This window comes from Eptesicus fuscus, chromosome 1, assembly GCF_027574615.1.
Source record: "Eptesicus fuscus isolate TK198812 chromosome 1, DD_ASM_mEF_20220401, whole genome shotgun sequence".
Lineage (NCBI taxonomy): Eukaryota > Metazoa > Chordata > Mammalia > Chiroptera > Vespertilionidae > Eptesicus > Eptesicus fuscus.
In genome coordinates, this window is record NC_072473.1 from 44011318 (window position 1) to 44588033 (window position 576716).

Sequence of the window (576716 nt, forward strand, 5' to 3'; positions counted from 1 at the left end):
TTTGCATCACTTGGTGATTAGTGACTTTGAGCATGTTTTCATATACCTCTTAGCCTTCCATATGTCCTCTTTCAAAAAGTATATATTTAGGTCTGTTGCCCATTTTTTTATTGGGTTGTTTATTTCCTTTTTGTTAAGTTGTATGAATTCCCTATAAATGTTGGAGTTAAAACCTTATCAGAGATTTGGCAAATATGTTCCCCCATGCAGTGGGCTTTCTTGTTTTGTTGGTTTCTTTTGCTGTGCAGAAGCTTTTTATTTTGATGTAGTCCCATTTGTCTATTTTCTCTTTAGGTTCCATTCCCCTAGGAGCTGTATCAGTGATGACATTGCTTCGGCATATGTCTGCTATTTTGCTGCCTATGGAGTCTCGTGGGATTTTTATGGTTTCCCATCTTACGTTTAAGTCCTTTATCCATTCTGAGTTTATTTTAGTGTACGGTGTAATTTGGTGGTCTAGTTTCATTTTTTTGCATGTATCTGTTCAATTTTCCCAACACCATTTGTTGAAGAGACTGTCTTGACTCCATTGTATGCTCTTGCCTCCTTTGTCAAATATTAATTGAGCATACTGTTTTGGGTAGATATCTGGGTTCTCTATTCTATTCCATTGGTCTATATGTCTGTTCTTGTGCCAGTACCAGGCTGTTTTGAGAACAATGGCTTTCTAATGCAGCTTGAAATCCGATATTGAGATCCCACCTACTTTGTTCTTCTTTCTCAGGATTGCTGTGGCTATTCGGGGTCTTTTTTTATTCCAGATGAATTTTTGGAGAGTTTTTCCAGGTCTGTGAAATATGCCGTTGGTATTTTAATGGGGAGTGCATTGAATCTATAGATTGCTTTGGGTAGAATGGACATTTTAATGATGTTGATTCTACCAATCCATGAACATGGTAGGTTCTTCCAAATGTTTATGTCTTCCTCTCTCTCTTTTTTTCAGTGTCCTGTAGTTTTCCTCATATAGGTTTTTTAACTCCTTATTTAAGTTTATTCCTAGGTATCTTTTTTTTTTTTTTTTTTTGGTGTGATGGTAAATGAGATTGCTTTTTGAGTCTCTATTTCTGTAAGTTCACTATTGGTGTATAGAAATGCCATAGATTTCTTGGCATTAATTTTGTATCCTGCTACATTGCCGTATTCCTTTATTAAGTTTAATAGTTTTTTGATGGAGTCTTTAGGGTTTTCTATGTACAGTATCATTTCCTTTGTGAGTAATGACAATTCTACTTCTTCCTTTCCAATTTGGATGTCCTTTATTTCTTCTTCTTATCTGATTGCTGTGACTAGCACTTCCAGTACTATGTTAAAGAGGAGTGGTGAAAGCGGGCATCCCTGTCTTGTTCCTGTTCTTAGGGGAAATGGTTTTAGTTTCTGCCCATTGAGTACGATGTTGGCTGTGGGTTTGTCATTTACGGCTTTTATTATGTTGAGGTATGATCTTTCTATTCCCACCTAGCTGAGAGTTTTTATCAAAAATGGGTGTTGGATTTTGTCAAATGCTATTTCTGCATCAATTGATATGACTATGTGGTTTTTATCTCTCAATTTGTTCATGTGATGTATCACATTTATTGATTTGCGAATATTGTACCATCCTTGCATCCCTGGGATAAATCCTACTTGGTCATGGTGTATGATCTTTCTGATGTACTGCTGGATCTGATTTGCTAAAATTTTGTTGCGGGTTTTGTCATCTATGTTCATGAGGGATATTTGCCTGTAATTGTCTTTCATTGTGTTGTCTTTATCTGGTTTTGGTATTATGGTAAAGCTGGCTTCATAGAAGGAGCTTGGAAGTGTTCCTTCCTCTTGGATTTTTTTTGGATTAGTCTGAGGAGGATAGGTTTTATTTTATTTTTATTTTTTTTTAAATTTCTTTATTGATTAAGGTGTCACATATTTGTCCTTATCCCCCCATTCCCATCCCACACCCTTCCCCACGAATGCCCCAACCCCCTGTTGAACTTAACCGTTGGATAGGCTCATATGTATGCACACAAGTACTTTGGTTGATCTCTCCCCCTCCCCCCAACCTCCCCTATCCTTCCTCTGAGGCCCGCTAGTCTGATCGATGCCTCCTTGTTTCTGGTTCTGTTCTTGTTCATCAGTCTATGTTGTTCATCATTTCTCCTAGATGAGTGAGATCATGTGTCCCTAGAGATATACTTATAAGAACTGAATGTGAGACGACCAATAATAGTTATGCTGACAGGCAAATGAATCAGTCTGTAGTGAGTTTCTTTCTGGACCAACAGTTCTTTAGAGACCCAATTTCAATGTCCACCAGTTCCTTATGTGTACATGTCAGCACTGACCCCTCAGCTCTGGATGGTGGACAAATGGTGGTAACGTAGGTCCGACTCCCTCTGGTTTGGTCTCGGCCGGACCCAGGGGCACGGCTTCACCCGGACTCAGGGGCACGTGGCCTCACCCAGACCCAGGGGCGCGTGGCCTCTCCCAGACCCAGGGGCAGCGTGGCCTCACCCGGACCTAGGTGCGCGAGACCTCACCCAGATCCAGAGACACATGGCCTCACCCAGACGCAGGGGCACGTGGCCTCTCCCAGGCCCAGGGGCGCATGGCCTCACCCGGAGCTAGGTGCACGAGGTGAGGAGGATAGGTTTTAGTTCTTCCTTAAATATTTGGTAAAAATCCCCTGTGAAGCCATCTAGCCCCAGGTTTCTGTTTGATGGAAGATTTTTTATGACTGCTTCAATTTCTTCCATAGTTATCAGCCTATTGAGATTTTTAGATTCTTCCTGATTGAGTTATGGAATGTTCTATTTTTCTAGGAATATGTCCATTTTCTCCAGGTTGTTTAGTTTGTTGGAATAGAGTTGTTCATAGTATTTTTTAACAATCCTTTGTATTTCTGTGGGATCTTTTGTATATTCCATGGCTTTGGGGTGAAATGTTCTGAAGATGTCAATTAAGTCCATCTGATCCAGTGAGTCATTTAGGATTCTGTTTCTTTACTAATATTTGTCTAGAGGATTTATCCAGTGATGTCAGTGATGTATTAAAGTCCCCTACTATGATTTTATTGTTGTCACTCTCTCCCTTGATATAAGTATTTGGGTGCTCCTTCATTGGGTGCATATATGTTTATCAAGGTTATATCCTCTTGTTGTATCGATCCCTTTAGTATTATGAAGTGGCCTTCCTTATCTCTTGTTATGGCCTTCACTTTGAGGTCTTTTTTGTCAGATATAAGTATTGCTACCCCAGCTTTTTTTTTTTTTTTTTTTTTTTTTTTTCATTTCCATTTGGCTGAAAGATATTTTTCCATCCCTTCACTTTCGGTCTGTGTGAGACCCTTGTTCTGAGGTGGGTCTCTTATAGACAGCATATATATAGGTCATATATTTTTAGCCATTCACTCACTCTATGTCTTTTCTTGGAGCATTTAGTCTGTTTATGCTTAATGTTATTATTGAAAGGTACTTGTTTGAAGCCATTTTTATTTTTTGTGCGTGTGTTCCTTCTTAACTTTCTATTTCTTCTTTTACACCAGTCTCTTTAGCATTTCTTGCATTGCTGGCTTGGTAGTGATAAACTCCCTTAGCCTTTCTTTTGTCTGTGAAGCTCCTTATTTCCCCTTCAATTTTTATGGTAGCCTTGCTGAATAGAGTATTCTTGGATTCATGCCTTTGCTTTACATCACTTTGTAAATTTCCTTCCATTCTTTTCTGGCCTGATGTGTTTCTGTTGAGAAATAATTTGATAATCTAATGGGAGATCCCTTGTATGTAACTTTCTGTTTCTCTCTTGCAGCCTTTAAGATTCTCTCTTTGTCCTCAACATTTGCTATTGCAATTATTATATGTCTTGGTGTGGGTCTTTTCGGGTTCATCTTGTTTGGGACTCTCTGTGCTTATGTGACTTTTTCTTCCCCACATCAGGGAAGGTTTCTAACATTATTTCTTCAAATAGGTTTTCTAACCCTGTTCCTCTTCCTGTTGTTCTGGAACCCCTATTATTTGTATGTTGCTTTTTATCATGTTGTCCCATAGGTTTCTTAGGCTGTTCTCATGTCTTTTAATTTTTTTCTCTCCAATTGCAGTTCATTTTGGGTGTGTTTTGCTTCCTAGTCTTCTAATTTTCTAACTCAGTCCTCCATTTCTCCTAGTCTACTGTTGAAATTTTCCATGGTGTCTTTTATTGCAGCTATATCACTCTCCATTTCTTCTTGATTATTACATATGTTATTGATTTTTTTCATCCATCCAGTTTATGAACTGTATGACCCTTATTCTGAATTCTTTTTCTGACATATTGCATGCATCTGTTTCACTCAACTGCTTTTCTGGCAATTCCTCCTTTTCTTTCCTGTGGGAGTTTCTTTGTCTATCCATTTTTTATCTCACCATCTTATCTAGATGTCAAGTCATTCAGGGAATGCTTCTTGGGTAGCAGTGGCTCCTCGAGCTGCGGTTGCTCTGCGGGCAGTTGCCATAGCAGCTGCTCCTCAGATGGCAACGGCTCCTCTGATGGGTGCTGTTTGCAGCAGCGGTGGCTCCTCTGGCTGGTGGGGGTAGGCTGCTCACACAGCTGCTGTTCCTCTGTCAGGGGTGGTGCTCCTCAGATGGGGGAGGACTGCGCACGGCAGCTACTCCTCGGTCAGGGGCAGGCTGCTCGCATGGTTGCTGCTCCTTGGATAGGGGTGGACTGCTCAAGTGGCTGCTGCTCCTTGGATGGGGCCTGGCTGCATGCTGCTGCTGTTCCCCAGATGAGGCAGGCTTCTCGTGAGGCTGCTGCTCCTTGGACAGGGGCAGGTTGTTCGCACAGCTGCTGCTCCTCGGATGGGGGACAGGTTTCTTGCACAGCTTCTGTTCCTCAGATGGGGGACGGGTTGCTTGCACAGCTGCTGCTCCTAGAATGAGTGCAGGTTGCTCACCCAGCTACTGCTCATCAGACAGATGCGGGCTGCGTGTGGCTGCTGCTCCTCAGACATGGGGGATCTGCTTGTGCAGCTGCTGCTCCTCAGATAAGGGCAGGTTGCTCGCACAACTGCTGCTCTTCAAATAGGTGCAGGGTGCAGCCAGTGCACAGCTGCTGCTCCTTGGACAGGGGTGGGCTGCGCAAGGCTGCCACTCCTCAGTCGTGGGAGGGCTGTTTGTGCTGGCTGTTGCTCCTCGGACATGGGTGAGCTGTTCGCATGGTTGTTGCTCCTTGGACGGGGGAGTGGGCCACTCACTCAGCTGCTGCTCCTTGGACAGGGGCAGGCCACTTGATGCTGCTGCTCTTAGGCCTGGGGTGGGCTGCTCACAGGGCTGCTGCTTTTTGGACAGGGGCGGGCTGCTCATGTGTCTGCTGCTCACTTGGTCACAGTGCCCTGGGCTAAAGCATTGGGCCAGTCAGAGGAGAGTGTGCTTTGGAAGTCACCAGAGCCTTTGCCCAGGATGACTGGAGACTCGTTGACTGTGGGACCACAGCTGAAGTAGAAGGTCCATGGCAGGGGTGCCTGTAGAGTCTCAGGTGCTACCTGAGGGCAACCTGGGTGGAGGTGAGGTTGGGCTCCCAGTTATAGCAGCTTTCCTCTTCAAAAATGTGAGGCCTGCCGGAACCGGTTTGGCTCAGTGGATAGAGCATCGGCCTGTGGACTGAAAGGTCCCAGGTTCGATTCCGGTCAAGGGCATGTACCTTGGTTGTGGGCACATCCCCAGTAAGGGGTGTGCAAGAGGCAACTGATTGATGATTCTCTCTCATCGATGTTTCTAACTCTCTATCCCTCTCTCTTCCTCTCTGTAAAAACATCAATAAAATATATCTAAAAAAAAAATATATATATATATATAAAAATAAAAATAAATAAAAATGTGAGGCCTCAGAGGAAGAGCCAGCCTCCCGGTACTGTTTGTAACAGTAGCAGAGGCTGCCTAGTTAGGCGAGCCTGGTTAGCCTAACCCTGAAGGTCCTGTGGGATCTAACTGTGCCTCACTATCACACACACACACACACACACACACACCCACACAACCACACACTCCTCTTTTGCTCCCTCATTCATGCTCTCTCCCTCTTCCTGCCTCTGTCATTGGGTATTATTGGGGTGTTATTGACCCATTCATGGATGGAATTTCCTCTCCAGGTGTCTGGTAATGTGGCTCGCTCTCTAGCACATTGGCCGGACAGATTAAAATTCACCTCAATAAGACATGACACAAAGGGAACAAAACACGAATGTACTCACAACACCGATAACCCCAATATAAGTGACCACCTGAAAAAAGAGAATTAAGGGAGAGAAAAGAGAGCACAAATGATAACGAAGAGAGAAAAAAGATAAGAGAGAAAAGAAAAATGAAGAAAAAGGAGAATATATATATATGGAGAAAAACACCACAGAACAAACAGATAAACCAAAAAAATACAAACACCAAACACCCAGCAAAGAGTGTGGGGGCAGAATCTGTAGAGGCTGAGCTTATATACAGAAAATAAGGTTAAGAATTGGATGAATATGGGGAGGACCTCAATTCAGTATAGAGGAAATAGAAAGGGGATGAGTGGATAAGAACAAAGAGAATGAGAAAAATAATAATAATAATAAATTTACAAAAAATTGATTTTAAAATGGTATAAAAATAGCAAATAAAAATAAAATAAAATAGAATGATGGGGAAATAATGTGAAAAGAAATAGAAAGTAAAGCAACAAACAAAAAAAGGGAAAAAAGAAAGAGATAATAAAATAATAATAAAAAAATAAAAATGAAAAAGTGAAGTGTCGTTCCTTTGGCTGGCTTAAGATCCCAGTCTTCTGTACTGTACTGTTTCTCAGTTTCCTGTTGCTGGGACTGGAGGCCTCTCTTTAGGCCAGTCACTGATAACTATCAGAGACTATTCAGATTTTTTTTTTAATACTTTGTACCATTCAGGGTGGAATCTGGGTGTGGCTCTATTGGTTGCCTGGACTGGATGGAGGAGCTATCTCTTCAGGAGAAAATGGCTGCCCAGGTCCTGGCTCAAGTATGACTCAGAGCCAGACTCGCTGCCACTTCTGGATCATCTCCTCTCCCCAGCCTCTCCCCAAACTCCACAAGTCCGCACCTTCTCCTGCACCTCAGCCATGGGTGAGTGTCTGTATCTGAAAGGTCCCATGAACTAAGCTCAGTGAAGAAAATAACAAGCTACAAAGAAGGGAAAGACTGTGCCTCTGCGAGCTCCTCTCCTGCCAGCACTGCGCGTTCTGGTCAGCCCTTTAGGCTGCCCCCTCTGGGCTCAGTCTTTAGTGACTGTGGACCCAGATCTAGAATCCCTTGCCACCAGCAGTCCTGCAGACCTCCTTTCCACAGTCAGACACTGTGCCTGTCCCAAGGGACGCAGTTTGGTGCCATGTGGTTTCCCTCTGACCCTCTTGGCTCAGAGGTCTGGCAGACTCTCCTGCCCAGATCCTTGATTTTACCTTTCTCCAGGGGTCCTCTGCCCTTCCCGGCTGTAAATTGTCTCACCAGCTGAGTCTCCTTCACCAATTCGGGGTGGGTGTTTTTCGTTTGAGCTGCTCATTCTATCTGCTCTGGGATAAGGCTCGGGACACGTCCATATATTCTGCAGCCATTTTGTCTTCCTCCTTATGTAGCTTTTCTTATGTGTCCTTCTTATCTTCCTTCCTTCCTTCCTTCCTTCCTTCCTTCCTTCCTTCCTTCCTTCTTTCCTTTATTCCTTCTTCGTTCCATCCTTTAGCTTCCAGGACTAAGCCTGTATTACTGCTTTTTTAATCTCTATTCTTTTCAAATAAACTATAAGATTAGAAAGAGTCTCTGCAACTCAGCTCTTTCTTGCCATAAAAATAGTGCCATGTTCTTAGTATTGTGCAGAAAGTAGTTAGTACAAACTCAATCTTGGAGCTATAATACCAAACCATCTTATCCCATCCTCACCTCCACACCTAAAAGATGAAAGGTTACTCATAAAATATCCAATTATCCTGGAGGCAAATCTTTAAACTTTCTTTTTTAATTCAGGAAACATCAATATTGAGTGACTCTTTCTAGCTTGAGAAATTATTTACATTCCTGTTTTCCTTAGTGATGTTCTGTTATGGCATAGACAGAGGCTCTATGAGAGGAAAACAAAATTATTTTCATGGAATAAATTAATTTTGTTTTATGTAAAATCAAACCATCATCTGCATAATTCATTAAGCTGTTCTGAGAGCAAATTAGGGCCTATAGCTTCCTTTGCCAGACATTTCCATTGAGCAAAAGGTTTGAAGACATCAGGCAGTGCATAATGTAAAAATCCCTTCAATACAAAGGGGAATGCTTAGTTCTAGGCTTTTGAATGCTCTCAAGAGGAAAGTCCCAACATGCTTCTACATCTACATCTTCTACTTCTCTCCCCACAGAGACTTTGATCTTCTACATAAAAAAACTTCTTGGTGTTCCATGGATACACTATTATAATACAGGCTAACATTCTGAGCATTCACTATGCACTCAATATTGTGCTAAGTACTTGCCCTGCATTATTTTATTTATCCTTCAGAACAATTTATGAAGAAGGTACTATTTATAACCTTGATTATATAGATGAGAAATAGAGTGAATATATAAACCAGATTTTGGTTTGTCAGATTCCAGAGCCCATCATTTCGTGATATCTCACAGGAACCCCTTTTCTATCTCTATACTTTTGCACATGCTTTTTTCCTCTGTCTGAAATATGCTTATATCCCATTTAATAATGAAAAACTCCTATTCATTCCTCAACACTCAACCCCATCATTTCTTCGCTATGAAATCTTCTGAAACTTCCCAGGCTGAAATTGTCTCCAAGCTCCACTTATGTATTGATTATAACAATTACTTGGAAGCATGGTAATTGGGCTCTTCATATGCTTGTCTGGTTTCTTAACAAGACTGAGAACCCTTCAAAGAGAGAAACTATGAGCACAGCTGCTCAATAACTTTTGGCAGAATAAACTAATAGATTAAAACACAAATAAAAATGATTTTAGACCAATATGCTGTTAAATTTGAAAGACAAATATGGATCTGCGTCTTCTTGAATAGAGGTAAATGAAGGGAAAGGCTTCATCTTCTCATAAAGAACTGTTCCATCTCATTAAACACTTACGTTGTTTCCATGTATTAGTTATTGTAAGTAATGCTGCAGTGACATAAAACTGACCTTGCTCACAAATGACATGATCTTGTACATAGGAAACCCTAAAGACTCCACCAAGAAGGTGCTAGATTTAAAAAATTAATTTGGCAATGTAGCGGGATACAAAATTAACATTTAGAAATTGATGATATTTTTATACACAAAAAAAGAACTCTCAGAGAAACTAGAAACACAATCCCATTTACCATCACAACAACAACAAAAATATCTGGGAATAAACTTAAGCAAAGAGGTAAAAGACCTGTACTTGGAAAACTATAGGATATTGACAAAGGAAATAGAGGAAGATACAAATAAGTGGAAGTATATGTTGTATTCATGGATTAGAAGATGAACATCATTAAAATGCCCATACTATCCAAAGCAATCTATATATTCAATGTAATCCCATTAAAATACCAAATATATATTTCACATGTCTAGAACAAATATTCCCAAAATATATATGCAACCAGAAAACACCCCAAATAGCCACAGAAATCTTGAGAAAGAAGAACAAAGTTGAACAGATCACAATATTAGCTATCAAGCTACATTACAAAGCCATTGTATTCAAAACAGCCTGGTTTTATCATTATAATAGGCACATAGATCAATGCAATAGAACAAAGTGCCCAGAAATAGACCAAAGCCATTGTGCTCTATTAATATTTGACAAAGGAAGCAAGAGCATACAATGGAGTAAGGAGTCTCTTCCAGCTCTAGCTGGTTTTGCCCAGTGGATAGAGCTTCAGCCTGTGGACTAAAGGGTCCTGGGTTTGCCAAGGGCACATGCCTGGGTTGCAGGCTCAGTCCCCAGTGGGAAGCGTGCAGGAGGCAGCCAATCAGTGATTCTCTCTCATCATTGATGTTTCTAACTCTCTCTCCCTGTCCCTTCCTTTCTGAAATCAATATATATATATATATATATATATATATATATATATATATATATACTTTTTTTAAAGAGTCTCTTCAAAAAACAGTGTTGGGAAAATTGGACAGGTACACAAAAAATGAAATTAGACTACCAACTTACACCATACATAAGAATGAAATCAAAATGGATAAAAGACTTAAATGTAATTCGTGGAACCACAAAAATCCTAGAAGAAATCATAGCCAGCAAAATTTCTGTTATCTCAAGGAACAGAATTTTTACTGATACATCACCTTGGGCAAGAGAAACAAAGGAAAAAATAAACAAATAGGACTACATCAAACTAAAAGTTTTTGCACAGTAAAAGAAACCATCAACAAAATGAAATGGGAATTCAATGCCTGAGAGAACATATTTGCCAGTGATACATCAAATAAGGGGTTAATTTCCAAAATATATAAAGAACTTATACAACACAACAAAAGGAAGACAAGCAATCCAATTTAAAAAATGGGCAAATGACCTAAATAGACACTTCTCCAAAGAGTACATACCAAGGGCCAAGAGACATATGAAAAAATGCTGAAGGTCACTAATCATTAGAGAGATTTAAATTAAAACAACAATGAAGTATCACCTCACACCGGCCAGAATGGCTAACATCAATAAATCAACAAATGACGACAGTGCTGGTGAAGATGTTGAGAAAAGTAAACCCTAGTACACTGCTGCTGTGAATGCAGACTGGTGCAGCCACTATGGAAAACATTGTGGAGTTTCCTCATAAAATTAGAAATGGAACTTCCATTTGACCCAGTGATCCCACTTCTAGGAATATATTCTAAGAAACCCAAAACACCAATCAGAAAGAATGTATGCGCCCCTATGTTCATAGCAACATTATTTATAATAGCTAAGATCTGGAAATAGCCCAAGTGCCATCAGTAGGTGGATAAAGAAGAGACTTTTAAACAAAGAAGGACACAAGCCACCTGAAGATTGGTAGGAAGAGGGAGTGTCATGATAGAGGCTGGCTAATCTTCCAGGAAGGTGTAAGAATTGGGAAGTCTTTTCTATCAAAGTTATAGTTTAGATATTACCTCCATTTCCTTTTTTTAACCCTTCATTTTGTACTCAAATCCGCGCAGGCCTCCCTTTCTGGAAAAGACAAAGACATAGTTTTGCACCACTTCCTGGCAGACATTTAAAACAGCTCCCACCCCTGATGTGCCACCCTTCTCAGGTTAGACATTCATGCCAGATTGTGAAATCACACCCTTAAGCCAATCAGGGTAAGGTACAGTAACATGTCAAGGATAAAAAAGAGAACTAACTTCTGGTTCTTTGTGTTTGCCTGCCATATTGTTGCTGGTTGCATTGCACCTTCTGTAGAAGTAAAGTGCCTTGTCAATCCATTATCAAGCATCTATTTTATTCCCATGACATTGCATAAGAGAATTTCTAACAAGGGGAAGGCAAAGAGAGAGGAAGGATATCTTGGCTTCCAGGGGTTCCTCATGAAAGGAGAGAAGCCTGGACCCCAGACTGGGATCCCTAACCTGGAGCACCAGAGCCAGAGCCAGATCTGGGAACAGTTGCCCAAGTAGCTTCCAATCATGGAAAGTGGCAGGGCTTCTATCTGCTAAGGAGAGTCTGAGCTTGCTGGAGACAAAAACGCTTTTTAAGAGGAGACACAAAATGGTGGACGAATAGGCAGAAGTGTCCCAAGCCTTATCCTGAAGCAGATAGAAGAAGCATCTAAATTGAATAAAATCCACCTGCAATTGATGAAGTGGACATGGATAGTGAGAAAATTCGCAGCTGGGAAGGGCAGAGGATGCCTGGAGAACAATAGAATTGGGGATCTGGGCTGGAGAGAGTTGTGAGCCCTCTGAGCCAAGAAGGTTAGAAGGAAGCCACACAGCACTAGTCCATGTTCCTTGGGGACAGGCATTACATCTGACTGCGGAAAGGAAGTGCACAGGGCTGATGATGGCAGGGGGATTCTAGATCTAAGTCCACAGCCACAAGTAGCTGAGCCCAGAAGGGGCAGCCTGAAGAACTGCCCAAGCTGTGTGGTGCTGGGGGGGTGGCGGGGGAGGAAGAAACTCAGTGTCACAGTTGTTTCCCCACTTTTTGGTCTTTTCTCTTATTTGCTAAACCCAGCTTATAGGACCTTTCAAATACAAACACTAACCTGTAGCTGAGGTGCAGGTGGAGGTGTGGACTTGTGGAGTTTGGGGAGAGGTTATGGAGAAAAGCAGGTTGGGGAGAGGTGACCAGGAGTCTGGCACTGGGACGTTCGGGACACTCCAGACCTAAGGAGCCATTTTCTCCTGAAAAGCTAGCCCCTTACAGCAGTCTCCAGACAACCAATACAGCCACACCCAGACTACACTCTGAATGGTTCAAAGGACACAAAAAATCTGAATAGGTCCTAAGAGCCCTCATGGATTGGGTTGAAGAAAGCAATACAGCAACCTTCCTAACAATGGCCCTGTCAGAAACAGCCACTTGAGAGATTATGTTTGACAGTAGACAGACAGGCTAAGTGGGCAGATTGGTCTCACCTGCTGACAGTCAAGGCAGTGGAGATAGACATAAACAGAGTAGTGGTGGATCACATAGAACTTCAAAACAGTGCTGACTACCTAACAGGAAACTGAGAAGTGGCAGACAGTACAGAAGAGTTGGATCTTAAACCAGCCTCCATGGGGCATTGAAACTCAGCTAAAACAAAAGACACTTCACTTTATTTTTTATTTAATTTTTTTTCTTTATTTTCTTTGTGTTTTTTGTTTGTTTATTTTTTCACATTATTTTTCTTCATTCTATTTTTATTTTTTAACTGTTTTTTATCTTATTTTTTATTGTTTTCCCACTTTCTCTTTCTTTTCTTCTTATCCACTCATCCTCTTTCTTCCTCCTCTATACTGAACTGAGGTTCTCCCCATATTCATTCAATTTCTTAACCTTACTTTCTGTATATAAGCTTTGCTTCTACATATTCTGTCCCCACCCTCTTTTCTGGGTGTTTGTACTTTGCCCTATTTGTGTTTGTTCTGTGGAGCTTTCTATATATATATATATATATATATATATATATATATATATATGGCCCAGTGCATGAAAATTCATGCACTGGAGGGGGGTCCCTCAGCCCGGCCTGCCCCCTCTCACAGTACAGGAGCCCTCAGGGATGGGAGGTGACCCTTCAATCAGGGGAAGGCGACACCCCATCACACCTCTGCTGCTACCACTGCCAGCAGCGCAAGCCATGGTCGGCCCTGGTGACCTGAACCTCAGGCGGCCCTGGGCAGCTAGGGCAACTGCCATCCTAGCCTTACCTGCACCTCAGGCAACCCTGGGCAGCTGGGCAACTGCCATCCGAGCCTTGCCTGCACCTTGGGCATCAGCTGGGCAGCCACCATCCAAGGCTTGCCTGTGCCTTGGGCTGGCCCTGGGTGGCTGGGGGTCTGAGGGGACTGGGGGACTCTGGAGGCAAACATGCAGCAAGGCCTGTAGCCCCAGCTGAGTTGAGGGGACTGGGCGCCGGCATCTTGTGGCTGTGGACACTGCCATCTTTGAGGGAAGGGCAGTCAATAAGCATATTCTCTCCTTATTGGCTGTGGGCACCACCATCTTTGAGGGCGGGGTAGTCAATTAGCATATTCCCTCCTTATTAGCTGTGGGCGCTGCCATCTTTGTGATGCCATGAGGGTCAATTAGCATATTCCCTCTTTATTAGATAGGATATTTTTTCTTATTCTTCCTTTTTCTTCTTTTTCTTTTCTCTCTGTCCATTTTTTTCTTTCCTCAATATCATTTCTGCACTCTTTTCTCTCCCTTAATTCACTTTTTTCTGGTGGTCATTATACTGGAGTTATCAGTGTTGTGAGTACATTTGCATTTTGTTCCCTTTGTATCATGTCTTATCGAGTTCTATTTTGTGCTGTTTGGTCAACGTGGCAGAGAATGAGCCACAAAAACCAGGTACCCTGAGAGGAGACTCCATCCATGAATGGGACAATAACACTAAACCCAAATACACAAAGAGAACCCAAATATCCTAAGTAGGAGGCATCCCTAGATTGCCCAGCCCAGAAGATGGGAGAGTTTGCACCACTGGGACCACAAAATATCTACTACATTAGACAAACTAAAAAAATCTGGGTGGCATAGAAGTTTGATCTGATACATAGAAACAATCACAATGGAACAGCAAAAATGGGGACACAAAGAAACAACCCACATTCAAAAGAAAAGGAGGAATCGCCGGAAAAGGAAATAAATGAAATAGGGGCAAGCAATTTGTCAGAGAAATAATTCAGAGCAATGGTTATAAGTACACTGAAAAGGATGGAAGACAAATTCAACAACATGTAAGAATCAAGAGAAAATGGGGAAGAATGAAGAGGAAAAGAATAATGACATAGCCACAATAAAGCACCAAGTGGAAAGCTTCAACAGTGGACTAGAAGAAGCTGAGGACCACATCAGTGAGTTAGAAGACGAGGTAGAAAAAAAACTAGCAAGCACAGCAGCAACTGGAAAGAAAACTTAAAAAGCAGTAGGAGAGCCTAAGAGAGCTTTGGGACAACAAAAAACGAAACAACATCTGCATAATAGATGTTCCAGAAGAAGAAGAAACTGAGCAAGGAATAGAAAACCTGTTTGAAGAAATAATGAAAGAAAATTTCGCCGATGTTGGGAAGAAAAAAGCCAAACAAGTCTAAGAAGCACAGAGTCCCAAACCAGATGAACCCCAAAAGACCGACACCAAGACACATTATCATTAAATTGTCAAACACCAATGACAAAGTAAGAACCTTAAAGACTGCCAGATAGAGACAGAAAGTTACCTACAAGGGATCTCCCAAAAGAATATCAACTGATTTTTCAGCAGAAACACATCAGGCCAGACTGGACTGAAATGAAATATACAAAGTGACGCAAAGCAAGGGCCTGAATTCAATAATACTTATACCCATAAAGGCTATCTTTCAAAATTGAAGGGGAAATCAGGAGGTTCACAGACAAAAAGGACTAAGGGAGTTTATTATCATCAATCCAGCAATGCAAGAAATGCTAAAGGAACTGCTGTAAAAAGAACAAATAGAAAGGGAAGAAGGAATACAGGCATAAAGAATATAAATGGTGACAAACATGTACCTATCAATAATAACCATAAATGTAAATAGATTAAATGCTGCGATCAACAGACATAGTGTAGCTGAGTGGATAAGAAAACATGACCCATATATTTGCTCTCTCAAAAAGACCTACCTCAGAACAAAGGACTCACACAGACTGATAGTGAAGGAATGAAAAAAATTTATCAGGCAAATGGAAATGAGAAAAAACCTGGGGTAGCAATACTTATATCTGACAAATTATAACTCAAAGTAAAGGCCATGACAAGGGATATGGAGGGCCACTTCATAATACTAAAGGGAGCAATTCAACAAGAGGATATAACTCTGGTAAACATACATGCCCCTTATACAGGAACAGCCAAATACATTTTTTAAAATTCTAGAAAATATCTAGGGGGAGATTTACAGCAATACAATCATACTAGAGTACTTTAATACCCCAATGACACCACTGGGTAAGTCCTCTAAACAAAAAATCAGCAAAGAAACAGCAATCCTAAATTACTCACTAGATCAGATGGACTTAATTAGCATCTTCAGAACATTTCACCCCAAAGCTACAGATAATATATTCTTCTCAAGTGCACACAGAAAATTTTCAAAGATAGACCACATATTAGGAAACAGGCAAAGTCTCTGCAAATTCAAAAAGATAGAAATAATATCAAGCATCTTCTCAGATCACAATGGCATAAAACTAGAAATCAACTACAATAAAAACAATCTAAGAAAATCAAACACTTGGAGGCTAAATAACATGCTATTAAACAATGATTGGATTACCAAAGAGATCAGAGAAGAAATAAAAAACATCCAGGAAACAAATGACAATGAAAACACATCAATCCAAACTCTATGGGACACAGTGAAAGCAGCCCTGAGAGGGAAGTTAATAGCTCTAAAGGCCTACAAAAAAAAAAAAAACAAAACAAAACAAAAAAAAAACATAAAAAAATGGTAATAAATCATCTAACTCTACAACTTAAAGAATTAGAAACAGAGCAACAAGAAAAGCCCAGAGTGAGAAGAAGGAAGGGGATAATAAAGATCAGAGCAGAAATAAACACTATAGAGACAAAAAAAATACAAAAGATCAATGAAACCAAGAGCTGGTTCTTTGAAAGGATAAACAAGATTGATGAACCTCTAGCCAGGCTCACCAAGAAACAAAGAGAGAGGATCCAAAGAAATAAAATCAGAAATGAAAGAGGTGAATAAACAAGCAACCCCAGAAATATACAAAGGATTATTAAAAAAATACTGTAAACTACTTTACTCCAACAAAATTGACAACCTAGATGAAATGGACATATTCCTAGAAAAATACAAGCTTCCAAAACTCAATAAGGAAGAATAAAAAAACCTGAATAAGCCAATAACTACTGATGAAATTGAAAGAATAATCAAAAAACTTCCAGCAAACAAAAACTGCGGACCAGATGGCTTCACAGGGGAGTTTTATCAAACATTCAAAGGAGAACTAAAACCTAACCTTCTCAGATTATTCCAAAAAATTCAAGAGGAAGGAACACTTACAAGCTCTTTCTATGAAGCCAGCATTACCCTAATTCCAATACCAGATAAAGACACTACAAAGAAAGAGAACTACAGGTCAATATCCCTGATGAACATAGATGCTAAAATCTTCAACAAAATTCTAGCAAATCAGTTCCAGCATTGCATTAGAAAGATCATACACCATTACCAAGTGGGATTTATTCCAGGGATGCAAGGCAGGTACAATATCCACAAATCAATAAACACGATAATCACATAAACAAATTGAGAGACAAAAATCACATAATCAAATCAATTGATGCTGAAAAAGCATTTGACAAAATCCAACACACTTTCCTGATAAAAACTGTAAGCAAAGTGAGAATAGAGCCTTATATGACAAACCTACAGCCAACATCATACTCAATGGGCAAAAACTAAAGCTATCTCCACTAAGAACAGGAACAAGACAGGGATGCCCACATTCACCTCTCCTGTTCGACATAGTACTGGAAGCCCTAGTGATCAGACAAGAAGAAGAAATCAATGGCATTCAAATTGGAAAAGAAAAAGTAAAACTATCATTATTCACAGATGACATGATATTATACATAGAAAACCCTAAAGACTCCCATAAGATGACTACTAGAATTAATAAATGAGTTCAGCAATGTAGCAGGATATAAAATTAACACCTAGAAATCAATGGCTTTTTTTATACACCAATAGTGAACTCACAGAAAGAGAAACTAAAAAAATAAAAATAAATAAAAACAATCCCACTTACCATTGCAAAAAAAAAATTAAGATACCTAGGAATAAACTTAACCAAGGAGGTAAAGGACCTGTACCCAAAAAATTACAGGACACTGAAAAAAGAGATTGAGGAAGACATAAACAAATGGAAGAATATACCGTGTTCATGGATTGGTAGAATCAACATCATAAAATTTCCATACTACCCTAAGCAATCTATAGATTCAATGCACTCCCCATTAAAATACCAATGGCATATTTCAAAGACCTAGAACAAACTCTCCAAAAATTCATCTGGAATAAAAAAAGACCCCAATTAGCTGCAGCAATCTTGAGAAAGAAGAACAAAGTTGGATGGATCCAATAGCAGATTTGAAGCTATACCACAAAGCCACTGTCCTAAAAACTGCCTGGTACTGGCACAAGAACAGAGATATAGACCAATGGAACAGAACAGAGAACCCAGAGACTGACCTGAGCCATTATTCTCAATTAACATTTGACAAAGAAGGCAAGGGCATACATTGGAGTCAATACAGTTTCTTCAATAAATGGTGTTGGGAAAATTGGACAGTTACATGCAAAAAAATGAAAGTAGACCACCAAGTTACATCATACACAAAAATAAACTCAAAATGAATAAAGGACATAAATGTAAGACCGGAAACCATAAAAATAGTAGACATTTGTCGTAGCAATATATTTACTGATACAGCTCCTAGGGCAATGGAGACAAAGAAGAAGATAAATCAATGGGACTACATCAAAATAAGAAGCTTCTGCACAGCAAAAGTAACCATCAACAAAAACAACAAGAAACCCCACTGCATGGGAGAACATATTTGCCAATGTTATCTCCCATAAGGGTTTTATCTCCAAAATTTATAGGGAACTCATACAACTTAACAAAAGGAAGATAAATAACCCAATCAAAAAATAGGCAAAGGACCTAAATAGACACTTTTCGAAAGAGAACATTAGGAAGGCCAAAAGACATATGAAAACATGCTCAAATCATATGAAAACATGATCCAAATCATTTGAGAGATGCAAATCAAAACAACAATGAGGTACCATCTCACACCTGCCAGAGTATCTATCAACAAATCAACAAACAACTAGTGCTGGGGAGGATGTGGAGGAAAAGGAACCCTCTTGCAATGCTGTTAGGAATGCATACTGGTGCAGCCACTGTGGAAAGCAGTATGGCATTTCCTCAAAAAATTAAAAATGGAACTCTCATTTGACCCAGTAATCCCACTTCTAAGAATATATCGGAAGAAAACAGAAACACCAGACAGAAAGGATATATGCACCCCTATGTTCATTGCAGCACAATTTACAATAGCCAAGATTTGGAAACAGCCTAAGAGCCCATCAGCAGAGCAGTGGATTAGAAAACTGTTGTACATCTACACAATGGAATACTACACTGCTGTAAAAATGAAGGAATTCTTACCATTCGTAACAGCATAGATGTAACTGGAGAGTATTATGCTCAACAAAATAAGCCAGTCAGAGAAAGATAAATATCACATGATCTCACTCATTTGTGGAATATAATGAACTACATTAAATGATGAACAAAAATAGGACCAAAGTCATAAAAACATCGAAAAAAACTGTCTAATGTATGAGGGAAGGTGGGGGGTGAGAGGGTAAGAGATAAACCAAAAGACATGTATGCACGTATGTGAGCATAACCAATGTACACAGACAGGGGATGAGGGGTCAGGGCATGTGCCAGCCATTGGGGGCGGCCAGGGAGAGGTCAAAGGAAAAAAAAAGAAGACTTGTGTAATACTTTAAACAATAAAGAATTTAATTTTTTTAAAAAGCAAGTCAGATTAAAAAATGACCCTATCAGGGCAATGGTCTGGAAATCATTAGCCCAGATGCTTAAATATCCGCCTTTATTATCTCTGCTCTGAGTTGTATTATTCCCTTCTCCCATGGATCTGGTCCCTTAGTGGAGAACACGCTCCCTTTTGGTCTCACACTGCTGATAATCTGTTTAACCAGTTAAATGCCATGCGTCCAAATCGGATACCATCCCCCACATGCCACGATATTTTGAATTTAATTTAAAAATTCAATTTGCAATGAATATTATAAAAATAAATATATTTCTCACAATTTGGGTGGTCTTGAATATTTTCAGCTGAAAATTCTCATGAAAAAATGATTTTACAATTGGTCAGGGCTGCCGCTTAGGGAAAACATTTTTCTTTTATAGATCTGCTTGGCATGTGGGGAAGGTCCGCCCCTTGCATCTACAGACGCTTATGGCGTACAATGGGTTAATGACAAGAACATTTGTTTTTGCTGTCAGGAAACCAAGGAGTTTGGTTCTGATAGGGGCAGAAATAGAATGTTAGGGAACCAGCTAGAACTGTGAGAAATATTAATCATGCTCTGTTAACCGTGATTGATTAAAGAAGGCACATTCTAACCTGGCTGGCAGTCATACTCAGGACCTGGGAGCTGACCTGGAGATGCAGACCTTCCTCCCCATTTGGAGCTGCCTATTATCATGGAAAGATTAACAACTTTGTTGCAGAAATCAGAGACAGAAACCAGAATCACCAGCCCTTTGAAGATCCCCAGCCCTTTTTGCATACCTGCAGGCCTTTGCAATCTCCAGCCTGCTTACCTCTTAACTGTCCATTTGGCCTACCCTTTGGCTATTTCCCCATGTAACCCCCAGCCCTTTCATATCACTAAGCCCTCTGAAGATCCCCAGCCCTTTTGTATATCTGTAAACTTCTCATTTGCCCTTTTTGCCTACTTTCCTTTGTACTTCTACCTATATAAGCAGCTGGTTTATGGTGGGCTAGAGAGCAGATTTTTGTGGATGACCTGCTGCTCTCCCATGCTGCTGGCAATATTGGAATAAACTCTTTTTTCTGAGGTCCAAATGAAGGACAGTAAAAGACAGAATATTGACCATGACAAACAAATGCAGTGAATAATGCCTTCTTTTCATTCCCATTTTACCTCAGGGGCCAAGTTTGTATATAATCACTAGCCTGTTACAACTCAGTGTGATACCTGGAACAATGGGATTCATATGGGAGAGTCATCTCCATGATCAGTATTTCTCATCTCCTAATGATTATTTAGGAAGCCACTTCTGAATTCAAAAGTTTGAATGTTTAAGGCAAGAAGGTAAGCAGCTTGGAGAGAGGGTGCAAGTATTAGATAGCATTCGCTACCTGAATCTATAATAACATCTTCCCAGCCAATTTCCTTCACCTGTCTTGGTGACCAGTGTCCTACCTGAAGTTTTAAAAACCACCAAGACCAGTAGACATTATATATCACAGCATATACAAAAAGACCACTCAGCCAATGCTAAAATTTATGGCTGTGCTTTATGCCTTGCTGATCCCTTCAAACTCCCTGCCTCACATTATTATTAATTGGCCAGACTTAGGGTGGAAATAATGCAACATTACAGGCAGCAAAGTAGAGGCATGCGACAGTCTATAATAAAAAAGAATATGGAATCAGAAAGCAAAGCAAAACAAAACAATTCTGTTGTAGAGGGCCTCCTGGAAAGGCACATGGACATTCTTTAAATTGTCAGCTGAGCCCGAGGCACTGGCAGAGTCTGTGTCTCCAGTTATACGCCCCCCCACAAGAAGGTGGGGGGGTGTTATTCAGTTTTGACTACTTACCTTTGTCCAGGTGTCAGCAGGGGTGGGTCTAGATATATAAATCCAGTAATGCTATGGCCTAGTTAAGAATGCAAATAAACTCCTTTGACCCTATAAAATAAACCTGCTGCGTGGCTCGGGTGCTTGCTGTCTCTCCATCAGAGAGAATGGAGCCCACCTAGCTCCCAGCTTTATGAATCTATTTCTGCCTCTGGTCTCTTTTTTTCTTTAATTTCTTAATCCCCAGCTAATCCACTCAGCAACCAGACTGTTTCCTTTTCCGTGATGGAGATGGACACGGAAAAGAGAGAAACACCCCCCACATTCTGTATTGTGGTAAATCCTGATTTTGTGAGCAAGAGCATATAATTTTCAAGCCCCACTTGCCTTGTCAGTAAAGTGAGGATAATTTTATATAACTGGGAAGGTTGCTATCAAATGTTGAAGTCATGATTAAGAACGCACTTGGAGGATTCTAAGATGCTCTATGCTGGTAAAGGCCTATTTTTTAGTATTTTTACTCTTTGAGAATAAGAACTATCTCAAACCACTTTTCTCCTTGCTTATTACATTCTGTCCCTATACCATGAAGCATAGTGGTCCCTCCTTTGGAAAAACTGCTGTTTGAAACTCTTGTTTGAACTACTCTGTTATCCTTAGACAGTCTCTTATTCCATAGGTCAACTCTGTTATTTTTAGACTGTAAAATAACTTTGTTTTTTGCTTGAATAGAAAAGATAAACTTAACTGTCTGACCTTGCAAGCTAGCCATCTAAAGGGGCTGATACACTATATTAATTCACATATTCTTCCAAGTGTTTGTTCATCCAAGGTTACAGGTGTTTGATTAGATATAATATGTATTCAAGGTTACAAGCTGTCTTACACAAAGAACTAGAAGAATATGAAAAGGAAATACTCCCTCCTGTGTTTGCTCAGAATTTGACAGAAGTAATCTGGCTCCTAACTAATTGGCTCATTAAGCGTCTTGTCCAACTCGCTGATTTGTGATACAACAACTATCCCTCTTTCTGTTTCTTAAACACTCCAAATTTGTTTCTATCTCAGTGCCTCTACACTTGCTCTTCCCTCTGCCTAACCCTGATATTTACGTGGTTGGTTCCTACTCATCAGTTAGGTCTCAACCCAAATATCACCTTCCCAGAGATGCCTACTTCATCGAATCTAATGAGCTACACATACTCTAGTTTCTTTTCCTTTATCACTTCAATCATTTGTATTTTCTTCATAGCACTTGCCATGATGAGACTTGTCATGATTATCTTATTTATCTACTTTCTTATCTATTATCAGTCTTCTTCCACTGGAATGCTAGTGCTATGAAGGTAGGAACTTTTTCTTTCTTATTCATTGCTAGGTCTAAGGAACTTGAATTGTGCCTGAAACATAGTAGATACATGTTTAATGGAAAGTTTAACAAATGATGTGACCCTCACATTTAGGATAGAAGGAAGGTAATGTGTTTTCAAAGTTACTGGATCTCACCTTTTTCTAATATTTCCGCCCTTCTATGCATCCTCTAAAGAGTGGCTCCTACACAGGGTTTGTGTTTTCATGGATAAATTATAGACAATGGGGTGCTATCTCCAGATGCTATTATTATTGTTTCACTTACTATTATGAGTATTATTAGATACTAGAGGCCCGGTGCATGAAATTCATTCACTGGAGAGGTGTCCCTCAGCCCAGCCTCCACCCTCTCCAATCTGGGACCCCCTCAAGGTATGTCTGACTGCCCATTCAGGCCCAGTCTAGGTAGGATCAGACATAAACGGGCAGTCGGACATCCCTCTCACAATCCAGGACTGCTGGCTCCCAACTGCTTGCCTGCTTGCCTTCCTGATTGCCCCTAATTGCTTCTGCCTGCCAGCCTGATCACCCCCTAACCACTCCCCTGCCAGCCTGATTGATGCCTAACTGCTCCCCTGCCCCTAACTGCCCTCCCATGCAGGCCTGGTCACCACTAACTGCCCTCCCCTGAAGGCCTGGTCACCCCTAACTGCCCTCCCCTGCAGGCCTGGTCCCCCCAACTTCTCTCTCCTGCATGCCTGGGTCCTCCCCAACTGCCATTCCCTGCAGGCCCGGTCTCCCCCAACTTCCCTCCTCTGCTGGCCTGGTCACCCCTAACTGCCCTCCTCTGCAGGCTTGATCGCCCCCAACTGCCCTCCCTTGCAGGCCTGGTCCCTCCCAACTGCCCTCCCCTGCTGGCCATCTTGTGAGAGCCATCTTGTGTCAACATGGGGGCAGCCATCTTTGACCAAATGGGGAAAGCCATCTTGTGAGTTGGAGTGATGGTCAATTTGCATATTACTCTTCTATTAGATAGGATAGAGGCTTGGTGCAAGGGTGGGGGCCAGCTGGTTTGCCCTGAAGGGTGTCCCAGATCAGGGTGGGGGTTCCCAAGGGGTGGCCTGGGCAAGGGGCCTGTGGTGGTTTGCAGGCCGGCCATGCCCCCTGGTGACCCAAGCAGCAGCCCTGGTATCTGGGGTTTATTCATCTTCTATAATTGAAACTTTGTAGCCTTGAGCAGAGCCAAGCCTCCTGCTTACTCTGTGGATTCAGCCATTTTTGTTGGGATTTATTTATCTTCTATAATTGAAACTTTGTAGCCTTTAGTGTAGGCCTGGGCTTGGCATGGCATCAGGGGAGCTTGGCTTCCTCCATTGCCGGGGGCAACTCAAGCCTCCTGCTTTCTCCAGCTCCATGGCTGCTGCCATTTTTGTTGGGATTTATTTATTTTCTATAATTGAAACTTTGTAGCCTTGAGTGTAGGCCTGGGCTGACTAGGGCACCAGGGAAGCTTGGCTTCCTCCATTGCTGGGAAACCCAAGCCTCCTGCTTGCTGCAGCTCCATGGCCACAGCCATCTTGGTTGGGTTAATTTGCATACTTGCTCCTGATTTGCTGGTGGGTGTGGCTTTTTGCTGTCGCAGAGGTACGGTCAATTTGCATATTACTCTTTTATTAGATAGGACAAGGTACCTCTAAGAAGCCGCTCTTCAATGTAGGGACACTTTTAGGGGTTAAGGATAGAGAAAATCTCCTACATCTCTGGTTATTTCTAAATTCAATTTGCAGTTTGAAAGGCAAAAGTCAAAAATAGCATCTTTTATATAATGATAGTGATGCATATCACAAGATATTTTATCTAGTAGGGCCCTTAGAAAATTGAACCCAACACCTTATTGTAAAGATTGGAAAACTGAGGCCCAGAAAGGAAAAATGTTTACCCCCAGATTACATTGCAAGTTATAGGTATAACAGGATGCAGAAGTTATTGTTCCAAATCCCAGCTATGAAGAGTTTGAGAGCCTAAGTTCTCAGGACCAAAAGAAATGAGGGTTGGTGGGATGAGTGGAAAAGGTAAAGAGATTTAGAAGTACAAATTGTTTGTTAGAGAATAGTCATTGGATGTAATGCATAGCATAAGGAATATAGTCAATAATATTATAGTAACTTAATTCATTCTGGAAGGCTGTTTGAGAAGAGACTTGTTCAAAAAATGAATCATTTTTTTCCATTAGAATAATGTAAATTGGAGAAAAGATGGCGACCGGCAGGTAGGTAGGGAGAGTGAGTGTGTGATCGTGTGAAGGAGTGACAGAGGTGTGTGTGGACCTGTGTGGGTGTGTGTGTGAATGAAATAGGGACAGTTAGACCCTGCAGTTCTTCCAGGGGGCATCCAATCCAGGCAGTCTTGGTTGGCAAAACCCTGCGGCCGCTGCAAACACTCCGGGGAGGACACCAGTGGCACAGAGACCCCGCCATCTTTAAGAACGGAACTGCTAGAGACTAGAATCCTAACCTTACCACCACCTAGTCTGGTCTCAGAAGCAAACCTGGTCACTACAGCCACTCTGGTAGAAGACCTGCCACCCCAGCAGCAGAAGCGTGAACCCTGAGACCTCCATCTCCAAAAGTGCGCCGCTGAAAGAAGTAAGTACAACCTCCCCCTACCCAGAGCCTGAACTCAGGACTCACCTTGTCCCCAGCCCATAGGCACCCGGGCACTCCACTACCCAGGCAATGCTTGGGAACCACTGAGAGCCCCTGAGGAGGTGATTCTGCACAGTCAAGGGTGCGCTGCCCTACAGTAGAATCTCTGAACTGCTTCTTACTAAATAACTGCCCACGGACACCCCTGCAGTGCAACTTCAGTGCCAGGGGGCTTCAGAGCTTTGCGCCTGCGGGCAAGCCACCAGTTCGTGCACACTCAAGGGCTGGCAAACTCACAGCCACAGCAAGGGAAGGCAACCTGAGCCCATATATCCACAGGGTCCTCTGGAAAGCTGCTTTGAGCCCCTGCTGGGAGTTATTCTGTACAGCCAAGGACGCGCTGCCCCACAGCAAAAGCTCTGAACTCCTTTCTCCTGAATAACTTCCCACATACACCCTAGCTGTTTAACTTCAGTGCCAGAGTCCCTCAAAGTGCCTCAGAGCTGTGCGCCTGCAAACACACCTCCACAGAAGGGAATTTACAACAGGCAGGCACCCTGAGCCCATCTACACACAGGATGCTAGTGGGAGCCACTGGGAGCTCTGCCAACAGACGGTTCCTGGGTGCCACTGTGAGTTCCCACTGGACACGCGCGATTTCAACTAAGGGTGCAAGACAGCAAAAACTGGGACACTCCACTCCATAGCTGCTGACTTTTAGACACCACAGTTGTGCCTCTCAAGCTTGCAGGCCTACATCAAGAGAACCCAAGTAGCTCAAGTAGGGAGCTACACTAGATTACCAAGCCCAGGAGAACTGAGAGATTACACCAGTAGCACCATCCCCGAAAGAACCTAGGTAGCAAAGCAAGCGGATCTACAATTAAAATATTACAGGAAAACATGGGGAGAAAAAAAGGAAATTCCCAAAGGGAGGAAATAGAGGAATCACCAGAAAGGGAGTTAAATGAACTTGAGGCTAGCAGCTTAACAGAGAAAGAATTCAGAGTATTCATTATAAGGATGTTTAAACGGATGGATGACAAATACACAGAACTCAATGAGAACTATAGGGAGCTGAATGAAAATGTCACCAACATGAAAAGAAACCAAGAGGAGATGAAGAACGACATAGCTGCAATAAAGAACAGAATGGAAGGCTTAAAGGGTAGAGTAGAAGAGGCTGAGAACCGCATTAGCCATTTAGAAGACAAGGTAGGAAAAAAGACAAAAACACAGCAGCAACTGGAAACAAGACTTAAAAAGAAAGAGGAGAGCCTAAGGGAGCTTCGGGACTACACAAAACGAAACAATCTTCGAATAATAGGGATAAAAGAAGGAGAGGAAGAGAAGCAAGGAATAGAAAACCTGTTAGAAGAAATAATGACAGAAAACTTCCCTGATATTGGCAAGAAAAAAAACTTTCCAAGTCCAAGAAGTACACAGAGTCCCAAACAAGTTGAACCCCAAAAGACCGACACCAAGACACATCATAATTAAATTGACAAACACCAACGATAAAGTAAGAATCTTAAAGGCTGCCAGAGAGAAACAGAGAGTTACCTACAAGGGATCTCCTATCAGAATTTCAACTGATTTCTCAACAGAAACACACCAGGCCAGAAGGGATGAAATATACAAAGTGATGCAAAACAAGGGACTGAATCAAAGAATACTATATCCAGCAAGGCTATCATTCAAAATTGAAGGTGGAATCAGAAGCTTCACAGGCAAAAAAGCGCTAAGAGAGTTAATCACTACCAAACCAGCAATGCAAGAAATGTTAAAGGGGCTGCTGTAAAAAGAAGAAAGAGAAAGGCAAGAAGAAACACTAACACTAAGGAAAAATATATCAACAAACAGGTACTTATCAATAATAAGAGTAAATGTAAATGAATTAAATGCACCAATCAAAAGACATAGGGTAGCTGAATTGATAAGTAAACATGACCCATATATTTGCTGTCTACAAGAGACCCTCCTTAGAGCAAAAGACTCACACAGACTGAGAGTGAAGGGATGGAAAAATATTTTTCAGGCAAATGGAAATGAGAAAAAAGCTGGGGTTGCGATATTTATATCAGATAAAATAGACCTCAAAGTAAAGGCTTTAATAAGAGATAAGGAAGGCCACTACATAATACTAAAGATAGCAATCCAGCAAGAAGATATAACTCTGGTAAACGTATATGCACCCAACGCAGGAGCGCCCAAATACATAAAAAATCTGCTGGAAGATATGAAGGGAGAGATCGACATCAATACAATCATAGTAGGGGACTTTAATACACCACTGACATCAATGGATAAATCCTCTGGACAAAAAATCATCAAAGAAACATCAATTCTAAATGACACACTAGATCAGATGGACCTAATTGACATCTTCAGAGTATTTCACCCCAAAGCCATGGAATATACGTTCTTCTCAAGTGCACATGGGACATTCTCAAAAATAGACCACATATTGGGTAACAAGCAAAGTCTCCCCAAATTTAAAAATATTGAAATCATATCAAGCATTTTCTCAGAACACAATGGCATAATATAAGAAATAAACTACAATAAAAAAATTCCAAAAAATTCAAACACTTGGAAACTGAATAGCATGCTACTAAACAATGATTGGGTTATCAATGAGATCAAAGAAGAAATTAAAAACATCCTGGAGACTAATGACAATAAGAACACAACATTGCAAATCCTATGGGACACAATGAAACCATTCCTGAGAGGCAAATGTATAGCTCTACAGGCCTACCTCAAAAAACAAGAAAAAATGGTAATAGATCATCTATCTCAACAACTCAAAGCATTAGAAAGGGAGCAACAAGAAAAGCCCACAGTGAGCAGAAGAAAGAAAATAATAAAGATCAGAGAGGAAAGGAATGACATAGAGACCAAAAAAAAACAATACACAAGATCAACAAGACCAAGACCTGGTTCTTTGAAAGCGTAAACAAGATTGATGAACCTCTAGCCAGGCTCACCAAGAAACAAAGAGAGAGGATCCAAAAAATTCAAGAAGAAGGAACACTTCCAAGCTCCTTCTATGAAGCCAGCATCACCCTAATACCAAAACCAGGTAAAGATAACACAATGAAGGAGAATTACAGGCCAATATCCCTCATGAACATAGATGCCAAAATACTCAACAAAATTCTAGCAAATCAGCTCCAGCAGTACATCAGAAAGATCATAAACCACGACCGAGTAGGATTGATCTCTGGGATGCAAGGATGATACAATATTCGCAAATCAATAAACGTGATACATCACATAAAGAAATTGAGAGATAAAAACCATATAGGCATATCAATTGATGCCGAAAAAGCATTTGACAAAATCCAACACCCTTTCTTGATAAAAACTCTCAGCAAGCTGGGAATAGAAGGATAATACCTCAACAAAATAAAGCCATATATCACAAACCCACAGCCAACATCATACTCAATGGGCAAAAACGAAAACCATTTCCCCTAAGAACAGGAATAAGACAGGGATGCCCACTCTCACCACTCCTGTTCAACATAGTGTTGGAAATACTAGCCATTGCAATCAGACAAGAAGAAGAAATAAAAGGCATCCAAATTGGAAAAGAAGAAGTAAAACTGTCCTTATTTGCAGATGACATGACACTGTACATAGAAAACCCAAAAGACTCCATCAAGAAATTACTAGACTTAATAAATGAATTCCGCAGAGTAGCAGGATACAAAATAAATGCTAAGAAATCAATGGCATTTCTATACACCAATAATGAACTTACAGAAAGAGAGACTAAAAAAGCAATTCCATTTACCTCCACACCAAAAACATTAAGATACCTAGGAATAAACTTAACTAAAGAGGTAAAAGACCTATACGCAGAAAACTACACAAAACTGAAAAAAGAGATAGAGGAAGACATAAACAGATGGAAGAACATACCATGTTCATGGATTGGTAGAATCAACATCATCAAAATGTCCATACTACCCAAAGCAATCTATAATTTCAATGCACTTCCCATTAAAATACCAAGGGCATACTTCACAGACCTAGAACGAACTTTTCAAAAATTCATCTGGAATAAACAAAGACCCCGAATAGCCACAGCAATCCTGACAGAGAAGAACAAAGTAGGTGGGATCTCCATACCAGATTTCAAGCTGTATTACAAAGCCACTGTTCAGAAAACAGCCTGGTACTGGCACAAGAACAGACATATAGATCAATGGAATAGAATAGAGAACCCAGAAATCGATCCAAATCACTATGCTCAATTAATATTTGACAAAGGAGGCATGAACATACAATGGACTCAAGACAGTCTCTTCAACAAATGGTGTTGGGAAAATTGGACAGATACATGTAAAAAAATGAAACTAGACCACCAACTTACACCATACACAAAAATAAACTCAAAATGGATCAAGGACTTAAACATAAGACAGGAAACCATAAAAATACTAGAGGAATCTACAGGCATAAAACTCTCTGACATATGCCAAAAGAACTTCTTCGCTGATACTGCTCCTAGGGCAATGGAAGCTAAAGAGAAAATAAACAAATGGGACTACATCAAAATAAAAAGCTTTTGCACAGCAAAGGAAACCATCCATAAAACAACAAGAAAGCCCCCTACATGGGAGAACATATTTGCCAATGATATCAACAATAAGGGTTTAATCTCCAACATTTACAGGGAACTCATGCAGCTTAACAAAAAGAAGATAAACAACTCAATCAAAAAATGGGCAACTGATCTAAATAAACACTTTTCGAAAGAAGACAGAAGGAAGGCCAAGAGACATATGAAAACCTGCTCTAAATCACTAACCATTAGAGAGATGCAAATCAAAACAACAATGCGGTACATTCTTAGACCTGTGAGAATGGCCATTATCAACAAGTCAACAAATGACAAGTGCTGGCAAGGATGTGGAGAAAAAGGAATCCTCGTGCACTGCTGATGGGAATGCAGACTGGTGCAGCCAGTGTGGAGAACAGTATGGAGTTTCCTTAAAAAACTAAAAATAGAACTCCCATTTGAGCCAGTGATCCCACTTCTAGGAATATATCCCAAGAAACTGGAAACATCAATCAGAAAGGATATATGTACCCCTATGTTCATAGCAGCACAATTCACCATAGCTAAGATTTGGAAACAGCCTAAGTGCCCATCAGCAGATGAGTGGATTAAAAAACTGTGGTACATCTACACAATGGAATACTATGCTGCGGTAAAAAAGAAGGAGCTCTTACCATTTGCAATAATATGGATGGAGATGGAAAACATTATGCTTAGTGAAATAAGCCAGGCGGAGAAAGATAAATATCACATGATCTCACTCATTTGTGGAATATAATGAACAACATAAACTGATGGGGGGAAAAATAGATCCAGAAACAGAGAAACATCAATCAGAACATCAAACCTCAGGGAAGAAATTGTGAGGTAACCAGAAATCCAAGAATGCCTGAGAACGCCTTTGTAGCTACGCTAGCAATCATCAGAAGTAGAGTAATTTTACCTGGGACCAGAAGGTAAGTATTTTGGTCTTATGCTCCTGACCCTTCATTGGTAAGACCCCTTACGTGGGCTGATCCCCTGACTAATGTAGTTACCAATAATACCAAACACCTAGGACATCTAGGAGGTCCATGGGTGGGGCAAGAATGTATAAATACACTGGGGTCTCCACCCAGCTTCCCTTTTGTATGACACGAAATGAAAACAATGCCCCTTTGTGTGTACAATTAAAGAGAGGTTTCTGGCTTGTGTGGACACCAAAGAAAGGGTGTCACTACTATCACTACGTGCCCCCGGTTGAGGTGCAGAAAATGTAACTAAGACCTTGTCTATATCAAAAGAAATGGACAGCCAGTTTGAAAGGGAATTGCCATGGACTAGAATAAAGAATATCCTTACATGATATTATTCTACACTATCATTAAAATTTATTCCCAGATTTGGATCACCCCTAGTACTTATAATAGTTCCTCGCACCCTTGGGGATAAAAAAAAAGTCATCTGTTTGGTGCTTGGAGACAAACTTAACACATCTCTTGATAATTTAGAATTACTACAGCATAATATACAATTATCCCAAGCAAACGTACAAACTAATTCTTTGAATGTCTGGCAGCAATTTAAAAAGGACATGTAAGGATTTAACCCTTTTCATTGTGTAGAGGGCCTCCTGGGAGGGCACCTGAGCATTCTATATTGGTCCCTCTTACCCTTTAGGCCAAGAGAGACCCTCTTCTCACAATTCAATTGCTCACAGCTGTTGCATGAGCTCTCTGTTCATGTTGAGGTTGAAGTCTCATGATGACTGGTGCCATGGATCTGTCTCTCACCCAGTGGGGCGAACTGAGCCCTCCCTGGAGAAGAAACCGGGTTACAAAAGATATGTGATCAGTGCTGGGGCCCCGCCAGCAGGCGAGGGGATCCTAAGGCAGGTGCTGGGCATGGAGGCCACGGGGGCATCGGCTACCAAGGAGACAAAACTAAACCTCATGTCACCCTGCTTGGCCCCGGAGGATGGCTAGTTAGCCAGACACGGGTAAGATTCCTCAAGGAAGGAACAACCTAAGACAGGCACAGTCGAAGAGGGGCCATCAGGAGAGAATTTGGGGATCAACAGAAGTGGGGCACAGACCCTCACCCCCCCCCCAACATTGCAGGGGCCTGAATCCCCTTCTGAGGGAGGTCTCCTGTCCCATGGCTGCTTCATGCTTCCCATGCCCAGCTCAGATCAGGACCCAGGTGACCAACAGAGACTTGGCCGACAGAAGCTGCCCTCTCACTCCAACAAGAATTATTTGAGTTGTCTTGTACCCATGGTGTGGGGAAGTGGGTTTACGATATCTAAATCCAGCCTACCACCAAGAATGCTCAGGACCTACTCAAAAAGGCAAATAATCCCTTCCACCAATATTTACAGGGTAAAACAAGATTATTATTAGAGTAATAAATTTGACAGTTAAATAGTAGTCAAGTTTTTCAGGCAAATTTAAATTGGCCAGTTGAAACAAGCGAATATTCTAGAAAAATTAATTGTACTGGACAAAATGGTGTTCCTAAAGTGTCAACTAAAATTTTTATTGGTACTTCATCTCATGATAAAATTGTATACCATATAATGAACCTAAAACAGTAATATTATAGTGCAAAAAATTAAAATTTAACAGCCATCAAGACTACATTATAAAATTTTCAAAAGCCTCCTACCATTTAAATAAAAAAAGGAGGGGATAGTAGAGGAATATCATGTAAGGAAAAATATCCTGTAAGCAAATTACATCTAGAAAATTAATACTTTAGAAAATTAATTGTAAGGCTAAAAGCAAGACACCCATGAAAAACACACAAGGTGACAAAACAAGCCAGAGGAAAATCATTTAGGCAAAAATTGAAAAAAGGATCCCCAGTCAAATTTATAGAAAATGTTCCTTTATTAACTTTTGGTCGAGAATATGTTTGTATAAATCAGAAAACAACTCTGAGACCATGTGGATTCCAGCAAGAGAGGAATCGACAGGACTACTCCAGCCATGAAGACAGAAGAGAAGCAGTCCAGAGATGGAAGACGCTGATGTGGCCTTCCCATACTAGCAGTTAGCAGCTGTGCATCACTGCAGATTGCCCAGGACCAAACCAGACAGAGTCGGACCTGCATTACCACCATTTGTCCACCATCCAGAACTAAAATGTCAGTGCTGACATGTACACATAAGGAACTGTTGGACATTGAAATTGGGTCTCAAAAGAACTGTTGGCCCAGAAAGAAACTCACTACACACTGATTCATTTGCCTGTCACCATAACCATTATTGCTTGTCTCATTTTCGGTTCTTATAAGTGTATTTCTAATAGCACATGATCTCACTCATCTAGGGGAAATAATGAACAACATAGACTGATGAACAAGAACAGACCCAGAAACAAGGAGGCATGGATCAGACTGACGGGCCTCAGGGGGAGGGTAGGGAAGGGTGGGGGTAAAGGGGGAGATCAACCAAAGGACTTGTGTGCAAGCATATGAGCCTAACCAGCGGTTAAGGATGACAGGGGGGTGGGGGCCATGTGTGGGGAGGGGTGTGGGATGGAAATGGGGGGACGAGGACAAATATGTGATACCTTAATCAATAAAGAAATTAAAAAAATAAAATAATGTAAATTGAATTATGTTCCAGACCCCCAAATGATTCAGTTTTAACCTTTCTCAATTGCCTGTGATCGTTGTTTCATGGGCACTTTTACACCCTTAGCAACATCAGCACTCTTGATGACCTCTTTATGTTTTTAAATTATTTTAACCATTCATTTCATCATGCCATACTCAGGAGCCAGATCAGGCACACAAACACCTCTATCATACTTTGGAATTATTTATTTTTAAAGATCTATTATTGTTCTCACAAGTTTCCTTTTCACTTTACTGCTATTGCTAACATTCTTAGGATCCATGATAATTTACTGTACATATTTAATAGTAATAAGCAGCAACAAAAGCAAGCAAGCAAGCAAACAAACAAACAAAAATATTCACAGCATAATTTCCTGAGATGCTAAAAATGTGAGGTTTGGCCTGGCCACTGTGACTCCATGGTTGAGCATCAACCTATGAACCAGGAGGTCACGGTTCGATTCCCAGTCAGGGAACATGCCTGGGTTGCAGGCTCGATCCCCAGTAGGAGACAGGCAGGAGGCAACCGATCAATGTTTCTCTCTCATTATTGATTTTCCATCTCTCTTTCCCTCTCACTTCCTCTCTGAAATCAATAAAAATATATAAAAAAGAAAAAATGTGAGGTTTAGTGGTAAACTGACTCATACTCACGCATTCTTGCTGTCTGTTGCCTGGGACACATGACTGATTATACAGATATCAGCATGAAAAGGCTGTCAGGTGGAAACTGAAGTTTTTTGTGACAACCTAGACATTTTTTCTGTGAACAACTTGGTTGAGAACCGAATTGTTCGACATGGGAGACATATGAGAACCAAGGTTTGACTATATATGGTGGCAGGTGGGTACCGGATTTCATTGAGTTGATCACTTCATAAATGATATACTAATAAATGTCTAATCATGGATTTGTAAACCTGAAACTAATATAATATTGTATGTCAACTGTACTTTTCAAATAGGAAATAAAATAAATGAGCTGGTATCTTTTATCTTTCTCTTTCCAACCTTTCTTATTAGAATTTTAGTGAAATTGCCCTGAGGAAAAGGCAGTCTAGGAGGCCTCCAAATCATATTTCTTTTCCAAACAGACACTGTGATGCTGCTTACCTTGCTTTCTATCTACCTTACTGTTTCCTCTTAGTTCTCAAGGACTGTTTTTTTAATGTTTTCTTCTAAGTTATAAGGCTCCACCTATCTCACAACTTCAACTAAAAGAGACTCAGGGGAAACATGAACACTGTCTTCATATATCTGAAAAGTTGGCATAAGGAAGAGTGATTACACAAATAGTGTGTGGCCCTGGAGAGCTGAAGTAAGGCCACAGGAATGAAGTCACTGGAAATCAAGTTTTGGCTCAATGAAGAGCTTAACCATCTCTTATTTGCAATAGAACAGGCAGGCTTAGTATGCCAACTCCTCTCCCTGGAAGGCTGAAAGCTGAGGCTTGGAAACTTCTTGGAAATGGAACACTTTCACTGGGTTGGCAGATGTCATAGTTGAAAGCCAAGGAACTCCTAAATTCAGGAATTCACCTTTGTTTGTCCCATTAGGTCCTGCTACCCATAGCCCCCAGCAGTTGGCAACAACAGGGTAATCTCTGTCCTCATTTAAAATTGTGTTACCATAGGCTTTCCCTTCTATTGTTTACCTCTTCCTCGTACTGGGGTTTCTGTTCCTTTTCTGGAGCTGAAAGCTTCTATCTAGAGAGGTTTTCCAGTCAGTCCTGGTACGTTAGTTCATGGACTCTAACAGGGATAACCTTCTATAGCTGCCTGTGACCACAACAACATTGACTAAAACTTGGCATAGTCATCTGTGACCTCCTGGACAGTAGAATATTTGGCTATTGTTTTCACTTAGGTAATTTTGTTGAGAAGACAGCCTTTGAACTTTGAAACTTGTGAAATTAGATGTGAAGCATCATGGATTGCTTGTTACTACAGCAGGGAGGATGGGATATTGGAATGAAATTAGTATCTGACTTGGGAATATTGCCTGGGAGTGGGTCAAGCAGCTGAAAATACTGTAGAAGTTGCTAAAAAGAAGTTGCTTTCTATAGTAGCACAACCTGGTGAGCCTGGCACAATACCCAAAGGCCATAGATGCTTTTCTGTCGTAAGTCCATCACAATCTGTCAGCACCAGAGGGACCAATCTGGTGGAATTTACTTAATAGAAGTAAGAAGGGGCTGACCATCACAAGCAACCCTATAGATAGGCAGCAAGAACTTAGACATTAAGTAAGGGCTGTAAGCAGGCACCAGGCCTGAATAGAAACTGAGACAAAAACAGGGTAGCCAATAGAAAACAAGGAGTTGAAATGAAGGTTATACTAAGAGAGGAAAAACATGGTAAGGGGAAAGATAAGTATCAGAGATGATGCTTGCACCAGGGTTTACCCTGTGTCAGAGGATTTCTTATCTGAGTGAGGTTAAGCAGATGTTGGGACTAAGGATGACCACTGCAGTCTTTCCTGGATCCCTGGACCTTGGATTTTAAAGGAAAACTTTACTAAGTCTTCACTGAATGTTGAGACTGACTAAAGCAGCTGTGCCATTTTTGTATCTTTGTCAGGATTTGAGCAGGAACTGAACATTCAGGGATTCATTGGGGAGAACTGAGGACTATACTGAGAGCCAGGAAATCAAGGTTGGATCTGTCACTGGAAGTCTGGTGAAAGATACTTTATGCCTTATGTTTGTTTGGTTTTTGTGTGATTAGATGCATGTTTTTGTATTTTTATAACTTGGAAGTTATAGGGGGAAAGTGGTGTTGATTTTAGAGAAGAGAGGAAACTCGATGTGAAATGTAACTGTACATTGAGTGGTCTGCAGTGGCTAAGACTAACCACCTCCAGAGGGCACCATTGTAAAACCTGAGAGTTGTTTTGCCTGAGCAAAGCTATGAGATAGATGGACAGATAATTTGAAAAGATCACATGAATTAATATGTCTATTCTGGCTCTTACTATGCCAGGGAGCTTGCCTTCTCCCAATGGTCACAGTAAAACTAGTTTCTTCAACTCTCTATCTTCACATAAAATACCTAGAAAAGCCTGCAGTGCTAGAGAAATACATAAGAACTGCAGCTACTAAACTCTCCACTCAAAACCTTTTCTCTCCCTGTCCCTGGAATGAGACAGGAGCAATGTCCCCTCTTTCTGGCTTTTCTTCTGCTTTTTGAGGGCCCGAGTTTCACCACCCTCTCTTCCTCCTCTCTGCTCATTTCTGTCCAGCTGATAGTTCAAACCCCAGCTCAAATGCTAATTCTTCCACAAAACCTTTTTAATCCCTATGCCACACCTACACTGCTTGCTCTTCTATCATTTACTGTCTGCATATTTTGCACCTGCCTGGAATTAATTATTTCCCAAGGGTGGATTTTTTTTTTCCTTAGTGCAATTGTAAGGTGTTCAAGAAGAGAGACTGTGCTGGGTTTTCTTCTTCCAATCCTCCATAGCACTTAGCCCAAAGACAGCCAGGCTGCCCCCTCTACCACTGATGAAGTGGGTAGATCCCTCTGTCCCCTAACTAACTAAAGATGCCATGCAAGGTTTCAGTTAGCTCGTGGACTTTAGTTCACATGTGCCTCAGTGCTTGGGATGCGGAAAGACAGCAGTGTTGTCAAAAGTTTGAAGATGTATAATATAATCTGCATCATATTTCTATTTGTTAAATCCAATCTAGGAATGTATTTGCATGGAACTCCCACTTCTTTAGAAGTTAGGTATTGCGTACCCCTTTTGAGATATACAGGAACTCTGGGTCAAAGAGGCCAAAGATGGTAAGGACCATGACTAAGAGGCTGGTGGAGGCCAGATTATGTCTTAGTATCTCAGCTCTTGGGTTCTGCTTCTGCCTATGTGATCCACCCACTCTGGTCCCTGCCACAGAACCTCTGCACTTCTCCAATATAGAAAAGTCTTATATTTGACTACAAGTCAACATGTCCCTCATTACTTACCAAATCTGGAGTACTTTGAGACCCTTTGGAAGCCCTCCTAGGGCCAGATACAGAGAAAATGCCTCCTGAATGCTCAGTTCATGTCTCTTGGTGGTCTTCCTTCAGCAACTGCTGCAGAGGGATCAAACTAGACATCAATGATTCCCAGCTCTCATGTGGATGTATGTGGTAGAGTCAACATTCATAAACTTCTTTAAATGTGTTTGTTTGTGTGTCTCTATTCTGAGGGCCACCCCAAATAAGACAGCTTATTTTTTATAATTTCCTCTTTGTTGGTCTTTTTCTTTATTTATTTGTTTTTTAAGAAGTTGCCTGATAACCATATAATTTTTCCAATCCTAGGTCTGTATTCAGAGGACTTAACTCCCATTCATAAAACTTAGCTTTAGTTAGATTTTATGATTAGTCATTCTGTGTTAATCTGTCAACTGCCCTCTCCCCACAAGTGGGGATACCCCAGAAAGATTGCAAAACTCTCTAGTCTCTTCCTTAACTGTTCTTTAACCCATAAATAGCCAGATGTGGCCAGGGCAGACACACACACACACACACACACACACACACACACACACACACACGGCAGAAGTTTGCTAGCCTCCTTTGTGGCTGATTGATAAGCTGATTCCTGGATGATGTTGATAATGATGATGATGATGGTGATGATGATGATAGTGATCATGACTTTCTGCTTATGGTTTAATAAATAGTTATTGATAACATGTGGTTCCCTTACTGACTCCTCTAGGAAAAGAAGGGTACATTTACTGGCTTTTTTCACAGCCCCTTCTAAATGGTGGGGTGGGGAGGTGGAAGTGATGGATAGGAAGCCTTGACACTATGGTTGAAACAAACACCAGGATTTCTCAGTGACAGCTTACTGCAGAGCAAAATGCCCTGGGCTGTCAGGTTCCACACTTCTTATTTCTAGTCCTGGTTCTTTAGGTAATTATCTGTATGACCTTCCTTAAGCTCTTTCCATCCCAAGCCTCCATTTATCTACTTGTAAATTAGTGGTGGCGGGGTGGGGGAGGTTGTAAGGTAAAAAATACTCTTGAACTCTGAAAGGCTCAGGGCACTGTTGTGTTCCCTACCTCTAGGGAAACAGTTCAGCTGCTCTAGTTGTCATTTAAATGTCTCTAGATCCCTTCTCCACGAGGCAACTTGAAACTCTAAAGAGAAAAAGCAGTCTTGGAACCCTCAACCCCAGTCTCTTTTCTACTGCAACTCTGAAGACTGAACTTCATCTCCCACTCCCTGCAGCATCAGACTCTGGGAAAATCAATCTATTTGCAAAAACTCCCCAAATCCTAAACCCTCCTTGTACACTGTTTCAGTCTCCCCACTAACATGCCAAATCCAGTTCCCAAATTGGTACTCCCTGGGTGTTGGACAAAAGTGTTGTGCCCCCCTAGGAGGCTGTACACAAAACACGGTGGTCATTGCATGCAATCTGAAGCTGGTGGCTTCATGTTGGAGAAAGCATAGCATCAGCATTATGCTGGGTTCGCGCCGTTCCAGAGACTCTACAATGTCCCCCTCCCAATTCTTTAACTATCCCCTGTCTCATTCTTCTTGCACGACCCCAAAATTTGTGCAGACACTTCCTGGTAACCACTGTCCCTCCAAGGCCAACTAGGTACCGAATGAGGCCTCTCCAGCTTGTCAGTAGTCACCATGGTCGCCGCAGCCCCCTCTCAGTTCCCTGTGCCACAGCTCCTAGCTGGTATTTTGGGCACTGGTGCAGAAGATAAAGAGAGTAAGGGCAAAGGAAGGTGAAGAAGGCGGATCATGAGGGTTGCCCAGAGAAGATCTCCTAAGTCTGGGCTTCCAGCTGCAGCAAGAAGCGGGAGGGAGTGCCAGGGAAGAGCTGCGAAAGGAGGGGGCCTGAGACTGGAGCAGCAAAGACTTTGCCAACCCCTTTAGCTCCCCAGCGGGGATGGACAGGGCGGAGCTTCAACCGCGGCTCCCCATTGGCTCTCTCGCGAGCCCCTTAGACTTTCTATAAAGTGCGGTTGCAGAAGGCTCTGACATCACTGGCTCAGAGCACAGCGACTGCAGGCCTAAGACAGACAGATTCAAGGGGACAGAAATTTAGTCTGAACGACCCCCAACTGCCTGAAGGAGGAAGGGCGCTCGGGGGACGCCCAGCGCTGCTTCCCTGAATTCAGAACCTGCACTGCCTGCGCACCCCAAGCTGAGGAACATTTGGAGCCAGCCGAATTCGCCAGCCCTGCGCTCCACTGCCCAGCTCAGCTCAGCCCACTCCGAGTCAGGTCCAGCGGTTGTCTTTTTCCTTCTTTCCGGTCCCCTCCGTGCTATCCTCTCACCCACCCCCTCCCACACCTTGGAGAGTGCATTCTCCACTCAGAGCTCTCCGGATAACGCTGAGCAGTGCTCGCCCAGCGCTCAGTGGAGACCCCCTACCCCTCCATCTCTCTTCCCTTGGCTCTCCCTGACCCAATAGCTTAAGGATTTTGAGGTTTTACAAAGGGGTCAAGCTGGACGCCCCGGCCACAGAATCACCCCAAGGGGCTTTCCCAAACCCCAGCATCATGAGCTATGGGGACGAGCTCACCCCCGAAGCTCTAAGTGTGCCAAGTGGGTTTGATGATCTTATCACCTCCACCGCTTCCCAGGTGCTGCAGGCTATTTCTAATGCTGCGTCCGCGGTTAGTAGCTCAGGCCGGGATAGCGTGCTCTCCATGATCCATAAGCTACCTGGCCATATCTCAAACATTGGCAACCTGGATGACACAGCAGGTCCTATGGCTTCGGAGATGGTGTCCCAGGATGAGCGGGTACAGTTCTGGCTAGTAATAGGGTACACCATAGTGGTATTTGCTGCCATACTGGGCAACTGGGTCTTAAACCATGTGATTATGAAGTACAAGAAGATGCACACTGCCACCGGCCTCTTTGTCGTCAACATCTCCGTGACCAACATGATGCTGGCTTTTCTCAGCTCTCCCTTCACCATGGTAAGCTGGGTGCTGAAGAGGGGACCTGGGACTCAGGCCCTGAGAGCAGAAACACAACTTTGCATTTGCAGCAGAGAGAGCTGCGTAGTGGGAAGGAGCGCTGAAGCGGGTACAGTTGATTAAGAAAGTGCGTAGAGACAGGAATGGCTGAGAGATGTTGTAAACGGTTTGGAACTTGAGGGGAGGGGAGCTACAGCCATGATTGTGATTGCGTTGCTGAATTAATCTCCTGCCTTGTCAGAGGCTGAGTGACGTGTGTGGCTTAAGGAAGGGGTGCGGAGCTGTTTCCGGTGAGCTTTGTCACAAAGACCTAGCTTCAGTTTCCCCCTTTTTTAAAATTTATTTATTTATTTATTTATTTATTTATTTATTTATTTATTTACGCAGTGCTTGGAATGGAATGTGGCTAACAATTTTTGTGATATGAGGTCTGCATCTTCAAACTGGGCTGTTTCTGTGGAAATATATGAGAGGGTATGACAGCTACAATGTGAAAATATTTCCTTCCTGAGACAATAATGCCAGCAGTTTGTGAAGCAAGGAAGCTTTTTCTACTTCTATTTTGAGCTTGTAAGAGGGGAATTACGCAGCGTTGAGTCCTGGTGCCTCACCATGTCCTTTCTCCCACAGGTGCGCTATCTGTGTAATTCCTTGGTGTTTGGGAAGATGACATGCCACCTCATTCATTTTGCTCAGTACTCTTGTGCCTATGTAACAGTGATGACCATGGCTGCTATTTCCCTGGACCGACATCGGGTAGGTGTTTCCCAGGGCTTTTCAGGTCTTATAAAAGAGTAGGTTTTTCTTCTAGATAGATGGAAGCAGCTAAGAACATAAATAATTTAAAATGTTTGAGTTCCTTGAGACAATCTATGTGAATATATATATATATATATATATATATATATATATATGTGTGTGTATGTGTATACATACATACATATATATACAGAGAGAGAGAGAACACACACATATATGTATATGTATGTATGTATGTATTAGGAGGATTGCAAAATGTGAATTACAGACTTTTGCCATATCAAATTTTATGTAACAAAAATACCATCATCTTTTATATGGTGCTATGGAAACAGAGATGGAGTAATAAAATGATTTTTTAAAAAGTGGCCTCCTTCTCCTTTGGAAAACATTTTCTTTTTTGTTGTTGTTGTTAAGGAAAAAAATTTTATTTGCTGCATTGCAGGACTGGCTAAGGGAAGAAAGAGGGAAAGAATGAGTCAGAGCAGGGTGTGGCTTCAGGGCTGGTGGTGGGCTTGAAATCTGCCAGTGAGAGCTGAGCAAATGAAATATAAATAAATTGAGAGATTGAGGAAGAAGGAATTAAGAGGAGGGATTGAAGTGACTTAAAAGGAAGGAGGTAGGGCCAGGGATGAGATATTGTTCATCAGTTGGGAAGAAGCCAAGAAACAAGTGCAGTGGGAAGAACACGGAGGAAAATTGAAGGCGTTGTGTCTGGAACCAGATGGAGGGGGCCATCGAGAAATCTAGGTCATAGGAGATTAAGAAAGATGGGAGAGGGCATGGAGGAAGAGAGGAGAGGGGAAGGGAGGAAGGAAAGATTGACCAATGAAGGATAAAGATGGGAAGGGAAGGAGGGATAAGGGAAAGAGACATAAAGGGAACCAAGTGGGATAAAGGATAAAGAGATGTGAAGTGCTCACCCATCAATATATGATAAAGAAAAAATATATTACACTTTTGGACATCCATCCCTCTTCTCCACTGAACTAACTGGGAGACAGAAACTTTGAAATCAGTCCACTTGGATTGCTATCTTCCCATTGACATGTTTCTCTCAATTTTGTTCTTTCTAACCAACTTTGTTCTTTCATAAAACAAAATACCACTCATTGGTCAACAGAACTAGTACCCAAAGCACATTACTCACCCACCTACCAAGTCTTTGCACTTTTGCAAAAGAATGTGAGTTGAATAATGACTAGTAAGTACCCTTAATATAGATTGTTTAATTGGGCTGGTGTCTTTTCTTCCAGGTCATGCTATATCCCCTGAAATCCAGAATTACTCCAATGCAAGGCAATGTTTGCATCATTATCATCTGGATTGTGAGCACCTGTGCTGCTTTGCCACATGCCATTTACCAAAAGCTTTACCAAGTGGAAATTGGGTAAGAGAAACACAGAATGGCCAGTGTCTAGATTCGAGCAACCTGTGACCTTGAAAGCCTCATTAAATGAGGGGAATGGGATAGGGGCTGGAATAGCACATTTCAAAACATGGATACAAAAATAAATTTCTCTAAACTGGAATTCACTAAGAGTACTCAAGAACTCTCATGATAATGGGTTGATAGGCATACCACTTTCTGTTTGGGGTCCATAGTTTCTGTTTATATTATATAAGATGTCTGGAATTGATGAACACTATAACTCCCTGCTTTATAACTCTAGCCTTCAGTCCTAGCACAGACACAATTAGTAAATATGTCTCTTTCTTAAGGCCTGTCTGCCATATAACACCTGGCAAGGGGCTAAGGGAAAAGGAAAAGGAAGTTAATGTTTCCCTTTCTCTGTCTTATAACCTAGAAACATAACTGAAGAAACTGTATGCCTCCCCAGTTTCTCCTATACTTCAAAATCCACATGGAAATATCTTGACCTGAGTACCTTTTTGCTCTTCTTCATCTTGCCATTGATGGTGCTGATGGTTGTCTATGGTCATGTGGCCAAGAAACTGTGGATCCATAATGCTGTTGATGACATCAATATCCACACCTACATTTGCCAGCGTGGGAAGAAGAAGCAAAGTCTGAAGATGCTAATGATGGTGGTGCTTGTCTTCACTATCTGCTGGCTTCCCCTCAATGTCTATCTGGTGCTGCTCTCTAGTGAATCCATCTCAAGCCACAATGGTCTCTACTTCTTCCTCCACTGGCTTGCAATTAGCAGCTCATGCTACAACCCTTACATCTATTGCTGGCTCAGTGATAGCTTCCATATTGAAGTTCAGAAGGTCATCATGGATATACAGAAGATGCTACTAGGTGGAATCAGCCGCCTGAGAGGGGAGCACCGCCAACTGAGCTCCATCTCACCCACTCATCGCCCTGCTAGGATGGATCCCAATCCTGGAGTGCCCAAATTCCCACGATTCAAAGATTTTGATGAGCTACCCAGTCCTCCTCCATCCCCAGAGATGGAAACCTCCTTTCTCTACCCCCCAGTGCCTAGAGTTTAAGCTGCCCAGACCGCGATAGATTATCCATCCTCAAAAACTCAGATAGGGTGGGACCAAAATAATAAGTTTCATTCATTTTACATTTTGGGGGAATGGAGGAAGGGGTTGGAATTTGAGAGATGGGGGCTATGTGAGCCACCATATGTGTCTTACTTGCTCTTTCATTTTCTTCTGTCTGTCTTCTTTCCTGTTTCCTTTCCAACATTTTTTTTTCTCCCAACAGTAAGTAAACTGAAGATATTAGATCTTCAGGCTCATCAGAGATGTTTTTACATAACTCAAAGGAAAGTTACACTATGACTTGGGTCTCCTAAATTTCATCTCTGATTCTGGAGACTGTTCCCTTCTCCATTTTTGTGTGCCCACCTGGCCATGGCACTTGTGTTTTGACACCTTAGACATTGTCTCAGAGCCCCCCAAAGATTACTTACATTTATTTAGATGAACAAGAGGTCAATGTCCATATTGTGTCCAAAATCTTCCCAGAGAAATAATGGAAGAGAAATTCATAGTTTCTGAAATTTAATTGGGTTCTCTAGGAACTTAGAGCTCTCTATAAATGCAAGTACTCTTATCTCCTCATGGAAGAATGAGAATGAGAAACCTCACAGGAAAAGACAAGGCAGTTAAATGGTTCACTCTACATCACCTGGGTTATTTCTCCAGAATGCAAATACAATAATTTGATGATAGTTTTCCTTTAAATCCAGTGACTATTCAAGTGCCCAAGTTAGCACTGCAAAATCCAAAAATTCTCCCTGTTTCTTGACTCTCCATTTAACATACCTTATCTAATGTAAACTTATACATCTCTTTTTCTGGAAAAAGAGAAAGTGTAATGTGTTCACTGTTGATTTGTTTCCATCCCTCAGGCCTATGAGGATTTCAACTCAAGAGAGATGAGGAGGAAGTAACTATCTGCCATCGCCTTTCATGTGGAGACATTGTTATTAAGGCTCTTTGAAAGGTATAACTGTGTGTGTCAGGAAAATGTCAAGATGAGGATGTGTTTTTTCTCCTCCTCCCCCTGATTCCCTACTCATATCCTTGTCTGCTCCTTTTCATTTCCTTTTCTCCCCCTCTATCTTCTCTCCCTGGCACTTTATCCTTTTCTACCTTCTCTGTTCCACCCTTCTCCTTTTCCTCCTTTTCCTCCTCCACTTCCTACAAATTCCTTCCTTCCTTCCTCTCACCCTCTTTCCATGTCTCCTTTGTTCTCCTCCCCTCCTCCTTCCCCCTCTTCTCCCTACTTCTGCCTATCTTCTCCCCTCTTCTTCAGTTCTTTCCTCTTCCCTTAATTATCTTTCATTTTCTTCTCTCCTTACTTCTCTTATTGCCCCTCCTCCTCCATCTCCAGCTTCCTCATTCCTCCTTAGTCTCTTCCTTCTTTGATACCCCTTTTCTAATTTGTCCTTTCTTCATTCCTCCTCTATTATCTATCCATTCATCATTCACTTCTTTGAATTCTGATACATAGTTTAAACTACTGCTTTATCCTTGCATTTTAATTATTGTTCATCAATTCTCTCCAATATTTCTCTCTTCTCTTATCTTCAGAATTCAGACTTCTCTAACCCTTAATGGAAGTCTTTGGATCTGCACAGCATTTTAGCTTTGTTCATTTCCTCCTCCGCCTCCTTTTTATATTTCACCATCACCCCCAAAGAATCAAAATAACTTTTTTAAAAATATAAAATAGCTACTAACTAACAACAATAAGAATAGACTTTTATCACCACAAGATAACCCTGGAGATTCTTAGAAGTTCCAGGCCCACCTGGCTGGCTTTCAGAGTTTTATTGCTCCATTTGTTGTGAACTTCATAGCGACTGACCAAACCCATTGGTTTTAGCAGTACTGAAAACAGGTTATCATAATCTCTTTAGAGTGTATGTGTGTTTCTGCTTCAATCTCATTATCCTCAATCATCTTCCCTTTCTTCTCATCTTAATCACTGTCTTTTTACCAAGGACATGTTATTCAAAGTCCTTTTAATCCTTCAGTTTCCTCTGGAAAGTGTCAAGCCAGGGGCACAAAGCAGATTAACTGGAGTTTAGATTCTAGCTAGTCATCCTACCTGGTGAAAGCAGAAATTGGCTAATTTGAAGTCAGAACTCCAGGAATCTATGGAAATTTTCCATACTTGCTAAAGTATTGCATCCCTTTTTTATATCAAGAACAATTTGAGGGGAAAGAAGGGTAGTTTAATCTCTGCTTCTTTATATTTTCATTTTCATGAATGAACCTTTTATCTCTTTTTCCTTCCTACTCTCACCACCAAAATAAAAAAAAAAACACTATAAATATTAAAAATAACTGTATTTACATAAGTACAAGACTAAATACTTAGAGAAGTCCCGGACTAAATAAATAACCACATCTGCTAGTGGCATCATTATAATTGAACATTCACCTTTCAGCTTCAGCTATTTTTAAAATTGGTAGTCTTTGTGAGTGGTGAGCTCTGCTGATATCTTTTTCTTTCTCATTATGTATATCCTCATTCTTCTAAGAACAGAGTTGTCTTTCTCATTCTCCTTTTGGAAGGATGGATACATCCCAGGACAATCAGGCTGATTGTCTAAGACTCTGCTTCCTCATGAGGAGAGAGCAGAGTGAAAATGTCCTGAGGTAGCCAGTGCTTCCTGAAGGAATTATACCTTGCTCTGATATGTTCCTTTACCTACTTAGACTTAAGAGAAGTTCAGATGAAAGAGATGTAATTGTAATTTAAATGACTACTGTGCTATTGTATGTTCATTTAGTGTTCCCCTTCCCAGGAACACTCCTCCCTATTCCCACTTTTATCCTCCAAAGAATCAGACACTCCACACACACACCTCAGTAAAGCTGAATATCTGGGATGTTCCATGCTTGACAGATGATCCAGTTTCAGTGTTTGCTGCTGCCTCGACTTTTCCTACCCATCAGCTTTGGTGATGGACAGGATGCTTGAAGAATTGGGCCCTTTGTTAGTTTGAATTTTGTGGGGTTTGCTTAGATTCTTTTCAGTAGCAACTAATCTGAACTCAACACCCAGACAAGTCTGGGGGTGCTACCATTGTAAGGAGTTTCTGGCTGAGGAGGACTTATTTAATTGGAATATGGTGCTAATGAGTGCTAGGTCGTAGGCTCTAACCCATGTGCAGCCATTTAGCTTTGTGGGTTTGAGCATGGTGCTAAAGAACTATGGGATTGTGGTTTCAAAACCCCATATGTGTCTGTTTACAGACTGCACCATTCACCCTGGCCAGCCTTTATCTGGACATGGGTTATCAGCCATCTGGAAGACCCAACAAAACTATTCTTTGAATAGCCCTGCAAAAGTCATTTTCACTTCTGAGAAACAGTTTAAAGTGTATTAACTACTGATAGTGTTTTAGCAGTGTCACCTTCTTGTCAGAAGGACACCATTTTTTAAATGTATAGTTGAACAGAGAGAATTACAGCAATGGTGGATGGGAGAAGTTGCCAAATTATCCTTTTTCACACATCCAAATGCACATACAAGCCTTTTTCCAATGCCATGAAACTGTACCTTGGTCTAATCCAGGACATTCAAAGAAATGTTTTGATTAAACTAAGAGCTATATGAAGCTGGTCCAATACCACACCTCACTGGATATGTTTGGACTAGAGGAATTTATCTCCTGACACATATATCTGAGATGTTGGTAGTCAATTTTAAATGTTACTTATTTGTATATGTATAACATAGATTCACTCTTAGGTGTTCTGAACTGAAGGCCTCTTTCATTGAAAATTCCCTCTCATCCTGTACTTATCTTTGTGTGCTATCACACATACACTCACTCACACATATGCATGCATTCACACATATACATAAACACACACATACACCTATACACACCTACACAGATGTACATATGTGAACATACATATACTCCCACATATATAAGAATACATACATGCATATATATATATACAGAAAAATGTGCACAAAGATTTATTATATTTTAAAATAAATATGACCAAATCTTCATAATGCATATTCCAAATCTAAATTTTAATTTTTAGTCACTTAGTCAATTATCTGTTTGAATAAATGAACTCCGGAATCTTTTCAAAACCGTCATCATTTTTCTAGGTGATTAGATTACTATTTTGTACATTGTTGTAGATGCTAACACTATGTTATTAAAATCTGTGTAGCATTCACATTTCTAGCCTTATAACATGGTAAGTGTCTTGCTAGCAAATGCATATAATAATACCAATTGGATATTTATTATTCTAAAGAAAATATACTTAATTTTATGCTTAAACACACATAAAAACAAGCCCTTAAGGGAATAGGAACTTGAATACACATGAGCATAAACAATTTATGCACTAATCAATAAAGAAAAAAATGTACACAGAACACAGAAAGATACACACAGAGCTTCAAGAAACCCTTACCATAAAATAATCTTGCTGATCCATGCCAGGAAAGAAAATGTTATGTAAACGCCTAAGTTGTAATTTTCTAAAACAATGAGGAATTCATAAAGACATTGAAATCTGTGGGCTCAGACCCTTGTTAGCATATATAATGTAGGAAGAACAGAAGGCTAAAATTCCTTTGCCTACCTTGTGAGGAACTTTTTAAGCTTGGGTGTTACCTATGCTCCAGGAAATTTACATGCCTTAATATGATCAAGTGACTACCAAGAATCATAATTACAAATTTGGACCATCTGCTTTCTTCTTTGTCATTGCTGAAGGCTGTCAACATCTCTAGACTATGAGACAAAGCCTCATTGATGGATACTGTTGTCCTTCAGGCCATGTGAGGAAGGAAAGGAGAGGAAGCCAGTCTGGACAGTTTGAGAGTGGGGATGAAGTTGTTTATTCTGACATCTCTTGTTCAGAGTTTTCTGTGTCTAGTTCAACCTTCCTGCCCTTATAATAATAATAGAACTATTTTATATGTGATGATGACTTTGTGATTCTCAAAGTAAGACCTTTTGGTGTTTTTCAATGTGTTTGTTGTCAATGTTTTTCCCCACATTGAAAAACTAGAAACTGTTAGGGGGTCTGGATAAGACTGCATATTTTATTTGTAAATATGTTGGTGAATGGGTAGATGCTCTGAAAATAGAAAAACACTGGAAAGGAGCCTTTTTATATCATAGGGAAATCTTGATGCTGAAAGAAACAGCATTATCTGGATGCCCAAGGTGGGTACTGAGGAAAAAGTATAGATTTTAGCTTGAGGTGCGTTTCTTGGCATAATAGATGCAGATTCTGAAGGAAGTGCCCATATTTAGATTTATGTAAATAGGTATATGTTAACTAGACAAGTTTAAATGTTATAGCAGAATTTAAAATTAAGGAATAAATCTAGCTATTATTTTGGGATTCGATCCTGCTAGAAATAAAGTTGTCATTGGTTTGATTATTTTTATGGAATGATCTAAATGACATCCAAGAGAGATATACAGATCAAGCTGACCCACAAGGCCTTTGCTGTAGAGGATTTCCCCACTCAAAACACTGATCTCAAGATAGTGTAAAGCCTTCATTAATAGTTGGGAAACACTGAATACTCTTTTTGTTGCTTTAACCAAGAGGTTGTGTTTGTGAAGGCCTTTGTACCTGTAACTTGGAACTCAAACAGGAAAGTTTAGTATTAAAAAGTCCTTCAATAAAATAAAATTTTAAATACAAATAAAAAATATTAAATAACCCATAAAGAAAGAAAGAAAGAAAGAAAGGAAATGATCTTTTAGACTATATAAGGAAGTGACGTTTATTATCTACTCCAGCACCTGCCTAAGCAGTATTTACTGGACTCTCCATGAGATGAAAATGAACTTGATACTTCTGACTTTCAGCTTTTCAGTCTTTTGCACTGCTCTGTCCTTGCTCACAAGATCTATGGAATGATGTAAACATCCTATGTGCACAATTATATCCCACACTAGATACAGGGTGTATATGTAGTTTAGTGTGGGCTGCGGGACTGAAGACTCCCAGAGAAGAATATTGTGAATTTGCCACATTTTCTGTATGCAACCTCCAATAGCAGTGTTTAAATGGTACAGAAATTCTCCCTGAAGAGATATTGACAAATTGCAAGGGGACATCATGACAAAGGAGAATGAGAGAAGTCTCACCTTGTTCAATAGAAGAATGGACATTATTTTGTGATCCCAACAGGGATACCTGCATTACTAATTTTCTTGTTACTGTGCTTTAAATATGCTCTACTAATGTCCCTATTCCTCTGTACCCTCATTTAATGTTTAAATTTGGATTCTGGGGTGGGTTGGGGAGGGAGCACAGGGTAGGAGGTAATGTAGTGGGTGGGAGCATGGGAAGTGGGAGTAGATTAGAATATATATGTATTCACACAGTAAATAAAAATATTTGTTTAAAACACTTGCAAGCTCTTCCTTTTTATTTTTATTTTTTATTGACTTTTGAGAGAGAGAAAGAAAAAGGGAGAGAGAAACATTGAATTTTTTGTTCCACTTATTTATGCATTCATTGGTTGACTCCTGCATGTGCACTGACTGGGGATCAAACCCACAACCTTGGCATATTAGGAGGATACCCTAACCAACTGAGCTACCCAGCAAGAGCCCCAAGCTCTTCTCATATGAGTAGATCTAGTTGGCACAGGGTGAGGTGTTGCTTACATCAGTGGGTATTTATGATCCACAGTACCTACCATAAATGTCAATTGATTATTGCTGGTGCCAATTCAACATCAACAGGAATCCCCAATTTGGGGTATGGTGAAGAAGGAAACTTTATTCAGTGCAAATATTGATAAAGAATAGCTGTGAAAACAGCACTACTGTGGAACAGCTCAATAGTGCTACAGCACAGCTGTGAAAACAGGCTGTGAGCTGAACCTGGGGCCAGGCCCCTATTCAGCTAAGCAGCTCTGCTCCACTCTGTCTACTCCACACAGGTCTGCTCTGCTCTGGTGAGCCATCTTCAATGTTTCAGTTTCAGCTGGGGAAATTCAGTCTTCCGTGGAAAATGTGCTCTCAGAGCCAGAAGGGATATGGCTTATATGAAGGAAAGTCCCTGCCCCTGGTTCCTGATTGGTTCATCCTCATGCAAATGAGGACGCCAAATCCTCAAAGTTTGATAGATCCTAAAGGCATGTCCTGATTGGACAGAGTACAGCCACTCGGATTGGCCAGAGCTGTGCAGCTCTGATTGAATGGGAAATCCCAGTCCTATTGGTTCGACTAGGACTCCAGGAACTACTTTATAAGGGCTGGCTCATATGGCAGCAACACAGTGCAGGCAGGAAGTTCAGTTCACAGGCACACCAGTCAGTGCAGGTTTCTCCCTGAAGTATAGTTTGCATGAGTGGCTCCTGTGTGGAAATGACTGCTAGGCTCTGTTTTTTTTGTTTTTTGTTTTTGTTCTTGCTGTTTTTGTGTGGGGTTTCTGCTTGTTTGTTTGTTTTTAGCCACCAGGAGCCCTTCTCAGTCCTGAGGGTATAAGTTAACATCTATTGAAAACTTCCTATGTGCTAGCCATATGGGTATTGATGTGGGAGTGGGTGGGAGTAGAGATATCATGTAGAAGCAAACCCTTTGAACTCTGCTTTGGAAAAGTTACCTGGTTAGCAAAGGAGACAAACAGTTTTCCCATGAGAACACTAAGGAGTCAAATCTACCTGCTGGTCAGTAACCAGAAAAGCATGTTGGGACCTCAATAGGAAAGTAACAGACTCCAAAAATGGGTGGGGTCAAGTCAAGAATGCCTAAAGCAATGAAGGCGCCTCACTCAATAAAACCAAATCTCAGAATTTCAAGATTTAAACCCAGTAGGAGAATTTCTAGATGGGGATTAGTATTAAATAAGTAGATTGAGCTTGACACCCTGAATTTACCATTCCTTAAGCATCTTTTGCTTGAATTATCACTGCAATAATCATCCTTAAACCCCAAATGTGCTCCATGCCCTTTGTATGCTCTGATTCTTTAAAACTAACGATACAGCTACTAGGGCAATGGAAACTAAGGAGAAAATAAACAAATGGGACTACATCAAAATAAAAAGCTTCTGCACAGCAAAAGAAACTATCAACAAAACAACAAGAAAGCCCACTGCATGGTAGAACATATTTGCCAATGTTATCTCTGATAGGGGTTTAATCTCCAACATTTACAGGGAACTCATACAACTTTAAAAAAGGAAGATAAACAACCCAATCAAAACATGGGCAAATGACATAAATAGACAGTTTCTGAAAGAGGACATTCAGAAAGCCAGGAGACATATGAAAACATGCTCCAAGTCACTAATCATCCAAGAGATGCAAATCAAAACAACAATGAGGTACCACCTCACACCTGTCAAAATGGCTATCATCAACAAATCAGCAAATGACAAGTGCTGGCGAGGATGTGGAGAAAAAGGAACCCTCGTGCACTGCTGGTGGGAATGCAGACTGGTGCAGCCACTGTGAAAAACAGTATGGCATTTCCTCAGAAAATTAAAAATGGTACTCCCATTTGACCCAGTGATCCCACTTCTAGGAATATATCGGAAGAAAACAGAAACACCATTCAGAAAGGATATATGCACCCCTATGTTCATAACAGCACAATTTACAATAGCTAAGATTTGGAAACAGCCTTAGTGCCCATCAACAGATGAGTAGATTAGAAAACTGTTGTACATCTACAACAGGGGTCCTCAAACTTTTTAAACAGGGGGCCAGTTCACTGTCCCTCAGACCATTGGAGACTATAGTTTAAAAAAAAAACTATGAACAAATTCCTATGCACACTGCACATATCTTATTTTGAAGTAAAAAAAACAAAACAGCAAAAACACCTGCATGTGGCTCGCAGGCGGTAGTTTGAGGACGCCTGATCTACACAATGGAATATTACACTGCTATAAAAAAGAAGGAAATCTTACCATTTTCAACAGCATGGATGGAACTGGAGAGCATTATGCTAAGTGAAATAAGCCAGTCAGTGAAATAAAAATACCACATGATCTCACTCATTAATGGATAATAAAAAAACATTATAAACTGATGGACAAAAATAGATACAGAGGCAGAGACGCATCGAACAGACTGTCAAACTACAGCGGAAAGGCTGGGGAGGGTTGTGGGGGAGGTAAGAGATCAACCAAAGGACTTGCATGCAAGCATATAAGCATAACCAATGGACACAAGACACTGGGAGGGGAGTGAGGACATGTGCTGGGGGTTAGGGAAGGCTGGGGGAAGGTCAAATGGGGAAAAAAAGGAGACATATGTACTACTATTTGTAATACTTTAAACAATAAAAAAAAACTCAGTAGTCTTTTGGAAAACTGTAAGCTTCCATCGGATATGCTAAAGGAGAACAATTGGGAAATACACTTGTACTAAAAAACCATAAATACATGTTAACAAATTCCCAATCTCAGATCCCATAGTTTCCAGCTTCTACTCTAACTTGTGTGTGTGTGTGTGTGTGTGTGTGTGTGTGTGTGTGTGAGAGAGAGAGAGAGAGAGAGAGAGAGAGAGAGAGAGAGAGAGCTACAATCAAGGTCCAAGACAGATTCTCCTTACCTTACCTGAGTTCCCAATTTCCAAGCCTCCCATTTGTCTTCACTTGAAGGTCATCATGGTAATACCTCTTATATAAGAGCACCCTCCTGAACAAACATATAAGTATTGCCCCACTATAAGTGCCCCCACAATGTCATATGCATCAAAAGTTATTTTACTATTCAAAGATATATACATCCTATCTAATAAAATAGTAATATTCAAATTGACTGTCACTCCAAGACACAAGATGGCTGCCCCCATGTGGACACAAGATGGCCACCACAAGAAGGCCAGCAGGAGAGGGCAGTTGTGAGGGATCAGGTCTGTAAGGGAGGGCAGTTGGGGCAATCAAGCCTGCAGGGGAGGGCAGTTAGGGGTGACCAGGCTGGCAGAGGACGGCAGTTGGGGGTGACTGGTCCTGCAGGGGAGGGCAGTTAGGGGTGACCAGGCCAGCAGAGGAAGGCATTTGGGGGCAACTGGGCCTGCAGGGAAGGGCAGTTGGGGGGTACCAGACCTGTAAGGGAGAGCAGTTGGGGGTGATCAAGCCTGCAGGGGAGGGAAGTTAGGGGTAACCAGTCTGGTAGAGGAGGGAAGTTGAGGGCAACCCGGCCTGCCAGAAAATGCAGTTGGGGGGGATCCAGGCCTGAAGGGGAGGGCAGTTGGAGGGGGGACCAGACCAGCATGAGAGAGCAGTTAGCGGTGATGAAGCTGGCAGGGGAGGGCAGTTGGGGGGGACCAGGCCTGCAGGGGAGAGCAGTTTGCGGGGACCCAGGCTTTCAGGGGAGGGCAGTTGGGGAGGGGTCACCAGACCAGCAGGGGATAGCAGTTAGGGGCGATGAGGCTGGCAGGGGAGGGCAGTTAGCGGTGACTGGGTCATCAGGGGAGGGCAGTTGGGGGTACCAGGTCTGCAGGGGAGGGCAGTTGGGGGGGACCAGGCCAGCAGGGGAGGGCAATTAGGGGTGACCAGGCTGGCAGGAGAGGGCAGCTAGGGGTGACCAGGGTGGGAGGGGAGGGCAGTTGGGGCAATCGGGCTGGCAGGGGAGCAGTTAGGCATCAATCAGGCTGGCAGGGGATTGGTTAGGGGGTGATCAGGCTGGCAGGCAGAAGTGGTGTGGGGCAATCAGTAAGGCAGGAAGGTGAGCAGTTGGGAGCCAGCAGTCCGGGATTGTGAAAGGGATGTTCGACTGCCCGTTTAGGCCCAATCCCAATAGGATCGGGCCTAAATGGGCAGTCGGACATCCCTCAAGGGTTCCCAGATAGGAGAGGGTGCAGGCTGGGCTGAGGGACACACAACCCCTGTGCACGAATTTCGTGCACCAGGCCTCTAGTTTATTATAATAACACAGTACCTTCTTGTTAAAACATACCTGGATAGCCTTAACCAGTTTGGCTCGGTGGATAGAGCATTGCCCTGTGGACTGAAGAGTCCCAGGTTCGATTCCCCTTAAGGGCATACACCTTGGTTGCGGACACATCCCCAGTAAGAGGTGTGCAGGCGGCAGCTGGTCGATGTTTCTCTCTCATCGATGTTTCTAATTCTCTATCCCTCTCCCTTCCTCTCTGTAAAAAATCAATAAAATATATTTTTAAAAAACACACCTGGATATAAACAAACTTTAGGACTTAATTCTAAAACAAAGCATGACAACACAATAAAAACTGACAATATTCTGTCTTTACAAAAGCACTTTAAATTTTAAACAGAATCGGAATGTGTAGAACATTTTGACATTAACAAAATCACAAGAAAGTTTTGCAATTTCTTTTTATCAGTGACCTCTAATTTTATGCTCTAACATAACACATTTAAATCTGTTAAATGTTTTCTTATCCAGACAGCTCCTTAGTTTTTTAAATTAGCTTTAATTTAATAAAGAACAGTGCTGTGTAGATACAGTGATGGGAATGATGCAAATGAAAACGATAATGAGAAGAGGAGGGAAGATGGCAACCGGTAGGAAGGTAGGGACGGAGAGTGTGTGATCGAGTAAAGGAGTGATAGAGGTGTGTGTGGACGTGTGTGTGTGAGTGAAAAAGGGACAGTTAGATCCTACAGTTCTTCCAGGGGGCTTCCAATCCAGGCAGTCTTAGACGGCAAAATACCTTGGCCACTGCAAACACTCCGGGGAGGACACCAGCGGCACAGAGACCCTGCCATCTTGAAGAACAAAACTGCTAGAGACTAGAATCCTAACCTTAACACCACCTAGTCTGGTCTCGGAAGCAAACCTGGTCACTACAGCCACTCTGGTAGAAGACCTGCCACCCCAGCTGGAGACGCCCGAACCCTGAGACCTCCACCTCCAAAAGTGTGCCACTGAAAGCAGTAAGTACAACCTCCCGCTCCCCAGCGCCAGAACTCAGTATTCCCCTCATTCCCAGCCCATAGGCACCCAGGCACTCCACTACCCAGGCAGTGCTTGGGAACCACTGAGAGGCCCTGCGGGGGTGATTCTGCACAGTCAAGGGTGTGCGGCCCTGCAGTAGAATCTCTGAACTGCCTCTTCCTAAATAACTGCCCACGGACACCCCTGAGGTGCAACTTCAGTGCCAGGGTCCCTCAGAGTGCCTCAGAGATTTGTGCCTGCGGACACGCCACCAGTTCACACACACTCCAGAGCGGGCAAACTCATGGCCACAACAAGGGAAGGCACCCTGAGACCATATATCCACAGGATCCTCTGGGGAGCTGCTTTGAGCGCCTGCTGGGTGTGGTTCTGTACAGACAAGGACGTGCTGTGCCACAGCAGAAACTCTGAACTCCTTTCACCTGAATAACTTCCCACATACACCATAGCTGTTTAACTTCAGTGCCAGGGCCCCACAGAGTGCATCAGAGCTCTGCGCCTGCAAACACACCTCCACAGAAGCGAATTTACAACAGACAGGCATCCTGACCCATCTACACACAGGGTGCTAGAGGGAGCCACTGGGAGCTCTCCCAACAGACAGTTACTGGGTGCCATTGTGAGTCCCCACTGGACACGAGCGATTTCAACTAAGGGTGCAAGACAGCAAAAACTGGGACACTCCACTCCATAGCTGCTGACTTTTAGACACCACAGTTGTGCCTCTCAAGCTTGCAGGCCTACATCAAGAGAACCCAAGTAGCTCAAGTAGGGAGCTACACTAGATTACCAAGCCCAGGAGAACTGAGAGATTACACCAGTAGCACCATCCCCGCAAGAACCTGGGTAGCAAAGCAAGCGGATCTACAATTAAAATATTACAGGAAAACATGGGGAGAAAAAAAGGAAATTCCCAAAGGGAGGAAAAAGAGGAATCACCAGAAAGGGAGTTAAATGAACTTGAAGCTAGCAGCTTAACAGAGAAAGAATTCAGAGTATTCATTATAAGGATGTTTAAACGGATGGATGACAAATACACAGAACTCAATGAGAACTATAGGGAGCTGAATGAAAATGTCACCAACATGAAAAGAAATCAAGAGGAGATGAAGAACAACATAGCTGCAATAAAGAACACAATGGAAGGATTAAAGAGTAGAGTAGAAGAGGCTGAGGACCACATCAGCGAATTAGAAGACAAGGTAGGAAAAAAAAAAACAAAAAACAGCAGCAACTGGAAAGAAGACTTAAAATGCAAGAGAAGAGCCTAAGGGAGCTTCGGGACAACACAAAACGAAACAACCTTCGAATAATAGGGATAAAAGAAAGAGAGGAAGAGAAACAAGGAGTAGAAAACCTGTTAGAAGAAATAATGACAGAAAACTTCCCTGATATTGGCAAGAAAAAAACTATCCAAGTCCAAGAAGTACACAGAGTCCCAAACAAGTTGAACCCCAAAAGACCGACACCAAGACACATCATAATTAAATTGACGAACACCAACGACAAATCAAGAATCTTAAAAGGTGCCAGAGAGAAACAGAGAGTTACCTACAAGGGATCTCCTATCAGAATATCAACTGATTTCTCAACAGAAACACACCAGGCCAGAAGGGAATGGAATAAAATATACAAAGTGATGCAAAACAAGGGACTGAATCCAAGAATACTATACCCAGCAAGGTTATCATTCAAAATTGAAGGTGGAATCAGAAGCTTCACAGACAAAAAAGGGCTAAGAGAGTTCATCACTACCAAGCCAGCAATGCAAGAAATGCTAAAGGGGCTGCTGTAAAAAGAAGAAAGAGAAAGGCAAGAAGAAACACTAACACTAAGGAAAAATATGTCAACAAACAGGTACTTATCAATGATAACAGTAAACGTAAATGGATTAAATGCACCAATCAAAAGACATAGGGTAGCTGAATGGATAAGAAAACATGACCCATATATTTGCTGTCTACAAGAGACCCTCCTTAGAGCAAAAGACTCACACAGACTGAGAGTGAAGGGATGGAAAAACATTTCTTAGGCAAATGGAAATGAGAAAAAAGCTGGGATTGTGATACTTATATCAGATAAAATAGACCTCAAAGTGAAAGCCATAATAAGAGATAAGGAAGGCCACTCCATAATACTAAAGGGAGCAATCCAGCAAGAAGATATAACTCTGGTAAACGTATATGCACCCAAATGCAGAAGCACCCAAATGCATAAAAAATCTGCTGGAAGATATGAAGGGAGAGATCGACATCAATACAATCATAGTAGGGGACTTTAATACACCACTGACATCAATGGATAAATCCTCTGGACAAAAAATCAGCAAAGAAACAGCAATTCTAAATGACACACTAGATCAGATGGACCTAATGGACATCTTCAGAGTATTTCACCCCAAAGCCATGGAATATACGTTCTTCTCAAGTGCACATGGGACATTCTCAAAAATAGACCACATATGGGTAATGAGCAGAGTCTCCCCAAATTCAAAAAGATTGAAATCATATCAAGCATTTTCTCAGAACACAATGGCATAATATTAGAAATAAACTACAATAAAATAATTCCAAAAAATTCAAACACTTGGAAACTGAATAGCGTGATATTAAACAATGACTGTGTTACCAGAGAGATCAAAGAAGAAATAAAAAACATCCTGGAGACTAATGACAATAAAAACTCAAATTGTAAATCCTTTGGGACACAATGAAAGCAGTCCTGAGAGGGAAATGTATAGCTTGACAGGCCTACCTTAAAAAAAAAAAAAAAAAAAAAAAAACAAGAAAAAAATGGTAATAGATCATCTAACTCAACAACTCAAAGAATTAGAAAGGGAGCAACAAGAAAAGCCCACACTGAGCAGAAGAAAGGAAATAATAAAGATCAGAGCAGAAATGAATGACATAGAGACCCAAAAAGCAATACACAAGATCAATAAAACCAAGAGCTGGTTCTTTGAAAGGATAAACAAGATTGATGAACCTCTAGCCAGGCTCACCAAGAAGCAAAGAGAGAGGACCCAAATAAACAAAATCAGAAATGAAAGAGGTGAAATAACAACCGACCCCACAGAAATAGAAACGATTGTCAAAAAATATTATAAACAACTCTACTCCAACAAACTAGACAACCTGGAGGAAATGGACACATTCCTAGAAAAACACAACCTTCCAAAACTTACCCAGGAAGAGACTAAATATCTCAATAGGCTGATAACTATGGAAGAAATTGAAGCAGTCATCAAAAAGCTTCCAGCAAACAAAAGCCCGGGGCCAAACGGCTTCACAGGGGAGTTTTATAAAACATTCAAGGAAGAGGTAAAACCTATCCTCCTCAGACTATTCCAGAAAATTCAAGAAGAAGGAACACTTCCAAGTACCTTCTAGGAAGCCAGCATCACCCTAATACGAAAACCAGATAAAGATAACACAATGAAGGAGAATTACAGGCCAATATCCCTCATGAGCATAGATGCCAAAATCCTCAACAAAATTCTAACAAATCGAATCCAGCAATACATCAGAAAGATCATACACCAAAACCAAGTAGGATTGATCTCTGGGATGCAAGGATGCTACAATATTCGCAAAAAAAATAAACATTATACATAACATAAACAAATTCAGAGATAAAAACCATATACTCATATCAATTGATGCAGATAAAGCATTTGACAAAATCCAACACTCCTTCTTGATAAAAACTCTCAGCAAGCTGGGAATAGAAGGATCATACCTCAATATAATAAGAGCCATATATGACAAACCCACAGCCAACATCATACTCAATGGGCAAAAACTAAAATCATTTCCCCTAAGAACAGGAACAAGACAGGGATGCCCACTCTCACCACTCCTGTTCAACATAGTGTTGGAAATACTAGCCATTGCAATCAGACAAGAAGAAGAAAATAAAGGCATCCAAATTGGAAAAGAAGAAGTAAAACTGTCCTTATTTGCAGATGACATGACACTGTACATAGAAAACCCTAAAGACTCCATCAAGAAATTATTAGACTTAATAAATCAATTTGGCAGAGTAGTAGGATACAAAATAAATGCTAAGAAATCTATGGCATTTCTATACACCAATAATGAACTTACAGAAATAGAGACTAAAAAAGCAATCCCTTTTACCATCACACCAAAAACATTAAGATACCTAGGAATAAACTTAACTAAAGAGGTAAAAGACCTATACACGGAAAACTGCACAACACTCAAAAAAGAGATAGAAGAAGACATAAACAGATGGAAGAACATACCATGTTCATGGATTTCAAGAATCAACATCATCAAAATGTCCATACTACCCAAAGCAATCTGTAATTTCAATGCACTTCTCATTAAAATACCAAGGGCATACTTCACAGACCTAGAACGAACTTTCCAAAAATTCATCTGGAATAAACAAAGACCCCGAATAGCTACAGCAATCCTGAGAAAGAAGAACAAAGTAGGTGGGATCTCCATACCAGATTTCAAGCTGTATTACAAAGCCACTGTACTCAAAACTGCCTGGTATTGGCACAAGAAGAGACATATAGATCAATGGAATAGAATAGAGAACCCAGAAATCGATCCAAATCACGATGTTCAATTAATATTTGACAAAGGAGGCATGAACATACAATGGACTCAAGACAGTCTCTTCAACAAATGGTGTTGGGAAAATTGGACAGATACATGCAAAAAAATGAAACCAGACCACCAACTTACACCATACACAAAAATAAACTCAAAATGGATCAAGGACTTAAACATAAGACAGGAAACCATAAAAATAATAGTGGAATCTACAAGCAGAAAAATCTCTGAAATATGCCAAAAGAACTTCTTCGCTGATACTGCTCCTAGGGCAATGGAAGCTAAAGAGAAAATAAACAAATGGGACTACATAAAAAAAAGCTTTTGCACAGCAAAGGAAACCATCCATAAAACAACAAGAAAGCCCACTACATGGGAGAACATATTTGCCAATGATGTCAACGATAAGGGTTTAATCTCCAACATTTACAGGGAACTCATGGAGCTAAACAAAAAGAGGATAAACAATCCAATCAAAAAAATGGGCAACTGATCTAAATAGACACATTTCGAAAGAAGACAGAAGGAAGGCCAAGAGACATATGAAAACCTGCTCTAAATCACTAATCATTAGAGAGATGCAAATCAAAACAACAATGCGGTACCATCTCACACCTGTGAGAATGGCCATTATCAACAAGTCAACAAATGACAAGTGCTGGCAAGGATGTGGAGAAAAAGGACCCTTGTGCACTGCTGGTGGAATGCAGGCTGGTGCAACCAGTGTGGAGAACAGTATGGAGTTTCCTTAAAAAACTAAAAATAGAACTCCCATTTGAGCCAGTGATCCCACTTCTAGGAATATATCCCAAGAAACTGGAAACATCAATCAGAAAGGATATATGCACCCCTATGTTCATAGCAGCACAATTCACCATAGCTAAGATTTGGAAACAGCCTAAGTGCCCATCAGCAGATGAGTGGATTAAAAAACTGTGGTACATCTACACAATGGAATACTATGCTGCAGTAAAAAAGAACGATCTCTTACCATTTGCAACAATATGCATGGAGATGGAGAACATTATGCTTAGTGAAATAAGCCAGGCAGAGAAAGATAAATATCACATGATCTCACTCATTTGTGGAATATAATGAACAACATAAACTGATGGGGGGAAAAATAGATCCAGAAACAGAGAAACATCAATCAGAATGTCAAACCTCAGGGAAGAAATTGTGAGGTAACCAAAAACCCAAGAATGCCTGAGAACGCCTTTCTAGCCATGCTAGCAATCATAAGATGTACAGTAATTTTACCTGGGACAAGAGGGTAAGTATTTTGGTCTTATGCTCCTGACCCTTCATTGGTAAGACCCCTTACGTGGGCTGATCCCCTGACTAATGTAGTTAACAATAATACCAAACACCCTGGACATCCAGGAGGTCCATGGGTGGGGCAAGAAAGTATAAATACACAGGGGTCTTGACTCAGCTTCCCTTTTGTATGACACGAAATGAAAACAATGCCCCTTTGTGTGTACAATTAAAGAGAGGTTTCTGGCTTGTGTGGACACCAAAGAAAGGTTGTCACTACTATCACTACATGCCCCCAGAAGAGGTGCAGAAAATGTAACTAAGACCTTGTTTATATAAAAAGAAATGGACAGCCAGTTTGAAAGGGAATTGCCATGGACTAGAATAAAGAATATCCTTACATGATATTATTCTACATTATCATTAAAAATTTTCCCAGATTTGGATCACCCCCAGTACTTATAATAGTTCCTCGCACCCGTGGGGATAAAAAAAAAAGTCATCTGTTTGGTGCTTGGTGACAAACTTGACACATCTCTTGATACTTTAGAATTACAACACCATAATATACAATTATCCCAAGCAAACGTACAAACTAATTCTTTGAATGTCTGGCAGCAATTTAAAAAGGACATATAAGGATTTAATCCTTTTCATTGTGTAGAGGGCCTCCTGGGAAGGCACTTGAGCACTCCATATTGGTCCCTCTTACCCTTTAGGCCAAGAGAGACCCTCTTTTCACAATTCAATTGCTCACAGCTGTTGCATGAGCTCTCTGTTCATGTCGAGATTGAAGTCTCGTGATGACTGGTGCCATGGATCAGTCTCTCACCCAGTGGGGCGAACCGAGCCCTCCCTGAAGAAGAAACCCGGGTTCCACAAGATATGTGATCAGTGCTGGGGCCCCACCAACAGGCGAGGGGATCCCAAGGAAGGTGCTGGGCATGGAGACCACGGGGGCATAGGCTACCAAGGAGACAAAACTGAACCTCATGTCACCCTGCTTGGCCCCGGAGGATGGCTGGTTAGCCAGAGACGGGTAAGATTCCTCAAGGAAGGAACAACCTAAGACAGGCACAGTCGCAGAGGGGCCATCAGGAGAGAATTTGGGGATCAACAGAAGTGGGGCACACACCCTCACCCTCCCCCAACATTGCAGGGGCCTGAAACCTAGCCCCTTCTGAGGGAGGTCTCCTGCCCCATGGCTGCTTCGTGCTTCCCATGCCCAGCTCAGATCAGGACTCAGGTGACCGACAGAGACTTGGCCGACAAAAGCTGCCCTCTCACTCCAAGAAGAATTGTTTGAGTTGTCTTGTACCCATGGTGTGGGGAAGTGGGTTTATGATATCTAAATCCAGCCTACCACCAGGAATGCTCAGGACCTACTTAAGAAGGCAAATAATCCCTTCCACCAATATTTACAAGGTAAAACAAGATTATTATTAGAGTAATAAATTTGACAGTAAAATAGTAGTCAAGTTTTCAGGCAAATTTAAATTGGCTAGTTGAAACAAGTGAATATTCTAGAAAAATTAATAGTACTGGAAAAAGGGTGTTCCTAAAGTGTTAACTAAAATTTTTATTGGTACTTCATCTCATGATAAAATTGTGCACCATGTAATGAACCTAAAACAGTAATATTATAGTGCAAAAAATTAAAATTTAAAAGCCATCAAGACTACATTATAAAATTCTCGAAAAAAAGATGGCGACCGGCAGGAAGGTAGGGAGAGAGAGAGTGTGAGTGAGGAACACATAGAGGAGAGTGTAGACGTGTGTGGTGTGTGTGCGTGTATGAGCTAGGGTCAGTTAGATTCTGCACATCTTCCAAGGGACTGCCTAACCACGGCGGAGCCCCACGCACAAAGCGGACACTTCTCGGTGGCTGGTGTGGATGCGGAGACCACGCCATCTTGAGAAACAGAGCTGCCTGAGACTCGGATCCTGGCTTCTGACACAAACCAGGACCCTGCAGCCACTGGGGACAGAGAACTGCTATCACAGTTTCAGACCAAAAACAACAAGAATCCAGACTTCCCGGCAGATTTCCGTGAGTCAAAGAGCCTATCCCCCTCCCCGCAGGTGCGCAGATAGCACCATAGTAACTGATAGACCTGTCCCTCGCCCAAGCTGCAGAGTGCCCTCAGCCTCACGATAGTGCCAAAGTAACTGATAGACCCGCCCCTGGCCCAAGCTGCAGAGCTTTGCGCAGGGACTCGCTCCCCCTTAGGGAATTTGGTGCGCATGGGACAGAAGCAGCTCCATGTCAGGGAAATCTGTCAGTGTGCACAGAGGGCTCCCCTTCGGATAATTTGGGGGAATTTGGCTTGCGGGTCACAGCTCCCCCTTCGGGGAATCTTAGAGCTTGCACAGAGAGGCTTCCCTTTGGGGAATTTGGTGCACAGGACGGACTCCGCCCCCCTTCCAGGACTCTGGGAGAGTACGCGGAGCCAGCTCACCTTCAGGAATTTAAGAGTGTGCGCTCTAGCCGGTTTGGCTCAGTAGAGAGAGCACAAACAGGGCGCAGCTCCAATTCAGGGAATTTGGCACGCCGGACACAGATGCCTGGGATCCCTGACTCACAGCGCATTCACACTAAGAGCCAGCGACCCCAATTGTTGGTGCATGCACACACAGGGACCCTGATTCTCAACGAGAAACCGCACAAGGCAACAGAAACTCTGACATTCGAGTCTTGGTGCAGACACAGGGAAACTCTGACTCCTGGCACATGCTAAGGATCTCATTTTCGGCACATACCAAGAGTGTGGTGCAGACAGGGCCCCTGAATCTAATTGTGCACACGAGACCTCACAGAACACTGGGACACTGACCCTGGGCAAGTCTGGTTCCCACAAACCAAAGGAAGCCACACGTCCTAGTGTCAGAGCACTTCAGTGAAACTCGGGTGGAGCGAAGTCCCCACAGCACACGGCCCAGGTCCATGCAAACGGAAGCTTGAGATTTCTGGTGATAGCCAGAATGGGGAAACGAAATAACTCACACAGGAAAGAAAATGTGGAGTCGCCAAGAAAGGAAATTAGTGAAACTGAAGCTTGCAACATGACCGAAAAGGAGTTCAGAGTAATGGTCGTGGAATTTATACATCAGATGGATGAGAAAATCAACAACTTATGCAAGAATCAGGAAGAAATGAAAGGTGATATAGCTACAATCAAAAACACCATGGAAAGTTTCAACAGTAGACTACAAGAAGCAGAGGACCGAATTAGTGAGTTAGAAGATCAGGTACAGAAACAAGCTCAATCTGAACAGCAATTGGAGAAAAAAATTAAAAAGCAGGAGGAAAGCCTAAGGGAGCTTCGGGACAACATGAAACGAAGTAACATGCGTATAATAGGGCTGCCAGAAGGACAAGAAGAGCAGCAGGGATTAGAAAATCTATTTGAAGAAATAATGACAGAAAACTTCCCGGATATGGGAAAGATAAAAGTTATGCAAGTACAGAGAGTCCCAAGCAGGATCAACCCCAAAAGACCCACACCGAGACATGTCATAATTTCAAATATAAATGATAAAGAGAGAATCTTAAAGGCGGCAAGAGAGAGACAGAGAGTTACCTACAAAGGAGGAACACCCATCAGATTGTCAAATGATTACACAACAGAAACACAACAAGCTAGAAGTGAATGGAAGGAGGTATACAAAGTGTTGCAAAGCAAATGACTGAATCCAAGAATACTATATCCAGCAAGACTATCAATCACAATTGAAGGGAAAATCAGGAGCTTTGTAGACAAAAAAAAAAGCTCAAGGAGTTTATCACCACCAAGCCAGCAATGCAAGAATTGCTAAAGGGAATACCGTAAAAAGAAGAAATAAACAGGTAAGAAGGAATACAGACACAATAATAGATATGACTACAAACAAATACCTTTCAGTAATAACTTTAAATGTAAATGGACTAAATGCTCCAATCAAAAGACATCGAGTAGCTGAATGGATAAAAAAAACACGACCCATATATATGCTGTCTACAAGAGACTCACCTCAGAACAAGAGACTCACACAGATTGAAAGTGAAGGGATGGAAAAATATCTTTCAGGCAAATGGAAATGAAAAAAAAAGCTGGGGTAGCAATACTTGTATCTGACAAAATAGACCTCAAAGTAAATACCATAACAAGAGATAAGGAAGGACACTTCATAACACTGAAGGGAGAAATCCAACAAGAAGAAATATTCTGGTAAACATATACGCTCCCAATATAGGAGCACCCAAATACATAAAAAAACTCCTGGAGGATATCAAGGGAGAGATTAATAGCAATAAAATCATAGTAGGAGATTTTAATACCCCACTATCACCACTGGACAAATCCTCTAAACAAAAAATCAGCAAAGAAACAGCAATCCTAAATGACTCACTAGACCAGATGGAATTAATTGACATCTTCAGAACATTTTTCTCAAGTGCACATGGGTCATTTTCAAAGATAGACCATATGCTGGATCACAGGCAAAGTCTCTTCAAATTCAAGAAGATAGAAACTATATCAAGCATCTTCCCAGATCACAGTGGCATAAAACTGGAAATCAACTACAATAAATACAATCCAAAGAAATCAAACACATGGAGACTAAACAGCATGCTATTAAACAAGGACTGGGTCACCAGAGAGATCAAGGAAGAAATAAAAAACATCATGGCAACAAATGACAATGAAAACACAACAATCCAAAATCTATGGGACACAGCGAAAGCAGTCTTGAGAGGGAAGTTCATAGCTCTACAAGCCTATTGCAAAAAACAAGAAACAATGGTAATAAATTACTTAACCCTACAACTCAAAGAGCTAGAAAAAGAGCAGCAAGAAAAGCCCAGTGTAACCAGAAGGAAGGAAATAACAAAGATCAGAGCAGAGATAAATGACATAGAGACTAAAGAAAAAATACAAAAGATCAACAAAACCAAGAGCTGATTCTTTAAAAGGATAAACAAGATTGTTGGACCTCTAGCCAGGATCACCAAGAAGCAAAGAGAGAGGACCCAAATAAACAAAATCAGAAATGAAAGAGGTGAAATAACAACAGACCCCGACGAAATACAAAGGATTGTTACAAAATACTATGAACAACTCTATTCCAAAAAACTGGACAACCTGGAGGAAATGGACATATTCCTAGAAAAATATAACCTTCCAAAATTAAATCAAGAAGAATCTAAAGAGCTCAATAGGCCAATAACTATGGACGAAATTCAAGCAGTCATCAAAAAGCTTCCGGCAAACAAAAGCCCGGGGCCTGACGGCTTCACAGGAGAGTTTTACCAAACATTCAAGGAAGAACTAAAACCTATCCTCCTCAGACTATTCCAAAAAATTCAAGTGGAAGGAACACTTCCAAGCTCCTTCTATGAAGCCAGCATCACCCTAATACCAAAACCAGATAAAGACAACACAATGAAAGAGAATTACAGACCAATATTCCTCATGAACATAGATGCCAAAATCCTCAACAAAATTCTAGCAAATTGGCTCCAGCAGTACATCAGAAAGATCATACAACATGACCAAGTAGGATTTATTCCAGGAATGCAAGGATGGTACAATATCTGCAAATCAATAAACGTGATACATCACATAAACAAATTGAGAGATAAAAATCACATAGTCATATCAATTGATGCAGAAAAAGCATTTGACAAAATCCAACACCCTTTCTTGATAAAAACTCTCAACAAGGTGGGAATAGAAGGCTCATACCTCAACATAATAAAAGCTATATATGATAAACCCAAAACAAACATCATACTCAATGGACAAAAACTAAAAACATTTCCCCTAAGAACAGGAACAAGACAGGGATGCCCACTCTCACCACTCCTGTTTGACATAGTACTGGAAGTATTAGCCATTGCAATTAGACAAGAAGAAGAAATAAAAGGCATCCAAATTGGAAAAGAACAAGTAAAGCTGTCTTTATTTGCAGACGACATGATATTGTACATAAAAAACCCAAAAGACTCCATCAAAAAACTGATAGACTTAATAAATGAATTCGGCAATGTAGTAGGGTACAAAATTAACGCCAAGAAATCTATGGCCTTTCTATACACCAATATTGAACTTACAGAAAGAGAGACTAAAAAGGCAATCCCATTTACCATCACACCAAAAAAATTAAGATACCTAGGAATAAACTTAACTAAGGAGGTAAAAGACCTATACACGGAAAACTACAGGACACTGAAAAAAGAGATTGAGGAAGACGTAAACAGATGGAAGAACATACCATGTTCATGGATTGGTAGAATCAACATCATTAAAATGTCCATACTACCCAAAGCAATCTATAGATTCAATGCACTCCCCATTAAAATACCAATGGCATATTTCACAGACCTTGAAAGAAATTTTCAAAAACTCATCTGGAATAAAAAAAGACCCAGAATAGCCACAGCAATCCTGAGAAAGAAGAATAAAGTAGGAGGTATCTCAATACCAGATTTCAAGCTGTATTACAAAGCCACTGTTCTCAAAACAGCCTGGTACTGGCACAAGAACAGACATATAGATCAATGGAACAGAATAGAGAATCCAGATATTTACCCAAACCACTATGCTCAATTAATATTTGACAAAGGAGGCATGAACATACAATGGAGTCAAGACAGTCTCTTCAATAAATGGTGTTGGGAAAATTGGACAGATACATGCAAAAAAATGAAACTAGATCACCAACTTACGCCATACACAAAAATCAACTCAAAATGGATACAGGACTTATACATAAGATGGGAAACCATAAAAATACTAGAGCAATCCAAAGGCAGCAAAATCTCAGACATATGCCAAAATAAATTCTTCACTGACACTGCCCCTAGGGCAATGGAAGCTAAAGAGAAAATTAACAAATGGGACTACATCAAAATAAAAAGCTTTTTCACAGCAAAAGAAACCATCAACAAAACAACAAGAAGGCCTACTGCATGGGAGAACATATTTGCAAATGGCATCACTGATAAAGGTTTAATCTCCAACATCTACAGGCAGCTTATGCAACTTAATAAAAGGAAGATAAATGATCCAATAAAAAAATGGGCAACAGACCTAAATAGATTCTTTTCAAAAGAAGACAGAAGGAAGGCCAAGAGACACATGAAAACATGCTCAACGTCACTAATTATCCGAGAGATGCAAATCAAAACAACAATGAGGTACCATCCCACACCTGTCAGAATGGCTATCATCAACAAATCAACAAACAACAAGTGTTGGCGAGGATGCGGAGAAAAAGCAACCCTCGTGCACTGCTGGTGGGAATGCACACTGGTGCAGCCACTGTGGAGAACAGTATGGAGATTCCTCAAAAAACTGAAAATGGAACTCCCATTTGACCCAGTAATCCCACTCCTGGGAATATATCTGAAGAAACTAGAAACACCAATCAGAAAGGATATATGCACCCCTATGTTCATAGCAGCACAATTCACCATAGCTAAGTTTGGAAACATCCTAGGTGCTCGTCAGCAGATGACTGGATCAGAAAACTGTGGTACATCTATACAATGGAATACTATGCTGCCATAAAAAAGAAGGAATTCTCATCATTTGCCGCAACCTGGATGGAATTGGAGAACATTATGTTAAGTGAAATAAGCCAGTCAATGAAAGAAAAATACCACATGATCTCACTCATTTATGGATAATAAAGAACATTATAAACTTGAACAAAAAGATAGATACAGAGACAGTAAAGCATCAAACAGACTGTCAAATTACAGGGGGAAGGTTAGGGAGAGGTGGGGGAGATAAAAGATCAATCAAAGGACTTGTATGCATGCATATAAGCATAACCAATGGATGCAAAACTCTGGGGGGTGAGGGCATATATGGGAGTGGGGTGGGGGGTGGCAATGGTAAGATATGTACCCATATAATACCTTAATAAAAAAATTGAAAAAAAACACTACATTATAAAATTCTCTAAAGCCTCCTGACATTTAAATCAAAAAAGGAGGGCATAGTAGAGGAATATCATGTAAGGAAAAATATCCTGCAAGTAAATTACATCTAGAAAATTAATACTTTAGAAAATTAATTGTAAGGCTAAAAGCAAGACACCCATGAAAAACACACAAGGTGACAAAACAAGCCAGAGGAAAATCATTTGGGCAAAAAAATGAAATAGGATCCCAAGTCAAATTTATAGTAAGTATTCCTTTATTAACTTTTGGTCGAGAATATGTTTGTATATTTTCAGAAAACAACTCCGAGACCATGTGGATTCCAGCAACAGAGAGGAATTGACAGGACTGCTCCAGCCATGAAGGCAGAAGAGAAGCAGTCCAGAGATGGAAGACGCTGATGTGGCCTTCCCATACTAGCAGTTAGCAGCTGTGCATCACTGCAGGTTGCCCAGGACCCAACCAGAGACAGTCGGACCTGCATTACCACCATTTGTCCACCATCCAGAACTGAAATGTCAGTGCTGACATGTACACATAAGGAACTGTTGGACATTGAAATTGGGTCTCAAAAGAACTGTTGGCCCAGAAAGAAACTCACTACAGACTGATTCATTTGCCTGTCACGATAACCACTATTGCTTGTCTCATTTTAGGTTCTTATAAGTGTATTTATAACTCATCTAGGGGAAATAATGAACAACATAGACTGATGAACAAGAACAGACCCAGAAACAAGGAGGCATGGATCAGACTGTCGGGCCTCAGAGGGAGGGTAGGGAAGGGTGGAGGTATAGGGGAGATATCAACCAAAGTTCTTGTGTGCAAGCATATGAGCCTAACCAGCGGTTAAGGACAACAGGGGGGTGGGGGCATGTATAGGGAGGGGTGTGGGATGGGAATGGGGGGATGAGGACAAATATGTGATACCTTAATCAATAAAGAAATTTTAAAAAAACAGCACCTTAGCCATATCTAATCAAATCAATTTAATTTATCTCAGCTATTCATTTCTAAATTAATAAATTTGATAAAAGCTATTGAATATCTAGATATTTTGAAACTTGAAATACTGAAATATTAATTTCTAGACAAATCATGGGTTTGTCTGCTTTTGGCTTTTGTTGTAGATAGGCTGTGGAGTGGATCTGAAGCTGTTAATGGATGTCTAGTGCTTTGTAAGTTTCTTGAAAATAAGTGTGTTTATCAATAGAGGAACTTAAGTTGATCTCTTACCTCCCCCTGCCCCCTAAACCTCCCCAGCCTTCCCACTGTAATTTGACAGTCTGTTCGATGCTTCTCTGTCTCTGTATCTATTTTTGTTCATAAGTTTATATTGTTCTTTATTATCCATAAATGAGTGCGATCATTTGGTATTTTTCTTTCACTGACTGGCTTATTTCACATAGCATAATGCTCTCCAGTTCCACCCATGCTGTTGCAAATGGTAATAAGCATAACCATGGGTGAGGGGGTGAGGGCATGTGCCGGGGGTGAGGGGGGCTGGGGGAAGGTCAATTGGGGGGAAAAGGAGACATATGTACTACTATTTTAATACTTTAAACAATAAATAGAAAAGAAGAATATATACATAAATATATATGTATACACATATATATCCCCAAACAATATATATTGTCTTCTTTTGTGAAAAAAAAAATAGAGAGAGAGAGGAACTTAAGTTTCTAAAGATTATAATTGTGTTCATTAAAGTCAATCTAGGGAGCCTGGGCTGGTGTGGCTCAGTTGGTTGGAGCATCATCCCATACACCAAGAGGTTTTGGGTTCTATTCCAGGTCAGGGCACATACCTAGGTTGCAGGTTCCATCCCTGGTTGGGTTGTGTGCAGGATGCAACTGATAGATGTTTCTCTTTCTCTCTTCTCTTCTCTTCTCTTCTCTTCTCTTCTCTTCTCTTCTCTTCTCTTCTCTTCTCTTCTCTTCTCTTCTCTTCTTTCTCTCTCTCTTTCTCTCCCTCTCCCTCTCCCTCTCCCTCTCCCTCTCCCTCTCCCTCTTGTCCTCTTTCTAACAAAAATCAATTTTTTTAAAAAAGTCAATATAGGGAATGCTGGCTGCTTACTTTTCTGGTTATCATTGGAAATTGAGGTTTCTAAAAGTTACAAATTCTAATTAAATTGGAAAGAAATTATACAGTTTTGATAATAGAAAATATAAAGTATGAAGATACATTTTTAAGAGACTGTTCTGCAGAGACCACAAATTCCCTCATTGTTATTCAGTTAATTTTTGACTATTAACTATCCTGTTTCCAACTATGTAAAAGAAACTTATGTCTATCATTTTACTTTTTATCCAGTCCCAGAGGTTTCCCCACTTTGCTTTCTCCTGCCTCCCTAATCTATCAGCATTGAGTTTTATGTAACCCATTTATGTCTTCTCTTTTTATTGTAATGTATAAAATATGATGAAAAACTGCCATTCCCTGAAGCATAATCTCAATCCATTGAGATTTTGCTTCCTAGTAATTGTTTAGCTCAAATAAACTAAAAAAAAAATTATGTACAGGTTTAAATGTTTATGTGACTTCAGTTACATTTCTTGTACCATTTAAGTTTATGGACCAAAAATTTTACCTTCTACAATATTCTTTCTGCTATAAATTATATTTTATTCTAGGTTTGATGTGTAGTATTGTCATCATTGTTTCTTTCTTGACACAATAGTTTCCTCCTATCCCAGGTTTTATTTACTGTTTAAAAGTGCCTTTTATATTTTATAGAAATTCAGTTGTTTTTCAGATATTATTTTTAAAAATAGATTTCAACATATGAAACTGAACATTTTCATATCTGTGAAAACACATTTTTTCCAAAAACTCCTAAGTATAAATATAATATTGTATCTATGATATGTGTATTTTTGAAATTACTTAATTTTTATGGTCTTAGATTTTTTAAAGTATAGAAATCTAAATTTTGCCATCAAAATATTTATGTCCACAATTTGCTGCTTAGGTTTTTTTATTTCGTTGTTTTTTTTTTTTTCTCATTGCTCTCTCTCCCTGTAAGTTCTTTATACACATTATACATATTTTTCTGGTTTCTTTAAACTAGGTAAGATCAGATAAAGGTGTCTTTTAATGTTACTTAAAAGGTAATGAAGTCAGATAATTAAAAGCAATCAATACATAATAAATTAGAGTTACTTTGTCAAGATCACAGTCATTTCTAGAATCAGCTTTATTTATTCAATGAATCTCTGAGGACATGTCGCCTCCTCAGGGTGCCTTTGTATCTAAAACAGAATCACATGTGCCCCCCTCCCCCCCCCCCCCCCGCCAACACACATAATTTCTATCCTTTTACCTGGTGTTCTTTTTCTCTGTAGCAATTTATCTTCATTTGAGACACTACATATTTTGCTTCATAGATTCTAGGTCTGTGTTCTCAAACTTGGTCTAATTTATGTACTGATGTATCCCAAACTCCTCCAATAGTAGCTGCCACACAGTAGGTCTTAATTAAAGCTTAAATAAAAATACATCGAAAGGACCTAGAAATTGCCTTAGGCTCAGAATAACTGTTCAATAGGCGGATTCACTAGTGGTGCAGAAACGTTAATTATAAGAAACGTTAATTATAAGATATCTACAAGCCCTTTCCTCCTTTGAGATGGTGATTAAAGTTAACTGGCCTAGAGGTAGTCTCCATTTATCAACCTTTGGTCAATGAAGAGGTTTCAGAGAAAATACTACAATTATCAATCAGCAAAAAGGAGAGGGGCGGGCACAAAGGAAAAATTTAAGCGGTATCTTCAATGGGGCAATCCCGGGCTAAATGCCCGGGCTTTCCACAGCGGTAGCAGTTGACCTCCATTGTCTTGGTACAGTTAATGGCCATATGGCCGGTCTTGCCACACCGGTAGCACTTGATTTGGGTGCAGTCTTTCTTAATGTGACCATATTCACCACAAGAGTAGCACTTCTGCTCTTCCTGACGGTCACAATCACGAGCCAGATGGCCTGGTCTGCCACAAGTGTAACAGCACTGCTCTCTTGAGCGCTTAGGCTTAACACAGTCTTTGGCGATGTGGCCACTTCTCCCACAGTTGTAACAGATGTCCTCATGAAGGTCACAGTTCTTAGCGTGATGACCAGATTCACCGCAGCGGTAACAGATGTCAGATGGAGTGGCAGAACTGCACTGACAACCTCTGCCACGGCCTCTAGCTCTTCGCCCTGGAGTTTGTCCTCCTCTAGGGCATCCCCGGACCCAGTGACCAGAGCGTCCACACTTGAAATATTCCTTACTGCTCATGGCTATAGGAAGATCTTCCAGTGATCCGGTGTACCACTGCCTCAGAGGTTCCCACACAGCGCCCCTTAGTGTGGCTGAGAAAGCAGTGGCTGGTTTTCTCTAGGAGCTTCCATGACGTCACACAAGACTTGAGCACAGCCCCATTCTTGTGTCACGGGAGTTCCAACAGCCATGCCCTCCTGACTTTCTTCCTGTCTTTGAAGCCAAAAATCACAGGAGTACTGTTTTCCATTTTAAAAAAAAAATAAAAGCTTGGGTAATTAAATTTGTGTTTGATTCTTTCCCTGTTCAGAAAATGTGCTCGGTAGGGTTTCTTATAATTAAGACTCGGGCCTTCTTTGTGGTCTAGTAGATGACCAGTTTTTATGTATGTACTAAGGACTTAGGAAAACTATGTGTGAGATGTATCTAATCAGTAAATGAAAGAGACAAATTGTAACCAATTAGAGTAACCCAACATTTTCGTTATAAAAAATAAAATACAGCCCTGGCTGGTTTGGCTCAGTGGAAAGAGCGTCGGCCTGTGGACTGAGGGGTTCCAGGTTCAATTCCGGTCAAGGGCATGTGCCTTGGTTGCGGACACATCCCCAGTGGGGAGTGTGCAGGAGGCAGCTGACCGATGTTTCTCTCTCATCGATGTTTCTAGCTCTCTATCCCTGTCCCTTTCTCTCTGTAGAAAAATCAATAAAATATATTTTAAAAATAAAATAAAATACAAATATCCATAAAGATGAAATACATTAGATAGAAAATAATCTGTAAAATGTTGCAGTGAGAACATTTACTCATAATTTATACAGTTTTATTGCAGTAATCTTAATTTTCAACCTAATCACCACCATTTAAGTTATCAAACATAACATGATTAGAGCATTCAGTATAAAGAATGCATTATTACTGGGGAAATAAACTATAAAACTATATTTTGGACATATTGGACAGATTTCCTTTCTGTTTTCCAAATTTTTTATATCTTATACAAATGTCATAAAGATTTGTGAATATGCTAGACACTGAAAAATCAAGAAAAGCTATTTGAGGGTTATAATATTTAATATGACTTTTTTCTCCTTATTTTTCTTCTTTGAACTTTACAATTTTTAAATGATTTTGGGTTGTGTAATTTTTAAAATTCACAATAAATATTTTTCTTTAAGTTACTACTTAGCTATATGATTTGTATATGAATTTTTTAGACAGCCAGTACAAATATATTTGGTAAAACACAGACAAAAGAATAATGAATGTAGTAGTTGATCATTATTTTCAATATGACTTGATTGGGATATGCAACTGGTTCCATAAATGCAATGATAAAGAAAAACATTTTCAAAAATTAAAGAACATGAGTAGACCCCACATAGAGTGATAAAATAAGTCTTATTATTAAACTATTAAATGCTGTTGCATGAATGATTTCAAGAGGTAAAAATTCTGTGGATAAAAATTTGATATATGCTTATAATTAACCTTATTAATTATAATTTTTAAATCTTCCTTTAAGTTTATATTTTTATTAAAGTAATACATGTCCATAGTATATAAAACATTGCTTTTTCAAGCAGTTTTAATTGAGACATGAAGTAAGAAATCCATTCTCTCTTTCCCTTTGATATACTAATATTTTGTGGAAGCTGCAGAACAATTTGGGGAGTATTACCCCAACAATATTAAGTCATCCAGTACATGAGCACAGGATATTGTTCTATTTATTTTCATTTAATCTATAATAATAAAAGCATAATATGCTAATTAGACTGGACAGCCAAACGACCTTCCGGACGACCTTCCGGACGAAACCGCTGTGGCTGTGATGGCCAAGCCCCTTGCACGAATTTCATGCATTGGACCTCTAGTATGTTATAAAACACTATGAAGTGTTTAGTGCATAAGTTTCACACATCTTTTGTTAGTTTTTGTTGTTAATGCTCACTCAAGAATATTTTTCCACTGATTATTTTTGAGACAGTGGGAGGGAGAGAGAGAGACAGAGAAAGAGAAACACTGATGTGAGAAAAACACATCATTTGGTTGCCTCCCGCCAGTGACCCAACCAGGGGTGGGAATTGATCCTGCAACTGAGGTATGAGCCCTTGATCAGAATCATTGAACTTGGGACACTTCAGTCTACCTGGCTGATGCTCTATTCACTGAGCCAACTGACTGGGCTCTTTTGTTAAAATATTTTTAAAGGATTTCATTCTTTTTTATACTGTTTTAAATAAAAATTATTTTCCTGATTTCATTTTTGGGTTATTTTTAGTACATAGAAAAATAATTATTTTTGTGTGTTGATCTTTAATCCTGCAGCCTTGCTAAACTGAACTGATTTAATAGTCCTAATAGTTTTTTTTTAGAGGATTCCTTAGGATTAGAAATTTCTGTATTTAAGACTGTATCATCTGAAAGTAGGGATACTTTGAATTCAACCTTGGCATTCTGGGTTTATTTCATTTCATTTCCTTGCCCTCACTAGAAGTCCTGCAAAATGTTGAATAGAAGTGATAAGAGCAGGCATGCTTGTCTTGTTCCTGGTCTTAGGGGGAAAGCTTTCAGGCTTTAAGACCATTAGTATAATGCTAGCCATGTTTTTTTTAAATATACATACTCTACCAGGTGAGAAAGTTTTTTTCTATTCCAAATTTGTAGAGTGTTCTTATCATGAAGGGGTGTTGAATTTTGTCAAATGTGGGTTTGTTTTTTTTTAATCTCTTGAGTTTGTCTTAACTTTTTGTATTTGCTAGAACCTCCAGTATATTGTTCAATAGAAGTTGTGAGAATGGTCATCCTTGTCCTATTTCTGATCTTAAGGGAAAAGCTTTCAGTCTCACTGATAGGTATGGAGTATACCTACTCTCAACCCCACTACCAAAAAAACAACCATGTGTAAATATTTCACAATCTTATTGAAGGTTTGTTTATGTAGCCAAATTTCATACCATTTTAAAAATTACTTTGGGTGCATAACCAAGATAGCAGTGTAGGTAAACACCTGTACTTATAGCCTCCCACAATCACAAAAAAATTATAAGTAAAATAAAGAACAAGAGGATAGAAAATAGCAGCCTAATAGGTAGCAGTGCTGTGCACCTCCTCTTAGGGCCAGGCCAGAAAAGCAACTAAATCAGAGAACATCCATCCTGAATTATTAAGTTAGAGACAGCTGAGGAGACAGTTTTTGACAAGGAAGGGCAGAGGACACCTAGAGAACGCTGCATGCCAGCCATGACTTTCATGGAAACACCACCGTGCCCTTGCAGTGAGTGGTACAGTAACTCCCAGTAAGTTCCCAGAGGTCTGCGGGGTGCGTGTTGCAAGAGTGAGCTCCTGCACCAGGCCTCCTCACCAACCCGCTGGGACACAGCATCCTGGGATCTGGCTCCAAGACCCCACAGTGAATGCAAGCCAGGGGGCACCCTGTTCCTCACCACCACCCCAGAGCCAAGAACCATGCTGCTAGCCTGACCCAGAGCCACCCTGCACCCGCTCCACCCCCAGCACCAGGACCTGCTGTTGAGGTGACCTGGAGCAACCCAGGACACACCACAGAGGAGCTTTGACTGTGCGACCCAGAGCAACCCATGCCCACTCCACCACAGCACCTGGGACAGTCCTGCCAGGGACATCCAGAACAACCCAATACTCACCTCACTCCGGATGACAGGGGAGCGCAATCTGAGTGACACAGGGCAACCCGCAAAGGCCCTATGCTGAGGAAGGTGAATTGGAGCAACCCAGCACAGGTCTCACACCAGGCTACAAGAAAGCCAGGACTGTGCGACCCAGAGCAACATGCACCCACTTTTCCTTGGCCCCTGGGAGTCCTGTAGGGGATACCCAAAGCAACCTAGCACATGCCACACTCCGGGCCATAGGAAAGTATTGCCAGGATGACCCCAAGCAAGCCAGTGTGCCCAGGCAGGGGCAGCAGGGCCCTGCCACAAGTGCATTGCCAGAGGGACATAGGGTGCCACCCTGCCTCAGGTGTCATGGCTGCACAGCAAATTGCATGCCAGAGGGCTCTGGGTCCTCACAGGGAGTCACACATCAGAGGAACTGTGCACCCGCTCCCACCACCCTGAGCATCTGAAGTAGACAACTGAGGGACCAGATGCATGGGAAAGGGGAATAAAATGCAGAAGAGACTATATAGATGTGAGATTCAAGGCAGACACAGTCGATAGGCCAATGATTTCTAGACCATTGCCCTGAGAGATATTCAACCTCTCAAACCCCAAGCAGTGTGCCCGGGGCCAGAAGAAAGAGCAAACATTGGAAGAAAAATAAACAACCACCAAAGGAAAGGAAAGGAAGAATTGCCAGAAAAGGAACTAAATGAAACAGAGGCAAGCCATAGGTCAGAAAAAGAATTCAGAGTGAGGGTCATATAGTTCCTAAACCAGCTAGTTGAGAAAATCAACTTATGTAGAATCAAGAGGAAATCAAAAGTGATACAGATACAATAAAAAACACAATTGAAGTTTCCAACAGTCGACTAGGAGAAGCAGAGGACCAAATTAGTGAGTTAGAATATAGGGCAGAAAAACACACCCAACCTCAACAGCAATTGGAGAAAAATAATTAGAAGGCAGGAGAGGCTAAGGGAGCTTTGGTTCAACATGAAATGAAGTAATCATATCTAATAAAGAGGGAATATGCTAACTGACCCTCATGTTGTTTCAAAGATGGTGGTGCTCACAGCCAATAAGGAGGGAATATGGTAATTGACTGCCATGCCCTCAAAGATGGCAGTGCCCACAGCCACAATATGGCTGCACCCAGTCCCCTCAGCCCCACCAGAGTGACAGGCACACAGCAAGGCTGGGCCCGCCCCCAGCAGGCCCAGCCGCTCCACACACCTACCTCTGGAGTCCCTCAGTCCTCTCAGCCCTCCAGCCGCCCAGGGCCGGCACTAGGCACAGTCAAGCCTCAGATGGCGGCTGCCCAGCCAATACTCAAGGCACAGGCAAGCCTCAGATGGTGGCTTCCCAACTGCCCAGAGCCACCCAAGGCTCAGATAACCAGGGCCAGCCAAGGCTTGCACTGCCGGCAGTGACAGCAGCAGAGGTGTGATGAAGGGGTCACCTTCCCCGATTGTTGTGTTGCCTCCTGCCCCTGAGTGCTCCCGGACTGTGAGAGGGGGCAGGCCAGGCTGAGGGACCCCCCTCTTGTATACATATAATAGGGGTTCCAGAAGGACAAGAAGAGGAGCAAGGATTAAAAAACTTATTTGAAGAAACAATGACAGAAAACTTCCTTGATTTGGGAAATAAAAAGACATACAAGCACAGAGAGTTCCAAACAATATGAACCCAAAAAGACCCACACCAAGACACGTTGTAATTACAATGGCAAACATTAATGAAAAAGAGAGAACCTCAAAGGCTAAAGAGAGAAACAGAGAGTTACCTACAAAGGATCTCCCATTAGATTATCAAATTATGTTTCAAAAGAAACAACAAGCCAGAAGGAAATGGAATGAAGTATACAAAGTGAATCCAAGAATATTCTAACCAGCCAGGCTATCATTCAAAATTGAAAGGGAAATCAAGAGCTTCACAGACAAAAAAGGTCTAAGGGAGTTTATTACCACCAAGCCAAAAATGCAAGAAATGCTAATGGGACTGTTGTAAAAAGAAGAAATAAAAATTGAATAAGGAACACAGGCATAAAGAGCAAAAATGACTACAAACAAGTACCTATCAATAATAACCTTAAACATGAATGGACTAAATGCTCCAAGCAAAACACATAAAGTGGCTAAGTGGATAAGAATAAATGAACCATATATATGCTGTCTACAAGAGACACAACCCAGACAAGGGACTCACACAGACTGAAAGTGAAGGGATGGAAAAATATTTTTCAGGCAAATGGAAATGAAAAAAAAAAAAAAGCTGTGGTACCAACACTTATATCTGACAAAATAAACCTCAAAGTGAAGGCAATAACAAGAGATAAGGAAGGCCACTTCATAATACTAAAGGGATAGATATAACAAAAGGAAATAACTCTGGTAAACATATATGCACCAAATTCAGAAGCACCCAAATACATAAAAAACTTCTGGAAGATATCAAAGAGATTGAAAGTAATACAATCATAATAGGGCAATTTAATACCCCATTGACATCACTATATAAATCTTCTAGACAAACAATAGGTGAAAAAACAGCAATCCTAAACGATTCACTAGATCACATGAACTTACCAGGTGTACTAGTTACTAATGCGGATTTTTTTCAATAGATGGAATTACACATATGTTAATATACAGTATATGTGATTTGATATGTATGCTATTTTGTTGTATCGACAACAGGCTTCAAAACTTCATACATCAAATTTCCTGAAGGTGTTAACATCATAGATATTTTTACAATTAAAAATGTCGAATTTTGTGCCAAAAAAAAGAGCTTTGCGGGAAGTTTTAATTCATTATTTTGAAGAAAAGTGCTGCTGAAAATTATCATATACTTCGGGAAGCTTATGGTGAACATGCTTCATCTCAAGATACTTGTGAACTCTGGTTTAAATGCTTTAAAAGTGATGATTTCTATGTGAAAGACAAAGAATGTCCAGGTCAACCGAAAAAGTTTGAAGACCAACAATTACAAGCATTATTGGATGAAGATGAGGGTCAAACTCAAAACCAAACTTGCAGAAAGATTAAACCTTGCTCAGCAAACAATTTCAGATCATTTACAAGCAATGGGAATGATTTTAAAGTAAGGAAAATGGGTGCCACATCAACTGAACAAAAGACAAATGAAAAACCAAAAAGTCATCAGTAAAATGTTGCTTCAACTGTACAAAAGAAATTCTTTTTGCATCATATTGTGACTGGCAATGAAAAGTGGATTTATTTTGAGAATCCAAATGCACAAAATCATGCGTTGATCCAGGTCAACCATCAACATCAACTGCAAGGCCAAATCGCCTCAGAAAGAAGACAATGCTCTGTGTTTGGTGGGATCAGGAAGTTATGGTGTATTACAAACTTCTAAAACTTGGTGAAACCATTAATACTGATTGCTACTGACAACAGATAATCTATCTGAACCATGCTTTGATTGTAAAACGACCAAAATGGGCCAGAAGACACAGCGACGTAATTTTGCTTCATAATAATGCAACATCACACATTTCAAAACCAGTTAAAGACATGTTAAAAGATCTTGCCTGGGAAGTATTAACCCACCTGCCATATTCAGCATACCTTGCTCCTTCAGATTACCACTTTTTCCAATCGATGGCACACGGACTTTCTGAGCAGTACTTCAAAATGTATGAAGTGGGAAATTAGGTTTCTGAATGGTTTGCTTCAAAACAAGAAAAGTTCTATTGGGATGGTATCCACAAATTACCTGAAAGATGAGGGAAATGTGTAGCTAGTGATGGACATTACTTTGAATAAAGCACTTTTGCTGTTTCTCTTGAAATTATCGTGTTTTCTTTGATTATAAAATCTGCATTATTAACCGGTACACCTGGTAATCAACATCTTCAGAACTTTTCACACCAAAGTGACAGAATATACATTCTTCTCAAGTGCACATGAGACATTTTCAAAGATAGAGCATATATTGGGACACAGGCAAACTCTATTGAAAATCAAGAAGATTTAAATCATTTCAAGCATCTTCTTAGATCACAATGGCGTAATATTAGAAATAAACTACAATAAAAACAATCACAAAAAGTCAAAAATTTGGAGGCAAAATAGTATGTTATTAAACAGTCATTGGGTTACCAAAGAGATCAAAGTAGAAATAAAAAACATCCTGGAAACAAATGACAATAAAAACACAACAATCCAAAATGTATGAGACACAGTGAAAGCAGTCCTGAGAGGGAAGTTCATAGCTTTACAGGCCTACCTCAAAAAATAAGAAACAAAAACAAGAAAAAGTGGTAATAAATTATCTAATTCTATAACTTAAAGAATTAGAAAACCTCACAGTTAGCAGAAGGAAGGAAATAATAAAGCCCACAGTGAGCAGAAGGAAGGAAAAGCCCACAGTTAGCAGAAGGAAGGAAAGAATAAAGATCAGAGCAGAAATAAATGACATAGAGACAAAAAAAATCAATGAAACCAAGAGCTGGTTTTTTGAAAGGATAAACAAGATTGATGAACCTCTAGCCAGGCTCACCAAGAAGCAAAGAGAGAGACCCAAATAAACAAAATCATAAATGAAAGATGCAAAATAACAACAGACCCCACAGAAATAAAACGAATTGTAAAAAAAAAAAATATATTATGAACAGCTCTATTCCAACAAACTGGTCAACCTAGAAGAATTGGACATATTCCTAGCAAAATATGACCTTTCAAAATGAAATCAGGAAGAAAACAAAATCTGAATAGGCTGATAACTATGGAGGAAATTTAAGCAGTCATCAAAAAACATCCAGCAAACAAAAGTCTTGGGCCAGCCTCCTGATGTCTCGCAGTGGACACTGGACCATTCACGGATACTGGTGTCAATGACTAAAGAAAGGAAATGGGGTCAGTTTTTAGTGATGTTCCTAATCATTGAATTCTGTTCTATCTTAAATTAAGAGAATGTTCCACAAGCCATAAGCCTGAAGGGTTGGCCCTGCGCGCGCGCGCGCGCACACACACACACACACACACACACACACACACACACATGAGAGTGAGAAAAAAGCCACAAACAGGCTGTTTTCTTAACTGCCCAAGTGAAAATCAAGTCCAAGAAATTACAATAGCTGTCAAGGAAGGAAATAATGGTACAAATCTTTTTCTGTCTGTCCAAACTATTTGATCCAAGTGAAAACAAACAAGCAAAAAGCTATGGAACCTGCCATTAGTATTGTGGTCTATTTTTAAAAGATGAAAGGCACATTGATGGAAACACACACAAAAAGGAAAATGTGGCACAAAGGCAAAAGAAAACTCCCATACTTTCCTCAAAATGGAGTTTGCAAATAATGTCAGGATCCATCTTTGCAAAAACCAGTGATTTCCACAGTCAGCCCGTTGTAGCCAGCAGAAATTTCTGATCCACAATGCATGGATACCTTCTAAAATAAAAAGGAAAAAAATCATAAAAACACAAACTTTTTAATTCAAAAATAAAGTTCTTGTAAGGTAAATAATGTATTTAGCATGAAGCATGAATTATATTCATATAAATATAGAAAATAGAGAAAAGGCTATGCCTCTAATGTTTAAGCCCTTAGGCTTAGAGGTTCTTTGGGTTTTGTTTTGTTTTGTTTTGTTTTGTTTTGTCCCGCCCCCCAATTATTTTGTTTTGGTTTTTTGAAGCAAGTGTTACAAGGTTTAACCTTTTTCAGGGACAAATTCTGACTGTTGGGGAACTAACTGCAATATAAAACTATCTTCATGTTTCCATAGGGCCTGCCTTGTCTTCACTTCATCCCCAACCTCCTCTGATTCTCTGTGGAAAGTGTGTCCTTTCCTCTTGTCTGGACATGTTTATCATGACACAATAATTTGAGGGCAAACTTCGTAGTGAGTGTGTATGATAAAATTGAGAGAATTAGGGGACGCTGACTAGGGAAACCATCACCGCAATTTGGTCCTAGGAAAAAGGCAGTGGATAATGATGCAAATTCGCCAGGAGAAGGGAAACACACTAATGGGCCTTATTAGATGAGGGTGTGAGTTAGGGGTCATGCGAAGGGGGAAGCGACACAGGTATCAGAAGAACCAGCCCCACAGTTTTCCTGTGACTCCCTATCATGGTGGGAAGGAGGGGCCAGCCATCTCTACCATCTCCGCACACGAACCAGCCTGGAATTAAGCGAATCTGGATTGTGAGAGCGAAATTTAGACCACAGGACGATGCCCTGCAGCCCAGAAACTCCTGTTCTCTTTGCCTAAAAATGATTGGGGGAGACCCAAAGAGATACCTCTAGAAGAATGTGATCTTCCACCATAATGGGGGGAAATGGTAAAGCACCAACAAAAACACCCACCACTGTGGCTCAGGATATGATGGAGAGGGATGGAAGTGGGTCATGTTGATTTTTAAAAACGGGCCAGTGTGGAGCCTGGGGGCCAGCACCAGGCAGTCAGGACCTCCGTCAGCGGGGCAGGGAAACTGCTGCGTGCCTGGCGCTCAGCTTCCTGTGGCTGCTGATGAGAGACCCTGAAAAAGACACCCATACACCAGGTCAACTTCATTATCTGAACTTGAAAACTTTCAACATATTCAGTCAGGGGAGAGAAGGGAGAAAGTATGTAGTATCTCACCCAACATTCGACACCCCAAAAGCCATGCACAAAAACTTTTGCACCGCAAAGAAAACCATCAAAAAAGCAACAAGAAAGCCCACTGCATGGGAGAACATATTTGCCAATGATATCACTGATAAAGGTTTAATCTCTAACATTTACAGGGAACTCATACAACTTAACAAAAGGAAGATAAACAACCTAGTCAAAAAATGGGCAACTGACCTAAATAGATACTTTTCAAAAGAAGACAGAAGGAAGGCCAAGAGACATATGAAAACATGCTCAAAGTCACTAATCATCTGAGAGATTCAAAACAAAACAACAATGTGGTATCATCTCACACCTGTCAGAATGGCTATCATCAACAAATCAACAAATGACAAGTCCTGGCGAGGATGCAGAGAAAAAGGAACCCTCTTGCGCTGCTGGTGGGAATGCAGACTGGTGCAGCCACTGTGGATAACAGTATGGAGTTTCCTCAAAAAACTAAAAATGGAAGTCCCATTTGACCCAGTGATTCCACTTCTAGGAATATATCCCAAGAAACTAGAAACACCAATCAGAAAGGATATATGCACCCCTATGTTCATAGCGGCACAATTTACCATAGCTAAGATTTGGAAACAGCCTAAGTGCCCATCAGCAGATTAGTGGAGTAAAAAACTGTGGTATATCTACACAATGGAATACTATGCTGCAGTAAAAATGAAGGAATTCTTACCATTTGCAACAACAGGGATGGAGCTTGAGAGCATTATGCTAAGTGAAATAAGTCAGGCAGAGAAAGATAAGTATAACATGATCTCACTCATTTATGGAATATAATGAACAACATAAACTGATGAACAAAAACAGATCCAGACACAGAAAAACATCGAACAGAATGTCAAACCTCAGGGAAGGTAGTCGACGGTGGGGGTAAGGGGGAGAGATCAATCAAAGGACTTATATGCATGCATATAAGCCTAATCAATGGACACAGACAACAGGGGAGTAAGGGCATGCATTGGGGGGGGTATTAATGGGGGAATAAGGACACATATGTAATACCTTAATCAATAAAGACATTTTTTTAAAAAGCCATGCACAGCTCGGAAACCCAAGGGACACTGATTTGTGTTGTCACCTGATCAAGCCCAAGTAAACCCCTCCCTCCCCAGGTAAAATGTAGACTTCCCTCCAGAAAGGCAGATACAGGTTCAGGACTGTTTCTGGCAAGGGAGGGGGGTTCTTCCAATTTAAACCCCCTTCAGTGGGCTGTCTCTCCTCATTTCATTTTTCTAAAGGAGCAAAGACCTCTTTTAGAAAATAATAAAATGCAATGTGTGTGTGGGGGGAGGGGGAAGAAAGAAAAACTGGTAAAAATATCTAATTCTACAACTTAAAGAATTAGAAAGAGAGCAACAAGAAAAGCCCACAGTTAGAAGAAGGAAGGAAATAATAAAGATCAGAGCAGAAATAAATGACATAGAGACAAAAAGAAATCAATGAAACCAAGAGCTGGTTCTTTGAAAGGATAAACAAGATTGATGAACCTCTAGCCAGGCTCACCAAGAAGCAAAGAGAGAGACCCAAATAAACAAAATCATAAATGAAAGATGCAAAATAACAACAGACCCCAGAGAAATACAACGAATTGTAAAAAAAAAAAAAAAATACTATGAACAGCTCTATTCCAACAAACTGGTCAACTTAGAAGAATTGAATTGGACATATTCCTAGCAAAATATGACCTTCCAAAATGAAATCAGGAAGCATAAAAAATCTGAATAGGCTGATAACTATGTAGGAAATTTAAGCAGTCATCAAAAAACATCCAGCAAACCAAAGTCCTGGACCAGATGGCTCCACAGGGTAGTTTTCATTCAAAGAATAACTAAAACCTATCCTCCTCAGACTATTTCCAAAAAATTCAAGAGGAAGGAACACTTCCAAGCTCTTTCTATGAAGCCAGCATTACCCTAATCTTTAAACCAGATAAAGACACTACAAAGAAAGAGAATTACAGGCCAATATCTCTGATGAATGTAGATGCTAAAATCCTCAACAAAATTCTAGCAAATCTAATCCAGCATTACATTAGACAGGTCATACACCATGACCAAGTGGAATTTATTCTAGGGATGCAAGGATGTTACAATATCCACAAATCAAAAAATGTGACACGTCACATAAACAAATTGAGAGACAAAAATCACATAATATGAGTTGATGCAGAAAAAGGATTTGACAAAATCCAAAACCTTTTCTTGATAAACACTCTCAGCAAAGTGGGAATAGAAGGATCATACCTCAACATAATAAAAGCCTTATATGACAAACCTCTAGTGGGCCCTGTACTGTAATATGAGGCTTTCTCTCCTTGTCTCTGCTTCTGCTCTTAAGGCTTACTCCAGTACTTCCACATCTCTTCATCCTTAAGCAGTCCAGGCTACATATCTGTAGCAGTCTACTCCCTGGTATCCTTTCAATCTCTCCACCTCTAATTCAATGGGTTTACCATTTTTTTACTGTGACCTCCAGTAAGAAATAGGTTACATTATAGCTTAGTAAATATAAATGTATATATTTATTAACTGAAACAAATCTAATGATTCAATACTTATGCTTACTAGGAGTGATGCCCTCTGATATTTCCTATTATATTAAAAATGTTTTGTGGCAAAAAAAATAAAGATTTTCTAAAATAAATTAATAAATTACATTGGATTACTGGTTTCAAGAGGTAAAACACAGGCTTAGTTCAAGAAATAAACATTTATCATATAGATACACATAGTAAGTATCGGGGATGAACAAACTTTCTTCTATCCTCCTGGTTTGCCGGAAACCAATCAGTTTAACTAAAAGAGAGATGTTGACAGGAAGCCAGGAAGGCTGGTCAACAACCTTAATTGCTCTAACCACTCACCCTTTAGTTGAGACATTGTTAGCTGAAGCAGCCTCCACCTTTGTTTGTCCCATGTAAGTTTCTGTTATTTCCTGCCTAAGGGCTACATGTAAGTTTCTGTTATTTCCTGCCTAAGGGCTACATGTAAATTTCTGTTTATATTGCCTAAGATGTTTTCCCCAAAGCCTCAATAAAAGGGATGGCAGGGCCAGAGCACTCAGTAGTTCTTCCGCTAGAGTTGGACTACCAACTGGCCCCCCATATCGCCAAATTACATTTCTTCGAGTCTCTTTTCATTTTTGTGTGGCCCTTCTCTAGAACTTGAACCCTGAACCAGAACCCTGAACCACGCGGGACGTGAAAGGGATTCCTACATTCTGACGCCTACCGAGGGACTTCTGGAGGAGAAGGTATTTTTCGCCTAAGAGCAAAGGAAGGAAAAAAATTACACCGAGAAAAGGTGTGGATAATTCACCGGAAAAAGGTGAGGGAAGTTCACCACACACAAAAGCCCACGGCCAGCTGCAGAGTCATGAACTATAAGTAGGGTGGGAACATCTTTTTCAGCCAGGCTAATGAGGAAGAATTAGATTATAAATATAAAGAAAACTTTATTATAGAGTTTTGGTTTGCATGCTTAAAGAATGTGGTTTCCTGTTCAAATTGGAAACTTGATTGATATTTGGAGTTTAAAATCTGTAGTAAGAAATGAAACTCCAGTGCTGAAACCGCCTCTGGTGCGGAGAAGTTCACAGGTGGCAGGAGAGGGCAAGGCTATCTGCTCTCCCACAATGAGATTACTTAAGGTTTCATTTAAAAGTTATAAAAGAACTCGCAGAGAAATGCAGATCTTGGCCAAGCGAAAAAGAAAGAAAAAATTTGAGATCTGTCTTTATCAATTAAGCATGAAAAAATGTGTGGCCAGATCTGTTGCTGATGCTTCCCCCAGAGTAAGCAGGGTGGGGAAGGAAAGGAAGACACGTGGAGATCCAATATGGAAGCCCACTCTCCCAGTATGCTAAGGAATATGGTAATTTGCATTTGAATGGCTACAAACTTCCTCCAAACTCGCAGCAAAACATTTTCTTGGAAGTTTGCTTAATTATATAAATAATAAAGTTAAAGGTTTAGATATTTTGAAATGACAAAATGCTAAATATTTCACTTGCCAGCTTTACAGGTTCAAAGTGCAAATTAAATTAGGAGAAATTATATAGTTGTGGTAATTTAAATGCCTAAAGTATAAGAACTTATTTTTGAGAAAATAAAAATGTTGTGTTTTCTCTAATAATTAGGAATTCAAAATAACTTGCTTATTATTGGTCTAATTAAAAAAGAGGATTAATTCTGTGATCCCAACAAAAATTTTATATGCAAAAACTAGTTTAAAATCCAATTGATATCTTAGGATAATTATAAAAAATATTATTATCTTTAAATTATATATGGATATATATATTTGATGGGTTTTTTCCATGTTAAAATTTCAAGGTCTTAACAGAGATGATTCTTGGAAAGCTCCAAGGGCCCGGAGTAATACAAGAAATTTATTCTCTCTTCTAAAAGGAAATCTTTTAAAACAGATCTAATATACTCAAAATTGCATGGAAAGCCTTATCAAATAAAAATTAATAAATATACTTTAAATGTTATGAAGGTTTTGGGCCCCAAAAAGGGCAAAACAAAGTAACTAAATAATTGACAGCTATTTTCAAATTGAATTGCCATGACCTAGAGCAAAGAATATCCTTACATGATATTATTCTACAATGTAATTATTGTAAAATATCACTGGTTCTTCTGTCTGGTCTAATAATCAAATAGACATGAGACAGATCAGCAAGAGAACATAACTGAATTTAATACATACATATGTATGGGAATCCTGCATACATGAGAAAGTCACAGACCCCATATGCATGAGAGGTTCAGAGATGGATAGAGGAACCCAGGTATATAAGACATCCCCAGCTAAGGACAATGAGGTCATGCACATTTGGGATCTTGAAAAGGTCATTGCGGGATGATAATAAGAGCAGATGTTTAGTAAATAAAAGATTTCCCTGCCATATAGGTGATTCAAAAAGACACTGTGGCTGATGTTGTCTTATTATAAGCCAGGCCCACTATTCAAGTTCTTCTAGGTAGTGCTAGGGAGAAACAGAAGTTCCTCTGGAGCTCAAAGCCAAAGTTTCCTTTAGCTCAAAACAATCCACATACCAGAGACACATTCTGGGGTGACTTGTCTCGAGTCCCCACAGTTCTGCAATCAAACCAGTTTCAGTCCTGAGAAAAGTTCTTCATTTCAATTAAATTTGTGTCTCATCTAGGAAGTTGGTTATACAAAGTTAAGCTTCTGATGAAAGCAATCAGGTATATAGTAAGAGGCATCTCTATGGAACAAAAGAAAAACAAAGGTTAATGATAAGAGCAGACTATAATCCCAGTTTCTAAGTTTTGAAAGCAGGCACTTGACAGTTTGAAGTCCACCTCGATTCACCTTCACATGAAGTTAAGGCAGGCAGAGAGAGTCTGATAGATTCTCCTGGCCTGCCCCTTGAATGACTCGGGCAATCTTTCTGCAACAGGCATGATAATTGTCCATAGGTGACCCTTGTGGTGATTTCTCTAACATCTACATCCATCAACTTGTCACACTTTTTAAAAAATGTATCTTCATTTTTGAAAGTATTACAGATGTCCTCTTTTTTCTCCTTTAACCCCTTCTATTCCACACACCCTTATAGCCCCACCCTCCCACCCCCACCAGGAGGCCTTCACCACACTATTTCCTGTGTCCCTGGGTTATCCCTGGTTTATGCATGCATACATACAAGTTATTTTGTTTAATCTCTTCCCACACAACTTGTCCCATTTTAGCTTGCATTGTCTCGGGGAAAAAAGAGCAGTTTTGGTTCTCAGTGGTTAGAAGTCAAAAGATGGAAAACTAAAAATGTTAGTTTGGAGGTTTTCAGCGAAATATTTTTTTAAAAAAAAACTAGAAAACTTCAGGATCCAGTCCTGTTTATTGGTAGAAATCTTAAAAACAATAAACATACAAACTCAAAAGAAAAGGAAGAGCATTAAAATTGAATATCTACAAGGGTATATTATAGTTTGTATTCAAAGAATTTTTCTCTCTAAAATCACCCTCATTTTTTTGTCAAAGATAGCCAAATTAGGGCTAATTCACTAGTTATTTGTATAAAGCCAAAAAGAATAATGATTAACATCCGAGGAGTGGCAGCCCTGTGCAGCCCGCCCCAGTCCAAGGAGCAGCAGCCACAAACAGCCCACAACCTTCTGACAAGCAGCAGCTGGATGAGCGACCCACCCCCATCCAAGAAGCAGAAGCCACACATGCAGCTCACTCCTATACAAGGAGCAACAGCCGCGCAAGCAGCCCATCCCCAGTCTGAGGAGCAGCAGCCGCATGCAGCCTGCCCCTATCCAAGGAGCAACAGCCTCGTGAGCAGCACACCCCCATCTGAGAAGCAGCAGCTGTGTGAACAGCCTCCCCATATCAGCCAGAGGAGACATCACTGCTGCGAACAGTACCCACGAGAGGAGTTGCTGCCAACTGAGGTGAAGCCACTGCCATGACCGCATGGGGAGCAACTGCAGCCCAAGGGGGCCTGCCACCCAAGGACCAGCCCCTGCACGACTCGATGTCTAGATCCATCAGTGAGAAGAAAAAGGGTAGACAAAGAAACCCCCAAAGGAAAGAAAAGGAAGAATCCTCAGAAAAGCAGCTAAGTGAAACGGAGGCAGGCAATATGTCAGAAAATGAATTCAGAATAAGGGTCATACAGTTCATAAACTGGATGGATGAAAAAAATCAATAACATATGTAAGAATCAAGAAGAAATGAAGAGTGATATAGCTGCAATAAAAGACACCATGGAAAGTTTCAACAGTAGACTAGGAGAAATGGAGGACTGAGTTAGAAAATTAAAAGACTAGGATGCAAAACACACCCAAAATGAACTGCAATTCAAGAAAAAAATTAAAAGACAGGAGGAGAGCCTAAGGGAGATATGGGACAACATGAAATGAAGAAACATACAAATAATAGGGATGAAAGGACAACAGGAAGAGGAACAAGGGATAGAAAACCTATTTGAAGAAATAATGTCAGAAAATTTCCCTGATGTGGGGAAGAAAAAAGTCACACAAGCACAGAGAGTCCCAAACAAGGTGAACCTGAAAAGAACTACACCAAGACACATCATAATTATGATGGCAAATGTTGAGGACAAAGAGAGAATTTTAAAAGCTGCAACAGAGAGACAGAAAGTTACATACAAGGTATTTCCCATTAGATTATCATATGATTTCTCAACAGAAACACATCAGGCCAGAAACAAATGGAAGGAAATTTACAAAGTTATGCAAAGCAAGGGACTGAATCCAAGAATACTCTATCCAGCAAGGCTACCATTAAAAACTGAAGGGGAAATCAGGAGCTTCACAGACAAAAAAAAGGCTAAGGGGTTTATCACTACCAAGCCAGCAATGCAAGAAATGCTAAAGGGAATGCTGTAAAAAGAAGAAATAAAAAGGGAAGAAGGAACACAGGCACAAAAAATAAAAATGGCTACAAACAAGTACCTATCAATAATAACTTTTAACATAAATGGACTAAATGCTCCAATCAAAAGACATTGAGTGGCTGAATGGATTTAAAAAAATGACTCATATTTATGCTATCTACAAGACACCCACCTCAGGAAAAGTGACTCACACAGACTGCAAGTGAAGGGATGGAAAAATGTCTCTCAGGCAAATGGAAATGAAAAAAAGCTGGGGTAGCAATATTTATATCCAACAAAACAGACCTAAAAGTGAAGGCCTTAACAAGAGATAAGGAAGGCCACTTCATAATACTAAAGGAATCAATACAACAAGAAGATATAACCCTGATAAACATATATTCACCCTATGCAGGAGCAAACAAATACTTTAAAAAAAAAAAACTTCTGGAAGATATCAAGGGAGAGATTGACAACAATACAATCATAGTAGGGGAATTTAATACACCACTGACATCACTGGATAAATTCTCTAGACAAAAAAGTCAGCACAGAAACAGCAGTCCTAAAAGACTCACTAGATCTGATGGACTTAATTGACATCTTTAGAACATTTTACACAAAGCCATGTAATATCAGGTCTTCTCAAATGCACATGGGACATTTTCAAAAATAGACCACATATTGGGTCACAAGCAAAGTATCCCCAAATTCAATAAGATTGAAAGCATATCAAGCATCTTCTCAGATCACAATAGCATAATATTAGAAATAAACTACAATAAAAACACTATAAAAAATTCAAACACTTGGAAGCTGAATGGCATGCTATTAAACAAATAGAGGTCCAGTGCACAAACTTCATGCATAAGTAGGGTCCCCAGGCCTGGCCAATGATCAGGGCTGATTGGGGCCTTCTGGCTGCCAACTGGGGCCTTCCTTCAAACTGTGCCGCCCTCTAGTGGTTAGCACATGTCATAGTGAGTGATTGAACTCCCAGTCTCCTGGTTGAACTCCTGAGGGGACACTTTGCATATTAACCATATATATATGAATGATTGGGTTACCAAAGAGATCAAAGAAGAAATTAAAAACATCCTAGAAACTAATGACAATAAAAACACAACAATCCAAAATTTATGGGACACAATGAAAGCAGTGCTGAGAGGGAAGTTTATAGCTTTACAGGCATACCTCAAAAGCAAAACACACACACACACACACACACACACACAAGAAAAAATGGTAGTAAATCATCTAACTCTACAACTCAAAGAATTAGAACGAGAGCAACAATAAAAGCCCAGAGTGAGAAGGAGGAGATAATAAAGATCAGAGAAGAAATAAATGACATAGAGACCCCCCCCAAAAAAAAAAATACAAAAGATCAATGAAAACAAGAGCTGGTTCTCTGGAAGGTTAAACAACATTGACGAACCTCTAGCCAGGCTCACCAAGAAGCAAAGAGAGAGGACCCAAATTAACAAAATCAGAAATGAAAGAGGCAAAATAACAACAGACCCCACAGAAATACAAAAGATTATTAAAAAATACTATGAATAACTCTATTCCAACAAACTGGACAACCTGGAGGAAATGGACATATTCCTAGAAAAATACAAACTTCCAAAACTCAATCAGGAAGAATCTAAAAATCTCAATAGGCCAATAACTATGGAAGAAATTGAAGCAGTCATCAAAAAGCTTCCAGCAAACAAAAGCCCGGGGCCAGATGGCTTCACAGGGGAGTTTTAACAAACTTTCAAGGAAGAACTAAAACCTATCCTCCTCAGACTACTGTAAAACATTCAAGAGGAAGGAACACTTCCCAGCTCATTCTATGAAGCCAGCATCACCCTAATACCAAAACCAGATAAAGACAACACAATCAAAGAGAATTACAAGCCAATAACCCTTGTGAACATTGATGCCAAAATCCTCAACAAAATTCTAGCAAATCGGATCCAGCAGTACATCAGAAAGATCATATACCATGACCAAGTAAGGTTTATCCCTGGGATGCAAGGATGGTACAATATCCTCAAATCAATAAACATGATACATCACATAAACAAATTGAGAGATAAAAATCACATAGTCAGGGAGGAAACAAGATGGCAGCATAGATAAACACCTGAACTTGCTGCCTCACACAACCACATCAAAACTACAACTAAAAGACAAAATGGATATCATCCAGAATGTCTCGAAGGCTGGCTGACTGGAATGTATACAACTAGAAGGAAAGAGAAAAGCACACTGAGACTGGGAGGAGGTGGGGAGGTGCAGAAGTGAAGTGTGGAGGTACAGACGTGAGTGTGGAAGCAGGCTGACAATTGGGTACGCTGTTGTCTTTTTCGGTCGGGAGGGAGATACAAGCTCCCAAAGCTCTGAACTCCAGTTCTGGGCAAGACTCTGGGGACCCAGACTCATACGGGGAGAAACTGGAATGTCTGGCATCTGGTCGGAACAGGAGGGTGGCATTCTCTCACAGGTGCTTGCAGCAATCATTGTTCCTGCATGGTGCCGCGGGACACAGAGACCCAGGGACCTCTTCAGGGCAGGGCTGATGGTCAGCCATTGCTGTTTGCTCCACCCTGAAGATTCCATGAGACACCCCCCCCCATCCAATTTATAACCCCACACAAGCTGTGCACAGAGGTTTTTGCATATGAATGGCCTGGACTTTTGCAATCTAAAACCTAGCAAACTGCAGCTGGGTCAGAGAGCCCCAGAGCCTCCAAACGAAGGCCCATGGCTGAACAGCAGCCTGCAGTGCTTCACAGCTGTGCCAGCACCTCCAAACCCCACACAAAGAGTAGGAATCTGCATATCTCTCTATAGCTCCTGCTGGGTAGCTTCAGACAGTGGCTAACTTTGCACCTCCATGTAGATCCAAGAGCCAGTGTACCCAGTGGTCAGAGTGAGACCATCCAGTTACAACTCTTCACATCCATAAAAAACACACTCAGGGGCAGACTCGGTGAGCACCAAAGCCCCACTGAAGCAAGTCTTGCCCCATAACGGTGTCTCCAGCACAGAAGTTCTCCCATTGTAGGCACAACTGATCCCCACAGCCAATTGGCCTGGAGATCAATTCCTCCCAGTGATACCAATAGCAATCAAGGCTTAACTACAACAAGACTGTTCACACAACCCACAAATGGGTGCACCAAGAGTGTCCACCTCAGGTAATTTGGGAGACTTAGCCACTGGGCCCTATAGGACACTTAGCACACAAAGCCACTTCTATCAACACAGGGAATCAGCCAAAATGCAAAGACAAAGAAACAGGTCACAAATGAAAGAAATGGAGGAAAGCAAACTACTGGATATAGAGTTCAAAACCACAGTTATAAGGTTACTCAATAATCTTCTAGAAACCTCCAAGATATTTAGTGAGACCCTCAATGATATAAAAAAGAACCAACTAGAAATTAAGCATACACTGACTGAAATAAAGAATAATATACAGAGATCCAACAGCAGACTACGGGATCCCAAGAATCAAGTCAAAGATATGAAATACAAAGAAGCAAAAAACACCCAATCAGGAAAGCAAAAAGAAAAAAGAATCCAAAAATATGAAGATAGTGTAAGGAGCCTCTGGGACAACTTCAAGTGTACCAACGTCCGAATCATAGGGGTGCCAGAAGAAGAGAGAGAGCAAGATATTGGAAACCTATTTGATGAAATAATGACAGAAAACTTCCCCTACCTGACAAAAGAAATAAAATTACAAGTCCAGGAAGCACAGAGAACTCCAAACAAAAGGAATCCAACGAGGACCACACCAAGACACATCATAATTAAAATGCCAAGAGCAAAAGACAAAGAGAGAATATTAAAAGCAGCAAGAGAAAAACAGTTAGTTACCTACAAGGGAGTACTCATACGATTGTCAGCTGATTTCTCAAGAGAAACTATGCTGGCAAGAAAGAAGTGGCAAGAAATATTTAAAGTGATGAATAGCAAGAACCTACAACCAAGATTACTCTACCCAGCAAAGCTATCATTTAGAATTGAAGGTCAGATAAAGAGCTTCACAGATAAGAAAAACTAAAGGAGTTCATCATCGCCAAACCAGTATTATATGAAATGCTGAAAGGTATTCTTTAAGAAGAGGAAGAAGAAGAAAAAGGTAAAGATAAAAATTATAAACAACAAATACATATCTATCAAGTGAATCTAAAAATCAAGTGAATAAAAATATGATGAACAGAATACACTGGTAAAAGTAATAGAATCAGAGGCATAGAAAGGGAGTGGACTGACAAATCTCAGAGGGAAGGGAGTGTGTGGGGGTGCAGGAGGAGACTGTACAAAAATCATACATCTATGGATGAGGACAGTGGAGGGGGGGATAAGGGCAGAGGATGGGGTGAGAACTGGGTGGAGGGGAGCTATAGGGGGGGGAAGAGGAACAACTGTAATAATCTGAACAATAAAGATTTATTTTTTAAAAATCACATAGTCATATCAATTGATGCAGAAAAAGCATTTGAAAAACATCCAGCACCCTTTCTTGATAAAAACTCTCATCAAGGTGGGAATTAAAGGATCATACCTCAACATAATAAAAGTCATATATGACAAACCTAAAGCCAACACCATACTCAATGAGCAAAAACTAAAACCATTTCCCCTAAGAATAGGAACAAGACAGGGATGCCCACTCTCACCACTCCTGTTCGACATAGTACTGGAAGTACTAGCCATTGCGATCAGACAAGAAGAAGAAATAAAAGGCATCCAAATTGGAAAAGAAGTAAAACTCTCTTTATTCGCAGATGACATGACACTGTACAAAGAAAACGTTAAAGACTCCATCAAAAAATTATTAAACTTAATAAATGAATTCGTCAACGTAGCAGGATACAAAATTAATGCCATGAAATCTATGGCATTTTGATATACCAATAGCGAACTTACAGAAAGAGAGACTAAAAAAGCAATCTCGTTTACCATTACACCAAAAAAATTAAGATACCTAGGAATAAACTTAAGGAGGTAAAAGTCCTGTATGTGGAAAACTACAGGACACTGAAAAAAGAGATAGAGGAAGACATAAATAGATTTAAGAACATACCCTGTTCATGGATTGGTAGAATTAACAGCTTTAAAATGTCCATACTACCCAAAGCAATCGATAGATTCAATGCACTCCTCATTAAAATACCAATGGCATATTTCACAGACCTAGAAAGAATTCTCCAAAAATTCATCCAGAATAATAATAAAAAAAAGACCCTGAATATCTGCAACAAACCTGATAAAGAAGAGCAACGTTGGGAGGATCTCAATACCAGATTTCAAGCTGTATTACAAAGCCACTGTTCTCAAAACAGCCTGGTGCAGGCACAAGAAAAGACATATAGATCATTGGAATAGAATAGAGAGCCCAGAAATCGACCCAAACCACTATGCTCAATTAATATTTGTCAAAGAAGGCAAGAACATACTATGGAGTCAAGGCAGTCTCTTCAATAAATGGTGTTGGGAAAATTGGACAGACACATGCAAAAAAAAAGAAAAAAGAAAGAAAACCACCAACTTACACCATACACAAAACTAAACTCAAAATGTTTAAAATACTTAAACATAAGACGGAAAACCATAAAAATACTAGAGTAATCCAAAGGCAGCAAAATATCAGACATATGCCAAAGCAATTTTTTTACTGATACTGCTCCTAGGGCAATGGAATCTAAAGAGAAAATAAACAAATGGGACTACATCAAAATAAAAAACTTTTGCACAACAAAGGAAACCATCAACAAAACAACAAGAAAGCCCACTGCATGGAAGAACATATTTGCCAACGTTATCACCGATAAGAGTTTAATCTCCAACATTTACAGGGAACTCATACAACTTAACAAAAGGAAGATAACACAATCAAAAAATGGGCAATGGATCTAAAAAGATACTTTTCAAAAGAAGACAGAAGGAAGGTCAAGAGACATATGAAAACATGCTCAAAGTCACTAATCATCTGAGAAATACAAATCAAAATGACAATGCAGTACCATCTGACACCTTTCAGAATGGCTATCATCAACAAATCAATAAACGACAAGTGCTGGCAAGGATGCAGAGAAAAAGAAACCCTTGTGCACTGCTCGTGGGAATGCACACTGGTGCAGCCACTGTGGAGAACAGTATGGAGTTTCCTCAAAAAAACTAAAAATGAAACTCCTATTTAACCCAGTGATTCCACTTCTAGGAATATATCCCAAGAAACTAGAAACACCAATCAGAAAGGATATATGCACCCCTATGTTCATAAGGGCACAATTCACCATAGCTAAGATTTGGAAACAGCCTAAGTGCCCATCAGCAGATGAGTGGATTAAAAAACTGTGGTACATCTACACAATGGAATACTACGCTGCGGTAAAAAAGAAGGAATTCTTACCATTTGCAACAGCATGATGGAACTGGAGAGCATTATGCTAAGTGAAATAAGCCAGTCAGAGAAAGATAACTATCACATGATCTCACTCATTTATGGAATATAATGAACAATATAAACTGATGAGCAAAAACAGATCCAGAGACAGAGAAGCATTGATCAGACTGTCTAACCTCAGAGGGAAGTTTGGGGAGTGTGGGGTAAGGGTGAGAGATCAACCAAAGAACTTGCATGCATGCATATAAGCCTAACCAATGGTCACAGACAACAGGGGGTAAGGGCATGAGTGGGGGTGTGGGTGGGCAATGAGGGGATAAGGACACATATGTAATACCTTAATCAATTAAGACAAAGAAAGAAAGGAAAAGAAAACCGAATTTGGGGAAATATTTACTAAGATATGTGAAACAAAGTATAAAAATATTCTTATGTTTATGAGTCATTCCCCCCCACCAAAAAAAAAAAAAAAAGAATAGTGATTGACGACCACACAGGCTATTTAATTATTTATTTATTTTGCTGCAAAAACTTTGTTTCCATTTGTTCCAATGCATGAGAGAGCTTCACGGTGGTTAAAAGAATGGCTTGTAATTTCAGGGAAAGGCTCAGGCAAAAGCCAAACATCAGGGGATTGCAGAGGGGCTCCTCAAAGGCCTCTGAGCTCCAAAGCCTCCTAGTCATGCTTGAGGGTGAGCCTTTCAAAGAGATACTCAACCAGCCCAGCCTGGGGACCAGCCAGCCTGTTGAGGTTAGTCAGGTGGTCGCCCATCTTTTTGATGAGTGAACTTCATCCAGGAAGTGGTTCTCCAGGAATTCACAGAGATAAGAGTCTACATGGGTAGAACCCTGGGTATGGAACTCCAAAAGGGGCTGGTTCAGGTTCCTCTCCATGGCCATGGTGGCTTTCATGGTGTCGTTTTGTCCCACTCATCTTGGGAAGACTTCAGCACGTCCTGGAACAGAATGCAGCCACCATGCTGGTTTTGCAATTTTAAGAGATGCTCAGCACCCTCACACTTTTTCCCACCAACTCTCAAAAGAAGTATCCCACTCTCTCAAGAGCCACATTATCCCTGTAAAAATAGAACTCCAGAGGGAGGGAGGTATAGAAGGTCCCCAGATGCAGGTTGACCAGGTGGTTGACAGCAGCATCCACGTTGGTGGAATAATTCTGAAGAATTTGGGAGCTCATGGTTGTTCTGCAATAAGGAGTTAAGGTAAAAACAAACAAACAAAAAATGGTGTGTTAGCTGGTCTAGGAGGTGGTTCTGAAAGTGGTGACTGGATAAGATGCTGGAGAGTGGCCGGAGGCTGGAAGAAAGGGTGTCCCTAGGTCAATTCCATCCAAACACTGTTGAAGCAAGAGACAGATCAAGGACACTGAGAGTACTATCCACACAGGCTCTTTTAAATCAACTTTTCTGCAATTTTTTCATCAAGAACCTTCAGACTGAACCTTAAAAGGCTTCCCTAGGCCTGAAAAAGCAACAGATGTTGTCCCCAATACATATAGATTTAGGTAGATTTCTCTCTTCTTGAGGTCCCCAAAACATCCTGAGGTTCCTGCAATTGCCAAGAAGTGACATTCTTTACTCGCATAATAAAGATGCTGGTAACCAGGTGAGCAAGCTACCAGGCCAATATTTTTGAGAGTTTTTATTGGCTTCCATACATCACTCTTCATGCCTTAAAGTCAGCTGGTCATGATCTGAGTCTATGCATCTCTCTCAAAGATGACATTCCAGTCAAAGTCTTGGTAATAAAACCAGTTTCCAATTCTGTCCTGTTATAAAGAGACGTTACATCACATTCATATCGGACTTACACAAACAAGCATGTTGCCATGAAGATAATAATATTCAGTCACTGAGTGGGTCCTAATTCTGGAGGAATCAGGTAGAAAAATTAAAATAAATATTTCAGTTCTGCTTATAATGGCATAATTTAACAAACTGCTAATTCATAGGTAGTTTAAGAGAAACAAGTTTCTTCTCATAAAAATTTTAGCCATTTTTACCAGTTCATTTTGTCCTGTGGAATTAGACTTGTTCTTCTTAAATCCAGGTGTTTTTTCCCTTAGTTTTGTTGACCTTCCTGATATTTGAGGGTGACTGGGTTAGTGATAATTCCAAGAAGATTGCAGGGCTGTCCATCAAGGCTCACATGATTTGCTGTTTGATATAGGTGTCTCGATCACTAGAGATTGTGAAAGGTAATCCCCAAGTGGGAAATAATTTATTTGTCACTGTGAGGGCATGAGACTCATGTGCCACAATCTGATACACATGTTCATTCATTTTAGTGTGTCCCTCAGTTTTGGTGATAGACACCTGATGTCAGGACATCTCAGATTTCTAGCAGTTTCATATAATTTCTGGAACAATTATTACATTTACTTATATAAATACAACATTAAGAAGGATCAGTGTTATTTTTACTTTTAAATATTTTTAATTAATTTTTAGAGAGAGAATAAGGGAAGGAGAGAGATGAACATAATCAATCAACTGCTTTCTGCATGCCTCTTACTGGGGATCGAGGCCACAACCCAGGCATGCACCCTGACTGGGAATCCGACAAGTGAACTCTTGGTTACTGGGACAACACCCAACCTCGAAGCCACATCAGCCTGACTGTTATTTCTTATTTGTCAATGCTTCCCACATAATCTCAACACACCAAAATAAACCTAACTAGTTTATTTTTTCCAACTAATTTATGTTATTTTATTTATTTATTTATTAAATTAGTTGGGGTGACATTGGTCAACATGAACATATAGGTTTCATGTTGGAATTCTATGTTACAAAATCTGTATATTGTACCATTTGCCCACCACCCAAATTCAAATATTCTCCTGTCACCTCACATTAGGACCCCCTACTCCCCCCACCACCACCTTTCCTCTGGCAACCACCATACTGCTGTTTGTGTTCATAAGTTTCAGTTTTATATCCCACATATGAGTGAAATCATATGGTTAGTAGCTTTTTCTGACTTATTTCACTTAGCATAATGTTTTCAAGGTCCATCCATGTTGCAAATGGCACTATTTCATCCTTTCTTATGGCTGAGTAGTATTCCATTTTGTATATGTACCACATCTTCTTTATCCAGTCCTCTATCATGGGTCACTTTGGTTGTTCCATGTCTTGGACACCATGAATAATGCTGCAATGAACACAGGGGTGCATATATATTTGTGAATAAATAATTTTGAATTTTAATGGTATACTAGTATACCCAGGAATGGGGTTGCTGGATCATATCATAGCTCTATTCTTAATTTTTTGAGGAATCCCAAGACTGCTTTCCATAGTGGTTGTACCAGTCTACATTCCCACCAGCAGTGAATAAGGTTTCCCTTTTTTCCACAACTTCTCCAATACTTGTTATTACTTGTCTTGTTGGTAATGGCCACTCTAACAGGTGTAAGATAGTAACTCATTGCAATTTTTTTTATTTTTTATTTTTAATATATTTTATTGATTTCTTACAGAGAGGAAGAGAGAGAGAGATAGAGAGTTAGAAACATCGATGAGAGAGAAACATCGATCAGCTGCCTCCCGCATACCCCCTTACTGGGGATGTGCCTGCAACCAAGGTACATGCCCTTGACCGGAACCGAACCCGGGACCTTTCAGTCCGCAGGCCGACGCTCTATCCACTGAGCCAAACCGGTTTTGGCTCATTGTAATTTTAATTTGCATTTCCCTAATTGCCAATGAGGTTGAACATCTTTTCATATATCTAATGGCTTCTTGGGAGAGGTATATTTTCAGATCCTCTGCCCACTTTTCTTTTTATTGATTTCAGAGAGGAAGGGAGAGGGAGAGAGAGAGAGAAACATCAATAATGACAGACAATAATTGATTGGCTGCTTACTGCATGCCCCCCTACTGGGGATTGAGCCCCACAACACGGGCATGTGCCCTTGACTGGAATTGAACCTGGCACCCTTCAGTTGGCAGGCTGATGCTCTATCCACTGAGCCAAACCAGCTAGGGCCTCAGCCCACTTTTTGATTGGATTGATTGTTTGTTTGGGGTTGAGTTTTACGAGTTCTTTGTATATTTTGGAAATTAAACCTTTGTCAGAGCTACTGTTTGCAAATATCATCTCCCATCTGGTTTGTCTGCCTGTTTGTTTTGTTGTCCGTTTCTTTTACTATGCAGAAGCTCTTCAGTTTGATACAGTCCTATTCACTTATTTTTGACTTTACCTTCCTTGCCATGGGGTCAAGTCCATAAAATGTTTTCTACGACCAAAGTCTATTAAGATTGGTACCTATATTTTCTTCTTTGTAAATTACAGTTTCAGGTCTTATATTTAGGTCTTTGATTTAAAAAGATTGCAAAAGGAATTGTTTTTTCCATTTCTTTCTCTAAAGTTTTGTTGTTGGTATCCAGGAAGGCAATAGGTTTTTGCACTTTGATTTTGGATTCTGCAACTTGCCTGTGTTTGTTTATTGTTTCTAATAGTTTTTTTGTTGTTGTTGTTGTTAGAGTCTTTGGGGTTTTCTGTATAGAATGTGTAGTCCACAAAAGAAAGTGACAATTTGACTTCTTCTTTCCCTATTTGGGTGCCTTTTATTTTTTTCTCTTACCTTACTGCTCTGACTAGGATTTCCAGGGCTATGTTGAGTAAGAGTGGTGAGAGTGGACAACTGAGGAAAAGATTTCATTTTTTCACCATTGAATATTATATTAGCTGAGGGATTATTATACATGGCCTTTATTATGTTGAGGTACTTTTCTTCTATTCCTATTTTATTGAGTGTTTTAATTATCAATGGATGTGGTATCTTATCAAATGCTTTTTCTACATCTACTTACAAGATCATATGATTTTATGCTTTCTTTTGTTAATGTAGTGCATTACATTAATTTATTTGCAAATGTTGAACCATCCTTGTGCCCCTGGAATGAATCCCACTTGATCATGATGTATTATTTTTAGGATGTACTGTTTTATTTTGTTATCTAGAATTTTGTTTATGATTTTTGTGTGTTTTCATTATATTTTTTCATTGTTTAAAGTATTTACAAATAGTAGTACATATGTCTCCTTTATTTCCCCCTATTGACCTTCCCCAGCACATGCCCTCACCCATTGCCCCCAGTGTCTTGCGTCCATTGGTTATGCTTATATGCATGCATACAAGTTCTTTGGTTGATCTCTTACCTCTCCCTATCCCCAGTCTTCCTGCTGTAATTTGACAGTCTGTTCGATGCTTCTCTGCCTCTGTATCTATCTTTTTGTTCATCAGGTTATAATGTTCTTTATTATCCATAAATGAGTGAGATCATGTGGTATTTTTCTTTCACTGACTGGCTTTATGCTTAGCATAATGCTCTCAAGTTCCATCTATGCATAATGCTCTCAAGTTCCATCTATGCTGCTGCAAATGGTAAGAATTCCTTCTTTTTTACAGCAACATAGTATTCTATTGTGTAGATGTACCATAGTTATCTAATCCACTCATCTACTGATGAGCATTTAGGCTCTTTCCAAATCTTACCTATTGTAAATTGTGCTGCCATGAACATAGGGGTGCATATATCCTTCCTGATTGGTGTTTCTGTTTTCTTAGGATATATTCCTAGAAGTGGTATTACTGGGTCAAATGGGAGTTCCATTTTTAAATTTTTGAGGAAACGCCATACTGTTTTCCACAATGGCTGCACCAGTCTGCATTCCCACCAACAGTGAATGGGGGTTCCTTTTTCTCCACATCCTCTCCAGCAGATCCTAGGGCAAGAGAGACTAAGGAGAAAATAAACAAGTGGGACTACATTAAAATAAAAAGCTTCTGCACAGCAAAAGAAACCATCAACAAAACAACAAGAAAGCCCACTGCATGGGAAAACATATTTGCCAATATTATCTCAGATAAGGGTTTAATCTCCAACATTAACAGGGAACTCATACAACTTAACAAAAGGAAGATAAAAAATCCAATCAAAAAATGGGCAAAGGAGCTAAATAGACACTTTTTGAAAGAGGACATTCAGAAAGCCAAGAGATACATGAAAACATGCTCACAGTCACTAATCATCTGAGAGATGCAAATCAAAACAACAGGTACCATCTCACACCTGTCAGAATGTCTATCATTGTTTAGGATTTTTGAATCTGTATTCTTCAGAGATATTGGTCCGAAGTTTTGTGTGTGTGTGTGTGTGTGTGTGTGTGTTATATTTTCCAGATTTTGGTATCAGGGTTATATTGGCCTCGTAGAATGTGTTAGAAAGTGTTGCCTCTTCTTCAATTTTTTGGAATAGTTTGAAAAGGATAGGTTTTAGTTCTTTGAACATTTGGTAGAATTCACTGGTGAAGCCATCCGGTCCTGGACTTTTGTTTTTGGGAGGTTTTGTTTTTTTTTTTAATATATTTTTATTGATTTCAGAGAGGAAAGGAGAGGGAGAGAGAGATAGAAACATCAATGATGAGAAAGAAACATTGATTGGTTGCCTCCTACACACACACTGCTGGGGATCGAACCTGAGCTCACAACCTGGGTATGTGCCCTGACTTAGAATCAAACCACTGGGCAACACCAGCCATGCAGCTACATAATCTTAAACATCCATTCTATGCTAGATTTTCTGAAAATAAACCTTGTATTTTGGATGTCATAAATATTTAACATAAAGTTCACAAATTTTCAAATTGACAAATAATTGGAAAAAATAAAATTAGGAAACAATATCTATGCCCCCAACATAAAAATATACAATGAGACTAAAAACAACTACAACAGCAACAAAACTTAAATATAGCTTAAGTGAAAGTATCAATGAATTCAGTGATGAAATTCCTTTCATTCTTTTTCTAAATGGTTCCTTATTTGACTGTTAGGTAACAAGGTGATTCTGATGCACAACCAGGGTAGAGAACCACTGACCTATAGCATAACACATGACAATCTTTTCTTTTTCACTTTTTTAATTTAGGTATTATATGTGTACATATCTTACCATTGTCCCACCGACCCCACTCCCATACATGCCCTCACCCCCCAGAGTTTTGTGTCTATTGGTTATGCTTATATGAATGCATACAAGTCCTTCGGTTGCTCTCTTATCTCCCTCACCTCTCCCTAATCTTCCACCTGTAATTTGACAGTCTGTTTGATGCTTTACTGTCTCTGTATCTACATTTTTTTCATCAGTTTATAATGTTCTTTATTATCCATAAATGAGTGAGATCATGTGGTATTTTTCTTTCATTGAGTGGCTTATTTCACTTAGCATAATGTTCTCCAATTCCATCCAGGTTGCGGCAAATGATGAGAATTCCTTTTTTATGGCAGCATACTATTCCATTGTGTAGATGTACCACAGTTTTCTGATCCAGTCATCTGCTAACGGGAACCTAGGTTGTTTCCAAATCTTAGCTATTGTAAATTGTGCTGCTATGAATATAGGGGTGCATATATCCTTTCTGATTGGTGTTTCTAGTTTCTTCGGATATATTCCCAGGAGTGGGATTACTGGGTCAAGTGGAAGTTCCATTTTCAGTTTTTTTGAGGAAACTCCATACTGTTCTCCACAGTGGCTGCACCTGTCTGCATTCCTACCAACAGTGCACCAGAGTTCTTTATTCTCCGCATCTTCGCCAACACTTCTCATTTGTTGATTTCTTGATGATAGCCATTCTTACAGGTGTGAGATGGTACCGCATTGCTGTTTTGATTTGCATCTCTCGGATAATTAGTGACTTTGAGCATGTTTTCATGTGTCTCTTGGCCTTCCTTCTGTCTTCTTTTGAAAAGATTCTATTTAGGTCCGTTGCCCACTTTTTTATTGGATCATTTATCTTCCTTTTATTAAGTTGTATAAGCTGCCTGTAGATGTTGGAGATTAAACCTTTATAAGTGATAGCATTTGCAAATATGTTCTCCCATAGAGTGGGCTCTCTTGTTGTTTTCTTGATGGTTTCTTTTGCTGTAAAAAAGCTTTTTATTTTGATGTAGTCCCATTTGTTAATTTTCTCTTTAGCTTCCGTTACCCAAGGGGCAGTGTCAGTGAAGAAGTTCTTTTGGCATATGTCTGAGATGTTGTTGCCTGTGGATTCCTCTAGTATTTTTATGGTTTCCCATCTTATGTTTAAGGCCTGTATCGATTTTGAGTTGATTTTTGTGTATGGTGTAAGTTGGTGATCTAGTTTCATTTTTTTGCATGTATCTGTCTAATTTTCCCAACACCATTTATTGAAGAGACTGTCTTGAGTCCATTGTATGTTCATGCCTCCTTTGTCAAATATTAATTGAGCATAGTGGTTTGGGTCGATATCTGGATTCTCTAATCTGTTCCATTGATCTATATGTCTGTTCTTGTGTCAGTACCAGGCTGTTTTGAGAACTGTGGCTTTGTAATACATCTTGAGGTCTGGTATTGAGATCCCTCCTACTTTATTCTTCTTTCTCAGGATTGCTGTGGCTATTTGGGGTCTTTTTTTATTCCAGATGAATTTTTGGAGAGTTCTTTCTAGGTCTGTGAAATATGCTGTTGGTATTTTGATGGGGAGTGCATTGAATCTGTAGATTGCTTTGGGTAGTAAGGACATTTTAATGATGTTGATTCTACCAATCCATGAACATGGTATGTTCTTCCATCTGTTTACGTCTTCCTCTATCTCTTTTTTCAGTGTCCTGTAGTTTTCCGTGTATAGGTCTTTTACCTCCTTAGTTAAGTTCATTCCTAGGTATCTTAGTTTTTTTGGTGTGATGGTAAATGGGATTGCTTTCTTAGTCTCTCTTTCTGTAAGTTCACTATTGGTGTATAGAAATGCCATAGATTTCTTGGCGTTAATTTTGTATCCTGCTACATTGTCGAATTCATTTATTAAGTCTATTAGTTTTTTGATGGAGTCTTTTGGGTTTTTTATGTACACTATCATGTCATCTGCAAATAAGGACAGCTTTACTTCTTCTTTTCCAATTTGGATGCCTCTTATTTCTTCTTCTTGTCTCATTGCAATGGCTAATACTTCCAGTACTATGTAAAACAGGAGTGGTGAGAGAGGGCATCCCTGTCTTGTTCCTGTTCTTATGGGAAATGGTTTTAGTTTTTGCCCATTGAGTATGATGGGCAAAATCAAACCTGTGGGTTTATCATATATAGCTTTTATTATGTTGAGGTATGATCCATCTATTCCCACTTTGTTGAGAGTTTTTATCAAGAAAGGGTTTTGGATTTTGTCAAATGCTTTTTCTCCAACTATTGATATGACTATGTGATTTTTTTCTCTCAATTTGTTTATGTGATGTATCACGTTTATTGATTTGCGGATATTGTACCATCCTTGCATTCCTGGGATAAATCCTACTTGGCCATGGTATATGGTCTTTCTGATGTACTGCTGGAGCCGATTTGCTAGAATTTTGTTGAGGATTTTGGCATCTATGTTCATGAGGGATATTGGTCTGTAATTCTCTTTCATTGTGTTGTCTTTATATGGTTTTGGTATTAGGGTGATGCAGGCTTCATAGAAGGAGCCTGGACGTGTTCCTTCCTCTTGAATTTTTTGGAATAGTCTGAGGAGGATAGGTTTTAGTTCATCCTTGAATGTTTGGTAAAACTCTCCTGTGAAGCCATCAGGCCCCAGGCTTTTGTTTGCCAGAAGCTTTTTGATGACTGCTTCAATTTCTTCCATAGTTATTGGCCTGTTGAGCTGTTTAGATTCTTCCTGATTGAGTTATGGAAGGTCATATTTTTCTAGGAATATGTCCATTTCCTCCAGGTTGTCTAGTTTGTCGGAATAGAGTTGTTCGTAGTACTTTGTAACAATCCTTTGTATTTCGATGGGGTCTGTTGTTATTTCACCAGTTTCATTTCTGATTTTGTTTATTTGGGTCCTCTCTCTTTGCTTCTTGGTGAGCCTGGCTAGAGGTTCATCAATCTTGTTTATCCTTTCAAAGAACCATCTCTTGGTTTTGTTGATCTTTTGTATTATTTCTTTGGTCTCTATGTCGTTTATCTCTGCTCTGATCTTTATTATTTCCTTCCTTCTGCTTACACTGAGCTTTTCTTGTTGCTCTCACTCTAACTCTTTGAGTTGTTGGGTTAGGTAATTTATTACCATTGTTTCTTGTTTTTTGCAGTAGGCTTATAGAGCTATGAACTTCCCTCTCAGGATTGCTTTCACTGTGTCCCATAGATTTTGGATTGTTGTGTTTTCATTGTCATTTGTTGCCATGATGTTTTTTATTTCTTCCTTGATGTCTTTGGTAACCCAGTCATTGCTTAATAGCATGCTGTTTAGTCTCCATGTGTTTGATTTCTTTGGATTTTTTTTATTGTAGTTGATTTCCAGTTTTATGCCACTATGATCTGAGAAGATACTTGATATGATTTCTATCTTCTTATTTGGAGAGACTTTGCCAATGTCCTAACATATGGTCTATCTTTGAAAATGACCCATGTGCACTTGAGAAGAATGTATATTCTGTGGCTTTGGGGTGAAATGTGCTGAAGATGTCGATTAATTCCATCTGTTCTAGTGAGTCATTTAGGTTTGATGTTTCTTTGCTGATTTTTTTTTAGAGGATTTGTCCAATGGTGATAGTGGGGTATTAAAGTCTCCTACTATGATTGTATTGCTGTCAGTCTCTCCTTTGATATCTTCCAGGAGTTTTTTTTTTATGTATTTGGTTGCTCCTGTATTGGGTGTGTATATGTTTACCAGAATTATTTCTTCTTGTTTGATTGCTCCCTTTAGTATTATGAAGTGGCCTTCATTATGTCTTATTATGTCCTTCACTCTGAGATCTAATTGGTCAGATATAAGTATTGCTACCCCAGCTTTTTTTCCATTTCCATTCGCCTGGAAAACCTTTTTCCATCCCTTCATTCTCAGTCTGTATGCATCTTTTTTTCTGAGGTGGGTTTCCTGTAGACAGCAGATATATGGGTTTTGTTTTCTTATCCAATCAGTTACCCTGTGTCTTTTGATTGGGGCATTCAATCCATTTACATTTAAGTTATTATTGATAGGTACTTATTTGTCTTCATTTTTATTCTATACCCCTGTGTTCCTTCTTTGCTTCCTATTTCTTTCTTTTTGTTTGTTTGTTTGTTTTTTTATAGGAGATTCTTTAGCATTTCTTGCATTGCTTGTTTGGTGGTGATAAACTCCCTTAGTCCTTTTTTGTCTGTGAAGCTCCTGATTTCACCTTCAATTTTGATTGATTGCCTTGCTGGGTAAAGTAGTCTTGGATTCAGACAATTCCTTTGCATGACTTTGTATATTTCATTCCATTCCCTTCTGGCCTGATGAGTTTCTGTTGAGAAATCAGTTGCTAGTCTGATGGGGGTTCCTTTGTATGTAACTTTCTGTCTCTCTCTGGCCGCTTTTAAGATTCTTATTTTGTCGTTGGTGTTTGCCAATTTAATTATAATGTGCCTTGATGTCGGTCTTATGGGGTTCATTTTGCTTGGGACTCTGTGAGCTTCTTGGATTTGTGTGGGTTTTTTCTTCCATATATCTGGGAAGTTTTCTGTTATTATTTCTTCAAACAGGTTTTCTATTCCTTGCTCAGTTTCCATTCCTTCTGGTACCCTATTATTCGGATGTTGTTTCGTTTCATGTTGTCCCAAAGTTCCCTTAGGCTCTCCTCCTGTTTTTTAAGTTGTTTTTTTTTTTTTTCTAGATGCTGCTTCGCTTGGTTATTTTTTTCCATCTTGTCTTCTAGCTTACTTATGCAGTCCTCTGCTTCTTCTAGTCCACTCTTGATGCTTCCTATTGAGTTCTTTACAGCAGCGATGTCATTTCTCATTTCTTCTTGGTTCTTCTTCATTTACTCTTGGTTCTTACTGAAATATTGTTGAATTTGTCTTCCATTCTTTTCAGCCACCTTATGACCATTTCTCTGAATTCTTTCTCTGATAGGTTGCTTGCCTCGTATTCGTTTATTTCCTTTTCTGGTGATGCCTGCTTTTCTTTCCTATGGGGGCTATTTCTTTGTCTCCCCATGGTCTCTCTTCTCCAGATGTCTGGTTATATAGTTCTCTCTCTCCTGCGTTGATTTAAAGGTACAAAATACAACACAACCAGGTACAACACACAAGGCACTGAACAGGATTGTATTCATGATATTAATAACCTCCAATAAAGGTGTCCCCCAGATAAAGACAAATTAGGGGATAGGAAAGGAATAGGAAGAGTAAAAAGAAAGAACAAAAAAAGGAGTGTGAAAATGAACTTGGGAAAAAAGAAAAGAAAAAAAAAGCAAGAGAGACAACGATACTAAGAGAGAAAAGGGGAACAAACTATAAATATGTGGAGTAAACTCCAATACTACAACCGCTAATCCCAGCAAATGCCAGTTACACAAACCTGAAGATTAATAGAAACTACAACACCAACTAATATCAAGTGAGGCAAGGGAAAACAGAAGTAAAAAATAAACAAAAACAAAGCAAGCAAAAGAACCAACCAAACAAAAAAAGAATAAGCAAAACAATCTCATAAAAAAGCGTACAAATACTATCTAATCAACATTTAAGCAAACAACAACAAAAGGCCAGAGAGAAAAACAATTTTTTTTTTTTTTTAGTTAAGGTAGCGTAGAAAGAGGTGTGTATGGACTTTGAGCAGGGCGTTGGAAATTAGATATATAAGGAGGGTGAAATTTTAGCAGAGGGTAAACTGAAAGAGTAGGGAAAATTTAAAGCCAGAAAGGGTTAAGATAAACAGGAGACCAAAAGGGAAAAGGTTAGGAAGAGAGTGATGGCATAAAGTTAGCATTGAGATAGGGTAGCCCTAATTGGTTTGGCTCAGTGGAGATAGGTTAAAACGATGTTAAAGGTAAGATGCAAATAGAATGTAGGACACTAATCCCAAAATAAAACAAAGAGAAAATTAAATGACACTTTAAAAAAAAGTAAAATAATAGTAATATAATGCTGATTGAAAATAAAAATGTGAGGAAAAAAATTAGTTTCTTAAGTAAAAGATGCAAAAAATGAAAATAAAAAATAAAACATTAAAATATAAAAAATTAAGATAAAAAAATTAAATTAAATTAAAATAAAAAATAAGAAGAATAAAATGTGCAATAGTGGCGGTCATTCACTTCCTCTATTGTTCTGTTTGGTACGCCTGTTTCCCGGTCCGGGCTGTATTGCAGTTCCCTTCTTTCCACTGCTCCTCAGTGTTGTAATCCAGTCCTGATTTTTAAGCCTGCGGTGTCTTAATTCCTCGTAATTATTTTTTATTAAACCAGAGACAATTTGTGTTTCAGCCCCTGGGTAGCAGTGTTTCTGGATTGACTTCCGGGCCTCAATAGCTTTTTTTTTTTCCCCCTATGGCATTCACTACTGGTTTGTGGAGGTGTGTGCCTCAGAGCTGCCTCTCTGATGGTCACTCCCAGCTCCTCTCCCCAGGTTCCAGAGAAACAACTTCCCCCTGCAGTATCTCAGGGTATTCCCCAACTGGGTTTTCCTATGTATTGGGCTTAGTAATCAGAATCAGAAAAATCCCAAGTGTGCGGACAGTGGATCTCCGCACAAGACTAAGCAGCCTGCACTCCTTCGAAAAACTCTCAGTCTGACACTCCTCGTCAGACCAAAATGGGTTGCTTTTTAGAGAACCCTTCTGTTAGCAGGTCAGAGGACCCCCTTCCACATTCACGGATCTCGGCAGCTCCAACAGCCGCGGATTTTTTTAGGCACAGACTTCCCCTGTCCTGCATTTCCCTCAGTTCGCGCACTTCCCTCTCAGGCCTCACCTTATCCCCACGAAATCTGACCTTTTCTTGGTGCAGTGAAGAGTTCCTTTGAATCCGTGTGTTTGCACAGATTGGGGGCTGGTGTTCCAGTGCTCACAGCTGTTCAGTGTTCCCCGTTGTCGCGGAAAGTCAGGCCTCCAATAAAACCCTCCTTTCCTTGCAAGATGGTGAGTTTTCCTCCTCTGAGCCCGCAGCTCCGAGAGGGGACCCAGCTGCTGTGGGTGCTGCACGGTCAGGGGAACCCTGCCTAGCACTCCTCCACCTTCTCCTGGAGTTTAGCTGTCCCTTAGCTTGCCAACAGATACTCCCCGTGCGAATCACAGCTGTTCTTACTCTCCGCCCCAGGACTAGTCTTAGAACACGTCGCTATTCAGCCGCCATTTTTCCTATTCTCTCCTTTGGGAGGTTTTTGATGGTTGTTTCCATTTCCTCACTGCTGATTGGTCTATGTAGATTTTTCCAATTCTTCATGATTTAGTCTAGGAAGGTTATATATATCTATTAACTTGTCCATTTATGTAGATTATTAAATTTGGTGTCATAATGTCTTTAATAATATTCTAGTCTGATCCTTTGTATACTGTGATGTCTGTGGTGACTTCTCCTCTGTCATTTCTGATATTGTTTATATGGACATTTTCCCTTTTTTCCTTAGAGAATCTGGCCAGGGGTTTGTCAATTTTATTAATCTTTTTAAAGAACCAACTCTTGATTTTATTGAATTTTTATATAGTCTTTTTTTTCTCTATGTCATTTAATTCTGCTCTAATTTTTATTATTTCCTTTCTTCTGCTAACTTTGAGTTGCTTTTGTTCTTTTTCTAGTATTTTAAGATGTGATATTAAGTTATTTACTTGGGGGACTTCTTGTTTCATGAGATAGGACTGTAATGATATAAACTTCCCTCTTATTACTGCCACATCTCAGAGGTTTTGATATGCTGTGTTATCATTCTCATTTGTCTCTATATATCTTTTTAACTCATTTTGACCCAGTCATTTTTTAGTAGTATATTGTTTAATCTTCACGTATTTATGGGGTGGTTCTTTTTACTTTCTTTTTGCAATTGATTTCTACTTTCAAGGCATCATGGTCAGAAAATATGCTTGGTATAATTTCAGGTTTTTTTTTATTTGTTCATGCTAGTTCTGTGACCCAACCTATGGTATATCCTTGAGAATGTTCCATGTGTGCTGGAGAAGTTCTGAGATGAAATATTCTGTAAATGTAAATTATATCCATGCGGTCTAGTGTTTCATTTAAGGCTGATATTTCTTTATTGATTTTTATTTGGTTGATCTGTCTAGAGTTGTCAATGGAGTGTTAAGGTCTCCAAATATAATTGTGTATTGCTCTGTTTCTCCCTTTAGTCCTGTGAGTAGCTGTTTAATATATTTTGGTGCTCCCTGGTTGGGTTCATATATATTAAGAAGTATTGGGGGGAGAACCAAGATGGCGGCAACGTTAAACAACTAAACTGCACCGCACACAACAATTTCAAAAATACAACTAAAAGACAAAGTGTCTACCACCCAGAACCATGGGAAAGCTGGCTGAATGGTAGATTTACAACTAAGAAGGAAAAAGAAAGAACAAACGCGGAAGGGCTGAGATACAATGGGTCCTCACAGCCAATTGGCCTGGAGGTCAATTCCTCCCAGTGACACCAACAACAATCAAGACTTAACTATGAGGGATGACCAAGATGGCGGCATAGGGCAGACGCCTGATTGTTGCCTACCACAACAATTTTGAAACTACAACTGGAAAACAGAGCAGACACCATCCAGAACCACCAGAGGGCTGGCTGAGCGGATGCTCTACAACTAGAATAAAAGAGAGGGGGACGCGGGATGATGCTGATGCCGGTGAGCCAAAGATCACACTTTAAGAACTACAGCTCTGGCGACACAATGGTGGCCTGGAACGTGCTCGGCATGGTTCCTCCGGCAGTCTCTGGCTGAGGGGATGGCTCCGCTCGCTGCCAAGCATGGACAGACGAGCCCCTGGGGGCCATGGGGTGGGAGACTCCATGCTTGCTGACCTTCGAGTCCTTCGAGAATCTCTGCACCCCAGAAGCAGCCAGGTGCACACGCCCAGCGATCGGCCACCGCTGCAGACCCGAGTGCCATCGCAGCAACCTCGGACCAGCCCGCCCCCGCGCACCGGGCGCACTGGAGCCTCACTGAGCCTGCTGCCTAGCGAGTTCCGCGACAGCGGCCCCGGAACTTTGAGAAAATGGCCGGAGGAATTGCTGAGAGGGAATTGACTGACAGGAATTGGGATCAAGAAGACGAAGCCCCGCTGGGTCCTGGGTCCGGGTGAGTCTGTGTGTCCCTGAGTCCGGGCGAGGCTGGGACCTAGGTCAGGGTGAGGCTGAGTCCCGGGTCCAGGTGAGGCTAGGTCCAGGGTCTGGGTGAGGCTGCGCGCCCCTGGGTTCAGGTGAGGCCGCACGCCTCTGAGTCCGGGTGAGTCTGGATCCCAGGTCCAGGTGAGGCCACGCACACCTGGGTCTGGGGGAGACCACATGCCCCTGGGTCTGGGTGAGGCTACGCGCCCCAGGGCCCACGTGATGCTGGGTCCCGGGTCCGGGTGAGGCTGCGTGCCCCTGAGTCCGGGTGAGGCCGTGCCCCTGGGTCCGGGCGAGACCAAACCAGAGGGAGTCGAACCTGCATTACCACCATTTGTCCACCATCCAGAACTGAAAAGTCAGTGCTAACATGTACACATAAGGAACTGGTGGACATTGAAATTGGGTCTCAAAAGAACTGTTGGCCCAGAAAGAAACTCACTACAGACTGATTCATTTGCCTGTCAGCATAACTATTATTGCTCGTCTCACATTCGGTTCTTATAAGTATACTAGTAGCCCGTTTGCACGAAGATTCGTGCAGTAGACCTTCATTCACCTGGCTGCCTGCACCAGTTTTCTGCCGGCACCGGGGACCCAGGCCTTGGCTGTGGCCACTGCCCTCTACCTTCTTTCAGGGTCCGGGCTTGGCCCTGGGCGGTGGCCTTGGGCTCAGCTGCACCCAGCGTCCCTGCGACCTGATTGCAGGAGCAGACCCCCAGGTCGGCTCGCTCCTGCCATCGTAGCAGGCACCCGGCTGGCGCCCAGGGCCCGGAAAGCCCCGGGCGGCTTTCCGGTCCATGGGCTCCGCCGCACCGCACCCCAGCCGGGTCCCTGCTCCGATCGGAGCACGCACCCGGCTGGCGCCCAGGGCCCGGAAAGCCCCGGGCGGCTTTCCGGTCCTTGGGCTCCGCCGCACCGCACCCCAGCCGGGTCCCTGCGATCGGAGCAGGCGCCAGAAAGCCACCGGCCCCAGCGTCCCTGTAACAGTTTCCTGGTGGGCGTGGTTGATGGGCGTGGCTTGGTTGGTGGGCGTGGCTTGGGCGTAGCGAAGGTGCGGTCAATTTGCATATTTGTCTATTATAAGGTAAGATTTCTAGTAACACATGATCTCACTCATCTAAGGGAAATGATGAACAACATAGACTGATGAACAAGAACAGACCCAGAAACAAGGAGGCATCGATCGGACTGTCGGGCCTCAGAGGGAGGGTAGGGAAGGGTGGGGATAGGGGGAGAGATCAACCAAAGGACTTGTGTGCATGCATATGAGCCTAACCAATAGTTAAGGACAACAGGGGGGTGGGGGCATCTGTGGGGAGGGGTGTGGGATGGGGGGATGAGGACAAATATGTGACACCTTAATCAATAAAGAAATTAAAAAAAAAAACTCCTTACAGAAGAACAATAGAAGGACCACATTTCTGTCTTAGCACTAAATGCCTCTCAGTGCTGTGGAAATACTTGGTTTTCTGGCGATTTCAGAGTCTATCTATTCCCTGCTGTTATCGTCTTCATCAAAATAAAAAGAAAGGAAAAAGAGAAGAGAATAAAGAAAAGAAGAACATGGAACCCCAAGGGTGGTTCATTTCGATTTTGAAGTCTTTCTTCACTCCTGCAGGGACACGTGTGTCAACGTCTTAATAAGGAAAGGAAAGCAGTTTATACGCCTCATAGCACGTGCACTCAAACCAGGAAATTGGCGTGAAGGGGAGAAGGTCATGGCCACCACGTACTCAGGGGCCTCTTCTAGCCAGGACCAGATGACACAATCTACAGAGGGCGGGTTTAACGTTGTCACTATTAGGTCTGGAAGAAAAACATCTTTGGAGAAACATTCATTTTACCCTTCTCTCCCTCAAAATCTTAAAGTCATCTCATCCATATGTTAAAAATTACTCAACAAAATTGTATTTTTATACTGTTGCAATAACTGTGCACCACAAATTGAAAAGACATTTCTGTAACTTGGAGGAATTCTGCTGTCACAAGAACAGCCATATCAGGCATTATATTTCAATTGTGAATACCATGAATTATTCTATATGTAAATTAATAAAGTATGCAATATAATCTAAAAAAAAAAGAAGTGTTATGTTTTCTTGATGTAATGTTCCTTTTACCATTATAAAGTGTCCATCTTGGGCTCTTGTTATTTTTTTTATCTTGAGATCTACACTGAGTGGCCAGATGATTATGATCTCTGAATGCGTAATAATCTGGCCACTCAGTGTGTGTGTGGGGTCCAGCCAGCCTGGCCAGGGGGAGGGGACATGGGCGGTTGGGTGGCCTGCCTGCTGGTCGAATTCCTGGACAAGGGGACAATTTGCATATTAGCCTTTTATTATATGGGGTATACACTGAGTGGCCAGATTATTATGCTTTCAGAGATCATAATAATCTGGCCACTCAGTGTATTTTGTCAGATATAAGTATGGCTACACATGCTTTTTTTGTGGATGTTATTTGCTTGGAGTATCATTTTTAACCCTTTTATTTTGAATCTACCTTTGTCTCTGCTGTTTAGATGTGTCTCATAGGCAGCATATGGTTGGGTTTTGTTTTTTGATCCACTCTTCTATTCTGTGCCTCTTTACTGGTGAATTTAGAACATTTACATGTAGGGTAATTATTGGTGTATGAGAATTTCCTATAGCCATTTTATATTTTGTTTTCTGGTATATCTGTGCCTCCATTGCTTCTTTTCCTTTATGCTTCTGGCTATTGTTTTTGTTTGTAGGTATTCCATACATCTTTCTTTTGCTTCCTCTTTTATATTTTATTTTTTATTAAATTCAGAGAGGAAGGGAGAAGGAGAGAGAGATAGAAAAAATAATGATGAGTCAGTAATCAGCTGCCTCCTGCACGCCCCCTATGGGGATTGAGCCCATAACCCAGGCATATGCCCTTGACTGGAATCAAACTCAGGACCCTTCAGTCCACAGGCTGATGCTCTATCCACTGAGCCAAACAGGCTATGGCTTTTTCCTCCCTTTTTTAAGCTATACGTCCTATTTGGGGGATTTTGTGTGTGCTTGCCATTAGTTTTATAAAAAGTGAAGTTGCATGTGTACCATAGTTTTTTTTTTCTCTTTTGAGTGCATCTGATCTTCATCTTCCTTTGCCAATTTATACCTTTCCCCCTTCCCCGTGTATGTTTTTGTTGTCACAAATTATCCCTATTTATTATTCAATTTTTTTGGCAATCTTACTCGTAGTGTTGTGACCTATGTTCTTTGATTCAGGTAGAATAACTCCTTTGAGTATTTCCTGCAATGGAGGATTTCTGGTGATAAAATCCCTCAGTTTCTGTATGTCTTGGAATGTTCTTATTTCTCCTTCATATTTAAAGGATAAGTTTCCTGGATATATTATGCATGGCTGGTAATTTCTCTCTTTCAGATGTTTGAATATTCGGTTCCACTCTCTTCTGGCTTGTAGTGTTTTTTCTGAGAAGTCAGATGAAATTCTGGTGGGTTTTCATTTGCAAGTCATTTCTTTCTTTTCCCTGTATGCTTTGAGGATTTTTTTTTCTTTGTCATTAATTTTTCATAGCTTGCTTACCAAGTGCCTGAGAGAGGGCCTCTTTGGATTGAGGTAACTAGGTGTTCTGTTTGCTTCTTGGATTCAAGGATCAAGTTCTTTCCATAGATTTGGGGAGTTCTCATCCACTATTTATTTTAATAGACTCTCCATTCCATGCTCCCTCTGTTCCTCCTCAACAATGTCTATGATTCTGATGTTATTTTTTTGAATTGTTTTATGCTTAGTTTATTTTGACTTTATGTACATCCAGTAACCTTCATATTACTGAGTTCTGTAAAATTTCATTGCAGACTCATTATTAATGTGATGTACATACATACTCTCAGAATTGTCAACCAGTTTCCCCTCTTTCTGGAGTACTTCTGTCTATCAACCATCCAAGGCTTTCTTTTTTTTCCATTTTTTTATTGAGGTATTATATGTGTACATATCTTACCATTACCCCCTACCCCCCATACATGCCCTCACCCCCCAGAGTTTTGCGTCCATTGTTTATGCTTATATGCATGCATACAAGTCTTTCGTTTGATTTCTTATCTCCCCCACCTCTCCCTAACTTTCCCCCTGTAATTTGAAAGTCTGTTTGTTGCTTTACTGTCTCTGTATCTATCTTTTTGTTCATCAGTTTATAATGTTCTTTATTATGCATAAATGAGTGAGGGCTTTCTTTTTCTTTAATTTTATTTTATTGTTAAAAGTATTACACATAGTAGTACATACGTCTCCTTTTTACCCCACTGACATCCCCCTGGCCTTCCCTATCCCACAGCACATGCCCTCACCCCACCTCACCCTCAGTGTCTTGTGTCCATTGGTTATGCTTATGTGCATGCATACAAGTCCTTCGGATGACCTCTTACCTCCCCCAAACCTTCCATTCCTTCCCGCTGTGGTTTGACAGTCTGTTAGATGCTTCTTTGCCTCTATATTTATTTTTTTCATCAGTTAATAATAATCCTTATATTCCACAAATGAGTGAGATCATGTGGTATTTTTCTTTCACGGATTGGCTTATTTCGCTTAGCATAATGCTTTCCAATTCCATCCATGCTGTTGCAAATGGTAGGAATTCCTTTTTGTTTACAGCAGCATAGTATTCCATTGTGTAGCTGTACCACGGTTTCCTAACCCACTCATCTGCTAATGGGCATTTAGGCTGTTTCCAAATCTTAGCTATTGTAAATTGTGCTGCTATGAACATAGGGATGCATATATCCTTTCTCATTGGTGTTTCTGTCTTCTTGGGATATATTCCTAGAAGTGGTGTTACTGGGTCAAATGGCAGTTCCATTTTTAATTTTGGCTGCATCAGTCTGCATTCCCACCAGCAGTGAAGGAGGGTTCCTTTTCTCTGGATCCTCTCCAGCACTTGCTGTTTGTTGATTTGTTGATAGCCATTCTGGCAGGTGTGAGATGGTACCTCATTGTTGTTTTGATTTGCATCTCTCGGATGATTAGTGACTTTGAGCATGTTTTCATATGTCTCTTGGCTTTCTGTATGTCCTCTTTTGAAAAGCGTCTGTTTAGGTCCTTTGCCCATTTTTTTATTGGATTGTTTATTTTCATTTTGTTACCTTGTATGAGTTCCCTGTAAATGTTGGAGATGAAACCCTTATCAAAGATAACATTGGCAAATATGTTCTCCCATGCAGTTGGCTTTCTTGTTGTTTTGTTGATGGTTTCATTTGCTGTGCAAAAGCTTTTTATTTTGATGTAGTCCCATTTGTTTATTTCACCCTTAGTTTCCATTGCCCTAGGAGCTGTATCAGTAAAGATATTGCTACTACAAATGTCTGCTACTTTTCTGCCTATGACTTCTAAGATTTTTATGGTTTCCCATCTTACATTTAAGTCCTTTAGCTATTTTGAGTTTATTATTGTGTATGGTGTAAGTTGTGGTGTAGTTTCATTTTTTTTGCATGTATCTGTCCAATTTTTCCAACACCATTTATTGAAGAGACTGTCTTGACTCCATTGTATGTTCTTGCCTCCTTTGTCAAATATTAATTGAGCATAATGGCTTGCATTGATTTCTGGGTTCTCTGTTCTGATCCACTGGTCTATATGTCTGTTCTTGTGCTAGTACCAATGAAAACAGTGGCTTTGTAGTATAGTTTGATATTTGGTATTGTGATCCCTCCAACATTGTTCTTCATTCTCAAGATTGCTGCAACTATTCAGGGTCTCATTTTTAATTCCAGATGAATTTTTGGAGACTTGTTGTAGGCCTTTGAAGTATGCCATTGGTATTTTAATGGGGATTGCATTGTATTTATAGATTATTTTTGGTAGTATGGACATTTTAATGATATTGATTCTACCAATCCATGAACATGGTATATTCTTCCATTTGTTCATGTCTTCCTCTATCTCTCTTTTCAGTGTCCTCAGATTTTCTGAGTACAGGTCCTTTATCTCCTTGGTTAAATTTATTCCTAGGTATCTTAATTTTTTTTGTTGCAATAGTAAATGGGATTTTTTTTTTTTAGTTTCTCTTTCTGTGAGTTCATTATTGGTGTATAGAAAAGCCATAGACATCTGCGTGTTAATTTTCTATCCTGCTACATTACCGAATTCATTTACCTAGTCTAGTAGTTTCTTGATGGAGTATTTGGGGTTTTCTATGTACAATATCATGTCATCAGCAAATAAGAACAGTTTTACTTCTTTTCTAATTTGGATGCCTTTTATTTCTTCTTCTTGTCTGATTGCAATGGCTAATAATTCCAGTACTATGTCGAAAAGGAGTAGTGAGAGTGGGCATCCCTGTCCTGTTCCTCTTCTTAGGAGAAATGGTTTTAGTTTTTGCCTATTGAGTATGATGTTCAAGATGGGTTTGTCGTATATGGCTTTTATTATGTTGAGGTATGATTCTTCTATTCCCATCTTGCTGAGAGTTTTTATCAAGAAAGGATGGTGGACATTCTTAAATGCTTTTTCTGCATCAATGTATATGATTATATGTTTTTTCTCTCACAGTTTGTTTATGTGCCGTATCACGTTTATTGATTTGCAGATATTGTACCATCCTTGCATCCCCCGAATAAATTCCACTTGGTTATGGTATATGATCTTTATAATGTAATGCTGGATTCGATTTGCTAGAATTTTGTTGAGAATTTTGGCATCTATTTTCATGAGGGATATTGGCCTATACTTCTCTTTCTTTGTATTGTCTTTACCTGGTTTTGAGATTAGGGTAATACTGGCTTCATATGAAGAGCTTGGAAATGTTCCTGCCTCCTGAATTTTTTGGAATAGTGTGAGGAAGATAGTTTTATTTCTTCTTGAATGTTTGATAAAACTTCCCGGTGAAGGCGTCTGTTCCAGGGCTTTTCTTTGTTGGAAGTTTTTTGATTACTGCTTCAATGTCCTCCATAGTTATCGGCCTATTCAGTTTTTTTTATTCCTCCTGGTTGAGTTTTGGAATGTCATATTTTTCTAGGAATATGTCTACTTTTCTAGGTTGAACAGTTTGTTGGAATAGAGTTCCTCATAGTATTTTTTAGGATTCTTCATATTTCTCTGGGGTCTGTTGTTATTTCGCATCTTTCATTTCTGATTTTGTTTATTTACGTCATCTCTCTTTGCTTCATGGTGAGCCTAGCTAGAGGTTCATCAACCTTATTTATCCTTTCAAAGAACCAGCTCTTGGTTTCACTGATTTTTTTTTTTTTGTCTCTATGACATTTATTTCCACTCTGATCTTTATTATTTCCTTCCTCCTGCTCACTCTGGGCTTTTCTTGTTGATTTCTTTCTAATTCTTAAGTTACAGAGTTAGATAGTTTATTACTAGTTTTTGTTTTGTTTTGTTTTGTTTTGTTTTGTTTTATGTGCTTTTTTGTAGTAGGCCTGTAATGCTATGAACTTCCTTCTCAGGACTGCTTTCATTGTGTCCCAAAGATTTTGAATTCTTGTATTTTCATTGTCATTTGTTTCCAGGATGTTTTTTATTTCTTCTTTGATCTATTTTGTAACCCACTCATTGTTTCATAGTATGCTATTCAGCCTCCAAGTGTTTGAATTTTTCTGATTGTTTTTATTGTAGTTTATTTCTAATATTATGCATTTGTGGTCTGAGAAGATGCTTGGTATGATTTCTATCTTCTTGAATTTGAAGAAACTTTGCCTGTGTCCCAATATGTGGTTTATCTTTGAAAATGTCCCATGTGCACTTGAGAAGAATGCATATTCCGTGGCTTTGGGGTAGAATGTTCTAACGATGTCGATTAAGTCCATCTGATCTAGTGACTCATTTAGGATTGCTGTTTCTTTACTAATTTTTTTGTCTAGAGTATTTATCCAGTGATGTTCATGGGGTACTAAAGTCTCCTCCTATGATTGTATTGCTGTCAATGTCTCCCCTTATATCTTCCAGAAGTTTTTTTTTTTTTAATGCATTTCGTTGCTCCTGCATTAGGTGCATATATGTTTATCAGACTTATATTCTCTTGTTGTATCGACCTCTTTAGAATTATGAAGTGGCCTTCCTTGTTTCTTATTATGCTCTTCACTTTGAAGTCTATTTTGTCAGATATAAGTATTGTTACCCTAGCTTTTTTTTTTTTTTTCATTTCCATTTGCCTGAAAGATATTTTTTCATTACTTCACCTTCAATCTTTGTGAGTCCATTGTTCTGAGGTGGGTCTCCTGTAGACAACATCTATATGGCTCATGTTTTTTTATCCATTAAGTCACTCAATGTCTTTTGATTAGAGTACTTAATCCATTTACATTTCATGTTATTATTGATAGGTACTTTTTTGTAGCCATTTCTGTACTTTATGCTTGTGTTCTTTCTTTCCTTTCTATTTCTTCTTTTTTTATGTTTTTTTATGTTTTTTTTATTGAGGTATTATATGTATACATATCTTACCATTACTCCCCCCACCCCACACCCATACATGCCCTCACCCCCCAGAGTTTTGCGTCCATTGTTTATGCTTATATGCATGCATACAAGTCCTTCGTTTGATTTCATAACTCCCCCACCTCTCCCTAACTTTCCCCCTGTAATTTGAAAGTCTGTTTGATGCTTTACTGTCTCTGTATCTATCTTTTTGTTCATCACTTTATAATGTTCTTTACTATCCATAAATGAGTGAGATCGTGTGGTATTTTTCTTTCATTGACTGGCTTATTTCACTTAGCATAATGTTCTCCAATTCCATCCAGGTTGCTGCAAATGATGAGAATTCCTTCTTTTTTATGGCAGCATAGTATTCTATTGTGTAGATGTACCACAGTTTTCTGATCCAGTCATCTGCTGATGGGCACCTAGGCTGTTTCCAAATCTCAGCTATTGTAAATTGTGCTGCTATGAACATAATGGTGCATATATCCTTTCTGATTGGTGTTTCTAGTTTCTTCGGATATATTCCCAGGAGTGGAATTACTGGGTCAAATGGGAGTTCCATTTTCAGTTTTTTGAGGAAACTCCATACTGTTCTCCACAGTGGCTGCACCAGTCTGCATTCCCACCAGCAGTGCACGAGGGTTCCTTTTTCTCCGCATCCTCGCCAACACTTGTCGTTTGTTGATTTGTTGATGATAACCATTCTGACAGGTGTGAGATGGTACCTCATTGTTGTTATTTCTTCTTTTTATAGCATTCCCTTTAGCATTTCTTGCATTGCTGGCTTGGTAGTAATAAACTCCCTTAGCCTTTTTTTTTTTTTTAATGTCTGCAAAGCTCCTGATTTCCCCTTCAATTTTGATTGATAGTCTTGCTGGTTAGAGTATTCTTGGATTTAGTCCTTTGCTTTGCATCACTTCATTCCATTCACTTCTAGCTTGATGTTTTTCTGTTGAGAAATCAATTGATAATCTGATGGGAGATCCTTTGTAGGTAACTGTCTCTCTCATGCAGCCTTTAAGATTCTCTCTTTGTCATTAACATTTGCCATTGTAATTATGATGTGTCTTGGTGTGGGTCTTTTGTGATTCATCTTACTTGGAACTCTGTACATTTGTGACTTTTTTTCTCCCCCATAGCAGGGAAGTTTCCTGTCATTATTTCTTCAAATAGATTCTCTAATCCTTGCTGCTTTTTTGTCCTTCTTGCACTCCTATTATATGCATGTTATTTCATTTTGTGTTGTCCCAAAGCTCCCTGAAGCTCTCCTCTTGCTTTTTAATATTTTTTTCCAGTTGCTGTTCAGATTGGGCTTGTTTCTCTACCTTATCTTCTAACTCACTAATTCAGTCCTTGGCTTCTTCTAGTCTACCGTTGAAACCTTTCATAGCGTTTTTGATTGAAGCTATATCACTTTTTATTTCTTCCTGATTTTTGCATAGGTTGTTGATTTTCTTGTCCATCCAGTTTATGAATGGTATGACCATTACTCTGTATTCTTTTTCTGTTATATTGCATGCCTGATTTCCGTTCTTGGCGATTCCTCTTTTTCTTTCCTCTGGGGATTGTTTCATTGTCTCCCCATTCTAGCTATCACCAGAAGGTCCAAACACTGAGTTGCAGGGGTCTGAGCTGTGTGCAGTGGGAGTGTCTTGCCACCCAAGTGTCTCTGAAGAGCTCTGATACTGATACATGTGGCTGCTGTGGGTCAGTGGGAGCCACACATGCCAAGAATCAGAGTCACTGGTGCTCAGTGTGGCCTTGTGAGACCAACTAGAATCATGGTCCCTGCATGTGCTGCACTGAGAAAAAGTCCCTGCGGGCATTCACCGAAAATCAGAGTCCCCTAACATGTGCCAGGAGTCAGAGTCCCTGTGTGCACACACCGAGAATCGAGTATCAGAGTCTCTGTTGCTCAGTATGGCCTCGCACCCAGAATCAGTGTCCCTGTGTGGACATGCACCAAGAATTGGAGTCACTGGTGCTCAGTGTGCTCACACTGAGAATCACGGTTCCCATTTGTATGCGATGAAAAACAGATTCCCTGCATGTGCGTGCCAAGAATCAAGTTACTGGTGCTCAGTGTGGCCACTCGCGTGGAGAATCAGGGTCCCCGATCTGCTTGGGGGGCTGGGTTGCACAGTCCCCCTGTGTCGACAGGAGGCCCACTCCTGTACCACGGGAAACAGATTTTCCATGTCCATGCACCCAGAGACAAAGTCAGTTAGCACAGCCACCCTGTGAGTGGGAGGCCTACTCCTATACCACAGGAAACAGACTCCTGTGTGCACGCACCCAGTATCAAAGTCAAGTAGTGGGCCCCCAATCTGCGCAAACACACGGATCCAAAGGAACTATTCACTGCACCAAGAAAAGGTCAGATTTCGCAGGGATAAGGAGAGAGAGAACTATATAACCGGACATCCGGAGAAGAGAGACCGTGGGGAGACAAAGAAACAGCCTCCATAGGAAAGAAAAGCAGGCATCACTAGAAAAGGAAGTAAACGAATTAGAGGCAAGCAACCTATCAGAGAAAGAATTCAGAGAAATGGTCATAAGGTGGCTGAAAAGAATGGAAGACAAATTTGACAATATGTCTGGGAGAGGCCAAGTGTCCCTGGGTCCGGGTGAGACCATGCGTCCCTGGATCCGGGTGAGGCCTCGTGCACCTAGGCCCGGGTGAGCCCAAGTGGCCCTGGGTCTAGGAGAGGCCAAGCGTCCCTGTGTCCGGGTGAGACCATGTGTCCCTGGATCCGGGTGAGGCCTCGTGCACCTAGGCCCGGGTGAGCCCAAGTGGCCCTGGGTCTGGGAGAGGCCAAGCGTCCCTGGGTCCGGGTGCGACCATGTGTCCCTGGATCCAGATGAGGCCTCGTGCACCTAGGCCCGGGTGAGCCCAAATGGCCCCGGGTCTGGGAGAGGCCAAGCGTCCCTGGGTCCGGGTGCGACCATGTGTCCCTGGATCCGGATGAGGCCTTGTGCACCTAGGTCCGGGTGAGCCCAAGTGGCCCTGGGTCTGGGAGAGGCCAAGCGTCCCTGGGTCCGGGTGCGACCATGTGTCCCTGGATCCGGGTGAGGCCTCGTGCACCTAGGCCCGGGTGAGCCCAAGTGGCCCTGGGTCTGGGAGAGGCCAAGCGTCCCTGGGTCCGGGTGCGACCATGTGTCCCTGGATCCAGATGAGGCCTCGTGCACCTAGGTCCGGGTGAGCCCAAGTGGCCCTGGGTCTGGGAGAGGCCAAGCGTCCCTGGGTCCGGGTGCGACCATGTGTCCCTGGATCCAGATGAGGCCTCGTGCACCTAGGTCCGGGTGAGCCCAAGTGGCCCTGGGTCTGGGAGAGGCCAAGCGTCCCTGGGTCCGGGTGAGACCATGTGTTCCTGGATCCAGATGAGGCCTCGTGCACCTAGGCCCGGGTGAGCCCAAGTGGCCCTGGGTCTGGGAGAGGCCAAGTGTCCCTGGGTCCGGGTGAAGCCAGAGCCTGGGTCCGGGTGAGGCCGTGTGCCCCTGGATCCATCCGGGTGAGGCTGGGTCCCAGGCCCGGGTGAGACCACGCGCCCCTTGGGTATGGGTGAGGCCACGTGCCCCTTAGTCCGGGTGACGCCGTGCCCCTGGGTTCGGCCGAGACCAAACCAGAGGGAGTCGGACCTCCGTTACCGCCATTTGTCCACCATCCAGAGCTGGGGGGTCAGTGCTGACATGTACACATAAGGAACTACTGGACATTGAAATTGAGTCTCAAAAGAACTGTTGGTCCAGGGGGAAGCTCGCTACAGACTGATTCATTTGCCTGTCAGCATAACTATTATTGCTCGTCTCACATTCAGTGCTTATTAGTATATATCTAGTGACATATGATCTCGCTCATCTAGGGGAAATAATGAACAACATAGACTGAGGAACAAGAACAGAACCAGAAGCAAGGAGGCATCGATCGGACTATCGGGCCTCAGAGGGAGGATAGGGGAGGGTAGGGGGAGGGTGGGGGGAGGGGGAGAGTTCAACCAAAGGACCTGTATGCATGCATATAAGCCTATCCAACGGTTAAGTTCAACAGGGGATTGGGGCATGCGTGGGGAGAGGGGTGGGATGGGAATGGGGGGATGAGGACAAATATGTGACACCTTAATCAATAAAGAAATTAAAAAAAAAAAAAAAAAAAAAAACAAATTTGACAATATGAGCAATAACCAAGAGGAAATGAAGAAGAACCAAGAAGAAATGAGTAATGACATCGCTGCTATAAAGAACTCAATAGAAAGCATAAAGAGTAGACTAGAAGAAGCAGAGGACTGCATCAGTGAGCTAGAAGACAAGATGGAAAAAAATACCCAAAGAGAACAGCTTCTAGAAAAAAAATTAGAAAGCATGAGGAGAGCCTAAGGGAACTTTGGGACAACACGAAACAAAACAACATCCGAATAATAGGGATACCAGAAGGAATGGAAACTGAGCAAGGAATAGAAAACCTGTTTGAAGAAATAACAACAGAAAACTTCCCTGATATAGGGAAGAAAAAAAACACACAAACCCAAGAAGCTCACAGAGTCCCAAGCAAAATGAACCCCCAAAAAACGACGTCAAGTCACATTATAATTAAATTGGGAAACACCAACGACAAAATAAGAATCTTAAAAGCGGCCAGAGAGAGACAGAAAGTTACATACAAAGGAATCCCCATCAGATTAGCAACTGATTTCTCAACAGAAACTCATCAAACTCACCGGTTTGGCTCAGTGGATAGAGCGTTGGCTGCAGACTCAAGGGTCCCAGGTTTGATTCCAGTCAAGGGCATGTGCCTTGGTTGTGGGCACATCCCCAGTGGGGGGGGTGCAGGAGGCAGCTGATCGATGTTTCTAACTCTCTATCCCTCTCTCTTCCTCTCTGTAAAAACTCAATAAAATATATTTTAAAAAAAAAAAGAAAGAAAGAAACTCATCAGGCCAGAAGGGAATGGAATGAAATATACAAAGTCATGCAAAGGAATTGTCTGAATCCAAGAATACTGTACCCAGCAAGGCTATCAATCAAAATTGAAGGTGAAGTCAGGAGCTTCACAGACAAAAAAGGACTAAGGGAGTTTATCACCACCAAACCAGCAATGCAAGAAATGCTAAAGGATCTGCTGTAAAAAAAAAAAAAAAGAAATAGGAAGCAAAGAAGGAACACAGGGGTATAGAATAAAAATAACGACAAATAAGTACCTATCAATAATAACTTTAAATGTAAATGGATTGAATGCCCCAATCAAAAGACACAGGGTAACAGATTGGATAAGAAAACAAAACCCATATATCTGCTGTCTACAGGAAGCCCACCAGAAAAAAAGATGCATACAGACTGAGAATGAAGGGATGGAAAAAGGTTTTCCAGGCGAATGGAAATGAAAAAAAAAGCTGTGGTAGCAATACTTGTATCCGACTAATTAGATCTCAAAGTGAAGGACATAACAAGAGATAATGAAGGCCACTTCATAATACTAAAGGGAGCAATCCAACAAGAAGAAATAACTCTTGTAAACATATACGCACCCAATACAGGAGCACCCAAATACATAAAAAAAAACTCCTGGAAGATATCAAAGGAGAGATTGACAGCAATACAATCATAGTAGGAAACTTTAATACCCCACTATCACCATTGGACAAATCCTCTAAACAAAAAATCAGCAAAGAAATATCAATCCTAAATGACTCACTAGACCAGATGGAATTAATCGACATCTTCAGAATATTTCACCCCAAAGCCACAGAATATACATTCTTCTCAAGTGCACATGGGTAATTTTCAAAGATAAACCATATGTTAGGACATAGGCAAAGTCTCTCCAAATTCAAGAAGATAGAAATCATATCAAGTATCTACTCAGATCACAGCGGCATAAAACTGGAAATCAACTACAATAAAAACAATTCAAAGAAATCAAACATATGGAGACTAAACAGCATGCTATTAAACAATGACTGGGTTACCAAAGACATCAAGGAAGAAATAAAAAACATCATGGCAACAAATGACAATGAAAACACAACAATCCAAAATCTATGGGACACAGCGAAAGCAGTCCTGAGAGGGAAGTTCATATCTCTACAAGCCTACTGCAAAAAAACAAACAATGGTAATAAATTACCTAACCCTACAACTCAAAGACTTAGAGAGAGAGCAACAAGAAAAGCCCAGTGTAAGCAGAAGTAAGGAAATAATAAAGATCAGAGCAGAGATAAACGACATAGAGACCAAAGAAACAATACAAAAGATCAACAAAACCAAGACCTGGTTCTTTGAAAGGATAAACAAGGTTGATGAACCTCTAGTCAGGCTCACCAAGAAGCAGAGAGAGAGGACCCAAATAAACAAAATCAGAAATGAAAGTGGTGAAATAACAACAGACCCTGTCGAAATACAAAGGATTGTTACAAAATACTACGAACAACTCAATTCCAACAAACTGGACAACCTGGAGGAAATGCATATATTCCTAGAAAAATGTAACCTTCCAAAACTCAATCAGGAAGAATCTAAACAGCTCAACAGGCCAGTAACTATGGAAGAAATTGAAGCAGTCATCAAAAAGCTTCCGGCAAACAAAAGCCCAGGGCCAGATGGCATCACAGGAGAGTTTTACCAAACATTCAAGGATGAACTAAAACCTATCCTCCTCAGACTATTCCAAAAAATTTAAGAGGAAGGAACACTTCCAGGCTCCTTCTATGAAGCCTGCATCACCCTAATACCAACACCAGATAAAGACAATACAATGAAAGAGAATTACAGACCAATATCCCTTATGAACATAGATGCCAAAATCCTCAACAAAATTCTAGCAAATTGGCTCCAGCAGTACATCAGAAAGATCATACACCATGACCAAGTAGGATTTATCCCAGGAATGCAAGGATGGTACAATATCCGCAAATCAATAAACGTGATACATCACATAAACAAATTGAGAGAAAAAAATCACATAGTCATATCAATAGATGCAGAAAAAGCATTTGACAAAATCCAAAACCCTTTCTTGATAAAAACTCTCAACAAAGTGGGAATAGAAGGATCATACGTCAACATAATAAAAGCTATATATGATAAACCCACAGGAAACATCATACTCAATGGGCAAAAACTGAAACCATTTCCCCTAAGAACAGGAACAAGACAGGGATGCCCACTCTTACCACTCCTGTTTGACATAGTACTGGAAGTATTAGCCATTGCAATCAGACAAGAAGAAGAAATAAGAGGCATCCAAATTGGAAAAGAAGAAGTAAAGCTGTCCTTATTTGCAGATGACATGATATTGTACATAAAAAACCCAAAAGACTCCATCAAAAAAATGATAGACTTAATAAATGAATTCGGCAATGTAGCAGGATACAAAATTAATGCCAAGAAATCTATGGCATTTCCATACACCAATAGTGAACTTACAGAAAGAGAGACTAAAAAAGCAATCCCATTTACCATCACACCAAAAAAACTAAGATACCTAGGAATGAACTTAACTAAGGAGGTAAAAGACCTATACACGGAAAACTACAGGACACTGAAAAAAGAGATAGAGGAAGACGTAAACAGATGGAAGAACATACCATGTTCATGGATTGGTAGAATCAACATCATTAAAATGTCCATACTACCCAAAGCAATCTACAGATTCAATGCACTCCCCATCAAAATACCAACAGCATATTTCACAGACCTAGAAAGAACTCTCCAAAAATTCATCTGGAATAAAAAAGACCCCGAATAGCCACAGCAATCCTGAGAAAGAAGAATAAAGTAGGAGGGATCTCAATATCAGACCTCAAGATGTATTACAAAGCCACAGTTCTCAAAACAGCTTGGTACTGACACAAGAACAGACATATAGATCAATGGAACAGAATAGAGAATCCAGATATCGACCCAAACCACTATGCTCAATTAATATTTGACAAAGGAGGCATGAACACACAATGGAGTCAAGACAGTCTTTTCAATAAATGGTGTTGGGAAAATTGGACTGATACATGCAAAAAAATGAAACTAGATCACCAACTTACACCATACACAAAAATCAACTCAAAATGGATACAGGACTTAAACATAAGAAGGGAAACCATAAAAACACTAGAGAAATCCACAGGCAACAAAATCTCAGACATATGTCAAAAGAACTTCTTCACTGACACTGCCCCTAGTGCAATGGATCCTAAAGAGAAAATTAACAAATAGGACTACATCAAAATAAAAAGCTTTTTTACAGCAAAAGAAACCATCAACAAAACAACAAGAGAGCCCACTCTATGGGAGAACATATTTGCAAATGCTATCACTGATAAAGGTTTAATCTCCAACATCTACAGGCAGCTTATGCAACTTAATAAAAGGAAGATAAATGATCCAATAAAAAAATGGACAATGGACCTAAATAGAATCTTTTCAAAAGAAGACAGAAGGAAGGCCAAGAGACACATGAAAGCATGCTCAAAGTCACTAATTATCCGAGAGATGCAAATCAAAACAGCAATGCGGTACCATCTCACACCTGTCAGAATGGCTATCATCAACAAATCAACAAACTACAAGTATTGGCGAGGATGCGGAGAAAAAGGAACCCTTGTGCACTGCTAGTGGGAATGCAGACAGGTGCAGCCACTGTGGAGAACAGTATGGAGTTTTCCTCAAAAAACTGAAAATGGAACTCCCATTTGACCCAGTAATCCCACTTCTAGGAATATATCCAAATAAACTAGAAACACCAATCAGAAAGGTTATAAGCACCCCTATGTTCATCGCAACACAATTTACAATAGCTAAGATTTTGAAACAACCTAGGTGCCCGTCAGCAGATGACTGGATCAGAAAACTGTGGTACATCTACACAATGGAATAGTATGCTGCCATAAAAAAGAAGGAATTCTCATCATTTGCCGCAACCTGGATGGAATTGGAGAACATTATGCTAAGTGAAATAAGCCACTCAATGAAAGAAAAATACCACATGATCTCACTCATTTATGGATAATAAAGAACATTATAAACTGATGATCAAAAATATAGATACAGAGACAGTAAAGCATCAAACAGACTGTCAAATTACAGGGGGAAGGTTAGGGAGAGGTGGGGGAGATAAGAGATCAACCGAAGGACTTGTATGCATGCATATAAGCATAACCAATGGACACAAAACTCTGGGGGGTGAGGTCATGTATGGGAGTGGGGTGGGGGGGACAATGTTAAGATATGTACACATATAATACCTAAATAAAAAAAGTGGGGGGAAAAAAGTCAAGTAGCACAGCTGACAAAAGGCAGGAGGCCTGGTCAAGTGCCATAGGAAATAGACTCCCAGTGTGTGTGCTTCCAGAGTCAAATCAGGTAGCACAGCCACCCTGTGCCGGCAGGAAGCCTGCTCGTGGGGAGCGGGTCTAGCAGGTCCTTTGCCACTGCAGTGGGCCAGCAGGGGAGGGGGGTGGGCTCTGTGACTCACAGAAATCTGTGGCCAAGATGTCTGAAGTCTCCATGTCTGTGGGTCTACAGATGTGGTAGTAGGTCTTTGTCCTGAGTGGCTGTAGGGTCCTAGTTTGCATCTGAGACCAGATTGGGTGGTGGTGAGGCTAGGATCCTAGTCATAAGCAGTTCTGCTCTTCTAGATGCTGTGGTTTCTGTGCCAAGGCTGGCAGACCCAGAGTGTTTGCAGTGGCAGCAGGGTTTCACAGTCTAAGACTGCCCGGTCTGGCAGCCCCCCAAAAGACCTGCAGGATCTAACTGTCCCTAACTCACACACACACACCAAACAAGTCCACACACTTCCTATCGCTCCCTCACTCTCTCACACACTCTCCCTCCCTGCCTTTTTTCTAGTCACCATCTTGGGGCCTGATATTACTTTTTTTGATGGAATCAGAGAGGTCTCATAGAGCTTTTTCATATTTCTTTATTTTTAGGTCTCTATCTTCTTCCCTCTGCATCACTTCTTGATTCCTATATCATTATCACTTGTTATTTCCTATAATCGGTTGGTTCTGTTTTCTATTCTCAACAGGCTCACTCTTAATCTCCTTACTTGAATGCTTCTTTTCCAGGATTTCTGATTCTTTGTTAAAATTTCAATTTCCTTGGGGAAATACTCATTTTGTTCATTGATTTGTTTTTTCAGTGCACTGAATTGCCTGTCAGTATTTTCTCACATCTCATTGAGTATTTTCAGAACTGAAATCTTGAAATCTCTGTCATTTATATCACATAAATCCATATGTTTCAGCCTCCTCTCTGGGGATTTTTCATTTTCTTTCTTGTCATTGTCATTACCATGGTTGTTTATGATGTTCCCTGTTCTCCTTTGCTTTCCCATTTAACTCTAAGGAGGTCTTTCTACTCTGTTTCAGTCGATGGGGTTGAATTGCAAGATTTTTACCATCTGTGGCCTCACAGTTTTGAGCCTCTTTGGCTTCCATAGGATTTTACCCCTTCTGCTACCTAGGGGTGAGATTTGTTTTTCCCTCACCTTAATGGAGAACTCTGACCTCAGCAGGTCCAGCAGAAGAACCCCTCGAGGGGTTCAGTCACAGAAGAAAACTGATTCTACTACAACAGCTCTTGGTTTACAGATAATACATTCCTGGAGCCAACTCCAAGGGCAAAGGGAGGCAAGTTTTGGGAGTCTAATCAGTGGCAGGGCTCTGTAATTTACTTTATTTGTCTGAAAGACCACCTGCAGGCTCAGTAGTGAGGAGCAGCTCTGTAGGGCTGGCAATTGCTGGCAATTTCACTCCTGCTGCTCATGCAAGTGACTCAGACCCTATTCACAAAGGGCCTGCAATTCAGACACTGCCCTGTAGGGAGCGGCTCTAGGGTCAAGCCTGGGGCTGACCTGTGGCAGGGCCACAAACAAGTCCCAGCCTGGAGGGCAGAGCTCTCCTAGCATAATCAAGCCTGACCTTGTAGCCCTCCCTAATTCCTTCCTAAGTAGCTAATAGGCTGTGGGAGGTACAGCAAGTGTTGCCAAAAAAAGAACATTTATATACATGTTAATCTAGACTTGTTTTAATCACACTATAAAACAAAGCATCAGCTTGCAGGCTGGGTCTTTTGTGTTCTCATTCAGGCAAGCTAGATTCACCGAGCCCCAGCTGTATTCTCTTGTCTGTCTTTTCTTCAATCCTTCACTGCCCCTCCTCAGGTTCACCCTTGGCTGAGCTGGCTGGGCACACTGCCCTCTCTCACTGCTCTTGTGCACCACCATGCAACTCAATGTCTTTGACTGCCCCTGACAGTTCACCATTTGCTGCTAGCCACTTGTAGATTGCCCCACCTCCTATACCCCACAGCTCTCTCTTCCTCCCAGGCAGCTGAAGACACTGCCTGCCTTTTATCCCTGTCTCTGCTTCCCTCCCTTCTCATCTCCCCACTTATTCCAGGAATCCCACCTTAGATATTTTTTTGCAGGTCTCTCAGGCCTGCATCTGTGTTGAGCAGGGACTTCTTTGTTAAATTATAGGTCTAAACCTAACTAGTTTAATATTTATCTCATGTAAAGAGAGAAAACAGCCCTAACCGGCTGGGCTCAGTGGATAGAGCATCGACCTGCGGACTCAAGGGTTGATTCCAGTCAAGGGGATGTACCTTGGTTACGGGAAAATACCCAGTAGGGAGTGTGCAGGAGGCAGCTGATCAATGTTTCTCTCTCATCAATGTTTCTAACTCTCTATCCCTCTCCCTTCCTCTCTGTAAAAAATCAATAAAATATATTTTTAAAAAAGAGAGAAAAAAAACAAAGCTTTTTGAGGTGTTCCAGGAACTCCTATGAAATACCCCAAAGGTGTGGACATTTGACTAAACTGAGTCATGGGTAATTATGAAGCAATACTTAATTATCCACATAACCAGAGTGATGATAAAAAAATTTCAAACACAAATACAGAAGTTTACTTAATTGTTAGCAACACAGTTCTTAGTATTGAGGAAATTCAGTGTGTTTGCTGTTGTTTTTAAGTAATGGAGGATCTGATTAAGAAAGCATGAAACACAGAAACGTATTTTGATAAAACAGAGTCTTTTCTTTCTAGGCAGAAAACCCTTACTAAGCATCAGTGGCAGACCAATCATCCTTAATAGCACAGAGGGGGAAAAATCTAATTTTGGGTCAGTTCATTTTTGATATTTAAATGCTCTCACTCAAGTGAATTGATTTTATTCTTCCTCAGTTTGACCACATATAGAATTTCCTTTCTCAGGATCCCCTTTTCAAAAACCTTCTATAACCATCCTTTCTACAGTCGGATTTCTGTCCTGTTTTTTCTCCTTCCCATTCTGAAACAACCAGCCTCACTTTAAGACAAAATTAATTTCTTTTCCCCCAAAATTACATCTCCATTTCTCATACCACTTTTGTTGTTGTTGTTGTTAGCCAAAACATATTCTACTTTTATTGTAGGCCCAGTTGTTTTTCCTATTACTTTTCATTTCTGTTGTCTTAATTACACATATTAAAATTCTTAAAGTTTAAAACATTAATTTCTAGTGAAAACAAAGAAATAAGCAGTAGTGAACAGTCTCTCACACCAGTATTTATTCATTCTTCTTTTCTTTCTAATTTATTGGGCTGACATTGGCTTAATAACATTACATAAGTTTCCAGAGTACAATTCTATTACCACATCATCTGTATATTGGGTTGTGCACTCACCACCCCAAAATCTAGTCTCCCTTTGACACCATATACTTGACCCACTTGACCCTTTTCATTCCCCTCCTCCCTTTCTCTCTGGTAACCACCCTTCTTTAGTCTGTGTCTCCACCACGAGGATTTAAGAAACTGTCCACAGGATAAACTGAGGCCCTGGGGACTCTGGAGGGGGCCCAGCTCCTCACAGCCCTGAGACAAAAGGCCACACTTCCCATCAGCCAGGGCGGTGGCCTCCCTGCAGGGCCTGGCTGGAATGGCGGGAACTTCCTGCTGCTCTTGCTGTGGCTTCTGGGTGTGTGTGTGGCGGGGGGAGGTAGGGGGTGACGGGGGACAGGCCTTCAGGAGTAAGCCCCTTGGAGTCTCAATTGCAAACCGAAATCCCGGGCACTCCCCTCCACCAACTCCCTCCCCGCCCCACTATCTGCTGGCTGGGCTGCCAGCTCCAGACACCAAAGCTTCCCTTTTCTACTGTCTCGCTCAGGCGCCCGCGTGGACTAGCTGGGCCGCAGGTACAGGCCCTCCCGGATGTTCCTCCCGGCTCGGAGAAGTTCTGGCCGCTGGATGGCAGCAAGACTCCATACATGCCCGACTTCCTTCTCCCCCCGCCCTCCGCGTTTAGAAAAAAAGCGGCCCTCAGAATAAAAATGCAAATTATCCGCCTGCTGAGGCAAGTCTGTTAGGAGTCCAAGTACCTCCCACTTATATGAACTTTCTTGTGTTGTTCATCACAGGAAAGTCAAGATGCCAAGTGTACGAGTGTTGAGAACTCAGAAAACATAAGTAAGAAGATAAGTATCACCCCCACTTTACTACCCAGACAGAAATAACCCTAAGTATATTTATGTATGGCCTTGTATAACAGGTAGCATTTTATGTAGTATTTTCTCAAGCAACATTTGAAAGAGTTTCATGTTGCCTGGCCATCTTGGGTCAGTGGTTGAGCATGGGCTTATGAACCCGGAAGTTCCATTGCCAGTAAGGGCATAACCCAGGGTTTCATGCTCAATCCCCAGTGGGAGGCCTGCAGGAGGCAGCCTACTAATAATTCTCTCCCATCATTGTGATCTCTCTTTCTCTCTCTCTCTCTCTCTCTTTGAAATCAATTAAAAAGCATATATATATATATATATATATATATATATATATATATATACATTAAGAAAAGAACGAATTTCATCTTATTCTGCATTATCAAGATCATCCTGCACAGAATACATGGATGAAAACAAGGGTTCTGTGGAGAGTCACCTCCCAGTGTGATATGACCCTAAATTCCTAACTGGGCAGGTCACTCTCCAGGCATATACTTTATGGAGTGAAAGGTTTATCTTTGCCTGATGCAAGCCCTGTCCATTGTTTCTGTGCCTCTCTAGGTTAACACACCTTGGAAATAAGCCACAACCACCACCCTCAAGAGAGTACATCATCTAGTTAACTACCTTGTAATGCAATCCCCACCTTGCTTTCTCCCACCTCCATGTAATCTTCCCTAAATTTCTTTCTTATTCTCAAATGCATCATGAAAGAAGCTGCAAAACTTTTATTCTCCAGAGCATTTGAATACTTGTTCCCAGGCATGTGTCTGCATTTTGGCTCATATAAACTCTCATAACATTTTTCCACGTGTTTGGACTAGACTTTTAGAGTCCATATATTTCTCTAAATCCATTTCTTACATCGACAGGATTTACCATATCCTTGACAAAAGTATTATTTGAATTATTCTAAGAGTTATTCTAGCCAAGGTCTGTACCTGATTGGTTTTGATTTTTTCAAAGATTTCTTTATTCATTGAGGGGTAATTGACATATACTATCTCATTAATATCAGGTGTACAATGTCATGATTTGATATTAGCATACATTGTGAAATGATCACCACAATAAATCTAGTTAACATTGTGGGGGAGAAAGGAACTTTCCTCTACACTCCAGGTTCAATAATCAAATAGACATGAGACAGATCAGCAAGAGAACATAACCAAATTTAAAATATACCTATGTATGGGAATCTCACATACACCAGAAAGTCAAAGACTCCCCTCCTCCTACCCCCACTATACACCCACAGGAGAGGTTCAGAGATAGAAACTGGAATTGAGGTATATAAGACATCCTGAACTATAGATAAGGTCATGTATCTTTGGGGGACTTCAAAGGTTCATTGCAGGATGATAAGAAGAGCAGTTGTTTAGTAAATAAAAGTTTGGCCTGCCACATAGATGGGTCAAAGGAACTTGTGGTTGATGGTGTCTTATTATGAGCCAGGCCCCTTATTCAAGTTCTCCTAGGTCAGTGATGGGCAACCTTTTGAGCTTGGTGTGTCAAACTTCGCCAAAAAACTGAGAATAACTCGGGTAGTGTGTCACTTTGAGGAAAAAACATTATTTCACAAATGTTTCATCCTCAGGAGCAGCAAATGTTTCATCCTCGGCATGCGGCCACCTCAGCGGCCGCGTGTCATCAGAAATGGCTACGTGTGTCAGTGCTGACACGCATGTCATAGGTTCGCCATCACTGTCTTAGGTAGTGAAAGGGAGGAACAGAAGTTTCTCTGGAGCCCAAGGCCAAAGTTTCCTTTAGCTCAAAACAATCCACATACCAGAGTCACATCTTGGGGTGACTTTTGCAAGCCTCCACAGTTCCCTCCTCTGAAACTTTTAAAACATTTTTAACTCTTTAAACAAAAACTAGAAAACTACAGGATCCAGTCCTGTTTATTGGTAGAAAATTTAAAAACAACAACAAACAAACTCAAAAGATAATGAGCATTCGTATCAAATACCCACAAAGGTCTGTTACAGTTTGCAGTGAAGGAATTTTTCTCTCTATAATCACCCTAACTTTTTATCAAAGGTAGCCAATAAATTGAGACTAATTTATTGGTAAAATAAGTCTAGTTCCCATGAACTTGGCTGGTTATTTGTATAAGGCCAGCAAGAATGGTAATTAACCACACGGGCTTTTTTGGAAGTTTTTCATAAGGAATCTCGAGGCCTGAAAAGGCAAGGCAAAGACTTGTCAGCAGACACTTCCCACAATACCTAGAAATTTTAGTGGATTCTTGTCTTCTCCAGGTCCCCAAATTGTCCCCAGGTTCCTGAAACTGCCAAGTTAGTGACATTCTTTACTCATGTCATCGTTAAGGCTGCTGGTAACCAGATGAGCAAGCTACCAGGCCAATGTTTTTGAGAGTTTTTTTATTGGCTTCCATATGTCAGTCTTCAATGCTTTAAAGTCGGCTGGTCATGACCTGTATCTATGCATGTCTCTCTCAAATATGACATTCCAGTCAAAGCCTTGGTAATAAAAGTAATTTCCAATTCTGTCCTGTTATAAATACATGTTATATCACATTGTCAGAGCCAACAGGAGCACTGCTCTACACTGTTGCTCTGAGTTGCTCTAAGTCCATATATTTCTCTAAATTCTTCCCAACTAAGCCAGGGCAGGTTCCTTCTTGAACCCTTCCCACTGTACTAACTGTTGGGAATTTAGTCCAAGTTCCTCCTTTATCCTCTTACTAGTAAAAGGTGTTGGGTTTGAGTCCCTCTGCCTGGAGCTAGACCTCCTAGGATACTAGGTCTTAAACGGAGAAGCCATGAGAAGTTGTGAGTGTATAAGAATAAGTTGTTATTGCAGACTCCAGTGGCCATATAGCCATCAGACAAAACAGTTCTTTACAGCAAAGTCCAAATCAGGCAGCTGCACACCAGCTGATAAATAGAGCTTTCCCATAAAGCAGTAGCACTCTTAATAGCTTCCATACCTACAGCTGTTATCTGAGCAACCACACGCTGCCTCCAGACTCACCGCCTTACATCCTAGTGGTATCTGAGGTCTCTGGCTCAGCAACTTCTCCTGCCTGTCCTGCCCAGCACACTCTAACTGGTTCACATGGTAGCTATATCTCCACAATGAGCTCTTAGCCTTACATCATAACAGTACCAGCTTTTAGCTCTGTCTGAGCTCTCTAACCTTTCCCCCTCTCCAGCATACTTCTTCACACTCCAGCAGATTAGTTGGTCAGTAACTTGCATATTATTTCAGAGACAAAGAAGGCTTCATGCCAATAGTTACATCAATCATATTTTGGCTACAGAAGGGCACACATGCACAGTATACCATGGGATTGTTGTGCTTGTGTCCTTGCACCTGCTTATGGTATCTAGCCTAGATGCAGAGTGGCCTTGGACATTCTGGCATCCTAACAACAAGGCCTTTCCCACTCTGAGTGGCCTTGGCTATCTTGGGATGAGGAGGCAAAAAGGGCTAATTCCAATGTAGCCCTGATATTTGGGGCTAGTGATCTGAATCCAGGCTAGTAAGACATTCCTGATAGCCTATAATTAAGTCACTGCCTCTCTCCCAGACACTGGTCTTGCAGAACCAGTTACAAAGGCCATTGGAATGTGGACAGTGTACTGGCCAGAGGGAAGGCTCCTAACTCTGATGCCAGGCCAGACCAGCAGATATGGCCTGGAGACACCCAACACCTGGGGGCCTTCTTGAAAGGCCCGTGAAAAGGACCGGAAGCATGATCCATGCTTGTGGGACAAAGAGCACAGGGAGGGAGATATAAGGGAGGGCCCCAAGCGTGTTCCTTCACTCAGATTTGGAAGGCTGTTCCCTGAGTCCGCTGGCGTTATTAAACAGTGTCCCTCCAACTTCCTCAGAAGCGTCCTTGGTCTTCTTGGTCTTCTGCAACAGATGGTTCCCTGACCGGGAAACCAACCGAGCTTGGCATTTTTTTGCCTCCGGTGAGGGGACAGGGCTTGGGGCCTGGGGGCGCGGGACAGGCCTCTGGAAGGCGCGCCCTGCTGATTTTAGCAGAATTGAACCGGGGGACTCCTGGTGCTCCCGGACCTCAGCCCAGGACCCGGCCGGCATCTGGAGAAAGTGGACGGACACTTCTGGACCTGTCGACAGAATCTGTAAGGTAGGGGCCCCATCAGTTCAGCCCACTCCAGTGAGTGGAAGGGGGAGCTTGATCACCTCCCCGGAAGTCATAGGACTTCATCAGGAATCAGGAATCAGGAATCGGGTGGATTGTTGTTTAAACTCTGAGCGAATGTCTGGTGAAAGTGTGTGAGTGTGGAGGGAGAGGGCCTGCCCTCTCTTATCCTTTGTGTGGCTCCACGACCTCGGTTACGGAGTCCGAGTGGGCCCCAACCTGCGGTTCCGCGATTTGTCATAAGGCATAACGGTGACTCACCCCCACGTGGAGGTGACCAGGCCCGGGGTTTATACGGGTGCACCTTAGCTAAGACAAATCTAAGCTCCCAAGGGACGCGGCCAGGCGGGCATCTGAGTGAGGATCTGTGAAAACAGGTCACCCCCTCCCTTGTCTGTCTCGCACCACCGATCATCATGGGGTCGGGACAAAGTAAACCCACTGTTCTCAACTGCATGTTGAAAAATTTTGAAAAGGGTTTCAATGGAGACTATGGTATTAAAATGAACCCCAGAACACTGAAGAAATTATTTGAAGTAGAATGGCCAGCCTTCGGGGTCGGCTGGCCCTCTGAAGGCTCCTTAGATAAGGGGCTGGTCAGGGCGGTGTGGAATGTAGTCACAGGAGATCCTGGACACCCAGATCAGTTTCCCTACATAGACAGCTGGTTAGAAATTGTTCAAATCTTGCCGCCTTGGGTCCGGTTCTGCGTGTGTAACAAGGGACAGAGTAAAGTTTTAATAGCAGAAGTGAAGAGGCAGGCAGGGCAGGAGAGAAGAAAGCAGATGAGAAGCAGGCAGGAGAAAAGAAACAGGTCCCTCAGAAGGGAGCCCAACCCCCTGTTCTGCCAGGACCCCCTGAGGAAGTCCCGCCAGTTTTACCACCTCCATATGTGCCACAAGCAGCACCAACTGCTCCCCGTGCTGGTATGGAAGGTCCGGAAAGTCTAGAAACACCGCCTCCCTCCGTCTCTCCTCAACCGGGCTCTCCAGAGCCAGTTGGGCGGCGCTTGCGTTCAGCCAATCAAGGGCCCAAGCCACAACCGGCACGTCAGATGCCTCTAAGGGAGATTCGGGGTGCCCAAGTGCTTGGTGAAGATGGGACCTTGCAGGAGGGAAGGCCAGTCTATTATTATCAGCCCTTTACCACCAGTGACATCCTGAATTGGAAACATCACACCCCAGCTTATTCTGAAAAACCTCAGGCCATGGTAGACCTTCTAGAAACGATCTTCCAGACACAGAAGCCCACCTGGGTGGACTGCAAGCAGCTCCTTTTCATGTTCTTTAACACTGAGGAGCGCATGAGAGTAGTATCAGAGGCTCTGAAGTGGCTCCAGACCCAGGCCCCGGCAGGAATATTAAATACAGACAGATGGGCCAGGGAGGCCTTCCCAGATGAGGAACCTGATTGGAGCCCGAACTCAGAAGATGGAAGGGCCAGGCTAGAAAGATATCGGCTGGCCTTCCTCCAGGGGGTCAGGGCTGGAGCCAAGAAGCCCACCAATATGGCTAAAATCTCTGAGGTTTTCCAGAAGCCTGAGGAAAGTCCAGCAGCTTTCTATGAGAGACTATGTGAGGCATACCGAATCTACACTCCCTTTAACCCTGAGGCCCTAGAAAATCAGACCATGGTAAATGCCGCTTTTGTAGGCCAAGCCCAGCCTGATATCAGGAGAAAATTACAGAAGCTGGAAGTGTTTGCGGGAAAGAATGCCACCGAACTGCTGGAGATAGCCAACAAGGTTTTCATCAACCGAGACAGTGTGGCAAGGAGGGAGGAAGAAAAGAGAATACAAAGAAGGGCCAAGGGGATCAGCCTATATGAGTGGTCTTACCCATGAAGAGTCAGGAGCATAAGTCCAAAATACTTACCCTCTTGTCCCGGGTAAAATTACCTTACATCTGATGATTGCTAGCATGGCTGGAAAGGCGTTCTCGTGCATTCTTGGGTTTCTGGTTACCTCACAATTTCTCCTGACTAACGTAGTCACCAATAATACCAAACACCTTGGTTATCCAGGAGGTCCATGGGGGGGGGGGGGGGAGGGGGCAAGAAAGTATAAATACACAGGGGTCTCCACCCAGCTTCCCTTTTGTATGACACAAAATCAAAACAATGCCCCTTTGTGTGTAAAATTAAAGAGAGGTTTCTGGCTTGTGTGGACACCAAAGAAAGGGTGTCACTACTATCACTACTTGCCCGTGGTAGAAGTGCAGAAAATGTAACCAAGACCTTGTCTATACAAAAAGAAATAGACAGCCAGTTTGAAAGGGTATTGCCATGGACTGGAACAAAGAATATCCTTACATGATATTATTCTACACTGTCATTAAAATTTTTCCCAGACTTGGATCACCCCCATTACATATAATAATTCCTCACACCCATGGGGTGGGGGGAATCATCTGTTTGGTGCTTGGAGACAAACGTAACACATCTCTAGATATTTTAGAATTACAACAGCATATTATATAATAACCCCAAACAAACTTACAAACTAATTCTTTGAATGTCTGGCAGCAATTTTAAAAGGACATGAAAGGGTTTAATCCCTTCCACTATGTAGAGGGCCCCCTGGGAAGGCACCTGAGCATTCTAAATTGGCCCCTCTTGCCCTTTTAGCCAAGAGGGACCTGCTTCTCACAATCCAATTGTCCACAGCTATTGCCTGAGCTTCTGTTCATGCCAAGGGTGAAACCTCATGATGGCTGGTACCATGGATGTGTCTCTCGCCCAGTGGGGTGAGCTGGGCCTCCCTGGAGAAGAAACCTGGGTTCCACAAGATATGTGATCAGTGCTGGGACCCTGCCAGCAGGCGAGGGGATCCCAAGACAGGTGCTGGGCGTGGAGGCCATGGGGGCATAGGCGACCAAGGAGACAGAACTAAGCCTCACATCACCCTGCTTGGCCCCGGAGGATGGCTGGTTAGCCAGAGACGGGTAAGATTCCTCAGGGAAGGAACAACCTAAGACAGGCACAGTCGCACAGGGGCCATCAGGAGAGAACTTGGGGGTCAACAGAGGTGGGGCACAGACCTTCACCCCCCCAAGTTTGCAGGGGCCTGACCCCTCACCCCTGCTGAAGGAGATCTCCTGCCCCCATGGCTGCTCAGCTACACATGCCCAGCTCAAATCGGGACCCAGGTAACAGAGACTTGGCCGACAGCAGATGCCCTCTCACCGCAACAAGACTTGATGGAGATGTCTTGCACCCATGATCCGGGGAACTGGGGTCTAGGATATCTAAATCCAGCCTAGCACCAGGAATGCTCAGGGCCTACTCAAGAAGGCAAATAATCCTCTCCACTAATAATTACAGGGTAAAACAAGATGGTTGTTAGAATATTAAATTTGACAGTAAAATAGTAGTCAAGTTTTCAGACTAATTTAAATTGGCCAACCAAAATAAGCAAATACTCTAGAAAAATCAATTGTACTGGACAAAAAAGCTGTTACTAAAGTGTTAACTAAAATTTTTATTGGTAGTTCATCTCATGGTAAAATTGCATAACATATAATGAACCTAAAGCAGTCACATTTTAGTGCAAAAAAGTAAAATTTAAAAGCTATCAAGATTACAGCATAAAATTTCCAAAAGCCTCCCAATATTTAAACCAAAAAAGGGGGGATAGTAGAAGAATATCATGTAAGGAAAAATATCCTGCAAATAAATTACATCTAGAAAATTTTTACTTTAGAAAATTAACTTTCATTTGTAATGCTAACAGCAAGTCACCCAGGTAAAACATACATGGTGTCAAAACAAGCCAAAGGAAAATCATTTGGGCAAAAAAATGAAAAAGGATCGCAAATCAAATTCATAGAAAATGTTCCTTTATTAACTTTTGGTCGAGAGTGTGTTTGTATGTTTTCAGAGAACAGCTCCGAGACATGTGGATTCCTGCGATAGAGGGGAATTGACAGGAGTGCTCCAGCCATGAAGTCAGGGGAGAGACAGTCCAGAGATGGAAGACGCTGACGATGCCTTGCCATACTAGCAGTCAGCAGATGTGCGTCACTGCAGATTGCGCAGGACCAAACCGGAGAGGGTCGGACCTGCAATACCGCCGTTTGTCCACCATCCAGAACTGAAGTATCATTGCTGTTATGAACACATTAACAACTGTTGGACATAGAAACCGGGACTCAAAAGAACTGTTGGCCCAGAAAGAAACTCACTACAGACTGATTCATTTGCCTCTCAGCATAACCATTATTGCTTGTCTCATTTTCAGTTCCTATAAGTGTATTCCTAGTATCACATGAGCTCACTCATCTAGGGGAAAAGATGAACAACATAGACTGAAGAACAAGAACAGCATCCATCAGACTGTCAGACCTCAGAGGGAAAGTAGGGGAGGGTGGGGACAAGGGAGATAGATCAACCAAAGGACTTGTGTGCTTGCATATGAGCCTAACCAATGATCACGGACAACAGGGGGAGGAGGGCTTGTGTGTGGGGGGGATTGGGAAGGGAACGGGGGGAGGGGGTTGAGGACAAATATGTGATACCTTAATCAATAAAGTAATTAAAAAAAAAAAAAAAAAAAAAAAAAAACAAAGAAGGGCCAATATAATAGCAGCAGCTTTTAGAGGCTCAGGCTCCCAGACAGATCAGAAAGGGAATCAAGAATACAGACCAGGGGGAAAAGGAAAACCGAGCCTGAAATGAGACCAGTGTGCCTATTGTAAGGAGACAGGACACTGGAAGAATGAATGTCCCAAACGACAAAGTAAGAAAACTGGACCCCCTTTTCCACCCAGTCGCTATCAGCCAGAGCCATCTGAAGCAGATCTCATTGGGCTAGCAATGGCTGATTCTGACTAGGAAAGACCGGGCTCTTTTCAGCTAGACCCCCACGAGCCCATGGTCAGAATGAAAATTGGGGGTCAGACTGTGGACTTTACGGTTGATACAGGAGCTGAGCACTCAGTAGTCACACAGAAAATAGCACCTCTCTCAGGAAAGGAGGTCACCATTATTGGAGCTACTGGGGATCAGACTCGTAGACCATTCTGCCGCCCTCGCCGATGCCAACTTGGTGGTCATCAAGTGATTCATGAATTCTTGTACTTGCCAGACTGCCCGGTGCCTCTAATGGGTAGAGACCTTTTAGCCAAAATGGGTGCAGAAATCACTTTTGCTCCAAATGGTTCAGCAAAGCTTCGCCTAAGTGAGGAGACCTCCTCAATGATCCTGTCTCTAGCAGTGCGAAGGGAGGAAGAATGGAGACTTTATGCCCCCCAGTCAAAGGCCTCACCATTAGAACCAGAATTAGAAAAAGAATTCCCACTGGTCTGGGCTGAAGGAAATCCTCCAGGCCTGGCTAAGGACCACGCCCCGGTGCTGATTGACTTAAAGCCTGGGGCACAGCCTGTTAAAATCTGCCAATATCCAATTCCAAGAGAAGCACGCCTAGGAATCCAGGTCCACTTAGACCGGCTGCTTCAGTGGGGACTTGTTAAACGATGCAGTTCTCCATGGAACACGCCACTCTTGCCTGTCAAAAAGCCTGGGACTAATGACTACCGCCCTGTCCAGGATCTACGGGCAGTTAATGAGGCTGTTATAACCCTGCATTCAGCACTGCCGAACCCCTACACTCTTCTGGGACTGATCCCATCAGAGGCGGAATGGTTTACATGCCTAGATCTGAAAGATGCCTTTTTCTGTCTTCGGTTAGCTCCTTCCAGCCAGCCTCTTTTCGCTTTTGAATGGGAAAACCCAACTACAGGGGCCAAGGAGCAGTTCACCCGGACCAGATTGCCACAAGGGTTCAAGAACTCCCCTACTCTTTTTAGTGGAGCACTAGCATCTGATCTGTCTAAGTTCCCAGGACAGGACTTGGGGTGTGTTCTACTCCAATATGTAGACGACCTCCTACTGGCTAGCTCCACACGAGCTCAGTGCTGGGAGGGAACACGAGCCCTTCTGAGACTGTTAACTGAAACAGGTTATCGGGTGTCTAAGAAAAAAGCACAGATTTGTCAGAAAGAAGTCAAGTATCTAGGCTTTCGAATCACCCAAGGGAAACGAAGACTAGGAACTGAAAGAAAGCAGGCAGTATGTGCCATCCCAGTCCCTAGCACCCAGCGGCAGATTCGGGAATTCCTGGGAGCGGCAGGGTTCTGTCGAATTTGGATCCCAGGGTTTTCAGACTTGGCTAAACCTCTCTATGAAGCTTTAAAAGGAGAAGAGAAGGCACCCATCAACTGGGGTCCCGAACAGGAAAAAGCCTTCATCACCATAAAGGCAAAGCTAACTGAGGCCCCAGCTTTAGGGCTACCAGATGTGACACGAGCCTTTAATCTTTTTGTTCACGAGAACAGCGGGGTAGCCCTAGGAGTTCTCACTCAGGAGTTTGGACCCTGGCAAAGACCAGTAGCCTATCTCTCCAAGCAGATTGACCCAGTAGCCTCCGGGTGGCCCCCATGTCTCAGGGCCCTTGCAGCCACTGCATTGTTAGTCAAGGAAGCAGATAAGCTTACCCTGGGACAAAACTTAAATGTAAAAGTACCTCATGCTGTGGTCACCCTGATGGAAGCTAAAGGGCAGCACTGGCTGACTCATGCTCGAATGACTCAATACCAAGGCCTGTTAAGCAAGAATCCGCGGGTAAGATTAGAAGCAGTAAGAACTCTTAATCCTGCCACCTTTCTACCTGTTGCTGAGGGGGCCCCTGAGCATGATTGCCTGGAAGTCCTAGAGGAGGTTTACTCCAGCCGGCCAGATCTAACGGATAGGCCCCTGCCAAACCCGGACTTGGTATTGTTCACAGATGGCAGCAGCTTCTTAGATGAAGGAAAAAGACGAGCCGGATATGCAGTAGTATCAAACTTTGAGACAATTGAGGCACAGGCCCTGCCTGAAGGATGGTCAGCACAGAGGGCAGAACTTTGGGCCCTCGCTAGAGCCTTAGAGCTCAGTAAAGATAAGCGTGCCAACATCTACACTGACTCACGCTATGCCTTTGCTACCCTGCATATCCATGGGGCCATATATAAGGAAAGGGGGCTCTTGACGGCCGGAGGAAAAGGAATAAAAAATCAGAATGAGATTTTAAAGTTACTAGAAGCAGTCTGGGAGCCCAAGGAAATAGCCGTCATCCATTGCAAAGGTCACCAGAAAGGGAAAGACTCAGTGTCAGAAGGAAACCAACGTGCTGACGCCGCAGCCAAGCTGGCTGCTAAAGAACAAATGGCACCATCACGGATCATGTTGGCCCCCGAATTACCTGAACCTCCAAACTACACTCCTCAGGAAGAGAAATGGGCCCAGCAAGAAGGGGGCAAGAGAACGAAGGAAGGCTGGTGGATACTCCCAGATCATAGGGTCTATGTCCCAGAACAGTTAGCCCATAAGGTAGTCCTCCAGCAGCATGAACTCTCTCATTTAGGGAAGACTGCCCTAGAAGCTTTGTTAGGCAGGTACTACCTGATTGCCCGTCTTCCCTCCTTGTGTGCCTCAGTCTCTCAACGTTGCCTCCTCTGTGCTCAGAACAATGCCAAACAGGGTCCTGTGGGACCAATAGGAGTTCAGCGCTGTGGGCAAGCTCCTTTTGAGGACTTAGAATTAGATTTTACAGAAATAGGGCCTAGCAGAGGGAATAAATACCTGCTAGTTTTTGTTTGCACCTTTTCAGGCTGGGTTGAGGCATATCCCACTCGCACTGAAAAGGCGAGAGAAATCACTAAGGCATTGCTGAAGGATATAATTCCACGGTATGGAATGCCTCTGACCATAGGGTCTGATAATGGCCCAGCCTTTGTATCAGAAATAGTACAACAGGTAGCTAAGGCTTTAGGAATTAAATGGAACTTACATACAGCCTACAGGCCTCAGAGTTCAGGGAAAGTCGAACGCATGAACCGGACTCTAAAGCAGACTATGGCTAAGCTATGCCAAGAGACAACCTTACCCTGGACAGATATCTTGCCTCTTGTACTTCTGAGGGTACGCTGTGCCCCAAGGGCCAGGGTAGGTTTCTCTCCCTTTGAAATTCTATATGGTAGACCCCCTCCCTTAATTCGGCCAAAGGGAGATTTGGGGGAAATAGGGAATTTAGAAATCCAGAAACAACTACAAGGACTTGGAAAAACTGTCTTTGAGGTTCACAGATGGGTTACTGACCGCTACCCATCTCTCTAGGAACAGCTGTACATCCTTACAAACCTGGAGACCAGGTTTGGGTAAAGGACTGGAAAAAGGAGCCCCTCACACCTATCTGGAAGGGACCCTATCCAGTCATATTAAGCACCCCCACAGCTCTTAAGGTTGCAGGACTGAATACCTGGATCCACCACTCCCGGGTGAAGGCAGCCCACCAGCCAAGTGATGCCCAGCCTGAGTGGAAGGTGACCTCTGACCGGAAACACCCCCTGAGGATCACTCTCAAGAAGACAGCGGATCTGGCCGATCAACCTGCTCCAAGGAATTTAGAAACGCCCTGCTGAATTCTCCCTAACACTAATCTTACTTTCTTATCTCCTCCTAAGGTAATATGCTCTGGTATTTCTGGATAATCATTGGTTTTATCTTTCTAATAATTCTCATTTTGTCTTTTTATGAGTGCCGCTGGAACCCGAGACTAGTACCTGGAGGAAAACTCATCTGCTCTTGCTGGGACACAGAAGCACCATAAAATTACTGCTTCCCACACAGCAAGGAAACAAAGGCCTCATCATGGATTGCTGGACTGCACCTTGTCATGCTATCCTTGGCTACATCTGCCTTGCAGAAATAGCCATAATACTGCTCTTTGTCCTAGTGGTTCACTGTTTTGGACCCTACTGAACAGAAATAGAGGGAACAACATGCTCACACTAATCCTATGGCATGTTATGACTCCACTCCCAAATGCACGTGGGTGGGGGGGGGGGAAGGGAAATTGTATTGGATGGAAAAATGATAGGATCTGTCACAGCCAATGTGCAGCTAATTAATGTTGCTCCTATTTGTTTCAGCAGTACCAGGCCCAACATCCAACAGGTTGCCACCCAGATGAACTATGCAACTCTATCCTCAAGGCTGAAACCACCTACCCCCATTGCTCCTCTGCAGGAACATTCTACGTGTGTGGAACCGCTGCTTGCCCCTGCCTGCAAACTGGATGGGAATGCCTTTAAACTTCAGAATTCCCTACAACCCCTCACAGGATGCTAACCGCTTTTTCATCGTCCCTTTTCAACTGGAAGTAGTTAAGAGTGGTCATCGTCCATGTTCACCATAACATCCCGTAGTCGTTGTACCACAAGGCTAAGAGAAGCTTGTGGGACAAGGGGGGGGGGGGAGGAATGAGGAGGCAAAAAGGGCTAATTCCAATGTAGCCCTGATATTTGGGGCTAGTGATCTGAATCCAGGCTAGTAAGACATTCCTGATAGCCTGTAATTAAGTCATTGCCTCTCTCCCAGACACTGGTCTTGCAGAACCGGTTACAAAGGCCATTGGAATGTGGACAGTGTACTGGCCAGAGGGAAGGCTCCTAACTTTGATGCCAGGCCAGACCAGCAGATATGGCCTGGAGACCCCCAACACCTGGGGGCCTTCTTGAAAGGCCCGTGAAAAGGACCGGAAGCATGATCCATGCTTGTGGGACAAAGAGCACAGGGAGGGAGATATAAGGGAGGGCCCCAAGCGTGTTCCTTCACTCAGATTTGGAAGGCTGTTCCCTGAGTCCGCTGGCGTTATTAAACAGTGTCCCTCCAACTTCCTCAGAAGCGTCCTTGATCTTCTTGGTCTTCTGCAACAGGGACTCTGGCGTGGTTCCCACACACATTCATATTGAACTTTCACAAACAAGCACATTTCCATGAAGATAATAATACTCAGTCACTGAGAGGCTCCAAATTATGGAGGGATCAGGCAGACAGAAGAAAGTAAATGTTTCAGTCCTGATTAAAATGACATAATTTACCAAATTACTAAGTCACTGGTAGTTTAAGAGAAATGAGTTTCCTTTCATCTGAAAAAGAAAATATTTTTTTGAAAACTCAAACAAAATTTTCATAAAAATTGTAATCATTTTCACCAGTTCATTCCATTCTGTGCAATTAGACTTGTTCTGCTTGAATCCAGGTTTTGTACTTCTTAGTTCTATCTTGCCTGATAATTGATGGTGATAGGGTGAGCGATAATCTCAAGAAATCTGCAAGGCTGTCCTTCAAAGCTCACATGTTTTCCTCAGTGAAGTGGATGTCTGGATCACTAAAGACTGTGAAAGGTATACCCCAAGTGGGAAACAATTTCTTAGCCACTGTGAGGGCATCCACTTCGTGACACAGGAAAGCTTTAACTCACCCAGAAAACACACATATGAGGAGAACACATTGATAACCCAAGCTAGGCAGTGCTTGAATGATGTCCAGATTAAATGTACTATGGTGGAATGAAGAAATGCAAAAGCAAAAAAACTTACAAAAGAAAGTCAGGGAGCCTGGAAGTGACAACCTTGGCTTTCCCATAAGCCTAATTATTCGTGTAATTTACAGCCATTGTTCACCCTGTTAAATTTCTCTGATTCAGAACAGACTGTTGCCATGTTGCAAGGCCACCAGAATGGCAAAAGTCGGGAAGAAGGAGTCACTTTGACAAAATCAGAATGATTTCATCCTTGCACGCCACAACATGATACACAGGTTCATTTGGTTTAGTGTGTCCCTCAATTTTGTTGAAAGGCTCCTGATGTTAGGACATCTCAGATTTCCAGCAATTTCACATAATTTCTGGAATACTTATAACATATACAAATACAACATAAAGAAGGCTCAGTGTTTTTTTCTTATTTGTAGATTATCCACTTAACCAGAGCGACAATAAAAGATTTCAAAGACAAATACAGTTTAGAGAATTGGTAGAAACACTTAGTTCTTAGTATTGACAAGATCTGGGGTTTCTTTTTTTTGTTTGTTTTGTTTTATTTTGTTTTTAAGTAATAGAGGATCTGATTAAGACAGCATGAAACACAGTTTTTTTTTTTTTTTTTTTTAGGCAGAAAACCCTTGCTAAGCATCAGTGGCAGACCAATCATCCTTTATAGCAGAGAGAAAAAAAAAATCTAATTTTGGGCCACTTTACTTTTGATATTTAAATGGTCTCACTCAAATGAATTGATTTTATTCTTCCTCAGTTTGACCACATATAGAATTCCCTTTCTCAGGATCCCCTTTTCAAAACTTTCTACACGCTTCCTTTCTACAGTCAGATTTTTGTCCTGTTTTTGTTTCCTTCCCATTCTGAAACAACCAGCCTCAGTTAAGGACAAAATTAATTTCATTTCCCTCAAAAATACATCTCCATTTCTCATACCACTTTTGTTGTTGTTGTTGTTAGCCAAAACATATTCTACTTTTATTGTAGGCCCAGTTGTTTTTCATATTACTTTTCATTTCTGTTGTCTTAATTACACATATTAAAATTCTTAAAATTTAAAACATTAATTTCTAGTGAAAACAAAGAAATAAGCAGTAGTGAACTCTCTGTCACACCAGTACTCATTCATTCTTCCTTTCTTTCTAATTTATTGGGCTGACATTGGCTTAATAACATTACATAAGTTTCCAGAGTACAATTCTATTACCACATCATCTGTATATTGGGTTGTGCACTCACCACCCCAAAATCTAGTCTCCCTTTGACACCATATACTTGACCCACTTGACCCTTTCATTCCCCTCCTCCCTTTCTCTCTGGTAACCACCCTTCTTTAGTCTGTGTCTCCACCACGAGGATTTAAGAAACTGTCCACAGGATAAACTGAGGCCCTGGGGACTCTGGAGGGGGCCCAACTCCTCACAGCCCTGAGACAAAAGGCCACACTTCCCATCAGCCAGGGCGGTGGCCTCCCTGCAGGGCCTGGCTGGAATGGCGGGAACTTCCTGCTGCTCTTGCTGTGGCTTCCGGGTGTGTGTGTGGCGGGGGGAGGTAGGGGGTGACGGGGGACAGGCCTTCAGGAGTAGGCCCCTTGGAGTCTCAATTGCAAACCGAAATCCCGGGCACTCCCCTCCACCAACTCCCTCCCCGCCCCACTATCCGCTGGCTGGGCTGCCAGCTCCAGACACCAAAGCTTCCCTTTTCTACTGTCTCGCTCAGGCGCCCGCCTGGACTAGCTGGGCCGCAGGTACAGGCCCTCCCGGATGTTCCTCCCGGCTCGGAGAAGTTCTGGCCGCTGGATGGCAGCAAGACTCCATACATGCCCGACTTCCTTCTCCCCCGCCCTCCGCGTTTAGAAAAAAAGCGACCCTCAGAATCAAAATGCAAATTACCTATAGGGTAAGGCAGATCTGTGTTAGGAGTCAGCAAGCTCCCACTCCTTTCCTTAAATGTCTTTGATTAGCAGCCTGGTTGTAAACTTTTTGGCAGACAATTTATTTCCCCTCTCTATTGTTTGTTTGTTTGTTTGTTTTTCCATAGACCATGGTGTGAAGTCTGGGGGGTGGTGTAGGGGAGGCTTATTTTAATTTTCTTGTTTTGTTCATCAAATGAATGTCTAGCTGATTCCTTTTTTTCTCTCTCAAAGATCATTTATTCATTGAGATATAATTGAAATAAACTATCTCATTAATTTCAGGTGTACAACATCATGATTTAATATTTGCATACATTGCAAAATGACCACCACAATGAGTCTAGTTAACGTTGTGGGGGACAAAGAAACTTTCCTCTACACTCAAGGTCCCAATCATCAAAATGACATGAGACAGATGAACAAAACTTACCAAATTTAATACACACATATGTATGGGAACCCGCATACATGAAAGTCTCACAGACCTCACATGCACAAGAGGTTCAGAGATGGATAGAGGGACCCAAGTATATAAGACATCCTGAGCTAGAGAAGATGAGGTCATGCACCTTTGGGATCTTGAGAGAGTCATTTCAGGATAAGAAGAGACATTTAGTATATAAACAATTGCCCTGCCATATTAGTGAGTCAAAAAGACATTGTGGCTGATGGTGTCTTATTATGAGCCAGGCCCCTTATTCAAGTTCTTCTAGGTAGTGAAAGGGAGGAACAGAAGTTTCTCTGGAGCCCAAGGCCAAAGTTTCTTTTAGCTCAAAACAATCCATATGCCAGAGAAACATCCTAGGCCAGTGATGGCGAACCTATGACACGCGTGTCAGCACTGACACATGTAGCCATTTCTGATGACGCGCAGCCGCTGAGGCGGCCGCATGCCGAGGATGAAACATTTGCTGCTCCTGAGGATGAAACATTTGCAAAATAATGTTTTTTCCTCAAAGTGACACACTACCCGAGTTATGCTCAGTTTTTTGGCGAAGTTTGACACACCAAGCTCAAAAGGTTGCCCATCACTGTCCTAGGGTGACTTGTCTTGAGTCCCCACAGTTCCTTCCTCTGAACCTTCCCTAGAAGTTTCACACTCCAGAAGCTAGACTGATAGATCATGCAATCATTAGAACAGTCTCATTCCTGAGAAAAGTTCTTCAGTTCAGTTAAATTTGTGTCTCATCTTGGAAGGTGGTGATACAAAGTTAAGCCTCTGATGCAAGCAATCAGGTATATAGTAAGAGGCTTCTCTATGGAACAAAAGAAAAACAAAGGTTAATGATCAGAGCAGACTATAATCCCAGTTTCTGAGTTCTGAAAGCAGGCACTTGACAGTTTGTAGAAGTCCACCTTGATCTACCTTTACATGGAGTTAAGGCAGGGAGAGAGAGCCTGATAGATTCTTCTGGCTTGCCCCTTGAATGACTCTGGCAATCTTTCTGCAACAGGCATGACTACTGTCCATAGGTGGCCCTTGTGGTGATTTCTCTAATGTCCTCCATCAACTTGTTACACTTTTTAAAAAATTTATCTTCATTTTTGAAAGTATTACAGGTGTTCTCTTTTTCCCCGTTTGATCCCTTCTAGCCCACACCCCCTTTCACCATCATCTCCACAAGGCCTTCATGCCACTATTGCCTGCGTTCCTGGGCTATCTCTGGTTTATGCATGCATGCATGCATGCAAGTTCTTTGGTTAATCATTTCCTACCTAACTTGTCCCACTTTAGCTAACATGGCCTTAGTAAAAAGGGCAGTTTTAGTTCTCAATGATTTCAAGTCAAAGATTGAAAAACTAAAAAAAAAAAAAAAAAAAAAGGAGAATTGGAAGATGGCTGCCAACAGGAAGGCAGATTGCAAGATAGTGTGCGAGTGAGAGAATGAAAGGGGAGTGTATGGACATAGCAGGAGTGTATATTTGTGGGTGAGGGACAGCTATAACCAAAGGGACTATTGGGGACTGAAGGACCAGGCTTCCCTGACTGGGCAGACTCCACTGCTGCTGAAATCTCTACTGAGCAACTAGCTCTGCCATGGAGACCGCACCATCTTGAAGGGATAGTGGCTGTTATCAGAAGACTATGCATCCTGGGACTCTACAAACACAGCACCCAGGGACCAGCTGTGAACCCAGGAACACCAGATCTCAAACAGCGCAAATAACTGGACTCAGATGAGCTCTGCACATTCTCACGGAAAGGTCAGATTTCACCTAGGGAAAGGAGAGAGAGCACTAAGTAACCAGAAAACCAGAGAAGAGATCATGGGGAAACAAAGAAACAGCCGCATATGAAAGAAAAGTAGGCATCACCAGAAAAGGAAGTAAACAAAATGGAGGCAAGCAACCTGTCAGAGAAGGAATTAAGAGAAATAGTCATAAGGTCGCTGAAAAGAATGGAAGACAAATTCAACAATATGTGTAAGAACGAAGAAGAAATGAGAAGAACCAAGAAGAAATGAAAAATGACATCGTTGCCGAAACTGGTTTGGCTCAGTGGATAGAGCATCGGCCTGCGGACTGAAAGGTCCCAGGTTCGATTCTGGTCAAGGGCATGTACATTGTTTGCTGGCACATCTCCGGTGGGGGGTGTGCAGGAGGCAGCTGGTCGATGTATCTCTCTCATCGATGTTTCTAGCTCTCTATACCCTCTCCCTTTCTCTCTGTGAAAAATCAATAAAATATATTTAAAAGAAAAAGAAAAATGACATTGTTGCTATAAAGAACTCAATAGAAAGCATTAACAGTAGACTAGGAGAAGCAGAGTACCACATCAGTGAGCTGGAAGACAAGGTAGAAAAAAATACCCAAGCAGAGCAGCTTATAGAAAAAAAAAATAAAAAGCAGGAGGAGAGCCTAAGGGAACTTTGGGACAACACGAAATGAAACAACATCTGCATAATATGGGTGCCAGAAGTAGAGGAAACTGAGCAAGGTATAGAAAACCTGTTTGAAGAAATAATGACAGAAAACTTCCCTGATATAGGGAAGAAAAACTCACACAAATCCAAGAAGCTCACAGAGTCCCAAACAAAATGAACCCCAAAAGACTGATGCCAAGGCACACTATAATTAAATTGGCAAACAATGACGACAGTAAGAATCTTAAAAGCGGCCAGAGAGAGACAGAAAGTTACCTACAAAGGATCTCCCATCAGACTAGTGACTGATTTCTCAACAGAAACACATCAGACCAGAAGGGAATGGAATGAAATATACAAAGTGATGCAAAGGAAGGGTCTGAATCCAAGAATACTGTACCCAGCAAGGCTATCAATAAAAATTGAGGATGAAATCAGGAGCTTCACAGACAAAAAATGACTAAGGGAGTTTATTACCACCAAACCAGCAATGCAAGAAATGCTAAAGGGTTTACTGTAAAAAGAAGTAATGGGAAGTGAAGAAGGTACACAGTTGTAAAGAATAAAAATGGTGACAAACAAGTACCTATCAAGAATAACTTTAAATGTAAATGAATTAAATGCCACAATCAAAAGACGTAGGGTAGCTGAGTGGATAAGAAAACATGACTGATATATCTGCTATCTACAGGAAACCCACCTCAGAAAAAAAGACTCACATAGACTGATGGTGAAGGGATGGAAAAAGGTTTTTCAGGTGAATAGAAATGAAAAAAAAAAAAAGGTGGGGTAGCAATACTTATATCTGAAAAATTAGATCTCAAAGTGAAGGACATAACAAGAGAGAAGGAAGGCCACTTCATAATACTAAAGGGAGCAACCCAACAAGAAAAAATAATTCTGGTAAACATACACACACCCAATACAGGAGCACCCAAAAACATAATAAAACTTCTGGAGAATATCAAGGGAGAGATTGACAGCAATACAGTTATAGTACGGGATTTTAATACCCCACTATCACCACTGGACAAATCCTCTAAACAAAAAATCAGCAAAGAAACATCAATCATAAATGACTCACTAGACCAGATCAGATGGAATTAGTTGACATCTTCAGAACATTTCACCCGAAAGCCACAGAATATACATCCTTCTCAAGTGCACATGGGTAATTTTCAATGTTAGACCATATATTGGGTCACAGGCAAAGTTTCTTCAAATTCAAGAAGATAGAAATCATATCAAGCATCTTCTCAGATCACAGTGGCATAAAACTGGAAACCAACTACAATAAAAACAATTTAAAAAATCAAACACATGGAGACTAAACAGCATACTATTAAACAATGATTGGGTTACAAGGGAGATCAAAGAAGAAATAAAAAGCATCATGGCAACAAACGACAATGAAAACACAACAATCCAAAATCTATGGGACACAGCGAAAGCAGTCTTGAGAGGGAAGTTCATAGCTCTACAAGCCTACCACAAAAAAACAAGAAAAATGGTAATAAATTATCTAACCCTACAACTCAAAGAATTAGAAAGAGATCAACAAAAGATGCCCAGCTTAAGCAATAGGAAGGAGATAATAAAGATCAGATCAGAGATAAACAAAATAGAGATAAAAAAACAAACAAACAATACAAAAGATCAACAAAACCAAGAGCTGGTTCTTTGAACGGATAAATAAGATCGATGAACCTCTAGCCAGGCTCACCAAGAAGCAAAGGGAGAGGACCCGAATAAACAAAATCAGAAATGATAGAGGTGAAATAACAACCAATCTCACAGAAATATAAATGATTATGAAAAAATAGTGGCCTGGTGCACAAAATTCATACATGGGGAGGCGCAGGGAGTGTCCTTCAGCCAGGCCTGCACCATCTTCAATCTGGGACCCCTCGGAGGATGTCAGACTGCTGGTTTAGGCCCAGTTGGGGCATCCCTCTCAAAATCCAGGACTGCTGGCTGCTAAGCACTTGCCTGTCTGCTTGCTTGATTGCCACTAACCACTCTGCCTGCCAGCCTGCTCGCCCTCAACTGCCCCCCCCCCCCGCCAGCCTGCTCAAACCCAACTACCCTACCCTCTTGGCCTGATTTCCCCTAACCACCTCTGCCTTGGCCCCACCACCCTGGCTTTGTCCTGAAGGACATCCAGGAAGGTATCCCAGTCTAATTAGCATATTACCATTTTATTAGTATAGATAGACACCGGGTGCATGGGTGGGGGCCGGCTGGTCTGCCCTGAAGTAGATCCCGGACCAGGGTGGGGGTCCCCTTAGGGTAAGGTGACCAGATGTCCCGCTTTTGGCAGGACAGTCCCGATTTTTAATAATTTGTCCGTCGTCCCGCAGCGTTTTAAAAAAGTCCCGATTTTTGAAAAGAATGCATGACAAGCTAGGGAATGGCGGGAGAACGGGAAGGGAATATATGGTTTTCGGTGGCCTTGTGGCTATTTAGCCAGGATATGAGTTTTATATTATTTTTTGTTAATTTTATAATGTTAAACTTTAATAATCTATATATATAAAAGCCTAAGCTACCGTTATGACCAAACAACTGGAATGACCGGTCACTATGATGCACACTGACCACCAGGGGCAGATGCTCAATGCAGGAGCTGCCCATGGTCATCAGTGCACTCCCACAGCCAACCTCCCCTGGCTGGCCAATCTCCAATGGTTCCTCCCCCGAGGCCGGCCAACCTCCTGTGTTCCCCCCCCATCACCCAATTGGGGCCAGGCCCCAGGCTGGGATGGGGAACTGGAGATGGGTGGCAGCGGACATGGCCCCTTTCCCAAGTGGACCAAGGGCCAGCTCCCTCCTTGGGGCTGGCAGCCAACCTCCCATGCCCTGTCCCTCCCCCTGGCCAACAGACACCAATCAGCCCACCACCCACCTGCCGCAGTGGTGGCACAGCTGCGAAGGAAGGAGGAAGTGGGGAGGCAGGGAACCGCGTGGTGGCGGGGCACTAATGATGGCAGCGTCGGCATCCAGCATCCATTCCTTCTTTGCCCGGCCCAGCGACGATTGCCTCCTCTCCCGACCCTGCCAGGGCCTCAGGGCCCCAATCGGCCTGACCCCAATCTGCCCTGATCACTAGCCAGGCCTAGGGACCCCACCCATGCACAAATTTTGTGCACCAGGCCTCTAGTAACAAATAATTGTTGAGAACTGATTATTGAGAACTGCTTATCAAAGTTCGCATTGTTGATCAGTTGTTAGAATTCCACCACCATTGTTTGGACTTAATGAACAATGGCATTTTTTGGGATTGGCAACGACGAAAACATTTTGTAACTGTCTCTCAGACAATACATATCGTACTGCATGCTAGTAAGCTAGTTAAACAAGTGATGTCTTTACAAATCAGCTATTCAGATAATTTAGGTAAGTAATTTATTTATTTATTTCACAAATACATAAATTTTCTTGAATTTAGCAGACAGTACTCGTATTATTTATATTTTATAGTGGCTGCAAAAAGTCTAGCGCCGGCCTTGAAAGTGACACTTACGACTTATGTTACAGCAAATTCATGACCTTTTAAACAACGACAGCAATCTACTAAAAAAAAATTCACTCAAATAAGAAATATGCCAAAGAACAAAATAATACTATACATAATTTTTTATTTATTATATTTGTAAATTGTACTTATGTTGAAATTTAAAAATATATATTATAATACTATTTTTGCGTTCTATGAAAATTTTTGTTACTCCATATAGACCAAATTTTTAATCAAGAATCCCCCCCACCCCTCGGTCAATGGTGTCCAGCTTTACCAATATTAAAATCTCGACACCTTACCTTAGGGGATGGGGTGGGCCTGGGTGATGGGACTGGGGTGATATGAAGGTCGTCAAGCCCCCATTGGGGTGGGGGTTCCCACTGGGGGTGGTGCCAGCCTGGGCAAGGGTTGGGGCAGTTTCCAGGCCAGCCAAGCACCCATTGGGGTGAAGGTCCCAGCTGGGGGGCATTGCCAGCCTGGGCAAGGGGCTGAGGGCCCTTTTCAGGCTGGCCACACACACTTTGGGGTGGGGGTCCCTGCTGAGGGATGTGGCCGGCCTGGGTGAGGGACTGAGAGCAGTTTTCAGTCTGGCCACACCCCCTTCAGGGTTGGGGGTCCCCACTGGGGGTCATGGAAACCTGGGCAAGAGGCTGATGGCCCTTTGCAGGCTGGCCACGCCCCCATCAGAGTGAGGGTCCCTGCTGGGGGCAGGGTGGGCCTGGGCTAGGGGCTGAGGGCCCTTTGGGGGTGATTTTCAGGGGGTCCTGCAAACCATATACTTGACCCTTTTCATTACCCTTCTCCCTTTCTCTCTGGTAACCACCCTTCTTTAGTCTGTGTCTCCACCACGAGGATTTAAGAAACTATCCACAGGATAAACTGAGGCCCTGGGGACTCTGGAAGGGGGCCCAGCTCCTCACAGCCCTGAGACAAAAGGCCACACTTCACATCAGCCAGGGAGGTGGCCTCCCTGAAGGGCCTGGCTGGAATGACTAGAACTTCCTGCTGCTCTTGCTGTGGCTTCCGGTGTGTGTGTGTGGTGGGGGGACTGGCCTGCAGGAGTAGGCCCCTTGGAGTCTCAATTGCGGGCACATACCCAGTAGGGAGTATGCAGGAGGCAGCTGATCAATGTTTCTCTCTCATCAATGTTTCTAACTCTCTATCCCTCTCCCTTCCTCTCTGTAAAAAATCAATAAAATATATTTTTAAAAAAGAGAAAAAACAACAACAAAGCTTTTTGAGGTGTTCCAGGAACTCCTATGAAATACCCCAAAGGTGTGGACATTTGACTAAACTGAGTCATGGGTAATTATGAAGCAATACTTAATTATCCACATAACCAGAGTGATGATAAAAAATTTCAAAGACAAATACAGAAGTTTACTTAATTGTTAGCAACACAGTTCTTAGTATTGAGGAAATTCAGTGTGTTTGCTGTTGTTTTTAAGTAATGGAGGATCTGATTAAGACAGCATGAAACACAGAAACTTATTTTGATAAAACAGAGTCTTTTCTTTCTAGGCAGAAAACCCTTACTAAGCATCAGTGGCAGACCAATCATCCTTAATAGCACAGAGGGGGAAAAAAATCTAATTTTGGGTCAGTTCATTTTTGATATTTAAATGCTCTCACTCAAATGAATTGATTTTATTCTTCCTCAGTTTGACCACATATAGAATTTCCTTTCTCAGGATCCCCTTTTCAAAAACCTTCTATAACCATCCTTTCTACAGTCGGATTTCTGTCCTGTTTTTTCTCCTTCCCATTCTGAAACAACCAGCCTCACTTTAAGACAAAATTAATTTCTTTTCCCTCAAAATTACATCTCCATTTCTCATACCACTTTTGTTGTTGTTGTTGTTAGCCAAAACATATTCTACTTTTATTGTAGGCCCAGTTGTTTTTCCTATTACTTTTCATTTCTGTTGTCTTAATTACACATGTTAAAATTCTTAAAGTTTAAAACATTAATTTCTAGTGAAAACAAAGAAATAAGCAGTAGTGAACAGTCTCTCACACCAGTATTTATTCATTCTTCTTTTCTTTCTAATTTATTGGGCTGACATTGGCTTAATAACATTACATAAGTTTCCAGAGTACAATTCTATTACCACATCATCTGTATATTGGGTTGTGCACTCACCACCCCAAAATCTAGTCTCCCTTTGACACCATATACTTGACCCACTTGACCCTTTTCATTCCCCTCCTCCCTTTCTCTCTGGTAACCACCCTTCTTTAGTCTGTGTCTCCACCACGAGGATTTAAGAAATTATCCACAGGATAAACTGAGGCCCTGGGGACTCTGGAGGGGGCCCAACTCCTCACAGCCCTGAGACAAAAGGCCACACTTCCCATCAGCCAGGGCGGTGGCCTCCCTGCAGGGCCTGGCTGGAATGGCGGGAACTTCCTGCTGCTCTTGCTGTGGCTTCCGGGTATGTGTGTGGAGGGGGGGGAGGTAGCGGGGGGGGGGGAGGTAGGGGGGGGGGGGGAGGTGGGGTGGGGTGGCGGGGGACTGGCCTTCAGGAGTAAGCCCCTTGGAGTCTCAATTGCAAACCGAAATCCCGGGCACCCCCTTCCACCAGCTCCCTCCCCGCCCCACTATCCGCTGGCTGGGCTGCCAGCTCCAGACACCAAAGCTTCCCCTTTCTACTGTCTCGCTCAGGCGCCCGCGTGGACTAGCTGGGCCGCAGGTACAGGCCCTCCCGGATGTTCCTCCCGGCTCGGAGAAGTTCTGGCCGCTGGATGGCAGCAAGACTCCATACATGCCCGACTTCCTTCTCCCCCGCCCTCCGCGTTTAGAAAAAAAGCGGCCCTCAGAATAAAAATGCAAATTATCCGCCTGCTGAGGCAAGTCTGTTAGGAGTCCACATACCTCCCACTTATATGAACTTTCTTGTGTTGTTCATCACAGGAAAGTCAAGATGCCAAGTGTACGAGTGTTGAGAACTCAGAAAACACAGGTAAGAAGATAAGTATCACCCCCACTTTACTACCCAGACAGAAATAACCCTAAGTATATTTATGTATGGCCTTGTATAACAGGTAGCATTTTATGTAGTATTTTCTCAAGCAACATTTGAAAGAGTTTCATGTTGCCTGGCCATCTTGGGTCAGTGGTTGAGCATGGGCTTATGAACCCGGAAGTTCCATTGCCAGTAAGGGCATAACCCAGGGTTTCATGCTCAATCCCCAGTGGGAGGCCTACAGGATACAGCCTATCAGTGATTCTCTCCCATCATTGTGGTCTCTTTCTCTCTCCCTTCCTGTCCGAAATTAATTAAAAAAAAAAAAACAAATATATATATATGTTTTTTGGTTTTTTTTTGAGAAAAGAAAGTTTCATCTTATTCTGCATTATCGAGATCATCCTGTACAGACTACGTGCATGAAAACAAGGATTCTGTGAAGTCATCTCACTGTGATCTGATCCTAAATTCGTAACTGGGCAGGTCATGGTGAGTAGTCACTCGACAGGCATATAACTTTTTATGGAATGAAAGGTTTATCTTTGCCTGATGCAAGCCTGTCTATTGTTTCTGTGCATCTAGGTTAACACACCTTGGAAATAAGCCACAACAACCACCCTCAAGAGAGTACATCATCTTGTTAATTACCTTATAATGCAATCCCCACCTTGCTTTCTTACAAATCCATGTAATTTTCCCTAAATTCCCTCCTTAATCTCAAATGCATCATAACAGAAGCTGCAAAACTTGCATTTAAGTCTTTTATCCATTTTGAGTTTATTCTTGTGTATAGTGTAAGTTGATGGTCTATTTTCATGTATCTGTCCAATTTTCTTAACACCATTTATTGAACAGACTGTTATAACTCCATTGAATGCTCTTGCTTCCAATTCTTTCAATTGTAGATTTAGATAATTTATTACAAGTTTTTCTTGTTTTTTAAGGTAGACCTGTATTGCTATGAAATTCGCTCTGAGGATTGCTTTCAATGTGTCCCATAGATTTTTTATTGTTGTGTATTCATTTTCATTTGTTTCCAGGATGGTTTTTATTTCTTCTTTGATCTCTTTGGTAAGGCCTTCATTGTTTAATAGCATGCTATTTAGCCTCTATGTGTTTGATTGTTTTTCAGTGTTTTTTCAGTGTAGCTGATTTATAATTGCCTGCCCTTGTGTTCTGAGAAGATGATTGATATGATTTCAATCTTCTTAAATTTGTAGAGACTTAGCTTGAGGTCTATTTTTGATAATATCCCATGTGCACTTGAGAAGAATGTATATTTCGTAGCTTTGAGGTGAAATGTTCTGAAGATGTCAATAAATTACATCTGATCTAGTGTGTCATTTAAGATTGCTGTTTTCTTGTTAATTTTTTTACAACTTTATTGTTGAAAGTATTACATTATGTCCCCTTTTTTCCACCATTGACTGTCTGCAGCCTACTCCCACCCCCTGCCCCAGGCCATCGCCACCCCACAGTCTGCATCCATGAGTTATTCACATATGCATATAAGGTCGTTGCTTAATTACCTCCAACCCACCTACCCTCCCCCCATTCTCTCTCAGATTCCACACTCAGTTCCATGCTTACATGCCTCTGCATCCACTTCATTCATCAGTTTATTTTGTTAATTAGATTCCGCATATGAGTGAAGTCATGTGATACTTGTCTTTCTCTGACTGACTTATTGCACTTAGCATGATATTCTCCATGTCACTCCATGCTATCTCAAAGTGTGAGAGATTCTTGTTTTTTACTGCTGCACAGTATTCCATGGTATAATATACCATAGCTTTTTAAAAAATTAAATTAAATTTATTTATTTTATTTTATCTATTTTTTATTTTTTAAATAACTATTTATTGTTGACAGTATTACATATGTCCACCTTCTCCCCACATCAGCCCTCTCCAGTCTACTGCCACCACCTGTTCTATAAATGTTAATTAAATCTATCTGATCCAGTGTGTTTTTTAGAGTCACTGTTTCCTTGTTAATTTTTTTGTCTGAAAGATCTATCCAGTGATGTCAGCAGGGTGTTAAATTCCCCTACTATGACTGCATTGTTGTCAATCTCTCCCTTAAATTCCTCTAGAAATTTTTAAAATATATTTACATTTACCCAATAAAGGGTGCATATGTGTTTAACAGGTTATATCTCTTGTTGGATCGACCCCTCAGTATTATGTAGTGACCTTTGTTGTCTCTTATGATGGCCTTAATTTTGAAGTCTATTTTATCAGATATGGGTATTGCTACCCCACTGTTTTGTTTTATTTTCTTGCATGGAATTTTTTCCATCCCTTCACTCTCATCCTGTGTCTTTTCTTCTGAGGTGGGTCTCTTGTAGACAGAATATATTTGGGTCATGTTTTGTATCCATTCAGCTTCACTATGTCTTTTGATTAGAGCATTTAATCCATTTACATTTAAGCTTATTATTTACTAGAGGCCTGGTGCACGAAATTCGTGCATGGAGGGTGGTGGTGTGTGTTCCTCAGCCCGACCTGCACCCTCTCCAATCTGGGACCCTTTGAGGGATGTCCGACTGCCCATTTAGGCCCGATCCCAGTGGCCAGTAGGACATCCCTTTCACAATCCAGGACTGCTGGCTCCAAACCTCTTGCCTGCCTGCCTGCCTGATTGCCCCAAACTGCTTCTGCCTGCCAGCCTGATCAACCCCTAACTACTCCCCTGCCAGCCTGATCAACTCCTATATGCTCCCCTGCCAGCCCGATTGCCCCTTACTTCCCTCTCCTGCTGGCCTGGTCACCCATAACTTCCCTCCCTTGCCAGCCTGGTTGCCCCTAACTGCCCGCCCCTGCCAGTCCTATTGCTCCTAACTGCCCTCCTCTGTAGGCCTGTTCCCCCCCAACTGCCCTCCCCTGCAGGTCTGGTCCCCCCCAACTGCTCTCCCCAGCAGGCCTGGTCCCCCCCCCCAAACTGCCCTCCCCTGCTGGCCTGGTCACTCCCAACTGTCCTCCCCTGCAGGCCCAGTTAGACCTAACTGCCCTCCCCTGCAGGTCTGGTCACCCCCAACTGCTCTCCCGAGCAGGCCTGGTCCTCCCCCAAACTGCCCTCCCCTGCTGGCCTGGTCACTCCCAACTGTCCTCCCCTGCAGGCCCAGTCGCCCCCAATTACGCTCCCCCGCAGGCCTTGTCCCCACCAATTGCCCTCCCCTGCAGGCCATCTTGTGATGGCCATCTTGTGTCCCCATGGGGCGGCCATCTGTGGCCATGGGGGGGACCATCTTGTGTGTTGGAATGACAGTCAATTTGCATATTACCTCTTTATTATGTAGGATAAGAACTTATTTATTGACATTTTTATTCTGTATGCCTGGGTTTCTCTATTTCTTCTTCTCATTTCAGCAGTCCCTTTAGCATTTCTTGTAATGCTGACTTGGTTGTCATGTACTCCTTTAGCTTTTTATTTCTGGAAAGCTCTTTATTTCACTGTCTATTTTGAATGATAGCCTTGCTGGATACAGTAATCTTGGTTTTAGATCCTTACTTTCCATTACGTTGAGTACTTCATGCCATTCCCTTCTGGCCTGTAGTTTCTCATGAGAAATCAGGTGACAGCCTTATGGGAGCTCCTTTATTGGTAACAGTTTTCTTTTCTCTTGCTGCCTTTATGATTCTCACTTGGTCTTTAATTTTTGGCATTTTAATTATGATGTGTTTGGGCATGGGCCTTTTTGGGTTCTTCTTGGTTGGGACTTTCTGTGCCTCCTGAACATGTGTGACATTTTCCTTTACCAAGTTAGGAAAATTTTTTCCCATTATTTCTTCAAACACGTTATTTATACATTTCTCCCTTTCTGCCTCTTCTGGCACACCTATTTTTGAATATTGTTGTGTTTCATGTTATCCCATAGCTTCCTTAAGCTGTCCTCCTGTTTTTGTTTTTTTTTCTTTTTGGTTCTCTGATTGAGTGATTTTTTTCAACCCTATCTTGTAATTCACTTATCTGATCCTCAGCTTCCCCTAATCTGCTGTGTATTCATTCTAATGTGTTTTTTATTTGTGATATGTCACACTTTATTTCTGTTTTCATGGTTATTATATTCTTTCTCATGTTGTTGAGCATCTTTACCATCATTATCCTGAACTCTATATCAGATAAATTTTTATCTCCTTTTCATTTTTCTCTTCTTCTGGAGAATTCTTTTGTTCTTTCATTTGGGGGTTGTTTCTTTATCTTCTAATTTTGGCTTCAAGTTTGGGTTTGTGACTATGTATTAGGTAGATCTGCTACACCTCTCAATCTCTAGAGCAGGACAGTGTCAAGTGTTTTTTTCTGACTAATTAGATCAGGGAAAGGCTCAAAGCCTCCAGTGTCTGCCTCTGCCTGCAGACTGATAGGATTCCATCTTGAATTGCCCTCAGGCAATAGCCCATAGGTGTGGTGAGAGGCAGCTAGAAATGCAGAAACTCTCTTAAAGAGCCAATGCGCAAAATTCTATGTAGAGCCACTCACCTTGTGCTCTGACAAAGGGAGGGCAGAATGGACTGTAGATGTGTGAGAAGAAGCCAGGATTGGGGGTTCTGGGGTTAGAAATCAGAAGGCAGACACTCTGTGCTGTCATCCCCTCATGTTGCAGAAATTGTAATTCATTTCTAGTTTAATGCTATTGTAATCTGATAAGAAGTTTCATATGATTTCAATTTTTTAAAATTGTTAAAACTTATTTTGTGTCTAAGATGTGGTCTATCTTTGAAATGTTCCCTGCAGCCTGACCTGTGTAGCTCAGTTGTTGAGAATCAACCAATAAACCAGGTGGTTGCAGTTTGATTCCTGTGATGGGCACATGCCTGGGTGTGGGCTTGATCCCAGGTAGGTAGTGTGTAGGAGACAGCTGATCAATGTTTCTCTCTCATCATTGATGTTTACATTTCTTTCTCCCTTTCCTCTTTGAAATCAATAAAACATATTTGAAAAATAATAATCCATGTACACTTGAGATGAATGTATGTTCTGTAGCTTTGGAATGAACTGTCTGTAAACATCAATTAAGTATATCTGATCTAGTGTGTCTTTTAGGGTTACTGTTTCTTTGTTAGTTTTTTTCTTGGGGAATCCATGCAGTGATGTTAGTGGGATATTAAAGTACCCTATTATGACTTTATGGCCAATGATTTATCTCTTAAATCTTCAAGAGATTTTATCTTATATATATTTAGGTGTTTACTGTTATTTAAGATCTTCTTTGGCTTTTGTTTTGAAGTCTATTTTGGCAGATATAAATATTGCTTTTTTTTCATTTCCGTTTTCATAGGATATTTTTTCTATCCTTTCACTTTCAGCGAGTGTGAATCTTTTATTCTAAGATGGATTTTCTTGTAGACACCATATATGTCAGTCATATTGTCTTATCCATTCAGTTAACCTATGTATTTTTTATTGTTTAAAGTATTACATACATTTTCCCCGACCTGCGGGGTCTTCTAACGGGGGTACCGAGGTGGCGCACCTAAGAGAATGAGAGACAGACAAGGGACGCAAAGAATGGAGGCAAGACAAAAGGGATTCTGATCAAGCCTCAAAATTTTATTTTTACAGCGTTCCTTATATGTGATTTCTAGAAGGGTGGATGCCTAGGAGGGGTGGGGGCTGACCTAGATAATCGGCTAAAGTCATAACTATAGATAAAGGGTGTGGCAGTTGAAGGGCGGCTACAGAAGAAATGCTTTGTCCTCAGGCAAGAGGAAGTGGGCCTAGTTACAGTAACTTACTGAAGGTCAGAGTTAATCCTTTGACCGACTCTTGGTTCCTGACAATACATTAGTACATATATCTCCTTTTCCCCCCAATGAACGTCCCCCTGCCTCCCCAACCCTCTGTCGCATGCCCTCATCCCACCCCCTCACAGTGTCTTGTGTCCATTGGTGTGCTTATATGCATGCATACAAGTCCTTAGGTTGATCTATTTCCCTCCCTCCCCAACACTCCCCAGGCTTCCTGCTGTAATTTGACAGTATGATGGGTGCTTTACTGCCTCTGTATCTATTTTTTTATTCATCAGGTTATAATGTTCTTTATTTTCCATAAATGAGTGATACCTTGGGGTATTTTCCTTTCATTGCCTGGCTTATTTCACTTCACATAATGCTCTCCAGGTTCATCCATGATGCTTGGAATGGTAAGAATTCCTTCTGTTCTTATAGGAGCGTAGAAATCCATTGTGTAGATGTGCCATAGTTTTCTGATCCAGTCATTTACTGACGGGCACCTAGGCTGTTTCCAAATCTTAGCTATTGTAAATTGTGCTGCTATGAACATAGGGGTGCATATATCCTTTATGATTGGTGTTTCTAGTTTCTTGGGATATATTCCTAGGAGTGGGATTACTGGGTCAAATGGGAGCTCCATTTTTATTTTTTTGAGGAAACTCCATACTGTTCTCCACAGTGGCTGCACCAGTCTGCATTCCCAACAGCAGTGCATGAGGGTTCCTTTTTCTCCGCATCCTCGCCAGGACTTGTCATTTGTTGATTTGTTGATGATAGCCATTCTGACAGGTGTGAGATGGTACCGCATTGTCGATTTGATCTGCATCTCTTGGATAATTAGTGACTTTGAGCATGTTTTCATGTGTCTCTTGGCCTTCCTTCTATCTTCTTTCGAAAAGATTCCGTTGCCCATTTTTTATTGTATCATTTATCTTCCTTATATTAAGTTGTATAAGTTCCCTATAGATGTTAGAGATTAAACCTTTATCAGTGATTATATTTGCAAATATGTTCTCCCATACAGTGGGCTTTTGTGTTGTTTTGTTGTTGGTTTCTTTTGCTGTGAAAAAGCTTTTTATTTTGATGTAATCCCATTTGTTAATTTTCTCTTTAGATTCTATTGCCCTAGGAGCAGTATCGGTGAAGAAATTGCTTTGACATATGTCTGAGATTACACTGCCTGTGGATTCCTCTAGTATTTTTATGGTTTCCTTACTTATGTTTAAGTCCTGTATCCATTTTGAGTATATTTTTTTGTATGGTGTAAGTTGCTGATATAGTTTCACTTTTTTTACATGTATCTGTCCAATTTTCCCAACACCATTTATTGAAGAGACTGTCTTGAGTCCATTGTATGTTCATGCCTCCTTTGTCAAATATTAATTGAGCATAGTGGTTTGGGTGGATATCTGGATTCTCTATTCTATTCCATTCATCTATATGTCTGTATTTGTGCCAGTACCAGGCTGTTTTGAGAATAGAGGCTTTGTAATACAGCTTGAAATCTGGTATTGAGATCCCACCTACTTTGTTCTTCTTGCTCAGGATTCCTGAGGCTATTCGGGGTCTTTTTTTATTCCAGATAATTTTTGGAGAGTTCTTTCTAGGTCTTTGAAATATGCCGTTGGTATTTTAATGGGGAGTGCATTTAATCTATAGATTGCTTTGGGTAGTATGGACATTTTAATGATGTTGATTCTACCAATCCATGAACATGGTATGTGCTTCCATCTGTTTACGTCTTCCTCTATCTCTTTTTTCAGTGTCCTGTAGTTTTCTGCATATAGGTCTTTTACCTCCTTAGTTAAGTTTATTCCAAGGTATCTTAATTTTTTTGGTAAGATGGTAAATGGGAATGCTTTTTTAGTCTCTCTTTCTGTAAGTTCACTGTTGGTGTATAGAAATGCCATAGATTTCTTGGCATTAATTTTGTATCCTGTTATGTTGCCCAATTAATTTATTAAGTCTAACAGTTTTTTGGTGGAATCTTTCTGTTTTTTTATGTACAATATCATGTCATCTGCAAATAGGGATATCTTTACTTCTTCTTTTCCAGTTTGGATGCCTTTTATTTCTTCTTCTTATCTAATTGCAATGGCTAAAACTTCCAGTACTATGTTGAACAGGAGTGGTGAGAGTGGGCATCCCTGTCTTGTTCCTGTTCTTAAGGGAAATAGTTTTAGTTTTTGCCCATTGAGTATGATGTTAGCTGTGGGTTTATCATATATGGCTTTTATTATACTGAGGTAGGATCCTTCTATTCCCTCCTTGCTGAGAGTTTTTATCAAGAAAGGGTGTTGGATTTTGTCAAATGCTTTTTCTGCATCAATTGATATGACTGATTTTTATCTCTCATTTTGATTATGTGATGTATCACATTTATTGATTTATGGATATTGTACAATCCTTGCATTCCTGGGATAAATCTTACTTGGTCATGGTGTATGATCTTTCTGATGTACTGCTTGATCCAATTTGCTGGAATTTTTTTGAGGATTTTGGCATCTATGTTCATGAGTGATATTGGCCTGTAATTCCCTTTCATAGTGTAGTCTTTATCTGGTTTTGGTATTAGGGTGAAGCTGGCTTCATAGAAGGAGCTGGGAAGTATTCTCTTCTCTTGAATGTTTTGGAATAGTCTGAGTAAGATATATTTTAGTTCTTCCTTAAATGTTTGGTTAAACACCCCTGTGAAGCCGTCTGGCCCGGGCTTTTGTTTGCTGGAAGCTTTTTGATGACTGCTTCAATTTCTTCCATCGTTATTGGCCTATTGAGATGTTTAGATTCTTCTTGATTGAGTTTTGGAAGCTTGCATTTTCTGGGAATATGTCAATTTCCTCCAGGATTTCCAATTTGTTGGAATATAGTTGTTCATAGTATTTTTTAACAATCCTTTGTATTTCGGTGGCGTCTGTTGTTATTTCACCTCTTTCATTTCTGATTTTGTTTATTTGGGTCCTCTCTCTTTGTTTCTTGGTGAGCCTGGCTAGAGGTTCATCAATCTTGTTTATTCTTTCAAAGAACCAGCTCTTGGTTTTGTTGATCTTTTGTATTGTTTCTTTGGTTTCTATGTCGTTTATCTCCACTCTGATCTTTATTATCTCATTCCTTCTGCTTACAATGGGATTTTCTTGTTGCTTTCTTTCTAACTCTTTGAGTTGTAGGGTTAGATAATTTATTACCATTTTTTATTGTTTTTTGCAGTAGGCTTCTAGAGCTATGAATTTCCCCCTCAAGACAGCTTTCATTGTGTCCCATAGATTTTGGGTTGTTGTGTTTTCATTGTCATTTGTTGCCATGATGTTTTTTATTTCTTCTTGATCTCTCTGGTAACCCAGTCATTGTTTAATAGCATGCTGTTTAGTCTCCATGTGTTTGATTTTTTTAATTGATTTTAATGTAGTTGATTTCCAGTTTTATGCCACTGTGATCTAAGAAGATGCTTGATATGCTTTCTATCTTCTTGAATTTGGAGAGACTTTGCCTACGACCCAAAATATGGTCTAACATTGAAAATGACCCATGTGCACTTGAGAAGAATGTGTATTCTGTGGCTTTGGGGTGAAATGTTCTAAAGATGTCAATTAATTCCATCTGATCTGGTCTAGTGAGTCATTTATGATTGATGTTTCTTTGCTGATTTTTTGTTTAGAGGATTTGTCCAGTGGTGATAGTGGGGTATTAAAGTCTCCTACTATGATTGTATTGCTGTCAATCTCTCCTTTGACATCCTCCAAGAGTTTTTTTATGTATTTGGGTGCTCCTGTATTGGTTGCATATATTTTTATCCGAGTTATTACTTCTTGTTGGATTGCTCCCTTTAATATTATGAAATGGCCTAACTTATGTCTTCTTATGTACTTCACTTTGAGATCTAATTTTTCATATATAAGTATTGCTACCCCAGGTTTTTCTTTCATTTCCATTCATCTGAAAAATCTTTTTCCATCCGTTCACCCTCAGTTTGTGCGTCTTTTTTTCCTGAGGTGGGTTTCTTGTAGACAGTAGATATATGGATTATGTTTTCTTATCCAATCCGTTACCCTATACCTTTTGATTGGGGCATTTAATCCATTTACATTTAAAGTTATTATTGATTGGTACTTATATGTTGCCATTTTTTCCGATTTTTTTATTAAGGTATTATATGTGTACATATCTTACCATTGTCCCCCCACACCACTCCCATACATGCCCTCACGCAAAAGTGTTTTGTGTCCATTGGTTATGCTTATATGCATGCATAAAAGTCCTTCGGTTGATCTCTTATCTCCCCCACCTCTCCCTAACCTTCCCATTGTAATTTGACAGTCTGTTTGATGTTACTGTCTCTGTGTTCTATCTTTTTGTTGAACAGTTTATAATTTTCTTTATTATCCTTAAATGAGTGAGATCATGTGGTACTTTCCTTTCATTGACTGGCTTATTTCACTTAACATAATGTTCTCCAATTCCTTCCTGGTTTCTTCAAATGGTAAGAATTCCTTTTTTTGGCAGTATAGTATTTCATTGTGTAGATGTACCATAGTTTTCTGATCCAGTCATCTGCTGACGGGTCCCTAGGCTGTTTCCAAATCTTAGCTATTGTAAATTGTGCTGCTATGAACATAGAGGTGCATATGTACTTTCTTATTGGTGTTTCTAATTTCTTAGGATATATTCCTAGGAGTGGGATTACTATGTCAAATGGGTGTTCCATTTTCAGATTTTTGAGGAAACTCCATACTGTTCTCCACAGTAGCTGCACCAGTCTCCATTACCACCAGCAGTGCACAAGTGTTCGTTTTTCTCCACATCCTCGCCAACACTTGTCGTTTGTTAATTTGCTGATGATAGCCATTCTAGCAGGTGTGAGATGGTACCGCATTGTCGTTTTGATTTGCATCTCTTGGATAATTAGTGGCTTTGAGCATGTTTTCATGTGTCTCTTGGCCTTCCTTTTGTCTTCCTTTGAAAAGATTCTATTTAGGTCCCTTGCTCATTTTTTTTTATGGGATCATTTATCTTCCTTTTATTAAGTTGTATAAGCTGCCTGTAGATATTGGATATTTTTTTTTTTTAATTTCTTTATTGATTAAGGTGTCACATATTTGTCCTCATCCCCCCATTCCCATCCCACCCCTCTCCCCACGCATGCCCCAATCCCCTGTTGAACTTAACCGTTGGATAGGCTTATATGCATGCATACAGGTCCTTTGGTTGAACTCTCCCCCTCCCCCCACCCTCCCCCTACCCTCCCCTATCCTCCCTCTGAGGCCCGATAGTCCGATCAATGCCTCCTTGCTTCTGGTTCTGTTCTTGTTCCTCAGACTATGTTGTTCATCATTTCCCCTAGATGAGCGAGATCATATGTCACTAGATATATACTAATAAGCACTGAATGTGAGACGAGCAATAATAGTTATGCTGACAGGCAAATGAATCAGTCTGTGGCGAGCTTCCCCCTGGACCACCAGTTCTTTTGAGACCCAATTTCAATGTCCAGTAGTTCCTTATGTGTACATGTCAGCACTGACCCCCCAGCTCTGGATGGTGGACAAATGGCGGTAACGGAGGTCCGACTCCCTCTGGTTTGGTCTCGGCCGAACCCAGGGGCACGGCGTCACCCGGACTAAGGGGCACGTGGCCTCACCCATACCCAAGGGGCGCGTGGTCTCACCCGGGCCTGGGACCCAGCCTCACCTGGATGGATCCAGGGGCACACAGCCTCACCCGGACCCAGGATCTGGCTTCACCCGTACCCAGGGACGCTTGGCCTCTCCCAGACCCAGGGGCACGTGGCCTCGCCCGGGCCTAGGTGCATGAGGCCTCACCCGGATCCAGGGACACATGGTCTCACCCGGACCCAGGGACGCTTAGCCTCTCCCAGACCCAGGGGCCCGTGGCCTCACCCGGGCCTAGGTGCACGAGGCCTCATCCGGATCCAGGGACGCATGGTCACACCCGGACCCAGGGACGCTTGGCCTCTCCCAGACCCAGGGCCACTTGGGCTCACCCGGGCCTAGGTGCACGAGGCCTCACCCGGATCCAGGGACGCATGGTCTCACCCGGACCCAGGGATGCTTGGCCTCTCCCAGACCCAGGGCCACTTGGGCTCACCTGGGCCTAGGTGCACGAGGCCTCATCCGGATCCAGGGACGCATGGTCTCACCCGGACCCAGGGACGCTTGGCCTCTCCCAGACCCAGGGCCACTTGGGCTCACCCGGGCCTAGGTGTATGAGGCCTCACCCGGATCCAGGGACACAAGGTCTCACCCGGACCGAGGGACGCTTGGCCTCTCCCAGACCCAGGGCCACTTGGGCTTACCCGGGCCTAGGTGCACGAGGCCTCACCCGGATCCAGGGACGCATGGTCTCATCCGGACCCAGGGACGCTTGGCCTCTCCCAGACCCAGGGCCACTTGGGCTCACCCGGGCCTAGGTGCATGAGGCCTCACCTGGATCCAGGGACGCATGGTCTCACCCGGACCCAGGGACGCTTGGCCTCTCCCAGACCCAGGGCCACTTGGGCTCACCCGGGCCTAGGTGCACGAGGCCTCACCCGGATCCAGGGACGCATGGTCTCACCCGGACCCAGGGACGCTCGGCCTCTCCCAGACCCAGGGCCACTTGGGCTCACCCGGGCCTAGTGCACGAGGCCTCACCCGGATCCAGGGACGCATGGTCTCACCCGGACCCAGGGACGCTTGGCCTCTCCCAGACCCAGGGCCACTTGGGCTCACCCGGGCCTAGGTGCACGAGGCCTCACCCGGATCCAGGGACGCATGGTCTCACCCGGACCCAGGGACGCTTGGCCTCTCCCAGACCCAGGGCCACTTGGGCTCACCCGGGCCTAGGTGCACGAGGCCTCACCCGGATCCAGGGACGCATGGTCTCACCCGGACCCAGGGACGCTTGGCCTCTCCCAGACCCAGGGCCACTTGGGCTCACCCGGGCCTAGGTGCACGAGGCCTCACCCGGATCCAGGGACGCATGGTCTCACCCGGACCCAGGGACGCTTGGCCTCTCCCAGACCCAGGGCCACTTGGGCTCACCCGGGCCTAGGTGCACGAGGCCTCACCCGGATCCAGGGACGCATGGTCTCACCCGGACCCAGGGACGCTTGGCCTCTCCCAGACCCAGGGCCACTTGGGCTCACCCGGGCCTAGGTGCACGAGGCCTCACCCGGATCCAGGGACGCATGGTCTCACCCGGACCCAGGGACGCTTGGCCTCTCCCAGACCCAGGGCCACTTGGGCTCACCCGGGCCTAGGTGCACGAGGCCTCACCCGGATCCAGGGACGCATGGTCTCACCCGGACCCAGGGACGCTTGGCCTCTCCCAGACCCAGGGCCACTTGGGCTCACCCGGGCCTAGGTGCACGAGGCCTCACCCGGACCCAGTGACGCTTGGTCTCTCCCAGACCCAGGGCCACTTGGGCTCACCCGGGCCTAGGTGCACGAGGCCTCACCCGGATCCAGGGACGCATGGTCTCACCCGGACCCAGGGATGCTTGGCCTCTCCCAGACCCAGGGCCACTTGGGCTCACCCGGGCCTAGGTGCACGAGGCCTCACCCGGATCCAGGGACGCATGGTCTCACCCGGACCCAGGTACGCTTGGTCTCTCCCAGACCCAGGGCCATTTGGGCTCACCCGGGCCTAGGTGCACGAGGCCTCATCCGGATCCAGGGACACATGGTCTCACCTGGACCCAAGGATGTGTGGCCTCTCCCAGACCCAGGGGCACGTGACCTCTCCCAGACCCAAGGGCACGTGTCCTCACCCGGGCCTAGGTGCGCGAGGCCTCAACTGGATCTATGGACACCTGGCCTCACTCGGACCCAGGGGAGCGCGGCCTCCACCAGACCCAGGGGCGCTTGGCACCTCCGCAAGAGTCCCGCCTCTCCCCGCAGGCATCTGGGTCTCCCACGGGTCCCCGGAAGCTGGATTTCAGGGTGATGGAGAGCTAATCTCCCCTAGGTTTGGAACAAAAGCCCCTTTCCCCCGCCACCAACCAGACCCACGCCCCTCCACACCTCATCCCCTCCAATTTCGCTGGTTTCCTCTTCCCTCTTAGCTATAAATCTACCATTCAGCCATCTCTCCTGTAGTTCTGGATGGTAGAGGCTCTGTCCTCCATTCGTGCCCCTGAAATTGCTGTGCGCGGTGGAGTTCACAGTTCCTTTGTTTAACTTAGCCGCCTTCTTGATTCTCCTCTGTCAAAATGGCTTAAAGGGCTTGAATGTAAGATGAGAACTCCTAAGAATCCTCCAAATCGGTGTTGGCGGCCTCCGGGGCCTCGAGGATCTCACTGCGCAGTTCGGCCAGGTCGGTGGCGCGGATGCGCCCCTCCTGCAGAAAGATGGTCTCTTCCTTTACAGAGAGCTGCTGCGCCGAGTCCGCGGCCGCCGCCACAGCAGCTGCTGCGGCGCCCACGAGCCCATGGCCCCGGCTGCGGTGCTGACTGAGAGGAGCAGCCGCCCGGTCTGGGGAGACGCGAGCAGCAGTCGCCACCCTCACTAGTCCATGTTCCAGTTGTATTTCCGAAACTGCCATGCGAGGCAACACATCAGCCTTCACCTCCGCCATCATCTTTTTCGAATTCCCCAATTTGTTCTTCTTAATCCCTTGAATTCAGTCAACTCTACTGAGGTCTAGTGGCGCCGGGAGGTGCACGGAGAGGGCGCCCGGGCCTCCGTCCGGTGTGCGGGGCGCGCGGCCCGTGGAACCAGGCGCGCGGGGGCCTCGCGGCGGGGATGTGCGCTGGTTGGCCGCCGGGCTCCGGGCGCCACTGCCGCGGCGGCGTCCCCAGCGCCCCGGGCCGGGCGGCCTGCGGGGGCAGCGCAGTTGCGAAACTGAGTGAGTATCTACAGTTAAGTCTTGATTGTTGTTGGTGTCACTAGGAGGAATTGTCCTCCAGGCCACTTGGCCGTGAGGACCCTCTTTGTCTATATAGGAAGAGTTGCTGTGCAGGAGACATGAGGCTCCTGTGTCTGTGTCCCTCTGTATTCCTTGCAAACACCTCTGAGAGAAACGCGCCCTGGAGTTTCGCCCGCTGCCTGGAACTGGGTTTCAGTGTAGTTGGAACTGGGTCTCAGCGCAGTCTGGCGCCTTTGTCTCCTTCCCAGCAGGGCCATTCAGTGGCGCAGGCAACAGTCCGTCCTCTGCGCGCCCTCCCGTGCGCGCCTCTGGAGCCGCCGCTCCTCTGTGCCTCTGCCCCACAGGCCAAATTCATTCCCCCAGCATGCGCCTGGCTTCCCAGGGTTTCGCCCGGAACTGGGGTTCAGTGCAGTCGGAACTGGGGTTCAGCACGGTCCGGAGCCCTTGTCTCCTTCCCGCTAGGGCAGTTCAGTGGCGCAGGCAACAGTCCGTCCTTTGCGCCCCTTCCTGCGCGCGCCTCTGGAGCTCTGCCTTCCGCCGCTCCTCTGTGCCTGCGCCCCACAGCCCAGATTCATTCCCCCAGCCTGCGCCTGGCTTCCCAGGGTTTCGCCCGGAACGGGGTTCAGTGCAATCGGAGCCGGCGCTCAGCGCAATCCGGAGCCTTTATCTCCTTCCTGCCAGTGAACGCCGGCCAGGCCGTCAGCCGCCCCTTCCTCTCCGGCTCCATCCTCCCCGCATGCACGCGTGCTCGTGTCTCCGCCCGTTTCTCCATACCTCAGGCTTTTGCGGCTCCCCCGACTGTCCCCGTGGCCTTCACCTTCCCCCCCAGCTGTGGGCATTTCAGTCCGCCAGCTTTCCTGTGGTTCTGGACGATGACCGTTCTGACCTCTAGTTGTATTTTTGAAATTGTTGTGCCCGGCTGCGGGTTAGGTGTTTAACCTATGGCGCCATCTTGGTTTCTCCTCTCGATATTGGATATTAAACCTTTATCAGTGATACCATTTGCAAATATATTCCCCCATACAGTGGACTATCTTGTTGTTTTTTTTGATACTTTCTTTTTCTGTTAAAAAGCTTTTTTTTCATTTCCATTCTGTTACTAGTCTGCTGCGGGTTCCTTTGTATGTAACTTTCTGTCTCTCTCTGGCCGCTTTTAAGGTTCCTACTTTTTCATTGTTTTTTTCCCAATTTAATTATAATGTGCCTTGGCATCGGTCTTTTGGGGTTCATTTTGCTTAGGACACTGTGAGCTTCTTGAATTTGTGTGAGGTTTTTCTTCCCTATACCAGGGAAGTTTTCTGTCATTATTTCTTCAAACAGGTTTTCTATTTCTTGCTCAGTTTCCTCTCCTTCTGGAACCCCTATTATGTGGATGTTGTTTTGCTTCGTGTTGTCCCAATGTTCCCTTAGGCTCTCCTCCTGCTTTTTAATTTTTTTTTCTAGAAGCTGCTCTACTTGGGTATTTTGTCCCACCTTGTCTTCTAGCTCACTGATGGGGTCCTCTGCTTCTTCTAATCTACTCTTGATGCATTCTGTTGAGTTCTTTACAGCAGCAATGTCATTTTTCATTTCTTCTTGGTTCTTCTTTATTTCTTCTTGGTTCTTACACATATTGTCGAATTTGTCCTTCATTCTTTTCAGCGACCTTATGATCATTTCTCTGACTTCTTTCTCTGACAGGTTTCTTGCCCCTATTTCATTTACTTCATTTTCTGTTGATGCCTGCTTTTCTTTCATATGTGGGCTGTTTCTTTGTCTCCCCATGGTCTCTCTTCTCCATACGTCTGCTTATGTAGTTCTCTCTCTCCTGCGTTGATTTAAAGGCACAAAATACAACACAACAAGGTACAACACTCAAGGCACTGAACATAAATGTATTCACTATATTAATAACCCCAAATAAAGGTGACCACCAGAGAAAGGCATATTAGAGGATAGGAGACAAAGAAGAAGAGGAAAAAAAGAACGAAAGGAGTGCAAAAATGAAATTGGGCAAAGGAAGAAAAAAGTAAGAGAGAAAAGAAAGAGAATAAGAAAGAAGAGGGGAACAAACTATATATATGGGGAGAAAACTCCAATAGAACAGCCACTAATCCCAACAAATGTCAGCAACAAGTACCTGGAGATGAATACAAATTATAAAGAACAACTAATGTCAAGCGAGGTGAGGGAAAACAGAAGCAAAAAAACAAAACAAAACAACAAACAAAAAAAGAATAAGCAAAAACAATCTCACAAACAAGCATAAAATATTGATATAGTCAACATTCAAGCAAACAACAACAAAAGGACAGTGAGAAAAATAATTTTTTGGATAGTGAAGACAGAGAAGAGAGAGGTGTGTATGACTTGGAGCAGGGGATTGGAAATTATATATATAAATAGGGTAAAATTTTAACAGGGGGTAAAAAGAAAGAATAAGGAAAATCTAAAGCAGGAAAAGGGTAAGAGAAACAGGACAACAAAAGTGGAAAAGTTAGGAAGAGAGTGGTGGCATAAAGGTGAATTTGAGATAGAGTAAAATGATGCTAAAGAAAAGATGAAAATAGAATGTAGAACACTAATCCCAAACTACAATAAAGAGAAAATAGAATGACACTTTTTTTAAAAAAAAAAGTAAAATAGCAGTAGTAATAATACTGATTGAAAATAAAAATATAATAATTAGAAAGGTAAAATCAAGTGTGGAAAAAAGAGAAAAATTAGTTTCTTAAGTAAAAGATGAAAAAAATAAAAAAATAAAAATGTGCAGTAGTGAAGGTCATTCACTTCCTCTACTGTTCTGTTTGGCATGCCTGTTTCCTTGTCAGGACAGTTTTGCAGTTCTCTGCATTCCACTGCTCCTCAGTGTTGTAAGCCAGTCTTGATTTTTAAGCAGGCAGTGTGTCTTAATTTCTTGTATTCCTTTATTTGTGATTACACAAGAGTCAATTTGTGATTCAACCCATGGGTGGCATTGTTTCTGGATTGACCTCCGGGTCTATAGGTCCTCTCTAGCCAGTGCTTAGATCCTGCTTTACCTGTGGCACTCAATACCCGTTTGTGGGAGTGGGTTGCCCCAGAGCTGGTTCTCTGATGGTCACTCCCCGCTTCGATCCCCAGGTTCCAGAAAAACAACTTTCCTCTGCAGTCTCTTAGGGTGTCCCCAATTGGGTGATTCTATGTATTGGGCTCAGTAATCAGAAGCAAGGATTTAAAGAGGAAAAATAAAAATGAAAAAATAAAAGAGTTAGTGTAAGTGTGCTAACTATGGGGCTGCACACAAGTCTGTGCAGTCTTTTTTCCCCCCTTGGGTCTAAGCAGCCAGCACACCTTTAATATTTTTAGGCTCTCTTTTTGCGCCAGATCAAAATGGGTTGCTTTTTAGAGATCCCTTCTGTTAGCAGCTCTGAGGACCCCCTTCCACATTCACAGATCACGCCAGCCCCAAAAGCCATGGATTTTTCTAGGCGCAGACTTCCCCAGGTCCTCTAGCTCCTGCAGTGCGAGTTTCTCTCTTCTGCTCAGAGCACAGACCTCACCTTATCCCAGGCGAAATCTGACCTTTCCATGAGGGGGTGCAGAGCTCCTCTGAATCTGCGTGCTCGTACCACTCGGGAATCAGTGTTCTCGTGTTCACCAGCTCTCGTGTTCGCTGAGTGCCATAGTTGTAGATGTTCAGTCTTCCGATAACATCCACTTTCCCCTTCAGGATGGCTCAGTCTCTGTGTCAGAGCTGGCTGTTCTGGGAAGGAACCCAGCAGCAGTGGGGGCTGCCTGGTAAGGGGAGCCCTGTCCAGCAGTCCCCCACCGTCTCCTTGAGTATAGCTGTCTCCCAACTCACCAACAAACACTCCCCGTGTGACCCTCAGCTGTTCTTTCTATCTGCTCCAGGATAAGGATCGGGACACGTCTGTCTATTCCGCTGCTATTTTTTTCTCCCTAACCTATGTTTTTGATTAGAGCATTCAAACCATTTATTTTTAAAGTGTTTGTTTATTATTTTTAAAGTATTACAAATAGTAGTACATATGTCTCCTTTTTTCCCCATTGACCTCCCCCTGGCCGCCACTATCTCCCGGCACATGCCCACACCCCCCAACCCCTAATGTCTTGTGTCCATAGGTTATGGTATTATGCAGGAATATAAGTCCTTCAGTTGACTTCTTACCCCGCCCCCAACCCTCCCCAACCATCATGCTGTAGTTTAACAGTCTGTTTGATGCTTCTTTTCCTCTGTATCTATTTTTGTTCATCAGTTTATAATGTTCCTTATATTCCACAAATGAGTGAGATCATGTGATATTTACCTTTCACTGACTGGCTTATTTCGCTTAGCATAATGCTCTCCAATTCCGTCCATGCTCTTGCAAATGGTAAGAATTCCTTCTTTTTGACAACAGCATAGTATTCCATTGTGTAGATGTACCACAGTTTCGTAATCCACTAATCTGCTTATGGGCATTTAGGCTGTTTCCAAATCTTAGCTATTGTAAATTATGCTGCTATGAACATAGGGGTGCATATATCCTTTCTAATTGGTGTTTTCTTGGGATATATTCCTAGAAGTGGGATTACTGGGTCAAATGGCAGTTCCAATTTTAAATTTTTGAGGAAACGCCATACTGTTTTCCACAATGGCTGCACCAGTCTGTATTCCCACCAGCAGTGAAGGCGGGTTCCTTTTCTACACATCCTCTCCAGCACTTGTCGTTTGTTGATGATAGCCATTCTGACAGGTGTGAGATGGTACCACATTGTTGTTTTGATTTGCATCTCTCGGATAATTAGTGACTTTGAGCATGTTTTCATATGTCTCTTGGCTTTCTGTATGTCCTCTTTTGAAAAATGTCTATTTAGGTCCTTTGTCCGTTTTTTTGATTGGATTGCTTATCTTCTTTTTGTTAAGTTGCATGGGTTTCTTGTAAATTTACAGATTAAAACCTTATCTCAGATAACATTGGCATATATGTTCTCCCATGCAGTGGGCTCTCTTGTTGTTTTGTTGATGGTTTCTCTTGCTGTGCAGAAGCTTTTTATTTTGATGTAGTCCCATTTGTTTATTTTACCCTTAGTTTCCATTGCCCTAGGAGCTGTATTGGTAAAGATACTGCTACGACAAATGTCTGATATTTTGCTGCTTATGGAGTCTTCTAAGAGTGGATTAAAAAACTGTGGTACCTCTACACAATGGAATACTACAATGCTGTAAAAAGGAAGGAACTCCTACCATTTGCAACAGCATGGATGGTCCTGGATAGCATTATGATAAGCAAAATAAGTCATTCAGAAAAGATAAATATCACATGATTTCAATCATTTTTGAAATATGATGAACAACATAAACTGATGAACAAAAACAGATCCAGAGACAGAGAAGCATCGATCAGATGCTCAGACCTCAGAAGGAAGGTAGGGGAGGGTGGGGATAAGGGGGTGAGATCACCAAAGGACTTGTATGCATGCATATAAGCATAACCCATGGACCCAGACACTAGGATGGTGAGGGCATTAGCAGGGGTGGGGAGTTGGTGGGCAATAGAGGGATAAGGACACTTAAACAATACCTTAATCAATAAAGAAAAAAATTCATGGTTTCCCGACTTACATTTAAGTCCTTAATCCATTTTGAGTTTATTTTTGTGTATGTTGTAAGTTGTTGATCTATTTTTCATTTTTTTGCATGTATCTGACCAATTTTCACAATACCGTTTATTGAAGAGACTGTCTTGACTGCAGGGTATGCTTTTGCCTCCTTTTTCAAATATTAATTGAGCTTAATGGCTTGTGTCAATTTTTCGGTTCTCTGTTCTCCTCCACTGTTCTATATGTCTTTTCTTGTGCCAGTACCAGGCAATTTTGGGAACAGTGGCTTTGTAATATAGCTTGATATCTGGTATTGTGATCCTTCCAACATTGTTCTTTTTTCTCAAGATTGCTGAGGCTACTCAGGGTTATTTTTTATTTAAATTTATTGTTTAAAGTATTACAAATAGTAGTACATATGTCTTCTTTTTCCCCCATGAACCTCCCCCTGACCTCCCCTACCCCCTGGCACATACCTTCATCCCCCTACCTCCAGTGCCTGGCGTCCTTTGGCATGCATACAAGTCCCTCGGTTGATCTCTTACCCTCCCCTGACCTGCCCTTGCATTCCCACTATAGTTTGACAGTCTGTTCACTGCTTATTTGCCTCTGTATCTATTTTAATCAGTTTGTAATGTTCTTTATATTCCACAAATGAGTGAGATCATTTATCTTTGATATTTATCTTTCACTGACTAGCTTATTTCACTTAGCATAATGCTCTCCAGTTCTATCCATGCTGTTGCAAATGGTAAGAATTCCTTCTTTTTTACAGCTGCATAGTATTCTATTGTGTAGATGTACAACAGTTTTCCAATCCACTCATCTGCCGATGGGCATTTAGGCTATTTCCAAATCTTAGCTACTGTAAATTGTGCTGCTATGAACATAGGGGTGCATAAATCCTTTCTCATTGATTTTTCTGTTTTCTTGGGGTATAGTCCTACAAGTGGTATTACTGGGTCAAATGGCAGTTCTATTTTAAATTTTTTGAGGAAACGCCAGACTGTTTTCCACAGTGGCACACCACTCTGCATTCCCACCAGCGGTGAAGGAGGGTTCCTTTTCTCCACGTTCTTTCCATCACTTGTCATTTGTTAATTTGTTGATAAAAAGCCATTCTGGCAGGTGTGAGATGGTATCACATTGTTGTTTTGATTTGCATCTCTCAGATGATTAGTGACTTTGAACATTTTTACATATGTCTCTTGGCTTTCTGGATACTCTTTTTAGAAGTGTCTATTTAGATTCTTTGCACATTTTTTTTTTTTGGATTGCATTGTTTATCTTCTTTTTGTTATATGAAGTCCCTGTAAATGTTGGAGATTGAAGCCTTATCGGTGATAACATTGGCAAATATATTCTCATACGCAGTAGGCTTTCCTGTTGTTTTGTTGATGGTTTCTTTTGCTCTGCAGTAGGTTTTTAATTTGTTTTAGTCCCACTTATTTATTTTCTCCTAGTTTACATTGCCCTAGGAGCTGTATCGATAAAGATATTGCTACGACAAATGTCTGCTATTTTGGTGCCTATGGCTTCTTCTAAGATTTTTATGGTTTTCCATCTTACGTTTAAGTCCTTTATCCATTTTGAGTTTATTTTTGTGTATGGGATAAGTTGGTGATCTAGTTTCATTTTTTTGCAAGTATCTGTCCAGTTTTCCCAACACCATTTATTGATGAGACTGTCTTGACTCCATTGTCTGTTCATGCCTCCTTTGTCAAATATTAATTGGGCATAATGATTAGTGTTGATTTCTGGGTTCTCTGATCTGTTCCACTGTTCTATATGTCTGTTCTTGTGCCAGTAGTAGGCCGCTTTGAGAGCAGTGGCTTTGTAGTATAGCTTGATATTTGGTATTGTGATTGCTCCAACATTGTTCTTCTTTCTCAAAATTGCTGCAGCTATTCTGGGTCTTTTTTTGTTGTTGTTGTTGGAATTTTCACAGAGTGAATATATTATTTTTTTTTAATTTCTTTATTGATTAAGGTATTACATATGTGTCCTTATCCCCCCATTACCTCCCATCACCCAACTCATGCCCTAATTCCCCTATTGTCTGTGTCCATTGGTTAGGATTTTATGCATGAATGCAAGTCCTTTGGTTTAACTATCCCCTTTACCCCCACCCTCCCCTAACTTCCGTCTGAGGTTTGACAGTCTGATCAATGTTTCTCTGTCTCTGGATCTATTTTTGTTCATCAGTTTATGTTGTTTATTATATTTCATAATTGAGTGAGATCATGTGATTTTTATCTTTCTCTGACTGGCTTATTTCATTTAGCATAATGCTCTCCAGTTCCTTGCATGCTGTTGAAAATGGTAAGAACTCCTTTTTTACCTCAGCATAGTATTCCATTGTGTAGATGTATCAGGGTCTTTTTTTATTTTTATTCCAGATGCATTTTTCGAAAGTTTATTATAGGTCTTTGAAGAATGCTATTGTTATTTTAACGGGGATTTCATTGAATTTATAGATTGATTTGGGTAGTATGGACATTTTCATGATGTTCATTCTACCAATCCATGAACAGGGTATAGTCTTCCATTTGTTTATGCTTCCTCTAGCTGTTATTTCTACGTCCTGAAATTTTCTGAGTACAGGTCCTTCATTTCCTTGGTTAAATTAATTCCTAGGTATCTTAATGTTTTTGTTTCAATTGTAAAAGGGATTTTTTTTTTAGTTTCTCTTTCTACCAAGCCAGCAATACAAGAAATGCTAAAGGGAATGCTCTAAAAAGAAGAAATGTAAAGGGAGGAAAGGACAAAGGCATAAAGTACAGAAGTAGCTACAAACTATTACCTATCAATAATAACATTAATCATAAATTGATTAAATGCTCCAATCAAAAGACATAGAGTGACTTAATGGATAAGAAAACATGACCCATATATATGCTGTCTACAGGAGACCCACCTCAGAACAAGGGACTCACACAGACTAAAAGCATGGAAAAGTATCTACCAGGCAAATGGAAATGAAAAAAAAAAAAAAAAGCTGGGGTAGCAATACTTATATCTGACAAAATAGACCTCAAAGTGAAGACCAAACAAGAGATGAGAAAAGCCACTTCATAATTCTAAAAAGAATAATACAATAGGATATAACTGTGGGAAACATTTATGCACCCAATGCAGGAGCACCTAAATACATTAAAAAAAAAAAACACAACTTCTGGAAGGTATCAGGGGAGAGATTGACAGCAACACAATAATAGTAGGAGACTGTAAGACCCCATTAACATCACTGGATAAAATCCTCTAGAGAATAATTAGCAAAGAAACAGCAATCCTAAATGACTCACTAGGTCAGATGAACTTAATCGACATCTTTAGAACATTCCACCCCAAAAATACAGAATATACATTCTTCTCAAATGCACATGGGATATTTTCAAAGATAGACCACATATTGGGACACAGGCAAAGTCTCTCAAAATTGAAGAGGATTGGAATGATATTAGGCATATTCTCAGATCACAATGACATAAAATTAGAAATCAACTACAGTAAAAACAATCACAAAAATTCAAACACTTTGAGGTTGAATAACATACTATTAAACAATGAGTGGGTTACCAAAGAGATCAAAGAAGAAATAAAAAACATCCTGGAAACAAATGACAGTGAAAACACAACAATCCAAAATCTTTGGGACACTGTGAAAGCAATCCTGAGAGGGAAGTTCATAGCATTACAGGCCAACCTCAAAAAACAACAACCAAAAACCAACAACACAAAAATAAAACAAAACAAAACAAACAAACAAACAAACAAAAAAACAACAACAAGAAAAACTGGTAATAAACCATGTAACTATGCAACTTGAAGAAATAGAAAGAGACCAAGAAGAAAATCCCAGTGTGAGCAGGAGGAAATAAAAAATAAAGATCAGAGCGAAAATAAAAGACATAGACACACACACAAAAAAAATACAAAAAAAAAAATCAGTGAACCAAGAGCTGGTTCTTTGAATGGATAAACAAGATGGATGAACCTCTAGCCAGGCTCACCAAGAAGCAAAGAGAGAGGACTCGAATAAACAAAATCAGAAATGAAAGAGGTGAAATAACCACAGACCCCACAGAAATAGAAGAGTCGTTAAAAATTACTATGAACAACTCTACTCCAACAAACTGGTCAACCTAGAAGAAATGGATATATTCCTAGAAAAGTATGACCTTCTAAAACTCAACCAGGAGGAATAAAAAAATTTGAATAGGCCGATAACTATGGAGGACATTGAAGCAATAATCAAAAAACTTGCAACTAACAAAAGCCCTGGAACAGACACCTTCACAGTGAAGTTTTATCAAACATTCAAGAAGAAATAAAACTATCTGGGGTAGTTGATTTCTAGTTTTATGCCATTGTGATCTGAGAAGATGCTTGGTATGATTTCTATCTTCTTGAATTTGAAGAGACTTTGCCTGTGTTCCAATATGTGGTCTATCTTTGAAAATGACCCATGTGATTTGAGAAAAATGTATATTCTGTGTCATTGGAGTGAAATGTTCTAAAGATGTCAATTAATTCAATACGATCTAGTGAGTCATTTAGGATTGCTGTTTCTTTGCTGATTTTCATTGTCTTTTTTTTCAAAATGAAAGTTTTTTTTTATTGTTTAATGTATTACATATAGTAGTACACATATCTCACTTTTTCCCCCATTGACCTCCCCCAGCCTCACCTACCCATGTTGCATGCCCTCATCCCCCCGCAGTGTCTTGTGTCCATTGGTTGTGCTTATATGCATGCATACAAGTCCTTTGGTTGATCTCTTTCCCCCCCTCCGCAACACTCCCCAGCCTTCCTGTTGTAATTTGACAGTCTGTTCGGTACTTTACTGCCTCTGTATCTATCTTTTTGTTCATCAGGTTATAATGTTCTTTATTTTCCATAAATGAGTGAGATCATGTGGTATTTTTCTTTCATTTCCTGGCTTATTTCACTTAACATAATTCTATCCAGATCCATCCATGCTGCTTCAAATGGTAAGAGTTCCTTCTTTATTATAGCAGCACAGTATTCCATTGTGTAGATGTACCATAGTTTTCTAATCCACTCATCTGCTGATGGGCATTTAAGCTGTTTCCAAATCTTAGCTATGGTGAATTATGCTGCTATGAACATAGAGGTGCATATATCTTTTCTGATTGATGTTTCTAGTTTCTTGGGATATATTCCTAGAAGTGGGATTGCTGGGTCAAATGGTCGTTCCATTTTTAGTTTTTTGAGGAAACTTCATACTGTTCTCCACAGTGGCTGCACCAGTCTGCATTCCAACCAGCAGTGCAAAAGAGTTCCTTTTTCTCCGCATTCTCGCCAGCACTTGTCGTTTGTTGATTTGTTGATGATAACCATTCTGACAGGTGTGAGATGGTACCACATTGTCATTTTGATTTGTATCTCTCGGATAATTAGTGACTTTGAGCATGTTTTCATGTGTCTCTTGGCCTTCCTTCTGTCTTCTTTCAAAAAGATTCTATTTAGGTCGGTTGCCCATTTTTCTATTGTATCATTTATTTTCCTTTTATTAAGTTGTACAAGTTCCCTGTAGATGTTGGAGATTAAACCTTTATCAGTGATAATATTTGCGAATATGTTCTCCCATACAGTGGGCTTTCTTGTTGTTTTGTTGATGGTTTCTTTTACTGTGCAAAAGCTTTTTATTTTGATGTAGTCCCATTTGTTTATTTTCTCTTTAGTTTCCATTCCCCTAGGAGTGGTATCGATGAAGAAATAGCATGCTATTTAGACTCCATGTGTTGATTTTTTTGGATTGTTTTATTGTAGTTGATTTCCAGTTTTATGCGACTGTGATCTGATAAGATGTTTGATATAATTTCTATCTTCTTGAATTTGAAGAGACTTTGCCTGTGACCCAATATATGGTCTATCTTTCAAAATGACCCATGTGCACTTGAGAAGAATGTATATTCTGTGGTTTTAGTGTGAAATGTTCTGAAGATGTCAGTTAATTCCATCTGATCTGGTCTAGTGAGTCATTTAGGATTGATGTTTCTTTGCTGATTTTTGTTTAGAGGATTTGTCTAGTGGTGTTAATGGGGTATTAAAGTTCCCTAATAGGAACTTTATTTCTGTCATTATCTCTTGATATCCTTCAGAAGCTTTTTTTCTAATGTATTTGAGTGCTCCTGTATTGGGTGCATATATGTTTACCAGAGTTATATCTTCTTATTAAATTGCTCCCCTTAGTATAATGAAGTGTCCTTCCTTATTTCTTGTTATATCCTTCACGTTGAGGTCTAATTTGTCAGACATAAGTATTGATACCCCAGCTTTTTTTTCCATTTCCATTTGCCTGGATAACCTTTTATAATCCCTTCACAATCAATATGTGTGAGTCCTCTGTTCTAAGGTGGGTTTCTGTAGACAGCAGAGATATGGTTCATGTGTTTTTATCCACGTATCTACCTTGTGTCTTTTTATTGGGGCATTTAATGCTTTTATATTTACAGTTATTTTTGATAGATACTTGTTTGTTGCCATTTTTATTCTTTATGCCAGTGTTCCTTCTTCGCTCCCTATTTCTTATTTTTACAGCAGACCCTTTAACATTTCTTGCTGGTTTATTAAACTCCCTTAGTCCTTTTTTGTCTGTGAAGCTCCTGGTTTCACCTTCAATTTTGGTTGATAGCCTTGCTGGGTACAGTATTCTTGGATTCAGACCATTGCTTTGCATGACTTTGTATATTTCATTCCATTCCCTTCTGGCCTTATTGTTTCTGTTGAGAAATCTGTTAATATTCTGATGGGAGATACTTTTTAGTTATCTTTCTGTCTCTCTCTGGCAGCCTTTATGATTCTTACTTTGTCGATGGTGTTTGCCAATTTAATTATATTATGCCTTGGCGTTAGTCTTTTGGGGTTCATTCTGTTTGGGACTCTGTGAGCCTCTTGGGCTTGTGTGAGTTTTTTTCTTCCAACTATCAGGGATGTTTTCAGTCAATATTTCTTCAAACAGATTTTCTATTCATTGCTCAGTTTCCCCTCCTTTTGGTACTCCTATTATGTGGATGTTGTTTTATTTCATGTTGTCCCAAATTTCCCTTAGGCTTTCCTCCTGTTTTTTAAGTTTTTTTTTTTTTTTCTAGACACTTCTCTGCTTGGGTATTTTTTCCTACCTTCTAGCTCACTGATGCAATCCTCGGCTTCTTCTAGTCTACTATTGATGCTTTCTATTGAGGTCTGTTTTTGCAGTGATGTCATTTTTCATTTCTTCTTGTTCTTCTTTATTTCCTCTTGGTTATTACACATATTGTTGAATTTGTCTTCCATCCTTTTCAGCGTCCTTATGACCATTGCTCTGAATTCTTTCTCTGACATATTGCTTGCCTCTTTTTCCTTTACGTCCTTTTCTGGTGATTCCTCCTTTTCATTCATTTGTGGGTTGTTTCTTTGTGTCTCCATGATTGCTCCTCTCAAGGTGTCTGGTTATGTAGCTCTGTCTCTCCTGTGTTGATTTAAAGCACAAAATACAACATGACAAGACACAACGCACAGGGCACCAAACAAAAATGTATTCACAATATTAATAACCCCAAATAAAGGTGACCACCAGAGAAAAGAGAATTAGGGGATAGAAAAGAGTGCAAAAATAATATTGAGAAAAGGAAAAAATGTGAAGAGAAAAGAAAGAGAAGAAAAAAGAATGGGGTAATATATGTATATGGGAAGAAAACTCCAATAAAACAGCAACTAATCCAAAAAATACAAACCACATACACTCAGAGATGAACGCAAATAATAAACAACAACTAATCCAAAAAATGCAAGCAACAAACACCCAAACAAAATACACCCAGATGAATCTTAGGAGGCAGAGTTTATTTCCTGAAGATAAGGTCAAGGAATTGAATGAATGGGGAAATAGCCATAATTCAGTATACATGAGGTTGAAAGAAAATGCGTGTGTAAGAAAAAAGTAAAAAAAAAAAAACAAAAAAATAAAATGTATATATATTAAAAAAATATATATAAAAGAATATATATATATATATATATATATATATATATAAATAAATATATATATAAATTTCCGCTTTCTTTAATCTATCTATCTATGTATTCATTTACTATTGGAAAAGGAGAATAGAGAGTTCATAGGCCTGAGTTGGTGATTGGAATTAATTATGCTATAAGTAGAAGAAGAGAACAAGCAATGAGAGGAAAAACAGAAGCAAAAAAGAAGAAAAAACAAAACAAACTAACCAACAATCAAACCAACAACAACAGCAAGACAGAAAGAAAGAAAAAGGAAACAAATAAAGAGAGGAAGAAAGAAAAAATTTGAATAGTGAAGAAAGAGAAGAGAAATGTGCATGGACTTGGAGCAGGGGAGAGGAAATTAGATATATGAGTAAGATAAATTTTTAACAGCGGGTAAAAAGAAAGGATAGCAAAAAACTAAATCAAGAGCAGGTAAGAGAAACTGGACAATAAAGGGGAAAAGTGAGGAAGAGAGTGTTGGCATAAAGGAAAAATTGATATAAAGTAAAATAATGGTAAAAAAGATAAAATGTAGAACACTAATACTAAAATAAAATTAAATTAAGAAAAAATAAAATAAAACTTTCAAAAAGGTAAAATAATAGTAGTACTAATAATAATTAAAAATAGAAATATAATAATAAAAAATAAAATCAATTTGAAAAAAAATTAGGTTTCTTTTTTTTATTTTTTATTAAGGTATTATATGTCTGCATATCTTACCATTGTCCCCCCACACCACTTCCATACATGCCCTCACACCCCAGAGTTTTGTGTCCATTGGTTATGCTTATATGCATGCATACAAGTCCTTCGGTTGAGTTCTTATCTCTCCCACTTCTCCCTAACCTTCCCATTGTAATTTGACAGTCTGTTTGATGTTTTACTGTCTCTGTATTTATCTTTTTGTTAATCAGTTTATAATGTTCCTTATTATCCATAAATGAGTGAGATCATGTGGTATTTTCTTTTCCATTGACTGGCTTATTTCACTGAGCATAATGTTCTCCAATTCCAACCAGTTTGCTGCAAATGATAAGAATTCCTTCTTTTTTATGGCAGCATAGTATTCCATTGTGTAGATGTACCATAGTTTTCTGATCCAGTCATCTGCTGCTGGGCACCTAGGCTGTTTCCAAATCTTAGCTATTGTAAATTGTGCTGCTATGAACAAAGGGGTGCATATATCCTTTCTTATTGGTGTTTCTAGTTTCTTAGGATATATTCCTAGGAGTCGGATTACTGGGTCAAATGGGAGCTCCATTATTATTTTTTTCAGGAAACTCCATACTGTTCTCCACAGTGGCTGCACCAGTCTGCATTCCCACCAGCAGTGCATGAGGGTTCCTTTTTCTCCGCATCCTCGCCAACACTTCTTGTTTGTTGATTTGTTGATGATAGCCATTCTGACAGGTGTGAGATGGTACCACATTGTCATTTTGATTTGCATCTCTCCGATAATTAGTGACGTTGAGCATGTTTTCATGTGTCTCTTGGCCTTCCTTCTGTCTTCTTTTGAAAAGATTCTCATTAGGTCTGTTGCCCATTTTTTTATTGGATCATTTATCTTCCTTTTATTAAGTTGTATAAGCTGCCTGTAGATGTTGGAGATTAAACCTTTATCAGTGATAACATTTGCAAATATGTCCTTCCATACAGTGGGCTTTCTTGTTGTTTTGTTGATGGTTTCTTTTGCTGTAAAAAAGCTTTTTTATTTTGAGGTAGTCCCATTTGTTTATTTTCTCTTTAGCTTCCATTGCCCTAGGGGCAGTATCAGTGAAGAAGTTCTTTCGGCATAGGTCTGAGATTTTGCTGCCTGTGGATTGCTCTAGTATCTTATGGTTTCCCATCTTATGTTTAAGTTCTGTACGCATTTTGAGTTTATTTTTGTGTATGGTGTAAGTTGGTGATCTAGTTTAATTTTTTTTTTTTGCATGTATCTGTCCAATTTTCCCAACACCATTTATTGAAGAGACTGTCTTGACTCCATTGTATGTTCATGCCTCCTTTGTCAAATATTAATTGAGCATAGTGGTTTTGTTCGATATTTGGATTCTCTATTCTGTTCCATTCATCTATATGTCTGTTCTTGTGCCAGTACCATGCTGTTTTGAGAACAGTGGATTTGTAATACAGTTTGAAATCTGGTATTGAAATCCCTCCTACTTTATTCTTCTTTGTCAGGATTACTGTGGCTATTCGGGGTCTTTTTTTATTCCAGATGAATTTTTGGAGAGTTTTTACTAGGTCTGTGAAATATGTCATTGGTATTTTAATGGGGAGTGCATTTAATCTATAGATTGCTTTGGTTAGTGTGGACATTTTAATGATGTTGTCCAGTTTGTTGGAGTAGAGTTGTTCATAGTACTTTGTAACAATCCTTTGTATTTCTGTAGGGTCTGTTGTTATTTCACCTCTTTCATTTCTGATTTTGTGTATTTGGGTCCTCTCTCTTTGCTTCCTGGTGAGCCTGGCTAGAGGTTCATCAATCTTGTTTATCCTTTCAAAGAACCAGCTCTTGGTTTTGTTGATCTTTTGTATTGTTTCTTTGGTCTCTATGTCGTTTATCTTGGCTCTGATATTTATTATTTCCTTCCTTCTGCTTACACTGTTTTTTTTTTTTTTGTTGTTGTTGCTGTGTTTTCTAACTCTTTTGAGTTGTAGGGTTAGGTATTTTATTACAATTGTTTCTTGTTTTGTTTTGTTTTTCAGTAGGCTTGTAGAGCTATGAACTTCCCTCTGAAGGCTGCTTTCCTTGTGTCCCATATAGTTTGGATTGTTGTGTTTTCATTGTCGTTTGTTGCCACGATGTTTTTTTATTTCTTCCTTGATCTCTCTGGTAACCCAGTCATTGTTTAATAGCATGCTGTTTAGTCTCCATGTGTTTGATTTCTTTGGATTGTTTTTATTATAGTTGATTTCCTGTTTTATGCCACTGTGATCTGAGAAGATGCTTGATATGATTTCTATCTTCTTGAATTTGGAGAGACTTTCCCTATGTCCCAGCATATGGTCTGTCTTTGAAAATGACCCATGTGTACTTGAGAAGAATGTGTATTGTGTGGTTTTGGGGTGAAATGTTCTGAAGATGTCAATTAATTCCATCTGGTCTAGTAAGTCATTTAGGATTGATGTTTCTTTGCTGATTTTTTGTTTAGAGGATTTGTCCAGTGGTGATTGTGGGGTATTAAAGTCTTCTACTATGATTGTATTGCTGTTAATCTCTCCCTTGTTATCCTCCAGTAGTTATATCCTTCATGTATTTGGGTGTTCCTGTATTAGGTGCGTATATGTTTATCAGAGTTATTTCTTCTTGTTGGATTGCTCCCTTTAGTATTATGAAGTGGCCTTCCTTATCTTTTGTTATGTCCCTCACTTTGAGATCTAATTTTTCAGATATAGGTATTGCTACTTCAGCTTTTTTTTTTTCATTTCCATTCTCCTGGAAAACCTTTCCCTATCCCTTCACCCTCAGTCTGTGTTTGTCTTTTTTTCTGAGGTGGATTTCTTGTACACAGCAGATATATGGGTCTTGTTTTCTTATACAATCCGTTACCCTATGTCTTTTGATTGGGGCATTTAATCCACTTACATTTAAAGTTTTTATTGATAGGTACTTATTTGTCACCGTTTTTATTCTATACCCCTGTGTTCCCTCTTCTCTTCCTATTTCTTTTTTTTACAGCAGACCCTTTAGCATTTCTTGCATTTCTGGTTTGGTGGTGATAAATTCCCTTAGTCCTTTTTTTGTCCGTGAAGCTCCTGATTTCACCTTCAATTTTGATTAATAGCCTTGCTCAGTACAGTATTCTTGGATTCAGACCCTTCATTTGCATGACTTTGAATATTTCATTCCATTCCCTTCTGGCCTGATGAGTTTATGTTGAGCAATCAGTTGCTAGTCTGCTGGGGGTTCCTTTGTATGTAACTTTCTGTTTCTCTCTGGCCGCTTTTAAGATTCTTACTTTGTCATTGGTGTTTGCCAACTTAATTATAATGTGCCTTGGCAGTGGTCTTTTGGGGTTCATTTTGCTTGAGACTCTGTGAACTTCTTGGATTTGTGTTGGTGTTTTTCTTCTCTATATCAGAAAAGTTTTCTGTCATTATTTCTTCAAACAGGTTTTCTATTCCTTGCTCAGTTTCCATTCCTTCTGGGACCCTTATTATGCCAATGTTGTTTTGTTTTTTGTTGTCCCAAAGTTCCCTTAGGCTCTCCTCCTGATTTTTAATTTTTTTTTTCTAGAAGCTGCTCTACATGGTTATTTTTTTCCATCTTGTCTTCTAGCTCACTGATGCAGTCCTTTGCTTCTTCTAGTCTACTCTTGATGCTTTCTATTGAGTTCTTTACAGCAGCAATGTCATTTTTCATTTCTTGTTTTGTTTCTTAAGTAAAAGATGCAAAATATGAAAATAAAAAATTTAAAGTAAAAAAATTAAATTAAAAATTAAAATTAAAAATTAAAATAAATAAAATAAAATGTGCAGTAGTGAAGGTGATTCACTTCCTCTATTGTTCTGTTTTACACGCCTGTTTCCCAGTCCAGACAGTATTGCAGTTCCCTGTGTTCCACTGCTCCTCAGTGTTGTAAGCCAGTCCTGATTTTTAAGCAGGCGGTGTCTTAATTTCTCGTATTCCTTTATTTTTGATTACGCAAGAGTCAATTTGTGATTCAGCCCCTGGTTGGCAGCATTTCTGGATTGACTTCTGGGTCTATATGTCCTCTCTAGCCTTCTTTCTCTGTGGCACTCAATACTGGTTTGTGGAGGTTGGCTGGCTCTCTGATGGTCACTCCCCACTCCGATCCCCAGGTTCCCAAAAAACAACTTCCCCCTGCAGTCTATCAGGGTGTTCCCAACTGGGTGATCCTTGCTCAGTAAGCAGAAGCGAGGAAATGAAGAGGAAAAAGCCCAAGTGTGTGAACAATGGGTCTGCACGCAAGTCTAAGTAGCCTCCACACCTTTGAAGTTCTTAAGCTATCCCTCTGTGTCAGATCAAAATGGGTTGCTTTTTAGAGATCCCTTCTGTTAGCAGCTCTGAGGACCCCCTTCCACATTCACAGATCATGCCAGCCCCAACGGCCACAGACTTTTCTAGGCATAGACCTTCCCCGGTTCTCCAGCTCCCTTAATGCGCATGTTTCTCTCTCCAGCCGGTATCAGAGACCTCACTATCCCCGGCGAAATCTGACCTTTTCATGGTGGAGTGAAGAGCTCCTTTGAATCCGCGTGTTTGTGCCAATTGGGGACAGGTGGTCTAGGGCTCCCAGCTGTTCAGTGGTTGCTGCAGTTGTGGATTTTCAGGCTTCTGATAAGATCCACTTTCCCTTTCATGATGGTGCAGCTTCCCTGTCTGAGCCCGTAGCTCCGGGAGGGGACCCAAGCGCAGTGGGGGCTGCCTGGTCAGGGGAACCCCGTCCAGCAGTCCCCTACCTTCTCCTGGAGTTTAGCTGTCCCTTAGCTTGCCAACAAACACTTCCCATGCGACCCTCAGCTGCTCCTTCTTTCTGCTCCTGGACAAGACTCGGAACACGTCTGTCTATTATGCCGCCATTTTCTCATCCAAAAATTTGGTTTCTTAAGTAAAAGATAAAAAATAAAAAATGAAGTAGTGAAGGTCATTCGCTTCCTCCTCTGTTCTGCTTGGAACATCTGTTTCCTGTCAGATGGTCAGCAGAGTATTGAAGTTCTCTTTGATCCACTGTTCTGCTGTGTCATAAGCCACAATCCTGTTTTCAATCAGGCAGGATCTCTCTGCTCCCTTTGTTTCTCAGCCTGCCTTCAGTTGTATATACACAAGAGTCAATTTCTGATACAACCCCTGGGTGGCAGTGTTTCTGTATTAATATCCGGGACTAAAAGGCCCCTCTACCTAGTGTTTAGATTCTTCTTTTGCTTCTGCACTTGATACTGCATTGGAGGGACGAATTGCCCCAGAGCTTGTTTCCTATTCGTCTCTCCTCACTCTGATCCCCAGTTACCACAAAAACTACTTTCCCCTGCAGTCTCGGTCAGTGTTTTTATTTGGAAGATCCTATGTATTGGACTTAGCAAGTGAAAGCAAGGAGTTAAAAAGGAAAAATGCCAAAAGAAGCACACCGACTTGCGTCTTTCCCCCCTGGCACTGTGCATTTGGTATAGAAATTCAGGCTGCCTTTTTGGGCCCAACTCAGCTGTGGGCTAATATCTAGAGTCCCCTTCTTCCAGAAGCCCTGTGTACCCCCCTCCACATTCAAGGGCTACAGTGACCCCAAAAGCCACGGATTTTGTGGGTGCAGTCTTCTTCTGAGACTCTAGTCCCCACTACATGCATTTCTCCCTCCAGCCTGGCTCCCAGATCTCACTTTTCTCTAGGTGATATCTGACATTTCAATCCATGGATTGCCTCACCAGCTGTGTTTAATTTGCCAATTCTGGGTGGGTGTTGTTCGATTCAGCTGTTCCTTTTATCTGCTTTGTGAGAAGGGGCAGGGCCCATTCATGTATTCGGTGCCACTTTGTTTTCCCTTTGACAGACTTTTAAAAAAAAATTTTTTTATTGTCTAAAGTTTTATATATGTCTCCTTTTCCCCCAATTGACAATGCTCAAGCTGGACAGACTTTTTTTAAAAATTTCTTTATTGATTAAGGTGTCACATATTTGTCCTCATCCCCCCATTCCCATCCCACACCCCTCCCCACGGATGCCCCAACCCCCTGTTGAACTTAACCATTGGATAGGCTCATATGCATGCACACAAGTCCTTTGGTTGATCTCTCCCCCCTCCCCCCAACCTCCCCTATCTGCCCTCTGAGGCCCGCTAGTCCGATCGATGCCTCCTTGTTTCTGGTTCTGTTCTTGTTCATCAGTCTATGTTGTTCATCATTTCCCCTAGATGAGCGAGATCATGTGTCCCTAGAGATATACTTATAAGAACTGAATGTGAGACGAGCAATAATAGTTATGCTGACAGGCAAATGAATCAGTCTGTAGTGAGTTTCTTTCTGGACCAACAGTTCTTTAGAGACCCAATATCAACGTCCACCAGTTCCTTATGTGTACATGTCAGCACTGACCCCTCAGCTCTGGATGGTGGACAAATGGTGGTAACGTAGGTCCAACTCCCTCTGGTTTGGTCTTGGCCTGACCCAGGGGCATGGCTTCACCCGGACTCAGGGGCACGTGGCCTCACCCGGACCTAGGTGCGCGAGGCCTCACCCGGATCCAGGGACACATGGCCTCACCCGGACCCAGGGGCGCGTGGCCTCTCCCAGACCCAGGGGTGCGTAGCCTCACCCGGACCCGGGACCCAGCCTCACCTGGATCCAGGGACACATGGCCTCACCTGGACCCAGGGGTGCGTGGCCTATCACAGACCCAGGGGCGCGTGGCCTCACCCGGGCCTAGGTGCACGAGGCCTCACCCGGATCCGGGGACACATGGCCTCACCCGGACCCAGGCGTGCGTGGCCTCTCACAGACCCAGGGGCGCGTGGCCTCACCCGGGCCTAGGTGCGCGAGGCCTCACCCGGACCAAGGGGCGTGTGGCATCTCCCAGACCCAGGGGCGCGTGGCCTCACCCGGACCCGGGACCCAGCCTCACCTGGATCCAGGGACACGTGGCCTCACTGGACCCAGGGGCGCATGGCCTCACCCGGACCTAGGTGCACGAGGTGTTACCCGGATCCAGGGACACATGGTCTCACCTGGACCCAGAGGCGCGTGGCCTCTCCCAGACCCAGGGGCGCGTGGCCTCACCCAGACCTAGGTGCGCGAGGCCTCACCCGGTTCCAGGGACACATGGCCTCACCCGGACCCAGGGGCGCGTGGCCTCTCCCAGACCCAGGGGCGCGTGGCCTCACCTGGACCCGGGACCCAGCCTCACCCGGATCCAGGGACACATGGCCTCACCTGGACCCGGGGGCGCGTGGCCTCTCCCAGACCCAGGGGCGCGTGGCCGCACCTGGACCCGGGACCCAGCCTCACCTGGATCCAGGGACACATGGCCTCACCCGGACCTAGGCTCCAGCCTCACCCAGACCCAGGGGCGCTTGGCCTCACCCGGACCCAGGGGCACATGGCCTCACCTGGGCCCGGGATCCAGCCTCACCCGGATCCAGGGGCACACGGCCTCACCCGGACCCGGGATCTAGCTTCACCTAGACCCAGGGGCACGTGGCCTCCCCCGGACCCAGGGGCACGTGACCTCTCCCAGACCCCTGGTCGCGTGGTCTCACCCAGATCCAGGGGTGCACGGCCTCACCCGGACCCAGGATTCAGCTTCACACGGACCCAGGGGCACATGGCCTCACCCGAACCCGGAATCCGGCTTCACCTGGACCCATAGGCGTGTGGCCTCACCCAGACCCAGGGGCGTGAGGCCTCACCTAGACCTAAGGGCGTGTGACCACACCTGAGCCCAGAGGCTCGCAGCCTCTCCTGGACTTGGGTCTCAGCAGGGTTTCGTCTTCTTGATCCCAATTCCTGTTGGTCAATTCCCTCTCAGCAATTCCTTCGGTCATTTTTTCAGAGCTCCAGGGCGGCTGCCGCAGAACTCGTTGGGCTGCGGGCTCGGCGAAGCTCCGGTGTGCCCGGTGCGTGGCGGCGGGCTGCTCCGGTGTCGCTACGTCGGCCCTTGGGTCTGCAGTGGTGGCCGTTCGCCGAGCGTGCGCACCTGGCCGCTTCTGGGGCGTTGAGATTCTTGAAGGATTCGGAGGTCAGCAAGCGCAGAGTCTCCCACCCCATGTCTCCCAGGGGCTCGTCTGTCCGTGCTCGGCAGCGAGTGGAGCCGTCCCCTCAGCCGGAGACCGCCGGGGGAACTGTGCCAAGCACGTTCCAGGCCGCCATTGTGTCGCCTGAGCCGTAGTTTTTAAAGTGTGGACTTTGGGTCACCGGCATCAGCATCATCCCGTGTACCCCTCTCTTTTATTCTAGTTGTAGAGCATCTGCTCAGCCAGCCCTCCGGTGGTTCTGGCTGGTGTCTGCTCTGCTCTCCCGTTGTAGTCTCAAAATTGTTGTGGTAGGCAATGATCAGGCTGCCGCCCTATGTCTCCATCTTGGTCCTCCTTTGTATAGTTAAGTCTTGATTGTTGTTGGTGTCACTGGGAGGAATTGTCCTCCAGGCCAATTGGTCGTGAGGACCCTCTTTGTCTATATAGGAAGAGTTGCTGTGCAGGAGACATGAGGCTCCTGTGTCTGTGTCCCTCTGTATTCCTTGCAAACATCTCTGAGAGAAACGCGCCCTGGAGTTTCGCCCCCTGCCAAACAGTCCAGTCTCTCCCCTAATGAATCTGGATTCCCAAATTCTCGCCTGGAACTGGGTTTCAATGTAGTTGGAACTGGGTCTCAGCGCAGTCTGGCACCTTTGTCTCCTTCCCAGCAGGGCCATTCAGTGGCCCAGGCAACAGTCTGTCCTCTGCGCGCCTTCCGGTGCACGCCTCTGGAGCTGCCACGCCTCTGGAGCCGCCGCTCCTCTGTGCCTCTGCCCCACAGCCCAAATTCATTCCCCCAGCAGGCGCCTGGCTTCCCAGGGTTTTGCCCAGAACTGGGGTCCAGTGCAGTCGGAACTGGGGTTCAGCACGGTCCGGAGCCCTTGTCTCCTTCCCGCTAGGGCAGTTCAGTGGCGCAGGCAACAGTCCGTCCTTTGCGTCCCTTCTCGTGCGCGCCTCTGGAGCTCTGCCTTCTGCCGCTCCTCTGTGCCTGTGCCCGACAGCCCAGATTCATTCCCCCAGCCTGCGCCTGGCTTCCCAGGGTTTCGCCTGGAACTGGGGTTCAGTGCAGTCGGAACTGGGGTTCAGCACGGTCCAGAGCCCTTGTCTCCTTCCCGCTAGGGCAGTTCAGTGGCGCAGGCAACAGTCTGTCCTTTGCGCCCCTTCCCGTGCGCGCCTCCGGAACTCCGCCTTCCGCAGCTCCCCCGTGCCTGCGCCCCACAGCCCAGATTCATTCCCCCAGCCTGCTCCTGGCTTCCCAGGGTTTCGCCCGGAACTGGGGTTCAGTGCAGTTGGAGCCAGCGCTCAGTGCAATCCGGAGCCTTTATCTCCTTCCTGCCAGTGAACGCAGGCCAGGCCGTCAGCCGCCCCTTCCTCTCTGGCTCCATCCTCCCCGCAGGCGCGCGTGCTCGTGTCTCCGCCCGTTTCTCCATACCTCAGGCTTTTACGGCTCCCCCGACTATCCCCGTGGCCTTCTCCTTCCCCCAGCTGTGGGCATTTCAGTCCGCCAGCTTTCCTGTGGTTCTGGACGATGTCCGTTCTGACCTCTAGTTGTATTTTTGAAATTGTTGTGCCCGGCTGCAGGTTAGGTGTTTAACCTATGCCGCCATCTTGGTTTCTCCTGGACAGACTTTTTATGCGCCCACAGTCAGGGAGGCTGGACTCCTGGTGTTCGTGGGTTTGCAGCTGAGGCAGCTGTTTCCTGGGCATTGTGGTTGTAGGGTCCTGGGAGGTATCTGAAGTCTCCCTGGTTGAAGGTAAGGCTTGGCTTCTGATCACAGCTGTTCTCCCCTTCATGATGGTGCAGTCTCTGCAGCAGAGCTGGCCACTCTGGGAGATATTTCAGCAGTAGTAGAGGCTGCCCAGCCAGGGGAGCCCAGTCTGACAGTCCCCCACTGTCCTGTGGAATATAGCTGTCCCTCTCTCACAAATACCAACACTTCCCACATGTCCACGCTCTCTTCTTTCATTCTCTCAGTCACACAGTATCTTGCAGCCTGCCATCCCATCAGCAATAATCTTAAATCCTGCTCTTTTATCTCTTTTATCAATATCCTATAATTTTCTGAGTACAAGTCTTTTACCTCCTTGATTAAGTTTATTCATAGTTATCTTAACTTTTTAATTGGAATAGTAAATATGATTATTTTTTAAGTTTCTATTTTTGTGAATTCATTATCCAATCTAATAAAGAGGGAATATGCCAACTGACCCTCACACCATCACAAAGATGGAGGTACCCACAGCCAATAAGGAGGGAATATGCTAATTGACTGCCCTGCCCTCAAAGATGGAAGTGCCCACAGCCAATTAGGAGGGAATTTGCTAATTGACTGCTCAGCCCTCAAAGATGACGATGCCAAAAGACACAAGATGGCAGCACCCAGTCCCCTCAGCCCTGTCATGGTGACAGGTACGTGGCAAGGCCAGGCGCCTGCTTCCGGAATCTCCCAACCCCCTCAGCCCCCCAGCCACCCAGGGCCTGCCTGAGGCGCAGGCAAGGCTTGGATGGTGGCTGGCCAGCCATGCAGGGGTGCCTGAGGCTCAGATAACCAGGGCTGGCTGAGGCTTGTGCTGCCAGAAGTGCCAGCAGAGGTGTGATGGGGCATCACCTTCCCCTGATTGCTGGGTTGCCTCCTGCCCCTGAGGGCTCCCAGAATGTGAGAGGGGGCTGGCTAGGCTGAGGGACCCCCCTCCAGTGCATGAATTTTCATGCACTGGGCCTCTAGTTGGTATATAAAAGCCCATAGATTTCTGGGTGTTAATTTTGTATCCTGCTACATTGCCAAATTCATCTATTAATCTTTATTATTTCCTTCCTTCTACTTACTCTGGGCTTTTCTTGTTGTTCCCTTTCTGATTCTTAAAGTTGTAGGGTTAAATATTTTATTGCTGGTTTTTCTTGGTTTTTTTTTTTTTTTTTTTTTTTTTTTTGAGTTATGCCTGTAGTGCTATGAACTTCTCTCTCAGGACTGCTTTTACCATGTCCCAGAGATTTGGGGTTATTGTGTGTTCATTTTCATTTGTTTCCAGGAAGATTTTGATTCATTTCTTGATCTCATTGGTAATGAATTCATCCTAACATATAAAAATCCAAGGTCTGTAACATCCAAAACAACTGTTGGGTCTACCGAGTGGATGTCAGTCCTGCAGTCAGTGCTGGGTTGCCATGGCGACCCACCACTGGCTGCCTCCAATGTGGGTGCAGTGACCCAGCACTGACTGCCCAGGGGGTTGTGGATCAGGCCTGGAGAGAGGCCCATAGAGAGAGGCCGGGTCTGATCTGCAGCCTCCATGGCAGCTGTTGATCAGCTGTTGCATCTCTCATTCTTTCTGGGCTTCACCAGCAGCCTGGCCTTTGTTTCTCTCTGGGCCTCTGCGGGGGCTGCTGATCAGCCCCTCCTCTCTGATCAGGCCCATGGATAGGCCCAGAGATGTTGACTGGCATAGAAACTGACCAATCAGAACCAAATCTGGGTGAACTGTGAGGAGGCAATGGCTGCCTAGGAGGTGGAGTTTTTGATGCTGACTGGCATAGAAACTGACCAATCAGAACCAAATTGGCCAGCAGGGAAGGGCAGTTGGTGGCAAGATCAGGTTGGCATGGGAGGGCAGTTGGGGGCAATCAGGCAGGGAGAGGCACTTAGGAGCAATCAGGCTTGCAGGGGAGAACAGTTAGGGGCAATATCAGGCCTGCAGGGGAGGGCCATTGGGGGCAAGATCAGGCCAGCAGGGGAGGGCACTTGGGAGGAACCAGGCTGGCAGGGGAATACAGTTGGGGGAGAGACCAGGCTGGCAGGAGAAGGCAGTTGGGGGTAAGATCAGGCCGGCAAGAGAGGGCCATTAGTGGTGAGATCAGGCCAGCAGGGAAGGGCAGTTGGGGGCAACCAGGCCATCAGGGGAGGGCAGTTGGGGGTGAGATCAGGTTGGCAGGGGCAGGCAGTTGGGGGCAAGATCAGGCTGGCATAAGAGGGCAGCTAGGGTTGATTATGCAGGCAGAGGCAGTTGGGGGCGGGATCAAGCCAGCAGGGGAGAGCAGTTGGGAGTGAGATCAGGCCAGCAGGGGAGTGCAGTTAGGGGCAATCAGTTAGGCAGGCAGAGGCAGTTAGGGGTGATCATGTAGGCAGGCAGAGGCAGTTAAGGGTGATCAGGTAGGCAGGCAAAGAGGTTAGGGGCAATAAGGCAGGCAGGCAGAGGCAGTTAGGGGCAATTAGGCAGGCAGGCAGGTGAGCAGTTAGGGTCCAGCAGTCCCGGATTGCCAGAGGGATGTCTGACTGCCAGTTTAGGCCCGGCAGTCAGACATCCCCCAAGGGGTCCCCAATTGGAGAGGGTGCAGGCTGGGCTGAGGGAACCACCCCCACTCTGTGCACGAATTTTGTGTACCAGGTCACTAGTTGTTTAATAACATGCTATTTAGCCTCCATGTGTTTTGAATGTTTTTGGGTGTTTTTATTGTAGTAGATTTCTAATTTCATTCCACTGTGATCTGAGACAATGCTTGATATGAATTAAATTTTCTTGAATTTGTAAGAACTTGTTTTGTGTCTTAACATGTGGTCTATCTTTGAGAATAGTCCATGTGCACTTGAGAAGAATGTATATTTTTCTGTGTTGGGGGTGAAATGTTCTATAAATGTCTATTAAATCCATCTTCTCAAGTGTGTCTTGTAGAGTCTCTCTTTCCTTGTTAAGTTTTTGTCTCAAATATCTATCCAGTGAAGTCACAGGGGTGTTAATGTCCCCTACTATGACTGTATGGTTGCCAATTTCTCTGAGAAAGTCCTGTATAAGTTTTTAAAATATATTTAAGTGGTCCTATATTGGGTGCCTATATGTTTCCAGGGTTATATCCTCTTGTTGGATTGATCCCTTTAGTATTATGTAGTGACATTTGTTGTCTCTTATGATGGCCTTCATTTTGAAGTCTATTTTGTCTGTTATGCGTATTGCTACCCAGTTTATTGTCCATTTGCATGGAAAATTTTTTTTCTTTTTTTAAATTTCATTATTGATTAAGGTATCACATATTTGTCCTCATCCCCCCATTTCCATCCCACACCCCTCCCCACCTCACCATCCTTAACCGCTGCTTAGGCTTACAGGCATGCACACAAATCATTTGGTTGATCTCTCCCATTTATCCCCACCCTCCCCTACCATCCCTCTGAGGCCCAACAGTCTGATCCATGCCTCCTTGTTTCTGGGTCTGTTCTTGTTCATCAGTCTATGTTGTTTATCATTTCCCCTAGATGAGTGAGATCATGTGCTACTAGAAATACACTTATAAGAACCGAAAGTGAGACAAGCAATAATGATTATGCTGAAAGGCAAATGAATCAGTCTGTAGTGAGTTTCTTTCTGGGCCAACAGTTCTTTTGAGACCCAATTTCAATGTCAAACAGTTCCTTATGTGCACATGTCAGCAATGATATTTCAGTTTTGGATGGTGGACAAATGGTGGTAATGTAGGTCTGACCCTCTCTGGTTTGGCCCTGAGCAACCTGCAGTGATGCAGAGCTGCTAACTGCTCGTAGGGCAAGGCGACATAAGCATCTTCCATCTCTGGACTGCTTCTCTTCTGTCTTCATGGCTGGAGTAGTCCTGTCGATTCCTCTCTGTTGTCGGAATCCACATGGACTCGGAGTTGTTTTCTGAAAATATACAAACATATTCTCGACCAAAAGTTAATAAAGGAATCTTTTCTATAAATTTGACTTGGGATCATTTTTCATTTTTTTTTGCCCAAATGATTTTCCTCTGGCTTGTTTTGACACCATGTGTGTTTTTCATGGGTGTCTTGCTTTTAGCCTTACAATTAATTTTCTAAAGTACAAGTTTTCTAGATGTAATTTACTTACAGGATATTTTTCCTTACATGATATTCTTCTACTATTCCCCCTTTTTTATTTAAATATTAGGAGGCTTTTGAAAATTTTATAATGTAGTCTTGATAGCTTTTAAATTTTAATTTTTTGCACTATAATATTACTGCTTTAGGTTCATTACATGTTATGCAATTTTATCATGAGATGAACTACCAATAAAAATTTAGTTAACACCTTAGGAACTGCTTTTTGTCCAGTATAATTAATTTTTCTAGAATATTCGCTTGTTTCAATTAGTCAATTTAAATTAGCCTGAAAACTTGACTACTATTTTACTGTCAAATTTATTACTCTAACATCAATCTTATATTACCCTGTAAATATTAGTGGAAATGATTATTTACCTTCTTAAGTAGGCCCTGAGCATTCCTGGTGGTAGGCTGGATTTAGATATCAAAAACCCACTTCCCCACACCATGGGTACACGACAACTCCTACAATTCTTGTTGTAGAGAGGGCAGCTGCTGTTGGCCAAGTCTCTGTCTGTTACCAGGGTCCCAATTTGAGCTGTGCATGGGAAGTTAAGCAGCCATGGGACAGGAGACTTCCTTCAGAAGGGGTGAGTGTTCAAGCCCCTGCAAAGTTGGGGGGGTGAGGTTCTGTGCCCCACCTCTGTTGACCCCCAAGTTCTCTCATTGTGGCTCCTCTGCAACTGTGCCTATCTTAGTTTTTTCTTTCCCTCAGGAATCTTACCCATCTCTGGCTAACCAGCCATCTTCCGGGTCCAAGCAGGGTGATGTGAGGTTTAGTTCTGTCTCCTTGGTACCCTATGCCCCCATGGCCTCCACACCCAGCACCTGCCTTGGGATCCCCTCGCCTGCTGGCGGGGCCCCAGCACTGATCATATATCTTGGGGAATCCGGGTTTCTTCTCCAGGGAGGGTCCCGATCGCCCCACTGGGTGAGAGACAGATTCATGGTACCAGTCATCATGAGGCTTCAACCTCGACATGAACAGAAAGCTCAGGCAACAGCTGTGAGCAATTGGATTGTGAGACGAGGGTCCCTCTTGGCCAAAAGGGCAAGAGGGACCAATATAGAATGCTCAGATGCCTTCCCAGGAGGCCCTCTACACAATGGAAGGGATTAAAACCTTACATGTCCTTTTTAAATTGCTGCCAAACATTCAAATAATTAGTTTGTAAGTTTGCTTGGGATAATTGTATATTATGCTGTTGTAATTCTAAGATATCAAAAGATGTGTGACCTTTGTCTCCAAGCACCAAAAAGATGATTTTTTTTTATTGATCTCCAAGGGTGGGAGGTACTATTATAAGTAATGGGGGTAATCCAAATCCGGGAAGAATTTTAATGACATTGTAGAATAATATCATGTAAGGATATTCTTTGCTCTAGGCCATAGCAATTCCCTTTCAAACTGGTTGTCCATTCCTTTTTGTATAGACAAGGTCTTAGTTACATTTTCTGCACCTCTCCCAGGGGCAAGTAATGATAGTAGTGACACCCTTTCTTTGGTGTCCACATGAGTCAGTAACCTCTCTTTAATTTTACACACAAAGGGGCAGTGTTTTGATTTTGTGTCATACAAAAGGGAAGCTGGGTGGAGACCCCTTTGTAATTATACTTTCTTGCCCCACACATGGTCCTCCTGGATGACCAAGGTGTTTGGTATTATTGGTGACTACAATAGTGATGGGATCAGCCCACGTAAGGGGTCTTACCCATAAAGGGTCAGGAGCTTAAGTCCAAAATACTTCCCCATTTTTCCCAGGTAATATTTCCGTACATCTGATGATTACTAACATGGTTAGAAAGGCGTTCTCAGGCATTCTTGGGTTTCTGGTTACCTCACAATTTTTTCTCTGAGGTTTGACGTTCTGATTGATGTTTCTTTGTCTCTGGATCTATTTCTTTTTTCTATCAGTTTATGTTGTTCACTATATTACACAAATGAGTGAGATCATGTGATATTTATCTTTCTCTGCCTGGCTTATTTCACTAAGCATAATGTTCTCCATCTCCATCCATGTTGTTGTAAATGGTATGAGCTCCTTCTTTTTTACCGCAGTGTAGTATTCCATTGTGTAGATGTACCACAGTTTTTTAATCCACTCTTCTGCTGATGGGCACTTAGGCTGTTTCCAAATCTTATCTATGGTGAATTGTGCTGCTATGAATATAGGAGTGCATATATCCTTTCTGATTGATGTTTCTAGTTTCTTGGGGTATATTCTTAGAAGTGCAATTGCTACCCCAGTTTATTTTCCATTTGCATGGAAAATTTTTTTCTATCCCTTCACTCTCATCCTGTGTGTGTCTTTTGTTTTGAGGTGGGTCTCTTGTAGACATCATACAGTTGAGTCATGTTTTTTTATCCATTCAGCTACCCTACACCTTTTGATTGGAGCATCTATTCCATTTACATTTAGGGTTCTTATTGATGTGTACTTATTTATTGCTATTTTAATTCTGTATGGCTAAGTTTCTATCTCTGTTTCTTCTCATTACAGCAATCCCCTTAGCCTTTTTTGTAATGTTTTTTTTTTTTTTTTTTGGTGGTGATGTTCTCCTTCAGCCTTTTTTTTTGTTGTTGTTCTGGGATGCTCTTTATTTGACCGTGTATTTTGAATGATAGCCTGGCTGTATATAGTAATCTTGGTCTCAGATCCTTGCTTTCCATTCCATTACCTTTAGTACTTCATGCCATTCCTTTCTAGCCTGTAGAGTTTCTGATGATAAACCAGGTGTTAGCCTTATGGGAACTCCTTTGTAGGTAACAGTTTTCTTTTCTCTTGCTGCCTTTAAGATCTCTCTATTACTTTAATTCTTGGCATTTTAATTTTGATGTGTCTGGGCATGGGCCTGTTTGGGTTCTTTCTTTTTTGGGGGGGTTCTCTATGCCTCCTGAACTTGTGTATCCTTTTCCTTTTTTTTTTAAATAAATCTTTATTGTTCAGATTATTACAATTGTTTCTCTTTCCCCCTCCCCCCATATCTCCCCTCCTCCCCGTTCCCACCCTTCTCTCTGCCCTTACCTCCCTGCTTGCTATCCTTATCCATAGGTGTATGATATTGTCCAGTCTCTTCCCGTGCCCCCCACACAGACACCCCCTTCCCTTGAGAATTATCAATCCACTCGCATTCTATGCTCCTGATTCTATTATGTTCATCTGACTATTCTGTTCTTCAGATTTTTAATTCACTTGACTTTTAGATTCATTTGTTGGTAGGTATGTATTTGTTGTTCATAATTTTTATCTTTACTGTTTTCTTCTTTTTCCTCCTTTTAAATGATACCTTTCAGCATTTCATGTAATACTGGTTTGGTGGTGATGAATTCCTTTAGCTTTTTCTTATCTGTGAAGCTCTTTATCTTCCCTTCAGATTCTGAATGATAACTTTGCTGGGTAGAGTAGTCTTGGTTGTAGGTTCTTGCTATTCATCACTTTGAATATTTCTTGCCATTCCCATCTGGCCTGCATAGTTTCTGTTGAGAAATCAGCTGATAATCATATGGGCTCCCTTGTAAGCAACGAACCGTTTTTCTCTTGCTGCTTGTAAGATTCTCTCTTTGTCTTTTGCCCTTGGCCTTTTAATTATGATGTGTCTTGGTGTGGTCCTCTTTGGATTCCTTTTGTTTGGGGTTCTTTGCGCTTCCTGGACTTGTAAGTCTATTTTTTTTACCAGGTGGGGGAAGTTTTCTGTCATTATTTCTTCAAATAGGTTTTCAGCATCTTGCTCTTTCTCTTCTTCTGGCACCCTAAAAATTCGGATGCTGGTACGCTTGAAGTTGTCCCAGAGGCTTCTTACACTATCTTCTACTTTCTGAATTCTCTTCTCTTCTTGCTTTTCTGGAGGCATGTCCTTTGCCTCTTTGTATTCCAAATCTTTGACTTGATTCTTGTTTTTCTCTAGTCTACTGCTGGGTCTCTGTATAATATTTTTTATTTCAATCAGTGTATGTTTCATTTCTAGTTGGAACTTTTTCATATCCTCGAGGGTCTCATTAAATTTATTGGCTTTTTCCATGAAATTTTTGAAAAACCTTATAACCGTGGTTTTGAACTCTATGTCCAGTCATTTGTTCTCCTCCATTTCTTTTGTTTGGGATCTGTTTCTTTGTCTCCTCATTTTCGCTGCTTTCCTGAGTTGGTAGGGTAACTTTGTGTCCTATAGGTCCAACGGGTCAGCCTCCCAGTTACCTGAGGTGGACGCTCATGGTACACCCCTTTTTAGACTGTGTGTATAGCCTTGTTGTAGTTAAGTCTTTATTGCTGTTGGTGTCACTGGGAGGAATTTACCTCCAGGCCAATTGGCTGTGAGGACCCGCTGTGTCTATAAAGGAAAAATTGCTGTGCTGGAGACACGTTTATGGGTCGGGACTTGTTCCAGTAGGGCTTTGGCACTCACTGAGTCTGCCTCTTATATGTGTCCCTTATGAAAGTGGTTGAAATCTGGTGTCATCTCACACTGTCCAGTAGATGCCCTTGTGTCTGGGTCACCAATGGGGTTCAGGTCAGGTACTGTCTGAGGCCACTAAGCAGGAGTTACCACAAAAACTGCAGTTTTCTCCTCTTTGCTTAAGTGGTTTTTGAGCAGTCTGTCTGGAGCTGCAGTGTATTTGGTTAAGCTGCCACAGGGCAGGCCATTTATATGCAAAAGCTGCTGTTTGGAGCCTGGGCGGGTTTGTAGAATGTGCAGGGCAGGTTTCAGGGTGGGTTGGGTTCTCAGGGCGTCACTAGGCTAGGGCGTGGCAAACAACAATGGCTGCTAGTCTGCTTTTTCTGCCTTTTCTGCCTTTCTACGTTTCCAAGTCCCTGCGTCCCACACTCCAGCGCAGTAAACACTGATTGCTGGGCACACCTCTGCAAAAAAGTCACTCTCACTTTACGACACTATGGCCAAGAGTCCAGCTTCTCCCCGTAGGTGTCTGGGTCCCCCGCGTGTCCCCAGAAACTGGATTTCAGAGTGATCGGGAGCTTATCTCCCTTCGGGTTGGAAAAAAAGCCGTGCGTCCCGTTGCCCACCACCAGCCTGATTCACATGCCTCCGTACCTCAGCCCTTCCGCGTTTGTTCTTTCTTTTTCCTTCTTAGTTGTAAATCTACCATTCAGCCAGCTTTCCCGTGGTTCTGGGTGGTAGACGCTTTGTCTTTTAGTTGTATTTTTGAAATTGTTGTGCGCGGCACAGTTTAGTTGTTTAACTTTGCCGCCATCTTGGTTCTCCTCCTATCCTTTTCCTTTACCAGGTTAGGGAAGTTTTCTGCCTTTATTTCTTCAAACACCTTCTCTACACCTTTCTCCCTTTCTGTCTCTTCTGTTACACCCGCTCTTCTAATATTGTTATGTTTCACATTGTCCCACAGCTCCCTTACGCTGTCCTCCTGTTTTTTAATTTTTTTTCTTCTTTGGTTTTCTGATTGAGTCATATTTTCAACTCTGTCTTCTAACTCACTGATTTGATCCTCAGCTTCCCCTCATTTGTTGTGTATTCCTTCCAATGTGTTTTTGTGTTATGTCATTCTTTATCTCAGAATGTTCTTTTTTCATAGTTACTATATCTTTTTTTCATGCTGTTGAGCATTTTTAACATCATTACCCTGAACTCTGTTTCAGATAAATTTCTTATCTCTGCTTCATTTATCTCTTCTCTTGGAGAATTCTCTAGTTCTTTCATTTTTGGGTTTTCTTCTTTGTCTCCTCTTTTTGGCTTTCTGTAGGTGTTTGTGATTATGTATTTGGTAGGTCCTCTACACCTCTCAATCTCCAGTGCAGGACAGTGTTAAAGGCTGTTTCTGACTAATTAGGTCAGGCAAAGACTAAAGCCTCTAGACAGTGCCTCTTCCTACAGACTGATAGGTTCCTACTTGAATTGACCCCCAGTCAATCATATCAGGTATTGTGAGGGTTTTTTTTTTTCAACAAGGTGGGGCAATTGCTTTTATCTGGAGGCTAATTATTATTTTGAATCTCTTATGTGGCTTCAGGGTAAGGTGTTTTCCAGTAAGTTGTTTCAACTGTCTTCCCCCCAGGAAAGGCAAATATCCTCAGGAAAGATGTCCTCAGCTGTGTGAGGGAATAACTCAGCCCAGGAAACTTGGGGTGTCTGCCTTCTGAGCTCTATCTCCCAAGTCTCCAGTCCTGGCTTCTGCTGTTACAGCTCCAGTCCACTTCACCCTCCCTCTGTCGGAGCACAAGGTGGCTGGCTCCCCAGGGAATTTAGTGCATTGGCCTTTTAAGAGGGTGCCTGTATTTTCAGCTGTCACTCTCTGGCAGACAGCACCCTGCTGCTTTTCACAGCCAGACGTTATGTGGGTACCCTCCTCAGTTTTGCTGCTCTCTGCTGAGGTGGGGCAGCTTGAGAATTAGATACCAGAGTTCTCAGTGGCAACCTCCCACAGCTGAGCTATCTCTCCAGTACTTCAGTTGCTGCCTGTGGGCACCCAGCCAGTCCTTTCATGCCTCCACCCCTCCTACCAGTCTCTATGTGGTCTCCACTTTCATTCCTCGGGTGTCAGGGTCCTCTCCTGCGAGTTTTCCATTAATAATTCCAGAAGTTTTTCTGTATTTTAGTTGTAATATTAGTTTGTTCTTGGGAGCATGTCCGTGCAGCATCCACTTACTCTGCTGCCATTTTTATTTTTTTATTATTATTTTTTTAAAAATATATTTTTATTGATTTTTTACAGAGAGGAAGAGAGAGGGATAGAGAGCTAGAAACATCGATGAGAGAGAAACATCGATCAGATGCCTCTTGCACACCCCCTACTGGGGATGTGCCCGCAACCAAGGTACATGCCCTTGACCGGAATCGAACCTGGGACCCTTGAGTCCGCAGGCCGACGCTCTATCCACTGAGCCAAACCGGTTTCGGCTCTGCTGCCATTTTTAATCCCAGTCAATTCTTCATCTTGCTCTTGAGAGCCAAACATTGGACCTGACCTGGAAGAGGTAGCTACCCTACTTAAAGTGCCTACTGTGTCGCCAGAGTGTGGCGTGTGTTCGGTGACAATCCCCCAGGGAATTAATAACTAACCACTTGTTTGACAGCAAGATAAGCTCAGAAGCTAACAAATGGTTAGTTATTACCTGTGATATTGACACCTTGACCTTAACTTTTTTACATTATTACTTTTTAATCTCCTTGGGATTGGGAGGCCAGTCAAAATAATTGTTGAAACTGCTTGTGTCATATTTGGGTTTGAAGTTTATGAGATTTGGAACAGTGAAGAGAAATATAGAGTATTTTATGCCACATAATGCCCGGTTCTGATTAAAATATAACAACATTAAAAAATAAAACAAAATAGAACCAGGGACATGAAAACATGGAACAGACAGACAAATCTCAGATTGAAGGGGTGAGGTGGTGTGGGATGAGATTTACCAAATATCTTATATGCATACAGGCATTACCTATGCTCACAGACAATAGAGTGGTGAAGGCCTGGTGCAGGGCGGGGAACCGGGTGGAGGGGGGCAATGGGGGAAAAGGGAGACATCTGTAATACTCTCAACAATAAGATTTTTTCATTTTTAAATATATTTTTATTGTTGACTAGAAGCCCGTTGCACGAAGTTTCGTGCAAAAGACCTTCCTTCACCTGGCTGCTGGCACCAGTTTTCTGCCAGCACCAGTTTTCCTCTGGCCACCCGCTGATCAGAGCGCCATTTCCTCTGGCCTCCAGCGCGATTGGCCACCCCGAGTCCCTCCAGCGCCGTTTCCTCTGGCCACAAGTCTATCGGAGCGCCTCCCGCCAGCGCAATCAGCCACCCTGAGTTCCTCTAGCACCGCAGGTGGAGAAACTCTGGGTGGCTGATCGTGCTGGTGAGAGGCACTCCAATCAGTGGGTGGCCAGAGGAAAACTGGTGCTGGCGGAAAACTGGTGCCGGCAGCCACGCAATCAGCCACCCCAAGTTCTGCCACTGGCGCCTTCTGCTGGCTGGCCCCATGGGTCCTCCCACAGCGCCGGCTGTTGGGGCTGGCTGGAGGAACAGGGGGTGGGGACTCGTGAGTCCCCGCCCCCCACCAGCCCAATCGGCCACCCCGAGTCCCGCCCCCAGCCTCCCAATGGCCCAATCGTGGGCGTAGTGGAGTGATGGTAATTTGCATATTACCATTTTGTTAGGTAGGATAGTATTACAGATATTTCCCATCCCCCCCTTTCCCCCTCCTCCCAGCCCCTACCCCACCCCCTGTCTTCATCATCTTATTGCCCACGTCCATGGGCTCTGCATTTAAGCATATAAGTTCTTTGGTTTATCTCTTCTGGTCCCCCCAACCCCACATTGAGGTATGTCAGTCTGTTCCATGCATCCCTGCCTCGGGTCTCATTTTGTTGGTCAATTCATTTTGTTCATTAGATTCCACAAATAAGTGAGATCAAGTGATATTTATCTTTCTCAGGTTGGCTTATTTCACTTAGCATAGTATTTTTTCAGGTCCATCCATGCTGTCCCAAAGGGTAAGAGATCCCTCTTTTTTACAGTTGCATAATATTCCATAGTGTAACTGTCCCACAGCTTTTTTATCCATTCATCTACTGATGGGCATTTGGGCTTATGATGGGGTCTCTCTTTTCCGCATCCAGCACAGAAAGAGAGATGATCCGGTTCTTCGAGTAGAGGCAGCTGGGGATTGAGAAATATGAAAGAAAGAGACAAGACACAGAGATAGAAAGAAAAAGCTGGGAACCAGGTGGGATCACTGCCCTCTTCTGCTGGAGAGACAGTGACCCAGAGCCGATACAGTACGTTTATTTTATAACCCCAAATACCAGGAAGTTTCATCAAAAGGTCAAGACAAAGGAGATTATTTGCATTCTTGAGTAGGCCTGAGCATTCCTGGTGCTTGACTGGATTTACATATCAAAGTCCACTCCCGACACCTGGGCAAAGGTAAGAGTCAGTGCTGATAACACATCTGCCTTTTTAGTAAGATGTGTATCCAAGATGGCTTTGCCTGTTGCCTTGGGTTCAGCTGACAATAATTAAAGAAATGCCCATGTTACTTCCCAGGTGCTATCTACAGGGCTGTTTCCAAATTTTAGCTATTATAAATAACACTACTATGAACATAAGGATGCATATATTCTTTCTGATTGGTGTTTTGGGGTTGCTAGGATATGTTTCCAGAACTGGGATCACTGAATCAAATGGAAGTTCCATTTTTAGTTTTTTTTTTTTTGAGGAAACTCCATACTGTTTTCCATAATGGCTGCACCAACCTACATTCCCACTAGCAGTGAACTAGTGTTCCCTTTTCTCCATATCCTCACCAACACTTGTTAATTTTTTTTATGATAGCCATTCTGACAGGTGTACGGTGACATTTCATTGTGGTTTTAATTTGCATTTCTCTCATGATTAGTGACTTTGAGCATTTTTTCATGTGCCTCTTGGCCATTTTTATGTCCTCTTTGGAGAAATGTCTATTCATGTCTTCTGCCCATTTTTTAATTGGAAGACAAACATCCAAATAAAAAATGGGCAGAATATCTGAATAAACAATAAAGATTTTAAAATTTGTCAAAAAATGGTAACTATGGGAGATGATTGATCCGTTAACTGGCTTGAGTGTGGTAATCATTTCTAATATAAAATGTATATGCATAGGCAATCATGCTATACAACTTAAATATATACAATTTTTATTTGTCAATTATATCTTGATAAAGCTGAAAAAAACTTAATATTTAATTATCCATGTCAGGCTCAAATAATTAATTGGGCTATTAAAATATTGCAACTGTAATGAGCCTGCATTTCATTATATTATTAATTTAGCAATATAATAATAAAGTTAATTTAATTTGAAAAACCAGCAACTAAGGTCTTCTCCCTCCCAAAAATGTATTGCATATATAACCATGAATAAAGAACAGAGAGCCACCTTGTTGAAATTTTTGCTCTCACACTGCAGTCATACAGAATGAATCAATCATGGGTTTTATCAGCAAAATCACAAATTTCTTCATGTCATTTCCCTTTGAAAATAATTAAACAGTGAGTATCAAATCCATACAAGTCAAAAACTTGCTATACCTCTATTATTGCATGTATACTTGTGTCATTGAGCACATTGTACTTATGATAACATGAGCTTCTTGGGGATAGGGCCCCTATTTTGTCATTCTTTTATATTAAATTTGACCTAACACAAAGCAACCTTTCGAAAAACATGTGTTGAATTAAATTGCTTCCCTAATTGGTCTCTCTGCTTCCAGGCCATCCTCCTCTCCAAAATTCTGCCAGTTCTTTTACAAAAATACATCAATGATGATGTAATTTTATTGTTCCAAAACTTTTAATGGCTGTTCATAATATATTTGACAAGACAATGTCCACACTCTCTGTCTGAGCATACAAGGACCTTCAAACCCTGCCCTTAGCCTATATTCTCAATCTCACACCCAGCTTCTCCTCTTCAGATAACCTCTTCTCAAGCCTTACTAGTTGTTCCTAGAAAACCTTGGATTTTCATTATTCTGTGCCCTTGCAAATGCTGATTCCTTTGTCTAAAGGACCTTCCATTCTCATATGTCTGACAAAGTCATATTTATAATTAAATATAACTATTTTGTAGCTTTTCCTGACCTCTCACAGAATTAATGTCTCCCCATTTTTTTCTATTTTAATATGTTTATTTATTCTGATAATGGACTGAGTTAACTCCGAGAAGTGAAGAGACGGAAGGAGGAAGCGTCCTGCCAATGGACTTACTTACCCAAGCAGTGACTGCAGCATTAAGTGTAAAGCATATTGTTTAAGCAGCAGTGGGACGACGAAGCTAAATGATCTTTTAGTCATGAGATGCTAAATTGCATCTTTCACACTGCATTTACGTGTGCTCATTTATGCGTGAGGGGGGCAGGGTGCAAAGAGAAAGAGAGAAACAGAGCTCAGAGAGATGAGCCTGGACGCAGTGCAGCAAGAGCAGATGGGCAGATCCATATTTCTTCTGTTTTACAGTTTCTAGCCCTGCATCTAGCGCTGTAGCAAGTGGGTGGGAGAGGAGGAAATGGGAGGGCTTGTACTCTCTCTGAGCGTGCCCAGCCTCAACTGCCTGACAGATCACCTTCCACTCCCAAAAGGCCAGTTCCTATTCGCCATGACTCATGCCTTTTGTGCCAGCCTGGGAGCTCTCTGCCCTGCAGCTCCACAGGTGGTATCAGCTCTGTGAGAAGGTTCCCGCCAGGGTAGGCAGTGGAGCGCTGCACAACGCGCCTTCCAGCCTCCCAGCTGAGGCCCCAGTAGTTCCGACCCAGCGCCAGCAGGCCTGCTAGGTCGATCTTCGAGCTGAAGATGCGGCGGGGCTGGAAGATGGCTCTGTCCGCGGGGCTGCGGTGCTGCCGCCGGGTACTTTCCTGGGTGCCAGTGCTCGTCATCGTCCTCGTCGTGCTCTGGTCTTACTATGCCTACGTCTTTGAGCTCTGCCTGGGTAAGTGAAGCTGGGCACCTAAGAGGGAAATTATGCTCCAGCATCACCGTCTGCCCTATCCTTCACACTGCGGTTTTTTTCTTTAATTCCTTGGGGGAGCTCCTCACCTCCAATCTCTGTCTTCCCACAATATTCCATGCGCTCCCCTTTCCCAGGGGGTCCCACCTTGTCGCCATGGCTTCCCACATAGGGTTTCTTACATTATTTCCTGGCCTTACCCACAAGAAATTCCATGCTCTTCCCACTAGGGCTCCCTTTTCTCCTAAAGGACAAACACTTGTGTCTTGTGTTCTCATTTTGCGGGCTCCTGCCCTACTAAAGTGAGAAAACAACATATTCAGTATCCTTAAACTGTTCACTTATATTACAGGCCTCACCAATGCATTCATCTAGGAGCCCCACATTTTTCAAAACCCTCTAACTAGGAATCTCAAAATATTTCGTGTATTTTCTTTCTAGGCTCTCCTTTTTCTAATGTGGGGACTGATCCTTTTCCCATGTTCTCTCACACTAGATGAAGTGCTTTACATCTTCTCCCACTTGGGACCCCCCAGTATACCTTATTCTATCACACTGAAGTTACCCCTTTTCACAAACTGGCAAGACCTCCATTCTCTTCCCCAGTGGGCTTCAACATTTTTCATCCTCTCCAATGGAGTTTGAGTCCTACAATATAACCTGCTTATAGTCAGTGCAGGTAATCCTTCACACTAGAGCCCCTGACTTTATCACCCTGGGGTTCCCTTAGTCTCTTGCCTTTCTTCTTCGAGGAGCATTCAGTATTTCCCTTAGGGACTCCACATTATTTTCTGACATCCCATACTAGGCACCCTGCTTTTTATAACACTATGGTCCTGCCTTGTCCATTTCTTCGCACACTACAGTGTCCGCTTTACTCTCCCACAAGGGTTCCAACAATAGCTCTCATATCCCTTCCAAGGGCCACAATTTTTCTAATGATGATTCTCCTTTTACCTTTTTTAAAAAAATCTACTTCCCGCCTCCTGCAGTTTCCTTCCACTGTTAGCTACACATTTTGCCCTCCTCTTTCTCAGAGGTTTCTTACTATTTTCTCTTATTTCCCACTAGGATTGCACTTGTACCCAGTCTTATTTAACAAGAAAAATACCATCTTTTCTCACGGGAGTTTCTAATATTTCCGCCCCTTTCAATGGGAGCCTAATTTCTTGCCTCCCCTTCATTAGACCACTCATTTTATAAATTTGAGGTTTCCTCTTGTACTCTGTCTTTTCACACTAAGGAGTATTCCATCTACTCTTTATCTATAAAATGGTTCACACAGTATATTCTATTTTTATAAACTCAGAATATTTCTAGACTTAAACCCCAAGACCCTATTCTGTGTTTTCCCCAGTTGGATAACCCTTAGTCCCCTATCTTTATCACTAGTGTCCTTATCAATTCACAGTGGACTTTTCATATATCATGTCTCCTCACAACAGAACCTCTGCTTTTTCACAGTGAGATCTCCCCTTGCCCCTATTCTCTCATATTGAATAATTTCCATCTCTTCTCTGAGATTCTACTAATAGTTATTGTCACTTCAATTCTAGAATCCCACTTCTAGCACCTTTAAACTTGTGTCCTATAATGTTCCCTACTCATTCAGTATGAGCTCCCAGTATATTTCCAGTTCCCTCACATTAGGACTCTTATTTGTTCTGTTGGATATTATCTCCCATGTCTTTCAAGACTGCTTTATTTCTTCATACCAGATTCTTATCACTTTAAAAAATTATAGTTAGGGTCCTGCTTTTTCCAACCCCAGTACTGAGTTCACTAGGGAGGCAGGAGATACCCCTCTTTTCCAATATAGAATTTTCTTCTAGTCAATTCTGTGCATTAAAGTTTGAATTTTCCTCTTTTTCTTAGATTTATTGTGGAAAATGCATTACGAGTTATTAAGATTAAATTCAATTATTTGCCTTCATACATACAGATTTTAGCTTTGTTTTTCTTTTTATCTAAATCTGGTATGGAGGTGCATTAAGTGGGCTGTGGAATGACTGACTGAAAGTTTTTCTCTTCATAGACCTCACCCTTACTTTTTTGAAGGACTAATAGAAGTGTTAAAAGTTCACTTCCATCATTATGGTATGGATTTTATTGTAAATAATATTAAACATATTATAGATCTTTTCTTTACTGACCTACATGAGCTTTGCCAAGCAACATTTCAAAAGTTAATAATGATTATGGATAATACTTACATAGTGCTAAATCTCTGCGAGACTATGTTCTAAGTACTGTAGATATATTAGCTCTCTATCAACTCATTTAATCCTCACAATAACCACACAAAGCAGGTACCATTACTGTCTATTGTGCATATTGCAAACTGAGGCACAGAGGAGCAAAATGAGGTAAAGACCAACTTAGAGTCAGTGCAGGTAATCAGCTTTCCACAGGTTTTAATTAAGCCATACAATATTAAAAGCTGAAAGGGAATGTAGATTTTTTTTTTTTTGGTTTGTTTTATTTAATACTAGTGGCCTGGTGTACAAAATTCATGCACGGAGAAGGGGGTGTCCCTCAGCCCGGCCTACACCCTCTCCAATTGGGGACCCCACAAGGATCAGGCCTAAACCGGCAGTTGGACATCCCTCTCGCAATCTGGGACTGCTGGCTCCAACCGCTCATTTGCCTGCCTGCCTGATTGCTCCTAACCACTCTGCCTGCTGGCCTGCTTGCCCCCAACTGTCCCCCTGCTGGCCTGCTCACCCCCATCTGCCTCCAGCTGGCCTGCTCACCCCAAACTGCCCCCCCCCACTGGCCTGATCACTCCCAACAACCCCTCAACCGGCCTGATAACCCACAACTGCTGTCCCATCCTGACCTGATCACCCAAAATTGCCCTCCCCTCTTGGCCCCTAACCCCCTCTACCTCAGCCCCGTTTGTCCAGAAGAATGTCCAGAAGGTTTCCTGGAAGGTCTCCCAGTCTAATTAGCATATTACCCTTTTATTAGTATAGATAGAGGCCTGGTTCACGGGTGGGGGCCAGCTGGTTTGCCCTGAAGGGTGTCCCAGATCAGGGTGGGGGTTCCTTTGGGGGGTGGCGGCCTGGGTGAGGGGCCTGTGGTGGTTTGCAGGCCGACCACACCCCAATTGGTGCCGGCCTGGGCGAGGAGCTGGGGCAGTTTGCAGGTCAGCCACGCCCCCATGGGGGTGAGGGACCCCCTGGGGTTCCATGGCCAGCCTGGGTAAGGGGCTGAGGGCCATGTTCAGGCTGGCCACACCCCTTTCAGGGTGGGGGTCTCCATTGGGGTGCCTGGCCAGCCTGGGTGAGGGGCTGATGGCTGTTTGCAGGCTGGCCATGCCCCCCAGTGGGGACCCTCACCCCATGGGGGCATGGCCAGCCTGGGTAAAGGGCTAAGGGCTGTTTGCAGGCCCCTCCATTGGTGGCCGGCCTGGCTGACCCAAGCCTCCAGCGCGCTCAGGCTGGTCCATGGCTGCCGCCCACAGGCCCCTTCTTCAGCGGCCGGCCAGGGCAGGTTGGAAGCTTGGGTCGCCCCCGGCAATGGAGGGAGTCAAGATTCCTCCGGCACTGGGGGCGACACAAGCCTCCCGCTCGCTCCAGCCTGCTCCGTGGCCACCACCCACAGGCCCATTCTTTGACAGCTGGCCCAGGTGGGGGGAAGCTTGGTTTCCTCCGTCTCCGGGGGTGACCCAAGCCTCCCACCTGCTCCGGCTGGCTCCGTGGCTGCTGCCATCTTTGTCCCGCTAATTTGCATATTCCCTCCTGATTGGCTGTGAGCATCATGGAGTGATAGTCAATTACCGTATTTCTCTCTTATTAGTATAGATATTTGCAAAGCACTTGTTACATGTCAGACTATTTTTAAATGACTCTATACACCTTTCTCTCTCCCCCTCTTCTTCCCTCTTGCTTTCCCTTAATCCTCATACTAAATTTATGAGGTACATAATATTCCCATATTAAAGACAAGACAACTGAGACACAGACAGAGCAAGAAGCTTGCCAAAGATTACAGAGCTAGTAAATAGTCAAAGCTTGGATGGCAACCCAGGCAGTAGGCTCCACAGTCCATGTTTTAATCACCACAGTATCCTAACTCTTTGCCTCTTTTCAACTGATACAGAGGTCAAAACGTATAACCTACTGCCCACATGTAGCCTGCAGATGTTTGTTATTTGGCCTGAACAATGTTTTCTTAACATTTTGCACCAGTTGCTATTATTTAAAAAACAAACAGATAGGAGAGTAAGGTAGCCTTGTCATTCAATTCTAGCTCCATTAGTCCACCCTGTCTTCTTCATTTTACAATCTTTAACAAATTAGAGACCTGGCTTTCAGAAAGCTTAAATGAAATTTTCCTAAAGTCACATGTTTATTAAATTAATGGAAAATTGGATGTCAAGTCTGCCTGATATCAAAGCAATACAACCAAATTAACAGATTTAAGTTTCAATATGACTAAAAAAAGTAATATTAAGGACTTAATTTCTTTCCAGAAATAGAGCCTGATGTCTTTCTCTCTAATGTGAGGTTAGAGCTGAAGCTAAAAATGGTATATATTTTTTAAGTTATTTCTGGTAATTTTTATTTGGTGCAACATATTGCTAATTTTGCCTTCTTGGACCTTGGCCATTTTTCTTTGTATTCCTATAAATAATATATTTTTTTTATTGATTAACGTATTACATGTGTACATATCTTCCCATTGCCACCCACTCCACTCCCATACATGCCCTCACCCTCCAGTGTATTGTGACCATTGGTTATGCATATATGCATGCATACAAGTTCTTCAGTTAATCTCTTATCTCCCCCCCTCACCAAATTTCCCGCTGTAATTTGACAGTCTGTTTGATGCTTAACTGCCTTTGTTCATCAGGTTATAATGTTGTTTATTATCCATAAACTAGAAACCCGGTGCATGGAATTTGTGCACGGAGGGGGGTTGTCCCTCAGCCCAGCCTGTACCCTCTCCAATCTGGGACATCCCTCTCATAATACAGGACTGCTGGCTCCCAACTGGTTGCCTACCTGCCTTCCTGATTGCCCCTAACCACTTCTGCCTGCCAGCCTGATCACCCCTAACCACTCTGCTGCCAGCCTAGTTGATGTTTAACTGCTCCCCTGCCAACCTGTTTGCCCCCAACTTCCCTCCTCTGCCAGCCTGGTCACCCCTAACTGCCCTCTCCTGCAGGGTTGATCACCTCCAACTGCCCTCCCTTGCTGGCCTGGTCACTCTCAACTGCCCTTCCTTGCAGGCTGGGTATCTCCCTACTGTCCTCTCCTGCTGGCCCTCTTGTGGTGGCCATCTTGTGTCCACATGGGGGCAGGATCTTTGACCACATGGGGGCAGCTATATTGTGTGTTAGAGTGATGGTCAATCTGCATATTACTCTTTTATTAGATAGGATAGAGGCCTGGTGCATGGGTGGGGGCCAGCTGGTTTGCCCTGAAGGGTGTCCTGGAACAGGGTGGGGTTCCCTTGGGGCGTGGGGTGGCCTGAGCAAGGGGCCTGTGGTGGTTTGCAGGCTGGCCACACCCCCTGGCAACGCAAGAGGAGGCCTTGGTATCTGGAATTTATTTTCCTTCTACAATTGAAACTTTGTAGCCTGGAGCAGAACCAAGCCTGCTGCTCCCTCCGTGGCCGGCAGCCATTTCTGTTGCAGTTAATTCACCTTCTATAATTGAAAGTTTGTAGCCTTCAGCGGGTGGGCCTGGACAGGGTATGCAGAAAGCTTTGCTTCCCCTGTTGCCGCCGGCAACCCTGGCCTGCTCTCTCAAGCTCCGTTCTGCTGCCATTTCTGTTTCAATTTGTTTACCTTCTATAATTGAAACTTTGTAGCTTGAGTGGAGGCTTAGGCCAGGCAAGGGCAGGAGGAAAGCTTGGCTTACTCTATTACCTGGAAAACCTTGCTCTCTGTGGCTGTAGCCATCTTGGCTGGGTTAATTTGCATACTTGCTCTGATTGGCTGGTGGGAGTGGCTGAGGCGTGGCTTGTGGGTGTGTCAAAGGTACGGTCAATTTGCATATTACCTTTTTATTAGGTAGGATGAGTGCGATCATGTGGTATTTTTCTTTCATTGACTGGTTTATTTCACTTAGCATAATGCTCTCCAGTTCCATCCATGCTGCTGCAAATGGTAAGAATTCCTTCTTTTTTATAGCAGCATAGTATTCCATTGTGTAGATGTACCATAGTTTTCTGATCCAGTCATCTGCTGACGGGCACTTAGGCTGTTTCCAAATCTTAGCTATTGTAAATTGTGCTGCTATGAACATAGGGGTGCATATATCCTTTCTGATTGGTGTTTCTAGTTTCTTGGGATATATTCCTAGAAGTGGGATCACTGGGTCAAATGGGAGTTCCATTTTTAGTTTTTTCAGGAAACTCCATACTGTTCTCCACAGTGGCTGCACCAGTCTGAATTCCCACCAGCAGTGCATCAGGGTTCCTTTTTCTCCGCATCCTTGTCAGCACTTGTCGTTTGTTGATTTGTTGATGATTGCCATTCTGAAAGGTGTGAAATGGTACCGCATTGTCATTTTGATTTGCACCTCTCGGATAATTAGTGATTTTGAGCATGTTTTCATGTGTCTCTTGGCCTTCCTTCTGTCTTCTTTCGAAAAGTATCTATTTAGGTCCGTTGCCCTTTTTTTTATTGGGTCATTTATCTTCCTTTTAGTAAGTTGTATGAGTTCCCTGTAAATGTTGGAGAATAAACCTTTATCAGTGATAACATTTGCAAATATGCTCTCCCATACAGTGGGTTTTCTTGTTGTTTTGATGATGGTTTCTTTTCCTGTGCAAAAGCTTTTTATTTTGATGTAGTCCCATTTGTTTATTTTCTCTTTAGTTTCCATTGCCTTAGGAGTGGTATCAGTGAAGAAATTTCTTTGGCATATATCTGAGATTTCTCTGCCTGTGGATTCCTCTAGTATTTTTATGGTTTCCCATCTTATGTTTAAGTCCTTGATCCATTTTGAGTTTATTTTTGTGTATGGTGTAAGTTGGTGGTCTAATTTCTTTTTTTTGCATGTATCTGTCCAATTTTCCCAACACCATTTATTGAAGAGACTGTCTTGACTCCATTGTATGTTCCTGCCTCCTTTGTCAAATATTAATTGAGTGTAGTGGTTTGGGTCAATATCTGGGTTCTTTATTCTATTCCATTGGTCTATATGCCTGTTCTTGTGCCAGGACCAGGTTGTTTTGAGAAAAGTGATTTTGTAATACATCTTCAAATCTGGTATTGAGATCCCACCTACTTTGTTCTTCTTTCTCAGGATTGCTGTGGCTATTCGGGGTCTTGTTTTATTCCAGGTGAATTCTTGGAAAGTTCTTTCTAGGTCTGTGAAATATGCCGTTGGTATTTTAATGGGGAGTGCGTTTAATCTATAGATTGCTTTGGGTAGTATGGACATTTTAATGATGTTGATTCTACCAATCCATGAACACGGTATGCGTTTCCATCTATTTATGTTTTCTGCTATCTCTTTATCCAATATCCTGTAGTTTTCTGACTAGATGTCATTTACCTCCTTAGTTAAGTTTATTCCTAGGTATCTTAATTTTTTGGTGCCATGGTAAATGGGATTGTTTTCTTAGTCTCTCTTTCTGTAAATTCACTGTTTGTGTATAGAAATTCCATAGATTTTGTGGCATTAATTTTGTATCCTGCTACATTGCCGAATTCATTTATTAAGTCTAATAATTTTTTGATGCAGTCTTTAGGGTTTTCTGTGTACAGTATCATGTCATCTGCGAATAATGACAATTTTACTTCTTCTTTTCCAATTGGGATGCCTTTTATTTCTTCTTGTCTGATTGCTTCGGCTAGCACTTCCAGTACTATGTCAAACAGGAGTGGTGAGAGTGGGCATCCCTGTTTTGTTCCTGTTCTTAGGGGAAATAGTTTTAGTTTTTGCCCATTGAGTATGATGTTCGCTGTGGGTTTGTCATATGTGGCTTTTATTATGTTGAGGTATGATCCTTCTATTCGCACCTTGCTAAGAGTTTTTATCAAAAATGGGTGTGGGATTTTGTCAAATGCTTTTTCTGCATCAATTGATATGACTATGTGGTTTTATCTCTCAATTTGTTTATGTGATGTATCACGTTTATTGAATTGCGGATAGTGTACCATCATTGCATCCCTGGGATAAATCCTACTTGGTCATGGTGTATGATCTTTCTGATGTACTGCTGGATCCTATTAGCTAGAATTTTGTTGAGGATTTTGGCATCTATGTTCATGAGGCATATTGGCCAGTAATTCTCTTTCATTGTGTTGTCTTTATCTGGTTTTGGTATTAGGGTGATGCTGGCTTCTTAGAATGAGCTTGGAAGTGTTCCTTCCTCTTGAGTGTTTTGGAATAGTCTGAGGAGGATAGGTTTTATTTCTTTCTTGAATGTTTGGTAAAACTCCCCTGTGAAGCCATCTGGCCCGAGCTTTTGTTTGCTGGAAGCTTTTTGAAAAGTTCTTCAATTTCTTCCATAGTCATTGGCCTATTGCAATGTTTAGATTCTTCCTGACTGAGTTTTGGAAGCTTGTATTTTTCTAGGAATATGTGCATTTCCTCCAGGTTGTCCAGTTTGTTGGAATAGGGTTGTTCATAGTATATTTTAAGAATCCTTTGTATTTCTTCGGGGTCTGTTTTTATTTCTCCTCTTTCATTTCTTATTTTGTTTTTTGGGTCCTCTCTCTCTCTACTTCTTGGAGAGCCTGCCTAGAGGTTCATCAATCTTGTTTATTCATTCAAAGAACCAGCTCTTGGTTTTGTTGATATTTGCTGTTGTTTTTTTAGTCTCTATGCCCTTTATCTCCACTCTGATCTTTATTATTTCCTTCCTTCTACTTACACTGGACTTTTCTTGTTGTTCTCTTTTAACTCTTTGAGTTGAAGTGTTAAGTAATTTATTACCATTGTTTCTTGTTTATTACAGTAGGATTGTAGAGCTATGCACTTCCCTCTCAAGACTGCTTTCTCTGTGTCCCATTGAGTTTGGATTGTTGTGTTTTCATTGTCATTTGTTGCCATGATGTTTTTTTATTTCTTCTCTGATCTCTCTGGTAACCCATTCATTGTTTAATAGCATGCTATTTAGTCTCCATGTGTTTGATTTTTTATATTGTTTTTATTGTAGTTGATTTCCGGTTTAATGCCATTGTGATCTGAGAAGATGCTTGATAAAATTTCTATCTTCTTGAATTTGAAGAGACTTTGCCGATGTCCTAATATGTGGTGTATCTTTGTAAATGTTCCTTTTGCACTGGAGAAGAATGTATATTCTGTAGCTTTGGAGTGAAATATGCTAAATATGTCAATTAAGTCCATCTATCTAGTGTGTCATTTAGGATTTCTGTTTCTTTGCTGATTTTTTGTTTAGTTGATTTATTCAGTGGTTTCAGTGGGGTATTAAAGTTCCCTATTATGACTTTATTGCTATCAATCTCTTCGTTGATATCTTCCAGAAGTTGTTTTTTGTATTTGGGTGCTCCTGTATTGGGTGCATATATGTTTACCAGAGTTATATCTTCTTCTTGAATTGCTCCTTTTAATATTATGTAATGGCCTTCCTTATCTCTTGTTTTGGCCTTTACTTTTTGTCAGATATAAGTATCGCAACCTCAGTTTTTTTCTCATTTCCATTTGCCTGAAAAATGTTTTTCCATCCCTTCACTCTCTGTCTCTGTGAATCCTTTGTTCTGAGGTGGGTCTCTTGAAGACATCAAATATTTGGGTCATGTTTTCTTATCCATTCAGCTACTCTATGTCTTTTGTTTTTTTATTTTTTTTATTGATTAAGGTATCACATACTTGTCCTCATCGCCCCATTCCCATCCCACACCCCTCCCCACACATGCCCCTACCCCCCTGTTGTCCTTAACCGCTGGTTAGGCTCATATGCTTGCACACAAGTCCTTTGGTTGATCTCTCCCCTTTACCCCCACCCTTCCCTACCCTCCCTCTGAGGCCCGACAGTCTGATCCATGCCTCCTTGTTTCTGGGTTTCTTCTTTTTCATCAGTCTATGTTGTTCATTATTTCCCCTAGATGAGTTATAAATACACTTATAAGAACCTAAAATGAGACAAGCAATAATGGTTATGGTGACAGGCAAATGAATCAGTCTGTAGTAAGTTTCTTTCTGGGCCAACAGTTCTTTTGAGACCCAATTTCAATGTCCAAAAGTTCCTTATGTGTACATGTCAGCACTGACATTTCAGTTCTGGATGGTGGACAAATGGTGGTAATGCAGGTCCGACTCTCTCTGGTTTGGTCCTGGGCAACCTGCAGTTATGCACAGCTGCTAACTGCTAGTATGGGAAGGCCACATCAGCGTCTTCCGTCTCTGGACTGCTTCTTTTCTGTCTTCATGGCTGGAGTAGTCCTGTCGATTCCTATCTGTTGCTGGAATCCACATGGTCTTGGAGTTGTTTTCTGAAAATATACAAACTTATTTTTGACCAAAAGTTAATAAGGCAATATTTTCTATAAATTTGACTTGGGATCCTATTTCATTTTTGGCCCAAATGATTTTCCTCTGGCTTGTTTTGTCACGTTGTGTGTTTTTCATGGGTGTCTTGCTTTTCGCCTTACAATTAATTTTCTAAAGTATTAATTTTCTAGATGTAATTTACTTACAGGATATTTTTCCTTACATGATATTCCTCTACTATCCCCTCCTTTTTTGATTTAAATGTTTACTCTATGTCTTTTGATTGGTGCATTTAATCCATTTACGTTTAATGTTATTGATAAGAACATGTTTGTTGTCATATTTTTCCTTAATGTTTGTGTTTCCTCTTGCCTGTCTCTTTCTCCTTTTTATAGCAGTCCCTTTAGCATTTCTTGCATTGCTGGCTTAGTTTTGATAAACTCTCTTATCCCTTTTTTGTCTGTGAAGCTCCTGATTCCACCTTCAATTTTGAATGATAGCCTTGCTGGGTATAGTATTATTAGGTTCAGTTCCTTGCTTTGCATCACTTTGTTAATTTTATTCCATTCCTTTCTGGCCTGGAGTGTTTCTGTTGAGAAATCTGTTCATATTCTAATAGGAGAACCCTTGTAGGTAACTTTCTGTCTCTCTCTGGCATCCTTTAAGATTCTTACTTTGTCATTGGTTTTTGCAAATTCAATTATGATGTGTTTTGGTGTCAGTCTTTTAGGGTTCAACTTGTTTGGGACTCTACGTGCTTCTTGGACTTGCAAGGTTTTTTCTTGCCAATATCAAGGAAGTTTTTTGTCATTATTTCTTCAAACAGGTTTTCTATTCCTTGCTTTTCTTCCTCTCCTTCTGGTACCCCTAATATGTGAATGTTGTTTTGTTTTGTGTTATCACACACCTCCCTTAGGCTCTCCTCTTGCTTTTTAAGTCTTCTTTCCAGTTTCTGCTGTATTTGTGTTTTTCCTACCTGTCTTCTAATTCTCTGATGCAGTCCTCAGCCTCTTCTAGTCTACTGTTTAAGCCTTCCACTGTGTTTTTATTCTAGCTATGTCGTTCTTCATCTCCTCTTGGTTTCTTTTAATGTTTGCGGCATTCTCATTCAGCTCCTTATAATTCTCATTGAGTTTTGTGTATTTGTTATCCAGCTGATTGAGCATCCTTAGAACCATTACTCTGAATTCTTTCTGTGGTATGTTGCTAGCCTCAATTTCATTTAACTCCTTTTCTGGGAATTCCTCTTTTTCTTTCCTTTGGGGATTGCTTTCTTGTCTTCCCATGTTTTCTTCTAGTGTTTTAATTGTAGATCCAATTGCTTTGCTACCCAGGTTCTTTTGAGGTTGGTGCTACTCATGTAATCTCTCAGGTCTCCTGGGCTTGGTAATCTAGTGTAGCTCCCTACTTGAGCTATATCGTTTCTCTTGATGTTGGCCTATGAGCTGGAGAGGTACAACTCTGGTGTCTAGAAGTCAGCAGCCGTGAAGGTGGGTTGTCCCAAATTTTTCTGTCTTGCACCCTTGATTGAACTCATGTATGCCCCGCGGGGACTCACAGTGGCACTCAGTAACCATCTGTTGGTGTGATGGGGCTCAGGGGTCCTGCACTATGGAAAGGCATGACTGTGGTGTCCAAAGTTCTGTAGTTGTGGGGTTGGAAGTCTGAGCTTTTGCTGTTGCACCTGTGGTGGATAGACACTCACTCCCAGTGGCGGCTCACAGGGGCACCCGTGGTACATTTGCCAACGAGGCACACTGAAGCACTCTGAAGGGCCCTGGCAGTGTAGCCATGTAATTCAGGCATCTGTGGGCAGGTGTTCTGGATGAGTTAATTCAGAATTTCTACTGCTAGGGGTGAGTGCACCCCTGTTTTTCTAAGATCACACCCAGGGAGAGCTCACAGTGGCTCCCATGAGCACCCTGTGGATAGATGGGCTCAGAGTTCTTGCCTGTTGGAAATGCACATCTGTGGAGGTGTGTTTGCAGGTGGGCACAGAGCTCTGACTCACTCTGAGGTTCCCTGGCACTGAGGTTGAGCAGCTGGGGTGGTTGTGGGCAGTTATTCAGGAAGTGGTAATTCAGAATTTCTACTGCAGGGCAGCGTGCCCTTGTCTGTGCAGAATCACACCCAGCAGAGTCTCACAGCTGTTCCCCAGAGTGTGCTGTGGATGGATGGGCTCAGGGGGCCTGCCTGTTGGAATTGTACATCTGTGGAGGTGCCTTTGCTGGTGCAGAGCTCTGATGCACTCTGAGGGGCCCTGGCACTGAGGTTGAGCACCTGGGCTGTCCGTGGGCAGTTATTTAGGAAGAAGGAGTTCAGAATTTCTACTGCAGCGCCGCACGCCCTTGTCTGCACAAAATCACACCCGCGGGGGCTCCTAGTGGCTCCCAGGCACTGCCTATGTAGTAGTGTGCCCTGGATGCCTGCAGGCTGGAAAGGCAAGAATGTGTTGTCCTGAGTTCTGCCACTGAGGAGGGGGAAGTTTCACTTACTGCTGCTGAGTGGTGCACCTTTGGAGGTGGAGGTCCCAGGGTCCATGGGTCTGCGGGTGGGGCAGCAGGATTTTGGCTGGTGTGGCTGCTGGGTCACAGGGCAATTCCAAGGCCTGTCTGGTTGGTGGTGCTGATGAGTTCCTAAAAAATGCCGTTCTCCCCTTAAAGATGGCATGGGCTCTATGCAGGAGTCCCACAGTCCGGGGAGTGCCCGCAGCGGTGGTATTCTCTCCCTGTCCAAGAAAGCTTGGTCTGCCAGCCCCTGCTGCTCCTGCGAGATTTAACTGTCCCTTACTCACACACACCCCACACACATCCACACACTCTCCTTTCATCCCCTCACTCACTCACTTCCTCTCACTCACCTCTGTCCTGCCAGCCGCCATCTTCCTCCCCTGGTATATTTTAATTTTATATTATTTTCTTACATTTGTCTTACAGTTCTTAGAGTTTGAATTCTGCCACTTACTAATTAGAAGAATAGGGAAAGTTGAGAAAATTCTCAATATCAGTTGCCTCACATACACCTTACTTGTGGGCTTCTTCATTCATTCCACAAACAATTGCTTAGCATCTATTATATACCATTATAACATTGTTGTGAGATATTAAATAATATGGTACATGAAAAACATTCATCATAGTTGACAACACATTATACATTAAATAGTAACTTGTTATTACTATTATTAATGAAGATATAAGGAATTCTGCTTGGCTCAAGAAAATAAGAAGCTCAGACCTTTAGATGTAGGGAATTAAGTGTATCCACTGTTGCACGTGTGTGTGTCAAGTAGGATACTTGTTTTTGGAATCTTTATTTTTATTTATTTTTTTAAATATATTTTATTGATTTTTTACAGAGTGGAAGGGAGAGGGATAGAAAGCTAGAAACATCGATGAGAGAGAAACATCGACCAGCTGCCTCCTGCACACCTCCTACAGGGGATGTGCCTGCAACCAAGGTACATGCCCTTGACCGAAATCGAACCTGGGACCCTTCGGTCCGCAGGCCAACGCTCTATCCACTGAGCCAAACCGGTTTTGGCTGGAATCTTTATTGATGAAAGTATGGAGAAAATAACAGGGGACTTCTGTAAGAGTATTCACTTTTTAGGTAAAATTCACATAACATAAAATTAGCTGTTTTTATTTTTTTTAATCCTTGCACAAGGATATTTTTCCATTGATTTATAGAGAGAGTGGAAGAGAGAGGGAAAGACAGAGAAAAACATCAATGTGAGAGAAACATATCAATTGGTTGCCTCCTGCACGTCCTGACCAGGGCCAAAGCTAGGGAGGAGCCTGAAACTGAGGTACATGCCCCGGACCAGAATCAAACCCGGGAACCTTGGGTCTGCAGGCTGACACTCTATCCACTAAGCAAAACTGGCTAAGGCAACTATTTACTTTAAAAAAATTTTTTTTTATTGTTTAAAGTATTACAAATAGTAGTATATATGTCTCCTTTTTTCCCCCCATTGACCCTCCCCTGGCCTTCCCTACCCCCTGGCACATGCCCCCCCCCCCCCCCCAGTGTCCTGTATCCATTGCTTATGCTTATATGCATGCATACAAGTCCTTCAGTTGACCTCTTACCAACCACCCTAACACTCCCCAGCCTTCCCGCTGTAATTTGACAGTTTGTTCAATGCTTCTCTGCCTCTGTATCTATATTTTTGTTCATCAGGTTATAATGTTCTTTATTATCCATAAATGAGTGAGATCATGTGGTATTTTTCTTTCATTGACTGGCTTATTTCACTTAGCATAATGCTCTACAGTTCCATCCATGCTGCTGCAAATGGTAAGAATTCCTTCTTTTTTACAGCAGCATAGTATTCCATTGTGTAGATGTAGCATAGTTTTTTTTCATTTTTATTTATTTATTTATTTTAAATTTTATTTTATTGTTTAAAGAATTACATATAGTAGTACATATATCTCCTTTTTTCCCCCGCATAGACCTTCCCCCAGCCACCCCTACCCCATGTCACATGCCCTCATCCCACCCCCACCCAGTGTCTTGTGTGCATTTGTTGTGCTTATATGCATGCATTCAAGTTCTTTGGTTAATCTCTTCCCCCCTCTCCCCAACACTCCCCAGCCTTCCCACTTAATTTGACAGTATGTTCGATTCTTCTCTGCCTCTGTGTCTATCTTTTTGTTCACCAGGTTATAATGTTCTTTATTTTCCATAAATGAGTGAGATCATGTATTTTTCTTTCAATGCCTGGCTTATTTAACTTAGCATAATGCTCTCCAGTTTCATCCATGCTGCTGCAAATGGTAAGAATTCCTTCTTTTTTATAGCAGTGTAGTATTCCACTGTGTAGATGTACCATAATTTTCTAATCCACTCATCTGCTGATGGGCATTTAGGCTGTTTCCAAATCTTAGCTATGGTGAATTATGCTGCTATGAACCTAGGGGTGCATTTATCCTTTCTGATTGCTGTTTCTGTTTTCTTGGGATATATTCCTAGAAGTGGTAATACTGGGTCAAATGCCAGTTCTGATTTAAATTTTTGAGGAAATGCCATACTGTTTTCCACAATAACTGCACCAGTCTGCATTCCCACCAGCAGTGAAGAAGGGTTCCTTTTTCTGCGCATCCTATCTAGCACTTGTCATTTGTTGATTTGTTGATGATAGCCATTCTGACAGGTGTGAGGTGGTACCTCATTGTTGATTTGATTTGCATCTCTCGGATGATTAGTGACTTTGAGCATGTTTTCATGTGTCTCTTGGTTTTCTGAATGTCCTCTTTCAAAAAGTGTCTATTTAGGTCTTTGCCCAATTTTTGTTCCAGTTGTTTATCTTTATTTGTTAAGTTGTATAAGTTCCCTATAAATTTTGGAGATTAAACACTTATCTGAGTCAATCTTTGCTAAATATGTTCTCCCATGCAGTGGACTTTCGTTTTGTTTTTTTGATGGTTTCTCTTGCTGTGCAGAAGATTTTTATTTTGATGTAGTCCCATTTGTTTATTTTCTCCTTAGTCTCTCTTGCCCTAGGATCTGTGTCTGTAAAGATATTGTTACGACATATGTCTGCAATTTTGCTGCCTATGGAGTTTTGTAGAATTTTTATGGTTTCCCGTCTTACATTCCAATCCTTTAGCCATTTTGAGTTTGTTTTTGTATATGGTGTATGTTGGTGATCTAGTTTCATTTTTTTGCATGCATCTGACCAAATTTCCCAACACCATTTATTATAGAGGCTGTTTTGACTCCATTGTATGCTCTTGCCTCCTTTGTCAAATATTAATTAGGCATATTGTCTTGGGTCCATTTCTGGGTCCTCTATTCTGTTTCATTGGTCTAGATGTTTGTTCTTGTGCCAGGACCAGGCAGTTTTGGGAACCGTGGCTTGGTAATATAGTTTGATGTCTGGTATTATGATCCCTCCAACTTTGTTTTGTGTTTTTTTTTAGCAAAGCTGTGGCTATTCGGGGCCTTTTTTTTGTTCCAGATGAATTTTTGGAGAGTTTGTTCTAGATCTTTGAAATATGCCACTGGTATTTTAATAGGTATTGCAATGAATGTATAGATTGCTTTAGGTAGTATGGACATTTTTATGATGTTGATTCTACTAATCCAAGAACATGGTATGTTCTTCCATTTGTTTATGTCTCGCTCTATCTCTTTTTTCAATGTCCTGTAGTTTTTTGAGTACAGGTCTTTTACGTCCTTGGTTAAGTTTATTCCCAGGTATATTAATTTTTTTGATGCAATGGTAAATGCGATTGTTTTTTTCTTTCTCATTGCTCTTTCTGTGAGTTCATTATTGGTGTATAAAAAGGCCATAGATTTTTGGGCGTTAATTTTGTATCCTGCTACATTGTCAAATTCATTTTTTAAGTCTAGTAGTTTTTGGATGGAGTCTTTGTGGTTTTCTCTATATAGTACTAGTGTCCCGGTGCATGAAATTCGTGCACGGGGAGGGGGTGGACCCTCAGCCTGGCCTGCATCCTCTCCAATCTGGGACACCTGTGGGATTGGGCCTAAACCTGCAGTTGGACAAACCCCTCGCAATGTGGGACTACTGGCTCCTAACTGCTCACCTGCCTGCCTGCTTGATCTCCCCAAACCACTCTGCCTACTGGCCTGCTTGCCCCCAACTACACCGCCCCCGCCAGCCTGATCACCCCCAACTGCTCTCCCCTCCTGGTCTGATCACCCATAACTGCTTCTGCCTCAGCCCGCCACAATTGCTTTGTCCAGAAGGACATCTGGGAGGTCTCATGGTCTAATTAGCATATTACCCTTTTATTTATATATTTAGGATATGACATACTGCCATAACTATAACATATCTACCAGTATTACTCTATGAGAATGAATACTTCATCCAACAGGAAGGCCTCTGATACATTACAATGTATATGTTGTAAGTAGTAGGAAATACTGTATTCGTAGCAACAATATACACCCTGTGACTTCCCTTCCTGATCTGGGAATGGTTCCCCAGTTCTTTTGACATTTCTTGGCCCCTAATGTATTTTTTTTTGTCATTCAGTGTAAGTTTATTTACTGTTTATTGCACATGATTTGAGGTCTTTAATTTCTAACCACCAAAGATTCAAAGGATTATTTTTTCCATGAAATTTAACATTAACATTAGTGAATTCGTGTATTCGTGTTTTTATTGTAAACATCTGAATTATTCACATTGTCATAGATCCTGAACTCATAAGCGTGGACCATGCACAGGCTGGCAGTAAGCCAGGAAGCCACTCTGCAAGTAAATAGATACTCTGAATAAGGAGAAAAGTCATAGCATAACATTTAATGTCTAACCTGAGTCACCTCAGAATGTTATATATATTGACTTCTGAATTCATATATTATTGGGAACTCAACTGCTTGGTTGGTGGTGGGGTTGATCTGGTTTTGGGAGGATTATTCCTAAAATAATTAAGGAAAAGAGGGCTCAATCTTTCTTCTTGGTTGCTTGCTCCTCCCCAGCACCTTCATCTTTCTTCTTGTCCTCAGCTTCTTGGGCATCTTCTCCTTCACCTTCACCTCTTTCTTCCTCCTTTGCATCCTCAAATTCTTCCTTGGCACCTTCTTCCTCTTCCTCTCCTTCCTCTTCCTCAGCCTCTTCCTTCTCCTTTTCCTCCTTTTCAGCTTCTCCTTCAGAAGGGAGTTCATCCTTAGCTTCCTCGGCTTTTGCAGCCTCAATGGTCTCCTCCACCTCGATCTGCTCCTCGTGGATGTGGCTGGTGTATTAAGAAGGGAAGGAGTGAGCAGACATCAAGTAGGAGCTATTCTGTAAACCACCGTAGGCAGATCACCAAAGACCTGGGGACTCTGGTAGTAGCTGCTGGCTATGCTTCCCACGCTGGTGAAACTGAGCCGGGTCTCCTCACCTTCCAAGAGCTTCCTGTAAGCTGCAATGTCAATATCCAAAACTATCTTCACATTGAAGAGGTCCTGGTATTCTTTTAAATATCCTGCCATTTCACTCTTTGTGGTTCTCAACTCATTTTCTAGTTTGTTGATTATGTCCTGCATAGCACTAACGTCAGAGATCTGTTTATTCTCCAGCTCTTGCATCTGCTTTCCCAGCGCTTTGTTCTTGCCCCAGCTTGTTTCAATCTCCAGGGTCTTGGCCTTGAGTAGTTGCTGGCCTGCACCACAAAGGTGCTCTTGGCAGTGCTCTCTGTCAGCATGGTGAAGCGGCTCTTGTACCATTCTTCGGCATTCTGCATGTTCTTGGCAGCCAGCTTCTCATACTGGGTGTGATGTCCTTGAGCATAGTGGAGAGGTCAGACTTGGAGAACATGTCCATTTCCACGGAGATCTGAGCATACTGGACATGCACCTTCTTCAGAAAGGCGATTTTGTCCATCAGGCTTTTTATTTATTTATTTATTTTAATTTTTATTTTTTTTTCTTATTTTATTGATTTTTTACAGAGAGGAAGAGAGAGGGATAGAGAGTCAGAAACATCGATGAGGGAGAAACATCGATCAGCTGCCTCTTGCACACCCCCTACTGGGGATGTGCCCGCAACCAAGGTACATGCCCTTGACCGGAATCGAACCCGGGACCCCTGAGTCCGCAGGCCGACGCTCTATCCACTGAGCCAAACCGGTCTCGGCTCCATCAGGCTTTTGATGCACTTTTCCAGCTCAGTGCTGGCAAGAGCCGCCTCATCTGCACCTTTGCTCACCTCCATCAGCCAGCCCTCTGCATCCTCATGGTTCAGCACCTCTTCCTGGTAGCTCGCCTGCAGGTTGTTCCCAGCCACTTCAGAGCCCCAGTGCCTCCTAACTGCCCACTTCCCTCTCCTCTCCAGGGACAGGGCGTGGTGGGGCAGGGCACAGACATCGCATTTTCATTAAAATGTTCAACCTGGTCTGCTCCACCGGTGTCCTCAGGTGGCCCGGGGGCAGACAGTGATCCTGGAGACCCTGGCCACCCTCGCCTATGGAGCCCGCAGGCAAAGTCAGGCACTGACCACACTACCTGCCCAGTCCCAATTTCACCCTGGACCCCGCGGGTGACATCAGGTGCTATCCATGCCGTCTGCCCGGTCCTGATTGCTGCCTGGACCCCGCGGGCAGTGTCAAGCGCTGTCCATGCCACCTGCCTGGTCCCGATATCTCCCTGGATCCCACAGACAGCATTAGGCACTGCCTGCTAGAACTGCCTAGTCCCGATCGCTGCCTGCACCCCGCGGGTGACGTCAGGTGCTATCCATGCCACCTGCTAGGTCCTGATCATCCCCTGGACCCTACAGACAGTGTCAGGTGGTGTCTATGCCGCCAGCCAGCTCCCGATCACCATGGGGACCCCGCGGGCAGTGTCAGGTGGTGTCCATGCCACATGCCCGGTCCCGATCACCGCCTGGACCCCGTGGGTAGTATCAGCCGCTGTCCATGCCACCTGCCTGTTCCCGATCACTCCCTGGACCCTGCGGGTAGCGTCAGGTGCTGTCCATGCTGCCTGCCTGGTCCCAATAGCATCCTGGACCCCATGGGCAGCGTCAAGCGCTGTCCATGCCACTTGCCATGTCCTGATCTCCCCCTGGACCCCGCGAGCAGTGTCAGGTGCTGCCTGCTGAAACTTCCCAGTCCCGTTCGAAGACTGGACTCCACAGGCTACATAAGGCGCCATCTGCCGGGCCAGCCCAGTCCCGATTGCCGCCTGGACACCGCAGGTGACCTCAGGTACTGCCCATGCTGCCTGCCTGGTCCTGATGGCACCCTGGACCCCGCGGGAAGCATCAGGCATTGTCCATGCTGCCTTCCCAGTCTCGATCGCCACCTGGACCCCGCAGGTGACGTCAGGCGCTGTCCATGCCACCTGCCCAGTCCCTATTGCCCCCTGGACCCCGCGGGCAGTGTCAGATGCTGTCCATGCCGCCAGCCCAGTCCTGATTGTCCCCTGGACCCACGGGCAGCGTCCGGCACTGTCCATGCCACTTGCCAGGTCCTCATTGCCCTCTGGACCCTGCGAGCAGCGTCAGGCAATGCCTGCTGGAACTGCCCAGTCCCAATCGCCACCTGGACTCTGCTGGATGACATCAGGTGCTATTTTCCAGGCCAGCCCAGTCCTGATCGCCACCTGGACCCCGCAGGTGACGTTAGGTACTGTCCATGCCACCTGCCCATCCGGATCACCCCCTGGACCCTGCGGACAGCTGCCCTGCTTAGTCCCGATGACTTCCCGGTCCCACAGGTGATGTCAGGCGCTGTCGGCTGGGCCTGCCTGGTCCCGATTACCGCCTGGATCCCACGGACAGCATTAGGTGCTGCCTGCCAAGTCTGCCCGGTCACTATCATGGCCTGGACCTTGTGGGTGACATCAGGCGCTGCCCATCAGGCCTGCTGGGTCAATGGTGGCCTGGACCATTAGGGCTAAGTCAGGCAGCACCGGCTTGCCTCCCTTCTCTGCCTGCCCTGCCTGCTTGCTTCCCTTCTCTGCCCACCCCCCCCTGCTTGCCTCCCTTCTCCCATGTCCCCGCCTGCTTGCCTCCCTTCTCCGCCCACCCCGCCTGCTTGCCTCCTTTCTCCCCGCCCCGCCTGCTTGCCTCCCTTCTCCCATGGCCCTGCCTACTTGCCTCCCTTCTTCCATGTCCTCGCCTGCTTGCCTCCTTTCTCCGCCCACCCCGCCTGCTTGCCTCCCTTCTCCCATGGCCCCACCTGCTTGCCTCCCTTCTCCCATAGCTCGCCTGCTTTCCTCCCTCCCCCCGCAGTCCTGCTTGCTTGCCTCCCTTCTCCTGCAGCCCCTCCTGCTTGCCTCCCTTCTCTGCCCAACCTGCCTGCTTGCCTCCCTTCTCCCGTGCCCCACCTGCTTGCCTCCCTTCTCCTGCGGCCCCGCCTGCTTGCTTCCCTTCTCCTGCGGCCCCGCCTGCTTTCCTCCCTTCTCCCGCAGTCCCACCTGCTTGCCTCCCTTCTCCACTGGCCCACCTGCTTGCCTCCCTTCTCCACCGCCCTGCCTGCTTGCTTCTCCGCACCTGCACTCCCTTCTGCAGTGCTTCACTTCTTTCTACACTGTCTTGATATACAAATTAACCGCCATCTTGATTGGGTTAATTTGCATACTCACCCTGATTGGCTGGTGGGCATAGCTTGGGCATAGCGAAGGTACGGTCAATTTGCATATTATTCTATTATTAGGTAGGATCATGTCATTTGTGAATAAGGACAGATTTACTTCTTTTCCAATTTGGCTGCCTTTTATTTCTTCTTCTTGCCTGATCAATATAACTAGTATTTTTAATACTATGTCAAACAGGAGTGGTGAAGTGGGCATCCTTGTCTTGTTCCTGTTCTTAGGGGAAATGGGTTTAGTTTTTGCCCATTGAGTATGATGTTGGCTGTAGATTTGTCATATAAGGCATTTATTTTGTTGAGGTATGATCCTTCTATTCCCACTTTGCTGAGAGGTTTTATCAAGAAAGTGTGTTGAATTTTGTCAGATGCTTTTTCTGCAACAATTGATATGATTATGTGATTTTTGTCTTACAGTTTGTTTATGTGATGTATCACATTTATTGATTTGCGAATATTGTACCATCCTTGCATCCCTGGTATAAATCCCACTTGGTCATTGTGTATGATATTTCTAATGTATTGCTCATTCCGATTTGCTAGAATTTTGTTGAGGATTTTAGCATCTTTGTTCATCAAGGATATTGGCCTGTAGTTCTCTTTCATTGTGGTGTCTTTATCTGGTTTTGGTATTAGGGTAATGCTGGCTTCATAGATTGAGCTTGGAAATGTGTTTTCCTCTTGAATTTTTTGGAATAGTCTGAGGAGGATAGGTTTTAGTTCTTCTTTGAATGCTTGGTAGAACTCCCATGTAAAGCCATCTGTACCAGGGCTTTTGTTTGCTGGAAGATTTTTTTTTAATCGCTATGTGAATTTCTTTGGTAATATTCGGCGTATTCAGGTTTTTTGATTCTTCTTTGTTGAGTTTTGGGAGCTTGTATTTTTCTGGGAATATGTCCATTTCCTCTAGGTTGTCCATTTTATTGGCATAGAGTTTTTCATAGTATTTTTTCATAATCATTTGTATTTCTGTGGGATCGGTTGTTATTTCACCTCTTTCATTTCTGATTTTCTTTATTTGGGTCTTCTCTCTTTGCTTCTTGGTGAGCCTGGCTAGAGGTTCATCAATCTTGTTTATTCTTTCAAAGAACCAGCTCTTGGTTTTGTTGATCTTAAGTATTGTTTTTTTGGTCTCTATTTCATTTATCTCCGCTCTGATCTTTATTATCTCCTTCCTTCTGCTTATGCTGGGATTTTCTTGTTGCTCTCTTTCTAAGTCTTTGAGTTGTAGGGTTAGGTTATTTATTACCATTGTTTCTTCTACTTTGCTGTAGGCTTGTAGAGCTACGAACTTCCCTCTTAAGACTGCTTTCATTGTGTCCCATAGATTTTGGATTGTTGTGTTTTCATTGTTGTTTGTTGCCATGATGTTGTTGTTTTTTTTCTTTGATCTCTCTGGTAACCCAGTCATTGTTTAATAGTATGCTATTTAGTCCCCAGGTGTTTGATTTTTTTTATCATTTTTATTGTAGTTGATTTCCAGTTTAATGCCATTGTGATCTGAGAAGATGCTTTATATGTTTCTATCTTCTTGAATTTGAAGAGACTTTGCCTGTGATCCAATATATGGTCTATCATTGAAAATAACACATGTGCACTTGAGAAGAATGTATATTCTGTGGCTTTGGGGTGAAATGTTCTGAAGATGTCAATTAATTCCATCTGATCTAGTGAGTCATTTAGGATTGCTGTTTCTTTGCTGATTTTTTGTTTAGAGGTTTTGTCCAATGGTGATAGTGGGGTATTAAAGTCCCATACTATGACTTTATTGGTGTCAATCTCTCGATATGCTCCATAAGTTTTTTTTTTTTATGTATTTGGGTCCTCCTATGTAGGGTGTGTATATGTTTACCAGTGTTGTTTCTTCTTATTGGATTTCTCCCTTTAGTATTATGAAGTGGTCTTCCTTATCTCTTGTTCTGCCCTTCACTTTGAGATCTAATTTGCCATATATAAGTATTGTTACCCCAGCCTTTTTTTCATTTCCATTTGCCTGAAATACCTTTTTCCATCTCTTCGCCATCAGTCTGTGTGAGTCCTTTTTTCTGTGGTGGGTTTCCTGTAATCAGTAGTCATATGGTTCTTGTTTTCTTATCCACTCTACAACTCTATGTGTTTTAATTGGGGCATTTAATCCATTTATGTTTAAAGTTATTATTGGTAAGTACTTGTTTGTGTCCAATTTTATTCTTTACACCCGTGTTCCTTCTTCGCTTCCTATTTCTTCTTTTTACAGCAGACCCTTTTGCATTTCTTGCTTTGCTACTTTGGTGGCAATAAACTCCCTTAGACCTTTTTTTTGTCTGTGAAGCTCCTGATTTCAACCTCAATTTTTATTGATAGTCTTGCTGGGTACAGTATTCTTGGATTGAGACCCTTGCTTTGCATGACTTTATAAATTTCATTCCATTCCCTTCTGGCCTGATGTGTTTTTGTTGAGAAATTAGTCACTAGTCTGATGGGGGATCCTTTGTAGATAACTTTCTCTCACTCTCTGGGCGCTTTTAAGATTCTTACTTTGTCGTTGGTGTTTGCCAATTTAAATGTAATGTGCCTTGATGTTAGTCTTTTGGGGTTCATTTTGTTTTGGACTCTGTGAGCTTCTTGGATTTGTGTGAGTTTTTTCTTCCCTATATCAGGGAAGTTTTCTGTCATTATTTCTTCAAACAGGTTTTCTATTCCTTGCTCAGTTTCCTCTCCTTCTGGTACCTAATTATGCGGATTTTGTTTTATTTCCTGTTGTCCCAAAGTTCCCTTAGGCTCTCGTTATGTTTTTTAAGTTTTTTTTTTCTTCTAGATGTTGCTCTGTTTGAGTATTTTTTTCTACCTTGTCATCTAGTTCACTGATGCAGTTCTCTGCGTCTTCTAGTCTACTGTTGATGCTTTCTATTGCATTCTTTATTTTTTATTTAAAAATATATTTTATTGATTTTTTACAGAGAGAAAGGGAGAGGGAGAGAGTTAGAAACATCGATGAGTGAGAAACATCGATCAGCTGCCTCCTGCACACCCCCTACTGGGGTTGTGCCCACAACCAAGGTACATGCCCTTGACCAGAATCGAACCTGGGACCTTTCAGTCTGCAGGCTGATGCTCTATCCACTGAGCCAAACTGCTTTCGGCGTCTATTGCGTTCTTTATATCAGTGATGTCATTATTCATTTCTTCTTGGTTCTTCTTCATTTCCTCTTGCTTCTTACACATCTTGTTGAATTTGTCTTCCATTCTTTTCAGGGACCTTATGACCATTGCTCTGATTTCTTTCTTTGCTTGCCTCCATTTCGTTTACTTCCTTTTCTGGTGATGCCTGCTTTTCTTTCATATGTGGGCTGTTTCTTTGTCTCCCCATTATCTCTCTTCTCCGGTTATCTGGTTATGTAGTTCTCTCTCTCCTTTTCCTAGGTGAAATCTGACCTTTCTGTGAGAAGTTTCAGAGCTCATCCGAGTCCATGTATTTGCGCTGCTTGTGGTCTGGTGTTCCTGGGTTCACAGCTGTTCCCTGAGTGTTGTTGTTGTAGATTCCCGGGATGTATCTAAGGCAACTATTTTTAAAGTGTTCAATTCACTGACCTTTAGTACATTTACAATGTTGTACATCATAAGCTATATCTAATTTCAAAACATTTCATCACTCCAAAAGTAAACCTCATTGTCATTAAACAGTCACTTGCTGTTTTCTCCTCCTCCTGGTCTCTACCAATCACTAATCTGTGTTTTGTCACTATGGATGTACCTCTTCTAGGTATTTCACATAAATGACAAAACACAATACAGGTTGGGCAAAAGTAGGCTTACAGTAGTCCATATGGAAATTAATGCAATAACTAATCTATAATAATAAAAGCATATATGCTAATTAGACCAGACGTCCTTCCGGATGACCTTCTGGATGAAGCCGGGGCTGCAAAGGAAGTCTGGGTCCCAGGTGCTTGCCCACAGCTGGAAGAAGGCCCAGGTTCCAGGTGCCAGAGGTAAGCAAGGGCTGGCAGCTGGGGGAAGGAAGCCTACTCTTGCACAAATTTTGTGCATCGGGCCTCTAGTAAATAATATATAAGAATAAACTCATGTACTCACAACTATAAAGCTACTTTTGCTCACCCTGTATGTATCCATTTGTATCTGGATTGTTTCAATTAGCATAATTTTTTTAGGTCCATCCACATTGAAATATGTAACAATACTTCATTTTTATGGCTAATATCTCAGTTTATGTACATATTACATTTTATTCATCCATTAGTTGATGGACATTTGAGTTGTTTCCACCTTTTGCCTATTTTGAATAGTGCTGCTATAAACAAGTATTTGTACAAGTATTTGTTTGAATACTTATTTTCAATTCTTTAGACTTAATACCAGAGATAGGGGTAGAATTTGCTGGGCTGTGTTGTATGTTTAACTTTTTAAGGAACCTCCAAAATAATTTTCACAAAGGTTGCAACAATTCGACATTCCTATCTGTAGTGTAGGAGGGTTCTGATTTCTCCATATTCTCACCAATACTTGTTTTCCATTTTTATTACGGACATCATAGCGGGTATGAATTTTAGGATCAGCTTTTCTACTTCTGCAAAATGGCTCATGGAATTTTGATTGCACTGAATTTGTGTATAGTTTTGGAGGAATTGTAATCTTAACAATATCAAGTTTTCCAACCCATGAACGTAGGATATCTTTTCATTTATTTAGGTCTTTAGTGACTTTCAGAAATATTTTGGAATTTTAAGTGTAAAAATTTTAAGTCTATTTGGTTAAATTTATTCCTCAGTATTTTATTCTTTTTTATGCTATTATAAATGGAATAGTATTCTTAATTTCTTTTTTTTCTTTATTGATTCAGGTATTACATATGTGCCCTTATCCCTCTCCCCACATTTATTATTAATTTATTGTTCTTAATTGCTTATGCATAGAAATAAAACTGATATAGGGTGCTAATCCTGTATTTTGCAACTTTGATGAATTTGTTCATTAGGTCTGTTTTTTTGGTAGATTCTTTAGAATTATTTACACACTAGTGGCCAGGTGCACAAATTCATGCACATTGAAAATAAATTAATTAGAAGAAATATTTTAATATCTCTATTCGCCCTTTATTATAGAAGTGTCAACCAAATTCATGATCGACAATGACAGATCGAAACATACGTGTGCAATTGGCACCAGCGAGAATTTTATATATAGAGATGAACTTGCTAGTTAGATCTGTTTTCTTATTTAACTAAACTTTTTCCAGCCCAGCAAAGTACCCCAACTTCTCTTTCAGGTAATAGTCAACAATACAGCAGTAAATATCAACACGAAGCAGATTATTATTATAGATCATGCAGGTAGAAAAAAGGGTAAAATATTTAACTGCAGCAGTGTTTGACTATATTCTGTGCAGTGAGAAAACCTGAAGTCATTTACAAGGTCCACCATTTCTTACTTCTTTTTAGTCAGGTCAAGTTTCTAAGCTTTCTTAGAAAAAGTTTCTATTTTCCAGCTAATGAAAAGAAAATAGGATTCTACCGAGTCTCCTAACTACCTACTCCAGGACTTCTGTGAGGATCAAATGAGATAAGGCATGGGAAAATGCTTCACAGACATTTGGTTAAAGTGTAAAATGTTTGCACCTGGCTATAAAGCAAGTCATGTTCCTGGGCTGAAGAAACTCCAAGGAGGCTAGTCTCTAAGGAGAGGAAGTTGGGCGTTGCTACGTGACATCATTAACTGGTGCCCACAGCCACCATATCTGGGCTGGGCTAGGCTGGGGGCCGAATTTTGCACCATGGGGTCTCTGCAGCATTGGGTATGATTTGGTTTGGGTGTCACTCCTGGGTGGTGACGGGGCCCGTGTCCCACTTTGGGAAAGCCAAATGTTGGTTTGTCAGCACCAGGTCCATGGTGCTGTTGCTCTGTAAATGACCAGGGTGCCTCACGGCAGCTCCTGTGTTGAGCATCTGTCCCCTCATGGTTAGTGCACATCATAGCGACTGGTTGGGTGGTTGGATACTTAACATATTAGACTTTTATATATATAGATAGGATCATATAATCTAAAAATAAAGGTAATTTAATTTCTTTCCAATTTGAATTTTTTCCCCTTGCCTAATTGTCCTGGATAGAACATCCAGTACAATACTGAATAGAAGTAGTGAAAACACTAATCCCGATCTTGTTTCCTTTTAAAATATTTTAGAAATCTTTATTGTTGAAAATATTACATATGTCCCTTTTATCCCCCATTGACCACTTCCAGCCTGCTCCCGTCACCGCCCCCCCACCACCCGCCAGGTCCACACCACCCCATTATCTGTGTCCACGGGTTATGCATGTATGCATACAAGTTCATTGGTTGATCTCTTTCCACCCCAACCCTCGCCTGCCTTCTTATCTGAGGGAGAAAGCTTTCATTCTTTCACCACTGAGTAGCTGTGGGTTTTCCATAAATTCCCTTTTTCAAGCTGTGGAGCTTTTCCCCTATTTCTAGTGTTTTGTGGTGTTTTTAATATTTTTAATGAAAGTGTGTGTATAATATCAAATGCTTTTCTGGCATCATTTGATATCATCATGTTGGTTTTTCTTCATTCTATTAATGTAGTATATTACATGATTGGTTTTCATATGTTGAATCACCCTTACAGTCTTGGATTCATCTCACTTCATCATGATGTATAATCTTTTAATACATTGCTAAATTTAGTTTGTTAATAATTGAGTAATTTTGCACCTATATTCATAAGAGAAGTTTATTTTTTTTATTTTTTAAATTTATCTTTATTGTTGAAAGTATTACAGATGTCCCTTTTGTTGTTGTTCCTCCCCACATTGACGCTTGTCTCCCTGCACCTGCCCCTGCCAAGGTTGTACAACACTATTGTTTGTGTCCATGGGCTATTTATATATACATATAAGTTCCTTGGTTAATCTCTCTCCACAATCTCCCCCCACTCCCACCTTCATTCTGAAATTCATCAGTCTGTTCCATGGTTCTATGTCTCTGGAACTATTTTCTTCATCAGTTTATTTTGTTCATTAGATTCCACATATGAGTGACATCATGTGATATTTATATTTCTATGGCTGGCTTATTTCATTTAGCATAATACTCTCCAGGTCCATCCATGATGTTGCAAATGGTAAGAGTTCCTAATTTTTTACCATCACTTAGTATGCCATTATGTAAATGTACCACAACTTTTTTATCCACTTACCTGTAGATGGGCACTTAAGATGTTTCCAAATCTTAGCTATTGTAAACAGTGATTCTATGAACATAGGGGAGTATATATCTTTCTGATCGGTGTTTCTGGAAAAAAAAAAAGAGAGAAAGAAATGTCATATCCTATGAAAGACACATCTTGAAAATGCCTAAAGAAAGTTGTCATTTTTTCATGGTGAAGGGACTGGAGTCCGTGTTGATGAAAACACCTTGGCAGCTGCGGCGGCTGGCAGTGAATGGAGCAGCGGGGTGATGGGGCTGGTGTCTTCCCCTGATCAGCCTGGTCGCGTCCCACAGTAGGACATCCCCTGCGGGCTCCCAGTCTGTGAGAGGGGGCAGGCTGGGCTGAGGGACCCCCCCCCCCCAGTGCATGAAGTTTGTGAACCGGGCTCCTAGTAATTAATATTCATTAAGCACTTACCATGTGCCAGATATAATGCTGAACAGCATTTCCATGTGTTAACACATTTAAATTTCAGGTAACCTTGTGAGGTAGGTACTGTTAGAGAAGTTAAGGATTTTGCACAGGGCCACAAAATAGTGTGACTGAGATTCTTAACCGGATAGTTCTACTTCTGAGCTGGCATGAAACCTCCATATGATGTTACCTCTAAATAGACAAGAAATGCTTGGTATTTGAAGATGTTCTACAGTGAATACTTTTTGAAAATGAATAATCATCTCCTAACTTATACGTTTTTAAGTTCTTAATTTTGGGGCATTTCCATTTGCTGTTTTATTTTAAACAAGTTTATACCTATACTTGTTGAATGAGTAGAAATTTTTAAATACCCAAAGTTTAAGATAAAGGAAGATAGCAAAGAATGAAATGTAATTCATACCTTCCTTTATCTCAGCAGGCTGATGATTTCCTAAAGTACCATTGACAATCTATCTTAAAAATAATGCTATGGAGAAATGGATTAGAAAAATAATGTTTTGAAATATTAATAATTTTTATCTTTTTCTCTCTTTTCACAGTCACTGTTTTGAGCCCAGCAGAAAAAGGTAAGAGGGTGTTATGAATTGTATTGGTTAGCACTGTGTTCTTTTTTTTTCTATCTAAAAGTGAATTAATTACATGAAAGTTTATACTTTGAGCAACTTTCCAGGAATACACTGAGGTAAGTGGAATATTAAGGATGATTGTTTTCAGGAAGCTTACCAAGAGGTAGAGGAGAACATATTGTTAGTTGTCTTTAGGCTATAGGACAAAAATTGAAAGTTACCAAGAATTATGATGGAGAAAAGTACAGATAACCACTCAGTTGTCCATAGTGACCCTAGGCTCTCTCTTGGTTCATCACTGTTTTCTTAGGTATATTGTCTTTTTGTTCAATTCATCCCCTCTTCAAGGCATGGAGTAAGGGCTCCACAGAGGGCTTCTAAGTCTTTCATCATCACAGTTCCTATATATTTACTATAGTCCTCTCAATTTCTCACTCCCATCTTGTCTTCGTTTTTTCTTTTTTATTGTTAAAAGTATTATATATGTCTCTTTTTCCCCCAAATGACACCCCTAGCCACTCCCATCCCCTCGAGGGCATGTCCCCGCCAACACCGACCCAGTGTCTGTGGACTTTGGTTATGCTAATATGCATGCATACAAGTCCTTTGGTTGATCTCTAACCCCTCCTCCACTGCCTTCACTCTGATGTTGGATGATCTGTTCAGTGCTACCTTGTCTCTGGCGCTATTTTTGTTCATCGATTTATGTTGATCATTATATCCCACGTATGAGTGAGATCATGTGATACTTATCTTTCTCTGACGGGCTTATTTCACTCAGCATGATGCTCTCCAAGTTCATCCATGCTGTTGCAAATGGAAAGAGTTCTTTCTCTTTTACAGCGGTGTAATATTCTATTTTGTACATGTACCACAGTTTTTTAATCCACTCATCGGCTTATGGGCAATTAGGCTGTTCCCAAATCTCAGCTATTGTAAATTGCGCTACTATGAGCATAGGGATGCATATATTCTTCCTGATTGATGTTTCAGATTTCTTGGGATATATTCCTAGAAGTGGGACCACTGAGTCAAATGGGAGTTTCATTTTTAATTTTTTGAGAAAACTTCATACTGTTTTCCACAGTGGCTGTACCAGTCTACATTCCTAACAGCAGTGTACCAGGCTTCACTTTTCTCCACAACCTTGCCAACATTTGTCATTTTTTGACTTGTTGACGATAACCATTCTGACAAGTGTGAAGTGGTACTTCATAGTTGTGTTTGATTTGCATCTCTCGGATGATTAGTGACTTTGAACATGTTTTCATATGTCTCTTAGCCTTCTTTATGTCCAGTTTGGAGAAGTGTGTATTTAGGTTCTTTGTCCATTTTTTAATTGTATTGTTTATGTTCCTTTTGTTAAGTTGTTTGAGTTCCCAATAAATTTTAGAGGTCAACCCCTTATCGGATGTATCATTAGCAAATATGTTTTCCCATGCAGTGACTCTCTTGTTATTTATTTGATGGTTTCTTTTGCCATGAAGAAGCACTTTATTTTGATGTAGTTCCATTTGTTTGTTTTCTTCTTAGTTTACATGTCCTAGGAGATGTATCGATAAACATATTGTTTCAAGAGATGTCTGAGATTTTGCTGCCTATGGATTTTTCTAAGATTTTCCTGGTTTCCCATCTGAGATTTAAGTCTTTTATCCATTTTGACTTTATTTTTATGTATGGTGTTAGTTGGTGATCTAGTTTCATTTTTTTACATGTATCTGACTAAATTTCCCAGCACAATTTATTGAAGAGACTGTCTTGACTCCATTGTTTGCTCTGGCCTTCTTTGTCAAATTTGGATTGAGCATAAAGGCTTGGGTCGATTTATGTGTTCTCTGTTCTGTTCCATTGGTGTATATGTCTGCTCTTGTGCCAGTACCAGGCTGTTTTGAGAACAGTGGCTTTGTAATATAGCTTAATATCGGGTATAGTGATCCCTCCAACTTTGTTATTCTTTCTCAATATTGCTGCAGCTATTTGGGGTATTTTTCTTCTTCCATATAAATTTTTAGAGAATTTGTTCTATGTCTGTGAAATATGCTCTTGGTATTTTTTGTTTTCCTCTTTTTTTTGTTTTTGTTTTTGTTTTTTAAATTTTATTTTATTGTTTAAAATATTACAAATAGTAGTACATATGTCTCCTTTTTTTCCCCATTGACCTCCTCCTGGCCTCCCCTACTGCCCTGCACATGCCCTCACCCCCCACCCCCCCCCACACACACTGTGTCTTATGTCCATTGGTTATGCTTATATGCATGCATACAAGTCCTTCAGTTGATCTCTTACCACCACCCCCAATCTGCTCCTGCCTTCCCGATATAGTTTGACAGTCTGTTCGATGCTTCTTTGCCTCTGTATCTACTTTTGTTCATCAGTTTATAATGTTCTTTATATTCCGAAAATGAGTGAGATCATGTAGTATTTGTTTTTAACTGCCTGGCTTATTTCACTTAGCATAATGCTCTCCAGTTCCATCCATATTGGTGCAAATGGTTAAGAATACCTTCTTTTTTGCAGCTGCATAGTATTCCATTGTGTAGATGTACCACAGTCCACTCATCTGATGATGGGTATTTAGTTTGTTTCCAAATCTCAGCTATTATAAATTGTGCTGCTATGAACATAGGGGTCAATATATCCTTTCTGATTGGTGTTTCTGTTTTCTTGGGATATATTCCTAAATGTGGGATTACTGGATCAAATGTCAGTTCCATTTTTAATTTTTTGAGGAAAAGCCATACTGTTTTCCACAGAGGCTGCACCATTCTGCATTCCCACCAGCAGTGAAGGAGGACTCCTTTTCCTCCACATCCTCTCCAGCACTTGTTTATTGATTTATTGATGATAGCCATTCTGACAGGTGTGAGATGGTACCTCATTGTTGTTTTGACTTGCATCTCTCAGATGATCCGTGACTTTGAGCATGTTTTCATGTCTCTTGGCCTTCTGTATGTCCTCTTTTGAAAAGTGTCTATTTAGGTGTTTTGCCCATTTTTTTATTTGATTGTTTATCTTCTTTGGTTAAGTTATATGAGTTCTCTATAAACTTTGGAGATTAAACCCTTATCAGAGATAATATTGGAAAATATATTCTCATGCAATGGGCTTTCCTGTTGTTTTGTTTATTGTTTCTTTGCTGTGCAGAAACTTTTTATTTTGATGTAGTCCCATTTGTTTATTTTCTCCTTAGTTTTCATTGCCCTAGGACCATGGTCAGCAAACTGCGGCTCTTAAGCCACATGCGGCTCTTTGGCCCCTTTAGTGTGGCTTTTCCACAAAATACCACGGTCTGGGCGAGTCTATTTTGAAGAAGTGGCGTTAGAAGAAGTTTAAGTTTAAAAAATATGACTCTCAAAAGAAATTTCAATCATACTGTTGATATTTGGCTCTGTTGACTAATGAGTTTGCCGACCACTGCCCTGGGAGCTGTATTGGTAAAGATATTGCTACGACAAATGTCTGATATTTTGGTACCTATGGCTTCTTCTACGATTTTTATGCTTTCACATCTTACGTTTAAGTCCTTTATCCATTTTGAGTTTATTCTTGTGTATGGTGTAAGTTGGTGGTATAGTTTCAATTTTTTGCAAATATTTGTCCAATTCTCCCAACACCATTTATTGAAGAGACTGTCTTGACTACAGGGTATGCTCTTGCCTCTTTTTCAAATATTAATTGAGCTTAATGGCTTGTGTCAATTTTTTGATTCTTTGTTCTCCTCCACTGTTCTATATGTCTCTTCTTTTGCCAGTACCAGGCAGTTTTGAGAACAGTGGCTTTGTAGTATTGCTTGATATCTGATACTGTGATCCCTCTAACATTGTTCTTCTTTCTCAAGTTGTTGCAGCAATTTGGGGTCTCTTTTTATTATTATTTTTTCCATTTTTTAAGGTATTGTATGTGTACATATCTTACCATTGCCCTCCCTCACCCCACTCTCATATATGCCTCACCCCCCAGAGTTTTGCGTCCATTGGTTATGCTTATATGCATGTATACAAGTCCTTCCATTGATCTCTTATCTTCCCCACCTCTCCCTAACCTTCCTGCTGTATTTGACAGACTGTTTGATTCTTTACTGCCTCTGTATCTATCTTTTTGTTCAACAGTTTATAATGTTCTTTATTATCCATAAATGAGTGAGATCATGTGGAATACTCTGAGGAGGATAGGTTTTAGTTCTTCCTTGAAAGTTTGGTAAAACTCTCCTGTGAAGCCGTCAGGCCCCGGGCTTTTGTTTGCCGGAAGCTTTTTGATGACTGCTTCAACTTCATCCATAGTTATTGGCCTCTTGAGCTGTTTAGATTCTTCCTGATTGATTTTTTGAAGGTTATATTTTTCTAGGAATATGTCCATTTCCTCCAGGTTGTCCAGTTTGTTGGAATAGAGTTGTTCGTAGTATTTTGTAACAATCTTTTGTATCTCAGCATGGTCTGTTGTTATTTCACCCCTTTCATTTCTGATTTTGTTTATTTGGGTCTTCTCTCTTTGCTTCTTGGTGAGCCTGGCTAGAGGTTCATCAATCTTGTTTATCCTTTCAGAGAACCAGGTCTTGGTTTTTTTGATCTTTTGTATTGTTTCTTTGGTCTCTATGTCGTTTATCTCCACTCTGATCTTTGTTATTTCCTTCCTTCTGGTTAAACTGGGCTTATCTTGTTGCTCTCTCTCTAACTCTTTGAGTTGTAGGGTTAGGTAATTTATTACCATTGTTTCTTGTTTTTTTGCAATAGGCTTCTAGAGCTATGAACTTTCCTCTCAAGACTGCTTTTGCTGTGTCCCATAGATTTTGGATTGTTGTGTTTTCATTGTCATTTGTTGCCATGATGTTTTTTATTTCTTCCTTGATCTCTCTGGTGACCCAGTCATGGTTTAATAGCATGCTGTTTAGTCTCCAAGTGTTTGATTTCTTTGGATTGTATTTATTGTAGTTGATTTCCAGTTTTATGCCACTGTGATCTGAGAAGACGCTTGATATAATTTCTATCTTCTTGAATTTGAAGAGACTTTGCCTGTGACCCAGCATATGCTCTATCTTTGAAAATGACCCATGTGCACTTGAGAAGAATGTATATTCTGTGGCTTTGGGGTGAAATATTCTGAAGATGTCAATTAATTCCATCTGGTCTAGTGAGTCATTTAGGATTGATGTTTCTTTGCTGATTTTTTGTTTAGAGGATTTGTCCAATGGTGATAGTGGGGTATTAAAGTCTCCTACTATGATTGTATTGCTATTAATCTCTCCCTTGATATCCTTCAGGAGTTTTTTTATGTATTTGGGTGCTACTATAGTGGGTGTGTATATGTTTACAAGAATCATTTCTCCTTGTTGGATTTCTCCCTTTAGTATTATGAAGTGGCCTTCCTTATCTCTTGTTATGGAATTTACTTTGAGGTCTATTTTGACAGATATAAGTATTGCTACCCCAGCTTTTTTTTCCCATTTCCATTTGCCTGAAAGATATTTTTCCATCCCTTCACTTTCAATCTGTCTGAGTCTCTTGTTCTATGGTGGGTGTCTTGTAGACAGCATATATACGGGTCATGTTTTTTTATCCATTCAGCCACTTGACGTCTGTCTTTTGATTGGAGCATTTAGTCCATTTACATTTAAAGTTATTACTGAAAGGTATTTGTTTATAATCATATCTATTTTTGTGTCTGTTTTCCTTCTTACCTGTTTATTTCTTCTTTTTACAGTATTCCCTTTAGCATTGCTTGCATTGCTGGTTTGGTGGTGATAAACTCCCTGAGCCTTTTTTTTTGTCTTCAAAGCACCTGATTTCCCCTTCAATTTTGATTGATAGCCTTGCTGGATATAGTATTCTTGTATTCAGTCCTTTGCTTTGCAACACTTTGTATATCTCCTTCCATTCTCTTCTAGCTTGTTGTTTTTTTTGTGGAGTAATCATTTGACAATCTGATGGGTCTTCCTTTGTAGGTAACTCTCTGTCTCTCTCTTGCCGCCTTTAAGATTCTCTCTTTATCATTTATATTTGCCATTGAAATTATGACATGTCTTGGTGTGGGTCTTTTGGGGTTGATCCTGCTTGGGACTCTCTGTACTGGTGTAACTTTTATCTTTCCCAAATCTGGGAAGTTTTCTGTCATTATTTCTTCAAATAGATTTTCTAATCCCTGCTGCTCTTCTTGTCCTTCTGACAGCCCTATTATATGCATGTTACTTCGTTTCATGTTGTCCTGAAGCTCCCTTAGGCTTTCCTCCTGCTTTTTAATTTTTTTTATCCAATTGCTGTTCAGATTGAGCTTGTTTCTGTACCTGATCTTCTCACTTACTAATTCGGTCCTCTGCTTCTTGTAGTCTACTGTTGAAACTTTCCATGGTGTTTTTGATTGTAGCTATATCACTTTTCTTCCTGATCTTGCATAAGTTGTTTATTTTCTCATCCATGCGATGTATAAATTCCATCACCATTACTCTGAACTCTTTTTCGGTCATGTTGCAAGCTTCAGTTTCACTAATTTCCTTTCTTGGCGACTCCTCATTTTCTTTCCTCTGTGAATTATTTCATCTCCTCATTCTGACTATCACCAGAAAGCTCAAGCTTCAGTTTGCGTGGACCTGGGCCATGTGCTGTGGGGACTTCGCTCCACCCAAGTTTCACTGAAGTACTCTGACACTAGTATGTGTGGCTGCCGTTGGTTGGTAGGAACCAGGCTTGTCCAGGGTCAGTGTCCCTGGTGTTCCGTATGGTCTCATGTGCACATTTAGAATCAGGGGCCCTGTCTGCACCACACTGTTGGTATGTGCTGAAAATGAGATCCTTAGCATGTGCCAGGAGTCAGAATTTCCCTGTGTCTGCACCAAGAATCGAGTGTGAGAGTCTCTGTTGCCTCGTGTGGTTTCTCGTTGAGAATCAGGGTCCCTGTGGGTGCATGCACCAACAATTGGAGTCACTGGCTCTTAGTGTGAATGCGCTGTGAGTCAGGGATCCCAGGCAGCTGTGCCAAATTCCCTGAAATGGAGCTGCACCCTGTGTGTGCTCTCTCTACTGAGCCAAACCAGCTATGGCTTCGCACTCTCTCAAATTCCTGAAGGGGAGCTGCCTCCGTGCGTGGAGATCTCAGATTCTCCGAAGGGGAGCTGTGTCCTGCGCGCTAAATTCCCTGAAGGGGAGCTGGTCCCTGCACGTGTGCTCTGCAGCTTGGGTGAGGGGCGAGTCTATCAGTTACTATGGAGCTATCCACAAGCCTACAGGGAGGGAGATAGACTCTTTGACTCATGGCAATCTGCTGCCGTGAAGTGTGGTTTCTTGTTGTCTGTTGGTCTGAAGCTGTGATAGCAGTTCTCTGTCCCCAGTGGCTGCAGGGTCCTGGTTTGTGTCTGAAGCCAGGATGCTAGTCTCAGGCAGCTCTGTTTCTCAAGATGGCGTGGTCTCCGCATCTGCACCAGCCTCTGAGAAGTGTCCGCTTTGTGCATGGGGCTCCACCTTCTAGGACTGCCCGGTTAGGCAGCCCCTTGGAATACCTGCAGAATCTAACTGACCTTAGCTCATACACAAACACACACACACCACACATGTCTACACTCTCCTCTGTGGGTTCCTCACTCACACTCTCTCTCTCCCTACCTTCCTGCTGGTCGCCATCTTTTCTCGTCGGGGTCTCTTTTTATTCCTGATGAATTTTTGGAGTTTGTTCTAGGTCTTGGAAGTATGCTGTTGCTATTTTAATAAGGATTGTATTGAATCAATACATTGCTTTGGGTATTATTGGCATTTTAATGATATTAATTATCCCAATTCACGAACATGGTATATTTTTCCACTTGTCTATGACTTCAATTTCTTTTTTCAATGTGATGTAGTTTTCTGAGTGCAGGTCTTTTACATCATTTGATAAGTTTATTCATAAATATCTTATTTTTTTGTTGTTGCAGTGGTAAATGGGATTGTTTCTTGTTTTCTCTTCCTGAGAGTTCATTGTTGATGTATGAAAAGACCATAGATTTATGTGTTTAATTTTGTATCCTTTTTCATTGCTGCACTCATTTATTAAATCTAGTAGTTTTTGATGTAGTCTTTATATTTTTCTATGTACAGTATCATGTCATCTGCGAACAATGACAGTTTTACATCCTCCTTTCCAATTTGGATGCCTTTTATTTCTTCTTGTCTGAACTCTATGGCTAGCACTTCCATTATTATGTCAAACAGGAATGGTATAACTGGGCATTCCTGTCTTATTTCTGTTCTTAGGGGATATGGTTTTACTATTTGCCCATTATGTATGATGTTGGCTATAGTTTTGTCATATAAGTCTTTTATTATTTTGAGGTATAATCTCTTTATTCTGAATTTGCTGAGAGGTTTTTTTTTTAACCAAAAAGTGTGATATATTTTGTCGAATGTGTTTTCTGCATCAATTGATATGATCGTGTGGTTTTTGTCTTTCATTTTGCTTATGTGATGTATCACATTTATTGATTTGTGGATATTGTACCATCCTTGAATCCCCAGAATAAATCCCATTTGGTCATGGTGTATGATCTTTCTAATGTAATGCCAATTCCAATTTCCTAGAATTTTGTTGAAGATTTTAGCATCTATGTTCATCAGGTATATTGGCCTGGAATTCTCATTCTTTATAGTGTCATTATCTGATTTTTGGATTAGGGTAATGGTAGCTATATAGAAAGAGCTTGGAAGTGTGCCTTCATCTTGAATTTTTTGGAATAATCTGAGGAGGGTAGGTTTTAGTTCTCTGAATGTTTTGTAAAACCCGTCTGTAAAGCCATCCGGCTCAGGGCTTTTATTTGTGGAAGTGTTTTTGATTGCTGCTTCAATTTCATCAGTATTTTTTTTTCCATTTTTTATTAAGGTATTATATCTGTACATATCTTACCATTGCCCTCCCCACTCCCATAAATGCCCTCACCCCCCAGTGTTTTGTGTCCATTGGTTAGGCTTATATGCATGCATATAAGTCCTTCAGTTGATCTCTTATCAACCCCACCATCCCTAACCTTCACACTGTAATTTGACAGTCTGTTTGATGCTTTACTGCCTCTGTATCTATCTTTTTGTTCATCAGTTTATAATGTTCTTTATTATCCACAAATGAGTGAGATCATGAGGTATTCTTCTGTCATTGACTGGCTTATTTCACTTAGCATAATGCTATTCAGTTCAATCCAGGTTGCTGCAAATGGTAAGAATTCCTTCTTTTTTATGGCAGCATAGTATTCTATTGTGTAGATGTACCATAGTTTTCTGATCCAGTCATCTGCTGACAGGCACTTAGGCTGTTTCCAAATCTTAGCTATTGTAAATAATGTTGCTATGAACATTGGGATGCATATATCCTTTCTGAATGGTGTTTCTAGTTTCTTGGGATATATTCCTAGAAGTGGGATCACTGGGTCAAATGGGAGTTCCATTTTTCGTTTTTTGAGGAAACTCCATACTGTTCTCCACAGTGGCTGCACCAGTCTGCATTCCCACCAGCAGTGCACGAGGGTTCCTTTTTCTCCGCATCCTCGCCAACACTTGTCGTTTGTTGATTTGTTGATGATAGCCATTCTGACAGGTGTGAGATGGTACCCCATTGTCGTTTTGATTTGCATCTCTCGGATAATTAGTGACTTTGAACTTGTTTTCATGTGTCTCTTGGCCTTCCTTCTGTCTTCTTTTGAAAAGATTCTATTTAGGTCCATTGCCCATTTTTTTATTGTATCATTTATCTTCCTTTTATTAAGTTGTATAAGTTGCCTTAGATGTTCGAGATTAAACCTTTATCAGTGATAACATTTGGAAATATGTTCTCCCATGCAGTGGGAGTTCTTGTTGTTTTGTTGATGGTTTCTTTTCCTGTGAAAAAGTTTTTTATTTTTATGTAGCCCATTTGTTTATTTTCTCTTTAGCTTCCATTGCCCTAGGAGCAGTATCAGTAAAGAAGTTCTTTTGGCATATGTCTGAGATTTTGCTGCCTTGGATTCCTCTAGTATTTTTATAATTTCCCGTCTTATGTTAAAGTGCTGTACCATTTTGAGTTTATTTTTGTGTATGGTGTAAGTTGGTGGTCTAGTTTCATTTTTTGCATGTATCTGTCCAATTTTCCAAATACAATTTGTTGAAGAGACCGTCTTGAATCCATTGTACGTTCATGCCTCCTTTGTCGAATATAAATTGAGCATAGTGGTTTGGGTCGATATATGGATTCTCTATTCTATTCCATTGGTGTATATGTCGGTTCTTGTGCCAGTACCAGGCTGTTTTGCGAACAGTGGCTTTATAATACAACTTGGAATCTGGTATTGAGATCCCACCTACTTGATTCTTCTTTCTCAGGATTTCTGTGGTTATTCAGGGCCTTTTTTTTATATTCCAGATGAATATTTGGAGAGTTCTTTCTAGGTCTGTGAAACATGCTGTTGGTATTTTAATGGCAAGGGCATTGAAACTATATATTACTTTGGGTAGTATTGACATTTTAATGATGTTGATTCTACCATTCCATGAATATGGTATGTTATTCCATCTGTTTACATCTTCCTCTTTCTATTTTTTCAGTGTCCTGTAGTTTTTCTTTATAAGTCTTTTACCTCCTTAGTTAAGTTCATTCCTAGGTATCTTAATTTTTGGGGTGCGATGGTAAATGGGATTGCCTTTTTAGTCTCTCTTTCTGTTAAGTTCACTATTGGTGTATAGAAAGGCCATAGATTTCTTGGCTTTAATATTGTATCCTGCTACATTGCCGAATTCATTTATTAAGTCTATTAGTTTTTTGATGGAGTATTTAAGGTTTTTTATGTACAATATAATCTCATCTGCAAATAAGGACAGTTTTACTTCTTCTTTTCCCATTTGGATACCTTTTATTTCTTCTTCTTGTCTAATTGCAATAGGTAAAACTTCCAGTACTATGTCAAACAGGAGTGGTGAGAGTAGGCATCCCTTTTTTTTTTCCTATTCTTAGGGGAAATGGTTTTAGTTTTTGCCCATTAAGTATGATGTTAACTGTGGGTTTATCATATATAGCTTTTATTATGTTGAGGTATGACCCTTCTATTCCCACCTTGTTTAGAGTTTTTATCAAGAAAGGGTGTTGGATTTTGTCAAATGCTTTTTCTGCATCAATTGATATGACTATGTGATTTTTATCTCTCAATTTGTTTATGTGATGTATCACGTTTATTGATTTGCGGATATTGTACCATCCTTGCATTCCTGGGATAAATCCTACTTGGTCATGGTGTATGATCTTTCCGGTGTACTGCTGGACCCTATTTGCTAGAATTTTGTTGAGGATTTTGGCATCTATGCTCATGAGGGATATTGACCGGTAATTCTCTTTCACTGTGTTGTCTTTTTCTGTTTTTCGTATTAAGGTGATGCTGGCTTCATAGGAGGAGCTTGGAAGTGTTCCTTCCTCTTAAATTTTTTGGATTAGTTTGAGGAGGATAGGTTTTAATTCTTCCTTGAATGTTTCATAAACCTCTCCTATGAAGCTTTCTGGCCCTGGGCTTTTGTTTGCTGGAAGCTTTTTGATGACTTCTTCAATTTCTTCCATAGTTATTGGCCTATTGAGATATTTAGATTCTTCCTGATTGAGTTTTGGAAGGTTATATTTTTCTAAGAATATGTCCATTTCCTCCAGGTCGTCCAGTTTGTTGGAATAGTGTTGTTCATAGTATGTTTTAACAATCCTTTGTATTTTGGTGGGGTCTGTTGTTATTTCACCTCTTTCATTTCTGATTTTGTTTATTTGAGTCCTCTCTCTTTGCTTCTTGGTGAGGCTGGCTAGAGTGTCATCAATCTTGTTTATCCTTTGAAAGAACCAGTTTCTGGTTTTGTTGATCTTTTGTATTGTTTCTTTGGTCTCTATGTCATTTATCTTCGCTCAGATCTTATAATTTCCTTCCTTCTCCTTACACTGTGCTTTTCTTGTTGCTCTCTTTCTAACTCTTTGTTTTGTAGGTTTAGGTAATTTATTACCATTGTTTCTTGTTTTTTGCAATAGGCTTGTAGAGCTATGAACTTCCTTCTCAAGACTGTTTTCGTTTTGTCCGATAGATTATGGATTGTTTTGTTTTCATTGTCATTTGTTGCCATGATGTTTTTTATTTCTTTCTTGATCTCTCTGGTGACCCAGTCCTTATTTAATAGCATGCTGTTTAGTCTCCATGTGTTTGATTTTTTTTTGGATTGTTTTTATTGTAGTTGATTTCCAGTTTTATGCCACTGTGATCTGAGAAGATTCTTGATATAATTTCTATCTTCTTGAATTTGAAGAAACTTTGCCTGTGACCCAGCATATGGTCTATCTTTGAAAATGACCCATGTGCACTTGAGAAGAATGTATATTCTGTGGCTATGGGGTGAAATATTCTGTAGATGTCAATTCCATCTGGTCTAGTGAGTCATTTAGGATTGATGTTTCTTTGCTAATGTTTTGTTTAGAGGATTTGTCCAATTGCGATAGTGGGGTATTAAAGTCTCCTACTATGATTGTATTGCTATTAATCTCTCCCTTGATATCCTCTAGGAGTTTTTTTATGTATATGGGTGCTCCTGTATTGGGTGTGTATATGTTTACCAGAGTTATTTCTTCTTGTTGGATTTCCCCCTTTAGAATTATGAAGTGGCCTTCCTTATCTCTTGTTATGTCCTTCACTTTGAGATCTAATTTGTCAGATATTATAATTGCTACCCCAGCTTTTTTTTCATTTCCATTAGCCTGGAAAATCTTTTTCCATCCCTTCACTCTCAGTCTGTGTGTGTCTTTTTTTCTGAGGTGGGTTTCTTGTAGACAGCTGATATATGGATCTTGCTTTCTTATCCAATCTGTTACCCTATATCTTTTTATTGAGGCATTTAATCCATTTACATTTAAAGTTATTATTGATAGTTACTTATTTGTTGCCTTTTTTATTCTTTACCCCTGTGTACATTCTTTGCTTCCTATTTCTTTTTTTCACAGCAGACCCTTTAGCATTTCTTGCATTGCTGGTTTGGTGGTAATCAACTCCCTTAGTCTTTCTTTGTCTGTGAAGTTCCTGATTTCACCTTCAAATTTGATTGATAGCCTTGCTGGGTACAGTATTCTTGAATTCAGACCCTTCCTTTGCATGACTTTGTATATTTCATTCCATTCCCTTCTGACCTGATGTGTTTCTGTTGAGAAATCAGTCGGAAGTGTGATTGGGGATCTTTGTATGTAACTTTCTGTCTCTCTTTGGCCGCTTTTAAGATTCTTACTTTGTCTTTGGTGTTTTCCAATTTAATTATAATGTGCCTTGCTATTGGTCTTTTGGTGTTCATTTTGTTTGGGACGCTGTGAGCTTCTTGGATTTGTGTGGGTTTTTTCTTCCTTATATCAAGGAAGTTTTCTGTCATTATTTCTTCAAACATGTTTTCTATTCCTTGCTCAGTTTCCTCTCCTTATGGCACCCCTATTATATGGATGTTGTTTTGTTGCGTGTTGACTCAAAGTTCCCTTAGGCTCTCCTTCTGCTTTTTAATTTTTTTCTAGAAGCTGCTCTACTTGGGTATTTTTCCCCACCTTGTCTTCTAGCTCACTGATGCAGTCCTTTGCTTCTCCTAATCTAATGTTGATACTTTCTATTGAGTTCTTTACAGCAGCGATGTCATTTCTCATTTCTTCTTGGTTCTTCTTCATTTCCTCTTGTTTCTTACTCATATTGTTGAATTTGTCTTACAATTTTTTCAGCAACCTTATGACCATTTCTCTGAATTCTTCCTCTGACAGGTTGCTTGCCTCCATTTTGTTTACTTCCTTTTCTGGTGATGTCTGCATTTCTTTCATATGTGGGCTGTTTATTTTTCTCCCCATTGTCTCTCTTCTCCGGATGTCTGGTTATGTAATTCTCTCTATCCTGCGTTGATTTAAAGGCACAAAATACAACACAACCAGGTACAATGCACAAGGCACAGAACAAAAATATATTCACGATATTAATAACCTCCAATAAAGGTGAAAGGCAAATAGGTTATAGAAGAGAAAGAAGAGAGGAATAAAAAGGAGTGCCAAAATGAAATTGGGAAAAGGAAAAAAAAAAGTAAGAGAGAAAACAAAGCGAATAAGAAAGAAAAGGGGAACAAATTATATATATGGGGAGAAAACTCCAATAGCACGTCAACTAATCCAGGCAAATGCCAGTAACAAGTACCTGGAGATGAATACAAACTCCAAACAACAACTAATATCAAGTGAGGCAAGGGAAAACAGAATAAAAAAAAACAAACAAAAACAAAGCAAATAAAAATACAAAACAAAACAAAAAAAAAAGAATAAGCAAAAGAATGTCACAAAAATGCATAAAAATCGATATAGTAAACATTCAAGCCAACAACAACAAAAGTACAGAGAAATTTGATTTTTTGGATAGTTAAGACAGAAAAGAGGAGGTGTGTATGGACTTGGAGCAGGGGGTTGGATATTAGATATATAGGTAGGGTGAAATTTTAACAAGGGGTAAAATGAAAGAATAGGGAAAATCTAAAGTAGGAAAAGGGTAAGAGAAACAGTACACCAAAAGTGGAAATGTTAGGAAGAGAGTGATGGCATAAAAGTAGAGTTGAGTAGAGTTAAATGATGCTAAAGGAAAGATGAAAATAGAATGTAGAACACTAATCCCAAAATAAAATAAAGAGAAAATAAAATGACACTTTTTTTTAAAAAAAGTAAAATATTAGTAGTAATAATACTGATTGAAAATGAAAATATAATAATTAAAAAGGTAAAATCAAGTTAGGAAAAAAGAAAAAAATAGTTTCTTAAGTAAAAGATGGAAAAAAAAATAAAAAGAAATGTGCAGTAGTGAAGGTCATTCACCCCCCCCCCCCCCACTGTTCTGTTTGGCATGCCTGTTTCCTTGTCAGGACAGTATTGCAGTTCCCTGAATTCCACTGCTCCTCAGTGTTGTAAGCCAGTCCTGATTTTTAAGCAGTCAGTGTCTTAATTTCTTGTATTCCTTTATTTGTGATTATAAAAGAGTCAATTTTTGATTCAGCCCCTGGGGGGAAGTGTTCCTGGATTGACTTCTAGGTCTATAGGTCCTCTCTAGCCTGTACTTAGAACCTGCTTTCCCTGTGGCACTCAATACCGGCTTGTGGGCGATGGCTGCCCCAGAGCTGGCTCTCCGATGGTCACTCTCCGCTCCAATCCCCAGGTTCCAGATAAACAACTTTCCCCTGCAGTCCCCCAGGGTGTCCCCATTGGGTGATCCTATGTATTGGGCTTAGTAATCAGAAGCAAGGATTTGAAGAGGAAAAATCCCAAGTGTGCGAACAACGGGGCTGTGCGCAAGTCTGCACAGTCCCCTTTTTCCCCTTGGATCTCAGCAGCCGGCACACTTTTAAAATTTTTAGGCTGTCCTTTTGCGTCAGATCAAAATGGGTTGCTTTTTAGAGATCCCTTCTGTTAGCAGCTCTGAGAACCCCCTTCCACATTCATGGATCACGCCAGCCCCAACAGCCACGGATTTTTCTAGGTGTAGACTTCCCCTGGTCTTCCAGCTCCCTCAATGCACACATTTCTCTCTCCCTCCGGGACCAGAGACTTCACCTTATCCCAGGCAAAATATGACCTTTCCAAGGTGGAGTGTAGAGCTCCTCTGAATCCATGTGTTTGCATCAGTTGGGGACCAGTTGTCTGGGGTTCGCAGCTGTTCGGGGGATGCCGCAGTTGTAGATTTTCAGGCTTCCAATAACATCCACTTTCCCCTTCAAGATGGTGTGGTCTCCACTTCCAAGCCGGTGGCTCTGGGAGGGAACCTAGCAGTAATGGGGGCTGCCCAATCAGGGAAACCCCATCCAGCAGTCCCCTTCCTTCTCCTGGAGTATAGCTGTCCCTTAACTAGCCAACAAACACTCCCCGTGCGACCCTCAGCTGTTCTTTCTTTCTGCTCCGGGACAAGGTTCGGGACACATCTGTCTATTCCGTCACCATTTTTTTGGTCCCAATTTCATCATTATTTATTGGCCTATTCAGGTTTTCTGATACTTCCTCATTGAGTTTTGGAACGTTGTATTTTTTTTTAGGAATATGTCCATTTCATCTAGGTTGTCCAGTTTGTTGGAATAGTGTTATTCATAGTATTTTTTGTTACAACCCTTTGTATTTCTGTGGGATTGGTTGGTAATTCACCTCTTTCATTTCTGATAGTGTTCATTCGCATCCTCTCTCTTTGCTTCTTGGTGAGCCTGGCTAGAAGTTCCTCTCTCTCTCTCACACACACACACTTTTTAATTTATTTCTACTCTGATCTTTATTATTTCCTTCCTTCTACTTACTCTCAGATTTTCTTGTTGTTCTCTTTAATTTTTTATACTGTAGGGTTAGATAACTTATTAACTGTTTTTCTTGATTTATGAGGTAGGCTCACAGTGCTATAAACTTTCTTCTCAGGATTGCTTTCACTGTGTCCCATACATATTGGATTGTTGTATTTTTATTGTAAATTTTCCCAAAACTTTTTAATTTCTTCTTTGATCTCTTTTGTAACCCAGTCATTATTTAATGTCATGCTATTTAGTTTCCAAGTATTAGATTGTTTTTTATTGTTATTATTGTAGTTTATTTCTAAATTTGTGTCATTGTGATCCGAGAAGGTGCTTGTTATGATTTCAATCTTCTTGAAATTGTAGAAACTTAAGCCTTATTCTAATATGTAGTCTATCTTTGAAAATGTCCCATGTGCACTTGAGAAGAATATATGTTCCTTAGCTTTGGGGTGAAATGTTCTGATGATGTTAATTAATTCCATCTGATCTTGTGAGTCATTTAGCATTGACATTTCTTTGCTGATGATTTTTCTAGAAGATTTATCCAGTGATGTCAATGGGTATTAAAGTCCTCTTCTATGATTGTATTGCTGTCAATCTCTCCCTTGATTTCTTCCAGAAGATTTTTATGTATTTGGTTGACTCTGTATTGGGTGAATATATGTTTATCAGAGTTATATCCTCTTGTTGTATTGAGCCCTTTAGTATTAAAGTGGCCTTCCTTATCTCTGCTTATGATATTCAATTTGAGGTCTATTTTGTCAGATATAAATATTGCTACCCCAGCTTTTTTTTTTTTTTTTCATTTGCCTGTAAAAAAGGTTTTCCATTCCTTCACTTTCAGTCTGTGTGAGTCCCTGGTTCTGAGGTGGGTCTCTGGTAGACAGCATATATATGGGTCATGTTTTCTTATTCTTTCAGCCACCCAATTGTCTTTTATTTTTGCATTTAATTTATTTACGTTTAAGGTTATAATTGATAGGTAGTTGTTTGTTGCCATGTTTATCCTTTATGTCTGTGTTTCTTCTTCTCTATATATACCTGTTTCTTACATCAGTCCCTTTAGGATTTATTGCCTTGCTGGTTTGGTGGTAATAAACTCCTTAGCCTTTTTTTTTTTTTTTTTGTCTGTGAGGGTCCTGAGTTCACCTTCAATTTTGATTGATAGCCTTGCTGGATAGAGTATTCTTGGGTTCTGTACCTTTCTTTTTATTACTTTGTATATTTCATTCCATTCCCTTCTGGCATGATGTGTTTCTGTTGAGAAATCATTTGATAGTGTAATGGGAGATCCCTTGTATGTAACCCTCTGTCTCTCTCTTGCAGCTCTTAAGGTTCTTTTTTTGTTGGTAACAGTAGTCATTGTAATTATGATGTGTCTTGGCATGGATCTTTTTGTGTTCATTTTGTTTGGGACTCTTTGTGCTTGTGTGACGTTTTTCTTTTTCTAAGTCAGTGCTCTTTTCTGTCATTATTTCTTCAAATATGTTTTCTATTCCTTGCTCAGGTTCCACTCCTTCTGGCACTGCCATTAAGCAGATGTTGCTTTGTTTCATGTTGTCCCTAAGCTCCCTTGAACTCTCCTACTTTTTAATTTTTTTCCAATTGTTGTTTGGATTGGGTGTTTTTCTCTTACCTTGTCTTCTAGCTCGCTGATATGGTCCTCAGCTTCTTCTAGTCCAGCAGTTGCCAACTGGTGGTCCACGGACCACTGGTGGTCCGTGATGTCCGTAAGGTTGGTGACCATTGTTCTAGTCTATTGTTACAACCTTCCATTGTATTTTTTAGTGCAGTTATATCATTTTTCATTTCCCCTTGATTCTTACGCAGTTAGTGAATTTCTGATCTATATGTTTGAGCATCTTTATAACCATTATTTTGAATTATTTCTCTGACATATTGCTTGCCTCAATTTTATTTAGTTTTCTTTCTGGCCATTCCTCCTTATCTTTCCTTTGGGGATTGTTTCTTTGTCTCTCCATTTTTTGCTGTCCCTTTGTATTTGTTTCTATGTAATGTGAGTTGCTGACACTTTCTGGTTCTGGGTGACCTGTTTGAAGTCTGAGAAATTGAACCCCCTAGCTGTCCAATGGTCCAAGACTCCTTGGCCCAGAGGCTGATTTTCCCTTAGTCTCACACGTTTAATGTCTCTGCTCTGAGTTGTATTCCCTTCCTCCATGGAACTGGTCCTTCTGTTGTACCCTGTAGGTGGCCAGGTCCGTGGTCCAGGTGCACAGATCCTCTGGTGTGTGACTCCCTGTGAAGTTTCAGAGCCCTCTGGCATGAAATTCACTGTGCAGCCCTGGCATCTGGGACAGTGTCATGGCCTAGGACCCTGTGGCTTGCCTCATCAACCTTGTCCTGGGGGCTGGGCCAGGCACATGGCTGGGTCCCAGACCAGCACCATGAGCACTGGTTTTGGGCCTGAGTGGACACAGGGTCCTCCATCCCCAGCTCACATGGTTGGCAAGGTTTTGGGGGCTGGAGGTATGCCATGCCAGGAATCCCCTGCTCTTACAGTCTACTAGTATGTGGCTTCTGAGGCTGAGGAGGGCACCAGACCTGGAGTCCCTTGCTTGCACAGTCTACATAATCCCTAGGGCTGGATGGACCACTGGGCCTGGGGTCCCCTGCTCACACGAGTTCTGTGTTGGAAGTCCCTGGCCAGCACTGTCCACACAGTCTTTGGGGCTGGGTGGGCACAGGGTCGGGCATCCCCAACTCACACCATTAGCAATGTCTTTGCGGCTTGGTGGGTCACCAAGCTTGGGGACCCAGCTGGGCATGCAGCAGGTGATCAGTCAGTCCCACGGGCTAGTCAGGGAGGGGCATGGGGTCCCTCTGCCTTGCACTCACCACTCACTCAGGGTCCCAAAACATGGGTCTGGGAGTGCAGACAGGGAGTTGTAGTGTGGGAGGTTTCTCTGGCCTGTGGTCACTGCTGGCATCTGGGAGCTGGAATAAGGCACCACTCACTGCTGGTCCCTCACAAGTTATGGCTGCTCAGTGGCTCACTTCTAGGGTTTGGGGAGGTGTCCGAGGGCAGTCTGGGTGCTGGTGTGTACTCCTAGCCTCCACTGCTACCCTGGCCTCCACTGATCCTCTCTACAAGATGACATGGGCTCTGCAACCCAGCGTCACTGTCTTGGGGAGTGCCTATAGCAGTGGCTGGGACTCCCCATCTAGGAGATCCCGATCTGCCAGTCCCCAGAAATTCCACAAGATCTAACTGTCATTCACTCACCCACACACACACCATACACATCCACATATTCCCCTCTCACTCCTTTACCCACACTCTCTCCCTCGCTGATGCCCTGCTGGCCACTATGTTCCTAAAAAAAAGCTATCCCATTTATTTTTGTCTGATTAATGTTTCTTCTACTGGATTGAAGTGTGTCCCTCCACTTGCAAATGTGTCCACCTGAAAGCTGTGAATGTGACTTTATTTGGAAATAGAGTCTTTGTAGATGTATTAAAGTTAAGGTGCAATACTAGATTATAAGGAAAATGAAAATGTGGATACATAGATACCTACAGATGGAAGATGGCCATATGAAAATGGAGGCAGAGTTTATAGTTACACTGCCACAAACCATTGAACAACAAGATTTCCAGAAACCACCAAAAGCTGGGAAAAGGCAAGAAAGAATCCTCCCCTGGAGCCTCATGGAAAGCATGACCTTGACTATATTTTAATTTCTGACTTCTATCCTCCAGAACTGTAAGATAATAAATTTGTGTTTTTAAATAGCTATATTGTATAAAAGCCTAATATGCTAATTGTCCCTCCAACTGTTCAACTGTTCGACCAGCTGCTATGACATGCACTTGCCACCAGGGGGAAGATGCTCTGACTGATAGGTTAGCTTGCTGCTGGGGTCTGGCTGATCGGGACTGGGCGAGACATGCCAGACACACCCTGTAGCCCTCCTACGGTCCCTCCCTGGCCCTGATCATGCACCAGTGGGGTCCCTCAGCCTGCCCCTGTGCCCTCTCACAATCTGGGACCCCTCAGAGGATGTCATAGAGCTGGTTTAGGCCAATCCCCATAGGCCAGGCTGAGGGACCCCACTGGTGCACAAATTCGTGTACTAGGCCTCTATTGTGTGCGTGTATACACACACACACACACACACACACACACACACACACACGCACGCACACACACATATATATATGCGCATATTTTTCAGAGAGGAAGGGAGAGGGAGAGAGAGATAGAAACATTAATGATGAGAGAGAATCATTGATCAGCTGCCTTCTGCACACCCAAACTGGGGATCGAGCCCGCAACTTGGGCATGTGTCCTGACCAGGAATTGAACTGTTACCTCCTGGTTCATAGGTCAACGCTCAACCACTGAGCCACATCTGTGGGGCAAATATGTGTTTTTTCTAAAGCCACCTAGATTATGATAATTTGTTATGACAGTCCTAGGAAACTAATACAGCACCTGATAAATTTTAATTTCTAATGTACTGGTAAGAGCATTGCAGCAGTAGCAAATAAGCACAGACTTTACTGTCAAATGTACCTGGGATAAAATCTTGATTCCGCCACTTAGTATATGTATGACCATGGGGAACTTAACCTCACAAATTTCAGTTTATTTCTGGCGAGGGGTAGAGGAAGAAAGATTTTCCAGTAAAGATCTTCAAAATAGAGATAGTATGATGGTGAATGAGATCATTTATGCAAAACACTCTTACTGACCTTTCATGTTTGAAACACTAAATAAAATGATGTATGTAAGCCTTTTGCATAGTGCCTTGCATATATGGTAAAAATAAATAGTAGTATATACTATTATTGTTATGTTTCAACATTGGAAAATACCTAAAAGCTCTTTGTTTTAAGAAGCATAACATATTTCAGGACCATAATTCTTATTACCACTGTTATAAATATATTGTCAAAATCCATGGCCTCGTATTTTGTTAGTAGAACAACTGAGACCCAAAGAAGTAAAATCTGTTGATCTTGTCATAATTCTGATTCTAGTGCACAGAAAGGACTAAAGCCCAGATCACCTGAACCTCAGTCCAGAATATTACATATTATGTCATCCTTGATTATACATGATTCAGAAGTACTCTTAAGATATGAGTCTATATCTTCTTTCATAAATCATACTAGAAAACATAATAATAATAATGCATTTATTTTGCTTTTGTAAGAGTGTTTTGCCTAAATGATCTCATTCAGCATCATACTATCTCTATTTTAAAGATCTTTACTGGAAAATCTTTCTTCTTCTACCCCTGAAATGAGGATCTGGGATGACTTGGAGTTTAGAAATTGAGTAGGGTCCAAGGATGGATGACATCAAGGGATGAATTTAGGAATGAGATTAGGCACAATCTGTTAGATAATCCACATATAATCAAGAGTAATGCATTGATTACATTGATAAAAATAATTTAAAACAAATGTTCAACTCATTCTCTGAGAATTCATTTTAATTTTGAATGGTTTGCATACTCAAATCTCTGGTTTCTCTTTTAAAGTTAGAAATGGTTGTAATTATTTAACTTTTTAGAAATAGATAAAATTCCTAAATAACAGAACTCCAATGGGCTGAAGTGTGTCCCCAACAAAATTTGTATTAAATACTAATCCTGGTACATCAGAGTGCGACCGTATTTGCAGGTAGAGACTTTAAAGTGGTAATTAGGTTAAAATGAGGCCATATGGATGGATCTTAATCAACGTGACTGGTGACCTTTTAAGAAGAGGAGAGTAGGAAATAGATATACACAAAAAGAATACCATGTAAACAGACCATCTACAACCAGGAAGAGAGGCCTCAGAAGAAGTCAACTATGCAGACTCCTTGATCTTGGACTCCTAGTCTTCAAAGTTTTTAAAATTAATCTTCATTGTTGAGATTATTACAGATGTCCCTCTTTTATTCCTCCCACAGCTCCCCTCCACCTGGTTTCCACCCCACCTTAGACCCTCACCACCCTATTGTTTGTGACCAGGGGTAATGCATACATGCATATAAGAACTTTGTCTAATCTCTTTTCACACACACACACACTCCCTTCTCTCTGAGCATTGTCGGTCTGTTCCATTTCCATGCCCCTGATTCTATTCCATTCACCAGTTTATTCTGTCATAGATTTTTTATTCATTTGATTTTTAGATTCACTTGTTGATAGATAAGTGTTTGTTGTCACTTTGTTGTTCATATTTTTTTTATCTTTACCTTTTTTCTTCTTCTTCCTCTTCTTAAAGAATACCTTCCAGCATTTCATATAATAGTGGTTTGGAGGTGATGAACTCCTTTAGCTTTTTCTTGTCTGGGAAGCTCTTTATCTGATCTACAATTATAAATGATAGCTTTGCTGGGTAGAATAATCTTGGTTGTAGGTTCTTGCTGTTCATCACTTTGAATATTTCTTGCCACTCCCTTTTGGCCTGCATAGTTTCTGTTGAGAAATCAGCTGACAGTCATAAGGGCACTCCCTTATAGGTAACTAACTGTTTTTCTGTTGCTGCTTTTAATATTGTCTCTTTGTCTTTTGCTCTTGGCATTTTAATTATGATGTGTCCTGGTGTGGTCCTCTTTGGATTCCTTTTGTTTGGGGTTATGTGCTTCCTGGACTTGTAATTCTATTTCTTTCATCAGGTAGGGGAAGTTTTCTGTCATCATTTATTCAAATAGGATTTCAATATCTTGCTCTCTCTCTTCCTCTGGCACCCCCATAATTTGGATGTTGGCACGCTTGAAGTTGTCCCAGAGATTCCGTACACTATCTTCCTATTTTTGGATTCTTTTTTCTTTTTTCTTTTCCAATTGGGTGTTTTTTGCTTCTTTGTTTTTTTTTTTTTTTAATATTTTTATTGAGGTATTATATGTGTACATATCTTACTATTACCCCCCCACCCGACACCCACACATGCCCTCCCACCCCAGAGTTTTGCGTCCATTGTTTATGCTTATATGCATGCATACAAGTCCTTCGTTTGATTTCAAAACTCCCCCACCTTTCCCAAACTTTCCCCCTGTAATTTGAAAGTCTGTTTGATGCTTTACTGTCTCTGTATCTATCTTTTTGTTCACCACTTTATAATGTTCTTTACTATCCCTAAATGAGTGAGATCATGTGGTATTGTTCTTTCATTGACTGGCTTATTTCACTTAGCATAATGTTCTCCAATTCCATCCAGGTTGCTGCAAATGATGAGAATTCCTTCTTTTTTATGGCAGCATAGTATTCCATTGTGTAGATGTACCACAGTTTTCCGATCCAGTCATCTGCTGATGGGCACCTAGGCTGTTTCCAAATCTTAGCTATTGTAAATTGTGCTGCTATGAACAGAGTGGTGCATATATCCTTTCTGATTGGTGTTTCTAGTTTCTTCGGATATATTCCCAGGAGTGGGATTACTGGGTCAAATGGGAGTTCCATTTTCAGTTTTTTGAGGAAACTCCATACTGTTCTCCACAGTGGCTGCACCAGTCTGCATTCCCACCAGCAGTGCACGAGGGTTCCTTTTTCTCCGCATCCTCGCCAACACTTGTTGTTTGTTGATTTGTTGATGATAGCCATTCTGACAGGTGTGAGATGGTACCTCATTGTTGTTTTGATTTGCATCTCTCGGATAATAAGTGACTTTGAACATGTTTTCATGTGTCTCTTGGCCTTTCTTCTGTCTTCTTTTGAAAATATTCTGTTTAGGTCTGTTGCCCATTTTTTTTATTGGATCATTTATCTTCCTCTTATTAAGTTGCATAAGCTGCCTGTAGATGTTGGAGATTAAACCTTTATCAGTGATAGCATTTGCAAATATGTTTTCCCATGCAGTGGGCTTTCTTGTTGTTTTGTTGATGGTTTCTTTTGCTGTAAAAAAGCTTTTTATTTTGATGTAGTCCCATTTGTTAATTTTCTCTTTAGCTTCCATTGCCCTAGGGGCAGTGTCAGTGAAGAAGTTCTTGTGGCATATGTCTGAGATTTTGTTGCCTGTGGATTCCTCTAGTATTTTTATGGTTTCCCGTCTTATGTTTAAGTCCTGTATCCATTTTGAGTTTATTTTTGTGTATGGTGTAAGTTGGTGATCTATTTTCATTTTTTTGCATGTATCTGTCCAGTTTTCCCAACACCATTTATTGAAGAGACTGTCTTGACTTCATTGTATGTTGTTGCCTCCTTTGTCAAATATTAATTGAGCATAGTGGTTTGGGTCGATATCTGGGTTCTCTATTCTGTTCCATTGATCAATATGTCTGTTCTTGTGCCAGTACCAGGCTGTTTTGAGAACAGTTGCTTTGTAATACAGCTTGAAATCTGGTATTGAGATCCCACCTACTTTATTCTTCTTTCTGAGGATTGGTGAGGCTAGTCGGGGTCTTTTTTTATTACAGAAGAATTTTTGGAGAGTTCTTTCTAGGTCTGTGAAATATGCTGTTGGTATTTTGATGGGGAGTGCATTGAATCTGTAGATTGCTTTGGGTAGTATGGACATTTTAATGATGTTGATTCTACCAATCCAGGAACATGGTATGTTCTTCCATCTGTTTACGTCTTCCTCTATCTCTTTTTTCAGTGTCCTGTAGTTTTCTGCGTATAGGTCTTTTACCTCCTTAGTTAAGTTTATTCCTAGGTATCTTAATTTTTTTGGTGCGATGGTAAATGGGATTGCTTTTTTAGTCTATCTTTCTGTAAGTTCATTATTGGTGTATAGAAAAGCCATAGATTTCTTGGCGTTAATTTTGTATCCCGCTACATTGCCGAATTCATTTATTAAGTCTATTAGTTTTTTGATGGAATCTTTTGGGTTTTTTATGTACAATATCATGTCATCTGCAAATAAGGACAGCTTCACTTCTTCTTTTCCAATTTGGATGCCTCTTATTTCTTCTTCTTGCCTAATTGCGATAGCTAATACTTCCAGTACTATGTCAAACAGGAGTGGTGAGAGTGGGCATCCCTGTCTTGTTCCTGTTCTTAGGGGAAATGGTTTTAGTTTTTGCCCATTGAGTATGATGTTTGCTGTGGGTTTATCATAAATAGCTTTTATTATGTTGAGGTATGAGCCCTCTATTCCCACCTTGTTGAGAGTTTTTATCAAGAAAGGGTGTTGGATTTTGTCAAATGCTTTTTCTGCATCTATTGATATGACTATGTGATTTTTATCTCTCAATTTGTTTATGTGATGTATCACGTTTATTGATTTGCGGATATTGTACCATCCTTGCATTCCTGGGATAAATCCTACTTGGTCATGGTGTCTGATCTTTCTGATGTACTGCTGGAGCCGATTTGCTAGAATTTTGTTGAGGATTTTGGCATCAATGTTCATGAGGGATATTGGCCTGTAATTCTCTTTCATTGAGTTGTCTTTATCTGGTTTTGTTATTAGGGTGATGATGGCTTCATAGAAGGAGCCTGGAAGTGTTCCTTCCTCTTGAATTTTTTGGAATAGTCTGAGGAGGATAGGTTTTAGTTCTTCCTTGAAAGTTTGATAAAACTCTCCTGTGAAGCCATCTGGCCCCGGGCTTTTGTTTGCCGGAAGGTTTTTGATGACTGCTTCAATTTCTTCCATAGTTACTGGCATGTTGAGCTGTTTAGAATCTTCCTGATTGAGTTTTGGAAGGTTGTATTTTTCTAGGAATATGTCGATTTCCTCTAGGTTGTCCAGTTAATTGGAATAGAGTTGTTCATAGTATTTTGTAACAATCCTTTGTATTTCGTCGGGATCTGTTGTTATTTCACCTCTTTCATTTCTGATTTTGTTTATTTGGGTCCTCTCTCTTTGCTTCTTGGTGAGCCTGGCTAGAGGTTCATCAATCTCGTTTATCCTTTCAAAGAACCAGCTCTTGGTTTTGTTGATCTTTTGTATTGTTTCTTTGGTCTCTATGTCGTTTATCTCCACTCTGATCTTTATTATTTCTTTCCTTCTGCTTACACTGGGCTTATCTTGTTGCTCTCTCTCTAACTCTTTGAGTTGTTGGGTTAGGTAATTTATTACCATTGTTTCTTGTTTTTTGCAGTAGGCTTGTCGAGCTATGAACTTCCCTCTCAGGACTGCTTTCGCTGTGTCCCATAGATTTTGGATTGTTGTGTTTTCATTGTCGTTTGTTGCCATGATGTTTTTTATTTCTTCCTTGATGTCTTTGGTAACCCAGTCATGGTTTAATAGCATGCTGTTTAGTCTCCAAGTGTTTGATTTCTTTGGGTTGTTTTTATTATAGTTGATTTCCAGTTTTATGCCACTGTGATCTGAGAAGATACTTGATATGATTTCTATCTTCTTGAATTTGGAGAGACTTTGCCTATGTCCTAACATATGGTCTATCTTTCAAAATGACCCATGTGCACTTGAGAAGAATGTATATTCTGTGGCTTTGGGGTGAAATGTTCTGAAGATGTCGATGAATTCCATCTGTTCTAGTGAGTCATTTAGGTTTGATGTTTCTTTGCTGATTTTTTGTTTAGAGGATTTGTCCAATGGTGATAGTGGGGTATTGAAGTCTCCTACTATGATTGTATTACTGTCAATCTCTCCTTTGATATCTTCCAGGAGTTTTTTAATGTATCTTGGTGCTCCTGTATTGGGTGCATATATGTTTACCAGAGTTATTTCTTCTTGTTGGATTTCTCCCTTTAGTATTATGAAGTGGCCTTCATTATCTCTTGTTATGTCCTTCACTTTGAGATCTAATTTGTGAGATATAAGTATTGCAACCCCCGCTTTTTTTTTCATTTCCATTTGCCTGGAAAACCTTTTTCCATCCCTTTACTCTCAGTCTGTATGCATCCTTTTTTTTGAGGTGGATTTCCTGTAGACAGCAGATATCTGGGTTTTGTTTTCTTATCCAGTCTGTTACCCTGTGTCTTTTGATTGGGGCATTCAATCCATTTACATTTAAAGTTATTATTGATAGGTACTTATTTGACGCCATTTTTATTCTATACCCCTGTGTACCTTCTTTGCTTCCTATTTTTTTCTTTTTTTTTTTTTTTTTACAGCAGACCCTTTAGCATTTCTTTCATTGCTGGTTTGGTGGTGATAAACTCCTTAGTCTGTCTTTGTCTGTGAAGCTCCTGATTTCACCTTCAATTTTGATAGATAGCCTTGCTGGGTACAGTATTCTTGGATTTAGACCCTTCCTTTGCATGACTTGGTATATTTCATTCCATTCCCTTCTGGCCTGATGAGTTTCTGTTGAGAAATCAGTTGCTAGTCTGATGGGGGTTCCTTTGTATGTAACTGTCTGTCTCTCTCTGGCCGCTTTTAAGATTCTTACTTTGTCTTTGGTGTTTGCCAACTTAACTATAATGAGCCTTGGCGTCGGTCTTTTGGGGTTCGTTTTGCTTGGAACTCTGTGAGCTTCTTGGATTGTGTGGGTTTTTTCTTCCCTATATCCGGGAAGTTTTCTGTTATTATTTCTTCAAACAGGTTTTCTATTCCTTGCTCAGTTTCCTTTCCTTCTGGCACCCCTATTATCCTGATGTTGTTTTGTTTTGTATTGTCCTGAAGTTCCCTTACGCTCTCCTCAATCTTTCTAATTTTTGTTTCTAGAAGCTGTTGTAATTGGGTATTTTTTTCCATCTTGTCTTCTAGCTCACTTATGCGGTCCTCTGCTTCATCTAGTCTACTCTTGATGCTTTCTATTGAGTTCTTTACAGCAGCGATGTCATTTTTCATTTCTTCTTGGTTCTTCTTCATTTCTTCTTGGTTCTTACTCATATTGTCGAATTTGTCTTCCATCCTTTTCAGCCACTTTATGACCATTTCTCTGAATTCTTTCTCTGATAGGTTGTTTGCCTCTAAATCATTTACTTCCTTTTCTGGTGATGCCTGCTTCTCTTTCCTGTGGGGGCTGTTTCTTTGTCTCCTCATGGTCTCTCTTCTCCGGATGTCTGGTTATATAGATTTCTCTCTCTGGCGTTGATTTAAAGGTATAAAATACAACACAACCAGGCACAACAGACAAGGCACTGAACAGAATTGTATTCACGATATTAATATCCTCCAATAAAGGTAACCACCAGAGAAAGACAAATTAGGGAATAGGAGTGGAAGAGGGAGAGTAAAAAGAAAGAACAACAACGAAAAAAAAAAAACAAAGAGTGTGAATCTGTACTTGGGAAAAGAGCAGAAAGAAAGAAAAGAAAAAGAAATAACAGAGAAGAAAAAGAAAAGAAAAAAAAAGTAAGAGAGACAAGAATGATACTAAGAGAGAAAAGGGGAACAAACTATATATATGGGGAGTAAACTCCACTAGAACAACCACTATTCCCAGCAAATTCCAGCAACACGAGCCTGGAGATTAAGACAAACTGCAACAGCTGCTAATATCAAGTGAGGCAAGGGAAAGCAAAAGTAAAAAACAAACAAAAACAAAGCAACCAAAAGAACCAACCAAACCAACAAAAAGAATAATCAAAACAATCTCATAAAAAACCATAAAAATTCAATCTAATCAACATTCAAGCAAACAACAACAAAAGGCCCGAGAGAAATATAATTTTTTTAAGGTAGCGTAGAGAGAGGTTTGTATGGATTTGGAGCAGGGGGTTGGGAATTAGATATATAAGTAGGGTGAAGTTTTAGCAGGGAGTAAACTGAAAAAGTAGGGAAAATCTAAAGCCAGAAAGGGTTAAGATAAACTGGGGACCTAGGGGGAAAGGTTAGGAGGAGAGTGATGGCATAATGTTAGCTTTGAGATAGGGTAAAGCGATTGTAAGGGAAAGATGCAAATCGAATGTAGGACACTAATCCAAAAATAAAAGAAAGAGAAAATCAAATGACATTAAAAAAAAAAGTATAATAATAGTAATAATAGTGCTGATTGAAAATAAAAATGTAATAATTAAAAAGGTGAAAATCGAGTGAGGAAAAAGAAAAAAAATTAGTTTCTTAAGTAAAAGATGCAAAAAATGAAAATAAAAAATATGAGAATAAAAAATTTAAAAAATTGAAAAAAGAATTGAAAATTAAAAAATAGGAAGACTAAAATGTGCAGTAGCGGCTGTCATTCACTTCCTCTATTATTCTGTTTGGTACACCTTTTTCCCAGTCTGGGCGGTATTTCAGTTCAGCTTCATTCCAGGGCTCCTCAGTGTTGGAAGCCAGTCCTGCTTTTTAAGCCAGCTGTGTCTTAATTTCTTGTATTTATTTTTTATTACACCAGAGACAATTAGCGTTTCAGCCCCTGGGTGGCAGTGTTTCTGAATCGACTTCCGGGCCTCTCTAGCTCTTTTTTTTTTTTTTTTCCCTCTATGGCACTCACTACAGGTTTGTGGAGGTGTGCGCCTCAGAGCTTGTGGAGGTGTGCGCCTCAGAGCTGCCTCTCTGATGGTCACACGCAGCTCTGGTCCCCAGGTTCCGAAAAAACACCATCCCCCTGCAGTCTTTCAGGGTTTCCACCTGGGTTTACCTCTGTATTGGGCTTAGCAATCAGAGTCGGAAAGAGCCCAAGTGTGTGGACCGTGGGTCTGTGCACCAGGCTAAGGAGCCTGCACTCCTTTGAAAATTCTTAGTCTGACCCTCCTCGTCAGATTAAAATGAGTTGCTTTCAAGAGGTCACTTCTGTTAGCAGCTCGAAGACCCCCCTCCACATTCACGGATCACGGCAGTTCCAACTGCCGCCGATTTTTCTAGGCACAGACCTCCCGTCTCCTGCTGGTCCTGCGGCTGCCGCGCTTCCCTCACCCAGCGCTTCCCTCACCCACCGCGGGGATTAGAAACCACCCCTCATTTCAGTCGAAATCTGACCTTTCCGTGGTGCAGTGAAGAGTTTCTTTGAATCCGAATGTTTGCGCTGATAGGGGACCGGTGGTCTGGTGCTCCCAGCAGTTCAGTGTTTGCAGTTGTCGCGGAAAGTCAGGTTTCCACTAAAATCCTCCTTTCCTTGCAAGATGGCGAGGCGCCTGGCGAGCTCCGGGAGGGGACCCAGCCCCTGTGGGTGCTGCGCGGTCAGAGGAACACTGCCCAGCACTCCCCCGCCTTCTCCTGGAGTTTAGCTGTCCCTTGGCTTGCCCACATACACTCCCTCTGTGAGCCTCTGCTGCTCCGACTCTCCGCCCCAGGAACAGACTCCAAACCTGACTCTATTCCGTCGCCATTTTTTCCTCTCTCTCTGCTTCTTTGTTTTTGAAATCTTTGAGTTGATTCTTGGGATCCTCTAGTCTGCTGTTGAATCTCTGTATGTTATTCTTTATTTTAGTCAGTGTATACTTAATTTCTGACTGGTCCTTTTCCATTTTTTTGTGGCATTCTCACTAAGATCTTTGAAAGTCACATTCAGTTCCTCAGAGGTTTCTAGAAGATTCTTGAGTAACCTTATAACTGTGGTTTTGAACTCTATATCCAGTAATTTACTTTCTTCCATTTGTGACATGTTTCTTTGTCTCCGCATTTTGGCTGCTTCCCTGTGTTTGTTTCTATGTATTGGGTTGCTTTTAAGTCTCCTTGAGTGGGTAGAATGGCCTTGTGTTGTAGGTGTCCTATAGGGCCCAGTGGCTCAGCCTCGCCAATCACCTGAGGTGGACACTTTGGGTGCGCCACTCTGTGGGCTATGTGCACAGCTTTGTTGTAGTTGAGCCTTGATTGCTGTTGGTTTCACTGGGAGGAATTTTCCTCCAGGCCAATTGGCTGTGGGGACCAGCTTCGACTACAGTGGGAGATCTGCTGTGCAAGAGACTTCCTGACCCAGCTTCAGCTTTTTAAACAGGTTTTTAGTCTGAAAAAGGATAGACCATTTATATGTAAAAGCCACTGTGCACAGCTTGGGTGGGGTTGTAAATTGGGTAGGGGGAGGTCTCAGGGAATCACTAGGGCATAGCAAAAAGAAATGGCTGCCAGTCAGCCCTGCACTGGGGAAATCTCAGCACAGGAACAATGACTGCTGTGAACACCTCCATCTGGAAGAAAGCTGCTCCCACATTCATGCCCCAATGCCAGACAGTCCTGTTTCTCCCATATGTTTCTGGGTCCCCCAGAGCCTCGCCCAGCCCCGGAGCTCAGAGGAAGTGGGAGTTTGTAAATTCAGTTTGTGGTCCCGGCCTTTTAAGAGGAGCAGCTTGGTCTCCAGCATTCTGTGTGTCACTCAACCCCAATCTGCACTGGTTTTTACAGTCCTTAGTTCTTACAGCCCATAGAGGCTTCTTTCCTCAGCTTTGGGACGCTCGGTTGGGGGTCTGGTATAGGGCTGGGATCCCTTGCTCCTCCAGGTGGCCTCCACAGAGGCAATCTCCCTCCTGATTAAAAAAGCTGCACACCAGGGTGCTGGACCAGCCCGTTCTGCGCCTCTGCACCTCCTACCAGTTTCAGTGTGCTATCTTCTTTACCTCTCTAGTTGTAGTACTTCCACTCAGCCAGATTTCCTGCTGTTCTGGATGATAGTTGTTCTGTATTTTAGTTGTAATTTTGATGTGGTTGTGGGATGCAGCAAGTACAGGCGTTTACCTATGCCACCATCTTTGTTCCTCCTTCAAATTTTTTAGAAAGTAAATTTCTGTTGTTGAAGCCACTCAGTCTGTGGTACTTTGGTATGACAGCCATAGCAAACTAACATAAAAATGAATTCAGTTTTCCACTGGAAAATCCAGAGCATGGAAATATCAGCTTGATTATACTGTTTAATTTGTTGGCCATATATTATACACTAGGAGGTGAGAGGGTACTGGGGGAAAAATTTTGGGTCACACTATGATCTTCTATACTCACCTCCAGACTGTATAGGAAAATCTCAACTAGGGTTGAGCTGTTATCTCAGTGCTCTCTTAATAATATGCTATTTTACAATTATTATTGTAAAATTACTTTATAATGGGGATTTTGGGGAACTGACAAAAGCTTTTTTTTTTTCCCAGTGGCTAACTCACATCTAAAATAATATTATATTAATCATAATATTAATATAATAATCATTATTATACATGTTTTTATATAATTATAGTAATAATTAGTATAATAATTAATAATATTATTTCATTATAAAATAATGCTTATTGAAAATTCAAATACAAAATATCTAATAATAAAAGTGTAATATGGTAATTACACCCAACAGCTGAACAAACTTCCGGACAAAGCCCGGGTGCCTGGGGCTGAGACAGGGCCAGCTACTGTGGCAGGGGCTGGGGCTGAGATAGCCAGGGCTACAAGTGAGACCCTCCGGCCTTGGTGAGCCCAAGGCCCCACCCTGCACACGGTTCCCAGGTCCCATAGTGCAGCCCCCGCCTCTGTGGACCCTGCCATCTGGCACTACCCTATACCCCAGCCTGGAGTCTTTCATGCATGCCCCAGGACCACACACCCACCGGGTGACCAGCAGCTGTGGGGGAGGGCAGATCTCCCAATGTCCAGGTGGAGAGCTGAGGAGAACTCCATGCTGGCAATAATAATAGGTCCTGTTTATCAACCACTCACACTGTGCCAGGCTCTGTGTTGAACCCTTTGCATGCCTTCTTCCTCACATCAGCCCTGTGAAGTCGCCATGATTGTTATCCTTATTTTTCATAGGCAGCATTTGAGATCCAGAAAGGTCAAGCGACCTGCAGTCAGAAGGTGGTGAAGTCAAAAGGGAACCAGAATTTTCTTGACATCCTACCTGCTACTGAAAATAAAGCTGTGACACCCACTGAGGCCTTGCCAATGTCAATAAATTGTTCCCCAGTAGAAATAAAAGAGCAGTAAAGAAGAAGGGGAGAGTGTGGGTGAGAACTATGCAGGAAGCACAGGTGGGGCACAGTATTTACTGCTGATTCCCTAGATAGTGGGACAGTTACCAGTGGTCAGTCAGATCAATGCCCCAGAGGCCATCGAGGATCATGAGGGGGAAGGTTACCATCCAGAAACCCTCTCATAGCTCATTGGTTAAGGCAGAGATTTTAATTTATTTTAGCTGCTAACTATTGCACAGCTGACTGTAGATGCCCTCAAGTAATTAAAACTAAAAGTGTGAAAATAAAAATTTATTCTTTCATCCCTGTTATTGAAGAACTTTCACTGAGTTGAATAAGAACCCTCTCCAAGCTAGCCCATGCACATGCGCATTTGAGTCTGAATGCAGCTCCACTTCATCCACCCCAGTGTACTTTACCACCATCCACTGGTTTGCTTTCACCAGAAACCTCAAGATCATCTTTGACTACACTTTCACTTGACTTTAGGTGAATATAAATGTTTTCACTTTTTATTATGGAAAATTTAAAAATATAGATGAAAGGAGAAAGAACAGTGTAATGAACCCTACTCATATACCCATCACTCAGTTTCAACAATTATCAACTCCTGGCCAAGAGTTTATTATTATTTGACAAATATCTATGATATATGAATTATATACCAAGTTCCAAACTAGGCCCTAGAGATCCAAAGATGTGTCAGATTTGACTGTAACCCAACCTGGAGGATATAACATCTGGCTTGGTCCTTGATGGGTAAATAAGAGTTATCCAGAAAAAGAAAGTTGTCCTTATCCATTCATTCTCTTTCAACAAATAATTATTATGTGTGAGGCACTGTCCTTGGTGCTAGGAACACATAAAGAAACAAGATTGCATTTCTACCTTCTTGAAGCTTGAATAATGGGAAAGAGACATTAAACATGTGATTGGAAATATGATGAGTATCTTTTTTAAAAATATATATTTTTATTGTTGATAGTATTACAGATATCTACCATTTCCCCCTATTTCTTCCTTTCCCTACCCACTCCCAGGTCTTCACTACTCTATTGTCCATGTCCATGGGCTACACATATCCTATATAATAAAAGGGTAATATGCAAATGGACCGAACAGCGGAATGACCAGTCACTATGATGCACACGGACCACCAGGGGTCCGACGCTCAATGCAGGAGCTTCCCCCAGCCTGCAGGCCCCAATTGCCTGATTAGGGTCTGCTGACCAACCTCTTGGTCCCTTCCCTCCACTCCTGACATCAAGGGTCTGATTGCCCACAGGCGAATGGGGAACTGAGGGGGGAGGCGGGGCCAGCTTCCGGCAGTCAGGAAGATGGCCCTGATCTCAAGCCAGGCCTAGAGATCATACCCATGCATGAATTTCATGCACCAGGCCTCTAGTATGAGATAAAAATTAAAGTCCTCCTCACGTTGTCACCTGTCCTATCACTATTTACAGATTACTAATATATTTACCTTCATTTATATCCTTTTAGATCTTTGTCTCTGTATTTACATATAAACACACTAATATATATATACATCTGTATACGCTTGGTTGCTTTTTTAAAAATTTTAATTTTTTAAATATATTTTATTGATTTTTTACAGAGAGGAAGAGAGAGGGATAGAGAGTTAGAAACATTGATGAGAGAGAAACATCGATCAGCTGTCTCTTGCACACCCCCTACTGGGGATGTGCCCACAACCAAGCTACATGCCCTTGACCGGAATCAAACCTGGGACCTTTCAGTCCGCAGGCCGACGCTCTATCCACTGAGCCAAACCGGTTTCGGCGCTTGGTTGCTTTTTAACTAGATGATGGAGTGCATATTATACTATGACTTACTTTTTTCACTTATATCATAGACATCTTTCCATGTTAGTATATATTCAGTTTTTAATGATCCCAAGGTATTCCACAGTATAGATATACTATGATTTATTTAACCATTCCCCAATCATTAGCTTAGAAATAAAACATTTTTTCATTATTTATTTATTTATTTATTTATTTATTTTTAAATTTTATTTTATTGTTTATAAAGTATTACATATAGTAGTACATATATCTCATTTTTTCCCCATAGACCTTCCCCAGCCTCTCCTACCCCATGTAGCCTGCCCTCATCCCACACACCCCCAGTGTCTTGTGTCCATTGGTTGTGCTTATATGCATGCATACAAGTCCTTTGTTTGAACTCTCTCCCCGCCCCCCCCGCAACACTCCCCAAACTTCCCGCTGTAATTTGACAGTTTGTTCGGTGCTTTACTGCCTCTGTGTCTATCTTTTGGTTCAACAGGTTATAATGTTCTTTATTTTCCATAAATGAGTGAGATCATGTGGTATTTTTCTTTCATTGCCTGGCTTATTTAACTTCACATAATGCTCTCCAGTTCCATCCATGCTGCTGCAAATGGTAAGAATTCCTTCTTTTTTGTAGCATCATAGTATTCCATTGTTTAGATGTACCATAGTTTTATAATCCACTCATCTGCTGATGGGCATTTAGGCTGTTTCCAAATCTTAGCTATGGTGAATTGTGCTGCTATGAACATAGGGGTGCATATATCTTTCTGATTGGTATTTCTAGTTTCTTGGGATATATTCCTAGGAGTGGGATTACTGGGTCAAATGGGAGTTCCATTTTTAGTTTTTTGAGGAAACTCCATACTGTTCTCCACAGTGGCTGCACCAGTATGCATTCCCACCAGTAGTGCACAAGGGGTTCCTTTTTCTCTGCATTCTCGCCAGCACTAGTCTTTTGTTAATTTGTTGATGGTTGCCATTCAGACAGGTGTGAGATGGTACTGCATTATCGTTTTGATTTGCATCTCTTAGATAATTAGTCACTTTGAGAATGTTTTCATATGTCTCTTAGCTTTCCTTCTGTCTTCTTTTGAAAAGATTCTATTTAGGCCCATTGCCCATTTCTTTAATTGGATCATTTATTTTCTTTTTATTAAGTTGTATAAGTTCCCTGTAGATGTTGGAGATTAAAACGTTATCAGTGATAACATTTGCAAATATGTTCTCCCATACAGTGGGCTTTCTTGTCGTTTTGTTGATGGTTTCTTTTGCTGTGCAAAAGCTTTTTATTTTGATGTAGTTCAGTTTGTTTATTTTCTCTTTAGTTTCCATTGTGCTAGGAGCTGTATCAGTGAAGAAATTGCTTTGACATATGTCTGAGATTTTGCTGCCTGTGGATTCCTCTAATATTTTTATGGTTTCCGTCTGATGTTTAAGTCTTTTATCCATTTTGATTTTCTTTTTGTGTATGGTGTAAGTTGATGGTCTAGTTTCATTTTTTTTGCATGTATCAGTCCAATTTTCCCAACACAATTTATTGAAGAGACTGTCTTGACTCCATTGTATGCTCATGCCTCCTTTGTCAAATATTAATTAGTCATAGTGGTTTGGGTCATTATCTGGATTCTCTATTCTATTCCATTGGTCTACATGCCTGTTTTTTGCCATTAACAGGCTGTTTTGAGAACAGTGGCTTTGTAATACAGCTTGATATCTGGTATTGAGATAGCACCTACTTTGTTCTTCTTTCTCAGGATTGCTGCAGCTATTCGGGGTCTTCTTTCATTCCAGATGAATTTTTGGAGAGTTCGTTCTAGGTCTGTGAAATATGCCGTTTGTATTTTAATGGGGAGTGCATTGAATCTATAGATTGATTTGGGTAGTATGGATATTTTAATGATGTTGATTCTACCAATCCATGAACATGGTATGTTCTTCCATCTGTTTACGTCTTCCTCTATCTCTTTTTCAGTGTCCTGTAGTTTTCCACGTATAGGTCTTTTACCTCTTTAGTTAAGTTTATTCCTAGGTATCTAAATTTGTTTGGTGTGATGGTAAATGGGATTGCTTTTTTAGTGTCTCTTTCAGTAAGTTCATTATTGGTGTATAGAAATGCCATAGATGTCTTAGCATACATTTTGTATCCTGCTATTCTGCCGAATTCATTTATTAAGTCTATTAATTTTTTGATGGAGTCTTTAGGGTTTTCTATGTACAGTATCATGTCATCTGCAAATAAGGACTGTTTTACTTCTTTTCCAATTTGGATGCCTTTTATTTCTTCTTCTTGTCTGATTGCAATGGCTAGTATTTCCAACACTATGTTGAACAGGAGTGGTGAGAGTGGGCATCCCTGTCTTTTTCCTGTTTTTAGGGGAAATAGCTTTAGTTTTTACCCATTGAGTATGATGTTGGCTGTGGACTTGTTATACATGGCTTTTATTATGTTGAGGTATGATCCTTCTATTCCCACCTTGCTGAGAGTTTCGATCAAGAAAAGGTGTTGGATTTTGTCAAATGCTTTCTCTGTATCAATTTTTAAGACTATATGGTTTTTATCTCTCAATTTGTTTATGTGATGTATCACGTTTATTGATTTGCAGATATTGCACCATCCTTGCATCCCAGGGATAAATCCTACTTGGTCGTGGTGTATGAACTTTCTGATGTACTGCTGGACTTGATTTGCTAGAATTTTGTTGAGGATTTTGGCATCTATGTTCATGAGGGATAATGGTCTGTAATTCTCTTTAATTGAGTTATCTTTATCTGGTTTTGGTATTAGGGTGATGCTGGCTTCATAGAAGGAGCTTGTAAGTGTTCCTTCTTCTTGAATTTTCTGGAATAGTCTGAGGAGGATAGGTTTTTGCTCTTCCTTGAATGTTTTCTAAAACTCCCTTGTGAAGCCGTCTGGCCCTGGGCTTTTGTTTGCTGGAAGCTTTTTGATGACTGCTTCAAATTCCTCCATAGTTATAACCCTATTGAGATTTTATTCTCTTCCTGAGTAAGTTTTGGAAGGTTGTGTTTTTCTAGGAATGTGTCCATTTCCTCCAGGTTGTCTAATTTGTTGGAATAGAGTTGTTCATAGTATTTTTTGACAATCCTTTGTATTTCTGTGGGGTCTGTTGTTATTTCACCTCTTTCATTTCTGATTTTGTTTATTTGGGTCCTCTCTCTTTGCTTCTTGGTGAGCCTGGCTAGAGTTTCATCCATCTTGTTTATGCTTTCAAAGAACCAGCTCTTCGTTTTGTTGATCTTGTGTATCGTTTTTGTGGTCTCTATGTCATTCATTTCTGCTCTGATCTTTATTATTACCTTTCTTCTGCTCACTGTGGGCTTTTCTTGTTGCTCCCTTTCTAATTATTTGAGTTGTTGAGTTAGATGATCTATTACCATTTTTTCTTTTTTTTTTTTTCTTTCTTTTTTTTTTGAGGTGGGCCTGTAGAGCTATACACTTCCATCTCAGGACTGCATTCATTGTGTCCCATAGGATTTTCAATGTTGTGTTTTTATTGTCATTAGTCTCCAATATGTTTTTAATTTCTTCTTTGATCTCATTGATAACCCAGTCATTGTTTAGTAGCATGCTATTCAGTTTCCAAGTGTTTGAATTTTTTGGAATGTTTTTATTGTGGTCTATTTCTAATATTATGCCATTGTGGTATGAGAAAATGCTTGATATGATTTCAATATTTTTTAATTTGGGGAGACATTGCTTGTTACCCAATATGTGGTCTAATTTTGAGAATGTCCCATGTGCACTTGAGAAGAACGTATATTCCATGGCTTTGGGGTGAAATACTCTGAAGATGTGAATGAGGTCCATCTGATCTAGTGTGTCATCTAGAATTTCTGTTTCTTTGCTGATTTTTTGTCTAGAGGATTTATCCATTGATGACAGTGGTGTATTAAAGTCCCCTACTGTGATTGTCTTCATGTCGATCTCTCCCTTGATATCTTCCAGGCAATTTTTTATGTATTTGGGCGCTCCTGCATTGGATGCATATACTTTTAACAGAGTTATATCTTCTTTTTGAATTGATCCCTTTAGTATTATGTAATGGCCTTCCTTATCTCTTGTTATGGCCTTTACTTTGAGGTCTGTTTTATCTGATATAAGTATCGCAACCCCAGCTTTTTTCTCATTTCTATTTGCCTGGAAAATGTTTTTCCATCTCTTCACTCTCAGTTTGTGTGAATGTTTTGCTCTAAGGTGGGTCTCTTGTAGACAGCAAATATATGTGTCATGTTTTCTTATCCATTCAGCTACCCTATTTCTTTTGATTGGTGCATTTAATCCATTTGTGTTTAATGTTATTATTGATAAGTACCTGCTTGTTGACATATTTTTCCTTAGTGTTTGTGTTTCTTGTTGCCTTTCTCTTTCTTCTTTTTACAGCAGCCCATTTAGAATTTCTTGCATTGCTGGCTTTGTAGTGATGAACTCTCCTAGCCTTTTTTTGCCTGTGAAGCTTCTGATTCCACCTTCAATTTTGAATGATAGCCTTGCTGGGTATAGTATTTTTTTATTCAGTCCCTTGTTTTGCATCACTTTGTATATTTCATTCCATTCCCTTCTGGCCTGGTGTGTTTCTATTGAGAAATCGGTTGATATTCTGATAGGAGATCCCTTGTAGGTAACTTTTTGTTTCTCTCTGGCAGCCTTTAAGATTCTTACTTTATCGTTGGTGTTCACCCGTTTAATTACGATGTGTCTTGGTGTCGGTCTTTTGGGGTTCAACTTGTTTGGGACTCTGTGTACTTCTTGGACTTGGATAGTGTTTTTCTTGCCAATATCAGGGAAGTTTTCTGTCATTATTTCTTCTAACAGGTTTTCTATTCCTTGCTTCTCTTCCTCTCCTTCTTTTATCCCTATTATTCGAAGGTTGTTTCATTTTGTGTTGTCCCTAAGCTCCTTTAGGCTCTCCTCTTGCTTTTTAAGTCTTCTTTCCAGTTGCTGCTGTGTTTGTGTGTTTTTTCCTACCTTGTCTTCTATTTTGCTGATGCGGTCCTCAGCTTCTTCTACTCTACTCTTTAAGCCTTCCATTGTGGTCTTTATTGCAGCTATGTCGTTCTTCATCTCCGCTTGGTTTCTTTTCATGTTGGTGACATTTTCATTCAGCTCCTTATAGTTCTCATTGAGTTTTGTGTATTTGTCATCCATCCGTTTAAACATCCTTATAACAAATACTCTGAATTCTTTCTCTGTTAAGCTGCTAGCCTCAATTTCATTTAACTCCCTTTCTGGTGATTCCTCTTTTTCTTTCCTTTGGGGATTGAGCCCCTGCTGGGTGTGATTCTGTACAGCCAAGGACGTGCTGCCCCATAGCAGAAACTCTGAACTCCTTTCTCCTGAATAACTTCCCATGTTTTCCTGCAAGGTTTTAATTGTAGATCTGCTTGCTTTACTACCCAGGTTCTTTTGGGGATGGTGCTACTGGTGTAATCTCTCAGTTCTCCTGGGCTTGGTAATCTAGTGTAGCTCCCTACTTGAGCTACTTGGGTTCTCTTGATGTAGGCCTGCAAGCTTGAGAGGCACAACTGTGGTGTTTAGAATTCAGCAGCTATGGAGGGGAGTGTCCCAGTTTTTGCTGTCTTGCACCCTTAGTTGAAATTGCGCGTGTTCAGTGGGGACTCACAGGGCACTGCGGAACTGTCTGTTGGGAGAGCTCACAGTGGCTCCCATTTGCACCCTGTGTGTAGATGGGCTCAGGGTGCCTGACTGTTGTAAATTCGCTTCTGTGGATGTGTGTTTGCAGGCGCAGAGCTCTGATGCACTCTGTGGGGTCCTGGCACTGAGGTTGAGTATCTAGGGTGGATGTGGGCCATTATTCAGGAAGAGGAGTTTCGGAATTTCTGCTGCGGGGCAGGGCGACCTTGTCTGTACAGAATCCCACCCAGTAGGGGCTTGAAGTAGCTCCCCAGAGGACCCTGTGGATATGGGCTCAGGGTGCCTTCCCTTGTCTGTGGTCTTGAGTTTGCCAGCTCTGGAAGTGTGCGAGAACTGGGGTGCGTTTGCCCGCGCAGAGTTCTGAGGCACTCAGAGGGGCCCTGGCACTGACGTTAAATAGCTAGCATGTATGTGGGAAGTTATTCAGGAGAAAGGAGTTCAGAGTTTCTGCTGTTGGGCAGCGCTGTACAGAATCACACCCAGCAGGGGCCTCAAAGCATCTCCCCAGTGGATCCCTTGAATATATGGGCTCAGGGTGCCTTACCTTGTTGGTGGCCTTGAGTTTGCTGGCTCTGGAAGTGTGCGCGAACTGGTGGCATGCCTGCCAGCACAGAGCTCTGAAGCTCTCTGAGGGGCCGTGGCACTGAAGTTGCACAGCGGGGGTGTCCTTGGGCAGTTATTTAGGAAGAGGCAGTTCAGAAATTCTACTGCAGGGCCGCACACCCTTGACTGTGCAGAATCATCCCCTCGGAGGCTCTCAGTGGTTTCCAGGCACTGCCTGGGTAGTGGAGTGTCTGAGTGCCTATGCGCTAGGGACGTGTTTAATCCTGAGTTCTGGTGCTGGGAAGGGGGAGGTTGTACTTAGTGCTTTCAGGGGCGTACTTTTGGAGGTGAAGGTCTCTGGGTTCATGCATCTGCAGCTGGGGGGGCAGGTCTTCTACCAGAGTGGATATAGTGTCCAGGTTTGCTTCTGAGTCCAGACAGGGTGGTGGCGAGGCTAGGATTCTAGTCTCTAGCAGTTCTGTTCTTAAAGATGGCAGGGTCTCTGTGCTGCTGGTGTCCTCTCCGGAGTGTTTGCAGCGGCCACGGGGTGTAGCCAACTACGACTGCCTGGATTGGAAGCCCCGTGGAAGAACTGCAGGGTCTAACTGTCCCTATTTCACTCACACACACCCCCAGACATGTCCACACACACCTCTATCACTCCTTCACTCAAGCATATACTCTCCCTCCCTACCTTCCTGGCGGTCGCCATCATGCAAAAAAAAAAAAAAAAAAAACAACAACACAACAAATCTATCATTTATGACTTTTTTTATGTTGAGGTATGATCTTTCTATTCCCACCTTGCTGAGAGTTTTTATCAAAAATGGGTGTGGGATTTTCTCAAATTATTTTCCTGCATCAATTGATATGACTCTGTAGTTTTTATCTCTCAATTTGTTTATGTGATGTGTCATGTTTATTGATTTGTGGATATTGTACCATCCTTGTATCCCTGGGATAAATCCTACCTGTTCGTGGTGTATGATCTTTCTGATGTAATACTGGATCTGATTTGCTAAAATTTTGTTGAGGATTTTGGCATCTATGTTCATGAGGGATATTGATCTGTAATTCTCTTTCATTGTGTTGTCTTTATCTGGTTTTGGTATTAGGTTGTTGCTGGCTTCATAGAATGAGCTTGGAAGTATTCCTTCCTGATGAATTTATTGGAATAGTCTGAGGAGGATAGGTTTTAGTTGTTCCTTGAATGTTTGGTAAAACTCCTCTTTGAAGCCATCTGGCCCTGGGCGTTTGTTTGATGGAAGCTTTTTTGATGACTGCTTCAATTTTTTCCATAGTTATTGGCCTATTGAGATGTTTAGATTTTTCCTGTTTGAGTTTTGAAAAATTGCATTTTTCTGGGAATATGTCCATTTCCCCCGGGTTGTCCAGTTTGTTGGAATAGAGTTGTTTATAGTATTTTTAACAATACTTTGTATTTCTGTGGGGTCTGTTGTTATTTTCCTCTTTCATTTCTGATTTTGTTTATTTGGATCCTCTCTCTTTGCTTCTTGGTGAGCCTGGCTAGAGGTTCATTAATCTTCTTTATCCTTTCAAAGAACCAGGTCTTGGTTTTGTTGATCTTTTGTATTGTTTCTTTGGTCTCTATGTTGTTTATCTCCTCTGTGATCTTTATTATTTCTTTCCTTCTGCTTACACTGGGCTTTTCTTCTTGCTCTCTTTCTAACTCTTTGAATTGTAGGGTTAGGTAATTTATTACCATTGTTTCTGGTTTATTGGAGTAGGATTGTAGAGCTATGAACTTCCCTCACAATACTGCTTTCGCTGTGTCCCATTGATTTTGGATTATTGTGTTTTCATTGTTGTTTGTTTCCATGATGTTTTTTATTTCTTCTTTGATCTATCTTGTAACCCAATCATAGTTTAATAGCATGCTGTTTAGTCTCCATGTGTTTGATTTTTTTTGGTTTGTTTTTATTGTAGTTGATTTCCAGTTTTAAGCCATTGTGATCTGGGAAGACGCTTGATATGATTTCTATCTTCTTGAATTTGAAGAAACTTTGCCTGTGACTCACTATATGGTCTGTCTTTCAAAATGACCCATGTGCATTTGAGAAGAATGTATATTCTTTGGCCTTGGGTTGAAATGTTCTGAAGATGTCAATTAATTCCATCTGGTCTAGTGAGTCATTTAGGATTGATGTTTCTTTGCTGATTTTTTGTTTAGAGGATTTGTCCAATGGTGATCATGGGGTATTAAAGTCCCCTACTATGATTGTATTGCTGTCAATCTCTCCCTTGGTGTCCTCCAAGAGTTTTTGTATGTATTTGGGTGCTCCTGTATTGGGTGCATGTATATTTACCAGAGTTATTTCTTCTTGTTGGATTGCTCCCTTTAGTATTATGAAGTGGCCTTCCTTATCTCTTTTTATGTTATTCACTTTGAGATCTAATTTGTCAGATATAAGTATTGCTACCTCAGCGTTTTTTTTCATTTCCCTTAACCTGAAAAACCTTTTTCCATCCCTTCACCATCATTCTGTGTGCATCTTTTTGTTTTCTGAGGTGGGTTTCCTGCAGACAGCAGATATATGGGTCATGTTTTCTTATCCACTCAGTTACCCTATGTCTTTTTATTGGGGTATTTTATCCATTTACATTTAAAGTTATTATTGATAGGTACTTGTTTGTCGCCATTTTAATTCTTTACCCCTGTGTTCCTTCTTCGATTCCTATTTCTTTTTTTTACAGCAGACCCTTTAGCATTTCTTGCATTGCTGGTTTGGTGGTAATAAACTCCCTTAGTCTTTTTTTTGTCTGTGAAGCTCCTGATTTCACCTTCAATTTTGATTGATAGGCTTGCTGGGTACAATATTCTTGGATTCAGACCCTTCCTTTGCATCACTTTGTATATTTCATTCCATTCCCTTCTGACCTGATGTGTTTCTGTTGAGAAATCAGTTGGTAGTGTGATGTGGGATCCTTTGTATGTAACTTTCTGTCTCTTTCTGGCCATTTTTAAGATTCTTACTTTGTCGTTGGTGTTTGCCAATTTAATTATGTGCCTTGGTGTTGGTCTTTTGGGGTTCCTTTTGTTTGGGATTCTGTGAGCTCCTTGGATTTGTTTGAGGTTTTTCTTCCCTATATCAGGGAAGATTTCTGTCATTATTTCTTCAAACAGGTTTTCAATTCCTTGCTCAGGTTCCTCTCCTTCTGGCACCCCTATTATGTGGATGTTGTTTTGTTTTGTGTTGTCCCAAAGTTCTCTTATGCTCTTCCCCTGCTTTTTAATTTTTTTTTCTAAAAGCTACTCTACTTGGGTACTTTTTCCTACCTTATCTTATTGCTCACTGATGTGGTCCTCTGCTTTTTCTAGACTACTGTTGATGCTTTCTATGGAGTTCTTTATGGCAGTGATGTCATTTTTCATTTCTTCTTGGTTCTTTTTCATTTCCTCTTGGTTCTTACACATATTGTTGAATTTGTCTTCCATTCTTTTCAGTGACCTTATGACTATTGCTCTGAATTTTTTCTCTGACATATTGCTTACCTCCATTCCGTTTACTTCCTTTTCTGGTGATGATTGCTTCTTTTTTTCATATTCAGGCTCTTTCTTTGTCTCCCCATGATCTGTCTTCTCCAGGTGTCTGCTTAAGTATCTCTCTCTCTCCTGCATTGATTTAAAGGCACAAAATACAACACAACAAGGCACAACGCACAAGGTGCTGAACACAAATGTATTCATGATACTAATAACCCCAAATAAAAGTGACCACCAGAGAAAGGAGGATTAGTGGATAAGAAAAAAAATAGTGCATAAATGATTTTGAGAAAAAGAAAAATAATTAGAGAGAAAAGAAAGAGAATAAGAAAGAAGCGGGGAAGAAACTATTTATATGGGGAGAAAACTCCAATATAACAGCCACTGAACCCAACAAATGCCAGCAACAAATACCTAGAAATTAATGCAAACTACAAACAACAAGTAATAACAAGCGAAGCGAGGCAAAAAGAAGCAAAAAACAAACAAAACAAACAAAAAAAAAGAAAAAGTGAAACAATCTCACAAACAAGCATTAAAAAACCGATATTATCAACAATCAAGTAAACAACAACAGGACAGATAGGAAAAAAAAATTTTGGATATTGAAGAAAGAGAAGAGAGAGGTGTGTATGAACTTGGAGCAGGGCATTAGAAATTAGATATATAAGTCAGGTGAAATTTTCACAGGGGGTATAAAGAAGGAATAGGGAAAACCTAAAGCAGGAATAGGGTAAGAGATACAGGACAACAAAAGGACAACATGGGTTATGCATATATCCATACCAGTTCATCTTCCCTCTCCAATAGAGTCTCTTTATACTGCTGTATATTCTCTTTCCCAGTCTCTTAGTGATGAAGAGAGTGATGTCATAAAGGTAGAGTTGAGATAGGGTAAAATGATGCTAAAGGAAAGATGAAAATAGAATGTAGAACACTAATCCCAAAGTAAAATAAAGAGAAAATAAAATGACACTTTTTTAAAACAAGGTAAAAGCGTAGTAGTAATAATAATGATTGAAAATAATAATGTAATAATTAAAAAGGTAAAATCAAGTGAGGAAAAAAGAAAAAAAAAGTTTCTTAAGTAAAAGATGAAAAAAAAAAGTGTAGTAATGAAGGTCATTCACTTCCTCTACTGTTCAATTTGGCACGTCTGTTTCCTTGTCAGGACAGTATTGCAGTTCCCTGCCTTCCACTGCTCCTCAGTGTTGTAGGCCCCAGTCGTGATTATCAATAAGGTAGTATGTTTTTATTTCTTATACTCCTTTATTTGCGTTTACACAAGAGTCAATTTGTGATTCAACCCCTGGGTGGCCATGTTTCTGGATTGACCTAGGGGTCTATAGGTCATTTCTAGCTGGTGTTTAGATTTTGTTTTCCCTGTGGCACCTAATACCGGTTTGGGGGAAAGGGTTACCCCAGAGCTGGTTTTCTGATAGTTATTCCCTGCTCTGATCCCCAGGTTCCACAAAAACAACTTTCCCCTGCAGTCTCTTAGAGTGTCCCCAGTTGGGTGATCCTATATATTGGGCTTAGTAATCAAAAGCAAGGATATAAACAGAAAAAAGAGAGAGAGAGAAAAGAGCCAGAGTAAGTGCGCGCGAACTCCGGCGCTGCATGCAAGTCTTTGCAGTCTTTTTTCCCCTTGGGCCTAAGCAGCTGGCACACTTTTAAAATTTTTAAGCTGTCCTTTTGCACCCAGTTCAGCTATGGGTTGCTTTCTAGAGTTCCCTTCTGTTAGCAGCTCCTTGGACCCCCTTCCACATTCTTGGATCACGCCAGCCCCAAGGGCTGCAGATTTTTCTGGTCGCAGACTTCCCCAGGTCCTCCAGCTCACACAGTGGGAGTTTCTCTCACCTGCTCACACCATAGACCTCACCTTATCCCAGGCGAAATCTGACCTTTCTGTGAGGGAGTGCAGAGCTCCTCTGAATCCACGTGCTCCTGCCACTTGGGAACCGGTGTTCTCAGGTTCCCAGTTGTTCGTTGGGTGCCATAGTTGTAGATTCCCCAGGCTTTTCAGGCTCCCAATAACATCCACTTTTCCTTCAAGATGGCATGGTCTCTGTGTCTGAGCCAGTCGCTCCGGGACGGAACCCTGCAGCAGTGGGGGCTGCCCGGTCAGGGGAACCCCATTTGGCTGTCCTCCACAGTCTCCTGGAGTATAGCTGTCCCTCAACTCACCAACAAACACTCCTTGTGCGACCACACACTCTCCCTTTGTTCTCTCACTCACAGATTATCTTGCTGTCTGCCTTCTCGTTGGCAGCCATCTTCCCTCTCCAATAGAGTCTCTTTATACTGCTGTATATTCTTGATTATTTTGCTCACGTATTAATTGACCATAAAGGCATAGATTTATTTCTTGGCTCTCTATTCTGTTCCATTAACCTATATACCTGTTTTTATGCCAATACCATGCTGTTTAGAATATTATGGCCTTATAGTATAGTTTGATATCAGGTAGTGTGATTCCTTCAGTTTTATTCCTCTTCTCAAGATTGCTATGGCTATTCAGGGTCTTTTATGGTGCCATATAAATTTCTGGAATATTTTATCTAGTGCTGTGAAATACACCATTGTTGCCTTAATAAGAATTGTGTTGAGTACATCGATTGCTTAGGGTAGTTTTAATTATGTTAATTCTTTCTATTCATGAACATAGCATATGCTTCCAATTATTTGTATCTTCTTTAATTTCTTTCTTCAGTGTCTTATAATTTGCCAAGTATAGGTATTTTACATTATTGGTTAAATTTATTTCTAGGCATTTTTAAAAATGCAATTGTAAATGGTATGCTTTTAGTTTTCCATTCTGATAATTCATTATTGATGTATAAAAATGCAATTGATTTCTGAATATCTATTTTGTATCCTGCTACCTTACTGAACTCATTTATACATTTTGATAGTGTTTTTTGTTGTTGTTGTTGTTGTTTTTTTTTTTGGTCAAATGTTTAGGGTTCCCTATATACAGTATCACGTCATCTGCAAATAATGACGGTTTTTCTTCTTCCTTTCCAATTTAGATGCCTTTTATTTCATTTTCTTGTGTTATTGCTGTGGATAGGAATTCCAGTATTATGTTTAAAAAGAATGGTGAAAGTGCATATCCCTGTCTTATTCCAATCTTAAGAGAAATACTTTTAGTTTTTGACTGTTGAGTATGATGTTGACTGTGGATATGTTATATATGGCCTTTATTGTATTTAGATATGATATCTTCATTCCCAACTTACTGAAAGTTTTTAAAAATATTTTTTTATTGTTTTAAGAGAGGAAGGGAGAGGGAAAGAGAATTGTCTGATGTTTTACATTTAACATCAATGATGAGAGAATCATTGATCAGCTGCCTTCTGCATGGCCTTACACTGGGGATCGGGCCTGTAACCCTGGCACATACCCTGACTGGGAATAGAACCATGTCCTCCTTGTTCACAGGTCAATGCTCAACCACTAAGCCACATCAGCTGCACTGAAAATTTTTCTTTTTCTTATTATATACTTCTTTTTCTTTTTTAATCTTTATTGTTAAAAGTATTACATATGTCCCCTTTATCCCCATTGACCTCTCCCAGCCAACCCCTGGCCCCCACTCCAGGCTTTCACCCTCCTATTGTCTGTGTTCATGGGTTATGCATATATCCATACCAGTTCATTGGTTGATCTCTTCCCAACCGCTCGCACTTCCCTTCCTTCCCTCTGAGGTTTGATAGTCTGCTCGAAGCTTCTGTGTTTCTGGATCTATTTTTGTTAATCAGTTTATGTTGTTCATTATATTCCACATATGAGTGAGATCATGGGATACTTATATTTCTCTGACTGTCTTATTTTGCTTAGCATAATGCTCTCCAGGTCCATCTATGCTGTTGCAAAGGTTAAGAGATCTTCCTTTTTAGAGCTGCATAGTATTCCATTGTGTAGATGTACCACAGTTTTTTAATTCACTCATCTGTTGATGGACACTTAGGCTGTTTCCAAATCTTAGCTATTGTAAATAATGCTGCAATGAACATAAGGGTGCATATATTCTTTCTGATTGGTGTTTCAGGTTTTTTGGGATATATTCGTAGATGTGGGATCACTGGGTCAATTGGCAGTTCCATATTCATTGTTTGAGGAAACTCCATGATGTTTTACATAATGGCTACACCAGTCTGCATTCCCACCCCCAGTGTACTAGGGTTCTCTTTTCTGCATGTCCTACACCAGCACTTATTGTTTGTTGATTTATTTATTATAGCCATTCTGGCAGGTGTGAGGTGATATCTCATTGTCATTTTAATTGGCATGATTAGTGACATTATTAGTGACTTTAAGCATTTTTTCATAAGTCTCTTGGCCATTTGTATGTCTTCTTTGAAAAAGTGTCTATTCAGTTCTTCTCCTCATTTGTAAATTGGATTGTTTGTCTTCTTTGGTTGATTTGTATGAGTACTTTATATATTTTGGGCATTAACTCCTTCTCAGATGCATCAGTGGCAAATATGTTCCCCCATACAATGGGTTCTCTTTTCATTTTGATGCTGGTTTCTTTTGCTGTACAGAACCTTTTCAGTTCGATATAGTCCCACTAGTTTATTTTTTACCTTTGTTTGTCTTGCCCTAGTTGATGTGTCTGTGAAAATTCTGCTACCTGATATGTCTGATATTTTGCTGCCTACTTTTTCTTCTATGATTTTTATGGTTTCACAACTTACATTTAAGTCTTCCACCCATTTGGAATCTATTTTTGGGTATGGTGTAAGTTGGTGGTCTAATTTGATTTTTTTTGCATGTACTTGTCCAATTATCTCAACACCATTTATTGAAGAGACTATCATTACTCCATTGTATGCTCTTACCTCTTTTGTCAAATATTGATTGAGCATAATGGCTTGGGTCGATTTCTGGGTTCTCTGTTCTGTTCCACTGATCTGTATGCCTGTTCTTATTCCAGCACCAGGCTGTTTTGATTACAGTGGCTTTTTAGTATAGGTTGATATCCGGTATTGTTATCCCTCCAACTTTGTTCTTCTTCCTCAAGATTGTGGCTATTCAGGGTCTTTTTCATTCCATATAAACTTTTGGAGTATTTGTTCTATATCTGTGATATATGTCAATGGCATTTTAATAGGGATTGTATTGAATCTATAGATTGCTTTGGGTAGTATGAATATTTTAATGATGCTAATTCTACCAATCCGTGAAACGGTATATTCTTCCATGTGTCTGTATCTTTTTCTATGTCTTTTTTAACATTCTCTCATTTTTTGAATACAGGTTTTTACCTCCTTGTTTAAGTTTATTCCTAAGTATCTTAATTTTTTGTTGTTGCAATGGTAAATGGGATTGGTTTTTTAAAAAATATATTTTTATTCATTTCAGAGAGGAAGGGAGAGGGAGAGAGAGACAGAAACATCAATGATGAGAGGGAATCATTGATCAACTGCCCCTGCACTCCCTCTACTGGGGATCGAACCAGCAACCTAAGCATGTGCCCTTGACTGGAATCGAACCCAATACCCTTCAGTCTGTAGACTGACGCTCTATCCACTGAGCAAAACCAGCTGCGGGGGATTGTTTTTTTTGTTTTTTTTTTAAGTTTCTCTTTCTGAGAGATCATTATTGGTGTATAAAAATGCCATCAATTTTTTTTGGATATTAATTTTTTATCCTGCTACATTACCATATTCATTCATTCATTAAATCTAGTAGTTTTCTGGTGGAGTCCTTAGCCTTTTCTATGTACAATATTATGTCACTAGAGGCCCAGTGCATGAAATTTGTGCACTGGATGGGTGTCCCTCAGCCCTGCCTACACCCTCTTCAATCTGCGACCCCTCGGGATTTAGGCCCAATCCCTGTCAGACATCCTTCTCACAATCCAGGACTGCTGGCTCCTTACAACTCACCTGCCTGCCTGCCTGATTGCCCCTAACCACTCCCCTGCCAGCCTGATCGTCCCTACTGCCCTCCCCTGCAGGCCTGGTCGCCCCCAACTGCCTCCCCTGCCAGCTATCTTGTGACAATGTGGGGGTGGCCATCTTGTGACGACGTGGGGCGACCATCTTGTGACAACATGGGGGTGCCCATCTTGTGATGATGTGGGGGTGGCCATCTTGTGACATGAGGGTGTGAGGGTCAATTTGCATATTACCTCTTTATTATATAGGGTTTCCAATTTGGATGCCTTTTATTGTTTCTTCTTGTCTGTTCTCTGTCATTTCAGTTTTCTTTAATTGAGACATAATTTGTGTCCTAATATGTGGCTTATCCTAGAAATTCTTCCATGTGTACTTGAAAAGAATATATATTCCCCTGCTTTGTGGTAATGTGCTCTGAGAATAGCAATTAAATTAATCTGAACCTGTGTCATTAATGGCCTCTGTTTCCTTGTTTTTTGGTTCTTTTTTTTTTTTGGTCTGGAAAATTTATCCATGATGTCAACAGGGTGTTAAAGTCCACTAATATGACTATATTACTTCAAGTTATCCCTTTATGTCCTTCTTTGTATCTTATAGCCTTTGTTTTAGAGTTTATTTTTTGTGATATAAGTATTATTATCCCAGTTTTTTTATTTTTATTGTCATATGTGTGAATTTTTTATTCCTTTACATTCAGTCTGTTTACCTTTAGTTCTAAAGTTTGTTTTTTTTGGTTCATTCAGCTACCCAATATCTTTTTAATAGATTCATATAGTTTTATTAATATTTTTAAATTTTGAGATTCTGATTTAGTTTTATAATTAGATATGGTGTAATAATTTAGATGTACTTCTATTTTGGCTTCATACTGCTCCCTCCTGACTTTATTCTTTTTTTAACTGTTGACAATATTACAGATTTTCTGAATATCCCCTCACTTTACCATTTTCCTCCGAGCCCCTGTCCTACCTCAGGCCCTCACCACACTATTGTCTGTGTCTAGTGGTTGTGCATATATGTATATAAGCTATTTGATTAACTTCCTCCCACCTCTATGCCCCCTCGTCTCTGAGATATGTCATTCTGTTATATGCCTCCATGCCTCTGGACCTATTTTGTTCAATAGTTTATTATGTTCCATAGATTTCACTCACAAGTGAGGTTATGTGATATTTGTCTTTCTCTGACAGGCTTATTTCACACAGGCCCACCCTTACTGTTGCAAAGCACAATAAATCTTTCTTTTTACAGCTACATAGTATTCCATCGTGTAAATGTACCATAGCTTTTTATTCACTCATCTACAGATGGGCACTTGAGCTGTTTTCAGATCTTAGCTATTGTAAATAATGATGCTATGGACATAAGAGTACATATATTTTTTCTGATTGGTGTTTCAGGCTTCTAATAACATATATCTGGAATTGGGATCACTGGGACAAACAGTGGTTCCATTTTTCATTTTTAGAGTAAATTCCATTTGGTTTTTCATAATGGGTGCACCAATCTACATTCCCAGCAACAGTGTACTGGCATTGCCTTTTCTCCACATCCTCACCAGCCTTGTTGTTTGTTGATTTAATGATGGTAGCCATTCTGGCAGGTGTGAAGTGGTATCTCATTGCAGTTTTAATTTGCAACTCTTTGATGATTTGTGATGTTGAGCATTTTTCATATGTCTATTGGCCATCTGTGTGTCCTCTCTGGAGAAATGCCTATTCAGGACCTATGCTCCTTTGTTAATTGGGTTATTTCTCTTCCTTTTGTTGAGCTGTATGAATTATTTAATCATTTTGGAAATTAACCCCAGATGTGTCATTGGCAAATACGTTCTCACATCCAGTGGGTTAGATTTTCATTTTGATGATGGTATCCTTTATTTTGTAGAAGCTTTTTAGTTTGATGTAGTCCCATTTTTTAAAATTATTTTTTCATTTGTTTCTCTTGCCCAAGGAAATGTATTGGTGAAAATTCTGCTATATGAAATTTTACTGCCTAAGTTTTCTTCTAAAATTGATATGGTTTCTCAACTAACATTTTACTCTTTTATCCATTGTGAGTTTATTATTGTGTATTGTGTAAGTTAATGATCTAGTTTCATTTTTTTAAATATACTTGTCCAATTTTGCCAACATCATTTATTGAAGAGACTATCTTTACTCCATTGCATGCTCTTGCCTCCTTTGTCAAATATTAATTGACCCTAATGACGTGGGTCAATTTCTGGGATCTCTGCTCTGATTCATTGATCTATATGACAGTTCTTATGCTAATACCAGGCTGTTTTGATTACAGTGGCTTTGTAGTATAGTTTGCTGTCCAGTATTGTGATCCCTCCAACTTTGTTCTTCTTTCTGAATATTCCTGAGGCCATTCAGTGTCCTTTTTGGTTCCATATAAATTTTTGGAATATTTCTTCTAGATCTGTGAAATATGCTATTGGTATTTTAATAGGAATTACATTGAATCTATGGATTTCTTTGGGCAGTATGGACATGTTAATGATGATAATTCTTCCAATCCATGAAGTTTAAGCTTCTACTTGTTTGTATCTTCCTCTATTTCTTTTTTTCAATGTCCTATAGTTTTCTGAGTTCAGGTCTTTTACCTCCTTATTTAAGTTTATTCCAAGGTATCTTATTTTTTTTTGTATAGAACATTGACATTTATTATGCTAGCAAAGAACAGGTCTCAGTAAGCTACAATTATGTCAGCAATTATGAGCTAATTTGCTTTTTAAAAAAATATCTTTATTGTTGAAAATATTACAGATGTCTCCTTTTTGCCCCCCTCCCCCATCAAACACCTCCACCCCCATCCTATCTCCTCCACAGACCTTCCCTGCACAATTGTCTGTCTATGGGCTATGCATATAAGTTCATTGATTTCTCCCTTATCATCCCAAACTTACCTATGAAATACGTTAGTCCATTCCATGCTTCAATGTCTCTGGATCTTTTTTGTTCGTCAGTTTATTTTATTCATTAGATTCCACATATAAGTGAGATTATATGATACTTTTGTTTCTCTGACTGGCATATTTCTCTTAGCATAATACTCTCCAGGTGTCTCCATGTTGTCTCAAAAGGTAAGAGGTCCTTTTTTTAAGTCTTGATGTTCTAGTTTTAATAGGCTAATATTAACATAGGGTTTTTGGTTTAATAGGGTTGTAATTATTATCTTATACAATAAAACCTTAATATGCAAATTTTCCACTCAACCAGGAGTTCAACTGCTCACTATATGCATGCACTGACCATCAGGGGGCAGTGTGTAACATGGTGGGCGTCGATGACATGGCGTTGTGAGCAGGCAGCTGTGGAGGCACTGCTGGCACTGATGGGCCCCAATGAGTGCAGGACCATGGCGGGATGGTAGAGCAGGTGAGCGGGCAGTGCCAAGTCAAGGCAGGTGCAAGTGGGGGCCAATTCCCTCCCTGCCGATCACCCTGCAGATGGCGACCAGGGGTGGCAACAAAGGGGTGGGGCCACCGCCCAGCTCCTAGGCACTGAGGGAGTTGGGCGGGGGCTCAGTGACTCAAGTTGAGGGGATGCACTGGGGTCTGGGGGCCCAGGTGCTGCCCAGGGCCCAGAGGTAAGCTGGAAACTGCCCTTCCATGCCAGACTCTCGTGCTTCGATTGCCCTCCAGGCCTAGGGAATGCACCCGTGCATGAATTTCATGCACTGGGCCTCTAGTCCTATATAATCCTATATAATAAAGAGCTAATATGCTAATTAGATTGAATAGCAGAACGACCATCCAGACAACCTTCCGGACGACCATCCGGATGACCTTCTGGACAAAGCTGGGGCTGTGAGGGCCGAGCCCCTTGCACGAATTTTGTGCATCAGGCCTCTAGTATAATATATAAAAGTGATCACTTACTATTTGTCAAGTATACTTCTAAAGGCTTGACATGTATCTATTCAATTCTTAAAGCAACCCAGCAAGGTAAGTATTCTTATAATTTCCTGTTATAGATGAGAAATAGAGAGAATATGTGATTTTCCCAAAGTTATAAAGATAGCTAGCTAATGGTAGAGCCTGAATTTAAATGGAAGTCATTGTTTCAGACTGTATGCAGACTTGTCAATCAAGGACTGAGATCTCTCTCATAAAACTTCCTGCTGCAGCAGAAACGTTTTCCAGAGTTTTTACACATGGTTGCTCTTAGTCACTACTGTAAGTGTCTGCCATCCTCACTAGACTGTGGGCTTCCTGAGGAAAAGAATTGTGTCTGACCATGAGGCCAGTCTTATCACAGAGAAAAATGAAATGAAACACCAATTTAACAACCCAATTCATTGAAAATTCATTTATATCCTAAGTCAGGTAAATAATGTTGAAGGGAAGATCCCATTTACCAGACAGAATAAACCATTTTTTTTTTGGTAGTTTGTTCATCTATTTTTTTTTTCTTTATTAGATTCTACATGTGAGTGACATCATCCAATACTTGATATTCAATGACTGGCTTATTTCACTTATAATACTTTCTACATCCCTCTATGCTGTCTCAAAGCTGTAAGAGGTCCTTTTTTATAGCTGCATAGTATTCCATTGTGTAAATGTACCACAATTTAAAATCCATTCATCTACTGATGGGAACTTGGGCTATTTCCAGATCTTAACTATTGTAAATAATGCTGCTATGAATATATTCTTTCTGATTGGTGTTTCATGTTTCTTAGGATGTATTTCTAGAAGTGGGATCACTGGTCAAATAGCCATTCCATTTTTAATTTTTGAGGAAACACCATACTATTTTCCATAGTGCTTGTAATAGTCTGAATTCCCACCAGCAGTGTACTAGGGTTCACTTGTCTCCACATCCTGCATCAGTACTTCTTTGTTGATTTATTGATGATAGTGATTCTGGCAGGTTGAGGTGATGCTTCATTGTCATTTTAATTGACATCTCTCTAATGATTAGTGATTTTGAGCATTTTTCATATGTCTCTTGGTCATTTGTATGTCCTCTTTGGAAAAGTATCTAGTTCTTCTGTCCATTATTTAATTGGGTTGTTTGTCTTACTTTTGTTGAGTTATATGAGTACTGTATATATTTTTGAATTTAACCCCTTATCTGATGTATCATTGACAAATATGTTCTCCCATGCAGTGGGTTCCCTTTTATATTTATTGCTGGTTTCTTTTGCTGTGCATAAACTTTTTAGTTTGATGTAGTCCCATTTGTTTATCTTTTCCTTTGTTTCTCTTGAAAACTCTGCTACGGGAGATGTCTGATATTTTGCTGCCTACATTTTCTTCTATGATTTTTATGGTTTCATGACTTACATTTAAAAAAAAACTTTATTGTTCAGATTATTACAGATGTTCCTCTTTTTTCCCCCACCACTCCCCCCCCAACCGGTTCCCACCCCACCCCAGGCCATCGCCCCCCGCACACTGTCCTCGTCCATAGGTGTAAGCTCTTTATCCAATCTTTTCCCGCACCCCCACACCCCTTGCCCCTGAGAAATGTCAGTCTGCTCCCTTTCCATGCCTCTGATTCTATTACATTCACTAGTTTGTTCTATTCATCAGATTTTTAATTCATTTTATTTTTAGATTCACTTGTTGATAGATATGTATTTGTTGTCACTTCGTTGTTCATAATTTTTTATCTTTACCTTTTTCTTCTTCTCCCTCTTCTTAAAGAACACCCTTCAGCATTTCATATAATACTGGTTTGGTGGTGATGAACTCCTTTAGCTTTTTCTTGTCTGAGAAGCTCTTTATCTGACCTTCAATTTTAAATAATAGCTTTGCTGGGTAGAGTAATCTTGGCTGTAAGTTCCTGCTATTCATCACTTTGACTATTTCTTGCCACTCCCGTCTGACCTGCATAGTTTCTGTTGAGAAATCAGCTGACAATCATATAGGTACTCCCTTGTAGGTAATTAACTGTTTTTCTCTTGCTGCTTTTAAAATTCTCTCTTTGTCTTTTTTCCTTGGCATTTTAATTATGATGTATCTTGGTGTGATCCTCTTTGGATTCCTGTTGTTTGGGGTTATCTGTGCTTCCTGGACTTGTAATTCTATTTCTTTCACCAAGTAGGGGAAGTTTTCTGTCATTATTTCTTCAAATAGGTTTTCAGTATCTTGCTCTCTCTCTTCTTCTGGCACCCCCATAATTCAGATCTTGGTACACTTGAAATTGTCCCAGAGGCTCCTTACACAATCTTCATATTTTTGGATTCTTATTTCTTTTTACTCTTCTGGTTGGGTATTTTTTTTTGTTTTGTTTTGTGTTTTTTGTTGTTGTTGTTTGTGTGTTGTTTTTTTTGTTGTTGTTGTTTTTTTCTTCCTCATACTTAAAATCTTTGACCTGATTCTTGGGATCCTCTAGTCTACTGTTGAATCCCTGTATCATCAGTGTATGCTTAATTTCTGACTGGTCCTTTTCCATTTTTTTGGCATTCTCACTAAGATCCTTGAAGGTCTGACTAAGTTCCTCAGAGGTTTCTAGAAGATTATTGGGTAACCTTATAAGTGTGGTTTTGAACTCTATATCCAATATTTTACTTTCATCCATTTCTTTCATTTGTGACATCTTTCTTTGTCTCCTCATTTTGGCTGCTTTCCTGTGTTTGTTTCTATGTACTGGGTAGCTGCTAAGTCTCCTTGAGTTGATAGAGTAGCCTTTTATTGTAGGTGTTCTATAGGGCTCAGTGGCTCAGCCTCCCCAGTCATCTGCGGTGGACACTCTTGGTGCTCCCCTTTGTGGGCTGTGTGCACTGTATTGTTGTAGTTGAGCCTTGATTGATGTTGGTATCATTGGGAGGATTTGACCTCCAGGCCAATTGGCTGTGAGGACCAGCTGTGAATACAATGGAAGAGCTGCTGTACAGGAGACACCCTTATGGGGCAGGACTTGCTTCAGTGGGGCTTTGATGCTCACTGAGTCTGCCCCTTGAGTGTGTCACTTATGATGTGAAGAATTGTAATCTGGTATGGTCTCTCACTGACCACTAGGTACACTGGCTCTTGGATCTCCCAGGAGGTGCAAAGTCAGCCACTGCCTGGGGCCACCCATCATGAGCTACAAAGACATCTACTTATTCCTCCTCTTTGTATTGGGTTTGGAAGTGCCCAGATGAGGCCCACCTGTGTAGCAAGGCAGGCTGCTGCTGATGCTGCCTGTTTGACAGGTTTTAGGCAAAAGGACAGGCCATACATATGCAAAAGCTGCTGTGTACAACTTGGGTGAGGTTGTGAATTGGGTGGGGCAGGGTCTCAGGGAATCTCCTGGGCAGAGCAAACAGCAATGGCTGCCAGTCAGCCCTGCACTGGAGAGGTCCCCAGGCGGGAAAATGACTGTTGTGAGCACCTCTGTCTGAAAGAAAGCTGCTCTCCCATTCCTGTCCTGATGCCAGACAGTCCAGTTTCTCCCCATATGTGTCTGGATCTCCCAGAGTCTTGCCCTGAACTGGGGTTCAGAGCAAGTGGGAGCTTGTATCTCTCTTCCGATTAAAAAAGCAGTGCTCCCAGGTGCCAGCCCATTCCGCACTTCTGCACCTCCTACCAGTCTCAGTGCACTTTCTTCTTTACCTCTAGTTGTAGAACTTCCACTCAGCCAGCTTTCCTGTGGTTCTGGATGATAGTTGTTCTGTTTTTTAGTTGTAATTTTGATGTGGTTGTGAGAGGCAGCAAGTACAGGTGTTTGCCTATGCCGCCATCTTGGTTCCTTTCTGGGTATTTTCTCATGACTTACATTTAAGTATTTTATTCATTTTGAGTTTATTCTTGGCTATAGTGTAAGTTGTTGTCTGGTTACAATTTTTTGCATGTACCTCTCCAGTTATCACAACAGCATTTATTGAAGAGATGGTCTTTAATCCATTGTATGCTCTTGCCTCCTTTGTCCAATATTAATTGATCTTACTGGCTTGTTTATTTCCGGGTTCTCTGTTCTATTCTATTGATCTATATGCCTGTTCTTGTGCCAGTACTGGGCTGTTTTGATTATAGTGACTTTGTAGTATTGCTTGATATTGGTATTGTGATCCCTCCAACTTTGTTCTTTCTTAAAATTGCTGCAGCTATTTGGGGTCTTTTTTAATCCATAAAAATTTTGGAGTGTTTGTTCTAAATCTATGAAAGGTGCCATTGGTATTTTGATAGGGATTATTTTGAATCTATTGATTGCTTTGGGTAGTATGGACATTTTAATGATGTTAATTCTTTCTATACTTGAACAGGTTATATGCTTCCACTTGTTCGTATCTTCCTCTATTAATTTTTCAATGTCCTGTAATTTTCTGGGTGCAGGTCTTTTACCTCCTTGGTTAAGTTTATTCCAACGTATCTTGTTTATTTGTTGTTGTTGCAATGGCAAATAGGTGTTTCTTTTTTCCCCATTTCTCTTTCTGAGAGTTTATTATGGGTGTATAAAAATGAGATTGATTTTGTGTCCTGCTACTTTGATGAATTCATTTTTTAAATCTTGTAGAGTTTTAGCACAGTCTTTAGGTTTTTCCCAGGTACAATGTCATGTCATCTGAGAATTTGAGAATTTTAATCTCTTCTTTCTAATTTGGGTGCTTTTGAATTTTTTCTTCATCTCTGAACACTGTGGCTGGGACTTCCAGTACTATTTGGAATAAGAGTGGACATTCTTGTCTGTTCATGTTCATAAGGGAAATGGTTTTAGTTTTTGCCCATTGAGTATATTATTGGGTGTAGGTTTGTCAAATATAGACTATATAATGTTGAAGTATGATCCCTCTATTCTCATTTTGCCTTGAGTTTTTATTTAAAACATCATGCTGGCCTGGTGTGTGTGGATCAGTGGTTGAGCATCGACCTATGAACCAGGAGATCATTGTTCGAATCCTAGTCAGGGTACATGCCCAGGTTGCAGGCTTGATTCTCAGTGTGGGGCATGCAGGAGGCAGCTGATCATCGATTCTGTCTCAGTTCATCATTGATGTTTCTATCTCTCTCTCCCTCTCTTTTCATCTCTGAAATCAATAAAAATATATTCTTTTAAAAATCAGTGCTATATTTTATCGATGCTTTTTATGCATCTACTAGCGGCCTCGTGCACAAAATTCGTGCACAAAGGGGAGGTCCCTCAACCCGGCCTACACCCTCTCACAATCTGGGACGCCCCAGCCTGCACCCTCTCCCAATCCAGGACCCCTCCTAACCACTCGCCTACTTGCCTTCCTGATCACCCCTAACCACTCTGTCTGCCTGCCTGATTGTCCCTAACCACTCGCCTGCCTGCCTGATCTCCCCTAATTCCTCTGCCTGTCTGTCTGATCACCCCTAACCACCTCTGCCTGCCTGCCTGATGCCCCTAACTGCTTGCCTCCCTGCCTGATTGCCCCTAACCACTTTGCCTGCCTGCCTGATCACCTCTAACTGCCTCTGCCTGCCTGCCTGATCTCCCCTAACTCCTCTGCCTGCCTGTCTGATCACCCCTAACCACCTCTGCCTCAGCCCCTGCTGCTTTGACTTCAGCAGGAAGGACATCTGGAATGACATCTAGAAGGTTGTTTGGCTGTCCAGCCTAATTAGCATATTATGCTTTTATTATTATAGATTATAGATTGATATGATGATGTGATTTTCAGCCTTCATTTTGTTTATGTGATTTATTACATTTATTTACTTGGGAATATTTTACCAATCTTAAATTCCCAAAATAAATCCTACTTGGTAATGATGTATCATCTTTTCAATGTATTGCTGGATGTGATTTGCTAGTAGTTTGTTGAGGATTTTAGCATCTATGTTCATTAGGGATATTGGCCTGTAATTTTCTTTGTAGTGTGATTATTTTTTTATTTTGGAATTAAGATGGTCTCATAAAAATAGCTTAGAAGTGTTCCTTACTCTTGAATTTTTTGGAGTATTTTTCGGAGGATATGTGTTAGTTCTTCTCTGAATGTTTAGTAAATCTCCCCTGTGAAGTGTTCCAGACTAGGGCTTCTTCTAATCTACTGTTGATTTCTTACAGGGTATTCTTTATTTCTGCTATGTCATTCTTTATTACTGAATCATTCTTATCCAGGATTTCTATATCTTTTTTATGCTGATCTAGTTCCTCCTAAGTTTCTTATAGTTCTCATTATGTCAATTGCATTTCTTGTTATGATTTCTTGCTTGTTTGAGCATCCTTATAACCATTACTTTGAATTCTCTATCTGATTAATTGCTTGCTTCCATTTCATTTAGATCCATTTCTGGCGATTCCTCCTTTTCTTTCATTTTGGGGCTGTTTTTTTGTTTGTTTGTTTGTTTTTGTCTTTCCATTTTAACTGTCTCTTTTTGTTTGTTTCCATTTATTAGATAGAACTTCTTTGTCTCCCAGTCTTTGTGGAATGGCCTTATATAGAAAGTCTCTTATGTGACTTAGTGATGGAGCCTCTTTGAACACCTGAGCTCAATGTACTAGGGATGTGCCTTATGTGGGTTAATTTAGCTCTTCTGTTATAATTGGTATTGATTGCTGATGCATGATTTGAGGGTGGGGTCTCCCTTCAGGCTTGTTGACTCTAAGGCTCAACCCCTATCATGTAGTGCCAGCTGTTATACAGGTGCTTACAGAGCAAAACAATGCCAAACCAAATAACAACATAACAAATCAAAACAAAAATGGGGGATAAGGACACATTTGTAATACCTTAATCAATAAAGGGGGGATAAGAAAGGCTGAAAAAAAAGAGAAAATGTAAGAAAACAAACAGTACTAATTGACTAGAGACCCAATTAATTATAAGGGGGAGAACCAAAAAGGAGAGTATGGAAGCAAATAAGGAAGAGAAATAAAGTTAGGATCTGGTATTTGTGGAGTTCACTGAATTTTGCAATGGTATTGTTTATTCTGGCCCTTGGTATGTTGGTCCTGGGCCTCCTTGGAGGTTCCCTGGTGCCAGTCAATGTGAGTCACTGTCTGCTTGGTCCTGGGCAACCTGGCTGAATCCCACCATGGTGGAGACCCACAGGGTCTGTTGAGTTGTAGCCCAGATACTGGGTATGCCTTGGGTATCACACTCTGAATGTCCCTGTTCTATACTGTTTTCCCTGCCCCCACAGAACTAAGCTCTGTGGGGCATCTGGTCTCCGTTAGGATGGTTTGAACAGACTCGTGTTGGGAGTGGCATCTGTAGCATGTAGGACAGATGGGCGGGCCCTTGTTCTCCTCCAATATCTCAGCTCTGCCTGGTTTGCTTACACCCCTTTGCTACCACCACAAGCAGGAGACACTTTAAAATATTAATAACAAATAAAAGAAAATGTTAAAATTCAGCCCAGCTTGACACTCCAAACTTTCAGTGCCACTTGCCCCTTCTAGGTGTGGCATCTGTCCTGGCTCCATCTAATCAGGCCCAATGTCTGAGTCTCCTGCACCACCAGACCTACTAGTATATGTGCATATTTCCAGGCTAGCACCATTCCCCCTTGCCCTGGGTTGTTGCAAGGGAGGGCAGAAACAGTTGTTCTGCTGGTGGGAGAAAGGTTACTTCCCCTGCACTCCAGTTAGGTAGAACTGATCTTCCTTCCTGGTGCCTACTGTCAGTTCAGATCCTGTTCTCTGCTAACAGTTCCCACAGATCTACAGCTTTTTCATTTTCCACCTGTCCCTCAGTTCTAGCAGCATCCTCCCAGACAAACACCTCTCAGTTTCCTACCCTGACTTCTGGTAGTAGGTTCATGTGGCCCATACCACTGTGGGGGTTAGCAGCAAGGTGGGTGCACTGGGTCACATTGGTGAGGCCAGAAGTGCTTGGTTATTGCAGAATGGCTGGGTGCACTAAGTTGTAGCAGTTGGGGGGCCTGTTGGGGGGTGGGGAGTCACGGCGGTGGGACAGGGTGCACCAGATATGTTGTGATAGGTCATGATAGTAGGTTGAGGCAGCCTGAGGTGCTGCGTTGTGATTGCTGGGCCAGGTGCACCATGTTGCTGCAGAGAGGCTGGGATCCCTGTGTAACAGTCATTCCCTGCAGAGTCCTCCCAAGGAGGACCTTCTACCCAATATCTTTTTATTGGAACATTTAAGCCATTTACATTTAAAGTGATTATTGATGGATACTTATTTAATGACATTTTATTCTTTTGTTGTTGTTGTTAATCTTCACCTGACAATATTTTCCCATTGATTTTTTAGAGAGAGTGGAAGAGAGAGGGAAAGACAGAGAGAAATATTGATGTGAGAGAAACACATTAATTGGTTGCCTCTGGCACGAACCCTGACCAGGGCCCAGCCAGGGAGGAACTTGTAACCAAGGTAAATGCCCTTGACTGGAATTGAACCCATAACCTTTGGTTCTGCAGACCAACGCTCTATCCACTGAATCAAACCAGCTAAGGAGACATTTTAGTCTTTATAACTGTTAAGGAAGAGCTGTTAACACTTTTTGTAATGCTGGTTTGGTGATAATGAACTCCTTTAGCTTTTTCTAGTCTATAAAGCTTTTGTTCCTCATTCAATTTTAAATGATAGCATTGCTGGAAATCTAATGAACAAAATAAACTGATGAACAAAATAGATCCAGAGACATAGAAGCATGGAACTGACAGATTAATCTCAGAAGGAAGTGGTTGGGGTGGGAAGAGAGTAACCAAAGAACTCATATACATATATGCATAACCCATGGACACAGACAATAGTGTGGTGAAGGCCTGGTAGGGGTGATAATGGGTGGAGTTAGGTGACTGGGGAATGATGAAGATATCTGTAATATTTTCAACAATAAGGATAAACTTTAAAATAGTTTTTAAAAATTAGTCTTGTTAGTAGGCCCTTGCTTTTCCTCACTTTGAATATTTCATGCCTATCCCTTCTGGCCTGAAATGTTTCTGCTGAGAAATCAGTTGGAAGTCTAATGGAAACTCACTTATAGGTAACTAACTCTTTTTCTTTTGCTGCTTTTAAGATTCTCTCTTTGTTTTATCATTTCCCATTTTAATTATGATGCATCTTGGTATGGGCCTCTTTGGGGTCATCTTGTTGGTTCTTCCTGTACTTCCTGGACTTGTGTATATTTTTCCTTCACCAAGTTATGGAAGTTTTCGGTCATTATTTCTTTAAATATGTTCTAATTCTCTTGTTCTCTCTCTTCTCCTGCTGGTGTGCCTATGATGAGAATATTGCTATGCTTCATGTTGTCCCAATGATCACTTAAACTATCCTCTTTTTAAAATATTTTTTTCTTTTTAGTGTTTGATTGGGTGTTTTATACTACCTCTCTTTCAATTTGGTGATTTGATTCTCTGCATCATTCAACCTACTGTTTATTTCTTCTAGTGTATTCTACATTTCACATACTATATTCTTCATTTCTGACTGGTTATTTTTTATGGTTTCTATGTCCTTTACATGCTGTTGTAGTTTTCACTAAGATTTTTACAGTTCATACTAAGTTATTTGAGCATCCTTATAACCATGTTTTGAATGTTGTATCTGGCAATTTGCCTGCCTCCATTTCATTTAATCCTTTTTTTTTCTTTTAGATTTCTCTTGTACTTTAATTTCAAGCATGTTTCTTTGTCTCCCCATTTTGGCTGCATGTCTATGTTTATTTTTATGTATTAGGTAGATCTTCTATGTCTCCCAATCTTGGGAGGGTCTCTGATGCAGGTCAATACAAGATGCTGCATGTGATTTGTCCTGGGAAAACCTGTTTGGAGCTATGAATCAATTCACCATTTGAATCTGACTCTACTCGTCCTGGGTGTGCATGAAAAGGATCAAGCTATGCAACAAGGCTGACTTCCACCAGTACTGAGTCCAGGGTCAGGTCAGCAAAAGGCCCTAAGCACCCTGAGATTAGCCTACACCTGACTCGCCTGCCAGCTGCCTCTTAGGTTCAGTCACTGAAACTTCCTCTGGTGGTATTTGAGTTTTAGGAAGAAGGTTCTCTCAGTGATTCACCAAGTAGCTGGCAAGTGGTGTTCATCAGAGTGATACAGGCTAAATCTCGATGACATTGTTAGGTCTGAGGCCCCTCATCAAATGTTCTAGCTGCTACCAATCAGTTGCCTACAGACCTTTGTGATGGGGCATGGTTTCAGAATGTCATCAGGGCTTTCCAGCTGACTTTATCAATCCTAAAGAGACCAATATTTGGCTGTGTGAAAGAAGGGCTCTGCACCCATTGGATCTGCAAAGACAAAATGGCTCCCTTTTTAGAAAGAAACAATTCAGTCTGTTTGAGAGCCTACCAGCAGCTGTATCTCACAGGACTGGGCTACCAGGAGTTGGGAGGGTGGAGCTAGGATATCTCTCATGGGAGAGGGAGCACCTGCCAGGCTTCTGAGAAAGAGGAAGGAATGACCCAAATCCCAGAGCCACAAAACCCAGTCACTGACACCAGCTAAGTCTACTCAGACTTCCATACCACTTACCAGGCAGTTGACTCCTTAGCAGGGTTTGAGCACCACAGGATGAGGTGACAGAGAGTTTAGAAAGTGAAGAAGTATTTCATTCTCCCAGGCTGATCCCATAATGAGAAGAATTCTCCACCCCCAAAAGATGGCATCTGCAGTGTGGGAGAGGGACTCAGGACAAAGATCCTGGCAGCTTTCCCTTGAACTCTTTCCCCAGAGCCACAAGCCTCACAAAACTCTAGAGCCCTTTGCAAGGGTGAATGGCTGCAAATGAGATTTCATGTGTTTTCCCTCTAAGAGGGACCCTGTGCTTCTAGTAGTGACTTGTCTCTCTGTGACTGACAGAATACCCTACTGATTTTCATAGCTAGAAGTTATGTAGGCTCTGGTGCTCTGGACTTGGGTATCTGGCATGGGTTTGAGATCCTTCATTCCTCATTGGGAACCTTTGCAGCTGAGATATCCTTCTAGGATCACAGCTGCTGCCTGTGGGAGTTATGCCAGCTCTTTTCTCATCTCCACTCTTCCTACAAGTCTTAATGTGGCTCCTTCTGTAAATCCTCCATTATAAGACTTCTGTTCAGCTAGTCTTCATTTGATTATTCAGGTTAATTGTTCTATATTTTAGTTGTAATTCCAGTTTGGTCCTATGGAGGGTGAATGTAACATCTACCTACTCCGCTGCCATCTTGGGTCCCCATACAACTTTTAAAAATGAGAATGAAGAAGTTCACTCACTCTAAGTTATATTAAATGAATGATATCCAACTTATAGTAAATAAAAATGAATGAAGGTGAAAAACTATGTGTAGAATACTGCTATTTGTTTGAAAAAAAACATACTCTTTGGATGCTTTTATATATATATATATATATATATATATATATATATATATATATATAAAATTTGAAATGATACAGAATAAACTCATGGCAGTGTAACATTTCCTGCTTTCAGGGAGGGAAACTGTGTTGCTGAGCCACAGAGATAGACTTTCACTGTACAATTTACACCTTCAAATTTTGAACCTTGTATTTGTATTATTTTTCAAAAGAAATACAGTGGAAAAATTTTGACATATTAAAAATTCCATACATATTTATATAAACATATAAAAATAAGAAGATTTGGAATGATACACATCAAACACCAAACCAAACAAGTATTATATCTTAGAAAGGGAATGTGGAAAGTTAGACTTCTGTGTGTGGTGGATATTTACTTTATGTTGCTTAAATTTCAAACTGAGGTTTCCTAATTACACAAATCAACCACATAAAAAAGTCCTATACTATAGGGCTAAGGCACTGGACCAAGATAGTACAGCTTTTTTTTTTTTAATTCATCCATAATGTATGAAAGTTTCAGTTCTATTAACATGTTTGTAACATAATTTCCTTGAGTATTTCTGATGGATTGAGGTAATAAGACCTTGTGTGCACCACTAAAAGTCAAGAAAAGCAAAATCCAATATATTGAAAATGAATAATAGAATTGTACACTTTAAGCATATAATTTTATTAACCAATGTCACCCCAGTCAATTAAAAACATTATTAAAGGAAGTAATCAGCCATGGCTGGTATGGCTCAGTTGGAGCATCATCTGGTACATCAAAAGGTTGCAGGATCATTTCCCTGTCAGGTCACATACTCAGGTTGTGGGTTCGATCCCTGGTAGGAGTGTGTGTGGGAGACAACTGATGGATTTTTCTCTCTCACATCGATGTCTACCTGTCTCTCTTAATTCCTCTCCCTCTAAAATCAATTTTTAAAAGTTTGTAAAAAGGAAGTAATAAGACCTTACTATGCAAGTACTCAAAAGTAAACAGTAAACTAACCTTTAGTCTTATAATGAAGTCTGTGAAGAATACTGAAACTTCCCATATAGGAGGCAAAGATTATACAAAGAAAAGCAGTGGTGAACCACTTTTACAATTGTCTTAAAGGTACAACTAACATTTCAATAGTGTGCATTGTTTGGAGCTGCTAAAAAGACCTTGTGATTTAGAGCCAGTAATACACTTTTAAAAATCTGGTTACATTATATAGTAGTTGTGTGAATTGGCATAATCAACTAACCTTATAGTTAATCAACTATTCCTATTTTATCAGCAATCTCAGAAATTTATTGAAAAATTAAATCAGATATTATGAAAGCACATCGTAAACTCTATAGTGCTGTGAAAATACTATTATTATCATTTTTTATCACCCACAGTGGAAGAGTTAATAACAACTGGCTATTGTACCTTCCCCCATATTGTCATAAAGGACATTTTCTCTTTATTCTCAGAATCGCATGGCAACTTTTCAAACCTGAACCTTCCAGAAAGTCGCTGATTCAAAATTTGGCATTATAATTGTTTCTCTCACTGCATGGGAAAAATAATTTAAATTTTATAGTAATACTAAAAAAAATTGGTAATAGGAAAAAAAATGGAAATTTTATTTTGAGCATTGTCTTTTTGAACTCTTAGAAATGGGCAAAAGGATAGTGTGAACACATTTTCTTTTTTCTTAAATTTCAGTTATCTACCTCATATTCTACCATGCCATCTTTGTGTTCTTTACCTGGACCTACTGGAAGTCTATTTTTACACTCCCTCAACAGCCAAATCAGAAGGTAAGAAAACTTATCCTATATAATAAAGAAGTAATATGCAAATTGACTGTCACACCCTTGCATAAGATGGCTACCCCCATGTGGTCACAAGATGGCTGCCACAAGATGGCTGGCAAGGGAGGGCAGTTAGGAGTGACCAGGCCAGCAGGGGAGGGCAGTTGGGGGTGACCAGTCTGGCAGGGGAGGGCAGTTTGGGGCGACCAGACCTGCAGGGGAGGGCAGTTGGGGTGACCAGGCCTGCAGGGGAAGGCAGTTGGGGGTGACTGGGCCTGCAGGGGAGGGAGGGAAGTTGGGGAGACCAGACCTGCAGAGGAGGGCAGTTAGGGGTGAACAGGCCAGCAGGGGAGGGCAGTTAGGGTTGACTGGGCTGGCAGGGGAGAGCAGTTAGGGGCGACTGGGCCAGCAGGGTAGGGCAGTTGGGGGCGACCAGGCCGGTAAGCGAGGGTAGTTAAGGGTGACTAGGCCAGCAGGGGAGGTCAGTTAGGGGCAACCAGGCCAGCAGGAGGGCAGTTGGGGGCGACCGGGCTGGCAGGGGAGCAGTTAGGCGTCGATCAGGCTGGCAGGGGAGTAGTTAAGGGATGATCAGTCTGGCAGGCAGAAGTGGTTAGGGGCAATCAGGCAGGCAGTCAGGCGAGCAGTTGGGAGCCAGCTGTCCCGTATTATGAGAGGGATGTGTGATTGCCAGTTTAGGCCCAATCCCCTGGAGCCTAAACCGGGCAGTTGGACATCCCCTGAGGGGTCCCAGATTGGAGAGGGTGTAGGCTGGGCTGAGCAATACCCCCCTGCAGTGCATGAATTTCGTGCACCAGGACTCTAGTCCTGTATAATAAAAGCTTAATAGGCAAATTGATGGAATGGCCGAATGACCAGCTGAACAACTGGTCACTATGAGGCACACTGACTAACGGGACAGATGCTCAACATAGGAGTTTCCTCCAGCCTGCAGGCCCCAAGCCAGCTAAGGTAGGTGCCAACGGGGGTGACACAAGCTGCATCTTGTGGAGCAGGTGATGGGTCAATGGGCCACAGAGGGAGATGACCAGCAGTGGCGGAGGGGCGGGGCCGGTGAGCAGGTGGTTCCAGGACAGCCACGGTGGGTGCCAGTGGGAACCCCCCCAATTGCCCTGTTGGTCACCCCACAGATTGGCACTGATTGCCAGCCAGACCTAGGGACCCTACCTGTGCAGCAATTTCATGCACCAGGCCTCTGGTTACTTCATAATGGCTAAAAACAGAGGGAAGTAGAAATGCCAATATGGCAAGATGAGGACAAAAAGAGAAGCAAAAAGCCTTCTGCTACAAAATGGAGATTAAGTGTAATCTTTAAAAACAATTCTTAGTGCCCTAACCGGTTTGGCTCAGTGGATAGAGCATCGGCCTGCGGATTGAAAGGACCCAGGTTTGATTCTGGTCAAGGGCATGTACCTTGGCTGCAAGCGCATCCTTGGTAGGAGGTGTGCAGGAGGCAGATGATTGATATTTTTCTCTCATCTATGTTTCTAACTCTCTATCCCTCTCCCTTCCTCTCTGTAAAAAGTCAAAAATAATAATAATAAAAAAACTCTTAGTAAAGATAAATTAATGTTGTATTGACTATTTGAAGGAGTTTGTGAAATCACCAGCCATGTATATATTTAAAATTAGGAAATCAATGCCTGCATTGGTGATATAATAAGAGAAACAAAAAACAATTTTAATTTTGAAAACTCACCTAGTTCCATTCTGTGAAACTATTATTTTGGAACACAGTGAGACTCTGGAAGACAACTCTTAGGAAAAATTTAGAATTGTTAAATTGATCATTTAAAAATTGTGCTCCAGACCAAAAAAATGGCAGTGGAATAGACAGATGTGTCCCAAGCCTTGTCCCGGAGCAGAAAGAAGGAAGAGCTGAGGGTCACACGGGGAGTGTTTGTTGGCGAGTTAAGGGGCAGCTATACTCCAGGAGAAGGTGGGGGACTGCTGGATGGGGTTCCCCTCACTGGGCAGCCACCACTGCTGCTGGGTTCCCTCCTGGAGTGACCAACTCAGACGTGGAGACCACGCCATCTTGAAGGGGAAAGTGGATGTTATTGGAAGACTAAAAATCTACAACTGCGGCACCCAACGAACAGCTGCAAACCTCAGAACACCGGTCCCCAATTGGCGCAAACATGCGGATTCAGAGGAGCTCTACACTCCACCATGGAAAGGTCAGATTTTGCCTGGGATAAGGTGAAGTCTCTGGTCCCAGCGGGAGAGAGAAACGGGTGCACTGCGGGAGCTGGAGGACCAGGAGAAGTCTGTGCCTAGAAAAATCCGTGGCTGTTGGGGCTGGCATGATCCATGAATGTGGAAGGGGATCCTAAGAGCTGCTAACAGAAGGGACCTCTAAAAAGAAACCCATTTTGATCTGACGCAAAAGAACAGCCTAAAAATTTTAAAAGTGTGCCGGCTGCTTAGACCCAAGGGGGAAAAGGGGACTGTGCAGAGTTGCGCGCAGCCCCGTTGTTCGCACACTTGGGATTTTTCCTCTTAAAATCCTTGCTTCTGATTACTAAATCAAATACATAGGATCACCCATTGGGGACACCCTAAGAGACTGCAGGGGAAAGTTGTTTTTCTGGAACCTGGGGATCGGAGCGGGGAATGACCATCAGAGAGCCAGCTCTGGGGCAGCCCACTCCCACAAACGGGTATTGAGTGCCACAGGGAAAGCAGGATTTAAATACAGGCTAGAGATGACCTATAGACCCGGAAGTCAATCCAGGAACACTTCCCCCCAGGGGCTGAATCACAAATTTACTCTTGTGTAATCAGAAATAAAGGAATACAAGAAATTAAGACACTGCCTGCTTAAAAATCAGGACTGGCTTAAAACACTGAGGAGCAGTGGAACGCAGGGAACTGCAATACTGTCCTTACTGGGAAACAGGCGTGCCAAACAGAACAATAGAGAAAGTGAATGACCTTCACTACTGCCAGGCGTCCTCCAACTACGGCCCGTGGGCCACGTTCGGGTGTTTTTGCTATTTTGCTTTTTACTTCAAAATAAGATATATGCAGTGTGCATAGGAATTTCTTCATAGTTTTTTTTAAACTATAGTCTGGCCCTCCAACGGTATGAGGGACAGTGAACTGGCCCTCTGTTTAAAAAGTTTGAGAACCCCTGACTACTGCATACATATTATATTTTTTCATTTTTTATTTTTATCAATTTTTACTTAATAAACTATTTTTTATTTTTTCCTCACTTGATTTTACCTTTTTAAGTATTACATTTTTATTTTCAATCAGTATTATTACTAGTACTATTTTACTTTTTTTTTTAAAGTGTCATTTTATTTTCTCTTTATTTTACTTTGGGACTAGTGTTCTACATTCTATTTTCATCTTTCCTTTAGCATCGTTTTACTCAACTCTACCTTTATGCCATCACTCTCTTCCTAACTTTTCCTCTTTTGGTGTCCTGATTATCGTACCCTTTTCCTGCTTTAGATTTTCCTTATTCTTTCTGGTTACCCCCTGTTAAAATTTCACCCTACTTATATACCTAATTTCTAATCTCCTGCTCCAAGTCCATACACACCTCTCTCTTCACTGTCTTAACTACCCAAAAAGATGTTTTTCTCTCTGTCCTTTTGTTGTTGTTTGCATGAATGTTGATTCTATAGATTTTTTATGCTTTTTTGTGAGATCGTTTTGCTTATTCTTTTTTTTTTTTGCTTTGTTTTTGTTTTTTGTGTTTTTCTCTGGTTCTGTTTTCCCTCGCCTCACTTGATATTAGTTGTTGTTTGTAGTTTGTATTCATCTGCAGGTACTTGTTGCTGGTATTTGCTGGGATTAGTGGCTGTGCTATTGGAGTTATTTTGTTCTCCTTTTCTGTCTTATGCTCTTTGTTTTCTCTCTTACTTTTTTTTCCCTTTTCCCAATTTCATTTTGGCACTCTTTTTTTTTTATTCCTCTTCTTCTTTCTCTCCTATCCCCTAATTTGCCTTTCTCTGATGGTCACCTTTATTTGGGTTACTAATATCATGAATACATTTCTGTTCAGTGCCTTGTGTGTTGTACTTGGTTGTGTTGTATTTTGTGCCTTTAAATCAATGCAGGAGAGAGAGAACTACATAACCAGACATACAGAGAAGAGAGACCCTGGGGAGACAAAGAAACAGCCTGCATATTAAAGAAAAGAAGGCATCACCAGAAAAGGAAGTTAAAGAAATGGAGGAAAGCAATCTGTCAAAGAAAGAATTCAGAGAAATGGTCATAAGGTGGCTGAAAAGAATGGAAGACAAATTCAACAATATGAGTAAGAACCAAGAGGAAATGAAGAAGAACCAAGAATAAATGAAAAATGACATCGCTGCTGTAAAGAACTCAATAGAAAACATCAAGAGTAGACTAGAAGAAGCAGAGGACCACATCAGTGAGCTAGAAGACAAGGTGGGGAAAAATACCCAAGTAGTGTAGTTTCTAGAAAAAAAATTAAAAAGCAGGAGGAGGGCCTAAGGGAAATTTGGAACAACACCAAACAAAACAACATCCACATAATAGGGGTTCCAGAAGGAGAATAAATGGAGCAAGGAATAGAAAACCTTTTTGAAGAAATAATGATAGAGAAATTCCCTGATATAGGGATGAAAAAACCCACACAAATCCAAGAAGCTCACGAGTCCCAAGGAAAATGAACTCCAAAAGACTGACACCAAGGCACATTATAATTAAATTGGAAAAACCAATGACAAAGTAAGAATCTTAAAAGTAGCCAGAGAGAGAGAGAAAGTTACATACAAAGGAACCCCCATCAGGCTAGCAACTGATTTCTCAACAGAAACTCATCAGGCCAGAAGGGAATGAAATGAAATATACAAAGTCATGCAAAGGAAGGGTCTCAATCCAAGAATACTGTACCCAGCAAGACTATCATTCAAAATTGAAGGTGAAATCAGAAGCTTCACTGACAAAAAAGGACTAAGGGAATTTATTACCATCATCCAGCAATGCAAGAAATGCTAAAGGGTCTGCTGTAAAAAAAACATATAGGAAGCAAAGAAGGAACACAGGTGTAAAGAATAAAAATAGAGACAAATAAGTACCTATCAATAATAACTTTAAATGTAAATGGATTAAATGCCCCCATCAAAACACATAGGGTAACACATTAAATAAGAAAGCAAGAGCCATATATCTGCTGTCTACAAGAAACCCACCTCAGGAAAAAAAAAAAAAAAAAAGACGCACACAGACTGAGGTTGAAGGGATGGGAAAAGGTTTTCCAGACGAATGTAAAGGAAAAAAAAAAAAACTGGGGTAGCAATACTTCATCTGACAAATTAGATTTCAAAGTGAAGGACATAAGAAGAGATAATGAAGGCCACTTCATAATACTAAAGGGAGCAATCCAACAACAAAAAATAACTCTGGTAAACATATATGCACCCAATCCAGGACACTCAAATACATAAAAAATTCCTGGAGGATATCAAGGGAGAGATTGACAGCAAAACAATCATACTAGGAGATTTTAATACCCCACTATCACCATTGGACAAATCCTCTAAACAAAAAATCAGCAAAGAAACATCAATCCTAAATGACACACTAGACCAGATGGAATTAATTGACATCTTCAGAACATTTCACTCCAATGTCACAGAATATACATTCTTATCAAGTGCACATGGGTCATTTTCAAAGATAGATCATGTGTGGGGTCATAGGCAAAGTCTCTTCAAATTCAAGAAGACAGAAATCATATCAAGCATCTTCTCAGATCACAGTGGCATAAAACTGGAAATCAACTACAATAAAAACAATCCAAAAAAATCAAACACATGGAGACTAAACACCATGCTATTAAACAATGACTGGGTTACCAGAGACATCAAGGAAGAAATAAAAAAACATCATGGCAACAAATGATAATGAAAACACAACAATCCAAAATCTATGGGACAAAGCGAAAACAGTCTTGAGAGGGAAGTTCATAGCTTTACAATCGTACTGCAAAGAACATGACACAATGGTAATAAATTACCTAACCCTACAACTCAAAGAGTTAGAAAGAGAGCAACAAGAAAGGCCCAGTGTAAGCAGAACTGAGGAAATAATAGAGATCAGAGCAGAGATAAATGACATAGAGACCAAAGAAACAATACAAAAGATCAACAGAACCAAGAGCTGGTTCATTGAAAGGATAAACAAGATTGATTAACCTTTATCCAGGCTCACCAAGAAGCAAAGAGAGAGGACCCAAATAAACAAAATCAGAAATGAAAGAGGAGAAATAACAACAGACCCCGACGAAATACAAAGGATTGTTAAAACATACTAAGAACAACACTATTCCAACAAGCAGGACAACCTGGAGGAAATGGACATATTCCTAGAAAAATATAACCTTACAAAACTCAATCAGGAAGAATCTAAACATCTCAATAGGCCAATAACTATGGAAGAAATTGAATGAGCCATCAAAAAGCTTCCGGCAAACAAAAGCCTGGGGCCAGACGGCTTGACAGGGGAGTTTTACCAAACATTCAAGGAAGAACTAAAACCTATCCTCCTCAGACTATTCCAAAAAATTCAAGTAGAAGGAACACTTACAAACATATTCTGTGAAGCCAGCATCACCCTAATACCAAAACAAGATAAAGACAACACAGTGAAAGAGAATTACTAGGCCAATATCCCTAATGAACATCGATGCCAAAATCCTCAACAAAATTCTAGCAAATCAGATCCAGCATTACATCAGAAAGATCATACACCACGACCAAGTAGGATTTATCCCCGGAATCAAAGCATGGTACAATATCCGCAAATCAATAAAAGTGATACATCACATAAACAAATTGAGAGATAAAAATCACATAGTCAAATCAATTGATGCAGAAAAAGCATTTGACAAAATCCAATACCCTTTCTTGATAAAAACTCTCAACAAGGTGGGAATAGAAGGATCATACCTAAACATATTAAAAGCTATATATTATTAACACACAACTAACATCATACTCAATGGGCAAAACCTAAAACCATTTCCCCTAAGAACAGGAACAAGACAGAGATGCCCACTTTCACCACTCCTGTTCCACATAGTACTGGAAGTATTAGCAATTGCAATTAGACAACAAGAAGAAATAAAAATGTATCCAAATTGGAAAAGAAGAAGTAAAGCTGTCCTTATTTGCAGATGACATGATATTGTACATAAAAACCTGAAAGACTCCTTCAAAAAACTAATAGACTTAATAAATGAATTCGGCAATGTAGCAGGATACAAAATTAACGGCAATAAATCTATGGCATTTCTGTACACCAACAGTGAACTTACAGAAAGAGAGACTAAAAAAGCAATCCCATTTACCATCACACCAAAAAAAATTAAGATACCTATTATTAAACTTAACTAAGGAGGTAAAAGACCTATTCGCGGAAAACTACAGGACACTGAAAAAAGATATAAAGACATAAACAGATGGAAGAACATACCATGTTCATGGATTGGTAGAATCACCATCATTAAAATGTCCATACTACCCAAAGCAATCTATAGATCAATATACTCCCCATAAAAATACCAAAGGTATATTTCACAGACATATAAAGAATTCTCCAAAAATTCATCTCGATTAAAAAAAAAGATCCAGAATAGCCACAGGAATCCTGGGAAAGAAGAACAAAGTAGGTGGATCTCAATACCAGATTTCAAGATTTATTACAAAGCCACTCTTCTCAAAACAGCCTGGTACTGGCATAAGAGTAGACATATAGACCAATGGAATAGAATAGAGAATCCAGATATCGACCCAAACCACTATGCTCAATTAATATTTGACAGAGGAGGCATGAACAAATAAGGGAGTCAAGACAGACTCTTCAACAAATGATGTTCGGAAAATTGGACAGATACATGCAAAAAAATGAAACTAGACCGTCAACTTACACCATACACAAAAATAAACTCAAAATGGATACAGGACTTAAACATAAGATAGGAAACCATAAAAATAGTAGAGGAATCCATAGGCAGCAAAATCTCAGACATATGCCGAAAGAACTTCTTCACTGATACTGCTCCTAGGGCAATGCAAGCTAAAGAGAAAATAAACAAATGGGACTACATCAAAATAAAAAGCTTTTGCACAGCAAAAGAAACCATCAACAAAACAACAAGAAAGCCCAGTGTATGGGAGAGCATATTTGCTAATGTTATCACTGATAAAGGTTTAATCTCCAACATCTACAGACAACTTATACAACTTTATAAAAGGAAGATAAATGATCCAATAAAAAATGCGCAACAGACTTAAATAGAATCTTTCCAAAGAATACAGAAGGAAGGTCAAGAGACACATGAAGACATGCTCAACGTCACTAATTATCTGAGAGATGTAAATCAAAATGAAAATGCAGTACCATCTCACACCTGTAAGAATGGCTATCATCAACAAATCAACAAACGACAAGTGTTGGTGAGGATCCAGAGAAAAATGAACCCTCGTGCACTGTTGGTGGGAATGCGGACTGGTGCAGCCACTGTGGAGAACAGTATGGAGTTTCCTCAAAAAACTGAAAATGGAACTCCCGTTTGACCCAGTCATTCCACTCCTAGGAATATATCCTAAGAAACTAGAAACACCAATAAGAAAGGATATATGCACCCCTATGTTCATAGCAGCACAATTTACAATATCTAAGATTTGGAAACAGCCTAGGTGCCCGTCAGCAGATGACTGGATTAGAAAACTATGGTACATCTACACAATGGAATTCTATTCTGCCATAAAAAAGAAGGAATTCTTACCATTTGCAGCAACCTGGATGGAACTGGAGAGCATTATGCTAAGTGAAATAAGCCAGTCAATGAAAGAAAAATACCACATGATCTCACTCATTTATGGATAATAAAGAACATTAAAAACTGATTAACAAAAGATAGATACAGAGGCAGTAAAGCATCAAACAGACTGTCAAATTACAGTGGAAAGTTTAGAGAGAGGTGGGGGAGATAAGCGATCAACTGAAGGACTTGTCTCTGGATCTGTGGCCAATTTGCAAGTGTTCACAATATGGAAACTGGAATATTGCTTCAGTGGATCCATCTGTCCTCTAGAACTCATAGCTTTTCCACAATTACCCAAACTTAGGTACCCAAGGCACTACCATAGCAGACTCATTTATGCATCACATATACCTTCTCTGCAAGTGCATTCATCTAAGTCAATGGAGTTCATGCCTTAGACCACAGATCCTCTGTAGCTCTTTGTGAGCCCGAGTTCTGTACCTTGGTTGTGTGGCTGCTTCCCAACCATCTTTATCTCACACACTATTGCCAACACTGCAGTGTTAATGCCTATACCATAGGCACTAGTACCACCACTGCCCCATACCAAGAGCCACTCCAGTAGTTTCATGTATGTCTCCACTCCAGTCTGAACCTGTGGGCACTCCATGGTTACCATGCATCAAACTTAATTGACACAACTACTGTAAGTGGCTCAAAGGATTTCCTCAGCCATGATTTCCACCAAGGGAGATAAAACCCTGAAGCTACAGCATTACAGCAGAGTACAAACTGAAGAGGCAGGAGTCATAGCAGGACAGATGTTTAGAAAATTTCTTCCCCTCTTGGACTGAGTATTAGTTGAAAGTAGTGCTGTGGAAACTGTAACCAAAGTAGGCATTATGCGTCCAGAAAAATCTCAAGGAAAGTCTTGCAAGCAACAGTAGTAGCTGTTGGATTGCCCTCCAAAGGAAAGGGTGGAGAGATTCAACCAGTTAGCATGAAAGTTAAAGATAACATTTTTTCTTCCAGAATGTGGAGGCACCAAAGTAGTTCCAGATGACAAGGATTATTTTTTATTTAGAGATGGTGACATTCTTGCAAAGTGTGTAGACTGAAATGAAGAACTATTGAAATAGCTCTGCCCATTTCATTGAAGTTCTGAAATCTTTCATCATATAAACAATTTCCAAGTCTTGTTTATAATAAACTAATAATATATACACTAATAGCATTCAGTGTCTTAAAATTGTTTCACTGTACTGATATAATTTTTTTTAAAAAAGAGAGAGAGAGATTAAGAGGAAAGTAGCAGCCTTTACCACTGAAGACCCTCACAGATCTCATGACTGCTTCATACACATGCAGTCTTGGTCACTGAGGACATCTTCAGTCTTGGCTGATGCTGATCACAGCTGAAAGAACTTTACAGATACTATTACACTACACCTTCCCTGGAGCTGGAACTGCCTCATTCCACTCAGCTGGCACCTTTGCATCCATCCACAGGTGAAGGTATTTCCCCACTGAAACCATTCCTTAAAATCAGGAAAAGGTGACTGCTCCATGAAATATCCACACATCTATACAACACTTCAAGAAACACAAAAGCTCAAGGAAAAATTATACCACCTGAGGAATACAAATATCCTAGTAACCAACTGCAAATTCATGGAGATCTTCAGGGAAAAAAACAAACAAACCTCAAAATAATTGTTTTAAATAAGCTCAGAAAATTATAAGAGAACACAGATAGACAACTCAGCGAACTTAGGAAAAGAATATATGAACAAAAATAGAAGGCATACAAAAAAATCATAAAAAAGCACCATACAGAATTTCTGGAGCTGGAATGTGCAATGAGTGAAATGGAGAACTATATAGAGAACATCAGTAGCAGACTTTATCAAGATAAAGAAATAATCTGCAAACTAAAAGATAGGTCATTTGAAATTACCCAGTTGAGTGTGTGTGTGTGGGGGGGGAGAATTAAAGTGAAATAGTTCATGAGAACTGTGGGACACCATCAGACTAAAGAATATATGCATTGTGGAAATAAAGGGAGAAGGGACGAATGGACATAAAGCCTATTTAAATAAATAATGGCTGCCCTAACCTGTTTGGCTCAGTGGATAGAGCATCAGCCTGCAGACTGAAGGGTCCCAGGTTCGATTCTGGCCAAGGGCATGTACCTTGGTTGCGGGCACATCCCTAGTAGGGGGTGTGCAGGAGGCAGCTGATCGATGTTTCTAACTCTCTATCCTTCTCCCTTCCTCTCTGTAAAAATCAATAAAATATATATATATATATATATATATATATATATATATATATATATATATATTAAATAAATAATGGCTGAAAACTCCCCAAATTTGAGGAGAGATTTTGTCATACAGATACATCATGCTCTAAAGTCTCCAAACAGTTTCAAACAAAAGTGGACTTCATGAGAACACATTATAATCAAATTTTCAAAAATCAAAGTCAAAGAGAGAATTTTGAAAGCAGCAAGAAAGAAAAGGCTGTTAACTTACAAGGGAACCACCATAAGGCTATCATTGGATTTCTCAACAGATACCTTGCAAGAAAAAATAGAGTGAGAATGTATACAAAAAATGCTGGTAGAAAAAATGCCAACAGAGATTGCTTCAGTCAACAGAAACATCTTTCAGAAATGAAAGACAAACTTGGCAACCAAAAAACAATTCAAAAATCAAAACATGATGGAGTTTATAACCAGGAAAACTGCTTTACAAGAAATGTTGAGGGGAGTTCTTCAAGCTGAAATAAAAAGATGCTAATTAGTAACATGAAAACATATAAATAATAAAATCAAACTAGTAACAGTTAGTATATAGGCCAACTTAAAATAGTACAATACTATAAAGGTAGTGTACAAATCATTTCTAACTCTAGTATAAAGGTTAATAAGATAAAATGTTAAAAATAACTTTGCTAAAACAAGTTGATAATGGGCATACTATAAAAAGATATAAATTGTGAAATCAAAGATATAAAATGTTTGAGAGAAAATATGTCAGTGCTTCTGTATGCAATTGAAATTAACTTTTACAAGCTTCAAATAGAATTTTATAAATATAATATTTTTGTAAGCTCCATAGTAACCACAATAACAAACAACCCTCTAGCAGGTACACAAAAGATAAAGAGAAAGAAATAAAAGCACACCACTACAGAAAATAAGCAAACAACAATGGAAATCAGCAAAATTGAAGAAAGGAAAATAAGAACTACAAAACAGCCATAAAACAATTAACTAAATAGTACAGTATATGTTTATAGTATATGACTACTTTAAATGTGAATGGATTAAATTATCCAATCAAAAGATGTAGAGTGACTGTCTGAATTAAAAAAAAAAAAGACACAACTACTTGCTGCCTATAAAAGAATCATTTCAGGTTTAAAGAGGCTCATTAGCTGAGAGTAAAAGGATGAAGAAAGATATTCCATGAAAATGGGAGCCAAATGAGAAAAAAGTAAGCTGTACTTATATCAGGCAAAATAGAGTTTAAGTCAACAACTGTTATAGGAGACAAAGAAAATAATTATACAAAGGTAAAGGGGTAAATTCATCGAGAAGATATAATAGCTGTAAATACAGTATATATTCACCAAACATTGTATTATTTAAATATATAAAAATTATTAATAGTACTGAAGGGAGAAATAGACAGTAATTCAATAATAGTAGGGGACTGCAAAATCTGACTTTAACATGGATGGAATATTCAGATGTAAAATCAAGAGGAACTTTCAAGACGGTGGTGAAGTAGGTGGAAGTTGCAATCATCTCAAATTATCAAACTGGAAATAAAATGAAATTAAAAAAAAAACAATTATCCTGAATAACCAACTGAAGACTAGCTGAAGAGGAGTCTTATAAGCAAGGATTTACAGAAGAAGCCACATTCAGACTGGTAGGAAGGTTGGTGATATGAAAAGGGCTGGCCCCACTCCAGCAGGTAATGGCTGAGGTTCCAGAGGGATATTTCAGCTGTGGGGTGCTCCCCTTAAGAATTGTGGGACCTAAACCCCAGGCCAGGCTCTCTAACCAAGAGCACCAGAGCCAAGAAGGTGTTCTCACATAACATCTTGCTGTGAAAAGCAGCAAGATTTGTCTGCTAAGAAGAGACAGAATACACAGAAGACATAGGCACAGTCTTAAAGGGCCAATGCCAAAATTTTGTTCCCAGCCATTCACCACTCAACCTGGTTCTGATGGAGGGAGAGGGGAGAAGACAAGGGGTGCCTGAGGAGAGTCTTAGGTTTGAGGCTCTGGGAAAGAGGCTGGAATACAGCTGCCAGGACCCCTGTATGGAGTAATTCTGTCATACTGCAATTGTTATCTTTCTTGGGTGGAGCACTCCCCTCTGAGCAGCATCAGCTTGGGAGAAAGCAATTACCCCATTCTCTGGAATTACTCTTGTCCCACCCTGCAATGCCTAGGAGCAGTTGAGGAGTTGGCTGCATTGGCCAGGGTGTAGAAATGCAGACACGGGGGTGTCAGTGACTGGCTTTGGGGTGGAGTTACACTCCCTACTTTCCTGTGAACTTGACTGGTGCTTCTCCTTCATGAGAGATACAATAGAACCACCCTCCCATGTTTCCAGCTTCACACAGACCCAACATCTGGGCTCTGGAGGCCCAACCTGCTGATTACTAGGGGCTCATCCCTGTTGAGGTCAGGGCAAAATCCAGGACAAGACTCAATCGTTTGGCTCTTGGGCAGGGATCCTACTTACCATCTTCCCTAAAGCCTGAACAGCACCTCTGCTTCACGAGAGTTTGACCAGCCCCATCTTATGAAATCCAACAGAGGTTCTTTCAGTGTCTGAGCCTAACAGACAGCCATCAGGTCTAAGCAGTAGAAATGGATTTTGGGGTACTTTGGGACTTTCGCTGACAACCCCTGGGCTTGGTGCTAGCAAAAGCCAGCCTTAGAGTGCAGCTTGGTCTTATCCAGGTGCACCTGAGCCCAGCAGAGGCAGCAACAACAACCACAAACTGAGGATTGCTTTTAGCTTTAAACATGTCACTGACGGATGGCACAGACAATCTATAATAATAAAAGCATAATATGCTAATTAGACCCGACAGCCAAACAACTTTTCAGATATCATTCAGGACATCCTTCTGAATGAAGCCATGGAGTCAGGGTCCAAGGCACAGGCAGTTAGGGACAATCAGGCAGGCAGGCAAGCAGTTAGGGCCATCAGTCAGGCAGGCAGAATGGTGAGGGGCATCAGGCAGGCAGGCAGAGTGGTTAGGAGCATCAGGCAGGCATCCAGAGTGGTTAGGGGCATCAGGCAGGCAGAGTGGTTAGGGGCATCAGAAAGGCAGGCAAGCAATTAGGGGGGATCAGACAGGGAGGTGACTGGTTAGGGGCAATCAGGCAGTTAGGCAGAGGGGTTAGGAGCAATCAGGCAGGCTGGCAGAAGGGTTAGGAGCGATCAGACAGGAAGGCAGAGTCGTTAGGGGCAATCAGGCAGGCAGGTGAGTAGTTAGGGGCGATCAGGCAGGCAGGTGAGCAGTTAGGGGCAATCAGGCAGGCAGTCGAGTGGTTAGGGGTGGTCAGGCATGCAGGCAGGCAGAGGGGTTAGGGGCGATCAGGCCGGCAGGCGAGTGGTTAGGGGTGGTCAGGCAGGCAGAAAAGTGGTTAGGGGCGATCAGGCAGGTAGGCAGAATGGTTAGGGGTGATCAGGCACTCAAGCAGTGTGGTTAGGGGAGATCAGGCAGGCAGGCAGGCGAGTGGTTAGGAACCAGTGGTCCCAGATTATGAGAGGGTACAGGCTGGGCTGAGGGACCCCCACTTCCCTGTGCACAAATTACGTGCACCATGCCTCTAGTGTCTTATATTGACCTGCACCAGAGTCATTCTAAAGTGTCCCAAAACCAACAAAGGGACCAGCTTCAGGGAACATTGGAGAAGGATCCAATAAACTTCCTAAACTCCATAGCCAAAGGGAGATTGCAGCAGGAACTAAACCATGCTGAGGCACACTCTCCTTTTTTTTTTTCATTCCTTTTCCTTTTCTTCTTTTTTTTTTTCTTTAACTTTTATTTTATTGTAAAAATTAATGTTTAATTTATGGTATAAGTTTATCTTGACCAAAATATTTAGCACATCCTACATTTATTAAAATTTTATTTAACTGTATAAAGTATTACAAATAGTAGTACATAAGTCACCTTTATTTCCCCCATGAACCTCCCCCTCCTCCAGCTCCATGCATGTTGTTGCAAATGGTAAGAACTCTTTTTTTACTGCAGCGTAGTATTCCATTGTGTAGACGTATGAGAGTTTTTAATCCACTCATCTGCTGATGGGCACTTAGGCTGTTTCCAAATCTTAGCTATGGTGAATTGTACTGCTATGAACATAGGGGTGCATATATCCTTTCTGATTGGTGGGATATATTCCTAGAAGTGGGATTATTGTGTCATGTCGAAGTTCCATTTTTAATTTTTTGAGGAAACACTATACTGTTTTCCACAGTGGCTACACCAGTCTGCATTCCCACCAGCAGTGCACTAGGGTGCCTTTTTCTCCACATCCTCTCCAGCACTTGTCCTTTGTTGATTTGTTGATGATAGCCATTCTGGCAGGTGTGAGATGGTACCTCATTGCTGTTTTGATTTGCATCTCTCGGATGATTAGTGACTTTGAGCATGTTTTCATATGTCTCTTGGATTTCTGTATGTCCTCTTTCGAAAAGTATCTATTTAGGTCCGTTGCCCATTTTTTGATTGGATCATTTATCTTCCTTTTCTTAAATTGTATGAGTTCCTGGTAAATTTTGGAGATAATATTGGCAAATATTTTCTCCCATGCTGTGGGCTGTCTTGTTTTGTTGATGGTTTCTTTTGTTGTGCAGAAGTTTTTTATATTTATCTACTCCCATTTGTTTATTTTCTCCTTAGTTTCCATTGCCCTAGGAGCTGGATCAGTAAAGACATATTTGCTATTCTGGTGCCTATGGCTTCTTCTAAGATTTTTATGATTTCCTATCTAATGTTTAAGAACTTTATCCATTTTGAGTTTATTTTTGTTTATGGTGTAAGTTGGTGATCTAGTTGTTTTTTGTTTTTTGTTTTTTGCAAGTGTCTGTCCAATTTTTCCAGCAGCATTTATTGAAGAGACTGTCTTGACTCCATTGTATGTTCAAGCTCCCTTTGTCAAATATTAATTTAGCAGAGTGTTTTGGGTCGATTTCTGGGTTCTCTATTCTATTCCATTGATCTATATGTCTGTTCTTGTGCCAGTACCAGGCAGTTTTGAGAACAGTGGCTTTGTAATACAGCTTGATAGTTGGCATTGAGATCCCTCCTACTTTTTTCTTCTTTCTCAGGGTCACTGCAGCTACTCTCTCTCTCTCTTTTTTTTTTATTCCAGATGAATATTTGGAGAGTTCTTTCAAGATCTCTGAAATATGTTGTTGGTATTTTATTTAATTAATTAATTAATTAATTAATTAATTCATATTTTGCACATAATGAAGCAATATTTTATTATTTTAGAAAAGCATTTCCAAGTTTTCCCAATCATAAGATTCACTGAACACTTATTAAAAAATATAGATTCTAATGATACACCTCAATATAGTTGAATTGGAATATTCTGTGACTAGACATGAAAATCTGTATTTTTAAAATGCTGTTGGTATTGTAATAGGGAGTGCATTGAATCTATAGATTGCTTTGGGTAGTATGGATATTTTAATGATGTTGATTCTCCCAATCCATAAACAGTATGTTCTCCCATCTGTTTATGTCTTCCTCTATCTCTTTTTTTTCAATGTCCCTTAGTTTTACGTGTACAGGTCTTTTACCTCCTTAGTTAAGTTTATTCTTAGGTATCTTAATTTTTTTGCTGTGATGCTAAATGGGATTTCTCTTTTAGTCTCTCTTTCTGTAAGTTTATTATTGGTGTATAGAAATGCCATAGATTTCTTAGCATTTATTTTGTATCCTGTTACTCTGCCGAATTCATTTATTAAGTCTAATAATTTTTTATGGAGTCTTTAGGGTTTTCTATGTACAGTATCATGTCATCTGCAAATAAGGACAGTTTTATATCTTCTTTTCCAATTTGTATGCCTTTTATTTCTTCTTCTTGTCTGATAGCAATGGCTAGTACCTCCAGTAGATGTCAAACAGGAGTGGTGAAAGTAAGAATCCCTGTCTTGTTCCTGTTCTTAGTGGAAATGTTTTTAGTTTTTGCCCATTGAGTGTGGGTTTGTCATATATGGCTTTTATTATGTTGAGTTATGATCCTTCTATTCCCACCTTGCTGAGAGTTTTTATCAAGAAAGTGTGTTGGATTTTGTCAAATGCTTTTTCTGCATCAACTGATATGACTATGTGATTTTTATCTCTCAATTTATTTATGTCGTGTATCACATTTATTGATTTTCGGGTATTGTAATGTTAACGAAAAAAAAACCATTGAAACCTGTAAAGAATTTTAGTGAGTTTATTTGAGCCAAACTGTCGACATATGCCGGGAAGCAGAACCTCAATGAATTGAGATAATGCTCCGAAGAAATGGTGGGTTACATCTGTATTTATACATTGCCATCAAAGGAGGGACATAGGTGGCCTACATGAAATTCATTGGTGACGGATTAAGGAGGTGGGATAAAGTCAAACGGTGGGAAACCCCTGGGATTGGATAAAAAGTAAAATGATGGACACATACTTAGGTGGGTACAGGAACAATTAACATGATAATGAAGGAATTTGAAGTATCTTTCCTGGCGCCCACCACATTTGGTTGTGCCCCAGGGGCTCCAGCAAAAGAAGGAAGTTACAAGTTACCCAGACATCTCACAAATATGTTATCTTAGAGGAAAAAAGGCAAATGGGCTCAGTAAAGAAGATCTAAGTTGATCTTTGTCAGGGAAGATATCGGACTAGGACATGACTACCCACTATAACCTGTTTGTAGTTAAATATTTAATTTTCTTTTTTTTTTAAATATTTTTATTGAGGTATTATATGTGTACATATCTTACTATTATCCCCCCACCCCACACCCACACATGCCCTCTGCCCCCAGAGTTTTGCATCCATTGTTTATGCTTATATGCATGCATACAAGTCCTTCGTTTGATTTCATAACTCCCCCACCTTTCCCAAACTTTCCCCCTGTAATTTGAAAGTCTGTTTGATGCTTTACTGTCTCTGTATCTATCTTTTTGTTCACCACTTTATAATGTTCTTTACTATCCCTAAATGAGTGAGATCATGTGGTATTTTTCTTTCATTGACTGGCTTATTTCACTTAGCGTAATGTTCTCCAATTCCATCCAGGTTGCTGCAAATGATGAGAATTCCTTCTTTTTTATGGCAGCATAGTATTCCATTGTGTAGATGTACCACAGTTTTCCGATCCAGTCATCTGCTGATGGGCACCTAGGCTGTTTCCAAATCTTAGCTATTGTAAATTGTGCTGCTATGAACATAGTGGTGCATATATCCTTTCTGATTGGTGTTTCTAGTTTCTTCGGATATATTCCCAGGAGTGGGATTACTGGGTCAAATGGGAGTTCCATTTTCAGTTTTTTGAGGAAACTCCATACTGTTCTCCACAGTGGCTGCACCAGTCTGCATTCCCACCAGCAGTGCACGAGGGTTCCTTTTTCTCCGCATCCTCGCCAACACTTGTTGTTTGTTGATTTGTTGATGATAGCCATTCTGACAGGTGTGAGATGGTACCTCATTGTTGTTTTGATTTGCATCTCTCGGATAATAAGTGACTTTGAACATGTTTTCATGTGTCTCTTGGCCTTCCTTCTGTCTTCTTTTGAAAATATTCTGTTTAGGTCTGTTGCCCATTTTTTTATTGGATCATTTATCTTCCTCTTATTAAGTTGCATAAGCTGCCTGTAGATGTTGGAGATTAAACCTTTATCAGTGATAGCATTTGCAAATATGTTTTCCCATGCAGTGGGCTTTCTTGTTGTTTTGTTGATGGTTTCTTTTGCTGTAAAAAAGCTTTTTATTTTGATGTAGTCCCATTTGTTAATTTTCTCTTTAGCTTCCATTGCCCTAGGGGCAGTGTCAGTGAAGAAGTTCTTGTGGCATATGTCTGAGATTTTGTTGCCTGTGGATTCCTCTAGTATTTTTATGGTTTCCCGTCTTATGTTTAAGTCCTGTATCCATTTTGAGTTTATTTTTGTGTATGGTGTAAGTTGGTGATCTAGTTTCATTTTTTTTGCATGTATCTGTCCAGTTTTCCCAACACCATTTATTGAAGAGACTGTCTTGACTCCATTGTATGTTCATGCCTCCTTTGTCAAATATTAATTGAGCATAGTGGTTTGGGTCGATATCTGGGTTCAATATGTCTGTTGATCAATATGTCTGTTCTTGTGCCAGTACCAGGCTGTTTTGAGAACAGTGGCTTTGTAATACAGCTTGAAATCTGGTATTGAGATCCCACCTACTTTATTTTTCTTTCTGAGGATTGCTGAGGCTAGTCGGGGTCTTTTTTTATTCCAGATGAATTTTTGGAGAGTTCTTTCTAGGTCTGTGAAATATGCTGTTGGTATTTTGATGGGGAGTGCATTGAATCTGTAGATTGCTTTGGGTAGTATGGACATTTTAATGATGTTGATTCTACCAATCCAGGAACATGGTATGTTCTTCCATCTGTTTACGTCTTCCTCTATCTCTTTTTCAGTGTCCTGTAGTTTTCTGCGTATAGGTCTTTTACCTCCTTAGTTAAGTTTATTCCCAGGTATCTTAATTTTTTTGGTGCGATGGTAAATGGAATTGCTTTTTTAGTCTCTCTTTCTGTAAGTTCATTATTGGTGTATAGAAAAGCCATAGATTTCTTGGCGTTAATTTTGTATCCCGCTACATTGCCGAATTCATTTATTAAGTCTATTAGTTTTTTGATGGAATCTTTTGGGTTTTTTATGTACAATATCATGTCATCTGCAAATAAGGACAGCTTCACTTCTTCTTTTCCAATTTGGATGCCTCTTATTTCTTCTTCTTGCCTAATTGCGATAGCTAATACTTCCAGTACTATGTCAAACAGGAGTGGTGAGAGTGGGCATCCCTGTCTTGTTCCTGTTCTTAGGGGAAATGGTTTTAGTTTTTGCCCATTGAGTATGATGTTTGCTGTGGGTTTATCATAAATAGCTTTTATTATGTTGAGGTATGAGCCCTCTATTCCCACCTTGTTGAGAGTTTTTATCAAGAAAGGGTGTTGGATTTTGTCAAATGCTTTTTCTGCATCTATTGATATGACTATGTGATTTTTATCTCTCAATTTGTTTATGTGATGTATCACGTTTATTGATTTGTGGATATTATACCATCCTTGCATTCCTGGGATAAATCCTACTTGGTCATGGTGTCTGATCTTTCTGATGTACTGCTGGAGCCGATTTGCTAGAATTTTGTTGAGGATTTTGGCATCAATGTTCATGAGGGATATTGGCCTGTAATTCTCTTTCATTGAGTTGTCTTTATCTGGTTTTGGTATTAGGGTGATGCTGGCTTCATAGAAGGAGCCTGGAAGTGTTCCTTCCTCTTGAATTTTTTGGAATAGTCTGAGGAGGATAGGTTTTAGTTCTTCCTTGAAAGTTTGATAAAACTCTCCTGTGAAGCCATCTGGCCCCGGGCTTTTGTTTGCCGGAAGCTTTTTGATGACTGCTTCAATTTCTTCCATAGTTACTGGCATGTTGAGCTGTTTAGAATCTTCCTGATTGAGTTTTGGAAGGTTGTATTTTTCTAGGAATATATCGATTTCCTCTAGGTTGTCCAGTTTGTTGGAGTAGAGTTGTTCGTAGTATTTTGTAACAATCCTTTGTATTTCGTCGGGATCTGTTGTTATTTCACCTCTTTCATTTCTGATTTTGTTTATTTGGGTCCTCTCTCTTTGCTTCTTGGTGAGCCTGGCTAGAGGTCCATCAATCTTGTTTATCCTTTCAAAGAACCAGCTCTTGGTTTTGTTGATCATTTGTATTGTTTCTTTGGTCTCTATGTCGTTTATCTTCGCTCTGATCTTTATTATTTCTTTCCTTCTGCTTTCACTGGGCTTATCTTGTTGCTCTCTCTCTAACTCTTTGAGTTGTTGGGTTAGGTAATTTATTACCATTGTTTCTTGTTTTTTGCAGTAGGCTTGTAGAGCTATGAACTTCCCTCTCAGGACTGCTTTCGCTGTGTCCCATAGATTTTGGATTGTTGTGTTTTCATTGTCGTTTGTTGCCATGATGTTTTTTATTTCTTCCTTGATGTCTTTGGTAACCCAGTCATGGTTTAATAGCATGCTGTTTAGTCTCCAAGTGTTTGATTTCTTTGGGTTGTTTTTATTGTAGTTGATTTCCAGTTTTATGCCACTGTGATCTGAGAAGATACTTGATATGATTTCTATCTTCTTGAATTTGGAGAGACTTTGCCTATGTCCTAACATATGGTCTATCTTTGAAAATGACCCATGTGCACTTGAGAAGAATGTATATTCTGTGGCTTTGGGGTGAAATGTTCTGAAGATGTCGATTAATTCCATTTGTTCTAGTGAGTCATTGAGGATTGATGTTTCTTTGCTGATTTTTTGTTTAGAGGATTTGTCCAATGGTGATAGTGGGGTATTGAAGTCTCCTACTATGATTGTATTACTGTCAATCTCTCCTTTGATATCTTCCAGGAGTTTTTTAATGTATCTTGGTGCTCCTGTATTGGGTGCATATATGTTTACCAGAGTTATTTCTTCTTGTTGGATTTCTCCCTTTAGTATTATGAAGTGGCCTTCATTATCTCTTGTTATGTCCTTCACTTTGAGATCTAATTTGTCAGATATAAGTATTGCAACCCCAGCTTTTTTTTCATTTCCATTTGCCTGGCAAACCTTTTTCCATCCCTTTACTCTCAGTCTGTATGCATCCTTTTTTCTGAGGTGGGTTTCCTGTAGACAGCAGATATCTGGGTTTTGTTTTCTCATCCAGTCTGTTACCCTGTGTCTTTTGATTGGGGCATTCAATCCATTTACATTTAAAGTTATTATTGATAGGTACTTATTTGACGCCATTTTTATTCTATACCTCTGTGTACCTTCTTTGCTTCTTCTTTCTTTTTTTTTTTTTTTTACAGCAGACCCTTTAGCATTTCTTTCATTGCTGGTTTGGTGGTGATAAACTCCCTTAGTCCTTTTTTGTCTGTGAAGCTCCTGATTTCACCTTCAATTTTGATTGATAGCCTTGCTGGGTACAGTATTCTTGGATTTAGACCCTTCCTTTGCATGACTTGGTATATTTCATTCCATTCCCTTCTGGCCTGATGAGTTTCTGTTGAGAAATCAGTTGCTAGTCTGATGGGGGTTCCTTTGTATGTAACTGTCTGTCTCTCTCTGGCCGCTTGTAAGATTCTTACTTTGTCGTTGGTGTTTGCCAACTTAACTATAATGTGCCTTGGCGTCGGTCTTTTGGGGTTCGTTTTGCTTGGAACTCTGTGAGCTTCTTGGATTTGTGTGGGTTTTTTCTTCCCTATATCAGGGAAGTTTTCTGTTATTATTTCTTCAAACAGGTTTTCTATTCCTTGCTCAGTTTCCTTTCCTTCTGGCACCCCTATTATCCTGATGTTGTTTTGTTTTGTATTGTCCCGAAGTTCCCTTACGTTCTCCTCAATCTTTCTAATTTTTGTTTCTAGAAGCTGTTGTAATTGGGTATTTTTTCTATCTTGTCTTCTAGCTCACTTATGCGGTCCTCTGCTTCATCTAGTCTACTCTTGATGCTTTCTATTGAGTTCTTTACAGCAGCGATGTCATTTTTCATTTCTTCTTGGTTCTTCTTCATTTCTTCTTGGTTCTTACTCATATTGTCGAATTTGTCTTCCATCCTTTTCAGCCACTTTATGACCATTTCTCTGAATTCTTTCTCTGATAGGTTGTTTGCCTCTAAATCGTTTACTTCCTTTTCTGGTGATGCCTGCTTCTCTTTCCTGTGGGGGCTGTTTCTTTGTCTCCTCATGGTCTCTCTTCTCCGGATGTCTGGTTATATAGATTTCTTTCTCTGGCGTTGATTTAAAGGTATAAAATACAACACAACCAGGCACAAAAGACAAGGCACTGAACAGAATTGTATTCACGATATTAATATCCTCCAATAAAGGTAACCACCAGAGAAAGACAAATTAGGGAATAGGAGTGGAAGAGGGAGAGTAAAGAGAAAGAACAACAACGAAAAAAAAAAAAAAACAAAGAGTGTGAATCTGAACTTGGGAAAAGAGCAGAAAGAAAGAAAAGAAAAAGAAATAACAGAGGAGAAAAAGAAAAGAAAAAAAAAGTAAGAGAGACAAGAATGATACTAAGAGAGAAAAGGGGAACAAACTATATATATGGGGAGTAAACTCCACTAGAATAACCACTATTCCCAGCAAATTCCAGCAACACGAGCCTGGAGATTAATACAAACTGCAACAGCAGCTAATATCAAGTGAGGCAAGGGAAAACAAAAGTAAAAAACAAACAAAAACAAAGCAAACAAAAGAACCAACCAAACCAACAAAAAGAATAATCAAAACAATCTCATACAAAAGCATAAAAATTCAATCTAATCAACATTCAAGCAAACAACAACAAAAGGCCCGAGAGAAAAATAATTTTTTTAAGGTAGCGTAGAGAGAGGTTTGTATGGATTTGGAGCAGGGGGTTGGGAATTAGATATATAAGTAGGGTGAAGTTTTAGCAGGGAGTAAACTGAAAAAGTAGGGAAAATCTAAAGCCAGAAAGGGTTAAGATAAACTGGCGACCAAAAGGGGAAAGGTTAGGAGGAGAGTGATTGCATAATGTTAGCTTTGAGATAGGGTAAAGCGATTGTAAGGGAAAGATGCAAATCGAATGTAGGACACTAATCCAAAAATAAAAGAAAGAGAAAATCAAATGACATTAAAAAAAAAAAGTAAAATAATAGTAATAATAGTGCTGATTGAAAATAAAAATGTAATAATTAAATAGGTGAAAATCGAGTGAGGAAAAAGAAAAAAAATTAGTTTCTTAAGTAAAAGATGCAAAAAATGAAAATAAAAAAATATGAGAATAAAAAATTTAAAAAATTGAAAAAAGAATTGAAAATTAAAAAATAGGAAGACTAAAATGTGCAGTAGTGGCTGTCATTCACTTCCTCTATTATTCTGTTTGGTACGCCTTTTTCCCAGTCTGGGCGGTATTTCAGTTCAGCTTCATTCCAGGGCTCCTCAGTGTTGGAAGCCAGTCCTGCTTTTTAAGCCAGCCGTGTCTTAATTTCTCGTATTTATTTTTTATTACACCAGAGACAATTAACGTTTCAGCCCCCTGGGTGGCAGTGTTTCTGAATTGACTTCCGGGCCTCTCTAGCTGTTTTTTTTTCCCCCCTCTATGGCACTCACTACAGGTTTGTGGAGGTGTGCGCCTCAGAGCTTGTGGAGGTGTGCGCCTCAGAGCTGCCTCTCTGATGGTCACACGCAGCTCTGGTCCCCAGGTTCCGAAATAACAACTTCCCCCTGCAGTCTTTCAGGGATTTCCACCTGGGTTTACCTCTGTATTGGGCTTAGCAATCAGAGTCCGAAAGAGCCCAGGTGTGCGGACCATGGGTCTGTGCGCCAGACTAAGGAGCCTGCACTCCTTTGAAAATTCTTAGTCTGACTCTCCTCGTCAGATTAAAATGAGTTGCTTTCAAGAGGTCACTTCTGTTAGCAGCTCATAAGACCCCCCTCCTCATTCACGGATCACGGCAGTTCCAACTGCCGCCGATTTTTCTAGGCACAGACCTCCCGGCTCCTGCTGGTCCTGCGGCTGCCGCGCTTCCCTCACCCAGCGCTTCCCTCACCCACCGCGGGGATTAGAAACCGCAGCTTATTTCAGGCGAAATCTGACCTTTCCGTGGTGCAGTGAAGAGTTTCTTTGAATCCGAATGTTTGCGCTGATAGGGGACTGGTGGTCTGGTGCTCCCAGCAGTTCAGTGTTTGCAGTTGTCGCAGAAAGTCAGGTTTCCACTAAAATCCTCCTTTCCTTGCAAGATGGCGAGGCGCCCGGTGAGCCCGCAGCTCCAGGAGGGGACCCAGCCCCTGTGGGTGCTGCGCGGTCAGAGGAACACTGCCCAGCATTCCCCCGCCTTCTCCTGGAGTTTAGCTGTCCCTTGGCTTGCCCACATACACTCCCTCTGCGAGCCTCTGCTTCTCCGACTCTCCGCCCCAGGAACAGACTCCAAACCCGACTCTATTCCGTCGCCATTTTCTGGAGCAAAAAAAACTAAATATTTAATTTTCAAACCATCCTTTGTGGTTATTTCAGGTCTCTGAGTTTGCAAGACTGCCACGCAGGCCTCCCCTGAGCTTATCATGTTAGCATGTGGCTCCTTTCGTTCACAGTACCATCCTTGCATCCCTAGGATAAAACCTACTTGGTCATGGTGTATGATATTTCTGATGTACTGCTGGATCCAATTTGCTCAAATTTTTGTTGAGGATTTTGGCATCTATGTTCATGAGGGATATTGGCTTGTAATTCTTTTCCATCATGCTGTCTTTATCTGGTTTTGGTATTAGGGTGATGCTGGCTTCATAGAATGAGCTTGGAAGTGTTCCTTCCTCTTGAATTTTTTGGAATAGTCTGAGGAGGATAAGTTTTAGTTCTTCCTTGAATGTTTGGTATAACCCCCCAGTGAAGCTGTCTGGCCCTGGGCTTTTGTTTGTTGGAAGCTTTTTGATGACTGCTTCAATTTCTTCCATAGTTACTAACCTATTGAGCTGTTTAGATTCTCCCTCATTGAGTTTTGGAAAGTTATATTTTTCCAGGAATATGTCCATTTTCTACAGGTTGTCTAGTTTGTTGGAGTAGAGTTGTTCATAGTATTTTTAAACAATTCTTTGAATTTCTGTGGGATCTTTTGATGATTTTGTTTATTTGGGTCCTCTCTCTTTGCTTCTTAGTGATCCTGGCTAGAGGTTCATCAATCTTGTTTATCCTTTCAAAGAACCAGCTCTTGGTTTCATTGATCTTTTTGTTTGTTTGTTTGTTTTGTTTTGTTTTGTTTTTTGTTTGTTTTTTTGTGTTTTTTTGTCTCTGTGTCATTTATTTCTGCTGTGATCTTTATTATTTCCTTCCTTCTGGATACTGTGGGCTTTTCTTGTTGCTGTCTTTCTAATTCTTTAAGTTGCAAGGTTAGATAATTTACTACCAGTTTTTCTTGTGTTTTGAGGTAGGCCTATAGAGCTATAAACTTCCATTTCAAGACTGCTTTCACTGTGTCCTTTAGATTTTGGATTGTTATCTTTTCATTGTCATTTGTTTCCAGGATGCTTTTTATTTCTTTTTTGATCTCTTTGGTATTCCAATCATTGTTTAATAGCATGCTATTTAGCCTCCAAGTGTTTGATATTTTCATTGTTTTTATTGTAGTTGATTTCTAGTTTTTGTCATTTTGATCTGAGAAGATGCTTGTTATGATTTCTATCCCCTAGTATTTGAAGAGACTTTGCCTGTGTCCTTAAATGTGGTCTATCTTTGAAAATGTCCCGTGTGCACTGGAGAAGAATATCCTTTATATTTGGTGTGAAATATTCTGTAGATGTCAATTAAGTCCATCTGATCAAGTGAGTCATTTAGGATTGCTGTTTCTTTGCTGATTTTTTGTTTAGAGGATTTATCTCATGGTGTCAGTGGAGTATTAAAGTCCCCTACTATGACTGTATTGCTATTGATCTCTCCTTGATATCTTCCAGAAGTTGTTTTATGTATTTGGGTGCTCCTGTATTGGGTGCATATATGTTTACTAAAGTTATATCTTCTTGCTGAATTGCTCCCTTTAGTATTATGTAGTGGTCTTCCTTATCACTTGTTATGGCCTTTACTTGGAGGTCTATTTTGTCAGGTAATGTATTGCAACCCAGCTTTTTCCTCATTTCCATTTGCCTGAACATTTTTTTCCATCCCTTCACTCTTAATCTGTGTGAATTCCTTTGTTCTGAGGTGGTTCTCTTGCAGACAGAAAATATATGGTTCATGCTTTTTTATCCATTCAGCTACCCTATGTCTTTTGATTGGAGCATTTAATCCATTTATGGTTAATGTTATTATTGATAAGTACTTCCTTGTCATTTTTATTCTTAATGTTTGTGTTTCTTCTTGCCTTTCTGTTTCTTCTTTTTATAGCAGTCCCTTTAGTATTTATTGCATTGCTGTATTGGTGGCAATAAACTCTCTTAGCCCCTTTTTGTCTGTGAAGCTTCTGATTTCACCTTCAATTTTGAATGATAGCTTTGCTGGGTACAGTATTCTTGGATTCAGTTTCTTGCTTTGTATCACTTTGTATATTTCATTCCACTCCCTTCTGGCCTGGTGTGTTTCTGTTGAGAAATCAGTTGATATTCTAATAGGAGATCCCTTGTAGGTAATTTTCTGTCTCTCTCTGGAAGCCTCTAACATTCTTACTTTGTCGTTGGTGTTTGCCAATTTAATTATGATGTGTCTTGGTGTCAATCTTTTGGGGTTCATCCTGTTTGAGAGTCTATGTGCTTCTTGGACTTGCATAGTTTTTTTTGTTTTTTTTTTTCTTGCCAATATCAGAGAAGTTTCCTGTCATTATTTCTTCTAACAGGTTTTCAATTCCTTACTTCTCTTTCTCTCTTTCTGGTATCCCTTTTATGTGAATGTTTTTTTCGTTTTGTGTTGTCCTAAAACTCCCTTTGCTCTCCTCTTGCTTTTTAAATTTTCTTTCCAGTTGCTTCTGAGTTTGTGTGTTTTTTCCTACCTTGTCTTCTAATTCGCTGATGCGGTCCTCAGCCTCTTCTAGTCTACTGTTTAAGCCTTCATTGTGTTTTTTATTGCAGTTGTCGCTCTTCAGGTCCTCTTGGTTCCTTTTCATGTTGGTGACATTCTCATTCAGCTCCTTATAATTCTCATTGAGTTATGTGTATTTGTCATTGAGTTGTCTGTATTTGTCATCCAGCTGTTTGAGCATCCTTATAACCATTGCTCTGAATTCTTTCTCTGATACGTTTTTAGTCTCAATTTCATTTAACTCCCTTTCTGGTGATTCCTCTTTTTCTTTCCTTTGGGGATTGCTCTTTTGTCTTCCCATATTTTGCTGTAACGTTTTAATTGTAGATCCGTTTGCTTTGCTACCCAGGTTCTTTTGTGGATGGTGGTACTGGTGTGATCTCTCAGTTCTCCTGGGCTTGGTAATCTAGGGTAGCTCCCTACTTGAGCTATTTGGGTTCTCTTGAGGTAGGCCTGTGAGCTGGAAAGGTGCAACTGTGGTGTCTAGAATTCAGCTGCCATGGAGTGGGGGCTGTCATGCACCCTTGGGAATGCAGTAAAAGAAGAAATAGAAAGGGAAGAAGGAACACAGGCATAAAGAACAGAAATGGCTACAAACAAGTACCTATCTATAATAACATTAAACATAAATGGATTAAATGCTCCAATCAAAAGACATCAAGTTTTTATTGCTGTCATGCACCCTTGGTTGAAGTTGCGCATGCCCAGCAGGGATTTACAATGGCACTCAGGAACCATCTGTTGGGGTGGTGGGGCTCAGGAGGCCTGCGCTCTGGAAAGGAGTGACTGTGGAGTCCAGAGTTCTGTAGTTTTGGTGTGGGCAGACTCAGCTTTTGCTGCTGCTTCCGTGGATGGATACACCCCCCCCCCCAGTGGTAGCTCACAGGGGCACCCACAGTGCATTTGCCAGCAGGGTGTACTGGCGTACTCTGAAGGGCCTTGGCACTGAAGCCACGGGATTGTGGTGATTATAGGCAGGTATGCCAGAAGAGGGAATTCAGAGATTCTACAGCCCAGCAGTGTTCCCCTGTTTGTATCAGTGAACGCCCAGCAGGGTGTCACAGAAACCCCCAAGGGCTGCCTGTGGAGGGGTGGGCTTGGGAGGCCTCTGTTCTGGAAAAGCATGTGACTGTAGTGTCCAGAGTTCTGCAGCTGTGGCGTGGGAAGACACAGTTTTTGCTGCTCCACCTGTGGTTGGCTAGGTGCAGGCTCCCAGTGGAGGCTCACAGGGGCACCTGTGGTGCATTTGCCAGCAAAGCGCACTGAAGCATTCTAAAGGGCCCTGGCACTGAAGCTGCATAATCAAGGCATCTGTGGGCAGGTGTCCAGGATGAGTGAATTCAGAATTTCTTCTGCCGGGGGAGTGCATCCCTGTTTGTCCAAGATTGCACCCAGTTGGGGCTCACAGTGGCTCCCTCAAGCACCCTATGGCTAGATGGGCTCAGGAGGCCTGCTTGTTGGAAATGTGCGACTGTGGCAGTGCCTTTGCTGGTGCAGAGCTCTCACGCACTCTGAGGGTCCCTGGCGCTAAATTTGTGCAGCTGGGTTGTTGCTGTGGGAGCAGTGCACCATTGGAGGTGGAGGTCCCCGGGCCCTCAGGTCTGTAGGTGGGGCATCAGGGTTTTGGTTGGAGTGGCTGCTGGTTCGCAGACAGTGTCCCAGGCCTGTCTGGCTAGTGGTGCTGATGATTTCCTAGAAGAGGCTGCTCTCCTCTTCAAGATCTGGGTCATGTTTTCTTACCCATTCAGTCACTTGATGTCTTTTGATTGGAGCATTTAATCCATTTATGTTTAATGTTATTATAGATAGGTACTTGTTTGTAGCCATTTCTGTTCTTTATGCCTGTGTTCCTTCTTCCCTTTCTATTTCTTCTTTTACAGCATTCCCTTTAGCATTTCTTGCATTGCTGGCTTGGTAGTGATAAATTCCCTTAGCATTTTTTTTTTTTACTGTGAAGCTCCTGCTTTCCCCTTCAATTTTGATTGATAGTCTTGTTGGATAGAGTATTCTTGGATTCATTCCTTTGCTTTGCATCACTTTGTATACTTCATTTCATTCCCTTCTAGCTTGGTGTGTTTCTATTGAGAAATCATTTGATAATCTGTTGGGGATCCTTTCTAGGTAACTCTCTGTCTCTCTCTTGCAGACTTTAAAATTCTCTCTTTGTCTTTAACATTTGCAATTGTAATTATGACATGTCTTGGTGTGGGTCTTTTGGGATTCTTCTTGTTCAGGATTCTCTGTATTTGTGTGACTTTTTTCTTCCCATATCAGGGAAGTTTTCTGTCATTATTTCTTCAAATATATTCTCTAATCCTTGCTGCTCTTCTTGTACTTTTGGCACCCCTATTACATGTATGTTACTTCATTTCATGTTGTCCCAAAGCTCTCTTATTCTCTCCTCCTGCTTTTAATTTTTTCCCTCCAGTTGGTGTTCAGATTTGCCTTGTTTCTCTACCTTATATTCTAACTCATAAATTCGGTCCTCCACTTCTTCTAGTCTACTGTGGAAACCTTCCATAGCATTTTTTATTGCAGCTATATCACTTTTTAGTTCTTACTGATTTTTGCATGGGTTTTTGATTTCTTGTCCATCTGGTTTATGAATTGTATGACCATTACTCTGAAATCTTTTTCTGTTATATTGCATGCCTCCGTTACACTTATTTCCTTTCTTCGCGATTCCTCTTTTTCTTTCCTCTGGGGATTGTTTTGTTATCTCCCCATTCTAACCATCACTAGAAGGTCCAAACGCTGAGTTGCAGGGGCCTGAGCTGTGTGCATTGGGAGCATCATGTCACCTGAGTGTCACTGAAGAGCTCCAACACTGAGATTTGTGGCTACTGTGGGTTGGTAGGAGCCATGCATGCCGAGAATCATAGTCACTGGCTCTCATTGTGCTCTCGTGCATTGACCTAGAATCAAGGACCCCACATGTGCCATTATGAAAAAAATTCCCCATAGCGTGTGTGGAAAATCAGAGTCCTCTAGCTCACAACAGGACTCAGAGTCCCTGTGTGCACATGCCGAGAATCGAGTATCAGAGTCTCTGTCACTTGGTGTGGCCTTGTGCCAAGAATCAGGGTCCCTGTATGCTCGTGGGCTGACAGTTGGAGTCACTGGTGCTCAGTGTGCATGCACTGAGAATCAGGGATCCCTTGCATGCATGATGAAAAGCAGAGTCCCTGCATGTGCACGCTGAATGTCAAGTCACTGGTACTCAGTGCTGCCTCTTGTATGCAAAATCAGGGTCCCCGGTCTGCTTGGGGGGCTGGGTTGCACAGCTGCCCTATGTCACAGGATACAGACTCCCATGTGCACTCACCCAGAATCAAAGTCAGGTGTCACAGCTGCCCTTTGTGGGCAGGAGGCCTGGTCACGTGTGCTCTGTGGGAAACAAACTCCCCATGTCTGTGTGCCCAGAGTCAAAGTCAGGTAACACAGATACCCTGTGGCAGCAGGAGGACCACTCCTGCATCATGGGAAATAGACACCTGTGTGCACTCACCCATAATCAAAGTTAAGTCGCACAGCTACCCTGTTTTGGAAGGAGGCCTCCTCGTGGGGAGTGGGTCTAGCAGGTTTTATGCTGCTGCAGTGGGCCTGTGGGGAGGGGAATGGGCTCAGTGATTCACAGAAATCTGTGGCTGGGATGTCTGTAGTCTTGGGGTCCATGGGTCTGCAGATATGATCGCAGGCCTTTGTCCCAAGTGGTTGTAGGATCCCATTTTGCATCTGAGATCAGACTGGGTGGTGGTGAGGCTCTGATATTTCTATACTTTAGTAGTAATTCCAGTTTGGTCTTGGGAGATGAGTGTAGCTTCCACCTAGTAATCGCCATCTTGGATCTTTGTTCTTTTACTTTTATATGTATTTCTTCTTTCTTCTCTTACTTTTCTATATTTTTCTTATTTTTTATGTATTTATTTATTTATTTTTGCTCAACACCTGCACAGCAGGTCACATGCCATGGTTGGGGTTGAGCCTTACAGTCAACCAGACTAAGGGCTGATCCTACACATGCATGAGTTAATTGCAATCAAAATTCAATTATAACAGGAGAGCCCACATAACCCACACAAGGGATATTCCTAGAGCATCCAGCATTGAAGAATAAAGGGACTGCACCCCTGGGTCCCAGACGTCACCTGCTACATAAAGCCACCCCACCAGGATTTGGAGTCACAGCAGATCTATATAATATATAGAAACAAGCATAAAGAGGAAGTCAAAATTGGGATATAAAGAAACAAGCCCCAAATGAAATTACAGAAGAACTCTCCATAAAAAAAGATCTAAAGTGAAATGGAGGCAATCAACTTATCAGATATAGAATTCAAAGTAATCTTTATAAGGGTGCTCAAGAAATTTAGTGAGAACTACAACAGCATGAAAAAGTACATAAAAACCATGAAAAGGGACCTAATGGAAATTAAGAATACTATATCTGACATCATGAATACACTAAAAGTAATAAAAAGTAAGTTGGATGAAGCAGAATCAGCAAGATGAAAGACAAGGTTGACAAAAAATACCTAATCAGAATAGCAAAACCCAAAAAAAGTATCAAAAAGAATGAGTACAGTTTAAGGGACCTTTGGGACTACATGTAGTATATCAAGATTTGTATAATATGGGTACCAGGAAGAGAGGAGAAAGAGTAAATGATTGAGAACCTATTTTAAGAAATATGACCAAAAATTTTCCTAACCTGGTGAAGGAAAAAATATACACATTCCAGGAAGTACAGAGTCCCAAACAAGACAAATCCAAAGAGGCCCACATCAACATACTTCATAATTAAAATGGCTAAGTTTAAAAACAGAAAGAGAACAGCAGTTAATTAAATACAAGGGAGCTCCCATAAGACTTTCAGCTGATTTCTCAACAGAAACATTTCAGGCTAGAAGGGATTAGCATGAAATATTCAAAGTGTTGAAAAGCAAGGTCCTACAACCACAACTACTTTACTCAGCAAGATTATCATTGAAAATTGAAGGAGAAATAAGCTTCACAGACAAGAAGGAGCTAAAGGAGTTTTCTACCACCCAACCAATATTAAAATAAATATTAAAGTTCCTGCTTTAGGAAGTAGAAGAGGAAGAAGAAAGTAGTAGAAGAAAAAAAACAGAGGAACAGAGTTAAAAAAAATAAAATTTCAATAAACACATACCTGTTGGTGGGAATACCAATTGGTGTAGCCTTTATGGAAAACAGTATGGAGTTTCCTCAAAAAATTCAAAAGGAAACTGTATTTTGACCAAGCAATTCCACTTTTGGTAATATATCCTAAGAATACAGAAACACAAGTTTGAAAGAATATATGCAACACTATATTCATAGCAGCATTATTTACAATAGCCAACAGCTGGAAATAACCCAAATGCCCATCAGTAGTTGAGTGGATACAAAGTTGTTGACCATTTACACAATGGAATACTATGTAGGCATGAAAAGAGGGAAATCTAACCTTTTGTGACTGCATGGATGGACCTGTAGATTATTATGCTAAGTTAAATAAGCCAGTCAGAGAAAGACAAACACCATATGATATCACTTATATGTGGAACCTAATGAACAAAATAAACTGATGAACAAAATGGAAACAGAGGCATGGATACATAGAACAAACTGATAGCTAGGAGATGGGAGAGGGGAGGGAGACTGGATGAATGAAGGTGAAGGGATAAGCAAAAGAACATATCTATATATATAAAAGGCTAAGTGACCAACCATACATATGTCCGACCTACTGACCGGCTGGTACATATGATGCACACTGGCAATTTAAAAATAAATGTTGGCTCATGCATGTGTGATACATATAAAGCTCTCATTGGTGCTAATTGAACCCATATGTTTCGATCTGTCATTGTCAATTGTGAATTTGGTTGTTTTTGTTAACATTCTGAAGCTGAAAGAAAGCGGTGTTGTCGACAGAATATGTCTGAAGACCATTAATAAATCACAAGGACAAACTCTAGACAGAGTAGGAATATTTCTACTTGAACTCGTTTTCGGACATGGTCAGTTATATGTTGCTTTCTCTCGAGTTCAGAGTGTATGATATTAAAGTGAAAGTTGTAAATATTTTATCACAAGGAAAATTAGTCAAGCACTCTGAATGTGTTTTTACTCTTAATGTGGTATACAGGGAGATATTAGAATAAGTTTAATCAACTTATCAGTCATTGTTTTTAACAATGTTGTTTTTATATCATATTCTCGTTGTTTTATATCATGTTTTTGTTGTTTTTATATCATGTCTTTGCTGTTGTTATATCATGTATTATTGTTTATTAATCAATTTATATATTGCTTTTGTATGCATTTTATTACTTTTCTTTCATCTCTGACACTTTTATTATAGAGAAAGGGCAAATAACAATATTAAAATATTGCTTCTAATTAATTTCCTTTCAATGTGCACAAATCCATGGACCGGGCCACTAGTATATATATAACCCTTAAATACAGACAACAGTGGGTGATCTCCAGAGAGATGGGGGAAGGGGGGTAGATTAAGGCGCCCTTGAGTCTCTCCCCCAATGAATCTGGATTCCCAGATTCTCGCCCAGAACTGGGGTTCAGTGCAGTTGGAACTGGGGTTCAGTGTAGTCCAGAGCTTTTGTCTCCTTCTTGCTAGGGCAATCCAGCAGCACAGTCAACAGTCCATCCTCTGCGCGCATTCACGTGCGCACCTCCAGACCTCTGCCTTTTGCCGCTCCCCTGAGTTTCCGCCTTACAGCCCAGATTCCCCCCGTATGGGCCTGGGTCCCCAGGGTCTCGCCCGGAACTGGGGTTCAGTGCAGTCAGAACTGGGGCTCAGCGCAGTCTGAAGCTTTTATCGCCTTCCCACTAGAGAACGCCAGCCAGGCACTCAGCCGCCCCATCCTCTCCGGCTCCGTCCTCTCCGCACGCGCGCACCCGTGTCTTAGTATCTCAAGCTTTTATAGCTCCTCTGATTTTCCTTGTGGTTTTCTCTTTCCTTCTAGTTGTAGAATTTCCAGTCAGCCAGCTTTCCTGTGGTTCTGGATGATGTTCATTTTGTCTTTTAGTTGTATTTTTGAAATTGTTGTGCGAGGCTGCAGTTTAGGTGTTTACCTATTCTGCCATCTTGGTTTCTCCCTTACATGGCTGATTTAAATGAACAATGTGGAGTCTGTCACCAAATGAAGCTTTCCAAAAGGGGATCCCAGGGGCAGTCGCCGGAGGGGTTAGAGTGGCTGCCCAGGCTCCACACCCAACACATCTCCCCCTCAACCGGCTCTGCACTAACTGCAGAGTAACCAAGGGCGGCCAGGAGGCCACCATCTTGAGCTCCATACCAAAAAACAGTCTTAAAATTTTAGAAAATTAAAACCATATTAAAGATATTTTATTATAAATCTATGAATGTAAATGTCAATAATAGGGAAAAAAAAGTGGAAAGTTGAAGCATATATGTAAACTAACCCCCTCCCCTGAACAGCCTGTTGGTTAGGAAGTAATCAGGACAGAAATCAAACTAATATGTTGTCAAAAATTTAAATATTAATATAGTATACCAAAACCTAAGTTATGCAACAAAAGTAGCTCTGTTAGGGATTTTTATAACAACAAATGTCTACATTAAAAAAAAAAAGAGAAATATCTCAAATAAGCAACCTAAGTTATTTTTTAAAGAGCCAGTAACATAAGAATCTATGCTCAAATTAATAGAAGGAAGGAAATATCATATATGAGAGCAGAATAAATGAAATAAATACTAGGTAAAAGATATAATATCTCAAAGAAATTAAGGGCTGCTTTTTGGAAAGATAAAATTGACAAACCTTTAGCTAGAGTAACTAAGACTAAAAGCGAGAACACTCCAATAGAAAAAGTCAGAAATTTTTAAAATAGACATTATCAAGGATCATATGAAACTCCTATGAACAATTAATAAATTGCACAATGTAGAAGATATGGATATTTCTAGAAACAAGGAGCCTACAAATATTGAAATATGAAAAAAATAGAAATATCTGAGCAGAGCAATTATGAATAAGAATTTTGAAACAATAAACAAAAACTCAGAGAGAGACAACAGTATGGTGGTTACCAGATGGAAGGGGGTGGTGGGGTATTAAATGGAAAGGGGGTCAAATATATAGTGACTAAAGATGATTTGAATTTTGATGGTGGGTATACAAGCAATATACAGATCATATATCATAGAAATGTGTATTTGAAGCCTATATAATCTTATTAATCAATGCCACCACACTAAATTTAATATAAAAAATCTCTAAACAAAGAAAAGTTTGGAGCCAGATGGCTTCACTAGTGTATTCTATGGAACATTTGAAGGAGTATTAGCAGCAATGCTTCTCAATTTTTTAAAAATGATTGAAGAGTAGAGTATACTTCATATCTCATTTTATAAGGACAGCATTACCATGCTATCAAGCCAGATAATGAAACTACAAGAAAATTATAGGCCAATATTTCTAATGTACATAAATAAATATACTGAACAAAATACTAGCAAACCAAATTCAGCAGGATCATTCAGCATGGCCAAGTGGGAGTTATAAATCCTGGGATGCAAGGATGATTCAACATATGTAAATCAAAAGTTATGATACACCATATTTACAAAATGTAAGATAAAAATTACATGATCATTTAATGGATGCAGAAAAAAGACTTGACAAATTACAACACTCCTTCATGATAAAAATTCTCAACAAATTAAGCATAGAAGTAATGTATTGGAAAATAATAAAATCCACATTTGAGAATCCCACAGCTAACATCATACATAACAGTAAAAATCTGAAATATTTTCCTCTCAAATCAGGAACAAGACAAGATGCTCCCTTTAGCATCACTTCTATTCAGCATAATTACAGAAGTAATAGTTAGAGCAATAGGCAACAGAATAAAATAAAAGGCATACATGAAAAGGGTATTCAAATCAGAAAGGAAGAAATTAAATTTTGTTTACAATGACATCTTACATATAGAACACTCTAAAGACTACCAAAAAAACTTTAAAAAATAATCAGTGAATTCAGTAAAGTTGCAAAAAAATCAGTTGCATTTTTATACCTTAAAAATAAGTTATGAAATAAATTAAGAACCATTTAAAATAACATTGAAAAGAATAAAATACTTCAGAATAAATTTAACCACAGAGGTGAAAGCTCTGTAGAAAGAAATATATAAAACAATGATAAAAAATTAAAGAATACAGAAATAAATGAAAATGTATTTTGTGTTCATGGATTAGAAGAATTAATATTGTTAACATGTCCATCCAAAAAGCCATCTATAGATTCAGTGCAATCTCTATTAATATTTAAATGGTGTTCTTTCCAGAAATACAAAAAACAATTATGAAAGTTATTTGGAACCACAAAAGATCCCAAATAGTTCAATACTGAGAAAGAAAAACAAAGCTGAAAGCATCACACTTCCTGATTTCAAATCATATTTAATAGCTATAGTAATCAAAACAGTATAGTACTGACATAAAAACAGACACATACATCAATGGAACAGAATCAAAAGCCCATAAATAAACCCATACATATAGAGTCAACTAATCTTCAACAAGTTCCCGAGAATGAACAATGGGGAAGTGATAATCTTTTTAGTAGATGTTAATGGAAACACTAGATATCCATGCAAAAGAATGAAATTGGACCTTTACCTTACACCATTAAAAATTGCAGAAGGCGAGTGGATGAAAGAAGGTGAAGGGATTAGCCAAAGAAAATATATGTATAACCCATGGATACAGACAACAGTGTGGTTGTGGTAATGGCCAGAAGGAAGGAGGGTATAGGGCTGGGTGGAGGCGAGTAAAGGGGGGGAAATGGGGACATCTTTAATAGTTTCAACAATAAAAATAAACAAAAGAAATAAAAACGAAATTAAAAAATACTCCAAAGTGACTAAGACAAAATATATAATTTAAAATGCATTAAACATAAAGTATCAAACCATGAATTTCCTAGAGAAATCAAAGGAATATTCCTTGCCATTCGTCTTTGTAGGATTTTTAAAATTTTTATTTTAAACCAGAACTACATACTTCCAAAACAAAAATAGAACATGGCGGCTGGTAGGACTGGAGTGAGGGAGAGAATGTAAGTGAGTGAGAGAGTGTGTAGACATGAGTGTGTGTGTGTGTGTGTGTGTGTGTGTGTGTGTGTGTGTGTGTGATAGTCCTATCACACAGGAGTCTTTGGGCAGCTGGTTCTGGCTCTCCTGGCCAAAGAGCCCCTGCTACTGCCACAGGCATTTCCCAGGATTGGCTCTGACTCAGAAACAATGACATCTTGAAGAGTTTACAAGGTCTTCCTTGTGAGGAGGCTGCAGGGAGCAGCAGCAGCTTGGTACCCAGGCTCACCACCACCCAGACTAGCCATGGCCTGGGCTTGAACCCACGGGCATCATGCCCCATGTCAAGGACACAACCCAGACCCCATGTGCAACTGAATGTACAGTCCAGCTAAGTGAATACCAGAGGGACCTCATGCGAGCCTGCCACAGACACCACTGGGACCTTGCACCTAAGTTAACAACAACAGGACCATGAGCGCCTGCAGCTGACACTTGCGGGACCAGATCTGTGGGGAAAGAAAGTATAGCTCAGAACAGGGACAATCAAGCCAAGAGACTCAAGGCAGATCCAGCCTTCAGGCTAAGGAGTCCAGGGCTTCAACCTTTTGGACCTCAATCAAGTTGCCCAGGGCCAGAACATTGACCTGCACCAGAGAAGCTCCCATTGACCTGCACCAGAGAAGCTCCCAGGAGGCCCAGGAGAGACACACCAAGGGACCAGACTCAATAACATCAGAGCAAAATCCAACAAGCTCCACAAATAGTGGATCCAAAGGTTTTTGAGTGTGTGAGTGTGTATGTTTTTATAGCTTTATGTGTGTGAGTGGATTTTTTGTTGTTTCCCTTTTTTCTCTTTATTTTCATAATATATTTTTGATTGTTGGTAGTATTACAGATATCTCTTCTTTCCTCCTCGTTTACCCCCTCTCCCAAATCCCTCCCCCCAGGTCTCCATTGCCCTATTTCCCGTGTCCATGGGCTATGCATATAAGTATATGAGTTCTTTGGTTTATCTCTTCTCGTCCCCCTAACCCCACATCAAGGTATGTCAGTCTGTTCCATGTTTCCCTGATTTGGATCTTATTTTGTTGGTCAGTTCATTTTGTTAGATCCACAAATAAGTGAGATCGTGTCATATTTGTCTTTCTCAGGTTGGCTTATTTCCCTTACCATAATATTCTCCCGATCTATTCATGCTGTCCCAAAGGGTAAGAGATCCCTTTTTTTTACAGTTGCTCAGTATTCCATAGTGTAAATGTCCCACAGCATTTTTATCCGTTCATCTACTGATGGGCACTTGGGCTGTTTCCAAATCTTAGCTATTGTAAATAACGCTACTATAAAAATAGGGGTGCATATATTCTTTCTGATTGGTATTTTTTTTTTTAGGACATATTCCCAGAAGTGGGATTCCTGGAGCAAATGGAATTTCCATTTTTTCCCCCAAGAAACTCCATACTGTTTTCCATAATCGCTGCACCAATCTGCATTCCCACCAGAAGTGAACTAGGGTTCCCTTTTCTCCACATCCTTGCCAACACTTGTTGTTTGTTGATTTTTTTATGCTACCCACTCTGACTGGTGTGAGGTGATATCTCATTGTAGTGGTAATTTGTATTTCTCTGATGATTAGTGACTTTGAGCATTTTTTCATGTGTCTCTTGGCCATTTCTATGTCCTCACTGGAAAAATGGCTATTAAGGTCTTCTGTTCATTTTTTAAATTGGATTGCTTGTCTTCTTTTTGTTGAGTTGTATGAATACTTTATATATTTTGGATCTTAACCCTTTAAAAGACGTATCATTATTCTCTTTTTTCCTACATATCTCTAATTTCAATCTTACCTTTGATTCTATTCCATTTTTGTCTATTCTTATTTTTATTATTAATTTTCTTATTTTATTTTTCCCTTTTTCTCACTTTTTTCCATTTGACTTTTCCTATTTATATCTCAATATATTTATTATTACTATGTTTTAAATTCATTATTATTATTTCATTTATTTTGTTTCCTTTTATTTTTTTCCTCTTATATTGTGTCTTTTACCTTCCTCCTTACTTCCATATAGCCATTTTTGTCTTCTTCTTTCTCCCTTTTTCTTTATATCCCCTCTAGGACTTTCATCAAATATTTTTAGTATTTGTTTTTATTTTTTCTTTGTTTTGATTTCTCTTCTTTTTCTTTCTTAGACTTTCATGCTGTTGCATTAAGTAGCTTGATTTTTGTGGTATTTTTGGTTTAGTCCTGTATGTCTTATTCTCTTCTGTCAGCACCTGTATGCCAACTGGCATGACAATTTTGGAGTTGAACCTCACTGGCAGCTAGTTGGAGGGAAGATCCCTCCGACAAATAAGACATCAATAGTTAAGTCTCAATTACAACAGGAAAGCCCAAATAATGCACAGTAGGAGAATTCCTAGAGCATCCAACTCAGGTGAACAAAAAGACTGCACCACTGGACCCCTCCAGACACATTCTACATAATGCTATCCCAAAAAAACTGGGAGGCATAACAGTTCTATCTAATACATAGAAGCAAATATAGAGAGACAGGTAAAATGGGGAGACAAAGAAACAACCCCAAAATGAAAGAAAAGAAGGAATATCCAGAAAAAGAACTAAATGAAATGGGATAAGCAACCTATCAGACATAGAGTTCATAGTAGTGGTCATAAAGGTGCTTAAGGAGCTTAGTGCCAATTAAAAGGAATTCAGTGGGAAGTATAGCAGCATGAAAAAGGAAATAGAAACCATTAACCAGATCAATAAGAAATGAAGAATAACATATCTGACATCAAGAACACACTGGAAGGAATTGAAACTAAATTGAATGAACCAGAGGATCATATCAGTGATTTGGAAGATAAGGTAGAAATAAATGCAGAATTAGGGCAGTAAATAGAAAAAAAATAATTTAAAAGCAGGAAGATAGCTTACGGGATCAGAGTGGAAATAAATGACATAGAGACTGAAAAAAAAAAAAAGAGTACAAAAGATCAATAAATCCAAGAACTGGTTCTTTGGAAAGATAAACAAGCTTACAGGAGCACTGAGACAACATGAAACATAACAACATCTGTTATAGGAACACCAGAAGGGGGAGACTGTATTCAAGGAACAGAGAACCTGTTCAAAGAAATAGTGACAAAAAACTTCCCTAACCAGGTGAAGAAAACTACCACAGAAGTACAGGAGGCACAGAGAGATCCAATCAAGAGGAACCCCAAGAGACCCACATCTAGACCCATCATAATTAAAATGGAAAATGTTAAAGACAAGGAAAGAACCTTAAAGGCAGTAAGAGAGAGACAGAATATTACCTACAAAGGAGTTCCCATTAGAATGTCAGCTGACTTCTCAACAGAAACACTTCAGGCCAGAAGGGAGTGGCATAAAGTATTCAAAGTAATGAAAAGCAAGGGCCTAAATTCAAGACTTCTGTATCCAGCAAGGCTATCATTTAAAATTGAAGGTGAAATAAAAAGCTTTCCAGACCAAAAAAAAAGTTAAAGGAGTACATTACCACCAAACCAGCAATGCAAGAAATGTTAAAGGTATTGCTTTAAGAAGAAAAAGAAAAAAAAAGAGAATTTCATAGGCATTTAGAAAATAAAAATGGCAATAAAAATACCTATCAATACTAACTTTAAATGTAAATGGATTAAATGCTCCAACCAAAAGACATAGGGTGACTGAATGTATAAGAAAACATGACCCATACATATGCTGTCTACAAGAGACCCACCCCAGAACCAAAGATACACACAGACTGAGAGTGAATGGATGGAAAAAATATTTTCCATGCAAATGGAAAGGAAAAGAAAGCTGGTGTAGCAATATTCGTATAAGACAAAATAGACTTCAAAACAAAGGCCATAACAAGAGACAAAGAAGGCCACTGCATAATAGCAAAGGAAATCATTCAACAAGAAAATATAACCCTAGTAAACATATATGCACCTAATATAAGAGAACCCCAGTGCATAAAAAAAAAAAAAAACTCTTGATGGACTTTAAGGGAGAGATTGACAGCAATACAGTCATAGCAGAAGAATTTAACACCCCACTGACATCATTGGATAGATCTTCCAGACCAAAAAAAAAAACAAAAAAATAAACAAGGAAATAGGAGCTTTAACTGACACACTAGATCAGATGGATCTAACTTATATTTACAGATCATTTTACCCCAAAGCAATAGAATATACCTTCTTCTCAAGCGCACATGGCACATTCTCAAAGATAGACCACAGGTTAGGGCATAAAACAAGTATATACAAATTCAAAAAGATTGTTATAATACCAAGCATCTTCTCAGATCACAATGGCATGAAATTTCAAAATCAACTACAATAAAAAAACTCAAAAATACCAAAATACATGAAGGCTAAATAGCATGTTACCAATGAGATCAATCAAGAAATTAAAAACTTCCTGAAAACAAGTGAAAATGAGCAAACAACAATCCAAAATCTTTTGGACACGGTGAAAGCAGTCTGAAAGGGAAGTTATTACCATTATAGGCCTATCTCAAAAAAAAAAAAAAATCTCAAATAAAATATCTAACTCTTCAGCTAAATGAATTAGAAATAGAACAGCAAGAAAAGTCCAGAGGAAGTAGAAGGAAGCAAATAATAAACATCAGAATGAAAATAAATGACATAGAGGCTAAAAAAAAGAGTACAAAAGATCAATAAATGCAAGAACTGGTTCTTTGGAAAGATAAACAAAATTTATGAACCCATAGCCAGTCTCATCAAGAAACAAAGAGGACCCAAATAAATAAAATCAGAAGTGAAAGAGGTGATATAACAATGGTCACCACAGAAATACAAAGGATTGTAAGCAAATATTATGAATAACTATGTGCCAACGAACTGGACAACCTGGGTGAAATGGACAAATTCCAAGAAACATACAATCTTCCAAAACACAATTATGAAGAATCAGAAAACCTGAGTGGGCCAATAACAACTGAAAAAATTGAAGCAGTAATTTATTATTTTTTTTCTTTTTTTTTCTTTTTTTTTTAATTTCTTTATTGATTAAGGTGTCACATATTTGTCCTCATCCCCCCATTCCCATCCCACCCCCCTCCCCACGCATGCCCCAACCCCCTGTTGAACTTAACCGTTGGATAGGCTCATATGCATGCACACAAGCCCTTTGGTTGATCTCTCCCCCCTCCTCCCAACCTCCCCTATCCTCCCTCTGAGGCCCGATAGTCCGATCAATGCCTCCTTGTTTCTGGTTCTGTTCTTGTTCCTCAGTCTGTGTTGTTCATCATTTCCCCTAGATGAGCGAGATCATATGTCACTAGATATATACTTATGAGAACTGAATGTGAGACGAGCAATAATAGTTATGCTGACAGGCAGATGGATCAGTCTCTAGTTAGTTTCTTTCTGGACCAACAGTTCTTTTGAGACCCAATTTCAATGTCCACCAGTTCCTTATGTGTACATGTCAGCACTGACCCCTCAGCTCTGGATGGTGGACAAATGGTGGTAACGGAGGTCCGACTCCCTCTGGTTTGGTCTTGGCCGGACCCAGGGGCACGGCTTCACCCAGATTAAGGGGCACGTGGCCTCACCCATACCCAAGGGGCGCGTGGCCTCACCCGGGCCTGGGACCAAGCCTCACCCGGATGGATCCAGGGGCACACGGCCTCACCCGGACCCAGGATCCGGCTTCACCCGTACCCAGGGGCGAAAGGCCTCACCCGGACCCAGGGGCACATGGCCTCACCAGGACCCGGGAGCGCGTGACCTCTCCCAGACCCAGGGGCACGTGGCATCACCCGGGCCAGGCGCGCGAGGCCTCACCCGGATCCAGGGACATATGGCCTCACCCGGACCCGGGGGCGCGTGGCTTCTCCCAGACCCAGGGGCACGTGGCCTCACCCGGACCTAGGTGCACGAGGCCTCACCCAGATCCAGGGACACGTGGCCTCACCCGGACCCGGGGGCGCTTGGCCTCTCCCAGACCCAGGGGCACATGGCCTCACCCGGGCCTAGGCGCGTTAGGCCTCACCCGGACCCAGGGGCGCGTGGCCTCTCCCAGACCCAGGGTTACTTGGCCTCACCCGGGCCTAGGCGCGTTAGGCCTCACCCGGATCCAGGGACACATGGTCTCACCCGGACCCAGGGGCGTGTGGCCTCTCCCAGACCCAGGGGCGTGTGGCCTCACCCGGACCTAGGTGCACAAGGCCTCACCCGGATCCAGGGACACAAGGCCTCACCCTGATCCAGGGACACATGGTCTCACCCGGACCCAGGGACACTTGGCCTCTCCCAGACACAGGGGCACGTGGCCTCACCCGGGCCTAGGTGCACGAGGCCTCACCCGAATCCAGGGACACATGGTCTCACCCGGACCCAGGGACGCTTGGCCTCTCCCAGACCCAGGGGCACGTGGCCTCACCCGGGCCTAGGTGCACGAGGACTCACCCGGATCCAGGGACACATGGTCTCACCCGGACCCAGGTTTGCTTGGCCTCTCCCAGACCCAGGGGCACGTGGCCTCACCCGGGCCTAGGTGCACGAGGCCTCACCCGGATCCAGGGACACATGGTCTCACCCGGACCCAGGGACGCTTGGCCTCTCCCAGACCCAGGGGCACGTGGCCTCACCCGGGCCTAGGTGCACGAGGCCTCACCCGGATCCAGGGACACATGGTCTCACCCGGACCCAGGGGTGCGTGGCCTCTCTCAGACCCAGGGGCACGTGGCCTCACCTGGACCTAGGTGCACGAGGCCTCACCCGGATCCAGGGACACATGGTCTTACCCGGACCCAGGCGCGCTTGGCCTCCCCCAGACCCAGGGGCACGTGGCCTCACCCGGGCCTAGGTGCATGAGGCCTCACCCGGATCCAGGGACACATGGTCTCACCCGGACCCAGGGACGCTTGGCCTCTCCCAGACCCAGGGGAACGTAGCCTCACCCGGGCCTAGGTGCACAAGGCCTCACCCGGATCCAGGGACACATGGTCTCACCCGGACCCAGGGATGCTTGGCCTCTCCCATACCCAGGGGCACGTGGCCTCACCCGGGCCTAGGTGAACGAGGCCTCACCCGGATCCAGGGACACATGGTCTCACCCGATCCCAGGGACGCTTGGCCTCTCCCAGACCCAGGGGCACGTGGCCTCACCCGGGCCTAGGTGCACGAGGCCTCACCCGGTTCCAGGGACACATGGTCTTGCCCGGACCCAGGGACGCTTGGCCTCTCCCAGACCCAGGGGCACGTGGCCTCACCCGGGCCTAGGTGCACGAGGCCTCACCCGGGTCCAGGGACACATGGTCTCGCCCGGACCCAGGGACGCTTGGCCTCTCCCAGACCCATGGGCACGTGGCCTCACCCGGGCCTAGGTGCACGAGGCCTCACCCAGATCCAGGGACACATGGTCTCACCCGGACCCAGGGACGCTTGGCCTCTCCCAGACCCAGGGGCACGTGGCCTCACCCGGGCCTAGGTGCACGAGGCCTCACCCGGGTCCAGGGACACATGGTCTCACCCGGACCCAGGGGCGTGAAGCAGTAATTTAGAAACTCCCAGCAAACAAGTCTTGGACCAGATGGATTTATAGGAGAATTATACCAAAAATTAACAGAAGAAATAATGCATATTCTCCTAAAACTATTCCAAAAAATTCAAGAGAAAGGAACACTTCCAAGGTCCTTTTATGAAGCCAGAATTATCCTAATTCTAAAACTAGATAAAGACACTACAAAGAAAGAAAACTACTGGCCAATATTCCTGATAAACAGATGCTAATATCCTCAACAAAATGTTAACAAATCAGATCCAGGAATATATTAAAAACATCATACATACTGATTAAGTTTGATTTATTCTGAGGATGCAAGGCTGGTACAATATCCACAAATCAATAAATGTGATACATCACATAAACAAATTGAAAGTTAAAAATCAAATGAACATATCAATAGATGCAGAAAAAACATTCAATAAATCCAGCACCCTTTTTGATAAAAATTCTCAAAAGTAGAAATAGAGGGATCACACCTCAACATAATAAAGGCCACATATAACAAACCTACAACCATCATGATACTTATGGGCACAAACTACAAGTGTTTCCTTTAAGAACAGAAACAAGACAGGGTGTCTGCTTTCACACCTGTTATTCAGCATAGTCCTAGCCATAGCTGTCAGCCAAGAAGAAGAGATAAAAGACATTTAAATTGGAAAGCAGAAAGTAAAACTATCATTATTTGCAGATGACATGATATTGTACATAGAAAACCCTGAAAACTCCAACAGGAAACTACTAGACTTAATAGATAGATTCAGCAAGGTAGTAGGATACAAAATCAACATCCACAAATGGATGGAATTTTTGTACACCAATAATGAACACTCAGAAAGAGAAACTAAAAAAGCAATCTCATTTGCCCTTGCAACAAAAAAATTATGATACCTAGGAATAAATTTAACCAAGTAGGTAAAAGATTTGTTCTTGCAAAATTATAGGATACTGGAAAAAGACATAGAGGAAGATACAAACAAATGGAAGCATATGCCATATTCATTGATTGGAATAATTAACAATATTAAAATGTCTTTACTACCCAAATAAATCAACAGATTCAACACAATTCCTATTAAAATACCAATGGCATACTTCACAAAGCTAGAACAAATATTCCAAAAAATTATATGGAACTATCAAAGACCCCAGATAACTGCAGCAATCTTGAGAAAGAAAAACGAAGTTGGAGGGGTCATAATAACAGATATCAAACTATACTACAAAGCCATATAACCAAAACAGGCTTATACTAGCACAAGAACAAGCATATAGACCAATGAATCCGAACACGTACCCCAGAAAATGAACCACACCATTACAGTCAATTAATTTTGACAAAGGAGGCAAGAACATACAGTGGAGTAACAACAGGCTCTTCAACAAATGGTGTTGGAAAAACTGGACAGACACAAGTAAAAATATGAAACCAGACCACCAACTTACACCATATACAAAAATAAACTCAAAATGGATTAAAGACATGAAACCATAAAATTGTTAGAAGAAAACATAGGCGGAGATCCAAGAGGGCTACCAATGGAATGGAAGGCTGTAAGATAGTGTGAGAGTGAGAGAACAAAAGGAGAGTGAATGGACTTGCAGGGAGTGTCAGTATTCGTGAGTGAGGAACAGCTATATTCCAAGGGACTGTTGGGGACAGGCGGACCGCCCCCCCCCCCTGACCGGGCAGCCTCTACTGCAGCTGAAATCTCTTCCAGAGCAGCCTGCTCTGCCACAGAGCCACACCATCTTGAAGGGGAGATGACTGTGATCTGGAGACTGACTGTGATTGGAACCCCAGCCTTACCTTCAACCAGGGAGATCTCTGATACCTCCCAGGACCTTACAACCACAATGCCCAGGGATCAGTTACCTCAGCTGCAAATCCACGAATGCTGGATCTACAACCTCTCCAACCACAGGCACCTGGGAGGTCTGCTCATGGGGAGACAAAGTGGCGCAAATTCGTAGACAGGCCCTGTGCCTTCTCACAGAGCAGAAGGAACAGCTGAATCAAAGAACGCTCACCCGGAAGTGGTGAATTAAACACAGCAGGCAATCCACAGATAAAAAGGTCAGATATTGCCTAGAGAAAGGAAAGAGAGAGCTACATAACCAGGAATCCTGAGAGGAGTGATCATGGGGAGAAAAAGAAACAGCCGCATACGAAAGAAAAGGGGGAATCACCAGAAAAGGATGTAAATTAAATAGAGGCAAGCAATATTACAGAGAAAGAATTCAGGGCAATGGTCATAAGGTCACGGAAAGGGATGGGAGACAAATTCAATAATATGTGTAAGAACCAAGAAGAAATGAAGAAGAACCAAGAAGAAATAAAAATGACATTGCTGCAATAAAGAACTCAATAGAAAGCATCAACAACAGTCTAGACAAAGCAGAGGACCGCATCAGTGAGCTAGAAGACAAGGTAGGAAAAAAAAATACCCAAGCGAAGCAGCATCTAGAAAAAAAAAAAAAAAACTTAAAAAACAGGAGGAGAGCCTAAGGGAACTTTGGGACAACATGAAACAAAACAACATCTGCAGAATAGGGATACCATAAGGAGAGGAAACTGAGCAAGGAATAGAAAACCTGTTTGAAGAAATAATGACAGAAAAATTCCCTGATATCGGGAAGAAAAAATACACACAAATCCAAGAAGCTCACAGAGTCCCAAACAAAATGAACCCCAAAACATCAAAACCAAGACACATTATAATTAAATTGGCAAACAACAAAGACAAAATAAGAAGGCTGCCAGAGAGAGACAGAAGGGTACCTACAAAGGATCTCCCATCAGACTATTGACTGATTTCTCAACAGAAACACATCAGGCCAGAAGGTAATGGAATGAAATATACAAAGACATGGAAAGGAAGGGTCTGAATACAGGAATAGTGTACCCAGCAAGGCTATCAATCAAAATTGAGGATGAAAGCAGGAGCTTCACAGTAAAAATATGGGCTAAGGGAGTTTATTACCACCAAACCAGCAATGCAAGAAATGCTAAAGGGTCTGTTTTAAAAAGAAGAAATAGGAAGGGAAGAAGGAACATAGGCATAAAGAATAAAAAATGCAACAAACAAGTACCTATGGAAAACAACTTTAAATGTAAGTGGATTAAATGCCCCAATCAAAAGACATAGGGTAGCTGAAAGAAAGAAAGAAAGAAAGAAAGAAAGAAAGAAAGAAAGAAAGAAAGAAAGAAAGAAAGAAGAAAGAAAAAGTGTGGATGTGTAGAACTCTGAATCCTTATACATTGCTACTGGGGATGTAAAATGAGGTAACTGGTGTAGTAAATAATTTTGTGGTTCTGCATAAAGTTAATCACATAACAACCATGTGACCCAACATTTCTACTTCTAGGTATATTCTCAAAAGAATTGAAAACAGCTCTGGCCAGTGTGGTTCAGTTGGTTGGAACATCACCCCATACGCCAAAAGGTGGTGGGGTGGGTTCAATTCCAAGTCAGGGCACATACCCAGGTAGTGGATTTGATCCCTGGTTGGGATGCATGTAGGGTGTTTTTCTCTCACATGTCTCTGTCTCTCTCTCTCTCTCTTCCTCTCTAAAAACCAATAAAAAATAAAAATAAAATAGAGATGTTGTCCTACTATCATCTCTTTAAAAATTGAAAGAACAAATGTTCATAATGCATTATTCACTATAATAAAAAAGTTAATAATCAAATAAACCAACAGCGCAATGTCCATACAATGGAATGTTATTTAGCCATAAAAGAATGTATTACTTATACATACTACAACATGTATGGATCTTGAGAATATTGTGCTAATTGAAAGACATCAGACACCAAAAATCACATGTTTGATACCACATTTATGAAATATCCAGAAAGTAAAATCCAATGACAGAAAGTAAATTAGTGGTTGCCAGGGTCTGGGGATGGGGTAATAAGGAACGATTAATTAATATATATGGGTTTTCTTTGGTGGAGGTTATGAAAATATCCTGAAACTAGATAGTGGTGATGATTGCACAGTACTGTGAATGTACTAAATGCCACTATAAACGAGTACTTTAAAATGAAATTTTATGTTGTGTGAATTTTAGCTCAATACAAACAATTGTTCCACTCATACTATTTATGAAGCTTCTGGGCTAGTAGAAATGATGCGTGGATGGGATTGTATAGACCTAAACTGGGTGAGATGATGACATGAGTTAGATAAGCACTGTAAATGTCTATATTTAAGACCATATCTTCATCATTTAAAAAAGTAGGATGGTTTTCTGTTTTTATTGAATTCATTGGGGTGTCAATTGTTAATAAAATCATACAGGTTTCAAGTGTACAACTCTATAAGGCATTATTTGCATACTGCTTTATGCACTCACCACCCAAAGAAAAGTCTCTTTCCGCCACTATTTGTTCCCCCTATGCCCTATTTTATCTCCTCCCTCCCATTGCCCTCCACCATACTATTGTCTCTTGTTGCTTTATCCTTTCACATTTTTCACCAAGCCCCAAACCCCCTGCCCTCTGACATCATCAGTCTGTTTTCTGTATCTATGAGTCTGTTTTTTATTTTCTTTCTTTGTTTATTTTGTTCCTTAGATTCTACATATAAGTGAAATAATACGGTATTGGTCTTTCTCTAACCGGCTAATTTCACTTAACTTAATACTCTCAAGGTTCACCCATGCTATCACAAAAGACAAGAATACCTCTTTATGTACAGCCAAGTAATATTTATAAATTTAACATTGTTTAAATGTACCACAGCTTTTTAATCCACTAATCTACTGATGAGCACTTGGGTTGTTTCAGAATTTTGTCTATTATAAATAATGCTGCAATGAACATAGGGGTGCATATATTAATTCCAAATAGTGTTTCAAGTTTCTTCAGATATATTTCCAGTAGTGAAATCAATGAGTCATAAGGCAGTTCCATTTTTAATTTTTTTTTAAATTTCTTTATTGATTAAAGTATTACATATGTGTCCTCATCCTCCCATTAACCCCCCCAACCCTACCCCACTCATGCCCTCAACCCCTGGTGTCCATGTCCATTGGTTAGGCTTATATGCATGCATATAAGTCCTTTGGTTGATCTCTCCCCCTTACCCCCACCCTCCCCTACCTTCCCACTGAGGTTTGACAGTCTGATCGATGCTTCTCTGTCTCTGGATATGTTCCTGTTCATCAGTTTATGTTGTTCATTATATTCCATAAATGAGTGAGATCATGTGGTATTTATCTTTCTCTGATTGGCTTATTTCTCTTAGCATAATTCTCTCCAGTTCCATCCATGTTGCTGCAAATGGTAAGAATTCCTTCTTTTTTACCATAGCATAGTATTCCATTGTGTAGATGTACCACAGTTTTTTAATCCACTCATCTGCTAATGGGCACTTATTAGCTATGGTGAATTGTGCTGCTATGAACATAGAGGTGCATATATCCTTTCTAAATGGTATTTCTAGATTCTTGGGATATATTCCTAGAAGTGGGATCGCAGGGTCAAATGGGAGTTCCATTTTTAGTTTTTTGAGGAAACTTCATACTCTTTTCCACAGTGGCTGCACTAGTCTGCATTCCCACCAGCAGTGCAAAAGAGTTCCTTTTTCTCCACATCATCACCAACACTTGTCGTTTGTTGATTTATTGATGATAGCCATTCTGACAGGTATGAGATATTACCACATTGTCTTTTTGATTTGCATATCACGGATAATTAGTGACTTTGACCATGTTTTCATAGGTCTCTTGGCCTGTCTTCTTTCGAAAAGTATCTATTTAGGTCCCTTGCCCATTTTTTCATTGGATTGTTTAACTTCCTTTTGTTAAGTTGTATGAGTTCCCTGTAAATATTGGAGAGTAAACCCTTATTGGTGATAACATTGGCAAATATGTTCTCCCATGCAGTGGGCTTTCTTGTTGTTTTGTTGATGGTTTCCTTTACTGTGCAAAAGCTTTTTATTTTGATGTAGACCCATTTGTTTATTTTCTCTTTAGTTTCCATTGCATTAGGAGCAGTATCAGTGAAAAAATTGCTTCGGCATGTGTCAGATTTTGCTGCCTATGGATTCCTCTAGTATTTTTAAGATTTCCCGTCTTATGTTTAATCCTTTATCCATTTTGTGTTTATTTTTGTGTATGGTGTAAGTTGGTGATCTAGTTTCATTTTTTTTGCATGTGTCTGTCCAATTTTCCCATCACAATTTATTGAAGAGAATGTCTTGACTCCATTTTATGTTCATGCTTCCTTTGTCAAATATTAACTGGGCATAGTGGTTTGGGTTGCTTTCTGGGTTCTCTATTCTATTCTGTTGATCTATATGTCTATTATTGTGCCAGTACCAGGCTGTTTTAAGAACAGTGGTTTTGTAATACATCTTGAAATCTGTTATTGAGATCCCACCTACTTTGTTCTTCTTTCTCAGGATTGCTGCAGCTATTCGGGGTCTTTTTTTATTATTATTATTCCAGATGAATTTTTGGAAAGTTCGTTCTTGGTCTGTGAAATATGCTGTTGGTATTTTAATGGGGATTATATTTAATATATAGATTGCTTTGGGTAGTATTGACATTTTACTGATATTTATTCTACCAATCCATGAACATGGTATGATCTTCCATCTGTTTATGTCTTCCTCTATCTCTTTTTTCAGTGTCCTGTAGTTTTCCGAGTATAGATCTTTTACCTCCTTAGTTAAGTTTATTCCTAGGTATCTTAATTTTTTAGTGAAATGGTAAATGGGATAGCTTTTTTAGTCTCTCTTTCTGTAAGTTCACTATTTGTGTAAAGAAATGCCAAAGATTTCTTGGCATTAATTTTGTATCCTGCTACATTGCCGAATTCATTTGTTAAGCCTAATAATAGTTTGATGGAGTCTTTAGGATTTTCTATATATAGTATCATGTCATTTGCGAATAAGGACAGTTTTACTTCTTCTTTTCCAATTTGGACGCATTTCTTCTTCTTGTCTAATTGCAATGGCTAATACTTCCAGTACTAAGTCAAACAGGAGTGGTGAGATTGGGCATCCCTGTCTTGTTCCTGTTCTTAGGGGAAATGCTTTTAGTTTTTGTCCATTGAGTATGATGTTTGCTGTGGGTATGTCATATATGGCTTTTATTATGTTGAGGTATGATCCTTCTATTCACACCTTGCTGAGAGTTTTTCTCAAGAAAGGGTGTTGGACGGGTGAGACCATGTGTCCCTGGATCCGGGTGAGGCCTCACACACCTAGGTCCGGGTGAGGCCACGTGCCCCTGGGTCTGGGAGAGGCCACGCACCCCTGGGTCCAGGTTAGGCCATGTGTCCCTGGATCCGGGTGAGGCCTCGCGCACCTAGGTCCGGGTGAGGCCACGTGCCCCTGGGTCTGGGAGAGGCCACGCGCCCCTGGGTCCGGGTGAGGCCATGTGTCCCTGGATCCACGTGAGGCCACGCGCCCCCAGGTCCGGGTGAGGCCATGTGTCCCTGGATCCGGGTGAGGCTGTGTCCCAGGTCCGGGTGAGGCCACGCGCCTCTGGGTCTGGGAGAGGCCACGCGCCCCTGGGTCCGGGTGAGGCCATGTTCCCCTTAGTCCTGGTGAAGCCGTGCCCCTGGGTCCGGCCGAGACCAAACCAGAGGGAGTCGGACCTCCGTTACCACCATTTGTCCACCATCCAGAGCTGAGGGGTCAGTGCTGACATGTACACATAAGGAACTGGTGGACATTGAAATTGGGTCTCAAAGGAACTGTTGGTCCAGAAAGAAACTCACTACAGACTGATTCATTTGCCTGTCAGCATAACTATTATTGCTCGTCTCACATTCAGTTCTTATAAGTATATATCTAGTGACATATGATCTCGCTCATCTAGGGGAACTGATGAACAACACAGACTGAGGAACAAGAACAGAACCAGAAACAAGGAGGCATTGATCGGACTATCGGGCCTCAGAGGGAGGATAGGGGAGGTTGGGAGGAGGGGGGAGAGATCAACCAAAGGGCTTGTGTGCATGCATATGAGCCTATCCAACGGTTAAGTTCAACAGGGGGTGGGGCATCCGTGGGGAGGGGAGTGGGATGGGAATGGGGGGATGAGGACAAATATGTGACACCTTAATCAATAAAGAAATTAAAAAAAAAAGAAAGGGTGTTGGATTTTGTCAAATGCTTTCTCTGCATCAGTTGATATGACTATGGATTTTAATTTCTCAATTTGTTTATCGACGTATCACGTTTATTGATTGCGGATATTGTACCATCCTTGGATCCCTGGGATAAATTATACTTGGTCATGGTGTATGATTTTTCTGATGTATTGATGGATCTGGTTTGCTAGAATTTTGTTGAGGATTTTGGCATCTATGTTCATGAGGGATATTGGCCTGTAATTCTCTTTCATTGTGTTGTCTTTATCTGATTTTGGTATTTGGATAATGCTGGCTTCATAGAATGAGCTTGGAAGTGTTCCTTCCTCTTGAATTTTTTGGAATAGTCTGAGAATGATAGGTTTTAGTTCTTCCTTGAATGTTTGGTAAAACTCTCCTGTGAAGCTGTCTGGCCCCGGGCTTTTGTTTGCTGGAAGCTTTTTTTTTTCTTTCCTTTATATATATATATTTTTAATTTACTTTTTAATTAAGGTATTATATGTGTACATATCTTGCCATTGTCTCCCCCCAACCCACACCCATATTTGCCCTCACCCCCCCAGAGTTTTGCGTCCATTGTTTATGCTTATATGCATGCATACAAGTCCTTTGATTGATCTCTTCTCTCCCCCACCTCTCCCTAACCTTCCTCCTCTAATTTGACAGTCTGTTTGATGCTTTACTGTCTCTGTATCTATCTTTTTGTTCATGAGTTTATAATGTTCTTTACTATCCATAAATGAGTGAGATCATGTGATATTTTTCTTTCATTGACTGGCTTATTTCACTTAGCATAATGTTCTCCAGTTCCATCCAGGTGGCTGCAAATGAGGATAATTTCTTCTTTTTATGGCAGCATAGTATTCCATTGTGTAGATGTACCACAGTTTGCTGATCCAGTCATCTGCTGATGGGCACCTAGGCTGTTTCCAAATCTTAGCAATTGTAAATTGTGCTGCTATGAACATAGGGATGCATATATCCTTTCTTATTGGTGTTTCCAGTTTCTTAGGATATAATCCAGAAGTGGGATTACTGGGTCAAATGGGAGTTCCATTTTCAGTTTTTTGAGGAAACTACATACTGTTCTCCACAGTGGCTGCACCAGTCTGAATTCCAACCAGCAGTGCACGAGGGTTCCTTTTTCTCCGCATCCTCGCGAACACTTGTCGTTTGATGGTTTTCTGATGATAGCCATTCTGACAGGTGTGAGATGGTACTGCATTGTCGTTTTGATTTGCATCTCTCAGATAATTAGTGACTTTGAGCTTGTTTTCATGTGTCTCTTGGCCTTCCTTCTGTCTTCTTTTGAAAATATTCTATTTAGGTCCGTTGCCCATTATTTTATTGGATCATTTATCTTCTTTTATTAATTTGCATAAGCTGCCTGTAGATGTTGGAGATTAAGCCTTTATCAGTGATAGCATTTGCAAATATGTTCTCCCATACAGTGGGCTTTCTTGTTGTTTTGTTGATGGTTTCTTTTGCTGTAAAAAAGCTTTTTATTATGATGTAGTCCCATTTGTTAATTTTCTCTTTAGCTTCCATTGCCCTAGGGGCAGTGTCAGTGTAGAAGTTCTTTTGGCATGTCTGAGATTTTTTTGTCTGTGGATTCCTCTAGTATTTTTATGGTTTTCCATCTTATGTTTAAGTCCTGTATCCATTTTGAGGTTATTTTTGTGTATGGTGTAAGTTGGTGATCTAGTTTCATTTTTTTGCATGTATCTGTCCAATTTTGCCAACACCATTTATTTTTTATTTTTTTTTTAAATTTCTTTATTGATTAAGGTGTCACATATTTGTCCTCATCCCCCCATTCCCATCCCACCCCTCTCCCCACGCATGCCCCAATCCCCTGTTGAACTTAACCATTGGATAGGCTTATATGCATGCATACAGGTCCTTTGGTTGAACTCTCCCCCTCCCCCCACCCTCCCCCTACCCTTCCCTATCCTCCCTCTGAGGCCCGATAGTCCGATCGATGCCTCCTTGCTTCTGGTTCTGTTCTTGTTCCTCAGTCTATGTTGTTCATCATTTCCCCTAGATGAGCGAGATCATATGTCACTAGATATATACTAATAAGAACTGAATGTGAGACGAGCAATAATAGTTATGCTGACAGGCAAATGAATCAATCTGTAGCGAGCTTCCCCCTGGACCAACAGTTCTTTTGAGACCCAATTTCAATGTCCAGTAGTTCCTTATGTGTACATGTCAGCACTGACCCCTCAGCTCTGGATGGTGGACAAATGGTGGTAATGGAGGTCCGACTCCCTCTGGTTTGGTCTCGGCCGAACCCAGGGGCATAGCGTCACCCGGACTAAGGGGCACGTGGCCTCACCCATACCCTAGGGGCGCGTGGTCTCACCCGGGCCTGGGACCCAGCCTCACCCGGATGGATCCAGGGGCGCACGGCCTCACCCGGACCCAGGATCTGGCTTCACCCGTACCAAGGGACGCTTGGCCTCTCCCAGACCCAGGGCCACTTGGGCTCACCCGGGCCTAGGTGTACGAGGCCTCACCCGGATCCAGGGACACATGGTCGCACCCGGACCCAGGGACGCTTGGCCTCTCCCAGACCCAGGGCCATTTGGGCTCACCCGGGCCTAGGTGCACGAGGCCTCATCCGGATCCAGGGACACATGGTCACACCCGGACCCAGTGACGCTTGGCCTCTCCCAGACCCAGGGCCACTTGGGCTCCCCCGGGCCTAGGTGCACGCGGCCTCACCCGGATCCAGGGACACATGGTCTCACCCGGACCCAGGGATGCTTGGCCTCTCCCAGACCCAGGGCCACTTGGGCTCACCCGGACCTAGGTGCACGCGGCCTCACCCGGACTGAGGGACGCTTGGCCTCTCCCAGACCCAGGGCCACTTGGGCTCACCCGGGCCTAGGTGCACGAGGCCTCACCCGGATCCTGGGACACATGGTCTCACCCGGACCCAGGGACGCTTGGCCTCTCCCAGACCCAGGGCCACTTGGGCTCACCCGGGCCTAGGTGCACGAGGCCTCATCCGGATCCAGGGACACATGGTCGCACCCGGACCAAGGGACGCTTGGCCTCTCCCAGACCCAGGGCCACTTGGGCTCACCCGGGCCTAGGTGCACGCGGCCTCACCCGGATCCAGGGACACATGGTCTCACCCGGACCGAGGGACGCTTGGCCTCTCCCAGACCCAGGACCACTTGGGCTCACCCGGACCTAGGTGCACGAGGCCTCATCCGGATCCAGGGACACATGGTCGCACCCGGACCCAGGGACGCTTGGCCTCTCCCAGACCCAGGGCCACTTGGGCTCACCCGGGCCTAGGTGCACGCGGCCTCACCCGGATCCAGGGACACATGGTCTCACCCGGACCCAGGGATGCTTGGCCTCTCCCAGACCCAGGGCCACTTGGGCTCACCCGGGCCTAGGTGCACGAGGCCTCACCCGGATCCAGGGACACATGGTCTCACCCGGACCGAGGGACGCTTGGCCTCTCCCAGACCCAGGGCCACTTGGGCTCACCCGGGCCTAGGTGCACGAGGCCTCATCCGGATCCAGGGACACATGGTCTCACCCGGACCGAGGGACGCTTGGCCTCTCCCAGACCCAGGGCCACTTGGGCTCACCCGGGCCTAGGTGCACGAGGCCTCATTCGGATCCAGGGACACATGGTCGCACCCGGACCGAGGGACGCTTGGCCTCTCCCAGACCCAGGGCCACTTGGGCTCACCCGGGCCTAGGTGCACGAGGCCTCACCCAGATCCTGGGACACATGGTCTCACCCGGACCCAGGGATGCTTGGCCTCTCCCAGACCCAGGGCCACTTGGGCTCACCCGGGCCTAGGTGCACGAGGCCTCAACCGGCTCCAGGGACACATGGTCGCACCCGGACCCAGGGACGCTTGGCCTCTCAGACCCCGGGGCACGTGACCTCACCCATGCCTAGGTGCACGAGGTCTCACCCGGATCCAGGGACACACGGTCTCACCCGGACCCAGGGACGCCTGGTCTCCCCCAGACCCAGGGGCACGCGGCCCCACCCGGGCCTAGGTGCACGAGGCCCCACCCGGATCCAGGGACACATGGTCTCGCCCGGACCTAGGGGTGCGTGGCCTCTCTCAGACCCAGGGGCACGTGGCCTCACCTGGACCTAGGTGCACGAAGCCACCCGGACCCAGGGGCGCGTTACCTCTCTCAGACCCCTGGTCTCGTGGTCTCACCCGGATCCAGGGGCTCACGGCCTCACCCGTACTCGGGACCCAGCCTTACCCGGATCCAGGGGCCCACGGCCTCACCCGGACCCAGGGTTCAGATTCGCCCGGACCCAGGGGCACATGGCCTCACCCGAACCCGGAATCCAGCTTCACCTGGACCCAGGGGCGTGTGGCCTCACCCAAACCCAGGGGCGTGAGGCCTCACCTAGACCCAGAGGCGTGTGACCACATCTGAGCCCAGAGGCTCGCAGGCTCGCCTGGATTCGGGTCTCAGCGGGGTTTCGTCTTCTTGATCCCAATTCCTGTTAGTCAATTCCCTCTCAGCAATTCTTTCGGTCATTTTCTCAGAGCTCCAGGGCAGCTGCCGCAGAACTCGTTGGGCGGCTGGCTCGGCAAGGCTCCGGTGTGCCCGGAGCCCGGCGGTGGGCTGGTCCGGTGTCGCTGCGTCGGCCCTTGGGTCTGCAACGGTGGCCAGTCGCTGAGCGTGCGCACCTGGCCACTTCGGGGCATTGAGATTCTTGAAGGACCCGGAGGTCAGCAAGCACGGAGTCTCCCACCCCATGTCTCCTAGGGGCTCGTCTGTCCGTGCTCGGCAGCGAGTGGAGCCGTCCCCTCATCCGGAGACCGCCAGGGGAACTGCGCCGAGCACGTTCCAGGCCACCATTGTGTCGCCTGAGCCATAGTTCTTAAAGTGTGGACTTTGGGTCACCGGCATCAGCATCATCCTGCGTACCCCTCTCTTTTATTCTAGTTGTAGAGCATCTGCTCAGCCAGCCCCCCGGTCTTTCTGGCTGGTGTCTGCTCTGCTCTCCCGTCGTAGTCTCAATATTGTTGTGGTAGGCAACGATCAGGCTGCCGCCCTATGTCTCCATCTTGGTCCTCCTTTGTACAGTTAAGTCTTGATTGTTGTTGGTGTCACTGGGAGGAATTGTCCTCCAGGCCAATTGGCCGTGAGGACCCTCTTTGTCCATATAGGAAGAGTTTCTGTGCAGGAGACATGTTTGTGGGCCGGGTCTTGATGCAGCAATGCCTTGGCGCTCACTGAGTCTGCCTCTAGAATGCCTCCCTTATGCAAGTGATTGAAATCTGGTGTCATCTCCCACCAACCACTAGATGCCCTCGTTTCTGGGTCTCCAATGCAGTGTGGGTCAGCCACTACCTGAGGCACTCAGCAGGAAAAAGCTTCTGCTCAGCTTGGCTGGGGCGGAGCTACAGGGTGGAGCCTACAACCTTGGCTTCCTGTCAGCCCTGCCCTATGAGGCTCCTGTGTCTGTGTCCCTCTGAATTCCTTGCAAACACCTCTGAGAGAAACGCGCCCTGGAGTTTCGCCCACTGCCAAACAGTCCAGTCCCTCCCCTAATGAATCTGGACTCCCAGATTCTCTCCTGGAACTGGGTTTCAGTGCAGTTGGAACTGGGTCTCAGCGCAGTCTGGCGTCCCTTTCTCCTTCCCAGCAGGGCCACCCAGTGGCGCAGGCAAAAGTCCGTCCTTTGCGCACCTTCCAGTGCGCGCGTCTGGAGCCGCCACTTCTCTGTGCCTCCGCCACCACAGCCCAAATTCATTCCCCCAGCGTGCGCCTGGCTTCCCAGGGTTTCGCCCGGAACTGGGGTTCAGTGCAGTCGGAACTGGGGTTCAGCACGGTCCTGAGCTTATGTCTCCTTCCCGCTAGGGCAGTTCAGTGGCGCAGGCAACAGTCCGTCCTTTGCGCCCCTTCCCGTGCGCGCCTCTGGAGCTCTGCCTTCCCCCGCTCCTCTGTGCCTGCGCCCCACAGCCCAGATTCATTCCCCTAGCCTGCGCCTGGCTTCCCAGGGTTTCGCCCGGAACTGGCGCTCAGTGCAGTCGGAGCTGGCACTTAGCGCACTCCGGAGCCTTTATCTCCTTCCTGCCAGTGAACGCGGGCCAGGCCGTCAGCCGCCCCCTCCTCTCTGGCTCCATCCTCCCCGCAGGCGCGCGCGCTCGTGTCTCCGCCAGTTTCTCCATACCTCAGGCTTTTACGGCTCCCCCGATTGCCCCCGTGGCCCTCTCCTTCCCCCCAGCTGTGGGCATTTCAGTCCGCCAGCTCTCCTGTGGTTCTGGACGATGTCCGTTCTGACCTCTAGTTGTGCCTTTGAAATTGTTGTGGCCGGCTGCAGGTTAGGTGTTTCACCTATGCCGCCATCTTGGTTTCTCGCCAACACCATTTATTGAAGAGACTGTCTTGACTCCATTGTATGCTCATGCCTCCTTTGTCAAATATTAATTGAGCATAGTGGTTTGGGTCGATCTCTGGATTCTCTATTCTGTTACATTGATCTATATGTCTGTTCTTGTGCCAGTACCAGGCTGTTTTGAGAACAATGACTTTGTAATACAGCTTAAGGTCTTGTATTGAGATCCCTCCTACTTTATTCTTCTTTGTCAGGATTGCTATGGCTATTCGGGGTCTTTTGTTTATTCCAGATGAATTTTTGGAGAGTTCTTTCTAGGTCTGTGAAATATGCTGTTGTTATTTTGATGGGGAGTGCATTGAATCTGTAGATTGCTTTGGGTAGTATGGACATTTTAATGATGTTGATTCTACCAATCCATGAACATGGTATGTTCTTCCATCCGTTTACATCTCCCTCTATCTCTTTTTTCAGTGTCCTGTAGTTTTCCACATATAGGTCTTTTACCTGCTTAGTTAAGTTTATTCCTAGGTATCTTAATTTTTTTGGTACGACGGTAAATGGGATTGCTTTTTTAGTCTCTCTTTCTGTAAGTTCACTATTGGTGTATACAAATTCCAGATTTCTTGGCGTTAATTTTGTATCCCCCTACATTGCCGAATTAATTTATTAAGTCTATTAATTTTTTGATGGAATCTTTTGCATTTTTTTATGTACAATATCATGTCATCTGCAGATAAGGACAGCTTTACTTTTTCTTTTCCAATTTGGGTGCTTCTTATTTCTTCTTCTTGCCTAATTGCGATAGCTAATAATTCCAGTACTATGTCAAACAGGAGTGGTGAGAGTGGGCATCCCTGTCTTGTTCCTGATCTTAGGGGAAATGGTTTTAGTTTTTGCCCATTGAGTATGATGTTTGCTGTGCGTTTATCATATATAGCTTTTATTATGTTGAGGTATGATCCTTCTATTCCCACCTTGTTGAGAGTTTTTATCAAGAATGGGTGTTGGATTTTGTTAAATGCTTTTTCTGCATCTATTGATATGACTATGTGATTTTTATCTCTCAATTTGTTTATGTGATATATCACGTTTATTGATTAGTGGATATTGTACCATCCTTGCATTCCTGGGATAAATCCTACTTGGTCATGGTGTATGATCTTTCTGATGTATTGCTGGAGCCGATTTGCTAGAATTTTGTTGAGGATTTTGGCATCTATGTTCATGAGGGATATTGGTCTGTAATTCTCTTTCATTGTGTTGTCTTTATCTGGTTTTGGTATTGGGGTGATGCTGGCTTCATAGAAGGAGCCTGGAAGTGTTCCTTCCTCTTGAATTTTTTGGAATAGTCTGAGGAGGATAGGTTTTAGTTCTTCCTTGAAAGTTTGGTAAAACTCTCCTATGAAGCCGTCTGGCCCCGGGCTTTTGTTTGCCAGAAGCTTTTTGATGACTGCTTCAATTTCTTCCATAGTTACTGACCTGTTGAGCTGTTTAGATTCTTCCTGATTGAATTTTGGAAGGTTGTATTTTTCTAGGAATATGTCCATTTCCTCCAGGTTGTCCTGTTTGTTGGAATAGAGTTGTTCGTAATATTTTGTAACAATCCTTTGTATTTCGTTGGGGTCTGTTGTTGTTTCACCTCTTTCATTTCTGATTTTGTTTATTTGGCCCCTCACTCTTTGCATCTTGGTGAGCCTGGCTAGAGGTTCATCAATCTTGTTTATCCTTTCAAAGAACCAACTCTTGGTTTTGTTGATCTTTTGTATTGTTTCTTTGGTCTCTATGTCGTTTATATCTGCTCTGATCTTTGTTATTTCCTTCCTTCTACTTATACTGGGCTTTTCTTGTTGCTCTCTCTCTAACTCGTTTAGTTGTTGTGTTAGGTAATTTATTACCATTGTTTCTCATTTTTTGAAGTAGGCTTGTACAGCTTTGAACTTTCCTCTAGGACTGCTTTCGCTGTGTCCCATAGATTTTGGATTGTTGTGTTTTCATTGTCATTTGTTGCCATGATGTTTTTTATTTATTCCTTGATGTCTTTGGTAACCCAGTCATTGTTTAATAGCATGCTGTTTAGTCTCCATGTGTTTGATTTCTTTGGATTGTTTTTATTGTAGTTGATTTCCAGTTTTGGAAAGTGTTCTGTGATCTGAGAAGATACTTGATATGATTTCTATCTTCTTGAATTTTGAGAGACTTTGCCTATGTCCTAACATATGGTCTATCTTTGAAAATGACCCATGTGCACTTGAGAAGAATGTATATTCTGTGGCTTTGGGGTGAAATGTTCTGAAGATGTCAAGTAATTCCATCTGGTCTAGTGAGTCATTTAGGATTGATGTTTCTTTGCTGATTTTTTTTTTAGAGGATTTGTCCAATGGTGATAGTAGGGTATTGAAGTCTCCTAATATGATTGTATTGCTGTCAATCTCTCCTTTTATATATTCCAGGAGTTTTTTTTATGTATTTTGGGTGCTCCTGTATTGGGTGTGTATATGTTTACAAGAGTTATTTCTTCTTGTTGGATTGCTCCCTTTAGTATTATGAAGCGGCCTTCATCATCTCTTGTTATGTCCTTCACTTTGAGATCTAATTTGTCAGATATAAGTGTTGCTTCCCCAGCTTTTTTTTTTTTCATTTCAATTCACCTGGAATACCTTTTTCCATCCTTTTACTCTCAGTCTGTATGAATCCTTTTTTGTGAGGTGGGTTTCCTCTAGACATCAGATATATGGATTTTGTTTTCCTATCCAATCTGTTACCCTGTGTCTTTTGATTGGGGCATTCAATCCATTTACATTTAAAGTTATTATTGATAGGTACTTATTTGTCGCCATTTTTATTCTATACCCCTGTGTTCCTTCTTTGCTTCCTCTTTCTTTCTTTCTTTCTTTCTTTCTTTCTTTCTTTCTTTCTTTCTTTCTTTCTTTCTTTCTTTCTTTCTTTTTACATCAGACCCTTTAGCATTTCTTGCATTGCTGATTTGGTGGTGATAAACTCCCTTAGTCCTTTTTTGTCTGTGAAGCTCCTGATTTCACCTTAAATTTTGATTGATAGCCTTGCTGGGTGCAGTATTCTTGGATTCATACCCCTGATTTGCATGACTTTGTATATTTCATTCCATTCCTTTCTGGCCTGATGAGTTCCTGGTGATAAATCAGTTGCGAGTCTGATGGGGGTTCCCTTGTATGTAACTGTCTCTCTCGGCTGCTTTTAAGATTCTTACTTTGTCGTTGGTGTTTGCCAATTTAATTATAATGTGCCTTGATGTCAGTCTTTTGGGGTTCATTTTACTTGGAATTCTGTGAGCTTCTTGGATTTGTGTGGGTTTTTTCTTCCTTATATTGGGGAAATTTTTTGTTATTATTTCTTCAAACAGGTTTTCTATTCCTTGCTCAGTTTCCTTTCCTTCTGGTACCCCTATTATTCTGATGTTGTTTTGTTTTGTGTTGTCCCGAAGTTCCCTTAGGCTCTCCTCATGCTTTCTAATTTTGTTTCTAGAAGCTGTAATACTTGAGTGTTTTTTTCCATCTTGTCTTCTAGTTTAGTTATACGGTCCTTTGTTTCTTCTAGTCTACTCTTGATGCTTTCTATTGAGTTTTTTACAGCACTGATGTCATTTTTCATTTCTTCTTGCTTCTTCTTCATTTCCTCTTGGTTCTTACTCATATTGTTGAATTTGTCTCCCATCCTTTTCTGCCACCTCATGACCATTTTTCTGAATTCTTTCTCTGATAGGTTGCTTGCCTCTAATTCGTTTACTTCCTTTTCTGTTGATGCCTGCTTTTATTTCCTAGGGGGGCTATTTCTTTGTCTCCCCATGGTCTCTCTTCTCCGGATGTCTGGTTATGTAGTTCTCTCTCTCCTCCATTGATTTAAAGTTACAAAATACAACACAACCAGGTACAACACACAAGGCACTGAACAGAATTGTATTCACGATATTAATAACCTCCAATAAAGGTGACCACCAGAGAAAGACAAATTATGGAATAGGAGAGGAAGAGTAAAAAGAGAGAACAGCAACAACAACCAAAAAAAGGTTGTGAATATGAACTTTGGAAGAGAAGAAAAAAATGAAAAGAAAGAAAAGTAAGAGAAACAAGAACGATACTAAGAGAGAGAAGCATAACAAACTATATATATATGGGGAGTGAACTTCAATAGAACAACCACTACTCCCAGCAAATTCCAGCAACACGAACCTGGAGATTAATACAAACTTCAACACCAACTAATATCAAGTGAGGCAAGGGAAAACAGAAGTAAAAAACAAACAAAAGCAAAGCAAACAAAAGAACCAACCAAACAAACAAAAAGAATAATCAAAACAATCTCATAAAAAAGCATAAAAATTCAATCTAATCAACATTCAAGCAAACAACAACAAAAGGCCAGAGAGAAAAACAATTTCTTTTTTAATTAAGGTAGCGTAGAGAGAGGTGTGTATGGACTTGGAGCAGGGGGTTGGGAATTAGATATATAAGTAGGATGAAATTTTAGCAGAGGGTAAACTAAAAGAGTAGGGAAAATCTAAAGCCAGAAAGGGTTAAGATAAACAGGAGAGCAAAGGGGGAAAGGTTAGGAGGAGAGTGATGGCATAAAGTTAACATTGAGATAGGGTAAAACAATTGTAAAGGAAGGATGCAAATAGAATGTAGGACACTAATGCCAAAATAAAACAAAGAGAAAATCAAATGACATTTTTTAAAAAAAGTAAAATAAAAGTAATAATAATGCTGATTGAAAATAAAAATGTAATAATTAAAAAGGTGAAAATCGAGTGAGGAAAAAGAAAAAAAAATTAGTTCTTTGGTAAAAGATGCAAAAAATGAAAATAAAAAATTAGAATAAAAAGTTTTTAAAAATTATAAAAAAGAATTTAAAATAAAAAAAATAGGAAGACTAAAATGTGCAGTAGTGGCTGTCATTCACTTCCTCTATTATTCTGTTTGGTACGCCTGTTTCCCAGTCTCGGCTGTATTTCAGTTCGCTTTGTTCCACTGCTCCTCAGTGTTGTAAGCCATTCCTGATTTTTAAGTCAGCCATGTCTTTATTTCTCGAATTTGTTTTTTATTACACCAGAGAAAATTTGTGTTTCGGCCCCTGGGTGGCAGTGTTTCTGAATTGCCTTCCGGGCCTCTCTAGCTTTTTTTTTTTTTCTCTATGGCACTCACTACCGGTTTGTGGAGGTGTGAGACTCAGAGCTGCCTCTCCGATGGTCGCACCCAGCTCTGCTCCCCAGGTTCCGGAAAAACAACTCCCCCCTGCAGTCTTTCAGGGTATTCCCCACCTGGGTTTTCCTATGTATTGGGCTGAATAATCAGAGTCGGAAAGAGCCCAAGTGTGCTGACAGTGGGTTTGTGTGCAAGACTAAGGAGCCTGCACTCCTTTGAAAATTCCCAGTCTGACCCTCCTTGTCAGATTAAAGTGAGTTGCTTTTCAGAGAACCCTTCTGTTAGCAGCTCAGAGGACCCCCTTCCACATTCACAGATCACGGCAGCTCCAACTGCCGCAGATTTTTCTCAGCACAAACCTCCCCGGTCCTGCCGGTCCTGCGGCTCGTGCGCTTCCCTCTCCTGCCATGGCGATGAGAAACCACACCTTATCCCAGGCGAAATCTGACCTTTCCATGGTGCAGTGAAGAGTTCCTTTGAATCTGTGTGTTTGCCTCAAATGGGTACCGGTGTTCTGGTGCTCACAGCTGTTCAGTGTTTGCAATTGTCGCGGAAAGTCAGACTCTGATAAAATCCTCCTTTCCTTGCAAGATGGCGAGTTTTCCTCCTCTGAGCCCCCTGCTCCAGGATAGGACCCAGCCGCTGTGGGTGCTGCATGGTCAGGGGAACCCTGCCTAGCACTCCCCCACCTTATCCTGGAGTTTAGCTGTCCCTTAGCTTGCCAACATACACTCCCCCTGTGTACCTCAGCTGTTCTTATTCTCCGCCCCAGGACCAGACTCCAAACACGACTCTATTCAGCTGCCATTTTTTCTGCTGGAAGCTTTTTGATGACTGCTTTAATTTCTTCCATAGCTATTGGCCTATTGAGATTTTTAGATTCTTCCTGATTGAGTTTTGGAAGGTTGTGTTTTTCTAGGAATATGTCCATTTCCTCCAGGTTGTCTAGTTTGTTGGATTAGAGTTGTTCATAGTATTTTTTAACAATCCTTTGGTTTTCTGTAGAGTCTGTTGTTATTTCTCCTCTCTCATTTCTGATTTTGTTTATTTGAGTCCTCTCTCTTTGCTTCTTGGTGAGCCTGGCTAGAGGTTCATCAATCTTGTTTATCCTTTCAAAGATCCAGCTCTTGGTTTCATTCATGTTTTGTATTTTATTTTTGGTCTCTACATCATTTATTTCTGCACTGATCTATATTTTCTCATTCCTTCTGCTTACTCTGAGCTTTACTTGTTGCTCTCTTTATAATTCTCTGAGTTGTAGAGTTAGATGATTTACTACCATTTTTTCTTGCTTTTGAGGTAGGCCTGTAGAGCTATAAACTTCCCTCTCAGGACTGCATTCATTGTGTCCCATAGATTTTGGATTGTTGTGTTTTTATTGTCATTAGTTTCCAGGATGTTTTGAATTTCTTCCTTGATCTCATTGGTAACCCAGTCATTATTTAATAGCATGCTATTCAGCTTCCAAGTGTTTGAGGTTTTTTTTTGGATTGTTTTTATTGTAGTTTATTTCTAATATTATGCCACTGTGGTCTGAGAAACTGCTTGATATGATTTCTATCTTCTTGAACTTGAAGAGACTTTGCCTGTGTCTCAACATATGGTTTATCTTTGAAAATGACCCATGTGCACTTGAGAAGAATGTATATTCTGTGGCTTTGAGGTGAAATGTTCTGAAGATGTCAAGTAATTCCATCTGGTCTAGTGAGTCATTTAGGATTGAGGTTTCTTTGCTGATTTTTTGTTTAGAGGATTTGTCCAATGGTGATAGTGGGGTATTAAAGTCTACTATGATTGTATTGCTGTCAATCTCTTCATTTATATCTTCCAGGAGTTTTTTTATGTGTTTGGGTGCTCCTGTATTGTGTGCGTAAATGTTTACCAGTGTTATTTCTTCTGTTTGGATTGCTCCCTTTAGTATTATTAAGTGGCCTTCCTTATATCTTGTTATGTCCTTCACTTTGAGCTCTAATTTGTCAGATATAAGTATTGCTACCCCAGCTTTTTTTTTTTTTTCATTTCTATTCGCCTGAAAAACCTTTTTCCATCCCTTCACCCTCAGTCTGTGTGCATCTTTTTTCCTGAGTTGGGTTTCTTTTAGACAGCAGATATATGGGTCATGTTTTCTTATCCACTCAGTTACCCTGTGTCTTTTGATTGGGGCATTTAATCTGTTTATTTTTAAAGTTATTATTGATAGGTACTTGTTTGTTGTCATTTTTTATTCTTTACCCCCTTTTTCCTTCTTTGCTTCCTATTACTTTTTTTTTTTTTTTACAGCAGACCCTTTAGCATTTCTTGCATTGCTGCTTTGGTGGTAATAATCTCCCTTAGTCCTTTTTCGTCTGTGAAGCTCCTGATTTCACCTTCAATTTTGATTGATAGCCTTGCTGGGTACAGTATTCTTGGATTCAGACCCTTCCTTTGTATGACTTTCTATATTTCATTCCATTCCCTTCTGGCCTGATGTGTTTCTGTTGAGAAATCAGTTGCTATTCTGATGAGGGCTCCTTTGTACATAACTTTCTGTCTCTCTCTGGCTGCTTTTAAGATTCTTACTTTGTCATTGGTGTTTGCCAATTTAATTATAATGTGCCTTGGCGTTGGTCTTTTGGGGTTCATTTTGTTTGGGCTTCTGTGAGCTTCTTGGATTTGTATGGGTTTTTTCTTCCCTATATCAGGGAAGTTTTCTGTCATTATTTCTTCAAACAGGTTTTCTATTCCTTGCTAAGTTTCCCCTCCTTCTGGCACCCCTATTATGTGGATGTTATTTATTTATTTTTTTTTTGCGTTGTTCCCAATTTCCCTTAGGCTCTCCTGCTTTTTAATTTTTTTTCTAAAAGCTGCTCTACTTCAGTATTTTTTCCTACCTTGCAGTAGGACTGCTCACTGATGTAGTCCTCTGCTTCTTCTAGTCTACTCTTGATGCTTTCTATTGAGTTCTTTACAGCAGCGATGTCATTTTTTTCATTTCTTCTTGGTTCTTCTTCATTTCCTCTTAGTTTTTACTCATATTGTCAAATTTGTCTTCCATTTTTTTCATCCACCTTATGACCAGTTCTCTGAATTCTTTCTCTGACAGGTTGCTTGCCTCCATTTCATTTACTTCCTTTTCTGCTGATGCCTGCTTTTCTTTCATATGCGATCTGTTTCTTTGTCTTTTCATGTTCTCTCTTCTTCATGTGTCTGGTTATGTAGTTCTCTCTCTCCTGCGTTGATTTAAAGGCACAAAATACAACACAACAATGCACAACGCACTAGGCATTGAACACAAATGTATTAACGATATTAATATCTCCAAATAAATGTGAGCACCAGAGAAAGGCGAATTAGAGGATAAGAAAGAAAGAAGAGAAAAAAAAGAGTGCAAAAATAAAATTGGGAAAAGGAAAAAAAGAGAGAGAAAAGAGAGAGAATAAGAAAGAAGAGGGGAAAAAAACTATATATATGGGGAAAAAGCTTCAATAGAACAGCCACTAATCCCAACACTTGCCAGCAACAAGTACCTGGAGATGAATGCAAACTACAACCATCAACTAATATCAAGTGAGGCAAGGGAAAACAGAAGCAAAAATCAAACAAAACAAAATAAAAATAACAAAAAGAAAAAGCAAAACAATCTCACAAACAAGCCTAAAAAATAGATATAATCAACAATCAAGCAAACAACTACAAAAGGACAGAGAGAAAAAAATTTTTGGATAATGAAGAAATAGAAGAGAGCGGTGTGTATGAACTTGGAGCAGGGGATTGGAAATTAGATAGATAAGTAGGGTGAAATTTTAACAGGGGGTAAAAAGAAGTAATAGGGAAAATCTAAAGCAGGAATAGGGTCAGAGAAACAGGACAACAAAAGGGGAAAAGTGAGGAAAAGTGTGATGGCATAAAGGTAAAGTTGAGATAGAGTAAAATGATGCTAAAGAAAAGATGAAAATAGAATGTAGAACACTAATCACAAAGTAAAGAGAAAATAAAATGACACTATTTTTTTAAAAAGTAAAATAGTGGTAGTAATAATACTGATTGAAAATAAAAATGTAATAATTAAAAAGGTAAAATCAAGTGAGGAAAAAAGAAAAAAAATTAGTTTATTAAGTAAAAGATGAAAAAATAAAATAAAATAAAAATGTGCAGTAGTGAAGGTCATTCACTTCCTCTACTGTTCTGTTTGGCATGCCTGTTTCCTAGTCAGGACAGTATTGAAGTTCCCCGCGTTCCACTGCTCCTCAGTGTTGTAAGCCAGTCCTGATTTTTAAGCAGGCAGTTTATTTGTGTTTACACAAGAGTCAATCTGTGATTCAACCCCTGGGTGGCAGTGTTTCTGGATTGACCTCTCTAGCTAGTGTTTAGATTTTGTTTTCCCTGTGGCACTTAATACTGGTTTGGGGGAGTGGGTTGCCCCAGAGCTGGTTCTCTGATGGTTATTTCCTGCTCTGATCCCCAGATTTAAGAAAAACAACTTTCTCTTGCAGTCTCTTAGAGTGTCCCCAATTGGGTCATCCTATGTATTGGGTTTATTAATCAGAAGCAAGGATTTAAAGAGGAAAAAAAAAAAGAGCCAGAGTAAGTGTGCAAACTCTAGGGCTGCGCGCAAGTCTGTGCAGTCTTTTTTCCCTTAGGTCTAAGCAGCTGTCCCACGTTTAAAATTTTTAGGCTGTCCTTTTGTGCCCAGATCAAAATGGGTTGCTTTTTAGAGTTCCCTTCTGTTAGCAGCTCTGCGGACTTCCTTCCACTTTCATGGATTACACCAGCCCCAACAGCCACGGATTTTTCTAAGCGCAGACTTCCCCAAATGTCCAGTTCCAGGGTGCACGTTTCTCTCTTCTGCAGGGACCACAGACCTCATCTTATCCCAGGCAAAATCTGACCTTCCTGTGCTGGAGTGTAGAGCTCCTCTGAATCCACTTGCTTGTGCCACTTGGGAACCGGTGTTCTTGGGTTCGCAGCTGTTCGGTGGGTTCCATAGTTGTAGATTCCCCAGGCTTTTTAGGCTCCCAATAACATCCACTTTTCCTTCAAGATGGTGCAGTCTCCACATCCAAGCCGGTTGCTCTGGGAGGGAACCCAGCAGCAGTGGGGGCTGCCAGGTCAGGGGAGCCCTGTCCGACAGTCCCCCACAGTCTCCTGGAGTATAGCTTTCCCTCAACTCATCAACAAACACTCCCTGTGCAACCACACACTCTCCCTTTGTTTTCTCACTCACACACTGTCTTGCAGTCTGCCTTCCTGTTGGTAGCCATCTTCCTTCTCAATCCCCATTTTTAATTTTTTAAGGAAACTATCTACTGTTGATTAGTGAAATTTAGATGGCCATCTGTATGTCCTCTTTGGAGAAGTGTCTATTCAAGACCTTTGCCCATTTTTAAATTGGACTGTTTGTTTTGTTGGTGTTGAATTGTAAATTCTTTATAAATTTTGGTTATTATGTGTCATTGGTGAATATCTTCTCCCATTTAGTGGATTTTCTTTATATTTTGTTGATGTCTTTCTTTGGTGTGCAACAGCTTTGTAGTTTGATGTAGTCCCAGTTGTTTATTTTTATTTTGTTTACCTTGCCCAAGGAGATATATTGGCATAAATATTGCTACAAGAACTGTCTGAGATTTTATTGCCTATGTTTTCTTCTGCGATTTTTGTGGCTTTGTGACTTACATTTAAGTCTTTTATCCATTTTGAATTTATTCTTGTGTATGGTGAACTTCGGTGGTCTAGTTTCATTTTTTTGCATGTGCTTGTCTGGTTTTCCCAATACCATTTTTCAAAGAGATTGTCTTTACTTCATTGTATGTTCATGACTCTTTTTTCAAATATTAATTTAAAATAAAGTCATGGGTTTATTTCCGTACTGTCTGTTCTGTTCCATTGATCTATATGTCTGTTCTTATGCAAGTAACAGGAAGTTTTTAATTAAATTATAAGGGTGACACTGGTTAACAAAATTACAGGTTTCAAGTGTACAATTCTGTTACACATTATCTGTACAGTGTATTGTGAGTTCACCACCTCAAATCATGTTTTCATTCATCAACACTGGTTGTTTTGATTACAATGGCTTTGGAGTATATTTTGAGATCAGGTACCTCCAACTTTGTTTTTCTTACTAAAGATTGTATGTTTTTAGAAAGTTATCTATTTCACTCAGGTTGTCCCATTTGTTAGCATGTAGTTGTTTATAGTATTTTCTCTCCCCCCCCACTGTGAATGCATTATTTTATTTTATTTATTTACTAGAGGCCCAGTGCCCAGCTTGCACCTTCTCCAATCCTTGATCCCTCTCACAATCCTGGACCGCTTGCTCCTAATCGCTCACCTGCCTGCCTGCCTGATGGCCCCTAACTGCTCCCCCTGCCGGCCTGGTCACCCCTAAATGTCCCCCACTGCCAGCCAGGTTGCCCCCAACTGCCCCCTCCCTGTTGGCCTGGTCTCCCCTAACTGCCCCCCCTGTTGGTTTGGTCACCCCTACCTGCCCCCCCCACCAGCCTAGTCACCCTTCACTGCCCCCTGCCAGCCTAATTGCTCCCAATTACCCCCCGATGGCCTGTTTGCCCCCAACTGCACCCCCTCTGCTGGCCTGGTTGCCCCCACCTTCCCCCCCGCCAGCCTGGTCACCCCCAACAGCCCCCCCTGCCAGCCTGGTTTCCCCTCACGGCCCTCTTGCTGGCCTAGTCACCCCACACAGCCTTCTGTTCAGTCATTTGGTTGTCCCTCACTAACCCCCCTGCCAGCCTGGTTGCCCCACACAGCCTGCTGGTTCAGTCGTTTGGTCATCCCTTGGGCCGGCCCTGGGCGGCTGGGCAGCTGCCATCTGAGGCTTACCTGTGCTTATGGCCGTCCCTGGGCAGCTGGGGGCCTGAGGGGACTGGGAGACTCTGGAGGCAGGCACACTGAGCGGCTGGACCTGCCTAGGGGCAGGACCGGCTGTGCAGCGTGCCTGCAGTCCTGGCAGGGCTGAGGGGCCTGGGTGCTACCATCTTGTGTCTGTGGGCATGACCATCCTTGAGGGCATGGCAGTGAATTAGCATATTCCCTCCTTATTGGCTGTGGGCACCACCATATTTATGATGGCATGACGGTCAATTGGCATATTCCCTCTTTATTAGATAGGCTCTCCCTTCCTCCTCCTCCTCCTCCTCCTCCTCCTCCTCCTCCTCCTCCTCCTCCTCCTCCTCCTCCTCCTCCTTCTTCTTCTTCTTCTTCTTCTTCTTCTTCTTCTTCTTCTACTGTAGGTACATTATTTTATTTTATTTCTTTTTTATTTTTTAAAGTATTGCATGTGTCTCTTTTCCCCCATCAACACCTCAGTGTCCATGTCCATTGGTTATGCTTATATGCATGCATACAAGTCCTTTGGTTGACCTCTTACACGCCCCCTCACCCTACCCTGCCTTCCCTCTGAGGTTTGATGGTCTGATCAATGTTTCTCTGTATCTGGATCTATTTTTGTTCATCAGTTTATATTGTTCATTATATTCCACAAATGAGTGATATCATGTGATATTTATCTTTCTCTGACTGGCTTATTTTGCTTAGCATAATGCTCTACAGTTCCATCCATGCAGTTGCAAATGGTAAAAGTTCCTTCTTTTTTATAGCAGTGTAGTATTCCATTGTGTAGATGTACCACAGTTTTTTAATCCACTCATCTGCTGATGGGCACTTAGGCTGTTTCCTAATTTTAGCTATTGTAAATTGTGCTGCTTTGAACATAGGGGTGCATATATCCTTTCTGATTGGTGTTTCTTATTATAGTCCTTTGTGTTTCTGTGATGTCAGTTGTTACTTCTGTTCTTTCGTTTCTTATTTTATTTATTTGAGTCCTCTTTTTTTCATTATGAGTCTGGTTAAAGGTTTGTCAATATTATTTATCTTTTCAAAGAACTACTTCTTGGTTTCACTGATCTTTTGTATTTTTTTTTTTTTTTAGTCTCTTTGTCATTTCCACTCTGGTCTTTATTATTTCCTTTTTACTACTTGCTCTTGGCATTATTTTTCTTTTTCTACTTCTCCCACCAAGCGTAGGGTTAGATTTTATTTGAGATTTTTCTTGTTTCTTGAGGGAGGGCTGTAATGAACTTTTCTCTCAGGACTGCATTCGCTGTGTCCCACAGATTTTGGGTTGTTTTGTGTTCATTTTCATTTTATTTTTCTTTGATTACATTGCTAACCAATTCATTGTTTAATACCATGCTATTTAGCCTCCATGTGTTAGAATGTTTTTGAGTTTTTATTTTAATTGACTTCTAGTTTCCTATTATTGTGGTCAGAGAATATGTTTGATATGATTTCAATATTTTTAAATTTAATAAGTCTTATTTTGCTTCCTAACATATGGTCTGTCTTTGAGACTATTCACTGTGTAATTGAGAAGAATATATATTCTGCTGCTATAGAATGAAATGTTTTATAAATATCAATTATATCCTTCTTATCCAGGGTATATCATTTAATCAGCCTTGCTGATTTTTGTCTGGAAGAGCTATCCATTGATGTCAGTGGGATGTTAAAATCCTTTACTATGACTTTATTGCTGTAAACCTCTCCTTTAATGTCCCTCATGATTTTCTTTATATATCTATATTCTCCAATTTTGAGTGCATATATGCTTACAAGGGTTATATCCTCTTGTACTAGTAAGATCCATCACTGTAGTATTATATAATGAACTCTGTCTCCTGTTATGGCCTTTGTTCTAAAGTCTATTTTGTCTGATATAAGTATTGCTATACCAGTTTTGTTAAAATTTCCATTTGTATGGAATATTTTTTTTTCATTTCTTTATTTTCAGTCTATGTGTATCTTTTGTTCTGAAATGGATTTCTTGTATACAACATATATATGGGTTATGTTTTTCATCCATTCAGCTACCATAAGTCTTTTGATTAAATAATTTAATCAGTTTACATTTAAAGTAATTATTGATGGGTACTTATTGATATTTTATTCTTTATAAATATGTTTCCCTCTCTCTATATATATTTGTTTCTTTCTTCTTCTTAAAGAAGGCCTGTTAACATTTCATGCAATTATGACAGCCTTTTTGTATAGAGAAATCCTGCTTGTAGGGCCTTGCTTTTCATCACTTTGAACATTTCCTGCCAATCCCTTTTGGCCTGATGTATTTCTGTTGAGAAATAAGTTGATAGTCTTATGGGAACTCACTTGTAGGTAACTAACTTTCTCTTGCTGCTGTTAAGATGCTCTCTTTATCTTAAACTTTTGCCATTTTAATTATAATGTGTCTTGGTGTACGTCTCTTTAGGTTCATCTTGATTACTACTCTCTGTGCTTTTTGAACTTAGGTGTCTTTTTTCTTCACCATGTTAGGGAAATTATTGTCTATTATTTCTTCAAACAGATTTTCTATCCCTTGTTCACTCTCTTCCTTTTCTGGTATCCCTAGCATGCAGATGTTGTTATATTTGATGTTGTCTCAGAGGTCCCTAAAACTATCCTCTTTTAAAAAAATTCTCTCCCTTTTTTTAATGCTGTCCTTGGGTGCTTACTGTTATATTCTCCACTAAATTGTTTATTAAATTGTTTACTTTATCTATCCTGCTGTTGATTCCTTATAGTTTATTCTTCATTTCTGATGTTGTATTCTTTATTTCTGATTCTTTTTTATGATTCCTATGGCTTTTTAATACTTACTATCTCTTTAAGTGCCCATTGAAATCATCCATTCTTCTCCTAAGTTCCTTGAGCATCTTTGTAATTACTGTTTTAAACTCTGCATTTAGTGTCTGTAGTTTTCATTTCATTTAATTATATTCGTTACTCTGAACTTTATATCTCATAAATTGCTTATCTCCATTATATTTAGCTCTTTTTCTGGAGAATTCTCTTGTTCTTTCTTTTATTGCTTTTTCTTTGTTTCCCCATATTTTTTCCTTTTTTCCCCTTTCTTTATTGATTAAGGTATTACATATGTGTCCTTACCGCCCCCCATAGCTCCCCACCCCCCCACTCATGCCCTCACCCTCCCTGGTGTCTGCATCCATTTGTTAGGCTAATATGCATGCATACAAGTCCTTTGGTTGATCTCTCCTGCCTCCCCCTTCCCTCCCCTATCTTCCTTCTGAGGTTTGGTGGTCTGATTGATGCTTCTATGTCTCTGGATCTGTTTTTGTTCATCAGTTTATGTTGTTCATTATATTCCACCAATGAGTGAGATCATGTGACATTTATCTTTCTCTGACTGGCTTATTACGCTTAGCATAATGCTCTCCAGTTCCATCGATGCTGCTGCAAATGGTAAGAATTCCTTCTTTTTTTACCACAGCGTAGTATTCCATTGTGTAGATGTACCACAGTTTTTAATCCAGTCATCTGCTGATGGGCACTTAAGCTGTTTCAAAATCTTAGCTATTGTAAATTGTGCTGCTATGAACATAGGGGTGCATATATCCTTTCAGATTGGTGTTTCTAGTTTCTTGGGATATATTCCTAGAAGTGGGATCGCAGAGTCAAATGGGAGTTCCATTTTTAGTTTTTTGAGGAAACTTCATACTGTTTTCCACAGTGGCTGCACCAGTCTGCATTCCCACCAGCAGTGCAAGATTGTTCCTTTTTCTCCGCATCCTCGCCAGCACTTGTCATTTGTTGATTTGTTGATGATAACCATGCTGACATATGAAACCACAGCCCGCATGGCCTCAGGTTCAAAGACTTGGAGAAAGGGCTGACACACAAGTTAATACACAAGACAGGAAATATAAATTTGGAAATTATGGAGGAAGCCAGTTGTGATCTTGGTACAAGAAACCAAGTTCCACTGAGTCTCCATTCCCATCTGCTTTTATTTACTAGAATACACAATTGCCTTTTAGGAATCCAAACAGACATATCAAAGGTGATGCTTGGTAAACAGTAAGATTATCAGGTTGTAGGATTTTGCTTTAGGCCATTAAGTTAGCAGTAGGTAATAAAATGCAGATATTTATCCCTGTGAATATCAAAAAGCCTCATTTAGCCTTCTGACGAGATTTCTTGCATTTATATTAATTACTGTTGATCTTAGTTTCCAGCATTTCCCCCTTCTTTAATTTCTTAATAGATGTTTATATGCTGCTTGCAGAGCTCTGATTCTTTTAAGATTTTTATTCCGCATTTGCAGACTAAAATTAAAAATATAAGAACAAGAATGAGACAGGCAACAGTGGTTATGCTAAAAGGCCTTCAAATTGCTGTCAGGCATCTAAGGAATTAGTTTGTAAGTTTGCCTGGGATGATTATACAATATGCTGCTGTTATTCCAAAATATCAAGGGTGGTGTTATTTTTACTTTAAGCACCAAGAAGGTGATTTTTTATTGAAGTTATCATTTTACACTACATCATTTTACTGGTGCAAGTGCAGCAGCTGATTTCCATTGATTATTACTATACAAAGACCCATAGGGGCTTCAATCCTCAAAAGAAAAAAACTGTTCTTAAGTTTGCTGCTGGTGGGTGCCATTCATAAGACTTTTTACATAATGGCTTAGTCGGGGGAGGTCTTAGCAATGTTAAATTCTCTTTGCCTCTCCCAGGAGCAAGCAGTGATAGTAATTGTATTTAGGTTTTCGCTTCCCCCTCCTTTGGTGTCGATGCTAGCCAGAAAACCCTCTCTTTAATTCTACACAAAACGGAGCAGTAGTTTGAGTCTTTGTCATATAAAAAAGGGAAGCTGGGTCGGGACACCCGTGCAATTATACTTTGCCAATATACTTACTATACTAGGCGGGGGATCAGCCCACGTAAGGGATTTTACCCAGGGAGGACTTCCCCATTAGCCCTTGGTGATATTACCGCACAGCTGGTGATTGCCAGCATGGCAAGAAAGACGTTTTCAGGTGTTCTTGGGGTTTTGGCCTCTTCACAAATTCGTTCAGTTGTCTGGACCATCTTCTTTATCACTCCCCAAGTCATCTCTGGGCTGTTCATCATTTGCTGTGTTCTTCTTCCACTCCTTATCTTCAGTGTGTTGCCTGGGGCTGCTGCTGTCTGTGGCTGGGGTAGCCAATTGTCTTCAGCTGCAAGGTGTGGCTTTAGGTGTAAGGTCCTCATTAATCTAGCTAGTTCTTCTCTCAGATCCATGTTGCAGTTTAATATTTCTCACAGGATTGGAGAAATTTTCTGGAAATATACAAGCATACCCTCAACCACATGTTAGTAAGGGATCAGGTCCCTTCCATAAACCAGACTCGGGATCTTCCATTTAACTAGACCATTTTCCTTTGTTTTATTCTGACACCAGTTTAACTCCATGGGTGTCTTGCCATTAGCATCATAAGTGAAAAAATTTAAAGTAATTAAGGCTTGCTGCAGCCTGCCCACAGGTGATTTCTCCATAACAATCCCCCTTTTTTTGTTTTTAAAGTTGAGATTTTAGCCACTAATGTTGTTGTTCAATAATGGCCTGTTCCTGGAAATTATATGGTAATGTGCTGAATTTTCCACTTTTCACAAAATTGCTGGAAATGACAGCTTGTGTAAGCAGGCCCATTATCAGTTTTAATAATTTTTTTGAATTCCCATGATGACAAAAGCAGCTAGGCAATGATTAATAACCTGTTTTGCTGTTTCCCCTGTAAAGGCGGTAGCCCACAGGACTTTTGAAAAGGTGTCTACAGAGACATGCAATGCCCCAAGGTGTCCAAATGGAGTATAATGTGTTACATTCATTTGCCAGATATGGTCCCTTAGCAAACATCTAGGGTTAATTCCTGTGTTAGGCCCTTGAGGTAGAGGTAACATGCAAGTGGGATGTTACCTCTGATAATCTGATAATCTGTTTGCCTGCTGTTGAGTGATTGAGAATTGTCTAGATAGCATTTTGGCAGGCTGATGAGATTCTGTGGCCTGTTTTAATAGAGCAACCAATTGATCAGCATATGCATTTCATTTCGTTAATGGGCCAGGTAATACACTGTGACCCTTATGTGAGTAAGGATAGTGTCCCTGTTGTACAATCTGCTGAACTTATTTAAAGAGTAAAAATAAACTTTGGTCACTGAGCCATTTTAAATGAGCAGTTTCAATTCTATTTACTAAACCTGCAGCATAACAAGAGTCAGAGATAATATTAAGAGGCTCTTGAATATCCTGTAATGCAGCCTTAATAGCTTCTAATTCAATTCTTTGTACAGACGTATGACTAGTTTGGGTGACTTGGTCTAATTTTATTGTATAAGCAGCTTTGCCATTAGACAATCCATCAGTAAAAACAGTTAATGCTCCAGAAATAAGTTTCTGCCTAGTATTTTTGGTATAATAATAGGGGTATAATATAGAAATTGTAATAATTTGTCTTTTAGTAGGTGACAACTAAGTTCCCCTAAATATCCACTCAGTCCAATTCTCCAATTTAAATCAGTCTGAAATAACATTTCTAATTGCTTCCCAGTGAGGGTAAGGTAAATACATTGGGGTTCTTCTCCTCTAAGCTGTCTGCAGAACTTTCCAAGTTGAAATATCAACTGAGCCATAAGTTCTATATATGTAACTGCAGTTTTAGAGGATTGATATCTTAGGTGGACCCATTCAAAAATAGCAAGAGAGTTTTTATTTTGGAAGATGACTCCAATGGGACTATTTTCAGTAGGATTAATCTGTCCTGCCGAGGCCGGTTTGGCTCAGTGGATAGAGCGTCGGCCTGCGGACTGAGGGGTCCCGGGTTCGATTCTGGTCAGGGGCATGTACCTTGGTTGCGGGTACATCCCCAGTGGGGGGTGTGCAGGAGGCAGCTGGTCAATGTTTCTCTCTCATCGATGTTTCTGACTCTCTATCCCTCTCCCTTCCTCTCTGTAAAAAACCAATAAAAAATATAAAAAAAAAAAATCTGTCCCAATGAAGGCAATTCAGGCAGTACTCATGCCCCTTGGGCTAAGGAGATTGCCTGCTCAATTCTTTGTAAGTCCTTTCTAGCTTCATCTGTCAATACTCAGGGTGAGGAAAGATTAGAGTCACCTCTAAGTATATTAAATAAATTTATCATTTCTCCTGTAGAGATTTTTAGATAATGTCTTAACCAATTAATGTCCCCTAATAATTTTTGAAAGTAATTTAAGGTTTTAAGGTAATCTTTTTGTATTTCCACCTTTTGAGGCCTAATACATTGATTTTCAATTATGGTTCCTAGATATTTGAAAAGCATTTCTATAATTTTTCTGGAGCAATTTTTAAACCCCATTTAGGAAGTTCCTTTTCTAATTGAGAAAACATTGCTAAAGTCTGTTCTCCACGTGGACTCGCTAGGAGCAAGTCATCCATGAATGGACAATATAACACTGGGAATATTTGTCCCTTAAAGGCTGAATAGCTTGAGCCACATATTTTTGACATAAGGTAGGTCTATTGGCCATCCCTTAAGGCAAAACTTTCCATTGATATCTTTTCATAGGCTCTATAATATTGATAGATGTCACTGAAAAGGCAAATCTTTGTTTATCTTGTGGTGCCAAGGGAATGGTGAAGAAACAATCCTTAAGATCTACTACTATAAAAGACCAATCTAGAGGGATTTCTGAAGGCGCTGGGAGTCCAGGCTGTAAAGCTCCCATGGTGTGCATAGTAGCATTAATTGCTCTAGGATCATGTAACAATCATCATTTTCCTATTTCCTTCTTAGGGATTGTAAATATAGGAGTATTCCAAGGACTATTGGAAGGTTCTATATGACCAGCCTCTACTTGTTCCTGTATTAATTCATGAATATGACTTAATTTCTCCTTGGTTAATGGCCCCTGATCCACCCATATATGTCTATCATCATTCCATTGTATAGGCTCAGCATGGGGGTGAGGAGATTGAGCAGTGACCACTCCTAAAAAGGCTGATATTCTAATCCTTGTTTTCCTGTGTGTCCTTTGGCCTGAATGGCTTCTTTAATCTCTTGGTTATCTCTTCCTAAACCTTGACCAGCTTGATATCCCATCTGAGTTATTAACTGTGGTCCCTTGCTGGTAATAATACAAGCTTGTAAACCTTCTAAAACATCCCGGCCCCATAAGTTGACTGCAATTCCAGAGACTACATAGGGCTGAAACCATCCTGTTTGTCCTTCCTTATCTTGCCACTTTAACACTGCAGCACTGCGTTGTGTGTTATCAGAGACTCCAACTCCCATAATAGAGCCCATAGCTTCTACCATGGACCAACTTGGAGGCCAGAATTCTTGACTGATAACACTAACATCTGCTCCAGTGTCTACTAAACCTTTAAACAGTTTTCCCTCTATTCTTAGATTGATCATAGGACAGATCTTGCTAATTTCCTGTATCCAATATATATCTGAGATTCCAAATCCTTCTGTCCCTCTCTTCCTACTTATAACTTCACCTTGCTGATTATAAGGTAAAAGCAGGAGCTGAGCGATTCTTTGTCCCGGAGTAATCTGCATAATATGTTTGGATTCTAATATTACCTTGATTTCTCCATCATAGTCTGAATCTATGACTCCAGGAAAAACAGTCAGTCCTTTTAGAGTATTTTCACTTCTCCCTAAGACTAAACCTGATGTACCTGGTGGTACAGGTCCCAAAACTCCTGTAGGAACAACTTCTCTAGCCATATCAGGGATCAGGGTGATTATTATTGTACTATTGATATCTAAACCTGCACTTCCTGGAATGAGTTGAACAAGGGAATCTACTTTGAGCCTGGCAGGGTGGAAATTCCCCTTATTTAACAACGGGGCTGAGGGGAGTCCCTCTGGCCGTTTCCCTGTGACTGACCATTTCCTATGTCTTGATTTAATGGCTGGACATTTCTATTAAACTTAGATCTACACTGCTCAAAAATTATGGGAATATTCTGTCTGAGATTTGAATAAGCACATTCTTGACATTGCTCTAAAAATTCTCCCTTCCATAGTAAATAATCTCCTCCATCAAGAGTTGCATGGGCTAGAGAATATAAATCATAAGGAGCTAGGAATGCATCAGAAACGTTAATTAAATTTCTCCAGTAAATGGAGCTGTAGGGCTATTTTTTATTACTCTCTCATGCAAGCCCTTTATCATTTTAAAGACAAATCTTTCAGGCTGTCTTATATTTGATTTGGGAATTGTGGGTTAGCTACCTGTATAATAGGAAAAACAAGTCTGTCCTCCACTGTCATGTCCTTTTAATCCTTCTTGGATAGCTCTTTGCACAGGTGATTAGTGGCTATTTAAATGTTTCAGAATCAGGACATGAAGGCCACTCCTTCAATTTATCTTTCTGCTCCTTTAGGAGCAGCAGGTTCAAAGGGAGGAGGTCTTTCTTCTCTGGGAGGCTCTAGCAAATGCAATACTGTTTTCCACAAGGAGAAACAATTTTGAGGCAAAATTTTCCCTTGCTGCTGAGCTTCTTTCAAGTTCCAACCTATTCTTTCCCAACATTTAACATCAAATGTACCCTGGTCAGAAAACCATGGATTATATACTATAATAATCTGTAGAAACTGTAAAAGAAGATCTTACTGAAATCCCATAATTCTTGAGCTTACAAGCCAAAAGTGTACAAGAAAGTCTCTTCTCCTTTGCTGAATTCTGCCCCATTATGATCTGGCTGAAACAAAAGAAATTACTCAAGCACTTCCACAGCGGACATGAGTTTTGCATGCAGTTAATCTTCTACCACCGATCCAGTGATTTTTTTTCCACTCCGGCAAATTCTTTTTCTCCAAGTCCCAGTTCAAGGGCGCCAAATGTGAAGCAACGGCACACGTGGACTTGGGTTCAAAGACTTAGAGAAAGTGCTGACACACAAATTAATACACAAGACAAGAAATATAAATTTGGAAATTATGGGGGAAGCCAGTTGTGATCTTGGTACAAGGAACCAAGTTCTACTGAGTCTCCATTCCCATCTGCTTTTATTTACTAGAATACACAATTGCCTATTAGGAATGCAGATAGACATATCAAAGGTGATGTTTGGTAAACAGTAAAATTATCAGGTTGGGGGATTTTGCTTTAGGCCATTGAGTCAGCAGTAGGAAATAAAATGCAGATATTTATCCCTGTGAATATCAAAAAGCCCCATTCAGTCTTCTGACCAGACTTCTCACATTTATATTAATTACTGTTGATATTAGTTCCCATCACTAACAGATGTGAGATGGTACCACATTGTCATATTAATTTTCAACTATTGGATGATTAGTTGCTATGAGCATGTTTTCATATATCTCTTGGCCTTCCTTATGTCCTATTTCAAAAAATATTTATTTAGGTCTGTTAGCCATTTTTTGATTTGGTTGTTTATATTTTTTTTTCAAAGTTCATTTCTTTTTTTTAAATTTAATTTATTGATTAAGGTATCACATATTTGTCCTAACCCCCCGCCCCCAATTCCTATCCCAAACCCCTCCACACGCATGCCCCCACCCCCCTGTTGTCCGCGATCACTGGTTAGGCTCATATGCAAGCACATAAGTCCTTTGGTTGATCTATCTCCCTTATCCCCACCCTCCCCTACCTTCCCTCTGAGGTCTGACAGTCTGATCGATGCTGTTCTTGTTCTTCAGTCTATGTTGTTCATCTTTTCCCCTATATGAGTGAGCTCATGGGATACTAGGAATACACTTATAGGAACCTAAAATGAGACAAGGAATAATGGTTATGCTGAGAGGCAAATGAATCAGTCTATAGTGAGTTTCTTTCTGGGCCAACAGTTCTTTTGTGTCCCAATTTCTATGTCAAACAGTTCTTTATGTGTACATAACAGCAATGATATTTCAGTTCTGGATGGTGGACAAATGGTGGTAATCAGGTCCAACCCTCTCTGGTTTAGTCCTGGGCAACCTGCAGTGATGCATATCTGCTGACTGCTAGTATGGCAAGGCATCATCAGCGACTTCCATCTCTGGACTGTTTCTCTTCTGTCTTCATGGCTGGAGCACTCCTGTCAATTATTCTCTGTTGCAGGAATCCACATGGTCTCTGAGTTGTTTTCTGAAAATATACAAACATATTCTCAACCAAAAGTTAATAAGGGAATCTTTTCTATAAATTTGACTTGCGATCCTATTTTATTTTTTGCCCAAACGATTTTCCTTTGGCTTGCTTTGACACCATGTATGTTTTACCTGGGTGTCTTGCTGATAGCATTACAAATGAAAGTTAATTTTCTAAAGTAAAAATTTTCTAGGTATAATTTATTTACAGGATATTTTTTCTTACATGATATTCTTCTACTATCCCCCCTTTTTTGGTTTAAATATTAGGAGGCTTTTGGAAATTGTATGCTGTAATCTTGATAGCTTTTAAATTTTACTTTTTTGCACTAAAATGTGACTGCTTTAGGTTTATTATATGTTATGCAATTTTACCAGGACATGAACTACTAATAAAAATTTTAGTTAACACTTTAGGAACAGATTTTTGTCCAGTACAATGGATTTTTCTAGAATATTTGCTTCTTTTGATTGGCCAATTTAAATTAGTCTGAAAACCTGACTACTATTTTACTGTCACATTTAATATTCTAACAACCATCTTATTTTACCCTGTAAATATTAGTGGAAAGAATTATTTGCCTTTTTGAGTAGGCCTGGAGCATTCCTGGTGCTAGGCTGGATTTAGATATCAAAAACCCCAGTTCCTCGCATCATGGGTGCAAGACATCTCCATCAAGTCTTGTTGCAGTGAAAGGGCATCTGCTGTCGGCCAAGTCTCTGTTACCTGGGTCCCGATTTGAGCTGGGCGTGGGAAGCTAAGCAGCCATGGGAGCAGGAGACCTCCCTCAGAAGGGGTGAAGGTTCAGGCCCCTGCAAGCTTGGAGTGGTGAAGGTCTGTGCCCCACCTCTGTTGACCCCCAAGTTCTCTCCTGATGGCCCTTTTGTGCCTGTCTTAGGTTGTTCCTTCCTGAGGAATCTTACCCATCTCTGGCTAAACAGCCATCCTCCGGGGCCAAGCAGGGTGATGTGAGGTTTAGTTCTGTCTCCTTGGTCACCTATGCCCCCATGGCCTCCACGCTCAGCACCTGCCTTGAGATCCCCTCGCCTGCTGGCAGGGTCCCAGCACTGATCACATATCTTGTGGAACCCATGTTTCTTCTCAGGGAGGGCCCAGTTCACCCCACTGGGCGAGAGACAGATCCATGGTACCACCCATCACGAGGCTTCAACCATGGCATGAACAGAAGCTCAGGCATGTGGACAATTGGATTGTGAGAAGAGGATCCCTCTTGGCCAAAAGTGCAAGAGGGGCCAATTTAGAATGCTCAGGAGCCTTCCCAAGGGGCCCTCTACACAGTGTAAGGGATTAAACCCTTTCATGTCCTTTTTAAATTGCTGCCAGACATTCAAAGAATTAGTTTGTAAGTTTGTTTGGAATAATTGTATATTATGCTGTTATAATTCTAAAATATCTACAGATGTGTTACCTTTGTCTCCAAGCACCAAAAAGATAATTTTTTTATTGATCCCAAAGGGTGCGAGGTACTATTGTAGGTAATGGGAGTAATACAAATCTGGGAAAAAAAGTATAATGACATTGTAGAATAATATCATGTAAGGATATTCTTTGCTCTAGGCCATGGCAATTCCATTTCAAACTGGCTGCCAGTTTCTTTTTGTATAGACAAGGTCTTAGCTATATTTTCTACATCTCTCCCAGGAGCAAGTAGTGGTAGTCCCTTTCTTTGATATCCACACAAGCCAAAAACCTCTCTTTAATTTTACATACAGAGGAGCAATGGTTTGATTTGGTGTCATGCAAAATGAAAGCTGGGTGGAGACCCCTGTGTAATTATACTTCCTTGCCCCACCCAAGGTCCTCCTAGATGACCAAGGTGTTTGGTATTATTGGTGACGACATTAGGAGGCGGATCAGCCCTCTTAAGGGCTCTTACCCATGAAGAGTCAGGAACAAAGTCCAAAATACTTCCCTATTTGCCCCGAGTAATCTTACCATATAGCTGATGACTGCTAGCATGGCAAGAAAGATGTTCTCAGGCATCCTTGGGGTTCTGGTTACCTCACAATTTCTTTTTTATTTTTATTTTTAAAATTTTTTATTTTTATTATTATTTTTTTATGTGTCCTTATTCCCCCATTATTCCCCATCCCCAATTCGTGCCCCACCCCCCTGTTGTCTGTGTCCATTGATTAGGCTTATTGCATGTACACAAGTCCCTTGGTTGATCTCTCCCCCTTTTTCCCTCTAATCCCCTCCTTCCCTGAGGTTTGAGGTTCTGATCAATGTTTCTCAGTCTCTGGATCTGTTCTTGTTCATCAGTCTATGCCATTCATTATATTCCACAAATGAGTGAGATAATGTGATATTTATATTTCTCTGCCTGGCTTATTTCACTTAGCATAATGCTCTCCACCTCCATCCATGTTGTTGCAAATGGTAGGAGCTCCTTCTTTTTTACTGCAGCATAGTATTCCATTGTGTATATATACCACAGTTTTTTAATCCACTTATCTGCTAATGCGCATTTGGGCTGTTTCCAAATCTTAGGTATGGTGAATTGTGCTGCTATGAACATAGGGGTACACATATCCTTTCTGGTTCGTGTTTCTAGTTTCTTGGGATATAGTCCTAGGAGTGGGATCACTGGGTCAAATGGGAGTTCTAGTTTTAGTTTTTTCAGGAAACTCCATACTGTTCTCCACAGTGGCTGTACCAGTCTGCATTCCCACCAGCAGTGTAAAAGAGTTCCTTTTTCTCCGCATCCTCGCCAACACTTGTTGTTTGTTGATTTGTTGATGATAGCCATTATGACAGGTGTGAGATGGTACTGTATTGTTGTTTTGATTTGCATCTCTCTGATGATTAGTGACTTTGATCATGTTTTCATATGTCTCTTGGCCTTCCTTCTGTCTTCTTTCAAAAAGTGTCTATTTAGATCAGTTGCCCATTTTTTGATTGGGTTGTTTATCTTCTTTTTTTTAAGTTGTATGATTTCTCTGTAAATGTTGGAGATTAAACCCTTATCATTGATATCATTGGCAAATATGATCTCCCATGCAGTGGGCTTTCTTGTTGTTTTATTGATGGTTTCCTTTGCTGTGCAAAAGTTTTTATTTTGATGTAGTCCCATTTGTTTATTTTCTCTTTATTTTCCATTGCCCTAGGAGCAGGATCAGTGAAGAAGTTCTTTCGGCATATGTCTGAGATTTTGCTGCCTGTGGATTCCTCTAGTATTTTTATGGTTTCCCGGCTTATGTTTAAGTCCTTTATCCATTTTGAGTTTATTTTTGTATATGGTGAAAGTTGGTGATCTAATTTCATTTGTTTGCATGTATCTGTCCAATTTTCCCAACACCATTTGTTCAAAAGACTGTCTTTACTCCATTGTATGTTCATGCCTCCTTTTTCGAATATTAATTGCGCATAGTTGTTTGAGTCAATTTATGGGTTCTCTATTCTATTCCATTGATCTATGTGTCTGTTCTTGTGCCAGTTCCAGGCTGTTTTAAGAACAGTAGTTCAGATCCCACCTACTTTGTTCTTCTTTCTCAGGATTGCTGCAGCTATTCGGGGTCTTTTTTTATTCCAGATGAATTTTTGGAGAGTTTGTTATACGTCTGTGAAATATGCCGTTGGTATTTCTGCTGCGGGGCAGCGCGACCTTGAAATATGCCGTTGGTATTCTGTGAAATATGCCGTTGGTATTTCTGCTGCAGGGCAGCGCAACCTTGTCTGTACAGAATCCCACCCAGCAGGGGCTTGAAGCAGCTCCTCAGAGGACCCTGTGGATATATGGGCTCTGGGTGCCTTTCCTTGTCTGTGGTCTTGAGTTTTCCGGCTCTGGAAGTGTGTGCGAACTGGTGGTGCATTTGCCCAAGCAGAGTTCTGACACACTCTGAGGGGCCCTGGCACTGAAGTTGCACAGCGGGGGTATCTGTGTGCAGTTATTTAGGAAGAAGCAGTTCAGAATTTCTACTGCATGGCCGGGCGCCCTTGACTGTGCAGAATCACACCCTCAGGGGCTCTCAGTGGTTCCCAAGCACTGCCTGGGTAGTGGATTGCCTAGGTGCCTAAGGACTGGGAACTCGGAGAATCCTGAGTTCCGGTGCTGTGGAGGGGAAGGTTGTACTTACTGCTTTCAGAGGCACACTTTTGGAGGTGAAGGTCTCAGGGTCCATGTGTCTGCAGCTGGGGTGGCAGGTCTTCTACCAGAGTGGCTGTAGTGTCCTGGTTTGTTTGCGAGACCAGACTGGGTCATCTCAAGGCTAGGATTCTGGTCTCAAGCAGTTCTGTTCTTCAAGATGGCGGGATCTCCGTGCCACTGGTGTCCTCTCCGGAGTGTTTGCAGTGGCCGCGGGGTTTTGCCAATTAAGACTGCCTGGATTGGAAGCCCCCTGGAAGAAATGCAGGGTCTAACTGTCCCTATTTCACTCACACACACACCCACACACGTCCACACACACCTCTATCACTCCTTCACTTGATCACACATTCTCCCTCCCTACCTTCCTGCCAGTCGCCATCTACCTCTGGGTTGTTTTTCTTTTGTTAAGTCTTATGAGTTCCCTGTAAATTTGAAGATTGCTAGTAAACCCTTATTGGAAATAACATTGGCAAATATGTTCTCCCATGCAGTGGGCTTTCTTGTTGTTTTCTTGATGGTTTCTTTTGCTGTACAGAAGGTATTTATTTTGATGTAGCCCTATTTGTTTATTTTATCTTTAGTTTCCCTAGGAGTTGTATCAGCGAAGATATTTCTTCGGCATATGCTGAGATTTTTTAAAATTTTACTTTATTATTTAAAGTATTACAAATAGTTGGACATATGTCTCCTTTATTTTACCCATTGACCTTCCGCTGGCCTTCCCTACCCCCGCACATGCCCTCACCCCACCCCCCATTGTCTTGTGTCCATTGGTTATGCTTATATACATGCATATAAGTCCTTCGGTTGATCTCTTACCTTCCCGCTCCAACACTCCCCACCTTCCTGCTGTAATTTGACAGTCTATTTGATGCTTCTCTGCCTCTGTATCTATCTTTTTATTCATCAGGTTATAATGTTCTTTATTATCCATAAATGAGTGAGGTCATGTGGTATTTTTTCTTTCACTGCCTGGGTAATTTCACTTAACAGAATGCTCTCCAGTTCCAACCATGCTGCTGCAAATGGTAAGAATTCCTTCTTTTTTATAGCAGCATAGTATTCTATTGTGTAGATGTACCATAGTTTTCTAATCCACTCAACTGCTGATGGGCATTTAGGCTGTTTCCAAAACTTAGCTATTGTAAATTATGCTGCTATGAACATAGGGGTGTAAATATCCTTTCTGATTGGTGTTTCTGTTTTCTTGGAATATATTCCTAGAAGTGGAATTACTGGGTCAAATGGCAGTTCCATTTTTAAATTTTTGAGCAAACGCCATACTGTTTTCCATAATGGCTACACCAGTCTGCATTCCCATAAACAATGAAGGAGGGTTCCTTTTTCTACGCATCCTCTCCAGGACTTGTCAGTTTTTGATTTGTTGGTGATAGCCATTCTGACAGGTGTGAGGTGATACCTCATTGTTGTTTTGATTTGCATCTCTCAGATGATTAGTGACGTTGAGCATGTTTGAATGTGTCTCTTGGATTTCTGAATGTTCTTTTTCAAAAAGTGTCTATTTAGGTCCTTTGCCCATTTTTTTTGATTGGATTGTTTATCTTCCTTTTGTTAAGTTATCTGAGTTCCCTGTAAATGTTGGAGAATAAACCCTTATGGGAGATAACATTGGCAAATATGTTCTCCTATGCAGTGGGCTTTCTTGTTTTGTTGATGGTTTCTTTTGCTGTACAGAAGCTTTTTATTTTGATATAGTCCCATTTGTGTGTTTTTTCTTCTTAGTTTCTATTGTCCTAGGATCTGTGTCTGTAAAGTTATTGCTACGACATATGTCTGAAATTTTGCTGCCTTTGGAGTCTTGTAGAATTTTTATGGTTTCCCATCTTACATTCAAGATCTTTAGCCATTTTGAGTTTGTTTGTGTATGGTGAAAGTTGGTGATCTAGTTTCTTTCTTTCTTTCTTTCTTTCTTTCTTTCTTTCTTTCTTTCTTTCTTTCTTTCTTTCCTTCCTTCCTTCCTTCCTTCCTTCCTTTCTTCCTTCCTTCCTTTCTTTCTTCCTTCCTTCCTTCCTTCCTTCCTTCCTTCCTTCCTTCCTTCCTTCCTTCCTTTCTTTCTTCCTTCCTTCCTTCCTTCCTTCCTTCCTTCCTTCCTTCCTTCCTTCCTTCCTTCCTTCCTTCCTTCCTTCCTTTCTTTCTTTCTTTCTCTCTTTCTTTCTTTCTTTCTTTCTTTCTTTCTTTCTTTCTTTCTTTCTTTCTTTCTTTCTTTCTTCTTCCTTTTCTTTCTTTCTTTCTTTCTTTCTTTCTTTCTTTCTTTCTTTCTTTCTTTCTTTCTTTCTTTCTTTCTTTCTTTTTCTTTCATTTCCTTTTTTGCATGTATTGGACCAAATTTCCCAGCACCATTTATTAAAGAGGTTCTTTTGCCTCCAATGTATGCTCTTGCAGCTGTTGTCAAATATTAATTGAATATAATGGCTTGGGTCAATTTCTGGGTCCTCTGTTCTGTTCCATTGGTCTATATGTCTGTTCTTGTGCCAGTACCAGGCAGCTTTGAGAACTATGGCTTGGTAATATAGTTTGATGTCTGGTATTGTGATCCCTCCAACTTTGTTCTTCTTTCTCAGGATTGTTGCAGCTATTTGTGGTCTTTTTTTATTCCAAATGTATTTTTGGAAAGTTTGTTCTAGATCTTTGAAATATGCCATTGGTATTTTAATAGGTATTGCATTGAATGTATGGTTTGCTTTAGTAGTATGGATATTTTAATGATGTTTATTCTACCAATCCATGAACATGGTATATATTCATCCATTTGTTTGTCTTCATCTATCTCTTTTTTCAATGTCCTGCAGTTTTCTGAGTACAGGTCTTTTAAGTCTTCGGTTAAGTTTATTCCTAGGTATCTTAATTTTTTGGTGCAATGGTAAATGGGATTTTTTTTTCATTTCTCTTTCTATGAGTTAATTATTGGTTTATAAAAAGGCCATAGATTTCTGGGTGTTAATTTTGTATCCTGCTATACTGTCAGATTCATTTATTAGGTCTAGTAGTTTTTTGATGGAGTATTTGGGGTTTTCTATATACAGTATCATGTCATCTGCAAATAAGGACAGTTTTACTTTTTCTTTTCAAATTTGGATGCCTTTTATTTCTTCTTCTTGTCTGATCGCCATGGCTAGTGCTTCCAGTACTGTGTCAAACAGTTGTGGTGAAAGTCAGCATCCTTGTCTTGTTCCTGTTCTTAGCGGAAATGGGTTTAGTTTTTGCCCATTGAGTATGATTTTGGCTGTAGGTTTGTCATATATGGCTTTTATTATGTTGAGGTATGATCCCTCTATTCCCACTTTGCTGAGAGTTTTTATCAAGAAAGGGTGTTGGATTTTGTCAAATGCTTTTTCTGCATCAATTATGTAATTTTTATCTCTCAATTTGTTTATGTGATGTATCACGTTTATTGATTTGCAGATATTTTACCATCCTTGCATCTCCAGAATAAATCCCACTTGGTCATGGTGTATGACCTTTCTAATGTATTGCTGAATCCAATTTGCTAGAATTTTGTTGAGGATTTTAGCATCTATGTTCATCAAGGATATTGGCCTTTAGTCCTCTTTTTTGTGATGTCTTTATCAAGTTTGGGGATTAGGGTAATATTGGCTTCATAGAAAGTGCTTGGAAGTGTTCCTTCCTGTTGAATTTTTTTGAAATAATCTGAGGAGGATAGGTTTTATTTCTTTTTTGAATGCTTGGAAGAACTCCCCTGTAAAGCTGTCCAGACCAGGGCTTTTGTTTGCTGAAAGATTTTTTACCACTGTCTCAGTTTCTTTGATAGTTATCAGCATATTCATTTTTTTTTTATTCTTCTTGGTTGATTTTTGTTAGCTTGTGTTTTCCTAGGAATATATCCATTTTGTTGGAATAGAGTTATTCACAGTAATTTTTCATAATCCTTTCTATTTCTGTGGGATCAGTTGTTATTTCACCTCTTTCATTTCTGATTTTATTTATGTGGGTCCTCTCTCTTTGCTTCTTGGTGAGACAGGCTAGAGTTTCTTCAATCTTATTTGTCTTTTCAAAGAACCAGATCTTGGTTTTCTTTATTTTTTTTGTCTCTATATTGTTCATTTCTCCTGTGATCTTTATTATTTCCTTCCTTCTGCTTATGCTGGGATTTTCTTGTTGCTCTCTCTAACTCTTTGAGTTTTAGGTTTAGATAATTTATTACCATTGTTTCTTGTTATTTTGAGGTAGGCTTGTAGAGCTATGAACTTCCTTCTCAGGACTGCTTTCACTGTGTCACATAGATTTTGGATTGTTGTGTTTTAATTGTCGTTTGTTGCCATGATGCTTTTTATTTCTTCTTTGATTTCTCTGGTAACCCAGTCATTATTTAATATCATGCTATTTAGCCTCCAGGTGTTTGATTCTTTTTATTGTTTTTATTGTGGTTGATATCTTGTTTGATGCCATTGTGATCTGAGAAGATGCTTGAAATGATTTCTATCTTCTTGAATTTGAAAAAACTTTGCCTGTGACACAATATATGGTCTATCTTTGAAAATGACCCATGTGCACTTGAGAGGAATGTATATTCTGTGGCTATGGGGTGAAATGTTCTGAAGATGTCAAGTAATTCCATCTGGTCTAGTGAGTCATTTAGGATTGAGGTTTCTTTGCTGATTTTTTGTTTAGAGGATTTGTCCAATGGTGATAGTGGGGTATTAAAGTCTACTATGATTGTATTGCTGTCAATCTCTTCATTTATATCTTCCAGGAGTTTTTTTATGTGTTTGGGTGCTCCTATATTGGGTGCATAAATGTTTACCAGTGTTATTTCTTCTTGTTGGATTGCTCCCTTTAGTATTATTAAGTGGCCTTCCTTATATCTTGCTATGTCCTTCACTTTGAGATTTAATTTGTCAGATATAAGTATTGCTACCCCCACTTTTTTTTCATTTCCATTCGCCTGAAAAACCGTTTTCTATCCCTTCACCCTCAGTCTGTGTGCATCTTTTTTCCTGAGTTGGGTTTCTTTTAGACAGCAGATATATGGGTCATGTTTTATTATCTACTCAGTTACCCTGTGTCTTTTGATTGGGGCATTTAATCTGTTTACATTTAAAGTTATTATTGATAGGTACTTGTTTGTCACCATTTTTTATTCTTTACCCCCTTGTTCTTTCTTTGCTTCCTATTTCTTTTTTTTTTTTTTACATCAGACCCTTTAGCATTTTTTGCATTGCTGCTTTGGTGGTAATAAACTCCCTTAGTCCTTTGTTGTCTGTGAAGCTCCTGATTTCACCTTCAATTTTGATTGATAGCCTTGCTGGGTACAGTATTCTTGGATTCAGACCCTTCCTTTGCATGACTTTCTATATTTCATTCCATTCCCTTCTGGCCTGATGTGTTTCTGTTGAGAAATCAGTTGCTATTCTGATGAGGGCTCCTTTGTACATAACTTTCTGTCTCTCTCTGGCTGCTTTGTCATTGGTGTTTGCCAACTTAATTATAATTTGCCTTGTTGTCAGTCTTTTGGGGTTCATTTTGTTTGAGACTCTGTGAGTGTCTTGGATTTGTGTGAGTTTTTTTCTTCCCTATATCAGGGAAGTTTTCTGTCATTATTTCTTCAAATATGTTTTCTATTCTTTGGTCACTTTCCTCTCTTTCTTGCACCCCTATTATGTGGATGTTGTTTCATTTTATGTTGTCCCCAATTTCCCTTAGGATCTCCTCCTGTTTTTTAAGTTTTTTTCCTCGATGCTGCTCTGCTTGAGTATTTTCTCCTACTTTGTCTTCTAGTTCACTGATGAAGTCCTCTGCTTCTTCTAGTCTACTGTTGATGCTTTCTATTGAGTTCTTTATGGCAGCGATGTCATTTTTCATTTCTTCGTGGTTCTTCATTTCCTCTTGGTTCTTATACATATTGTTGAATTTGTCTTCCATTCTTTTCAGCAACTTTATGACCATTTCTCTGAATTCTTTCTCTGACATATTGCTTGCCTTCATTTCATTTACTTCCTTTTCTGGTGATGCCTCTTTTTCTTTCATATGCAGGCTGTTTCTTTATCTCCCCATGATCTCTCTTCTCTGGGTGTCTGGTTAAGTAGCTCTCTCCTACATTGATTTAAAGGCACAAAATACAACACAAGAAAGCACAAAGCACAGGGTACTGAACACAAATGTATTCATGATACTAATATCCCCAAATAAAGGTGACCACCAGAGAAAAGAGGATTAGGGGATAAAAAAAAAAGCAGAGTGCAAAAATAATATTGAGAAAAGGAAAAATAGAGAGAAAAGAAAGAGAATAAAAAGAACGGGGGGAAAACTGTTTATATGGGGAGAAAACTCCAATAGTACAACCACTAATCCCAAAAAATGCAAACAACAAACACCCAGAGATGAATACAAACTACAAACAACAACCAGTAACAAATGAGGAGAGGAAAAACAGAAGCAAAAAAGAAAACAAAAACAATAAAAGAGAAACAGTCTAACAAACAAGCAAAAAAAAACCAAAAACAACCTAATCAACAATCAAGCAAACAACAATAGGACAGAGAGAAAGCAAGGCAAAATAAAACAAAAAACATAGAACAAACCAAAGAAACAATAACAAAAAAAAGGGAATCGAGGAAAAAGATTTGGATTGTGAAGAAAGAGAAGATAGAGGTATGTACGGACTAGGAGCAGAGGATTGGAAATTAGATATATAAGTAGGATGAATTTTTAACAGGGGGTAAAAAGAAGGAATATGGAAAATCTAAAGCAGGAATAGTGTAAGAGAAACAGGACAACAAAAGGGGAAAAGTGAGAAAGAGAGTGTTGGCATAAAGGTAAAATTGAGATAGAATAAAATGATGCTAAAGGAAAAATGAAAATAGAATGTAGAACACTAATTCCAAAATAAAATATAATAAAGAAAAAATAAAATGACACTTTAAAAAGGTAAAATAGTAGTAGTAATAATACTGATTAAAAATAAAAATATAATAATTAATTTTGTATCCTGCTACATTGCTGAATTCATTTATTAACCCTTTGCACTCACTTCTTTTTTCTCGATTCCTTTATTCTATTTGGGATTTATTTTTTTAAATACCCCAGATTTTACAAAGCGCGGCAGTAGAATAAAAACCTGGAGTTTCTTTTCATACAAACTTGTTTATTTGGATTTTTTTATATTTCAAATTATTGATACATTCAAAGAGTATAGAAAGAGCCGCTACCGATGCTAACCGTGTCGAGTCACACTCGACATCCGAGTGCAAAAGGTTAAGTCTATTAGTTTTCTGATGGAGTTTTTTGGATTTTTTTATGTAAAATATGATGTTGTCTGCAAATAAAGACAGCTTTACTTGTTCTTTTCCAATTTGGATGCCTTTTATTTCTTCTTCTTGTCTAATTGCAAGGCTAATACTTCCAGCACTATGTCAAACAGGAGTGGTGAGAGTGGGCATCCCTGTCTTGTTCCTGTTCGTAGGGGAAATGTTTTTAGTTTTTGTCCATTGAGTATGATGTTTGCTGTGGGTTTATCATATATCTCTTTTATTATGTTGAGGTATGAGCCTTCTATTCCCACCTTGTTGAGAGTTTTTATTAAAAAAGGGTGTTGGATTTTGTCAAATGCTTTTTCTGCATCAATTGATATGACTATGTGATTTTTTTCTCTCAATTACCATCTCATACCTGTCAGAATGGCTATCATCAAAAAAGCAACAAACGACAAGTGTTGGTGAGGATGCGGAGAAAAAGGAACCCTCGTGCACTGCTGGTGGGAATGCAGACTGGTGCAGCCACTGTGGAGAACAGTATGGGGTTTCCTCAAAAAACTGAAAATGGAACTGGGAACACCAATAAGAAAGGATATATGCACCCCTATGTTCATAGCAACACAATTTACAATAGCTAAGATTTGGAAACAGTCAGAGTTCCCCTGTGCCTGCACCAAGAATTGAGTATCAGAGTCCCTGTTGCTTCATGACGCCTCACACTGAGAATCAGCAACCCTGTTTGCACATGCACCAAGAATTGGAGTCACTGACTCTTAATGTGAATGCACTGGGAGTCAGGGATCCCAGGTGCACGTGATAAAAAAACAGAGTCAAGTCACAGGTGCTTAGTGTTGCCTCCCGCCCAGGGAATCGGGGTCCTGGTCAGCTTGGGGGACTGGGTTGCACAGTAGCACTGTGTCATCAGGAAGTCCACTCCTGTACTGTGGAAAACAGCCTTCAGTGTGTGTGCCCAGAATCTAAGTCAGGTGGCACTGCTGCCCTGCGTGGGCTTCGGGTTTGGTCTCCCGACTGTGTTGCAGGGAACAGATTCCCAGTGTCCATGTGCTCCCAGGCTCAAATTCCTATAGCAGCACTGTGGCCTGTGCAAGGGACAGGTCTATCAGTTCTTATGGCGCTGCTGCAAGCCTGCTGGAAGGGGAATAGGCTCTGTGACTCACAGAAATCTGAGGCTAGGATGTTTGGATTCTTGGTGTCTGTGGGTCTGCAGCAGTGTTTACTGGTCTCTGTCCCCAGTGGCTGCAGGGTCCTGGTTTTCATCTGAGACCAGACTGGGTGGTTCTGAGGCCAGGATCCTCGTCTCAAGTAGCTCTGTTTCTCAAGATGGCATGGTCTCTGTTCCCACACTGGCTGCCCCAGTGTGTCTGCGGTGGGAGTGGGGCTCCGCCATCTAAGACTGCCCAGTTTCGCAGCCCCTTGTAAGACCTGCAGAATCTAACTGTCCCTAGCTCATACACACACACACCACACACATCCACACACTCCACTATCACTCCCTCACTGTCTCACACTCTCTCCCTCCCTACCTTCCTGCTGTTCGCCATCTTCCTTCCTCTGGGAATATGCTAATTGACTGCCCCACCCTCCACAATAGTGGTGCCCACAGCCAATAAGGAGGGAATATGCTAATTGACTGCCACGCCCTCAAGGATGGCAGCGCCCACAGCCACAAGATGGCAGCACCCAGTCCCCTCAGCCCCCCAGCCGCCCAGGGCCGGCCCAAGGCACAGACAAGCCTCAGATGGTGGCTGCCCAGCCTTCCAGTGCTGCCCAAGGCTCAGGTAACCAGGACTGGCTGAGGCTTGTGCTGCCGGCAGTGGCAGCAGCAGAGGTGTGATGGAAGTGTAGCCTTCCCCTGATTGCCAGGTTGCCTCCCGCCCCTGTGGCCTCCTGGACTGTGAGAGGGGGCAGGCCAGCCTGAGGACCACCCCCCCCCCCCAGTGCATGAATTTCCATGCACCAGACCTCTAGTTTCTAAATATTAATTTTGTAACCTGCTACTTGGCCAATTTTATTTATTAGATCTAGTAGCCTTTTGGTTATTCTTTAGGATTTTTATGTACAATATCATGTCATCAGCAAATGACTCTTTTACTTCCTTCTTTCCAATTTGGATTCCTTTTATTTGAGTATCTTCTCTGTTTGCTGTGGCTATAACTTTCATTAATATTGTGAACAGGAGTGGTGAAATCAAACATTCCTGTATTGTTTGTGATCTCTAGGGAAACATTTTTTGCTTATGCCTGTTCAGTATGATGTTTGCTGTGGGTTTGTTATATATGACTTTTATTATGTTGAGGTATGTTTCCAGTTTTCTGAGAGTTTTTATCATAAATGGATGCTGGATTTTGTCAAATACTTTTTCTCCATCTATTGATATGATAATTTGGTTTTTATTTTTCATTTTATGTGGCATATCACATTTATCAATTTGCAGATGTACCAACCTTGCATCCCTGGAATAAAACACACTTGATCATGGTGTATGGTCTTTTAATGTATGGCTGGATCTTGTTTGCTAATATTTTGTTGAGGAATTTTGCATCTATGTTTATCCGGAATATTGGCCTATAATTTTCTTTCTTTGTAGTGTCTTTATCTGATTTTTGAATTAGGATAATGATAACTTAGTCAAATGAGCTTTGGAGTTTTCCTACATTTTGAATGTTTTGGAATAGAATGAGAAATATAGGTGCTAATTCTTAGAATATTTGATAAAATTCACCTGTGAAGCCATCCAGTTCAGGACTTTTATTTGTTGAGAGTATTGATCAGTGCTTCAATTTCACTAGTGTTAATCTATCTACTTAGATTCTCTGATTCCTCCTGATCCAGTTTTTGAAGTTTGTATGTTTCTAAGAATTTATACATTTTATCCAGATAGTTTAATTTTTTGCCCTGTAGTAATTTGTAATATTTTCTTACAATCATTTGAATTTCCTTGGTCTTAGTTATTACTTCTCTTTTCTCTTTTTATTTTATCTATGTGGGTTCTCACTTTTTTTTTCTTGATGAATCTTGTTAACGTTTTGTCAATCTTTTTTTTTTAATATATTTTATTGATTTTTTACAGAGAGGAAGAGAGAGGGATAGAGAGTTAGAAACATCGATCAGCTGCCTCTTGCACACCCCCTACTGGGGATGTGCCTGCAACCAAGGTACATGCCCTTGACCGGAATCGAACCTGGGACCCTTGAGTCCACAGGCCGATGCTCTATCCACTGAGCCAAACCGGTTTCGGCTTGTCAATCTTTTTTATCTTTTCAAAGAACCAGCTCTTACTTTCATCTATCTTTTGTATTGTTATTTTAGACTCTTTTTAATTTATTTCCTGATCTTTATTGGGCTTTGTTTGTTTCTTTCCAGTTCCACAAAGAGTAAAATATATTTTTTTATTTGTGTGTTTTCTTGTTTCCTGATGCAGGCCTGTAATGTTTATGAATTTCCCCTTTAGGACTATCTCTGCTGTGTCCCATAGGTTTTGGTTTGTTTTAGTCTCATTTATAGTTTTTTCAAGGCAAATTTTTTCTTCTTCTTTGATCTCATTGTTAGCCCATTTATTGTTTAGTAATATGTTATTTAACCTCCATGTCTTTGTTTTTCAATTTATTTTTGTATGTGTGGTTGATTTCTAGTTTTATAACATTATGGTCAGAGATGATTGATATATTTGAATATTCTTAAATTTATTGAAACTTGTTTTCTGTCCTAATATGTAGTCTATTTTAGAAAATGTTCTATGCTCATTTGAAAAGAATATACATTACTATTTTATTCTATATAACTATGTCCCTCTGTATTTTTTCTTCTTCTCATAGAAGACCCTTTAACATTTCTTGTAGTACTGGTTTGATAGTAATGTACTCCTTGAGCTTATTTTGTTTGGGAAGTTCTTTATTTCTCCTACAATTTTTAATGATAGCCTTCCTGTGTAAAGTAGTATTAGTTGTAGCTCCTTGCTTTTCATCACTTTGAATATTTCATGCCAATACCTTCTGGCCTGAAATATTTCTGTTGAGAAATCAGGGAGCTCTTTTGTAGGTAACTGTCTTTCTTTTTCTGCATTTAAGATTCTCTCTTTGTCTTCAACCTTTGTCATTTAAATTATGATGTGTGTTGGTGTGATCAGTGGAAGTGGGATATCCCTTTCCTCACTGAGTCTGTGGATGGGTTCCTTATGATATCTCAAGAAAAGAATTTTCTGAGACTCACACGGGAGGATGGGTGATTTTTTTTTTTTTTTTTTGCATGGAATGATATCCCTAGGTTTCCAAAGTCCCATTTCACTTTATCCAGTCCTGGAAGAAGTGCAGCTGGGGATTCAGTAGAGCTAAAAGCAAATCCAGTGTCCAGAGTTTCCATTCCATGTTGGAATTGGGTCTGCTTTAGCATTAGACTAGTTGCAGTCCATTGTGTGGGGTACACATGGCTGCAGGCCATCTTAGTGAAATCAGGGGCATGAGAGCCTCTCAAGCCAGGAACCAAGAGGGCCAGGAGACAAAAGCAAGCAAGAGAGCAAACTTCTTTTTTTTAGGAGTTTAAATATTGCAAATCTCCTCCTTACCTGGTGAAGGAAGAAAACACACAGTGGCCATGCCTATTCTGGCCAATCATCTGTTTCCAGGTGTGATTGACAGAAAAGTACATTTCCTGTGTCACCCAGACTTTACTTGGCATGTGTATATTCTCCCATCCCCCCCGCTCCCCATCGAATATATGCATGCCAAGAAATACAACTGGAAGTCATCTGTGGGGAATAGACCAGTGGCTTCCTGCTGAGCGTGAAACTGAATCTTCCTGGCAAAGCTGAACAAATGACATGCCTATAATATTTGGCCTTCCTTTAGCTCCTTTCCTATTATTAAAAACTAGGGTAATTACAATGGTATCATTGGTGTGGACCTCTTTGTTTTCATCTTATTTGGATGCCTCTCTGTTTGCTGAACTGTGTGTCTTTTTCCTTCACCAGGTAACAGAATTTTTCAATCAATATATCTTCAAATAGATACTCATTTTTTTGTCTTTTTATCTTCTACTATGATGTGGATTTTTATGCCTTGTGTTGTTTCAAAGATCCCTTAAACTAAACTTATTTTTAACTTATATTTGGGGGTGCTCTGATTGGGTGTATTCTTCTACTTTGTGTTCCAAATCACTGATTCGATGCTCTGCTCCATCCAACCTACTGTATATTTTTAAATTAAATTCCTTATCATATAAAGTACTATATATGTCTCCTTTATCTCTATTGACCACTCCCACCCCCCCAGCACATGCCCTCAGCCTCCTAGTGTTTTGTCCATTGGTTATGCTTATATGCATGCGTACAAGTCCTTTGGTTGATCTCTTACTACTGCCTCACCCTAGCCTGCCTTCGCTCTGAGGTTTGACAGTCTGTTTAATACTTCTTTGTCTCTGGATCTATTTTTTTCATCAATTTATATTGTTCATTATATTCCACAAAGAGTGATATCGTGTGATATGTATCTTGCTCTGATTGGCTTATTTCACTTGGCATAATGCTCTCCTGGTCCATCTATACTGTTGTGAATGGTAGGAGTTCTTTCCTTTTTACAACAGTATAGTATTCCATTGTGTAGTTGTACCACAACATTTTAGTCCACTCATCTGCTGATAGGCACTTAGGCTGTTTCCAAATCTTAGCTATTGTAAATAGTGTTCTATGAACATATGGGTGCATATATCCTTTCTGATTGGTGTTTTTTATTTCTTGGGATATAGTCCTAGAAATGGGATTGCAGGGTCAAATGGGAGTTCCATTTTTAATTTTTTGAGGAAATTCCATACTGTTTTCTACTGTGGCTGCATCAGTCTAAATTCCCACCAGCAGTGCATGAGGATTCCTTTTATTCCACATCCTTGCCAGCACTTGTCATTTGTTGATGATAGCCATTCTGACAGATGTGAGATGGTACCTCGTTTTTGTTTTGATTTGCATCTCTCTGATGATTAGTGACTTTGAGCATCCTATCTAATAAAAGAGTAATATGCAAATTGATCGTACCTCCGCTACACCCATAAGTCACGCCCACAGCCAATCAGGAGCGAATACACAAATAAACCCAACCAAGATGGCTGCAGCCACAGAGAGAGCAGGAGGGAGGCTTGGTTTTCCCGAGCAATGGAGGAAGCCAAGCTTTCCGCCTGCCCTTGCTGACCCAGGCCTCCATTCAATGCTACAAAGTTTCAATGATAGAAGATAAATAAATTCCAATAAAAATGGTGGCAGCCATGGAGCTGTAGAGAGCAGGAGGCTAGGGTTGCCACCAGCGATGGAGGCAGCCAAGCTTCTGCAGTCCTGGCCTGGCCTGGCCTCTGCTTAAGGCTACAAAGTTTCAATTATAGAAGATAAATAAATCCCAACAGAAATGGCTGCTGCCACGGAGCTAGCAGAAGGCTTGGCTCCGCTCCAGGCTACAAAGTTTCAATTGTAGAAGATATATAAATTCCAGATACCAGGGCCTTCTCTTGGGTCGCCGGGGGGGCATGGCTGGACTGCAAATCACCACAGGCTCCTCACCCAGGCCACCCCACGCCCCAAGTGAATGCCCACCCTGATCTGGGACACTCTTCAGGGCAAACCAGCTGGCCCCCACCCATGCACCAGGCCTCTATCCTATCTCATCCTATCTAATAAAAGAATAATATGCATGCCCTGGCCGGTTTGGCTCAGTGGATAGAGCGTCGGCCTGCAGACTGAAGGGTCCCAGGTTCGATTCCAGTCAAGGGCATGTACCTTGGCTGCAGGCACATCCCCAGTAGGGAGTGTGCAGGAGGCAGCTAATCGATGTTTCTCTCTCATCGATGTTTCTAACTCTCTATCCCTCTCCCTTCCTCTCTGTAAAAAATCAATAAAATATATTTAAAAAAAAAAAAAAAGAATAATATGCAAATTTACCACCACTCCAACACACAAGATGGCTGCCCCCATGTGGTCAAAGATGACTGCCCCATGTGGACACAAGATGGCCACCACAAGATGACCAGCAGGGTAAGGCAGTTGGGAGGGACCAGGCCTGCAAGGGAGGGCAGTTGGGGGCGATCAAGCCTGCAGAGGAGGGCAGTTAGGGTTGACCAGGTTGGCAGAGGAGGGATGTTGACCAGGTTGGCAGAGGAGGGAGGGCAGTTGGGGGCAATCAAGCCTGCAGAGGAGGGCAGTTAGGGGTGACCAGTTTGGCAGAGGAGGGCCTGCAGGGAAGGGCAGTTGTGGGGGGGGGAACACAGGGCTGCATGGGAGAGCAGTTGGGGGGGACCAGGCCTGCAGGGAAGGGCAGTTAGGGATGACCAGGCTGGCAGGGGAGGGCAGTTAGGGGCAAACAGGCTGGCAGGGGAGCAGTTAGGTATCAATCAGCCTGGCAGGGGAGTGGTCAGGGGGTGATCAGGCTGGCAGGCAGAAGCGGTTAGGGGTAATCAGGAAGGCAGGCAGACGAGCAGTTGGGAGCCAGCAGTTCTGGATTGTGAGAGGGATCCCAGATTGGAGATGGTGCAGGCTGGGCTGAGGGACACCCCCCGCCCCCTGTGCATGAATTTCATGCACCAGGCCTCTAATATTTTCATATTTCTCTTGGCCTTCTGTTGTCCTCTTTCAAAAATTGTCTCTTTAGGTTCTTTACACATTTTTTGGGTTGGATTGTATATTTTCCTTTTGTTCAGATGTATGAATCCCTATACATTTTGGAGATTAGACCCTTATCGTAGATAACATTGGCAAATATGTTCTCCCATGAAGTGGACTTTCTTGTTGTTTTGTTGATGGTTTCTTTTGCTGTGTAGAAGCTTTTTATTTTGATGTAGTCCCATTTGTTTATTTTCTCCTTAGTTTCCATTGTCCTAGGAGCTGTATTGGCACAGACTGCTACGACATATGTCTGATATCTTTCTGCCTGTGGATTCTTCTAAGATTTTCATTGTTCATTGTCTTACATTTAAGTTTTTATTCATTTTGAGTTTATTTTTGTGTATGGTGTAAATTGGTGGACTAGTTTCACTTTTTTGCCTTTATATGTCCAATTTTCCCAACACCATTTATTGAAGAGACTGTCTTGACTCCACTGTATTCTCTTGCCTCCTTTGCCAAATATTAATTGAACATAATGGCTTGGGTTGATTTCTGGGTTCTCTCTTTTGTTCCACTCGTCTACTAGTGTATGTCTGTTCTTGTTCCAGTAGCAAGCAGTTTTGAGAATAGTGGCTTTGCAATATAGCTTGATATCTGGTATTGTGATTCCTCCAACTCTGCTCTTCTTTCTCAGGATTGCTGTGGCTATTTGGGGTCTTTTTAAATTACATGTGATTTTTTGAAGAATTTGTTCTAGATCTGTGAAGTGTGCTGTTGGTATTTTAATGAGGATTGCATTGAATCTATAGATTGCTTTGGGTAGTATGGTCATTTTAATGATGTTGATTCTACCAATCAATGAACATGGTATATTCTTCCATTTGTTTATGTCTTCTACAGGTCTTTTACCTCCTTAGTTAAGTCTATTTCTAAGTATCTTATTTTTTTGTTGCAATGGTAAATGGGATTGTTATTATAGTTTTTCTTTCTGTGAGTTCATTACTGGTGTATAAAGAAAGGCATATTATTTTGGGTGTTAATTTTCTATTGTGCTACATTTCTGAATTCATTTATTAAATTTAGTAGTTTTTGATGGAGTCTTTAGGGTTTTCTATGTATAATATCATGTCCTCTGCAAATAATGACAGTTTTACTTCTCCATTTCCAAATTGGATACTTTTCATTTTTTCTTCTTGTCTGATTGCTATGGCTAGCACTTGCAGTACTATGTTGAACAGGAGTGGTGAAAAGGGGCATTCCTGTCTTCTTTCTGTTCTTAAGGGAAATGATTTTAGTTTTTGCCCATTGAGTATGATATTGGCTGTAGGTTTGTCATATAAGGCTTTTATTATGTTGAGGTATTATCTATTCCCACTTTGCTAAGAGTTTTTATCCTAAAAGGAGTTTGATTTTATCAAATGCTTTTTCTGTATTGATTGATAATTATGTGATTTTTATCTCTCGATTTATTTATGTGATATATCACATTTATTGATTTGCTGATATTGTATCAGCCTTGTATCACTTGAATAAACCCCACTTGGCCACAGTTTGTGATCTTTCTAATGTAATGCTAGATCAGACTTGATTTTATCATCTGTGTTCATCAGGGATATTGGCCTGGAATTCTCTTTCTTTGTAGTGTCTTTATCTGGTTTTGGAATTAGGGTAATGCTGGCTTCATAGAAACAGCTTGGATGTATGCCTCCAGCTTGCATTTTTTGAAATAGTCTGAGGAGAGTAGGTTTCAGTTCTTCTTTGAATGCTTGGTAAAACTCCCCTATGAAGTTGTCTGGCCCAGGGATTTTGTTTGCTGGAAGTTTTTTGATTACTGCTTCAGTTTTCTCCATAGTTATCAGTCTTTTCAGATTTTTTTATTCTTCCTGATTAAGTTTTGGAAGGTTGTATATTTCTAGGAATATGTCCATTTCCTCTAGGTTGATCAATTTCTTGGAATAGAGTTGTTCATAGTATTTTTTTTACAATTCTTTGTATTTCTGTGGATCCGTTGTTATTTTGCCTCTTTCATTTCGGATTTTATTTATTTGGGTCCTCTCTCTTTGCCTCTGTGTGAGCCTGGCTAAAGGTTCATCAATCTTGTTTATCCTTTCAAAGAACCAGCTCTTGGTTTTATTGATCTTTTGTATTTTTTTTCATCTGTATGTCTTTTATTTCTGCTCTGCTCTTTGTTATTTCCTTCCTTCTGCTTACTCTGAGATTTTCTTGTTGCTCTCTAATTCTTTAACTTGTAGAATTAAATAATTTGTCACTAGTTTTTCTTTTTTTTTTCTTTTTTTTTTTTGTAGGCCTGTAATGCTATGAACTTCCCTCTAAAGACTGCTTTCAATGTGTCCCATAGATTTTGGATTGATGTGTTTTCATTGTCATTTGTTTTGAGGATATTTTTTATTTCTTCTGTGTTCTCTTTGGTAACTCAGTAATTGTTTAATAACATACTAATTTAGCCTCTAAGTATTTAATTTTTAATTGTTTTTATTTTAGTTGATTTCTAATTTTATCAGCACAGCAATTTATCAGACATTTATTTCAAAGTAATGGTTATAAGGATGCTCAAGGAACATGGTGAGAACTACAAGGAACTTAATGGGAACTACAACAGCATGAAATAGTACATGGAAACCATAAAAAAGAACCAGTCAGGAATGAAGAATGTAATTTCAAAAATGAGGAAATTACTAAAAGAAAGTGGGAGAAAATGGTGGCCAAATACACAGAAGTGTTGCACACCTCCTCCTGGGGACAGGCCAGAAAAACAACTAAATCAGAGAACATCCACCATTATGATCTGAAAATATGCTTGATATGATTTTTATTTTCTTCAATTTGAAGAGACTTTGCCTGTGTCCCAATATGTGGTCTATATTTGAAAATGTCCCATGTGTACTTGAGAAGAATGTATATTTCCTGGCTTTGGGGTGATATGTTCTTAAGATGTAAATTAAGTCCATCTGATCTAGTGAGTAATTTAGGAATTGCTGTTTCCTTGCTGATTTTTTGTTTAGAGAATTTATCTGGTTGTGTCAGTGTGGTATTAAAGTCCCTACTATTATTGCATTGCTGTCAATACCTCCTCTGATCTCTTCTAGAAGTTCTTTTATGTATTTGGGTGCACCTGCATTGAGTTCATATATGTTTACCATAATTATATCCTCTTTTTTATTGATCCCTTTAGTATTATGAAATGGCCTTCCTTATCTCTTATTATGGCCTTCACTTTGAGGTCTATGTTGTCAGAAAGAAGTATTGCTACCCCAGCTTTTCTTTTTTTATTTCTATTTGTCTAAAATATATTTTTTCATTCCTTAACTTTCAGTCTGTATGAGTCCCTTATTCTGAGGTGGGTATCGTATAGACAACATATATATGGGTCATGTTTCTCAGCCACTTGATGTATTTTTGTTGGAGCATTTAATCCATTTATGTTGAAGTTTATTATTGATAGGTACATGTTTGTTGCCATTTTCATTTTTAATGCCTGTGTTACTTCTTACCTTGTTATTTCTTCTTTTTGCAGCATTCCCTTTAGCATTTCTTGCATTGCTGGCTTGGTAGTGATAAACTCCCTTAACCTTTTCTTTTTGTCTGAGAAGCTCCTGCTTTCCATTTCAATTTTAAATGATAGCCTTGTTGGATAGAGTATTCTTGGATTCAGTCCCTTGCTTTGCATCACTTTGTATACTTCACTCCTTTCCCTTCTGGCCTTATGTGTTTCTGTTGAGAAATCATTTGATAATCTAATGGTAGATTCCTTGTAGGTAACTCTGTTTCTCTCTTGTAGCCTATAAAATTCTCCCTTTATCGTTAACATTTGTCATTGTAATTAATACTAGTCTTGTTGTGGGTCTTTTGGTGTTTATCTTGTTTGGGACTCTGTGCTTGTGTAAGTTTTTTCTTCCCCAAATAAATGAAGTTTTCTGTCATTGTCTCTTCACATAAGTTTTCTAACTCTTAGTCCTCTTTTTGTCCTTCTGGCACCTATATTATACGTATGTTACTTCCTTTCATGTTGTCCCCAAAATCCCTTTGGATCTTCTCCTGCTTTCTAATTTTTTTCTCCAATTGCTGTTCACATTGGGTGTATTTTTCTGCCCTGTCTTTTAACCTGCTGATTTGGTCCTCCACTTCTTCTAGTCTACTATTGAAACCTTCCATTGTGTTTTTTATTTTAGCTGTATCATTATTCATTTTTCTCTTGATTCTTACGTAAGTTGATTTTCTCATTCATCCTGCTTAGGAAGTCTATTATCCTTATGCTGAATTATTTTTCTGACATATTGCATACCTCCTTTTCATTTAGTTCATTTTCTGAAGATTTCTCATTTTCTTTCCTTTTGGGGTTGTTTCTTTGTCTCCCCATTTTTGCTCTCACCAGATGTCCAGTTGCCTAGTCATGCGGGGACTGTGGCTGATGCAAGACTTGGCAGGATGGTTGCACATTCTGAGCCTCACCAGAGGTCCAAGATGCCAATTCGCCTGAAGGGTTCAGTTGTCAAGTCATACTTGGGGCCTGTGGCTGAAGCAGCAGGCTTGGTGGGAGGGTCACACACTCCGGACTTCGCTTGATGGCAGCCCATGCACCAAGTCACGAAAAAGGTCCAGTTGCTGAGTTGTGCATGGGGTCTGTGGCTGAAGCAGCCAGCTTGGTAGGAGAATTGTACACCCCAGGGTCTCACCAGGGTATCCAGGTTCTCAGGTGCACAAAGGATCCAGTTGCTGAGTCATGCACCGAGCCTGTGCTGAAGCAACAGGTTGGTGGGAGAGGAGTGCACTCCAGGGCTCAGGAGCCTGCAATTGGGGAGGCTGGAGTTCTGGTGTCTGTGGGTCCACAGATGAGGTAGCAGGTCTTTGGCCAGAGTGGCTGTATGGTCCAGGATTGTGTTTCAGGCCAGTCTTGGTGGTGGTGAGGCTGGGCTTCTAGTCACAGCAGTTCTCCTCTTCAAGGTGGTCTGGTTTCTGTGCCAGAGCTATCTGCCTCTGGAGTGCTTACAGCAGTAGCAAGGTCTCCTCATCTAGTAGATCCTGGTCTGCCAGCCACCTAGATTCCTGCAAGATCTAACTGTCCCTCACACACACACACGCACACACACACACACACACACACACACACACACACACACACCATGTCCACACATTCCCCTTTCGCTCCATCACTCACTCACCCTCTCTACCTCACTGCTGTCCTGCAGGCCACCATCTTGACTCCAGTCCTCACTTTCTTGAGGCCCAGAGTGAGGTGTGCAGTAGGTTGCTCCAGTTAGCCCCTCCCCCATGTCAAGTAGGGGTGGGTTACTATGGGTCACATAGTCTGCGCTCTTCTGTGGCCTGGAGTGAGGCATGCACTGGGGTCCTCCAGGGGTGGAAGACTGTCCCAGGAGCATGGGCTAGAGTCAGATCTTTCCTGTGGCCCTGCGTGAAGCATGAGCTGTATTGATCTGGGTCTCCCTTCCCAGGCCTGGAGTGGAGCGTGGGCAGGTTTCTCTGAATCACACAGTCTGTGCACTCCTGTGGCCCAGAGAGGCACATGCTGGGTTGCTCGGGGTTGCCCCTCCCAGAGCCCTGGGTGAAGTGGGTTGCTCTGGGTCACACAGTCCATGCTCTCCTCTGACCCAGAGTGGGGCATGTGCTGTGTTGTTCCAGGTTGCTCTAGCAAGGCTGTCCCAGGGGCCAGGGTGGAGCAGGTGCTAGTTGCTCTGGGTCACACAGTCCATGCTGTCCTGTGGCCCGGAGTGAGGAGCACACTGGGTTGCTCTGAGTTGCCCTCACAGTAGGTCCCAGGGCTCGTGGTGGAGTGGGCGCTGGGTGGCTCTGGGTCAAACTAGCCAGCACATTTCTGGGGCCTGGGGTGGGGGTGGAGCACTGGGTTTCCACTAGCTTGCACTCACTCCAGGGTCCTGGAGCCAGATCCTGGGACACTGGGTCCCATCAGGCTGGTGAGGAGGCCTGGTGCAGGAGATCACTCTGGTGAGTGCTCACTGCAGATGTCTTGGAGCCTGCCAGGAGGTACTGCACCACTCACTGCTGGGACACGATGGTGGTTTCACGTGTGTTATAGCTGGCAAGCGGTGTTCTCTACGTGTCCTCTGCCATTCCTTATAGAAAATTGTCTCTTCAGTTGTGTCTAATTTGTTAATTCATGGTGGATGTTCTCCAATTTAGTTGCTTTTCTGGCCTGTCCCCAGGAGGAGGTGTGCAACACTTCTGCCTATTCGGCCTCCATTTTCTTCCACTTTTTTAGTATTTTTCTCATTTCTGAAATTACATTCTTCATTTCTGACTGGTTATTTTTTATGGTTTCTATGTCCTATTTCATGCTATTGTAGTTCCCATTACGTTCCTTGTAGTTATCACCATGTTCCTTGAGCATCCTTATAACCATTTCTTGAAATCAATGTCTGATAAATTGCTGTGCTGCATTCCATTTACCTCAGTGGTTCTCAACCTTCCTAATGCCACGACCCTTTAATACAGTTCCTCATGTTGTGGTGACGCTCAACCATAAAATTATTTTCGTTGCTACTTCATAACTAATTTTGCTACTGTTATGAATGGTAATGTAAATATCTGTGTTTTCCGATGGTCTTAGGCGACCCTTCTAGCGGTTCTCAACCTGTGGGTCACCACAACATGAGGAACTGTATTAAAGGGTCGTGGCATTAGAAAGGTTGAGAACTATTGATAGCTCTTTTTTCTGGAGATTTTTCCTGTTCTTTCCTCTAGAGAATGTTTCTCTTTCTCCTCATTTTAGCGGCTAGTTTTTGGTTGTTTCTATGTATTAGGTAGATCTGCTGTGTCTCCCAGTCTTAGTTGGTTGGCCTTATGTAGTTTGTGTCTTGTGGGATCCAGTGGAGTAGTCTCCTTGATCACCTGAGCTGGGTGCTGCAGTAATATCCCTTGTGTAGTTTATGTGAGCCCTCCTGTTGTAGTTGAGTCTTGATTGCTATTGACCTGTTTATGCATAAGTCTGGCCCTCAGGCTCACTGACTATGAAGATCAACCCTGACCACTGTGTACCACTGCAGTGTAGGTGCTGATCACATAAAGTGGAATTCCCCTCATCTGGGTTTGGAACCTGCCAACATCTTCCTTTGAATATGCTACTTGTGAAACTTATTGGATCCTGCTCTGATGTTGTCTGAAGGTGTCTACTTGGTTTGTTGGCTCTGGGGACTCTTGAGAGAGACTGTGTTGCAGATACATATCAGATGCTGCCTGTCACTGGCCCTAGCCTTCCTCTTTGAAGCAGTTTCTATATGATTTCTTCTATAAATCCTTGGTTATAAGACTTCTGTTTACCCAGTCTTTGGTTGGTAATTCAGGCTGATTATTCTATATTTAAGTTGTAATTCCAGTTGGGTCTGAGGAAAAGGTGAGTATAACTTCTACCTACTCTCCTGCTGTCATGAATATCATAAAAGAGACTTTTAATAACTTGTTACTATCTATCACCTTTTTTTTTACTTTTAAAAAATATTTTATTGATTTCAAAGAGGAAAGGAGAGTGAGAGAGAGATAGAGACATCAATGATGAGGGACAATCATTGATAAGCTGCCTTTCACACACCCCTACTGGGGATCCAGCCGGCAACCTGGGCATGTGCCCTGACCGGGATTTGAATCATTACCTCCTGGTTCATTGGTTGATGCTCAACTACTGAGCAATGCCAGCTGGGCCAACAAAACTTTTTTTCACCATTAAAAATAATTTATTTTTTCTTCATTATAAAGTAATACATGATTTTTGTATGAAATTCAGAAAATCACAAAAGACAATAAAAATGATATACCGGTTAGAATGTAAATTGTTAAATAACTAGAAGATTGTTTGGTAATATGTATCAAAGGCCTTATAATTTTGTATATTTTGTGGCCTGGCATACAATTTTTTGAAATTTATTATAAAGAAATCATAATAAATAATTTTATCCAGTCAGAGAAAACCATATTTTTTCAAGCTTAGTAACATTTATTTTTTTTGTGCGTTATATAGTTATTATTACCTTTGTTTTACTGTTGGATAAATTTGGAATGACAGAGTCTGATTTTCCAAAGTAATTTTTTAAACTATCAAGTTGCAGATATGAGGTTTAAACCCAGAAAATATGAACACAGATCCTTCTCTTTTTTCACTTTTACCTACTCTTTGGCCCAGACAGAAGAAAGCTTTAAGGTCTGGTGCAAACATGGCAAAAGATTCATACCAGAGTATTGAAATAGTGAGAATATCCAAATTTCTACTCATTTTCAAAATTAGAATATCCAGATAATGTCGCAAACAGTCTCATCCAGATCCTACAAAAGTGTCATCTATGAAAAATACTCAAAACTTAATAATAAGCATAGTTATTTATAGTTATTAAGATCCTGTCATTAAGACATCACACATCTGAATGCAATATTATATTGTAGTATAAAGGGCACAAGTCTTGGAGTAAGGTGAACTGGGTTTGGGCTTAGTTTTGCTACTTACTGGCTGAGTGAGTGTAACAATGCTCAAGTTACTTAATATAAGTTTTATTTTACTTATAAAACAAAACTACCTATCATGCAGAGTTATAAAGATTGAGATAAAAGCCAGATAGCTAATTAAGATAATTATCCAGAGAAAGTTATAAGCCAAATAGGCAACTGAGCTTCAGGATAGGTAACAAATTTCTTCTAAATAATTATTGTTGTTTTTAATTTTTTGTGAACCTTGGGAAATAAATACTTGCTTCTCACTTCTGCTTCCAGTTTTATTTATCCTATACAGACAAGGAACGCTATGAAAATGAAGAGAGACCTGAGGTCCAAAAGCAGATGCTCATTGATATTGCCAAGAAGCTACCAGTTTACACAAGGACCGGAAGTGGAGGTCAGTTCATCCAAAGTCAACCAGAGAGGCAGATCAGCAAGTGTCTCAGAAAATCTATGTCATATACAGTATATCCTTAGGCTAGCCCCTTTTTGTTCTCTTCTCTTCTGAAAAACACTATGGAGTCTTTCTCAACATTTTATTATAAAAAGTTTCAAACTTCTGTCTAAGATGGAAGAATTATACAATAAATATTTGTATGCCCACCACTACAGTCCACTACTAACATTGAACTGTATTGATTTATCACACATCTGTTCACAAACTCATTCCTCTATCCATCATTCATAAAGCTTAATTATTTTTGGTGCATTTAAATGTAAGTAGCAGATATCAGTACACATGCAATTAAATATTTGTCATTCTTTTGAGGCTGAAATATACATATAAAAACAAGCACAAATCATAAATGTACCATTCAGTGTTTCCACAAATGTACAAACTCGTGTAACCAAAATCTCTATAAATATTACCACACCACAGAATGTTCTTTCATGCTCCTTCCCAGTAAATCTCACTAAATACAGCCACTATTCTGATATTTTTTCCTCCATATATTAGTTTTACCCGCTCTAGAATTTTATGTAAATAAATCTATACAGCATTTACTATTTATTATTCTTATTGTATTCAGCATAATGCTTCTGAAACTTACATTGCTGTGTATGTTATTCCATTTATTGCCAAGTAATATTTCATTGTGTGAATATATCATAGTTTATTTATCCATTTACACATTAATGCATATTTGGGTTATTTCTGCTGCTTAGATATTATGAGTTCATCTGCTAAGAACATTCTTGTACAAGTATTTGTGGAGAGATATGCCTTCATTTTACTTGGGTAAATATTTACTGTGGAGTTTTACTGTTAGTTTTTATATGCATGACTAGAATGATACTAGCTGAACTAATTGTTTGCTTTTTAAAATTTGAAAACTAAGGTTCTTTTGACCAAAACATTCTATTTCAACACTTTAGGAAGTATACTTTAGTTATTTATGTTCATTTACCATTTACTTATTCAATAAATATTTATTAAGATCCTATATGACAAATGGGGAAATTTTAATATGATCTGCGTATTACTAGACATTAAGGACTTGCTGTTAACTTTGCTAGAGCATTAATGTCATATGGTGATTATGATTTTTAAGCAAAGTCTTAAGGCATACTAATATATTCTGAAAAGAAGACAGACACAAATTATACAGTTTCAGATAGTAGAAAACAGAATGATGTGATAAAGGAGTGATTACAAAGAAGAGGCATATTGGACGTACTGGGTTCAGGATTATATTTTGTCTGATATTTTTATTTTTATTGTGTATTTATTTTTATTTTTTAATTACTTTATTGATTAAAGTATCACATATTTGTCCTCATCCCTCCCATTCCCATTCCAAACCCCTCCCCACGCATGCCCCCACCTCCCTGTTGTCCGTGATCACTGGTTAGGCTCATATGCAAGCACACAAGTCCTTGAGTTGATCTATCTCCCATATACCCACTCTCCCCTACCTTCCCTCTGAGGTCTGACAGTCTGATCAATGCTGTTCTTGTTCTTCAGTCTATGTTGTTCATCATCTCCCCTAGATGAGTGAGCTCATGTGATACTAGAAATACACTTATAAGAACCGAAAATGAGACAAGGAATAATGGTTATGCTGAGAGGCAAATGAATCAGTCTATAGTGAGTTTCTTTCTGGGCCAACAGTTCTTTTGCGTCCCAATTTCTATGTCAAACAGTTCTTTATGTGTACATAACAGCAATGATATTATCAGTTCTGGATGGTGGACAAATGGTGGTAATGCAGGTCCGAACCTCTGTGGTTTGGTCCTGGGCAACCTGCAGTGATGCACAGCTGCTGACTGCTAGTATGGCAAGGCATTGTCAGCGTCTTTCATCTCTGTACTGTTTCTCTTCTGTCTTCATGGCTGGAGCACTCCTGTCACTTCCTCTCTGTTGCAGGAATCCACATGGTCTTGGAGTTGTTTTCTGAAAATATACAAACATATTCTCGACCAAAAGTTAATAAAGGAATCTTTTCTATAAATTTGACTTGTGATCCTTTTTCATTTTTTGCCCAAACGATTTTCCTTTGGCTTGATTTGACACCATGTATGTTTTACAAGGGTGTCTTGCTTTTAGCATTACAAATGAAAGTTAATTTTCTAAAGTAAAAATTTTCTACATGTAATTTACTTACAGGATATTTTTCCTTACATGATATTCTTCTACTATCCCTGTTTTATGGTTTAAATATTAGGAGGCTTTTGGAAATTTTATGCTATAATCTTGATAGCTTTTAAATTTTACTTTTTTGCACTAAAATGTGACTGCTTTAGCTTCATTACATATTACGCAATTTTACCATGAAATGAACAACCAATAAAAATTTTAGTTATCACTTTAGGAACAGCTTTTTTTGTCCAGTACAAATGACTATTCTAGAATATTCGCTTATTTCAATTAACCGATTTAAATTAGCCAGAAAACTTGACTACTATTTTACTGTCAAATTTAATACTCTAACAACCATCTTAGTTTACCCTGTAAATATTAGTGGAAAGGATTATTTGCCTTCTTGAGTAAGCCCTGAGCATTCCTGGTGCTAGGCTGGATTTAGATATAAAAAACCCCAGTTCCATGCATCATGGGTACAAGACATCTCCATCAAGTCTTGTTGCAGTGAGAGGGCAGCTGCTGTCGGCCAAGTCTCTGTCTGTTACCTGGGACCCAAATTGAGCTGGGCATGGGAAGCTAAGCAGCCCTGGGGGCAGGAGACCTCTCTCAGCGGGGTTGGGGGTTCAGGCCCCTGCAAACTTGGGTGGGTGAAGTTCTGTGCCCCACTTCTGTTGACCTCCAAGTTCTCTCCTGATGGCCCCTTTGCGACTGTGCCTGTCTTAGGTTGTTCCTTCCCTGAGGAACCTTACCCGTCTCTGGCTAACAAGCCATCCTCCGGGGCCATGTAGGGTGATGTGAGGTTCAGTTCTGTCTCCTTGGTCGCCTATGCCCCCGTAGCCTCCACGCCCAGCACCTGCCTTGGGATCCCCTCACTTGCTGGCAGGGCCCCAGCACTGATCACATATCTTGTGGAAGCAAGGTTTCTTATCCAGGGAGGGCCCAGCTCACCCCACTGGGCGAGAGACAGATCCATGGTACCAGTCATCACAAGGCTTCAACCTCGGCATGAACAGAATCCTCAGGCAACAGCTCTGGACAATTGGGTTATGAGAAGAGGGTCTCTTTTGGCCAAAAGGGCAAGAGGCGCCAATTTAGAATGCTCAGGTGCCTTCCCAAGGGGCCTTCTACACAGTGGAAGGGATTAAACCCTTTCATGTCCTTTTTAAATTGCTGCCAGACATTCAAAGAATTAGTTTGTAAGTTTGTTTGGGATAATTGTATATTATGCTGTTGTAATTCTAAAATATCTAGAGATGTGTTACCTTTGTCTCCAAGCACCAAAAAGATGATTTTTTATTGATATCCAAGGGTGCGACGTACTATTATAGGTAATGGGGGTAACACAAATCTGGGAAAAATTATAATGACATTGTAGAATAATATGTAAGGATATTCTTTGCTCTAGGCCATGGCAATTCCATTTTAAACTGGCTTCCATTTTTTTTTTTTTTTTGTAAAGACAATGTCTTAGTTACATTTTCTATACCTCTTCCAGGAGCAAGTAGTGATAATCCCTTTCTTTGGTGTCCACACAAGCCAAAAACCTCTCTTTAATTTTACATACAAAGGAGCAATGGTTTGATTTGGTGTCATACAAAATGGAAGCTGTGTAATTATACTTCCTTGTCCCACCCTTGGTCCTTCTGGATGACCAAGGTGTTTGGTATTATTGGTGACTACATTAGTCAGGGGATCAGCCCACGTAAGGGGTCTTACCCATGAAGGGTCAGGAACATAAGTCCAAAATACTTCCCTATTTGCCCGAGTAATCTTACCATACAGCTGATGACTGCTAGCATGGCAAGAAAGATGTTCTCAGGCATCCTTGGGGTTCTGGTTACCACACAATTTCCTTTTTTTAAAAAAAAATTTATTTTTATCATTATTTTTTATATGTGTCCTTATTCCCCCATTATCCCCCATCCCCAATTCGTGCCCCGCTCCCCTGTTGTCTGTGTCCATTGATTAGGCTTATTGCATGTACACAAGTTCCTTGGTTGATCTCTCCCCCTTTCTCCCATCGACCCCCTCCTTCCCTGAGTTTTGAGGTTCAGATCGATGTTTCTCATTCCCTGGATCTGTTCTTGTTCATCAGTCTATGCCATTCATTATATTCCACAAATGAGTGAGATCATGTGATATTTATCTTTCTCTGCCTGGCTTATTTCACTTAGCATAATGCTCTCCATCTCCATCCATGTTGTTTCAAATGGTAGGAGCTCCTTCCTTTTTATCTTAGCATAGTATTTCATTGTGTAGATATACCACAATTTTTTAATCCACTCATCTGCTGATGGGCATTTGGGCTGATTCAAATCTTAGCTATGGTGAATTTTGCTGCTATGAACATAGGGGTGCATATATCCTTTCTGGTTCGTGTTTCTAGTTTCTTGGGATATATTCCTAGGAGTGGGATCACTGGGTCAAATGTGAGTTCCATTTTTAGTGTTTTGAGGAAACTCCAACTATTCTCCACAGTAGCTGTACCAGTCTGCATTCCCACCAGCAGTACAAAAGAGTGCCTTTTTCTCCACATCCTCACCAATAGTTGTTTGTTGATTTGTTGATGATAGCCATTATGACAGGTGTGAGATGGTACCGTATTGCCATTTTGATTTGAATATCTCTACTGATTAGTGACTTTGAGCAGGTTTTCATATGTTTCTTGGCCTTCATTATGTCTTCTTTCAAAAAGTGTCTATTTAGATCAGTTGCCCATTTTTTGATTGGGTTGTTGATCTTCTTTTTGTTAAGTTGTATGAGTTCTCCGTAAATGTTGGAGATTAAACCCTTAACGTTGATATCATTGGAAAATATGTTCTCCCATGCAGTGGGCTTTCTTGTTGTTTTATTGATGGTTTCTGTTGCTGTGCAAAAGCTTTTTATTTTGATGTAGTCCCATTTGTTTATTTTCTCTTTAGCTTCCATTGCCCTAGGAGCAGTATCAGTGAAGAAGTTCTTTCGGCATATGTCTGAAATTTTGCTGCCTGTGGATTACTCTAGTATTTTTATGATTTCCAGTCTTATGTTTAAGTCATTTATCCATTTTGAGTTTATTTTTCTGTATGGTGAAAGTTGGTGATCTAGTTTCATTTGTTTGCATGTATCTGTCCAATTTCCCAACACCATTTGTTGAAGAGACTCTCCTGACTCCATTGTATGTTCATGCCTGCTTTGTCAAATATTAATTGGCCATAGTGGTTTGAGTTGATTTCTGGATTCTCTATTCTATTCCATTGATCTATGTGTCTGTTCTTGTGCCAGTACCAGGCTGTTTTAAGAACAGTGCCTTTGTAATACAGCTTGAAATCTGGTATTGACATCCCACCTACTTTGTTCTTCTTTCTCAGGATTGCTGCAGCTATTCGGGGTCTTTTTTTAATCCAGATGAATTTTTGGAGAGTTCTTTCTAGGTCTGTGAAATATGCTGTTGTTATTTTGATGGGGAGTGCATTGAATCTGTAGATTGCTTTGGGTAGTATGGACATTTTAATGATGTTGATTCTACCAATCCATGAACATGGTATGCTCTTCCACTTATTTATGTCTTCCTCTATCTCTTTTTTCAGTGTCGTGTAGTTTTTCACATATAGGTCTTTTATTTCCTTAGTTAAGTTCATTCCTAGGTATCTTAATTTTTTGTGTATGATGGTATCTGGGATTTCTTTTTTGTTCTCTCTTTCTGTAAGTTCACTATTGGTGTATAGAGATGCCATAGATTTCTTGGTGTTAATTTTGTATCCTCCTACAGTGCCTAATTCATTTATTAAGTTTAATAATTTTTGATGGACTCTTTAGGGTTTTCTATATATAGTATCATGTCATCTGCGAATAAAGACAGTTTTACTTCTTTTCCAATATGGATGCCTTTTATTTCTTCTTCTTGATTGATTACAATGGCTATTACTTCCAGCACTATGTTGAATAGGAGTGGTGAGAGTGGTCATCTTTGTCTTATTCCTGTTCTTAGGGGAAATGGTTTTAGTTTTTGTCCATTGACTATGATGTTAGCTGTGGCTTTGTCATATATGGCTTTTATTATTTTTAGGTATGATCCTTCTATTCCCACCTTGCTGAGAGTTTTTATCAAGAAAGGGTGCTGGATTTTGTCAAATGCTTTTTCTCCATCAATTGATGTGACTATATGATTTTTATCTCTCAATTTGTTTATGTGATATATCACATTTATTGATTTGCGAATATTGTACCGTCCTTGCATCCCTGGGATAAATCCTACTTGGTCAAGGTTTATGATCTTTCTGATGTACTGCTGGATCTGATTTGCTAGAATTTTGTTGAGGATTTTGGCATTTATGTACATGAGGGATATTGGCATGTAATTCTCTTTTATTGTGTTGTCTTTATCTAGTTTTGCTATTAGGGTGAGGCTGGATTCACAGAAGAAGGTTGGAAATGTTCCTTCCTCTTGAATTTTTTGGAATAGTCTGAGGAGGATAGGTTTTAGTTCTTCCTTGAATATTTGGTAAAATTCCCCTGTGAAGCCATCTGGCCCCGGGCCTTTGTTTGCTGGAAGCTTTTTGATGACTGCTTCAATTTCTTTCATAATTATCAGCCTATTGAGATTTTTAGAATCTTTCTGAGTAAGTTTTGGAATGCTGTATTTTTCTAGGAAGGTGTCCATTTCCTCCAGGTTGTCTAGTTTGTTAGAATAGAGTTGTGCATAGCATTTTTTATCCATCTTTTGTATTTCAGTGGGGTCTGTTGTTATTTCACCTCTTTCATTTCTGATTTTGTTTAATTAGGTCCTCTCTCTTTGCTTCTTGGTGAGCCTGGCTAGAGGTTCATCCATCTTGTTTATCCTTTCAAAGAACCAGCTCTTGGTTTTGTTGACCTTTTGTATTGTTTTTTTCGTCTCTTTGTCATTAATTTCTGCTCTGATCTTTATTATTTCCTTTCTTCTGCTCTCTGTGGACTTTTCTTGTTGCTCTCTTTCTAATTCTTTGAGTTGTTGAGTTAGTTGATTTATTACCATTTTTTCTTGTTTTTTGAGGTAGGCCTGTAGAGCTATAAACTTCCCTCTCGGGATTGCTTTCATTGTGTCCGATAGGCTTTGCATTGTTGTGTTATTATAGTCATTAGTCTCCAGGATGTTTTTAATTTCTTCTTTGATCTTTTGATAACCCAATCATTGTTTAGTAGCATGCTATTGAGCCTCCAAGTGTTTTCTTTTCTTGGAATGTTTTTGTTGTAGTTTATTTCTAATATTATGCCATTGTGGTCTGAGAAAATGCTTGATATGATTTCAATCTTTTTGAATTTGGGGAGACTCTGCTTGTGACCCAATATGTGGTCTATTTTTGAGAATGTCCCATGTGCACTTGAGAAGAATGTATATTCCGTGGCTTCGGGGTGAAATGCTCTGAAGATGTGAATTAGGTCCAACTGATCTGGTGTGTCATTTAGAATTGCTGTTTCTTTGTTGATTTTTTTTTTTTGTCTAGAGGATTTATCTAGTGATGTCAGTGGTGTATTAAAGTCCCCTACTATGATTGTATTGTTGTTGATCTCTCCCTTGATATCTTCCAGGAGATTTTTTATGTATTTGCGTGCTCCTGCATTGGGTGTATATATGTTTACCAGAGTTATATCTTCTTTTTGAATTGCTCTCTTTAGTATTATGTAGTGGCCTTATCACTTATTATGGTCTGTACTTTGAGGTCTATTTTATCAGCAATAAGTATCGCAACACCAGCTTTTTTCTCATTTCCATTTGCCTGAAAAATATTTTTCCATCCCTTCACTCTCAGTCTGTGTGAATCCTTTGCTCTGAGGTAGGTCTCTTGTAGACAGCAAATATATGGGTTATGTATTCTTATCCATTCAGCTACCCTACGTCTTTTGATTGGTGCATTTAATCCATTTACATTTAATGTTATTATTGACAAGTACATGTTTGTTGTCATATTTTTCCTTAGTGTTTATGTTTATCCTTGTCTTTCTCTTTCTTCTTTTTACAGCAGTCCCTTAGCATTTCTTGCATTGCTGGCTTGGTAGTGATAAACTATCTTAGCCCTTTTTTGTCTGTGAAGCTCCTGATTCCATCTTCAATTTTGAATGATAGCCTTGCTGGGTATTGTATTCTTGGATTCAGTCCCTTGCTTTGCATCACTTTGTATATTTCATTCCATTCCCTTCTGGTCTGGTGTGTTTCTGTTGAGAAATCAGTTGATATTCTAATAAGAGATCCCTTGTAGGTAGCTTTCTGTCTCTCTCTGGCAGCCTTTAAGATTCTTACTTTGTCAGTAGTGTTTGCCAATTTAATTATGATGTCTCTTGGTATCAGTCTTTTGGGGTTCAACTTGTTTAGGACTCTATGTACTTCTTGGACTTGCATGTTTTTTTTTTTTCTTGCCAATATCAGAAAAGTTTTCTGTCATTATTTCTTCAAACGGGTTTTCTATTCTTTGCTTCTCTTCTTCTCCTTCTGGGAACCTTATTAAGTGAATATTGTTTCGTTTTGTGTTGTCCCAAAGTTCCCTTAGGCTCTCCTCTTGCTTTTTAAGTCTTCTTTCCAGTTGCTGCTTTGTTTGTGAGTTTTTTCCTACTTTGTCTTCTAATTCACTGATGTGGTCCTCAGCCTCTTCTAGTCTACTGTTTAAGCTTTCCATTGTGGTCTTTATTGCAGCTATGTCGTTCTTCATCTCCCCTTGGTTCTTTTTCATGCTGGCGGCATTCTCATTCAGCTCTTTATAATTCTCATTGATTTGTGTGTATTTGTCATCCATCCGTTTAAACATCCTTATAACAAATACTCTGAATTCTTTCTCTGATAAGCTGGTAGCCTCAATTTCATTTAACTCACTTTCTGGTGTTTCCTCTTTTTCTTTCCTTTGGGGATTGCTTTTTTGTCTTCCCATGTTTTCCTGTAATGTTTTAGTTGTATATCCACTTGCTTTGCTACCCAGGTTCTTTTGGGGATGGTGCTACTGGTGTAATCTCTCAGTTTTCCTGGGCTTGGTAATCTAGTGTATCTCCCAACTTGAGCTATTTGGGTTCTCTTGATGCAAGCTTGTGAGGCATAACTGCAGTGTCTAGAAGTCATCAGCTATGGAGGGGAGTGTCCCAGTTTTTGCTGTCTTGCACCCTTAGTTGATATTATGAGTGTCAAGCAGGTACTCACAGTGGCACCGAGGAACCATCTGTTCGGAGAGCTCACAGAGGCTCCCACTAGCACCCTGTGTGTAGATGGGCTCAGGGTGCCTGGTTGTTGGAAATTCGCATCTGTGGAGGTGTGTTTGCAGGCGCAGAGCTCTGATGCACTCTGAGGGGTCTTGGCACTGAGATTGAGCAGCTAGGGTGACTGTGGGCAGTTATTCAGGAAGAGGGGTTTTAGAATTTCTGCTGTGGGGCAGTGCATCCTTGTCTGTACAGAATCACACCCAGCAGGGGCTCAAAGCAGGTCCCCAGAGGATCCTGTGGATATATGGACTCAGGGTTCCTTCCCTTGTCTGTGGCTGTGAGTTTGCCGGCTTTGGGAGTGTGCATGCGAAGTGGTTGTACGTTTGCCTGTGCAGTGCTCTGATGCATGCTGTGGGGCCCTCGCACTGAAGTTGCACAGTTGGGGTATCCATTGGCAGTTATTTAGGAAGAGGCAGTTCAGAATTTCTACTGCAGGACCGCGACCCCTTGTCTGTGCAGAATCACACCCTCGGGGGCTCTCAGTGGTTCCTAAGCACTGCCTGGGTAGTGGAGTGCCTGGGTGCCTAGGGGGCTGGGAACGCGGAGAATCCTGAGTTCCAGTGCTGGGGAGGGGGCGGGTGTACTTACTGCTGTCAGGCAGCACACCTGTGGAGGTGAAGGTCCCAGGGTCTGCACGTCTGCAGCTGTTGTGGCAGGTCTTCTACCAGAATGGCTGTAGTGTTCTAGTTTGTTTGCGAGACGAGACTGCGTGGTGGCGATTCTAGGATTCTAGTCTCAAGCAATTGTGTTCTTCAAGATGGCGTGGTCTCTGTGCTGCTGGTGTCCTCCCTAAGTGTTTGCAGCACTGTGGGGTTTTCCCTTCTAAGACTGCCCAGATTGGAAGCCCCCTGGAAGAACTGCAGGGTCTAACTGTCCCTATTTCACTCACACACACACCCACACACACCCACACACACCCACACACACCTCTATCACTCCTTCACTTGATCACACACTCTCCCTCCCTACCTTCTTGCCGGTCGCCATCTTTTTCCCCTTTGTCTGATCTTTTTGTCTGTTAAAACTTTGCATTTGTTACTAATTTTTAACAATTAGAATATTACCAAATGAAAATCCAGATTTCTGGCTTCTCTTGAAAACTCAAACGATCTGCATTTCTACATGCAGAAATTAGCTAAAGCTGAGTAGTAAATCTCTCTTTAAATAGGGCATGGATTATCAAGTTCTCCCACAGTCTTCATCTAGCTGCTTCACTCACTACTCCTTATTTCCTGCACCTTGAATCATTTTTTGCTGCCCCTATAATAGAGAGTAATAGCAGGCTTCCATAAATAAATGTCATTTGATCTGAGACTTGAAAATAAATAGGAACTGAAAATACAAATCACCCTGGGACAGGAACTAACTTGCATTAATAGGAGAAAAGACAGATAACCTGTGTGACTGGAGTATTGTAGTAGGCAAGTGGCACAAGTTAATATTGAAGAGGTAGGCTAAGGCTAGATGATGCGGGCCATGGTAAGGAGTTTGAATTTTTTTTTCCTAAGGGTGTTCAAAATCCATTGAAAACTTTAAATGGAAAGTGATATGATATGATTTTCATTTTCACAGATCATCTGGCTCTTTTTTAGAAAATATACTGTGGGTGGAGGAGGTTCAATAATGAAAGCAGACTGAGTAAATATGCAGCAGTTATTGTAGTCATCCATGTGAATGATGGTGGCTTACACTGGGCAGTGACATTAACCATATCTTTAAAAAATCAGGCTAGCCGAAACCGGTTTGGCTCAGTGGATAGAGCGTCGGCCTGCGGACTCAAGGGTCCCAGGTTCGATTCCGGTCAAGGGCATGTACCTTGGTTGCGGGCACATTCCCAGTAGGGGGTGTGCAAGAGGCAGGTGATCGATGTTTCTCTCTCATTGATGTTTCTAACTCTCTATCCCTCTCTCTTCCTCTCTGTAAAAAAATCAATAAAATATATTAAAAAATAAATAAATAAATAATAAAAAATCAGTCTAGAGAAAGAAATAAAAGGCATCCAAATTGGAAATGAAGAAATAAAAGTGTCACTTTGACAGATGACATGATTCTTTATATATAAAACCCTGATGACTCCACCAAAAATATTAGAAACAATAAACAAATATAGTAAAGTAGCAGGACTCAATGTACAAAAATCCCCTGCATTCCTATATACTAGCAATGACATTTCAGAAAAAGAAATGGAAAAAAATTCCTTTTGCAATTACAAAATAAGTAAGTAAGTAAATAAGTAAGTAAATAAGTAAGTAAGTAAGTAAGTAAGTAAATAAATAAATAAATAAAATACCTAGGAATAAACTTACAAAGGAAGTGAAGGACCTATCTACTGAAAAATACAAAGCATTGTTAAAAGAGATAGGAAAAGACACAATTAAATTGAAAGACTTTCTGTGTTCATGGATTAGAAAAATCAACATAGTTAAATGTCCATATTACCCAAAGCAATGTACAGAATTTATACAATCCCATTAAATTTCAATGACATTTTAAGAATAAATAGAACAAAATTCATCATATGTATATGGAACTACAAAAGGAACTAAAGAGACAAAGCAATCATCAGAAAAAAGTACAAGCTGAAGGTATCACAATACCTGCCATAAAATTATAGTACAGAACAAACATAATAAAAAAAACCATGGTATTGGCAGTAAAACAGATACACAGACAAAAGGAACATAATTGAGATCCCAGAAATAAAACCACATGTATATGGACAAATAGATTTTTGACAAAAGTCAATGAGGAAGATTCTAAAAATCTCAATAGGCCGATAAATATGGATGAAATTGAAGCAATCATTAAAAAGCTCCCAGGAAATTAGAGGCCACGCGCCCCCGGGTCCGGGTGAGGCCATGTGTCCCTGGATCCGGGTGAGGCCTCGCGCGCCTAGGTCCGGGTGAGGCCACACGCAACTGGGTCTGGGAGAGGCCACGCGCCCCCGGGTCCGGGTGAGGCCATGTGTCCCTGGATCCGGGTGAGGCCTCGCGCACCTAGGTCCGGGTGAGGCCACACGCAACTGGGTCTGGGAGAGGCCACGCGCCCCTGGGTCCGGGTGAGACCATGTGTCCCTGGATCCGGGTGAGGCCTCGCGCACCTAGGTCCGGGAGAGGCCACGTGCCCCTGGGTCTGGGAGAGGCCACGCGCCCCTGGGTCCGGGTGAGGCCATGTGTCCCTGGATCTGGGTGAGGCCTCGCACGCCTAGGCCCGGGTGAGGCCACGTGCCCCTGGGTCTGGGAGAGGCCACGCGCCCCCGGGTCTGGGTGAGGCCATGTGTCTCTGGATCCGGGTGAGGCCTTGCGCGCCTAGGTCCGGGTGAGGCCACACGCCCCTGGGTCTGGGAGAGGCCATGCGCCCCCGGGTCCGGGTGAGGCCAAGTGTCCCTGGATCTGGGTGAGGCCTCGCGCGCCTAGGTCTGGGAGAGGCCACGCGTCCCTGGGTCCGGGTGAGGCCACCCGCCCCTGGGTCTGGGAGAGGCCACGCGCCTCTGGACCCGGGTGTGGCTGGGTCCTTGGGCCCGGGTGAGGCTGGGTCCCGGGTCCGGGTGAGGCCACACGACCCTGGGTCTGGGAGAGGCCACGCGTCCCTGGGTCCGGGTGAGGCCACCCGTCCCTGGGTCTGGGAGAGGCCACGCGCCTCTGGACCTGGGTGTGGCTGGGTCCCTGGGCCCGGGTGAGGCCACGCGCCCCTGGGTCCGGGTGAGACCACGCGCCACTGGACCTGGATGAGGCTGAGTCCCTGGGCCCGGGTGAGGCCATGTGCCCCTGGGTCCGGGTGAGGCCTTGCGCCCCTGGGTACGGGTGAAGCCGGATCCTGGGTCCGGGTGAGGCCGTGTGACCCTGGATCCATCCAGGTGAGGCTGGATCCTGGGCCCGGGTGAGGCCGCGCGCCCCTTGGGTCTGGGTGAGGCCGCGTGCCCCTTAGTCCGGGTGGGGCCGTGCCCCTGGGTCCGGCCGAGACCAAACCAGGGGGAGTCGGACCTCCGTTACCACCATTTGTCCACCATCCAGAGCTGAGGGGTCAGTGCTGACATGTACACATAAGGAACTGGTGGACATTGAAATTGGGTCTCAAAAGAACTGTTGGTCCAGAAAGAAACTCACTACAGACTGATTCATTTGCCTGTCAGCATAACTATTATTGCTCGTCTCACATTCAGTTCTTATAAGTATATATCTAGTGACATATGATCTCGCTCATCTAGGGGAAATGATGAACAACATAGACTTAGGAACAAGAACAGAACCAGAAACAAGGAGGCATCGATCGGACTATCGGGCCTCGGAGGGAGGATGGGGAAGTGTGGGGGGAGGGGGACTTGTGTGCATGCATATGAGCCTATCCAACGGTTAAGTTCAACAGGGGATTGGGGCATGCGTGGGGAGGGGTGTGGGATGGGAATGGGGGGATGAGGACAAATATGTGACACCTTAATCAATAAAGAAATTAAAAATAAAATAAAATAAAAATAAAAAGCTCTCAGGAAACAAAAGCCCGGGGCAAGGCGTCTTCACAGGGGAATTTTAACAAACATTTAAGGAAGAACTGAAACCTATCCTCCTCAGATTATTCCAAAAAAATTCAAGAGGAAGGAACACTTTCAAGCTCATTCTATGAAGCCAGCATCACCCTAATACCAAAACCAGATAAAGACAACACAATGAAAGAGAATTACAGGCCAATAACCCTCATGAACATAGACGCCAAAATTCTCAACAAAATTCTAGCAAATTGGATCCAGCAGTACATCAGAATGTACATACACCATGACCAAGTATGATTTATCCTGGGAATGGAAGGATGGTACAATATCTGCAAAGCAGTAAACGTGATACATTACATAAACAAATTGAGAGATAAAAATCTCATAGTCATATCAATTGACACAGAAAAAGCATTTGACACAATCCAACACCCTTTCTTGATAAAAACTATTAGGAAGGTGGGAATGGAAGGATCATACCTCAACATAATAAAAGCCATAGATGATAAACCCACAGCCAACATCAAACTCAATGAGAAAAAATTAAAACCATTTCCCCAAGAACAGGGACAAGACAGGGATGCCCACTATCACCACTCCTGTTTGCCATAGTACTGGAAGTACTAGCCATTGTGATCAGACATCAAGAAGAAATAAAAAGCATTCAAATTGGAAAAGAATAAGTAAAACTGTCCTTATTTGCAGATGATGATATAATTTATATTGAAAACCCTAAAGACTTCATCAAAATAAATTATTACACTTCATAAATGAATTTGACAATGTAGCAGGATACAAAATTAACACCAAGAAATCTATGACATCTAATCTAATAATAGACAAATATGCAAATTGACCGCACCTTCGCTACACCTAAGCCACGCCCACAAGCCAAGCCACGCCCACCAACCAATCAGGATGAGTATGCAAATTACCCCAACAAAGATGGCGGCTAATTTGCATATCAAGACAGTGTCCAAAGAAGCCAAGAGCTGCAGAAGGGAGTAAAGCTTCGAAGAAGCAAGCAAGCAGGGGGGGGGAGGAGAAGGGCGGGGCGGAGGCGGGGCCGGGGGTGAAGGGAAACGCGGGTGGGCTGGAGGAGAAGGCGGGGCGGGGGAGAAGGGCGGGGCGGAGGCGGGGCGGAGGCGGGGCCGAAGGGAAACGCGGGCGGGCTGGAGGAGAAGGTGAGCCAGGTGACAAGGGCGGGGCAGAGGCGGGGCCGGGGCCGAAGGGAAACGCGGGCGGGCTAGAGGAGAAGGCGGGGCGGGCGGCAAGGGCGGGGCAGAGGCGGGGCCGGGGGTGAAGGGAAATGCGTGCGGGCTGGAGGAGAAGGTGAGCCGGGTGACACAGCGGGGCGGAGGCGGGGCCGGGGCCGAAGGGAAACGCGGGCTGGAGGAGAAGGTGAGGCGGGCGGCAAGGGCGGGGCAGAGGCGGGGCCGGGGGTGAAGGGAAACGCGGGCGGGCTGGAGGAGAAGGTGAGGCGGGCGGCAAGGGCGGGGCAGAGGCGGGGCCGGGGGTGAAGGGAAACGCAGGCGGACTGGAGGAGAAGGCGGGCGGGGGGGCAAGGGAGGAACGGAGGCGGGGTAGAGTGCAGCAGGAAATCCTATTGCAGGATTTTTTCCTGCAACGGGAAAGCTAGTTTCTATATAAAAATAGTGAACTTACAGAAAGAGGGACTAAAAAAGCAATCTCATTTACCATTGCACCAAAAATATTTAGATACCTAGGAATAAACTTAACTAAGGTGGTAAAAGACCTATATGTGAAAAAACTACAGGACAGTGAAAAAAGAGATAGAGGAAGACATAAACAGATGGAAGATCATACTGTGTTCATGGATTGGTAGAATCAACATCATCAAAATGTCCATACTACCAAAAGCAATCTATAGATTCAATGCACTCTCTTTAAAAATACCAATCGAATATTTCACAGACCTAGAACAAATTTTCTAAAAATTCATCTGGAATGAAAAAAGACCCCGAATAGCTGCAGCAATCCTGAGAAAGAAGAACAAAGTAGGTGGTATCTCAATACAAGATATCAAGCTGTATTACAAAACCACTATTCTCTGCTCCTGCCTCTGTGGTAGCACTAAGGACCCTTGGGGGATGTCCACCTGCACCCTTAGGCCCACTTCCCTGCACTGTGAGAGGGTGCAGGCTGGGCTGAGGGGACTCCCCAGTGCTCGAGTGTCATGCACCGGGCCTCTAGTATGGTAATAACTATGTATGGTTTCAGCTAGGTACTAGAATTATCAGGGTAATCCCTTTGTAAGGTATATAAATATCTGACCACTATGTTGTACACCTGAAACTAATATATGTTAACTAATGGGGAAAAAAGTTATAAAAATGCCTTTTATCTAAGGGAAATAAGAAAGGAGGGAGGGGGGGAGAAATGATTTTTATTTGGGACTTACAGTGTGAAGAGAACACTAAACTATGGGGTCAGAAAACGTATACTGGTCACAGTAATACCATTCATTCACTGTGTGACCTTGTATAATTCACTTGGTTTGACTCAGGTCTTTACTTCCTTTATCTATGAAATGGTCACTTGAACTATTTTTCTACAATGTCTCTTCTATTTTCCAAATAGTTATTCTAAAACCACTATCTTTTCTATGCTTTAGGAATTTTATCTACCTCATAGAATAAAATGTCTGGAAAAACAGAAGATAAAATATGAATCCTAGTTTTCAGATACTAAAGTTAAAGTAAACAGAGACTAAATAATTTTCCCAAGATCACTCAATCAGTTGACAGTATAGTTTGTTTTATAACACAGCTTATGATTAGGCATTGTGTCTAATCCTATGATATGAAAACTTTCCCCTTTACCTTCATTCCCAAAAAGGTACTTGTACTTTCAAGATTGATACATTAGGGTACACTTTCTCTCTCTTAAGTATTCCTGAGCCCTTCCCCACCCCCTACTTTTGCCAAGGCACCTTCTCTCTCTCTCTCTCTCTCTCTCTCTCTCTCTCTCTCTCTCTCTCGCATGCTGGCACCATGCTGGCACCATTCCCCCTCTTTTTCCCCGAAGTCGCATACCTTTGTGCACACTCTCTCTCCTAAGCTCCAAGGAACCTTCTTTTGCCTCTGTAGCTTGTTTCCTGAGCCCGTGCAGCCCAGCTGGCTCAGCTTTCTGTGACTTTCTAAATGAACTTTTGCTTGTATTTGAAAATAAAGATTGATACAACAGGAAAAAACATACATACCACAATTCTCTTATGCAGTTTGCCTTTTGCTTGATAACTTGAAATGAGTTTGACTATATGTAATCAATGTGTATATATATATATATATATATATATATATATATATATCAAGCCATTCAGATAAGCTAGAAAGATAGATGGTATCACATTGAGCTCTAATCAGTGCTAACCATCTTATTTTTCCTATAGCTGTAAGATTCTGTGACCAGTGCCATTTGATCAAGCCAGACCGCTGCCACCACTGCTCTGTCTGTGCTATGTAAGTGACAGCTATATTTTCCCTGGACTAAGCTTTGCAATAGATCGTTGCCAATACAACAATGTGACTGATCTTTACATGTAACCATCCTAGATAAGAGCATTTCCTTTCAATTATAATGAGCACATGCCAAACACACTCATAGGGATGATAATTCAAACTATTCTAAAGATAGGAAAGAAAAATAAAGTCTCATTTAAAAAATAAATATTTTAGCCCTACCCGGTTTGGCTCAATGGATAGAGCATTGGCTTGCAGACAGAAGGGTCCCAGGTTTGATTCTGGTAAAGGGCACATACCTCAGTTGCAGGCTCAACCTGGGAGGCAACCAATCGATGTGTCACTCTCACATTGATGTTTCTCTCTCTCTGTCTCTCCACCTCCCTTCCACTCTCTCTAAAAATCAATGGGAAAATATCCTCAGGTGAAGATTAACAAAAAATAAAAATAAATAAACATTTTATTTTAGAACTGTATTAGATGAATAGAATTATCCTATATAATAAAAGGCTAATATGCAAATTGACCAAATAGCTGAACAACCAGTCACTGTGATGCACACTGACCACCAGGGGGCAGACGCTCAATGCAGGAGCTGCCCCAAGATGGTCAGAAGCCAGGCAGGGCTGAGGACCCCTTGGGGCATGGCAGGTGGACATCCCCCAAGGGGTCCCAGACTGTGAGAGGGTGCAGACCAGGCTGAAGGGACCCTCCTCCCTCCCAGTGCACAAATGTCATGCACCAGGACTCTAGTTGTAAAGATAATTCTCATAAGTCTCACACAGTTTCCCTATTATTAACAGCTCATATTAATACTAGAGGCCTGGTGCACAAAATCTGTGCACGGGTGGGGATCCCCTTAGCCCAGCCTGCACCCTCTCCAATCCGGGACCCCTTGGGGGATGTCCGACTGCCAGTTTAGGCCCTATCCCCGGGATCGGGCCTAAACTGGCATTCAGACATTCCTCTCACAATCCTGGACCACTAGCTCCTAATCGCTTACCTGCCTGCCTGGTCGCCCCTAATTGCCCCCCTGCCAGCCTGATTGCCCCTCACTGCCTCTGTGTGCTGGCCTGGTTGCCTCTTACTGACCCCCTGCCAGCCTAGTCACCCCCAACTGCCCCCCCACTGGCCTGGTTACCCCTAACTGCCCCCCCTGCTGGCCTGGTCACCCCCAACTGCCCCCCTGCTGGCCTAATCACCCCCAACTGCCCCCCCTGCCACCCTGGTCGCCCCCAACTTCCCCCCTCTGCCAGCCTGGTTGCCACTCACTGCCCCTCTGCCGGCTTGGTTGCCCCACGCAGCCTGCTGTTCAGTCATTTTGTCGTCCCTCACTAACCCCCCTGCCAGCCTGGTCATAGGCAGCCATCTTGTGAGGGTGTGAGGGGTAATTTGCATATTACCTCTTTATTATAGAGGATGATAAATTTGTTACAATTAATGAACAAATATTTATACATTATTTTGGACTTAAATCCACACTCTATTCAGATTTCCCCTAATGTTCTTTTTCTCTTCCAAGATCCCATTCAGGACACCACATTATATTTATTTGCCATATCTCCTAAGGCTCCTCTTAGATGTGATACTTTCTCAGAATTTACTTTCTTTTTTGTAACCTTAACAGCTTTTAGGATTGTCAGGTATTATGTAGAATATATTTCAGCTGAAAATTTTCTCTAGATTAGACTTGGGTAATGTGTTTTGGGGAGGAAAACCATAGAGGTAAAATATCATGCTCATTATATCATACCTAGGGTACATAATATAAACATGACATCATTGTAATATTAATCTTGATCATCTGGGTGAGGTAGTGTTTGTCAGATTTCTCAACTATCAAGTTACTCTTGCCCAGCCAGTGTGGTTCAGTGGTTGAACATGACCTATATACTAGGATGTTATGATTTGATTCTGGTCAGGGCACATGCTCGGGTTGCATGCTCAATCCCCAGTAGGGGGAGTGTAGGAGGAAGCTGATCAATGATTCTCTGTCATCATTGATGCTTCATTCTCTTTACATTTTGTGTTATAACTCAGTAGTACATTATTTTGTTACTCTAATTGTTCCAGCTTTGTAAAACCACACTTTTATGTTAATTGGGTATAAGCTTCATATCTTTCTTCTTGGGTGCTTGTTCCACTTGTATTTATCTTACCCTTGATTCAAACACAGATGTAGCCATATAGTTTCTTCCATAGTTTTAATTAACTGTATATTGAGCAAAATGAAGGGCAATATCCTAGACCTTTTCTCTGTATCAATATCCTAGATTTCCCAACCCCTTTTATAGATTGGACTTTTAGGCATGCAACTTGTTGCCGGCATGATCCTATAAATTGTTGTGATTGGCTAATACAAGGAATAACTGAGAACACAATAATCTTAGAGTAGCTATAGGAATAAATATACTGGTACCATGTGAAAATACTAGTGAGAAATTGACTTTATTATGAGGTATTGCTTCATTTCCATAGCCCTACTTATCACACCACATTTTGTTCCCTTTGTAGGTGTGTTTTAAAAATGGACCATCACTGCCCTTGGTAAGTCCCTTTTATTTTATTCTTTCCTCCAAAAAGAGTTGAAGTTGCTTAATATGCCTACTTTAGTAAGCATAGTTGTAACATGCCTGTTTCTGCTATTCAATGGGATTTTTATTTGTGTGAGGGTCAGGGGATTTAACATTTTGAAGCAAGAATAAATATACCACAAAAGGTATGGTGGTAAATTCTTGGGGTTACAAAGCTAATGGTCTCTTATTGATTAGCTTTAACAATTAGTCATAGTAATGAAATAGAGCACAAAAAGTTCTTTTAACATTACACAATCAGGTTGTTTTTTTCTGTCTTGATGTTTGAAATACTGTAGATTGTTAGCATCAGCAATTCTCCAAATTTTCTGTCTGATCTAGAGAACTAGTCTGAAATCATCTAACTACAAAGAGAACATGCCACACTGTACTAAATGTAGCTGCTGAGATTTTAATAGGTTTTCAGCATCCAAGATCTAGGTTTGATCGGGTGTGTCAGGAAGTAGTTCAGAACAATTAGATTGGTCAGGTGTCTCTGTCACTGCGAATGAAAGGAAGAACAAATGAGATGTTAACTTGTTTTTCTAGTTTGTTCCTCTTATGGCAGTTTTATTTCTGTTGAATTTCTACACAATACATAATGAAACAGTGGTAGCAACATACTTCCATTGCTTAATTCACTTATGTATCAGTGTGCTCTCAATAAATGGGTCCTGATTTCAAATTAGTTTTTCTTTTCTTTTTTTAGGGTTAATAATTGCATTGGATTTTCCAACTATAAATTCTTCCTTCAGTTCTTAGGTTATTCTGTTCTCTACTGCCTGTACATTGCTACAACAGTCTTCAGCTATTTCATCAAATACTGGAGAGTAAGTTAAAAAATTTTGAATTCCTTGCCCCCCCCCCCAAATCACACAAACACATACATACTCTAGGCTGTGACATTCTTTACCTTATTTTTTTTTATACAGTTTGAAATAACTAATATGGAAATAACCACAAGGGAAAGCACCAAAAGCTAGTTTCCCATGCTGAATATTCTGAGATTCAGGAGCTGTTATTTAAAGATTCTTATTTTAAAAGTTCCTGTCACATATGAGAATCATTTTAAGGCCTTTAAGAACCTAACCTCTTGATTTTTACTGATTCTTTACAATGTACTTCTTTAGTCAAGCTTTAAAAAGTCACACATTACCAATTATAGACTTGACAAATGTTGAAACAAATTCTACATCCTTAGTTTCCTAATAAAAGGGGTAACAAAGTACTCCCTCATTGTTAGAAAATACTTTCTAATTCCTTGTTTAAAGGAGAGTTGCAAAATTCCTACAGGAAAAGCAAGATACATTAACTTATCTTCACATATTGCCAAAATGAAATGAGGAGTCTTATTTGAACTTTGTATAACAAACACTGGGATTCTAATATTGGCTGTTACCTGATTCACGGGCTCATTAACAAAATCAAGTGAAATAGTTGTTGGAAGTACTCTGCCTTTCAAAATATGATTCCAATAATTATAATGAAATCTAAAGAAATCCTACTTACATCTTTCTTCTACTTGAAGATATCCATCATAACCCATCTATTTCCAAAATAATTTAATGTAGATTTTCAGTTTACATATGTGTACTGGTTCTGGCAGCAATATAACAAAATATTTGTTTTATTTCATGCCAATGGACTCCAGAAGACATTACCTCCATACAACTCTAGTATAATTACTAAGATATCATAACGTTCCATGAAGAGGATTGTCCAAGCTGAACCTGAATAAAAAAAGACAGATGTAGGCAGAGCTACTAGTTATTATTTTAGGAATTGCACAAGAGCCTATACAACAGGAATATCTTACCTCAAGTAGAGAGGTAAAGCAGCAGGGAAAGAATCCTGTGACCAGAATATGGATTATAATAAACCAGGGGGGAGGGGAGAGAAAGGCACAGCAGTGAGATTCTAGGTAGCTGAGATTTAAATTATTAAATAGTGATTCATCCCTACTAGTGTAGAAAATTATAGTGATACTAGAGGCCCAGTGCACGAAAATTCGTGCCCAGCCTGCACCCTCTCACAATCCGGGACCCCTCGGGTAGGGTCCCTAGACCTGGCCTGAGATCAGGGCCTATCCGGGCTTTCTTTCCAGGGCTGCAGGCAGCTGGCCCCACCCCCACCGCTTCCACTGCTTGCCATCTGTGCAGCACTGCCCCCCCTCCCCTGCCACTGGTGGCCTCCCTCTGCAGGCAACTGGCTGGGGTGCAATGGCTTGGCTGGCCTAGGCCTCCCTCTTTCTTTGCTGGGGGTGGGGCCAGCCCTGTGAGGGGCTGTCTGCCTACCTGATCACTCCTATCCGCTTGCCTACTTACCTGATCAACCCTAACCGCTGGTCTGCCTACCTGATCACCCCTAACCACTCTGCTTGCCTGCCTGATTGCCCCTAATTGCTTGCTTGGGGGCAGGGCCAGCCCGGAGGGGCTGTCTGCCTACCTGATCTCTCCTAACTGCTTGCCTACCTATCTGATCACCCCTACACCCCTAACCGCTGGTCTGCCTACCTGATCACTCCTAACCACTGGTCTGCCTACCTGATCACCCCTAACCCCTCTGCCTGCCTGCCTGATTGCCCCTTACCGCTTGCTTGGGGGCGGGCCACCACTGACTTCTGGTTGGTCAGCCTCCGTTCATTACCGCTCGTTACAACCCAGGGTTTTGATATATTAGGATGTGCTTTCCATTCTTCCTCCCACTTGCTTAATCAATTCAGATATTTAATAATATTAAGAATCAGAAATAATATAATGGATATAGAAATCTTCAACTCAGAGATACAAAAATATAAACAGAAATGAAGTTTTCTCATCAATTTTGTATTTTCCCCAGATAGAAAATGCATCTTGGTGTTTCTTCATTGGTCCCTTTCCACAACACATGATCTCTTATCTATTGCTCAAGTTTACATGATATGTTTGGCATTTTATTCACATACTAGAGGCCCGGTGCACGAAATTCGTGCACGGAGGGGGGTTGTCCCTCAGCCCAGCCTGTACCCTCTACAATCTGGGACCCCTCAAGGTATGTCCGACTGCCCGTTTAGGCCCGATCCCTGGGATCGGGCCTAAACGGGCAGTTGGACATCCCTCTCACAATCCAGGACTGCTGGCTCCCAACTGCTTGCCTGCCTGCCTTCCTGATTGCCCTAACCACTTCTGCCTGCCAGCCTGATCACCCCCTAACCACTCTGCTGCCAGCCTGTTTGCCCCCAACTTCCCTCCTCTGCCGGCCTGGTTACCCCTAACTGCCCTCTCCTGCAGGGTTGATCACCTCCAACTGCCCTCCCTTGCAGGCTTGGTCCCTCTCAACTGCCCTCCCTTGCAGGCCAGGTGCCTTCCAACTGCCCTCTCCTGCTGGCCATCTTGTGGTGGCCATCTTGTGTCCACATGGTGGCAGGATCTTTGACCACATGGGTGCAGCTATATTGTGTGTTGCAGTGATGATCAATCTGTATATTACTCTTTTATTAGATGGGATAGAGGCCTGGTACAGGGGTGGGGGCCAGTTGGTTTGCCCTGAAGGGTGTCCCGGATCAGGGTGGGGTACCCTTGGGGTGTGGGGCGGCCTGAGCGAGGGGCCTGTGGTGGTTTGCAGGCCGGCCACGCCCTCTGGCGACCCAAGCGGAGGCCCTGGTATCTGGAATTTATTTTCCTTCTACAATTGAAACTTTGTAGCCTGGAGCAGAGCCAAGCCTGGGGCTCCCTCCGAGGCCCTCAGCCATTCATTTGTGTTGGGTTTATAATTGAAACTTTGTTGCCTTAAGCGGGTGGGCCTGGCCAGGGTGTGCGGAAAGCTTTGCTTCCCCTGTTGCCAGCAGCAACCCTGGCCTGCTCTCTCAAGCTCCATTCTGCTGCCATTTGTTTGAATTTGTTTACCTTCTATAATTGAAACTTTGTAGCTTGAGTGGAGGCTTAGGCCTGCAATGGCTGGCAGAAAGCTTGGCTTCCTCTGTTACCTAGGAAACCTTGCTCTCTGTGGCTGTAGCCATCTTGGTTTGGGTTAATTTGCATGCTCGCTCTGATTGGATGGTGGGCGTGGCTTGTGGGCGTGGCTTATGGTGTGTCGGAGGTATGGTCAATTTGCATATTTGTCTATTATTATATAGGATTGTGCTACTACCCTGAAAGTAAAGAAAATAACTGCATCCAATTCATTAGGCAAAATGTCAGCCTTGGTCTTCACTACTGACTTTATTGGACCTTAACACAGTAGGCTACTGTTTAAGAATCACTCTTTATTCTCATAACTGAGTAAACAATGTTACATTTTACACATTTTGCCTTTGGCCTTCCTAGACAGCCAATAATCAAATATAAAAATGTCAACCAGGTGCCATATGCTTTTTTTTAACTCTTGAAAGATAATAGTTGGACATGAATCAATCACCAGAAATATGTCAGTATTCACAAGCAACATCAGGGGTGAACATAGACTTGTCCTTTCCTATGCCCTCATTTCTTCTCCACAATATACTAGCTTATGCCTGACATATAAGAGAGAGACAATTAAACTTATTTTGTCTTGCCCTCATAATGAAAAGAACATTCAGAGAAATGCTTCTTTTCAGTTTCCCCAGCCAGAAAGCACTTTGATGTGGGCTAGAGATGGCTTTCTTGGTGTAAATTTAGTCTCCCTTAAAATTAAATGTAAACACTGCCATTTATTATGTTTTCTTTAATTTATTTTTTCCATTACTATTTATCCCTCTATACCCTCTTCTGCTGCCATCCACCCTTCTTCCCCTCACAATCACCATACCACCCTGAACACTTATCTGACATTTATTTTAAAAGCTATGTATCAAGAAAGCTAGCTGTGCTCCTAAGAACAGCAACATCTATTTGTATGGTACTTTACTATTTTCAAAGCATTTTTATATCTATTATCTCATTTTATCCTCACCACAGCCTTGTGAAGTAGACAAAGCAGGAATCTTTAGTCTCATTTAAAGATGATAAAACTGAGGCTCATAGTAGTTAGGTGACATGCTCGGGATCACCCAGCTTATAAGTTTCAAAGTCAGGATTTGAATCTGACTCAAAGCCCATTGATCTTAAACATGGTACCATGTCTTACTGTCCATTGTAGTCCTGCTGTGGAAAAGCTCTAGCACATTTAGAATGAAGAATTCAGAAGACCACCACATTATGTCTCTCCCATTAATATTAACTTAAAGAGTAGCTACTTGTTAGTAAAAATTAGTAGCTTACATCTCCCATTCTGGGCCATGAATCTCCTCATAGAAGCTATGAATTATTTTAGAACCAAGAAAATACATATTATTCCACTAGTATTCCCCTGAAATGTTGCTGGTGGTTATTGCTTTGAGTAATTTAGCTTGGTTATCTTCTGAGAAGTTAATTTTGAACATAGGGCCATCATCTTCTAACAAAAAAAGTTAAATATTAAGAACTTTATCAAGAGACAATACAGTAGATATGATTTGGCAGACACAAGAGAGTCCTGTAAGAGTAATTAGAACAGATAAAGATTTTCAGCTCTGCCACCCAAGGTGTGAACTGACTTTATATCAGTCCCTCTTGAACAGTTATTTATTTCCCATTTAAACATAAAAGGTAAGAATTAAAATAAATGAGTTTTAAAAGATTTTAAAAAAACATATTCAAAAAGTAGAGATGTGAAATAAAAACCCAGCCAGGCAAAAACCCTTACAAACTGATATATTTGTTTCCTATAAATTCAAAACAAAACAAACAAAAACCAATCAAATTCAGTTTGAATGCTTAGGCCAAGAATAATCATTTCAAAAGGGAGCAAATTTTATGCAATTTTCACCCAGCCCACCCCTCATATGAAAGCATCTCACTGGCTTACTTTCCCTTATCTTTAGCCTTCAAACACGCACAGGAAGATTCCCAATATTTCCTCACATCTAAATGAATAAAAATCTCTAAAAAAAGAAATAAATCGGTACTACCTAAATTTGCCATGTGTTTCCCAGCCTTAACTTCCTTCTTCTAAACTAGAGTAGAACCAGATCATAATGTAAGGTCCACTTTGAGAATTAACTTTAACTTTATCACTTGAGATCATTTGTAAATATTTCAAAACAATTCATCAAGCCAAAACAATGATTAGCAAGAAAAGGAGGGGATAAAGAAAAGTCATTACCACAGTTTATCACTCCAAAATTGAAATTTTTTCTAAGATTATCTATAGAAGACAAAATGTTATGAGCTGTGCATGCTATAGAACTTTAGAAAATTCATTTTGGTCTAGGGCTTCATAATTTTAAAAAACTGGTGACACATGGAGAATAAGATGTCCCAGCTAACTATAAAAATATTTAGCTACTTGCTTTTAAATTATTCTGTCAAATCTGTGTAATTTTACTGTGTAAACAGTAATTTTACAGGATGTAATATATCAACACATTGTACTTCAGCTTTAAAAAAAACCACACACACAACCATACAAAACTTGCAGTAGCTTTAAAATCAGTTCATGACTTATGAGCAGAACATTTAAAAAATTCTACCTATGTGTTTTAACTTCCTACATATATCATCATGACATTTTTAAACACACATATGTGTCCAAGGAAATATGATATATAAAGTATTCCAGAGTAACCCACCTTGAGACAAGAGGATGAACCATATGATCTCAAAATTACCTCTAGTCAGTGATTCATAATTTAGAAACTAATTATAAAACTAAGACATTTCATACCAATTAAGGACTAAGTATACTCTTTATACATTATCTTTTTCTAATTGGTACACTATATACTCTATTTTACAGTGACCTACACTTGAGCAAGAATCCATTTTAAGTTTTGTAAGCAAAAAGCATATCTATAAGAGGCATGGTCATCAAAAGAAAGAAAGTTTTTACAAATTTTACAAAATCTACTTTTTAATTACAGCTAGACATTTTAAACATATGAAAAATTACTAACCTTTATAGAAAAACTATCCAAGCCTTACAACTTTAATCTTTTGTTTCTGTTTATTATTTCTTTTCTAGGGGGAATTACCCAGTGTTCGCTCTAAGTTCCATGTCCTTTTTCTCCTATTTGTGGCCTGCATGTTTTTTGTCAGCCTTGTGATTCTCTTTAGTTACCATTGTTGGCTTGTCAGCAGAAACAAAACCACCTTAGGTAAGACTACAAAAAATTATTAATGTATATCACAGTGACCTGTGGATTAACCCCAAGAAAGACAAAAACTTCCAGTGAAGCATTTTAGCTGCAGTGACATTCATTTGCCCCCTATTGAGATAAATGCAAACAAGTTTTACCAAACAGGAGAGCCATGGTGAATGAAGCTTACATAGGGAAGAGAACATTAGTGAATGAAACCTCACACAAAACAAAAAATGATCGTAGTTCTTTATAGTTCATTTTGGGTAATAGCTCTCTAGATTTACAGCTTGAAATTTTTATGTGTTCACATGAGGAAATGAAGGAAAGAATCAGTACAGAAGGGAATACCAGAATTTGGAGGTAAAGGTCAATAAAGATAGAAGAATCTAACTTAATGAGCACATACAAAAATAGAGTCCTAAGAAAGAATTCAAGCCAAAAATATCATTGAATATCTACAATCATCAAGGAGCTGTGTAGGGACTGTGGGTGTGAGATAAACACATTAAACAAGTGAGTTTCTAGAAAATGAATATAATAAATTAACTTTTTCTGTCTATTATACTATACTCTGGTCTGTTGTTTGAAGAACTATATTTCTGATGGATCCCAGTGCAACAATTTTTTTTTATCTATGGTGAACGAAATATTTACATTGTATGCAAATCAACTCATGACAAGTGAAGAGAAAATGTCAAAATGTTGAATGTTTAGATTTGAAGAAAATTTAGTACAAAATCCATTATACTTTTTAAACTCATTTTCTAATTACACTAACAGGTAAGAAGGCACTTGCACTCATTTTCCAAACCAAATATATATGTAGCACTTAGTTGCTAGTGTGGTAGATTAGCACTTTTGGCTTAGACATGCTGCAAAGTAGAAAAGAACTAAAAGCTTCATGATAAAAGAGTCTGAAAACAAAGAACATGTAGGAAATGACCAGAGGCAGCCAGAGCCCATCAGTGAAAGTATTTGCTTAATGGAATAAATGTGTTTAAGTATAATATGCACTAATATGGTTAAATTTATCTTAGTCTTTAAGTCTGATTATAGTTCACCCATTCACTTTTTTTTTCTGGAGTAAAATTCAGCTTCTTACATTGTGTGCTTCAGTGTGAACATCTTCATTTCTGAAATGTTTCAAAACCAAATCAATGTTATTACTATCTCTTTATGTTATTGCTTTGGTCCCAGTTCTAAAGATGGAGAACGTTTGGCTGTTGTTGCCAATAAGATTTAAATAAAGTGCTGTTAAATCTATTATTTTACTCCTTATATATTTTGCAGCACTACAAAATATATATTATGCCCATGGCTGCTTAATTTTTCTACCATCATGCATTTTTCTGCCTTTTTTTAAATAAATGAGAGTACCAATTCTTTGTACTTAATAAAAAACTTACTTTGTGTTAAGTGGTTAAAATAGTTTTTACTAAGTAAATAAGAATGAAAATCCTATGCTACCACAGCAGAAAGGTATCATAAAACCAAGTTGCATTCATGGAGAACTGTAAAATCATGACTTTCCTGAAACTTTTTTCCCCTTTATTGTTTTCTTCCTCTTTTATTCAACTCCTCTATATGTCCCAGAGGCCTTCTGTACTCCAGTGTTTATAAGTGGTCCAAAGAAAAATGCGTTCAACCTTGGCTTCATCAAAAATATCCAGCAGGTGTTTGGAGACAACAAGAAGTTCTGGTTAATACCTATTGGGTCCAGGTAGGTAATTATTACCACTGAAATAAGTTGATGCTGGACCATATCTTGAAGTAACAGATTCAATTTTTATTGTAAAATGCAGCAGGTATCAGTTCAATGTAAAATTTTATTCCTTAAGTTTTTCATTTCTAAGTTAGCAAAGACAAATCAGGAGGTAAGGGTATGATAAAATAGGCATTCTTATGCCATTTTTTGTGACAGTGTAAACTGGTACCACTCTTTTATAAATGAATTTGGTAATATGTACTTAAAAATCCTAAGAATCTACAAAGCCATTGTCTAGATACAAAAATGTTTGCCACAGCAATAATTAGGATACAACTTAAAGTCTGACAATATATCAAAAGTAATGGTTATAAAGACTATGTCACAATAAGGGAAAATGCTTATTATATTTTAAGTGAAAAAAATGTAGAATTCAAAATGGTATGTATACTGTAATATTATTTCAGTGAGATATGGTTCACTTGTGTTAACTTGAAAGCAACCTGAATAGTGAAGAAACACATTTTTATTTACTATAGAGCACTATAATATTTATTTAAAACTGACATTTAAAAATAAATTTGTAAAACAAAAATATATACAAATAGGACTTCCAGTCAATATAGAACAGTAAGTAAATGCTGTGCTATTCTCCTCCCATGTCTACATCAAAATTACAACTAAATTATAGAACAATCACCCTGAAGAATCATCTGAAAACTAGCTGAATGGAACTTCTATAAATAAGAATACAAAGAAAAAGCCACATCAAGACTGGTAGGAGGGGTGGAGACTGGAAACAGGCTGGTTCCACAACCACGTAAAGAATTGGGAGGGATATCTCAGATGTGGAGGTTCCCCCTGAGGAGCAGTAGGTCTCAGACCCACACTGTAAACCCTGGCTCAGAACACTAGTGCTAGGAAGTGGAGTCCCAACAACGTCTGGCTGTGAAAATCAGTGGGGATTCTGTATGGGTGAGATGGAGGGTTGCTATAGACCCAGGCATCTTCTTAAAGAGCCTGAGTCCGACTCACTCAATCACAAAAACTCATCCTAAGCTTGAGTGAAGAGATAGCAGCTCAAAATGTATCAGGAACAAATGGGGATAAACTGAATTGTGTGGCTTCAAGGCAAGAGCTTGAAGGGCAGCCACTATTGTTCCTTTGTTGAACCCTCTCCCTACACTGCCTGCAGTTGCAGTCAGGCACCAAATCAGAATCTGCATTAACCAGGTGAATACCTCTCGTCCAATCCTGGTGACTCCCTGGGACGCCACCCCATCCAACTCCCGCACCACCTGAGTCTCTTTCAGCACATGTTTCTTATAGGTAGTGGACTATGGCCCATGCTGAAGACTTTCTTAAAAACTCTCAAAGCTCCACAAGCCCCTGGCAGGTGACTGCTGGCCTCTGTGTAACTGGTGCCTCTTGCTGAGTGGTCTAAGTCCTAGAACTGTTGTCAGCTGGCCTGGGTAGCATGGCATCTCTCATGTGACTCTGGGCACAGTATAGGCAAGAACCAATCATGCATCACTTTTTAGTTTCTAACAGGTGGCCCTAGGGGAACACAGTTAGAGGCTGAGCTGGGCTTGCACCAGAGGTCCTCAAAAGAAGCCACAGAACAAATATACCCAGCGACCAGGTTCAGACCACAAAAGAACACCATCAAATTGGCTTTGCCAACAGCATACCCAAAGGGTGGTCTCAGCAGTTACTGGAGCACCAATGGGGTAAACCCTGCTCCATGGGGTCAGCCCACATACAACAGCTCATACACTGTGATCCTGGCCAAGCCTCATAGCTAGTCAGCCTGAGGGTCAACCACACCTACTGATAGGCCAACAGCAGTCAAGGCTCAACTATAATAAGAGGGCACACACAACCCTCACAAAAGACACCCCAGGAATACCTGACTCAAGTGACCAAGGAGACTACACCACTGGGCTCCACAGGACACATACTACAGAAGATTACTCTTCCAAGACTGGTATATGTAGCAGATCTACCTCATACATGGAAACAAACCCAGAGAGGGAGCCAAAATGAGGAGACACAGAAACTAGTTCCAAATGCAATAGCCGGAAAAATTTTCAGGAAAAGAACTAAATGAAATAGAGGCAAGCAATCTATCAGACACAAAGTTTAAAACATGGGTTATAAGGATATTTAAGGAACTAAGGCTAATAATACATTATCTCAGTGAAAATATGAACATAGAGAAAGGAAATATATTTTAAAACCATAATAAACCATTAAAAAAATAAGTCAGAAATGAAGAATGCAATATCTGGAATAAAGAATAAACCAGAGAAGCAAGATGGCAGTGTAAATAAATACTGGTACTACCACCTCCCACAACCACAGGAAAATTACAACTAAAATGAAGAACAACCATCATTCAGAATTGCCTGAAATCTGGATGAATGGAAGTTCTACAACTAGAGAAGTAAAGAACAAAACACATCAAGTCTGGTAGGAGGGTCAGAGGCACTGAACAGGCTCATCTGACACCCACCTGTGGTGATTTTTAAAATCAGGAGTGATATATCCAGTTCAGAGGCCTCCCATGAGAAGGTCCACACCAGACCCCCAGCCCAGGGTTCCAGAGCTGGAAAGAGAAGTCCCCATAACTTCAGGCTATAAAAAACCAGTGGGGATTGTGGCTGAGTGACAAGGAGGCTGCTGGAGTCCTAGGCAGTTCCTCTTACAGGGCCAGTACATGAACTTACAGGGTCCTACTCTGTCTGATCTCCAGCACTGAGTGGCAGCATTGGGGGAACCAGGGACATATGAAAGGGAACTGGATTGTCTGGCATTGGGCATAAACTCAGGGACAGCTTTCTTCAAGATGGGGGTACTCACAGGGATCATTGTTCCTGTGCTGGGATCTCCCCCATCACAGAGCTGACTTGCAGCCATATCTGAGTTTCCACCAGTGTGGCTCACACAGTTCCCTCTACATTGGTGGTTTCCTGAGACCCCACTCCATCCAACTTGTAGCCCCACCAAAGTGGCTTGCAGTGGCTTTTCTATAGGAAAGGCCTATCCTGGCTCAGGCCTGAAAATCTCCTGAAATCTCTCAAACAAGCAGCAGCTGGCAGCAGCATGCCCCATACCTATCCATAAGAGGCCCAAGACCTGGCACTAGCAACAGTGTATCTTGCTTCACAACTTGGCCTCACCTGAGCACTTCTAAGCCCAATACAAATAGCAGCTATCTGAAGATCACTCTGTAGCTCCTCCCAGGTGACACCAGCAAGTGGCTGACTTTGCACTTCCCAGGAGGCCACAGAGTTAGTTCACTTGGTGGACAACTTCAGACCATACCAGATTATAACTCTACTCATCCACAAGTGGCACACTCAAGGGGCAGGCTCAGTGAGCACCAAAGCCTCACTGAAGCAAGTCCTGCTCCATATGGGTGTCTCCTACACAGCAGCTCTTCCACTGTACATGCAGCTGATCCTCACAGCCAATTGGCCTGGAGATCAACTCTTCCCAGTGACACCAACAGCAATGAAGGCTCAACTACAACAAGGCTGTACACATAACATATACAGGGGCACACCTAGAATGCCCAGCTCAGGTGACTGGGGAGACCAAGCCACTGGGCCATACAGGGCACCTAGTACACAAGGCCATTCTACCAATTCCAGGACACATAGCAGCTCTACCTAATGCATAGAAACAAACACAGGGAAGTAGCCAATATACAGAAAAAAATAAATATGTCACAAATGAAAGACCAGAAGAAATCTCCAGAAAAAGAAATAAATGAAATGGAAGCAAATAAACTACTGGATATAGAGTTCAAAATAATGGTGATAAGGTTGCTCAAGGATCTTAATGAGAGCTTCAATGAGAGCTTCAAGGGACTTTGTGAGACTTTCAAGGATCTGAGTGAGAATATCAAAGGCATGAAAAAGGACCAGTCAGAAATTAAGCACTGGCTGCAGGCCCCATGACCCCCACAGTGGGTTAATGCAGAGCAGCACACCACCCTGGCTGCAGGCTCCAGAACTCCCTGCAATGATTGGCAGAGTCGTGTGCCACCTCACCATGGGCTCTGGTACCCCATAGTGAGTCCCAGAAATGCACACCACTCCAGCAGCATGTTCCAGGACAGCACAGTGAGTCACATGCCAGTGGGTCCTTACAAGCAGCTATTATTATGGGAGCCAGGACCCTGAGCATATCCACAACAGCTTGCATGACAAGTTTGGAGCTAAACTACATAGTCAGCCAATCTATGAGGAGACTCCATCCATGAACAGTACAATAACATTCAAGTCCCAACTACATTAGGAGAACTCAAATAACTCAAGTAGTGGGCTTTCCTAGAACACCCAGATCAGGAGATCTGAAACTGCACCACTGGGTCCCACAAAACACCTACTACATATCACCAGAAAAAGAACTAAATAAAATGGAGGCAAGTAATTTGTCAGAGAAATAATTCAGAGTAATGGTTATAAGGATGCTCAAACATCTGACTGAGAATTACAAGCAACACAATGAGAATTATAAGGAGCTGAATGAGAAATACACCATGAATAAGAATCAAGAGGAAGTGAAGAATGATATAGCTGCAATAAAGAACACAATGGAAGGTTTCAACAGTAAACTAGTACAATCTGGGGACCAATTCAACAATTTAGAAGACAAGGTAGAAAAAACACCCAAGCAGAGTAGCAATAGGAAAAATAAATTAAAAAGCAGGAGGAAAATCGAAAGGAGCTTTGGGACAACATGAAACAATACAAAATCCTCACAATAGGGGTGTCAGAAGGAGAAGAAGATGATCAAGGAATAGAAAACCTGTTTTAAGAAATGACAGAAAACGTTCCTGACTTGGGCAAGAAAATAGTCACACAAGTCCAAGAAGTACAGGGAGTACCAATCAAGATAAACGCAAAAAGTCCTACACCAAGACACATCATAATTAAATTGGCAAAAGTAAAAGACAAAGAAAGAATCTTAAAGGCTGCAAGGGAGAGACAGGAAATTATCTACAAGGGATCTCCCATTAGATTTTCAGCTGATTCTCAATGGAAATAGATCAGGCCAGAGGAAATGGCATGAAGTATACAAAGTGTTGAAAAGCAAGGGACTAATCCCAAGATTACTCTATCCAGCAAAGCTATCATTCAAAATTGAAGGTGAAATCAGGAGATTCACAGACAAAAAAAAAAAAAAAACAAAAAAAAAAAAAACCAACAACAACAACAAAAAACTAAGGGAGTTTATTACCACCAAACCAGCAATGCAAGAAATGCTAAAGGGACTGTTGTATAATGAAGAAATATAAAGGCAAGAAGGAACACAGGCATAAAGAACATAATGGCAAGAAACAAGTAACTCTCAATAATAACCTTAAGTGTAAATTGATTAAATGCTCCAATCAAAAGACATAGGGTAGATGAATGGATAAGAAAATATGACCCATATATATGCTGTCTACAAGAGATCCACCTCTGAACAAAGGACTCACATAGATTGAGAGTGAAGGGATGAAGAAACTTATTCAGGCAAATGGAAATGAAAAAGAACAAAACAAACCTGGGGCAGCAATACTTTTATCTGACAAAATAGGCCTCAGAGTGAAGGCCATAATAAGATATATAGGGAAGGCCTCTTCATAATACTAAAGGAATTGATAAAACAAGAGGATATAACTCTGATAAACATACATGCACCTAATACAGGATCATTCAAATACATTTAAAAAAAAAAACTTCTGGAAGATATCAAGAGAGAGAGCTACATAATATATTCATAGTAGGGGACTTTAATACCACATTAACATCACTGGATAAATCTTCTGGATAAAAAATCAACAAGGAAATGGCAATCCTAAATGGCACAGTTGAACATATGGAACAAATTGACATCTTCAGAACATTTCACCCCAAAGTTATGGAATATACATTCTTCTTCAGTGAACATGGGACATTTTCAAACATAGGTTACATGTTTGGACACAGACTAAGTCTCTACAAATTCAAGAAGATTGAAATCATATCAAGCATCTTCTCAGATCACAATGGTATAAAATTAGAAATAAACTACAATAAAAATACTCAAAAGCAATCAAACACATGGAGGCTAAATAGCATGCTATTAAACACTGAGTTACCATAGAGATCAAATGAGAAATTAAAAAACATCCTGGAAACAAGTAACAATGAAAACACCAACAATCCAAAGTCCATTGGACACAGTGAAAGTTCATAGCACTACAAGCTTGCCTCAAAAAACAAACCAAAAGGGAGAAACCAAGATGGCGGCATAGGTAAACACCTGAACTGCTGCCTCGCACAACAATTTCAAAACTACAACTAAAAGACAAAACGGACATCATCCAGAACCACAGGAAGCTGGCCGAGTGGAAATTCTACAAATAGAAGGAAAGAGAAAAGCACATTGAGACTCAGAGGAGCTGCAAAAGGCTGAGGTACAGAGATGCGCACATGGAGAGGACTGGCAGCTGAGTGCGTGGCTGGCTTTCTCAAGTGGGAGGGAGACGGAAGCTCCCAACTGCACTGAACTCCAGTTACGGGCGAGACCCTGGGGACCCAGACTCATACGGGGGGAATCTGGACTGTCTGGCAGCAGGTGAAACATGAGGGCGGCTTTCTCTCAGAGGTGCTTGCAGTGATTACCGAGGAACACTGAGACTGAGGGGCCTCATAGGGCAGGGATGACGGGAAGCCAAGACTGTCTGCTCCACCCTGAGACTCCACCCCATCCAAGCTGAGCACAGAGGCTTTTGCAATTTTTCAAGTCTTGTCTCATAAGGATGTCTCCAGCACAGAAGTTCTTCCAGCGTAGACACAGCTGATCCTCACAGCCAATTGGCCTGGAGGTTAATTCCTCCAAGTGATACCAACAACAATCAAGACTTAACTACAACAAGACTGTGCACTCAGCCCACAAAGGGGTGCACCAAGAGTGTCCACCTCAGGTAACTGGGAAGGCTGAGCCACTGGGCCCGATAGGATGCCTAGCACACAAAGAGCTACTCAACCAACTCAGGGAAGTAGCAAAAATGTGGAGACAAAGAAACAGATCACAAATGAAAGAAATGGAGGAAAACAAACGACTGGATATAGAGTTCAAAACCACGGTTATAAGGTTTTTCAAGAATTTCCTAGAAAAGGCCAATAAGTTTAGCAAGATCCTCAAGGATATGAAAAAGGACCAACTAGAAATTAAACATGCACTGACTGAAATAAAAAATATTATACAGAGACCCAACTGCAGACTAGAGAAATGCAAGAATCAAGTCAAAGATTTAAAATACAAGGAAGCAAAAAACACTCAACTTGTAAAGCAAAAAGAAAAAAGAATCCAAAAATTTGAAGATCGTGTAAGGAGACTCTAGGACAACCTCAAGCGTACCAACATCAGAATTATGGAGGTGCCAGAAGAAGAGAGAGAGCAAGATACTGAAAACCTATTTGAAGAAATAATGACCGAAAACTTCCCCCACCTGGTGAAAGAAATAGACTTACAAGTCCAGGAAGCACACAGAACCCCAAACAAAAGGAATCCAAAGAGGACCACACCAAGACACATCATAATTAAAATGCCAAGAGCAAAAGACAAAAAGAGGATATTAAATGCAGCAAGAGAAGAACAGTTAATTACCTAAAAGGGAGCACCCATATGATTGTCAGCTGATTTCTCAACAGAAACTATGCAGGCCAGACAGGAGTGGCAAGAAATATTCAAAGTGATGAATAGCAAGAACCTACAACCAAGATTACTCTATCCAGCAGAGTTATCATTTGGAATTAAAGGTCAGATAAAGAGCTTCACAGATAAGAAAAAGCTAAAGGAATTCATCACCACCAAACCAGTATTATATGAAATGCTGAAAGGTATTGTTTAAGAAGAGGAAGAAGAAGAAAAAGGTAAAGATAAAAATTATGAACAACAAATACATATCTATCAACAAGTGAATCTAAAAATCAAGTGAATAAAAAATCTGATGAAAAGAATAAACTGGTGAATATAATAGAATCAGGGCCATAGAAAAGGAGTGGACTGACAATTCTCAAGGGGAAAGGGGTATGGGGGATGCGGGAAGAGCCTGGACAAAAATCGTACATCTATGGATGAGGACAGATTAGGGGAGATAAGGGCAGAGGGTGGGGTGGAAACTGGGTGGAGGGGAGCTATGGGAGAAAAAGAGGAACAATTGTAATAATCTGAACAATAAAGATTTATTAAATTAAAAAAAAACTAAAAAAAATCTTGTAGTAATTTATCTAACACTACCACTTAAAGAATCAGAAAAAAGAGCAACAAAAAACCCTCAGAGGAAGTAGAAGGAAAGAAATAATAAAGGTCAGAGTGCAAATAAATGACATAGAGACAAGAGCTGGTTCTTTGAAATGATAAATTGATGAGCCTCTTGAGAGAGATACCAAGAAACAAAGAGAAAAGACCCAAATAAACGAAATAAAACATGAAAGAGATTAAGTATCTGCTGACTCCACAGAGATACAAAGGTCATAAAAAAATACTATAAACAACTCTATTCCAACAAAATGCAAAATGGACAACCTTGATGAAATGGACATATTCATAGAAAAATACAGCCTTCTAAAACTCAATCAGGAAGAATCAGAAAATATGACTAGACCAATACTACTGTAGAAATTGAGGCAGTAATAACAAAAAAATAACTTCCAGCAAACAAAAGCCCTGGTTCACATGGCTTCACAGCGGAGTTTTGCCAAACAATCAAAGAAGAATTAACACCTATCCTCCAAACTGTTCCAAAAAATTCAAGAGAAAGGAACACTTACAATCTATTTCTATGAAGCCAGAATTACCCTAATCCCAAAACCAGATAAAGACATTAAAGAGAAAGAGACTCACAGGCTAATATCCTTTATTAACATAGATGCTAAAATCTGCAAAAATATTTTAGCAAATCAGATCCAGTAATACCTTAGATAGATCATACACCATGACCAAATGCGATTTATTCCAGAGATGCAAGTCTGGTACAGTATCCGCAAATCAATAAGTGTGATACAACACATAAACAAATTGAAAGATAAAAACCACATCATCATATCAATTGATGCAGAAAACGCATTTGGCAAAATCCAACACCTTTTTTTAATAAAAACTCTCAGCAACGTGGGAATAGAGGGAACATACCTCAACATAATGAAGGCCTTATATGACAAACCTACAGCCATCATCATACACAATGGGCAAAAACTAAAAAATTTCCCCTAAGAACAGGAACAAAACAGGGATGCCCACTTTCACCACCCCTGTTCAACATAGTACTGGAAGTGCTAGCCGTAGCAATCAGACAAGAAGAAATAAAAGGCATCCAAATTGGAAAAGAAGAAGTAAAACTGTCTTTATTCAACAATGGCATGATATTGTACAAAGAAAACCCTAAAGACTGCATCAAAAAACTACTAGGTTTAATAAATGAATTTGGCAATGTAGCAGGATGTAACATTAACACCCAGAAATCAATGGTATTTTAATATACCAATAATAAACTCTCAGAAAGAGAAACTAAAAAATCAATCCCATTTGCCATTGCAACAAAACATTAAGAGACTTATGAATAAACTTAACCAAGGTGGTAAAAGACCTGTACTCAGAAAACTACAGGACATTTAAAAAATTTATGAAGAAGATATAAACAAGTGGAATAATATACTTTGTTCATGGATTGGTAGAATCAACATCATTAAAATGTCCATACTATCCAAAGCAATCTACAGATTCAATGTAATCCTTATTAAACTACCAATAGCATATTTCACAGATCTAGAAAAAACTCTCCAAAAATTTATATGGAATCAATAAAGACCCCGAATAGCTGCAGCAATATTGAGAAAGAAGAACAAAGTTGGAGAGATTACAATACCAGATATCAAGTTATACTATAAAACACTGTACTCAAAACAGCCTGGTACTGGTACAAGAACAGGCATATATATCAATGGAATATAACAGAGAACCCAGAAATCATCCCAAGCCTTTATGCTCAATTAATATTTGACAAATGAGGCAAGAGCATACAATGGAGTCAAGATAGTCTCTTCAATAAATGGTTCCGTGAAAATTGGACAGGTGGATGCAAAAAAATGAAAGTGTACTTTCAACTTACACCAAACATAAGAATAAACTCAAAATGGATAAAAGACTTAAATGTAAGATATGATACCCTAAAAATCCTAGAGTAAATCATTGGCAGCAAAATACCAGGCATCTCTCACATCAATATGTTTACCCATACATCTTCCAGGACAATGGAAACTAAGGAGAAAATAAATAAATGGGACTACATCCGAATAAAAAGCTTCTGCACAGCAAAAGAAACCATCAACAAAATAATAAGAGAGCACACTGCATGGCAGAACATATTTGGCAATGATACATTGGATAATGGTTTAACCTCCAAATTTTATAGGGAACTCATACAAGTTAACAAACGAAAGATAAAAAAAATCCAAGTAAAAAATGGGCAAAGGACCTAAATGCAAACTTCTCTAAAGTAGACATATAAGGTCAAGAGACATGAACAAATGCTCAAAGCTACTAATCATCCAAGAAATGCAAATTAAAAAGATAATGAGATGGCACCTCATACCTGTCAGAATGGCTATCATCAACAAATCCACAAACAAGTGTTGGTGAGGATGTGGAGAAAAGGGAACCCTGGTACAATGCTGGTGGTAATGCAGATTGGTACAGCCTCTGTGGAAAACAGGATGAAGTTTCCTCAAAAAATTAAAAAGGGAACGCCCATTTGACTCAGTGATCCACTTCTAGTAATATATCCTAAGAAATCTTAAAAACCAATCAGAAAGACTATGTGCATCCCTATGTTCATAACTGCAATTTACAATAGCTAAGATTTGGAAACAGCCTACTTGCCTATCAGCAAATGAGTGGATTTAAAAAATGTGCTATATCTATAAAATGGAATACTACCCCCAGCTATAAAAAAAAGGAAGAACCCCTACCATTTGCACAAGCATGGATGGACTTAGAGAGCATTATGGTAAATGAAATAAGCCAGTCACAGAAAGATAAGTATCACATGATCTTACTCACATGTAGAATCTAATGAACAATATAAACTGATGAACAAAAATATACCCAGAGACATAAAAGCATTGAACAGACTGTCAAACCTCAGAGAGAAGGCAGGGGAGAGTTCGGGGATGGAGGAAGAGATCAACTAATGAACTCTTATGCATATATGCATAACCCATGGACACAAACAATTGGGTGCTGAAGGCCTAGGGTGGGGGGTAGGGGTGGCATGGGAGAAGTCAATGGGGGGAAAATGGGACATATGTAATACTTTAAACAATAAAGATTTTTTATTTTATTTTATTGTTAAACAATAAAGATTTTTCTATGCATCAATTGATATGACCAAGTGATTTTTATCTCTCAATTTGTTTATGTGATGTATCACGTTTATTGATTTGCGGATATTGTACCATCCTTGCATCCCTGGGATAAATCCTACTTGGTCATGGTGTATGATCTTACTGATATAATGCTGGATCCTATTTGCTAGAATTTTGTTGAGTATTTTGGCATCTATGTTCATGAGGGATATTGGCCTATACTTCTCTTTCATTGTGTTATCTTTATCTGGTTTTGGTATTAGGGTGATGCTGGCTTCAAAGAATGAGCTTGGAAGTGTTCCTTCCTCTTGAATTTCTTGGAATAGTCTGAGGAGGATAGGTTTTAGTTCTTCTTTGAATGTTTGGTAACCCCCCCGCCCCGCCCCACCCAGTGAAGCCATTTGGCTCCTGGCTTTTGTTTGCCAGAAGCTTTTTGATGACTGCTTCAATTTTCTCCATAGTTATTGGCCTATTGAGATTTGTAGATTCTTCCTGATTGAGTTTTAGGAGGTTGTATTTTTCTAGGAATACATCCATTTCCTCTAAATTTTCTAGTTTGTTGGAATAGAGTTTTTCATAGTATTTTTTAACAATCCTTTGCATTTCTGTGGGGTCTGTTGTTATGTTGCATCTTTCGTTTCTGATTTTGTTTATTTGGGTCCTCTCTTTCTGCTTCTTGGTGAGCCTGGTTAGAGGTTCATCAATCTTGTTTATCCTTTCAAAGAACCAGCTCTTGGTTTCATTGATCTTTTGTACTGTTCTTTTCTTTTGGTCTCTATGTCATTTACATTGATTGGACAGATTATTATGATCTCTGAGTGCATAATAACATGGCCACTCAGTGTATATCCTATATTATAAAGTATGCAACTTGTCCCCTCGACCAGGAGTTCGACCAGCAGGCAGGTACCAGGCCACAAATATATATATATATATATATATATATATATATATATATATATATATATGCTCACTCTGGGCTTTTCTTGATGCTTTCTTTCTAATTCTTTAAGTTGTAGAGTTAGATGACTTATTACCATTTTTTCTTGAGGGTTTTTGTTTATTTATTTTTTTTTTTTGAGGTAGGCCTGTAGAGCATTGAAATTCCCTCTCAGGACTGCTTTCATTGTGTCCCATAGATTTTGGATTGCTGTGTTTTCATTGCCATTCATTTCCAGAATGTTTTAAATTTATTCTTTGATCTCTTTGGTAACATAATCATTATTCAATAGCATGCTATTCAGCTTCCAAGTGTTTGAATTTTTTCATTGTTTTTATTATAGTTTATTTTTAACCCTTTGCACTCGCTTGCTTTTTTCTCGATTCCTTTATTCTAATGCTAACCGTGTCTAGTCACACTCGACATCCGAGTGCAAAAGGTTAATATTATGCCATTGTGGTCTGAGAAGATGCTTGATATGATTTCAATCTTCTTGAATTTGGAGAGACTTCGCTTGTGACCCAATATGTGATCTATCTTTGAAAATGTCCCATGTGCACTTGAGAAGAATGTATATTCCGTACATTTGTGGTGAAATATCCTGAAGATGTCAATTAAGTCCATCTGATCTAGTGAGTCCTTTAGGATTGCTGTTTATTTGCTGATTTTTTGTCTAGAGGTTTATCCAAAAATATCAGTGGGGTGTTAAAGTCCCATACTATGATTGTATTGTTGTCAATCTCTCCCTTGATATCTTCGAGGAGGTTTTTTTTTTATGTATTTGGGTGCTCCTGCATTGGGTGCATATATTTTTATCAGGGTTATATCCTCTTGTTTTATCAATCCCTTTAGTATTATGAAGTGGCCTTCCTTATCTCTTGTTATGGCCTTCACTTTGAGGTCTATTTTGTCAGATAAGTATTGCTACCCCAGCTTTTTTTTTTTTTTTTTTCATTTCAATTTCCCTGAAAGATATTTTTCCATCCTTTAACTTTCAGCCTGTGTGACTTCCTTGTTCTAAGGTTGGTCTCTTGTAGACAGCATATATATGGGTCATGTTTTCATCCATTCAGCCACTCGATGTCTTTTGATTGGAGCATTTATTCCATATCTGTTTAAAGTTATTATTGATAGGTACTTGCTTGTAGCCATTTTTATTTTTTGTGTCTGTGTTCCTTCTTCCCTTTTTATTTCTTCTTTTTACAGCAGTCTCTTTAGCATTTCTTGCATTGCTAGCTTGGTAGTGATAAACTCTCTTAGCCTTTTTTTGTCTGTGAATCTCCTTACTTCCCCTTCAATTTTGAATGATAGCCTTGCTTGATAGAGTATTCTTGGATTCAGTCCCCTGCCCTGCATCACTTTGTATACTTCCTTCCAGTCCTTTCTGGCTTGATGTGTTTCTATTGAGAAATCATTTGATAATCTAATGAGAGATCCCTTGTACATAACTTTCTGTTTCTCTCTTGCAGTCTTTAGGATTCTCTCTTTGTCCTGATCATTTGCCATCATAATTACGATGTGTCTTGGTGTCGGTCTTTTTGGGTTCATCTTGTTTGTGACTCTTTGTGTTTGTGTGATATTTTCTTCCCCACATCAGGGATGTTTTCTGACATTATTTCTGCAAATTGGTGTGCTAACCATTGTTCCTCTTTCTGTCATTCTGGCACCCCTATTATTCATATGTTGCTTCATTTCATATTGTCCCAAAGTTCCCTTAGGCTTTCCTCTTGCTTTTAATTTTTTCTCCAATTGCAGTTCAGTTTGGGTGTGTTCAGCTTCCCTGTCTTCTAATTTGCTTATTCATTCCTCTACTTCTCCTAGTCTACTGTTGAAACTTTCCCTGGTGGTTTTTATTGCAGCTATATAACTCTTTATTTCTTCTTGATTCTTACATACGTTGTTGATTTTTTTCATCCATCCAGTTTATGAACTATATGACCCTTATTCTGAATCTTTTTCTGACATATTTCATACCTCTGTTTCACTTAGCTGCTTTTCTGGTTATTCCTCCTTTTGTTTCCTTTGGGGGTGTCTTTGTCTCCTGATTTTTGCTCTCATTGAAGGGTCTAGGTGTCAAGTTGTGCAGGGGCTGCTCCTTAGTTGGCAGTGGCTCCTCTGACAGCAGTTGCTCCTCAGGCAGTCGCAGCAGCAGCTGCTCCTCAGTTGAAGACAGCTCCTCTGGTGGGCACTGCTCACAGCAGCAGTGGCTTTTCTGGAAGGCGGGGGCAGGCTGCTCATGAGGCTGCTGCTCCTCAGATAGGGGCAGGCTGCTCCTCAGATGGGGCAGGCTTCTTGCATGGCTGCTGCTCCTCAGATGGGGTCAGGCTGCTGCCCCTCAGATGGGGGTGTGCTGCTCACGCGACTGCTGCTTCTTGGACAGGGGAAGGTTGCTCGTATGGCTGCTGTTCCTCGGATGGGGACAGGTTGCTTGCATTGCTGCTGTTCCTTGGACTTGGGCAGGCTGCACGAGGATTCTGCTCCTTGGATGTGGGCGGGCTTATCGCAGGGCTGCTGCTCCTCAGACAGGGATGGGCTGCTCACTTGGCTGCTGCTCACATGGTCATGGTGCCCTGGGCTAAAGTGTTGGGCTGGCCAAAGGGGATAGCGTTTCAGAACTCACAGGAGCCTATGCCTGGTGTCGTTGGAGTCTTGGTGACCGTGGGACCAAAGCCGAGGCATCAGGTCCCTGCTGGGGGTAGATGTAGAGTCCTAGTTGTTGTCTGAGGGCACCCTGGGTGGAAGTGAGGCTGTGATCCCAGTCACAACAGCTCTCCCCTTCAAAAAGGTGCAGCCTCTGCAGAAGAGCTGGCCACTCTGAGACTGTTTGCAATGGTTTCAGAGGCTGCCTGGTTAGGTGAGCTGGTTCAGCCTGCCGCCCAAGGTCCTGTGGGATCTAACTGTGACACACACACACACAAACACACACACACACACACACACACACACACACACACACACACACACACCATACATCCACACACTCCTCTTTCGCTCCCGCACTCACTCATGCTCTCACCCTCACTGCCACCATCTTCCTGCCTCTGTAATTTGGTCTGGAGTGTTATTGACCCTTTCTTGAATGGAGTCTCCTCTTTGGGTATCTGGTTATGTGGCTTGCTCTCTACCACATTGGCCAAACAGGACAAATGCAACTCGACAAGACATGACACAAAGGCTACAAAACATGAAGGTACTCACAACACCTATAACCCCAATATAAGTGACCACCAGAGAAAAGGGAATTAGGGGAGAGAAAAGAGAGCACAAATGATATCGAAGAGAGAAAAAATGGTATCACAGAAAAGAAAAAGAAGTAAAAGGAAATATACACAGTAGGTCCTCGGGTTACGTTGAAGATCCATTCCTACAGCGCGATGTAATGCAATTTTCACCGTAAGTCAGAACCCAACTACATCACTCACATGGAGCACATACACAGCAGTAATGAAGTGAAACAGTAAAAAAAAATTAAAAGAAAGATAAAAATTCCTGACTTTTACTTGTGGTAAATAAATAATAAAAAACATAAAGCACATATGTACATATGTCGAAATGATAGAACTTTTTTAATATAAATAAATGGGAGATGGCGATGTAAACATGAAACAACATATGTTGAGTTCGATGTAACCCGATGACTGCGTGTGTGTGTGTGTGTGTGTGTATATATATATATATATATATATATATATATATATAGAGAGAGAGAGAGAGAGAGAGAGAGAGAGAGAGAGAGAAAGAGAGAGAAAACACCAGAGAATAAACAGATAAACCAAAACATACAAACACCAAATACCCAGTAAAGAGGGTGGGGGCAGAATTTGTAGAGGCCAAGTTTATATACAGAAAGTAAGGTTAAGGAATTGTATGAATATGGGGAGGATCTCAGTTCAGTATAGAGGAAGTAGAAAGAGGATGAGCGGATAAGAAGAAAGAGAAAGAGAAGAAAAAATAATAACAACAAATTTTTAAAAATTAAATAATAGGATAAAATAAAATTAGAATGATGAAAATAATGTGAAAAGAAATAGAAAATGAAGAAACAAATGAAAAAAGGAAATAAAGAAAAAAGATAAAAGAGATAACAAAATAATAATAAAATAAAATAAAAATGAAAAAGTGAGGTGTTGTTCCTTTCCACTGAGTTTTAATTCCCCATGAGGGCTGGTTTAAGATCCCACTCTTCTGTACTGTCTGCCGCTTCTCAATTTCCTGTTGCTGGGATTGAATGGCCTCTCTTTAGGCCAGTCCCTGAGGATTCTCAGGGACTATTCATATTTTTTATATCCTTTGTACCACTCAGGGTGTAGTCTGGGTGTGGCTGTATTGGTTGCCTGGAGAATGCAGGGAGGGGCTATCTCTTCAGGACAAAATGGCTGCCTAGGTCCAGCATGTCAGGCATGACTCAGCGCCAAACTTTCGGCCACCTCTTTCTGACCTTCTCCTCTCCCCAGCCTCTCCCCAGACTCCACAAGTCTGCACCTCCACCTGCACCTCAGCTATGGGTGTTTTGTATTTGAAAAGTCCTATGAACTAGGTTTAGTGAATAAAAGCAAAGACAAAAAAGAGGGGAAAGAGCTGACCAATGTGAGCCCCTCTCCCACCTGGATGGCTGTCCCCTCTGGGCTCAGTCTCTCATGGCTGTAGACTTAGATATAGAATTCCCTCCTACCAGCAGTCCTGTGGACCTCCTTTCCACAGTCAGATGCCACGCATGTCCCAAGGGATGCGGCCTCTGTTCTGTGCAGCTTCTTTCTTACCCTCTGGGCTTGGAGGGATTGCAGTTCTCTCCAACCCAGATCCCTGATTTTACCATTCTCCAGTCATCCTCTGCCCTTCCCGACTATGAATTGTTTCACCAACTGTGTCTACTTTGCCAATTCTGGGTGGATGTTATTCGATTTACTTGCTCATTCTATTTGTCCTGGAACAAGGCTTGGGACACAACCTCCTATTTTGCCACCATTTTGTCTCCCTAAAATGTACAATCTTGAAGAAATAGGTAAATTCCTAGAAACATACAGTATTGCAAGACTGCAATACTTGAAGAAATAGGTAAATTCCTAGAAACATACAGTATTGTCAAGAAGCAACTGAAAATATGAACAGACCAATAACTACTTAGGAAACTGAATCAGTAATTTAAAAAAAAAACTCCAATAAACAAAAGTCCTGTAACAGATGGCTTCACACATTACCTTTTTTACAAATATTCAAAGAAATAACATGTATCCTACTCAAACTAATAAAAATTTTCAGTAGGAGGGAAGGCTCCTAAGCTCATTTTACAAATTGAGCATTACCCTGATTCTAAGACCAGAAAAAAGACACTTAAAAAATAAAAATTGTAGGCCAATATTCCTGGTGAAATTAGTTATAAAAATTCTCAAGAAAATGTTAACAAATTGAATTCAGCAATACATTAAAAAGTGGGATGTATTCCTGGGATTCAAGGTTGTCTCAATGTCCACAAATAAATTCACGTGATACACAACAGAAACAAAATGAGGGATAAAAATCATATGATCATATCAATAGATGTGAAAAAGCATTTGAGAAAATTCAACCTCCATTTATGATGAAAACTCTGCAAAATGGGAATAGAGGGAACATACTTTAACACAATAAAAGCCATATATGACAAACTCACAGCAAATGTGATACTTAATGGTACATACTAGAAGCATTTTCACCAAGATCAGGAACAGGATAAGGATATCCACTTTCACCACTCATATTCAACCTGGTATTGGAAGCTGTAGCCACAGCAATCAGACAAGAAAATGAAATAACAAGTATCCAAGTTGGAAAGAAAGAAGTGAGACTGTCATTATTTGCCAATGGCATGATACTATATAGAGAGAATTCTAAAGACCCCAACAAAACCGATTAGAACTGATAAATGAATTAAGTACAGTAGCAGGATACAAAATTAGTGTTCAGAAATCAGTTGCATTTTTACATACCAATAATAAACGATCAGAAAGGGAAATTAAGAAAACAAATAAAATGTCTGGGAATAAATTAAACCAAGGAGGTAAAATACCTGTATTTGGAAAATTGTAAGACATTAAGGAAATAAATTGAAGAAGACACAAATAAATGGAAGCATATACCATGATCACGGATTGGAAGAATTAACATCATTAAAATGTTCATATTATCCAAACCAATCTATAGATTCAATACAATGCCTATCAAAATACCAATGATATTTTTTACAGAAATACAACAAATCATCTTAAAATTTATATGGGAATACAAAAGAACCTGAATAGCCACAGAAATCCTTAAAAAGAGGTTCAAAGTTGGGGTTATCATGCTACCTGATATGAAACTATACTACAAGGCGATAATAGTCAAAACAGCATGGTACTGGCATAGAAACACACACAGACCAATGGGACAAAATAAAAGCCCCAAAATAAACCCACACCTATATGGTCAATTAATCTATAAATTAGGAGGCAAGAATATGCAATGGGGTAAAGATAGTCTATGCAATAAATAGTATTGGGAAAATTGGACAGATATGTGAAGATGAAACTAGACTACCAAATTACACATACACAATAATAAATTAAAAATGAATAAAAGACAAATACAAGTCATGAAATCATAAAAATCCTAGAAGAAAAAATCAGCAGTAAAATCCCTGACATTTATCTTAGCAATATTTTTTCTAATATATCTCTTCAGACAATGAAAACAAAGGAAATAATAAACAAATTGGACTACATCAAACTAAAAAGTTTTTGCACAGCAAGGGAAACCATCAACAAAACAAAAGGCAACCTACTGAATGGGAGAAGATATTCACTAATGATACATCTGATAAGGTGTTAATATCCAAAATTTACAAATAACTCATACAACTCAACACCAAACAAACAAACAATCTAACTAAAAAGTGGGCAGAGGATTTTCAGTAAAACATATTTGTAAACAGGATAAAAGGCATAGGTAATATAAAATGAATAATGCAAATGTCACTCCTACAAATATGGAGTGCATTCAGATATAAAAACTTAAATGTTCAAATTGTAACCTACTTTAGCCATTTCAGTCTCCTCCAATGTATCCCATCTCTTAGTAGCTAGAGAGTGACCTGGGAGGTGATCCTAGGTCAACATAGATATCCATTAGGTGGATTCCACATGCAGAAAATTGCACACAGAATCTGCCCTCTTAGGAATGCCACACTCTGGCTCTTTCCCCCAATTCCTAACAACCTTTATACCGTACAAACCAAATAGTGGGGCATTCAGACATTATTATATACTAGAGGCCTGGTGCATAAAATTTGTGCAGGGGGGGTGTCCTCAGCCCAGCCTGCACCCTCTCCAATCCGGAACCCCTCGGGGGATGTCTGACTACTGGTTTAGGCCCGATTCCGGAGATCAGACCTAAACCGGCAGTCGGACATCCCTCTCACAATCCAGGACTGCTGGCTCCTAACTGCTCACCTGCCTGCCTATCTGATCACCCCTAACTTCCCCCCTCTGCCAGCCTGGTCGCCCTTAACTGCCCCCGCCCCCCCGCTGGCCTGGTCGTCCCTTACTGCCCCCCCTGCCAGCCTGGTCACCCCCAACTGTTCCCCCCCCCCCCACTGGCCTGGTTGCCCCACACAGCCTTCTGTTCAGTCATTTGGTCATCCCTCACTAACCCCTTGCCTGCCTGGTCGCCCCATGCAGCCTGCTGTTCAGTTATTTGGTTGTCCCTCACTAACCACCCTGACAGTCTTATCGCCCCATGCAGCCTGCTATTCGGTCGTTACTGTTACTGTGATGGCGTCCCAGACAATTTGCATATTCCTCTATTATTAGTATAGATCACCAATTCACAGCAACTTATTTCCACTGCATTCAATGATTCTGAATCTGCTAATGCTCTTCAAACATTTAGAAGCAATCAATAAAATAGTGGGATATAAATTTGGATCATCAACATTAAATATTATGATGTGTTCTTTGCACACATAGAATGTTTTTGTTTGTAAGCAACTCTTTAACTTGTTTCTTACAATGCTCAGTCAATACTGATGCAGAAAAAGAAGATATAGATATTGAAATCAATAAAGCAAGTAAATGATGCTATTGTAAGATTCTGTTCCACTATGTTTCTAGCCAATAATCTAAATGGTTAAAATCTTGCTAAGAACTCCCTTCTTATTTGTAATAGGGCTTTTGCCTTACAAAAATATCTGTTAGACACAAGAGCTCATTGCCTCCTTTTCCCACCAGCCCTGGTGATGGACACTCCTTCCCTATGAGGTGCATGAGTGAATCACAGAACCCACTGCTAGCAAATGAAGAAAACTGGGGAGACAATGATTATGACAACCCAGGTAAGTAGGCTCAAAAGAAAGGAATTCTTTTCTCCATCCAGCAGACAAAGCACTGATAAAAACCATGTTAACTAATAAAGACCAAGTGAGAAAATTTTGTTCAGAAAGATTATATAACATGCCAATCTCATAAGTGCCCTTTGGATAGAGGACAGTTGTGGCCAGGTTTGTAAATCTGCCCTCTTAGGAATGCTTCACTTTGGCTTTTCCCCGCAATTCCTAATAACCTTTCTGCCATGCAAGCCAAATAGTGGGGCATTCAGACATTATTACCTATCACCAATTCACAGCAAATTATTAGCAAATATGAGAGACATAGGCAGGATTAGATGGCATCTTGGGCATTTCATTACCAGCTTTCTGATACCATGATTATAACCAATCAGATAAATCAGAAAATATAATAAACTGTGCTGTGAATTTTTGTAAATACTTTTGGCAGTTGGTCACCCATTGTCCTTTGCTTCAGTTAATTCAATCAGTGGGCAGCAGCTTACCTTTCTCCACCTGATTCATTCACAGTATTTAAATTTTCTCTGAAATTTCATTCTCATTCTCTTTTAACATGGCTTAATTGCATGAAAAAAATAAAAGATAGCATTGCAAGCAAGGCTACACATGCATGTAGTCTACTTTTCTGAGAGGCAGAGGAGCAAAGTAAAAATAAGGAAACAGAACTTTGCCCTTCCACATTGCTCCCGCCATATTATTGGGTCATTTTGAGATATTTTTTTGTGAAGAGCTGAAAGTAAAGTTCTCATGCCATGTACCCCCATTGCCACCTATTATTTGTCTTCATGTAATGCTATGCTTTCTAGTGTGCCTCCACCATTTGTTTATGTTACTAATAACAGGCTTATAGAGTAATTTTTAGTGACTGGTCCCAATCATGCAGTAGCTGACAGAAATTTTTAGTAATAACTTGAGGCTCATTAATGTGGCAAGCAGAGCTGGGAAACAAGCCTTCCTAAATGTTCACCTAGTTAGATTATCTAGGCCCAGATTCTGTACCTGGAAGTCCAGTTTTAGAGTGAGTTATGTTAAGACTAAGGAAGGCAAAACAGTCCAAAATCCATATTTACCAAAGGAAAGAGTTCTTGCCCAGCCCAAAGAACTTGTAACACAAGAAACTCCCTTACTTTCTCCTGCTTACACTTCATTGAAAACTTGACTGTATTTGTTACTTACCTTCCTTTGGCTATCAGTCTTTCCTTAAAATACTTTAACTTATAACAGTTACTAGTAAAGATAATAGCTTTTATTTTGGTATTAAAAAACCCAAACCAATAGAAATCAGAGTCTTATAGGGTCTTAACCTTATTTAAAATATATCCACAATGGAAAAAACTATTCATATCTGAGCCTGGTGTTCACAAGCAAAATACTTTAAGTATAGATGTAGCACTACATTATAAAGAAGTTATTTTCTTGAGCCCGTTTTTAACTCCATACTTGATTAAAAATATTCAATCATAAAAAGGTATACAATTTTATAATTTACAAAGTATTTTCATATACTTTTTTCATATCTTGGTCTCTCACAACTTCCAGGTTCAGTAGGCATTATTATTAATACCATTCTCATTTTATAAATTAGGAAAATGAGATTTGGAAACATTAAACAACTTAACACATAACAAGAAAGAGGCAAAACTTGGATTTAAAGTAAGGTATCCTGGTTCCAAATCCTGGATTCTTTCCAATAAAATGCTATGTCTGTCCTTTGGGAAACTGCTCTGGGCAGTTGAAGAGTCTGGGTGTTAGGCTTACTGCAAAGGCCTGAAGCCAAATCCAGGGCAAAACAGAAAAAGTCCACACTAGGGTCTGGGTGGCCATGGTAAAGCGGCCTTCCTAGAATGCAAATCCAATTGTATCATGCCCCTATTCAAAAACCCTTGGAAGGCTCCCCACTACCTAAAGAGTCAAGTCCTAACTAACTAACTTGGTACTCAGGGCTCCAGCCTTCCTTCCTGGCACAGTTTCTCAGCCTTTGAAGTCATGGACTCTACACTGAAGCTATGAAAGGCTCTCCTTGTTCATTGCTGGTTTCCCCACAGGTACCTCAGACTCCCCAAGTCCTAAACTAAATGGTCCACTGACCCAGCTGCTCCCCCTCCACAGTGTCCTGCTCTCCCTTCACAGTATCCAGCTTCCTATCCACAGTGTCCTGCCTCCTCACTCTCCTTTACAACTGGCATCTATTTCAGGGCCAATTCCAGTCACTCCATTATTTCTGACATTTCTCACTATAGTCACCACAGAACAGAACAGGGTAATCTCTTGCCTGACAATTACCGTATTCTCTCCCTACAGCCCCAGTGCGATTTCAAAACAGCCTCTGATGCAGTTCTGTCCCTCCTTCAAGCTGGCCATCCAGAGGACCCATTGCTTCCCCAATCTTTGCTTTGCTGAGCTCCTTGCCTTCTCTGAACTTGATTGGCAAAGTCCTATTCCCTGCTCATTACTCCTATTATTATTTTCACCTTACATGACCTCCTACCTCTCTGCCTGTTCAAGTTCCCTGCAAGGCTCTTGGAAAATGCTGCTTCCTCTAGGAAGTCTTTCTGGATCCTCACTATTGGAAATACGTGTTTCTCCTCTAAAGCTTTGCTGAGCTTGGGCCAGGTTTATTGAGTTGAGTTCAAATCCCACCTTTGTACTGTATTATTGATAAGTCCTGGGCAGGTTTAAGTTGAGAGCACAGGCCCTAGAGTCAACTACCCTGGGTATGTAACCCCAGTTCTGATACTCCCTAGTTCCTAGAACAATGTCCATAACCTCTTAGAGCCTGTTTCTTCACCTGTAAAATGGAGAGATAGTTATTGCCTCATAAGGCTCTTATGAGGAGGAAATGATTAATCTGTGTGTAGTGCTAAGGGAAGTGCCTGCCTCAGGGAAAGTGCTGTCATGGTATTATTATTATTGCTATTGTCATTAATAATATGACCTCTTTACTGGTCTGCCAGGCCCTCATGGGCAGGAACCAAGTCAGATCCCTTGGTCTACCCCCCTCCCCGCCCACACACACACACACTCCACCTCAGGCTCCTGAAAGAAGAAGGCAGGCAGAGAGACACACAAAATGTCCTCCCCTCCTTGATGTTAGTGTGGCCTGGGGAACAGGCAAGCCTGCTGCAGCTCCCAAGCCTCCCGCCTCTCCTCTGAGGCCACTGTGCAGCTGGATGTCCATGAGCATGGGGACGATGGGGACAAATTGGAGGGAATCCAGAGAAGTGAAGTCCCCGAGCCATTGGTAAAGGGAAGGCCCATCAAAGGAGGGAGATGAAAGCAGTTCCATGTGTGTGGCTTGGCTGAAGGACAGAGCTGGGTGTGACAGGAGACACGATAACTGGAGACAGGGATTCCAGCAGTGCAAACAAGCTGGAGAGGACTCCGTGGTGGGGCCGCTCTGCTGAGGCAAATGGGCTCTTGAAATGCAAGCTTGGAGTTTTATGGAGCCCCAGGCATGCCAGCAAGCCCCTCTGTCCTACTGGCCTGGACAGAGGATTCTTTGAACTGGTTATCAGGGCTGGCAGTTCTGCTCGGCTATGCAATCCTAGTCCTGGGGGTAGGCCATTTACCCATAGCTGGCTGAGTCTGAGAGCTCTGGAGGGAGAGCAAGGGAGTCTGGGAGGAGAGAGGAGTCTGGAGATGGAGGAGTGGCAGGAGGCTGTCCCTACTAGACCCCCAGGTCCCCCACTGCCTCCGCAATGCTGGTGTCTGGCCTGCTCAGGACCCAGGTCTACTTCTTGAGGTTGGAGAGTCTGAGGTCCCTTACAGTGGGGATCCTGGAGGACTAAAGGACCAGACCACCCCCCGCCCAATGAGGGTTCCCTGGGGCCTCTGCTGGCCACCTTCCACCCTGACCCCTGAGGGATCTCAAACTGCACCTTTGAGGTGGTAGTGAGGGAGAAAGGGCATGAGTCTTGGTCAGAGAGTTGAGTTCAAATCCCACCTCTGTGCTGCATTATTGATGAGTCTTGGGCAAGCCCCTTCCTTTACTTCAGAATTAAAGTCTGACTTTTTCTATCATGAAATGGAGAACACAATGTCCATCTTATAGGACTATAGGCAGGAATCGATGGGATAATGATGTGCAAGGGCCTGACCCATGGTAGGTGAGAACTGCTTTTCCTTTCATACACCGTTTGGGGCATGAAACTGCAATGCTCAGGAGGGAGAAGCTCTTGGCCAACTTTGATTTCTGGGTTGACCCCAAGAAGTCCCTTCAGTTTCTCTACTCCCAAGGTCATTCTGTGACTATGGGGGTACTCAGATCCTTGCCACCTGGCCAGCTGGATTGACCTCACTGACTCTCCAGGCACAGGAGTGTTGCACAAAGGAGGTTTTCCCCAAGAAAACCCTCAGGACCTGGGCTGTCCTTGTTCACAGCCATCTCTGACATCTCAGCCTCGCGTGGCCTTCCCTGCAGTGTGGAGCAGGCCTGTCTGCCAGGTCTCTGATTGAGTTTTGACCTTGCCTGTGGAACTCTTTGTTTGGGTTCCACATGTCAGGGCCATTCTTTGTCTTTTGGACTATCCCACCACCTCTACCCTGTTCAAAGCCAAGAACCCACTCCTGGGCCTGCTTTGTCACCTGATTCATTTAGGAAGTCTTTGGAGCAAGGGATAGCCTGCAGAGGTTCACCCATATGGTAAGGGCAAAGAAAAGAGCCTGGGATGAAGGCCAGGAAAACTCAGTTTTAGTTTCAATTCCTTGGCTCATTCTTTATATGGTCTTCATGAGCCACTTCCTTTCTGAACCTCTGTTTTTCCATCTATAAAATGGAAATCCTAATTCTTGCACTAATTGAGCTCAGTTCTATGGCAGTAGAGGACACACAGAACATGCAGGAACCCCAGTCACAATTTTTGTCACTCAGCTCTTTCCATTTTGTTAGATGCCAAGATCACCAGCTCCTTACAGTTCATCATTTCACCTCAATTATTTATGAGAAAAATTACTTCACTGGTTCCCAAACTTTATTGTTTGGAAATCTTTTGTGTCTAGCCCAAAATCCTTCTTGCTGCAGTTTCAATTTGGGTCTACATACCTCAGACACCTCTTAGCTTGCCTTCTCTTTCCTCTTCCCCTCAACTCTTGCCCTTGACTCAGAGGGTGAGAGTAGGGTTGAGGACAAAGGCTTCCCTTGCACCTGGCCAGAAGCCCTTCATCTGCCAACACACCGTCAACCTCACCCGTATCTCACTCTGGTCTACACTGTCCTAGCTGGAATACTTGTGGTCTCTCACTATGTATTTAATCTAGAGCACCAGCCTTGACTTTAATCTCTCCTGGCAGCTCTGTGGCACCGATAAGCCCCAAGCTTATGGCAGAGGAAAAATGAAACCCATGTTACCCACCAGGGACCAGCCCCCACCCAGCAACTACGGATGTCCTCCAACAGGTATCAATAGTCCCCAGCTATCACCTTAAGGCATCTGGAGGTGGGGTGGAGTGGTGCTCCTTGGACATCCTCCTCCCTGAAGGCACAGCAGCCCCTTCCAGTCCCCCAGGCCCTGCCTCTCTCCTCTCTCAGTCAGGAGGGCTTCCCCAGCATTTGTGATGGGGGCAGCTCCCTCCTGAGTTTGAGGTTAAAGGGGATGTCTTCTCCAGAAATCTGTAGCCAAATTGCTGAGCTGTTCACAGTGACCTGGAGATGATGTTTGGAAATCTGATTTGTGATAACATAATGTTCCTTTTAAGTAATGCTGGCTGGAGAGGAAAGGAGGAAAAAAAACAACCAAGGAAAACAACCTTATAGAGGTTTGAAAGGGGATGCTGTCGTGGCCGCCTCCTTACTCTCCCAAATCATTTTCCTTTCTTCCCTCTCCTCCTCCTGCCCCAGACCTGCTTTTGTTTATAACAATGTCTTGGAAAGAAGATTGAAAGTGAAATCTGTTTCCTTGCTTAAATATATATATTTAAAGGGGGAAGAAAGCCCTCTCTCCCCATCCCTCGCCTGCCCCTTGTCTGAGCGCTGTGCGTAATTGGAGGGCTGCCTGTTCTGGGCTAGTCGGTCAGCATGGGCTCTCCAGTGCTCACTCATCACCCCATCACAGAAGGATCATTAAGGCAGGAAAACAGTCTGGGGATGAGATGGGAAACCTGGAGGAGGGGCGCCACTTATTAACGCACTCCAGGCACTGTTTATGTAGTGGCTGGTGACCAGAAGTTTACTATCTCCAAAGGAGAATAAATACAGTATGAAGGGATAAAGTTAGACACAAGGCAGTACTTCCACTTTCTCTGTTCAACATACTGTTCACTTGGCCCAATAGTGAAAAGAATTGAGACATTTTAGCATCCCTAGATGAACGAGTGACCCCAATCCCTGCACCTCTCTGGGATAGGGAGGGACTACTTTGTGACAGAGGGAGGGTTAAGATGAAACATCTATGTCTCAGCAGGAGTAGATGGGGTAGCAGTCAAGGGAGTGTCCCATTGAAGAGGAGATGCTTGTGTGGAAAGATGAACCTAGTTTGGGGAGTGGATATCTAGGAAGGGACCAGCACATCCAGTAGATGCCACCATGGCTATTGTCCCACCAGCACTGACCCCACCCCGCCCCAACACACACATGTGCTCACACCATTTCCCTTGTCTGCTCTACCAGGGCATTAGTCTAACATCTCAGGTGGCACCATATGCACTACCCACTGTCTGGCTCTCACCCTAGCATTCCAATACTCCTGCCCCAGCATAAAGTCACCCAACATGCCTAGCAAGGCAGGACGGGGCAGGCTGAAGGGAGAAGGTGGTGCCAAAAGCCCACCATGCAGCCAGCATAGCTGCCTACCAGCCCAGGGCATATTCCTCCAACCAGAATCTCAGGAACACCCACTTCCCCAGGCCCTGGTGCTGGGACCCCTGCCTGCCAGGAGCTGTGCTTCATGAGAAAGAACAGAAAGGGCTTTTCGGTATTCTTTTCAGGGGCCCTTGCTTCCCCACCCACCCACTCTATCCAGGGCATGTTATTACTATCAGAAATATCAGATGTTTCAACTCAAATTAAAGTCAGGTTAAATGTCTCCACTGCAGAAATCCCAGATAGAGAAGAGGGACTCCCTCTCAGCCTTCTGCCTTCTCTTCCTCCCTCTCCAATAGTGGAACAAAAGCATCAATTTATAGTATGCTTTCAGACCATTCAATCCAACCATCTCAACTTACATATAGGGAAGCCGAGGCCTAGAATGAAGGATGGGCTTGCCTAAATTTACTCAGCAAGTTAGCGGCAGAGCTAGGACAAGGAACCAGGTTTCTTGATTTCCAGCCCACAGTGTTGTTTTCACAGTGCACATTTGCAATCCTGTTAGACCTACCAATTCCCTTGACCTTGAAAACTTCAAACTTGCCATCAGAGATGTCCTAGCATCTGTGATGCTTGGACAAAAGCAGAAGGCAGCATCTCATTAATCCTAGCCTATAAAGGTCACTTAAAAGTGCATGACACACAGGCCATATAATTATGAGCTAATCCCCACCCTTCTCTGGATCTGTTTCCTCATCTGTGAAATCAGAAATACAGGAGGCCATTGCTTTCATCTATTCAGATCCATTCCTTCTTTTCTAATAACAGCACCCAAATTCTCCTGGGAAACCACTCCTCCCACACTGTGAGTCCATGTGAGTCAATTTCAAGGATTTCCAGATGACACAGTCCAAGCAGAACATTCCACCACACCGAACCAAGTGATTGGTTTATACAGAGTCATGTGACCCCAGCTGGGCCAATACAAATCCTCCCTGGAACTTCTGGTAAAAATATAAGGAAAGAGACATTGGTGATTGATCAGCTAGAAGATATAAGCCTAGCATTTCAGGAGCCCTGTGAGAAGAGTCTGCCTGAGAATGATGCCTACAGAGAGAAATAGGCATCCAAAAGATAGACTGGCTTCTTCTGAGCCTAAGATCTAATATTGCCTGAACAGACCACCCTGATACTTCTCATTTTTGTGAACTAACATTCTACCCTTTTGGCTTAAATCAGTTTTAGTTGGATTCCTTCCATGTGCAAACAAAAAGGGCCTCACTAATGTAAGAGAGATTGGAAATATATCACCAATGGTAGAATTGGAAGAGACCTTAAGGACTTAGAAAAATATAATGAATGAATAAAGGAGTCTGGGATAACCATGCCCTTCACGGGCTGGAATAAAACCTCAGCCATTTCGTCAGCAGCACTCCTCTAGCCCCTTACATGAAGTAAACAATGTGTAGATTTTCGGTCAGATAGACCTGGCTTTGAACACTGGTTTCCTCATTCCCCATCTATATAAACTGGGGCGTGTTTTCTGTCTAAGCCTCAAGTTTAACTCAAGCAGATGTCAAAGAAGTTATAAGTCTAATCCAAGGAGCATGGAATACGGCACCATAACAAGATAAGACAAGAACATTAAGACAGCAGACATTTACAGGGCCATTTGCTAAAGGCAAAGGGATTGGCACACATCCTTATAGGCAGCTGGGGCATTGGTGGGCAGGGATTCCACAAAGGGGTGTGGTGCACAATTCCAGTAGTGCCATTCACATAGTCTATGATGAGAAGGGTGCACTCTAGAGCCATGTACTCCATAATTTGTACAAACTTACACAATACCCCCAGTGCTGTGGTACATTTAAATTGATACCCATGCCTTCTTTACTGAAGGCATATTCAGTTTTTCTCTTTATATTGTTAAAGAAGTAGAACTGCAAGAATAATGTTACTACGAAGCTATGATTGGATATACACTGAATGGCCAGATTATTATGATCTCTGAATGCATAATAATCTGGCCACTCAGTGTATATCCTATATAATAAAAGGCTAATGTGCAAATTGTCCCCTCGACCAGGAGTTCAACCAGCAGGCAGGCTGGCCAATCACCCATGTTCCCTCCCCCTGGCCAGGCTGGCCGGACCCCACCCATGCACAAATTCATGCACCGGGCCTCTAATATATATATATATATATATATATATATATATATATATATATATATATATATATATATACACACACACACACTGAGTGGCCAGATTATTATGTGTTCAGAGATCATAATAATCTGGCCACTCAGTGTATAGTGCAATTAGTGATCTGTTGTGACTAAGGGACTGGGAATACCAAAATATTGGCCCAGACCAAAACCAGCTCTCTCCACAAGGGTCCCAGGAGACATATATCCACATAGGACAAAGGCAAAGGAAACCAAAGTAGCACTTTATTTTTAGCTTGGTTTTAGGTCTCAAACCTCAGTGCAAGCTCTAGTACACCGGGCAAGATTGTACAGCCTAGCCTAAAGTCTCTTATCACAAGACCAAACCTGAATCTCAGATCTTAGCTCACTCCTATTGGGTTCATGGAAGAAAAAAGTAAACACATGTAATGGCTGATTAAAAGCCCATCATTCACCTGGGCAAAAGAGAAAGAGGAGCAATCCACACACTTATCCTGATACGTGATGCATATTGACTTGACCCACTTATTAGTCTAATAATATTCCTGATATTGACCAATTTTCCTGGTGGGGACAGGGTATCAAAGAAAGGAATGGTAGAAGGATGACTTTCCCAGACCTGGCCTATAAATATTAATGAGACCTGGGTTAAGAAACAGGAATGGGGAGAGTAAAGTGGTGAACTGAGTATATCTAATAAACTCATATCCTGCATCTCTAGAAATTATAAATACTATATATATTTAAAAATTCATTACCATTCTGGAATACACTTGGTGCCCAATACCAAGAGACCATGAGGAGGGTGAAATAAATGTATTTTCTAACATTCCAGTGCTTCAAAATGTTATCACTGCTTCAAATGCTTCAAATTCTCTGACATAACCAATATCGCACTAAGGAACACAATAAATTTAAGCACAAGAAGTGTGATGAAAGAAGCAATGAGCAAAGAAATTAGCCAATCAGTAAAAGAAGCTGTCGACGCAAGCAGTGATTAGGGTGGCAGTATGGACAGGGAATGTCACAGAGGGAGAAGAGCTAAAAAAAAAAAAAAAAAAAAAATGCATACCAAACTTCTTGCCTCATTTGGAGGAAGAATAGAGATCAGATTGATGATAAATGTTGACAGACTGAGAATGTGTATGTTTTAGTATGTGTATTAATAATGCACAGGTAAACCTTAGCAGCTTAGAAATATAATATATACTTTTAAAACTATAAGACACATGTAAAACAAAATAACACAAAACAGTTTGAAAATAAAAAACATTGAAAAATATACACAAATGCCAATATAAAGAATATGAGTGTTGCAATAACAATGTCAGACAAAACAGAGTTCAGAACAAAAGCATTACAAAATAAAAGATATTTCATTGATAATAGGCTATTGCAAAGATAACTGTAAGCCTCTACAACATAGGTTTGAAATAGAGATCAGCCAATTCACAATTGTAGTGTAAAAACAGACCTTTTGCAGAAATTGTCACATCAAGTGCTAACTTACTAACTAACATACTATGGTAACTAAATAAGGACACATAGGATTTATAATACAATTATCAAACTTGAATATGTGAGTGCTTGTATTAACATACAGGAAATGCACACACTTTTTAAATGCACATTTAGCACTTACAAAAATGAATGGTGTATAAAGCCACAAGAGAAATCTCAGCAAATCCCAAATAATAAAAAACATATAGGGCCATATATTAACCACAGAAAAAAAATTACATTTAGTAACAAAACAATGGTTTGAAATCTGCTATTATTTAAAAAAAGAGAAATATTGAAGATTAAATTAAGCCTTTTTGTTTGTGTGTTTGTTTTTTAATGAACTGTTTTAATGGTACATTTAATATTTTTATTAGGATTACAAACACACATGCATACTTCAGTACCTTAATAAAAACTCAAAAGCAATACAAAATGTGAACAACAGTAGCAACTAGCATGCTTTTTTTTTTTACTATTCTTCTCTCAAAATTTCAATTTTTTACTAGTATAGTTAATAATACATGTTTAGGGAAAAAACACATAAGCTAAACAAAAGTAAAAGTGAGTATTTACTAAAGATAAAAGCAGAAATCAATGAAAGAAAATACAAATAAAAAAGTTGGTTCTATTCTAAAAGACCAATGAAACAGACAAATGTTCTTTCTGATGAGAGAGAGAGAGAGAGAATTTAAAATGGTGGCAGAGTAAGTGGAAACTCACAGACATGCTCCCAGGACCAAACTGGAATTACAACTAAAATACAGAAGAACCACCGTGAAAAATCAACAGAGGACTAGCTGGAGAGAACCCTGATAACCAAGGATGGAAAACAGAGAGAAGATAGAGACTGATAAGAATGGAGGAGGCACAAAAGGGCTGGCTGGGCTCCCACAGACAGCAGCTGAAGTTCTGAAGAGATGGCTCAGCTGTGGAGGGTTGCTGCTGAGAACTCTGGGGTCTAACCCCAAGCTGGGCCCCCCAGCAGAGAGCATCAGAACTGAGAAAGGTGCCAACATAACATCTGGCAGTGAAAAACACTGCTAGGAAGAGACAGCTGTGAATGCAGGCACACTCTTAAAGGGCCAACACATAACATTTTGAGTACAGACACTCACCTTGGGCTCTGGCAGAAGGAGGGCAGTGTGGACTGGAGCTGTGTGAGAATAAGCCAGGATTGGGGGCTCTGGGGTTAGAGCTCAGAAGGCAGATACCCTGGTTTCCTGTGCTGAGTCATTCTCTCACACTGCAGAGGTCATCTTCCTTAGGCAAACCTTTGCTATCCTGCAGGTTTTGCCTGGGGGAAGACTGTTGACCCACCCTATTGGAAATTCCTTGCCCCATATACAGTTTTTGAGGCCCATTAAGAGACTGAGAATAACAATTAGCCTCCATGCAGAAGTAATTGTCCCTCCCTGTTGGAAAACCTCTCACCCAACCTGTGTACAATTGCCTGAGGGGCTACTCAAGACTGAATCCAATCAATCTGCATGCAGAGGCGGTTCTCTGGAGGCTTTGAGTCTTTGCCTGATCTAGTTAGTCTGAAAAAGCAGTTTGGGTCCCCACCACAGACAGCATTCCGGACTTCTCAGCGAGGCAAAAGCCATCGGGACCCCAAGTGCCTGCAGGACCTGCTCCAGGAGGGAAGGAAGTACAACTCGAAATAAGGTCAATCAATGTTTGAGACTCAAGGCATATCCAGCCTCTGGAATAAGGAGTCCTCAACCACTGGACAGCTGGAAAGACCACATTGGGGTTGAACGTCACTGGCAGCAAGTTGGAGGGGAGATCCCTCCCACAAATGGGAAATAAAAAATGAAGTCCCAATTACAATAGGAGAGCCCAAACAATGTACACAAGATGCATTCCTAAAGCATCTAGCTCAGGTGAACAAAGAGACTACACCACTGGACCCCTCAAGACACTCTCTATATAAGGCCATCCCACAAAGACTGAGAGGCATAGCAATTATATCTAACACATAGAAGCAAATACAAAGAGACAGCTAAAATGGAAAGACAAAGAAACAAACCCCAAATGAGAGAAAAGAAGGAATCTGCAGAAAAAGTACTAAATGAGATGGAGGCAAGCAACCTATCAGACATAGAGTTCAAAGCATGGTTATAAAAATCTTAAGGAACTCAGTGCAAATTACAACATCATGAAAAGGGAAATAGAGGCCATAACAAGAATCAGACAGAAATGAAGAATGATATATCTGACATGAAGAACACACTGGAAGGGATTATAAGTAGATTGCATGAAGCAGAGGACCAAATAAGTGATTAGGAAGACACTGTAGAAATAAATACCCAATTAGAGCAGCAAATAGAAAAAAAATATTTAAAAAGCAGAAAAATAGCTTAAGGGAGCTCTGGGACAACATGAAACTTAACAACATCTGCATTACAGGAATCCCAGAAGGGGAAAAGAATTATCAAGGAACAGAGAACATGTTTAAAATGACAGAAAACTTCCCTAAACTGGTGAAGCAAAATATCTCACACAAGTTTAGGAGGCTCAGAGTCCCAATCAAGATGAACCCAAAGAGACCCACACCTAGACACATCATAATTAAATGACAAATGTTAAAGACAAAGAAAGAATCTTATTTTTTTCTTTTAAAAATATTTATTGTTGAAAGTATTACAAAGGTACTCTTCCCCACCCCCCATTAATCTCTTCTATCCTGCTCCCTCCCCCACCAGGCCCTCAGCACCAAATTGTCTGTGCTCACAGGTTATGCATACAAGTTCATTGGTTGATCTCTTCTGACCCACCATCCCCTGCCTTCCCTCTGAGGTTCAATAGTCTGTTCATACTTCTATGACTCAGTCTATTTTTGATCATCAATTTATTTGGTTCAATAGATTGCACATATGAGTGAGATAATGTAATACTTATCTTTCTCTGACTGGCTTATTTTTGTAATCATAATACTCTCCAGGTCCATCCATACTGTTGCAAATGGTAAGCGTTATTTCTTTTTTATTTCTGTGTAGTATTCCATTGTATAAATGTATCATAGTTTTTTTTATCCACTCATATGCTGATGGGCACTTCAGCTGTTTCCAAGTCTCACCTATTGTAAATTGTGCTGCTATGCACATTGGGGTGCATATATTATTTCTGATGAGTGTTTCAGGTTTCTTAGGATATATCTGAAGTGGGATGAATGTGTCAAATGGGAGTTCCATCTTTAATTTTTTGAGGAAACTCCATACTGTTTTCCACAGTGGCTGCACCAGCTGCGTTCCCACCAGCAGTGTGCCAGGGTTCCCTTTTCTCCACATCCTCACCAACACTTGTCATTTGTTGATTTGTTTATGATAGGCATTCTGGCAGGTGTGAGGTGATATCTCCTTGTCATTTTTATTTGCATCTCTCAGATTATTAGTGACTTTGAGAATTTTTTCATATGTCTCTTGGCTTTCTGTATGTCCATCTTGGAGAAATGTCTATTTAGGTCCTTTGCCCACTTGTTAATTGGATTTTTTGTCTTCCTTTGGTTAAGTTGTATGAATTGCCTATATATTTTGGAGATTAACCCGTTATCAGATGTATCATTGGCAAATATGTTCTCCCACATAATGGCATCTCTTGTTATTTTGATGATGGTTTCTTCTGCAGTGCAGCAGCCTTTTATTTTGATGTAGTGCCATTTGTTTATTTTCTCCTTAGTTTCCATTGTCCTAGGAGATGTATCTGTAAACATTGGTATAAGAGATGTCAGAGATTGTGGTGCCTAGGGTTTTATTCTATGACTTTTATGGTTTCAAGTCTTACATTTAAGTAATTTATCCATTTTGAGTTTATTCTTGTGTATGGTGTAAGTTGGTGGTCTAGTTTCATTCTTTTGCATGTACCAGTCAAATTTTCCCAACACCATTAAAGAGAATGTCTCTGCTCCAAAGTATGCTCTTGCCTTCTTTGTCAAATATTAATTGAGCATAATGACTTGGGTTGATTTTGGGGTTCTCTGTCTGTTTCCTTGATCTATATGCTTGTTCTTGTGCCAGTAACAGGCTATTTTGATTACAGTGGCTTTGTAGTATAATGATATCTTGTATTGTGACTCCACCAATGTTGTTCTTCTTTCTCAAGATTGCTGCCTCAATTCAGGATCTTTTTTTTGGTTACATATAAAATTTTGGAGGGTTTTTTTTACGTCTCTGAAATATGCTGTTGGTATTTTAATAGAGATTGCTTTGAATCTGTAGATTGTTTTGTATTAAGTATTTCTCTCTCAGACCACAACCAGTGCAGCTAGAGAGTGGCCCATGAATCCTGAGTAGGGGTGGCTGAGGATTGATAAAATGAAAGAGACAGACACAGAGACAGAGGGGAAAAGCTGGGAATGGGTGGGACATCTGGTCCTCTGATGGAGAGACAGTGACCCAGAGCTGGTGCAGCACGTTTATTATATACAGTATAATTCCAGGAAATTTTACTAGAGTTTAAAACAAAGGAAATTATGTGAAATAATGGTTAAATATCAAGCTATAATTTTTCATTCTTTGTGGCTTCTTTGAAATTGTCCCTCCTGGCTAAGTGCGGATAATTGCACCCATTCCTTGCACCTGGCTGAACTTAGGTAATGAAACCCACCCCCTGGCACCTGAGCTAAGGGTCAGGCTGACAACGTACCTGCCTCTGGCACAGTACATCTTTAGGACGCGGCTTTGCCAACGCCACTGGATTTAGCTGACATTAATTAAAGAAATGCTCAATGTGCCTTCCCAGGTGCTCTCTACATCTCCCCCTTCTTTATTTTTAAATGTAACTCATGGACATCTAGTTGGAGCCTTCAGACTTGAGATTGCAGGAGTTTGCTGCTGACTGAAAGAAAACAAGATAAAATTAGTAGTATACAAAGAAATCCTATTAGGTACCCAGTGGTGTGTTTTAACATTTTTCATGGATAAAATTCGTTTAAATCATCTAGCAATTCTTTTGCCAGTTTCACCGGAGATGTAATTTCATTATGACTAGTCTCAATGGCTTTCACATGTTTGTGTAGCCGCACTAAGTCTATACTGATATTATTATGATGCCATGTTCCCTGTAGGTGCATTTTTATTTTACTCCAATCCAATAGAGAACTGTTATAACAGGCTGGAGTCACACAAATATATGTAAAAGCAGCATGGCATTGCAGCTGCTGTTTAATCTTGACACTTTCTAATTGATTACCTAGTCCAATTACTACAGCTTCCAAAGAATTTAGCTTTGTTTCTAGCTTTTTGTCTGTATCTTCTTGATCATGAAATGTAGTTGAGGTGTTCTGAGCCAATTCATTGACAAACTTTGCATTCTGGATGCTTTGTGTCAATGCAAGAGACGCAGTTACAGCAGATGCGATAACAGTAACTAGGGTAACAATACCAAAAATAATAAGTCCTAAAGCATGCTTTTCCCAGGACAGTTGATTGTATAATTCCTGCAATGCCTGGAGGCATGCATCTTTATACCATTTTCCTGTTATGTTAGTAGGAAGCATAATAACAGAAGGCTGCCTTAAAATTAATATATCTTCATTCAGGTTATGCCTGGAAACACAATTGGTAAGGTTACAGTGATGGCATTAGACAGCATAATGGGTGTCAAATCTGGTAAAGTTCACATTTCCAGTCACCAATATATATGGGGGCTGGACACAAGCTCATAAGCCATAGCAAGGGCTTGATGAATATGCTCATTTAATATTAGCTAAAAAAGAGCCAGTAGAAGGAAAGATGGCTACCAATGGGAAGGCAGACTGCAAGATAATGTGTGAGTGAGAGAACAAAGGGAGAGTGTGTGGTCACACGGGGAGTGTTTGTTAGTGAGTTGCAGGACAGATATAATCCAGGAGACTGTGGGGGATGGCCGGACGGTTCCCCTGGCTGGGCAGCCCCCACTGCTGCTAGGTTCCCTCCCGTAGAGACCAGCTCGGACACGGAGAACAAGCCATCTTGAAGGGGAAAGTGGATGTTAATGGAAGCCTGAAAATCTACAACTGCAGCACCCAGCGAACAGCTGAGAACCCAAGAACACCAGTTCCTAAGTGGCGTGAGGATGCGGATTCACAGGAGCTCTGCACACCCCCATGAAAGGTCAGATTTCACCTGGGATAAGGAGAGAGAAAACTACAGAACCAGACACCTGCAGAAGAGAGATCATGGGGAGACAAAGAAACAGCCAGCATATGAAAGAAAAACAGGCATCACCAGAAAAGGAAGTAAATGAAATGGAGGCAAGCAACCTGTCAGAAAAAGAATTCAGAGAAATGGTCATAAGGTGGATGAACAAAATGGAAGACAAATTTGACAATATGAGTCAGAACCAAGAAGAAATGAAAAATGGCATTGCTGCTATGAACAACTCAATAGAAAGCATCAAGAGTAGACTAGAAGAACCAGAGGACTGCATCAGTGAGCTAGAAGACAAGGTAGGAAAAAACACCAAAGTAGAGCAGCTTCTAGAAAAAAAATTAAGAAGCAGGAAGAGAGCCTAAGAAATTTTGGGACAACACAAAATGAAACAACATCCACATAATAGGGATGCCAGAAGGAGAGGAAACTGATCAAGGAATAGAAAACCTGTTTGAAGAAATAATGACAGAAAACTTCCCTGAGGTAGGTAAGAAAAAAGCCACACAAATCCAAGAAGTTCACAGAGTCCAAAACAAAATGAACCCCAAAAGACTAATGCCAAGACACGTTATAATTAAACTGGGAAACAACAACGACAAAGTAAGAATCCTAAAAGCAGACAGAGAGTGACAGAAAGTTACCTACAAAGGATCCCCCATCAGATTTCCGACTGATTTCTCAACAGAAACAGATCAGGCCAGAACGGCAAGGAATGAAATATACAAAGTCATGCAAAGGAAGGGTCTGAATCCAAGAATACTGTACCCAGCAAGGTTATCAATCAAAATTGAGGGGGAAATCAGGAGCTTCACAGACAAAAAATGACTAAGGGAGTTTATTACCACTAAAGCAGCAATGAAAGAAATGCTAAAGGGTCTGCTGTAAAAAGAAGAAATAGGAAGTGAAGAAGGAACACAGGTGTAAAGAATAAAAATGGTGACAAACAAGTACTATCAATAATAACTTTAAATGTAAATGGATTAAATGCCCCAATCAAAAGACACAGGGTAACTGATTAGATAAGAAAACATGACCAATATATCTGCTGTCTACAGGAAACCCACCTCAGAAAAAAAGATGCACACAGACTGAGGGTAAAGGGATGGAAAAAGGTTTTCAGGCGAAGGGAAATGAAAAAAAAAAAAACAAAACACTGGGGTAGCAATACTTCTACCTGACAAATTAGATCTCAAAGTGAAGGACATAAAAAGAGATAAGGAAGTAAACTTTATAATACTAAAGGGAGCAATCCAACAAGAAGAAATAACTCTGGTAAACATACACACACCCAATACAGTAGCCCCCAAATACATAAAAACTCCTGGAGGATATCAAGGGAGAGATTGACAGCAATACAATCATACTAGGGGACTTTAATACCCCACTATCACCATTGGACAAATCCTCTAAACAAAAAATCAGCAAAGAAATATCAATTCTAAATGACTCACTAGACCAGATGGAATTAATTGACATCTTCAGAACATTTCACCCCACAGTCACAGAATATACATTCTTCTGAAGTGCAAATGGGTCATTTTCAAAGATAGACCATATATTGGGTCACAGGCAAAGTGTCTTCAAATTCAAGAAGATAGAAATCATATCAAGCATCTTCTCAGATCACAATGGCATAAAACTGGAAATCAACTACAATAAAAACAATCCAAAAAAATCAAACACATGGAGACTAAATGGCATGCTATTAAACAATCAGTGGGTTACCAGAGAGATCAAAGAAGGAATAAAAAACATCATGGCAAGAAAGCACAATGAAAACACAGCAATCCAAAATTTATGGGACACAGCGAAAGCAGTCGTGAGAGGGAAGTTCATAGCTCTACAAGCCTACTGCAAAAAAGAAGAAACAATGGTAATAAACAACCTAATCATACAACTCAAAGAGTCAGAAAGGGAGCAACAAGAAAAGCCCAGTGTAAGCAGAAGGAAGGAAATAATAAAGATCGGAGGCGAGATAAATGACATAGAGACAAAAAAAAAAAAAAAGATCAACAAAACCAAGAGCTTGTTCTTTGAAAGGATAAACAAGATTGATGAACCTCTAGCCAGGCTCACCAAGAAGCAAAGAGAGAGGACCCAAATTAACAAAATCAGAAATGAAAGAGGAGAAATAACAACAGACCCCACAGAAATACAAATGATTGTTAAAAAATACTATGAACAAATCATTCCAACAAACTGGACAACCTAGAGGAAATGGACATATTTCTAGAAAAATATAACCTTCCAAAACTCAATCAGGAAGAATCTAAACATCTCAATAGGCCAATAACTATGGAAGAAATTGAAGCAGTCATCAAAAAGCTTCCAACAAACAAAAGCCCGGGGCCAGACAGCTGCACAGGGGAGCTTTACAAAACATTCAAGGAAGAACTAAAACCTATCCTCCTCAGACTATTCCAAAAAATTTAAGAGGAAGTAACACTTCTAAGTTCATTCTATGAAGCCAGCATCACCCTAATACCAAAACCAGATAAAGACAACACAATGAAAGAGAATTACTAGGCCAATATCCCTCATGAATATAGATGCCAAAATCCTGAACAAAATTCTAACAAATCAGATTCAGCAGTACATCAGAAAGATCATACACCATGACCAAGTAAGATTTATCCCAGGGATGCAAGGATGGTACAATATCCGCAAATCAATAAACGTGATACATCACATAAACAAATTGAGAGATAAAAATCACATAGTAATATTAATTGATGCAAAATGAATTTGACAAAATCCTACACCCTTTCTTGATAAAAACTCTCAGCAAGGTGGGAATAGAAGGATCATACCTCAACATAATAAAAGCCATATATGGTAAATCCACAGCAAACATCATACTCAATGGGAAAAACTAAAGCCATTTCCCCTAAGAACAGGAACAAGACAGGGATACCCACTCTCACCACTCCTGTTTGACATAGTACTGGAAGTATTAGCCATTGTGATTAGACAAGAAGAAGAAATAAAAGGCATCCAAATTGGAAAAGTAGAAGTAAAACTGTCCTTATTTGCAGATGACATGATACTGTACATAAAAAAGCGTAAAGACTCCATCAAAAAACTTTTAGACTTAATGAATGAATTTGGCAATGTAGCCGGATACAAAATTAATGCCAAGAAATCTATGGCATTTCTATACACCAATAGTGAATTTACAGAAAGAGAGACTAAAAAAGCAATCCCATTTACCATCGCACCAATAAAAATTAAGATACCTGGGAATAAACTTAACTGAGGAGGTAAAAGACCTATACGTGGAAAACTACAGGACACTGAAAAAAAGAGATAGAGGAAGACATAAACAGATGGAAGAACAGACCATGTTCATGGATTTGTAGAATCAACCCTCATTAAAATGTCCATACTACTCAAAGCAATCTACTAGTATAAATTCAATGCACTCCCCATTAAAATATCAATGGCATATTTCACAGACCTAGAAAGAACTCTCCAAAAATTCATCTGGAATAAAAAAAGACCCCAAATAGCCACAGCAATCCTGAGAAAGAAGAACAAAGTAGGTGGGATCTAATTACCAGATTTCAAGCTGTATTACAAAGCCACTGTTCTCAAAACAGCCTGATACTGGCACAAGAACAGACATATAGGCCAATGGAATAGAATAGACAACCCAAATATCGACCTAAACCACTATGCTCAATTAATATTTGACAAAGGAGCCATGAACATACTGTGGAGTCAAGACAGTCTCTTCAATAAATAGTGTTGGGAAAATTGGACACAGATACATGCAAAAAATATGAAACTAGACCACCAACTTACACCATTCACAAAAATAAACTCAAAATGGTTAACGAACTTAAACACAAGATGGGAAACCATAAAAATACTAGAGGAATCCACATGTATATGCCGAAGCAATTTCTTCACAGATACCGCTCCTAGGACAATGGAAACTAGGGAGAAGATAAACAAATGGGACTTCATCAAAATAAAAAGCTCTTGCACAGCAAAAGAAACCATCAACAATATAACAAGAAAGCCATATTTGCAAATGTTATCACTGATAAAGGTTTAATCTCCAACATTTACAGGGAACTCATACAACTTAACCTTTTGCACTCGGATGTCGAGTGTGACTCGACACGGTTAGCATTAGAATAAAGGAATCAAGAAAAAAGCAAGCGAGTGCAAAGGGTTAATAAAAGGAAGATAAATGATCCTATAAAAAAATGGGCAATGGACCTAAATAGAAACTTTTCGAAAGACAGAAGGGAGGCCAAGAGACATATGAAAACATGCTCAAAGTCACTAATTATCCAAGAGATGCAAATTGAAACGACAATGTGGTACCATCTCACACCTGTCAGAATGGCTATCATCAACAAATCAACAAACGACAAGTACTGGCGAGGATACAGAGAAAAAGGAACCCTCCTGCACTGCTGGTGGGACTGCAGACTGGTGCAGCCACTATGGAGAACAGTATGGAGTTTCCTCAAAAAACTGAAAATGGAACTCCCATTTGACCCAGTAATCCCACTTCTAGGACTATATCCCAAGAAATCAGAAACACCAATCCGAAAGGATATATGTACCCCCATGTTCACAGCAGCATAATTCACCATAGCTAAGATTTGGAAACAGCCTAAATGCCCATCAGCAGATGAGTTAATTAGAAAACTGTGGTATATCTACACAATGGAATAGTATGCCGCTATAAAAAAGAAGGAATTCTTACCATTTGCAGCAGCATGGATGGATTTGGAGAGAATTATGTTAAGTGAAATAAGCCAGGCAATGAAAGAAAAATACCACATGATCTCACTCATTTATAAAAAATAAAGAACATTATATCCTGATGAACAAAAAGATAGATACAGAGGCAGTAAAGCATCGAACAGACTGTCAAATTACAGCAGGAAGGCTGGGGAGTGTGAGGGAGGGGGGGGGAAGAGATCAACCAAAGGACTTTTATGCATACATATAAGCACAACCAATGGACACAAGACACTGGGGGGAGGTGGGCTGAGGGCATGCGACAGGGGTTAGGGGCAGCTGGTTTAAGGTCAATGGGGAAAAAAGAAGATATAGGTACTACTATATGTAATACTTTAAACAATAAAAAAATAAAAGATTTAAAAAATAAGTAAATAAATAAAATGAATCAGTAAAATAAGGAAAGTCAAGGGCAGGGGCTAAATACGAAAGATCTTTCTGCAAACTTCCTGTTTTCGTGGTCAGGGCATTAACCATAAAACCTCCTGGTGACATAGGCTCGTGATGGGGATATTTAGTATCAAGTCTATGAGACCAATCCAAATCACAGAAGTCAGAGTCAGAAACATTATATCTCACTGGTACAGGGTTGGCACAATCTTGCCATTGAGGAAATGCTCCCATCTCAGTAGTGGTGCTATTAGGACAGTAGGGAAGTGGGGGATGCTTAGCAGCCAGCCATCGGGTTGCCTTAGGAAACCCTAGTTTAGTAACTGTCTGAATACATTTTCCTATGTCCCGGGGGTCTGCTACATTAGCAACATCTATGCCTCCATAGGACCTCTTATTTTCTTGGCCAACCTGTAAGCATCCTGAAGTCCCTTTTTTAGATAAACAAATAGGGAGCTCCCCACTAAATCCTATATAATAAAAAATAATATGCAAATTAACCATCACTCTGCTACTCCCACAAGCCATGACCACCAGCCAATCAAGAGCAAATATGCAAATTAACCCAACCAAGATGGCTGCAATCCCAGAGAGAGCAGGAGGCTTGGGTTGCCCCCAGCAATGGAGGAAGCCAAGCTTTCCACACACCCTGGCAAGCCTGGGCCTCTGCTTAAGGCTACAAAGTTTCAATTATAGAAGATAAATAAATCCCAACAAAAATAGTGGCATCCACGGAGCTGGAGAGAGCAGGAGACTTGCTCCGCTGAAGGCTGCAAAGTTTCAATTATAGAAGATAAATAAATCCCAGATACCAGGGCCTCCACTTGGGTCACCGGGGGGCATGGCTGGCCTGCAAACCACCACAGGACCCTCGCCCAGGCCGCCCCAAGGAAACTCCCACCCTGATCCAGGACACCCTCCAGATCAAACCAGCTGGCCCCCACCCATGCACCAGGCCTCTATCCTATCTAATAAAAGAATAATATGCAAATTGACCATCACTCCAACACACAAGATGGCTGCCCTCATGTGGACACAATATGGCCGCCACAAGATGGCCATCAGGGGAGGGCAATTGGGAGGGACCAGGCCTGCAAGGGAGGGCAGTTGGGGGTGATCATGCCTGCAAGGGAGGGAAGTTACGGGTGACCAGGCTGGCAGAAGAGGGAAGTTAGGGGCCACCAGGCCTGCAGGGAAGGGCAGTTGGGGGGGACCTAGGCCTGCAGGGGAGAGCAGTTGGGGGTGACCAGGCCTGCAGGAGAGGGCAGTTAGGGGCAAACAGGCTGGCAGGGGAGCAGTTAGGCATAAATAAGGTTGGCAGGGGAGTGGTTAGGGGGTGATCAGGCTGGCAGGCAGAAGTGGTTAGGGGCAATCAGGAAGGCAGGCAGGTGAGCAATTGGGAGCCAGCAGTCCTGGATTGTGAGAGGGATGTCAGACTGCCTATTCAGTCCAGGTAGGATTGGGACTAAATGGGCAGTCGCATATCCCTTGAGGTGTCCCAGATTGGAGATGGTGCAGGTTGGGCTGAGGAACACACACCCCCTGTGCACGAATTTCATACACCGGGCCTCTAGTTCATTATAAGTATAATCACCTTGAGAAGAAGGAGTATGTGTTTGTCGGAGCTACCTCCAACCATATGGGTGTTGTTACTAAACACTGGCACTGGCTCCCCAGTCCAGGTGGCTGGATTGACCACAGGGGGGTCTGGAACATATATCCAGTAAGTTTCTGCTGCAGCCATATTTACCTGGCAGCTGACAAGTGCTATCATAACAACAAAAAAGTTGGAGGGGTTACCTGAACCCCCTGTTCTTTCACCATTTGCCATGTGTTGATGGTCAGCTTCTTCAGTTGGCCCCATGTGGGGACACTAGCTTCTCAGGTGGCCTTGGTCACCTGCCTCCTGCTCTCCTTCTTCTTCAGGGTCAGTGTGATTTTCAGCTTCTTTAATATAATGAACAACATAAACTGATGAACAAAAATTGAACCAGAGACATAGAAGCTTCGAACAGACTGTACAACCTATGAGGGAAGGTGGGGGTTGAGGAGATAAGTGATCAATGGTCCTGTATGCATGCATATGAGCAAAACCAGTGGATACAGACTGTAGGGATGTGAGGGCTTTTACTTGGGGGAGGGAGAGGTCAATGAGGGGGCAGGGATAAGGAGACTCATGCAATCCTTTAAACAATAACGTATTTTAAAGAAAGAAAGGAAGGAAGGAAGAAAGGATAAAAGAAAGAACTAGACCCTCAAATCCAAGAAGCAAACAGAGCACCTAGTTACCTCAATCCAAAAAGGCCCTCTCCAAAGCACTTAGAAATGAAGCTGTCAAAAATTAGTGTCAAAGCCCTAGCTGGTTTGGCTCAGTGAATAGAGCCTCGGCCTGTGGACTGGAGAGTCCTGGGTTCAATTCTGGCCAAGGGCACATGCCTGGGTTGCGGGCCTGATCCCAGTGGGGTGCATGCAGGAGGCAGCCAATAAATGATCCTTTCTCTCATCATTGATGTTTCTATCTTTCCCTCTTTCTTCCTCTCTGAAATCAATAAAAAAATATTTTTAAAAAAATAGTGACAAAGAATAAATGCTCAAAGCATCCAGAGAAAAGAATAAAGTAACCTACACAGGAAAAACCATCAGAATTTCACCCAACTTCTTAGCAGAAACTCTACAAGTAAGAAGAAAGTGGAACCAAATATTCAAACATCTGAAAGAGAGAAATTAGCAGCCACACATATTATATCCAGCAAAATTATCCTTTAAATATGAAGGAGAAATAAGAACATTCCCTGACATACAGAAGCTGAGGAATTTTATCACTAGAAAACCTGCATTGCAGGAAATACTAAAGGGAGTTATTCTACCTGAAACAAAGAACATAAGGTCATAACACTACCAGTAGGATTGCCAAAAACTCACCACATAAACAAGAATAATTTGTGACAATAAAAACATACAAGGGGAAGAGGGACAGGTATGAACAGTCAAAGGAAGATGAAGATCAGATGTACTCAAAAGGGAAAAAAACTATGGTATATATGAAACTTCACTTTTTATAAAACTAATGGCAACCACACACAGAAATTGTCCAAATAAGATAAATAGCTTAAAAAAGAGGAAATATGTATGGAATATCACCAAACAAAAAGAAGAGATAGAAGCATAAAGGAAAAAAAACCCATGGAGACACAGAGTTACCAGAAAACAAAATACATAAAGGCTATAGGAAATCCTTATACATCAATAATTACCCTAAATGTAAATGGTCTAAATTCACCAGTAAAGAAGCACAGAGAAGCAGAGTGGATCAAAAAATAAAACCCAACCATATGCTGCCTACAAGAGACACATCTAAGCAGCAGAGACAAAAGTAGTTTCAAAGTAAAAGGGTAGAAAATGATTATCCAAGCAAATAACATCCACAAAAAAGCAGGTGTAGCTATACATATATCTGATAAAATAAATCTCAAGATAACAAGAGACAAAGATGGACACTTTCTAGTGATAAAGGGAAAATTACATCAAGGAAACAACACTCCTTAATATATATGTGCCCAATCAGGGAGCACTGAAATATATTAAACAGCTACTCACAAAACTAAATGGAGAAACAGATCAAAACACAATTATAGCTGGACACCTTAATACTCCATTGACAGCTCTAGACAAATCAACCAAATAAAAAGTCAATAAAGAAATATCAGCCTTAAGTGAAACACTAGGCCAAATGGATATAATCAACATTTACAGAACATTTCATCCCAGAACATCAGACTATACATTCTTCTCCAGTGCACATGGAACATTCTCAAGGATAGACCATATGTTGGATCACATAACAAGCATCAACAAATTCAAAAAGATCAAAATTATTCTAAGTATATTTTCTGACCAAGATGCCATGAAATTAGAAATCAACTGCAAAAAGGAGGTAAACAAAACCTACAAATATGTGGAGATTAAACAACATACTACTAAAAAATGACTGGGTCAAAGAAGAAATAAAAGATGAGATCAAAAGATATATGGAGACAAACGAGAATGATAACAACATATCAAAACCTCTGGGATACAGTGAAAGCTGTAATAAGAGGGAAGTTTATATCAGTACAGGCCTATCTCAAGAAACAAGAGAAATAAATGCCAAGTAAACAACCTAACATCACACCTAAAAAGACTAGAAAAAGAAGGACAAAAGCAACCCAAAGTTAGCAGAAAAAGGAAATAATAGAAATCAGAACAGAATTAAATGAAATAGAGAACAAAAAGACTGTAGAAAAATTAATAAAACAAAGAGCTGGTTCTTTGAAAAGATTAATAAAATTGACAAACCCTTGGCTAGAATTACTAAGTAAAAAAGAAAAAAGATCCATATAAACAAAATTAGAAATGAGAAAGGAGAAATCACCACAGACATCAGAGACATACAAAGGATCATACTAGAATATTATGAAAGCCTTTATGCTACCAAGTTCAATAATCTAGAAGAAATGGATAAGTTCCTAGAAATATATAACCTTCCTAGACTAAATCATGAAGAACTGGAATGTCTAAATAGACTGATCAGCAGTGAGGAAATTGAAACAACCATCAAAAACCTCCCAAAAAAACCTAAGTCCAGGACCAGATGGCTTCACCAGTGAATTCTACCAAACATTCAAGGAAGAATTAAAGCCTATTCTTTGCACACTCTTCCAAAAAATTGAAGAAGAGGCAATACTTCCTCCTAACACATTCTACGAGGCCAGTATAACCCTAATACCAAAACCTGGCAAAGATAACACAGAAAAAGAAAAGTACAGACCAATATCCCTGATGAAAACAGAGGCAGAAATCCTAACCAAAATACTAGCTAATCGAATACAACAGTACATCCAAAAAAATAATACATCATGATCAAGTGGGATTCATTCCAGGGGCACAAGGATAGTTCAACATTCACAAATCAATCAACATAATACACCACATTAACAAAAGAAAGGATAAAAATCATATGATCTTGTCAATAGATGCAGAAAAAGCATTTGATAAGATAAAACATTCATTTATGATTAAAACACTCAATAAAATAGGAATAGAAGGAAAGTACCTCAACCTAACAAAGGCCATATATGATAAACCCTCAGCCAATATCATGCTCAATGGTGAAAAACTGAAAGCTTTTCCCCTAAGATCAGGAACAAGACAAGAATGTCCACTCTTACCACTCTTATTCAACATAGTGCTGGAAGTACTAGCCAGAGCAATAAAGCAAGAGAAAGAAATAAAAGGCATCCAAATAGGGAAGGAAAAAGTCAAACTGTCACTTTTTGTGGATGACATGATACTGTATGTGGAAAACCCTAAAGACTCTACCAAAAAAACTACTGGAACCACAAACAAATACAGTCAAGTTGCAGGATACAAAATCAATGTACAAAAATCCATTGCCTTCCTGTATACCAACAACAAAACTTCAGAAAAAGAAATGGAGAAAACAATTCTTTTTGCAATCGCAACCAAAAGAATAAAATGCCTAGGAATAAACTTAACAAAGAATGTGAAAGACCTATATACTGAAAATTACAAAACATTATTAAAAGAAATTGAAAAAGATGCAACAAAATGGAAAAATATCTCATGTTCATGGATTGGAAGAATCAAATAATTAAAATGGCCATATTACCCAAAGCAATATACAGATTTAATGCAATCCCCATCAAAATCCCAATGTCATTTTTTTTCAAATCATCAGATTTGTATGGAACCACAAAAGACCCAGAATAGCAGAAGCAATCCTGAAAAAAAAATAATAAGGCTGGAGGTATCACGCTACTTGACTTCTAAATATACTAGAGCTATGATAATCAAAACAGCATGGTATTGGCAGAGAAACAGACACACAGATCAATGGAACAGAATAGAGAGCCCAGCTATAAAACCACACATATATGGACAGATAATTTTCAACAAAGGAGCCAGAAATGCACATTGGAGTAAAGATAGTCTCTTCAATAAATGGTGCTGGGAAAACTGGAAAGCCACATGCAAATGAATGAAACTGGATTGCAGTTTGTCCCCATGTACAAAAATTAATTCAAAATGGGTCAAAGACTTAAACATAAGACCCAAAATTATAAATCACATAGAAAAAATATAGGTACAAGACTTATGGACCTGGGTAGTAAAGAACATTTTATGGACTTGACCCCAAAGGCAAGGGAAGTAAAGGCAAAAATAAATGAATAAGACTACATGAAACTGAAGAACTTTTGCACGGCAAAAGAAACAGACAACAAAAGAAACAGGCAGCCAATCATATGGGAGATGATATTTACAAACAGTAGCTCTGACAAAGGTTTAATTTTCAAAATATATAAAGAACTCATAAACTCAATACCAAACAAATAAACAATCCTATCAAAAAGTGGGCAGAGGACCTGAAAATACACCTCTCCCAAGAAGACATACAAACAGCCAATAGATATATGAAAAGTTGTTCAACCTCACTGGCAATCAGGGAAATGCAAATTAAAACTACAATGAGACACCACCGTATACCAGTTAGAGTGGCTTTTATCAACAAGACAAGCAACAACAAGTGTTGGAGACATTGTGGAAAAAAGGGAACTCTCATTCACTGCTGGTGGGAATGTAGACTGGTACAACCACTATGGAAAGCAGTCTGGTGATTCCTCAAAAAGTTAAAAATAGAGCTACCATATGACCCAGCAATCCCACTCCTGGGTATATACCTAAAATCTTGAAATCATTTATATGCAAAGATATATGCACCCCTATGTTCATTGCAGCATTATTCACGGCGGTCAAGAGTTGGAAACAGCCAAAGTGTGCTACAATAGAGGCCTGGGTAAAGAAGGTGTTGTATATATACACTATGGAGTACTACACAGCCATAAGAAAGGATGAAATAGGCATCAATCAGGCTGGCAGGGGAGTGGTTAGGGGGTGATCAAGCTGGCAGGCAGAAGCAGTTAGGGGCAATCAAGAAGGCAGGCAGGCGAGCAGTTGGGAGCCAGCAGTCCTTGATTGTGAGAGGGATCCCAGATTGGAGATGGTGCAGGCTGGACTGAGGGACACCCCCCCCCCATTCACGAATTTTGTGCACCAGGCCTCTAGTTTAAAATATTTTTTTAAAAAACCTGAGTAGATATTTTTTCCATACAAATGGTCATGAAAAAATGCTCAGGCTGCTGAAGCTGGTTTGGCTCAGTGGATAGAGCGTCGGCCTGCGGACTCAAGGGTCCTGGGTTCAATTCTGGTCAAGGGCATGTACCTTGGTTGCGGGCACATCCCCAATGGGGGGTGTGCAGGAGGCAGCTGATTGATGTTTCTCTCTCATCGATGTTTCTAACTCTCTATCCCTCTCTCTTCCTCTCTGTAAAAAATCAATAAAATATATTTTTTTAAAAAATGCTCAGGCTCCGAAGCTTCCTAAAAAAATATTTCCAAATGTCCCTTCTGCAGCCAGGGTCATGCCTTGTTGGCCAGGAGGTCCCCAGTGGACACCTTGGGCCATGCTGGACACTTTCCACCACTGGAAGCCGGATAAGAGACGCTCCGAGGTGAACAATACAAATTTGGGGATCTTTGAGGGTGGGGGTGTTCTTTCACCCACGCCCCCACCCTTCAAATCCATTTCTCTGACTTTTACCCTGATTGTCAGTTGCCACCTTGTGGCCATTTTTATATTGCTGCCTTCCTCTGCAGTTCCGGGGCAATCAGTAAGGGATGAGATTTGATCTCAATGCCCAAGGTAGAGTTCCAGGAGCCTGGCAGTGATATCAGGCTCATCCCCATTACTCTGAGTGTCTGTGCTTCATCTGTTCCCCAGAGATTGTACCTGTAGGCTTATGGGGTATGTGCCATGCGGCAAGTTCTGGCTGAGCTGTGGGCATCCTTGGGGCCAGGTACCAGCACTGCTTGGGGGGGGGGGGCGTTCCGTTCACGGGAGCCACTGTCCATGGTCCCGCCCACCCACAGGAGCTGCTGGGGATCTGTGGGGAACGTGGGAGCCCAGATGCTAGCCAAGCCCGGGAAGGGCATGATGGATTCAGCTGTAGACATGCATGGGAGACACGCTTGTTGGATTGGAATTTTCTCACTTTCTCCGAAGGTGGGGACCAGTCTGGCTTGGAAGTGGCAGCTGGGGTGGTAGTAAGGAAGGAGGGATAAGCCCATCGTGGTCCTGGGTAAGGCACATTCTTAGTATTTCAGTTCCACATCCAAAGAAATGCGGCAATAGTTAAGGGATAGAACGTGGCCCTGATGCCCAAGGGGGAGTTCCAAGGGGCTGGCATCAGTATCAAAGTCATCCCGGTCATGCATGAACATTCCACGTTGCGTCTGTTCAAAGTAGATTGTACCTGCAGGATATAGGGGGTATTTTTTTCACACAACTATGGGCCCAAGCATGGGGCTTCCTGAACTGAATAGGTCAGGCCAGCACCAGCTGGTTCCCCTTCACCCACCGGAGCTGACCAGCACTCTGCAGGGATCCAGGAGCGGATATTCGGTGCCAGGACACTGACCTTTCCAGGAGACAGAGCCAGGGCTGGGTGGTAGGTGGAAGTTGCAAAGGGCTTGCCCGCAGAAATGCGTGGGTGTCAGTCATTGGGCTGGACTTCACCAGCACTCACTCTTGAGATAGGGGCCGGCCTAGGCAGTATATCCATGAAGCACCACTGTGGGTTTTTCCAGAGCCCGCATCCAGAGACCCAGAGGGTAATAGGTAAGGGGTGCGGTGCAGCCACAGGGTCTGAAGGGCGAGTTCCAGGGACTGGCAGCAGCTGATCTGTGTTCATTCCAGCTACAACCCCACCACCTGGGCATCAGGACTGCAGTCTGTTAGCTGGATATTGCACCTGCCAGAAGCAGGAGAGGCTCACGTGCCACAGCTGCACTCGCCAGCCGTGAGCCTGGCTTCTGGCTGAGCGGCACTCCTGCTGTGTGAGTGCACTGACCACCAGGTGGCAGCTCCTGCGTTGAGCATCAGACCCCTGGTGTTGGTCAGTGCGCATCATAGCAACCAGTCATTCTGGTCATTCTGCCATACTGGTCACTGGGCTTTTATATATGTAGATATGCATAGCCCATGGACACGGGCAATAGGGTGGTGAAGAAGTGGGGTGGGTGTGTAGGGACTGGGCAGAAGGAGTTAAAGAGGGGGGGAACATGGGAAACATCTGTAATAATATCAACAATAAAAACATATTTAAAAAGAAAGTGTATAATATAAAAAATAAAAGAATACAACAAAGAATATAAAAGATGAAAAAATGATATAAGAGGAAAGATGGGAGATAAATATAAAATAAATAATAGGAAAAAAATGGTGTAAAGCAAAGAAAAAAATAAAATGAAAAAAGAGGAGAACCAAAAATTCAGAAAAGCCAAAAAGAAGAGAAAGAAGGAGAAAAATCTCTCTATATAAAAGGCTAATATACAGTGTCCTCACTGGAGTTTGATGGGGAGACCAGGAGTTCTATCACTCATTATGATGTGCGCTGACCACCAGGGGGCAGCATGGAATGAAGGAAGGCCCCAGCTGGCAGCCAGGGAAGGGAGGCTCCGGCTGACAGCCAGACGGAAGGCCCCAGCCAGCAGCCGGAAGGCCCCAATCGCTCCTGATGACCAGCCAGGCCTAGGGACCCTACCTGTGCAGGAATTTTGTGCACCAGGCCTCTAGTAGAGTAAGAAAAGAATAGAGAAATATAAGAGATATGAAAGAAAAAAAGAAAAAAATAATAACAAAGCAACAAGAAAGAAAACATTAAAAAATAATGGAAAAAAATCAAAGTTCAGTTTGTCTCTGCAAAGTTTAGTTCCTACAGGGCTACCCCTTTGAATCCACACTCATATGTTGTTTGAGGATAAAGGTTTTGTTTTTTGTTTTTAATTTCTTTATTGATTAAGGTATTACATATGCATCCTTATTCCCCCATTACCCCCAAACCCCCCAATGCATGCCCTTACCTCCCTGTTGTCTGTGTCCATTGATTATTAGGCTTATATGCATGCATATAAGTCCTTTGGTTGATCTCTCGCCCTTACCCCCACCCTCCCCTACCTTCCCTCTGAGGTTTGATGGTCTGATCGATGTTTCTCTGTCTCTTGATCTGTTTTTGTTCATCAGTTTATGTTACACTGTGGTAAAAAAGAAGGAGTTCTTACCATTTGCAACAACATGGATGGAGCTAGAGAGCATTATGCTAAGTGAAATAAGCCAGGCAGAGAAAGATAAATATCACATGATCTCACTCATTTATGGAATATAATGAACAAGATAAAGGTTTTATGTGCAGTTTCCAGGCCTTCCTGGAGTTACTTTTCTGCTAGCCAGTGTCAGAAGCTGTCCACATTTGGCTCTAGGCAACCTGTTCAAAGCTTCAAGCAATCTACAGTTTGTAGCTGCCTCCACTGGGCCTGGCTGAGCATGGGAGGGGCCCAGCTGAGCTCCAACGCCCAGTATTTAGCAGCTTGGGGCCCTGTGATAGGTCAACTAATGTCCCAAGGAATCTGGGAATCTGCCTCCACCTGTCTCTGCCTCCTGGCTGTCTGTCAAACATAATTACTGAAAAGGCTGTTTCTAAAGAAATTTTGGCAGAATCAGGAGTATGGGACCTCTGGATCTCCCATGAGGGCTAGCGGCTGTTCAGATTTCATGGAATATGGTAGGTGTGTTCCCTATCCATTCCAGAATATTTCCCTGACCTCAGCATGGCAGAGCACCTCATCAGCAGGCCTGTGGTACCTGTTGGAAGCCAGGAGTTTCAATCAGCTCTCCTATGAGTGAAAAATTCAAACCAGGTTCCCAGGAAAGTGGGGTGAATGGCCTCACCTCAAAGCCAGTCAGTGACACCCGCTAGTCTGCCCAGATCCACAGACCTTGCCTCCACTACTTCCTGCTTAGTAGGGGTCGAGATGCAGGGTAGGGCCAGCAGGATACCAGAGTGTGGGGCAACCTATATCCCAGAAGTTTGGGTAATTAATTGCCTTTTCCCAAGCTGTTGCTGCTGTGAGGGGCTTGAGCTGCTCAGGAAAAGTGGCAGCTGCGTTCTCAGAGGGGTGATGTCCAAGCACTGGATTCTGGCAGCCACTCTCCCATTTCTTCTCAATGTCTACCACCCCATACTCTCCTCAGACAACTCTTCCCCGACCAAAATGAATGAAAATCCTGTGCTCTGGCCCTTTAAAAAAAAGTGGCTTTGTGTACAGCAAGCTCTGTCTGTCCCTGGCAGAAAGAAGCTCCATGGCCTTTTACCACTGGATGCGGCTGTTCTCAGCTATGATGCTCCAGGCTGGAGAACCCAGCCTGGCATCCAGGCTTCACTCCTCTAAGGAAAATCCTCTGTAGCTGAGATAACCCTCTGCAACCTCGGCTGGCCTGCTACCTAGGGAAATTTTCTGCTACCTGCGGGAGCAGGATCAGACCCTTCCTATGAATCTCAAGGTGGTTTTGCCCTTCTTTGTATCTCCTTCAGATAGTCTTCAATTGGTAATTCAGGGTAAATGTTCCCCAATTTAGTTTTATTTCCAGTTTGGTTTCCGGGAGGAGGTATGAGAAAGGTCCACCTACACCACTGCCTCTTGAAACTCCTCAAGTGTACATTTCTATGATACATGATCTATATACTGCATTGTGTGCCTACCACTTAAAGTCCTGTATTGGGTACATATATGTTTATCAGGGTTATATCCTCTTGTTGTATCAATCCCTTTAGTATCATGAAGTGGCCTACATTATCTCTTTTTATGGTCTTCACTTGGAAGTCTCTTTTAACATATATGAATATTTCTACCCTAGGTTTTGTTTGTTTGTTTGTTTGTTTGTTTTCATTTCCATTCGCCTGGAAAAATTTTTTCCACCCCTTCACTTTCATTCTGTGTTAGTCCTTTGTTCTGAGGTGGGTCTCTTGTAGACAGCATATAGATGGGTCGTGTTTTCTTATCCATTCAGTTACCTTATGTCTTTTGATTGGAGCAATTTAGCCATTTACATTTCAAGTTATTATTAATAGGTACTTATTTATTGCCATTCTTATTCTTTATGCCTGTGTTCTTCTCTTTCTCTTTATTTTTCTTACTACGGCCCCTTTAGCATTTCTTGCAGTGGTGGTTTGTGGTAATAAACTCTTTTAGCCTTTTTTTTCTACAAAGATCTTTATTTCACCTTTGATTTTGAATGATAGCCTTGCTGGATAGAGTAGTTTTGGGTTCAGTCCCTTGGTTTTCATTATTTTGTATACTTCATGACATTGCTTTCTGTCCTGGAGTGTTCTTAATGAGAAGTCAGCTGACAGTCTAATGGGAGATTCCTTGTAGGTAACTTTCTGATTATTTCTTATATCCTTTAAGATTCTTTCTTTGTCTTTAATATTTGTCATTTTAATTAATATGTGACTATGTATGGGTCTTTTGAGGTTATCTTGATTGGGACTCTCTGTGTTTCCTGAGCTTTAATGACTATTTCCTTCACCGGGTTAGGGAAATTTTCTGCCATTATTTCTTCAAACAGTTTATCTATGCCTTTCTTGGATTCTCCATCTTCTGGTACACCTATAATGTGAATGTTGTTATATCTCATGTTGTCCCAAAGCTCTCTTAGACTCTCCTCCTGTTTTAATTTTTTTTCCATTTACTGGTCTGAATGGGTGTTGTTGCTGTTTTTTCTACTTTGTCTTCTAATTCACTGATTTGGTTCTCAGCTTCTTCTAGTCTACAGTTTAATTTTTCCAGGGTGTTATTTATTTCAACTATGTCATTCCTCATTTCTAATTAATTATTATCTATTTCTTCAAGCTCTCTTTTCATGTTGGTGTCACTCTCATGAAGACCCTTATAATTCTCATTAAGTTGCTTGCAGTTCTCACTGAATTGTTTGAGTACTCTTCTTACCATTACTCTGAATTCTTTATTTGGCAGCTTGTTTACCTCCATTTCATTTAGTTCCTTCTCTAACAATTCCTCCTTTTCTTTCATTTGGGGTTGTTTCTTTGCCTTCCCATTTTTGCTGTCCCTTCGTTTTTGTTTCTATATGTTAGATCAAACTGCTGTCCCTCCCAAATTTTGTGGGGTGGTCTTATGTAGTTGGTATTTTGTGGGACCCAGTGGTGCAGTCTCTTAGATCTCCTGAGCTGGGTGCTCTAGTAAAGCCCCTTACTTGAGCTATTTCGATTATTCTATTGTAGTTGGTTCTTGAATGTTATTGTCCCATTCATGAATGGACTCTCTCAGATTGGCTGACTATGTGGCTCACCCCCAATCACGTCATGTGAGCTATTGTGGAGGTGCTGACCAAACAGAATAAAATACAATGCTACAAGATATGAAGCAGAAGAAACAACAACAACAAAAATGTATACAAGACCCCTGCAGCACCAATAAAAGCAACCACCAGAGAGAATCAGGAAAGAGAAAAGAGAGCAAGAATTATAGAAAAAAAAGAGAAAGAAAAAATGAGAAGAAAGCAAAACAAAACAAACAACAATAACAACAAAAAACAACAAAAAGGGAGAGAACAGAATATGTAAATGCAGATCTGAAACAAAGGAAATAAAAATAAAGTATTAAGGGGACAGGGGAAGGAAAACTGTTTAAAATAAAGGAGGGAGAAAATAAATAAAAATAAAAGACAAGAAAAATACCTGAGAAGGAAAATAGAGGAGAAAGCCGATAGAACTAAAATAAGGAAAAGAAAAAAAGATGTGAAAGCAGAGAGAAAGAAAAGAGAAAAAATGGAGTAGTGAATAAAAGAAACAGGAAAACAATTGAATAGGAAAAGTCAAGAGGAATATTAGATATATGAATGAAACAACAGAGACTAGAATAATAACAAATCAATAAAGCAGATAGATAAAGAAGATAAATTTTAAAATGGAAAAGATGAAAGGAAAGAGAAAAAAAAAACAAAAAAAGTAAAACAGAAGAAAAAAGCGAGGAAAAAAGAGAGAGAAAAAAAGGACAGAAAAAAAAAGCCATTAAAAAAAAGTCACGTTGCATTCCTCTAAGCCGAGTTTAGTGTCCCATGTGAGCTGGTTTTGGATCCCACTCTTCTGTTCTCTCTGCCAATTCTGGGCTTCCTGTTAAGTATGTATGGGATAACCACTGCCAGGCACTACTAGTATATTTTGGCTTTCAGAAACCAGCTTGAAGCTCCAAGCAATCTACTGATCCACCATTTGTGTCTGTCTCCACAGGTCTTGGCTGCCTCCAAGAGGAGCCAATATGCCCTCTAAAATAGGTTTGTTAGCAGCAAGGGGCCCCGGACTAGGTGAGCAAATTTCCCCTGGCTCCCTGGGCTTTACTTCTGCCAGCCTTTTCCTGCTAGTCCGCTGTCAATCTTAATCACTGAAAAGTCTGTTTCTGAAAGGGCTTTAGGTGGGGGAGGTGCTGTTTAGATTTCAGGGTATATGGTGGGTGTGTTTCCTTGTTCCAAAACTACTCCTCTGCAAGTGGTTCAAAATATTACTCTTCCCTTGGCTGGACAGAGATCTTTGTATGGAGACCAACTGGGAGTGTTTACCAGTTCTCCTTTGCAGGGAAAGTACCAGACTAGACTGGTGCCTAGGATAGTGGCACAAATAGGCCCTTCCCCAATCCAGTCACTGAGGGCTCCTGAGACTGTTCAAACCTGTAGGTTTGGCCTCTGCTTTTGTTTCCTCTGAAAAGTTTAAAATGCAGGGTGTAGCAGGCAGGGCTCCTGCAGGTGGTGTGTGCTCTATCATCTAGGACAGGGTTTTTCCCTTTACCTGCACTGTGGCTTCTGGGAGCAGCTAGCTCCTCTCAGAAAAAAAATGGCCCTTTCGGTTTGGGGGCCTATGCCCAAATGTTTCTGGCTGCCGTTTTTCCAAGTCTCCCCACCCCAGGGTCTCCTTGGGCACTTTGATTCCACATCTCCCTCCCTGCCCCAAAGCCTCAGGTGAGTAGCTTCAAATGAAAACTCCTGTGCTCTGGGTTTAAAAAACAAAACAAAACAAAACAAAACACAAAAACGAAATGAAATGGAGACTTTCTCTCTGTTCAGATCCAGACTCCGCTAGGGCTAGCAGCCCTGCTGCCTTTCATAGCTGCATGTTACATGGGCCGCAGGTCTTGGCTCCTGTGCTCCAGGCTGGGTTCCAGACCTCTATCTTCTGAGGGAACAGACTCTCCCATAGCCTAGTACTCCCTCCTCTCTTGGCCTGCCACCCCTGATTGCTGTGTCAGCTCCTCTTCCAACCTCTCCCTCCCTACAGGTCTCCAGGTATTTCCTGCAGTGGAGGTCTTCTGGTGGTAAGTTCCCTCACTTCTGTATGTCTACAAAGTCTTTATTTCTCCTTTAAACAAACAAAAAAACCCACAAAAACAAAACAAAACAAAACAACTTTCCTAGATATATTATTCTTGGCTGGTAATTTCTCTCTTTCAATAGTTTAAATATTTGGTTCCACTCTCTTCTTGCTTGTTGAGATTTGCTGAGAAGTTAGATGATAAACTAATGAGCTTTCCTTTATAGGTTACTTTCTTCTTTTCCCTGGCTTCTTTGAAAATTCATTCTTTGTCCTTAATTTTTTACTGTTTTAACACAATGTTCCTTGGAAAAGGCCTCTTTGGATTGAGATAATTAGGTGTTCTGTTTGCTTCTTGAAGTTGAGGATCTAGTTATTTCCATAGGTCTAAGTTCTCATCAACTATTTGTTTTAATAAGGTCTTTGTTTCCTTCTGTCTCACTTTTCTTTTTATTATGCCCATTATTATTATAATGCTCTTTTTTATGGAGTCAGATAGTTCTCATAGAGTTCTTTAATTTTTTTCTAAAGTCTCCTCTTTTTTTCTGTGTATCATTTCTAGCTTTCTATATATTTTTTAGATTTCTATCTTTGATGTCACTAATTATTTTCTCTTTCTAGTCAGCTCTATGTCCTTTGATCACTAGTTTACTTTTTATCTCTTTGAGTTCTTCATCTTTAGAATTTCTATTTGGTTCTGCTTTAAAGTTTCAGTATCTTTAGTAAAGTTCTCCTTTTGTTTATTTATTTTCTGAGTTAATTTAACTGCCTATCTCCGTGGTCAGCAAACTGCGGCTCGCGAGCCACATGTGACTCTTTGGCCCCTTGATGGTGCCTCTTCCACAAAATACCACGGCCTGGGCAAGTCTATTTTGAAGAAGTGGCGTTAGAAGAAGTTTAAATTAAAAAAATTTGGCTCTCAAAAGAAATTTCAATCATTGTACTGTTGATATTTGGCTCTGTTGACTAATGAGTTTGCCGACCATCTGTATTTTCTTGCATCTAGCTGAGTTTTTTTCAGAAAAGCAGTCTTGAATTATCTTTTATTTCAATCACATATTTCTATGTCTTTAAGTTTATTTTCTGAATATTTTTTCATTTTCTTTCTGAGCTGCCTTGGTTATTCATAGCATTTGATGAATTCCTTGTGACATTTATATATAAGTGGCAGTTCTCTAGTAGATTGATAACAAGAAGTCCTTCTATTGTTTTCCAGTAGGTGGCACTGAATCACAAGTTTTTTAGCTCTCATGCACTTCTCTGGCTTTACAGATCTCTTCAGGGTGGTGGAAAATGGCTTGTGTTCCCTGGGAAGGTGAACACCTCCCTGTGATTTTGTCACCCAGGGCCCAGAGGACTAACAATGCAGGTGATTGTAGTGGGCAATTGAGTTCTAATTCTGTGAAATCCCAGTGCTGTGCTCCACAGCCAGACACTGCCAGCTGCACAGTGTAATGCATAGAGTTGGGGTGTGCTCGGGGAACCTGGTCTCCTCCTTTGTTGCTTCGCCCTATTACACTTCCACCTGACACTGGAATTAGTTGCAGAATGTGTCCTTCACTCAGGGAAAAAGTGTTTAGTACCAGTTCCTGTGTTTTCAGATCATGTGCTCTGCAACTGGACAAGAAGGGTGAATGGAGGGGAGCTCTGAGAGGGTGGGGAAGGCCACCAGGCTTTTTGCCTTTGTTTCTCTGTCTGAAATACTGATTTCCAGATAACCATGGCCACACATCTGTGCTTCATCTCTGTCCAGGTCTCTGTGCTCAGCTGTAGCTCATACTACCCACACCTGCAGAAATGCTTACTACACTTCTTAGCTCCTCTTGACTGAAGGGCGTGCCAGCCACAATCTGATTCCTCCCCTTTCCGTGCTAGCCATCCAGAGAGCTCTGGGCTGCTGGGCTGTGTCCATGGCTAGTATCAGCTCTTCTCCCTTCCAATCTCCCCCATTTGCTCCTACTTACCCGACTTCACATATTTCAATGCATGGATCTTGCAGATGTGTTTGTGCATTGAGCTGGGAACTCTTTGTTGAATTTTAGCTGTTCAAATTGTTTTAACTTCAAGGGGAGATACCAAGGGAATCTGCCATGCTGCCATTCATCTTAAGAGATTTAAATAGGCTTCTGTGATGAGATTTTTACAGTCTTTAATTAATGTATTAATGCATGAAATGTGTAAATCAAAAGTAACAGATTGATGTATTCTGAAGAGATTTTAAAAGTCTTTTGAGAGATATAAGGCTACATTTAAGTTTCTTGTTTGTTTTTTGTTTATTTTTAAATATTCTCTGGAAGATTTATTGATTTTATAAAGAAGGGATAGAGGAGAGAGAGAAAGAGAGAGAGGAGAGAAAAAGTTGCGAGAGAGAAACATCCATCAATTGCTTCCCATATGTGCCCCGGCCAGGGATTGTACCCAAAATATAGGTATGTGCCCAGATTGGGAATTGAACCTATTACTTATTACAAATTTTCCTGTCATTTATAAAAAACACTAGAGGCCCAGTGCATGATTGAATCATGCATGTGTAGGGTGCCCTACACACTTTCGCTTTCGATCACAGGGGAGCTGGGTGCCTGTCCGCTGGTGCACCAGGTGCCGGAGGCTTCTGAAAGGCCTGGTGCCTGAGTGGACAGGCACCCAGCTCCCACGCTTTCCTTTCGATCGCTGGTGCACCAGGTCTTTCAGAAGCCTCTGGTGTGGCGGAGGCTTCTGAAAGGCCTGCTGCCTGAGCGGACAGGCACCCAGCTCCCACACTTTTGCTTTCAATTGCGGGGGAGCTGAGTGCCTGCTGCCTGAGCGGACAGGCACTCAGCTCCCCCCTTTTGATGGTCCAAGCGATGGGACGTCAGCTCGCTGCCCCAGAGGCCCCTTCTGTGCCGCAGCACAGACATGGCGCAGACGCTGAGCTTGTGCCGCTGCTGGCGATGCAGCTCAGCGTCCCGCCAGCCCAATCAGCTACCCCAGCCACCCCGAGTCCCGCCTCCCCACGCCTCCTGGGCAATCGTGGGCATAGCGAAGGTACAGTCAATTTGCATATTTGTCTATTATTAGGTAAGATTATAGATTACAATATGTCTCTCTCTTTTATTTTAATCCTCACCCAAGGATATTTTTTCCATTGATTTTTAGAGAAAGTGGAAGAGAGGGAAAAACAGAGAGAAACATTCATGTGAGAGAAACACATCAATTGGATGCCTCCTGCACAAGCCCTGAGCAGGGCCCGGGCCGGTGAGGAGCCTGCAACTGAAGTATGTGCCTTTGACCAGAATTGAACCTGGGAGCCTTCGGTTCACAAGCCAACGCTCTATCCACTAAGCCAGTGGTCGGCAAACTCATTAGTCAACAGCGCCAAATATCAACAGTACGATTGAAATTTCTTTTGAGAGCCAAATTTTTTAAACTTAAACTTCTTCTAACACCACTTCTTCAAAAATAGACTCACCCAGGCCGTGGTATTTTGTGGAAGAGCCACACTCAAGGGGCCAAAGAGCCACATGTGGCTCCCAAGCCGCAGTTTGCCGACCACAGCACTAAGCTAAACCAGCTATGGACAATATGTCTTTCTTTTCTGTTCAAAAGTGGAATCTATTTCCTCCAAATTTGATGGGTAGCATTTATGTCCCTGTCTCTCATAAATGTCATGGAAAATAATATGGGTGGGATTCATAAATTCAAGCTTCTGTAAGTGAAAGTCTGCCTTTATGTGAAACCCATAAAGAAGCCCCCAGCCTTCTGGAAGGTAATTATAGTTGCTTAATATTTTCTTATCGAGGTGATTTCTCAATATTTTTTTATCTTCATGGCTCTGATGCTTTCTGAATGCTCTGTGTTCTTTTATTCTTTTAGCAGGTGACAAAGCCTATGCCATTTTTGCCCATTGTCCCTTTCATATTAGTTGCTGAAATATTTTATAATGGACATTTACGGTATTTAAAATACAGCATCCTTAGTATATAAAGCTGCTAGCTACAATCAATATTCTCTAGGCGGTGATTTTTTTAAATTTAAATTCTTTATTGTTTAAAGTATTATATAAGCCTCCTTTTTCCCTCTCACCAGCCGCTCCCACCCCCCAGCACATGCAATCACCCCCTACTGTCTGTTTCCATTGCTCATATGCATGCATACAAGTCCTTTGGTTGATCTCTTATCCACCCTTCCCCTGCCTTCCCCCTTAGGTTGGACAATCTGTTTGATGCTTCTATGACTCTGGCTCTATTTTTGTTCATCAGTTTATGTTGTTCATTATATTCCACAATTGAGTGAGCTCAGGTGATATTTATCTTTCTCCGCCTGGCTTATTTCGCTTAGCATAGTGCTCTCCAGGTCCATCATGCTGTTAAAAATGGTAAGAGTTCCTTCTTTTTTATAGCAGCATAGTATTCCATTTTGTAGATGTATCACAGGTTTTAATCCACTTATATGCTGATGGGCATTTAGGCTGTTTCCAAATCTTAGCTATGAAAAATTGTGCTGCTAAGAATATAGGGGTGCATATATCCTTTCTGATTGATGTTTCTGGCTTCTTGGGATATATTCCTAGAAGTGGTATTCCTGTGTCAAATGGGACTTCCATTTTTAATTTTTTGAGGAAACTCCATACTGTTTTTCTCAGTGGCTGCACCAGTCTGCATTCCCACCAGCAGTGCACGAGGGTTCCTTTTTCTCCACATCCTTACCAGTACTTGTTGTTTGTTGATTTTCTGATGATAGCCATTCTGACAGGTGTGAGATGGTACCTCATTGTCACTTTTATTTGCATTCTCAGATGATTAGTGACTTTCAGCATGTTTTCATATGTCTGTTGGCCTTCTGTGTGTCCTCTTTTCAAAAGTGTTTATTTAGGTCTTTTGCCCATTTTTTGATTGGATTGTTAATCTTCCTTTTGTTAAGTTGTATAAGTTCCCTGTAAATTTTGGAGATTAGACTCTTATTGGGGATAACATTGGTAAACATGTTCTCCCATGCAGCGGACTTTCTTATTGTTTTGTTGATGGTTTCTTTTGCTCTGCTTTTTACTTTTATGTAGTCCCGTTTGTTTATTTTCTCCTTAGTTTCCATTGTCCTGGGAGCTGTATCGGTAAAGATATTGCTAGGACATATGTCTGATATTTTGCTGCCTGTGGATTCCTCTAAGATTTTTATGGTTTCCCATCTTACATTTAAGTCCTTTATCCATTTTGAGATTATTTTGTGTATGGTGTTATTTGGTGGTCTAGTTTCATTTTTTGCATGTATCTTGTCCAATTATCCCAACACCATTTATTGAAGAGACTGTCTTGATTCCATTGTATGCTCTTTAAGCAGTTACTTTAACAGAGATATTGACAAAGACTCAACAGTAGAACAATGACTTTTTTTTCATTTGCAAGGGAGTACCGGTAACTCTTTTATCAACACCACTGACTGAATAACAATATTAGCTAACTCCAGAGAAGTTTTCATCCAGAAATACTTTAGGATAAATGGAAATACAACCTACTCATTAGGAAAATTTACTCTGTAATATCTTACCAAAAAGGTGTGAGAGGTTTGTTTTTATATTTACTCAATTAAACAACTTCAAGTGACCTGCAGTTGTCATGCTGGTATTCAGCCACAGAGACTCCCAAGTGGAACTATGTAATAATGTATACTATAATTGCAAGAAATCTTCAAACACACTCTGCCAAAAGGTGTTGTGGGGACCTTAGTCAAAGTACACTGATGTTCAAGGCCAATTGGAGTGTGGGGTCCCTGTCCAGAGTACACAAGATGTTCAAGGCCAATTTGTCATATGCAGGTATAAAAGCAAGGGCACAGAGATTACACTGTATACACTGTGCAGGCATGCCTGTCTGTAGCCCAAGTACTGATGTCACTATTTGGCAAGAAGCCTCTTTTGTCTAAGTTAGTATAAAGATGTGTTGTTGACCAGGCAATGCAAGACCACTTGATCGAGCTACTTTGTTTGCAATAGCTACTATGTTTGTGGCTGCTCGGTATAGCTCCTATGGTTGCTGAGGCTGCTTTTATGTAGGGTGCCACTGCTTGATCAGGCTTCTATGTTTATAATAGCTACTGTGTTAGCGAGGCTGCTTTGTATAGCTCCTATGTTGGGGGCTCCTATACTAGCTCCTATGTTTGCAGATACTTTGTAAGCTACTTTGAAGAACTGTTTTGTCTGATAGCTCCTTGTTAGCAATGGTTACTTGGGCTGCAATAAAGACTCTTCTATATGCCTATAACTTCTCATGTCTTCTCATCTAATGTCCAGCGTCCAAGGAGGTCCAGTTCCTGGCAGGGGAACTGAGACTCCACAGTTGGCATAGCTGAGCAGAATCAAGGCGGAACTTACTCCAACAATTGGCATAGTCAAGCAGGTTCAAGGGATAAGTACTCCAATAGGTGTTAATTTGCCCAAGCTGTAAGGAAAGCAAATCACCTGAGCTCTGGATGGTATTCATGAAATTTCTTGTGAGTCTAGAGTTAACCCTGACAGAGAGGGTTAGAACTTCCCAGAGAAAAGTTGTCCCAGAATTTGCAGGGAACTTCCCAGATCCCCCTGTTATATAGAATGAACCTAAACTCATATTAATCTGCTTTTAAATATTCCCCAGCCAGGACCCAGATTGGAGTCTTCAGGAAATATTGTCAACCACATCTATTTTTTAGTTTCTGACAGGAACTAAACTCAGTTTTGTTTTTGATAGAAATACCAAGGTTAGCATCTGTCAATTGTAACTATAGAACTTCTATCCATTGAGCTTAGCTCCTTTATTTCCAAGTAATATAGGAAAAGCTGGTTTCTTTTCTCTTATCAACTTGCTCTTCCATCAAGCTCTTCTCTTAAACCATCTTCCTGGTTTAAGAATAGAGCAGGTGGCTCCAGGTCAGGATCAAGTTGTAAGGTACAAAGTAATTATGCATACCAATTCCAGTTACTCTATATCAGTGCACTAACTGTGACAAGAACAACATTTTTAAAGAATTCAGCAGAAAAAAAACCAAGAGTTTTCTTTAACAACAAAATCATTTTTTAGTTCCAGGTAATGAGACTAAAAATCAACTCTTTATTTTATTTTGATAATTTTAATAAAATATTAAATATCCCCAAAGAGGTACTTTTATCAAGTAAAAAGTCTTTATAATACAAAAACAAAAATTTGCTTGCACTTGCTAATACAGGTTTTGGTGTTAATGATAATCAGGGCTTAGAAGAATTAATCTCATTCTTGTCAAATGTTAGACACTTATCCAGAAAAAATATTGACTTCAAACTCTAGCACATTATGGGTCTTAAATATACCCTGATTTCCTATTACTTTGCTTGGGCAGATGTAAACTTTTTGTTTGAGGCCATTAGTAACTGCTGAAGGTAGAAGAGGTTTCTGATGTACTTTCAGTTTTGTATTTTCTGCTGCCATGATAAATAATTCATCAGAAAATATAAGAAATAAACTAGTATTTGTTGAGAGCATATTTATTAAAGGTATGACTTTGGATCCTTAAGGGGGGTTATGCATCATTTTCTCTGAACTCAAGGATCTTACATTTATTTGGGAAGATAAGACACATACATGAAAAGTTGCCTAACAAAACACAGTACAAGATATGTTATTGACCAAATAAATAGAACCATAATGTTTGTGCTATAAGAACTCAAAGGAGAGTGTGATTCCTATGGGCTCAGCTAGTCAAGAAAGACTTTACAGAGGAAGTAGAATTGGGGCCTTAAATATTACATAGGATTCGAATTAGCGGCAAGAAATGAAGAGGAAGATGGTACAGATTGTACTGTCACAGATTGTAATGCATAAAACTCCAAACTAAATACAAGGGATATGAAGAATGTAATCTAGAGTTTTAATGGTAGGGGATGAATGGGAACTCCTTCTCACCTTTATTTCAGTATTCTCTGCAACCTTTGCAAAATAGGCTTGCATTATGGAAAATTATTGCTAGATTAATTCAGCAGGTAAATTGGTGTCAGATCAGGTAGGTCCTTACATATAAGACTAAGAACTCTATTTTATGCATGATAAGGAACTATAATGGTTTTTTATAAGGAGCATACTATAAGGAAAATCTTGTTTTAGGAAGATAATGAAGTGACACTCCTATCAAAGCACACTTTCATCCTATGACAGATATTGCTATAATCCCTATACCTTTTAGAGGATTGATAAGAGCCTGTCCCCTCATCATAACTCAGATTTTCCAAATACATACTATGTATAAGAGCACTGGTTCTGAGATAAGAGACCTTTCACATCAAGAGCTTAGGTTTTTAAAAGCATCGCTGGGCTGTGCAATCACCTCCCAGTCCGATAACCATTGAATCTTGCTTGAAGAAAAAATGACCTTATCAGTTAATTTATTGAGGCCTAACCAGACCTCTGTGATTATGCATGAGGAAAATTAAGATACTACCACAAGATTTAGGCAAGGTTCTAAGTTAAATTAATGCTTTCTACCTCAAAGACTATACACTGAGTGGTCAGATTATTATGATCTCTGAATGCATAATAATCTGGCCACTCAGTGTATATCCTATATAATAAAAGGCTAATATGCAAATTGTCCCCTCAACCAGGAGTTCGACCAGCAGGCATGCCAGCCAACTGCCCATGTCCCTTCCCCCTGGCCAGGCTGGCTGGACCCCACCCATGCACGAATTCATCCACCGGGCCTCTAATGTATACACACACACACACACACACACACACACACACACACACACTGAGTGGCCAGATTATTATGCATTCAGAGATCATAATAATCTGGCCACTCAGTGTATTTCTTCAAAGGCACCAAATGGACCTTATTTATTCCCATACATAGCAGCAATAGATAGATATCAAAGAGTCCTTAGTCTCAGTCAATTCTTTACCAGCTTTCTAGATAGGAATTCAAGATACCTAGGCCTATACTAATATCTTACCCACCTGATCATCCCATGAGTAATATACTTATGATTATACTAGGGGCCTGGTGCACAAAATTCGTGCACTGAGGAGGGGTCCCTCAGCCCAGCCTGCCCCCTCTCACATACTGGGAGCCCTCAGGGAATGTCCTACTAATGGCTTAGGCCCACTTTCCGTTGGGAGTGGAACTAAGCCCCAGTCTGGCCTCCCTTTGTGGGAAGCAACTGGGCTGATCAGGGGAAGGCGTCAGCCCCATCACCCTGCTGCTGCAGCCACTGCCAGTCACTACAGCCGCCAAGGTATTTTCATCAACATGGACTCCAGTCCCTTCACCATTAAAAAATCACAACTTTCTTTAAGCATTTTTAAAATGTGCCTTTCATAGGATATGACATTTCTTTATTTTTTTTTTATCCTCACCTGAGGATATGTTTCCATTGATTTTTCCCCATCCCTCCAATCGCAGGCTCAGCCCCTTCCCAAGCCTAAAGCCTCTGCCCCAGGCTTTAGGTTTGGGAAGGGGTTCCCCCACCCCCACCCCTGGCCCTCCAATTGCAGGCTCGGCCCCTTCCCAAGCCTAAAGCCTCTGCCCCAGGCTTTAGGCTTGGAAAAGGGACCCCCCACCCCTCCGATCGCAGGCTCAGCCCCTTCCCAAGCCTAAAGCCTGTGCCCAAGCTTTAGGCTTGGGAAGGGGGACCCCCATCCCTCTGATCACAGGCTCGGCTCCTGCCCAAGCCTAAAGCCTCCGCCCCAGGCTTTAGGCTTAGGAAGGGCCCCCCCCCCACCCCTCCGATGGCCAGCTGGGAGTGACCTGGGTGCTGAGGAGGTTCCTTGGACCCAGGTATATATGCAAATTAATCGCCAACTTTGTTGGGTTAATTTGCATACTCACTCTGATTGGCTGTGGGTGTAGCGGGGGTACAGTCAATTTACATGTTTCTCTATTATTAGGTAAGACTAGAGACTCAGTGCACAAAATTCATGCATGGGTAAGGTCCCTAGGCCTGGCCGGCGATCAGGGCTAACCTGTGGGGCAACTGGCGGGGCAATTGGGGGGCTCCTGCTGGCACCCCCCTTAGCTGGCCTGATGCCACCCTCTCGCTGGCCCCACCCCCCACACACACACCACCACTAGTCATCTCCCTCTGTGGTAAGCAACCAGCAGGGCAATCGGAGGGCAGCACTGGCCTGCTCACCAGCTGGCCCTGCTCCCTAACTCTGCCCACTTGCCGGCCGGCCCTGCCCCTTACTGGCACCTGCCTTGGCTAGCCCGGGACCTGCGGGCTGGGGGCAGCTCCTGCATTGAGTGTCTGCCCCCTGGTGGTCAGTGAATATCATAGCAACTGGTCTTTCCACTGGTCGTTCTGCCATTCGGTCAATTTGCATATTAGGCTTTTATTATATAGGATATTTGGAATTATTAGGTGCTGGTTCTTTACCACAAGGTTATTTTTTCTCATTCCTACATACACTGAGTGGCCAGATTATTATGATCTCTGAATGCATAATAATCTGGCCACTCAGTGTGTGTGTGTGTGTGTGTGTGTGTGTGTGTGTGTGTGTGTGTGTGTGTATATTAGAGGCCAGGTGCATGAATTTGTGCATGGGTGGTGTCCGGCTAGCCTGGCCAGGGGGAGGGGACATGGGTGGTTGGCTGGCCTGCCTGCTGGTCGAACTCCTGGTTGAGGGGACAATTTGCATATTAGCCTTTTATTATATAGGACTAGAGGCCCGGTGCACAAAATTCATGCACACAGGGGTGTCCCTCAGCCCAGCCTGCACCCTCTCCAATCTGGGACCCCTCTAGGGATGTCTGACTGCCCGTTTAGGCCCAATCTTGGTGGGATTGGGCCTAAATGGGCAGTTGGACATCCCTCTCACAATTCAGGACTGCTGGCTCCCAACTGCTCGCCTGCCTGACTTCCTGATTACCCCTAACCAATTCTGCCTGCCACCTGATCACCCCATAACCACTCCCCTGCCAGTCTGTTTGCCCCTAACTGCCCTCCCCTGCAGGCCTGGTCACCCCTAACTGCCCTCCCCTGCAGGCCTGGTCCCCTGCAACTGCTCTCCCCTGCAGGCATGGGTCCCTCCCAATTGCCCTTCCATGCAGACCTGGTCGGCCCCAACTTCCCTCCTCTGCAAGCTTGGTCAACCCTAACTGCCCTCCCCTGCAGGCTTGATCGCCCCCAACTGCCCTCCCTTGCAGGCCTGGTCCCTCCCAACTGCCCTCCCCTGCTGGCCATCTTGTGGTGGCCATCTTGTGTCCACATGGGAGCAGGATCTTTGACCACATGGGGGCAGCCGTCCTGTGTGTTGAAGTGATGGTCAATCTGCATATTACTCTTTTATTAGATAGGATAGAGGCCTGGTGCACAGGTGGGGGCCGGCTGGTTTGCCCTGATGGATGTCCCGGATCAGGGTGGGGATTCCCTTGGGGCATGGGGCGGCCTGGGCAAGGGGCCTGTGGTGGTTTGCAGGCTGGCCACGCCTCCTGGCAACCCAAGTGGAGGCCCTGGTATCTGGGATTTATTTATCTTCTACAATTGAAATTTTGTAGCCTGGAGCAGAGCCAAGCCTTCTGCTCGCTCCGTGGCTACAGCCATTTCTGTTGGAATTTATTTACCTTCTATAATTGAAACTTTGTAGCCTGGAGTGAAAGCCTGGGCTGGCCAAGGTGTGTGGAAAGCTTGCCTTCCTCCATCACTGGGGGCAACCCTAGCCTCCTGCTCTTTCCAGCTCTGTGGCTGCCACCATTTCTGTTTGGATTTATGTATCTTCTATCATTGAAACTTTGTAGCCTTGAGTGGAGGCCTAGGCCAGCAAGGGCAGGCAGAAAGCTTGGCTTCTTCCATTGCCGGGGAAACCCAAGCCTCCCTCCTGCTCTCTGTGGCTGTAGCCATCTTGGTTGGGTTTATTTGCATATTCACTCCTGATTGGCTGGTGTGCATGGCTGGTGGGTGTAGCAGTGTGATGGTTAATTTGCATATTACTCTTTTATTATATAGGATATACACTGAATGGCGAGATTATTATGCGTTCAGAGATCATAATAATCTGGCCACTCAGTGTATAGGAGGCAGTATCATTCTGGGGGAGCATGTCTGGCTGGTTATAGAGGTGAGAGGGAGAGACTAACATTTGTGAAATCTATTTGGGGAGATAAAACACATACATGAAAAGTGGACTGACAAAACACAGTAGAGGATATGATGTTTGACTGAATGAGTAGAACCATAAAGTTTGTGCTATATGAATTCAAAGGGTAGTGATTCCTGTAGGTTGAGCTGGTAAGAAAGGATTTACAGAGGAAGTAAAGTTTTTGTTTTAAAGATTATATAGGATGTGGGTTGGTGGAAAGGAATGAAGAAGGAGAAGGTACAAGAAAAATCATGAATAATGAACAGGACCTCAAGCTAACTGATGAAAAAGTAACTGGTTCCAACATAAAGTTTGGATGGGAACTGAATAGCAATTACTTGAGGTCAGAGAGCTTATCACTTTCATTTCATTACTCTCTGCATCCTTAGCAAAATAAGGTTGCATATAGATCATTGTTTGATTCCAAGAGTACAACTAACATTTATTGAATGACTAGATATTTACAGTTACTTGACAAACATGAGTTATTCTCTGTCCTTCACTGAAGAGCTGGTCCAGTATAGCTGCTTTCTGTTCAGACTTTAGATCAAGAGTACACTAAATCTGGGATTCCAGACAAAACAAAATGCTATACCTACTATGAAGCCTTGATTCCAAAAGACATTCTCAGAGCCACTTTTACTTTTTTCACTCTTCCTGGAAGAAAGCAGCCTTGTGTCTGGAATCTGCCTGGTGAACTGTGGCGAGGGTAACATACCCTGGTTAACCTCTATCTTCTGGAATCCAGACCTCACACTTACTGGAGCACTCTGAATGGCACACTGACTTCATAAAGTAGAATGTACTAAGCAGAAACTGTAAGGGTCAAGAACTGTCAACTTTTTTTAAATCTCAAGGTGCCTGTAATGCCCAGTGTTCAGAATCCCCAAAACCCCCCAGGAAGGAGCCAAGACCCGCTGTAACTGCAAGAGAACCTTTATTCGTGCTAGCACGAGCTCTCATCTCCAGCGATCACCGGGGAAAAAGAGACCCTCTCTCGCCAGAACAAAGACTTTAAAGGGGGTCTCAAGCAGTGGGCAGGGAGAGTGTTTATGACCCCCATGATTGGTCAGGGGTAGGGTGAGAGGTCCAGTTACACAAAGGCTTTAAAAGGGGTCTCAAGTAGTGGGCAGGGAGAGTGTTTATGACCCCCATGATTGGTCAGGGGTAGGGTGAGGGGTCCAGTTACACAGGGGCACACTGGGTAGCTTGCCTAAAGTGGACTGAGTCTATCTCTCTACATTCCTATTGGCAGGTACATGCAACTGTTACATTCTTGCAGTCTACAGGGAGGGGCAGCACGGTAATTTGGCTCTATCAGTGCCAAGTTCATTTGTATGCAGGGAGTATAAAGAAAATGACTGTCCGCATATTAAGCAAGCTGATTCAGAGTTCACTTTGCGCACCCATAAGGCTGAAGGTTGGAAACAAAAACATTGTATGTACTATAAATGATGTTGGTTGTTAATTCCAAAGGCACTTATTTTCTAGATATTTCATTCCTTTTTAGAAACACCAACACCTAAAATACTATAATAACTATCTCAAGTATATCCAGTAAACTAACAGCAAGACAGGGTCATTTTGTGAGTAATAAAACCCAAAACATTCCATTTAAAGGCATACAACGTGGAACTGACATACAACGTGGAACTGACATTAAGTCAAATACCAGCCAGTATTATAGATTAGACTAGAGGCCCAATGCACGAAATCTGTGCAACAGTAGGCCTTCCTTCCTCCGGCTGCTAGCACCAGCTTCCCTCTGGCACCTGGGACCCGGGCTGGCTTCCCTCCACCCTTGCTTAGTCAGGAAGGATGTCCGGTCTAATTAGCATATTACCCTTTTATTATTATAGATAATCCTGATAAAATAATCTTAGTTCATAGTACAGCAGGCTGACTACTCTTGTAATGTGAATGTCTGAGCTGGTTATAAATGCTTCAGTATAGCACACAAGTCTTTAGAGATTTGCAGATGTCTGCTGCTTCTAGGGATTGAAAAAGAAGTAAATATTCCAGTGAATAAATACCTACCTGTATAAGAGAAAGGGACATTTGATCACCTTCACTTTTCAACCTTACAGATTATCCAGAAGGTTCATCATCTCTTGCAGTGGAAACAGAAACATAGCAATTTTCACATTTCCTGCATCTCTAAGACAGGTCAGTATTTCTTTCCTCTTTTTAATTTTTGTTGTTGTTGTTAATTCTCCTGAGGATATTTTTTTCCATTGATTTTTAGAGAATGTGGAAGGGAAGAAGGGAGGGAGAGAGAGAGATAGTAACATTGGCTTTAGAGAGACACATCGATTGGTTGCCTCCCACATGAGCCCCAACCATGGCTATGGCCAGGGATAAAACCTGCAACCCAGCTAGGTTCCCTTGACTGGGAATCAAACCCACGACCCTTCAGTGTGTGGGCCGATGCTCTATCCACTGAGAAATACCAGCCAGGGCAACAGGTCAGTATTTGAGGGAGGTACATACAGTGCAACCTGGACTGCTAAGAGGCAATCTTGGGAGGTACTAGCAAATGAGTAAGATTTCACCCTGGTGAACAAGATGTTAAATTCTCCACTCTTGTATTATTCACATAAGTAGAAGTTCTAGACATAATTTCCCTGTGTGATGTACTGAAAAAGATGCACTTATTTCCTGTAAACTCACACTATTCACTTGGGCTAAAAGACCACCCAAGGTATCCAGAAACAGCCAAACATTCCATTCAAGTTATGTGCTTTCAACCTTTGTATTATAAATCTTGCTTTGGTGCATTTCAGGCCTCTAAGATGATATAGATTATGAACAGGTTCTTTTTGCTTGGCTCCATTATGTCAATTAACAACCTACTCTTATCCACTCACAGGCAAAAAGTACTATCCTTAAACTCTAATTCTCCCAAAATGCTACTAATTTGTTCACAGTGGCAGGCAGTCTTAAACACGGGATTCTCTTTGATCTAGTGAAAAGCTAAACAGCCTTCTCTTTGCAACATTCACGGATAAATAACCTAGTGTAATTCATCATTAAATGGAGAATTTTAGTGATAAAAATACCATGGAGTTCAAAGCTTTGATCTGATAAGCCTTCCAATTTTATTCCCATGGAAAAGCTATTCAGAAGCCTATTGATCTGTTTATAGACTCTTGGGTCTTCACTTCTTTTCCTTTATGAAACCCTGCTGTGTACCAGTATGGATACTGTAAGAGACCTTGTATATGTCAGCCACTTTGCTATGTACTCGATGTGCGTTATTTCATTTAATCCTCACAGAAACTCTGTGAAGTGAATGTTATTATTCCCATTTTACTTATGAGAAAACTGAAGTCCAGAGATATTAAGTTACCTGTCCAACTAGTAAGTGGCTAAACTAAGATTGCAACCCAGGTCTGTCTGACCTTAGCGCATACTCTTACCACTATGGCACTATATTTAAAAACCTGACGCGGCTTATTTACTGTGTACCTTCACTTACAATCAAAGGTTAAAAAGCAAGAAGAGCCCTGACTGGTGTGGCTCCGTGGATAGAGCATCGGCCTACGGACTGGAAGGTCCCGGGTTCGATTCCTATCAAGGGCATGTACCTTGGTTGCGGGCACATCCCCAGTGGGAGGTGTGCAGGAGGCAGCTGATTGATGTTCCTCTCTCATCGATGTTTCTGACTCTCCCTCTCCCTTCTTCTCTGTAAAAAAATCAATAAAATATAAAAAAAAGCAAGAAGAATTAAATGTTTTTTTCTCCAAAGACCTGATGAAATATTTGATGTTTAAGTGAGACAACTTGTATGATAGTATTTGGATTTCAGTTATCCATGCTGTGAATCTCTCACATTTTCTTATTTTTACATTTTACTATGGATAGTCTATGAAGCACTTTGACATGTTAACAGATGTTAAAAAGGAATAAAGTTCTCTAGCGAAATAAATTTAGGAAACCCTGTATAAGCAAAATTAGAGAGTTGCCTTTACCATAAGGATTCTCAAAACTTATAGTATACAAATGAGTTTTGTAACTCTCCAAGAAGAGGATGTAGTAGCTCTCTGAAACTATTTGACAAAACTTATTTTATTATGTGCAGATCATGGAACATTGTCTTTCATGCAATATTTATCGGGACATATAATCCTTGTCAATCCCCAAAAGTGTATTAAGTTTACCCCAACTTATATTAACATGTAACTTTTTTTCAGAACATCTTGAGTAAATGTTAAATCATAAAATATATTTTATATGATTTCTTTGATAAGCAAAATTGCTTTTAATCAATGCTTTCCCCAGGGCAATTTGTTAAAATAAATTAACTAATTAATTTTTGTGAGAACAACAGTCCTATTCTGATAATAGAAATGTATTTGGGAACATAGGATGAAGAGTAGGAGAATCATTTCAAAACTTAACAAAATATGAAAAAATTTTAATGTATGTGGATAATTACTATAGTGAAGTTTATAAAAGCTCCAAATAGAAAACAACCTGAATGTCCATCAATAAAAGAATGGTTGAATAAATTATATATGTCCAAACTATTAGATACTTTATACATGTTTTCCTTTGTTTTATTATAAAAGTTTTAAAAATTAAGGTATAAAGGCTACCCAACTATTTACAATTTAGAATTAACAAATGCTAACATATTTTTATTTTGACTGAAATTTTTGTATATAAAAATTATTGCTATAATTTTTTACACAAAAGAACACTGATTCTACATGATATTTTCTTCAAAATGAAAAGAAAAACTTGGAGAAATTTGAAAATATAGAAAACAAAAATGTAACATCCTTAATTTACAAAAATTTTGGAAAACAGTAAATAAAGATAAACACAACAGTTAGAAAATGTGCAAAGGTACAATTGACAAAATACTAGTAAAAGTTAACATTAAAAATGAACATAAACTTTTTCAACTTCACTAGAAAGAAATACAAATTAAAATATCCCAAAATTGCCCAACCACCATGGTTCAGTGGTTGAGCATCGACCTATGAACCAAGAGGTCACAGTCCAATTCCCAGTCAGGGAATATGTGGGCTACATCCCCAGTGTGAGTGTGCAGGAGGCAGCCAATCAATGATTCTCTCTCATCATTGATGTTTCTATCTCTCTCTCCCTCTCCTTTCCTCTCTGAAATCAGTAAAAACATATAAAAATTAAATTTTTTTAAAAAAATATCCCCAAATATAAAATTTGCCTACTGAAGCAGCCAATTTGTATAAATTAGTGTACCTAGTGTTGGCAAGGCTATATGGAAAACATGTGTATTTTAAATTTTTCATTGAATTTATTGGGGTTATATTGGTTAATAAAATTATGTAGGTTGTAGATGTATAATTCTATGATACATCATTTATACACTGAGTGGCCATATTTTTATGATCTCTGAACACATAATAATCTGACCACTCAGTGTATATCCTATATAATAAAAGGCTAATATGCAAATTGTCCCTAGACCAGGAGTTCGACCAGCAGGCAGGCCGGCCAACTGCCCATGTCCCCTCCCCCTGGCCAGGCTGGCCAGACCCCAACCATGCACGAATTCATGCTCTGGGCCTCATGTATATCCTACCTAATAAAAGGGTAATATGCAAATTGACCGCACCTTTGCTACGCCCAAACCACGCCCACCAGCCAATCAGGACGAATATGCAAATTAACCCACCCAATATGGCGGTTAATTTGCATATCAAGAGAGCATAGAAAGAAGCCAAGCTGCAGAAGGGAGCAAAGCTGTGGAGAAGCAAGCAGGTAGGGCGGGGAGAAGGGAGGCAAGCAAGCGGGGCCGGCAGAGAAGGGAGGCAAGCTGGCGCTGCCTGACTTAGCCCGCATGTTCCAGGCCGCCATGGACCCGGCAGGCCTGGTGGGCAGTGCCTGATGTCACCCACAAGGTCCAGGCCATGATAGTGACCGGGCAGGCTGGGCAGGCAGCACCTGATGCTGTCCACAGGGTCCAGGTGGTAATCAGAACCGGGCAGGCCCAGCGGACAGCGCCTGACGTCACCGCGGGACCGAGAAGCCATCGGGACCAAGCATGGTGGCATGGACAGCAATTGACGCTGCCCGCGGGGTCCAGGAAGCGATCGGGACGGGCAGGCAGCATGGACAGTGCCTAACGTCACCCATGGTGACCTGGTGGCCATCGGAACTGGGCAGTTCCAGCAGGCATCACCTGACGCTGCTCAGGGCGTCTAGGGGGCGAACGGGACCTGGCAAGTGGCATGGACAGCGCCTGACGCTGCCTGCGGAGTCCAGGTGGCTATCAGGACTGGGTAAGCGGCATGGACAGCGCCTGATGTCACCCACGGGGTCCAGGCGGCGATCAGGACCAGGCAGGTGACATGGACAGTGCCTGACTTTACCTGCAGGGTCCAGTCTTCAATCGGGACCGGGCAGTTTCAGCAGGCAACGCCTGACACTGCTCGCTGCATCCAGGGGGCGATCGGGACCTGGCAATTGGCATGGACAGCACCTGACGCTGCCTGCAGGGTCCCGGCAGCGATTGGGACTGGGCAGGTGGCATGGACAGCAGCTGATACTACCCATGGGGTCCAGGTGGCCATTGGGACCGGGCAGGTGGCATGGACACCGCCTGACGCTGTCTGTGGGGTACAGGGGACGATCGGGACCTGACAGGCTGCCTGGATAGCACCTGACCTCACCCGCAGAGTGCAGGCGGTGATCGGGACTGGGCAGTTCTAGCAGGCAGCGCCTGATGCTGTCTGTGGGATCCAGGGAGCTATCGGGACCGGGAAGGCAACATGGATAGTGCCTGATGTCACCCGCGGGGTCCAGGGTGCAATCGGGACTGGGCAGGTAGCGTGGTCAGTGCCTGACTTTGCCTGCAGGCTCCGTAGGCGGGGGTGGCCAGGGTCTCTGGAATCACTGTCTGCCCCTGGGCCACCTGAGGACACCGGTGGAGCAGGCCAGGGTTGAACATTTTAATGAAAATGCGATGCCTGTGCCCTGCCCCACTGCGCCCTGTCCCTGGAGAGGAGAGGGAAGTGGGCAGTTAGGAGGCACCGGGGCTCTGAAGTGGCTGGGAACAATCTTCAGGCGAGCTACCAGGAAGAGGTGCTGAACCATAAGGATGCAGAGGGCTGGGCTGATGGAGGTGAGCAAAGTTGCAGATGAGGAGGCTCTTGCCAGAACTGAGCTGGAAACGTGCATGGAAAGCCTGATGGACAAAAGCGCCTTTCTGAAGATGTCCAGTATGCTCAGATCTCCATGAAGATGGATGAGTTCTCCAAGTCTGACCACTCTGCTATGCTCAAGGACATCTGCACCCAGTATGAGAAGCTGGCTGCCAAGAACATGCAGAATGCCGAAGAATGGTACAAGAGCTGACAGAGAGCGCTGCCAAGAGCACTTACATAGTGCGGGCCAGTGACTGCTCAAGGCCAAGACCCTGGAGACTGAAGCAAGCTGGGGCATGAACAAAGTGCTGAGAAAGCAGCTGCAAGAGCTGGAGGATAAGCAGAACTCCAACATTAGTGCTACGCAGGACACAATCAACAAATTAGAAAATGTGTTGAGAACCACAAAGAGTGAAATGGCAGGATATTTAAAAGAATACCAGGACCTGTTCAATGTGAAGATAGTTTTGGATATTGACATTGCAGCTTACAGGAAACTCTTGGAAGGTGAGGAGACCCGGCTCAGTTTCACCAGCATGGGAAGCACACCCAGCTCTACTACCAGAGTTCCCAGGTCTTTGGTGATCTGCCTACGGTGGTTTACAGAATAGCTCCTATTTGATGTCTGCTCACTCCTTCCCTTCTTAATACACCAGCCACGTCCAGGAGGAGCAGATCGAGGTGGAGGAGACCATTGAGGCTGAAAAAGTCGAGGAAGCTAAGGATGAACCCCCTTCTGAAGGATAAGCTGAAGAGGAGGAAAAGGAGAAGGAAGAGGCTGAGGAAGAGGAAGAAGGTGCCAAGGAAGAATTTGAGGATGCAAAGGAGGAAGAAAGAGGTGAAGGTGAAGGAGAAGATGCCCAAGAAGCTGAGGACGAGAAGAAGTGAAGGTGCTGGGGAAGAACAAGCAACCAAGAAGAAAGATTGAGCCCTCCTTTCCTTAATTATTTCAGAAATAATCCTCCCCAAACCAGGTCAACCTCGCCACCAACCAAGCAGTTGAGTTCCCAATACTATATGAATTAAGAAGTCAATATGTATAACATTCTGAGGTGACTCAGGTTGTACATTAAATGTTATGCTATGACTTTTCTCCTTATGCAGAGTATCAGTTTGCTTGCAGAGTGGCTTCCTGGCTTGCTGTCAGCCTGTGCATGGTCCACACTTAGGAGTTCAGGATCTATGACAATGTGAATAATTCAGATGTTTACAATAAAAACACATGAATACACGAATTCACTAATGTTAATGTTAAACTTCATGGAAAAAATAGTCTTTTGAATCTTTGGTGGTTAGAAATTAAAGACCTCAAATCATGTGCAATAAACATTAAATAAAGTTACACTGAATGACAAAAAAAAAATACATTAGGGGCCAGGAAACGTCAAAAGAACTAGGGAATCATTCCCAGATCAGGAAGGGAAGTCACAGGGTATGTATTATTGCTACGAATACAGTATTTCCTACTACTTACAACATATACAATGTAATGTATTAGATGCCTTTCTGTTAGATGAAGTATGTATTCTCATAGAGTAATACTGGTAGATATGTTATAGTTATGTCAGTATGTCATATCCTATCTATATTAATAAAAGGGTAATATGCTAATTAGACCATGAGACCTTAAGATGTCCTTCTGGACAAAGCCATGGTGGCGGGGCTGAGGCAGAAGTGGTTATGGGCGATCAGGCCAGGAGGGGAGGGCAGTTGGGGTGATCAGGCTGGCGAGGGGGTGCAGTTGGGGGCAAGCAGGCTGGCAGGCAGAGTTTGTTAGGTGAGATCAAGCAGGCAGGCAGGTGAGCAGTTAGGAGCCAGTTGTCCCACATTGCGAAGGGTTTGTCCAACTGCAGGTTTAGGCCTGATCCCACAGGGGTCCCAGATTGGAGAGGATGCAGGCCAGGCTGAGGGACCCCCCCCCACCCCTGTGCACGAATTTCATGCACCAGGCCACTAGTATGTATGTATGTGTGTGTGTGTGTGTGTGTGTGTGTATATATATATATATATATATATATATATATATATATACACATATTTACACACACACACACACACACACACACACACACACACACACACTGAGTGGCCAGATTATTATGCGTTCAGAGATCATAATAATCTGGCCACTCAGTGTATATTTTATTATGTGTTCACCACCCAAAGTCTAATCTCCTTAAGTCACCATTTATCCCGCATTTACCTTCTTTTACCTGTCCCCACCACCCTTTTCCTCTGGTAACCACCATACTGATGTCTGTCTCTATGAGTTGTTTTGTGTGTTTGGTTTCTTTTGCTTGATCCCTTCACGTATTTCACAGAGCTTCCCAAACCCCCCTCTGACAGCTCAGTCTGCTCCCTGTATTGAGTCTGTTTCTATTTTTTGTTTTGTTTATTTTGTTCATTAGATTCCACATATAAATGAAACCATATAGTATTTGTCTTTCTCTGGCTTATTTCACTTAGCATAATGCCCTCTAGGTCCATGCATGTTGTCACAAAAGATAAGATTACATTCTTTTTTATTGTTGAGTGGTATTCCCTTATGTAAATGTACTGCAGCTTTTTAATCCGCTAATCTACTGATGGGCATTTGAGCTGCTTCCAAATCTTGGCTATTGTAAGTAACACTATAGTGTGCATATATTCTATGGATTCAGGGCTTTGGGTGTGGGTAAGAATGGACACCCTGGCTGTAGCTGCACACTCCAGTGCCTGTCTGAATCTTGTACAAGATCCTCTGAGGGAGAATTTCTCTGAATGTCCCAGGTCTAAGCAGCACTACAATCCCCCTATGGTACTGAGCTTAACTGCACAGAGCCACTGGGAGTTGGAAGTACAGGCCAAAAGAATCAACAGGTTTGTGGATCAGGCACTAGTTGTGCATGTGAATGTAAGAAGAATGGCCACTATTCCCAAGCTACACAGCTCAATGACTTTGTGAGTCTTTGCCAAGACATTCCCCAGAATAGGAGCATACCAAAGATGCTATTGAATGCAACCAGCAGTCCTTTCGGCAGGACTCAAAATCAGCAGGTTGGTGTTGCCTGTAGTTGGAGAGCCAGGCTAGTGCACTTTGCAGGCTGCTCCTATAAGAATAGGAGTACTCAACCCTAGGAAGATGGTATATGGTGGCAATGTAGGATAGGAACTCAGCACAGGCACCTTTGTGGTTCACCCTCCAGATCTCTCCTAGGGCCACTCCACTCAGATCTTCTCTGTATGACTCCCATAGTTACTCAGTCGCCTTACCTCTACCATAGCCCTGGCTGAGTGTTCAAGAGCCACACCCTGTATACTGATCCTTAAAAAGGGCACCTAGGTTTATAGCAGACTCCCTCTTCTTCCAGGAAGTCAGAGTCCCCACTGATTTTCATTGCCAGATGATATTTGGACTCTTATTCCCAGCTCTGGTGCTCTGGGTTTGAAAACCTGGTATGGGGTTGATGCTGCACTTCTCAGGGGGGACTTTTAAAGCCTAGATATCTCTCCAGATTATCAACCACCACACATGGGAGTGGGAGCCAGCCCTTTCCAGATCTCCACCCCTCTTACCAGTCTCCATGTGGCTTCTTCTATAAATACTTGGTTATAAGACTTCTATCCACGTAAACTTCAGTTGGTTATTCAGGTTGATTGTTCTATAATTTAGCTTTAAAACCAGGCTGGCTCTGGGAGGAGATGAGCATAGTTTCCAACTACTGCACAACCATCTTGCTAAAGGAGAACAGGTGCTCTTAGATACTACTAAGGTAAGGTTAAATTCACAGATCATTTTTTATAACAAATTGGCAACATAAAAACCTCAAAATTTTATTATAATTTTATCTGATAACTTCATTTTAGTTATGTATTTTAATTAAATAATCAGGTATTCATCATCAATTTATTATAATAGCAGAAAATTAAAAACAAAATGAAATACCTAAAATTGGAGGAATGATAAAGTAAATAGCTGCATCATTGTGGTGAAATATTATATATTATTGAAAGTAAATTATTTTAAAAAATAATTAAGACCTTGAGAAGATGGTGGCAGGCAGGACGGAGGTGAGGGAGAGGGTGTGAGTGAGTGAGGGGGTGAAAGGAGAGTTTGTGGATGTGTGTGGTGTGTGTGTGAGTGAGGGCTGGACAGTTAAATCTGGCAGGAGTAGCAGGGGCTGGCAGACCAGGCTCTCCTGGACAGGGAGCACCTACCACAACCGTGGGCACTCCTTGGGCTGCAGGACTCGGGCATGGAGCCCACGTCATCTTCAAGGGGAGAGCAGCGTCTTCTAGGAACTCATCAGCACCATCACCCAGACAGCCCCTGGACACTTCCCATGACCCTGCAGCCACTCCAGCCCAAATCCTGCTGCCCCACCCACAGACCTGCAGACCCTAGGACCTCCACTTCCAAGGGTGCATGCTCTTGCAGCAGTAAGTGTGACCTCCCCCTCCACAGTGGCTGAACTCCTAATGCCACAGTTGTGCTTTTCCAGCACCACAGTTGCACTTTCCAAGCATGCTGGCCACCTGAGCCCACCACTCCACAAGCCACTAGTGGGTGCCGCCGCTGGGCACACTCTTATCCAAACAAGGGCCCACTGCCCTGGCAGTAGAAATTCTGAACTCCCCCTTCCTGGATACCTCCCCAAAGTCACCTAAGTTACGTGGATTCAGCACCAGGGCCCCTCTGAGTGCCTGAGTGCACCACCACTGGGTGGGCGCAAACCCAACCAAGGGCACAAGGCCCCCAGCAGTAGAAATATTGACTTCCCCCACTCCCAGCTGCCTTCCCACAGGCACCTCAATCATGTGGCTTCAGCGCAAGGGCCTCTTTGAGTGCACTGCCCTGGCTATCGGCCCCAGGGTAACCCTGTGAGCCACTACTGGGCACACGAGAATTCAACCAAAGGTGCAGCAGCAAAAACTGAGTTTCCCCACGTCACAGCTGAAGACCTCTGGACTCCACAGTCACACTCTGCCAGCTTGCAGGCCCCCTGAACCCAAGGCCAAAAAGGCGGTTCTTGGGTGCCTCTGTGAGCCCCCGCTGGGTGTGCTCTTATCCAAACAAGGACACACTGCAACAGCAATAGAAACTCTGAATTCTCCCTTTCTGGATACCAGCCCACAGACACCTTGGTCACACAGCTTCAACGCGAGGGCCACGCTGAGTCTTTCGCCCAGGCAAACGGCCCCAGGTGCCTCTGTGAGCTGCCACTAGGTACACTTGTATCCAACCAAGGGCTCAAGGATCCACAGCAGAAACTCAGACTTCCCTCTCCTCAGCTGCCAACCTCCGGTCACTGCAGTCACACCGATCCAGTTCGCAAGCCCCCTGAGCCCACTGCCCAGGCAGGTGGCCCCCAGAGGCTTCTCTGAATCACTGAAAGGCACAATCCCAGCTGCTGGCATCCAGTCCCCGTGGTAGTGCTGCTCTGGCACAAGGGCCTCCTGATCCCACTGCCCCAGAAGATGGCTCCTGGGCACTTCTGTAAGCAGCCATTGGGAATGTGTATCCAACCAAGGGCACACATTGCCTGAAGCAAAAACTGGGACTTCTCCCTCCATGGAGATGGTGGCACACCACAATCACTCCGATCCAGTGTGTGCACCCCACAAGCGCACACCACAAGAAGATGGCTCCTGGGACCCTCTGTGTGCTTCCACTGAGCGTGTGCCTCTCCAACCAAGAATGCACAGCTCCCTCAGTAGGACCCAAGACATCCCTCTTCTGGCGACCTACTTCTGGACAGCTCGGTGAATTACTGAGGATTTGCTTCCCTGGACAAGGTCACATTATTTTATACACAGAGATTCCCACATTCCCAGCTGCTGGATCCTGAATGCCCTCGTGATTCAGAGACACCCATCCCCGCACTATCATGGGCTCTGCCCCCACCATAGGGAGTTGCAGAGTGACGCTAATCCAGCAAGAGTCACACCACACCAGCAAAAGCCACAGTACCTGAGCCTCAGGCCCCGAGACTCCTTCTTCTCAGGCCATGGACTCAGGGAAGCCACAGTGAGCATATACAAGTGAGAACTCAGACAACTTTTCCCACAAGAGGCAGAACCACAATCACATCCAAAACAGCATGTACAATGAAGCCAGGGGTGAGTAACATTGCCAACCTGAGACAAGAATTCATCCACGAATAAGAAACACATTCAAGATCCAACTACATCAAGAGAACACAAATAGCTCAAGTAGGGAGCTTTGCTAGATCACTAAGCCCAGGAGACCTGAGAGATCACACCTCTAGCACCACCACCAAAAGAAACTGGGTAGCAAAGCAGTTGGATCTAAGAAACAGAAATAATTAAAACGTTACAGCAAAAAAATGGGGAGACAAAAAAAAAAAAAAAAACAATCCCCAAAGGAAAGAAAAGGAGGAATCACCAGAAAGGGAATTAAATGAAATAGAGGCAAGCAACATGTCAGAGAAAGAATTCTGAGTAATGGTTATAAGGATGCTCAAATGACTGGATGACAAATACACAGAACTCAATGAGAATTATAAGGAGCTGAATGAGAACATCACCAACATGAAAAGAAACCAAGAGGAAATGAAGAATGACATAGCTGCAATAAAGAACACAATGGGCTTAAACAATAGACCAAAAGAAGCTGAGGACCACATCAGCGAATTAGAAGACAAGGTAGGAAAAAACACACAAACACAGCAACAACTGGAAAGAAAACTTAAAAAGCAAGAGGAGAGCCTAAGGGAGCTTTGGGACAATGGAAAACAAAACAACATCTGCATAATAGGGGTGCCACAGGAGAGGAAACTGAGCAAGGAAAAGAAAACCTGTTTGAAGAAATAATGACAGAAAACTTTCCTTATATTGGCAAGAAAAAAACCATGCAAGTCCAAGAAGCACATAGAGTCCCAAACAAAATGAACCCAAAAATACCTACAGCAAAACATCACAATTAAATTGGCAAGCATCAACGACAAAGTAAGAATCTTAAAGGTTGCTAGAGAGAGACAGAAAGTTACCTACAAGGGATCTCCCATTATAATATCAACTGATTTCTCAACAGAAACACACCAGGCCAGAAGGGAATGGAATGAAATATACAAAGTGATGTAAAGCAAGGGACTGAATACAAGAATACTATACCCAACAAAGCTATCATTCAAAATTAAAGGTGGATTCAGGAGTTTCACAGACAAAAAAAGGGGTAAGAGAGTTTATTACCACCAAGCCAGCAATGCAAGAAATGCTAAAGAGAATGCTGTAAAGAGAAAAAAAAAAAAACAGAAAGACAAGAAGGAGCACAAACATTAAGAACAAATATGACAACAAACAAGGACTTCTCAATAATAACATTAAACGTAAATGTACTAAATGCTCCAATCAAAATACATAGGGTAGGTGAATGGATAAGAAAACATGACCCATATATTTGCTGTTTGCAAGAGACACACCTCAGAACAAAGGATTCACACAGACTGAGAATGAAGGAATGGAAATTTTTTTTTCAGACAAATGACAATGAGAATAAAGTTGAGGCTGCAATACTTATATCTGACAAAATAGACCTCAAATTAAAGGCCATAACAAGAGAAAAGGAAGGCCACTTCATAATACTAAAAGGAGCAATTCAACAAGAGAATATAACTCTGGTAAACATATATGCACCCCATATAGGAGCACCCAAAAACATAAAACAACTTCTGAAAGGTATCAAGGGAGAGATCGATAGCAATACAATCATAGTAGGGGACTTTAACACCCCACAGACACCACTGGACAAATCCTCTAAACAAAAAAATTATCAAAGAAACAGCAATACTAAATGACTCCATAGATCAGATGGACTTAATTGACATCTTCAGAACATTTCACTCAAAGCTACAGAAAATACATTCTTCTCAAGTTCACATGTGACATTTTCAAAGATAGACCACATATTAGGATACAGGAAAAGTCTTTTCAAATTCAAGAAGATAGAAATCATAACAAGCATCTTCACAGATCATAATGGCATAAAACTAGAAATCAACTACAATAAAAGCAATGAAAAAAATCAAACAGTTGGAGGCGAAATAGCATGATATTAAACAATGATTGGGTTACCAAAGAGATCAAAGAAGAAATAAAAAGAAACCTGGAAACAAATGTCAATCTAACCTAATAATAGACAAACATGCAAATTGACCGCACCTCCGCTATGCCCACAGCCCACCAGAGTGAACAAGATGGCGGTTAATTTGCATATGCGGGCGCTGTGCGGCCTGGGTCCCATAAACATCCTCCGGACCTAGGCCACTCAGAGCCTGTAGGCCCGTGCTTAGGTCCTGAGCGTCAGGGGCCCAGAACGCCCCCTGGCCACTGGGAGCCTTGGCAGGGCGGGAACATTCCCGCGTCGCCATAGTGATGTGGGAATGTTCCCGCCCCCAAACACTTGCAGAGGTCTGGGGTCTGGGAAACATCCTCCAGACCCAAGCCGCTCAGAACCTGTAGGCCCGCGCTTAGGTCCTGAGCGGCAGGGGCCTCAGAACGAGGCCTGGGTCCCATAAACACCCTCCAGACCCAGGGTGCTCAGAGCCTGTAGACCTGTGCTTCGGTCCTGAGCAGCAGGGTCCCAGAATGTACCCTGGCCACTTGGAGCCTATAGGAGCAGGCGCCAAGGGGCTGGGGGCGGGGCGGGGCGGGAACATCCCATGTCACCATAGTGCCCCCAGCCACTTGGGAATGCTCCAGCACCAAGAGGCAGTTTGGGTCCACGCCCCCAGCCTGGCGCACATGATGGGGGGCTGGCTGCTGGCCTCTGGGGTGTGTGGAGACCCCAGTGGCCACCACTGCATGCGGCCCAAGGGTCCCTGCATGCCCCCCAGCCTGGTGCCCATGGTCAGGGCTCATACAGGAGGCAACCAATCAAAGTGTCCCTCTCACATTGATGTTTCTCTATGTCTCTCCCTCTCTCTTCCACACTCTCTAAAAATCAATGGGAACATACCCTCAGGTGAGGATTTAAAAAAATGCATAGCCTATGAAAGACACATCTTAAAAATGCCTAAAGAAAGTTATCATTTTTTCTTGGTGAAGGGACTGGAGTCCGTGTTGATGAAAACACCTTGGTGGCTGTGGTGATGGCAGTGGCTGCAGCAGCGGGGTGATGGGGCTGGTGCCTTCCCCTGATCAGCCCGGTTGCCTCCCACAAAGGAGCGTGGGGAGTGGGCCTAAGCCATCAGTAGGACATCCCATGAGGGCACCCAGTATGTGAGAGGGGGCAGGTTGGGCTAAGGGACCCCCAACCCCAGTGCACGAATTTCATGCACCAGGCCCCTAATGAAAACATAACAATCCAAAATCTATGGGACACAATGAAAGCAGTCCTGAGAGGGAAGATCATAGCTCTACTGGCCTACCTCAAAAACACGAAAAAATGGTAATAAATTATCTAACCTTACAACTTAAACAATTAGTAAGGTAGCAATAAGAAAAGCCCACAGGATTCAGGGAAAATGGCGATGGAATAGACTCGGGTTTGGAGTCTGTTCCTGGGGCGGAGAGTCGGAGCAGCAGAGGCTCGCAGAGGGAGTGTATGTGGGCAAGCCAAGGGACAGCTAAACTCCAGGAGAAGGCGGGGGAGTGCTGGGCAGTGTTCCTCTGACCGCGCAGCACCCACAGGGGCTGGGTCCCCTCCCGGAGCTGCGGGCTCGCCGGGCGCCTCGCCATCTTGCAAGGAAAGGAGGATTTTAGTGGAAACCTGACTTTCCGCGACAACTGCAAACAGTGAACTGCTGGGAGCACCAGACCACCGGTCCCCTATCAGCGCAAACATTCGGATTCAAAGAAACTCTTCACTGCACCACGGAAAGGTCAGATTTCGCCTGAAATGAGGGGCGGTTTCTAATCCCCGCGGTGGGTGAGGGAAGCGCTGGGTGAGGGAAGCGCGGCAGCTGCAGGACCGGCAGGAGCCGGGAGGTCTGTGCCTAGAAAAATCGGCGGCAGTTGGAACTGCCGTGATCCGTGAATGTGGAGGGGGGTCTTCTGAGCTGCTAACAGAAGTGACCTCTTGAAAGCAACTCATTTTAATCTGACTAGGAGGATCAGACTAAGAATTTTCAAAGGAGTGCAGGCTCCTTAGCCTGGTGCACAGACCCACGGTCCGCACAATTGGGCTCTTTCCGACTCTGAATGCTAAGCCCAATACATAGAAAAACCCAGGTGGAAACCCTGAAAGACTGCAGGGGGAAGGTGTTTTTTCGGAACCTGGGGACCAGAGCTGCGTGTGACCATCAGAGAGGCAGCTCTGAGGCGCACACCTCCACAAGCTCTGAGGCGCACACCTCCACAAACCTGTAGTGAGTGCCATAGAGGGGGAAAAAAAAAAAGAGCTAGAGAGGCCCGTAAGTCAATTCAGAAACACTGCCACCCAGGGGCTGAAACGCTAATTGTCTCTGGTGTAATAAAAAATAAATACGAGAAATTAAGACACGGCTGGCTTAAAAAGCAGGACTGGCTTCCAACACTGAGGAGCCCTGGAATGAAGCTGAACTGAAATACCGCCCAGACTGGAAAAAAGGCGTACCAAACAGAATAATAGAGGAAGTGAATGACAGCCGCTACTGCACATTTTAGTCTTCCTATTTTTTAATTTTCAAATTCTTTTTTCAATTTTTAAAATTTTTTATTATCATATTTTTTATTTTCATTTTTGCATCTTTTACTTAAGAAACTAATTTTTTTTTCTTTTTCCTGACTCGATTTTCACCTTTTTAATTATTACATTTTTATTTTCAATCAGCACTATTATTACTATTATTTTACTTTTTTTTTTTAATGTCATTTGATTTTCTCTTTCTTTTATTTTTGGATTAGTGTTCTACATTCGATTTGCATCTTTCCCTTACAATCGCTTTACCCTATCTCAAAGCTAACATTATGCCATCACTCTCCTCCTAACCTTTCCCCTTTTGGTCCCCAGTTTATCTTAACCCTTTCTGGCTTTAGATTTTCCCTACTTTTTCAGTTTACTCCCTGCTAAAACTTCACCCTACTTATATATCTAATTCCCAACCCCCTGCTCCAAATCCATACAAACCTCTCTCTACGCTACCTTAAAAAAATTATTTTTCTCTCGGGCCTTTTGTTGTTGTTTGCTTGAATGTTGATTAGATTGAATTTTTATGCTTTTTTATGAGATTGTTTTGATTATTCTTTTTGTTGGTTTGGTTGGTTCTTTTGTTTGCTTTGTTTTTGTTTGTTGTTTACTTTTGTTTTCCCTTGCCTCACTTGATATTAGCTGCTGTTGCAGTTTGTATTAATCTCCAGGCTCGTGTTGCTGGAATTTGCTGGGAATAGTGGTTGTTCTAGTGGAGTTTACTCCCCATATATATAGTTTGTTCCCCTTTTCTCTCTTAGTATCATTCTTGTCTCTCTTACTTTTTTTTCTTTTCTTTTTCTTTTCTGTTATTTCTTTTTCTTTTCTTTCTTTCTGCTCTTTTCCCAAGTTCAGATTCACACTCTTTGATTTTTTTTTTCGTTGTTGTTCTTTTTTACTCTCCCTCTCCCACTCCTATCCCCTAATTTGTCTTTCTCTGGTGGTTATCTTTATTGGAGGTTATTAATATCGTGAATACAATTATGTTCAGTGCCTTGTCTGTTGTGCCAGGTTGTGTTGTATTTTATACCTTTAAATCAACGCCAGAGAGAGAAATCTATATAACCAGACATCCGGAGAAGAGAGACCATGAGGAGACAAAGAAACAGCCCCCACAGGAAAGAGAAGCAGGCATCACCAGAAAAGGAAGTAAACGATTTAGAGGCAAACAACCTATCAGAGAAAGAATTCAGAGAAATGGTCATAAAGTGGCTGAAAAGGATGGAAGACAAATTTGACAATATGAGTAAGAACCAAGAAGAAATGAAGAAGAACCAAGAAGAAATGAAAAATGACATCGCTGCTGTAAAGAACTCAATAGAAAGCATCAAGAGTAGACTAGATGAACCAGAGGACCGCATAAGTGAGCTAGAAGACAAGATGGAAAAAAATACCCAATTACAACAGCTTCTAGAAACAAAAATTAGAAAGATTGAGGAGAGCGTAAGGGAACTTCGGGACAATACAAAACAAAACAACATTAGGAAAATAGGGGTGCCAAAAGGAAAGGAAACTGAGCAAGGAATAGAAAACCTGTTTGAAGAAATAATAACAGAAAACTTCCCTGATATAGGGAAGAAAAGACCCACACAAATCCAAGAAGCTCACAGAGTTCCAAGCAAAATGAACCCCAAAAGACCGACGCCAAGGCACATTATAGTTAAGTTGGCAAACACCAACGACAAAGTAAGAATCTTACAAGCGGCCAGAGAGAGACAGACAGTTACATACAAAGGAACCCCCATCAGACTAGCAACTGATTTCTCAACAGAAACTCATCAGGCCAGAAGGGAATGGAATGAAATATACCAAGTCATGCAAAGGAAGGGTCTAAATCCAAGAATACTGTACCCAGCAAGGCTATCAATCAAAATTGAAGGTGAAATCAGGAGCTTCACAGACAAAGAAAGACTAAGAGAGTTTATCACCACCAAACCAGCAATGAAAGAAATGCTAAAGGGTCTGCTGTAAAAAAAAAAAAAAAAAAAAAAAAAAGAAAGAAAGAAAGAAAGAAATAGGAAGCAAAGAAGGTACACAGGGGTATAGAATAAAAATGGCGTCAAATAAGTACCTACCAATAATAACTTTAAACGTAAATGGATTGAATGCCCCAATCAAAAGACACAGGGTAACAGACTGGATAAGAAAACAAAACCCAGATATCTGCTGTCTACAGGAAACCCACCTCAAAAAAAAGGATGCATACAGACTGAGAGTAAAGGGATGGAAAAAGGTTTTCCAGGCAAATGGAAATGAAAAAAAAGCTGGGGTTGCAATACTTATATCTGACAAATTATATCTCAAAGTGAAGGACATAACAAGAGATAATGAAGGCCACTTCATAATACTAAAGGGAGAAATCCAACAAGAAGAAATAACTCTGGTAAACATATATGCACCCAATACAGGAGCACCAAGATACATTAAAAAACTCCTGGAAGATATCAAAGGAGAGATTGACAGTAATACAATCATAGTAGGAGACTTCAATACCCCACTATCACCATTGGACAAATCCTCTAAACAAAAAATCAGCAAAGAAACATCAATCCTAAATGACTCACTAGAACAGATGGAATTAATCGACATCTTCAGAACATTTCACCCCAAAGCCACAGAATATACATTCTTCTCAAGTGCACATGGGTCATTTTCAAAGATAGACCATATGTTAGGACATAGGCAAAGTCTCTCCAAATTCAAGAGGATAGAAATCATATCAAGTATCTTCTCAGATCACAGTGGCATAAAACTGGAAATCAACTACAATAAAAACAACCCAAAGAAATCAAACACTTGGAGACTAAACAGCATGCTATTAAACCATGACTGGGTTACCAAAGACATCAAGGAAGAAATAAAAACATCATGGCAACAAACGACAATGAAAACACAACAATCCAAAATCTATGGGACACAGCGAAAGCAGTCCTGAGAGGGAAGTTCATAGCTCTACAAGCCTACTGCAAAAAACAAGAAACAATGGTAATAAATTACCTAACCCAACAACTCAAAGAGTTAGAGAGAGAGCAACAAGATAAGCCCAGTGTAAGCAGAAGGAAAGAAATAATAAAAATCAGAGCGGAGATAAACGACATAGAGACCAAAGAAACAATACAAAAGATGAACAAAACCAAGAGCTGGTTCTTTGAAAGGATAAACAAGATTGATGGACCTCTAGCCAGGCTCACCAAGAAGCAAAGAGAGAGGACCCAAATAAACAAAATCAGAAATGAAAGAGGTGAAATAACAACAGACCCCGCTGAGATACAAAGGATTGTTACAAAATACTACGAACAACTCTATTCCAACAAACTGGACAACCTAGAGGAAATCGACATATTCCTAGAAAAATACAACCTTCCAAAACTCAATCAGGAAGATTCTAAACAGCTCAACATGCCACTAACTATGGAAGAAATTGAAGCAGTCATCAAAAAGCTTCCGGCAAAGAAAAGCCCGGGGCCAGATGGCTTCACAGGAGAGTTTTATCAAACTTTCAAGGAAGAACTAAAACCTATCCTCCTCAGACTATTCCAAAAAATTCAAGAGGAGGAACACTTCCAGGCTCCTTCTATGAAGCCAGCATCATCCTACTACCAAAACCAGATAAAGACAACTCAATGAAAGAGAATTACAGGCCAATATCCCTCATGAACATTGATGCCAAAATCCTCAAAAAAATTCTAGCAAATCGGCTCCAGCAGTACATCAGAAAGATCATACACCATGACCAATTAGGATTTATTCCAGGAATGCAAGGATGGTACAATATCGGCAAATCAATAAACGTGATACATCACATAAACAAATTGAGAGATAAAAATCACATAGTCATATCAATAGATGCAGAAAAAGCATTTGACAACATCCAACACCCTTTCTTGATAAAAACTCTCAACAAAGTGGGAATAGAAGGCTCATACCTCAGCATAATAAAAGCTATTTATGATAAACCCACAGCAAACATCATAATCAATGGGCAAAAACTAAAACCATTCCCCCTAAGAACAGGAACAAGACAGGGATGCCCACTCTCACCACTCCTGTTTGACATAGTACTGGAAGTATTAGCTATCGCATTTAGGCAAGAAGAAGAAATAAGAGGCATCCAAATTGGAAAAGAAGAAGTGAAGCTGTCCTTATTTGCAGATGACATGATATTGTACATAAAAAACCCAAAAGATTCCATCAAAAAACTAATAGACTTAATAAATGAATTTGGCAATGTAGCGGGATACAAAATTAACGCCAAGAAATCTATGGCTTTTCTATACACCAATAGTGAACTTACAGAAAGAGAGACTAAAAAAGCAATCCCATTTACCATCGCACCAAAAAAATTAAGATACCTAGGAATAAACTTAACTAAGGAGGTAAAAGACCTATACGCAGAAAACTACAGGACACTGAAAAAAGATATAGAGGAAGACGTAAACAGATGGAAGAACATACCATGTTCCTGGATTGGTAGAATCAACATCATTAAAATGTTCATACTACCCAAAGCAATCTACAGATTCAATGCACTCCCCATCAAAATACCAACAGCATATTTCACAGACCTAGAAAGAACTCTCCAAAAATTCATCTGGAATAAAAAAAGACCCCGACTAGCCTCAGCAATCCTCAGAAAGAAGAATAAAGTAGGTGGGATCTCAATACCAGATTTCAAGCTGTATTACAAAGCCACTGTTCTCAAAACAGCCTGGTACTGGAACAAGAACAGACATATTGATCAATGGAACAGAATAGAGAACCCAGATATCGACCCAAACCACTATGCTCAATTAATATTTGACAAAGGAGGCAAGAACATACAATGGAGTCAAGACAGTCTCTTCAATAAATGGTGTTGGGAAAACTGGACAGATACATGCAAAAAAATGAAGCTTGATCACCAACTTACACCATACACAAAAATAAACTCAAAATGGATACATGACTTAAACATAAGACGGGAAACCATAAAAATACTAGAGGAATCCACAGGCAACAAAATCTCAGACATATGCCACAAGAACTTCTTCACTGACACTGCCCCTAGGGCAATGGAAGCTAAAGAGAAATAAACAAATGGGACTACATCAAAATGAAAACTTCTGAACAGCAAAAGAAACCATCAACAAAACAACAAGAAAGCCCACTGCATGGGAAAACATATTTGCAAATGCTATCACTGATAAAGGTTTAATCTCCAACATCTACAGGCAGCTTATGCAACTTAATAAGAGGAAGATAAATGATCCAATAAAAAAATGGGCAACAGACCTAAACAGAATATTTTCAAAAGAAGACAGAAGAAAGGCCAAGAGACACATGAAAACATGTTCAAAGTCACTTATTATCCGAGAGATGCAAATCAAAACAACAATGAGGTACCATCTCACACCTGTCAGAATGGCTATCATCAACAAATCAACAAACAACAAGTGTTGTCGAGGATGCGGAGAAAAAGGAACCCTCGTGCACTGCTGGTGGGAATGCAGACTGGTGCAGCCACTGTGGAGAACAGTATGGAGTTTCCTCAAAAAACTGAAAATGGAACTCCCATTTGACCCAGTAATCCCACTCCTGGGAATATATCTGAAGAAACTAGAAACACCAATCAGAAAGGATATATGCACCACTATGTTCGTAGCAGCACAATTTACAATAGCTAAGATTTGGAAACAGCCTAGGTGCCCATCAGCAGATGACTGGATCGGAAAACTGTGGTACATCTACACAATGGAATACTATGCTGCCATAAAAAAGAAGGAATTCTCATCATTTGCAGCAACCTGGATGGAATTGGAGAACATTATGCTAAGTGAAATAAGCCAGTCAATGAAAGAACAATACCACATGATCTCATTCATTTAGGGATAGTAAAGAACATTATAAAGTGGTGAACAAAAAGATAGATACAGAGACAGTAAAACATCAAACAGACTTTCAAATTACAGGGGGAAAGTTTGGGAAAGGTGGGGGAGTTATGAAATCAAACGAAGGACTTGTATGCATGCATATAAGCATAAACAATGGACGCAAAACTCGGGGGCGGAGGGCATGTGTGGGTGTGGGGTGGGGGGGTAATAGTAAGATATTTACACATATAATACCTCCATAAAAATATTTAAAAAAAGAAAAGCCCACAGTAACCACAATGAAGGAGATAATAAAGATCAAAGCAGAAATAAATGACACAGAGACACAAAAAAAATACAAACGATCAATGAAACCAAGAGCTGGTTCTTTGAAAGAATAAACAAGATTGATGAACCTCTAACCAGGATCACCAAGAAACAAAGAGAGAGGACCCAAATTAAAAAAAAAAATCAGAAATGAAAGAGGCAAAGTAAAAACTGACCCCATAGATATATAAAGGATTGTAAAAAAAATAAAATAAATAAATACTACGAACAACTCTACTCCAACAAACTGGATAACCTCGATGATATGGACAAATTCTTAGAAAGATAAAAGCTTCCAAAACTTAATCAGGATGATTAAAAAATCCTGAATAGGCTGATAGCTACTGATAAAATTGAAACACTAATCAACAAGCTTCCAGCAAACAAAAGCCCTGGACCAGATGGCATCATAGGGGAGTATTACCAAACATTCAAAGAGACCTAAAACCAATCCTTCTCAGACAATTCCAAAAAATTTGAGAGTAAGGCACACTTCCAAACTCTTTCCATGAAGCGAGCATTACCCGAATCCCAAAACCAGATAAAGATACTACAAAGAAAGAGAATTACAGCCAATATCCCTGATGAACATAGATGCTAAAATTCTAAACAAAATTCTAGCAAATCAGATCTAGCATTAATTAGAAAGATCATATACCATAACCAAGTGGGATTTATTCAGGGATGCAAGGCTGGTTCAATATCTGCAAATCAATAAATGTTATACATTACATAAACAAATTGACAGATAAAAATCACATAGTCATATGAATTGAAGCAGAAAAAACATTTGACAAAATCCAACACCCTTTCTTGATAAAAAACCCTCTGCAAAGTGGGAATAGAGGGATTATACCTCACCATAATAAAAGTTATATGACAAACCTACAGCCAACATCATACTCAATGGGCAAAAACTAAAACCATTTCCCCTAAGAACAGGAACAATACAACAATGCTCACTTTCATCACTCCTGTTTAACATAGTACAGGAAGTGCTAGCAATCAGACCAGAAGAAGAAATAAAGAGCATCCAAATTGGAAAAGAAGAAGTAACATTGTCATTATTCACAGATGACATGATACTGTACATAGAAATCCCTAAAGACTCCATCAAAAATTATTAGACTTAATAAATGAATTTGGCAATGTAGCAGGATACAAAATTAATGCCAAGAAATCTATGGCATTTCTATACAACAATAGTGAACTTACAGAAAGAGAGACTAAAAACAATCCCATTTACCATTGCACCAAAAAAATTAAGATACCTAGGAATAAACTTAACTAAGGAGGTAAAAGACCTCTACTCAGAAAACTACAGGACGTTGGAAACAGAGATAGAGGAAGACATAAATAGATGGAAGAGCATACCATGTTCATGGATTGGTAGAATCAACATAATTAAATTACCATACTACCAAAAGCAATCTATAGATCCAATGCCCTCCCCATCAAAATACCAATGGCATATTTCACAGACCTTGAAAGAACTCTCCAAAAATTCACCTGGAATAAAAAGATCCTGAATAGCTGCAGCAATCCTGAGAAAGAAGAGCAAGATAGGAGGGATCTCAATACAAGATATCAAGCTGGTATTACAAAGCCACTGTTCTCAAAACTGCCTGGTACTGGCACAAAAACAGACATATACACCAATGGAATAGAATAGAAAACCCAGAAATTGACCCAAACCACTATACTCAATTAATATTTGACAAAGGAGGCAAGAGCATATAATGGAGTCAAGAGAGTCTCTTCAATAAATGGTGTTGGAAAAATTGGACAGGTACATGCAAAAAAATGAAATTAGACGACCAACATACACCATACACAAAAATAAACTCAAAGTGGATAAAGGACTTAAATGTAAGAAAGGAAATCATAAAAATATATGAGGAATTCACATGCACCAAAATCTCAGACATATGCCGAAGCAATATCTTCACCAATATTGCTCCTAGGGCAATGGAAACTAATGGGAAAATAAACAAATAGGACTACATCAAAATAAAATGCTTCTGCAGAGCAAAATAAATCATTCACAAAACAACAAGAAAGCCCACTGCATGGGAGAACATATTTGCCAATGTTATCTCTGATAAGGGTTTAATCTCCAACATTTACAGGGAACTCATTCAACTTAACAAAAGGAAGATAAACAACCCAATCAAAAAATGGGCAACAGACGTAAATATATACTTTTCTAAAGAGGACATAAGGAAGGCCAAGAGACATATGAAAGAAAACATGCTCAAAGTCACTAATCATCAGAGTGATACAAATCAAAACGACAATGAGGTACCATCTCACACCTGTCAGAATGGCTATCATCAACAAATCAACAAATGACAAGTACTGGCACGGATCCAGAGAAAAAGGAAACCTCCTTCACTGCTGGTGGCAATGCAGACTGGTGCAGCCTCTGTGGAGAATAGTATGGAGTTTCCTTAAAAAACTAAAAATGGAACTTCCATTTGACCCAGTTTTCCCACTTCTAGGAATATATCCTAAGAAACTAGAAACACCAATCAGAAAGGATATATGCACCCCTATGTTCATAGCAACACAATTCACCATAGCTAAGAGTTGGAAACAGCCTAAGTGCCCATCAGCAGATGAGTGGATTAGAAAACCATGGTAAGTCTACACAATGGAATACTATGCTGCTTTAAAAAAAGAAGGAATTCTTACCATTTGCAGCAGCATGGATGGAACTGGAGAGCATTATGCTAAGTGAAATAAGCCAATCAGTGAAAGACAAATACCACCTGATCTCACTCATTTATGGATGATAAAGAACATTATAACCTGATGAACAAAATGATTGATACAGAGGCAGAGAAACATCAAACAGACTGTCAAATTACAGTGGGAAGGCGGGGAGGGGGGAGGGAGATAAGAGATCAATCGAAGGACGTGTATGCTTGCATAAGCATAACCAATGGACGCAAGACACTGGGGGATGAGGGCATGTATGGGAGTGGGGTGGGAGGACAATGAGGGGATATGGACACATGTAATACCTTAATCAATAAAAAAAATTTAAAAAGAAAAAAAGAAATTGAATATGTAAATAAAAACTTTTCCACAGAAATAAAAAAAAAAATAAACTAGAAGAACTAATCAGAAAGAATATATGCACCCTTAAGCTAAGGTGACCAGATTTTAACATTGGTAAAGCGGGACACCATTGACCTGGGAGGGGGGTCTTTTTAAAAATATATATTTTATTGATTTTTTACAGAGAGGAAGAGAGAGGGATAGAGAGTTAGAAACATCGATGAGAGAGAAACATCAATCAGCTGCCTCTTGCACACCCCCTACTGGGGATGTGCCCACAACCACGGTACATGCCCTTGACCGGAATCAAACCTGGGACCCTTGAGTCCGAAGGCCGATGCTCTATCCACTGAGCCAAACTGGTTTTGGCCCGTGGGGGAGGGGGGTTCTTGATTAAAAATTTGGTCTATATTGTAATCACTTTTGGTTTTTTTAATAAAAGGAAATTCACTTCTTAGATCATCATTGAATTTGCATCCTCTTTTCTTACTCATTATGTTAAAAGTCTAAAAAAATAATTTAAAAATGTATTATAAATTATTCTATACATTATTCTATACATATTGCTTAAAAACACAGTAAGAAGGTACATAATTACATGAACATATTTTATTGTTAGTTTATAAATTAAATTAATTTGATTGTTATAAAGTAACTATATTTTAAAAATTATTTTCATCCTACATTTCTTTCTAAATAATAACAATACTAACTTGTATTATTTTTCCTCTGAATTTGCCATAACATAAGTCGTAAGTGTCACTTTCAAGGCCGGCGCTAGACTTTTTGCTGCCACTATAAAATATAAATAATACGAGTACTGTCTGCTAAATTCAAGAAAATTTATGTATTTATGAAATAAATTACTTACCTAAATTATCTGAATAGCTGATTTGTAATGACATCACTTGTTTAAGTAGCTTACTAGCACGCAGTACGATGTGTATCGTCTGAGAGACAGTTACAAAATGTTTTCATCATTGCCAATCCCAAAAAATGCCATTGTTCATTAAGTCCAAACAATGGTGGTCGAATTCTAACAACTGATCAACAATGCGAACTTTGATAAGCAGTTCTCAATAATCAGTTCTCAACAATTATTTGTTATTATTAAAGTTTAACATTATAAAATTAACAGAAATAATAGAAAACTCATATCCTGGCTAAATAGCCACATGACCGCCGAAAACCGTATATTCCCTTCCCATTCTCCCGCTGTTCCCAACTTGTCATGCATTCTTTCCAAAAATCGGGACTTTTTTAAAACGCTGCGGGACGCGGGACAAATTGTTAAAAATCGTGACTGTCCCGCCAAAAGCGGGATGTCTGGTCACCTTACCCTATGCTCATAGCAGCACAATTTACCATAGCTAAAATTTGGAAACAGCCTAAGTGCCCATCAGCAGATGAGTGGATTAAAAAACTGTGGTACATCTATACAATGGAAAAATATGTTGCTGTAGAAAGGAAGGAATTCCTACCATTTGCAACAGCATGGATGGAGCTGGAGAGCATTATGCTAAGTGCAATAAGTCAGTCAGAGAAAGATAAATATCACATGATCTCACTCATTTTAGGATTATAATGAACAGCATAAACTGATTAACAAAAAACGGATCCAGAAACATAGAAGCATCGATCAGATGCTCAAACCTCAGAGGGAAGATAGGGGAGGGTGGTGGCAAGGGGGAGAAATCAAACAAATGACTTGTATGCATGCATATAAGCCTAACCAATGGACAAGAGACATCAGGGGGGTGAGGGAATGAATGGGAGTGGGGTGGAGGGGTAATGGGAGGATAAGGACACATATGTAATAACTTAATCAATAAAAAAATAAATAAACATTTTTAAAACTAAAAAATAATAATAGGTTTATGTGAAAAATCTCTGAGTGCAGTTTAATTTTAAAGGTACATTTGTATTATAACATGATATCTGGTATTGTGATCCCTCCATCTTTGTTCTTCTTTCTCAAGATTGCTACAGCTATTCAGGGTCTTTTTGATTCCATATAAATTTTTGGATCATTTGTTCTAGGTCTGTGGAATAAGCATTTGGTATTTTTTATGTTATCTTAATATATTTCTTTTTTTAATTCTCTATTTGTTAAAATATTACGTAAGTCTCCTTTCCTCCCCCCCCCCCCCATTGACCTCTCCCCAGCCTCTCCCACCCCAGCACATGCTCTCAACCCCCTACTGTCCGTGTCCATTAGTTATGCTCATATGCATGCATACAAGTCCTTTGGTTGATCTCTTAATCCCCCTCCACTGCCTTTCCTCTTAGATAGGATGGTCTGTTCGATGCTTCTATGACTCTGGTTCTGTTTTTGTTCATCAGTTTATGTGTTCATTATATTGCAAAAATAAGTGAGATTATGGGATATTTATTTTTTCTCCGGATGGCTTATTTCGCCTGGCATAATGCTCTCCAGGTCCATCCATGCTGTTGCAAATGGTAAGAGTTCCTTGTTTTTTACAGCAGCATAGTATTGCATTGTGTAGATGTACAACAGTTTTCTAATACCCTTGTCTTCTGGTGGATTAGAAAACTGTGGTACATCTACACAATGGAATACTTAGGCTGTTTCCAAATCTTAGCTATTGTAAATTGTGCTGCTATGAACATAAGGGTGTGTATATCCTTTCTGAGTGGTGTTTCTGATTTCTTGGGATACATTCCTAGAAGTGGGATCACTGGGTCAAATGGGAGTTCCATTTTTAGTTTTTTTAGGAAACTCCATACTGTTCTCCACAGTGGCTGCACCAGTCTGCATTCTCACCAGCAGTGCATGAGGGTTCCTTTTTCTCCACATCCTCACCAGCACTTGTCATTTGTTGATTTGTTGATGATAGCCATTCTGACAGATGTGAGATGGTAACACATTGTTTTTTGGATTTGCATCTCTTGGATGATTAGTGACTTTGAGCAGGTTTTCATATTTCTCTTGGCCTTCCTTCTGTCTTCTTTCGAAAAGTATTTATTTAGGTCCATTGCCAATTTTTTTGATTGGGTTGTTTATCTTCCTTTTATTAAGTTGTATGAGTTTCCTGTAAATGTTGGAGGTTAAACCCTTATCGGTGATAGCATTGGCAAATATGTTCTCCCATGCAGTGGGCTTTCTTATTTTTTTGTTGATGGTTTCCTTTGCTATGTAAAAGCTTTTTATTTTGATGTAGTCCCATTTTTTTATTTTCTCTTTAATTTCCATTGCCCTAGGAGGAGTATCAGTGAAGAAATTGCTTCGGCATATGTCTGAGATTTCGCTGCCTGTGGATTCCTCTAGTATTTTTATGGTTTCCTGACTGATGTTTAAGTCCTTTATCCATTTTGAGTTTATTTGTGTGTATGGTGTTAGTTGGTGGTCTAGTTTCATTTTTTTTGCATGTATCTGTCCAATTTTCCCAAAACCACTTATTGAAGAGAGTGTCTTGACTACATTGTATGTTCATGCCTCCTTTGTCGAATATTAATTGAGCATAGTGGATTGGGTCGATTTCTGGGTTCTCTATTCTATTCCATTGATCTATATGTCTTTACTTGTGCCAGTACCAGGCAGTTTTGAGAACTGTGGCTTTGTAATACAGCTTGATATCTGGTATTGAGATCCTCCTATTTTGTTCTTCTTTCTCAGAATTGCTTCAGCTGTTCAGGGTCTTTTATTATTCCAGATGAATTTTTGGAAAGTCCGTTCTAGATCTGTGAAATATTCCATTGGTATTTTAATGGAGAGTGCATTGAATTTATAGATTGCTTTGGGTAGTATGGACATTTTGATGATGATGATTCTACCAATCCATGAACACGGTATGTTCTTCAATCTGTTTATGTCTTCCTCTATCTCTTTTTTCAGTGTCCGCTAGTTTTCTGTGTATAGGTCTTTTACCTCCTTAGTTAAGTTTATTCCTAGGTATCTTTTTTTGTGTGCAATGATAAATGGGATTTCTTTTTTACTATCTCTTTCTGTAAGTTCATTATTGGTGTATAGAAATTACATAAATTCCTTGGCATTAATTTTTTATCCTACTACATTGCAGAATTCATTTATTAAGTCTAATAATTTTTGATGGAGTCTTTAGGATTTTCTATGTACAGTATCATGTCATCTGCAAATAAGGACAGTTTTACTTCTTTTCCAATTTGGGTGCCTTTTATTTCTTCTTCTTGTATGTTCACAATGGCTTGTATTTCCAGCACTATGTCTAAGAGGAGTGGTGAGAGTGGGCATCCCTGTCTTGTTCCTGTTCTTAGGGGAAATGGTTTTAGTTTCTGCCCATTGAGTATGATGTTGGCTGTTGGTTTGTCTTATATGGCTTTCATTATGTTGAGGTATGATCCATCTATTCCCTCCTTGATGAGAGTTTTTATCAATAAAGGGTGTTAGATTTTGTCAAATGTTTTTTTTTCTGCATCAATTGATATGACTATGTGATTTTTATCTCTCAATTTGTTTATGTGATGTATCATGTTTATTGATTTGTGAATATTGTACCATCTTTGCATCACCAGGATAAATCCTACTTGGTCATGGTATATGATCTTTCTGATGTACTGCTGGATCCTATTTGCTAGAATTTTGTGGAGGATTTTGACATCTACATTCATTAGGGATATTGGCCTGTAATTCTCTTTTGTTTTGTAATTCTCTTTCATTGTGTTGTGTTTATCTGGTTTTGGTATTAGGGTGATGCTGGCTTCATACAATGAGCTTGGAAGTGTTGCTTCCTCTTGAATTTTCTGGAATATTCTGAGGAGGATAGGTTTTAGTTTTTCCTTGAATGTTTGGTAAAACTCCCCTGTGAAGCCATCTGGCCACGGGCTTTTGTTTGCTGGAAGTTTTTGATGACTGTTTTAATTTCCGCCATAGTTGTCAGCCTATTGAGATTTTTAGAATCTTCCTGAGTGAGTTTTAGAAGGTTGTGTGTTTCCTGGAATATGTCCATTTCCTCCAGGTTGTCTAGTATGTTAGAATAGAGTTGTTCATAGTATATTTTAATAATCCTTTGTATTTCTGTGGGGTCTATTGTTATTTTGCCTCTTTCATTTCTGAGTTTGCTAATTTGGGTCCTCTCTCTTTGCTTCTTGGTGAGCCTGGCTAGAGGTTCATCAATCTTCTTTATCCTTTCAAAGAACCACCTCTTGTTTTCATTGATCTTGTGTATTGTTTTTTTGTTTATTTTTTTGTCTCTGTGACATTCATTTCTGCTCTGATCTTTATTATTTCCTTCCTTCTGCTCACTCTAGGCTTTTCTTGTTGCTCTCTTTCTAATTCTTTGAGTTGTTGAGTTAGATGATTTATTACCATTTTTTCTTGTTTTTTGAGGTAAGCCTGTAGAGCTATAAACTTCCCTCTCAGGACTGCTTTTATTGTGTCCCATAGCCTTTGCATTGTTGTGTCTTATCATCATTAGACTCCAGGTTGCTTTTAATTTCTTCTTTGATCTCATTGGTAACCCAATCATTGTTTAATAACATGTTATTCAGCTTCCAAGTGTTTGAATTTTCTGGATTGTTTTTATTGTAGTTTATTTCTAATATTATTCCATTGTGGTTTGAGAAAATGCTTGATATGATTTCAATCTTCTTGAATTTGGGGAGACTTTGCTTGTGACCCAATATGTGGTCTATTTTTGAAAATGTCCCATGTGCATTTGAAAGTACGTATATTTCACGGATTTGGTATGAAATGCTCTGAAGATGTCAAGTAGGTCCATCTGATCTAATGAGTCATTTAGAATTGCTGTTTCTTTGCTGATTTTTTGTCTAAAGGATTTATCCCAGTGGTCAGCAAACTACGGCTCACGAGCCACATGCGGCTCTTTGGCCCCTTGAGTATGGCTCAGCAGTAGAATCACTTCTTCAAAATAGACTCACCCAGGCTGAAAACTGATTCTGTGCATGGGCCACAAAGTTTCAATCACACTGTATGTACATGCCCACACGTGGTATTTTGTGGAAGAGCCACACTCAAGAGGCCAAACTGCCACATGTGGCTCACGAGCTGTGGTGTGCTGACCACTGATTTATCCAATGATGTCAGTGGTGTATTAAAGTCCCCTACTATGATTGTATTGTTGTCGATCTCTCTCTTGATATCTTACAGGTGATTTTTTATGTATTTGGTTGCTCCTGCATTGGGTGCATATATGTTTACCAGGGTTATATCCTCTTGTTGTATCGATCCCTTTATTATTAAGTGGCCTTCCTTATCTCTTCTTATGGCCTTTACTCTGAGGTCTATTTTGTCAGAACTAAGTACTGCTACCCCAGCTTTTTTTTTTTTTATTATTTCCATTTGCCTGAGAGATGTTTTTCCATCCCTTCACTTTCAGTCTGTGTGAGTCACTTGTTCTTAAGTGGGTCTCTTGTAGACAGCATATATATGGGTCATGTTTTTTATCCATTCAGCCACTCAATGTCTTTTGATTGGAGCATTTAGTCCATGTCCATGTAGAGTTATTAATGAAAGGTGCTTGTTTGTAGCCATTTTTATTTTTGTGCCTGTGTTCCATCTTACCTTTTTATTTCTTCCTTTTACAGCAGTCCCTTTAGCATTTCTTGCATTGCTGGCTTGGTAGTGATAAACTCCCTTAGCCTTTTTTTTCTCTCTGAAGCTCCTTATTTCTCCTTCAATTTTGAATGATAGCCTTGCTGGATAGAGTATTCTTGGATTCAGTCCCTTGCTTTGCATAACTTTGTAAATTTCCTTCCATTCTTTTCTGTCCTGATGTGTTTCTATTGAGAAATAATTTGATAATCTAATGGGAGATCCCTTGTATGTAACTTTCCATCTCTCTCTTGCAGCCTTTAAGATTCTCTCTTTGTCCTAAATATTTGCCATCGTAATTATGATGTGTCTTGGTGTGGGTCTTTTTGGGTTCATCCTGTTTGGGACTCTCTGTGCTTGTGTGACTTTTTTCTTCACCACATCAGGGAAGTTTTCTAATATTATTTATTCAAATAAGTCTTCTAACTCTTGTTCCTCTTCCTGTTTTTCTGGCACCCCTATTATTCGTATGTTGCTTCATTTCATGTTTTCCCATAGCTCCCTTAGGCTCTCCTCCTGTCTTTTAATTTTTTTCTCCATTTGCAATTCAGTTTGGCTGTGTTTTGCTTCCCTGTCTTCTAATTTGCTAATTCGGTTCTCTGCTTCTCCTAGTCTACTGTTGAAATTTTCCATGGTGTTTTTTATTGCAGATATATCACTCTTCATTTCTTTTTTTTAAATATATTTTATTGATTTTTTACAGAGAGGAAGGGAGAGATAGAGAGTTAGAAACATCAACAAGAGAGAAACATCAATCAGCTGCCTCCTGCACACCCCCTACTGGGATTGTGCCCGCAACCAAGGTACATGCCCTTGACCGAAATCGAACCTGGGACCTTCAGTCCGCAGGCTGACACTCTATCCACTGAGCCAAACTGGTTTCGGCTCACTCTTCATTTCTTGATTCTTACATAAGTTATTGATTTTTTCATCCATTTCTTCTTGATTCTTACATAAGTTGTTGAATTTTTCCTCCATCCAGTTCATGAAGTGTATGGACCTTTTTCTGAATTCTTTTTCTGACATATTGCATGCCTCTTGTTTCACTTAGCTGCTTTTTTGGCGATTCCTCCTTTTCTTTCCTTTGGGGTATCTTTGTCTACCCATTTTTGGTCTCACCAACTGATCTAGATGTCGAGTCATGCAGGGGCTGCTCCTTGGGTGGCAGTGGCTCCTCAGGCTGCGGTTGCTCCTCGGGCGGTAATGGTAGCAGCTGTTTCTCTGTTGGCAGCGGCTCCTCTGGTGGGTGCTGTTCGCAGCAGTGGTGTCTCCTCTGGCTGGTGGGGGAGGCTGATTGCACAGCTGCTGTTCCTTGGATGGGGGTGGGCTGATTATGAGGCTGCTGCTCCTCAGATGGGGACGGGTTGCATATGGCTGCTGCTCCTTGGACAGGGGCAGATTGTTCATGTGTCTGCTGCTCTTGAGATGGGGGTTGGCTGCATGCTGCTGCTGTTCCTCAGTTGGGGTGGGCTTCTCATGATGCCACCACTCCTTGGACAGGGGCAGGTTGCTTGCAGGGCTGCTGTTCCTCATACGGGTGCGGGTTGCTTTCTCAGGTGCTGCTCCATGGATGGGGGATGAGCTGCTTGCTCAGCTGCTGCTCCTCAGGTGGGAGTGAGCTGCACGTGCTGTTGCTGCTCCTTGGACGGGGTGGGCACTCACCTGGCTTCTTCTCGTCGGACAGGTGTAGGCTGCATGTGGCTGCTACTCCTCAGACCAGTGCGGACTGCACAGGGCTGTTGCTCCTCGGATGTGGCCAGTCTGCTTGTGTGGCTGCTGGTCCTCAGATGGGGGCAGGCTTATCATGTGGCTGCTACTCCTCAGATGGGAGTGGGCTGCTCACACAGCTGCTGCTCCTTGGATGGGGTGGGATGCTCACACAGCTGCTGCTCCTCGGATGGGGGCAGGTGGCTCTTGTGGCTGCTGCTCCTCGGATGAGCAGGTTGCTTGCACAGCTGCTGTTTTTTGGACAAGTGCAAGGTGTGTGCTGCGTGTAGCTGCTGCTCCTCGGATGGGGGCCAGCTGTGTGGGGCTGCTGCTCCTCAGTCATGGGTGGGTTGTTCATGTAGTTGCTGTTCCTTGGATGGGGCGAGCTGCTTGAATGGTTGGTGCTCCTCAGATAGGGGAGCAGGCCGCTCACACAGCTGCTGCTCCTTGGACAGGGACAGGCCACGTGAAGCTGTTGCTCTTAGGCCTGAGATGGGTTGCTTGCAGGGCTGCTGCTCCTTGGACAGGAGCAGTCTGCTCACATGTCTGCTGTTCACGTGGTTGCAGTGCCCTGGGCTAAAGTGCTGGGCCAGTCAGAGGGGAGTGTGCTTCAGAACTCACAAAAGCCTGCGCCCAGGGTGGCTGGAGCCTCATTGACCATGGGATCATAGCCTAAGTAGCAGGTCCCTGGCAGAGGTGGCTGGAGAGTCCCAGGTGTTATCTAAGGGCACTCTGGGTGGAGTTGAGTCTGGGAACCCAGTTACAGCAGCTCTCCCCTTCAAAAAGACTAGGCCTCAGAGGACAAGCTGGCCTCCCTGTACTGTTTGCAATGGTAGCAGAAGCTGCCTAGTTAGGCGAGCCTGATTAGCCTGCCCCTGAAGGTCCTGTGGGATCTAACTGTGACACACACACACACACACACACACACACACACACACAAACACCTGACCACACATTCCTCTTTTGCTCCCTCACTCACTCACTCATGCTCTCTCCCTCACTGCTGCATTCTTCTTGCCTCTGTAGTTGGGTCTGGGGTGTTATGGACCCATTCATGGATGGAGTTTCCTCTCCAGGTGTCTGGTTATGTGGCTTTCTCTCAAGTACCTTGGCCAGACAGGATAAAATTCACCTCGACAAGATACAACACAAAGGGAATTAAACACAAATGTACTCACGACACAAATAACCCCAATATAACTGACCACCTGAGAAAAGAGAATTAGGGGAGAGAAAAGAGAGCACAAATGATATCAAAGAGAGAGAAAAAGATAAGAGATAAGAGACAAAGGAAGAAAAAGGAGAATACATATACATATATATTGGAGTAAGACACCACAGAACCAATAGTAGATATACCAAAAAAATACAAACACCAAACACCCAGCAAAGAGGGTTGGGGCAGAATCTGTAGAGGCTGAGCTTATATACTGAAATTAAGATTAAGAATTGGATGAATATGGGGAGGACCTCAATTTAGTATTGAGGAAGAAGAAAGGGAATGAGTGAATAAGAAGAAAGAGAATGAGAAGAAAATAATAATAAATTTACAAAAAATTGATTTAAAATGGTATAAAAATTAAAAATAGCAAGTAAAAATAAAATAAAATATAGTGAAGGGAAAAATAATGTGAAAATAAATAGAAAATAATGCAACAAACAAAAACAGGAAAACAAAGAAAACAGAAGGAAAGAAGAAAAGAAGAAAAAAAAAGAAAAAGAAAGAGATAAAAAAATAAAAATAAAAGTGAAAAAAGTGAAGTGCCATTCCTTTGGCTGTCTTATGATCCCAGTCATCTGTACTGTACTGTTTCTCAGTTTCCCGTTGCTGGGGCTGAACGTTTCTCTTTAGGCCAGTCCCTGTGGACCTCAGGGACTATTCAGATTCTTTTGTATCATTCAGGGTGGAATCTGGGTATGGCTGTATTGGTTGCCTGGTGGCTGGAGGGAGGGGCTATCTCTCAGGAGAAAATGGCAGCCCAGGACCCGGGCTCAGGTATGACTCAGCACCAGACTCACTACCACCTCTCCTGGACTGCCTCCTCTCCCCAGATTCCACAAGTCCACACCTTCTCCTGCACCTCAGCCATGGGTAAGTGTCTGTATCCAAAGGGTCCTATGAAATAGGTTCAGTGAAGAAAGGCACAGGCCCAGAGCAGAGAAGGACTGTGTCTCTGCAAGCTCCTCTCTTGCCAGCAATGCACGGTCTGGCTAGCCCTTCAGGGCTACCTCTGAGCTCAGATACGAAATCCAAAATCCAAAGTCCAAAATCCCCTGCCTCCCACAGTTCCATGGACCCTTTTTTCACAGTCAGATGCTTTGCTTGTCCCCAGGGACGCGGCTTGGCACCATGTGGTTTCCCCCTGACCCTCTGGGCACAGAGGTCCAGCAGACTCTCCTGCCTAGATCCTTGATTTTACCTTTCTCCAGGGGACCTCTGCCCTTCCCAGCTGCAAACTGTCTCACCAGCTGAGTCGTTTTCACCAATTTGGGCTGAAATCTATTCATTTCAGCCACTCACTCTATTTGCTCTGGGACAAGACTCAGGACACGTCCAACTATTCCGCTGCCATTTTGTCTCCTCCTGTTCCAGCATTAAGAAGGGTTCAGTAATCTGGAGAAAGGCTGTGTGTAGATTATGTAGGAGTCCAAAGACGAAAGATAATTTTGAAAGGCATTGGGGGTCAGAGGAGCTTTAGCTAAAGGAGCTAAGTTCTCCTATCTCAGGACCCCTTGCTTTTTATTAACACAATTTGTCCTAAGGCAAGGTGTAGAATAATATACTTCAAAGTGTTTCTTACAGAAGCATTGTCAGATTGGGGAATAGCCTACAGCTGTTCAGGTGTTTAGCCAGTAGGAGGCAATAACATGTAGATTAAGATGCCCTGAGCTGTCTGGCAGCAAGCAATCATCCTATTCGGGTTTGGGGGAAATGCCTTTCAGCCATTCCAACAGGTGACAACATATGTGACTCAGCCCTTGTTGAGTCCCCAAGTTCCATCAACCTTTTGATGAAACTCTTGCAATTATGACATGCTGGAATTGGCTCCCGGCAATGATAGCCGTTCTGACAGGTATGAGATGGTACCTCATTGTTGTTTTGATTTGCATATCTCAGATAGATGATTAGTGACTTTGAGCAAGTTTTCATATGTATCTTGGCCTTCTGTACGTCCTCTTTTGAAAAGTGTCTATTTAGGTCCTTTGTCCATTTTTTGATTGGATTGTTTATCTTCCTTTTGTTAATTTGCAGCCCACAGCTTTTGTTTGCTGGAAGTGATTTTTATTACTGCTTCAGTTTCCTCCATAGTTATCAGCCTATTCATATTTTGCTATTCTTCCTGATTGAGTTTTGGAAGGTTGCATATTTCTAGGAATTTTTCCATTTCACTCAGGTTGTCTATTTGCTAGAATATAGACCCCAAATAGCCGCAGCAATCCTGAGAAAGAAGAACAAAGTTGGAGGGATTACAATACAAGATACCAATCTACAATACAAAGCCACTGTTCTCAAAACTGCCTGGTACTGGCACAAGAACAGACATATATACCAATGGAACAGAACAGAGAACCCAGAAATTGACCCAAGCCATTATGCTCAATTAATATTTGACAAAGGAGGCAAGACCATACAATGGAGTCAAGACAGTCTCTCCAATAAATGGCGTTGGGAAAATTGGACAGGTAAATGCAAATCAATGCAACTGGACCACCAAATTACACCATACACAAAAATAAACTCAAAATTGATAAAAGACTTAAACATAAGATGGGAAGCCATAAAAATCTTAGAAGAATCCACAGGTAGCAAAATATCAGACATATGTCGTAGCAATATCTTTACTGATACAGGAAACTAAGGAGAGCAAAGGAAACTAAGGAGAAAATAAAGAAATGGATCTACATCAAAATAAAAAGCTTCTGTACAGCACTAGAAACCATCAACAAAACAACAAGAAAGTCCACTACTTGGGAGAACATATATTGCCATTGTTATATCCGATAAGGGTCTAATCTTCAAAATGTATAAGGAACTCACATCTTAACAAAAGGAAGATAAAAAATCTAATAAAAAATGGGCAAAGGACCTAAATAGACACTTTTTGAAAGAGTACATACAGAAAGCCAAGAGACATATGAAAACATGCTCAAAGTCACTAACCATCTGAGAGATGCAAATCAAAACAATAATGAGGTATCATCTCACACCTGTCAGAATGGCTATCATCAACAATCAACAAACGCAAGTGCCGGTGAGGATGTGGAGAAAAAGGAACCCTCTTGCAGTGCTGGTGGGAATGCAGACTGGTGCAGCCACTGTAGAAAACAGTATGGTGTTTACTCAAAAAAATTAAAAATGGAACTCCCATTTGTCCCAGTATCCCACTTCTAGGAATATATCCCAAGAAATCAGAAACACCAATCAGAAAGGATATATGTACCCCAATGTTCACAGCAGCATAATTTATAATAGCTAAGATCTGGAAACAGCTTAAGTGTCCATCAGAAGATGAGTGGATTAAACACCTGTGGTACATCTATACAATGGATACTACACTGATGTAAAAAAAGAAGGAATTCTTACCATTTGCAACAACATTGATGGACTGGAGAGCATTATGCTAAGTGAAATAAGCCAGCCGGAAAAAGATAAATATCACATGATCTCACTCATTTGTGGAATATAATGAACAACATAAAATGATTACCAAAAATAGATTCAGAGACAGAGAAGCATCGAACAGACCTTCATACCTCAAAGGGAAAGCAGTGGAGGGTGGCGGGGGGAGAATAAGAGATCAACCAAAGGACTTGTATGCATGCATATGAGCATAAGCAATGGACACAGATGCTAGATGTTTGAGGGCATATGTTGGGGGTTGAGAGTGGCCAGGGAGAGATCAATTGGGGGGGGGGGAGACATAGGTAACGCTTTAAACAATAAAGAATTTTTTAAAAGAATAGTCACAAAGTTGTACACCCATCACTAAAACCTATTTAAGAATATATTTATTACCCCAAAAAGAAACCCCATACTTATCAGCATCCACTCTACATTCCTCCACTCTCAGCTCTAGGCAACCACTAATCTATTTTCTGTCTCTATGGATTTGCCCATTCTGTACTAGTACATTTCATATAATCCATGATCCCATGGCATCATACAATTTGTGGTCTTTTACGAGAAAGTGTTTGAATATGAAGTATCTGATAAGTGAACTATATGCAGAATATAATTGAAATTCTGTATTATAAAGAAAACTTCTCCATATACAAAAAATAAATAAGCACCTGAAAAGATTCTTAACATCATTAACCATTAGGGAAATGCAAATCAAAACCATGAGATACTACTTAATATTGACTAGGATGGTTAAAATCCAAAAGACACATAATAATAAGTTTTGGCCAGATTGTAGAAAAAGCAGAACCTTCATACACTGCTGACAGGAGTGTAAATGATGCAGTGACTTTGGAAAACAGTTTGTCAGTTCCTTCAAAATTTTAAACAAGGGATAAAGGAAAGATGTCTGTGGAGTAGGTGGATGCTACACACACACACACACAAACACACCCCTGTTATAGGTGCCAATCTGGATTTATAGCTAAAATGTAGAGCACTTAACCTGAATAACCAACTGAAGTACACCTTGACAGGAGTATTATATCCAAGGATTTATAGAAGAAGCTACACAAAGACTGGTGAGAAAGGTGGAAGCAGGGGCACAGATAGGGACAGGCCCTACACCCAGGTGTAGTGGCTGAGAACCTGGAGGGATATCTCAGTTGTAAAATCTCCCCCTGAGATGAATGGGGTCTTTACCCATGCCAGGATCCCCAAACTAAAGCATCAGAGGCAGGAAGAGGAGCCTTCATAATATCTGGAAATAAAAATTAATAGGGACTCTGTCCACTGGAAAGAGGAAGGAGTCTGCTAGAAAAATAGGTGCTCTCTACTATAAAGCCAGCACACAGGAACTCACTCTTGGGCACTCACCTGGGGCTCTGGTAGATGTAAGGAGACCAAAGGCATACAGAAGCCATAAAGAGAAGATCTGGGTGGCATGGCTCGGAGAGAGATCTGGAGGGTTGGCTACAGAGGTCCTGGACCTGAGTCAACATCCCACAATGCCCTCAGGCACCATCTTTTGGTACCAGCTTGGGGAGTTCACTAACCTAGTCCTCCAAATACTGGTGCCACCACCCTGCCAAGCTCAAGTGCAATAGAAAGGACTATTGGCTGCACCCAACAGGGACCTGAGGTGCACTCTTTTTCTGGAGACAATTTAGGGAGAGTCTCAGACAGTCATCAAACTCAGTGGATTACAGCCAGCTTGGGCACAGTTTACTTCCTTTCTTCATAAGACCCTGAAGGAAGTCCAGGCAACCCTGAGGGGGGGGGGCGGGCAAAGTAGCTGACAGGTGGACACCAAACTCAGAGAGCCTTGGAATTTTATTGATATACCCTCAGCTCAGAGTTCAAGGAAGCCAACCCTTTTACTCACACATGCCCCAGGTCCAATAGCTACAGAGAGGTAGCCAAAGGCTAGTTAAACACAATGTCTGACAGCACCATGCAACTGAAACCTAACCAAGTGGACCCTAAACCAACACAAATAGTAGTGGACTTCACCACACCAGAGCTCAACCCAACAAGCTACACAAATGGCACACCCAAAGGGGAACTCTAGCAGGCACCACAACCTACTGGGAACAACTTTGCATTGGAGGGGGTCAGCCACTGCTCAGCATCTCATACATAGTGATCGAGTTTTACTCTTATGGTCAACCAGCCTGAAGGGTTAACTCTACCCACAAAAGTGACAACATCATTAAAGACTCAACTACAGCAAGGAGTACACATAACCCATAAGAAACATTTCAGAAGCACAGAAGCAGGTGAACTGGACGATTGTGCCATTGAGCCCAATAGGACACCTTCATCACAAAGGCATCATAACAAGTTTGAGACTCATAGCAGTCTACCTAATACACAAAGATATAGTACAAGGCACACAAAATGTGGAGAAAAAGAAGCATACCCCAAAAGAAAGGACAAGAGAAATCCTTAGGAAAAGAATTAAGTGAAATGAATGAAAATGAAGCAACCAAAATACCAAATGCAGAGTTTAAAACAATGGTTATAAGAATGCTCAAGAACTTTAGTGGAATAATGGATGATCTCAGTAATAATGTAAACTGAGAGATAGCAGGCATTAAAAAGGACACAGAAATCATAAAATAGAACAGTAAGAAATGAAGAATACAATATCTAAAACAAAAAATACACTAGAAGAAATAAGCAGCAGGTTAAAGAAAGAACAGGATAAAATCAGTGTATTAGAGGATAAGATAACAAACAGTAAGCATCCAAGCATCAAAAAAAAAAATGGAATGAAAAGAAATGAGGAAAGTCTAAGAAGCTTCAGGGACAAAATGAAGCATTACAACTTCTGCATTATTGGAGTACAAGAAGAAGAGAGTGAGCAAGGAATAGAGAACCTGTTTGAAGAAATAATGACAGAAAACTTCCCTGATGTTGGCAATAAAAAAACCACACAAGTCCAAGAAGCACATAGAGTCCTAAACACGATGAACCCAAAAAGACCAACACCAAGACACATCATAATTAAACTGGCAAAATCAATGACAAAGTAAGAATCTTAAAGGCTGCCAGAGAGAGACAGAAAGTTATGTACAAGGGATCTCCCATAAGAATATCAACTGATTTCTCAATAGCAACACACCAGGACAGAGGAGAATGGTATGAAATATACAAAGTGATGCAAAGCAAGGGACTGAATCCAAGAATACTATACCCAGCAAGGCTATCATTCAAAATTGAAGGTGGAATCAGGAGCTTTACAGGCAAAAAGGGCTAAGAGAGTTTATTACTACCAAGCCAGCAATGCAAGAAATGCTAAAGGGCCTTCACTGCATCTGGTCACATTACCCAGAGATACTGACTGCTTCCCCCACCTGGAGAGACACGAGGGATAGTTAATATTCAGGGCTGGGGGATTGACAGTTTTTGGAGGCTCTTGCCTTGGACCTTTTGCAGTTGGGAATAGCATTGATAAGGTCCTACAAGATTCATTCCCCCAGGCCTGACTGTCCTGAAAGAGGGTTATCATGCATCCCATACCCACAGTGTCCGAGGTCCATCCAAGTGGAAACGGCACTACTTGAGCTTCCGGCCTCCCTGCAGTGCAAGCACACCAGTCGCTTTTATTTAGAGCCCAGACAGAATATTTAATCCATTCCAGCCAGGCATTTTTCTCCCCATATCCAACCTCATTTTTTATGGTTTGATGAAGGTCTTTAACCTCTACTATGGTGACTTTGGTAGGGTCATTACTGGAGTTGAGAAATTGGTTATGACTTATCGGTTCAACTGAGTTAGGATTCTGACTGGGGGAGCCAGGACTCGGAAAGGGCATTGGGTGGGTAATCAGTTGGATGCCTAACCTTCCTGCGGGGTCTCTGCCTGATATGTCTGCACCAAGACCAATACCACTGTGGAAAGGTTAATTTACTTCCTGGTTTAAGGGTTAATAGAAGTGGATTACATTACTCACACATACCCCAGGTCCAATAGCTACAGAGAGGTAGCCAAAGGCTAGTTATAGGCTCTAAGCTCTGACAATAGTGTGGTGGATTCCCCTGTACTAGAGATATTAGATTCCTTTGTGATTCCTTCCAAGGAGCCACTGAGAATGCTCTACACTGACCATATTTGTATGTTGGAGCAGTCCATCCATTGTACTGAGTAGTCCACCAGACCATACTGCAGGAAGGGTAAGGGGGTCCCTCTCTTGAGAAGGGCAACGATACTTATGTTCGGCAGAAAGTTATCTTTGGTTGGCAAGACTACCACATGGTATGACCTGACAAGCATCAAATTGTATGGTTAGGGAATCTGTACCCATAGTTACATTAATAACAAATTGGGCTACAATAGTTTGTAACCTTAGGCTTAAGAAAATTAGAATTAATGGGTAATCAGAGTCTTTTCACCATTAGCCTGAGAGGATCTGGGTATTTGGTGACAGCCCATTACTTCCCCTGATCTGGGGACTGAGTTCCCTTAATCCAAGTGTAGTGGGTCCAACCTTTCTCTGCAGTGTGAAAGGCAGTCTCAGTTCTGAGGAGCACCTGATAAGGTCCTTCCCTGGCTGGCTCAAGTTTGTCCTCCTTCCAGGTCTTGATCAGGACATGATCACCAGGTAGGTAAGCATGTACCGGGAATTCAAGAAGTGGAGTCTGGGCAAGTAGTCCTTGTAACCTGAGGGAGAGTAAAGTAGAGGAGAGGCCCAATATATAGTTTTTAAAAAATTGACCCTTAGTTTCCATGTTTGGTAGGTCAGAATTTTGACCTAAATAAGGTAATTCATAAAGCATCTCAAAAAGGGCTATCTCAATGTCTTTATGCGGTGCTGTTCTAATTCTAAGAGCAATCGTGAGACACTTTGTCCATGGAAGCTTGGTTTCTAGGATTAATTTGGTGATGAGTCTTTTCAGAGTTTGGTTCATTTTTTCTACTTTACCTGAGGACGGTGGGTGCCAGGGAGTGTGGTATTCCCATTTTATTCCCAATCTTTTCATTAGTTCCTTGATAATGGTGCCTGTAAAATGACTCCCATTATCTAAATCTATGTTCTCAACCAATCCAAAGTGAGGAATTATATTTTCTAAGAGTGCCTTAGTTATGTTACTGGCTGTAGCACTTGGTAATGGAATGGCTTCAACCCAATTAGTCAAATGATCTACTATCACTAGGAGGTATTTGAGGTGGCCTATCTTAGGCATTTCAGTATAATCAACCTGGATGCTCTGGAATGGTCTTAAGCCTGGGTTCCTTCCTCCTGATTGTTGTTTCCTCAGTTTGTTTCCTCCTGATTGTTGTTTCCTGCTTGTTCACTGTCCTGCAGGTAACACAGCTCTCATTAACTTACTTTGCGACAGTACATATACCTACACACGCATAGGCTCTTAGAACAGCATCACACATGACCTGTGGTACCCAATGACTTCCCCTATGCAATTGGATTAGTAATTCCCTCATAATGGGCTTATAAAGCATTTCCCTACCATCTGGTAGGAGCCACTTCCCTTCAGTAGTTTTGGAGGCTCCTATCTTGGTTAGCTGATCTTCCTCCTGAGGAGTGAAAACCAGGGTAGAAAGGGGCAAGGGCAGGAGTGAGATGAAAAATCAGGGCTTCAGGCTGGAGGGCTGCTTCTTTAGCAGCCTCATATGCTAATGTGTTTCCTTGGACTTCTGTGGAATAACCACATCGGTGCCCAGGCACATGTACTACTGCTATGTCTTCAGGTAACATTAAGCTCTCTACCTGGGAGATTAATTCCTTGTGTACCATATCTCATCCTTTGCTATTAATAAGGCCCCTCTCAGTCCAGATTTTTCCAAAAGTGTGCACTACTCCAAAGGCATATTTTGAGTCTATGTAGATAGTTCCCTCCTTTCCCTTTAAAAAATTTAAAGCCGGGTTGAGGGCAAATAATTCACATGTCTGGGCAGACCACCCATTGGGCAGTCTCCCCGATTCCACAACTGTGGATTGCTTCCTATCTACAACAGAGTATCCACTGTGCCTTTTTACCTCAAGCACTCAGAAGGAACCATCTACAAAGTGTTTAAACCCTGTGGATAAAGGGGTTTCCCTGAGGTCAGGTCTCGCTTTGGTTTGGTAGTCTATGAGACCCATGAAACCATGTTAAATAGGACCCAGTGTTCCTCCTCCAGTTAGAAATTGAGCAGGATGTAGACAGCTGTCAGTAGTAAGTACTGGATCATCTTTTTCTAATAAAATGGCCTCATATATTAATATCCGGGAGTTAGTTAGCCACCTGCATACCTTTTGATTGAGAATGATTCTAACTTGATGTGGAGTGCTGACAACTATTGCTCCCTCAAAGGTCAGCTTTCTGCTTTCTTCAGTTAATAGGGCCCTTGCCACTACAAACTGAAGGCACTCAGGCCATCCTCTAGAAACTGGATCCAGTAGTTTAGAAAAGTATGCAACCAGTTGTTTTTATCCCCAATGCTCTTTTTTTTTCCTTTCTTTATTGATTAAGGTATTACATAGGTTTCCTTAGCCCCCCATTACCCCCCTCATTCCCTCACCCCCTTGGTGTCTGTGTCCATTGGTTATACTTATATGCATGCATACATGTCCTTTGGTTGATCTCTCCCCCTTACCCTCACCCTCCCCTACCTTCCGTTTGAGGTTTGAGCATCTGATCAATGCTTCTCTGTCTCTGGATCTGTTTTTGTTCATCACTTTATGTTGTTCATTATATTCCACAAATGAGTGAGATCACATGATATGTATCTTTCTCTGACTGACTTATTTCCCTTAGCATAAGGCTCTCAAGGACCATCCATACTATTGCAAATGGTAGGAGTTCCTTCCTTTTTACAGCAGCTTAGTATTCTATTGTGTAGATGTACCAAAGTTTTTTACTCCACTAATCTGCTGATGGGCACTTAGGCTGTTTCCAAATCTTAGCTATGGTAAATTGTGCTGCTATGAACATAGAGATGAATATATCTTTTCTGATTGGTGTTTATAGTTTCTTGGGATATATTCCTAGAAGTGGGAACACTGGGTCAAATGGGAGTTCCATTTTTAGTTTTTTTTTTTGAGGAAACTCCATACTGTTCTCCACAGTGGCTGCACCAGTCTGCATTCCCACCAGCAGTGCACGAGGGTTCCTTTTTCTCTGCATCCTTGCCAGCACTTGTCATTTGTTGATTTGTTCTTGATAGCCATTCTGACAGGTGTGAGATGTTACCTCATTGTCGTTTTGATTTGCATCTCTTGGATGATTAGTGACCTTGAGCATATTTTCATATGTCTGTTGGCCTTCCTTATGTCCTCTTTCAAAAAGTATATATTTAGGTCCATTGCCCATTTTTTTGAGTGGATTGTTTATCTTCATTTTGTTAAGTTGTATGAGTTCACTGTAAATGTTGGAGATTACACACTTATTGAGATAACATTGGCAAATATGTTCTCCCATGCAGTGGGCTTTCTTGTTGTTTTGTTGAAGGTTTCTTGTGCTGTGCGGAAGCTTTTTATTTTGATGTAGTCCCGTTTGGTTATTTCCTCTTTAGGTTCTGTTGCCCAAGGAGCTGCATCAGTGAAGATATTGCTTCGGCATATATCTGATATTATGCTGCATGTGGATTCTCTAAGCTTTTTATGGTTTCCCGTCTTATATTTAAGTCTTTATCCATTTTGAGTTTATTTTTGTGTATGGTGTAAGTTGGTGGTCAAGTTTCATTTTATTGTGTGTATCTGACCAATTTTCCCAACACCATTTACTGAAGAGACTGTCTTGACTCCATTGTATACTTTTTCCTCTTTTGTCAAATATTGATTGAGCATAGTGGTTTTGGTCAATTTCTGGGTTCTCTGTTCTATTCCATTGGTCTATATGTCTGGTCTTGTGCCAGTACCAGGCAGTTTTGAGAACAGAGGCTTTGTAATACAGCTTGATAGTTGGCATTGAGATCCCTCCTACTTTGTTCTTCTTTCTCAGGATTGCTGCAGCTATTTGGGGTCTTTTTTTATTTCAGATGAATTTTTGGATTGTTCGTTCTAGGTCTGTGAAATATGCCATTGGTATTTTCATGAGGAGTGCATTGAATCTACAGATTGCTTTGGGTAGTATGGAAATTTTAATGATGTTGATTATACCAATCCATGAACATGATATGGTCTTCTATCTGTTTGTTTATGTCTTCCTCGACCTCTTTTGCAGTGTCCTGTAGTTTTCTGAGTACAGGTCTTTTGCCTCCTTAGTTAAGTTTATTCATATGTATCTAAATTTTTTTAGTGCAATGGTACATGGAATTATCTTTTTAATCTCTTTTTGTAAGTTCACTATTGGTGTATAAAAATGCCTAGATTTTTCTGGCATTAAGTTTGTATCCTGCTACATTGCCAAATTCATTTATTAAGACTAATATTTTTGATGGAGTCTTTAGGGTTTTCCATATACAGCATCATGTCATCTGTGAATAATGACAGTTTTAAGTCTTCTTTGCTAATTTGGATACCTTTTATTACTTCATGTCTAATTGCTATGACTATCACTTCCAGTACTATGTCAAACAGGAGTGGTGAAAGTGGACATGTGGGGTCTTTTCCTGATCTTAGGTGAAATGGTTTTAGTGTTTTCCCATTGAGCATGATGTGGGCTGTAGGTTTGTCATATAAGGCTTTTATTATGTTGAGGTATGATCCCTCTATTCCCACTTTAGAGAGGGTTTTTATCAAGAAAGGGTGTTGGATTTTTTCAAATGGTTATTTCTGCATCAATTGATATGACTATGTGATTTTTTGACATTTTTTTATTGAGGTATTATATGTGTACATATCTTACCATTGTCTCCCCACCGCCACCCATACATGCCCTCACCCCCCAGAGTTTTACGTCAATTGTTTATGCTTATATGCATGCATACAAGTCCTTCGTTTGATTTCTTATCTCCCCCACCTCTCCCTAACTTTCCCCCTGTAATTTGAAAGTCTGTTTGATGCTTTACTGTCTCTGTATATATCTTTTTGTTCATCAGTTTATAATGTTCTTTACTATCCATAAATGAGTGAGATCATGTGGTATTTTTCATTCATTGACTGGCTCATTTCACTCAGCATAATGTTCTCCAATTACATCCAGGTTGCTACAAATGATGAGAATTCCTTCTTTTTTATGGCAGCATAGTATTCCATTGTGTAGATGTACCACTGTCTTCTGATCAAGTCATCTGCTGATGGGCACCTAGGCTGTTTCCAAATCTTAGCTATTGTAAATTGTGCTGCTATGAACATAGTGGTGCATATATCCTTTCTGATTGGTGTTTCTAGTTTCTTTGGATATATTCCCAGGAGTGGGATTACTGGGTCAAATGGGAGTTCCATTTTCAGTTTTTCGAGGAAACTCCATACTGTTCTCCACAGTGGCTGCACCAGTCTGCATTCCCACCAGCAGTGCACGAGGGTTCCTTTTTCTCCGCATCCTCGCCAACACTTGTTGTTTATTGATTTGTTGATGATAGCCATTCTGACAGGTGTGAGATGGTACCTCATTGTTGTTTTGATTTGCATCTCTCGGATAATAAGTGACTTTGGACATGTTTTCATGTGTCTCTTGGCCTTTCTTCTGTCTTCTTTTGAAAATATTCTGTTTAGGTCTGTTGCCCATTTTTTTATTGGAACATTTATATTCCTTTTATTAAGTTGCATAAGCTGCCTGTAGATGTTGGAGATTAAACCTTTATCAGTGATAGCATTTGCAAATATGTTTTCCCATGCAGTGGGCTTTCTTGTAGTTTTGTTGATGGTTTCTTTTGCTGTAAAAAAGCTTTTTATTTTGATGTAGTCCCATTTGTTAATTTTCACTTTAGCTTCCATTGCCCTAGGGTCAGTGTCAGTGAAGAAGTTCTTTTGGCATATGTCTGAGATTTTGTTGCCTGTGGATTCCTCTAGTATTTTTATGGTTTCCCGTCTTATGTTTAAGTCCTGTATCCATTTTGAGTTTATTTTTGTGTATGGTGTAAGTTGGTGATCTAGTTTCATTTTTTTGCATGTATCTGTCCCATTTTCCCAACACCATTTATTGAAGAGACTGTCTTGACTCCATTGTATGTTCTTGCCTCCTTTGTCAAATATTAATTGAGCATAGTGGTTTGGGTCGATATCTGGATTCTCTATTCTGTTCCATTGATCAATATGTCTGTTCTTGTGCCAGTACCAGGCTGTTTTGAGAACAGTGGCTTTGTAATACAGCTTGAAATCTGGTATTGAGATCCCAACTACTTTATTCTTCTTTCTCAGGATTGCTGTGGCTATTCGGGGTGTTTTTTATTCCAGATGAATTTTTGGAGAGTTCTTTCTAGGTCTGTGAAATATGCTGTTGGTATTTTGATGGGGAGTGCATTGAATCTGTAGATTGCTTTGGGTAGTATGGACATTGTAATGATGTTGATTCTACCAATCCATGAATATGGTATGTTCTTCCATCTGTTTACGTCTTCCTCTATCTCTTTTTTCAGTGTCCTGTAGTTTTCTGCGTATAGGTCTTTTACCTCCTTAGTTAAGTTTATTCCTATGTATCTTAATTTTTTTGGTGCGATGGTAAATGGGATTGCTTTTTTAGTCTCTCTTTCTGTAAGTTCATTATTGGTGTATAGAAATGCCATAGATTTCTTGGTGTTAATTTTGTATCCCACTACATTGCCAAATTCATTTATTAAGTCTATTAGTTTTTTGATGGAATCTTTTGGGTTTTTTATGTACAATATCATGTAATCTGCAAATAAGGACAGCTTCACTTCTTCTTTTCCAATTTTGATGCCTCTTATTTCTTCTTCTTGCCTAATTGTGATAGCTAATACTTCCAGTAGTATGTCAAACAGGAGTGGTGAGAGTGGGCATCCCTGTCTTGTTCCTGTTCTTAGGGGAAATGGTTTTAGTTTTTGCCCATTGAGTATGATGTTTGCTGTGGGTTTATCATATATACCTTTTATTATGTTGAGGTATGAGCCTTCTATTCCCACCTTGTTGAGAGTTTTTATCAAGAAAGGGTGTTGGATTTTGTCAAATGCTTTTTCTGCATCTATGGATATGACTATGTGATTTTTATCTCTCAATTTGTTTATGTGATGTATCACGTTTATTGATTTGCGGATATTGTACCATCCTTGCCTTCCTGGGATAAATCCTACTTGGTCATGGTGTATGATCTTTCTGATGTATTGCTGGAGCTGATTTGCTAGGATTTTGTTGAGGATTTTGGCATCTATGTTCATGAGGGATATTGGTCTGTAATTCTCTTTCATTGTGTTGTCTTTATCTGGTTTTGGTAGTAGGGTGATGCTGGCTTCATAGAAGGAGCCTGGAAGTGTTCCTTCCTCTTGAATTTTTTGGAATAGTCTGAGGAGGATTGGTTTTAGTTCTTCCTTGAAAGTTTGGTAAAACTCTCCTGTGAAGCTGCCTGGCCCCAGGCTTTTGTTTGCCGGAAGCTTTTTGATGACTGCTTCAATTTCTTCCATAGTTACTGGCCTATTGAGCTGTTTAGATTCTTCCTGATTGAGTTTTGGAAGGTTGTACTTTTCTAGGAATATGTCCATTTCCTCCAGGTTGTCCAGTTTGTTGGAATAGAGTTGTTCGTAGTATTTTGTAACAATCCTTTGTATTTCGTCGGGGTCTGTTGTTATTTCACCTCTTACATTTCTGATTTTGTTTATTTGGGTCCTCTCTCTTTGCTTCTTGGTGAGCCTGGCTAGAGGTTCATCAATCTTGTTTATCCTTTCAAAGAACCAGCTCTTGGTTTTGTTGATCTTTTGTATTGCTTCTTTGGTCTCTATGTCATTTATCTCCACTCTGATCTTTATTATTTCTTTCCTTCTGCTTACACTGGGATTATCTTGTTGCTCACTCTCTAACTCTTTGAGTTGTTGGGTTAGGTAATTTATTACCATTATTTCTTGTTTTTTGCAGTAGGCTTGTAGAGCTATGAACTTCCCTCTCAGGACTGCTTTCGCTGTGTCCCATAGATTTTGGATTGTTGTGTTTTCATTGTCATTTGTTGCCATGATGTTTTTTATTTCTTCCTTGATGTCTTTGGTAACCCAGTCATGGTTTAGTAGCATGCTGTTTAGTCTCCAAGTGTTTGATTTCTTTGGATTGTTTTTATTGTAGTTGATTTCCAGTTTTATGCCACTGTGATCTGAGAAGATACTTGATATGATTTCTATCTTCTTGAATTTGGAGAGACTTTGCCTATGTCCTTTCCTCTCTGTAAAAAATCAATAAAATATATTTTTAAAAAAAGAAAAAAGAAAAAAATAAGAGAGACAAGAATGATACTAAGAGAGAAAAGGGGAAACAAACTATATATATTGGGCGTAAACTCCACTAGAACAACTACTATTCCCAGCAAATTCCAGCAACACGAGCCTAGAGATTAATACAAACTGCAACACCAACTAATATCAAGTGAGGCAAGGGAAAACAAAAGTAAAAAACAAACAAAAACAAAGCAAACAAAAGAACCAATAAAACAAACAAAAAGAATAATCAAAACAATCTCATAAAAAAGCATAAAAATTCAATCTAATCAACATTCAAGCAAACAACAACAAAAGGCCAGAGAGAAAAATAATTTTTTAAGGTAGCATAGAGAGAGGTTAGTATGGATTTGGAGCAGGTGTTGGGAATTAGATATATAAGTAGGGTGAAATTTTAGCAGAGGGTAAACTGAAAAAGTAGGGAAAATCTAAAGCCAGAAAGGGTTAAGATAAACAGGAGACCAAAAGGGGAAAGGTTAGGAGGAGAGTGATGGCATAATGTTAGAGTTGAGATAGGGTAAAACGATTATAAGGGAAAGATGCAAATAGAATGTAGGACACTAATCCCAAAATAAAACAAAGAGAAAATCAAATGACATTTTTTAAAAAAAGGAAAATAATAGTAATAATAATGCTGATTGAAAATAAAAATGTAATAATTAAAAAGGTGAAAATCGAGTGAGGAAAAAGAAAAAAATTTAGTTTCTTAAGTAAAAGATGCAAAAAATGAAAATAAAAAAATGAGAATAAAAAATTAAAAAAATTGAAAAAAGAATTAAAAATTAAAAAATAGGAAGACTAAAATGTGCAGTAGCGGCTGTCATTCACTTCCTCTATTATTCTGTTTGGTATGCCTGTTTCCAAGTCTGGGCGGTATTTCAGTTCAGCTTTGTTCCACGGCTCCTCAGTGTTGTAAGCCAGTACTGCTTTTTAAGCTGGCAGTGTCTTAATTTCTCATATTTATTTTTGATTACACCAGAGACAATTAGCATTTCAGCCCCTGGGTGGCAGTGTTTCTGAATTGACTTCGGGCCTCTCTAGCTTTTTTTTTCCCCTCTATGGCACTCACTACTGGTTTGTGGAGGTGTGCCCCTCAGAGCTTGTGGAGGTGTGCGCCTCAGAGCTGCCTCTCCGATGGTCACACCAAGCTCTGCTCCCCAGGTTCCGAAAAAAAAATTTCCCCCTGCAGTCTTTTAGGGTTTTTCCACCTGGGTTTTTCTATGTATTGGGCTTAGTAATAAGAGTCGGAAAGCGCCCAAGTGTGCAGACAGTGGGTCTGTGCGCCAGACTAAGGATCCTGCACTCCTTTGAAAATTCTTAGTCTGACCCTCCTCGTCAGATTAAATGAGTTGCTTTTAAGAGGTCACTTCTGTTAGCAGCTCAGAGGACCTCCTTCCACATTCACGGATCACAGCAGTTCCAACTGCTGCCAATTTTTCTAGGCACAGACCTCCCCGTTCCTGCCGGTCCTGCGGCTCACGCGCTTCCCTCACCCAGCGCTTCCCTCACCCACCGCGGGGATTAGAAACCACACCTTATTTCAGGTGAAATCTGACCTTTCCGTGGTGCAGTGAAGAGTTCCTTTGAATCCGAGTGTTTGCGCTGATAGGGGACCAGTGTTCTGGTGCTCGCAGCTGTTCAGTGTTTGCAGTTGTCGTGGAAAGTCAGGTTTCCAATAAAATCCTCCTTTCCTTGCAAGATGGCAAGGCGCCCAGTGAGCCCACAGCTCCGGGAGGGGACCCAGCCCCTATGGGTGCTGCACGGTCAGGGGAACACTGCCCAGCACTCCCCAGCCTTCTCCGGGAGTTTAGCTGTCCCTTGGCTTGCCCACATACACTCCCCCTTTGAGCCTCTGCTGCTCCTACTATCCGCCCCAGGACCAGCCTCCAAACACGACTCTATTCAGTCACCATTTTTTCTCTGAGGAGCCGACTATGTGATTTTTATCTCTCAATTTGTTTATGTGATGTATCACGTTTATTGATTTGCAGACATTGTACCATCCTTGCGTCCCTGGAATAAACCCTACTTCTTCATGGTGTATGATTTTTCTGATGTACTGCTGGATCCGATTTGTTAGAATTTTGTTGAGGATTTTGGCATCTACGTTCATGAGGAATATTGGCCTATAATTCTCTTTCTTTATTTATTTTTATTTTTATTTTTAAAATAAATCTTTATTGTTCAGATTATTACAATTGTTTCTCCTTTTTTCCCCCATATCTCCCCATCACCCAGTTCCCTCCCCCCCCCATTGTCCTTATCCATAGGTGTATCATTTTTGTCCAGTCTCTTCCCATACCCCCCACACAGACACCCCTTTCCCCCTGAGAATTATCAATCCACTCTCATTCTATGCCTCTGATTCTATTATGTTCACCAGTTTATTCTGTTCCTCCGATTTTTAATTCACTTGATTTTTAGAATCACTTGTTGATAGATATGTATTTGTTGTTCATAATTTTTATCTTTACTTTTTTCTTCTTTTTCCTCTTTTTAAAGAATACCTTTCAGCATTTCATGTAATACTGGTTTAGTGGTGACAAACTCCTTTAGCTTTTTCTTATCTGTGAAGCTCTTTATCTGCCCTTCAATTCTGAATGATAACTTTGCTGGGTAGAGTAGTCTTGGTTGTAGGTTCTTGCTATTCATCACTTTGACTATTTCTTGCCATTCCCGTCTGGCCTGCATAGTTTCTGTTGAGAAATCAGCTGACAGTCGTATGGGTGCTCCCTTGTAGGTAACTAACTGTTTTTCTCTTGCTGCTTGTAAGATTATCTCTTTGTCTTTTGCCCTTGGCATTTTAATTATGATGTATCTTGGTGTGGTCCTCTTTGTATTCCTCTTGTTTGGGGTTCTGGGCACTTCCTGAACTTGTAAGTCTATTTCTTTCACCAGGTGGGAGAAGTTTTCAGTCATTATTTCTTCAAATAGGTTTTCAGTATCTTGCTCTCTCTCTTCTGGCACCCCAAAAATTCGGATATTGGTACGCTTAAAGCCATCCCGGAGGCTCCTTATGCTATTCTCACACTTTTGGATTCTTCTTTCTTTCCACCTCTCTGGTTGGGTGTTTTTTTCTTCCTCATATTCCAGATCTTTGGTTTGACTCTTCGGGTGCGGTGGTCTACTCTGTATAGTCTTTATTTAAGACAGTATATGCATAATTTCTGACTGGTCCTTTTCCACTTTTTTGGTATTCTCATTTAGGTCCTTGAAGGTCTCTTCAAGTTTCTCAGTGGTTTTTAGAAGAT

The 576716-nt window shown here is 41.2% G+C and overlaps 3 protein-coding genes and 2 pseudogenes across 3 annotated transcripts; 3 read left to right on the forward strand and 2 right to left on the reverse strand.

Annotated features, from left to right (window-relative positions):
* Positions 1-38836: 38836 nt before the first annotated feature.
* On the forward strand, positions 38837-43359 carry LOC103302453 (G-protein coupled receptor 83-like). The gene is made up of 5 exons (XM_008159494.3): positions 38837-38934; positions 39627-40140; positions 40771-40896; positions 42156-42289; positions 42708-43359. Exons 1-5 carry the CDS (start codon positions 38837-38839, stop codon positions 43357-43359), a joined length of 1524 nt encoding a protein of 507 aa, XP_008157716.2.
* Positions 43360-72313: 28954 nt separating this feature from the next.
* Positions 72314-73303, reverse strand: ZCCHC13 (zinc finger CCHC-type containing 13). The gene has a single exon (XM_054715329.1). The coding sequence runs from the start codon at positions 73286-73288 to the stop codon at positions 72773-72775; it is 516 nt and encodes a 171-aa protein (XP_054571304.1). The 5' UTR covers positions 73289-73303; the 3' UTR covers positions 72314-72772.
* A 24723-nt stretch (positions 73304-98026) lies between these two features.
* On the reverse strand, positions 98027-98545 carry LOC114228989 (ferritin light chain-like; annotated as a pseudogene).
* Positions 98546-215090: 116545 nt separating this feature from the next.
* ZDHHC15 (zinc finger DHHC-type palmitoyltransferase 15) lies at positions 215091-472301 on the forward strand. The gene is made up of 10 exons (XM_028137195.2): positions 215091-215235; positions 244920-244946; positions 312175-312269; positions 422728-422848; positions 440134-440203; positions 442718-442750; positions 443486-443606; positions 449776-449908; positions 451487-451613; positions 472190-472301. The coding sequence occupies exons 1-10, from the start codon at positions 215100-215102 to the stop codon at positions 472299-472301; spliced, it is 975 nt and encodes a 324-aa protein (XP_027992996.2). The 5' UTR covers positions 215091-215099.
* On the forward strand, positions 321771-322154 carry LOC103303146 (10 kDa heat shock protein, mitochondrial-like; annotated as a pseudogene).
* Positions 472302-576716: the final 104415 nt, after the last annotated feature.

Bases quoted from the DNA above. Each gene is read 5' to 3' on its own strand.
- LOC103302453 (XM_008159494.3), top strand. From the start codon at position 38,837: ATGGTCGCCGCAGCCCCCTCTCAGTTCCCTGTGCCACAGCTCCTAGCT. The intron at 38,935-39,626 runs GTGAAGAAGGCG...CTGACCCAATAG, and splicing joins GAGAGTAAGGGCAAAGGAAG to CTTAAGGATTTTGAGGTTTT. The intron at 40,897-42,155 runs GTAGGTGTTTCC...CTTTTCTTCCAG, and splicing joins TTTCCCTGGACCGACATCGG to GTCATGCTATATCCCCTGAA.
- ZCCHC13 (XM_054715329.1), bottom strand. From the start codon at position 73,288: ATGAGCAGTAAGGAATATTTCAAGTGTGGACGCTCTGGTCACTGGGTC.
- ZDHHC15 (XM_028137195.2), top strand. From the start codon at position 215,100: ATGCGGCGGGGCTGGAAGATGGCTCTGTCCGCGGGGCTGCGGTGCTGC. The intron at 312,270-422,727 runs GTAAGAAAACTT...TTCTGCTTCCAG, and splicing joins CTCAACAGCCAAATCAGAAG to TTTTATTTATCCTATACAGA. The intron at 440,204-442,717 runs GTAAGTGACAGC...TTCCCTTTGTAG, and splicing joins CACTGCTCTGTCTGTGCTAT to GTGTGTTTTAAAAATGGACC.